The following is a 576,716-nucleotide window of genomic DNA, read 5'->3' as shown; positions in this document are numbered from 1 at the left end:
TTACAGGCACTCATGATGCTTGTAAGTGCTAAAGTAGTAAAACTTGTATACATGAATATATCGCATCCGCGAGTAGAACTGTGACATTTATTGCAATAGAGAGCGAAAACATTTTAAAGAAGGTAATATGGAAGTCCAGACATTTACAGGAATTACGACCTTATAATTATTTATACGCCCAGAGGGCTTTTACATGACAGATACAAAATTAAAATCAAGCGTTTTATGGTGTAACAAGACTAGTCTAGGTGTAGTAAATATGTATCTAGCAAACATAAATTATATTTATTTTTTAAAGTATCAAATAACAATATGCTATATAGTATTATTTAGATAAAATGCGACATAAAAGACGGTAGAGTACAAATGGAAATGTTTTTGAAAATCTGTAGCAGTTTTAGGCAAATAAATAACGTTTACAGAAGTATTATTTAAGTGTCATCATCATTCCCTTTCCGCACCTAATGGTGCATAAGGCACTGGATTAGTACACCAATCGTAGCATATCTCGATCAATTTTGATACATGAAAGTTAGGTGATCAGTTTTACGCTACATGTACCAGTCCAGGGACTATGAAATATTTTAGTGTCAAAACACCCCTTTCAACAAATATTTGGGCCGATTTAGTGTAGATAAGTAAAATATAAACATTCTAAGTGATTTTTACAGCATTCGAATAGTGTGAGTTATTTTGATTTTTCCGCCATAAAAATTTTCAATTTTCAAACTTACAATAGAAAACGAAACATGTCAGTTTCTCCATTCTCGTTTTCGAGCCTGACGATTGGAGAATTAACAAAACAATTATGTCTACCAGACGCCAGAACAAAGTCATTCTATTTGTTTGAACATTCATACTTCCTCAACTCGTCCGTTGACTTTTATGAAGTAAGTGAGTTGAAACCTTAGTTTTCGTGAAGGCTTGATTCACCTGCATCATTTCACCAATTTGGCCACGCATAAAAAAAACGTATTTTTATATTCCTTCTTTTTCTAAATAGTTTAAATCAATTGTTTAACACCGATTTCTTGCTTTAGACATGGGTAGATTCCACCAACTATGAGGAAATTCAAATGTTCGAACATAGGTAGAATGGGAAATGTTACTTTCTCCATTTAAAAAAAATAAAAACAAATATTCAGTTTCTTAGTATTTACCCAAATATTTAAAATTATTTACTAAAAGTCGTAAATTACTTGTGCTGGAAAACTGGATATTGAGTTATGGTAGAGTGGAATTTAAACCTTGGATTTCTGTCCACCACACAACGACAGGTCAAAGGTACTCAAAATATCTAGATTTCTATATTACACTCTGAAATAAATAAACAATAAACTTAGTTTTCATTTAATATTCTGCACTATGGGACGGGAATTAGATAAGAGTTTATGGATTCGTTTGATGTTTGTGAGTTCGGAAAGGGTAAAAAAAATATATGTTTGAATTTAAGTAACTGTTACATTTTTGTAAAAATGGACAAAATGGGTCAAAGAAAAAAGAGTAACTTTACACAACCCATTTATACCAATTTTGTCGAAAACACTACGATTATTAATTTAACTTTAAGCTTTTATCGGATTTTGTTGGTAATGCTTAAGCATTTCTGTATTATTGTTGTCAATTGTTTTTATTTTATCATTTGATTTTTTGGTGCCATCAATTTGAGAGCAGTCTTTGGCTATTGTTTTGTATTTTATGATATATGTCATTAATATAATTGTAAAAATTTATATTCTCTCCTCAAATAAATGAATAAATCGATTATATTACGGTTAAAGGACATTGACGCTGTTATATGACATGACATGCCTATTGATTTTCATATTTTATTGATTAATTTATTATATTAAGTCCATTTAACAATGGTAAATACATCTCTTTATAATATAGACCGGTAAAGTTAAAATAAAATACAACCAAAGAAAAAATATTAAAATTTAAAAATAATTATCCAAGCAAATATTATCTTTGAAACAAGACGATTAATTACACATCTTAGTACGATGATATTCATATTATTTATTTTAACATTCTACAATGTATATAATATTACTTTTTGTTCGGTATAAAATTACTCGTATGTTTTATTATGAATTTATTCAAGTTCACGACTCGTTGGAAACTGACAACATAACCAGCATCACTTATCTGTTATCAATTCACGCAGAGGCTTGCTTTATGAGAACATTGAAAGATATTATTTTTTCAAGGTGGAGACTTAATTTTTTCGTAGCAGAGTAAGATGTCAAGTTAAGGTTCAGTTTGTTTTTAAACTAGGTGATCAAATCATCATCAACATTTTGAGTACGTCTAAATGTTTCTAAACAAGAACTGGATTTTGCTCCTTAAAAAAATATCAAGATTTATAAATATTACAACGGTTATTAACGTTTGAAAAAAGAGCAGAGAAATTTCATTGTACACGATATTGCTAGCCCACCATATGCTGCACACAGCATCTGAGGACTTAAGTCTCCTTGTCGGTGTCCACATTTAAGGAAAAATTGCTGGTTGCATTCTTGTGCTGAAAGAAGATAAACCAGAAGTACATAAAATCGTTGGGTTTCTAAGACTTGGCAACTAACATTTTACTAGTACTAGAAGTCAGAAGTTGGTAACTAACATTTACTAGTACTAGAAGTCAGAAGTTGGTAACTAACATTTTACTAGTATTAGAAGTCAGAAGTTGGTAACTAACATTTTACTAGTACTAGAAGTCAGAAGTTGGTAACTAACATTTTACTAGTACTAGAAGTCAGAAGTTGGTAACTAACATTTTACTAGTACTAGAAGTCAGAAGTTGGTAACTAACATTTTACTAGTAGTCAGATATTGCACTTTTGAAGTTAAAATCTCATCCCATATCAACAATTAAAATAAAACTACTAGTTGAATATAAGTTTTATATTTGTGAAATATTTAAATTTTTTATTGGAAAAAAAAGTATTTGATGCCAGTTGTAGAATCAATTTCATTTTGTTTGCACGAAAATTTGTTGTTACCAACTTGTTCCAGAACGCCGACGACATGTTTTGTTTTATTTTATTTTATTTTTTCAAATTTATCGGCAATAAATAATTAAATCTAGATCGCGCCAAACTAACAATAATTAACGTTTATTTGCGCTTTTCTACTACAAATAAAAATAAAAGGAAATTATTTAAAAGCACATTTTTATAGTTAAAAGTTTTGATTTTCGATGAGGAAGTCCTTTAAGCATTTGTTTCTTTGCTCGAAATTGCCTTGGCAGGAAGCTTGTAAAACAGTCTTGGTAAAATAAATGATGTTTTTCTGCTTCCATGGAAGTTTTGAGGTCTACACTCTAGCAGTTTCATGGCTGAAATTGCCTATACTTTATTGAATTGAGAAAAAGAGAGAAGTAAACTTCACTGACTGGAATGTAATTGATTGGACACTATCAATTCGCCAAAATGATAAAAAAATACATTTTAAAGCGTTGAAATTATTTTCGGAAGACAACAAATCTGTAAGTTTGACAGGATCAATAACAGGGCCATGGATAATAGCGAGAAGCTCCATTCGGTATTCATAGACAAAGAGAGCGACAAGACCACAGGATGTGTTTAGAAGATTGATTATAATATCCGCGGCAGCACGATAGGGAATTAAAAATATTAAAAAATAAATATTTTTTCATTGAATTTGCCGTGTCCTTATAAAAACTATGTACTTCTGTGATCAGGAATAACTCGAGGAAACTTTAAGCGCTGACGAATTGAAGAGGTATACACAGGGATTCTGACCAATCATCGGTTCTTGTAAAATATCATATTGAACACTGCGTAACAGCCAGAATTTTTATTTTATTTTTTATATGGGAGTTGCATTAGTTTTTACATTACTTATAATATACAAGGTTTATATTAACTACAGAGGAATAGTTATGTTAACAATGTTCTGTTAATTTTTTTCAATGCAATTTTTTTATTTAGTTGATATTTTTATTAAATGTTAAAATCGGATGGGATATTTCGGCTGTGGCCTGTTTTAAGAGCTACTCCGCATTTGCTCTAGTGACGAGGAAACCACAAAAAACTCCTCAGGAGAAGGCGGACTGTTCGATCCACTTGAAGAATGTTCGGCATTTGGTGTCCTGCCATCATTGCTACCTTTTATTGCCTTTACTATATCTTTAATGTATAATGTTACATCTCTTGACAAGTCCTTATGATTAATTACTACATGAACGTCGTGTAAATCTTCATTTAGATTACTGCATCGCGCCTCCAGTTGCATTCTAAAGTCAGAAGTTGAAAACTAAAAAAGGGACAATGCATCAATAGTTAGGTTTAAACTATCTCAAAAATAGCACTTCCAAGAGGGACAAGCGAGTGAAATAAGAGTGGCCATTAGATCAGGAGTTTACGTATAAGTAAAACAATTAATTTATATATTATGAGTAAATGTCCATACATATAGTATGTAAAAAATCACTGTAAGAGTGCCATGATCCTGAGAGAAAATTCGAGAACACGTTTGTGTCTCCATTTTTTAAATTATAGCAATATTTATTTTTTCATTGAAAAATGAGTTCTTGAATTTTTTTTCAGATTTTTAAAAAAGCTTATCATGAGGAGCGTTTCTTGAAAGATTCACAATCAACCCTAAAACACTTTGTATAAAAAACGTATCGGCGCCACTGAACTCCACACGTCCACGGACTATTTAATACGTAAAATAATGTTTATTTCTATATTAAACCAAGCAATGCCGCATACCTTTGTGTTTGATTTAAAAATAGTATATAATTAAACAACATTAGTCAATAATCTATCTCTATCAACAGTAATTATTATATTTAATTTATAACAATGGTTTTTTCTGTCTAGTTTATGTTAACGTCACGACACTCGAGTCACTTGTGCAGGTGTGTTTCTTATCTTAACAAGTTATATAAAATCAAATATATAATATACATATATCAACGTCTCTGAGTTCAATCATTGCTACAGAAATAAAATAACAAGTATTTTGAATATTTTGTTTTTTTTTGCACCACAATAGGCTTGGAGGCCCGGCCCAATGATGATGGCGAATTACAATACAGCGCACTCAGGCTTGAGGAAAATTGCAATTGATTTTTTATGTTCTCACCGGGAATCGAACCCGGAACCATCCTTGCGAGATTCAATTGTCACTTCACCACGGAGGCCGCAAATAAATTAATGAAGTTAGCAAATATTTGTAATTATAATGACTCAAACTAAAGATATGAACTCTTTTTTTCTATTATATATTTTGTTGCCCTTAATAATTAGGAATATTTTTATGTTTTTTTTTTCGTTTCCTTTTTTAGTTACTATAAAAAACAAAACATACAATCTTTTACAAAATATTTTATTATCTCTTTCTTATGTTACACAAAAATATTATAACTGTCTATTTATTATAGTAGCAAAAATTTTCTTGTTTGCCTACGAATAGGCCATACATTTGTGGGATTTTTTTGTTTACTATTTTTACTATTAAGTATTTCATTGATATGTATTTATCATTAATTTTTGAATACTCTGTTTTACCTCTTATGTATATTGTAAAAAAAAACAAAAAAAAAAAAAAAAAAAAATAATAAAATAAAATTATGTAGTATTGAAAAATTGCATATTTTCTCCTCAAATCAGTAAATAATTCATATAATTGAATAATTAAATTATTTGAATTATTTAAGTACTTAAGGAAATATATTTTTTTAAATGAGTTTAGTATACCAAAACGAATCGCAAACCGTCACATCTTTAACATATTTAAGAGGAAACGCGGTCTGTCTTATCTTCATATAAACGTATTCCTGTTCATTTTCAGGATTATGGCACATGAGCGATGGTTTTTTTTTAAAACACTTTAGATATATACCATTGTCGTGTCTGTAGTGTTTTGATAACTTATTTCTTATGGGAGCAACGACCATCCGAAAACCCAAAAAAGCGTTCAAATTATCATTTTTCCTTTTTTTATTTCCCTTCAATCCATTGTATGAGATGCGCATGTTTAATTTGTGGGTGAAGAATTTTTTACTTTTTTTTTATAGAAAAAAGATGTATTTGTGTTTTCATGATTTACCCAAATATTCAATTTTGACGGCCATTTTCAACGAGTTGTAAATAACTCACTATTAGAAAATGGGATTCGAAACACGGACCTTTGGTCCTTAAGTCCGAGATACTAGCCACAGGACCACATCCCGGTTTTAAAATTTATTTCTTTATTTATGTATGGCAGGCAGTCCCTTTTACGTAAAAACAAAGTTTTATAAAAAAGCAAGTTTATTTTAACACAGCAGTTTCCAAATCGATAAGTTTCTATGAAGAATACAAAAGATAGAACACGTTTAAAAAGAAAAGAAGAAGCGTGTCTTTCTGATAGACAGATTTGAAAATGGACATCGTCATCCCCCTGCTCAGGAACACGAACATATAACAAGGGCGAGAAATACTAAATACCAGTCCAGGGAATATGAAATATTCTAGCGTAAAAACATTTTTTTAAAATAAATATTTCAAATCAACCAAGTCGGGAATCGAACCCGAGACCTCATGCATGGTAGGCAAATGCGTTGACCACTATACGTACTGTATTACTTAATAAATATTTAAACATTTACCGACTTTCCTTTCTCTTTCGGCTTCGAGACGAACCGTATCTTCGTCAGAACACTAAATTCAGAAATATGAAAATAGCACTATTCACCTTTACCATAGAAATAGCACAAAAATATAAACCCAACGTGCTGATATGACACGTGCCATTAAAAAAATAAAATAAATGTGTACAGACGTGCACAAACCATAGCTTCTAGTTTAAGTTAAATGAAATTTAAATTACGGTGTACCAATTTGAAATTTTCTACAGTGACTTAATTGACAAAAAACAAACTTTTTAATATGGAAACCGATTAAAAAACCCTCAGTCTTAAAAACGGTTTTCAAGTTTGTGGAGGAAGTGTTTTCACTGTGTCAATATAAGCCACAAGCCATATCATATGATAATAAAAAATTCGTATAACTATAATATTATGCTGATTATTGGTGTATCTAAATTTTTTTATGTATTCTCACATTTTTCAAATGAGGTATTTTTCAATATGGCTACAATTTTTTTTATATCTAAATCCGGTTTTACAACTATTTAGATTTAAATGTAAAAAGCATCAGATTTGTACTAACGTTAAGAATAAATTATAAACCTGCCTACACCACATAGATTATGAATTTTTACTATGTTAATATTATGACTTTATTACGAAAAAGAATGTGTATTTAAATATAAAACAATTTATCAAAGTTTTAAACATAATAAAACGATTTCTTGTTTTAACAGTAGCTATGATTATTCATAAATTGTCTCATTTACATATTTTAAATGTAATACATGGAAAACGTTCCATAAAGTATTAAACAAATATATCATCAACCCTCTTTTTTTTCAGCCGTGTGTGATGCTTAGGGCACTCCATTGGCAAACTAAATGTAGCGTAGTTCGATCGTCTGTTACATGAATGTTAGGTGATCAGTCATACGCATCAGGTCCAGGAACAATAACATATTAGAATTCAAAAAACATCTAAGACTTTTATGTATGAACTTTCGTTTTCAAAAAACCTTCATTGTAAAACAACAAGTCATTGTAAAAGGGAAAAAAATACATAAAAAGTATTGTACTGTTTTAAAGTAATTTTCATTAGAAATAAAGGTTTGTTACCATTCGGCAAACAATTATGCGGTTGTAATAAACAGTTTTTTTTAATCAAATTCAAATATTTTTTTTTAGACCCCATTCCCGATTATATTAATTACAGATAAGAGTAAGATATGTTTTTTTTTCTCAGAAGTAATAACCCGCTAAGCCTCTATTTCAACAGATGGGATAGAGGGGATATGGAAGGAGGTAGTGAAAAATACACCACAACACCCAGACCAAATGAAAAAAAATCATTCTTGGATTTTTTCTTGCAACTGGCGGGAATCGAACCCGTGACGCCAGTTTACAGTTGGCCGTCTAACCAACTGGGCGCCGCGCCGTAGCAACGGCACCTGTTGTTTATAAATAATCGTTGAAAATAGAATCTAGATTTCATGTCTTGCTAGCAACGAAACTAACAACACCAAAAGTCTTGCAGCTACAAGGCGTATTGACGAGTGGAATTCTAGCAACTTAAAAATAAAAATATGTTGGGTGAAATTATTCATTGTATTGTTTTTTACAAAAAAAAAAGATAAACTCAAAATAATGTTAAGAATTTTACTCATAAGTTCATTTACTTATGCTCAATGCATATTTTTTTGCGTTTTTTGTTTGATAAAAACACGGTTCTTTTGAAATTTCTGCATGAAGGCCAATGATATGTGTAGATATATGTATTTCATAATATTTATATTTCAAAGGTGTAGCTTTGAATTAAACCGTCAGCGCAACGTCGTGAATAAAATCTTAAGCCTTTAAAAATAAATATGTATTTCATGCACTTGAATGTCATTTAATAACAGCAATTTGTGATTGAAATTATGTCGCTCTTTGTGAATGGTGATATAATTCTTTGAAATGAGAAATGGTTATTATGAAAATTCTTGTCATGGTAATGTTATGACTTTATTACTTTGAATCTACTATGTCTTTATCCAGCGAAAAAAATGTTGTTTCTGACTCATAATGCACTAATAAATATATGAATTATGTGTTGCTGTTACTATATATTTATTATAGTCAGAATGGATACTAATACGAGTTTTCCATCGTAAGCATTCTTACAACTTAAATATTATGTGTTAAGTGTAGAAGAAAATAATCATAGTAATTTAATCTAATTTGTTATGTTAAGTAATATTTAGCGTATTCAAAACCAAGTGAGAGATTTTACAAGGCACTGCAGATTGAATAAACCTTTCTGAAACTTTAAGATGGAGATTTTGTAGTGCAGATGATAATAACGCCTATACATATTATATGTGAATGTGATGTTATGTATCATGAAAGAAGCCGCTTGCTCGGGGAATAAATAATAGGGTATTTTCACAAGTCGGGAATAATATTAAATATTTCATTCATATTTAGAGCTAAATTTGACGATTCTAATGATATAAATTTGCTGGGTAGAAAAAAAATGGACTGTCTCATTCGTTTCAACCAATATTGAATAACCTGCTCCACAAATGTATAGTTTTTGTTATGTTTTCGTTATTTTATTGTGCATTTTAAAATACAAATAATATAGGTGAAATAAAATATAAACATTTATATGTAGTTTTCAAAACTGTCTAATCATTTCGTTTTTTCTCTCTGATAATTAAGTCTTCTTTAAAAATATTTAAAAAAGTATATTGTCAAGTGTCGTCTGCACGGGGTTACCCCTGTGAGGTCATATTATTTTTATTATTAATCATTGTTTATAATGTGATTTTTTTTAAAGATGCTTTAATGCAAAATATAAATAACACTAAATTAAAGATAATTATAACTGAAAATCTTGTTCCTGCAGTTTCGCTTTCTGAATTTCATGGTTCCCGAAACTATCAGTGTTTTCAAAACAAGTTTTCATTCATAATTTTTGGAAATTAAAAATGAGCACATGCAAATTGCTCGCGGTTGCCAATACCTCATTTTGACGTTACGTGTTATGACCGCCGACTGCGCTTCTAATAAATATTGCGTATAAGTTTTGCGCAAAAACGTCATGCTACCGTATGTTCCACAGGGCGCAAAACGCAACTCTTGATTCTATATATATATATTTATCGGTCGTCACACTTTAATTTTAGGTGAAATCATTTAGCAAGTGTGTGTGTCATCGATCATGGACTATGAAATCTGCACTACAACTAGATAACTTCAAAATCAGCATTGTGAGTTAACCACTAAAACACAATTTGGTATCCTTTTCCATGAATGCTACAAATAGACAAATAGTGTATTAAAATCAAAACAATGTTATTTGAATGCACCAGAACCTATCAATTCGAAGCATTCATAGAGGAAAATAAAAATATGTTTTAGTGGTTAATTCAAAAATCATGATTTTGTTGTAACCTAGTTGTGGCAATTACCCCACGATATAATAAATGAAATTATTTTCAAGGAATTTTCTAAAAATAGGAAAAGAAGCTGTGTTATTTGACTTTTTACATGCAACCTATTTTGTTCAATTTGACGAAAACGAAACAATTATTTGACTATAAACAAATTCAACTTGAGTTTTTTTTGGTGGTTCAAAACAAAAAAATCTTTAACCGAGGACTGGTTGCACCAATACAAATTTAATAAAAAAAGTTGGTACTGAATCGTTTCGTTATGATGTTTTTTGGTGCAACTAGCTCTTTACATTTTACACACCTGCAGTTTATCTGTAGCAATTATCCAATGCATTAACATTTTATGAAGAACATATATTTTATATACAGATTCATGTAGGTATAATCGTGATCCATTCATCTTTTATTATAGACATTACTGATTTGTGATGTTGAATTATAATACAAAGGCCTATTTCTGACAATCTTAAAATCCATACGGCACGATAAAATAGAATAAGGTAGATTTATTTTAACTTTATTGTTTATTATTTTTTTAAATTATTTTATGGCAAGCACATGCACCAACCATAAGGCCGACTAATCTCCACTCGATTTTTTTTGCTGAATTTTTGCTAGCTAGCTAGACAAAAAAAAATATCGATCCACTCCTAAGTTTTCCGTCTCGTTTAGATTTTGACGAAACGTATGAAATAGGCTAATAGGCATCGTGTAATCAGCATTTAAAAATTATAATAATCTTTCCACTGTACTAAAAACTATTAAAAATAATATATCAATAAATAAATTTAATGTAAATATAAAGAAATTTTTTAACACGTGTAAAAATTAAATTAAATTTTAATTAGTATTTTTGCATTATTGTTTTATGTTTTTTCTTTATTTATCCTATGTTTTTATTTTCTTTCTCATGCAATCGTATTTGAAATTATATAAACTCTTATTAATAAACAGCTTCAACATTGTGGGTCACTCTCCAAGCACAATAGTTAGTCTCTTTTTTTGGAAAGTTACAGTAATAACATTTACTAGATGTGTAAAAGTAGATATGTATAGAATTTTAAAAAAACATGTACAGTTTATGAAATTTATTAATAAAAAAATAAAAAATCAAAACCCATTATTTGTAAAATTTATAACAAATATTCTTATTCTGATATAATAATTGATCTTGAGCGATGGTGTGTGGGGATATTTTTGTCTGTAGGTAATTCCTAAACGAGACCATAAACCCGGCTCCCGAGGGACCGAATTACCTTTTTAGTTCCTACAGGAGTAATTATTCTCATTTAGCGCGTCCACGTCGCGGGGGCGGACGCCATTCACTTAGTAGGGTGTTTTGATAGCTGAGCCTGGATGAGGACCCAGTATTGCGAGTCCGACGTGTCGACTGAGGACTATTAGGGCTGGCCTCAAGTAAATGAGACATGAGGCCAGGAGAAAGAAGATTCTGATCTTATTTTTAAATACAATTAAAAAAATCTTTCATTTATTTGTCAAACATAAAGTATCATTTTCATAAATTTGAAGTGCTTAAAAAGAAAGAAATTAAGAAGTGTAGAGCGAGGTTTGAACTTCAGATTTAAAAAAATATTAATTTTATTATTATTTTTATATTTTGAACGCATTTCATCATCAACATGTTATTTTTATTCAAATACATGTATATTATTATTTCTCATATTTAAAATCGTGGGCTTTGGATAATTATTAAATGATTTGCTAAACGTGACAAAAAATGGAAAGCGTAATAACTTTGGTCAATGCAATCGAGATGCTTTTTTCCGTCTTAAGTTTGTTAGTATAATTTAAAAGAACACGATATTATAAGTCAGAGGTCGTTAACATTTTGTATAGGGTAAAATAAAAGGTTGTTAAGCTCTATTCATTTTGTTCAATTTATAAACAGATGTTTAATGGTACTATTTTTTAACCTTATTTTTTAATTTAATTAACTAAAATAATAAAAATGACACCTTTTATTTTACTGGTTGGTTCAGGGAAATTTTTATTTACCTAAAAGCCCGTACCAATGTTCAAATATCCGTTCACAAAAAGTAAAAAAAAATAAATTAAATAGCGATCATGATCTAGATACGCTGCAATTAGAATTTAAATGCAGTACACTATGCGCCACTAGGTATGGATAGCGAAACGAGAGCGAAAAGTTAGTTGTAAACTTTTATTAAGTATTTTTTTTTGCGGCAACTAGCTCAAAGTCACGAGACTGCAATTTTTTTTGGGTGCAACTGGCCCAAAGTCACGAGACATGTATTTGAATTGTATGTATTTCAATTTTATGTTTATGTTTTGCCTACATGTTTGAATTTAATGTTTATGATGTCGGTCACGACGAAACCCGGTCATTGGTAAAAATTATAAATAAAAGTGGAATAAAACTTTATACGTGCTTTTGTTATTATAATAAAAATGCAGTTCCACCAAGAAATGTCAGTAGAAAAACTAAATCTATTTATGTATTGTATTATCAGCGCTATGACTGCTTTTGTGATTTTGATATTACTCCGCCAGTGACGTCACAAGTTATCTTCGGTGAGTTGTCCTGATTGATGGGTTAGATATTTTTTTTATTTATTTATTTTTATTTTTATTTTCTTTCATTCAGGAAACATACAGTACAGTTACAAAGTTTAATATTTTACACAATTAGACTTAATTCTAATGTACCAGTGAAGTTTCCATATTTTAAAGCAATAATATGTTAGGTTAATTATGAAAGTATAAAAAAGAGAAGGAAAAAGAAAATCATAAATGAAAGTTGTTTAAAAATTAAAATTTAAGCGAAAAAAAGATATTTTAAAGTTTGTAGTTTGTAGTGGGTATTTACAAATGGAAATGATATTAAAAATGAAGAAAATTTGTAAGAGTAATTAAAAATTAAGAATTGAAACAAAGAATAAAAAACATGCTCAGATGTAAAAATAAAATAAAATAGTAATAAAAAAAAAAAAAAAAAAGAAAAACATAAACATACACATATTTATTTTAAGGGATTCAAAGAAACGATGAGAAGAATCTTTAAGTGAAATATAAGACAATAAATTTAGGTCAATTTATAAAACATCTTCAAAATTAATGACACATTATAGTAAGAGCAGCAATATATTGATTTTATTAACATATATAATATAAGTAATTAAAAGTAGTTATAAAGTATAAAAACATGCCAATGCAGCAGAGAAAAAAAAAAAAGAAAAAAGAAGATATATCACAACACTATCATTGGTTGATTCGGAAGAACTTGTAGAACTAGCGATGTCGTTCAAAGTAGTTCATTTTGAATAAATCATTTAGATTAATTTTTCCATTCATTTTCGAGAAACATCGCGTTACGATTAAATGCTGATTTTTTTACTGTGCGAAAGAAAACATTTGTTTATCCAATTTCCCGTAGCGCTGAACTTCTCCGTTTCATAAATTTGAATTTGTTCGACAACCGCCATTTGCTGATTTCTTCTGTAAACAATGTATGGAGAAGTTTAACTTTGATGAGGAGAATATTCGTGTTTCCGCTTTGTTGCAATTAGTGTAATAACGTATACGTGCTGATGACGCTAAGTAATCAAGGTATCAATCGGCAGTAAGAAACAGGTTTATGCAGATAATTTGGAAGCAGTATTAATTTACTGAAAGTGTAGGTTGAGCTGACATCCTGCCTCAAAAATTGCATAAAAGCTGTCAAGCATAGTGTCGATCGAAATTAATCATATCCAGTAAAGACTGTAACTAAATTTGATTTTGTTCACCTGTTGATGTTAATTTATACACGTACTTATTCTTCAAACTGTTATCTTAACAACTGTACTATCAGGGGATAAAAACAATAACTATTATGAAGTAGGTAGCTTGCCCATTCATAATAAGAAAAGCTGCCCAAGGGATGTTTCTTTAATTGGTAGCCTTTACAAATTAATACTTAAATAACGTAATCCAGAAGTACATAATATGCATTTCATTGAGTTGAGAAAAAAAGAAGTAAATTCTTCATTGACTGGGAGTAAATATATTGGACATGATTGATTCGCCGAAATGATGACAAAACTTTTTAAAAGACTTGAAATTCCTTAGGAAGTATATCCGATAAAATATCCGACTATCAGATCTGTATACCATACAGAACCTACAACAAGGCTACGGATAATAGCGAGAAGCTCCATTCTGTACTCATAGGGAGGAGAAAAGGGACAAGACCACAGGATGTGTTCAGAAGGTTGATTAGAATCAGGTTATGGTCCCGTGGCTAGTGTCTCGGACTCACGGCTCAAAGGTCCTAGGTTCAAATTCTACTCTACCCCAACTTGATTCCCATTTTCTAATAGTGAGTTATTTACAACTCGTTAAAAATGGCCCTCATAATTAAATATTTGGGTAAATTATAAAAACGCAAATGTTTCTTTTTAAAAATAAAAAAAGAATATCCGCAGCAGGACGATAAGGAATCAAAAATGATAAAAACAAATAATTTTTCATTTTTACGAAGAAGTTAACATTGATAATGAAGAACTTCAGCCCTACGGGAAATTGGACACAAAAAATGTTTTCTTGCGCGCAGTAAAAATTAAAGCATTAAATTGTATGAAAAAGTTTCTTGAAAATGTACGAACAAAATAATAAAAAATATTTTCATAAAAACGCACTACTTTAAACGGCGTCACTGGTTCATATAAACTAACCAGTGATATTAAAGCGGCGAAGAATATCCGATTTGCTTGCCATTAACGAACCGATCGGGAGAACTGACAAAGAAGAATCTCTGACGCCACACGTAGAGTTATTTCATAAACACAACATTGTAAAAATTATAGTGCTAATAAAACAATTTATAATTTATTTTTTTAATTCGCTTAGTTTAATAGTCTATTAACATACTTTATTTTTGAAAACACTAAACTTTATCATTGTACAAATAAATATTGACATTAATTCCAATTTTATTTATAATGAAATTTTCAAGAGGAACGGGGCTTCGTCGAGACCGACATCGTCAAACAGGTTGGATACGAAACAAATTCTTATAAATATAATCATAAGCCCTGCAAATGCCTAGACGTCCATATCCATTCTCAGAAATAATTTCCCTTGAAATAAATTCCGATCTTAAAAAAAAAAAGTGAAACGTAAAAGCAAACAAAGTATCCTGTAGAGCAGATTTTTTGGCACCACAACAGGCCAGGAGGCCCAGTTACAATGGTGAATTACATCATAGAATACCCAGGCTTGAGAAAAATTACATTTAATTTTTGTACTCTGACCGGGAATTGAACCCAGAACCTTCCGTGTGTGAGTCAAGCGTCTTGACCAGTACACCATGTAGGCCGCCTTAATAACTCCCCTGGGAGTCAAACCCTGCACCTGTCTAGAAATATTTTGAGATACTCAAAACATAGTTGATTAGACTTGTTTTCGAGGTGCAAAAATTAAAAAAATGTTTTCTTTCATTGGATAGTCTGTGAAATAATTCAGCCAGGCGAATCTCACCCACATCGATAAAGATTCCAGTTCTCATTTTTTTTTTTAAAAACGTTTTCCCTCTCTGTTGCAATATATTGAGAACTTATTCATAAATAAATAATTCTTACATTGTAAACTATGTGAAAAAATACATCTCATTCAATCAATGTTCATCGTGGATCCTTGAATGACCTACATGGTTCTAAATAAAGTTTAAAAATACATATTTTACTCTAGAATGTATCATTCATACATTACCAAATTTATATAAATAATGTCTATTTATCACTATTTTTTTGTAACTAATCTCGGATAGGGATAATTTTTCAATGAATTATATCCCAACAAACTGAATATTAAGCATATCTTATTTTAAATATCAGTTTATTAAACGGAAATTATGTAACACTGTATTATGTGTATCTAGTGGCTTTGTACATTTATGTTCGTAGTCGATAATTTGCCAGATTTATTCAATCGAGTTTCTGTATAGATGAAAAACATAAAGTAAATGTATTTATTGCAAATAAAGATGTTGCATTAGAAACTAAGTTGACAAAGTAGTATCAATCAGATGCCGATCTTGACAAGGGTCAGAATATGAATGTAATATGTAACAAGAGTAATCAACTTGTCAGTCTCGAACTGAAGTCTGTAACTGTCATAAAATAGTTGTAAGTGACTCGACTACATGTAAAGTAAAAATATTGATTAATGAATCAGTTAGTTTAAAGGTAATTAATTAAATCCGTGCCTGGGTCGCGATTATAAACGGCTATCTTCATGGGTATATATTGAGACGGTATAAACTAATATATATATTTATCTACGAAAGTGTGTATATTTGTTTGAAAATTTCAAGTATTTTTGTCGATGAACATGTTAAGAAAAAAAAAGTTAAAATGTTATATTTTTCATACAGAAAACTAAATTTAATTTTGTAGATAAAATTCATGATAAATTTTATCTTCCCATCAGAATACGTACCCAAGGCCCGATTACAATTGGAAGTTAACATTTATCTGGGAAATATTTGGGAATAATTATTGATAAATATTTTAGATGGACAGAACACATTGAATACATAACACAAAAAAATAGAAAACTTTCCCATATCTTCAAGTCGATACGTAACATATTATCCATAATCAAACTCAAACAACTATATTTTATTTTATGTAACTCAATTATAACTTATGGCATAATAGGATGAAGAGGCACTAATAAATCAATATTAAAACCTCTCGAATCCGCTCAAAAATTAATAATTCAAATAATTTTAAAAAAGCCCTTCAGGTACCCCAACATCAAGTTATTTGAGGGATTTGAGATCTTAGATATAAGGCAATTATGTATTTTTAGAATAATAATGTTTGCGAAAGCAAATTATTCTACCAAATCCCAAAAGGAACACTCCCACACTACCAGAAGTCAAACTAGAGGATGGGTCATGGGGTCATCACAAACTCTGGATTCGGGCAAAGAAATTTCAGGTTTCTGGGCCCAAAAATATTCAATATGTTACTTCGAACATTGCAAAACCATGACCCGGATTCAATTAAATAAATTTGGAAAAAAATGATTACTGGGTGTAGGTCGAGAAAAATCGTAAAATTTACTCCAAATACATTCTTTAATAACAAATAAATATTGTATGATTGGATAAATTATTAACTAGTTGGTAGTAATGTTAATGTAAATGTTTATTTTTGAATAAAAATGTCTGCCTTAAAGCAGGTTGTACCTAGTTAGGCAGACTAGACATGATCCAGATAAGTCTATTACTTAAGTGTGTATGTAGTAGATAAAGTAATTGTTATTTTTGTTAACAAACTATGATGATTATTATAATTATCTACAAAGTAAAATTAAGTTTTCTTTTTGATTTTCTGAGCATTTAAACGTTTATTTTTGTAAGGGTCATGGTCTTTTATGTATATATAGTCCCTGGCAGTATACATGATTCATATATTTTCCTTTTCAGACAAATCGGAATCTTAAATCTTAATCTAAACAGTCGTTAGAAAATAAAAATATATTATAGAACTGTGGAATTCGCGTCCATTAAAGCTTGAATTTTACGATATAAAATGCATATTTATTTTAGAGTAATAATGCTTGAACCTATGGAGAAGCCCTATCACTATGTTTCATAGAACGCAAGCGATGTTGGTTTGTTGCTTAGCAACAAATTGGTGGCCAATTTGTTTTATTTGACAACACAAACATAACGGTTCGATCGGGTGCTTTTGTAGCTGTGTTTGGCTTTGTTTGTAAATAACTTGGATATTTACGTTATAATAAATAAAAACCGACTATGGTGAATTGCAGTATGTTTGGTTGCAGCAGTGGGAGCGTCAAAAGGGTTAAAAGAGACAGTTTTCACCGGTAATTGATTTCGAATATTTTCCCATGATTTACATTGATTTTTGGCATTTATTGTCCCGACACGTGTATTATGTTGCTTAAAAACTTTCCTTATACATATTTACTTCAGATACAATTTTTTCTCAATTTGGGAGATAAATTTGTGAATTAAAGTATGTTTACTGTTGATAATGACAGTTGATTACGGGCAATATGTCAGAGCCGAACTAGTTATCCATATAAAGTTTGAGTTTTTATAGAGTAGAATTCGATTAAAATTATACTTGAAAATAGCAATGTTAACCTTAAAATTGCATCTAAAATGACGTGTCAAATTTTCAGCTACGACTCGCCGTTTCGGAGATGTGACGGACAAACTCAACACATGACTTTGGTTCCATAGAGTTGGGATTTGTGTCTCAATAAATGTAACATAAGTTTATTGCGAATAAAACGAATAAATAAATAAACAAACAAATAAACACATGTATTTTTAGTTCTATTAAATAAATATAGGCGAATTATAGAAAAATTAATTGGAATAAACCTGCAATAATAAATACACAGGTACATATTTAAAAGTATTTACAATGCAAATTAATATCCATTTGGCAATTCTCGACCTGAGTACGACGCATTGTTTTGCTGCGAACTGTAGCTAACTCAATACCTAATAGTCATAGAATGGTTTTCCTGCGTTTAGGTTCCTCTATAGCTTGGCGCATTATTACTCTGAGGTATTAACGCAATGAGAGTTGTAAAAAAGTGAATTTTGAATGTCTTTTTACATGTCAATTAATTTCATAATATGTAAATCATTAAAGTTGATATTTACACAGAAGGGAACATGGTCATAAAATAAAAAAATGATAAACATCTAGGGAGCATAAAGTGCTCGTTGTATTCAGTAAAAACGAATGTATATACACACGAATATAATGAAACCGTTACCAAATATATTTATCTGACCATCTAGATATAATTACCATAAATTTCGGGCAACAATATTATTGAATTGAAAAATATTGGAAGGCCGGTAGGCATAACATACACCGTCAAATATTGTTTAGAATAATTTATTTCACTTTGAGGCCTACTTTTTTATTGAAACGGCTCCGAATTACAAGCTTGTTTTTGTACATACTTTAGTAGTACGAGATTTGTAATAAAGGTGTCTTGGCTTGGTACTGACCAAACTGAATTATTAAGTTTGTACTTGTTGTTTGACTAAAGTTAGCATTCGCAAAACTCATACAAACGCATAAAAAATCTACAGTTGATTTTAAAAAGGTTATATTAAATTTGAACCAAATATATATATATTTATTTTCCTTTTTTAATTACTATAAAATAAGAGAGTAACTAATAATCTTTTAGGGAATATTTTCTTTTCTCTTTCTTATATTACACAAAAATATTATACCTGTCTATTTATTATAGGAGCAAAAATTCATAAACATTTCTTGTATACCCACGAACAGGCCATGTCTTTGTGGGATTTTTTTGTTCATTATTTTTACCGTTAATATGTGTTTTATTGCTTTGTAATTATCCTTTTTTTGTGTACACCGTTTTACCATTTATGTTTATTGTAAAAAAAAAATCTGGCCCAGGTGTTATAAATAACGTATATACAGTGTTTTCTTTTTATTTGATTCTGAATCGGAAACAGCAGAAAAAAATATGTGAGAATCATATTTTTTGGTTCTTGTTACATTCAGAAAGCTTAGTTTGTAGATCAGTGTAATTATATAACTTGATACGTAAAAATACGTTCAAAATTTTTATTTTACATTCAACATCATTCCCGATTTATAAATTATAAATGTAAAAACAAAATACCAATGAACAAGCATAAAATGAATATAAATCCGCGTGTCTTCTGTATCCGCCAAAATCACTCAGCCAAACCAAATGAGTTTAAACACACAACACGTAAGGATAAAAAAAATGGTTTATAAATAATTTAAGGTTGTTGACTTTATAATTTCAAGGAAGTTCATTGCTGCTTTAGGAATAATCGGAACAGTGGGCAAATATAAAAAAAGATTATCTTACAACTGTGGTGCTTGTGAAGTTGATTTATAAGGCTAAAGAGTTGAGACAGTAAATTGTGGTATTTAAAAAAAGTATTGTTATATTCAACTTGCCTACCTTACTTGTCCGCTACGACTGAACTGTATGAAAAAACAAGATAGCTATTTAGTATTGTTATATTATTTAGTTCTATGATTAACTTTATTATTATTCATTAATTAATTAATTTTCTTACCTCCTCTTTCACAGTAGTAGCCGCTCGATTGTGGAATAATCAACCCACAAATGTTAGAGACGCCCCTTCTTTATTTACATTTAAGTCAATATTGAAATGTCACTATCTTAATATTTAAATTGTTCCTTTATCCTTCTTCTTTCCTTCCCATCCTCTCTCCCCTCTTCATAGTATAGTGTTATTTTTACATATATTTTTATTTTGTTAATCTTTGTTTTTAATTTTTGTATAAAATTGTAAGATTCAATATGTCCATGTATTTGTAATTTTCTCAAACTGAACGGTTTGGGTAGGTAGGAAGGAATTGCCTTAAGGCAATATGCCCGCCCTTATATGTGTGTATATGTATATGTATATAAAGTGTTAAATAAATAACAAAGATTAATACAATATTTTTATTAGATGCCTAGACTTCCATATTCTCTTCTTTAAAATATTCCTTCTCCCTGTTGCAATTTGTCAATCTTAAAGACCAGCTAGTGGGTGAAATCCAATCTTTTGTATACAAACATTTGGACAAAGTCAAATTATTGTAATTATATTAGAGACAAATTTAAAAGCTGTTTACACGTGACTCTGCTTTATCCTATGACTGAATCATTGTCCACGTGTAAACAGAGATGTGCAGGACAAACAATTGTCTAGAGACATTTCCACCTAGATAGACGTGCAGGCTGAACAATCATTACCTCCACCACCGCGGCCGCATTGTTCTCGCGTGAACACACACCGACAAGAGATTGTGACAGTATCGATGTGCTCGACATGAACGTCTCGCTCCCGTACATTGTTCTGCTGAAAATAGCTGAAGACGAAAAGGAATTTCATTGTTTATTTCATTCTTTAACAATTCCAATACAAAAATATAAAAATAATATTAAAAAAAATCGTATTTTTTGTGAACTTGCTTGTAATAAATGCCGTCGTGTATTCGTTTCCGCAGCGTTTACGCGTGAACTGAGGCTAAATTTTCGTGTTGTCCCAGTGATCTGTCCCGTATGGTAGAGGCTGTTCTCGGAGCTGGAACAAGACAATATTGTCATATCTTTTGTATTTTTTACATTTAAACGACCATTAATGACTATACAAACCTGACGAGACATAACATTATTTGACCTTTAATGATAAATTTTGTATTTATAAATCTAACAAGTTTTTAAAAATACGTAATATAACGTCAATTAACTACTAACTAGATGTATACAACTTTTTAAAACAAGACAAGGACAATCAAGACTAATGAACCAGGGACTGAAATTATACAATAAACTACCAGACAAAACTAAACAAAAGACTCAGACAAACTTTACAAAAGATGTAAAAAATATTATTTTAAACAACAGTATAAATGAAAAATGTATGTATTATTTTATGTAAAATGAATGTTATAATCCGTAAGGGTTTATAAATAAATTTTCAAATAAAAAAAAATTAAAATTTTTTTTTTTTTTTATTAATCATAGTTGTGCTTTTTTGTGTACTGAGGCAATGAAAACATTAATAAGAAAAATATCAATATTTTGAGCTTGTCCAAATGTTTGGATACAAAAGACTGGCCTGGGTTAAGAAATTGGAAAATTGTTTTCAGGCGTTGCCCAGTATGTAAAATAATTCGAACAGATGAATATCTTCACAAAAATTAAGGTTTCAGCTCTTTAACTTCACTAAAATCAACGCAGAAGAACTGAAGAAATATGGATGTTCAGACATATGCAAAATGGTGAACGTTACGCAGTGTGTTGAGTTGCCACTGAAACCAGCCAATGACAGGTCATAAGCCCTGTAAATGCCTAGATTTCCATATTCCCTTCTCTTAAATGTTCTACATCCTTGTTGTAATTTGTCAATTAAAAAAAATATTTCAACTGCATACGATTCTACAACAAGATACCTCATAAACTTCAGTCTAAGCCAACAAAAAAAAAGATTTTGTAAAGCACAGGCTTTTTGGAAAGAGCTACTAGAGTCGAGTATATTTGCGGGGCCAGACAGCTTGGCATTAGATTCGTGTTTATTGATTTTAGTTTGTTGATTCAAATTGTGTCATTGATTTAAATTTATTCGTTTGTTTATTTATAAATTTATTTATTGTTGGTGAAATTCAGTAATTGCTAAATTATATTATATAGTTATAATTTTATTGACGTTTATACGACGTTTAATGAATCCTTTCTAAAGGACTACTATTAATTCATTTGTGCTTTATTAAGTTAGTTCATTACATCTTACGAACTAATAAAAACTTTCAATAACATAACAATTTTTTGACAAAATTTCTAATAACATATTTTTTCAAATTAATTAAAAATATTTAGATTTTTTCTATTTCCTTTATTTCTTTCATTGAACAGCTTCAATCCCTTGTATAAAAAGTTTTGAGATTCTGTTTTTCTCCTCACTGGTAATCTTACCTTTTTTTTACCCCTTGTTTCATATGTATGACATTGTTGGTTAAATTTTATTATTGTTTTTATTTTATTCATCCCCTTAATTATTTTCTATATAAAAATTGCTACATTATATTTAATTTGTTGCTTTACTGTGAGCAAGTCAATTCCTTTGTACATTAATTCTACATTAAAATATATATTTCTTTTGAGCATAATCCTCATCGTCTTATTTTAAAGAATTTGTATATTTTTAATTTCTCCTTTTTTCGTAAAAAAAGAATAGTAATTTATGTGCGGACATATTATTGTTTTATAAACAAGAACACTACTTTTTGTATCTACATATTACATTTCGTAATCTTCCCATAAATGATTTTTTTTTTAAAAAAAATTTGTGACATATTGAGAATGTGTTTTGAAATTGAAATATCCATTTAAGTAGACCCCAAGATACTTTATTTCGTCCACAGAACTTATATTGAAATTATCAATATTAATACTGTAGCCTTGGGGTATTATTTTTTCCATATATTCATAAATTTTGTTTTTGATATATTCAGTTTTAATTTATTTACTTTGAACCATTTTGATAAATTTCCTAAATTTATTTATTGTATTTAATAGCATAATTATACATTTTTACAATTTAAAAAAATTTCACTTGTTATATTTTTACTAAAACTAAAATCCCACCAAGCCACTTTTGTAGCTTGTTGGTGAAGATTATATTTATACTGACTTAATAATATTATTTACATTCATAAAAACAATTAATAACATATAAAAATTAACAGCCGGAAAGATCAGAATAAACGTGTTTATACAAATAATAATATATAAATATTTTTTTTAAATACAAGAAAATATATGAAAAAAAAAATATTTACACCTAAGTTACTATTCATATATAAACTCTTGATCGAGTAGCCACTCTCTTATTTTGCTCTTGTTGTAATGTGAGTTAAATTTAAGTTCTTTTGGTAATAAATTGAAAATTCTAGGTACTAAATATTTGAGAGTTCTATTTCCATATTTATTACATACTTTTGGTACTACTCTGGTGCCATCATTGGACGTGAAGCGTGTATTATGGTTATGTTTGAGAGGAAACTTGAATGTATTACTATTAAATTGTTCCAAAATGATGCAAAGCCACAGTAGTCCTCGAACAGGCAGAGTTTTGATTGTTTTGTACAGGAGATCATTATTACTTCTTTGTTCGTAAATCTCTGCAGGTACAATTCGCTTAACTATAGAATACTGTAGACCCTGGATCATTTTAATTTTAAATCGTAATTGAACTTATTTATCACTGAATCATAATTATCTCCCGATATGTGAACTAGTGCATCATCTGCAAAAAAAACTTCTACTACTAATGGGCCGCATTTTTTTTCATATTCGGTGATATTTCAAAAGTTAAATATAAAATTGAATTACCTCCATAATATTTTATTGCGTCTTGTTAAATAATTCGTCTTTAATCTTTTGAGATCATCTTTATTTCTTCACACCTGCTAACCTTATTTCCAGTACAAAGCTACGGGACTGCTTTTAAATTTTTACCTAATGGATCTCTAATCTTTGGGATTAATCTTAACGTAATATTGATTCGGTTGTTATAAGCCTTATTACACAAGATTCAACAGATCTCCGAAGCGTGATAAAACCTACGCAGTTCAAAATACTCGAGTGGTGCATTTCTATCGATCATTAATCAAAACCATCTTCCAATCTGATCATGATTATATTTCCTCTTGTAAAAGTGCGCCAGCGTTTTAGGTTAATTAAAAATCCATTACGCCACTGTTAATTGCCGGGGCTGCATCATTGAAAGTTAACCCTTTCAGCTCGGGTGTTCATTTAATCTTACGCGAAATTTATTCAGAAATGTTTTGAGATTGTCAATTTTTTTATCGACAAGGACTAAATTAAACCACCTGGAAAAGTACTTAGATAATATTAGTCTTAGGTCTAAAAGGGCCAATGTCGGATTCCATTTTTTCTTGCCAAAAAGAAAAGAAAAGAAAGGAAAAGAAAAGAAGAGAAAAGAAAAGAAAAAAAAAGAAAAGCTCTCTCTCTCTCTCTCTCTTTTGTTAAGGGTTGATGTCAATTAAAATATATACGTATTTATATTTGGATAATTTATAAAGCGCCGTTTTTGTAATTTTTTTTATCGACAAGGACTGAATTCAACCCCCTGGAAAGGTACTTAGATAATATAAGTCTTAGGTCTAAAAGGGCCAATGTCGGATTCCATTTTTTTCTTGCTATCACTTTGTAAAGGGTTGATGTCAATTAAAAAATATACGTATTTATATTTGGATAATTTATATAGCGCCGATTTTGTGAAAATCACCCAATAACTTTATATTTTAACAATGTTTTGCGTTTGTCCAAATGCTTGCAGACTGGCTGGATTTTCTGCCTAGGGAGTTGTTCATATATAAATTTGTTGCAACAGAGAGGGAAAACATTTTTGAGAAGAGAATATGGGAGTCTAGGCATTTACAGGGCTCATGACCTGTCATTGGCTGGTTTAAGTGGCCACTTTACACACTGTGTAACATTTACCATTCTGACATATTTCCTTCTCAAAAATGTTTTCCCTCTCTGTTGCAACAAATTTAAATATGAAAAACTCCCTAGTGAGAAAATCCAGCCAGTCTGCAAGCATTTGGAAATACTTAAAACATTTTTGAATCAATTACCTGGTGAAAGAAGAAGTATACAAAATTGGAAAATTGTTTTTAGGCGATGTCTAGTAGGTGAATTGGTTCAGCCGGATGAATCTCACCCACATGATAAAGGTTTCAGCTCTTTTTTTTCACAAAAGTCAGCTTTATATTTATTTATTAATTAAAAATAACACTATTTTAAATATCAATGAACTTATTAAGGCTTTTTAGGCTGTGCCCGTATCAAACCATAATAATTAACAATAAAAAGTACAAAGTAAAAATAATTAGATTAAATAAGAATGACATGTGATGCAATAAAATAATTATCTAGAAAAACAAGGTATAAAAAATAAATAATAAAATAAAAAAATAATCAAGAATAAATAATAAAATATAAACTATACAAAATTAGATTCATACGTTATTGAATATACTTTATAAAAGTATCATTGAAATAAACTAAATAATACTATCATTGAAATCAATAGAAAAGAAGATAAATACATCAAAACAAAATTGAAATGATAATTGAGATATGGTTTCTAGAAACTCACTTTATACTATAGTAAGAAATAGGAGTAATAAATAATATGCCAAATAAGAGTGAGTACTAAATTAAATAATACAAAAATAAATAATAAAAAGTAATAAAAATAATAATGTATATAAAAAGGAAAAATAAAGTAAAAGTATGGAAGAAAACCAAATTTGACGATTTTTGCCAATTGCTAACATATATACACATACATAAAATGTGGCAGTGTTTTTTTTTATTAAAAATAGTTTCCAACACCTTAAACAGTTTATAACGTCACAAAGTAACTGTAAAATTAATCATCGTTCCCTTTCCACACCAAATGGTGCATAGGGTACTGCATCGATACACCAATCGCAACGTATCTTGATCATTGTTTTTGTTTTAGGAAGGTAAGATGATCAGTCCTACGCTTGAGGTGCCAGTCCGGGGACTATGACATATTCTATAACATATTTTAAAGAAATATTTTCATTAACACATTAAAGCAGAGATAAAGAACATTTTAGAGAAGGGAATGTAGAAGTCTGTCTAAAATTTTCTTCATCTCTGTTGTAATGTGTTGATATTAACAGCTCCCTAGGGGGTTGAATCCAGTCCGTGTCTACAGAAATTCAGACAAACTCAAAACATGGTTGTTAAATATTTTCATGTCAACCATGTCGGGAATCGAATCCGAGACCTCTTGCATAGAAGGCAAACGCACTGACCACTACACCACCGATTATAAAAGCTGCTAAGTACGAGCTGTAAAATTACTCTGCTGCAATTTACGAAATTGGGCCTTTTAGACTCAAGCCACAGATATTACAACAGTGATGAAGAAAATTTTAGTAAATATAAAAGTCTAGGCATTTACAAGGCGTATGACTTGTCATTAGCTGGTTTGAATGGCCACTTTCCGCATTGTGTAGCATTGATAATTCTGCCTTCGTTTGAACATGTGCATTCTCGCAATTCTATCATCTGTTGATCTTTGTGTAATTAAAGAGCTGAAACCTTTAATTATGCGGGTGAAATTCACCTAACTTGCAAACAAGACAATGTTTGAAAATGTTATTAAATTTAATACTTTTTCATTGAGGTTTTTTTTATCTCTGTTGTAATATATAAGTCTTCCAACTCCCTAAGAGTTAAATCCAGCCCTTGTCTACAAAAAAAACCAGAAGCCTGAACAAGCGTTTTCAACTCGACGGCTACTTTAAATTTGTCATATTTTAAGATGTATTTGGTAAAGTAGTAACGTATCTATTTATTATATTATACGATATTGATAAACATTTGATTTTTAAAAAAATGTTATGTACTCGTATGTACAATTCTGGAAGATTTTTTTGTGCACATTTTATATTTTTTAACCCCTTGATATTTCAACAACTTAAAATATTATTTTGAGAATCTGTACGTTTTGAGAGTTTTTTTGTTATAACCGTTTACAGAGCAACCACTTTACATCCTGCTTATACCAGAGAAAGCAGAGTGAAAATCACGTGAGAATTGAAAACAGAAAAAGTCTTATTTCTCGTAAGTCCAGTGGAACTACTCACCAACTGCGCGAAACCATTCATCATCAGAACTGCTGTCAAATTTAGGAGAGAGTTAAATGTCAAAGGATTCCCATATAGGTTTATACCATTCATAAATCACTATTGCAAATAACGTAATTTCAGTTCGATCCAAAATAAATTAACTGCAGAGCAAATGGTCAGTAATAGAATCAATGTTTTAAATGGAAGATTAAGTTAATAAATCACCGGAAGATCTTTATTTTTAAACAAATCGATACAAGATGTCAGTAAGGCTCCGCAGTTATGTTTTTTTTAAAAAGAATAATGGGTTTTATTGGGCATTTGATCACTATAGAACTTTAAGATACATTTTCTATTAATTTAATGATAAAAAATATTAGAAGTGCATCCATAATAAAATATGACTGCATTAAATTAAAAATTTATTTATTAGTGAATATTTTTATTTTATTTTATTTAATCGAAATAAATGACACTTAGTGCCTTTTACATATTAGTTAAAATACAATTAAATAATTATACATGTAATCATAAGTAATATAGAGCATTTAAAACAATATTATTAATTAACAAATTAAGAATATGTAAGAAATATAAACTATATAAAAGAATAAAATATTACCAGTTATAGAATTATCGATAAAAAAAAGATAATTTGGTATTAGAAATACTTTGAACCAGTTAAAAAAAATTATAATAAGAAAACAATACTAAATAACATGAAAAAAAAAATATTTGTATTATAATTTAAAACTAATATTTAGGTAAATAGTATATGTTATTGTTATCAAAAACATTTTTCACTTTGTGGTATGACATTTTACACTTATTTGTTTATATATTTGTATTAACCATTTAATTTTTTTAGTTACACTTCGACCGGTTTCGAGGTTACTACCTCATCGTCAGGAATTTAACTGAGTTAACGTTAAATTCCTGACGATGAGGTAGTAACCTCAAAACCGGTCGAAGTGTAATTAAAAAAGTTAAGTGGTTTATACAAATTTATAAACAAATAAGTGTAAATAGTATATGTTTATGTATAAAAATATATAATGATGTTAAAAAAATGATAAAGAGAAATATTTTTTACTTATAAATTAATTCAAGAAAAGAAACGAAAAAAGAAGAAAAAAAACACTAATAAAGAAGTTTAAATCAAATTTTTAACAAAAGTAACAAATAGTTACCTAGAACTATTATATTACCAATGAAATAAAGAAGAAGAGCCGTTCTATATGTACTAAATTTCATGTAAAATGAGTCACAATATAAAATAGTATGTCGTATAACGCGCTTCGACTTCTTAAAACATTTTTCATAAATCTCAGTTTGACGAGCTGACAAAAATAAGGTAGTTTTAAACAGAACTTTCTTTACACCCTGTTTTTTCTTCGTACAAAAGTATTCTCATATTTTATCTCTTGATTTTGGTACCAGAGCAGTGATTTTTTTGCACATTATAGATATTTATTTTTAGCATATCTAATTCGTTTCGTTTTTATGAATGGTTTTTTATTGGAGTTAAGAGCTGCCGAAAACCCAAAAACGCAACCAGTTTTATCTGCCGTCTTCGGGCGTACGGTATACAAAATCAATAAATAACTTTGATATACGGAAAATTTTCCGATACCGACAATTTCATTATACTCTTTCTAATAAAAAAACAAAATCCTTTTAATTTCGAGGGACAATGAAACGTAGAGTTTTTCGATTTTAGTTCGACGAGAAATGACCTTTTTGGCACAATATCGGGGAAGCATATAAGAAAGCGTGACAGAAAAACTATCTTCAAATATCTATTCATAAAATTTGTCAGACACCGCATGTTCTCTTAATATTAATCTGTAGAAAAGGCAGGGACATATTTTCGTTGGAGTCAATTTAAAATTTATTTTTACCAAGGTGATTTTAATCGTATTTGTTGTCCATGTTAGTAACATGTCTTCGCTCGAAAGGTAAAATTAATGGTGAAATGTGTGATGATTTACGTCCTCGAATATTGGATTTCTTAATGTCATTTTCAGTATCAAGCAAAAAGGTTTTAATGATTTCAACTCGGTATTAAATTAACGTGATGAATAATCTTTTAAAAAGAAAACAATGAACACGCATTCGTCGATAATTTGTATATGTATTTTATTTATGTATTTACATAGCAAAAGAACACATTTCCAGACTTTAAAAAAATATATGCTTTAATATAAAATTTTGAAAAATGTGAAATATGTATATTAATAACTAAAATCAATGATTAAATTACCATACATGAAAAAATCAGAGAAAATATCATCGCCATACTGGCAAAATACGCTAACCCAGAAACATTATTGCGAGAAAACACAATTTGAAAGTTTGGAGGCCAAGAATAAATAATATTTTTCTGTTTTAGAGGTTTTATTTGTACAACACAATTCTTTCATGTCTTTTTGATAAATTCTATTTGTTTTTTTTTTCGTCTGATACATTCTAAAATGTATAAAAGGTTTTTAATAGGTGACTAAAATTTGGTTAAGTGACTTTTGCTTGTTGATAATCTGAACAATACATAATTATTATAATGTTGTGGTAAAAATGGAATTTTTCCTTAAAGAAATATTTTTAATATTTTTTTTTATGCTTAAATCTTTAATCCATACCAATATTATAACCATACCAGTATTATGATCTATTTTTCGCTTAGGGATAGCTGGAGAGTTGAGAAGTAAAATGAAATACTTGTTTTTCATTCCGAATTATAAAAAGTTCAATGATAAAAATATATGATAAAACAACGACGAGTAAAATTATTTGAAAATAAGTAGGCGGTAAGATGGGATGTCAAAAATAATCATGTGAAGATTCATTTTAAATTTCTATAATTGATTTGTTTTATCTATGGTTAGTTTGGTTAAGTAATGGGATTCTGGATTTGTGTACAAATTAACGATTCGCATCATCGTATTTTTATGCCAGTTCAGTGACTATGAAATATTCTATAGTGAAAACACCCTTTTAAATAAATATTTCATATTAACCACGGCGGGAATCGAACCCGAGACCTCTTGCATGGTAGGCATACGCGCTGAACCACCACTATGCGGACTTGAAACCATGTTTACCGTGAATCGTATTATACTCGTATATTCAAAATTAAAATTGATAAAATGTTGTATAACTCTCGTAAAATCAAATGTATGTTGCATATTGACGTGTAAAAAGTTTATTTTAAAATTTGTGTTTCTGTAGTAAATAAATACATTGATCAAACTAAACTAAAATTGTAAAATGTGTTTCTTGGCACGGAATTACCCAGAGAGGAATACGTTGTACATGTAATTACCCATATAATGTATTCTGGTTAAACATTAAATTAATAAAATATTACTAACTATATATTTGTACATAATCACTTTGGTAAAATTAATCGAATGAATTAAGTAATCGAATGATTAGTAATTGTATGAATCAAATAATCGAATAAATTATTCTTTTCCAGTAATCCATAGATAATAGAGATGGGTGTTTCGGTTACTGTGGCCCCAAGTGGTCGGTAAATTTCTTAAAAATTTAACCAGTCTGACGATGTCGCAAGGGCGATGAAACCAGTTATCAGTCCATAAAAATAAGTGGATTAAATCAGTTATTTATAAAAAAAAAACAATTAAAACAATGAACTTTCATAAATAAATTTCATAACAAATTTGAAATATGAATTGAGTTTATTGAGTTAATGTCCGCCAGCAAGACTATTAACACATCGTTTAAGATTCATTTATGATGCCTGACATTTTAATGTACCGAATTTCGTCAGAGGCGTATAAAGGTCTCCATCGGATTAATTTTATTTATGACATTTTAGGGAGCCAAATCGGATTGGTCTTAAATTTAATGCACCCAAGATTAATGCGGGTATCTACTTTTGCATTTGTAATATTAAATGTTAAAGACTTCGTTCTTTAAAAGAGTTAATGGATTCAAGAAAAAACGATTTATTTCAAAAAACATTTGCGTCTTGATTTGAGTTAAGTGTAAAAAAACACAAGACACAACGTAAAAACTCGAAAAACATGACATTTGAACGGTCCGCCCACGCTTTAAACACTAAGTGCTTGGCCATAGTGGCGAGCGTTTTGCGACGCAGCGCAAACAAGTCACGCTGTGCCTTGCCGTGCCTGCGCGGTCCTTATGAACACTACACTTGTAACCATATGTTTGAGTTCATCGCGCCCGTGCTGCGCCGCAAAATGCTCGCTACTCTGGCCAAGCACTAAGAATCTTAAGAGGATACGCAGTCTGACTTTTCTTCGTTCAAACGTATTTTCTCCCTGGATTATGGCATTAGAGCGATGATATTTTTACACACTATAGATATTTACTATTGAGGTGTCCCTATATTTTGTTTTTTGTTGATAAACTGTCTTTTTCCAAAACCCTTAAAAGCGCCTTGTTTTATCTGCTGTCTTCGGGCATACATTTATCTGATACACTTTCTTTTAAAAAAAAAAACTCAAAATTGGTTCAGATTTAGGGTGAGGAAAACGAGGATGCGAGACCTCGATATTGTCGATTTTAACTAGAAAAAATAAGTCTGATTTGCAGTTGACTTTTTCGCACAGTATTATGGGAGGCATTTGCGAGAGAGTGACGGAAAAATTATGTTCAAATACCTATTCATCAAATCGTTCGACGACCAAATATCCTCTTACATATAAAAAATATATGTAAAGAAGATGAATGTGAATGAAATATGTAAGTGATAAAATAATAAGATAAGATGATGAATGGACAAAAATTCGAAATACAATTAATTTAGTTTAAGTAATTTTTAAAAAGTAATAGTAATAATTTTAATAAGATATCGTAATACGGATTCAATAATTACGTAGATAAAAAATATATAATATTTATGTATAACCACTTACCGGCCTTTCTATTTATTAATTCTTTCTTTCATAATTTTTGTCATATTTTTTTACATCAAATATAATGTAGTTTACTAGGGCGTCCCGTGCCGAGAGAAAAACTTAACATCATTTTAAGACGCGCCTTATTAATACAAATCAAACATAATAAAATCATATCAAAAATACAAACAAAGACACATTATAAACAATATTTTTTTAACCCATTTGGCCTGATTTAATCATCGATCATGTCTAACAGCTTTCAGTATTTTTAAAAAATATCCCCCCCCACTACCATTATTTCACAGCCTTTGGAATTTATCGATGTTGTTACCTATTTTCAAAAATAATAAATAGAAAATCTCTATTAAACATTAAAAACCAACGAGAATTTAACAGCTGTATAAATTGTATTAAAAAACTGACCAAATTTTGTCTAGAATGGTAAAAATCTTATATTTAAATGCTTAATTATAAAATACATCCATATTTTAATTATGCTTTAAATCGTCCAATTCTTTACTTAATAATTAATTTGATTTCCAATTCAGAATCTGGGCATACATTTTGTGCGCATGTCAGAATATTTTTTGCGCAACTCAACTGATTTCAAAACATAAAATTGTACCGCGTAACAAAGTCAACATTTACTGATTTAGATAAAATAATAAATTCTTGGAATGTCTTCAAACACTTCAGTGGACGAAGGTGTTGTGACGCAAATTTTTAAAAATGTACTTATTTTTACATAAATGTAGATTTTATGTACAGCCCTTTCATAAAAAGCCAACTACACCATCAAATGTCTGTGGTATTTATTTGAAGTATTTCTTGATAATATGCATGTTAATTTCTTGATATTTTATCAGTAATTGTACTGGTGTTCAAAACATTACTCACAGATATCTCTGCTTTTTGTTTTTGCACCTTAATCCTTCTTCGTCTTCTCTGTCGTTTTTCAGTTTTGAGGGTCGTGATCATTGGTTCTTTATATCTACAGCCATTTTGTTGACAATGCGTTTTCACCATTCACGGCTCTGCACCCCCTCCATATTGGGTCGCCCGTGACGTTGTTTTTACCTGGTCGATCCATCTTGCTGCAGTTCTGCCTCTGCTTCTTTGTCCTAGCACACTGCCTGTGATTATTTTTTTTCTCCAGATTTTCTGGGTCACGTCTAGCTATGTGTCTGCAACAAACTGCAGAATACGTCGGCAGCATAAGGCCGACAAGCGATCTTTTACGTTGAGTTTCTTTCAGTATGGAGACATTTGTTCTTCTGGCTGCCCACGATAGTCCCAGCATTCGACGCCAACACCACATCTTGAAGGCATCTATTCTCTCCTGCTCACGTGTTTTAATTGTCCACGTTTCTGCGCCATAAAAGAATATTGGAAACAGAAGCGTACGCACCATGAACATTTTAGTTTTATCCAATCATGTCTTTAATTTTGTTTAGGTTTTCGACCAATTTTTCATTCAGTTTTTTGATCCATTTAATATGGGCCTAATGAACAGCATTGGCAAAATAGTTTCTTGGGAATTTGAATAACGAACAGTATTGATAAACAGTTTCTCTAAAATTTGAATTACGAACATCACCGATAGAAGGTTGCTCGAGAATTTGAATAAAACACTGCGCGTACTAATAAAAAGTTGCTAAAAAAATGAGATAACATTGAAATATTGCTAGAGGATTCGAAAAATGCACGGTATTGACAAAAAGATAAATGCAATAAATAAGTACATACATTGACTTGTTAGAGAAGATTCAGAAATACCAACAAACACGCCATCGTGGAAACCTCGTAAAACATTTTATTGTTTATCACTGTATTTTTTTAATCTTTTTTACTGTGAAACCACGGGTAAATTATGCATTAAGTGCATTTATGATACTCGTATCATGATTCCTCTTGTTACAAATTACATGCAATTTGTAACGTATCCGCAATGCAACTTATTGCACTCGAGTCACCGTTCAACCTTGTCCTTTGAAGGGCATCGAACTTGGGTCCTTGAAATGATTAAACCTATCTCAACTTGTTTTTACCTTACTCAGAAAGAAGATGCAATTTTTAATTTATCACCAATTTATTCGTGTGAGATTCGATCCGTGGAATTTTTCGAGTGATTAATTTGATTTATTTATTTTATTAGGTTAACAAACAGTATGTGCTACACATATTCACAATTTCTTTGTATATTAGTGTAGGACATCCATGCTCATGCAAAAAAAAGGTTTACGCCAAAGAAAATAATTGAATTTATTTATTTATTTGGGAAAAACCAAAAGTTTTTACATTAAATTCATATAGACGATAAAGGTACATTGGAACTTTAGTTGTTAAAACAGTCAATAATCATATTCCACGGCCATGTAAGTTTTTAATCAAGTGTGCGCATTAAAATAACTCAATAACATAATAAAATTAATTTAAAAGTTAAGAAATGTTATTTTTTTAGAAACTGCAAGTATAATATGTAAAAATAAAAAATAATAAAAAAAAGTTTAAATAACAAAATAAGTAGTAAAAATAATAAATAAAAATAATATATATATGATAAATAAGTACATTTATAAATACTTTTTTTTAAATATGAAAATAAAATAAAAAAACACAACTTATGTAATAATATTAAAGAAGGTACAAAACATAAACATGAATATACAATTTTAATGACATACTCATATAATTATACTGGCGTATTATCAACGCCTATAAGTAATATTTTATATTTAGTATGGGAAATATGAAAAATGCCTCTTTATTATTATTCAATATTATTATTGTATTACGTTAAATATAACAAATGTAAAAAATAAGAAATAAAAAAAATAGCAAAATAATAAAGTCAACAAATGGAAGAATTGAAGAAATATTGATGTTCAAACATTGGCAGAATGGTGAATGTTACACAATGTGTAAAGTGGCCACTTAAATCAGCCAATGACAGGTCATAAGCCCTGTAAATGCCTTGACTTCCATATTCCCTTTTTAAGGTATTCTCCATCCTTGTGGTAATTTGTTAATAATAAAAATTATTAAAGATCTGCTTCTCTTAATATTTCCATGACTTTTGATTAAAATTTATATACATTGTCATGAAAAATATCAGCCTAAGTAAATTTATTGTTATTTTGCTCGCATTTTAAACATATTTTTTATGAGTTACATAATTTTTAGGTTTAATTTTTGTTCCTAAATCTTGGATAAAAATTATTGTGTGCGTTAATTAAACCAAATATGTTTATGTTATAATTTTTGTAAAAGGAATTTTTGCCGTATATGCCAATAAAATAAAAAATATTAGTAAATAAATAATCTAGGTTTTATGGATTATTTTGAATAGTTCGTTTTGTTATTTTACGAAGTAGATAATTTCGACGACTTTTAAAACATGTTTGGAATTGGCATAATTAATGCCGCACCACACAAACACCCTTTGGAGTAGTTAAAAAATATTGAATACCTTACGTAATAGAATTTTTGACTTTTTTTTAAAATAAAATTGCCACATTAATTGTATTATGAATTAGGTAACACCAAAAACACATTAAAAATATTTATGTACGTAAAAAAGAAATTCTTAAGTTCTTATTATTTACTCAAATGTTAAAATTTTCTGACCATTTCCCAAAAGTCGTAAATAACTTATGCTGGAAAAATGGAAAATGAGTTGTGATATAGTAGGATTTGAACCACGGACCTTTGGATCGTGAGTCCTCAATACTACCACGGGACCACACACCGGTTTATGTAATGTATATTTTAAATTAATTGACAGGCGCCGTGGCGCAGTTGGTTAGACGGCTATCTGCGAAACTGGCGTCGTGGGTTCGATTCCCGCCAGTTGCAAGAAAATAGTACAAGAAAGATTTTTTTCTTAATTGGTCTGGGTGTTGTGGTGTATTTTTCATTACCTTCTTCCATATCCCTTCCATCCCACCTGCTGACAAGCCTCAAAATAGAGGCTTAGCGGGTTATTCCTTTAAAAAAAAAAAAAATAGAAAAACGATATAACGCTGTATGGGAAAAGAACTTCACAGTGAGTCGAATAATTCAGGATGAAAATATATTTTCGTATAAAGTATTGAACATGAAACAAGTGTTTTCTTTATCCATTAAATAATAAATAATCACTATTAAAACCTCACGAATCCGCTCAAAAATCTATAATTAAAATAATTTAGTAAAAGCCCTTCAGGTACCCCAGCATTAAGTTATTTGAGATCTTAGATATAAAGCAATTATATATTTTTAGAATAATAATGTTTGTGAAAGCAAATTATTCTACCAAATCCCAAAAGGAACACTCCCACACTACCAGAAGTCAAACTAAAGGATAGGTCATGGGGTCTATGACAAATTCTGAATTCGGGCAAAGAAATTTCAGGTTTCTGGGCCCCAAAATATTCAATATGTTACCCAAACATAGCAAAATCATGACCCAGACTCAATTTGATAAATTTGTAAAAAATTGGTTACTGGGTTTGGGTCGAGAAAAATCATTCATGTCATACAGAACCAAATATATGCATTTTGCAGAAAATATCTAGATCTAATACTGAATGACCTTATTAAAACTTTAAATGTATGAAGTGATTTTCATTATTAAAACATATTTTTTTGTGACAGGTGTTTTTAAATTAATGAATTTATACAATTAAATACATATGTATTTATCCACTTTAATTAACGTAAGATAACTTGATTTCTAGAGACATTAACTTTTCCATCAGTATCTATACCGCAAGATTTTTTTAGTGCTGTGGGTATTTTCTGCAAATAAAGAAATGACGTTTTTGTGATCAACACTATTTTCAGAAGGTGATTATTACAGTTTTTCGTATAAAAGCAGCCTGGCTGTTTTTAGCAGAACATAGAATTGACTTTACTGCATCCGATAACGTAAATATCTCATTTTTTTCCAAATTGTAGACAAGCTGCTTTCTCCATAACTACATTCAACCGTCCTTGTCTTGCTTTATAATGTTGTATATAACATTGTTCTAATATTCTCGTATTGTGTCCATGTTTACAACATTTTTTCAAAAAGTTTTTGTTTTTCGTCTACAATTACATCAGCGGCTAATTGATGAACACATTTTAAGGGTTCTAGTTATTTACTCATTAAATAAATATGGTAATAAAGTTTCTTAAGCTATGAGATTTAAAGAACATTAAATAATCCAAGTTACCTATCTACTAACTGTTTATATTACGTTCGCACAAAATAATTCTAAACACCGAATTTTGTAAAAAAAATACTGAAAAGCTATTAGGGCTAATGGAATGAGGCTACCCAACTCAAATGTCGAAGATTGAATCAAATCCACAGCAATTTGTCTCAATCAAAACTTTATTTGTTTTTTGTTATGTTTAATGATCTGTTAGTCAAAAAGTAGGCCGTAAGATTCCCGATGATTAAAAAAATTAACATATTTTTATATTTTGATGTAGGCGTTTAATATTTTTCTGTTACAAATAATTGTAATCATTAAAATAACGCATTGATCCATTTGGACCTTTACGGGGCATTACATAACGTCGGGCCAATACCGAAGTCGTAATTCTATACTTTCGACAGTTTTGAGTTAATTATACCAGAAAAGTTCCCTTTAAACAGAGCACGCGCTAACAAAACGGAGTTCAAACCACCTTCCATTTCAACAATTTGACTATGAAAACCCATCTATGCAATGCCAAATTTGCTAATATATCTTTTGAGACTTTGGAATTGAATACGTTTTTACTTGTTTGCCTAATTAACTACGCAAAAACGGCAAATGTAGTAAATTTAAGATTCCACTGCCTCTTGACTGAATGCTATCTTTAAAACATTGTTTTTTTCAAAAAATGTTTTATCCATTCCTTTTTTAAAAAAAATAAATAATTGTTATTGATAAAGTAATTCAAAAGTTTAAATGTTAATAAATAAAATAAATATATTCAATAAAAACATTAAAAACCATTGAGTGTAAATACTGTTTAAAACCCCATACGAAAACTTCTCAAAAAATACAAATTATGTGAAAAAAAATAGCGTCAAATATGAAATAATGTTTTTTTTCAATAAGATATCTTATTTAATAATTTTTTTTTATATTTAGCTGTATGAAGTTAGTTTAGAAAAAAAATATGGCACCAGTTGTTTTTAACTTCAAACCTCAAAATCTCAAAATGATGGTTGTGCATATTTATGAGTTTGGCATTGATTCGACGATAATAAATTGATAGTAGTTACACAATAGAGAATATAATTATCAATTAGTTATATAAAGTTATGTAATCTGTTTTTAATGAAAACCTGAAACAATAAATCATTGATAAGTTTTTATATTCTCGTCCTGTAAATGAATTCAACTGAATCATATGAATGGAGAAGAATTTTAAACGTTGATAATTTGTTGGCAAATTTTTTTCTAATTACCATTCAACAAACATTATACATGCGTTCTACACCAAATACGTATAGCATAAAAAAATACAGTTAATTTCAAACTGAAACAAGCTGAAATTTATTCCCTTACGTTAATTTCATGTCCCAGCCTCTATATTGGTAAAACAAGACGTAGAAATTATATCACGAGAACAAATCACCTTCCGTTCATAAAACAAACGTCTTGGATACCATTGAATGCAGATAAGGGCGTGATGATGGGATCGATTTGTTTGTCAAAATTATGTTTTAATTAATTTAAATGTGATGCATAGTTTGATATATCGTTATTTAATCTATGTGAAACTAAAAGTTCTTTCAGTCTATATTTAATGCTCTCCCGCTTTGTCCTATATATGAACCAGGACAAGTACATGTTTATTTATATATTCCGCTTTTTTCAAATTTGTCGACCTGATCTTTACTATTAATTAATGTTTGGTCCAAAGTTTTTTTTATTATAAAATGAAACTTAGATATTATTTTATTGTAACACTGCTTTTGTTTTATTGCTAGTATTTCCGAAATAAAGTACCAAGTATTTTAAAATTAATAACTCATATGTAAATATTAATAACTTATATGTAAATATAAGTTACTACATCATTACAATGGAATTCCATCAAGAATTGTCAAAAAATAATTTAAATAAAATAAAATATTTGTATTGTATTTTAATTACGTAAAAATTACTCCAAAATAATCCGAGGATTTTTTTATAATAAAAAAAGACAGTTAGTTTAAAATTAAGTGGTTGTTATGTACCATGCTTGCGGTCCCAGGATCGATTCCTGGGAAGGTTGAAATTGAATGTTCGTTTAAAAAGGTTTTTTAACATTGCAATGTTTTATTGTCCCTTGACTGGCACCTAAATCGTAAGACTGATCACCTTACCTTTCTATCACAGATTATCGGTATACGCTGCATTTATTTTATCAATGTATTTAATTTATTTGGGATTTTTACAGCTATTTGCATTTAAAAAAAAGTAGAAATATATTAACAATACTAGAGCCAATGAAAAAAATCCACTGTTAATCTAATAAAAAATAATATACAAGAAAAGAGTTTATAAAATTGTATGTCTGCGACGTTTGTATTCATGTATGTGTGTGAATGAATGTGCGAGGATATGTTTGTGACGGTGTGTAAATAAAAAAAAAATATATAAATTCAAATTCAAATTATTTATTCACAAAGAAACATAACAAATAACAAAGGATGTAATACGTTAAATTGGAACTTTATATCAAACCATGAACCCTTGATCAATGGTTCGACGTGTATAGGATGGTTCGACGTGTAGAGGAGAGAACTAGGTAAGAGGTTTGACTATAATGAAAATAATATAAAAATAAATAGTTTATACCTAATTCCGAAACCTCCGAACCCGAATGTAAAGTCATATGTACCATTTTTATTTATTTATTTAACTTTTGTACATAATGTTATTTGTACATTGGCGTTCTTATTGCCAAATGGCAATTTCTTCCAACTAACCAATAAAATAAATGTTTTATTTTTATAATTCAAGTTACAAAACATATTCTATAGAAAAAAAAATTAAAAAGCTAAAAATAGAAATAAACGTATTTGTTTATAAATGACCTTAAATCAAAACTATAACTCAATGGAAAAAAGGAAAAAAGAGGAAAAAGGAAGAGATTAAGGAAGAAAAAGGAGATGTTTCTTCAGACGTGATTTAAACAGAGATAATGTAGCAACATCTTTAATGGTGGATAGGAGATGATTCCACAGTCGAGCCACATGGACACTATATGAGTTAGATAAGAAAGAGGAATTGTGGATGGGTATTAAGAGAGTGCCTTGAGAATTAAACTGATAAGCGTTGAAATTTTTCACGCAGTTATATAGGAGCGTTAGGACTATGAAGTACATCGAACAGAAGTGAGAGGGAGTCATAGTCTCTCCGCTGTCTAATTTTGAGCCATTTCAGTTGCCTACGATAATCAGAAATGTGGTCATATTTCCTAAGACCAAAACTGTACCTCATGCATGTATTCTGAAGTCGTTCAAATTTATCGAGTTGCTCACAGCTTAAATCAATCATGGAAACATCAGCGTAAACTAGAATGGGTAGTAGTAATGCTTGTACAAGGGTGCATTTAGTATTAATGGGTAAAAAAATTTGCAACCTTCTAAGTGAGTGTAGACTGAAAAATATTTTGGGGCTTAATTCATTAGTATGAACTTGCCAGCAGAGATGTTCATCCATTTGTACTCCAAGATTTTTTACGGATTTCCTGTATTGAATATTGGTACCATCAGGTGCAGAAAAGGGTTTGATGCTGATGATTCCACTGGTTGATCGGAAAATGATTGCCATTGCAAATAAGTTGAAAAAAGGAAATGCAACCATCGTGAGTACTTTTGTATAACTCCATTTACGATTCATTATGTTTCTGGGAAAAAGTAATGGCGGTTGACTACTGTAATTTGGAAAAACACGAATATATTCATTTCTCGTAATTTTAACGCCTTCAGATTACACTGGGAATGATCTTCGTAATTGTCGAATCTCCCCACGGTCATTATTATTGCCAAAAATGTATCAATGAAATTATTAATATTCGTTTTTATGTCTGTAAATTGTCGGGCATAGCAACGCAAAGGAACACGTCATTACGTTCCTTTGCGGTAACTACTCCAGTTTATTCTCGTAAAATAATGGCATTCCAACAACAGCAAAGTTGACTCAATTAAGTTTCTCCAAATAATCCATCTTGCAAATTGACGTTGATAGTTTAAAACCACCCACGTGCATATAAATCGGATTTTTTATCATCATCATCATAACCGTATCCGCACCGAACCTTTCTTTCTTCTTGTCACCTTCTAGACTTCTTACCTAATCCCGAATTCCGTGCATTACTTTTGTTATCGTGTAAAATGTTAGATAAAAAAAATTAACTGACCCATTTGGTACCAATTCTCCTATTAGGAATACCTCACTATTTAAAAATCTTTATTTTATATTATTGTTTTTTGCCATCATTTTGTCACAGCTTTTAAGTGTCAAAACAAGGCGTGTGGCTTTGTCAGTTTACATATCTGAAGATATCATATTCATATCATATCAAATTCATATCAGTTCAGTCATATCACTCCACTACTTCGGGAATTGCACTGGCTACGTTTTCCACATAGAGAGGAATACAAACTCTGTTGGCTTATGTATAAGTCAATGCACAACTCTGCTCCAGAATATCTAAGGGAACTCTGCATTCCAGATGAACTAGCTGACAAATGTCTTACGCTTAGATCAGCTACATCTACGTCGAAAGGAAAAGTTATTATACCTCTACGCAAACGGCGCACTAAATTCGGCGAACGTGCATTTGCAGTCGCAGGCCCTACGGCATGGAATGCTCTCCCAGCAGAAGTCCGAAACTGTGAGAGTGAAGTGATGTTTCGGAAGAAACTTAAAACCCACTTTTTCTCTTAATCATTTGAATAAATTCTCGCATGTGGTGACAAAGTACATTATTTTTTCTTAAATTAAAAAGTTAAAATTAAATTTATATCTTTATATAATCACTTTGTAAAGCGCCCTCTAGGTATTTTATTACGAAAATGACGCTTTATAAGTTATCCATAATTATTATTACTATCAGTAGCTCAATCACAAATAACTTTCAAGGTTCTAATAAGCGACGTGATATTACGTGCGTAGAAATGTCATTATAGTGAGGGCGTTTAATCTTGTAAGATACCAAAAAAGGAAAATAAAGTTTGGACTTGATGGATTAATAGGGCAAAAAGGTTAATACTTAAAACCAACATCATATTAAATGTAGAAAAAGTGCACAAACAAAAGAAATTAAGACAACAACTAAAATATTTGTCATGTTTCAATTTTCACTTATAAAGTATTTAAGTGTTTAAAATCAAATTGAAAAAATATTGTAAAATTTAAACAACTAAACATGTTTAAGATTACCAATTAGACTAAAATCACAGTCTTTAAACTCGTTCTGCATTCAAGGGTTTCATTGTACAGCGAGTAAACTAAAGAAATATAACAGTTGTTACATGAGCGAATGCTGAGAAGTTCCTGATTGGCCCACTCTAGAATATCTTTCCCGATCCCAAAGACTTAGCTAAAATTAAAAGTAATTTAACCACAGAAAAATCTTTCTTTTGAAATACAAACCTTGTATATTATAAGCAAGGTAAGAAAATAGTGCAACTCCCATATAAAAATATAAATAAACGTAAAAGCTGTAAAATTATATAAACTTTTTGTCTTATTCATTACATTTTAAATTGAATTGCAACCTTCAATAATTTTGTTGGATTATTTTTTAAACATTGTCGTCATTATTAATTTAATTTTTAACCTTTACTGTAAGAGTCATATTTAAATTTGTTTTTACATTATCCTGAGTTTGTTTACATGTGTGTAGACAAATTACTGGATTTTACCCCCTAGAGAGTATGATTAAGATTCACAAATAGTAATACAGATGGAGAAAGTTTAAAGAAGCAAATATAAAAGTATACACATTAACAGAGTATCTGACCTGTAATTGGCTGGTTTATGACAGATTATGAGCCCTGTAAATGTGTAGACTTCCATGTTCCCCTCTATCTTATAGGGGTTTCGATCTCTGTTAATATTTGTCAACCTAAAGTAATTTGTTTGTAATATTTTTGATGTGAATGCGAAAGAACATCTTATATTTCGTTCCCGGTACTGTCGAGGGCCCCGTGTGCAAAAATATAAAAATTACAGAATATTATCTAAAACAATGACTGAATAGCTCGTTTTGTCGACTACAGAAAATAATTTATCGTGAGTGGAGGAAGGGGGGGTGTTGCGAGGTGACTTCACAGCGCTGCTTGTGCGGTCTAAGTTTGGGCTTGTGTGAGCACGGCGCGCGCTCAGTTCAGTTGTATCTCCGGAACAACTATCGACTAAACATTTGTACGTCAACTCAGTCAGGCGATTATGCCCTACGTTTCATATTTTAGTAACCATTGACCAAATCTTCATAGGTTGGCCATTTGTACTAATAATTTTTAAATATTTTTTTTTTTTTTATTTAAATTTTTATTTATTATAATTTCTTTTTTGCATTTTACTGAAGGTAAACATTAGGTACAAATACAAAAAAAAAACCATTACATTAACACAAAAAAAATCCCACAAAGGCATGGCCTGTGTGTGGGTATAAGTTTTATTTTAAATTGAAATAAAGGCTACTGGAAGAATACAATGGAAATCAATAAGTTTAAAAAAGAGTGCTGATATTAGAACCCGATTTTATTGTCACTAAAAATGAAAAAAATATAGTAAATGTATATTCTATTCATTAAAAAAATAAGGTATTTAAATCCGTTTATTTATCTAAAATTTCAACAAAAATTTAAATTGAAATATTTTCTATCACACTGCCCATATAAAATTTCTTTCATTTCAACTTTCTTTTTGACAAACAAAACAAAATAATCTCCCAATAACGAGAGTAACTAGTAACGAAGTAACGTGTAATTTCGTATTCAAGAAATAAAGATCCGATTGGAGTATCATAAATACTCCCTGTATATATTTTATTTTGTAAACAACTCTTTACTGGAAAAAATACTTTGGGCGTTTAATGCGCGAATTAAACCGATTAAAAATATATTACTAGCAAATATCGGTATTTGATGTCATGTAATTAAAATATTAAATAATTTCTGAAGATGTAATGAAAATCATAATAAAACATAGCGGATTTTGCAGATTCAACGACGAAATTGGCCAAGAATTAAGTACCTTTAGTGAACCAGATCCGTGTGGAATGGGATATAAAAAAATATTATTGCAGTCCCATAAATGAAAGTGGAAACCAGAATTTATTTAATAATGATCTCCATATTGTAACTTTCAATTGGGTCTTGCAAAAATGCTATACCCAGCTCCAAGGTATACCGAAACTGAACTTGTAATCAGGTTTACAATTGGGCATTAAATTTGGCATATTCAGAGCAAAATGTTGCGACAAGGTGAAACTACTCGCGTTATTTACTACCCATTAAAAAAAGAAGTAAAAATGTTTAAAAAAACTATTAAATTGTAAATTACAAAAAATTCAGTTTGTTTTGTTTTTACGTAATCCAGACGAGAATGCAAATCTGAGACTGGATTTGCTAACAGTAATTCTAGTCGAAATTTATTGTTTTTAGTAATAAATTGCCTTTGTTTGTGTTAAACTAAAATAAAACAAGTTTCACTCCGTTTTAATACGTTTTTAAAATGAGTTTTTACGAAAAAAAATTAAACAAACTCTTATAGAAAAAAGATATCATACGATAAAAACTTATAAAGGTCTTTGAAAATTCATCATCATTATTTCCCTATCCGAATATAAAGGTGCATAGGGCACTGCATTGATACTCTTATTGCAGCGTATAGAGAATGTCTAAATTATGTTTTTATGCGCCAACATTTATTTCCTAATTTTTATAATAAATCTAGTCAAAGATTGAATACCTTACTTAAAATCCCCTATTGTAAATTCAGACTCGGGCAAAGAGACTTATTTTTCTTAGTTCCGTAACTGTTCAATACATTTTATAAGGACAATATGATAGAATGTATTCAAAAATGAATTTTTCCACACTTCCTCTTTTCAAAATAGATGGTACAGAAATTCCATTCATGACTTCAGTCAAAAACTTAGGTATTATCATTCATAAGCATTTAGAGTGGCACAATCAGGTTAACGAAGTTAGTTGTAAACTTTATAGCAGTTTGCACTCACTTAAAAGATTACAGAATTTCTTGCCAATTAATGTTAAGCAAACATTAGTCCAGAGCTTACTTCTTCCACTCCTTGACTACGCGGATGTATGTTATCCAGATGCTAACTCTGAATTGCTTGATAAGTTAGAACGATTGCAGAATATTTGTATTCGTTATATCTTTAATCTTCGCAAATTTGACCACATAACCGAGTATCGCACGCAACTACACTGGCTCAGTATCAGGCATAGAAGAAACATTCACATTCTATCACTTCTTCACAATATTTTAAATAATCCCACTTCGCCTGTTTATCTGAGAGAGCTCATCCAACCTCTTTCACAACACGGACTATCTCTTCGTTCTAGAAACGAGAGAACCCTTTTAATACACTGTCATCGCTCTAATTTATTTGCCTCCTCTTTCACAGTAGTAGCCGCTCGATTGTGGAATAATCTACCCACTAATGTTAGAAACGCCCCTTCTTTATTTACATTTAAGTCAAGATTGAAATGTCACTATCTAAATATTTAAATTGTTCCTTTATTCTTCTTCTTTCCTTCCCATCCCCTCTCCTCTCTTCATAGTAAAGTGTTATTTTTTTAATACATATATTTATTTTTGTTAATCTTTGCTTTTAATTTTTGTATAAAATTGTAAGATTCAATATGTCCATGTATTTATAATTTTCTCAAACTGAACGGTTTGGGTAGGTAGGAAGAAATTGCCTTAAGGCAATATGCCCGCCCTTATATGTATATTTATTGTATATGTATATAAAGTGTCAAATAAATAAAATAAATAGAGTTAGATTATTTAAATTTGTTTCGATTTAAATGTTTGTTGAAACTACGGATTTAAATATCTTATTTTTTCAATGAATAGCATACACATTACTTATAATTTTCTCATTTTTACTGTCAAAAATTGTGTTTTAATATTAGCTATTATTTATATATTTTTTTTTATATCTATCGTATTCTTCCAGTATCCTTTTTGAATTTTATAATCAAATGTATACCCACACCCACACAGGCAATGCCTTTGTGGGATTTTTTTTTTGTGTTTATGCAACAGTGTATTTTGTGTTTAAAACTTATGTATAGCTATTGTAAAATGCAAAAAAATAAAACATGATAAATGAAAAAAATTAAAAAAAAACCTTTATGTTTAATATGATTCTTCGGGTGCCAATTTAGGATAGATGAAATATTGCAGTGTAAAACCACGTTTCAAATAAATATTTTATGTTGACCTTCCCAGGAATCGAACCCTGGCTTCAACAAGCGTAGCAGATAAACGCCCCAACTACTACACTTCGAGCCGAAATTTTCCCCACTCAGTTTTGTTATACAAGACTTTTATCTGAGAGCAGCCATCGAGTCAAAAGCACTTGTCTAGGATTCTGGTACTACTCGTATTTCACAAACGTAACTGTATTCTTTACCCGCCTAGGCACAGAACAACGTTATAAATAAGGAAATGTCAGGTTCTTTATTTGAATTTTAAATTAATAAAGGTCTATGGCATACTCTCGAGTAAAAAAAAAATTATTCATAAGTAGCAAAAATATTTTTTAATTAATCATTTTCGTTCATTGCATTGATTATATTGATTATTGATTACGTCACGATTCGGTTAAATTTGTTGTTTTTATGTGACCGTTTAAATTTATATAAAACATCGTCACAAATCTTGACGTCACAATTGCCAACGGGTTGCGTTTTTGTAAAAACATATTTTTTAACAATTTCAATTAAAAATTATGTATGAAAACATTTCTCTACAATATCCGTATTGATTTTGAAAATACAATGAATTTTTCCAAACCCATTTCAATATCTTTATCTGTATTCGTGGTATGTGATATTTTTCTGTTATTATTTTAGTCTTCAATTTAGTTTTAATTATTCCTGGGAATGTAATACATTATCATTAATTAAACAATTAAAAAAAACAATTCAAATAAGAACATGTGGTGGCAATTTTTATGTATCGTCAACTTTTCGGAGTCTCCGTGACCAATTTAACTAAATATAACAGTTGGTAAACTCTTAAACTTGAGGTTCTTACAGCATTTTCACGGTTCAGGCATTACTTATGTTATATAGTTTTGCTTCCTATATTAGACTATTGTCTCTGTGCCAAAGAAGTTCTAGAGAAATCAGATCGCTATTGGTTAGTCTCACACTCATGATAAACAGATGGGTGTGAGTCTCTGATAGTATGAGTGACCACCACTGCTTTCAGTAAATCATACCGAAGGATTATATAGAAAACTTTCTAATTAAAATATACCAACATCCTTGATGTAAATATGAGAGCGTATTACTATTCATTGATTCTGTATTTACAGTATACAACTTTTATTCCGATTCGTATTCATTCTTCGCGCTTATTTGCCTGTCAAGAAAATCGGTTTATTAGTTCTTTGAGAATGGACTAATCATTCATGAACATGAAGGCAGTTGTTATTGAAGTGTATTTTAACACAAAGACGTATAATAAAAATACAAATGTAATGTTGTTATAAACATGGTCATACTCATGGTTTTTATTGTTATTTACAGTAATAAAACACAACCACACCTTTGAATAATCCAATGTATCAAAGTGAACATTGCCGTTTCGAGTAAGAAAGCAGTAACCAACATTTAAAAAGTTTTGACGAAACTGAGGTGTAATGTATTTAGTATTTTTTTACTGAAATGCCTATCTGTACCTTAAAGGATAAACCACGGGATTCACACTGAATAAAATGTTCAGGAAGCAAGATTTTGTAATTATACGATTTCCAAAACATTGTAACTTTTGAACTAAATAAGATAAGCTGCTCGTAGCTGCTCCAAATTTTATTTACTTTGTCCCCATTTAGATATTTTTAATACAAAATTTGGTGACTTCGAAAAAAAACTTTTTGAAACACTATAAAATGAAACATTTGTCAGTGTGTAATAAGTTTATGTTCCTTTTATTATAATTTCAAAATTTTAAAATGGTCAACTAAATTATGAAAATCTCTCTGCTCCACTCCTCCACCCTGTTTCCTCATCCCTTAACCTTCTTACAAGCTCTTTATTTTCTCATATCTTATATAATGTATAATTTTTCTCTTTACTGTGTAACATGTTCTCTCATTATATTTGTGAAAAACTTTAACTGGATGTATGTACTATTTTTTATATTTAGTATTCTTAAAAAACAACTGTTGTTTTTCCTTAATAAATAAAAAATAATTATCAATAAAAAAAAAATTATAAGCACAACAATGATTTAAGTATGTCCAAATGCGTGTAGACTGGCTGGATTTTCTCTCTAGGGAGTTGTTCATATTAAAATTTGTTGCAACAGAGAGGGAAAACATTTTTGTTTGAAAGAAATATGGGAGTCTAGGCACTTACAGGGCTTATGACCTGTTATTGGCTGGTTTAAGCGGCCACTTTACACACTGTGTAACATTCACCGTTCTGCCTGACTGACTGTTGATTTCCCAAATAAAATAAAATAAAATAAAAATAATAAATAAAGGTTTTTTACTGCTTTATTTTTGTGTAACTATTACTCTAATATTCTCATATTTATGTTTTAGTTCTCACTTTACTTCTTCTTCTCCTTTATTCCCCTTTCACACCTAATGGTGCATAGGGCACAGCATTGGTACACCATTTGTAGCGTATCTTGATTATTTTTCTTACATAAATAAATAAATATTGTACTTATTTGTTTATAAATTTGTACAAACCACTTTAATTTTTTTAATTATACTTCGACCGGATTCGAGTGGTTTATACAAATTTATAAACAAATAAGTGTAAAATGTCATACCACCAAGTGAAAAATGTTTTTGATAACAATAATAATTAAATATTTTTTTAGTAAATCATGAGTATAAATAAGCTTGGTATATTTTCTAATCTAAGTGTTCTATAAATTTATGATGCCTTTCAACTTTATATTATAAATTATTGCATATATTTTGCATAACATTTTAAATCCCAACCGAATAAAACACGTTTAAATTTAATTCGTGGGTGCGTAATGGACTATATAAAAATTTATTATACACAATTAATTTATGCACTTCGAAAATCAGCTACATACTTTTTTATGTAATTTTTTTTTAATCAAGTTCTTTCCTGTTGATTGAATGTTTTTTAGTTATTTTCTGGATATTGTGAAATATTTTGTTTAGCTGGAAAAAAGTTATTAAAATTCGGAAAAATGGATAGGAGCCAGTTGGAGCAGCAAATAAGAGTTTGTGTGTGACGTAACATTTTTTTGTCAGTGTATACGAATAATTATAAAAAAAACAAATATTTTATCAAATTTCTTATATTATTCCACTAGATGTTGTTATTTACATCAGTTGACAACTGTAGGATTTTGATTGTTGAGAATTGGTGGATATCCTACCCCAGTTAGAGAAGTCACGAGATTGCTGTTTAATGCGTATTTATTACACAGCGAATAAATAGTGAATTGTGTTGCGCGAGTGTTACGGCAATGATGGGTTGAAGAGGGTTGAAGAGAGAGGTATAATAGGTATAACGGAGAGTATTTTTCTTTATGTTCCTAATGACTACCTTAGACATAGACAGCTTAAGCTGTTTTATCTTCCTGCTTGCAGAACCAACCTGCCGATGGTAATGCCAGTAGGAAGAACAATGTCTTTACTCAACCGTATCTCTTCGGATATTGACATCTTTCATATTAGTGAAAAAAAGTTCAGAGAGGATTGCATTCTTTCTCTATAATTGCGGGGTATTTTTTATTTTTACCATTTTTGTATATTTAAATTTTAGTGTTCATTTTTTCGTTTTATGTATGCATTGAATTTTTTTTTTATGTACATAAACGTTTTTGAAATAAATAAATTGAAAAATTGAAGAGACTGCACTTGAACTCATGCTGGAACTGAGTGACTGCGTCGAGCACAGTCTTCGGACTGGCTGGACTGACTGAACTAAACTGCTGGGCGTTACCACGCCCTGTGGCTTCTTTATAGGCTACGTTCTTTTGTTGTTCATAGCTCTATGGTAGGGTCAATGTTTATTTTTTTATTTAACTTTTTGCACATAATGTTATTTGTACATTGGCGGGCTTATTGCCAAATGGCAGTTTCTTCCAACCAACCAATAAAATAAAACTTTTGTTTTTATAATTCAAGTTACATAACATATTCAATAGAAAAAAAAAGATTAAAAAGCTAAAGATATATAAAAATAGAAATAAATGTATTTGTTTATAAATTACCTTAAATAAAAACTATTACTCGATGGGAAAAAGGAAAAAAGAGAAAAGAGGAAAAAGGAAAGGAAGAGAAAAGAGATGTTAAACAGAGATAATGTAGTAACATCTTTGATGGTGGATGGGAGATGATTCCACAGTCGAGCCGCATGGACACTATATGAGTTAGAGAAGAAAGAGTAATTGTGGATGGGAAGTAATTAAGAGAGTGCCTTGAGATTTAGAACAAAGAGGTAAACCATAAGCGTTGAAATTTTTCACGCAGGTATATAGGAGCGTTAGGACTATGAAGTACATTGAACAGAAGTGAGAGGGAGTGATAGCCTCTCCGCTGTCTGATTTCAATAATTCTAATGTTAATATGTACTGCAGAACGTTGATCTCGTGTTTCGCAAAATGGAATTAATTAAATTAATAGAAAATGCTGACTTGCGTCATGGAGTCATGATTTCATATTTCAGGTAAAGTATTTAGCACGTGTGGGTGTGTCATCGATCATGGACTGTGAACCCCATACACCTTTTTGGAGTTTTTTATATACATATTTTTATCTGTTTTTATTTTTTTAGTTCCTATTTTCATACATTAAAAAAACTCTCTTATCTAAAGATATTACTAAGACTAAAATTAAGATTCTAGATTGATTCTTTATTTTATAAAAAACGAGATATTGCTGCCTACCTCAGAATTTGTACTTACAAATACTTTGTGAGGGGAAAAAAAAAAAAAAAAAACTTTACGCCTTTGTCGTATTGTTAACTCAAGACAAGATCTGGACTTTTTTGGTTTAAGAAATAAATAGTCCAGATCTTGTCTCGATGTCCCTTATGTTTGTCAATGCTTCTTTCTTTTTCAAAAATGTTTTAAACTATTCTTTTATTGTAATATTTAAACCTTATAAATTGTATACATGGACAATGTCCGTTAATAAATAAATACATACAGTGTCTAATATGTTAGCGTACAAATTAAATTGACTCGATCGTATAAGATACCTTTGTCATTGTTTTGCGAACATAACTTTTTACATATGTACTTGCATTATTTACTATGATAAATGTCGATTTCCGACACTGAACTGAACTGAATTAAATTATGCAATTTAGGTTGGTTTTCAACATAAATACAAATATTTCAATTGCTTGGAATATAAAATCATATCATAATTCAATTTTTTTTTAAATAAACCCTGTGAGAAAAGACGTGAAAAATTAAGATAAAGCAAAACAAACAGAAAATATTTACAATCATATTTCCTTCTCAAAAGTGTTTTCTGTTGTCACAAATTTAAATACAAATTATTGTGATCACACCGAAAATCGAACTCGAAATTCTCGCGCGTGACGCAAGCCTCTTATCCACGGGGTATTACGTCTTATTTTACCACGGGGGCGAGGTCAGCCATAATAAATAACAATAATTCATAATAAGTAATAATAAATAACCCGTTCTCCTCCATAGATGCAGATCGTAGCACCTCAATAGGGCCCGAAACAGCAAAATACTGAGTTTAGATAATAATTGTCTATGACAAATTTTGGGTGGGCAGTGGTTTAACTTTGTAAGGAATGAAGTAATAAAAGAACGAACGCAGCTTACTCCGGTGATAACTGTTATCAAGCCGACACCATACGTTCGACTGGGCCATAAACTGCGGATGCCTCCTGGGCCCCGATTGTAATGGGAGGTTAACAGAGTTACCTTCGACTGTCTATTAAACCAATATTTGTGTACGAAAATGAGTATATTTGCATGAATATTAAAAAAGTATCTTCATCGGTAACCTATAATTGAAAATTGTATGCATATTCTGCTTTTCATACAGAAAACTTAATTATACTTTATAGATAAAATTTAAGATAAATGTTAACTCCTATTGTATTCGGGGCCTTGAGAGCCTTAACCGCGCTTGCCTCCTTTACAAGGCATCAGGTTCTCGTCATCCTGGACGTCCTCTGCTTACTGTTTACTAGCAGCTCATGTAAGAACTACGGGACGCAAACCTGACTTGGTGGAACGCACAGAAGCTGGCATCCGATAAAGATGCACGGAGGCTCTTTGTGGACACCGTATGCTCCAACTAAGGAGCGGACATGGAATGATGAATAGTAAATGAGCAAAAATTTCTACAACTATGCGCACATAGGGTTTTTAATGTTTTTAATTTTAATCATGAGAATAAATAAATAAATTAACACTTACGTTTTTTTTGTTTCAGATACTTTACATAGTCACACAGAAAAACAGAGATACGACGGTTGGTTTAATAACCGAGCACATCCAGACTGGGGGGCAGTTGGTAAGTCAACTTTATGACTATTATTTTAAGGATAATTTTTTAATGTATTGTAATTTTTTATTTATTAGTAATAATAAATATTAACAATGCCCTTAAAGTTCACGAAAAATGGTATTGAAATAATCCATAATAATGATATAACTACAACACTTTTTACATAATTCTTATTTAATAATGATGTAATAACTTATAATTACATATAAGTTATTAATTTTTAAAGTACTTGGTACACTTCCACTTATTTATTTTGACCAATTAGCGCTTTCACCCTCTAATGGGCATCTTCAGACTGGTGAATAAGAATTCGGAAATATAAGTTATTACATCATTACAATGGAATTCCATCAAGAATTGTCAATAAATAATTTAAATGAAATCTTTTTTAATAAATTGATTTTTTGAGTCTTAAAATAGCCTAATTTAGCCATTACAAAAGATTAAATTTCATGGGCCAATGAAATATTTTATTTTATTTTTTTTAGTTGTTGGCAATAATGTAACCATCATCATTCCCTTTTCCCGCCTAATGGTGCATAAGCCACTGTATTGGTGCACCAATTGCAGAGTATCTTGATCACTTTTGTCAAATGAAGCTAAGATGATCAGTTTTACGCTTCAGGTGCCAGTCCTGGGACAATGAAATATTCTAGTGTGAAAAGACTCTTTTAAATAAATATTTCATGTCAACCATGTCAAGAATCGAACTCGAAACCTCTTGCATGATTTATGTAATGGAACTCCATAATATTATTATCTTAATGATTTAATCGAACACTAGTTCATCTGGAATGCAGAATTTCCTTAGATATTCTGGAGCCGAGTTGTGCAGTGACTTATACATAAGCCAACAGAGTTTGTATTTCACCCTCTGTGGAAAACGTAGCCCGAAGTAGTGGAGTGATATGACTTAACTTAGAGATTCCAAAAATAAGTCTCGCTGCGGCATTCAATACAGACTGTAGGCGAGTCATTATATTCATTGGTAGACCTGCGTAGATACTATTACAATAATCGACTCTAGACACTACAAACGCATTTATTACTTGACGGGTGGCATCAACTGGCAAATTTTTGCATATGCATTTAATCTGTCTCTGCTGGTAAAAGCATTGTCATTGGTTAAAGAATTGTCATAAATAAGATACAATAAACTTTGTAGATCTTAAAATACGTTAACTGTATTTTAAAGATGAAGTATTTTTAAGGCGTTCGTTTATTTGAAATATTTTTACTTATTTAAAAACAATTTATAAATGAACGAAAATCTATGTTTTGATATTTATGTTTTTTGATGATACTCGTATTTCTTGATAAACCTCTATAGTTAATGATTATAATAAAATTATAAATTAACTTATCAATGAAACTTCTTGGTTTAGTTTTACTTTTTATTATTTTGACCAACGAGCGCTTTCGCCTAAGTATGCATCTTCAAGACTGGTCACCAAGAAGTTTCATTGAAAAGTTTATTTATAATTTTATCATAATCATTAAATTTAATACGGTTTTCAATAATTCATTAAATTGAAAAATATTTTTAAAAAGTAATTTAAAATATTGATTAAGTATAAAAGTACTCGTATATACGAGAGTACTTTAATCTTACACTACATAAATTTTATTTGATTCGCTTAAATTTTGAACTATTAATTGATTTAATTTTTTTTTTTTTATAAATTTCATAAAAGGTACATGTTTTTTAAAAATTCTATACATATCTACTTTTACACGTCTAGTAAATGTTATCACTGTAACTCTCCAAAAAAAGAGACTAACTCTTGTGCTTGGAGAGTGACTTACATTGTTTTAGTTGTTTATTTATAAGAGTTTACATAATTTTAAAAACGAGTACACGAAAAAAGAAATAAAAACATAGGAAATATAAAGAAAAAAAAAAAACAATAATACATTTATACTAATTAAAATTGAATGTTGTTTTTACACGTGTTCAAAATTTTTTTTCAGATTTACATTAAATTTATTTATTTATCTATTATTTTCAATAGTTTTTAGTTTATTGGGAAATATATATATATTAGTTGTATAATGAATAGTTTTTAGTTAAAAATATTCATTATGCAACTTAGGAACACGTCTAATGTCTATTCTATTGTTATTGTAATAGTATTTAAATCTTGATTAATATTACGTTTGTTTAAAATGCAAGTATTCCATGATGTAATTAAGAATAAAACTTTCTTTTAATAATGCCCGTGTAATGTAAATAATTAAGCAAGTTAATGGAAACTTCAATGGAATTCATTCTATTAGATTTTTGGTATGTTTCAGTAATTTTCATGACTGATTTTTATTATTGCTTTCAGCGTTGATAATTGGTATTGGATTACGTAAATTGTAAATAATTATATATGAATTTCTACCGCCAAGGCCGTAAGCATGTGATATTAAAAATTATCTAAGTTTAGCAATCAAGTAAGCAGGAATGAGGAAATGTGAAATCCTTGAACAATCGTCCAAATCATTGTCTAAAGTAGCCTAATAGAGTGTCCTCGGTTTTGTTTTTGTAATGTATAAAACATATTTGTCAATTTGCTGATGGTTTGTTTTTAAGTCCAAAGTTCTGTTTTTAAAGAAAAAGCCTGTCAATTGTTTTTAAGTTTTATTTCTTTACGCTCGCGCCCATGGGATTTTTAAAAGTTACATGTAATTATTATGAATTGGGAGGATCCGATGTCTTGCAAGGGCACCCGCTGGCACAGCGCGGGTTTGAACTGTGTAACTCGGTTATAAACTTAGACTATACCCTGTCTGCGTAATCTATAAGAGTGAAACCACTACAATTAATAATATGAAAAAATAAATAAAGATTAATTGACAAGATACATATTTTTGTTCATTTCACAAAACAAAGTCTGTAGATACAATTGATAGGTAATACACAAAAAAAAACAAATAAAAAATAGTTAATAAGAAATGCTAGTTTTTGCAACAAATATAACTATAACTAATTTGCAAAAAAATTTAGTCATTTTTCAATTGCCTCGAAATCGAGTTAACTAACTTAATATCATTATTCCATAGAGGTTGAAATGCGATCTCTTTGGAATGTGTGGGAAATCAATGTATGACAGGGATGATACGAATGATGAAATCAGGCGAAAGTGTAAATCTGAGTCAGGTATAATTAATAAGGTTAGAAAAAGGTCTCTGAGATGGTTTGATCATGTAGAACAAATGAACGAAGAAATAATGGTAAAACAAGTATAAATGGCGAAAATGAACGGTAACGTGAGATGAAAACGACCAAGGAGGAAACCAAACCAAAATCTTAAGTCTGGTCATGTCAAAAGCAGGAAAAACCGAAGGGCATGTTTGACAAGATGTATGAATGCGGAAAAAGCTAGATATGTATGCCAGGATAGACGTGTATGGCGGTCCATTCTCTTTGCCTACCTCTACGGGAAAATGGCATGATGGTAGTTGTTAGTTGTTATAGGGTGGCCTTGGTGGTCTTGTAGTAAAACTTTTCTTTTTACTTAGTATGGTATATTTACAAGATATACAGAGGAACAATAGTAACAAGTGGACAAGTGTCTACAGAGGAGGCTAGCTGAAGAATAGCCTGTTGGTCTAGGTATGTGGGGGTACCTTGTGGCCAGTAGGTAGGTGTTGTATGGGGAACAATACAACCCTTACCTACACCTCTTACAACTCTCCCTCCCTCATACCTAGGCCATTCCTATCCTAAGTATTCTTCATTTCCGGGCTGCTGACGTTCCGCTGCCCCGCGGGCGGAAAAGGCGGACTGTAAATGAAAAACGAATTTCATTCAGTTTTGTGATAGGGAAATATTTGAAGAAAGGATAGGAACATGGAATGGATACCTACCTTTAATTTGATGTGAATGTTCTTCGGGCACTGGATGAAAAAATGCACTGTTAAATGTAACAATGTTTTCAACGACGCGCGACGAATCCAAGCACTTTTTATGCGAATTTTATGTGAAGCGAAAAATATTGTTTTGTTTTTGTTCTAAATCCGAATCTTCTAATTTTGAATTTCTTCTATCTTGACATAAGGATAGGTCAAGGGAAGGATGGTAAAGAAAGGTAATCGGCCAGGTATCGATGAATGCTGTTATTTACTTAACAGTAGTAGTAGAGGTAGTACCTACTTGGGAAGGAACAAACCTTTGTTCCTTCCCAAAAAAATGAAGTTTTGGGATCAAATAATAAATATTTGCATTTATTTCGAGACCGCTAATATATAATATGACATCTCCCCGTTTTTCTTTTTGTTTTGTTTTGCACCACAATAGGCCAGGAGGCTCAATTATAGTGGTAAATAATAGCACAAAACACCCAGGCTTACCAGGAAAAAAAACACACTTTAAAAAAAAGTGTCCTCTCCGGTAATCGAACCCGGTACCTCCCATGCGTGAGTCAAATGTCTTAGTCACCGTTACACAAAATTCCGTTAATTCTCACAGTAAAAATAAAATAAAATAGACGCAGAAGTAGACGCAATTTAGCTTATATTCAATGTTTATTTAATTTTAAAAAAAATATATTCTGGCTTCAACATTGTTCAATACCCTGGATGATCACATTAAGTTTTGCTCAACAAAAATCATCTTTAAGAGGATTATTATACACTGGAATTTGTCCAGGATAAGAGACAATATTAGGAAATTGCTATGGATTGATTGATTTTTTTATTTAAAAAAAAAGAGAAATCATCATCATCATTCCCTTTCCGCACCTAATGATGCATAGAGCACTGCATCGGTACACCAATCGAAGCGTTTTTTGATCATTTTCGCTACATGAAGGTAATATGATCAGTCTTACGCTTCAGGTATCAGTCCAGGGACGATGAAATATTCTGGTGTGAAAACACCCTTTTAAATAAATATTTTATTTCAACCATGTCAGGAATCAAACCCAAAACCTTTCGCATGGTAGGCAAACGCGCTGACCATTACACTACGAGAAAAAGATAAATACTTACGATCTTATTATTTACTCAATTATTTAAATTTTCAGACGAGTTCCTAAAAGTCGTAAATAAATTGCTGGAAAAATGGAAACAGAGTTGTGGTAGAATAGGATTTGAACCTGGGACTTTTGGCCCGTGAGTTCACAATACTACCACGGGACCACAACCTGGTTTTACATTGCATACATTTGTATGGTGCACACCACAAAATACTTTGTGTATTGTTCAGATGGCGTCATGGAATTTTTATTTATGGTTTAATTTCAATGTTTGTATTTTTAATCAACGGTTGATGGCATTGAAAAATCTTGAATAACTGTTTTGTTTTAGTCAATGAGGGTAAATCTGTATTTAATCCTTTATTCATAAAATCCATTTTGTGACTTTCATGGAAGATGAAGTTCAGTGATTTTTTAATGGTCTATTAAACTAAACCAAAAAAAAAATTTGTCTTTATACATCGTTTCATCAGCGATATATATATTTTTAAATTTTATTTATTTAATTTTACAATTCGCCTAAGGGGTATTTACAAAAATTATGCAGGTAAGTACAAACAAAGTAAGTAATAATTTATATAACACGTAGAAACAATAAAAAGCATACTTCAATGCAAAAAAAAAAGTGAAACTTTGCATAATAAAAATAATAAAAAAATATGGGCATAAAAAAAATGTTAGAATTGATAAGCAAATTGTAAATAACTTTAACAAAATAATGTTAAAAACAAATAATAATAATGAATTTTATTACGACTTAAATAATTAGTTTTAAACAGTGCATTTAGTAACGTTTTAAAATAAATAATTGTTCTATCAAAAATGTCTATATCACAAGTAAATTTGTTGGCTAAGGAATTTAAACGACCATCGCTATGATATTTTAATGTTTTTTATTCCTGAAATTACTCCGCATGTGACGTCCCAAGTCCTCTTCCGCTTCTTCTCGGTCAGTTCTGCCGATCGGTCCGTTGACTTACAGTAAGCCAAAATTCTTTCACTACTTTCATCATATAATTCAGATTTTTTAGCGAGTCGGAGCAAGTTCACAAACATGGGTCGTTCCTGATTGTGTCGCTATAAACTGTGTCTCTGTCCTTAACAAATGTATGTATAATGTAATTAATAAATTAATTTATGTAATTAATTAATTAATTGGTCGATTTATATGAACTAGTGATTTCGTTCAAAGCAGTCTGTTTTTTTAAAATTACATTTTCAAGAACCTTTACATTACAATTTACTACTCTAATATTTACCGCGCTTAAGAAAACATTTTTGAATTCGAATTTCCCGTAGGGATGAACTTCCATACTTTCTTCTGAACAACTGGTCCTAGAGCCTTTAAAATATGTACAACGTAATTGCCGCTGAATAAGTTATTCGTACGTGATAAAATTAATCGATTTATTAAGCCTGTTTTTGAGGGGCTTAGCACAAACATTATTTCGACGGTCAATTTTTTTTTTCAGCCGAAAAAGATCTGCGGCTTAAAGAAGCTAAATGTTTTTAATGTATTATTTTGTAGACTAGTAAAGTTGCTCCCGACTAGCACATGCACGTGCAGGTATGTGGTAGCAGTATTCCGAACTGTAAATGGAAGAAGCGAAAGTAATTCGTTTCTACTGGCTTAGAAGGTCAGTGAAGTACTTATTTACATACTGTTACTTTCAATTGACATTTCCTTGACGATATTACGAGACGTGTTATGCCTTTTAATTTTTAAAAATTTAATAAAATAAGTTTTTCAATTTTTTTTTGAGTATAAATCGTCGCTCATACTGCAATACCGCGTACCTATCAATTGATTTTTTTTGTTTTAAGTAGCGTTCTGTTAATAAATTAATTTCAATTTTAATCAACCAAAAATGTATCAGAAAAACTATCATAATTTAGAGTAAAAATATCAATAATTTAAATCTATCGGCTTATCTTAGTCCCTACACCGAATTTATATCTATTGCATTATTTATTTTATTGGGTAAACAAACAGTATGTACATAAATATTGTCAATTTTTTTGTTTATTAGTGTAAGACACTCGTGCCCACACCACAAAACTTCTTTACACTTAATACAATTATTTAAATGATGTAAATATAACAAATGTAAAATAAAAGAAATGAAAAAATATGTTTACAATAATAAAGTAAAATATCTGCTTCTCTCAAAATTTCTATGATTTTTGACCTAAATTTACATAAATTGTCACAAAAAATATCAGCTTCGGCAAATCTATTGTTATGTAGATTGGTCGCATATTCTAGGTAATGTAGATTGTTTCAAATAGTTTGTTGGCGCGTTTTCTGTGTAAAACAGAAGGTTTTGTCTTGTCGGTCTAGATGGCACACGGAATGAAAGTCTTTCATGTAGGTTAGGAGAATATTTTTAAATTAAAAAAAAAAAAAATTGGTCTAACATTATTTTTGGTTTTTTAAGAGAGTTTATTCCATGGTACTGCATACTTTCAGCATAGTTGGAGAAGTACATGTTTAACTGGAAGTTGATCAGCTTAAAACAAATTGTTGGACCCTTTCTAGTCTATCAATACTTACATTTTAATAAGGTGACTAAAAAAGAGTACTTTATTCTAGCTGGGGACGAACAAATGTTTTGTAAAGTTTTTCATCCATCTCTGTATATTTAAATGGTTTCGATGCTCGCATAATACTTCCAACCATTTTATTTTTCACCAAGGACATTATAATTTTATATTTAACGTTTCTGCATCTCTAATTTACTTCAACTGATAAATAACTATTTTATTTACTGATAAATATTTTAGTCTGTTGTAACTTTATTTGAAATGCCTCACTTTTTGATTTCAGAGTGGTGAATGTTAAACAATGCGTAAAGTTAGGGTCAGCTCTGTAAATGCCTAGACTTCCACATTCCCTTCTCAAAAATGTTTTCCCTCTGTTGCAACAAACTAAGATCTAAATAACTCCCTAGGGAGGAAAAAGAAAGGAGACTGCTAGTCTGCAAACATTTGGTCATGCTCAAAGCATTTTTTCTCATTTATAATGTCAGTAACAATTTACCGTCTACTGAAATAATTGTATTCAAGATAGTAATTAAAGGTTTTTTTACGAGTGGCCTTTGCATACTTTTTCATGCGAAACGGTGAAAATTATAATGTTTTAACTAGATATTTAGTAATTAATTTATACGGTGACTAACATAATATGAATAATCATATTAATTAATCTTTTTATGAGTATAAATATGCAGCTTGGTATGATTTCCATACAGGGATTTATTGCCCGTACGTTTAAGAAAGTTTATTTTTATAATAATTGTCCAGGTACGTATGTACCGAGGTCTTTTGGTAGTGTCACAGATTCACGGATAGGTCCTAGGCTCGAACCATACTCTTCTATGACTTGATTCTCATTTTCAAGTTATTTCAGATCATTTGAAAATTGTCCCGAAATTGAAATTTTCGGGTAAGTATATCACACTAAATGTCGACCTCGTGGTGTAGTGATCAACGCATTTGCTTACCATGCAATTGGTCTCGGGTTTGATTCCCGCCTTGGTTGACATGAAATATTTATTAAAAATATGTGCTTTTGAACTTTCACACAAACAACAAATTTCGAACGCTCATGTTTACTCTAGTTATATGCCTCAGTGTATAAAATAGATTAATATTCTTTTCATTGATTATTTTTACTCTCCGGTACGCATCTAAGTCACAAAAATATTTTTACGCAAGTGATAGGATACTTAAAAATCTAGCCGGAATCATGATTACATCAGATTGGAACTATTAATGATCACCCGATGGGTGTTCTCTAATATTGATTAGCGATTTGTGATTAGTTACAGCGTATAATAGCCATGCTTACTCTGATTCGGCGACTTTAATTACAGGTCTATCGGCCCCTACTTGGAGAGAAATAACCGTTTCACATATTCTGATTTACTGATTAACATATTCGTGGTGTTACTGTTTGACCCAATTAATCCATAGATTAAGAAACTGATTTTATGTTACAGATTCAGTCTTTGACATAATTTATTGATTTGTTTTCATTGCGTTATCGTGAAGTGAAATACCTAAACCAAATAGGCGTATCTTTGAACCATTTCGAACCGATAGTTAATCCGAATTTATGTTCTAAAGCTTGCCGCTTTCTTTCGTCATTGAGCATGTAGGTGCCACTGTAAATGTGTAAACACGAAATTACCCATTTTATTCTGTTACCATGTTATCACGTTTCGTTTACTATCACCGGGCTTGTAATTTATGAGTTTGTAACGTTTAAATAACAACTTAAACCAAATTGTACCTGTCTTTATATCGTTTATGTCTAAGTTTGTAATAAAATTTACATAACAAAATTGAAGATGTACATGTCGAAGGTAGGAATAATCGGCGTGCGCGCATGAGAAGATGTATGAATGTAAAGGAAGCGAGGTCTGTATGCAAAGATAGAGTGATATGGCGTTCTATCCTCTCTGCCTACCCCTACGGGGAATCGGCGTGATGGTTTGTTGTTGTTGTTAGAAATTGGAGCCTTTTGAATTATATGGGAAACAACCTGTCACCAACTTTAAAAAAAATATATGTCTATTGTAAAACAATTATAATAATTCGTAGAGTTACGGCATCCTCTACGGACGAATTTTGTAAATACAGTTTTTTTGTAATTTTTGGAAAACTAGAAGAAGGGTTTTATATTTTTTATATAAACTAATAGCTTTTGAATAGCTAGATAATTTTATTCATACAAAATACATATTTAATTTTACAATACGCCCAAGGGGCATAAAAATATACAGGTAAGTACAAACATGATAAGTAATAATTTAAAAGATAAACAACGCTTTTTTGTATACATGTAGAAACAATAAAAAACATATTATTGCCATTTGTCATCAAACTCTGCGCTTTTCATGTCACTTGAAGAGCTGTACTGTCTTAACGCCTCTTTATGGAGTGACTTCAAAGTTAATTAAAAAAGCTTTTAATAAAAATCACAATTACGTTTTTTCGAGATTTCCTTCCAGTACTACAAAACAGTGTTAATTCAATAGAATTATAAAATACTTGGAGGCGCGTAGAGTCAAGTTTGTATTCCACCTGCACGAATGCGTGAAGTGACCGTGTAATGTTGCCAGACCGCACACAATATATTATCATAACACAAATATAAGTTAATTTTGTGTTATGTTATGTTTTACTACAAAAAAAATATTCAACTGACTGAACTGTAAAAAAAAAACAGGTTTTTTAATTGGGCAAAAAAACATTAAATAATCATTTAGCAATTAAGTAAATTCAAAATAGTTTAATATTATTCTAAATCTTATTAATAGAAAGCCGGGTTAACGATTTGACGACTCTGGCAATACTAACAAAATGACCGCCTTCTTTTATTCAATAATCTGATAGACGGTAAAATAATCGAATTCTTTAATAATATTATTTTTGAATTTGCTACTTACACATGAAATGTGATCCCACCCTATTCTCCCCTTAGATTCCAGAAGTATTTCGACACTTTAAAATGACACAACACGGCGTGATTGAATTTAAATCGGCAGTTGTTTACTAGCTGGCGTTTACAGAGTAAGTAATGGCCAACACGTAAAACTACTCATTTATGAGTGGTTTTGTCGGCTTCAGTTTGATGTGCGTACGCGGTTTCTAGACTATTATATTTCTACGGTTTATTCATTGCAATAATGAGTTACGTATCATTTTTGTTTCCCAGTAAGGGCACTAGTCTAGAGACTTTTTGGTATTTAAATTCTGGATAAGTGGACTTGATGTGATAGTAGAAAATATGTTTATTTAAGTGAAAGCCAACAATATTATTAATTAAACAAGTTTTTCAATTAAAATATTATGACAAACACGAAGAACATTTTAGAGAAGGTAATGTAGAGGTCTAGGCATCTACAGGGCTTATACCTGTCATTGGCTGTTTTTTATGGCCACTTTACACACTGTGTAACATTCACCATTTTGCCTATATTCGAACATCTATTTTTCTTTGATTCTTCCATCTGTTGACGTTTGTAAAGTTAAAGAGCTAAAAATTTTATTGTTGGGGGTGAGATTCATATGATTGAATTATTTCACCCGTATCAACTCAACGTATCAACTCAACGTAGCAACTCCAAAAAATTTTTTTTTCAATTGTTTTTTTTTCTGGACAAACTCAAAATATTAAATAATTTTTCCTACGTTATGAAATACAAGTATTTCCAATGAAAAAATGATATTTTGCTCAAATTAAAAATGTGTTAGAAATTACAATTAGGTACATTTTAATCATAAAAGAACGGAAAACTATGGCATTCCAGTATGATAAAAAAATAATTGTAAACTCTATAAAATTGTTACTGTTTTGATAAATAAATGTCCAAATAAGTTACTAATACCCGCACATAGCCCGACCATTGTAGTCTTCTTATTTTTATGAATAGCGCAATGTTGTGTTCGCCATACAGTGCCTCTTATCCATGATAAAACCGTCTCCTCCACACCGGAGAGTTTTGTAAATAATAGTCTTAGTTTTTTTAGTGAGCGATTTGGATCCCAGATAATAATAACATCTGCTGCCGATATTACACTGGTAACAGAATAATAAATCGTTTTTAATATTAACATATCTACTTTCAACATATATTGATTAAGATGAAGTTATCCCATTGCTTTTATGTCTTTTCCAGAACGATTTGAGCAGTGTCTTAGCGTACATAGAGGCATATTAGTAATTTCGAGGAGATACAAAAGTAGCCAAGGGCTGTTCGCATTAGACTAAATGCCGTTCTTTTAAACATATGCCTATTGGCCGCAGGTTGACGGGTCATATTTCGAACGCTTATGCTTACTCGATAATAGATTGATAATATATTGCTGTTCGGGTCTCATATCAATTCTATTGTTGAAAAAGATAACCAAATGCTGGGCTTCATTTAAAAAATTTCCAAACCTTTTAAAAAAACAAATACATTAAAAACTTTATACAACACTTTGAACGCAGTAATTTAGAGTTTGCATCCGTTGTGTGGAGCCCACAATACATAACAAACATAGATAGGATTGAAAATGTTCAACGAAAATTTTTAAAATAACTAGATTATAAAAACAATAAAACGCTTTGTACTTACAGCCAATCTGCCAAAAAAAATGGATATTTTACCCTTGAAAATAGACGCACTGTATTTGAATTATGCTATTTACATAAATTATTAAATAATAAAGTAGACTCTTTTAACCTACTCTCCAAAATTAATCTTAATATCCCCTTTTGCGTGACAAGAAATAAGTATTTATTCCATCTGCCAGTCTGTAGCACTAACTATGCACAACACTCTTTCCTCTATCGCTTTTGCTCTAACTATTATGTTTTTTTTTCATCTATTGATATATTTTACATGGCCCTTAATTTATTTAAAAATAAATTAAGACTTAGTTTTTCTGGCTGCGATACGATCCCACTTACTATTTAATGATGCACACTCCTGAACACTTACTCTCACACTAATACACATAAACATATCCTTTTGTTGTAACACAATTTAATAATATGTATGATTTTTATTAAGAAACTTTGCTGGTCTGTCTTATAACTGTATTTATTTAATGTTACTATATCATTGTCGACTGTTTGTTCCTTTAAAATAAATAAACAAAATAAATATATACCTCAATGCTTTTACTAACGATCAAACACCAGGGTCTAAATGATGTTAATATACTGAATAAAATTTTGATTCAATAAGACTACACAGATTGTTAGTATCTACCGATTTTATGAAGCTGAGAAAAAAAACTGATTTACAATCCCGTTCAAGTATTTCAAATCACTTATGCTTTGTTGAACAAAAACCTAAATTTCAACACATACGAAAACGGCAACATATTTCCACCATACTTGTCATCGAGTTAACAATTATACATCTCAGCAGGAATGTTTAATATTATAAAACGTTCGACATTCCTCGAGTACTTTCCCGGCATTCGCGACAAATGTTACGCAAAGTGCTAACTCGATTATCTATGCATAATGTTGATCGGTAACTTGTTTTTATGTACAGGGTGATTCGGATTATAAACAAGAGAATCCGTAATTATCAATGACATCTAATTATGTACCCGGAGTGCCGGTGATCAGATTGTTGATAGATTCAGTATCACGAGAGATTGACAGCTAATAAGTATTGCGATTGCGATTTTTATTCTGAAGAAATAAATAATGACGAGAGTATTAAAAATACATAGTTCACATACACCATTGGAAAAAGGCCAAATGTAATATCCAAAAGAACTAATAACGGTTTTTTCTTCTCGACCTTAAAGTTCGCTAACAATTTATTTACATACATATTATTTTATATACATATGTGGGAGGGCATATACGCAATTTCTTCCTACCTACCCGAACTGTTCAGTTTGAGAAAATAAATACTAGGTATATGGACATTCCAAGGAATATTAAAATAAATCATTAATATTTTTTTGTAACATTTTTTACTTTTTTTTTTCTTTTTCTAGGTGTTTTGTTGTGCACTCATTTTTTTACTATAGCTAAAAATATATTTTTTACTATAAATTATGCTTTAACTACGTATTTTACTGGGTTTTTAAATATGTTTTTTACAATGTCTTTTCCTGTGTTTCTTACCATGCATTTTGTTTTTACTTCGAATTTTACTGAGTTTTTAAATATGTTTTTTACCCTACATTTTTACTATGTTTTTCACTATGTCTGGTACCTTTATAATTGTTTCTGTATGTTGATAACTGTTTTTTTACTATCTTAGAACGAGGTAAATAGTCAGATATTCAAAGCAATTTCGTATCAACTATAATTTTATGTATGTAATATAAATAAATCTATATAAACTTTTTTCATAGAATCAAAAATTACTAAAAATCTACACTACACTATACCATGAAGAGAAGGGGGGGGGGAGGGGATGAGAAGTAAAGAAAGAAGAGAATGGAAAAAGTCAAAGATTGAGATTGTGACATTTCAAATGTAAATAAATAAGGGGTGGGGGCGGCTCTGACATTGGAGGGTAGATTATTCCACAATCGAGCAGCTATTACTGTGTAAAACAATAATTATAGTCTCAGTAACAAATGAAAACTTCAGCGCTACGGGAAATCGAATATGAATATGTTTTCCTGCACGCGGTGAAAATTAAGTATTTAATTGCAAGTATCTCGAAAATGTATGAAAAAGTTAACACGATTCAAATAAAACTACTTTGAACCACGTCACAAGTTCTTCATAATCAACCAATGATTGAGTGTTGTGATAAATGTTGGATTCCCGTAAAACTCACCGACTTGAACATGTGACGTCATTGGCGAAGTAATTTCAAAATAACAAAACTTTTAAAAGGTATAGCTCTGATAATACGATGCATAAAAAAGGATTTTTTTTTTTTGCTTATTTTTATAGTCTATAAATCAATAAATAAAAAAACTCTAAATTTCCTTATTGTCTTCATTTGTTATTTTATTGAATGCAACTAAAATAAAACATATTTCCTTTTTTTTATGTATCATTTAAAAATATTTTGAATGTACATATTATTTTAGTATACTTTTTTCAAAAACTAAGAAAAGCCTTTTTGTAAAAAATAATGTTCATATTGCTAATTCCTAATATCCCCAAAAAATATTTTTAAAGTACAATTTCAGGTAGCGCCATGCGTTCTTAATTGATCTCAACATTTAAAAATACAGGTAAATCAAACAAACGAATCATAAAAAAAAAAATGCATGTTTTTACGTAGAACTGGCAGAAATAAGAAAACGTAGTGAGTGTGGTCAAAATGCGAACAAATTAGTGGTGTTCGATGTATGACAGAATTACGATAAGATTAAAAAGATCGCTAAAATGGTTTGGTAATGTAGAACGAATTGGCGAACTTAGAATGGTAAAGCAAATATATATTGCGAAAATAAATAGTAACGTAGGACGAAGACGATAAAGAAGAACGTGTTATGATTTGTTAAAGCAAGTCTGGTCAAGTCAAATGCAGACACAATCGCAGGTATGACAAGATGTACGAATGTGGAAGAATTTCGGAACATATGTTTAAGTGGACGTGTGTAGTAGTGCATTCTCTATCCCTACCCTTATGGAGAAATGCCGTAATTATAGTAATCTTAGTAACTAAATTGGCGGCCTCCGCAGTGTAGTGGTCAAGACGCTTGACTCACGTACAGAAGGTTCCGGGCTCGATTTCCGGTGAAAACAAAAAATATACAATGTGATTTTTCTTAAGCCTGGGTGTTTTGTGATGTAATTCGCCACTGTAATTGGGCCTCCTGGCCTGTTGTGGTGCAAAAAAAACAACAAATTTTAATAAATAAATTAACCAACGCGCCATTTTTCCGTGGAGGTAGGTAGATAGGATTGAACGCCTGAACGTGTAATTGCATTAAGACTTCGCATTGTCTACATTTATGCACTGTGCACGCGCGTCGATTATTCCAACATTAGACAATTCCATATTTAAATATTTTTTGAATTTGGTCATGCCATGTTTTTTTCGTACATCCTCGATGTATGCATCCATCATCATTCGCATCGTAAATCTTTTTAGCCATTCTTCCGCTGTCCATTTGTTCTACGTGTCCAAATCAACGCAAAACTCGTTTCTAAATTTTGTCGTTAACACCGACATCTCTTCGTTTTTATCTAACAGACCAAAATTCAAATCTGCGGAAATAGAGTTTTAAAGTTTTTTTTACTAAAAAGGCATAATATTAATTTAATATTTAATGATGTTCACACTTACACACACCTGAACACTTACTCCCACACTAATACACATAAACACACATCTACACTTACTCTCATACAAATACACATAAACACATCCTTTTGTTGTAACACAATTTAATATTATGTATGATTTTTATTTAGAAACTTCGCTGGTCTGTCTTTAAACGGTATTTTTAAAAAATGTTATTATATTATTGTAGACTGCTTGTTTCTTTAAAATAAATAAATAATAACAAAAAAAAAATAACAAAAAAATAATAATAATAATAATAACAAAAAACTAACAAATAAATACATAAATAATAAATATTGACCACAACATAGGTCTTAATTCGTTTTAATAACCTTTTTTTTAGAAAAGCTTTTTTTTTTAAATTTTATAAATAAAGGCTTAGAACTCCTGTACACTTAAATTTATTTCTTTAAAAATGGTCTGCTAGACAATAGCAAACTTAAGCGACAATCAGGGCACCAAAGGGGAGTTTTATCGCCAGAATATTTAATATGCCACCTATGGTACATAATTTTACCACACATTCATCACCTTCCCGTGAAATTTCATTAATTTATGCACTTTTTGGTTCTGAATCACGCTGTGTTATAATAATTGTATATTATATTTAGTAGAGAGTTATAAATAGTTGCGTAATTTTTGCCGTTAATCTGAAGGTTGTGTGTGTCACCGCCACCGCCATCGCATGAAGTACGCAATAAATAAATATGTTTCGAATTCTAGTCACCTTTGTCATTGATCTAGAAAATTCTTTCGTGTTCCGGTAGCTTTTTGGGGCCAGACAGAGTGGTTTTACACACAATAAGGATATAAAAATCACCATTTAAAATGAATAAGGCAACGATAAGCGCATTTGCCATTTTAAAGGAATTTTTCGGTATGATTTATGGTTGTTTAATGATTTATTTTGAATCGATTAATTTTTATTTACATCAATACGAGTAATGAGTGGGTTTAATCCAGTAATGCGCGAGCGCACGTTGGTCCTTGTTCAGCGTAATAATGATTATTTAAATGTAAATGAATTTCAACAATATTTTGAGTTTGTCCAAATTTTTGTAAACAAGGTAGATGCCTAGACTTCTATATTATCTTCTCTTAAATATTCTCTATCTCTGTTGTAATTTGTTAAGTAAATGAATTTAATAATATTGAAAAATGGTGTAATTTCTGACTGACGCATGGTTGATTCGGGCTTAATACCCAGCAGATCAAATGATTTTTATAAGCCTGTTAACCTATTATTGTAATGCTAAATTTGTCGGCCTCGTGGTGTAATGGTGAGTGCGTTAGCTTGCTATGCAAGAGGTCTCGGGTTCGATTCCCGACATGGTTGATTTGAAATATTTATTTAAAAAATATTCCATAGTCCCTGGACTGGTACCTGAAGCGTAAGGTGGTCTCCGTGGTGTAGTGGTCAAGACGCTTGACTCACGCACGGAAGGTTCCGGGTTCGATTCCCGGTGAGAACACAAAAATTAAAATGTGATTTTTTTTCAAGCCTGGGTGCTCTGTGATGTAATTCACCACTGTAATTAGGCCTCCTGGCCATTTGTGGTGCAAAAAAAAAAAACAAAAAAAAAAAAAAAAAAAGACTGATCATCTTACCTTCATGTAACAAAAATGATCAAGATACGCTGCTATTGGCGTACCAATACAGTGCCCTATGCACTATTAGTTGCGGAAAGGGAATGATGATGATGATAGTGATAAAATAATTTATGTTTATGTAATAATTGTTATTCTTGAATAATACGTATGCTTCCACTTTCGATTATGTTGTTCCCAACTCAAAACCGGGCTGTTGGTCTCTCAGAGTTAGGGTTGCGTTATTTTTTTTTTGAAATATGTACCTTTGTATAAAAAAATAAATAAATAAGTAAATACTTAAATGCGTACATGTCGGCAGAGAAGCTACCGATTTAAATAAAGTTTACAGTCTTTCTGGCAATGTTTTTGAAAGACGATGTTGATGCAGAACTCAATTTCCAGACAAATAAGACACGGTGACTGTGGAGTCCCGTTCCAGACAACACAGTCAAATCTCTCTTACATTGCCAGTTTGTGGAGTCCCGTTCCAGACAACACAGTCAAATCTCTCTTACATTGCCAGTTTGTGGAGTCCCGTTCCAGACAACACAGTCAAATCTCTCTTACATTGCCAGTTTGTGGAGTCCCGTTCCAGACAACACAGTCAAATCTCTCTTACATTGCCAGTTTGTGGTTTCCACGCCAGTTGGTATGCCTATTTTCTATGCCTAAGACTTTCGAGCCATAGGTCATTATATTCCGCCTTGTACTTCTTTATGGCTCTTATCCACACTATTACATCTGTGTCTTCCCAATTGTCAGCGTCAATGCAAAGTTATTTAATTTAAAAGTTAACGAGAATTTTCGAGTAGCTATCGTTTACCGCTGTAAAACATTTTGGAATCACAAAATACACCGCATGTAATGTAATCACAGTTCACGGTAACGGCCATTAAAAATGGCTTTAATATTTTGGTCCTTCGAGCCAGACGTGAAAACAAAATATCCATGATTACATTTGATAATTTATTCTTGGTATTTTCAACATCATTTTTCATACATTTATTTTGAAATTATGAATATTCATTTGATATTATAATTTGTTCTGTTAAAATGGCACTCCTAGCAAAATTTATAGCAGTGTCACAATTTTATCTTGATGAAAGTGAAACCACAATCTATTCCAAATATGCATTATGCTCATTAAAATTCAGTCCGCGTTTCAGAACAAACTACTGTAAATTCGGATTCATGAAAGTTATATATCAGTATTAACAAACGACAAAGGCAATTTGAGGTCTCGTGCGGCGGTATCTTTAAATATAATTTATTTTGAAAATGAGTAGGAATATTGGACTGAAATTTTATTGTCTCATAAAATTACCCTTTTAAAAGACAAATAAAAAGGCCGTAAGGGACATTTTTATTTATTTATTTTTTGTTTATTAAGAAAAACAACAGCAATACTAAAAAATATACACAACATTATAAAAAAAACATAGAATAAAGCCAAATCAGTTTTCCACATAAATACAATTATAAAAATCCAGTTCAGTTAAATATAATTCATAGAAGTGCATGTGTGCGAGTTTTTTTTTGTGTGTGAGGATGCGTGTGTAAAAAAGTGGAGTGTGGTTTTGGTAGGTATGTGAATATGTGTGTGATTGTATATGGGTGTGAGGGTAGGTTTAAGGACAGGGTAAGTGTGTATTTGATATGAGTAAATAGAAACAATTTAAAATTATAATGTAAAAATATATATTTTAAATTGTTCAAAAAATCTTAGAAAAAAAAAAACAAGAAATAGATTTTTTTTTATTTTTATGAATACCAACTTTTGCTGTGCAATACTTGTTCTAATAAATGAATATTATTAAATTTTGTCTCCGATTACTTCAACGTGAAAACGAGCATGAAAAAACAGTTTGAAGAAAGAAAGAAAGAAGAATAAGAAATTTGAACCTTATTAGTAGTGAGATTTTTTTTATTTATTTAACTCTTAGTACTTAATTTTTATTGTACATTGGCGGGTTTATTGCCAAATGGCAATTTTTTCAAACCACCCAATAAAATAAAAGTTTTATTTTTATAATTAAAGTTGAAACATATTCAACAGAAAATAAAGATAAAAAATTCTGAAGATATATAAAAATAGAAATAAACGTATATAAATTACTCTAAATCAAAACTATTGCTCAATGGGAAAAGGGAAAAAAGAAGAAAGAGGAAAAGAGGAGAGATTAAGAAAGAGAAAGGAGATGTTTCTTTTGACGCGATTTAAACAGAGATACTGTAGTAACATCTTTGATGGTGGATGGGAGATGATTCTACAGTCGAGCGACATGGACACTCTATGAGTTAGAGAAGATAGATAAATTTTGGATTAACTGAGATTAACTGTTTGTTTTGAATCAAAGTTCGCGTATTGTCAAACCTTATTTTATTGTTGACATTGTATCGTATTTACTGCATTTTGTGGTTACCTACCGTATTGTATGGGATTCGTCGCACATTATTTAAGCAGTGTGTATCAATTAAATTTTAAAATAAAATGCTCTTTTTTCTGAATACGGTTTTGAAATTAAACATATTTAAAAAAATACAATTTATAACATTTCTTGATTTGAATTTTAACAAAAAGTTTTCAAACTTTTTACCAAGCTCTTTCTTGTACCATTTTCAATATAATTACAAGTTTTAAACCATTATTATTTTTATACTTATTTATTTATTTATTTATTTGACACTTTATATACATATAAAATAAATATACATATAAGGGCGGGCATATTGCCTTAAGGCAATTTCTTCCTACCTACCCAAACCGTTCAGTTTGAGAAAATTATAAATACATGGACATATTGAATCTGACAATTTCATACAAAAATTAAAAGCAAAGATTTACAAAAATAAATATATTTATAAAAAAAAAAATACCCTATACTATGAAAAGAGGAGACGGGATGGGAAGGAAAGAAGACTTACGCACCTACACACACGCACCCTTTCCTCATTTATTCCCAAACGCACATGTACCCTCTCCCTTATTCATTCACGCATACACACATTCACATACACATGAATGCAAACGTCACACACATACAATTACGTAAACTCTTTTCTTATATATTATGTGTCATTAAATTTACAGTGAAGTTATTTTAATTGGCTCTAGTATTGTTAATATTTTTCTATCTACTTATTTTGTTTATGTATTTTATAGCTGTAAAAATCCCATTAAAATAAAATAAATAAAGAAATATACTAAGGCTCAAAGCTATAGGGCAATCAGTCTTATGAGTTCAATCGGTAAACTGTATGGGAAAATTATAACTCAAAGTGTAAGAAAGGTGACGAAAGATAAAGTGTGGGAAGTGCAAGGAGCCTTCATGAGTTGACGTGGATGCGTGGATCCAATTTTTGCGGAACGAATGCTAATGGAGAAGTTTTTGGCAAAAAAAGAAACTGATGTTTGCATTTGTTTATTCGCAAAAAGCGTATGATAAAAGAGACAGAATAAAATAGTGGGACGTGTTGGAAACGTATGGAGTAAACAATTAACTTATACGAGCTGTATCATCTCTCTATAAGAAGAGTTTAGCATCTGTGCGAGTTAATAAGGATTTACATCTTGGTTTGCAATCTCAAAAGGCGTGAAATAGGGATGTGTTGTGTCACCATGGTTGCTTGATCTATACATGAGCAACTATATATAAGAGATATGTTTAGGTATTAGAGTAAAAATGGAAAAAAAATATGTAAGATGCTTGCTGTACCCTGATGATGCAGTTCTTTTAGCAAGCCGCAAGGAGGATTTGCAACAAATAGTCTCTAGAATGTATGATGTCCTGGACGGCATGGCGATGAACGAAAGTAAGTCGAAATTGATGGTATTTGAAAGGGGAAGTGAGGTTGCTGATTGCATAATAAATGTAAACAACGAGTGACTTGAACAAGTAGTAGAATTTGCGTATCTGGGAAGGATGTTTTCAAGAGGTGGAAGAGTAGAAGAAGATTGAATGCGGGCAACAAAATGAACGGCGAGCTAAGCACAGTAATTGCTAATAAAAAATATGTCAATCTGAGCTAAACTGGCAGTGCACAATAGAGATTTAGTCCCAACATTTATGCATGGAAAGGAAACATGGAACTGGCAGAGAAAAGATGAAAGCCAAGTGAACGCGGTTAAAATGGGATCTCTTAGACGAATGTGTGGGAAATCAATGAATGACAGGGTTACGAATAAAGAAATCAGGCAAGAGTGTAAATCTAAGTCAGGTATAGTTAATAAGATTGAGAGACGGTATCTGAGATGGTTTGGTCATGTAGAACGAATGGATGACAGAAGAATGGTGAAACAGGTATATATGGCGAGAATGAACGGTAACGTGGGACGGGAACGACTAAGGAAGACGTGGCATGATCAGATAAACAAAAATCTTAAGTCCGGTCATTTCAAAAGCTGTCAGAACCAAAGGACATATATGGATGTATAACAACATGCATGATAACACGCATTTGGAAAATAAATGAAGTTAATACATACGCATTTTTGTACTGAAAATTCGATTGTAAGATTGTATTTTATAGATAATTGAAAGTATCTCTCTGTTAATGTCCCATTGTGACCGGAGGCTTGGAAATGTCGAAGTCTAGAAAAAAGACTTTTTAATTTATTTATTTAAAAAAGGAATAACCCGCTAAACTTCTATTTGAGGCTTGTCAGCAGGTGGGATTGAGGGGATATGGAAGGAGGTAACTAAAAATTCACCACAACACCCAGACCAATTGAGAAAAAAATCTTTCTTGGATTTTTTTCGTGCAACTGGCAGGAAATGAACACGCGACGCCAGTTTCACAGTTGGCCGCTAACCGACTACGCCACGGCGCCTGCCGTCATATTATCTTATTTTTTTATTCCTTCATATCTGTTCAGATAACTTTCTCTATCATATTGACACACGCATCGAACCGGTGAGAGTAATACATTTTTTAACAATAATTCATCATTTGGCTTGACGTTTAATCTATATTGTTCCCAATTTCGTCAACATGCTGTCAAACATTAACAGACGGAAATCAACGAAATACCCACTTTACATAAACATTGTTGCACAACAAAACTAAACGAAAAAACAGCCACATGTCACTTTGTAAATGTATTACAAAACAAATTTTATTTTTAAACAGCATTTGGAATCGTTCAATCAATTTTATATTTAATATTTACATGTGTAGATCATAATCGAAACCTTTCAGGCGATTCGTAGATATTAAGAAGTGTAGGTGCGTTAAAGCAAACTGAGAAACAGTAAGAAAATCACACGAATCTGCCCATTGACATATCAATACATGGATGCGCCCCGCAGAGTAAAATATTTAAAATTTAGTCGCACGAAAACGTACCCATATTAACTAAGTTTGTTTATTTATACCAGGGCTGCATTCAACAATCATGCATTTGTTACCGAAATTCTAATTTTTTTACTTATAAAAACGTTTGCATTTTAACGTTTTTTTGGATTCCATTCGGATGTTTTCCTTAAATTCCTTATAATTTCGATTTATTTTTTTCTTTTAACTGAATTACAGTAAATGTAAAAATAATTATTTATTGGTTTATACCAATGTTTATTATATTTTTAAAACGCATTTCTATCAGTGCAGCTCCGTAAGTAAGAAAAGCTTCGAAATTTTGCCGCTAGGCATTCGAGTAGATTGACGTTTATCAAAAATAATATTTATATTTGAACATGAATTTAATTAAGTTTTGTTAATCTTTCGTGAACAAATATTCACCAAATAACAGTTACACAACTTTTTAACAATGTTTATCAGAAAGGTTTTTACAAGCTTTCATAGCACAAGCAGGCATTTTCGTTTCGATTCTAAACATCACGTCTGGCTGGCGGTCGAAGAAGGACTAAATACGCGTTGGGCATGACTGAGCGTTTGGGCATTAATTAGGTTAAGTTAATTTTTGAGGGCTCAAAGCATGTCCATGTAAATTAATATGTCAATAAATCTGCAAGTAGAAAATTCATTATATTTTAGTTTTATAAAACCCTTAAATGGAAACGTGGTCTGACTTTTCTTCGCACAAAAGTATTCCAGTATTTTCTCCCTGGATTATGCCACTAGAGCAATATTTTTTTAACGCACTATATATATTTACCATTGGCCCTAGTGTTTTGGTTTTTTGATAATTTTTATTTTTTTTGATGCTGGGACCATCCAAAAACCCTTAAAAGCGCCCAGTTTTATTTGCCGTCTTTAGATGTACGGTATTCAAACGTGATAACGATTTTGAAAAACACAAAAAGTGCTAACACCGAAAATTTTATTTTAATCACTTTCTTAAAAAAAAAACGAAATCGGTTCAGTTTTGGGGTGCGGAAATCGAAAATGCAAGACCTCGGTTTTTTCAATTTCAGTTGGGCATAATCAGTCCTCCGTGCATTTGTTTTTTTCGCATAATATTCTGGGAGTTATTTGTGATAGCGTCAGAAAAACAATAATTAAATATCTATTCGTCAAACCGCTATTCGACCGCATCCACTTCAGCATATTTTTTATCAGAAATACGTTGGAAAAGTATTTTTCATTCATATCAAATTACTATTAATGTTGTTAGCAAGTCGGGACGTTAATATAGGTACATTACAAATATCTTATTAAGTAAATTATGTTTTAATATTTAAATTATAGTCTTAAAATACTCGTCAGAGGGTGAAAGCGCTTATTGGTCGAATAAATAAGTGAAACTGTACCAAGCAATTTAATAAAAACTTATAATTAAAATATAGGTTGTTATCTAATTACAATTTAATTCCATCAAGAATTATCTATAAATAACATAAACTCGAATGTCATGTAGGTATGTTTGTATATTGGTAGGTAGGTACCATGCGCGGTCCGTCCATAGATTTGTTGGAACCAATTCTTCCCTAAAAAAAATATTGCGATAATTTACAAGTCAGCGCATGCGCAAATTGAGATCTTTACTAGCTCTGTGGAAGCAATTCTTACAAACCAATCCATATTTATTTTTTATGTATTGTGATTATTTTTAAATCGATTGACACGAGGGTATTGTAATATTAAACTATGAAATATAACTCTTTTATGCTAAAATTAAGGCGTAAAATACCTTTTTATTTTATGCTGTTGTTGTACTAGGTACAAATTTTACCTATGTACCTAGTATCAAGTGACTGCTTCCCTAATCTAAAACTTCACCGCACGCCCCATGGCGGGTATTCTGAACAGATTTGCACAATAAATCTTAATTTGGTTTGGTCAATGGTCAATCAGGAACTTAAAGGTAATACAAATGATTTTTTGAATTGGGGTAAAATGGCCAAATTTAAAAATAATATCAATAAAACTGGTATGTTTTTAGTTTAAGGTATTAATGAAAATTAAATTGTGAATACGACGTATATTATGTGTGATTTTTCTTTATGTACAAATAACCCTTTGTTGAAATACTGTGAATCTGTAAAATATAATGAATTTGTCATTTCAAGGACATCGCGTAAAATAATCTAATCCACACAAAGCCATTTTATAAATGAGCAAACAAAACAGAATAATGATATAGGAAGATCTCATTAATACATTTAATAATCTCATAATCTCGCCTTTGGGTATTCTATACAAGAGAAACAATATATAAAAAAAATGTGCCTTCGTTGTACCTATAATATATGTATTTCTTTATAATGTTGATGACGGGTCGTGATTTTTTAAAATACCTTCATTGATTTACAATAATAATGATTTGAAATAATAAAAAAAAATTGTGATGATATTAAAATATTTATGATGATATTTATTTATTTACATACATAAGTTTATTGTACATTATTTGAGACATAAATCCCAATTCTATAGGACTAAAAGTCCTGTGTTTAGATGGGATGAGCAATTATATGACACAGACACATGAGTATATCACCACAAATATAGAATTTGAAACATAAAACATATTTAAAAAAAAAACAAAAACTTAGTGGGCACATACCAATAACATTTTAATACATGATACCAGTTTATAAGTTAATAGAAAGCACAGTTTAATAAAATATAAACTTATTCGTATACACATTTTGATACATTTACATACACACATACACAGACATATATATTTATGAAACATAGACTATTTATTTAGCGAAACTTCATGATTGCCATTTGTATATACATATTTTTAAATTATTCTTTATTTTCATATTTAATTTTTAATTTCCAGTAATAGTCTCCAATCTGCGGCATGCATCAACCTTTCTAACTTTCTACGACAAATGTCATGAAAGAGCAAGGTCAACACCTTCCGCAACTTGATAACACTCCCGCTTTGCCACGATTCTGGCAAAAAGTCATGGACCTTCTTGCCAACGTAATAGTGTTGCCTCGATGCCAGAACAGTGTTGACCCCTTACTTAGTATCAGATCTCTATTGGAGTATTTTGCATTATGGGTGTGGTTGACAAAATTTATTTGAATATTTTTGGTAAATGATATTAAATATTGTTATATAACCACATACCAACTTTTCTATGTCTACTGCATTCGAGGAATGCTCGTCTCTTCGTGAGAAAAATCAGTCAAACTAACATGCAAATCCTACTATGCACCTTCACCACAGTTATTGTTTTTTGTTATTTACATAATAATCAATTTATTTTCTGCCTAAGGGTCGTAAACTAAGAACTCAAATTCTTCTCAAAAAACTTCAAGCATTTTTTTATCAAACCTGCTATTAAAAGTGTATGACTCCTCACGTTGTTGAGGTGATTTTTTTCTCGTCTTTATTATCATGTAAATGATTCAAGATTATTCTCAGAATAACTGATTGCAATCAGTATAAGCAAACAAGATTAAGACAAAAGCATAATATTTGCTATGAAATAATCTTGTACCTCTGAGTGTACATCCTAAATGTTTTAAGTAGAAACTCGACTAGTGACAAAACAAAGTATGTTTTGATTTGGACTGTCAATATAAAAATATGAGTTTTTTATATTAACGAATAAAATATGTAATTTTTAAAATAATCCATAGTAACCTGATGATTTCAGTTTTTATCCTTTACTAAACAGGAGTCACCGGGCATATTTGGGACCTGGCACCTTACGCTGGACTCATTCGTCTTTAGAATCGTATGCGACTTCCGTAATTCGACGAGTGACAGCATTCTTGAACCACCCATACGAATGCAGTCTATTGAAAACCAATCGACTTTATCTCGAGCGCCCCAAAGCACTCGACTTTGACAATCGAATGCGACATCGTAACTTCAGCTGTCAAACTTCCTTCTTGTAAAAAGCTCGGTATTTATGTTTTAATTACGAGTGTGTATTTTTGTTGTTCTTAACTTGAAATTTACAACTCTGATTAATTTTATAATGATGACGTATCAACAAATGTGCAACAAATACAACTGTACTTCAACAATGTATAAAATTTATTTCAACAGAGAGGGAAAACAACGTTTTAACAACGTAAAATAAATTAAAAAATGAATAACTCCCTAGGGAGGAAATCCAGCCAGTCTGCAAGCATTTGGACATACTCAAACATTGTTAAATTACTACCTGGTAAAGGAAGAAGTATAAAAATTGGAAAATTGTTTTCGGGCGTTCCCTAGCAGGCTAAATTAGCAGTTCATAATGGAGTTCTGGTACCAACCCTAATGTATGGAAGCGAAGCATGGAGTTGGAAAAAAAGGGACGAAAGTAGACTGAATGCTGTTGAAATGCGATCCCTCAGGCGAATGTGCGGAAAAACAATGTATGATAGGTGCCCTAATGTCGAAATTAGAGCAGAATGCAAGGCTGAGTTGAGCATTATCGACAAAATTGAGAAAGGTCTTTTGCGATGGTTCGGTCATGTGGAGCGAATGAATGATGAAAGAACGGCCAAAAAGATTTATGATGCGAATGTGTCTGGTTGTAGAAGTCGAGGAAGGCCGAGAAAGACATGGCATGATCAAGTACAACAAATTCTTGAAAGTGGTCATGTGAAAAGTCGGAATAATCGACGTGCGTGCATGAGAAGATGTATGAATGTGAAGGAAGCAAAGGAAGTGTGCCAGGACAGAGTGGTGTGGCGTTCTATCCTCTCTGCCTACCCCTCTGGGGAAATGGCGTGATGGTTAGTTAGTTAGTTAGGGCGTTCCCTAGTAGGTGATTTGGTTTAGCCGGATGAATCTCACCCACATGATAAAGGTTTCAGCTCTTTTACTTCACAAAAGTCAACAGATGGAAGAGTTAAGAAATGTGGATGTTGAAACATGGGCAGAATGGTGAATGTTACACAGTGTGTAAAGTGGCCACTCAAACCAGCCAATGACAGGCCATAAGCCCTGTAAATGCCTAGACTTCCATATTCGATTCTCAAAAATGTTTTCCCTCTCTGTTAAAATAAATTTAAATACATCTGTACTTATTTTTAATCCATTGTCAAATGAAATTTTACTAGAAACATGATCTTAAAATTATGTTATCGCTCGTCGTATTTGAGATATACTCGTATATTTTAGAATATGTTTTTAAAATCCATTAAATGCATATAAAATATTTCTAATAACATGTAGATGTGTGTTATGTCAAAGGTAAATAATAATTATAAATGTTGTAGTGTCTCAATAAAACATTTTCTTATATTTTTTCATAATATTCCATACACAAAATATTCAACTGAAGAAGTTTGACAAGAAACAATACAAGTTTACTTGTGGCAGGAGAGCCATAAGCATAAATACATACGGATTTGTTAGTGTTGCCACTTTCTCATTCGTCTTTGTAATTAAATTGTCGGAGGGTTTTCAAGAATAGGATAACGACAAAGCAATCGAGATGCCCAATCGACTATTGTCGAATGGGTGACAAAGTGTCACATCTTTCCAGCATAAGGCTGCTGAGGTCGTGTCACTCGGCATCTTTTGCGGAAGACTTCCCTCATCAATGTGTTAAGACTCATGCACGCATATTTTATTGACATAAATAACATTTTATTTCCATAGCTATTGTTATTATGTTTTTATAGTAAAAGTACAGTGTACAATGCTAAATTTTTTTGGACTGGCTCCTCTAGCGCAGGTGCAATTATGATGGAAAAAAAAAAATATTATTTCAACAGAGAAGGAAAACATTTTTGAGAAGCGAATATTGAAGTCTAGGCATTTACAGGGCTTATGACCTGTCATTGGCTGGTTTTAGTGGCCCACACGTTTAAAATGGAATACGATCTATGTAAAAACATTTTTTTTACACATTTGATGATTGAAAAGGTTTCAGAATCCAAACAAAAATATATTTTTTTATTTTTATAAAATTTTTCTATGAATTGTTATAATGCAGTTAACAATGAAAATATGGTAAATCGGTTACCGAATGCTGTTTTATTCGTGTTTTAGTTCATTAGAAAAATGAGATTACAATATGTGTAGGATTTTAGTTGGTGGGGATTGGTGGAGCTCCTACCCCAGTTAGAGATTGACAGAAGACACGAGGTTGCTGTTTAATGCGTATTTATGACATGGTGAAAAAATAGTGAATTGTGTTGCACGAGTGTTACGGCGATGAGGAGTTGAAGAGACTGCACTTGAACTTCATGCTGGAACTTTGTGACTGCGTTGAACTGGATTAAGTGAACTGAAATACTGCTGAACTTAACTGGGCGTTGACTGCGTCCTGTGGACTCTTTATAGACCGCGTTCCTTTGTTGTTCGTATCTTGATGGTAGGGATGATTTTGATGTACTGCAGAGCTATGTTTTCGTCTTTCTGTGCAATACTGATAGAGTTGCATATTTTTTTGCATTGGAGTATATAGTAAACGATGACATTGCTTCATTGGTCGTCGCACTATTTCAGGTAAAATGTTTTAGCACGTGTTTGTCATCGATTATATACTATAAACCCCACATATTTATCCCGTGTATTCCATTGCCAAGAAAACAGTTAAAGTCATTTTAGTTATTAACAAAAACTTAATACGTAATAAAAATCACGAAGCTGGGGCTTCACACATTTTAACTTACTGAGTTTTTGCGGTAACCCGTAGGTAAACCATATGCAAATTGTTAGCTTATTGCAGTGAACTGGGTCACCCACCTGTTACTGGTATGCAAATTACTAAGTTCTCGTATTCTTTTTTTCCTAAGCCATAATCGCCATCGGAATCGACGGAGTATGCGACTGTAGATACATAATAACATTATACGAAAGCTTCTCATCTGTCCGGTAGATTTATTCAACCATTATGAATACAACGCCGATGCAAATTATTTTTTTGCTACATTTCGTGCCCAAATGTGGATTTAAATGGGTTCGGAGGCTGTGGCAACGCATTGAATCTAATTTAAATTGATTTATATTAAAGTTAAAGCTATAATTATATTTTGGGTGGTTGTGGTTTGAATTTATTTAGATTCCAGGTCATGATTTTAACAAGACTTAACAAAAAGGTCTATGACTAAGTATGAACGAGACAATTTTTGTATTTGTCGCGAAATGGGCTGATGGACAATTGAAAGTCATGCGTATGAACAGAACCAAAATTAAAATCTGTTTGTAAATCATAAAAAGGTCAATCTTTCTTGTTCTCTGTTTATATCGGTTGATTTGTTATCGGCTTGAGGGTGATTCCTGAGACTCTCTGAGAAAATCTTCTCGTTCTGTTCTCGTCCACAGTACTCTGTTTTAAGTGTCGCGATTCCCTCTAACTTCTTAAATCCGGATTCTGCCCCTTAGGTTTTTCCCTGCGATTTCCCTCTGTCATCTCTGACGTTTTGAGCAGATTTTTTTTCTTATCATTTCTGGTGTCTGTTCTTGTCCCTACTCCACATGTCATGATTGTTCTGACACACGTTTTGTATTTCAGAATTTGGCTTTAAATCCACACGTGTTTAATCTTCTTTACGATAATTCTTATCCAGATTTTGCCGAAACATTATTTGTTTGTTTCTTCATTTCGAGGTACAGGTCGCTGTATCTCGACGTTTCAATACCCAAGTATTTGAAACACATAACTTGTTGCATTGTCGTAATAAATCATTATTGTTCAAAAAATATGTAGTACATCATCATTATCATTCATGTATCATTTTATTCTGCAGCCCGATATGGTCCTTGGCCTCCTCCAACATCCGTCGCCATCTTTCTCTATCCTAGCATGTACTAGTCTAGTCCCTGATGCTAATAGCGTCCACATCCCGCTGCACTCCATTCAGCTTTCGTGGTTTGGGTTTACCAACGCTACGTCTACCTTTTGGCTTTGCCTGAAGTATCTTATTGGGCACTCACTCTTCACTCGTTCCGTCTACGTGCACTGCACGAGCAGTCTCCTATTTTTATAAATTGCACTGTGTTGGGCTCATTGTAGATATCGTGGACTTCTTTCTTGAACCTTATTCTTCAAACTCTGTTTTCCCGCAAAGATCTGAATATCTTTATTAGAAAAAAAAAAATCTCAATAACAATAACTACTCAGACTTCGTAAATCATCTGATACACAAAAACTACAGTTTTGATCGAGAAACAGGCGTAGAAATTCAACATAATTAATAAGGATGGTCTTTGTTTAGATAATCTTGAAATATTACATGAAAATGAATCCTCTTCTAAAAAAATTCCCGTTATGATTTATACTGTCTTATTTACCTCTATTTCTTATATACTTCTGTTCATTTCTTACAATAAAATAGATAACTATTAAAACGTGTAATTCTAAAGGGCTTATAAGTCCCGATAATGTTTTAAGTAAAAGTTAAGGGGGTTTATGCAAGTTTAATATCAAATTAGTGTAAAATAAAAAATATACTTTTTTGACATTTGTCGGTTTTAGCTTCATAGTGAGGTGACCTGCTTAAAAACATCGATTAAAGTTAATGAATCGATTCGGACTTTAAACATAATATATGTGAATTGAATTCAGTTACTATGAAAAAGTACTTATAGGTACTGTAATTTTATTTTTAAAACCATAAGTCAAATCCCTGTCCTACTATTACTTTTTATCGTAAATTTAAGGAACAAAATAAGATAAGTACATAATTTAACAAAATTATCAACATTCGATTTTTCTGGGTAACATCCCTAGTGTTTAAAAAGAAAAAGGGTTCACTGATGCAACATTGTAACGACGTTTAGAACAGAAAAAGTTTATAACAAAAACACTATCATATTGAAAAAGCAAAGACAAACACAGGACAGTCAAAAATACTACATAATGGACTTAAACACTACAACGACCTACCTTACTACTTGAAAACTTTTAATGGAGACAAATTTAAAATCAATCTGAAAAAGCACATGATGACTGAACTAACTAGACTAGACGAGACATAAAATGACTAGACAATATTAAATTTCTAATGTAACCCTAACGGGTTTTTTAAAATTGTAAATAAATTTAAAAAAAATATGTTTAGAATGGTTTATTAGTGAAAGTAAATCGTAAGATTATCTTCTTTTGTCGTTTTTACAATAAATATGTAATCGCAATTAAAAAAAGTTAAGCAATTGTGCAGTTCTAAGGTTGAAAAAATAAATAATATTTTATTACAAGGTTATGTTGTTGAATTTTGATGAAGTGTCAAATGTGACCTATTAAATTGGCCCTACTATAGGATTTACATGTTTGTATAATTAGTGTCCTGACGAAGAGACAGGTACGTCTCGAAACCGTTATACACAGAACAGTCGATAAAGGGTTATTTACAAACATTCAAAAACATGTTTACGTTTATTGTTAACCGATTAAACCGTGAAAGCTAATAATTAATTAACTTATATTGTCTTCACCTTCGGGTTATTCTCTGCATTTGAAATTAGAATGTACTTTCCTCACCTTAAGTTTTGTCTCTACATACGGGTATTAGTCTAACATTGTTCAGATACATTTAACATAAATAATTAATTGATAATATTTATTAGTTAATTAACGTTTATTTTTGTGCCCAGTGAAGTGTTCGTATAAAAAAAGGATAAGCATAATTTAAAACAAATAAATACCTAAATGAATAGTACCTACCTTACAACTACCATAATGAATCTATTGAAATAATGCAACTTTCAATTATTGCATCTTCTTTATTGAGATCAAGGATATTCCACAGTAACAGTTTCAAATTGATTTTGAAATAACTAGGTTTTGATAAGTCCTTTGATTGTTGTGAGAAAATGAAATTTTAATGAAACTAGGAACGATATACTCGTATGTACTAGCTACATCATATTTATTTACATTAAATATTAATAAATATCAATTTGACGGTATAACTAAAATGAGTAACCATGTTCTAAGACAGTCAAAAATATGTTATTTTTCTAGCCAAAACAACAATATATAGGTAAGTACACAGATAATATACAAATATATAGAAACCTTTATAAAAAACTTTATATAATAAAAACAACAAAGATGATTAAATTTACAAACAATAAAAATGCTGGAGTTTGGTGATTTTTTTTTTTTTAAATTGGTAACAGAATATCAAACTAAGCCAACATTTATAAAATATACTTTCACATATTTATGTTTCGTATTATCAGCGCTATGATTGCTTAAGTTTTGTAATTTTGAAATTACTCCTTGGGTGACGTCACAATTTCTCTTTGGTGAGTTCTGTTGATTGGTGAATTGGCTTCCCGTAAACCGAAAATCTATCACAAATCTTTGGATGAATCGAAGAACCAGTGATAATGCACTCAAAGTAGTTCGTTTTATTCAAATCATTTTTATGATTTTTTCATATTTTTTTGAGAAAATTCGTTGTAAAGTTCGTATTTTTACCGCGCGAAAGAAAATATTATTTATTTCAAATTTACTGTAGCACTGAACTTCCTCATTCAAACAACAACACTTTTTAGTTAACTATCAGCTATCATAAATCTCTCAGACTCTCCGCGACCAATTTTACTTAGCAAAACAGTTCTAACCACGGTAATCAATATTGAAGCAAAACATAAAAAAAAACTAGAAAGAAAACCAAATAGAAAAAATTAAGAAATACAGGTACTAAATGTTATTAAATATTTGTATATAACCACTTACCGACTTTTCTATGTCTACCGGTTTCGAGACGTACCCGTCTCTTCGTCAGGACACAAATTAAACCAACATGCAAACCAACATGCAAAACCCACTATACACCTTCACCATAGTTGTTGCACAAAATATAAAACCAACACGACATGCATTTTAAAAAGCACATGCACTGATTAGGGCAAACGTGCACTGATTGAATTATTCTGCTGTTTGAAAAATAATGAAAAAAGTAGACGGGATGGAGGGAGGGGGTAAGCTTAATAGGTTTAATAGGGTGACCATTACAGTGGAACATCGTATACAGGACCATATTGGAAGTTTGTTTGATTATTGATCAAAGGAACATTATTTTTAAAGCTTTTCTTATGTGAAATATTTCCATATTATTTACTTTTAACTCTTTATTATTTGTATGTAAGATTTCAACTCCTTAATTTTTATTAAAGTCATGATTTAAATTGATTAGGTGATTTTCAAATTCAGAGAAATTACTATTGTGAAGTCACCTTATATGTTCTTTAACACGAATATCAAAATTTCTTGATGTTCTTCCTACGTAAACTGAAGGACAAGTATTGCATTTTAATTGGTAAACACCTGAATTATTTCATAAACTGTTTTTATCTTTATTATTAAGCAATAATGTACCAATATTGTTATTTGTATAAAAAGCAGATTTGATATTATTTGTTTAAAATTTGGATACATTTGTAGATACAGTATTTACATAAAGAATCCTTCTTCATTTATTATCACTATTTTACTTGTTTTGGTTACATTTATGAGCACAAACTATTTATGCATGTGTTAATTTTTTTTCTTATATTTAAAAAAATACTCAAGTAAATTGCTATTCTTTAATTTTAATTGTATTATTTTACTCTATTTTCTTACTGAAAAAAAATCTTTAAACTATTTTTTATGTTTATTATTTACACGTATACAGTCTGTACTCTTTTTATTTGATTATTAATTAATATTAATGTCCGAGCACCCGATAACAAACTATTATTGAATAGTTTTTCGGGACAAAATATATTTTATTACTTTGTTTTCTTTATAATGCATTAATATTGTAATAATGTGTACATTTTATTGAATAAAGACTTTATGAAAAAAAAAGGTTTCGTTATAAAATACAGATACATGGGAAAAACAGTGATTTTTGTTCAGTAAAATGATTTCATTTTCAATTCAATTCGATTCAAATTCAATTCAAATTAATTATTTGATAAAAAATATGTACACTGTATCTCCCAAGATACAGTGCACATATTTTTTATGAAATAATTTACCCAAGCGTCAACCACAACCATAATACAAGATACTCTAATAGGGATCTGATACTAAATGAAGGGGTCAACACTGTTCTGGCATCGAGACAGCACTATTACGAGGGCAAAAAGGTCCATAACCTTTTGCCAGAATCGTGGAAAGACGGGAGTGTTGTCAAGTTACGGAAGGTGTTGACCTCGCTCTTTCATGACATTGGTCGTAGGGAGTCAGAAAAGTTGATGCATGCCACGGATTGGAGAATCTTACTGGATGTCAAAAATTAAATAAAAAAAATAAGGCATAATTTAAAAAAGATATATTTATAGATTACAACCATGAAGTTTCGCATAAATAAATTGTCTATGTTTTTATGAATGTATGTACGTGTATGCGCATGGGTGTATGTACGTGTGTGTGTATTTACATCTGTATATATGTGTATATATATATATATATAAATATATATATATATATATATATATATATATATATGTGTGTATATATGTGTATGTCTGTATGTATATGAATCAAAATGTGTATCCGTATAAGTTTATATTTTGTTTGTCTGTGCTCTATATAAATTTTTTAACTATTATAATATATTAAAATGTAATAAGCTAGCTTGGAACGGGGTATGTACCCTTGTCAGCTGGGCAAAGTGAACATGGAATTGTATTTTGATAAAGAATGTGAATAAATAAATAAAATAAAAAATAAATTAAAAAATAATAAAAATCTCGGCTAAGCAACTTTGTTGAAGAATAAGGTATAAGGTATGTTTCGGTTATTACCGGAATGCATAACGCGTCAGGCATCTCCAACCGAAACGTCTGCTATTTGCGAAACGTGATTCCGAAACATCCCGAACGGATAACGCGTTGAAAATTTACGAATATGTTCGCGGGTGTGTGTGTAACTGTTCTCCTGTAAATGAGTTATCTTCAGTATTCCCACGGTTATTCCTGGGGTGCAATATGTATTATATTGAAAACACCCCTCAGAATGGATTGCCTGGTTATAAAACTGACGATGATGGCAGTAAATCGACGTCATCGGCGTAATAAGTCTTAAATGGATAAGCAAAGTACATGCTTCACTCTATTACGGAAAGGTTAAAAAGTCTCATTGTTCGGACAAGACCGCCCAATATTTCGTAATGCAAAATGAGTAATGATGTATTGAGTATCTATGGCCTGGTTTCGCAAATAATAATCATTATTGATCGTGTTTATAATACTTTGATTGTACTAATCATGGTTTACGCTGTAATAACTGTGCCTTCTCTGGTCCATACTGAAATTATAATTTAATCAAAAGAGGACCTCCAAAATGTATTTTACTGTTGCGTGTTTTGTTTTCTTATCTTAGTTATAAAGGAGAGGCAGTAGGTTAGCGAGTTGTCATCTCGGTATTTTATAAAATGCACAAAAACACGTTTTTCGTTGGTAGATGAATTAAATATACCTCAAGCTACCCAACGTCCTTCCGACTCAAATGTTTACCTCAGACTTTTTTTAAAATAATAAATTTGCGTTTGTCAAAAAATAGAAATATTCTCTCGGTTCATTACATACGTGGAGTAGCATAAGGGTTGGAAACCGCTGCTTTTAGGTGCATATATACACATATATATATATACTTCTCTTATTGTTTGAAAGAACGATGTCGTATTTTCCATATCAGGCCAAAATTATAAAAATATTTTTATGAATTGTCGATGGAAGGTGGTCAATTAGAACAAATACAGTACATACAGTAGACACTCTTTATAAAATAAATTCTATAATACAAATATATAAAAAAGAAAAAATAAAAGAATTTGAAATGAATAAGTCATTCAGATACCAACATAATATTAAAATTCATAAATTCCATACAAGTCATGGTCAAAATAGCTTTGTATTCAAAGGTGTAAAAAATAATAATAATCTTCCTAATGAACTAAAAACTATTAAAAATAATATATCAATAAATAAATTTAAAGTTAATTTAAAGAAATTTTTTAAACTCGTGTAAAAACAATATTGAATTAAAATTAGTATGAATGTATTATTGTTTTAGGTTTTTTCTTTATGTATGCTATCTTTTTATTTTTCTTTTCATGTACTCGTATTTAAAATTATATAAACTCTTATTAATAAACAACTAAAACAGTGTAAGTCACTCTCCAAGCACAAGAGTTAGTCTCTTTTTTGGAGAGTTACAGTGATAACATTTACTAGATGTGTAAAAGTAGATATGTTTAGAATTTTACAAAAACATGTATTTTTAATGAAATGTATCAAATATCAAATTGATGTCTGTAAATATATTTCGTATTTTGTGTACCATAATATATATTTTTAAAAGCTTACCAGGGACTACACATGCATCAAAACAAATTGCATTAAAACGAGGATTTTTATTTTAACTTAAAAAAACAATTTTATGATGAAAATAGACTTCAGTGTTTTATTCACGTATATAATAGCTCATTGCGATAATTTCTCCATTTTTAAATTCAAAACGGCAAAAAGTAGACTCCGGTGTTTATCCCCTAAGGTACAGATATATTATCATCTACGAGTATATCTAACATTCTAACAATGTTTGTTTAAGAGCAGATTAATTAACTAACGTGTATCTAACAAAAGATTAAAAACATGTAATGTAATTCTAAATCTAGCAACACTGCGTGATTATACTGATTATGTTTGCATGTAACGTTAAATAGATTTGGTAAATATATTAGGTACTCTATTACCAAAGTATTGACCCCTTACTCCCCATTAATGAGTGATGCGTTCTTTTTAAGTCTAGTCATGTAAAAATAGTCTAAGTATCTACTTATCAGTTCAGTTATAATTTTAGCATGCGTACACCGTCATATACATATGCGATGTTATTTCTTCTTCTTATAGTGCTACTCCACGAAAGGCGTTTGGATATTTTCATTTTGTCCGGAGACGCTTTGAATAATGATTTGATGCTACAGTGGAAGTATTCATTTTAAGCCAGGAAATAACGCATCTTCCTACACTGCGGACTATTCCGCACAAAATTTTACAAGTAATCTAGATTTGTTTTCTTAATATTGTATCAAGTATTTTTCTTTCGTTTTCTTGCGCCATAATACTTCTTCGTTGCAAACTCTGTCTACCCAGTACAAGTACTACCTCCACATATAGATATACATAAAGACAATCAGTGGTAATGCATCGAAGGTGTTAGGATTCGTTCTGCGTACTGCCAGGGTTTTCGAAAATACCCGCGTACTGAGAACTCTTTACAACTCTTCGGTGCGAAGTAGACTTGAGAGTGGCTCGATGATTTGGGGGCCACATGAACCGAAGTACTCTCTTATACTGGACCAACCTCCTTTTGGTTATGCCTGTGCCTGAACAACATCGCTCTGGATATTGATCTGTTCCATGTATTTATTTATTTTATTTTATTTTATTACCATAAACGGCAAATCCGCCTTTTACAAACATTTATAATACTACATATTTGGCTTAATATTTTTTTTTTAAATGAATTTCCTTATACCCAAGATTTATATAAAAAAAAAATAAACCTAAAAATTCAACAAGATTTATATTTTTAAAAATAACCAAAAAATTATACAGCATATTTAGTAGAAAGTTTAAATAATAAAACATTCTACAATAATACAACAAAAAAATCATAAGTACTTTTTCATACAGCAAAAAACTGTGTATAATATGTAATGCATGAATAAATAAATATAATTACCATTCACCATCTTTGAAAAAGTTCAAAAGGTTTGTTCTCTAGGAACAATACCCTACACTAAATATATCAGAAACGTGGGAATAACTATTGCCGAGTTCATGAAATCTATTTAAAACGGCATTACAAGTATACACTGTCCGTGAATTGTTACTACAGAACGGTGACACCTGTCTAGTCATTCTTCCAGGCACCCTGAAGTTGATGAGAAATAATAGTTCAGGGCAATCATCACATATTGAATTTACAATTTTAAATAAATTTAAAAGGTCTATAATTTTTTTTTTTCGAAGGGGTTTTCCGGAGCAGGATTCTCCTACTACTTTGACATGAGTCTCTTTCATTAATTTTTTTTATTTTTATAATATGTACGTATAGAATATATGTTTGTAATATATGTGTTATATTAAAAACAAATTAATTGAATTGAAAAAAATAATTGAATTGAATATCCGAAAAATCGTTTTCAGTGAAAGGGTTAACGTGCTCAGAGTGGACGGGATGCTTTCTCTAATAACTTTGCTATCAATCACAGACAAAGGTGCTGCAAGTCATTTGATTCCAATTTAATCATTTTCATACCTTGTATGGGTACTATTGACAACTATTTCGGTACTGCCTTCAAATTTATAAAAAAAAACGGTTCATCCATAGAATTACGAATAGTCCAGAAACCGCATACGCACATCAAACAGAAGGCGACTAAACTACTCATAAATAAGTAGGTTTACGTTTCGACCCATTAGTTTCTTTGTAGACGTCGCTCAGTACGCAACTCCCGATTTGAATTCAAATATGCCGTTTTGTGTCGTTTTAAAGTGTAGAAATACTGCTAGGATCTTGAAAAAACAGGATGCAATCACATTTCATGTCTAATTAGCAAATGAATGTGTATGTTGCAAATGCATTACTTAAAAATTGAATTATTTTTCCATCTGTCATATTGTCGAAAAAACAAAATGAACATTTCTTTAGTGTTGTCAGGGTTGTAAATTTTTTTACCCTACTTTGCTCATCATCTTCATAAAGAGAGAACAAATGAAAATTGGATCTCGGATTAAACAACTCTATCGTGGACATTATTCCGACATTATCTTTAAAACATCAAATATTATTTAACATGATATAAAAATATCAATTTTATGTCAAATAAAATTTGTTTTATATTTTAAGTTTTAAGTTCATTAATTCAATTACTCTTTTTAAATGACACTTTACTTATCTACTCACTTGTGTTCATCAATATTTCCGCGTGCACAATTAAATTTTAGAGAAATTAACTGATTGCTTTTTTTTACCTTACATTTGTGTTATAATTATATTTTTTCCCATCGTGCAAAATTACGCGATGACATCACAAATGCGCACGGAAAAAGTGAGGCATAGTGGGGGAATTATTGGACACAGTCCGATGTATTCAAATGTGATTCTACGTTCCTTCTAGACTATTCTTAATTCTATGGGTTAATCTTTATATATATTTCCTATGTACGTGTGATGTCACTGAACTCCTCCTAAACGGCTTAACCGATTTACGTGCGGTTTTCAGAGAAATATAGATCTTTGCGCTGTGCGTGTTTGTAGATATTAAAATCTTCAATCTAATATGTAAAAAAAAGTAAGGAGCAATGCACTGGTATCCCAATTGCAGGATTTCTTGTTCATTTTTGTTACATGAATGGTAATGTAAATTGCTCCACGCATGGCCCACATTTATTATGTGTCCAAGCAAATGAAGATTACAGTTCTACATGTGAAATAGAATTTAAATCCTGGAAGAGTTTTTTCGACTCAATGGCTACTCTTAGATACAAATCCTGAAAAAGAAAATCAAGTAGAGGTTATGTCTGCTTCGTAGTGTAATGATTGGCACGTTCGCCTGCCGTGCTTGGGTCCTGACTTCGAGTTCTGGAAGGCTCGACCAGAAATGCTGTTTCTAAAATTTAATGTTACTGAAATAGCTCCTGAAGCGTAAAACTGATCACATTACAACCTTTTGATTGAAGCATCATTTTAGTGCATATGCACCACTGGGTGTGGGAGAGCGAATGATGGTGAAGTAACCTTGTTATTTTTGTGAACAGTATTGACTCTTTATTTAAATAAATAAATTCTAAAAATGTCACACAACTATTGAATATTGTTAAGCAAATATCAAACTCTTACATGCTATTCTTATGTGACAGCATTTTAAAATACTATGAAATTGTAGTTTTTTTTTTATAAGAAAAATTAAGACAAAAGCTAAAAAGCCTGTTTTGTAATAATGTGCATTCTTAAATACGCAGATAACGTTCTGATGCGGATTGTTCCGTGCTGCTGTTGTTTTTATTATGTTTATTGGGACTTTTATTCAAATCAAGAATCGTTTCATGGTGACCGTAAACTATTATTCCATTAAATAGATCCGGGTTGACTTCCGTCACTTTCAACAAACCCATTTTTTTATTTACTGACGGAACTTGAAAAATTACACCCACTGACAATATACTGTACTCATGACGCTGATACATAATAAATATAAGTTTTTTTTAATGAAATACATATTTTTAATGTGAACGCCCAAGAGGTTTTTAAAAAAAAAAACGAATTATGACAGAACAAAAGATAGAGGAAATATTGACAAAATGAATATGAATAAAATTAAATATAATAAACAATATTTGATATTTTATTTTTTAAAATAAATATTTGTACTGAATACATCCAATATTATAACTTTTATCATCACGCATCAAAATATAAATAAAGCGATTGTAAATGAGATGGGTTGTGGTTCCGTGGGTAGTGTCGCGTAGTCTGGAGAAGGAGATCTGAGGATCGAATCTCACCCTACCATAACTTGTTTTCCATTTTTTAACACGGTTATTCACGACGAAAAAAAATTTGCCCCAAAATTAAATTATTCTTGTAAATAATAAGAACGGATATTTTTCTTCAATAAAAATTTGACTCGAAAATACCGTTTTTAAAAAAGTAGACATGCTCACAAATTTCACTATTTATGTGTAAAATCCAATTAAAAAATATATATCAAACTACTTATTACAATACATCTATGAAAATCAACGATTTTTTTTTAATTTTGTAGGAGTTACCTGAAAATCAATTATAGTTGTCAGCTTTCCTTCTATCATATTAAAGACAATGCAGAAACGAAATCACACATTTCCTGTTTGTAAACCATTAACTACCAATAAACCTAAATTACTGATGAATTATTGCTGACATGCGCGGATATCAGCCATATCGATAAAATCGCTGAGAGCCCAGGAAGTAGTTCATGAAATTAAGTTCCCACTAGGAAGTAATGTGAACATTGGACAATATATTATCAGTAGTTGCACTTTTAGTTACAGGGTGAGACAACCTAATATATTATACCTACGTGTGCCTATATCGAAGAAAAAGTATTATATTTTTAATTCCAAAATTCTCTTGAAAGAGTTCAAAAAAAATTCTTACGGTATATAAATTTTAAACTTAGAATCAGTTATGAATTTTAAAATTACGATTTTTTACTAAAAACATTAAATTGTTGAAACTTAACGATAGAAGAAAAATTATAGACCTTTTAAAATTATTTAAAATTGCAAATTCAATATGGGATTGCCCTGAACTATTATTTCTCATGAACTTCAGGGTGCCTGGAAAAATGACAGGTGCCACCGTTTTGTAGCAACAATTCACGGATAGTGTATACTTGTAATGCCGTATTAAACAGACTTCATGAACTCGGCAATAGTTATTCCCACGTATCCGATATATTTAGTGTAGGGTATTGTTCCTATAGAAGAAACCATTTGAACTTTTTCAAAGTTGGTGAATGGTAATTATATTTATTTATTCATGCATTTCATTATATACACGGTTTATTGTTCACTTTGCCCAGCTGTATGAAACAGTACTTATGATTTTCTTGTTGTATTACTGTAGAATGTTTTATTATTTAAACTTTCTTCTGAATATGCTGTATTATGTTTAGGTTAATTTTATAAATATAAAAATTTTGTATAATTTTTAGGTTTAATTTTTTTTCAGATAAATTTTGGGTATAAGGAAATTTATGTTTTTAAAAATAAAACAAAAAATGTTAAGCCAAATATGTAGTATTGTAAATGTTTGTAAAAGGCAGATTTGCCGTTTATGTTAATAAAATAAAATCAAATATGTACAGATGAAATACTGTTTTCCATTATTTAGAATTATATAATTTAAAAACTGTTCAATATTTTATTTTTTTTTGTTAAAAAGAAATATTTGCGTTCTTATAATTTACGCAAATATTTAATTTTGAGGGCCATTTTCAACGAGTTGTAAATAACTCACTATTAGAAAATGGAAATCAAGTTGGGGTAGAGTGGGATTCGAACCACGGACCTTTGATCCGTGAGTCCGAGACACTAGCCACGGGACCACAACCCGATTCAAAATTAATCATTTTATTTTAAAAATAATTATTTGGCCAAATATCAATTTCGATTTTGTAGGCCATTTTGTCTAGTCTTAAGTAATTCATTATTATAATATGGGGTTAAAATTGTTATCGATTAAAATTGAATTGTAGTTCGAACCCCGGACCTCTGATTCGTGAGTCTACGGCACTAGCCACGGGACAGCGTTACAAATTAAATTTAATTGAAATTTCCCCCTTATTACATAAAAATATATAAAGATGGAATAAAATAAATCTGAGTAGTTTTATATACCCACTCTTTATGAATATATTAAAGTACTGACTTTTTTATTAAGACATTATATTTCATACAGTGATTTGTATTTTTATTTGTTTGACTCCTCAAATCGATTTAATAACAATAATGTTTCATATGAACATGCGATCAGATATTGGGATCAAATATTTCAAAAAAGCAATCTCATGGCTTTGGTCCAATATTAATTATTTTTAATCCAGTCTCTGATAAAAAATACATTGGCCTCTTAATAAACATGTACTTGTTATTAATATATCTCGGATATTACGATCCAGAATGCAATTATAGCGGGAATTAAAACACAAAAAGAAATAAATTGCCTAATAAATTGATTATCTCTGAAGTCAATTGACTTTTCGACTTCAGGAGTTTAGCAGAGAAGCCGAATGTTAGTTTGTTGAAAGGTAGAACATCATTATCTGATAAATAAAATTCAACGTAGATAATATTTCTGAATCAAAATTATAGAGCGCTTTACAAATAAAGTTTTATTTTTTTTATGATATTTTAAGACTTCAATGTTTTAGACTTAATTAAAAAAAATATTAAAAAAAAAAAAATAATTAGGTTAATAGTTAATTTTTTTATAAATTTTATGTATAATAATATTGAGGGTTTTTACTCTCAAGGGTAAGTTGCGATTTGAGTTGAGATCAAACTTTAAAATTTCGAAAGTGAGTAAAAAAAATGCTCTCCGAATTTCCTATTTTACAAACTATCTCTAAACTTTTATTTGAAGATATCTCACTATTCCTATATATATAAACATTTTTTATTTATTTATTATATCGCCGCCAGTTTAAATATTGTCCGTACCCCGTTTTAAGACTGACCGGTATTTTTTTTATTGTAAAGTCCGTTAAAACAATAAAAGTTTATTTTGCGTGAAATTAGGACCACAATTACAATGCAAAGTTTAGGATATCATACCTTCAACATGACGGTATAGTCAAAGATAAATTCTCCCGAGCGATTACGAAGACACATTACCGACCGCGCACCTTCAAGTTTTGGGTAGGTTCATCGAACGCATAACAAGGGGAGGCGAACGACTAAATGCAGTGCAGTGGCTAGACTGGCTAGATGCTGCCCTATTAACGTACAAGAGCATTTAACCGTTAAAACGTTGCCACCATGGAATTTTTTTAGTTTTTTTTTATCTTATCAGTAAGTATATATCGAGATGTCAAAAGAGCTAGTTTTTTTAATACCTCGGTAGATAAATACGAATGGAAGTTAAGCATACCGTCTTAGTTATCATCAAATGTCATAGAAAAATCATGTTCAAGCGAGTAGTTTTTGCTTGAATTGGTATTTACTGGAGTTTATAATCGCTTTGAAGCGGTGACTGTTAATCACAATAAGCCCTTCCAAAATATGAACAAGAACTATTTAAAATTTTAATTAAGTCGGACTGCTGATTACATTTTCGGCGTCATTAATTGGTTGGATTCAATCATATGGCGTCGAGATGACAAGTCGGTAGAACATACCGAGGTAGATAAATATAGTACCGAAGTTAAATATACCGCCTCGGTATGTACCGATGAAATTCGGCCCAGTGCCTCGATTATGAACGCTATCTTCTGTATATATCGAGACGGTATACTTAACTTCAGTACTATCTGTATTTCACCTTGGTATGTTCTACCTACTTGTTGTATCGACATCATATAATCAAAACAAGCCAGTGGAATGACCGCAAACAATTAGTCCGCGTTCCTTACGTCATTAACATTTAAAATAAATAAATATTATAAAATATTCTCATTTATATTTTAAATAGGCTTCTGTTATAAAAAGTGCTCATTTCAAAGCGATTTTAAACTGTAATCAATCCCAATTTAAGCAAAAAATGCTCGCTTGAACATGAATTTTTCACGACTTTTGGAAATCACCTAGACGGTACGCTTAACGATCGTCTGTATGTATCTACCGATCGACTACAAAGCCAACTCCTATAACGTTTTGATACATACACTCGGAAAGAAAGTAAAACAGATAGAAAAAATATAATAATATTATTTTTTTTAGAGTGGTAACTATCTAACGCCTAGATACTCTTATTTGTTAATAGGACAGAACCTAGCAACATTATTTTCACATCTAGGCGTTCGTTTTATTAAAGTGACAGTTATGTCGGAATTTAATTCGACTTCAAAACTTACTTATTTTTAACCTCTCATATTTTTAATAGGCTTTTAAGAAAAAAAGTGCCAACCTCAAAACGATTAAAAATTTTGATAAATCATAATTAAAGGAAAAATTGTATGGTGGAACAAAATTTTGACACTTTTAATGCGTAGATAAACGTATCGAGGGGTTCTAGACCCGTCGGTATAAAATGATGTCCTTACATCAAAACTTGATAGTGGGGGTATTGGTACTATACCTTTGTAGTCGGTCAGGAGACTTTTATCTTCAACGATGATGTCATACTGAAGCTATGTCACTTTAGAGCGTAGATATGTGTACCGTGACGTACGCTTCCCCTTGATTTATATCGATGTACCTACCCAAAACTTGAAGGTGGGGGGTCGGAAGTTTATCTTTATAATCGCCTGAGGGAATTTATCTTCAACTATACCATCAAGGTGAAAGTATGACGTCATTATCTTCCCATCATAATCAAGGCCCAGCTGAAGCTTTTTGAACCTGCATTAAAATAAAAATTTCCAAAGAGGTAACTAGTAACTTAATTCTGTCAGTGCAGACTCTCGAATCGGGCGCTGCTGACGGGTAGTACGTTATTTAACTACCGTCAGCTCGAGGGACAGTCGTGATGGTTTTGGATACTGATTGATGAATAGCCTCCACGCACTTGCCGGTTGTACCAACTGCCTGCCAAGAACAGAGGGGAATCAGTATCCTATAAAAAATATTTTAACAGATTTTTTTTTTCAATAATTAAGATACGCTGCGGTTGATGAACTGATGTAGTGTCCTATATACCATTAGGGATGAAAAGCAAACTATGTTGATGCTGAATGCATCACGAATTGTATTATGTAAGTTATTGTAATATGAAGTACATGCATAGCAGATGCGAATTGTCCAAATAAGCGAGTCTGCACAGCTTACCATTATATTTGACTTTCTAAAATTATTTTAAATAGGAACTTTGTTTTTGGGAAAATAAATAAAAAATAAGTAAAACAAGTAGAAATTTTGCCGTATAATAAAATGCCCTAATTTTGAACGCGTGTAAGAAAACATTTTTTTAAATCCAATTTCCCGAAGCACTGAACTTTCTCATTCTGCATCTGTCCTTTTAAAAATGGTATCCTTCAATCTTGTCAGTGGCAATATTTACTCGAGGCTACGTATTCGAGTTTCCGAGAAGTGTAGAGATATTCATAATAAGCCCACGCTGGTGGTTTCGAAAAATTGGACCGTCTTAACCAATAAAATTTAACTACCCAATACGCTATCTGACCGGGAGAGAAATATTTTCCAAATGTAGATAAGAAATCAATATAAATTCTTAAAAATATTATCGGTAACCGCTACCACAAAGGTTTTAAACATGAATAATATTTTTCCGATTAAGTTTTTTTTTAAATTATTTCATACTAATTATCACAATATAAATACTACAATTTACGAATCATTTTCCGTATTTACCGACGTTAAAATTAATAAAATATTAAATGTTATTTTTATTTACTTTACATGTACTAGTTGATAAATCAGTAGTAGTAAGTGTTCCGACCGAAACAATGATTGTTTTTTATTTTATAATATTTTATAAAAGGGCAACGTGCAGTTTCCGAAACTAGTCGGTTGTGACAATAAAGAAAGTGGTATCTAAAACAAAGTAATTTTATTTATACCTTTAAAATATAACAATGAACCACACAATTAATGCTACAAACATACAAAATATTAAAAGTTTCATATGAATAAGTATCAGTTTGGTATTTAATAAATAATGTGATTTTTTTTTTTTTTTCAATTGTATTTTATATTTTTATAGTTCAATTAACTTAATTAAATATGTGTATAATTTTCTGTGTTAAAGCATTTGATCTTAAATAAAAAAATAAAAAGTTTTTTATTTATCCAAATAATGGAACTAGGTACATATTTTGGTAGTACTAAAACCAGATACGATATATCTTAACAAGCCGTTGTCGTGTTTTACAATGCATTATTTATTTATCAGACAAAACCCGTGAATGGTGCATAGGACACTGCATTAGTACACCAATTTCAGCGTATGTTGATATTTTTTATAACATGAAAGTAATATGATCAGTATTACGCTTCAGGTACCAGTCCAGGGACTATGAAATATTCTAGTGTAAAAACGCCCTTTCAAATAAATGTTTCAAATCAACCATGTCGGGAATCGAACCCGAGACCTCTCACATGGTAAGTAAATCCTCTGACCATTACACCACAAGGCCGATGTAGTAAAGTGGTTTTTTTATAATGTAATATATAGGCAGCTTAAAAACATCATAAATCAGATTTTGAGTGAGAAGAATTTTTAAATCTTAACTTTATCCAAATCGGCGGCACAATATACAAATACACTTATTACGGATTATCTGTAGAAATTTACTTAAAATACTTAAATTATAAAGGTGCATGAAATACTGTCCAAAAAAAAATAATAATTATTGCTTATTATCAGTGGCATAAAAAATATTTTTAAAGTTGTAATTTTGAATTCCCGTAAAAACGGTAATTCCATTGGCCATGCCCCTAATACGTCACGATTCATGTTTATTTTTTCCTAGCCATTGCAATTTGTTTAGAACATTACCACGAATCTTGACGCCACAACAACCTAGGCCAAACACGTCGCGTTTTTCTAGAAACGTATTTTTATTAAATTTATTTTTTACATTTATGTATGAAAACATTTCTGCACAATATCCATATCGATTTTGAAATTACAATTAATCATTTTAAATCCGTTTAATATATTTTTATCGGTATTCGTAGTATGTGATATTTTCCTATTATATTGTTCTGATTATAGAAATCTACCATCTTACCGAAAAATTTTTAAGTTAACTGAAGGTATTAATGAAAATATAATCTGCAACCAGTACGCGCGTCACAGTTTAATGTATTTGACACTTGCATATCATTACATTTTATAAACCGGATTAATTAATTATCATAACGTTAAGTTTATCGTAACTTAAACGGCGCAATTGCAAAACTTTCAATTAGCTCCCCTTAGTGCTTTGTTAATTACGTCACGTCACTGAAGTGGTAATTGTACTACCAAATCCTGTGTTAAGATAGGACGAGCAATTAGTTGACACAGACACATGAGTATATCACCACAAATATAGGATCAGAAACACAAAAAATTATTAAAAAAAACATTTATTTGACACACCATATGTATATATATATATATATATATATATATATTTGTGTGTGTGTGTGCGTATGTATATGTAAATGTATCAATATGTGTATACTGGTAAGTTTATATTTTATTTTTCTGTTCTTTCTTTTAACTTGTAAATTATTTTAATGTATTAAAATATAATTGCCTAGCTTAGAACGGGGTATGTATCCTTATTAGCTCGGCAAAGTGTACAAAGAAATGAATTTAATACAATAAAATATATAAATAAAAAAATACATCACGAACACTCAGGATTGGGAAAACTAGTTTTGTTTCATTCTCATCCGAAGGAAATCGAAACTAGAACTCTTCAAGCATTAGGCAAGCGTTTAAGTTATTACACCACAGGGCTTTGTTTGAAATAACACCTGTATTATGTCAGGAGTCCGGACTTACAGATTAGTTAAAATATAAAATAATTTATATAAGATGAAACAATGAGTTTAAATTCTGCGAATCATTGTTATGCTATCTTTTATCCAAATAATATTGCCTGTTGTACAAGCAACATATAATTATTATAAATAATAAAAAAAAATAGCTGTAGATAGGTATTCGGCATCGTTTGATTAGTAACAATATATTTATGTATTTAAATATCGCGATAGAGTCAAATTACCATAACATGATTATCTTTTAATCCCCTATCGTTTAAAAGACGCCGATAACGATGCAATCTGATCACCTGTCAAAGAATTAGTTTAATTGGCAAAGAAAAAAAAATCAAATGTAATTCGAGTTGAATTGAGACTCGCACTTTCTAGTTACATCGATTTATATGAAAATCTGGGTAGATCTGGTTATAACTGCTCTACATTTACATTTATATAGCCTGCTTTGGATTTAAATTAAATTTTCTTACAACATAAATTGACTAAGGACTTCATCAAAAATTAACGGTAGTAAAACATATCTTTATTACTTCGACACTATGGCGAGATATTAAATGAAGTCATAATGATTTATGAAAGTAATTTTGAACAAAATAAGACTTGTACGTAGGTACTATATTAGGGGACAACATTATTGCAATGAGTAGTTGTTACAGTTATACCAAAGCCTTAAATACAGAAAAGTTAAAATTTGATAAAATTTTATTTACAATGATTTTTTTCATTTTTTTTTACAATGTACACAAGAGATAAAACAGAGTATTAAAAAAAGGATAATTACAAAGCAATGAAATACAAGTGAATAGTAAATAAAAAAATCCTACAAAAGCATGGCCTGTGTGTGAGTAGACAAGAAAATGTTTATGAATTTTTGCTCCTATAATAAATAGACAGTTATAATATTTTTGTGTAACATAATCAAGAGGAAATTCAAATTTTCTATAATTCATTAATAAATAAATAAAAAAAATAAATTTAAAAAAAATATAAAAATAAAAAAAAATATCCAGTAAAAGATTATACGGTATTTTTTTATAGTAATTAAAAAAGGAAATAAAAAATAAAAAAATAAAAAAAATATTCCTTAAAGGGCAACAAAATATATCATAGAAAAAAAGAGTTCATATCTTTAGTTTGAATCTAGGATAGAGCGTGTTTTTTAAACGAAGGAAAATTTGAAAGTTTGGAATCAATAAAATGTTATTAGTAAAAAAAATCTAAAAAAATTTTTGGGCCTATAAAATATGCAAATCTCTGTGCGAGCTTCGTTTTACAATGTGGTATTTCTAACATACGATTCCTTCTTTGACTTGATCGAATAATTTACCTTTAAATTTACCCCCCCTCCTAACCGTATATTGTATTGTTTTTTTACAATCGTTTCTATTTCTAAAAAAAAAAAACATTATTTTGTTATTAAATCAAATTTAAATGAAAACTATTCTGTATATTTTATTACTTAGAATAAATTTTTCATTTACAAACTGCAATTTACATTACTTTGTTGCATAACGTGGTGCGAGTTTAAGCCCCCTCACAATCCTTGAGATGGATGATAAGGTCCTTTGCTTTATTTGCATAATGAAATGAAAATGATTTTATCGATTTAATATCCTTCACTCAAGTTTATGAAATGCATCAATCAATAAGTGCGCAATGGATTTACTTTCGGTTTTTCAGCAAGAAACCAGATACCTTTATCAAAACGCATACATTATCTTAAATAATTTCATTAGCTCCAAGCGTATCGAGTATACTTTTTATCGAAACCTGCTACTTAAAAATTAAAATTAAACGTTCAGGTTACATTTAAATAAAGCGCTTAAAAATAACGAAATATTTCAATTTAATTTAATTTGCAATTCAGAGTCATTTTTTTAGGCAACAATTTAAGGCCTGCTTATTTCAAAATATCCAGATTAACTGATAGTGTTTAATTTTCTATAATAGTTCTACGTGATGCATGCAGCTAACTATTTAACTAATAATTATCTATCGCGTGCAAAACGCGTAGTAGAGTAAAAAAGACACAGTTTATGCCGGTTTACTGTGAATTTAAAGCTGTATGTATATATGCGCCTTTTTACGCTGCTTCGCGTTTACTGACAACAAGTTTGGTTAGGTTAGGTTCAAGAATCAAAATAACCATAGATAAATCAAGTCAACTTTTCGAATTCAAACCATTGATTTAAAATTTATTCTTTTTGACATCCCACCGTACCGCCTACTCATTTATTTTTATTTTTATTTGTTTGCCCATTCACTCTCTTTTCAACACCTTTTTTACTTTTCCAACTCCTGAAAACATCTTTTGAATAAATATTTCATTTCCATCTGATCAGGAATCGTACCTAAAACCAACCGCATTGTAGGCAAACGCGCTAAGCATTTTACAACGAGGCGGACATCTGTTGTACAATGATTTGCATAAACAAAGAACTAAGAATAGTCCAGAAGGAGCGAAGAATCATATTTGAATACATCGGACTGTGTCCAGTAATCCCCCCACCATGCCCCACTTTCGTTGCGCGCATTTGTGATGTTGAACGATGGGAAAAAATATAATTATATCACGAATGTAAGGTAAAAAAAGCAATCTGTTAATTTCTCTAAAATGTTATTGGGCACGTGGAAATATTGATTGACACAACATAGTACATAAGTAAAGGGTCATTTAATAAGAGTAATAGAATTAATGAACTTTAAGCTTAAAATATAAAACAAATTTCATTTTACATAAAACGGATATTTTTATATCATATTAAATAATATTTGATGTTTTAAAGATAATGTCGGTCAAATGTCCACCACAGAATATTTAATCAGAGGTTCAATTTTTATTAGTTAGATGTCTTCAATCTATTCAAGTTAGAGTCCTCTCCGGTCTAACTTCGAAAATAATGATATCAAATTACCACCCGTGTAAGGATAAAACGACTTGATTTATTGGGTCCACGTGTAGTATTTAGTGAACATAAACAAAAATAAAAAAGGAATCGATTCATTAGTTACGTAAACCTTGACGAAGAAGCTTGTTTGCTTTGAAACCGGTCGGTGGAAAATAAAAATTAGTGGTTAAAAACAAAGTTGTTTTATTTATTTTATTATAATTAATAACCACAAAGTAAGTGCTTCAAATATAAACATTATAAAAACATCATGTTTGATTTCACGTGTTTAAATTTTTTAACATTTAATCATCGATGTGGCCATTTATGAAGCAAAAATTAGTCGCATGAAAAAAATTTGAATCTCCAAATTAACCACCGTCTAGGGAAAAGAGATTCATAATTGCACCCCTAGAGTGGCTAGCATTAAAATGTTAAATTAATCATAAAACAGATAATTTCATATATTGATTTGATTTTAATCATTGAGATTCGCTGCAATTGGTATATAGATTCGGTGTTTTATGCACAATTAAGTTCCGATAATTAATTATGGTGATAATATTAATTTAAATGATTCAAGTACATTATATGTGCAAAATTTATTATTGTTTAAGTTAGTAATAAAATCAATTCCTTGCAAATTTACGTCACTTTTTCTATTTTCATCACGATGCCGAGACAATAAAGAATTTATTGCAAACAACTTCTCATTTGATAGACTTAAATTTAGATAAATACATATCTTATATAGAAAAATACATAAATTAATCTCACCGTGTAATTTATTCCATATTATCGCGTGCTTACAACGGTTTATGGGGTATATACAATGTTTGGGCGCGTCAAATATTTTGCAAGTTTAAATGCAAAAGTTATAAATAATGTAGGATTGTGTAACATGTTGTGGAGAATTTTCACTATTACAAATTGATATTTTCTCACACTTTTGCTGCTTCATAAAATTGAAATAACTTAGCCATATTATTATTCATATTTTATGTAAATTAATATTTCGAAAGATTATATTTTGTTTGATAGATTTTTTTTTTGGGACAGTCAGCATATGCTAATGGAAAACGAAGACAAAATATACAAAACATGCATCGGACCAATAGTGACTTACGGAATCGAAGCTAGAGCAGATACTGTTAAAACGAAACATATTTTCAGAATATCAGAAATGAAAAAAATTGTGAAAAAAAAGCGTATATGGGACTATTGATGCATTAAAACAAAGTGGACTTCAGATTTTTATTTCAACTTAAAAAACAATTTTATCACGAAATTCGGATTCGATGTTTTAATCGCGTATAAAATAGCTTATTGCGATTATTTCTGCATTTTTAACTTCAAAACGGCAAACAGTGGACTCCCGTGTTTTATTTTCCATGGTACAGATATTATATATTGTGCAAAGCCTAAAGTATAAAGTTCTATTGGAGCAGCACTTGAGTACAGAACTGAGTAAATATTGTCCTAATGGTGGGGTTGTATTTCAACAGGCTCCTTGTCACGTATCAAAGTTTATGCTTAAGTATTTCTATGATAAATAGATAACTCTTTTAGACTGGCCTGGATATTTACCTGACCTTAAGCCCATAGAAAATTTGTGGGTGATTTATAAATCTAGGATACAAAAATTGGACTGCACCACCAAGATAAAGATGATAGAAGCTGTTATTCAGATGTGGTTTCGAGATGACAGAATAAAAGAAAATTGGCGACGTTTACTTGATTCCATGCCAAAACGTGTTCAGGCTGCTATAAAAGCAAAAGAAGAACATACATTTTGTTAAAAAAAATGATTGTACGTCACCTGTAACTCAAAATAGTAATCCAAAACGTATTTTATGATTAAAAGGAATTTTATTTTATTGATTCGTACAATACTGTATATATATATAATATATATATTTAACTTATTTAAAAAAATAGTGTTATCGTATTTTCTATAACAGGCCAAAATTAAATTTTTATTTTTATGAATCGTAAATAATAGATTATTTAACAGCATATATATATATGTATTTAATTGATGTTTTTAAATATTTTTCGTATTTTCGGTTCAGGTAGGTTACTGTATTTCAAAACATTTCGTATTTTGTAATGCGACACAGCGTTACTGGCATCGCCTCAAGAGGGTCTTTTAAGAGTTAAAAAAATAAATTTATAAATCAATCAACACTGTTTATAATAAAATTTATAATTGATTCGTTTTTATGTTTTTGCATGAACAAAAACAACTATACAAGATGAATCAATCTTTTTACGGTAGATTATTGATTATATTTTCCGAATTATTTTATTAAACCAAGATAAATATCTACCTTGAAAATATTCAGCATAAAAACCCAGCGGGGTTAAATACACATGCTACAAAATTCACAATATATCATCACCGATAAATAATATACCGAAATTCTTCAAGACAGTTTAATTGGTGTTATTAATTTAATAAGCCGCGTCAATTTTTTTTATTTCGCACCCTCCAATTATTTTTCACTTAGAATACTTAAGTGATTAACTTTAATTCAATTTATTCGTAATAATTATAATTATTTTGTGTTATGAAACACTTGTTTTACGAACGCTTAAGTCCATTATGTGTGGGAAAGTCTGAATAATAAATAATTTAACAAGTTTAGAAAATACAAATAATTATGAACAAACGTGTTAAATTTCAGACCCATATTAACAAACCACTAATTTTGTTATTGACTTATTTTAATTTTCATGAAACTTTTATTTCTTTTCGGTATGAACACCTCACTGGGCGCAACCCGTGTGAGGTGTTCATTGCCATGGTTTATAATATTATGTTTTTAGCCATTAGAGTTGGTATTTAAATAATATTTTCATATACATACATACACTTTGATGTATACATACACATACACATAAAAACAGTAATATATATATATGTATATATATATAAGAGTAAACATATAAATACTGAACAGATATTGAGCCAAGACACAAGCCACTTTTGCCGGCTTTAAGCCACTTCTACACCAGCAAATTCCTGATATTAAAGATAATATATTGATCAATCTTTATAAATATAATTTCTTTGTACGTGTAACGTACAAAGGAAAAGTGTTCATCACAAGGCAGTTCTGAGAACCCAAAACAAAAAGCCGCTTTTGCTGTTTATTTTCATTTAATTTTAAATCAAATCTGTTAATAATATAATTATTAATTTTTTTTTTTTTTTTTTTTCTTCTCATCCTCCTTATGTTTCTCTCGTTAAAGCAGACGTGGTCACAGCAGTAGGAGGAAGCACGTCCCTAAATTCTTCCTCTGTCTGTCTCCAGAACTTCTTGGGCTAGAAGCTTCCTGGAGAAAAACGCCAGCTTTTGTGGTCACCAATTTGGTCCAACTTGTTTGACTCCTTCCTAGGGATCGTGATCCTTCTACCAGTTTCTGTACCATTAACATCTAAATCGTTTCTCTTTTCTCTGTGACGTGATCAAAGTACACAAGGGCATGTAGATGACAGTGAAAGAAAAACTGTTTTAATTTATTTTTTTAATAACAATGTTCATCATGTAGTTCGTCCATAAAATCCGCAACGTTCTGCGCCAGCACCACATTTCGAACACGTCTTATCTTCCTCCACAGTCTTTTCTTTTTAATAGATAGTAAATTATTTGTTTTTTGATTTGATATCCTACATTCGACATCTTCGGCCGACATCCAATCCCATATCATTATATATTAGAAAACCAACCTGTTCAGAGAGTTGATACCGTACGCGATCTGGGTGTTATTCTTGATAGCAAACTTACATTTGAGAATCACTTTGATGACATACTGACCCGTGCACATAGAAACCTTGGTTTTATACTTCGTACATGTCAGGTATTTAAATATATCGCGTGTATTAAAATGGTCTACTTTGCTCATGTTCGCAGTTTGCTCGAGTATGCCTCTTCTGTTTGGTCTCCACAATATGTCACACATAAAGAAAAGTTTGAGAAAATTCAATGGACATTTCTTAGACATCTTAACTAGAGATGCAGGTATACCGATCTCAATTATATGTCTTCCTGCCAAAACCACCACTTGCTTACTTTAGAAGATCACCGTCTACTGTTGGACATGGGGGTGCTTCATGACATACTCAGTGGACGCCTTGATAGTCCGGCTCTTTTGTCGGAGTTATCATTAAATATCCCCGGCTACCACACCCGTCACACGTCGAGCTCTCTATTTCATGTGCCAGCAGTTCGTACGAACTATGCCCAGAACTCTCCACTTATACGTTTTGCTAATAAATATAATTTGAACTTTCCCCTTATTGATCCATTCGATTGTAAAAAAATAACATTTAAATGCGCGTCTTATAACAATCCTTTTTTGCCTTATACTTAGTTTAAATAATAAAGTCTTATTTTATCTTATTTTATTTTATTTTATAAAATTTTATCTCTAATTCCTAATATTTTATATATATTTATATTTTCAACACTTGACACCCTCATTCCAACATAACACCCACTCACCCACCCTCTCACTCACTTACACTCACACACACACACTAGTATGTATTGTACGTGTATTTAATGTATTTCTGTGGATATCTGTCATTGGTTTTATTCTCCGTATATTTTATTTGTTATATTTTTGTTACATGTATTACTGTTGATATCCCCAATAAAAAAAATCATTCATTAAAAATGTTTAGTTAAAAACACGAATATATTTCTTTATTGTGATTTGCAAAATAAACGTTGTTTGTAACGAAAGTATGGTTATTATTTTGCTGTAAATATCACACATGATTTTTATAATCAAAATTTCTATTTATAAAAAACAAGATTTTCATTTACAGATGAAAATTCAGTTTAAAGTCAAATATTTGCCAAATAGTGTTAGTAAATATAAGTATATAACCGCTTACCGATTTCTTACGTCTACTTCAAGACGTACCCGTCTCTTCGTAAGGACGTTTAATACTCCAACATGCAAATACTAAAATTCACGTTCACCTTTACCATCACTGTAGTATACATAGTATTTACGAAAAAATAAATAAATTCCATGCAGTTTTAAAGGGGATACAAACACCACCTTGGCCTAACATACACTAAAAATAAGGTTAGTAATATTCAGTGGTATGTTAGCAAATGGTGAGGGTGGAGGTTTAGGAAGAAGAAGTGCTAGGATGTTAAAAATTATACGATTGATTGTTTTTTTTAATAAAAAAGTGGGCTATATACAAGGGAATATTATTTTTAATTGCTTTTATAATGTAAAACACCCCATTTCATTTAATTTCAGTCTTTTTTTAGCACTTGAATGTAAAATATTAATTAAGATTTTTTTACGGACAAAGAGACAAGTATGTCTCGAAACCAGTAGATATAAACAGTCAGTATGTGGTTTTGTACTAATATTGACTAGCATCAGTTAAAATGTTTGACCACAAAGTTAAAGCTTTAACATAAATAAATTCTTGTTTTAAGAGTTATGTTTGTTAAAGTTATGTGTTGAGTGTGTAATATTATACCTCCAAAGTATTAAACCAAAGTGATTTAGGTGAGTTAAAATCAGGTTAGAAAATATGTTCGAGGGTGTTAGAAATAAAAAAAACTGGTCTATGCAAACAAGTGATGGGAAAAGATAAAGATCTTAGACGCAAAATGTTCTCGGGTTTCAATCATGAACGAGATGAAGAAATGTTGAAATTCCTAAGACACAACATTAAATGTTCTGACAACATACAAAGCGAGTTTATTTATTATTACGCAAATGGCAATAATTTTTTAAACATATAAATTAAACAAAAAATATACGTCTATTTGTAAATTCACCACGAAAATGATAAAATTGCATTACTGTAACTAAAGTAAAAAGTAAATACACATAAGTAACATATAAAAAAATAAATACATTAATATGAAAAAGCAAGGAACATTTTCAAACATAGAAACAGTTTAAAAATTATGTGGCAAGAAAAAAAATCAGACTCGTTTTATAACTATCAAGTCCAGATCTTAATATATCAGCCTTATCCTCATACTGATTACCATATCTGTGGAGCTTAAGAATAGGCGAGTCCATGTGATAATTAAATGGACACTAAGTCATTGGAACAATATGCACCATCCCTCGGTTACAGCAGTTCCAGGAATAAGCGAGCAGCCTGTTGGCCACATGTCCGGCTATAATACCTACAGTCTACAAAAGCTACCCTTAGGATATCTTTCTTTATTTCGCTAACCATAATGTTGGAACAGTGCTTTATTTATTTGTTATTTACTTTTTTGCATGAATACTTGACAAATTATCTACTCTTCTTAATGGTTATTTTTTGTTAATTTATTTATATAATTTTTAGTTGCTAGAACTTCCACTCGTTCATGCGCTTTGTAGCTGTAGGACGATTGGTAATCTTTTTTCAATATTTTTTTATTTATTAACATACACGGCACGCAGTGCCTTTTACCTTAAAATAATATAAACATTTCAATATAATATGAAAAATTTAAAAATTAATAATAAAAGTATTATTTGACATAAATACTAAATATTTAACACAGCAGTTTAGTATAAAAAAACGTATTTAGATAAAAAAATAATTAACAATGTGTGCAAATAAAATTTTAAAAGGAATATAATTTATGTACATTTTTCTTAAATGGATCAAAATATAAGTATATTAAATACAGTAAAATAATTTCGTATAAAAAAAAATATTAAAAAAAAAAAATAATAATGACAATTAAAGTAATTAAAAAAAAGTAAACACTTAAATATGGTACACAATAGTATCCATACAAAAGTAAACATAGAAAGCACTTTAATCTAAAAAATGTAAACTACCGCTCATAATCTTTGAAATGATTAAATAACGTTAATTTATATAAGCTATACTTTAAATGAAAAATATCAGCAACGTCGGAATAGTTATTGCCGAGAACATGGAGTCGATTCAGAATAGCATTATACGAGTATACGGTACGTGAATTGTTGCAACTAAACGGAGGTACTTGACGAGTCATTCGTCCAGGTACCTTGAAGTTAATGAGCGCTAATAGATTTGGGCAGTCCCATGTAAAGTTGACAATCTTAAAAAAATTCAATAAATCCATAATTTTCTTCTCTCAGTTAGTTTCAACAAGTTCAGAGTATTTAATAGGAAATCATAGTTAATAAATTCACATATTATTCCGAGTTTAAAATTAACGTATCTTAAACATTTATTTTGAACTCTTTCAAGAGTATATTGGTGTGAACTATAATACGGAGCCCATATAGTTGAGTTGTATTCCAATTGGCTCTTAACTAAAGCTGTATACATCAATTTCAAAGTATTAATATTTTTAAAGTCCTTTGTCACCCGCAAAATAAATCCTAACATTTTAAAGGATTTATTAGCTATGAAGTTTATGTGACTGATGAAATACAACTTTTGATAAAAATGACACCTAGATCTCGCACTTCAGAAACAGAAATTAGTTTGTTGTTCCCTATCGAATAATCAAATATGATAGGATTATTTATTCTGAAAAATGACCTGACATTTTTTAATGTTTAGTTGCAGCTTATTAGTCGAACACCAAATAAATAATTTGTCTAAATTTTTCTGAAGAGTTAAACAATCATTGACATTGTCAATTACTTTAAAAATCTTCATATCGTCAGCAAACAACAATACTTCAACATCATCAAATATATCTATTATATAATTTACAAAAATAATAAATAGTATTGGACCCATGTGCGATCCCTGCGGAACACCACTTGTTGCTAAAAAGGAATTCAAATGAATATCACCAATTTTTACAGTTAGTATTATACCAGTTAAATAACAAGTGAACCAATTTAGCATAGGTCCACTTATACCCAAACTAGATAATTTATTCACAAGAATTTTTAGACATACCTTATCAAAGGCTTTGCTAAAATCAGTATAGATCGAGTCAACCTGTATCTTAAATAATTTTTTTGTATAAAATAAGGTAAGTTAGAGTTGATCTAGATGACATAAATCTATGTTGAGAAGTGGTTACTATCTGGCTAACACAAGAAAATATTTTACTCAAGATGATAATCTTTTCAAAAAGTTTTGGAATAGCGGATTGTATACATATTGGTCTATAATTTGTAATGTCACTTCTATCTCCACTCTTAAATATCGGGGTTACAAAACTTGGTTTCCACAGTTCAGGAAAATATCCCTCAGAGAAAGATTTATTAAAAAATATATGAAGTGGATGTAGAAGAAAATCGATACATTTTTTAATAAATATGGATGGTGTTTTGTCGGGTCCATAACTACATTTGGATTTTAATTGTTGAATGTAAATGTTATCAACCATTAATTTTGTAAATGGGGTCTAGTATTTCAACAGTTTATGCGCTCAATAGCTGCAAATCTTGTTATAATCTAACTACTATTTTTAAAAATGGGTTTTTTTAATATCATTCAAACGCTTTACTTCATTGTCAAATTTAAACAAAATGTAAACGCCCTCTGTAGCTGCAAGACGTGCAGGGATACTTATTTACTGTACAGCGCCCTTGATGTGATTTTCACAAAAATGGCACAATTTGATAATGAAAAATTTAGATATTGGCTTTGTCAGTTCGTACTAAATTTTTTGTTTCTTCTAAGTAAATTGTCCCAGACAGAAAATCCTATGAAAATGTCCCGGGTGTAATATTTCTCCTTTCCTTTAAATTTTTTTCCATTTAACTGCATTAAAATAAGCATTTTACAAGCATGGTAGAAGACTGATTGTACTATTTATTTCATTACAAAAGTTATTACTTCCACACCTAGGAATATCCATTATCTGCAATCTTATGGAAGGTCGATGAGGTGGTCCACAGTCGATGACTCACTCGAGGGTCTATGCACTCAGACATGGGTCTTTTTACTCAATTAAGATATTATAAGATATATACACGGGTATTTGCAAAGAATAACAAATTACAACAGGGATGGAGAACACGTTAAAGAAGGGAATATGGAAGTATAGGCATTTACAGTGCTTATGACCTGTCATTAGCTGGTTTAAGTGGCCACTTCACACACTGTGTAACATTCACAGTTTGCCCATGATTGAACATCCACATTTTCTCAATTCTTCTATTTGTCAATTTTAGTGAAGTTGAACTCATGCCCAAACGCTTAGCCATGCTCATTACGTACGTAGTCGTTCTCTAACCGCCAGCCAAGTTTTTAAATGAGTTTGACATATAGTTCGACACCAAAATGCGTGAAAAACCGTTCGAATAAACGTAAAAAAGATGATGTAACTTTTCGTTTGTAAGTAGGAACCAAGGTACTTGTTTATGATTTAGTTCCATAACTTAATAATAAATATTCAAATTTAGAATTATTTTTGCAAATGTCAAACTTTGCTCTTTTCCCCAACGAATATGATTTTCAAAAGTGTATTGAATTTCGGTCAATATTATTTTAGTATTACTAAAAATCCAGTAAAAATTAATAAATGGGTGAAAACCATAAGAAATTTAAGGAAATGTTTTTATTTTCATTCGAAACGAATGTTTTTCGTAAACCTTCAAAATCAAACTTTAAAAAAAATAAAAAAATAACATCCTTATTTTTTTTTAGTATAATATGCATTCTCGTCATATGCAGCCCTAGTGAACCATGAATAAAAAAGTACGCTCTTAACTTTTTTCTACTTAGCAAATTGAAGATTTTAAGAGCTATAAACATGCCCCGGCCATTGCTCGTCATTTTCCAAAAAAACAGCACTTAAATCGGTCCAGTAGTTATTCTGTCTATCGAGAACATTTAACATTGTCTTATAAATATATATATATATATATGTGTAATATATAGATTAACCTTTAATTCTCTGCATTTAATCCTAGAAATTGTTTACGGCGGGAAAGCGTTAAGATCTAACGCGATTCATGAGTTTCACTGAGGGGATTTTAATATTATTTTGCATATTGGATTGCAGTAACAGTGCCGTTTAGTTGAAGCTAGTTACGCAATAGGTACACAGGGATATTTCACAATCGTACTGCTTGTGTTGGTACATAATCTCTACCTGTGTTCTCTGCACTATGTACCGACTACCAAATAGAGATGGTAATCAAAGATTTGTCTAAGTCTTGACTGTGACTATGTATTATACCTCTTAATACTACTCATATGCATGGTTTGTTTACAATACATGAAGCCGATTCGCAATTCTGCCTTAACGCGCTTAGTTAGAATTGAGAAATTATGTATTTATCATCATCAACAAATCCTTATCCGCATCTGATGGTACACACGGCACTGCATTGGTGCAATCAATGCGGCATATCGCGATCATCTATTACAAGAAGTTATAGTAATCAATCTTAAGCTTCAGATGTCAGTCAAGAATAATGAAAAAAAAATGCTATATAAGCTCTCGACGTCACTGCGACCCGTGCAGATCTATTGTAACGGGTCCCCGTAAATTAGTTCTCGCTCTCCAAGCCCAGATCTTTAAAGAGCCTGGCTATTGTGTGGAGGGCAAGTGTTCTCATATTGCTAAACTTCCTTCTCCAAATATTTTTAATTGAATCGGCATTCACTTCGTAACACTTCATTATAAATTATTATGAAAATAAAACTTTGTTATCAGTGTTACACAATTTTATTCTTTTACAAGAACACAACTATAGTTTCGGGAGAGCACGATATGAAACTTATATAATAAACACAGAATATTGTTCACAATGTCATCGAATCTAAACTAAGATTCTAAACTAGATTCGATGACATTATGAACAACATTCTGTGTTTATTATATTAGTTTTATTTCACCCGTCGATTGGAGGAGTGCTCTCCCGAAACTATAGTTGTGTTCTTGTAAAACAATAAAATTGTGTAACACTGATAACAAAGTTTTATTTTCATAATAATTCCTTCTCCTAGCCCAGATCCATAAAATATTGGGTTATTAGGTGTTGGGTGAGCAATCTAACTTCTTCAGGTTTTAAAAATATTTTTTATAAAGGAGTTGCATATGTTTTGCCTTGCTTATTATGTACAAAGCTTATATTTACTGCAAAAGGTATGTTCCTTCTATTTTTTTTTTACTATAGTGTGATGCTCTGGTGGGGAAAACTTATACAGGAGAAGCCGGACTATTGACAGGCATAAGCAGATCATCCGTTCCACTTTGAGAGCGTTCGGCATTTTGTGTCCTATTTTTATTTATTTCAAAAATCTGCTTTACTATTTTTACCATGTATGATATTACCTCATGCGATAAGTCCTTATGGCTTATTACTGCTTCAGGTTTAACCAGTGGTCCCCCGAGGATGCGACCTATTTTCATGATATAAAGCATTACATTCACACATAACGTGTAAAGGTGTTTTATCATTGCACTGCAAAACCGACATTTAGATATTTCAGAAAGGTTAACTCTAGCAAACTATTTATTCAATCTGCAGTACCCTTTAAGGGCTTTAGTGATAACCATCACCTGGTTTTGGCTAAGTTTTATCAGGTCAAAGCAAACTTTTACTAGTAACGCTTTAGTATTTTTTTAGCATGATGCTTACCAGGGCCGCGATTAGAAACGCTGTCTTCATTGGGGTATATAAGTATGAAAATTTGATGTATCTTAAATTTTGTTGTTGAAAATTTAAAAAAAAAGTATGTTTTCTATTTTTCGTACAGAAAACAGTTACTTTGTAAACGAAATTGAAGATAAATATTGTCTTCCCATTATATATGTTCATAGACACTTTTTGCCAGAGCGTTTCGCTCTTCTGGCTAGATTTCGGGTTCAAATATCTTTAAAAAACGTTTTTTCTTTCGTCTCTGGTAATAAATTGGGCTTATCTTTAGATAAAATTTCAGTATAAGTCTACAAACATTTAGACATACGTAAATACTCAAAATATTGTCAACATATTTAACTTTAACGCAACGTAATGCTTTAAAAGTATAAAATACATAAATCATATCGAAACGGCTTATATTTTAAAATATGTATATGGTGTTATTAAGCACAAATGCATTATTGAATAATATATCAATGTCTTTATTTAACAAGAAGCAAGGCAATCCTTTTATTTGATTTTCTTCCTGTTTTACATATTTGCATATAAAACGTATGATTTTTAAATTTGAAATAACTTTTTGCATAAATCATTCGTTAAGAAATTTAGATTGAAATAAATAAAATACCTGGCTAGTCAATTGCAATTATTTACATGACCTCCATTACAAAGAGGTTATGTACTGGTTTTCTATTTGGAGGCCTTTGGTTCGCTTCCCGTCACACGCAAAAAAAACGTTTTCTTGTTCGACCAAGGAAGTGCATTCTATTGTTTTTTCGATTGTCTTTTGTCTATGAATTAAGCGCAAATAAAATTAATGATGGCAGATAACCGTCATAAATAAGCTTGATTATGACTAGTTAAATGTGAATTTATTAAATTCATAATTTTTCATTTTAACTCATTCGATTCCGATTTTTGTGATAATCTAATTTTATTAAACGTAGTGCGATTTTCAATTGCCAACTTATTTTTACTATGCGAAAAAAAACAATAAAGGAAAATGTTTTTTCTTACGTAATTACCCCTTTTCATCCTCATCATCATTCCCTTTCCGCACCTAATGGTGCATAGGGCACTGGATTGGTACACCAATCGCAGCATATCTCGATCAATTTGTTACATAAATGTAAGGTGATCAGTCTTACGCTTCAGGTACCAGTCCAGGGACAATGAAATATCCTAGTGTAAAAACACATTTTTGAATAAATATTTCATGTCAACCATGTCGGGAATCGAACCCGAGACCTCTTGCATGGTAGACAAACGCGCTGACCATTACACCGTGAGGCCGACCCCTGTTCATTAAGTTGTTAAAAATGTACATTAAGAAAGAAGGTATTATAAAAGAATATTGAAGTCTAGACATTTACAGGACTTGTGACTTATCATTTGCTGGTTTATTTAAACATTTGATAATTTGATCACTTTAAAATCCGGTTAACAATTCTGCTTGTTTTGAACCTCCACATCTTTTTTTGAATTTCTTTTTACTTTTTTATGTCTATATATTCAAAACATTACATGGGCAAAACACCGAAACAGTGATACGCCATCCGCATCACAAAAATTCTAATACGATTAAGGGACGTGTTATTAACACTGGCGAAATAATAATTTATCAACCAGTCAACTCTATGGTTAAGGCAATATTTAAGCAAGATTAGTTTTATACATTGATCCGTATGTCGGATATATTGAGACGTACAAAGATTAGAAAACGAGTTGTCATTAATAACACATGTGTGTGTTGAGTTCATTCAACATTCCTTCATACATCACTCACCTGTTAAATATTAAGGTTAAGTAAGACTGTAATACGATCTGAAATCAAATAATATACCAACACATTAAAAATGTATATGCATAGATTTATATATATTATTCGTGTAATTTGAAATCAGAATTCATGTTCAAACTTTAATTGTTATTAGTGTATTTTGTAATTTATAATAATGATTTTTTTTATTTTTTTTTTGTTATTGAAAAAATTTTTTAAATTATATCGGTTTACAATACATGTGAATAATAATAGAACCAAATAATGAGAAAAAAAAATCCACATAAGTATAGCCTGTGCTTGATAGAACTTTTTTTTTGTACAAAATTACACATATATGCACATACAACATAATTGTGTACATACACACATCCTTGCATACACATACGAGGTGTGTTCAGAAAATAACGGGAAATTTTTAATTTCGCAGGTTTGGAGAGACCGATTGTCAAGATTATGTTAGTACACATACTCCTGAAGAATGTAAAAATTTTTAGCTTTATTTTGCGTTTAATTTGTCTGTGGCAGCATAAATGTTCGATTTTGCTGGGTTAGAGCTCATGTTGGGGAAATCGAAAATAAGTGAGCTAGCCAAGGCTGCCACCGTCAAAAAAGTGAGGCCGAACTTTGATGAAGTCCCAATAAGCCATGTAAGGAAAATATATAAAAAAGAAGCTTCCAATAAGTGGATCAAGCAACTTTCGAGAAGCACAAATGAGGCCAAAACATTTTGGAAGCATGAAACACCTACATTTGAACTAACTCAGGTTCTCTCGGGGCATGGATGCATGAGGGAATATCTGCATCGCTTTGGACTGCGAGACGATAGTTGCTGCCCATGTGATGGCATCACTGAGCAGACTGTAGAACATCTTTTAATATACTGTCCAATGTTCGATAGGCCGAGATGGGAGCTGGAATGCAAAATCAACACTAGGATTGCTGCGACAAATAACCTAGCTGAGCTTCTGAGCTGAAATGACACACGAGGAGAGACTGCAGGCCGAGAAATTAAGGATTTACTCCATTTTGAGATGGTGAAATTATTACTATTTATTTTTTAAAATTAGTTTTTGGATAAAAAAATTGAGATTTTTTATCAAGCTTACCATGAGGAATGTTCCGCTGAAGTTTCGCGGTCTGGCCCTGAAAAACCGTGTGTAGTATAAAGGATTTGATCTTTCGTTGCCTCAGCTTTTGTTTCGTAAAAAATCATTGGATGCGAGTTTTAATTGACTTTATTTCAATAAATACCTTATTATGTTTTATTGGTATGGTCGACTACCTAAATAGTTGCAAGCACAATTAAAGCTACTGTCGGCTTGCTTTCCCAAAAATTCTCAGTAAACAGATAAATAATTTTCTGCATGTTAAATCCGCGTAAAAAATTAACCAACAAGTCTTAGTGGCCATTAATTAGTCCGACTTTAACCTACATGATTTCATTTAAGGTACAAGCTGTGTGCGGTTGTATATTTACTTACTACATAGTTGAAGTACTATACAGGCTGATATTTATTTCACTTAATAAATAATGATAGTGGAAAATTAACATATTTATTTCTTTATTTTATTAGGTAAACAAACAGTACGTACACAAATATTGCCAATTTCTTTGTATATTAGTGTAAGACACTCATGCTCACACCAAAAAAAATGTTTATTTTTTTAAATTTTTTATTTAACTTTTTGTACATAATGTTATTTGTACATTGGCGGGCTTATTGCCAAATGGCAATTTCTTCCAACCAACCAATAAAATAAAAGTTTTATTTTTATAATTCAAGTTACAGAACATATTCAATAGAAAAAAAAAAAAAAAAGATTAAAAAGTGAAAAATATATAAAAATAGAAATAAACGTATTTGTTTATAAATTACCTTAAATCAAAACTATTACTCAATGGAAAAAAGGAAAAAAGCGGAAAGAGGAAAAAGGAAAGGAGGAGAGATTAAGGAAGAGAAAGGAGATGTTTCTTCAGACGTGATTTAAACAGAGATAATGTAGTAACATCTTTGATGGTGGATGGGAGATGATTCCACAGTCGAGCCGCATGGACACTATATGAGTTAGAGAAGAAAGAGGAATTGTGTATGGGTATTAAGAGAGTGCCTTGAGAATGAGAACGAAGAGGTAAACCATGAACTGATAAGCGTTGAAAATTTTCACACAGGTATATAGGAGCGTTAGGACTATGAAGTACATTGAACAGAAGTGAGAGGGAGTGATAGTCTCTCCGCTGTCTAATTTTGAGCCATTTCAGTTGCCTACGATAATCAGAAATGTGGTCATATTTCCTAAGACCAAAAATGTACCTTATGCATGTATTCTGAAGTCGTTCAAGTTTATCGAGTTGCTCACAGCTTAAATCAGTCATGGAAACATCAGCGTAATCTAGAATGGGTAGTAGTAATGCTTGTACAAGAGTGCATTTAGTACTAATGGGTAAGAATTTAGTACTAATGGGTTTACACAGAAAACAATAAATTTAATTATGTTCAGTGTAATAAATGTAAAATAAACAAAATGAAAAAATACGTACATAATAATAAAGTTAAATATCTGCTTCTCTCAAAATTTCTATAATTTTTGACGTAAATTTACATACATTGTCACAAAAAAGATCAGCCTCGGTAAATATATTGTTGTATTGGTCGCATATTCTAGGTATTGTTGATTGTTTAGAATAGTTTGTTGACTCGTTTTCTGTGTAAAACAGAAAATTTTGTCTTATCAGTCTAGATGGCAAACGGAATGAAAGTCTTTCAAGTAGGTTTGGAGAATCCATTTTATTATTTATTAATATGAATAAAAATAACTGGTCTAACATTATTCTTCGATTTTTAAGAGAGTTTATTCCATGGGACTGCATACTTTCAGCATAGTTAGAGAAGTCAATGTTTAACCGGTAGTTGACCTGCTTAAACAAATTTTTTGGACCCTTTCTAGTCTTCCTATTGCTTATTTAATTAAATGTCTTTAAATATTTTTATTTGCCACGCTGACCACAACGCCATCTATCTTTGCAACCTGTCCGTGTAAAAATTGCATATCGTTATACATCCGACAGATTAAGATACAAAAGTTATTGCGTATTTGTTTAATTAGATTATCGATCTCGCAGTATAATGGTCACTGCGTTTTCCTCCTATGCAAGAGGTCTCGGGTTTGATTCCCGGAATAGTTGATATGAATAATTTATTTAAAAGGGTGTAAAACACTAGAATATTTTATAGTCCCTGACTGGTACCTGAAGCGTAAGACTGATCATCTTACCTTCAATTGACATCAACCCTCTACTATTTCTTACTATAGTATAGAGTGAGTTTCTAGAAACCATATATCAGTTGCTGTTTCAATTGCGTTTTTTATAAAATCATATATATATTTTTTTTCTATTGATTTTAATGATGTTATTGTATTTTTTTTTCAATGATACTATATTTTACTATTATTCTATTTTTTTGTTGATTTCAATGATACTATTATTTGGTATATTTGATAATGTATGAATATAAATTTGTATAACTTATATTTCAATATTTATATTAGATTATTCTTTTTTTTTAATTTTACCTTTTATTATTTATACCTTGTTTTTCTGGGTTGTTATTTTATTGCATCACATGCCATTGTAATTTAATCAAATTATTTTTACTATGTATTTTATATTGTTTATTATTCTGGCTTAATATGGGTACAGCCTAAAAAGCCTTAATAAGTTCATTCATATTTAAAAGAGTGTAATTTTGAATGAATAAATAAATAAATATCAAGTTTACTTTTGAGAAGTAAAAGACCTGAAACATTTTTGAGAAGGGAATATGACAGAACGGGGAATGTTACACAGTGTGTAAAGTAACCACTTAAACCAGCCAATGACAGGTCATAAGCCCTGTAAATGCCTAGACTCCCATATTCCCTTCTTAAAAATGTTTTTTCTCTCTGTTTCTACAAATTTAAATATGAACAACTCCCTAGGGAGAAAATCCAGCCAGTCTGCAAGCATTTGGACATACTCAAAACATTGTTATAATATAAAGTTATTGACATCAACCTTTTACAAAATGGTGGCAAGAAAAAAAAGGAATCTGACATTGGCCCTTTTAGACTAATATTGGTTTTAGAACCTTCCCACGGAGTTGAATACAGTCCTTGTCCACAAAAAAATTGACAATCACACAACATTGTTGAATAAATTTGGAGTAAGTTTAAATGGAAACCCAAGCTGAAAGAGTTTCCCATGCGAAGCGTAGGACTGATCATCTTACCTTCATGTTACAACAATGATCAAGATGCGCTACAAATGGTGAACCAATGCAAAGTGCCCCATGCACCGTTAGGTGCGGAAAGGTAATGGTGATGAGATCATATATAATCATTATCGTAATTTTTATGATTATATTTTTTGTAACTGGTAGGCAAAGTAGGCATAATCGATTACGATAATCGAAAAATAAGTAATCATAACCCGCCCCCAACACACAGTAGAAGTTTATTCAAGAAAAATAAACAAACGAATATAAAAATACGAATGACTTATCATTAATAATTAATTAATTAATTAATTATTATTAATATCTTATTACATGTTTTGAAATTCATTTATGTTTAATATGTGTATCTTAACTACCGATTGCTTATTAATTAAATGTCTTTAAACATTTTTATTTTCCCCGCTGACCTTTCTTTGGAATCTATGGAATTCTATGGATTCTTTGCAACAAGTAATATAAATATTTTGATAGTATGTATACAGGGTGTTCTTTAAACCTTGTCATATCCGAAACCACTATGATCAGTATGGGCAAAAAGACATATTTGCATTTAATTTATTTTATTTAGAGCAAATAAAATTAAAAAATTAAATACATAAAAAACAAATAGTTGCTTACTTCTGCAACTAGTAATATTAATATTTTGATAGTTTGTATACAGGGTGTTCTTTAAACTTGTCACATCCGAAACCACGATGGTCAGTATGGGCAAAAAGACATATTAGCATTTAATTTTTTTTATTTAGAACAAATATTTTTTTTTTTAAATACATAAAAAACAAATAGTTGCTTACTTCTGCAGGGGAGGGGAGCGCGGCAGTGCGGTTGTCGGTGTATCAGACTCCCCCCTCCCTCTCCTCGTTTCTCCCCTGCAGAAGTAAGCAACTATTTGCTTTTTTTAAATATTTTTTTTTTAAATTTTATTTGTTCTAAAAAAATATTTTAATGCGCCAATATGTCTTCTTGCTCATACTGATCATCGTGGTTTCGGATGTGACGGGGTTTAATGTACACCCTGTATAGGCGTGTGCTTGTATATGTTCTAATTAAGTTAAAGCTAGATGTGTCTTTTTTAAGTTTTGTTTTAAATGGTTTAGGTATCACAAAGTGCTAATACCTAAATAAATTTTTTAAAGTGCTATAAATCTGCAAGTCTGTGAGAAATTTGTCAAAAAATATGTTTGTCGTGATTATGCCAAAATAGTGTTTCGGGTGTAAAAAATGCCTTGAGAATGAGAATAATTGTTCTTGTCACAAAATCTTTATTCTTTTTTTATTTATCAATTTGTACAAACCACCTAAACTCCATGTTGAACAATATTACTTTAGACATTGACATTTTTCACGTCTCTGAGGGAATTTTTCGTTACAAGATTCTTTTACTTTTTTAACATTTTATTCAGTTTATTTATTTATTTAATTTTATAATACGCCCGAGGGGCATTTACAAAAATTAAACAGGTAAATACAAACATAGTTAGTAGTAATTTCAAAAATAAAAAACACACAAATAAACACATAGAAACAAAAAAGCATGCTGCAATGCAAAATAAAAGGTGAATCTTTGCACAGTAAAAAGGAAAAAAAAATATGGATATAAGAAAAATGTTAGAATTGAAAAGCAAATTGTAAATAACTTGTTAAAATTTAAACAAATTAATGCTAAAACAAATAATAAAAATTAGTTTAAAGCAAGTATATATAAGATAATAATATAATATGCGGTACACAAAAATATTTGATAAATTAATTTCAGAAAGAGATAATATAATAATAATACACATCAAAAACAGATAAAAAAATTGCATGAAAAAGAAAGTTTTATTACGAATTTAATAATTAGTTTTTAACAATGCATTCAAGAACGTTTTAAAATGAATTTATTTTGTGTTAAATATTATGTATACTTATGTGTTATTTTTATATTTACCTAATTTTACCTTATTATTTTAATTATTCCTGTATAAATTAACATTTTCCATTTTGTAAAGTACATAAATATGAATAAATAAAATTGAAATTGAAAAATCATCCGTCGACCGGTTTCGAGATTACTTGCTCATCATCAGGTCTTGAATTGACTTAGATTTACTCGCGTTTCTATCTATATTTAAAAATACTGCATGAAAGAAATAGAAGAGAGAAATAGGGGAGTATGAATCAGAACGGGAAAATTATAAAAAAATAATGGAAAAAAAATAAAAAAATATAAACTTTTTAGTTCAGTGTAATGCAAATAAAATAATAATTTCAAAAAAAGAAATAACAATAATTTTCTTGCTATCTCGTTTAAAGAGATGTCTTACTAGTAAATTAGACGATCGACGCGACGTCAGTCTTTTATCTTTTCTTTGGTATTTATATGTTATATTTTTAGTCGACAGAGCCAGTGTTATAAAAAATCACTCCATACATTACTCTTCTCATAGGTATATCAATGTACCTTTGCAAATAAAGCTTACCTTTACTGGTATAAAACGTGGGACGGCAACAAATCACAAAGAAACGTCTACTCGTACATGAACAGTTTCATACAGAGCGTCAAATTAATTATTTTTAATAGTCTTAAGAACCACGCCATTCCACCTGTTTTGGCCGATTACAATCGCCGAATGAACCGGACGCTCCAAACCCTTTAATTGCCTGTATCTACATACATTGAAAAGTCAAGTGGTATGAAGGTGCTCTTTTTGGAAAAGTCGCTATAGCCAAACGGTTCATAAATTCGGTTATTTTTCGTTTAATAAATTATACAAAAAATCCCTTACGGATTATAAAAATATTAAAAAAAAAAAATAAAACAACTTTGTTTTTAACCACTAATTTTTATTTTTCACCGACCGGTTTCAAAGCAAACAAGCTTCTTTGTCAAGGTTTACGTAACTAATGAATCGATTCCTTTTTATTTTATTTCTATCATGTTCACTAAATACTACACGTGGACCCAATAAATCGAAATAGAAATCTCAGAAATTAAAAAAGCGATTCATAATAAGAAAACAATAATTAATAACCAAATAAACAATATTTCTTTTAGTCCTCTCCTGTCTTACTTCGAAAATAATGATATCAGATTACCACCCGTATAAGGAAAAAGGAAACAAAACACTTGATTTATTGGGTTCACGTGTAGTATTAAGTGAACATGATAGAAATAAAATAAAAAGGAATCGATTCATTAGTTACGTAAACCTTGACAAAGAAGCTTGGTTGCTTTGAAACCGGTCGGTGAAAATTAAAAATTAGTGGTTAAAAACCAAGTTGTTTTATTTATTTTATTATAATGAATAACCACATAGTAAGTGCTTCAAATATAATCTTTTTATAAAAATATTGTTTAAGTTGTTGATTACATGTACTTAATGTATATTCTCACACACTCATTTTTTTCTCTATTAAATGGTATTTTGCTCCAAGGGCAAAAGCTGACTTTTTCTTGTTTTTTATTCTGGTAAAGTGTTGTATTGTTAAAGCCCCCGATTTATAAATCTTGTCTGCCCTTGCTTTGTTTCTGAACATTGAATAACATATAGCACATTTCAGTCCACCTTGTTTTATGTAAATGTCTGTCGCTGTTTTTTGTCATATTTAATTCCCTTTGCAAGTTCATTCAACGCTGTAGTCTGAATTTGTTGACTGTTTTCGATCTTCCGCTTCGGTGAGTCGAATGAAATGTCTCGGTGCTTACTCAGAGTCGAGTGGAGCCACAGCGGCGCGGTGACTTCAGAGGAAGAGATGTTGGGACATACCCAGTATACCCACGTACCAAGGACGACAGCTACCGTCTTGCTCGGTACAATAACTGGTCTGGAATGCTTTTTTCTTCCTTATTATTAAACCCTTTATCCTCGGCTGCAGTTGCGCAATTTTTTGTTTACTTATTACAGAACTGGCAGTAAAAATTTAATACCAAAACTTAATTCATATTTCCTAATATTGAGATATTAATATAAATTATGATGAAAACAAAACTTTGTTATTAGTGTTCCACAATTTTTATTCTTTTATAAGAACACTACTACAGTTTCGGGAGAGCGCTCCTCCCATCGACGGGTGATATAAAACTTATACGAGTTTTATATCACTTAAACCAGCCAATGACAGGTCATTAGCCCTGTAGATGCCTAGAATTCTATATTGCCTTTTCTTTATTGTTCTTTATCTCTGTTGTAATATGTTAATGTTAATAGTTCCCTAGGGAATTGAAAAATTTGGACAAACTCAAATTATTGTTGATTAATAACAAAGTTTTATTTTCATAATAATTTATGATGAAGTGTTACGAAGTGAATGCCGATTCAATTAACAAAGATATTAACATCATCATCGTCATTCTCTTTTCCGCACCCAGTGGTACATAAGGCACCGATCCTGATCCTGACACTCGAAGAAAAAGACAGGCGCCGTGGCGCAGTTGGTTAGACGGCTAACTATGAAACTGGTGTCGCGGGTTCGATTCCCGCTAGTTGCAAGAAAAAAATCCGAGAAAGGTTTTTTCTCAATTGGTCTGGGTGTTGTAGTGTATTTTTTATTACCTCCTTCCATATGCCCTTCATCCCACCTGCGGGTTAATATTAAAAAAAAAAACTTTTTTGAATTAATACGCGGGGTTAATGATAAATGCAACATCCATATAAAAAAAAGAAAAAAATAACCTTACGCTTCGCAGTCCGGTTACAATAAAATATTGCAGTTTAAAAAACCTTTATATTTATATAATATATAAAAAATCAAAAATATGTTGTCAATATACTTATATTTTATATAACTTTCATGTATGTAAAAGCCTTGTGGGCGTAAAAAATAAAATAAAAATATATAAAAAAATCCATTCTGGTAGGAATCAGACCCAGGACCTCAAGAATGGTAGACGAACGCGTTATTACGCAGCAGGGTGAGCTTATCTCCACTCGATTTATTTACAACTCGTTGAAAATGCCCCAAATATACAAATATTTGGGTAAATTAAACGTAGTTATGCAGAAAGAAACCTGTCCACAATAAAAAAATGAGATATTAGTGTTATCGGGTGCAGTAGGGTCAATTCTATGTTTTGCTGGAAAAAACCAAACCGTTTTCGTACAAAAAACTGTAATAATCATCTTCTGAAAATAGTGTCGATCACAAAAAAAGCATTTCACAATTTGTAGAATACACCCACAACACTAAAAAAATCTCACGGTACTTTAAAAATCATTTGAACTGGTCAAAAACATAATTACATTCATGTTTGTTGTATTAAAAAAAAAAAAAAAACATTGTTTATCATTTGTCAAAGTCAAAAACATTGCAACTGTTGTGTAGATTCAATTATTCACTCTTTTCATAAAAGTGCTGTTATCTCAGTTTCACTTTTCTACGGCTGGCTGCTTTCTGCATAACTGCGTTCAATTATAATAATGTCAATATTTATATAAGACAACATTGAAAATAAAATAAAAAATACAGAATGTAAAATTTTAATAAGGTATTTACAGGGCTTGAAACCTGCCTTTAGCTAGTTTAAGTAATAATTTTAGACGCGGAATAATATTCATAATTAAATGGACTCGTTTGTTAAAAAAACAATTTTATGTGATATATTTTTCAATTATTTCATCTACAAAACTTTGTGAAGTGAAAGATTTGAAACCTTCATTGATATACTCGTAGGTGAAATTTACCTGGTTAAATTATATTAACAAATATAAAAATATTGCAGTGAACCACCTTTGAAAACTAATAATATACGTTGACAATGCCAAGAATCAAACCCGGAGCCTCTAACATGGTTAGCAAATGCGCCAACCTCTTTGATTTTAGAGTAACTATTGGCTCTAAAACGCTCTCCCAGGGTCCTGGTTCGATTTCACACCCATAACTGTATTTTACTCACTCGGACTCAGATCAAATATTTCGCTGTCACTGGACTGAGACACGATGCGTAGGACTAATCGCTTTGCCTTTATGTAACCTTCATAAATACTTTGCGCTCGGTATATTAATGCAGTGTCTTATGCACCACTGGGTACGAAAAAAATGATGGTAAGCTATGAAATGGGTTGCGGTCCCGTGTGTCGTGTCGCGGACCCACGGATCAGAGGTCTAAAGTTTGCACCCCGCTCTAGCACAACTTGTTTCCCATTTTCTAACAGTGAGTAATTTACAACTCGTTAAAAATGTCCCCCAAAATTGGAGTATTTGAGTAAATTATAAGAGCGTAAATATGTATTTTTCGTATAAAAAATAAAATGGTTTAAATATTTTTTTGTTGTTTTTCTTGGGGAAAAAAGCCATTCATAAGCGCTATTTAATGTGCAATTATTTTTTTATACACTTTTTTGACGATAATTAAAAAAATAAAATATAAACTGATAATGATCGTTTTTACAGGGTTAAGCACGCTGTTGGCACCAATCATAGTAATCACCTCTCCCCTCAGGTGAAATAATTGGAAAAATATTAAAAATGAGTGATAAACTTTATACTGAAAGCGTGGTCTGTCACGGCTTTATACAATTTACATATTTTGATTGCTACACGTTTTAAAACAATACTATAACATTTTTATTAGTCAGGAATATGTACGTATTTACTAAATATATCGTAATGGGAAAATTCACCTCTCCCTTCAGGTGAAATAATTGGAAAAATATTTAAAATTAGTGGTAAACTTTATACTGAAAGCGTGGTCTGTCACGGCTTTACACAATATACATATTTTGATTGCTACACGTTTTAAAACTATATGATATTATTTTTGTTAGTAAGGAATACGTATGTATTTACTATATATATATATATTTATCTTAATGGGAATATTTCTGACCTTGTGGTTTACCAAAATATTTTGCCATTTTGGTGGATTTAATCTAAAATTTCAAATCATCTCTATTGACTTTTGTATGGTTACAAGTAAGTCTTTTATCAAAATACATCCCCAGGGGTGGTATTTCAAACGCTCTCGTGGCCGTAGAAAAAACTTTTATCTGGCATATTTACCCACAAAATATGGCCACTTAAACCAGCCAATGACAGGTCATAAGCTCTGTAAATGCCTAGACTTTCATATTCCCTTCTCAAAAATGTTTTCTCTCTCTGTTGAAATAGTTTTAAATATGAATAACTCCCTAGGGAGGAAATCCAGCCTGTCTGCAAGCGTTTGGACATACTCAAACATTTCCTTTTATACAGAATTGTATTTTTTTCGTAAGAATATTTTGGTTATAAACATTTAATTTATACAGGATGTTTTTAGAAAATAAAAAAATATATTAATATCGGCCATTCGACAGCATTAACGTTGTGAATTATATAAATATTCTTCTTCTTCAGCCTTCTGTCCACCACTGCTGGATATAGGCCTCTTCCATATTCTTCCACTTTTGTCGGTCGGTTGCTACTTTTTTTAAAACAATTTTTACCCTCTACAGCAGCTCTGTCGTCGGACCATCTTTTTTTAGATTTTTCGATGCCTCTCTTATTCTTCCAAAGTCTCCATCTTAAAATTGTAGGGGTCCGTTTTGTGGGGTCTTGTCTCGCAACATATCCTGCCCATTGCCACTCCAGTCCTGATACGCGATCCATGATCAACTATAAATATAAACATCATAAACATAAATATCCAAAATTACTTCCCTGTAACTTTCAGTTTTACAGCTTTTATATCCAAATCCACATAATTTATTCATCTCAATCGAAATATTGTACTATGGAAAATCGACTCTTTTCTGTTCACCTGATACAATATTATAACTCAAGAATGTTCATTGAAATTATATTGCTAGCTGGTCACGATTTAATTTTAATTAATTCAAATCAATTATAACTACGGTCTCCACATCCTTGAACTTGATATACAAACCACCCACTTGAAACCCAAAATTCATCAGAAGTGATTACAATTATTCAATTTCGTATAGCATTATCTTGTTTTAATAGCTGCCGACTTAACTTTGCATAATTGATGAATTTTCTTAGATCAATAAATCAAGACCTATATTGCATGTATCGATTTATTCGTAAATAAATTAAATGTAATAAAATCAAACGTTTTGATTTATTGCATTACCGCACTCTGTACCTTGAAAACCATTAATTATAAGGATTTGACGTTTAAAACCTTTTAACTACAAACAGCTTTAAGTAAAATGTATTTAATATAAATTTTTGCTAACCCGATTAATTTTTGTTGAATGTTTTATAATTAATGTATTTATTTAGTTCTATTATAATTAAATAATCCAATACAACACAATATTAACATTTCAATGATTATTTTTTTTTTTAATTTCACTGTTTTTGTATAATTTTTTATTATTTTAGACTATTTCATCATGTTTTTAGTTGAAGTTTTATTTATGTCCGTGCTCTTTTAATATATTTTTTATTAACATTAATGTCTGAGCACCCGACGACAAATGATCAGTTCATTGTTTAAGGGGACAGTTATTGTTTAATATGGAATATTTATACTGCATTATTATAATATAATATGTAATTTTTTTAATAAATACTGAAGAATTTTTTTTTAACATATTTGACGCTGTTGTCAACTTATGGTCTTAATGTATTGTATAATATTTACACTATATTTTTCGGGTACACTTATATTAATTTACGTATTTCACAAATTATTTTATATTTAACCTAGTATTTTTTATTATTTTCATTTAAATTGAAATATCATCATCATACTCCTATCCACACCTAATAGTGCATAAGGCACCACATTGGAACATCAAATGTAGCGTACCTTGATCTTTTTTTCCATAAAGGTAAAGTGATCAATTTTAAGCCACAGGTGCCAGTTTATGAACAGTTAAATATTTCAGTGTTAACCACCTTTTAAATCAATATTTGATTCCCACATTCCCTAGGATCGAACATGGGACCTTAAACATGATAAACGAATGAACCAACCACTACCCTAGGTGGTGGATAAATTTCTTCAAACAAATTTACTCCTTTGTACATACGGCAGTTTTGGGACAAAGCTTTTGATTTATTTTCCAGGATTATATTTTTATAACCTTTTGAGACATACTTATAAAATAACTCAATTTTTTTTTGTTTATTTGAGAAATATCTCCACACTTTAATTTAATATTTTTTAAAAAATTATTAGTAACATTAATTTTGACTATCCGATCAATTGTCAAAAATATTAAGTTGGGTGATATTTTAATTGAGTACGCTTTAATATTATTCTCATCGCTTTGTTTTGTATTATTTTGAGTCATTTTGATCTTCATCATTACTTGAATATAATAAACGGGAGCAATTTTAAATATAATAAAACGGGTTTAGGTCCCGTTGTAGTATTAAAGACTCACAGGCCAAATGTCCGAGGTTCAAATTCCACTCTACCACAACATCTGTTATTGGTGGCGTCCGTCTACTCCCAACTGAACGAATGTCTCAATCAAATATTAAAAAAATGACTTTAAATGCTCTTCTTAATGCTTGGCAATCGCGATGGGAATCTTCCTCTTCAGGGAGGGTTACCTTTCTTTTTTTTCCTTCGATCCGCCAGCGCCTAGAATTTTCTTGGGTTATCCCCGATCACTGGACTACGCAGTGTTTATCAGGTCATGGTAAATTTAATCAAAAATTATTTGTTTTTAATATTGTTGACTCTCCTTCGTGCTGCTGCGGATATCCTAACCAATCTTCTGAACACATCCTGTGGTCTTGTCCTTTTCCCCTTCTCTATGATTACCGAATGGAGCTTCTCGCTACTATCCGTGGCCCTGTTATAGGTCCTGTCGGATATACAGATCTGGTGGCTTCTAAAAAGAATTTCAAGGCTTTTAAAAAGTTTTGTAATCATTTCGGCGAATTGATCATGTCCAATCAATTTAATCCCAGTCAGTGAAGAATTCACTTCCCTTTCTTCTCAATCCAATGAAGTACATATTATGTACTTCTGGATTACTTTCTTTCAGCACAAAGATGCTAAGGCTACCAGATTTCAGAGAGCTCCTTCGGGCAGCTTTTCTCGTTTGACAACGAGAAAATTTTCCGTGTATGTGGGCACCGCCAAGGAGACTTATGTCCTCAGATGCGGTGTGCGGTATGTGGTGGGTAAGCTCTACCACAACACGATTTCCATTTTTCCAGCACAAGTTATTTACAACTATTAGGAAATGGTCTGAAAATTAAAATTATTGATTAACAAATAAAAACTCAAGTATTTCTCGATAAAAAAATTTAAAAAAATTGATGCCCGGAACTATCTTTTTCTTTTACCGTTTCGACCGGATGTTGGCGACCATCATTCTGGTTTCAACACGATCCTGGGTCAGTTTAATCAACGCTGCTCCATCCGGCCCACCGAAGCACTGTCCAAGATTTCTTAGCAATGATGCTCTTTTCTGTTTGTTGAATAAGTTGGAGAAGCGCGTACTTCTCATTGCGGAATATGTGACCAAAGTATGAAGCTTTTCTTCTTTTGAAAGTGGTCAGTAACTTCCTCTCTTTGTTCATAATGCTTAAAACCACTTCATTGGAGACGCATCATCAGTCCATGAGATTCGAAGCATTCTTTTGTACAACCAAAACAGAGGGAACTATAATGATCTTTGGGTCTGTTTCTTATCCTTCGTAATATTGATTTAAAATTGATAAATGTTTCAACCAAGTCCGGGCATTCAAATGGTTTATGACCTAACCTTGTCATTGCGCTGGCTCAAGTAAACGTTTTACTCAGTATGCAACGTTTACTATTATGGTTATGAACATCGAATTTCCTTTATTTTTTGTTTAGCACTAGGACTGTGAGTGTGTTTTTATTTAATTATTGCATATATCAGGCATTCCTTGAAAATAATTTTTCATTCGTAAATTAAGACCAGTTGATTTAATAAAAATATTTTGTGTTATCATTATTTAATAATGTAGATGCTTAAAATTTTATGATGGTTTGGTGGGGTTCAGGGTTAAGTTCAGGGCTTTTTTTAAATGTATTTTATATTTGTTTAATGAGTATCAAAATACACCATATTAAAAAAATATATATTTTTACATATCGTTTTATCAGTGGTATGATTTTTTAAAGTTTTGTAACTTTTTAAATTACTCCTCCCGTGACGTCACTATTTCTCATCGGTGAGTTTTGCTAATTGATGACTTGGCTTTCTGGAAACCGAAAATATCTCACAATGCTTTATCATTGGTTGATTCTGAAAAATTTGCGAATTTTTATTATTTTGCCATATATTTTCGAGAAATTTCGCTGTACAATTAAACGTTTTAATTTTTATTTTTATATCCACTTTCCTGAAGCACTGATTTTCTTCGTTGGTACGTAATCTTTAGGGTAGATACATATGTATGTAATTACGTTTTTTTCCAAGGGGAAAAAAGCATGTATTCAAGTTCACGTGTAAATGATAAAAAAAAACTTGATTTAATGATTGTCTCGGAACGCTGGGTGTAAATTACAAAGAACAGGTGTTTCTAAGGTATAACAAAAAATTATACTCTAGTAGAATTGTTATATGCATCATTATTGGTATTAAAATATGGTCCGATGATGTAATGCTAAATATGTTTCTAATTTATGTCTGCCAGAGGCGTACAGACAAACCGTTTTTTTTTAATACTTCCACTTTATAATAATTATTTGTGGATTTTGTCTGCACCGTAATTTGGATTAAAAAAATCATGTGCTAAGTTGTAGTTATTAAATGTCAGTTTTTTTGTATTACTAAATACATGAATATCTTCAGATGCGTTGATATTTAATACCTTTTATGTTAAAAGTTTTTTTAAGCCAAGCTGCACCAAAAAATACAAGTTCGAAGTTAAATAATTGTTGCGTTTTTGTCAAAATGGGTTACCTATGTGGCATGGAAAAGGTTAAATAAAATCACCCATTTCTCTCCATTTAGACAATAATGTAACATTGATTAGAGCTTTAAAGTATTTTGGCCATTTTCTCAAGGTAATGAAAATATCATTATAATTATTTTTTTTTCAATAGACCACAACAGAGATGAAGAACTTTTCAGAGAAGGCAATATAGAAGTCCAGGCATCTACAAGGCTTATGACCTGTCGTTGGCTGATTTGAGTAGCCACTTTAAACACTCTGTATAACATTCACCATCCTGCCCATATTTGAACATCTTTATTTCTTCGATTCTTTCATCTGTTGATGTTTGCGGCTGCGGTCTCAATCTGGAACTAACAATGTATTCCTACACTGTCATACTGGGAATTTAAAAAAAGGTGATTGTGCTGACCATGTGTATTTGATTGATCACAAACTGACAATACTGCAGTGAGGGGTACAATGAAAGTTTTTAAAGTTTATTTGTTTTGTTATTTTCGCGGTTTGATTGTAACGAAATTTTAAATTTTGGCTTAATTAGTTTAAAAAAAAAATTGATATTGATATGCGAAACTGAAGAAAGACTTAAGTCTTTATGAACAGTTTCGGGAAAGGGGTGGATGCTTTCATTGTTGATGTTTGTGAAGTTAAAGAGCTGAAACCTTTATTTATATGGGTGAGATTCGTGTGATTGAATTAATTTACCATCATTCTAGGCAACGCCTGAAATTTTTTTAATTTTTTTTTTTTGATAGGTCATAAGCCCCGTAGATGCCTGGACTTCTTTATTGCCTTCTCTAAAAAGTTCTTCATCTCTGTTGCGGTCTGTTAATATAAACAGCTCCCCAGGGAGTTGAATCCAGTCCTTGTCTACAGAAATTTGGACAAACTCAAAATATTGTTTATTTTTTATTTTTTTTATTCACAGTATATTCATTTAACATTTATTGAAACACACATCTCAGCTCCATATAACCAAAGTTCTGTGATGAGTTAGGACGAAAATATTAATAAAACTTTAATAGTCAATATCACCATATTTACTAGATACAACAAAAACATCATTTAAAAATAAATGGCATATCAAATACAAAAAAAGAAATAAAAAAAACATTGAAATGTATTGTATTGTAATTAATGTAATAATTGACATAAATGTAATATAAATTTATCGAAAAAAAACGAAACATCTATTTTCTATACTTTTCATCTTATCATCATCACCATGAATTCGACAGCCTTGGGTGGGCCTTGGCTGAATCCAGGAGTCTCTTCCACTCTTGCCGGTCCGCTGCTCTTACTCTCCAGTTCTTAACTTCCAACGTCGTCATATCTGCACTGATGCATTCCATCCTTCACATTTTGGACTTTCCTGGTATTCGTCGTCCTTGTGACACATAGAGTTAGGCGTTTTATGGGGTTTTCGTCGTCCGTTCTAATTATATGGACAGCCCACATCAACCGACCCACCATGATGGAGTTGATTACATCTGGCGCTTGGTAGATTTCGTATGGCTCCCTATTGTAGCGACGACGCCAATGGTGGTTTTCTCTCACAGGGCCATAGACAACTCTGAAGATTCTTCCTTAGAAAGCTGCAATGGTTCCCTCATTATTATTTGTCCATAACCCAGGTTTTGAAAGGGATATGTCAGGATTGGTTTAATCAAAATTTCGCATAGTATTATTTAAGCCGTTTTTCATACTTTTTCATCTACACATGTACAAATTTTGTATTTTCAAATAAATCGGGTTTTGATCCCGTGGCTGGTGTCACGGGCTTAAGGATCAGAGGTCCCCAGTTCGAACCCCACTGCACCTACGAGTTACTTACTACTTGTTGAAAATGACCCTAAAAACAAATATTTATGAAGATTTAAAAAAAAAAAAAGAAATATAATTACATGCATTATATATATACTCGTATATATTGTCCCCAAATATGTTATAATTAATATTAACTGTATTTTGAAAATATAAATGTATGTTTAATATGTGCCTGTGTTTTTATTTAATATTTTTTAGTGTTATATTTTCTCAATTTTGAAAATTGTTTAATTTTTTATTTATTTTATTATTTTGTTTTGCATTTTTTGTTCCTTTTTTATGTTATTTTGTAAACTTGCCAAACACAAGAGCCAGACTCTCATTTTTTTACTGAATGTATTGTTTATTTATGCTAATAAAGGTTTTTATTTCAAAAGAAAAATGTTTTTTGACGTAAACTCTTATTATTGCTAAATTAAAGATAAAATTTTGAGGAATATTTTTTTCACATATTTTTTTTTTTTGCACAAAAACAGGGCAGCAGATGGCAATCACAGTGACAAATAAGAGCCCAGAATCCCCATGCGTGAAATAAATCCGATTAAATATTGTAATCTCACTAAGAGTTGAACCCGAAACCCTCCGTATATGAGGCAAATATCTTAGCCATTAGACCAAGAGGGTTTCCTTGACTAGTTTAGCATTTTTTTTAAATTTTGCATTGACGTGGTATACACGAGTTGAAATTAAAACAATATTAATAAAATAATTTATGGTATCTGTCAAAACATACAGTAAAAAATAAAACCACGAGACGCGGATGATTTTCAAACAGAATAATGGATTATTACAGAAGGCCATTTAAATGAAAGATGGATGGAGGATGCATATCCGGAATAATTGTCTACCGATTAGATGAGTCTCTTAAATTACACTTTTATTTTAATGGCTTAACTTAAATATATGTGTTTAAGCCAGGATGTCTCTTCATGTAAGGGTAGAATTAAATTGTTATGTCGTGATGTATTGTGTGTTGGGTAGGTATTTATTTGTTTTATTTTTTATTTATAAGCCTTTCAGGCTTTTCAGAAAAAGAAAAATATCGAAAATGTCATCTTTACATATTAGTACAAAAGTGAAAAGAACAGAAGTGCATTTTCAAATATGAAAACAAAAATGCATTTTACACAAAAAAGGAGCAAAAAATAAAAATGAATTAAGAAGAGAAAGAAAAATAAAATAATATTAAAAAAATAAAAATCATTACATATTAGTAGAAAATAAATGCGGATACATAATTATACATACATAATATTACAGTTAAGAACAGGAGTACATTTTTTCGTATAGGTTATATTAAAATATCTGGCACTTATCGCTTCTATGGATAATGTATGGACACAATAGATTGCTCTAGTGTGGTGTCTCGCGGGTCATGGTGCCCAATAAGCAAGAAGCGATATGCGTCAGATAGCTCCTCAACGCACCAAAATACAACACGTTACAACAATATAATCCTAGTTTCAGGATTAAGCAATAAAAATGATGTTTTTGTAGGAACTTTAGGATTAAAAATTGGAATAAAATACACACAAGATAAGGAAATGAGCCAAATATTTTATTTTCTGGAAGATAATTCTTTTCCATTATTGATGAAATTATTTTTAATTTATATATATATATTTTTAATTTTTAATTTTTAATTATTTCAGGCATATGGCCACCACGGGATTTTTTTACAAACAGAATCCAAGAGCTTAATTTTTTTAATACTTTTTACAACCTGAAAATCCATACGTCAGATATAGTGTGCTCGTTTAAATAAATACTTCATGTGAACCATTTCAGGTATCTAACCCGAGACTTCTTGCATATTAGGCAAACGCGCTAGCCATTAGATGAAGACGCGTACTATACAATTTAATTATATTTAAAAAAAAAAATATTTTTTAATTATTTTTTTTTATTTGTTTATTTTTACATACATATATATGAAAACATCGAAATATAATTACAAAAGTACATCTTAAAATTGAGCTTTAACATAAATTGGAAAAAATGCCCACAAAGACTTCAGCGTCTGAGCGTGGGCCATTCCCTTATTAATTATTAAAAAGTTTATAGCATATAAATATATCACATGACCATGAAAAATAAAGAAAAGAAAAATAAAATGAAAATCAAATCAACATATGCTGATATTACGAAAACATGATTACTTTGCAGAATGCATTTATTTTTAATTTTAATATGTAAAATATGTATACATATATAAATATATTAGTATTTAAATCGTTTAAAAATAATATGATATCAAATATCCGATAAAATAGAATGATAACCACTAGTACATACAAACAAACATTGAAAGAATTGAAAAGGTTCAACGAAAATTTTAAAAATGTCTAGATTATAAAAACAATAAAACGCTTTGCACTTACAGCCACTGTACTAAACAAAATGATTTTTTTGCCCTTATAAATAGACGCACTTTATCTGAATTATACTATTTATATAAATAATTAAATAATAAAGTAGACTCTTTAAACCTACGCTCCAAAATTAACTTTAATGTCGCCTTTCGCGCGACAAGAAATACATATTTATTCCATTTGCCAGTCTGTAGCACTAACTATGCCTAACACTCTTTCCTTTTTCGTTCTTGCTCAAACTATAATTATTTTTCAATCAATTGATATATTTAGCATGCTCCTTAACTTGTTGAAAAATAAATTAACGCTCATTTTATCTGGCTGCGATACGCTCCTACTTGCTTTTTAATGATGCTCATGCTTACATACGCCTGAATACTTACTCTCACAAAAATTCTCATAAACACACCTCTTCACTTACTCTCATACAAATACACACCAACACACCGTTTTATATATATATATATATATATACATATATACACGTAACAAACATTAAAAAATGTACCATAATTTAATATGTATTATTCTTATTTAGAAACTCTGCTGACTTGTCTTTAAAGCTTATCTTTATTATGTTATTAATTTACTGTTGACTATATGTATCTATCTGTAAAATAAATAACTAAAAAATACCATTTTGAATTAAGTTTACAGGATAAAGTATTTTTAAAATCTCATATGCTTAAAAATATACATAATTATAGTTAGTTACAACACGTATTTCAACGCAACTATTCTCAAACAGGGTCATATTTTAATTATTTCCTGTATGACAATAAGATTTTCTTTGAAAATGAAATATCATTTTTAAGACAAATCAAAACATTGCATGACATATCATAGGCATTGCTTAAAATTGTTGCAACAAAAACTCAATGAACAAAACATGATTTTAAAACATATTATTTTGGCTTTTTGAGCTCTCCTGAAATTTCTGTATTTTTTTATAATTTCGATAATTTCAAAATGTACCAAACAATGATATATAGATTTTTTTATAAAAATAAACATTAGCGTTCTTTGTTAGTCTAGCGTTCAATTTTGGTGCTCATTTTCAACGAGTTTTAAATAACTCAAAATTAGAAAAAGGAAATCGATTAAAACAACTTTTTAAAGGCTGTGCTAAAAAAATCCTTAACAAGCGGTGATGTAATATTGTGTTACCACAAACAAAATACAAAATATTCTACAGTTCAGATATTTAAAAAAAAAAACATGGAAATATTCTGTTAAATAGTTCGTTTTCCGTAATTTATAAAAAAATATAACATAATTCAGGCTAGGTATAGCAGAATAAATTAAATATCATGAATACGCTGGTCATTTAACTAGCATGCACTCGTGCTCACTACTAAAAACAGACTAATTGAACGAATTTCTTCTTTTGTTTCACACAAACACCGGTCACGGAACAGCGTCTCTGTCTTCCTTGTTATAAGTTCTATGCTCGTGCTCTTTTATATACAGTCAAACCGATTTATTATCTTATTGGCATTACTTTCATTCATGAAATTATTCCTCGCATAGTAAGGGTATTTGTTTTTGTATTGAAATTCAGCAAATTAAAACAAAATTTATTTCCAAATCCGATGTAAAAATGTCCATTTGAAGATTACAAAAATTCAGCTGCATAATTTAAATAAATAAAAGAGGTTTATCAAATCTTGTATCCTATGTAGACCCATTTTGCACCACAGCCACAGAAGAGTTAATAACAATTCGGATGGGAATCAAACTCAAGACTATTTAAATGACCACAGTATTTAAATTTTAAGGTAACGAACGGGCACAGCACCAAAATCGTAATGATTTATTACGACAGATTCGTAATAAACTTATCATTTTAAATCAAATTGGTTAAATTTGAGGTAATTAATTTGATACAAGGACGTTTTAATACTTCGTTTTTTATTAGACACTGCTCATTCGTATCTTCAGACGTCGTAAGGTCCGGTCAGAATATGGCACAAAAGCGTAGCTAATGATCATACAGAAATGTTTTTGTTAATAATTGTTCTCGGTGTTGTGCGAATGGCTTAAGTACGAATCACACGTCATCTGTGCAAACTATTTGTGACTGAGTTATGAACATGCGTGGCTACACTGAAGACCTACTCGGTGAAAATATGAATGAATTGATAAATAATATTTTTTTTTAGATTTGCATATCCAAAAAGATGAGCTATTGGGTTTTTGGAGATTCTAAAGTATACTTAAATGCATCACATTAAACCCTAGAAAGATAACCATACATGTTATAGTACATTAAATATAAATATTCATCGATTAGACTTACATGTGTATGAGTGCACATATTTCGGATTTTGTATATAATATGTTCGTGTGAGTAAATCTACATAAATTATTTATAGATCATACAGTAGACACTATTTGCAAAATAAATTCCACTATACAACATTACAAAGAAGAAAAAATCAACGAATTTGAGATGAATAAGGCAATCGTATACTAAAATAATATCGAAATTTCTAAATTCCACAAAAGCCATGGTCAAAATTGTTTTGTTTTTAAAGGAATGAAAAAATATAATTATCTCGCCAGTAAACTAAAGACTATTAAAACTATTATATCGCTAAATAAAAATTCAAATAAAATTAGAAGAATATTTTTTAACCCTAGTAAAAGCCGCATTCTATTTCAGTTAGTTTTACTGTATTATTATTTTCTGTTTTCTTTATTTTGTTAATTTTTTCATTTTTATTCTCATGTATACATATACAACACTTCAAATTACTAAATAACTTTAACAGTCTAAGCCACTCTCTTAGCCCAAGAGCTAGTCTCTTGTTTGGAAAGTTGCCGTTTTAAGATAAACTAAATATATAGGTAAAAGTAGATTATAATAAAAAAAAAACATGTATCAGCTTACGTAACTATATCGATTGTTAAAATAAATATACAAAAAAAATAAATGGTAATGTATCTCTATAAATGTCATTGTGTTATGGATCAATGAAAAACGTTCCGATGAATTTGTGTTTTTTTAGGAAAAATCTTAAAATAACACAAAAAGATATATTTTTCATGAAAAAACTAAAAAAAAATATAAGTTCTCTACTTCACGCATTATTTTTTTTTTTACATTTTTTCTACTGGTAATTCTAAATTGACTTAGGGATAGCTTTTTCGTTTATAGGCAGTAAAAAATGTATTTTTGAAAGTTATTTTTGTCATAAATATCATTTACTGAAATAAAACATTTTTATCAAAATATCAAATTCAATAACTCAATTAAGAGCGCTATGCCAAGTTTATGCAAAATATGACGAGTTAATTTTAAAAAAATCTTCAAAAAGCTCTCCTGTAAAATTGACTTTTTTCAGTTACACAGCTGTACGTAGGATGTGTCAAAATACTCTTATGATTAACTATTTTGATGGTCTAGAATATTTTCCCATTTTCAGTTTAAAGTTCAGAAGGGTTTTGTCTGGAAATATTCTTGCACAAAATAATATCTAACTCTATAGATGCCGATGGTATCCTTGCTCAGATCAACCTTAATTTACCTCACCGTAACTTGCGTATCACTGCTGTCTTTGCTGTGGAAAATTTAAGAACCATCGTCGTATTCTTTTTCCCTCTTCCAAGAAACCTCAGAACAGTTTAAAAAATCTCACTAATTTGTTTAGGTCAAGTAAATTCAACATAAGGGTTTTAAGAAACCTGTTGATTGGCTTAAAATAATACAAAAATATGTATATATTTATTAATATAGTGTTGTTTGCAAAAACAAGTAATATGTGGTATAAAAAGATTCAAATAAATAAATCAACATAATGTTTTCTTTTAATGTTCCTCATGAAATATTTTTTCTTTTCAGCGAACCACCTGACGAGAAAAACGCCCTCCGCGTATGCTGACGGTGTGTACATGATGGCTGGGCAAAACAGACCAAGTCCTCGAAAGCTGTCGCAGATCTTCATGAGGGGACAGGATGGGATGGGATCCATGATGAATAGAACGGCGCTGCTGGCTTTTTTTGGTGAGTATTTTCCATTTTTAATTAGTCATAACCCAAAATAATTTATTTTATTTTATTTATTCGGGATTTTTACAGCTATTTCATAAAAAATAAGTAGAAATATACTAACAATACTAAAGCCAATTAAAAAATCCACTGTTTATCTAATAAATTATAAAACATTAAAAAAGAGTTTACAAAATTGTATATGTGTGACGTTTGTATTCATTTGTGTGAGAATGAATGTGTGAAGGTGAGTTTTTTAGTGTGTCTGTGGGCACGTAAGTAGAAAAATGAAAATTTGTTGCAACAGAGAAAGAAAACATTTTTGAAAAGGGAATATGAAAGTTTAGGCATTAACAGGGCTTATGACCTGTCATAATAATGAATAAAAAATAAGGAAATTAGGAACAAAACCATAAAGGGGATATCATGGATCGCGTAGCAAAACTGAAGTGGCAACAAGCAGGACATGTTGCGAGACAAGACCTTACAAGATGGACCCCTAAAATTTTAAGATGGAGACCTTAGGAGAATAAGCAAGGCGTCGGAAGACCTAAAAAAAATGGTCCTACGACATAGCTTAGGGGTAAACATTTAAAAAAATCATCTCTGTTCTAATATGTTCATATTCACAGCTCCCAGGGAGTTTAATCCAGTCCTTGTCTACAAAAAATTGGCCAAACTCAAAATATTGTTGATACATTCACCTATTCCATATCAAGAAGTATAGAAATTTAAAAAAAATATGCGTTGCCTAGTATCAAGGGGAAATAATTTAATGAGATGATTCTCACCAGCATAAATAAATGTTTCAGCTTTTTAACTTCACAAACATCAACAGATGAAATAATTGAAGGAATGTAAATGTTTAAATATGGGCGGAATGGTGAATGTTACGCAGTGTGTTAAGTGGCCACTTAAACCAGCCAACGACAGGTCATAAGCTCTGTAGATGCCTGGACTTCTATATTACCTTCTCTAAAATATTCCTAATCTATGTTTTTATAACTAATGATTTACACAAATATTTAATTTTGATGGCCACATTCAACGAGTTGTAAATAACTCACTATTAGAAAATGGTTTGGAAACATGACATCACGACACGGTGCTAAATTATTCTGGAAGATTAGTTTGCCAATTGCTTTAATTCATTTCTTTCCCGGTCAAAAACATTTTTCCAATATTGTTTTAGATATTTGAAAAATCCATGTAAAAACGTATAACTTCGCAAAAGCAATCGGTAAAATGACGGAGATTGACATACGCTTAATGCAGAATGTCAACATTTACAATTATATTGACGTTTTTTTCAAAATTGTATCGCAGCATCGTCGCTTCTTCAAATAATAAAGTATTATTTTTTTGCACCGCAACAGGCCTTGAGACCCAATTACGGTGGTGAACACAGTACACCCAGGTTTGAGAAAACACACATTTAATTTTTGTGTTCTCATCGGGAATCGAAACCAGAACCTTTCGTGTGTGAGTCAAGTGTCTTAACCACTACACCACGGAGGCCGTCTTTATGTGCGTAAAATGTTAAATCTACATATTATTTTCTCGATACTGTACATCTGCTATAAAAGACAAAAACTAATAACGGCAGATGCTTCAATTTTTATAATCACTAATATTTTAGCTGGATAAGGCAATAAGTCCGCCTTGTTGGTTAGTGGTTGGCTCGTTCGCCTACCATTCCTGAGGTCCTGGGTTCAATTCCTGGAAGAGAGAACATGAAGCGGCCTCCGTGGTGTAGCGGTCAAGACGCTTGACTCACGTACGGAAGGTTCCGGGTTCGATTCCCGGTGAGAACACAAAAATTAAAAAATGTGATTTTTCTCAAGCCTGGTTGTTCTGTAATGTAATTCACCACTGCAATTGGGCCTCCTGGCCTGTTGTGGTGCAAAAAAAAATGAAATGAAATGAAATGAAGTATTGTTTTTTAAGAGTTTTTTTATACTATTATTTACAAATATATATTTATTTAATTTATTTTTTTACATACATAAGTCTATTGTACATTATTTGAGACATAAATCTCAACTCCATGGGACTAAAATGAATGTGTTGAGATGGGATGAGCAATTATATGACAGACACATGAGAATATAATCACAAATATAGGATCAGAAACATAAAAAAAAAAATTTAAAAAAAACAAATATATGGCACATTAATATGGTAAATAGTCAACTCAAGCATTCGGAAAATTATCAAAGAGTTTTCTGCTCAAATCCCTACCACTAAGGAAAACCCAGTCCTTAACTCCTTTCTTGAAAAAAGTTTTTGTCCTTGAGAGTTTAATACGTTCTCCTAAAATATTGAAGACTTTCGGTGCGATAAATGAGAGATATCTCTGAGAAAGTCATACGGGTTTTGGGTATGACATAATTCATACTCTGAGAAAACCTCGTACTGACATTTTGTTGAGATCTCTCCTTATTGTTCGACCAGAAGTGTGTAAGTGCTTCTTTTAGGTACAGTTGTCTCATATCCAGCACCTTCATGTATGGGAACAACTGTTCTGACTATAGAATTAAGAATAGTCCAGGAACCGCATACGCGCATTAACATATGGCGACTAAACTAATCTTAAAATAGTAGTTTTACGTTTTGACCCATAAGTTTCTTTGTGGACGTCGAAATACTGCTGGGATCTTAAAGAAACAGGATAAGATCACATTTCATGTGTAATTAGCGAATGTATGTGTAATTAGCAAATGCATTACTTCAAAATTATATTATTTTTCAAGCTGTCAGATTGTCGAAGAAAACAACGTGCACATTTCATTTGTGTTGCCAGGGTAGTAAATTTTTTTACCCTACTTTGCCTCTTCTAATGGGATAACTTATGAAAATTGGATCTCGGATTAAACAACGCCGTGGTAGACATTTGACCGACATTATCTTTGAAACATCAAATATTATTTAACATCATATAAAAATATCCGTTTAAAGTAAAATGAAATTTGTTTTAAATTTTAAGTTTAAAGTTCATTAACTCAATTACTCTTATTAAATGAACCTTTTCTGTTGTGTCAATCAATGTTTCCGCATCCACAGTAAAATTTTAGAGAAATCAACAGATTGATTTTTTTTTACTTTACATTTATGTTAGGATTATATTTTTTCCCATCGTGTAACATTACGCGGCGACTTCACGAATGCGCACGGTAATAGTATGGCATAGTGGGGGGATTTTCGAACACAGTCCGATGTATTCAATTGTGATTCTACGCTCCTTCTGGACTATTCTTAATTTTATGGTTCTGACATATATATGTCTGTGTTTCTAGTCTGGCACCGGAAGCGTAAGATTGAACATCTTACCTTACATGTAACAATTATGATTTAGATATACTGCAGCTGGAGTCCCGATGCAGTACTCTATGCGCTACTGAGTGCGGATAGAAATAATGATGATGATTTGATTTAATTTTGATTTATACGAGTTTGTGGTGATATTGAAAAATCACGAAGGAATTATCGTGATTTATTGATTCCAAGTCATTTAAATGTAAATTCATCATCACGCCGGGGTATAAAAGAAGTGTTTCAAAAGAATCCATTTTTTTGTCGAAAAATAATGGATAATTTAACATTTTCAAGTGAGTAAAATTGATATGTATTAAATGTTAAATGTTCTTCATCTCGGTTGTAATTTTATAATCTTAATCACTCCCTGTGGGTGAAATCCAGTATTTTGTGTACCACATTTTAAAATACTATAATATGAATAAACAATCAACTCAAAATAATGCCCCCAAAGATATACAAAGTAAAGCTTTACTGGTACACATTTTCTTATCTTTTTTCTTTGATTTGTAATATCATAAAAGAACGCTTTAAAATAAATATTATGTAGCGTGAGTTATGTATGCTATAATTATCCTTAATAACATCATTTAAAGTGTTGAGATTCATACATTTACATCATTAATGTTCGACCATTGAATGGTAAATAAATCAGCCGTAATTTGAGAGCGGTAAAATCGAAAAAAACTTTATCTTGTTAACAATTTACGACCGTTTTTGCAAATTATTTGATCCGTATTCGAAATTCATTTGATAAGTTTGTGGTTTAGTATCTGACCGTAAAAATTGGAAGGATTTTCACGACCTCGGATTTTATCGCAGCGTTTTGAGTCATAAAATTAATTGCCAGTATGATTGAGAGGTTCTTTATTAGAAAAAAATCTAGTATCTTCAAAAATCAGGGCCTGAAGCATGAGTGAATTCGTCAAATCGCGAATGTGGGCAATCTTTTCGTTATCGTCATTTATTTATTATTCTTTTAGATACTAACTATGCACGACCTTCTCCAAATCTGCGTTTACACTCTTTTGCCAACAAATTTACTTGTGATTAAGACATTTTTTATACAACAGTTATTCATTTGTAAACTTATTTAAATACATTATTAAACGCTAATTATAAAAGTCGAAATAAAACTTTCTTTTTCATAATTTTTTTTCTTTGTTTTTGATGTGTATTATTATTTTTGGTCGGCCTCGTGGTGTAATGGTCAGTGCGTTTGCCTAACATTCAAGACGTCTCGGGTTCGATTCCCAAAACGGTTGATATGAAATATTTATTTGAAGTATTTTTTCACTCTAGAATATTTCATAGCTCCTGGACTGGTACCTGAAGCGTAAGACAGATCATCTTTCCTTCATGTAATAAAAAATGATCAAGATACGCCGCGATTGATGTACCAATCCAGTGCCCTCTACACCATAAGGTGTGGAAAGGGAATGATGATGATTATTATAACTATCTTATTTCCGAAATAATTTTTATATGTTCTGTGTTCCATATAAATATTTACCTTTTACGATTTCCGTAATTGATTTTTAATTATTTATTTTAAATATTCATTTCTTAATACATTTTTTTTAATATATTTTCCAAATATTTATAATTTGTTTTTTATTTATAAGATTTTTCTTATTTACTTTATAAACCAAATGGTTTTAATATCCATATTTTTTAAGCTGCATTATGTTTATATATTTCTCTTATTTATAATGTCAAGTTTTACCTTTGATTTTGCATTCCAGCATGCATTTTTGGTTTCTACATGTCTTTTAAAAAACAAATTATGTTGATTTTTATTTATTTTTATTTTTAAAATCATTGCTGTGTTATTTTTGTAAATCCTTCCTAGGCTAATTGTAAAATTAAATAAATAAAAATGAATAAATAATAAATTTTACTCAAGGATATTGTGACTTCATAAATATGCATACGTGCACCACGAACACTTGTTCCGAAAAAACCTGCTGAACATATTATATAAGATCGTATCCCCTCTTCTATTAAAAAATTATGGATTTATATTTTTTTAATTTATAAAAAAAAATATTTGCGTTCTTACAATTTACCCATATACTCGTATTTTAATTTTGGGACTAATTTTAACGAGTTGTAAATAACTCACTATTATAAAATGGGAAATCAAGTCGGAGTAGAGTGGGATTTGAACCTTTGTCCCCTGACCCTTGAGTTTGCAAGACTAGCCAAGGGGCTATAACCCGATTTTATTAAACAATTAAAAATAACAAATAAAAATTGTTGTAATCTAGAAATATCAAGCATATTTAAATCAAAGAAATACGGTATACGGATCAGAAAAAAATTAAATTATTATTTGAAATAGCTGTATCAAAAATATCAAAATAACTGTATCAAGTAGATTACAAAAATTAAAATAGTTTCACGGAAAATTCAATTTCCTCTCCCGCCTCATGAAAATGAAGCAAAATTAGCAAGAAAATTTGAAAAAAAGTTATAACGGTTTTATGAGCAGTGTGACAAAACCGTGGCCAACCCGTCTCTATGAAAATAAAAAACAAGTCAGGATGCGTGAAACTGAATATGAAATTTCCTCTTCATTTAATGAAATCTAAGCTTTACTTGTATAAATAATATTTTGAATAAAACCGTTTTTTTTGTAACGTTTATAACGAAAACATATGTCGCTCGGTCAATTAAAGGAATTTAAACATGCTTATGACCAAACTCACGCAAGTACAGATATACGTTTAAATTTTGTATGAATTTAAATAATATAATTATCGAATAGTGCGTAATTTTTCACGTTACGGTTTATTGTTTATCTTTTTGTTACTATTTTTCTCAGCCAGTAAACTTGAAGTTTTATGATTTTGTGGGAAAATGTTGAAATGGTGGTATATTGCATTACAACGGAAAAATACAATTTACTTTTAATTAACTAATCGTATGGAAGTTTTATTTACAACTTACTGTTTTTTTTTTTTTGAAATATCCGAGACGTTTCAGTACCAATACTAACCTTGCGTTGATAGTAATTTATTTAAAATGGCCTCTTAATTTAAAGAATTACTACTTAACACATATTTAGATTAGCGGTAGTGTTGAGATCTGATTAAAAGTGTAGTGCTGTAATGAGAAAGTTCAGTGTTTTAAAAAAAATACATTTTTGTTAATAGACTATTAAACCACGCCAATTTTTATTTTCATATACCGTATTATCAGCGATATGATTTTTTAAAGTTTTGTATTTCTGAAATAACTCCGCATGTGACGTCAAAGGTTCTTCTTTGTCAGATGTCTCTCGATTGGTTCGTTTATGGTAAGCAAAACGAATATCCTTCACATCTCTCAAATCATTGGTTGGTTCATATGAACCAGTGACGTCGTTCAAAGTAGTGCGTTTTTATTATTTTTTTCGTACATTTTCAAGTAACTTTGCACTACAATTTACTGCTCTAATTTTCGCCGTGCGCAAGAAAACATTTTTTGTATCCAATTTCCCGTAAGGCTGAAGTTTCTGATTTTTCATAGAGAAATATCCCTTTTATTTTACGATTTTTAATTAATAAGGGTATATGAAATACTGTCTAGTAAAAAAAAAAAGTATTTATTCGTAGCATACAGAAATTATGATTTTTAATTCCTGCAAAAACAGTTTCTTGCATTCGCCACGCCACTAATACGTCACGATTCGGTTAAATTTTAAATTTCGTTTGTGACCGTTTAAATTTAAATAAATCATCTTCATGAATCTTGACGTCACAATTGTCAAGGCCAAACATGTCACGTATATTTTAAGACATATTTTTTAACAATTTTATATTTTTAATTATTTATGAAAACATTTCTCCACAATATCCATGTTGATTTCAAAAATACAATTAAGTTTTTAAATCCATTTTACATGTTTTTATGGGTCTTTGTAGCATGTGATATTTTCCTATTGCGGTGTCCTGTAGAAATTAATTGAAAATAATAACTGAGTTTCAATTTAACGCCAAAACCATACATCTGAAAAATAAACGGATTAAGAAAACCTTATAGAATTCTAAGTGCGTAAAAGAAATATTTTCAATTGTAATATTCAAAATATTTGTGGTCAAACATTTTAATAAATGTTGGTAAATATTTGTATAATATTATTGTACTAACCGACTTTCATTTCCGTATCCGTCTCATCGCGAGGACTCTTATTTTATAAACATGCAAGTCTCGAAACCAGTAGACATAGACAAGACAGTTACTGGTTATGAACAAATACTAACATTTCATTGAAATATTTTTTCTACGGAATAAAACTTAACGTTAGAGCAAGCGCGAAACCTGCCATGCAGCGTTTTTTTTTCTTTCGCTCTTATAAAAATAATGTACCTACCTATTTTTTTTTTGCGGCGAACCGCTTTTATTCTTTACGGTTTTTTATTTTTTGTCGTTAATATTTGAATTAAATTTTATTATAAATTTATTTCGTTTTTCGGGATATATCAATGCCCAACGAAAAGGCTAACAAAGGACTGTATTTTTTTTGACCGAACCAATTTGGCCAAATTATCCTTTAACGTTTCCACGGCAAATACACTATAGCTACACTCAATATTTGATATTTATTTCATGTTTCTATTTATCACGATCATCAATACATCCCGATGATCTCATCTGTTTTGGGAAATATTTTTTCTTACATAAGTTACGATATTAAAATATTTGGTTAAATTATGTAAGCTTTTCTGAGAATTGAAAAATCGCATTCTACATAATTGTTAATCCACGAATTTAGTAAAGTATCACTTAAGCTTTAAAATATTGATCCGCAGTTAAAAAATAACAACGTTTGTATTTAATTTATGTTTAGATGAACTTTTTGTTTTAAATTTACATCGATCGTGAATCTATTGTTTTGAAATACAAGTTTTTATGATCATAATCTTGTATTTATTGCAAAATTAAGACAAATCATTTTTGATTTGAGAAAAAATCTACACGTTAAGGCATTAAGAAAGTTTATTAACTTTCATTGGCTGGTTAAAGTGACCTCTTTGTACACCGTGAAACATCATATAAATAAATCAGCCAACGAATGTTTTTTTTATTTATTGTTTTTAATGGAAGATTTGGCCAGTGCTGTAAGAATATGAACCCATAAGTAAATCATTATCATTTATCCTAATATTCACCTGATGGTACATATGGCACTGTATTGATAAAGTACATGTGGTGTATTTCAGGAAGGAAAGGTGATCAGTCTTTTCATGTGCCAGTTCAGAAATACTGCATTTAGACACCAACATTAAACACATTTTTTTAATGTCAACCTACCCAAGAATCGAACCCTGGACCGCAAAAATGGCAGCCAACTACGTCCACCATTACACTACGTTGCAGATTTTTTTCCACTCATAATTAAGAGTAGTCGTTGAGTCAAAAACACTCTTCCAGGATTCTAGTTTTAATTTCACGCACAAAATTGTAGTTTTAATTATAAGCAAATACTAGCTAATGATTCAACATAAACCTAGCAAATATAATTTTATTTTATTTGCATTTCTCCTTAGGCTGCAGTCCGATAATAAGTAAGGAAATTAAACGGTTTTGCCAATGCAAAAGGCTTTTTCTTCAAAATTACACAATAAAAAGATTGAATTAATAAATATACTATAAAAATAATTATTTTATTAGATATTTCTGATTAACATATTACAACAGAGATGAAGAACATTTAAGAAAAGGTAATATAGAAGTCTAGGCATCTACAAGGCTTATGACCTGTCAATGGCTGGTTTAAGTGGCCACTTTACAAACTGTGTAACATTCACCATTCTGCCTATATTTGAACATCTATATTCCTTAAATTCTTTCATCTCTTGATGTTTGGGAAGTTAAAGAGCGGAAACCTTTATTTATGAAACCTTTATTTATTTTTATATACTTCACAAATATCATCTTTACCTTTTCTGTGTAGATTAATTCATCTAAATTGAGAACTTTCTTCACTTAATATAAACCCGTAGTTCTAGTATATTTATTAAAATTAAATCTTTCCCATAAATAGAATAAATCGAATAAAATGATAATCCGTGTGAGCCGCGGTACGCTGACTACTCGTATAACCCATGTTAGGAATCGAACCCCAAGCATCTCGCATGGTAGGGAAACGCACTGACTATTATTAGACCGCAAGGCGGATATTTTGTCATGACAATTATAGTTATGATTTCTTTTTTGATTCCTCATATTATAATTATTGGGAGTATACGATATGAAATAATCCTCTCTTAACTTTTTAATCATAGTAATCTTACAAACGTGACTTTGTAGAATCAAATTTCATAGTTTCTATTCGTATTTGAGCACAATTTGATTTAACATTTATTCGACCTACTTTTCAAATAAGAAATTACACATATCCTTGGTTTTATAATCTCTTAATAAGAACAAAAAAATATGTATGTATGCTTAATATCATGAGCGATACTTCTGGATACTAAGTGATTTGTTGACCCGAACTATTGATCTTCAGACCTTTAAGTTTGTTTCTGCGATCAAACACGTCAATCGTGCTGGTAATTTTAAGTTAGCTAAGTAATTTCAACGCTGCCAAGAGAAACATAACCAAAATGCTGCTTAGATGTGAAGTTCGTGCCGTTAGTGTTGGTAAAAAACACTAAGGTGTTTAAACAATTTGATTAAATTATCGAGTTTTTGGCAATTTACTAACAGTATCTAGGTGTTAGGAATAAAATACAAAAAAAAAATAATATGAAAAAATAACACATTTTACAGTTTTTTTAGTGTACATACGTTGTTTGTTACAGATCCTGAGTAGCTAGGAATTTCCTGTGATTAATCAGGACCCCTTTGTTACATAGAACCTACATGTAAATAAAGATGATCAATTATTGTTTTAATGAAAATCAAAACAGAAATAGAAATTACAAAATATTGTTGATCAGTTATAATGTCAATGGAAAAATAATTCACAATTTTTAAAACAGTCAAAATATTATTTCTATAGAAACATACAGTCAACAATGATTAAATAACATAATAAAGGCAATAATGAAAGACCAGTGAAGATTCTAAAAATTCAAATTAAATATTAAATAATGGTAAATTCTTAAATGTGTGTGTGTGTGATATGTGTGTAAGAGGGTGTGTTTGTGAGTATTTGTATGAGAGGAAGTGCTTCAGTATTTGTTAGCGTGTGCATCATAAAAAAGCAAGTAGGAGTGTATCGCAACCATATCGAACGAGTCGTAGTTTATTTTTTAGTAAATTTAGGGGCATGTTAAATTTATCATAATCGAAAATAAAAATTGTTAATTGAACAAGAACGGAAGACGAAATCGTGTTGTGCATAGTTAGTGCTACAGAGTGGCAGATGGAATATATTTATTTTATGTGGCGCAAAAGGGGACATTAAAATTAATTTTAGAGAGTAGTAGAGTAGTTTAAAGAGTCTACTTTATTATTTCATAATTCATATGAATAGCATAATTTAAATAGAGTGCGTCTATTTTCAAGGCTAAAAATTTCATTGCGACATTAAAATTAAAATTGCAATTCACCTGTTTACCATCTTCTTATTTAAGTACATGAATTTAAGTTTAAGTAAGTGAAATTCGTTGATGCCCGTTTTCTACGTACATTCTTTTGTCCTGACCTTTAAGTTATTCTCTGCATATGAGATAAGAATGTAATTTTCTCACCTCATCAAAATCAGTAATTGATATTTCTTAATTGTATGAGCTTGTTTTGTAATTCGCGTCTTTCTATTTTTTTATGATTCAAAATAGTTCATAAATAATATTTTTCAATTTTGTGAAATTGTAAGTAAAATTGATATACGTGGCAAGTCAATGATATAATTGAAACAAGTGATGGATATGTTTTCAAGAGATGGAAAAGTAGAAAAATACGTTGAAAGGGGAGTGAATGCGGGCAACAAAATAAACGGCGCACTAAGCACAGTAATTGCTAATAAAACTATGTCAATCGAAGCAGTGCACAACGGATTTTTCGTCCCAACCCCAACACTTATGTCTGGAAGTGAAACATCAAACAGGCAAAGAACGGATACAAGCCGAGTGAACGCGGTTGAAATGCGATCTCTTCGACGAATGTGTGGGAAATCAATGTATGACAGGGTTACAAATGATGAAATCAGACGAGAGTATAAATCTGAGTCAAGTATAATTGATAAGATTAAGAAAAGGTCTCTGAGATGGTTTGGTCATGTATAGCGAATGGACTACGAAAAAATATTAAAACAAGTATGTATGGCAAAAATGAACGGTAACGTGAGACGAGGACGACCAAGGAAGACGTGGCATGATCAGATAAACCAAAATCTTAAGTCTGATCATGTCAAAAGCTGACAGAACCGAAGGGCATGTATGATAAGATGTATGAATGTGGAAGAAGCTACGAATATATGCCAGGATAGACGTGTGTGGCAGTCCATTTTCTCTGCATACCCCTACGGGGGAATGGCGTGATTGCAATAGTAGTAGTGGTAGTGATGAACCAATTTATTTACAAGTAATTCAAATAGATCAAGTCAAAGAAGGAATCGTGTGTTAGAAATACCACATTGTAAAACGAGGCTAGCACAGAGGCATGCATATTTTTTAGGCTCAAATAAAAAAAAAGTGGACTGTATTTTAATTTCAATGAAATAAGTTAATATCCTCAATATGCGGTATGCAGTGTCAATCAGTCACAACCCCAACAAATGAGATTAATTAGGAATGGATGCCACTAACCTGGTTCATTCTTGATGGAATTGCGGTGGCCTGACTGGTCAATTGCGAGCGGCACCAACACTAGGACAGGCCGCTGATCTGGAGCTGAACACTGGTGGTCGGTGGAAACAAAGTCTATGATGCGGCACACGTTCAACAAAATAAACGCGCGATTCACGACACGAGGCCTTATTGTGGCGGATGATCAAAGAATACAAACAGTGGTTGTGGGTACAAAGGATGTTGAAGTTGTGACAATATTTTAACAATGCATACCCACATAATTCGCAACCACCTACTCTAGCCTCCTTCAGTGCCTACATCCCAATTTATTGGTTGCCATAATACAATTTTCAATAATGCGCCATAACAATATACTTTTGGGTAGAATAACAGAAGTATTTAATTTTATATTCTGAATAAATCTCAATCCATACATAGCTGTAAAACAATCAATATTATATCTGAATTTCCAGCCAGACACGCGGTTTATTTGTTTTGTTTTAATCTTATTTGTTTTTTTTTTGTCTTTAAAGGTCAGGTCGTGACCGGCGAAATAGTGATGGCCTCCGAGTCTGGGTGTCCTATTGAGATGCACAGAATAGAGGTAGAGAAGTGCGACGAGATGTATGATAAGGACTGCAGTGGGGAGCGTCACATTCCTTTTCATAGGGCGGCCTACGACAGGAGCACAGGGCAGAGTCCTAACAGCCCCAGAGAACAGGTGAGAGAACCTAAAAATCCTGTTAGTTTTCGGAGATTTATTTTTGCAGTGGTATAAGCTTGAGATTGACGCGAGCAAACTCATTATTGAAAAAATATTTAATAATAAAAAGCATAATATAATATCTTCTTCAGAAGAAAATACAATTTATTTGTTAAATAAGAAATAATGTTTGTTCTTAATTGTGTTGTACTTTATTCAAATAATTTACATTTTGTTCGTTACAACATTTAAAAATTAGACTTCGACTTTCAAAATTTGACACAAATTAATTTATTAAAACTCAAGATCTTTAGTTTAACTTCTTTGGATTGCAAAAATATCAAGCATTTCTCAATTTGCAGAAAACACTCCCAGCTCTAGAAAAATCTTACGGTACTTTAAAACTGGTAAAATACGAAATTATATACTGTTTTGAAACATAAATAAAACTTATGTTTTAATTGTATCATTTGTCGAAGTCAAAAACATTTCAACTGTTGTGTAGATTTGAGTATTCTCTCTTTTCACAAAAGTGCTATTATCTCAGTTTCACTTTTCTATGGCCGGCTGCTTTTAGCATAACTACGTTTAATTGACGCGCATGCAAGAAAATATCTATGAATGCAGAGGAAGCGAGGTGCAATGCAACGACCGAGTGATATAAAGTTACATCCTCTCCGCCTAAACGGCGTGTCGTTTTTTGTTTGGTTTAGATATTCACAAGGATAACCGAATTATAATAAAGTTAATTGGTGTAAAAGATATATGAAGATAAAATACAAAAAAAAGTTTTATTTTAAAGATAAACTTCAAGTCAAAACATTTACAGGGCCTATGCTATATTGTCGCTTTAGTTCGTTTTTGTCTAACAGACCAAAACACAAATCTGCAGAAATAGAGCTTTAAAGGTGCTGTTCCTCGATCAACACAGCACAAACTATGGCTTGCACGCACCAATGTCCCGATTGTGTCGTATTGTAAACTCGAGACAAGATCTGGACTTTTTTGGTGTAAGTCTTTATAGATTTAAAAATTCACTAAGATAGACCAGATCTTGTCTTGAGGAAGTAGTTTTAATTTTTTTTGTCCTAGCTTTAGTTTTATTTGATGGTATTTTATTTTATTATTGCCTGTATTTATTATAAGAAATTGTATTTACCATTGTTGGAATGGACTGCATAAGTCCGTCAAATAAATAAATAAAGGCTTTTTTTACGAAAAAGGCACAAATAATGACCACAACTCGTTAAAAGACAAAATTCATAAAAAAACCCCTTAAAAAATTTTGTAAATATATTTTTCATTTGAATTTTATAAATTAAAGATTTTTTAAAAACTCCTGTAAAATTAACTCAATTTCGTCAAAAATGGTCTGTTGGACAAAAAATAACTAAAGTGACGATGTCATTTGCTGATTTGTGGTATTTAAGCGCCCTTGAGGGATATTATTATGAAAATGGCACTATATAACTTATCCATATTAATTATATTAATTTTAATGATTAATTTAGACACTTTTATGAAAAATACGATATGAAAAACCCGCGGTCTTCCGACACTTGTATTTTGCCTATTCGGCCTATTCTTCATTTGTAACATATTTAAACGATTATATTGTAAAATAATAATTATGTTATTTAATTATTATTAACAAAACCAATGTTCTGAGCTGTACCTATAAATCCCGAACAAATCATAAGTTGTGCAGATACAACATATAACATTAAAATAATTTCAAAAGTGGTATTTATAAAACATTCCTAATATGTGAGAATGTGAAAGTTTTGATGCGCAGAATGTATCAGATTACTTTGCTATATTAGATTGTAAACTCCCATACACGAATGTAATTTAAAATACATTACGATTGAATTATTACGAAAATAAAACTTTGTTAAAGAGTTATACAATTTTTATTATTTTGCAAGAACACTACGACAATTTCGGGAGAGCACTCCTCCCATCGACGGGTGATATAAAACTAATATAGTACAAACAGAATATTGTTCACGGTGTCATTATAGTGTCGGTTTTGTGGTGAAATAGTCAGCGCATTTGCCTACCATGCAAGAAGTCTCGGGTGCGATTACCGACATGGTTGGCATGAAATATTTATTTAAGGGTGTTTTTAAACTAGAATATTTCACAGTCCCTGGACTGGTACCTGAAGCGTAAGATTGATCATTCCATCTTCGTGTAACAAAAATGATCAAGATACGTTGCGATTGGTGTACCAAATTAGATGTGGAAAGATAATGATGATGATGTCACTATAGAATATATACAAAAAAACAAACGAATTAATCAGCGATGGAACCAAAAGCATGGTGGTTATTCCACTTATCTAAGGTGTAGGGTCCATAGTCCATAGTCGATGACACACACGTGTTAAATTAGTTCACCTGAAGTAGACTAATGACCGACGATGCAATGTCATCATTTTATATGGAATCCAATACAACTTATATTGCAACTCTAGCAATATTGCACATAAAGACGGAATCGTCGTCCTGCAGACATTCACATCGTCCCTACCATGAAGAAATGAACTACAAAGAAATATTGAGTATTATTATTATAATGTTGAGTATTATTCAATTAAAATCAATAACCTACTTCCACTATCTATCAAAGCAATTAGTAATGAGAAAATGTTTAAAAAGGCTATAAAAAAAATGGATAGTAGAGTTAGGTAGAAGTAAAATGGATTGTCTCATTCGCCCATACCAATGCTGAATCAACTGCTCCACAACTGTATAGCTTATGTTAGGTTTTTGTTATTTTCATTGTGTGTTTTGTAATATAAATAATATAGATGTACAAAAATACCTTGTTTTTAAAACTGTTTGAATATTTGTTAATTATGTTTGTTTTTTAAGTTAGTCTTCTTTGTTTATTCTCAAATGTAATTTAAAAAAAAACTAAATTGTGTAGTGTCCTCGGCACGGGAAACCCCAGTGAGGTCACATTATTTTTATTATTATTCATAGTTTGTAAGCGAAAAATATGAATAAATAAATCAATAGTATATAAAGAGACTACAGGACGCAGCCAACATCACTCAGCTCGTTCAGTTAATCAGCCCATTAAGATCAGTGCAGTTCACTCAGCTCCAGCATGTAGTTCAAGTCCAGTCTCTTCAACCCATCATCGCCGCTACGCTCGCGCTACACAACCAAGCGCTGTATCTTATTCGCCATGTAATAAATACGCATCAAACAGCAACCTCGTATCTTCTTTGTCAATCTGTAACTGGGGTAGGAACTCCAACCAAACCCTTAACAACAAATTCCTACACATGTTTAAGTATCTGGGCCCCAATTACAATGGAAAGCTAACTGAGTTATCTTCTACTGTCTTTAAAGATAAACCGATATTTGTGTACGAACATGGTATATTTGCATGAAAATCGTCGGTAAAAAGTATCTTCGTCGGTAACCTATAATTGAACATGTTTAAAATAAAAAAAATGAATGCATTTTCTGCTTTTCATACAGAAAACATACTTTTAATGTGTTAATAAAATGGAAAATAAATGTTAACTTCCCATTGTAATCGGGGCTAAGGGCACTTTAGACAACTATCCATACCCCTTAGATGAGTGGAATAACCACCCTGCTTTAGGTTCCATCACTGATTAATTCGTTTGTTTTTTGTTTAAATTCTGTAATGACACCGTGAACAATATTCCGTATTTACTATATCAGTTTTATATCACTCGTCGATGTGAGGAGTGCTTTTCCGAAACTGTAGTAGTGCTCTTGTAAAACAATAAAAATTGTTTAACACTAATAACAAAGTTTTAATTTCATAATAATTTATAATTAAGTTTTACGAAGTAAATAATATTAATAATATTACTTTATGATTTAAATTTGTTGCAACAAGATAGGAAAAACATTTTTTAGAAGGGAATATGGAAATCTAAGCATCTACAGAGTGTATGACCTGTCATTGGCTGCTTAAGTGGCCACTTTACACACTGTGTAACACTTACCATTATGCCCATATTTAAACATTTACAGTTCCTCAATTCTTCCATCTGTCGACTTTTGTGAAGTAAAGGAGCTGAAACCTTTATCATGTGGGTAAGATTCATCCGGTTGAACCAAATCACCTTCTAGGCAACGCTTGAAAACAATTTTTAAATTTTTATACCACTTCTTTTAACAGTTAGTAGATTCTAAAATGTTTTGAGTATGTCCAATTTTTTGCAGACAGGCTAGATTTTCTCCGTGGACCTCATCCTTTACTTCACAAAAGTCAACAGATAGAACAGTTGAGGAATTGTGGATGTTTAAACATGGGCAGAATAGTGAATGTTGCACAGTGTAAAGTGGCCACTTAAACCAGCCAATGACAGGTCAAAAGACTTCCATATTCCCTTCTCAAAAATGTTTTCCCTCTCTTTTGCAACAAATTTAGATCGCAACAACTCTCTAGGGAGGAAATCTAGCCTATCTGCAAACATTTGGACGTACTCGAATCATTGTTGAATTACATTACGATTTTTTTATTTTATTTGAATTCAATAAACATAAATGGAAAAGTATCTCTCATCGTTTATTTCCTCTTGAAATAATACTACCAAATTTTAAATTTTGTTCGAGCCTTGAAGGTTTTAACGGAGTAGGTACTGATCAAATTAAGTCCCTAAGGTGAAAAACTTCGATGTGATTGACGGTTCGGTACTAAGTTATGCATCGAAAAACGAGATTTACACGAATGTCAGGGATGAGAGAATCAAAAGATAGGTTATTTATTTTAAAGTTTCAGCATAAAAATACATGTACTTTAGCGGACTTATTGTTAAAAGCAATATCTTACTGCCAACCAAAAACAGACTTGTAAAATTGGTAATTTTAAAAATTTTTAAAAATTTTATTCTATAAATATATTGCTTATAAATATAATGTTTGTAATCACAAAACATGGATATATTACCCTTTGCTGATTATTTGTGACATAATATTTAGGTTTTTCTAATAAACTTGTATAATAAAATAATATTTAAATAAATAAAACAACACGGATAATCAATATAAGATCATTAGTCTTTTTCATCTAGTATTTAAAAGTATTGTTTATACTCTAAAATAAAATGATGTCTTTTTATTTAAATTTAATAGGTCTTTTTTTTTCAACTTTTTTCATTGTGCAAACATATTTACTTTATACGATGCATTGATTCTTAATCTTCCATCACCTGAATGGTTTCATTAATTTTGTTCATAATTACTGTCGAATTAAATCGAAGTTAAATTCAACCCGTCATTCGATGAACCGATAAAATATAATCTGAATTCTCGATCTAAATGATTTAAATAAATGCCACGGACGAAAGTGCTGGTAATTAATTTAAGACTGAATTTGCAGGTCCTCGATGTTTGTTTTTGGATTCGGAGGAATTGATTTGAAATTTAATAAATTATTGGTTAATCGATAATTTTTTTTTTTGTCAGCAAGTTATTTATTTATTGACGGACACCGTCCAACTCATGGATGCAGTATCGAAATACAAAAATGTGTACATTAAGTTGACCTAGAACAAAAAACAAAAAGCAAATACATGGATACAAGAGAATTAATGCAAACAACTAATGTCTCGAGCAAGTAGAAGAATTTGTGTATCTGGGAAGCATGTTTTCAAGAGATGGAAGAGTAGAAAAAGATGTTGAAAGAAGAGTGAATGCGGGCAACAAAATGAACGGAGCACTTAGCACAGTAATTTCTAATAAAAATATGTCAATCGAAGCTAAAATGGCAGTGCACAACGGAGTTTTAGTCCCAACACTTATGTTTGGAAGTGAAACATGGAACTGGCAGAGGAAGGATAATAGCCGAGTGAATGCGGTTGAAATGCGATCTCTTAGACTAATGTGTGGGAAATCAATGTATGACAGGGTTACGAATGATGAAATCAGGCGAGAGTGTAAATCTGAGTCAAGTATAATTGATAAGATTAAGAAAGGGTCTCCGAGATGGTTTAGTCACGTAGAACGAATGGACGACGAAAGAATGGTAAAACAAGTATATATGGCGAAAATGAACGGCAACGTGAGACGAAGACGACCAAGGAAGACGTGGCATGATCAGATACACCATAGTCTTAAGTCTGGTCATGTCAAAAGCAGACAGAACCGAAGGGCATATATGACAAGATGTATGAATGTAGAAGAAGCTAGGAATTTATGCCAGAATAGACGTGTGTGGCGGTCTATTTTCTCTGCCTACCCCTACGGGGAAATGGCGTGATGGTAGTAGTAGTAATAGAAATAAAATTACAGCACCTATAAGTACTTTTTCATAGTAACTGAATTCAATTCACATATATTATGTTTGAAGTCCGAATCGATTCATTAACTTTAATCGATGTTTTTAAGCAGGTCACCACTATAAAGCTAAAACCTACAAATGTCAAATGTGACCTATTAAATTGCCCCTACTATAACTTGTTTATTTTGGAGGACATTTCTGTCGTACGTCTTTGACGAGTTTCAAATACATTTCAGAAAAATTAAACTAATTAAAAAAATACCATATAGTGATAAGAGTAATTACACATATTTTATGAACTTTGTAGGTTTATTCATCGATTTGAAAGAGTCATCAGTGAATGTTTAAATGGGAAAGATAAAAATACACTTTTAAAATAATTCCATCAGTACCTACATACCTGGAGGATATGAAATATTTTTTGTATTTATATAAATCAATTCAGCTTTAAAAGAGTTGGTAAAAATAAACCCTTTAAGAATAATAATAAATTTATAAATAAAGTCTTTTTAACTTATTATTATTTCAAAATATTGCAGTAAAATAAAAAAGAGCGTTACTTCTAGTCATTCGAAATCAAACTTGTTTATCGTCAAGTTCTTTTTTAAAATGACAATGTGTATTTTCGAATAGATAACTTGCTCCCATTTTTTAGAAAAACATATTTTATCATACAACTCCCTCCATAAACATATTTTTAAATTAGTTTGATAATGTTATAAATATATACCCTAAATATATCGCTTTATTCCAACTTTCATTCATACACTACATAACACTGTTTATGAAGAAATTGGTTGTAATTACGGTTTCGTGACTGAAATTGGCCCGATAAACGATACATTGTTGCATTTCGTGTTGCGAATATTATTGATACATTTACTATTTGTGAACGTATAAATTACTTAAAATTATTAAATTGAACATCAAAGGATTGAATCGATTTCAGCCTATTTCACACCATCGTGATAATCCACCCAGCTCGATAAAATAACATAGAATGGATTGATGTTAATTGTTTTATAAATATTTTTTACTTAATTTATTTATTTATATATTAGGGAAATCAAACAGTCTTTATATAAATACAAGGTACAAAACAACAATAAAAAAGTAAAACCAATTACAGATTTCACATTAATTATTATGAATGCATGAGGAGAGGGGAGAAAATAATTACATTCTAAAAAAAAAAGCAAATAAAAAGGAGAAGACATTGTAAAGCTCCAACTTTACTTTCCTCCCCTCTCTCTCTGCTTCCATGAACATTTATATTTCTAAGTAAAAGTTCACAATCAACAATAAATTATTAGATGCAGGTAGTAGATGTACATATAAATAAGTATAAATTAAGAGTTGAAATTAAAAGTAAAAGTAAAAGTTAAAATTGAAAGTTTAAATTTAAATGGAAAGTTTAAATTTAAAGTTAAAATTAAAAGTTAAAATTAAGAATTAAAATTAAAAAGTTAAAATTGAAAGTCAAAATTAAAAGTTAAGCAGGAGATAAACTTGAAATGTCTTTAACAGATCTGATAAAAATATGGTATTTACAATGTAATATGTCGATGTCACTAAAACAGTCACTACAGGTAATCTGTATTCTTCGAAGAGTGCTATTTTTCATATAATTAGTAATTGAGTTAGGAAGGTCGAAGAGTACAGATTGACGAGTTCTACGGTCAGGGACTCGATATGAAATGCTTCTAAATTTTTTTTAATGACAGGCAAACGCACTAACCAGTAAACTATGATACCATATTATCTCCACTCGATTTTTGTTCGCAGGATTTTTACCCGAGAGTAGCCGCTGAATCAATTTCAAACAATTATAAATGAATATAATAAATTAATCCATCCCAATTTTACCGTGCCGTGTGAAATTGTACGGTACGTGTGTAGTGAGTTTAAGGCTCATTACCAATGGGGAGAAAAATAGAGTCTCTAAACTTATTGTACAATGGTTTAAAAGTGTACAATATAGAAGTATAGGCATCTACAGATCTATTGAGCCATTGGCAGGTTTAAGTGGTTAAACTCAAAATATTGTTACATTTATATTTTTATTTGGCTAATTTATACAGCGCCATTTTTAAGAAAATCACCTCAAGGGCGCTGTACAGTAAATAAATATCCCAGCACGTCTTGCAGCTACAGAGCGCAGGGACGGTTGGGATTCTAGCTCCTCGTCTCAAATTATGATATATAGGAGCTAGATTACAGCATGTATTGTAGCGACAGAGCGCATGGACAGTAAGAAATCTAGCCCCTATTTTATTTTTTTATTTTATGTTATTTGACAATGAAGTTAAGAGTTATGCAAGTGATATTTTGAAAAACGAAATAAGAAACAAATGTTTAAAAATAGAAATTAGATTACAACAAGTCTTGCAGCTACTAAGCAATAATTTATTTGTATAATACTTTAATATGTTAATGTCTTAAATAAGTCACGGAGATTTTGAACTTCTGTGTCTGGGCAGATACAGAATACAGCTTTTTTATTTCTTCATTTTTTTATTTGAAAATTTATTTTTTAACCCTAATGGATTATTACATTCATTTAAAAAAATAATATAAACAATTTTTTATTCATATTCTGTTGTTGAAAATAATATTTTTTACATCTTTTGAAAAGTTTGTCTGAGTCTTTTGTTTAGTTTTGTCTAGTCGTTTATTGCATAATTTCAATCCCTAGTTTATTAGTATTGATTGTCCCTGTTTTGTTTTAAAAAAATGTATTTGATATTTTTCTGATATTCTCGTATTATATCCGTGTTGACTTTTTTTGACAATTTTTTACAAGTTTTAGTTCTTCGCCTACAATTACATTAGTGGCTAAATTATGAATAAATTTGAATGATTCTAGTTGAAAGAGTTCAGTTATATTTAATTGCTTAGTTTGTTCAAAAAGTTTTCTAGTTGCAGTTAGATTGGAAAGGTCATATAATAACTTTTAAATTTTATTTTGTTGTCTTTGTAGTCTGTTTATGGAATAAAACAAGAACCCTAGATAAATGTTTTCGACTTTTCGACATTTTTATTCCCTTCTCTAAAATTTTCTTCATCTCTGTCGTGATATTTTAGTATTGAGAGCTAAGGGTTGAATCCATTTCTTGTCTACAAAAATTTGAGCAAACTTGAAATATTGTTGATAAATCCACCTGGTCCTACAAAAACTGAAAAATATTTTCAGGCGTAGCCTAGTATTGAGGGGGAAATAATTCAATGAATCTCACCTACATAAATAAATGTTTTAGTTCTTTAACTCCACAAAGATAATAATGGCGAACATAAGCCTCCCCCTTTACTCCCCATATCTCCTTATCCTGAGCCAACCGTATCCAACCACTTCCTACAACTCGTCTTATGTCATAAGACCAACTTTTCTGAGGCCTGCCGACACTTCTACCCGTTCCGGGACTTTTTTGGTCCATCTAGTCCGTGGTTCTGGCTATATATATGACCAGTTCTATTTATTTTTTAAAATTTTTTTTTTTGAAAAAATAAATATTTGCGTTCTTATGATTTACCCAAATATTTAATTTTGAGGGCCATTTTCACTATTAGAAAATGGGAATCAAGTTGGGGTAGAGTGGGATTCGAACCACAGACCTTTGGTCCGTGAGTCCGAGACACTAGTCACAGGACCACAACCCGATTCAGTTGGCGGTCCTGTGGACTACATCATTGACCTTTGTTCTCGCTCTAATCCATGTATTGGTTTTTCTGTCTCAACGAAATACCCAGCATTCTCCTTTCCATGGCTCTCTGTGTCACTGATAGTTTGAGTATTTTTTTTTCGTGAGCACAAAAATTCGCCATATGTCAGTACAGGGAGAACACAAGCATCAAAACGTTTCTTTAAGTAATAAAGTGAATATTTCTGATATATCAGGATATATGAGTGCTCACCAAAGGCAGCCCATGCTTGACCTCGCCATCTTTCTATTTCAATCTCTTGATTATCTTTCCCGAGGTTTATTTCGTTTCATAGGTATATATAGCTATCAACCTTTGATTGATTCATCAACTGATTGGCCCACCTTAGAATATCCTTCTTTATTCCAACAGTTTAGCTAAAATAATATAATATAATAGCAGAAAAATCCTCTTTTTGAAACATAAACTTTGCATATTATAAGCAAGGTAAAAAATAATGCAACTCCCATATAAAAAATATATAAAAAACTATCAACCTTTTATGAATAGATCCCGAAAATTCAAGTTTTGTTTTCTTAAAAACAGCTATTGAATGTTTACATTAATTTCAATTTAGAATGGGAAAAATAACGCTGCCTAGTAATCGGATTTTGGATTCATATAATTGATTTGACCTTTGGGTAAGTTGGTCGACTATAATGAATATTATGGTTTTATAATACACATTGTTTAAATACGACGTCTAAATTACCAGCTTGGTGCAAGAACTGACAATAATGTGCACTAACCCGTTTGATGAAGGAAGACTATTTAGGAAGGTACCTAAGGTCATGCGCCTAAATACTGTCAAATACTGCAATAAAATTATCGTTTAAAATTAATGTGCGCAAAATGCTCATACCGAGACTGCTGACGAGTTAAGTTGTCTAGTAATTTGTTAAATGCTGATTTCAAGACTGAGCTGCCTGCTGACAAGCCAACTATTTCCTCACTCGTTTCTATCACGTAATTTTTAATCTTAAACGTAAGTTACCAGTCTGAGGAATGCGACTTGCAGATTATTATGTACGAAGAACATCTCCAGTCCATAATTCAACTGCGTGGCCTAAATACTTCTAGCCGAGAATGTTTATATCAAAAGCAATTAAATATAAAGTACGCTCTTCGAGCTCATCTTCAATAAGTTACAAGGACTTGTGTAAGATCGATAATCTCAGACGTATTATTTATTATTTGAGACGTAATCGAATGGATTCAGAGCCAGCAATCCTCGATCTGTGGAATAAATGAGTAAAAACTTCTCATCTTGTGATAAATGAAAACGCACATTATATTCGATAAAAAAAAAAAAAAAAAAAAAAAAAATGAAAATGAAAAAAATGATAACGAATTAACGCCCACTTAGGTATTAACTTACGCTAGAGAGAAAACCGGAAAATTATAATGATATTTTATCTTCCAACGAGGAAGTTCAACGGTACAGGAAATTGGTTGTAAAATATGTTTTCTTACGTGCGATAAAATTAAGAACATAAATTTTACGGCAAAGTTTCTTAAAAATGTAAGAAAAAAAAACAATAATAAATATGTAAATCTCCCCCCCCCCCCCCTCCTTATCCTATCTTCAAGCATTTTTGTCCTTATCCCGCCCAATTTACAGTAACTTAATGTTCTTAAAATTAATATTTAAAAAATCTTTGATTATTGAGTACTTGAAAATAACATTTTTATATGTATAAATTGTATGTATTTATTTGATATGTAATATATATATTCTTTACTCACTTTGTATACTATGTGGAAATCTGTTATTGGTTCTGAGTTTATACACTATATCTGTTTGTTTACTAAAAATATGTATGTAGAACTGTTGATTTCCCTAATAAAATAAAATAAAATAAAATAAAATAACTATTTTGAACGACGTCACTAGTTTACATGAATCAATCAATTAAAATAGAGTTTTGAAGAATTTCCACTTTGTGGTTAGTCCACGGACCAATCGACAGAACTGACCGAGAAGAAGCGGAAAAGATTTTGATATATGGAGGAATTTCAGAAATGCAATACATGAAAAAATCATGGCGCTGATAGTAAGATACATACAAAAGGCATAGTTAAATAATTTATTAACAAATTAATAAAAAAAACAAAAAACCACTGGTCTTCTTCGTTTTTCTGTGGCTTGTACTACGAAACAAGTCAAATAAGTGCGTCAAAATAATTAACCTTTTTCAATAATTTTTTTACATGTCACTTTTCTTTTTTTATTTTCTATCGAAACGAAGAACGGGAAAACAATTTTAAAAGAGTGAGTTTTTAGTTTTGCACACCGGGACTTCGAGAAGAGTTAAACATCTTAATATCGTTAACTTAAAACTGGACAAGTGAGAATTCTCGTTTGTTGGCAAATCATGAGTAAAGTTTAGACATAAACACAAACTCATGGTTTTATTAATAAGTGGACTTTTATCAAAATAACACACAGTGGTTACACACATAAATAGAGACCCAAGCGTTAACCACAATCATAATACAAAATACTCTGATAGGGATCTGATACTAAGTGAAGGGGTGAACACTGTTCTGGCATCGAGACAACACTATTACGAGGGCAAAAAGGTCCATAACCTTTTGCCAGAATCGTGGAAAGACGGAAGTGTTGTCAAGTTGCGGAAGGTGTTGACCTCGCTCTTTCGTGACATTGGTCGTAGGGAGTCAGAAAAGGTGATGCATGCCACGGATTGGAGATTTTTACTGGATGTCGAAAATAAAATATTAAAATAAGGAATAATTTTAAAAAATATGTTTATAGATGGCAACCGGGAAGCTTCGCATAAATAAATTGTCTATGTTTTTATAAATGTATGTATGTGTATGTGCATGGGTGTATGTATGTGTGTGTGTATAGATGTGTGTATTTATATATATCTATATATGTGTATGTGTGTATGTATATGTATCAAAATGTGTATACGAATAAGTTTATATTTTATTTGTTTGTGCTGTCTATTAATTTGTTGACTATTATAATATATTAAAATGAAATTGCCTAGCTTGGAACGGAGTATGTACCCTTGTTAGCTAGGCAAAGTGAACGTAAAATTGTATTTTGATGAAGAGTGTGAATAAATAAATAAATCAAATAAAACACCGAAAACACTGTCAAAATTTGCTTGTTCTAGAAATATGCCCATTATACGAAGGGTTTGGCGAGCAAGAAATATTAATATGCCTAGAGTTGCAATCGGTTCCTCTATGGGCAAATGCCTGTTCTAAGGAACCGACTTGTTGCGGCAAAATACCCTTTAAGTGTGTTATATATGTTTCGCAAAAAAGTCAAAAGAAAAAAATATTTTTAATTGCATGTTTACTATCTTTATCTTAGTTCGTATTTTGGTCCTTCGATCCGGATTCTTTACTATTTTATCGATATCTATTTAACATTTTTAATGCATATACTATGCGTTTTTCATTATTATATTATAGCGGTAAAAATTCAGAAAAATGATATCGTTTTGAAAAACTTCAAAAAACGAATTTGACGACCATGCTTAAGATTTAAGGTTTTATGCCTGGTTAGGTTGATTATTGGCCACTAATTAAATTTAAGAAAGTAGTTAGAATTTTATACGTTTTGCAAATATTTAAATAATGAGAAATTTTGAAAAGAAATGGAATTTACTGTCGATAACTAAAATCCCGCACATTTTGCCACAAAGACTAATAACTAAAGCAATATAAATTAACAAATTACAACAAGGTTGGAGAATACCTAAAATAAGGGAATATAGAAGTCTAGGCATTTACAGGGCTTGTGACCTGTCATTTGCTGGTTTGTGGCCACTTTTCACACTGTGTAACATTCACCATTTTGCCTTTGTTTGAACATCCATATTTCTTCAATTCTTCCATTTGTCGATTTTACTGAAGTTAAAAACCTGAAACCTTTATTGTTGTGAAGAGATTCATCTGACTGAATTATTTCACATACTAGGAAACGCATGAAAACAATTTTCCAATTTTCAAACTTCTTCTTGGACCAGTCGGTTTTATTACAATATTTGAGTTTGTTTAAATGTTTGTAGACAAAATACTGGATTTCACCCCCTCGGGAGTCACTAAGATTAACAAATTACAACAAGGGTGGAGAGTACCTAAAATAAGGGAATATAGAAGTCTAGGCATTTACAGGGCGTATGCCCTGTCATTGGCTGGTTTAAGTGGCCACTTTACACTCTGTAACATTCACCATTTTGCCTATGTTTGAACATCCATATTTCTTCAGTTCTTCCATTTGTTGATTTTAGTGAAGTTAAAGAGCTGAAACCTTTATTGTTAAACCAGCCAATGACAGGTCATAAGCCCTGTAAATGCCTAGACTTCCATTTTCCCTTTTTTTATGTTTTCTCCATTCTTGTTGTAATTTGTTAATTTTAATGACTCCTGAGGGCATCCAGAAATAAAAGAAATCCAGTCTTTTGTCTACAAACATTTGGTCAAACTCAAATATTGTAAAGCAATATAAGTTTATTATTAATAAGTTATATAAATGTGAAAGTTACTATTACGTAAAAAAAAAGCGTTTCTAAAAAGAAAATTACGTTACATAGTTTATTGAGATGTAATGTCGGCCTCGTGGTGTAGTAGTCAGCGCATTTGCCCATCATACTAGAGGACTTGGGTTTCATTCCCAGCATGATTGAGATGATTTATTTATTTAACAGGGTGTTTTTACACTAAAATATTTCACAGTCCCTGGACTGGCACCTGAACCGTACGACTGATTATCTTACCTTCATGTTACAAAAAATGATCAAGATTGTTGCAATTGGTGTACCAATGCAGTGCCCTATGCACCATTAGGTGCGGAAAGGGAAAGGGAATGATGATGATGTAACTGGAAAATTAGAGGAATTTAGAAGGATTTTTTTATATGTTTGTAGGGAGTGTTTGGACCGTTAAGGGAGAAAAATGAATCTATCATTTACAAGGCTGAAAAGGAAAATGTTATTGAATTTTTTTTTAACCAGAAGATTTTCTTCTGTCACATCGAGGATAACCATGAGCATGTAACACGTCTTTTTAATGATGTCCACATAAAATTAAAATAACAAGCGGTATGGTTTAGTACAATTTACAAATGAAGAAGTCAGATTTTTAATGATTAATAAAAATTTACCTTGACTAACTCACTGGAATTTACAGAAACTTTGTTTTGTTATAAAATAAACGAGATTGCTTTAATTTATTGCAGTTATAATTTATTAAGTATAAACATTCATCCCACACTATCCCAGTTAGATATTGACTGGAGACACGAGATTGCTGTTTAATGCGTATTTATTACATGGCGAATAAGATACAGCACTTGGTTGTGTAGTGCGAGTGTAGCAGCGATGATGGGTTGAAGAGGCTGCACTTGAACTACTTGCTGGAAATTAGCGACGGCAACTGAACTGAACTGGGCGTTGACTGCACCCTGTTCTCTTTATAGGTCACGTTCTTTTGTTGTTTATTTCTCCATGGTAGGAACGATGTTATTGAAATCGGGTTGTGGTCCTATGGCTGGTGCATCGGACTCACGGACCAAAGGTCCGTGGTTCGAATCCCACTCTACCTCAACTTGATTCCATTTTCTAATAGTGAGTTATTTACAACTCGTTGAAAATGGCCCTCAAAATTAAATATTTGGGTAAATCATAAGAACGCAAATATTTCTTATAAAAAAAATGTACTGTAGGACGATGATCTCGCCTTTCTGTGCAATACTGTTGGAGTTGCATAAATTGTTGTATTGGATTCTATAGAAAACGATGATTTGCTTCATCGGTTGTCACTCTATTTCAGTTGAAATAGGTTGACACGTGTGTGTGTCATCGATCATGTATTATGAGCCCCACAAAGCTAATCGCCTTACCTTCATTTAACAGATGATCGATTTACGATACATTTGGCGTCCAATTTTAGTGCCCTATACAACACTGGTTGCGGATAAGAAAATGATGATCATGATATTTCGTAATGTTTTTTTACTGTGAATGAATAAAACCTCTTTTCTGAGTGGTCAAGTTTTAAACATTTGATTGCGTAAATAATTTCATCATTTAATTCAATCTATAAACATTTCATCGCCAGACTTTTTTAGAGGCGCAAAAAAAAGAACAATAGGCTTACTCATTAATCAAACCGAGTACAAACCATTAGAATATTTTTATTTGCGAATAATCTGTTAATTGTTTTGATTGAATCAAGTTTTTTTATTGGACATGGTCGTTAAATTAGCGGTTTAGTAGTTCAGAATCTTACTGAGAAAAAATATTTGCGGAACTGTCCTTGAAAAGCCTTTGAGCTAAGTAAATTTCATTGAAGTTGTAAAAATAGATTATTTCACCAACAAAGAAGTGATTATTTTATTAAGACAAGATCAGAGATTAATTGTTCGGGAAAATTGAATAAAAAGGATATGTCTAAAATAATTATGTGCGAATCTGAGCATGTACTCAGATTACGTATAAATTTGATCACTTTTAACTGCGTAGAAATATGTATATATTTTAATTGTGAAATATTAAAAAAAATATATAATGAAGTCATTTTTTTCAAACAATATTGTTTTATATTATTTATAATTAAAGCATTGACTTCGTGGTCAAACATTTTAACTAATGTTATTAAATATATATTTCTTCTTCTTTTTTTCCACATCCGCTCCTAAGTGGAGCATGTGGACATCACCAGTTGCCTCCAGGAGACCCTATCACCAGCCAGCACTCTCGTTTCTTCCCATGTCAATCCAGCACCCCTTAATTCCGCCGAATAAAGTCTAAAGATCGTCATTGACGGCCTTCCAGGACGGCGTGATCCCGAAGGTTTAAAAAAAAAAGCAACTAGGGTTTAGGTTCTCCTGAGGCATGCGCAGCACGTGTCCAAGCCAGGTCCACCGTCGCATCCTCAAGACGCTCGTTATAAGAGGCTGCTGCGTCTGTTCTCGGACTTCAATGTTAGTTATAAAATCGAACCACCTTATACCTTATATTCTTCTCATCACTTACTCTCAAAACGCGGAAGTTTGGTGTTTTGAGCTTTGGTAAGGTGCCAAGATTCACACCCATATAGGAGAACTGGCATTTAGCAAGAGTTGAATAATCGGCATTATATACTTACATAGGTTAATATTGATTTAATTTTATATTCTAATATTTACTCACATTAGTTAGTATTGTTTTAATTTAATATACGAGTAAATTGCATATTGCGTTTTTGACTAGTAAAATAATATATTTTTGAATGTCTTAGAGCAGGCTTACTGACTCTAGTTGGGCAAAGTAACTTAATGTTCACGTTTTAATTTTATTTAATAACTTTATTTTGAGAAAGCAACAACATTATAGAAAACATTATATAATAATTTTCTAAGCCATTTAGAGTTTTCTACTTTTAGATATTATTTATGCATTAATAATCCCCAAAAAACAATGAAAACGATATAACAAGAAAAATAAAGATAATTATCTTAACAAATTACAAATGGGATGGAGAATATATAAGTTATGTGTTTGGACATTCATATTTCTTCAATTCTTCCACTTGTTGATTTTAGTGAAGTAAAATAGCTGAAACCTTTATCGTTGCAAAGTGATTAACCTGATTGAATGATTTCACATACTAGGCAACGCCTGAAAACAATTTTTCAATGTTAATCTTCTTCTTCAACCAGTTGGATTTATTGGATGGATTACATAGTGTGTAAAGTGGCCACTTAAACTAGCTAATGACAGATCATAAGCCCTGTAAATGCCTAGACTTCCATATTGCCTCCTTTGAGGTATTCTCCATCCCTGTTGTAATTTGTTGATCTGAATGACTCTTGAGGTGGTGAAATCCAGTATTTTGTCTACACACATTTAGACAAACTCAAATATTGCAATATTTATCTTAATTTTCTTATTATATTAGGTATATTTTTTAAATTTAAGATGTATATAATTTGCCAAACGTTATTAAATATTTGTATTTAACCACATACCGAATTTTCTATGTCTTCCAGTTTCATTGTCAGGACACCAATGAAACCAACAAGCAAAACCCACTATACACCTTCACCATAGATGTTGCACAAAAATATAAAACCAACACGACATGCATTTTAATAATCAACCCTTACATGCACTGAAAAGGTTATGAAAATATATGTTGTGGGAGAAATAGTTGAAAAAAGAGGGAGGCGATAAAGGGAGGGGCGTGAGTTTAATAGGTATAAGGAAGACGATTACATTGGAACATCGTGGGCTTTATTAAAAGGTTGTTTAAGTATCGATCAAATGAACATTATTTTTTAAAGGTATCCTAATGTGAAATATTTCCATATTATTTACTTTTAACCCTTTATTATTTGCATGTAAGATTTTAACACCTGTATATTTATTAAAATCATGATTAAAATTGATAAGGTGATTTGCGCGTTCGGAGAAATGGTTATCGTCAAGACACCTTCTAAGTTTTTTAACACGAATATCGAAATTTCTTAATGTTATTCCAATGTAAACTGAAAGACAAGAATTGCATTCTAATTGGTAAACACCTGAATTATTTAATAAACTATTTTTATTTAAAAAAAAATAGTTTATTAAATATTTCTTGTATATTTTAGATGAGTAAATTATTTGTTTGAGAATACGTTGTTTGATTAAAATATTTCAAAATAAATACAAGAATTTGCAAAATGGACTAGCATTTCATCCACTTAAATTTCAATGAGACGTAAATTAAATTATTGTGTCTGACATTATATACTACTCATTTAAATTATATTATATTATAATTTTCACAAGTATTTAAGTAAATTTTTGTCATTTTATATGAATATATATGTGTGCCATAGGGTGCTAGACCCATCGGTACATATCAATGTACTTAGCCAAAACTTGAAGGTGGGGTGTCGGTAGTCTATCTTCGTAATCGCTCAAGAAAATTTATCTTTAACTTTACCGCTAAAGTGAATGTATGACGTCCTTGACTTCCCATTGTAATTGCGCCCTTGCACCTAAAATCGTATATTTTTTTATAATTGTTGTCTTTCGAAGTGGGATTCGAACTTTTTTCATGTTTCTGGTATTATGACAAAAGTTTGTGTTGACATACTCGAAGATATATTTATATATTTTTTTAATTCAAATTTTATTCAAAGTATCAATTCAGTGTGGAAAACTGGCGTTTATTATAGTAAATAATACAATATGTTTTGTTTGCAAAACAGTAAAAAATGTACAATTGATATAATATAATTAATATTAGGTAACATATTTTATAGTCAATCATCAATAGAAACAGTAAATGCAACTCCCCAGTTTATTTAAGTCTTGTTAATGCTGATTGCTTCTTTGTCCACAGATCAACTCCATGACGTCCTGGATTGACGGAAGTTTTATCTACAGCACAAGCGAGGCGTGGGTGAATGCAATGAGGTCATTCCAGGTGCCTAAATATATATGCATAGCATAGTCATTTTTGTAATTTATTTTATTTTGATAATGATTTTTTTTACTATTACAGATGGAATGATTTATTGGGTCATTTAGCCATTTTGTATTTGAGTCCCAATGTTTTTTTGGTTGAAATAATATTAGATATTCAATAAATTTTCAATATACTCAAATAGTATATAATTAACTCAATTCTCGTTTGACTATAAAAAAATCAACAAATTAGATTATCGTAGAACTAGGTGAAAAGGGTCATAATAGTAATGATCAGAACCAGACTTAAAAAATCTACATCTTAAAATAGTAATTGACGTAAAAATAACACGATTTGACTTGGTAAAAAAGCTACATTTCTACTTGACAAGTTAACCGCTAAGTTTTGTAATAATTGCCCGCCTAACTAGGAGCTTGTGTGTCAAGGCAGAAAGTTTACTATTTTCACCAGTAGTATTAAATATCATTCCTTTTGCTTATTTAGGACATCATTGTTTCAATGCCAAATATGTATTTAAAGAATAATAAATAGTGAATATTACATGAAAATTGAGGAACGTTTTAACAAAGCGAAATATCTACAAAATGAATTTTTCAGGAGAAGGTTTTTTCATGTTAAAAATAAAATTATTACGATTTTAAACAAAATAAAAATAACATTTTATAGATATGTAAAATCCTTATACATGTACAAAAATCAACAATGTAGAATGAGTAAAATTATTTATAAAAATGTTCTATATTCACGAATTTTCACCAAAAAAAAATATCTACATATTTTTGTGATAGAAATGTATAAAATGTAAATGTATAAGTTAACTTTTGCATGAAATCATTTTAAAATGTTTTTTTGTAAAATTATATGTCCACTGACATATCTAAGTACCTATGTAAATATACACATTTAGGTATTTACCTCCTATATATTTTTTGCATACATAATAGCACAAACAAAGTGATAACAAAATATATTTCAAATAATATTATTTTATTTTTATTATACTTCTTTTTTCTTGGCCGAAATAATGTTTTGTTTGTGACCTTTTTTTCGATTTTAAAAAACTTAACACCCCAAAAAAATATGTAGACATTTCGCTTTGTGAAAACTCTATGTAGTGTAGTTATTTCGTTTTGTAAAAAATCACTTTCACAGGTGTAGCGGTTCAAATGAACCGCTACACCTTCGCATTTATATCGTTTCGTTGAAGTTTTATTTCACCATCGACAAAACTCACATGGAAGAACTCATTTCAATAAAAAAACGTTTGTTTTTTTTGTAGAAATTTAACTTTGTGAAAAGGGTCCTCAGTTATGCTCTGTAACGGCATAAAATATTAAAAAAAACTTTAAGTACAAATATATATTTTTATTTTTTTTTTATTTAGAACGGATCGTTCCTGAGCGACCCCACTGGAAAGCTTCCCATACGTAACACTATGAGAGTTCCATTATTCAACAATCCTGTTCCACAGTACATGCGCATGCTGAGCCCGGAAAGGTTATTTTGTAAGTTATTTTATTTACTATGATTTATTTACTATCATATTCATTTCTATTTATTTAAATTAATATTCCGTTATATTAGCGGTTTATTATTATTATTATCCTCTTCTTCCTTTCATAGTTTAACTTCCCTAACTAAACGTAGAAGCATTTCTGATCTGTCTTTCCTCTTCAAAATTTTAAACAATTTTATCGATAGTCCATATCTCTTGGAGCGTATTTCAATCAATTGTAAAGTCAACACGACAAGTTCATTTTTTTATAATTTATTGCCCAAAAAAAATTATGTTCAAAACTCGTTTATTTATCGTAGCTGCTCCAAATTTCATTTACTTTGTCCCCATTTAGATATTTTTAATACAAAATTTTGTGACTTCAAAAAAAAACCTATTGAAACACTGTAAAATAAAACATGTGTCAGTGTGTAATAAGTTTATGTTCCTTTAATGATGTTTATTTTATTATTAATATCAAAATTTTGAATTGGTCAACTATATTATGAAAATCCCTCTCTTCCACTCCTCCACTCTATTTCCTCATCTTTTTCAGAGCTCTTTTTTTCTCATGTCTTATATAATATTATTATTTTTCTCTTTACTGTGTAACATGTTCTTTTATTATATTCGTGAAAAACTTTAACTGGATTTATGTATTATTTTTTATATTTTGTATTCTTATATAACAACTGTTGTTTTTCCTTAATAAATAAAAAATAAAATAAAATGAAATACAAATATGAGATTCTTATGAATCCAGCACCCAAATACTAAAAATAAAAATGTACATAATATACACGGTTTTTCAGAGCCAGACCACAAAACTTCAGAAGAACATTCATCATGGTATGCTTTAAAAAAAATCCTAATATTTTTTTTACAAAAAGTTATTAAAAACATATATATGTTTAATCTCAAAATGGAGTAAATCTTCAATTTCTCAAACTAGCATCCCTTCCGCAAACCCCTACCCTTCCCTGGCAAAAAAATACCATTAAAACGTATTTGACCAACGAAGCGATACGCACCAGACGCGGAGAAGGGAAGCGGCTAGGTAGGAGAGGGGTACGGGTTTGTGGAGGGACTGCTTGTCCGAGAGATTAAGGATTCCCTACATTTTTAAGATTACCATTTTTTTATGAATTTTTGAAAAAATTTGAAAATTTTTTTTTAAAGCTTACCATGAGGAATGTTCCTCTGAAGTTTCACGGTCTGGCTCTGAAAAATCGTGTATAAGACGTATAAAAAAAAACAGAACTCCGAAATTGTTAAATGTGTAAAGAAACGAAATTTTTTATTTGTCTGAAATCATGATGAATTGATTTAAGTAGAAATGTCATTATTCAGTAGGTAATCTTCAAAAATTGTTCAAAAAATGAGTTTTTATTTTTTATAATATTTTTGTTCATTCATTTCAAGCATCGCTTCTTATTGAAATAAATCAATATCACTTCTGTTTCCACATAAATTCCATGTTTATAATTTTTAAATTTCAAATTTAGTCAAGTCCTTCACTGTTCTGCTTCAATATAGAAACTTCAGAACCTAAAAGTCACATTTACTCAAATTTAACAAAAGTCGACTTTACGATTTTCAAAGATTACCCCCTGATTTACGACGATTATAGTAATTTAAATGTTTAATTTAAATCAATCGTTTAAATATTTATTTTTATATCAGCACGTAATATAAACCAATTTAAGAAAGAAATAAATAAAAAAACACGACAGAAATAATCTCACCAAATTCACCAGATCTAAAGACAACTCAGAGAAATGCAAACTTATAAAATATGTTCTCTCAGGACCAAAGGAAAAAGATCGAAATAAAATATCATGGGTTGAAAAAATATTTTTATAAAACTGCCGTAAACAAATTCAATCAATAAAGACGATAAATACTTGATGCGCAATGAGTTTTTCCGAGTTATTATGCCGTGTGTCGTTTACACTATTTTCCAACGTTCCGGATGAGAACTCGTAAACAGAGATGCTAGGTGGATGATGATCCTCGTAACTAGTTATAAACAAATCATATGAAAGCTTGGAATGTTAGTAATTTTCTTGGCTAAAAATATTATGTTCGGCTAATAGGGCGTTGGTTAATTTTCTTAGATAACATTCTCAAAGTACACCTGCTTACAAAATAGTAACGCTCTAAACATTTTTCCCTTTTCAATTCTAACCTGTCATATTTTTTCTGACACACGTCCACGTTTTGAAGTTAAGGCATTTCCGTTCTGGTACTGTCAATTTCTCTTTCTTGTCTCAGGCGTTAATTTATATGAAAGCAGCACTCACTCAATATAAGCCAATGTTAACAGGTGGTTTTTGTTAAAACAAGCGTTCTCTTGTAAATATACCTGTTCTATTTGTCCCAACTCAAAATATGACAAAAGGTATTTATTTGATCGCGTATAAACTGATTTCGTAACGTTTCCAAACATTGCAGAAAATATTTATAATAAATTGCGTGTGTAGGGTAGACTGGGTACGGTTGACGGTCGTCGTATTTGCGAAACTGTAAGGAATAGCGGGAAGGGGTGAAAGGGAGTGAGGAACGGCGTGCCCTTCTGAACGTTTTTCGAAATATTGCGTCTAGCGTTGCCATTACTATCGATTTTTCGGTAGATCTACCGATTTTAGGAGCAATCTACCGATTTACCGAATTTTACAGAAATTTTACCGATTTCTATACATTTCCTCGTTTTTTTTTTCATAGAACAAAATTTCAATGCAAATGAAACAAACGCATGTCATAATAATTTATTGTCCGTTTGCTCACTAAGGTTGCCATTTGTTGATTGTTAAAAAACTCCTTCTAATGGATATTTTCTCACCCGATTTGGAAAGTTAAATTTGTATAACTATGCTAAATGTTATTTCAAAAAATATTTATCCTTGCTACGTGAAGAATGAATGTCTGCTAATTCAGCAACACATCTATACAGATACCTTATACAAGAGAGAGCATGAAGGTAAAAGTCATAACAATGAAGACAGAGACGTTATTCTGCGGCGGGTGTTGTCTAAAACAGATTCATTCTTCAGTTGGTTGGTGACAGTGATAGGGAATGCACGCGCGTAACACGAGCGGCGTATTTGTGATTTGTAATTTATTTTGCTATTATAAGGTTAAACTATATGTTTATTGCATAAATTATGGAGTAATTAAACTGTTTATCACCATGTTTTTTTTTAAATGTCTGAACTTTAGAATATTCAGTATTTTACTAGTGGATTATTTACCACAGTCTTTATTTTTTTATGCAAAATGATAAATAAAAGCATTAATTTTTAAAAATTACGCAATTTTTATATTTAAATCCTTTTTTTAATAATACCAATGCTAAGTTTATAGATTAAAGATCAGATAAAGTCCAGTTATAGGTTATAATATTATATTGTAGTACTCAAACTCCTATTCGGTATAATTATAAAATTCCAATATGTCTGTTTGCGTGGCATTTAGGCGCTTTGGACGTATTCTAAACATTTTGTTTACATTTGAATTGAGCCGTCATTACATGAGTCATCATCCAAACATGTTTTATTGAGGGTAATCGAACTATCAATTTTTTTATATTTAATCGAACGTCCTTCACTTTTTTAAATCAAGATCCAAAGCTGTTTAATTTGATAATATCTTTATATATATAATTCCTCTGTACGTGTGATGTCACTGAGCTCCTCTTTTTGAAACGGTTTAACCTATTTACGTGTGGTTTTCAGAGAAATATAGATCTTTGCGCTGTGCGTGTTCGTAGATATTGAAATCTTCAATCTAAAATGTAAATAAGAAGTAAGGAGCATAAATGTTTTATTCGTCGATTTATCAGGGTTGCATTCGAGGAGAATGCATTTGCAAAAAAATGGAAAGATGTTGTTTTTTTGTCCATTAAAAAAAATGATTTTGAATGTTTACGAATAGCATTTATTTTTTGTGGATCTCAATCAGATTCTATCTTTAAATTTCTTATAATTTCTACGCATTTATTTATTTTTACTGGATTTTTGGTAATACTAAAATAATATTAAATTCAATGCATTTTTTTAAATCGTATTCATAAATAAGTACACCCTTCTGTTGGTGAGAAGACCGGAGTTTGACGTTTGCAAAAAGAATGCCATATTTGAAAAAATATTTATTTTATGTTTTGGAATTCGACTATAAACAAGTACCTAGGTACCTACTTAAATTCAAAATAATATAAAAAATTTTAGTTTTGGAATTTAATCACAAACAAGTACCTATGGTCATTCATAGTCTTAACGCTCCTATATACCTGCGTGAAAAATTTCAACGCTTATCAGTTCATGGTTTACTTCTTCGTTCTAATTATCAAGGCACTCTTCCACAATTCCTCTTTCTTCTCTAATTCATATAGTGTCCATGCGGCTTGACTGTGGAATCATTTCCCATCCACCATCAAAGATGTTACTACATTATCTCTGTTTAAATCACATCTGAAGAAACATCTCCTTTCTCTTCCTTAACCTCTCCTCCTTTCTTTTTTGCTCTTTTTTCCTTTTTCCCATCGAGTAATAGTTTTGATTTGAGGTAATTTATAAACAAATACGTTAATTTCTATTTTATATATCTTTAGCTTTTTAATCTTTTTTTTTCTATTGAATATGTTCTGTAACTTGAATTATAAAAATAAAACTTTTATTTTATTGGTTGATTGGAAAAAAATGCCGTTTGCCAATAAGCTTACCAATGTACAAATAACATTATGTACAATGACAAATGTGATTTTCTTATACTTTGAGTTGTTTAAATTTTTTTGGTACTTTATGTCACAACTTGACAAGTACAAAATAATATCTTTTGATACTTGGATTAGAATAAATATATTTTTTTGAACCTGCAATATAAAACCTTTTCAAGATCAAATATAAAAGGATGTCAATGTCGCATTTTTCGCACATCTGTCGTTGTTCTACGATCACGACGATATATTATATGCATAAAAAAACATACAAAAATAACTTAAACATAGCATTTGGTGACACTGCGGATTGGGGAATTATGATATGACGTTATTTCTTTAACCTTATTTAAAAATAAGAAAAAAAAAACAACTAAACTGCAAAAATTAAAGCAACTCTGTTAACGATTGTTTTGGTAAGACTTTAGAGAAATTCGCCCAAAAGTTATTTTTATACCAAACATTTATCATAAATTAATCAACAGTTCGTTGAGTTATATTCGTCCACGTAATTTACGATATGAGGCTTTATCAAGTGTTTCGCGGCACCGGAGTCGGGTCTGTAGGTAATAACAATGGCTAAACGTGAAACACGACCCGAGATTTATAGATTATGCTGTTATTATAAATATATTACACCTGATGAAAAAACGGCATCTCTGTCACGACTGTTTTGTCGCGCCCTACCACTCCGGAGATTGCGAATGTTCGTACGAAAATCGTTTGTCAAGACGAACGTGTTGCAACGACATAAAGTATCGTGTATTAAAAAACATCGTTCGTTTCCCTCAAACGTTAATTGTTATTTGGGTGTCGTTTCTTAAAATTACAGTTATTTTCTTTTGATCGAGTTTCTCACCCTCACTTTGTGATCAGTTTTAAGCATTTAATGACGGTAAAGTCAGAAGGTAATCTTCAAAAATGGTATGTCTACTTTTGTTAAAATTTAAGAAATGTGACTGTTAGTTTCAATGTTGAAGCTGAACAGTAAGGGACTTGACCAAATTTGAAATTTAACAATTTAAAAACATTTATTTTTTGTGCAAATAAAAGTGATTTTGAAACATTTGAAGCAAAGACAATGCCTTAAAATAAACGTAGAAAAATATTCTAATAAAAAAGAGACTCATTTTCGGACTTGACCATTTTTGAAGATAACCTCTTGAAATACCTATACAATTCACCGCAACTACCCATCTTTTCAGCACTCTTTAATTTTAATGCTAAAAATAAGATTGTTTGACATCTCATGGTTTCGTGAAGTTATAGATACAGTTTTTGTGATAAATATAATTTATGTAGTATACCGCCAGAGTGCAGCGTAGTCAATTATGGAGATTTTTATTGCTTACTGCAGCGTCAATTTAGAATCCGATGGTGATGGTTGCGTTTTTCGTAAGGTACGAGTCAAAGTTTTCTATTTAAATCTTCTCAATCGGAATTTAAAATCTTGTTGATGGTATCTATTCCAATAAATATGTGATGTCAATTGTAGAAAATAAATTTATTTATCCATTTTTGTTTAAATTAAGCAATCGGGCGTGGTGTCGAATATCTGTAAACAAAATAATGTAACAAGTTAAGTATAGACATTGAGTACGATATTTTTTTCATGTTTCCTTTAGAAATTGTTATCGGAGCATTAAACATTTACTAACGCAAATTGTTTAAACTGTTTTGGATATAAAAATGTTATTTTTATTAAAACATTATAAAGTTATCTTATTTAGTGCTTATCTAAGCAATATAACATCTCCGTGCCGACAACTGTATACTTTACCCTATTTCATATTAATTTGTATTCGTTTACAAACATAATCACTGTAGATAATTTTTGTAGCGCTTTTTAAAATAAAAATCACCTCAAGAGCGCTGTACAATAAATTAATAACCCCACGCGTCTAACAGCTACAGAAGGCATCGACTGTTGGGATTCTAGTTTCTCGTTTCCTATAGTGCGGAAGTTCAGTGGATTTTTTATGTTTTTTATTTTTTAATATACTATTAAACAAAGCCATGTTTTTTTCTTTATATTCAATCGTATTATCAGCGCTATGATTTTTTTAAATTTTGTATTTCTTTAATAACTCCACGTGTGACGTAGAGGTGGTTTTTTCTTCTTTTTCTCTGTCAGTTCTGCCGATTGGTCCGTTTGCGGTAAGTAAACCGGATACCTTTCTCAGCTTTCTTATCATTGGTTTATTCATATCAACCAGTGACGTTGTTCAAAGTAGTTTGTTTTTATTAAAATATTTTTTTCATCTGTTTTCAGGAAACTTTGTCGTACAATTAAATACTCCTATTTTTACTACAAGAAAACATTTATTGTATATATTTTTCCGTAGGGCTGAAGTTCCTCATTACGAGCGCATGGACGGTTAGAATTCTAGACCCAAGACATGCAATGTGAGCATGAAATAAATGTTGATGACACTTACGTATAAAAGCTAGATTAATTAAGCTAGGTTTACAATACAAATGAACTGTTTGTTCGGTGGCATGAAAACGAAACGCCTTAAATGTTTGTTAGCATCAAATACGAACATTCGTATAAACGCTCGGTTAAATTGAATTATGGTAGGCCTCCTAAAGACTGCGTGTATTTACTCAATACCGGATGTAGGAGGATGTAGGTATTATATATAAATACTAGATACCCATTATATAAGTTAGCATTATACGTATATAACTAACTATTAACTTACAACATAATACGTACATCAATCAACCTGTTTATTTTCCATGGTTTATAATACTTAGTGCTTTGGCACTAATATTTTACTTTCTACTATCAAATGATGCCTAGAAAAAACGAAACACACTCTTTTGTACACTACCAGAAATCTCCAACTTTCTGTTATGCTGAATGGGAGATTTATTAAAATAATTTATTTTGGTTTTTACAAAAGATTGTACAACTGCGTATATTTCTGGCCATTTGTTTGATATAACTAACGAGTTATATACGTATTTTAGTTAAGTATGCAAAAATGTTCCTGGATATACTTTGCATCCCCTTAAAAAAGGCAAAATTATTTATTGCTTCATACTAGCAACGTCGATTTTATACTATAATTTTTGACTTAAAATCAAAATAAAATAAAAACTAGATGGCACCAGTAAATGAACTTGCGCTTTTGTTTTTGAGAACAAATAATATGTAATGTTTTTAGTACGTTCATTTTAATTTTTTTTTGGTTTACAAACAATGAAAAATATTATTCAATATGCAGATAAGATAGCTCTTAAGAGGTAATTGTATATGAGTTGGCTTAAAGAAGTTTTTTTTTAAAGTTTATTTATATTGTTTAGAAATATATGTACGCTTAGTGAATTATTTAATAATTAGTAAACATTTTAATTATAATGAGATATACGTTAGTATTAGGACATTTAAATACTATGTTTGTACTATTTTCTAAAAATAAATAGTCAAACAAAAACAAGACACTATTTATTTTTCATTAATTACATGTAAACACGAATGAACAAAATTAACAATACAAATAATTGAAATTAAATTATTTTTTAAAAATTCGTTCATTTATCTAAAACTAATTATTAAAAAAATGCATCGAAATAAAACAAGCAATATAAATTGAACGCAGTTATGCAGAAAGCAGCCAGTCCACAATTTTGAAAAAATGATAAATTGATGTTATCGGGTGCAATAATGTCAATTCTATATCCTGCTATAAACAGCAAGAACGTTTTCATACAAAAATAGTTTAATTCACCTTTTGAATATGGTTTCCATCACAAAAACGGCATTTCTCAATTTGCAGAAAACACCCACAGCACTAGAAAAATTTTAACGAATTTTAAAAATTATTAAAATTAGTCAAACATATAATTGTATTCTTGTTTGTACTATTGAAAAAACTAATACATTCATCGTTTATAAGGATAACAAATGTGTTAAAGTCAAAAACATTCCAACTGTTGTGTAAATTTGTTTATTCACCCTTTTCACTAAGGTGCTATAATCTCAGTTTCGCTTTTCTATGACTGGCTGCTTTCTGCATAACTACGTTCAATTATGATATTGAATTATTGTTAAAATGAATATATTAATATAAAAACGCATCTTGTATATATTTCTTAAACCTCAATAATCCAGTGTCAAAAATGTGTGTAGACTGGCTAGATCCCCTCTCTAGAGAGCAGTTTAGATCTAAATTTGCTGCAACATAATAAAAATTTTCATAAAGGAAAATATGGAATTTGAATGACTCACACTCAAATGATGAATGTTTCAGCTCTTTTACTTAACAAAAGTCAACATTAAAAGGAGGTCCTTAAGCCTACCACCCTCCCGCAGCTGTTATAGAGTCCTGAGGGATTTTCTGTCAGCTGCGCACAGAAGAAAGTTATTATAAATATTCCTAAGGAATACAAACTCTATGCAGATTAAAAAGGGGGGAGGAGGATGTATAAACAGAGCCCAACACATGGTCCCCACTCTTCAGGATCCCCTCAATGCCTCTGTTTTTTTATTATTAAAAAATATATATTTACACAAACAATTTACACTAATAAACGTATACAAATATATAGAAAACATGGTCTTAACACAGCATAACATAACATAAGCATAACATAACATAAGCATAACATAACATAAGCATAACATAATTAAAAACACGAATATTTACAATGGGAAAACGGCCTTGAATAACGAAACTCTGATCACCCACATAGTGGGTGATCAGAAGCAGAGGATCCGAATTTTATCCCCATAAGGGGAGGACAAAACAAAAAAACTCTGTAACAAAAGTGAACAGATGGAAGACTTGAGGTGTGGATGTTAAAACATATGCATAATGGTGCATGTTACATAGTGTGTAGAGTGGCCGCTTAAACCAGCCAATGAAGGGTCATAAGTCCTGTAAATGCCTTCACTTCCATATTCTCTTCTCGAAAACGTTTTACCTCTCTGATGCAGCAAATATAAATAATATGTGTTAGTTTACGATTTAGTTTTGTGTGTAACTGCTCGAATTTAAAATGAGTTTTTAGAGTTGTGTCACTTTTATTACCGGGGTACAAAACAATGAGATATTTATTTGTGGATTTTTTTTAAAAATGCGATTGTATAAGAGATTGTGTGGAAAAAATATGTTCGATAGATGCACAAATGTCGAGATCCGTGCATTATGTAAAGCTGAGACAAGCATTATCGACTAAATTATAGGCAAAATTCATATTTATGGCGAACTTTTAATAATTTTAATGTAATTAATAAATCATTTAACATAGATTTATTTGAAAATAATCTTAATAACGTGCGGCGTTTGCTTTCGAAATAACTCGTAGTATTTTTTTCTTTTCTTTTAAATTTACATTTAATTACTATTCATTTTATGTTCGAGAATCTTTTTTAACTTACTGTGATGCTACTTGTGAAAACCTGTAATTGGCTTATTTGTTATTTGTTTTGTTATATAAATATGTGATAATTATAGCTGTTGGTTATCCAAATAAATAAAATAAAATAAATAAAATAAAATAAATCAAGAAAGGAGCGTTGCGTTGCTTTGGACACGTAGAGCGAATGGACGGCGAAAGGATGGATGCAGAAAACAAGGAAGACCTGAAGGAATGACCCGACCAAATTCGACAAATACTTCAGGATAAACAACTCAAATTCTGAATAACTGTCGTGCGTACATGAGAAAATCTAAGAATGTGTATGCGAGGTATTTATGCAAAGACATATTAAAGTGGCGTTCCATTCTCTCTGCCTACTCCTAGAGGTATATAAAAAACATTTTAAATATTAATTCCTCTCATTTTAGCAACCGATTACATTATTTTTAATAATTATCGCCACCACACAAATAATATTGTTTCACATGATGTAAATTGGTTAGCATTAGTTATTAACAAAATTACATCCATTATCTTCGGTTGAGAGCAACGTCCTCTGATTTATGGTAATTTAATAGTGACAAAAATTATCGCTGTATTTTTTTTTCATTTCAATAGCATGCTAACTAAAATAGCAAAACAAAAAATGCTTTTCTAATTACATACAGAAATTTTGAAAATAAGTTTCACTGGATTTATAAAATGTTGTCCAAAAGAACACTGACGTATGTTGTACATTATTGTTGAATATGTACTTTGGAATATGACTTATTTTCTAAATATATATAAATGAAACGGTATAATATTATATTTATATGTCTGTTCTGCTTTTAAAAGTTGCAGTTGTTTTTAATGCATTTTCTTATCAAACACGACGTCATATTTCTGCTCAGTCATGTCTAATCACCTTGAAAGTCCTTTATAGAATTAAGATTAGTTTTTTTTTTTTTTAAAAGATTGGTTCTTACTTTTTCATAATTTGAGATTGTTGGTCTATCATTATTATTTATTTATTTTCTTCTTTTTATATGGATCACCATCCGCTACAATTTTATCATCAGAATGTTGAAAGCATCAAATATCTAGGAGTTTGGATTGACTCTAAATTATCTTTTTCAAAAAATGCAGACTATACGAGTATGAAAGTCGCAAAGAAAGTATCCCTGTTAGGAAGGATAAGGAATAAATTAGACATTAAAACCTCTCTGCTGATATTTAAAAGTATTATCGTTCCCCACATTGATTATTGCTCCAATATTTTATATTTAAGTAATGAAGGAGATCTAAAGAGACTCCAAATAATACAAAACAGTGTCCGGTGTACCCCAGGGATCCCACTTGGGTCCATTATTGTTTATTCTTTATATTAATGATATGGGTAACGTCTTTAAATTTTCCGAATACAAAATATTTGCCGATGACACAAAAATATACAAGAAAGTTACTTCCCTACAAGATTGTCTTGATATGCAAGAAGATCTTGAAAACTTCTCTACTTACTGTGTAAATAATCAGCTCATATTAAATCCGCTTAAATGCAAAACAATTACCTTTACGAGAATAAAAAATCCGATAGATTATTCGTATTCTCTATCGGGTACAGTCTTGCACCGTGTCCAAGAAATACGAGATCTAGGTGTAGTTCTGGACTCAAAAATGACATTTCAATCACATATTGATAAAATTATTGAAAAAGCATATAAAATGTTAGGTTTTATTATACGAGTATCTAAGCCTTTTAAAAATGATCTAACAATAAAAAATCTTTATTATAGTTATGTAAGAACCCATCTTGAATTTGCGTCTATCGTTTGGAATCCACAATACATTACTTATATTGACAGGCTGGAGAAAGTACAAAACAAATTTTTAAAACATTTGAATTTCCGATGCTCTCTTATATTTCCAAATCATGACTTATCTGGACGTTTTCACAAACTGATTAACCTCGAAAAAAGGAGAACATTAATGGACCTCACATTCCTCTATAAAATTATTAACAGTCTAGCTGATTCGTCCCAGCTCCTAAATAAAATTCAAATTAACTGTCCATCACGTGCCCTACGAAATCACCCAACCTTTAGAATACCTAGTGTCAATACGAACTATTGCCAGAATTCGTTTTTACACAGATCGTGTTCCACTTTTAACAGCTTTTTTAACCATATAGATATATATCATACAGGATTACAATTATTTAAAAATAGTGTATTGAAAACTTTTGAATAAAACTCCGGTTGGTCCCTTTTTCTCTTATATCACTCAAATTACATACATTCATATTATTATTATAAATTAAATTTCTCTTTTGAAATTTTGTATTACTTCTAAAATCGCTTTAATGAAATTTTATCGACTTCTCTTGGTTTAAAATCTTCTCCTTATATTGCTTTTTCAAATTTTAAATGATTACTTGCCATACTTGTTATTCCTTCTTTATTTTTTCTTTTTTCTCTGCTGCCATTGGCATGTTTTTATACTTGTTATACTTTTAAACTACTTTTAATTACTTATATTATATATGTTAATAAAATCAATATATTGCTGCTCTTACTATAATGTGTCATTAATTTTGAAGATGTTTTTTAAATTGACCTAAATTTAAATTTATTGTCTTATATTTCACTTAAAGATTCTTCTCATCGTTTCTTTGAATCCCTTAAAATAAATATGTGTTTATGTTTTTCCTTTTTTAAAAAAATGTTATTACTATTTTATTTTATTTTTACATCTGAGTATGTTTTTCATTCTTTATTTCCATTCTTAATTCTTAATTACTCTTACAAGTTTTCTCCATTTTTAATATTATTTCCATTTGTAAATACTCACTACAAACTACAAACCTTAAAATATATTTTTTTTTTCACTTAAATTTAAATTTTTAAACAACTTTCATTTATGTTTTCTTTTTCCTTCTCTTTTTTATACTTTCATAATTAACATTAGATTTAATTGCTTTTTAATATGGAAACTTCACTGGTCCATTAGAATTAAGTCCAATTGTGTAAAATATTAAACTTTGTAACTGTACTGTATGTTTCCTGAATAAAAGAAAATAAAAATAAAAATAAATAAAACAAAGCGATGAGGATAATATTAAGATGTGGGAGACGAACAAAAGTTAAGAAAATGATTCAACTTCTAGATATCACGACAATTGATCAAAGAATTAAATTCAATGTTGCTAATGAAATAAACAAAATTATTAAAGGAATTGTTCCGAGATATTTTCAAAATAAACTAAAAAATAATGAGTTCTTTCATAGGAACTATGCAACTAGAGGATCTAAAAATATAAGACTGGAAAAGAAATCAATAGCAATGTCCCAGAACTGCTTTATGTACCAGGGAATACAATTATTTGAGGAAATGTAAAAAGTATTAGGTAATATATAGTGTAAATAGTGAATATAATCAATAAAAATGTATATATGAAACAGTGAACAACAACAACAACAACAAACCATCACGCCGTTTCCCCGTAAGGGTAGGCAGAGAGGATAGAACGCCATAACACTCTATCTTGGCATACAGACCTCGCTTCCTCTACATTCATACATCTTCTTATGCACGCACGCCGATTATTCCTACTTTTGACATGTCCATCTTCAAGTATTTGATGGACTTGATCGTGCCATGTCTTTCTCGGTCTTCCTCGTTTTCTGCATCCATCAACATTTGCATCGTAGATCCTTTTAGTCGTTCTTTCGCTGTCCATTCGCTCTACATGTCCAAACCAACGCAGCACCCCTTTCTTAATTCTGTCAATAATGCATGTCTCAGCCTTACACACTTCACGGATCTCGACATTTGTGCACCTATCATACATCGTTTACCACACATTCGCCTGAGGGATCGCATTTCGACAGCATTCAACCTACTTTCATCATTATTTTTCCAATTACATACTTCGCTCCCATACATTAGAGTTGGAACTAGAACTCCGTTGTGAACTGCTAGTTTAGCCTCCTGCGATAAACATTTGTTTGCCAAAGTAGATTTTAGTGCACCGTTCACCCTGTTCCCGGCACTCACCCTCCTTTCAATATCTTTATCGGTCTTTCCGTCCCTAGTAAACATACTTCCCAGGTACACAAATTCTTCTACCTGATTCAGAATATCTCCGTTTGTTGTTGTGTGTCCGCTGATCTCACATTTAGTTATATTTTCATCCCTTTCAAAAACCATCACTTTCGATTTATCAACATTCATAAGCAAATCGCTTTTCTTGCATACCTCGTAGACTTTTGTTACTAAGAATTGAAGGTCTTCTTTGCTGCTAGCAAGAAGCACGGCATCATCCGCATACAGAAGACAGTTAACAGTTATACCATTCATTTTTGCTCCCATTCTTAAATCTTTCAGTTCTTTCATACAGTTATCGATGTATATGTTGAACAGTGAATATTATAAATTAGGATATTAGGTGTATATATAGTGATAAATAATGTTAGAACAAGTATAGATGTAAATATTGTGTTGTAAATATATATTAGACTATTTTAATCATCGAACTAAATAAAATAAATAATAATATACATATAAAAAACGAATACGCCATTTACATGTTTTCATAAGTAGCACCCCGGTAAGATAATAATTATATTCTCATACATTATTATAAAAAGCAGTAAACTGAATCCAAGGAACTATTGAATTATTTTTTTTACCCATAATATTAATATCAGAAGCAAAGTTAGAAATCTCTACCTAAAACGGAAAATTAGTTATTGATGCCAAAATAAACTATACATAAAAATCTACCAACCTAAATAATAGCGTAATTCAAAACCGTCTCTAAATCTTGCAAAAACACATTATAATTTAACGTAGTTATGCAGAGAGCAGTCAGTCCACAATTTTGAGGTATTGGTGTTATCGGATGCGGTAAGGCCAATTCTATGTTTTACTAAAAACAGGCAGGCCGTTTTTATTTAAAAAAAACTGTAATACTCGCCTTCTGAAAAAAGTGTTGATCACAAAAACGGCATTTTTCAATTAGCAGAAAACACCCACAGCACTAGAAAAATCTTACGGTATGGATACTGATGGAAAGATTAATGCCTTCAGAAATCTAGTTATCTTAAGTAAATTAAAGTGGATAAATTATATAATGTATTTTAATTTTTTGAGTTCACAATTTATTTATTTATTTAACTTTTTGTACATAATGTTATTTGTACATTGGCGGGCTTATTGCCAAATGGCAATTTCTTCCAACCAACCAATATAATAAAAGTTTTATTTTTATAATTCAAGTTACAGAACATATTCAATAGAAAAAAAAAAAAAAAAAGTAAAAAATATATAAAAATAGAAATAAACGTATTTGTTTATAAATTACCTTAAATCAAAACTATTACTCAATGGGAAAAAGGCAAAAAAGCGGAAAGAGGAAAAAGGAAAGGAGGAGGAGGAACAATTTAAAAATACGTTTAAATACAGAATGTCACCTAATCACATATAAAGTTTGAATGAGGTGAACTTCAATATTAAATTGAATTTTACCTCATTCAAATATTGAATGTGGTCAGCCGGACTTTAAAATATTACCAAAATTCCTTTACACGTAATAAAATTATTTTACAAGTAATTATAACAAATTAATCATCTGAGTCTTTACAATTAAGAGCCCTAATATTAATATATAATAATATGATAAATGCATAACAACTCAACTTACATAAAAGTTTTACTAGACCTGTCTGTTTTCTGTAAAATGCACATCTTAAGTTGTGTTGTCAGCCAGACTTAAAAAATCATTAAAACGGGACAAATACGTAATTAAATTCTTTTTGCACTATTAAAAAAAACTAATGTACCCGAATTAAGGCAAAGAACTTTCAGGTTTCTGGGCCCCTAAATATTCAATATGTTACCCGAACATTACAAAATCATGACCGAATTCAATTAAATAAATTTGTAATAAAATGGTTACTGGATTTAGGTAGAGAAAAATCAGCAAACTTACTAAAAAACATTTAAAAATAATAAATAATAAATATTTTTTTAAACTTAATAATAAATCAACTAGTAGGTAGTCATGTTATTGTTTATTTTCGCATAAAAATGTCTGCCTTAAAACAGGTTGTACCCAGTTAGGCAGACTAGACATAATCCAGAGAAATCTATTACATAAGTATGTATGTAGTAGATGAAGAATTTGTAATTTTTGTTAACAAACCATTATTATTATTTTTATTTTTTTTATCACTGGTCAAAGTAAAAAAACATTCTCACTATAACCAAGTATAGATTTAATTATTCACTATTTTTGCAAAAAAGCTATTATCTCAGTTTCAATTTTCTATGCCTGGCTGCTTTATGCATAACTACGTTAAATTATACTAGTTGACACCGCAAACTGAGCGTTCTTCATTGAGTTAGTGAAGCATAATTAAAAATCTCACAATTCTTTTTTCAAACAATATTTTGTAGACAAGGACTGGATTCAACTCCTTGGGGAGTTGTTTATATTAATATATTACAACAGAGATGAAGAACATTTAAGAGAAGGTAATATGGAAGTCTAGGAATCTACAGGGCTTAAATAAAGGTTTCAGCTCTTTAACTTCACAAACATCAACAGATGAAAGAATTGAAGGAATATGGATGTACATAGATTAACAAATAACAACAGGGATGGAGAATACCTTAAATAAGAGAATATGGAAGTTTAGGCATTTACATGGCTTAGGACCTGTCATTGGCTGGTTTAAGTGGCCACTTCACACACTGTGTAATATTCACCATTTCGCCTATGTTTGAACATCCAGTCACTAAAATCAACAAATCTAAAATCAACAAATGGAAGAATTAAAGAAATATGGATGTTCAAATATAGGCAGAATGGTGAACGTTACACAGTGTGTAAAGTGGCCACTTAAACCAGCCATTGACAGGTCATAAGCCCTGTAGATGCCTGGACTTCCATATTACCTTCTCTTAAATGTTCTTTTTTCAAAGTCTTTTTCATACTTGTTTATCTCAGTAACTCGCTCAGTGGAGATTTCTAAGCTTCCTTTGAATACCCTCACATGTGGTATCTTTTTTTAGTATTTTAAGAGTTTTTTCAGGCATGAAAAATCTTTTCTGCAGTATTTTCGGCATACAAAACTAAAAACAGTAAATTGACGACTAATATTATTAAATGCTGTTAACGCTGTTAGATTTGAAAACGACCAATTCGTTTGGCTATTTAATGTTAACATATTCTTACACAATAATTCTATAGCTCGGATCTAAAAAGGCCAATGCCGTAAATCGCAATACAGGAGAGTAATCGAAGACCTCGTTCTAAAAACATCAAATGTCCAAAATTATTCACAATGATATTATTCTCTGTTGATTATGCCATAATTGTACCTTTGTAAATTAAAAATAGTTTGGATTAAGCGTTACTTTATAATAAATACTCAATAATGCCAATCTGTTAGGGCTTTCATAAGCCATAAGCCAAATATTAATAAAAAATCTTATATACCTAAAATTAACGGTAAAAATACGGTGTTTTTGTGAAAACAACAAATTGTCAAGATCGATTTGTATGAAAACAGCAAACAATGTCCCTTCATTGGCATTTCTACCATTATGTAGCGCCGCTATCACTCAATGTTTGACAGTTGAAAGGTGGTTTGGTTAGTGTTTACTTAATATTTTCACAAATCTAAATGGTGTAACGGTCAGCGCGTTTGCCTACCACGCAAAAGGTTTTGAATTCGACTCCCGACATGGTTAATTTGAAATATTTATTTGAAAGGGTGTTTTCATACGAGAATATTTCATAGTCCCCGGACTGGTATCTGAAGCGTAAGACTCATCATCTTACGTTCACATAACAATTTTTTTATCAAGATACGCTGCGATTGGTTTACCAATACAGTGCCCTATGCACCATTAGGTGTGGAAAGGGAATGATGATGATGAAATACGAAGAGTTCAACTACTATGCAATTTTTTGTTCAACTTTTATTTTAACTATTCATACCAATTTATTAATATTTTGCACTTAAGTGCACAAAGTTCCTAATTCTGTATTATGTCACAATGGCGTTTTATTCAATATTTAAAAATAAATACAATTTTTATTTTGCGTTTGAAATATGCATATAATTTTATTACATAAACATATATAAAAAGCATAACGAAATCGTGGTATTAAATTTAAACACTGTTCTTAAAAAAATGTAGATTTGTGACATATGAGGTTTGTAAAACAAGTTCTTCAATTCTTTAGCCGTTTTGTGGCGTTATAATGAACTGTTTGACGTGTTTGAAATGAATATGAACAAAAAACATTACCACATAATATGTATGTGTAAATAAAATAATAAAATATATTATTTTAATTGACATCGACCATCTACAAAATGTTGCAAAGATAAAAATGAAATCTGACATTGGCCCTGTTAGATCCAAGCCACAGAATTAAGCCTTTACATCGCTTAATGCAACTATTAATTTCATTTAGAACTTGCTAATGCTATTTTAAATTCATCGTTATTACAATATGCTTATGCTAATTATACACTTTATTATATAATAATATATGGTTAGATGTGGGTTATGGGACAAGATTGCTGGCTGCTTCAGACGCTTAGCACGCGACAATTTCCTCAGTGATTTGCATTTTGTTAACATCGTTATCTATTTTTCTTTGACTGCCATCGTTTTGCTTAAAGACTGGTGTGTTTATTTTTTGCAAACTGACTGCTTAAGAATTTCAGTAATATATTACAATTTAAAAAAAATCTTAACCTTAGTAAAAAATGGGATTTTTGCTAATAAAACTAACAACTCTCGCCTCTGCTTCATGCACATAAAACCCATGCAATAAAATATTGACTTGTGTTGAAGGATACTTTAAATAGGAACATACTATATACATATGTATATATCTACAAATATGAAATAATTATTAAAATACACGAAATTTCAAGCTTATGATCTGACTAGTTTTTTGCTGGTTTAAGTGGTCATTATTATGATATCTGTACCTTAAAAAAATAAACCACGGGGGTCACATTGAACAAAATTTTTAGAATACAAAATTTTGTGATTGTGTGATTTCCAAAATATGATAACTTTTGAATTAAATGAGAGAATTTCAATCAATAAAGAACTTTCAACGTGAAGTAATTATTATTTTGATAATAAAATTACACATTAAAATAGCGCTTCTGGGTACTGCTGTTTTTTTGCATTAAAACAAGGAGGACTTTAAATTTTCATTTCAACTCAAAAAAACAATTTTTAGACAAAAGTGAACTTCGGTGTTTTATTTACGTATTAAAAAACTTATTGTGATAATTTCTGCATTTTTATTTTCAAAACGGTATAAAGTAGACTCCCGTGTTTTATTCTATAAGGTACAGATATTTTTTTGGTTTTTTACGCCGTCACTAAATGACATGATATTTCAATGCTGTGAAATAATTCCCTTGGCATTGAACATACTAGTAAGGATAAATTATTCTTAATAAATCAAATAAACGTAAAATAAAATAAAAAAACGAAAATTCGTCCTACGGTAGGTAAACTCGCGAGAGCACGAAATTGTGCCTATGGAATAATAAATATAGGTACAGGTATTAATTTAAAATAAGAACCTTGTACAAAACAAATTACCGCTTATTTCACGTTGATGTTGGAACACATTTTCACAGCTATTTAAAGAGGATATGCGGTTTAAAAGAAATTTTATGTAACAGTTTTTCTATCACTCTCTTACAGATGATGCCTCCACGATGTTGTGCGAATATAAATGAAGAGTAGATCATATTTGTTTACCGTAATATACGAATTAATATAATTAAAATAATATAAAAATTCATTATATTTGTATACCGGGGAACGAGGTGGCTCCGGACACTTTTTCGTATATTTTTTAAGTTTGTGAAGATTCGGGTCGACAAGATAATTTTTTAAATATATTTTAAACCTTATCGAAGCAAACTACATACCGTTAGAAAGCTCATACTTTAGAGATATTTAAAAAAATTAAAAGTCTTCCATCACTTTTCGTTTTTTTTATAATGCAACGCAAGGCTGAGCTTTAATATTTTTTTAAAACTATTTTTTATGTTTGGGGGTCCATAACTTTGTTTCTAGCAATAACATGGAACAAATATCAATTTTTAAAGAACCTACCAAACATTAAAATTATAATAAAATAAAAAAATCATATCTGCCTTTAAAAAAAAATGTTATACTAGCTAAATGTATGAAAGTTACGAAATTCCAAAATTTCAAAAAAATCATATAAAAAATGTTGGGGCCTAGGTCAAATCTTTGTGGCTGAGTAGGTAGCAAACGACTCCAACTTCTCTCTATTTTCGAATCCGAACACCCTGTATATGTTATTTTTTTATTTGCTGGTTTTCGAAAAGTGTCCGGAGTCGCCACTACAAGTGTGGTGACTTCGGACGACTATGAAATTTTCTCTGAAAAAAGAATTCAATTGAAGTTGTAAGGACAGCATACACTAAATGATCAAAATATTCGTTTTTTGTTTAAATGATCTTGTGCGTAACACATGTGGGGTTAAAAAAAGTGAGGATAAAACATTTTAATGATAAAAAAAGTCACGGTTTATTTGATTAAAAGAAAAATGAAAACCGTTTGAATTATATAAATCTTAGTACTTTTGGCACTGAAAACTTGACAAATATTTTTTTGTCCCGTACTTCCAAAATACCTTTATCCATATTTTGTGAATCATATTGCTGATATGGTCGTCCTCCAACCTTCCGTTTGTATATTTGCGGCATGTTCTCTTCACCTTGCAAAATATGACATTTTTATTTTTATTTTATATTTATTTAACGAATAAAAGTCTATAAATCAAACCAATCAATTAAAAAAAATAAAAATATATTGTACTGATCTGAACACGAGTTTGTTAAACACTTGACGAAAATTAAAGATTGGCTGAGACTCGGCAGTCCCGCTATTATTATAATGAATAACAATACCAGCAACAAAAAACAAAACATACCCGCTTAGCGACAGGCCGTTGCGAGCATACTGATGCAAGAGGACTGTGATTCGCGTTACAGATTACCTTAAAACAAAACGATGTGCCACTGTCCGACTTCCCCTGCCATGTCCGAAGCCACCCCGTTCCCCGGTTTTTGGATGCTCCTAGTGATAACGATTTATATCAGTTTTAATAACGAAAAGGCGGACTGTAAATGAAAAACTAATTTCATTCAGTTTTGTGATGGGGAAATATTTGAAGAAAGGATAGGAACATGGAATGGATACCTACTTTTAATATGATGTGAATGTTCTTTAATTTCGGGCACTGGATGACAAAATGAACTATAAAATGTAACAATGTTTTCCACGACGCGCGACGATTCCAACCACTGTTTATCCGATTTTATGTGAAGTCAAAAATGTTGTTTTGTTTTTGTACTAAATCCGAATCTTCTAATTTTGAATTTCTTCTATCTTGATGTTAGGTAGGTACCATAAGGATATGTCAAGGGAAGGATGGGAAAGAAAGGTAATCGGCTAGGAAAGGTATCAATAAATGCTGTTATTTACTTAACACCTAGCTCCCATAAGAAAAAATTTATCAACAAGACAAAAACAATAGAGACACGTTAAATGTAAATATCTATATTGTGTAAAAAAAAAACACAACAAAAAAAAACTATATTCTGCCTTATTCCAGGCAGAAAATATGGGAATACGTTTGTATGAAGAAAATTAAGACCGCGTTTTCTCTTAAGGGGAAAAATCTTTGCATTGTTTCTCTAAAAAGTGATCAGTAGTACGCTTTAGGTGCAGTTCAAAGACAGTGAAATATTGCAATGCAGAACCAATATCAAAAATATTTTTTTTGACGCTCACACCCCCAGGAATCAAACCCGAGACCCCAAGCATGGTAGGCGAGTGCGCCAATCACGATTTTCCGAGAGAGACCCATCTCCACTCTATTTCTCTTCTCTGGATTTTCATCTTAAGTCGAAAACACTCGTACGGGATTCTTGTTCTACATAATCCACGGAACTGATTCCTTACCCGCCAGGACACATAACTATAATTTCCTTTTACTATTTCAGTACTGGGCGACCCAAGGACGAACCAAAACCCTGCCATCCTCTCGTTTGGTATCCTTTTCTTCCGGTGGCACAATGTGGTAGCGGAACGCGTCATCAGACAGCACCCAGACTGGAGTGATGAAGATGTCTTCCAGAGAGCCAGAAGAATTGTGATAGCAACGCTTCAGGTGAAAATTGATATATTTCAACCCCTAAGATATAAATTAAATGTAACCTTAGTGTCAAATAAAAAATAAAGAAGATTGTCCCACATTCAGAAATCATCCTTCATAGGATGAGTTGCCAATAAAAAAAGAAAAAAAAATTGTTTCACCGCACCGTATTGCGCGAATTAATTTGTGCAAGTTTTTGGAACCACCCATACTTACCACTTCTCCAAGGTTAAGACGGTTGACCTTCATTTTTTTATTAGATTCCAGTACCTACAGTAGCCGGCATTAAATATAGCACATCTGACTTAAGAAAGAGACTGCCGGCCTAATCGGCTTTGTAGAGTGTCGCCCTTGTCATACATACATTCATACAGACACCAGATACATGCGACAGAGACGACCCTATACAAATTGGGCAGCCTGTTTCTTAAACCCGATGTACTTTATTTACTGCCGGGTACTGTGCCTGCTATACCCCAATGGCCCATTTTAGACGGAACAAATCCACACGGCACGTTAAAATTACCTAAGGTGCAATGATTTTTTATTGTATTACTTTATTATAATTATTTATTCATTGACCTACGAGGACGACAAATCAACACTTTAAGGCAGCCCCATGGTGTAATCTCGAATTTTATCTAAGAGTTAAGTTGTAATAAAATAAATATAAATAAATCCATTCTAATTTTAGGCGTCGTAAAAGTTATTTAAAAAAAAGTTAAATAATAATAATTGCGTTTTTGTGAAAATGAGATAAATGCGCGAGATAATGCGGCCATGAGAGCGTTTGGAATACCAGTCCTAGTGTGCTTACTAACGCAAACAAATTTTGTCTTTACTCATCGACAGACACAACCACATTAACATAAGGTGATTAAACATTTGAACGCTCTGTCCCACCTATGAGATAAATAAGGTGAAACCACCCATTTTACCAACTTTTACAAAAGCGCAAAAATTACTTAACTTTAAAGTTTAACCGATGGCAAACTATTATTGAATATTTTATTGGGACAAAATATATCTTAATACTTTGTTTTCTTTATAATGTATTAATATTGTAATAATTTGTATATTTTATTGAATAAAGACTCTATGAATAAATAAAAAAATTAATGTTAAAAGTTTAAAAAAAAAACTAATTTATCATTTAAGGGCCTATCTAGCCCTTAGAAACTACACAATCAATTGAAAATCGAATTTTCCAATGATTAACTATTATAATAAAATAAACAAAACAACTTTGTTTTTAACCACTAATTTTTATTTTTCACCGACCGGTTTCATAGCAAACAAGCTTCTTTGTCAAGGTTTACGTAACTAATGAATTGATTCCTTTTTATTTTATTTCTATCATGTTCACTAAATACTACACGTAGACCCAATAAATCAAGTGGTTTTTTCTTACACGGGTGGTAATTTGATATCCTTATTTTCGAAGTAAGCCAGGAGAGGGGAATCAATTCATTAGTTACGTAAACCTTGACAAAGAAGCTTGTTTGCTTTGAAACCGGTCGGTGAAAAATAAAAAATAGTGGTTAAAAACTAAGTTTTTTTATTTATTTTATTATAATGAATAACCACAAAGTTAGTGCTTCAAAAATAAACTTTAGATTAACTATTAATTTGACAATCGTAATAGTTCGCAATGCAACAGTATTATTATTTAATGTTTAAACCATAATGGGTGTCAATCATCATGAGCCCAATTCAATAAAGCTGCATGTACGCGTGTGTACTGATAAAATAGAGACGAAACATTTTTTTTCTATTATATTTTCACAAATTAATTTCCTTTCTAGAACATCATAATGTACGAGTACCTACCAGCGTTCCTGGGCATAGAGGCACCTCCATACGACGGCTATGCTGGAGATATTCATCCAGGAGTGTCGCACGTGTTTGCTGCTGCAGCGTTCCGCTTCGGACACACCCTTATTCCTCCGGGTATCTACAGGCGTGATGGCCAATGCCATTTTAGGGAAACTCCGATGGGACATAAGGCCATTCGACTCTGTTCTACCTGGTGGGACAGTAACGTAAGTAGTTATAAAAATATAGTAAGAAGATTTGAGGGTAGAATATCGAGTAGGACTTTTATTGTGTAGATTTGTCTCAAGTCACTTAATGTATTAATTTATTATATTATAAATAGAAATAGTCTTAAAATATTCATAAAATGAAATGAAAACGACTATTTTGCTTTTTTAGGACATTCTATCAGAGACTTCGATAGAAGAGTTCCTCATGGGAATGGCTTCTCAAATATCTGAGAAGGAAGACACCGTCCTGTGTTCCGATGTCAGAGATAAATTATTCGGTCCCATGGAGTTTTCTAGAAGAGATCTCGGGGCTCTGAACATAATGAGAGGAAGGGACAATGGCTTACCGGACTACAACACAGCAAGGTTTGAAATTTTTGTAAAATTTAATAAATTAATTTGCTATGGTTTCATTCAGGTTAGTTTTTATTTAACAATGTCAGATTACCAGTAACTTTTACTTCTTCTTCTCTGGCTTTTTTCGCTCCATTGTTGAATATAAGCCTCCTTTTCCTCGTCTATGTCTGGATCCTTCTGAATTCAGGCACCACTGGCCATCTGGACAATGTCGTCGGTCCATCTCTTTGGTGGTCTTCTAAGACTTCTTTATTTGTCCAGGGCCTCAACTTCAATATTCATGGCACCCATCTGATATTCTCCTGTCTAGCCATACGTCCTGCCCACTGCCTGTTTAATTTTGCCGTACGGTTAATGACATCAGCAACTTTGGTTCACCATCTAATCTCTTTGTTTCTTATTATATCTCGAAGACTCACACAGAGCATCTGACGTTCCATGGGTGCAATCAAATTTTTGGCAACTCTTACTGTTACGATTGTCTTCTCTAGTCCAAAAATTATTATCGGTAGTATGCAGTGTATTCACATGCAGGTTGAATTATTTGGTCCTCAAAATATTTTTAATATATAAATATCCTTGATTGACTACAAAAAAATGAAAATAATTTTCCGGTATAAGAGTTGACTGACCATCCCAAATGATCTTACTCCTAAGGTAGGTAAACTCCTTTGCATTCTGTAGTGAAACTCCTGACATCATTTGATTCGATGGTTCGATTCTCGCCAATTGCAAGAAAGAAATTCAAGAAAGATTTTTTCCTTATTGGTCTGGGTGTTGTGGTGTATTTTTCATAATTTTCTTCCATGTCCTCTCTTTACCATCTGCTGACAAGCCTCTAAAATAGAAATCTAGCAAGTTATTCCTCTTTTGAAACAATACTCTTTTTTGCTGCTCGTTTTGGCCCACGGCTATTAACTTCGTTTTGTCACTCTCCGGGATATTTTTCTTGTGTTTCCTTAAGTTTCTTTTCACTTTCGGTAATCAAAGCGATGTCATCAGCAATCCTAATCATGTCTACCCTTTGTCCATGAATCTTCTATATACAGTGCTTTCGAATGTTTAATAACCCTATGTTAATGTGTTAGTGCCTGTCAGTGAACTAAGTAAACATACAAATTTCATTTGTGTTACATAACATCATAATTTTAAATGAAAACGTTTGATCACTCACACATAAGCAAAGGTTAATTGATATTTTGAATGGACTGAACTGACATTTACTTTATAATTTGCATATTGTAACAATTGTTTATACATTTAATCTATTTTTTTAATATGTGCGTTCTTAAGATTTACCCAAATATTTCAATTTGTTGGGAAATTTTCAATGAGTAGTAAATTAATAAAACAAACAAAACAACTTTGTTTTCAACCACTATTTTTTTTTTCGACCCATCAGTTTCAAAGCAAACAAGCTTCTTCGTCAAGGTTTACGTAACTCATGAATTAATTCTTATTTTATGTTTATCATGTTAACTAAATACTACACGTGGGCGCAATAAATTAAGTCTTTTTTTCCTTACAAGGGTGGTAATTTAATATCAATATTTTCGAAGCTAGACAGGAGAAGACAAAAAGAAATATTGTTTATTTGATTATTTTTTTTTTCTTATTGTGAATCGCTTTTTTAATTTCTAAGATTTCTGAATTGTCTATATTTCTTTTAGTTCTCTCCTGTCTAGCTTCGAAAGTATTGATATCAAACTACCACCTTTAGGAGGAAAAAAAGACTTGATTTATTGGATCCACGTGTAGTATTTAGTTAAAATAATAAAAATTAAATATTAATTTATTCATTAGTTACGTAAACCTTGACGAAGAAGCTTGTTTGCTTTGAAACCGGTCGGTGGAAAAAAAAATTGTGGTTAAAGTTGTTTTATTTATTTTATTATATTGAATAACTACAAAGTTAGTGCTTAAATATAAACTTTATGTAGAGTAGTAAATTAATCACTGTTAGAAAATGAGAATCAAATTGGAGTAGAGTGGGGTTCGAACCTCAAACTTCTGATCTGTGAGTCCGCAACACTAGCCACGGGACTATAAACCGATAGTAAGGTCTGATACCTTGTGCCTGCGTGCATAGCGCAAGTGTAAACTGTGCACCTTGGGTTAAGCTTAGATTATGATGCGCTCTGCTTAATTTATTTGCATATAAAAAGTTAGTTTTAAATATCTAAAAATAAATTTAATTTTAGCATCAGTCTGGATTTGTATACAATCACACTAAAAAGTCATTAATTATTCGTTGGATGTCAAAGCGATGAACCATGACACCGTCATGGTGGATTTAATTAGTCACTTAAATTCTCTAAGCTGTTTCGCGTTCCTTTACAAAATAATGGTAACAATCACATTATTAGCATACAAAGGTGCTGCTCACAAAATATAATACTATATAATATATCTTAATAATATATTCGTGTTTTATTCATGTCTGTATCAAGTTCATTGTCAGACGTGTCATTTGAGAGAATGTATCTGACTTGCCATAGCATGAAGCATCTTGTACCTATTCTATGCATTATGTATCACAGAACATTATATCAATTAACACTGAATAATAAATAATAAATAATGTTTGTAATTTATTCCTTACAGAGCGTACTTCAAGTTACCAAGGCACAAGCAGTGGACAGATATAAATCCTAAACTATTTGAAAAACAACCAGATTTGCTGAAGCTTCTTATCTCAGCTTATAATGATAACATTAATGATGTAGATGTTTACATTGGTAAATAAATGAATTTTTGATAACAATTATAATTTTATTAAACAATAATTTAATTACTCAGCTGGAAAACGAAACAAATTTTTGAGTAAAAGAAGACATGATGGACCCTACTTATTTATTGATTTATTTATTTATTTATTAACGGACATTGTCCATGTTTACAATATAAAGGGTTTAGATATTACAATAAAATAATAATTAAAAACATTTAAAAAAAAGAAAAGAAGCATTGACAAACATGACATCAAGACAAGATCTGGACTATTTATTTTGTGCTCGTTTAAATTGTTGTAAACTTAAACCAAAAAAGTAAAGATCTTGTCGAGTTAACAATACGAGGTCATTGGAGAAATAAGGCCATAGTTTGTTCTATGCTGATCGATGTAAAGTGGTAAAATGAAGATGGGAATACGTTCATTATTGTACCAATAAAAAAGGCTGGTATTCCAATCCTTATTGTGCCACTATGCCTAGGCCTAATTTTATGCCAAATGCATAAGTAAGGCCCAATAAAATACATATATTGATCATCTGTCTTTATTTTAAAAATCACACTAAAATACAATATTAGGTAGGTACTGGAGGTGGTAAAATAAAATGAAACAATTATTTATTTATTTATAAGAAAAACTAGTCAGGATATAAAATTAATGTTTCTTTTAAAAAAAAAGTTATAACAGTTCTTAGATCAGTGTGGTAAAACTTTGGTCATCACCCCCCCCCCAATTAAAATAATAAACTAGTCATGATGCATTAAACTCTGTCTTAAATAATGGTTTGTAGCTGCGTACCTTGTAACAAGTAACAGTTTAATTTACTTTTGTGAAACTGTTCCAGCAGTTGCTTGTACTAGATTTTTGGCTTTTTGGCTCTAGTGATGTATTGCCATGCACAGTCGATTAAAATCATTAATATGTAGGTTTTGTTTAATTGTGTTTACACAAGTTATCATAAAGTTTTCAAAACAATGCATTCAAATGTGCAAACTGACACAAATAAAAATAGTGTCTTTGCCATAGAATAAAGAATTGTCCAGAAAATGCATACGCACATCAAACAGAAGGCAACTTAACTACTCATAAATGAGTAGGTTTACGATTTGACCCATTAGTTTCTTTGTAGACGTCGCTCAGTACGCAATTCCTGATTTGAATTCAACTATGCCGTGTTGTGTCCTTTTAAAGTGTAGAAATATTGCTAGGATCTTAAAGAAACAGGATGGTATCACATTTCATGTGTAATTAGCAAACGAATATTTACGTAGCAAATGCATTACTTAAAAATTGAATTATTTTTCCATCTGTCAGATTGTCGAAGAAACAAAATGGAAATTTCGTTGGTGTTGCCATGGTAGTAAATTTTTTTACCCTACTTTGCTCGTCTAATGCAAGAATTAATGAAAATTAGACCTCGGATTTAACAGCGCCATGGGGGACATTTGAACGACATTATCTTTAAAACATCAAATATTATATAACATTATATAAAAATATAAATTTTATGTAAATTTTTTTTTTTGTTGATATTTTAATTTCAAAGTTCATCAATTCAATTACTCTTATTAAATGACCCTTTACTTATCTACTCTGTTGTGTCAATCAACGTTTCCGCGTGCACAATAAAATTTTAGAGAAATTAACAGATTGCTTTTTTTTTTACCTCACATTTGTGTTATGATTATTTTTTTCCCATCAAGCAACATTACGCGGCGACATCACGAATGCGCGCGGCGAAAGTAGGCCCTAGTAGGGGGATTATTGGACACAGTCCGATGTATTCAAATATGATTCTACGCTCCTTCTGGACTATTCTTAATTCTATGGTCTTTGCTTAGTTCACTGACAGGCACAACAAAGCTCTGAAATTGATTATTGTTGTATTTAACGAAATAATTGATTTATTTTATATTTACAGGGGGCATGTTGGAGTCAGATGGAAGTCCAGGGGAACTTTTTTCGGCCGTTATTGTTGACCAGTTTAAAAGGATTAGGGATGCTGATCGATTTTGGTTTGAAAATGTTGATAATGGGTAAGTATTTTTATATGAATAAAATGAGAATTCAAGTGAATTTTTGAATTTTTATATTGTCAGTTGCTTATAATACTTACTGCCTAGGAGTAATACATCTTGACAATTTTTTTTTCATAACAGATTTTGAAATTATTGAAAAAAAAGTATTTTCTCATATTGTCAGACTTATATGATTTTTTTAATAACACCTACATTATTAATTATATCGCGCCAGTGTTGTATATTTCATAATTCTAAAAAATATATTAAAATATTTCTGTTTCATTTATTTATTATTATAACAAGGTAGGTGCCAGAATAATTTATAACGATAATAATATTTGATTAATCTTAAACTTTCCAAATTTTCCTTCTTTTAAAAAACACGCACTATCCTGGATTCAAACTAGAGATATTAACTCTTTTTTTCTATGATATATTTTGTTGTCCGGAGTATTCTTGAGATTTAAAAAAATATATATATTTACTACCTTTTTTAATTACTATAAAATTATAAAGTACCTTATATTCTTTTACCGAATATTTTCTTTTCTCTTTCTTATATTACACGAAAATATTATACTTGTCTATTTATTATAGGAGCAAAAATTCATAAACATTTCTTGTATACCCACAAACAGGCCATGCCTTTGTGGCATTTTTTGTTTACTATTTTTACTGTTAATATGTGATTAATTGCTTTGTAATTATCCTTTACTTTTTGTATACTCTGATTTACCTCTTATGTATGTTGTAAAAAAACAAAAAAAAATTAAAAACAAAAATTTAAAAAAGAAACTAAACTTTGATAACATTAAGTTTCCAATATAAAATTTAAGATTTTATTTGAATTTGTAATTTTTATAAATTTAGATACATGTTATTAAACATGAAAAAGGTCATGGTCCTGCGGGTATTGTCGTGGGCTCCGGGTTAGAGGTCTCTTTGGTTCGAACCCCATTCTACCACAGTTTCTTTTCCATTTTCTCGCACGGTTTTTAGGACTAAAAGAAAAGGGCTCCAAAATTGATGTATTTGGGTAAATCATAAGAATGCAAATGTTTCTTTAAAATAAAATCTGCTAAAATAAAAATGTTGTTTAATAAATTTCAGCGTATTTACAGTAGAAGAAATAGTAGAATTAAGGCAAATATCACTGTGGGATATTATCGTTAACTCTACCAATATCGAACCAGACGAGATACAGAAAAGTGTATTCTTCTGGAAACAGGGTGATGTTTGCCCGCAACCATTTCAACTGAACACTACTCTACTTGCTCCTTGTAAATACCTGAAGGGGTATGACTACTTTGAGGTAATTCTAACATTAATTGAATTCTTAATTTATTATACGAAACATAAAATTATTACAGTATTGTGATATTACACTGGTGAGTTATTGGTTATAAGCAATTATCTTACAACCATGTTAGTATTGCAGAATCTATTATTTATTTGTGTTGTGGTAAATAAAACCTTTTTTACTAATTGAACTAAGGGTGAGAAATAAAAAAATAATAGATGTGCTATTACTGATATTTAAAGTGGTAACTTTGTCTTCAAACATTTCATTAAATGTTAGTTAGTAATAATTGTATGTAACTGTAGGATAAGGTTGTTGGGTGTTGGTTGGAGTTCCTACCCCAGTTAGAGATTGACAGAGAAGACACGAAGTTGCTGTTTGATATTTATTTATTACTTTATGGTTAAGAGTTAAAGTAACTGCACTTGAGCTACATGCTGAAACTGAGTGACTTCGTCGAGCGGGACTGAAGTGAACTGAACTTGTTGGGCTGACTGATTGAACTGAGCTTGTTGGGCCGACTGACTGGCATTGCGTCATGTGGTCTCTTTATAGACCACATTCCTTTGTAGTACATTTCTTCATGGTAAGGACGATGTGAATGTACTGCAGAACGATGCCCCCCGATTTCACGTGCAATACTGTTAAAGTTGCTGTATTGGATTATATAGAAAATGATGTCATTGCTTTCTTCGGTCATCACACTATTTTAGGAGAAACGTTTTAGCACGTGTGTGTCATCAATTATGGACAACAATAACTTATCGCCTTTTTTGTGTCTTCCAGTTTCGGGACGTACCCGTCTCTTCGCCAGGACACTAATTACACTTACATGCAAATCTTACTATATACCTCCACTGACGAACTACTTGGACGAAACAATAAAATGTGCACCAATTGAATATTTTATTTGATCTTATGTTAATAAATACAACAATAATAAAGGGAGGTGATAATTAAAAGAGATGGGTACATCTTGATCCCAATAGACATAATGTACAATTATTTACTCACATTTTTCATCATAATATATGCATAATATATAAGTACCAATGTGTTGATGTTGAACAGAATATCCAAAACACACTGAATTTTTTGGTACCTCAATGATTTCCAAAATATTACCTCACTTATCTAGGTTGTTGACATACTCAAAACAATACCTTTATTACATAACAATTGTTTAATAAATACAAATATTTTCACTTAAAGGGCAGTGAACTTGCGTACATCTACACCTGCGTGTTTCTTGGGTTCATCCCCATTCTGTGTGCCGGGGCGGGGTATGGAGTTGTGAAGCTCCAAAACTCCAAGCGAAGAAAGCTCAAAATACAACAAGAGGAGCTGAAGAGTGCGCAGAACTGCAAAGGTGAGAAAAGTAATGTATAAACTGTTTTACCTACTTATTTATTAATCATTTTCTCTTGTGTGGCTACGATGTCTCACGAGTCTCCATAGAATATAAGACTCTATATATCTCTCTTATTTTTTTAAATATTGAAGTCGTATGTTGCTATAACAGGCCTCAATTACATAATCATCATTAAAAATGTATTTTAAAACAGTATGATATGTTAACAAGATACAACAAAGATGAAGACCATTTTGGAGAAGGAAATATAGAAGTCTAGGCATCCACAGGGCTTATAACCTGTCATTGGCTGGTTTAAGTGGCCACTTTACATACTGTGTAACATTCACCATTCTGTCTATATTGCCTTTGATTCTTCCATCTGTTGACGTTTGAGAAGTTTAAGATATGAAATCTTTATTGTTGCAGGTGAGATTCATATGATTGAATTATTTCACCTACATACCAGGCAATGCTTGAAAATATTTTTCAACTTATATACTTCTTCTTGGACTAGGTGGATTTATCAACAATGTTTTGAGTTTGTCTAAATTTTTGTAGACAAGGACTGGATTGATGAAGGAGGAAGGATGAACAATGTTTTGAGTATGAATCCAGTACTTCTCTACAAACATTTGGACAAACTGAAAACATTGTTGAGTATAATATTATTTATGTCCTTATGTTACAGCACTGTTTAGGGAGGAATTTTCTAGCACATTTTTACTGTGATAAAGAATCACTCCAAATTTCTTAATGTTTTAATAAGGAAAATGGTAAATTAACAATGGATCATTTTTATTATTTATTTCTTATTGTTTTGTTAAAAAAACATTATTAATTAATCTTTATTCAAAATCGAATTAATATTATTGTGTGTACATATTATTAAAATGTAGATTATTAATATTTTCAGGGTCCGTAGACAAGATGGTGGTTAGAGAATGGCTTCACGCACATCACAAGAGGCTAGTGAAGGTTAGGTTTGGTCCGGAACAGGCTCTGCATATGGTGGATCGTAAAGGAGACAAATTGAGAACCATATCCTTTCAGAACATCGACAGTGTCAATGTGGAGGAGAGTGTTGTAAGTATTGTAATTATTTATATTTTTAACTTATAATTAGAAATCAAACACTGATTTGAGTCTATTGAACACTTTATTTTATTTTTACAAATATAAACATATAAAAATAAAAACTTCGTGACAATTGTTTCGCCTTATTAGGGCATTTTCAAACGAATGTGAAGATTATTTGGATTGAATGTCCTTATATAGTTATATAATTCAAGGTACTTAAGTAGAAAATAAAAATAATCTTATGAACTATAGCATGTACAATAATCATAATTGAGGGAAAAACCAATGGTTAAGGGTGAGGCTAAGTGTTTAATAGGTAATGGGGAATTTAGGTATTTATATTTGAATTTCGGGGAAAATATAACAAAGTAAGTATTTATTGACATACAAGTATGTATTGTAATTATTGCCTATTTATGTAAAACATACTTGTTTTTAAATGATATGTTGACACAGCATGTCAAAACAAGAGACAAGAAATTGTCATAAATTGAGTTTTATTTTTTGTTTTAATGCAGTTCTTAACTATGTGTGAAATTGCCAAATTAGATCATTCAAAACATTCTTGAGTCCATATTTAACTCATTTAGCTATTAACATATTACAACAGAGTTGGAAAACATTTAAGAGAATGGATTATGGAAGTTTAGGCACTTACATGGCTTATGACATGTGGCTTGTTCAAATAGGCCCATGTTTGAGTAGTAATTTTTCTTCAATTCTTCCATCTGTTGATTCTTGAGAAGTCAAAGAGTTTAATATTTGGTGATAAGTTAAGTTGAAATTAAAAAATATGTCTGCCTTAAAACAGGTTATATCCAGTTAGGCAGACTGGACATGATCCAGAGAAATCTATTACCCAAGTGTGTATGTAGTAGATAAAGAAATTGTTATTTTTGACAATAAACCATAATTATTATTATTATTATTATTGCCTTGTATGCTGTGAAAATTAGATGAATCATTTAGATGAATCTCACCCACATCAATAAATGTTTTTAGATTGAAAAATTAAAGAAATATGGATGTTCAAATGTGGCCAGAATAGTGAATGTTTCCCAGTGTGCAAAGTGGCCGCTTAAACCAGCCTCATTTCAATCACTAGCCGCACTGTTGACATCTATCAAAGAGATTTGGAATAAAAATAAGTCATCTCTGTGTAAAATTTTAGTTCATACAAATTTCTAGATAATTTATTAAAACATTTTGATTTTAGGAAAATGGCAACAAACGTCGACCTCTCGCTCTTTTGAGAGTAGCTCGAGAGCATGATCTTCTTCTTGAATTAGACTCTCTAGCATCACGTCGCAAGTTCCTTAATAAACTGGAGTCATTCCTGACAGCGCAGAAGAAAAATCTCAATTGCATTCAGGTTAGTAGTTGAAGCATTTCGTTTGATAAACTATACTGATCTAGGGACAAAAATGCAATTTCAAAAAGCATCCTTCTTATTGCTTTTCCATATGAAAGTTCATATTCGCTATTATTGTTCATGACTTCTCAAGTTTATGACTTCTATAGTGATAAGTGACAGTAGTGAATTTTAGTGTTAAGGTACTTTGTGAATGTTTATACTGTAAGTCTTAGGAATAATCTATTTAAGTCATTTATATCAATTCATTATAGGTCTTGTGTAAAATTAAGTATTTAAGTATTAGTAGAGATGAGGGGTAGCGTAATTAATATTAAGTAGGCAGGCAGAACGGGAGGATGCCTATGACAAACTTCGATGAGGCTCGCAACCCGTCAGGTCGCTCCTTCCGTGGGGGCGCACAGAGGAGGAAAACGCAAGAATGCAGAATTGCGACATGGAATATAAGGGGACGCATGGGTGAAAAAATGAACGAATTGTGTGATGTGATGAGGAATAAATGTTCAGATATATTATGTATAACGGAAAGTTGGAAAAAAGGAAGCGGTTCGATGGAACACGGTGACGCCCTGGTTCTTTGGTCAGGTGTCCCAGATACAGACAGAGCCTGCCAGGGTGTTGCCGCGTTTCTATCGCCCAGAATGATAGAGTGTATGAAAGAGTATGTCCTTATAAGTTCTAGACTTATGTTTGTCAGATTCAAGATTGGATTGACGAGTATTATTTTATTAATAGGATATGCTCCTGTTAATTCCGACTGCGAATCTGAGAAGGATAAGTTTTGGACAAGTGTGATGAATGTAATGAATGGAAAAAAAGATAGTGAGAGAGTAATACTTGCGGGAGATTTGAATGGGTGGGTGGGAACTCGAAGAGACGGGATGGAGTCAGCCCTAGGCATGTTCGGGGATGGAAAACAGAATGATAATGGAAGAAGACTGCTAGAAGTATGCCTGGAATGGAATCTTTTTGTGTCAAATACGTTCTTTGATCATAAGGAAATCCACCAGTATACGTGGGAGAGAGGCAATGAAAGATCTATTATCGACTATGTAGTCATTGACTCTAGATTGAGGCCTGTAACAGTGGATACGCGGGTGTACAGAGGAGCCGAAATGGAAACAGATCACTTCTTGGTGGTATCAAGGGTAATCTTGTTTCAAGGATGGCGGTCCAAGACCCGCAAAATGCAGGCGCCTTCTAGAGTCAAAATTGAAAAACTCCAAAATGATTGCATAAAAGATAAATTTGAAAGGGCTGTAAATCTTAAACTGATCAATGAATGTGTGGAAAATATGAGTATTGATGCAATGTGGGAATGTTTGAAAAATGGTATGTGTGAATCTGCTATGGAAATATGCGGTATAACGAAACAAGGAAGAAAGAAAGGTGATGCTTGGTGGGACGATGGAATAAAAAAACTAGTGCAAGAAAAGAAGGAAGCATGGTTAAATCTGCTGACAGTGAATAAAGCGATTGGTAATAGGTATGCAGAATTAAAAAGCATATATAATGAATGTAAGAAGAGAGTGAAACAAGGTGTGTGTGAACGAAAAAACTTGTTGAAAAAAAAAGAGGGAATCAAAATGACCGAGAACTTCCAAGAAAATATAAAGATATTCTGGAAAGCGGTGAAAAATTCCCGAAACAGTAATGAAAGTGGATGTATGACAGCTATAAAAGGAAAAGATGGGAAAATGGTGACAAATGATAGTGGAATAAAAACAAGATGGAAGGAATACTTTGAGGAGGTGTATGAAACACATACAGGAAATATAAGCACTGCAGCACCTCCTCAGGTAAGTTTAAATGCATATGATGGTACGACAGAGATAAGAATGGAAGAAATAAGAATTGCTGCCAAATATATGAAGAATGGAAAAGCGCAAGGTTTTGATAATGTTGCTACAGAATTTATAAAGGCGGGCGGTGAAATAATTTTTGTATGGCTGCACAAACTTTTCAACCGATGTTTAGAGGAGGAATACACTCCTCCAGACTGGAGAAGGGCTGTTGTTATGCCTCTATACAAGGGAAAAGGTTCAAGAGTAGAATGCGGAAATTAAAGAGCAATCAGCCTTTTGAACGCTGTTGGCAAAATGTATGGAAGAACACTGATTGATAGAGTAAGAAAAGTTACAAAGGATAGAGTGTGGGATATTCAGAGCGGTTTTATGAATGGAAGAGGATGTATGGATCAAATATTTGCTTTACGAAACATGACAGAAAAATTTCTTGCTAAAAACCAAAAGCTTTTCTGCGCATTTGTCGATCTGCAAAAAGCGTTTGATAGAGTTGACAGAGAAAAATTATGGAAGGTGTTATCGGAGTACGGAGTAAGCGTAAATCTAACACGTGCTATTGCTTCTCTGTATAAAGACAGCACAGCATGTGTTAGGGTAAATGGATCATACACATCGTGGTTTGACATTCATAAAGGAGTGAAGCAGGGATGTGTTATGTCACCATGGCTGTTCAACGTGTATATCGATAACTGCATGAAAGAACTGAAAGGCTTAAGAATGGGAGCAAAAATGGGTGATTTAAAAGTCAATTGTCTTTTGTATGCTGACGATGCTGTACTCCTTGCTAATAACAAAGAGGAACTGCAATTCTTGGTAACAAAGGTCTACGATGTATGCAAGAGAAGCGATTTGCTGATGAATGTCGATAAATCGAATGTGATGGTTTTTGAAAGAAATGAAAGTATGACTAAATGTGAAATCACTGTGAATGGAGTTATACTAAAACAAGTAGAGGAATTTGTGTATCTGGGAAGTATGTTCACTAGGGATGGAATGACTGAGAAAGATATTGAAAGGAGGGTGAGTGCCGGGAACAGAGTGAACGGTGCACTTAAATCGACCTTGGCAAATAAATGGTTGTCACAAGAGGCAAAATTGGCAGTTCACAACGGAGTCCTGGTCCCATCTCTGATGTATGGGAGCGAAGTATGGACTTGGAAAAACAGGGATGAAAGTAAGCTGAATGCTGTCGAAATGCGATCTCTCAGGCGAATGTGTGGTAAAACTATGTACGATAGATGCACAAATGTTGAGATCCGTACATTATGTAAGGCTGAGACAAGCATTATCGACAAAATCAAGAAAGGAGCTCTGCGCTGGTTTGGACATGTAGAACGAATGGACAGCGAGAGAACGGCTAAGAATATTTACAATGCGAATGTTGATGGATGCAGAAATAGAGGAAGACCGAGAAAGACATGGCATGACCAAATCCAACAAATACTTAAAGATGGACATGTCAAAAGTCGAAATAATCGGCGCGCGTGCATGAGAAGATGTATGAATGTAGAGGAAGCGAGATCTGTATGCAAAGATAGAGTGTTGTGGCGTTCTATCCTCTCTGCCTACCCTTACGGGGAAACGGCGTGATGGTTTGTTTGTTTGTTTGTTTGAAATAATGAAAATATCACTTTTCTTATATATTTCACCATGTTTTTATTTCTAATTAATTCAGACAAATCGTGATCACATTCTTGCCAAAGCCGAGACAAGGGAACGTAGACAGAAAAGGTTGGAGCATTTCTTCAGGGAAGCATATGCTATCACCTTTGGTCTCGCGCCAGGCGAAAGAAGAAGAAGATCTGACTCTTCAGATGGAGAGGTATAGTATAAAGCTTAATCAGCTTATTATTATATAGACTAAATAATAAAAATATAATCAGCACTTTGTTAGTATTTTTAAATGACTAAAACAGGCCACTCATCTTACTTCTGAAACCAAAATATTGAAGGTTTAAAATAACTTTTATTCATTAGGTTTCAATTGTGATGAGGACGTCCCTTTCAAAGAGCGAATTTGCAAGTGCTCTGGGAATGAAATCAGATGCTGTGTTTGTCAAAAAAATGTTCAATATAGTAGATAAAGATCAAGATGGCAGAATATCTTTCCAGGTAAGATACACATGTATTTTGCAGTTGAAATATCGAGTTATTTGTGACAATTTTAATTTTTGTTGTATTTCTCAGGAATTCTTAGATACCGTTGTTCTTTTCTCGAGAGGAAAAACTGAAGACAAACTAAGGATCATCTTTGACATGTGTGATAATGATAGAAATGGAGTTATAGATAAAGGAGAACTGAGTGAAATGCTCAGGTCTTTAGTTGAAATAGCCAGAACGACAAGTCTTAGTGACGATCACGTCACAGAACTTATTGATGGAATGTTCCAGGTGATTTTAAAATGCATTAATATCATATTTCGTGTTTTTGTTGATGGTTCTTTGTGTTTTATTGACAATCAAAATTTTAATATTCACAGGATGCTGGCTTACAACACAAAGATCATTTAACATATTCAGATTTTAAATTGATGATGAAAGAATACAAGGGTGAATTTGTGGCAATCGGTTTGGATTGCAAAGGAGCTAAACAAAATTTCTTAGATACCTCAACCAACGTTGCTAGAATGACAAGCTTCCACATTGAACCAGCACAAGACCAAAGCAGGTAAATCTAATTTTGTTGTATCAAGTTTGTTTTTAATATAAAAAAATACTGCATTGTAAAATGTACTTAAACACTAACAAGATTCATTGAAAAGTAGGTCCTTTCTTATTGTTTGATTTTGATTTCACCTTTCCAAATTCAAATGTGGGAAACATAGTTTGGAATAAAATATTTTCAACTATCATTTGTTTTAAATTGAAAGTACAATCTATAATTTGATATTTAATACCCTAGATAAAAAATATATCAGATATATCATTGGGTTTTTGGCGTAAGTTGGTAACTCCAAATTTTCGAAAACTGAGATGTCTTCGTAAATGGCATCGAATAATCCTTACCTAAAAAGTAAATAAAAATATTTCAGATTTTATAAACACAAAAAATAATATTTTATAATATTCAGCTTGCAGTTTTATTTGATATGTTGATTTAGGATGAGCTTTCAATGTTAAAAGTGCAATTTCTCACAACTAGTAACATATAATTACCAACTTGTGGCAGACACCCTTTGATATATATATTATGGATACAGTAGATGCACCACTAACCACCGGTCTTGTATTCCATTCAACTTAAGTTCCGGAATTAAACTTGTAGTCAGTAAATGTGAAGCAGCGTGAAAAGACGCAACATACAGCTTTGAATTCACAGTATGTACTTAACGTGTCCGGTTAGATCATATCTTGCTTAGATAGATATCGCCTTATCATTTGCCTCAATTAGGTCCCCAGGAGTGCAGCCTTCTCCCATGAGCAGGCATGTCGATAGGTGGCTGTCATCCTGGGTCACACAATAAATCATCTCCAGAGAGTTACCCCCACCTTTGGAGATTTTTTTACATCGTGTAATACCCACCCGTAGTCTATTGAGGACAATCCATAGGGAGCATGGTAGGTGTTCACCTCCCTAGATACCCTCATGTGAATCTATCTACAGTCTCGCTCCAAGATTCTGTTGCCATAGTTCTTCTCTCCGTTGTTTTGAGGATTCAATAGTGGAGGTGGCTTTGATAAAACTGTTTCTAGATCTCAGACGCAAGGCCATTGGTTGGTGGTGGAGTAGGGGATGTCTAGGATCGTGGGTTTGTTTGTACCTCTCTGCTTCTGTGGCTGTCCTTCTTCGAATGCATGGTGGAGCCATTCCGATGATTTGGTATATTTTATCAGTCGGCGTTGTTTTGAGGCATCCTGCTACTATTCGTGCCGATTCACAGTATCTTTTTTACTTTGAGATACATTTTGCGCGGCAATGTTGATGCAACGTGATGTGACATTGCATAATTTGAATCTATCGTTATAAGAAGCATCACCTCTATTTAATTATACCTGAGTGAATTATTAGTATTAGTATAACGAGTATGACAGGTTGATTGGGGAGATAATTATAATACAATCGATTGATTAAACATATTTTTTTTATTTCAGGCACTGGATAGTAACAAAATGGGACAGTCTGACCACATTTTTGGAAGAAAACAGACAGAATATTTTCTACTTGTTTGTATTCTATGTGATAACTATCGGCTTATTCGTAGAGCGTTTTATTCACTACTCATTCATGGCAGAACACCTTGATCTGCGTCACATTATGGGAGTCGGAATAGCTATCACTCGAGGAGCTGCCGCTTCATTGTCTTTCTGCTACAGCTTACTGCTACTCACGATGTCAAGAAATTTGATCACCAAATTAAAGGTATGCATTTTATACTATTTTTTTCATACTAATGGACTAGAGCTATACTTAAACTAAATACAGGTTTTGCAATATAATAAAATAGTTATTACACCTGTATACATCATTCTGTGTCCGGGCGGATTCATTTGCTCTACATGTCCAAACCAAGGTAAAACTACTTTTTGGATTTGGTCAATAATGCTAATCTTAGCATTACATAATGCACGGATCTTAACATTTGTCTATCTTAACACATAATCTTAACACATAATAATAACAATCATTATTAACCATAATATTATACAAGGCGATAAATTCAAAATAATTGAACAAGGGCATACATCATTGAATGGAAGACTTATTTCCACTAGAAATTTCTTACAGTCTGACCAAAAACAATCAAAAACAATAATAATTAAATTTTTAAAACAAATAAGACTTAAAGTTATGGTCTCCAGTGTTTTAAATTTACTCCGTCAGACTTTTAAATACTATAGTTTTATTATACATTCGCCTGAATGATAGCATTTTGATAGCATTAACTCTAGATTCATCCTGGTTTTCCTGATTCGATACTTCACTTCCATACATATGGGTTGGCACCAGGACTTCATTGCGAACTGCTAATTTCCAATGACATCTAAGTAAATGGTTATTAATAATTTAAAACAAATAAGTATGTACATTTTATTTTCCTTTATTTTCCAGGAGTTCTCCATCCAGCAATACATCCCCCTGGATTCGCACATCCAGTTTCATAAAATCGCTGCCTGCACCGCTCTGTTCTTCTCCCTTCTGCACACCATCGGCCACATGGTGAACTTCTACCACGTGTCTACGCAGCCGGTGGAGCACCTTCGCTGCCTCACGAGGGAAGTTCACTTTACCTCTGACTACAAGCCCGGTATCACCTACTGGGTTTTCCAAACTATCACAGGTAATATAGATATCGACATGAATTGTAATATTTTTGAGAAGGAAGTATGCCACTAAAACTTCAATTCATCTTATTATAATCTCCCAAGGAAGAAGTGAATACACAAACACGCAAGAAATCTCCCCGGACCGTCTCCACTCCACCCCACACCCATGCAGTCTCGTCCCATGCCCATGTTCATCCGTATCTTGTAAACAGAATTTTAAACACCATGAAATTTTAAACTGTTGTAAAAGAACATAAAAAACTTAAGGTTTTTCCACAACGGAGTACCAAATTCATTTATTTATTTAATGCACAAAATACACAATTATATTTTTTTATGTCCCGACTTGTTAGAAAATTCCGTGTTAAGTCAGGACTCTTCTATATATAAATCAAAAACACTTACTAACATATTAAACAATATACAAAATAATCAAAACAATATACAAAATAAAAATAGAAAAATATAAATAGTAAATTTTATACATATCAAAAAATGGAATCCAGAAAAGTTATATAATAATACATGGCAATATGTTAATAATAATTTATAGTAATTTTATAATTCAATTCGGTAATGGATTGATAGTAAAAATAAATTCAAAATAATTCAATAAAGTAATAATAGTGACACATCTACATATATGATAGAATGTGTAATTTAATAAACATAATAATAATAAAGTTAAAAAATATATTTACAAACAATTATGCATCACTATTAAGTTTATTCAAAGATGATATACATATATACGTATATGGATAATAATGAAGACAGCATCGATATTATATATTTATTCCTGAAGCAATCTTATATGGCGGTCTCTACCTCTCGATAAAATCCAATTATGTTGTTTATCTAAACTGATATTTAAAAAAAAAAAATCGAAACAGCTTAATTTGTGAAACAGTAACTGTTGCTGTAATCTTAAAAAAACGGAAATACCCATCCTTAATATGTATACGTAAATAAAGTATTAAATATCTCAAATTAATATAAAATATCTCTGTAAATATTTGTGTGCTTTATTTGATTGAATTTATGTTTTCACAAAATTACCTTCATTGACGAATATTATTATTTCATTTCAGGAATAACTGGTGTTCTTCTGTTCATTATTATGGTGATAATATTCGTGTTCGCGCATCCCATTATAAGGAAAAGAGCCTACGCTTACTTCTGGAGAGCTCACAGTCTGTATGTGTTACTCTACGCTTTGAGTTTAGTTCATGGGCTGGCCCGACTTACGGGAGCACCGAGGTTTTGGATATTCTTCGTGGGACCGGCCATTATTTATGTTCTTGATAAGGTAAGGCATCTGATTTTAAGATAGATACGTCGTCGCCTCAATTTGAATACAATGTAAGTAATTTTTATCTGTATTTGAGATTACGTTTGAAAATTTTTCACCATACAGAATAGCAGCCATCTCTCATCATTTCAACGAAGAAATTGTTGACAAAAAAGAGATAAAATAATTCGTATCTCAAAAAAGATGTGTATTCCTTAGAATACAGCTTAAGCCATTAGGTAATCGGTAGTACAGTAGTTTACATTTTTTTAGGTCTTGTATTTCACGAGTGGGAGAGGCTAAATACTTAGTAGTTCCAGAAAATAATATATTTTTTTATTGTTTGGTATTATTCAAAATTGATTGAATTTCTTTATCAACATACCATTTTTTCTCGATTTTATTTATAGGTTCAAAATAGTTCTATTTGTCAATTTTTTAAACAATATTTTTATAACCCCTTATACATATTTTTTATACTGTTTACCTTTTCAAACTTCTTAATTTGTAAATAACTGTTAGTATTTGTTTCTTTTTAAATCGTATCTTTTACTTATAATGTTTTAACTTAATTTTACTTGCCTGGAAGTACATAAATGTATTTTTTAACTAATGTGTAAAGGCACTGTGTGCCATTTATTTGAATAAAAAAATATAAAAACACACTTTAAAATTATGTATACCTGAAAAACAAAACATTATGTAGAAAAAAAACCAACACTTATGTTTCATACAAAACTACTCATTTATGAAGTTTTTATTGTCTCTTGTAAAGTTATCCTTAAGTGACTTACGTTGTATTGAAATTAAGGCGACGATGTTATTTTTTTTTTAAAAATAAAGCGCTTACAAAATCGCTTCATTTTAGTCTTAAAAAATATGATCATGGATCACCCCTCAGTCAAATTATATTCCAAAAACCTAGTTGGATTATTACATTTTATTTGTTTAAAATAAACAATAGCAATCTAAACTATAATAAACTTTTAAAAATACCAAAACATAATATTTCATACTATGTATTTATTTTTTCAGGTTGTGTCTTTGAGAACCAAATACATGGCTCTAGATGTCATAGAAGCTGACCTTCTGCCCTCTGATGTGATTAAAATAAAATTTTACCGTCCACCAAATCTAAAATACCTTTCTGGTAAATATTTTCACAGCATTTTCATATTCTTCTAAATGAGGTATGATTTAAGCCACATAAATGATTATATTGTATATATTTTAGGTCAGTGGGTAAGACTATCGTGTACCGCCTTCAAGCAAGAAGAGTTCCACTCATTTACACTAACATCAGCTCCTCATGAGAACTTCCTGAGCTGCCATATCAAGGCACAAGGTCCATGGACATGGAAACTGAGGAATTACTTTGATCCTTGCAACTTCAACCCTGAAGACAGGCCACAAATAAGGTAAAATACTTTTAAATGTTTAGATATGTGTGAAAAATAAGCATTTTCTTTAAATAACTGTTCCATGTTTGAGTTTAAACTTCATGTTACCGTATTTTTAAGTCGATAAGACGCATCGGACCGTAAGATGCACCCTAAAATTTATTTATCAATTTCTAGAATAAAAATATGTTTAGGATGATAAAGACGCATCAGACCACATAGGGCGCTCCCCAATATTTGGTTGAATTTTCAAAGTAAAAAAGTGCATCTTATGGTCTGAAAAATATGGTCATATTATTCGGTCTTTAAATTATTTAATTTCGTTAGATTTTTTTTCTTTTTTCGCTTTTGAAAAAATCAATACAAATACATTCCAAACTTTTATTGATGAATGTTTAATAAATTCAATAATTTTGTAGTATGCTGTATGAATGAACATTTATGCATCATTTTAAAATGATAATATTGATTGTGCTCAGGACAAGGTATTTAAACCACAATTAATTCTGGAAAAAACAGTTTCATTAGTTCATATTTTTGCTAGAATACGTATAAGACCTACGTTATTGGTTAAAAAGACACAAAATGATGAAACCGCCTTTTCCAGAGTGGTTAAAAGCCCTTTTCTAGAACAAATTTATTAAGTAATGCTGATCAAAAATTATCTTAATAAAAATGAAATTTTTATTCAAATTAATAAGTAATGTTTACCGTTTTTAGGATCCAAGGACCGTTCGGTGGGGGTAACCAAGATTGGTACAAGTTCGAGGTAGCAGTAATGGTTGGAGGAGGAATCGGCGTTACTCCGTACGCCTCAATACTGAATGATCTGGTATTTGGTACAAGCACAAACCGATATTCAGGAGTCGCATGCAAAAAGGTAACCATTCATTTGGCTAACATGAATATGTCAATAAAGAATACAGTAAGCTGGTGTTATGCATTTATTTATTTATACTGCATACTAACAGAATATTCCAATTATAATTATGCAGTTTATTTTTTGTACAAGGGTACACAAAATTACAAAGGTTTGTATTCACAAAAGGGTTCAAGAAAGTAACAAATACATAGATATATAATTGAATACTGATATTATTTAGTAAATAATACATGGTATTATTTACTAAAAGTAATATTTAGTCATATTTTATTTTTATAAATTAACACACTTACATGCTTCAACTTGGCTCTGTCTTTTTTATATTTGTTTGTTTGCTTATGATACTACTTTAAAAACAGCAGCAAATACCAAAATATAATACCATAAACAGATTATGACTTATTTCGAAATGCGCCATTTGTAATTATATAATTTGGCGATGCTTGCATAAAAATTAGGTTTTAATTCTAATGAAGTTTTTGTTTCCTATTTGACTAATAAATGTTTTTTACAAATAAGTGTACTTTTTATTTATTTGGTATTTTATCTTACAGGTATACTTCTTGTGGATATGCCCATCTCATAAACACTTTGAGTGGTTTATTGATGTTCTAAGGGATGTGGAGCGTAAAGACGTCACAAATGTACTCGAGATTCATATTTTCATAACTCAATTCTTCCACAAGTTCGACCTTCGAACAACTATGCTGGTAAGTTAAATAATGAATTTTTAGTTACTATTTAATGGTTTTAAGTGCATCCTTTTTTACAATTTCTATTTAAACGTCTATTATTGATTTGTAAGAAAAATGATAAAGATATGTTGCGGTTGGTATACCAAAGCAAAGCTCTACAGGAAAGGAATAATGGTGATGATTAATTTTTTAGTAAAAATAATGGAAGCAAATAATATGGTTTTGACAAATAAAATAATCCAAAATTTGTTTCCCATAATGTAACACACACATAATAATATTCTTACTAGCCCAAGCGTTATTGGGAAAAACATCTGTAGTGTAATTGACAGCAAATATATAAAAAAATATTGTTATTTTACGAATAATTATTTATCTATTCATGCATATTACAAATTTCAATCAATAATAGTAAATAAAAAGCTTTTGATCTTATGGGTATGGGCTATGGGCTATCTTAAATAAATACTATTTTATTTTCAGTACATTTGTGAGAATCACTTCCAGAGGCTATCGAAGATGTCAATGTTCACTGGACTTAAAGCCGTCAATCACTTTGGCAGACCAGACATGTCATCTTTCCTCAAATTTGTACAAAAGAAACATAGTTATGTAAGTATAATTTGCAGTTCTGTGAATCTGTGAAAACGTAGCCAGTGTATTTCTTCTGATATCAATACGATGTCGTCTGCAAATCGTTATTGATATCGTCGACCTTTAGTTTTTTTACACAACATGCAAAGTATATGAAACCTTTGGAGATCACAGAACTCGAAGGCTTGATTCACTTTACTCACCATACGTTAAAAGCGATCTCACGGGAAATCAATGTTTAATCATCATGTGAAATCAATGATTAATCATTTTCTTTCAGGTGTCTAAGATCGGAGTGTTCTCTTGCGGTCCCCGCCCCCTGACGAAGAGTGTCATGTCGGCGTGTGAAGAGGTCAATAAGGGAAGGAAGCTTCCGTACTTCATACATCACTTCGAGAACTTCGGTTGATCCAAAGTCTACTTATAATTATTACATAACCAATACTGAGTCTGATAGGATGTTACTTTGTGCCGTAAACTTCAGGTCTTATGGACAATTCTCTAGCAACTTATTAATAAGATTACCAATAGTTATCATTTAAAACAGAAGATTTATTCCATTCAGAAGCCGTTACAACAACGCATGTTTACTTCGTATTGTTTTACCAAATGTGATCTGTGTTTTATCATTCTTGTTAGTTAAATTAAGATTTAAAACTTTGATGTTCAGACTAGAATAATTTGTTTGAAGTCATACCCATATTATTTTATCTATCAATAATTTTTTACCAAAAGTTCACAAAATATTTAGTCAATTTAATTTGTTCTAGTGGAGGTCTTTTCATGTGATTTCTGCTATTATAATTTTTTTTTAAATGCATTTATAATAATTAATTTGAGGCTCATTTTTTAATGGGATTATTATTCTGAACGAATTTATGGTAGTCTTACTTTAATCCTTTAGACACATTCTTTTAGATCAATAATTGAATTGATAAAGCCTTAAAGTCAAACCGTACTAGAGTGGCATCACGCGGCAACACAAAATATTATTTTTACTCTTTTGGATGAAACAAACCCTATCACAGCTGCGTTATTCTATTTGGCACTCCATACAATATTGTGTTGCGCAGGGCCGCTGAAGAGCAGCAACGCCGTAGTGCGGTTCGACCTTTGTGAAAAGCTTTGCAAGATTTTCTGTAAATGTTTTAACAACAAGTAGGCAAGCATGAATTCAATGTTAAGATTGAATGCACATATGAAAATAATGTTTCAATTTACTACTTCAAATCTTCAATACAAATGTGTATTTTAATTCAATAAAAAATGTCTTCATAGTGCTTGCATATTACATATCGTCAGTTTAACTGCAATATCACATAACCTGATTTTTTTACTAAAATGTTTTACTGCAATAAATTCATCAAAGGGAAAAAGAGCCGTTAGTTAATAATTAATGTTATTTTTACAATAAATAATGATAGTTTTTCAGTTAGTTAAAATTGTAACATAATGCTTTTTAGGATCCCCGCCAAAAAAAAATAATTGATAATTATGCGGTATTGCAGTAACACCGACAATATATTGTACAAAAAATTTAAAAAAAAATAAACATATAATTTTTTTTTCCTAAATAAAAAGGAGCCTTCATCTAAAAGAAATGTATCACCCATTGGTGCAATTTAATTTGCCTCTGCTTACCAAAATTTAAATAATAAATTGTCCAATTTCAATTTTAAATAGTTTACAAATTATGTAATTTTATACATCTAACATTTTATTCATCAAGTTAACATTTGAATTATTTTTGTGATCCATCTACAAATCAATAAACATAATCAAAGTAATATTTATCAATTACTTCTTTCTGCATTTCATAGGACATACTCGTATAATTATTTATCTCCATTTTTGTACTTAGTAAATATTATATTTTAATTGAAAACATTTTTAGAAAATTATATTTATATTATTGTAGGACTAATTTTTAAAGAATGCAATAATTTTATTGTCATGCGAAAAATTTCTTAAGAAGGAATTGTGATATGATTTAACTATACGAATAATTTTAAGAAAAATTAGGAGATCAAATTAAACATTGCTCTATAAGATATATTATTATACCTTCATAAAGTGTATTCAAGAATTATTAAATGAGCTACATTTAGTTTGCTTGGTACTATTAACTCATCCGGGCCGAGGGGGGGTTTAAGAGTCCCCTGGAGCATATTCTTTTTAAAAACTTGTTTGTTAATCGTCATCTTTGCTCTACAGTTTATCAACCTTATTGGTTAGTTTGCATAATATGTGCTTCATGCTATTTGGTCACCTATTTCTAGTGAAAACTACAGTCTAGCGAATATGAACAGTGCGTTTGAATGTTGGATAAGTCTGGATTAATGTGTTTGTGCCGGTCGGTAAACAAAGTAAACATACAATTTTGCATGTGTAAGTGCCCACATTTGAATGATTTATATGAAAACTATGTATTACGCAAATCTAAGCAAAGTGTACGAAAGATTTGGATGGACTATACATACATAATATTTCCTTTAACTTATTTTTGTTTATAAGAGTAAAACTGTTTTTCTCTTGTAAGATTTTAATCCTTAACATTCACGATTATTATTTTATTGCAATGAACCCCCTTGGTGAAAAGAAGATGCCCAGGCTTCATATTATATTATAATTTAATGTTTTTTTTATTTGAACACGCTTTATGTAAGTGTTTTTTTTAAGACATTCAAACTACCCAATGTGCCAGCAAATTGAGGCTTAGAGCAATAAAAAAATGTCTGTATTATCAATATGTGCCTTTAAAAATTATTATTTATGTTAAAGAGTTATACAATTCGAGAAATCCAAACCAAATTTTAAATACATGCAAATTTAAATCTTTAATTTTTGTGCAATTTTTCAATGAATAGTCCTAATAGCACATATCAAATCCCCACTAAAAACATAGTAAATCCATTACATTATGCATTTTATTCTGTGCATTTTTATTACATTAATTTAATTGTATTTTTAATAATTAAAACAACTAAGGGCCTTTATAAGAATGGTTCCTAAACTAACTTCTTACTTTATTTTAATCAACAAATTATGTATTTATGTTGAAAACCTTTCATAGTGGAATTATACTGTAGTAATGTTAGAGTATTTAATAATTTATATCTGTACATAAAATTACATTATTTTTACATTTATGAATATTTCTTGTGTTCTATGATTTTTATTGTGCTCATGTATATTAGAAAAAAAGTCATCGTTTAATAAAATATTTTTTTTCTACTTTGAACATTCTGTTTTATTTATATTTTTACGTCATAAAATGTGTTACTTCGATTTATACCAATTTGTTTTTTTGCATACCTATTCTTAAAATGCGTTTAACCGCTTAAAATGCTCTTCTTTTTCTTCTTCCTCTTTATCTAGATCGATCTGTTGATCTGTTCTGGCAAAAAGCTGCTATTATGGGACGTTCAGATTCATCTGACCCTCCGTCTTTCAGACGGTCTTCCAGGAAGACGATGGCCAGGTGAAATTTCATGACATCCAAAGTAAGAGATTCTGGATACGTTCATTATGTTTACATAATCTCTCCAGAATATTCTTCTTGCGCTGTTCTATCGCCCGTCTGAAACATAAAAATTGAGACACAAATGTTATGTAAGAACCCCAGAGTAATAACACATTACTGCTATAGTGCCGCCCATACGAACAAAAATCATTCTAGGATCATCAATCACGAAGTTAGTTATAGTTTTAAAAAAATAATGGGCTGTAGGTACTCAGGTCGAGAATCGCAAGCACAGCGATAAAATCGTCCGTTACACATTTGTAGTTAAACCAAATTACCAAATCAAAAATTTGCAACGGATTTGGTCTATACAATAAGAAAGAAACAGCGTCTCTACAGCTGTAGGGCATTATTACTCTGAGGTAAACATCCTCATGGATTTTGTTTATAATTGCATAAACTTTCGATTACTTGGTTGATTTATTAATCGGTTTGTACAAAACTGATCTGCATTACCCACTTTTCAATTAGCCATTGGTGATCGACCAAAGTTTCGACCAATAAAGCTAGTTTCAGCCGCGGTTTCGGCCAAAAAATGGCAGAATCTTCGGGTCAGCCGAAACCTGTTGTCAGGATGTCTCCGATTACGTTCGGCTGTACTCGGGTGGAAAATTTTAAACAAATATCAAAGATATTGGATTGTTGTCCACTCAAATAATTAGTCATTGTATTGCCACTCTTTTACATAAAAAATAAAAACTGGGCTGATTTTGTGATTCGTTGACAATAATAGTTAGCAGTTCTAAGTTCATTTATATTTACATTTACATTTTTATAATGCCTTTATAGTTAATAAGTTAAAGTTCCTGAAGCGTGCATTGAAAAACTGTTACATTTAAGTTATGTGAACGAGTAAAACATATTATATAAAAACGAACCGAAAAGCGCTCAAAAAACAAATTTACTCATGAAATTAATGCCTTTTATTACATTGTGCATTGTTTCAAAATTAGTTTAATAAAATCGTAAAGTTTAACGATAAAAACGCTTAATTTTGGGCGTTTTGAAGTGACTTATAAGTTTCGGTTACGGTTTTGGTTTCGGCTGGAAATTTAATTTCGGTCAGTCACTAAATGACATGTCCTGAAATTAATTAGTTTAGCATGTGAAATGCTATTTAGCTATGCGAAGTTTCTAAAATAGCAATGCTACATGCTATTGAATACCACTTTTACAAATGCTTACAATTATTATGAAACGTGCTAATACTTCGATGCAATTATGAATAATGTGTATTTATGCTATGCTACAGTTGACAATAAATAATAATGATACCAAATTAGAAATTTCGTCCTTGACATATTTTTCATAAATTTTTCTCAATTGAGTTGGTTGGTTTTATCAATAATTCCATAGAATTAAGAATATTCCAGAAGGAGCGTAGAATTATATTTGAATACATCGGACTGTATCCGAAAAACCCCCCACTTCGCCCCACTTTAGACGCGCGTATTCGATCGATCGTGGAAAAAATATAATCATAACACAAATTTAAGGTAAAAAAAATAAATCTGTGAAATATTGATTGACACAACATAGTAGATAAGTAAAGGGTCATTTAATAAGAGTAATTGAATTAATGAGCATTGAACTTAAAATATAAAACAAGTTTTATTTGAAATAAAAACGGATATTTTTATATCATGTTAAATAATATTTGATGTTTTAAAGATAATATCGGTTAAATGTCCTCCACGGCGGTGTTTAATCCGAGGACCAATTTTCAACAGTTCTCTCTCGAGCAAAGTAGAGTAAAAAAAATTACTCCCCTGGCAATACTAACGAATTTTCCATTTTGTTTTCTACGACAATCTAACAGATATAATAATTCAATTTTAAGTAATGCATTTGATACTCACACATACATTTGAAAATAACGCATGAAATGTGATACCATCCTGTTTCTTTAAGATCCCAGCAGTATTTTTACACTTTAAAACGACACAACACGGCATAGTTGAATTCAAATCGGGAGTTGCGTTATTACTGAGCGACGTCTACAAAGAAACTAATGGGTCAAAACAGTCGCCTTCTGTTTGATGTGCGTATGCGGTTTCTGGACTATTCTTAATCAATTGAATGCAATGTCATTGAGTTACAATGACAGTATTTAGAATAGTAACTTGTAAAATCATTTTAATCTTTGAGGTTACTGGATCGATCTGTGCAGTGTTTTAAGTGGTATAAAAAGTATAATATCCGGTAAAGTGCCGCAAACAGCATGAAATGTCATTATGAAATTTAATGTTTAGTTTCATTTAGTTATTTCACTATCAGCAGAGGTGATTACTCAAAATCTGACAACAGGGCTGACAAAGTAATTTTAATGCATAATTCAAGCAGTATTTCAATAAAAAAAAACTACTTTTTAAAAAATTTAAAATGTATTATCATTATTTTAAACAATCAAAATGCTTACTAAGCTTTCTCCTATACACTCTCCCCTATAAATATAATTATTTTTTTACGCACCGCACACCACCACCCACGATTACATAATATTATGAACTTTCTTTTTCTATATGTGATCTCCACTGAAGTAACTAAGATATTTGCGAAAAATTTTGAAAACAGAATTTTGAGATTTCTAATTTTGCTTCACCAACTCAATGGAGAATGCTAAGTTTTCGGAAGTAGTATAATTGATATCTGTTTTTGCAAGATTCAGAGACGGTTTTGAATTACGCTATTATTTAGGTAGGTATTTTTTATGCATAGTTTATTTTGGCATCAATAACTAATTTTCTGTTTTGGTGGAGTTTTTTTAAGTTTTCTTATAAAACCCTCATATCATGTATCATTCAATTAACAGTAGATTTTTTTAATTGTCATATTAGCAAAATAATATAAATATAACAATCATCATCATCGTATCTCTTTCCGCACCTGATGGTGCACAGGGCACTGCATAAGTCCTCGAACTGGATTGTCTTCCCAGCAAAGCACATGTTCAGTCCTTGTCTCGCACGTGGCACCCGCGTCTTCACTGCGGCCATTTGTTCATCGTAGTATGGTACCAATATTTACTAAATAAATCAAAAATAAAATAATACCGTACTCAAAATATAAAGCAAAAAAAAAAATGTTTTAACCAAATAAACAAATCATAAACCTCCAACAAGTAATTATTTTACCTCATTGGCATCTTTCTAATGGTGCAAATGGCCCCCAGGTTTTTACCAATCATTGTTATTCCATTTACACACCTATTTGCCCATCGCATCTGGATTATTTTGTTGCCTGAAGGTAAGATGATCAGTCTTAGGCTTCAGTTGCCAGTCCAGCAAGATGGGACGAATAATAAACTGCAAAAATATTAAAACAACAAAAAAAAAATTACACATAACATACAGAATTAACAAAACAATGAAAAAACATTTTGTGAACATAAAACGATTAACTGTTGAGGAGTAAATAAAGTGTGAAGAAATATTTAGTCTCGTAGGAGGAAAAATTTAACTGTATTGTTGGGGAAGAAAAGTTGCGCAACTCCATTAACCTGCTGATGATGAGGCGGGACGAGAAGCTGGCGGTCTCGCGACGCTGGCACAGCTTGTATGGATATGGCGGTCTGAGTAGACGCTGGCACTGCTAGTTGTTAATACTTTGTAGCGAGCACTTTTCTCGTTAGATGTTCGTTTAGTACTGGTGATATAACGTTTTTTCGGGCTTCAATTATTGTTACGCGGAGTGCACTAGGATATGGAAAGAACAAGTAGGTAGACATAGATTTGGTTGATAGTCGGTCATCATGGAGTTTCCAACTAAAATCCCTCACACCAAGGAAAATCCAGTTTGAACCCCCTTGAAATTTAATTTTGTATTGAGAGCTCGATTCGCTCTTCAACAATATCAAAACACTATCAGTGCAAAAAAGGAGAGATGCATTTGATTAAAAAATATATATTTTCTTCTACGTAATGGGAAACGTTAGTGTAAATATATGTATTGAATTAATATAAAAATTGTATTTAGAAGTAATATTGTATTCTTATATTCATGCGGGGTTTGGGATGAAGAATGATCAGGAAAAACTTTGTACGAATATTTTTCTAAGACCTTTCCTTGTCGTTAGACCAAAAGCACTGCATTGGTACGCTAAATGCAGTGTATATGGATCATCTGTCACACGAAGGCAAGGTTATCAGCGTTACGCATATAGTGCCAGCCTAGAAACATAACAATTCCACTGTATAGAACCACACGTTTAATTAATATTTCATGTCAACCTTTCCAAGAATCTAAACCAGGACCTGAGCATGGTAGACGATGCGCCAACCACTACCCCGTGAAGCGGACTTGTCACTACTATATTCGTAATTAAAGCTTTTTACCTGACAGTATCCGTCGAGTCAAAAGCACTCGTCTAGTTTTCTTTTTCTATTTCACAAACATAATCCACTACAACCAATCTGCTTGCTTATACTACTGCTATTATTTGTGCTCTCGAAGACAAACTTCAGGCTGATGTGCTTTATACAGACTTTTCTAAAGCTTTCGATAAAGTCAATCACACAATTCTTCTGAATAAATTACAAGCCATTGGTAAAGATCCTTTATTATCATTTTTCAGGTCTTACCTAAGTGAAAGAAAACAGTTGATTCAAATGAATAATTCCTTGTCTTCCCAATCACTGTTACTTCTGGAGTACCTCAAGGAGCCCACCTTACTCCATTATTATTTAATATTTTTATAAATGATATTATCAATGTTTTTCGAAATACAAAATTCTGGCTTTTTGCTGATGACAACAAGGTACTGAAACTGATTGAATCTCTCAATGATTGTTTTCTTTTTCAACATGATATTAATAGTTTTAATGAATGGTGCGACATCAATTGTCTTCAACTTAACATTGACAAATGTAAAATAATATCTTTCTCGCGACGAAAAAAACCTATACAATTCAACTACAAACTAAAAAATACTTCCCTTTCAATGGTTTCGTCAATAAAGGAGCTTGGCATTACTTTAGATAGTAAACTCTCCTATCGTGAACACATTGATAATATTGTAAGCAAATCTCTCAAACTTCTCGGTTTTATCAATAGAGTGACGGCGGACTTCAAAAATATTAATACCATCAAAACTCTTTATTGCTCAACTAGTTCGACCCCATCTAGAATACGCTTCTCCTATTAGGTCTCCATTCTACAGGACTCATATTGACTATATCGATTCTGTCCAACACCGTTTTCTAAGAAAAGTGGCATGGTTGCTTGGATTACAAAAGGGTAATTATTCTTATTTTGAAATAGAGCAATCTCTTAATCTGTCTTCATTGGAGAGACGTAGAACTGAGATGGACCTTATATGCATTTTCAAAATACTTAATGCTTTAAGTGATGTCCCATCTCTGTTGCAATCAATTTCTTTTCATGTTCCCAACCGTGTCACCAGAAGTCAAAATCTGCTATTTATAAAATCTTCTAAGAGCAACTTTGGTTTTTATGCCCCAATGCCCAGAATGTGTAGATTAGTCAATTCATCACACGACTTGGATTTTTTTGGGATAGATCTTCCGGCTTTTCGTAGATCTCTTCGCGACTAAACAGTGTGGGATGAAGTTGGATTGGCATGGTTTAGCTCAAAGTTTTTGGTCTTTCGTTTTTTTGAATATATTGTCTACAATTATTGTTTTGCCCTTGTTTTTCTTTGCTAAATAGTTTTATGTTCTTTTTGTTCAGTTTCTTGCATTTATGTTTCTTTATTTAACTGTTGTAATTGGCTTATTCCGTATATATATATATATATATATATATATATATATATATATATATATATAATAAATAACACAGAGGATTGGCCTGGTACTCGGTTAAAGTGTACAATCTACTTCCATTATCCATAAGGACAATTAGTAAGTTCTCACAATATAAAATTGCTATTAAGAAATGGATAGTGGAGGTGGGTTGCGCACGGATCGATGAGTGGATCAAGCCAAACAGGTAAAATGTGTGCACTGTATATGAAATTGTTTCTATTGGTCCAAATTAATTTGTTTATGTTTTTTATGAATATTTTAGTTTTTTATTGTTTATTATGTTAATTATAATTAGTTTATTTGGATTAATTACGTTTTTTTTAATTGTTATTATTATGTTAACTTTCCTAAATAGCTAATCTTAGGCATGTTTCACATTTTGTAAAAAGTTTGAGGGAACATTATTATGTATAAAAAAGAATACAAACAATGTAAAAGTATAAATAAACAGATAAATAAAATAAAAAAATAACTGATTACAGTTAATTTATTTATTTATTTTATATTACATTATTAATAACCATCAACATATAATAGAAACCTAAATTTTTAAGGTAAAAATTACAAGTGGCGCGTAGCCCATTTCACTATTAACCCTTTATAAGACCACCCATAACAAACAAGGTACATAAATTTATTTTCTAATATTTCGTACGAATAATAAGTTTTATGCCACAAGAGTATCGTCAAAACGCACACTGATAGGGCGGGGCAGTCTTCCACTCAGTATTTTCAAATGGAACTGGTTTATTATCTCAAAAAAAATATTTTTTATTAGGTTTGTAAGACGTAAAAAAACCCAAAACATGTGTCTTATAAAGGGTTTAAAAGAACAGGTATTATTTTCATTTGAAATAACTGTTATAAACATTAAAAATAACGTTTCCATAAAACAAAAATACAGAAAAACTAAAAATTGACGTGGCGAAAAAAACAAATAAAACACGAAATTAAGTATACTCTTTTTAGATGCAAGTCACAGAATTATCGCGGCAACCCTGAATATAACCATAACAAAAGATCGTGCCGCTAGATGGCAGAGTTGCGCCATCTTCCCCCGAGACATTTGTTTTATTTTACCTTCACGAGTAAATTAAATGAAAATAAACATGACTCGTATTGGAATTAGCTGGTAACAAGAAAATCGTGTAATTACCTGAAATAATAATACTAATTAAACTATTTCCAACAGCAATATTCACGTATAATACTTCAATTCACAAAGGTACCTAATTTTACTTTTAAATATGTTTTATGTATGACTTTATGAAGTCGCTAACATATTATACCATAGATTTACCAACATATTAATTTATACTTTATAGATCATATCTTAATTAGGTATCATTACATTTGCCTTGTTTTGTTTTCAATTCATTTTATTGTAACGTTTGTATTAAGTTTGCACATTGGATTAGGTTTGTAACTATGAATACATTTTTTTAGTATGTCCAAATGCTTGCAGACTGGCTAGATTTCTTTTCTCATTAATATATAACCCTCTTAAAACAGTACAAAGATTAATTATTAAAGTAATTTTAAATAAATCCTCAACATTCAATACGGAAAGTCTATATAAAATATTTAAGGTTCATACAGTAGACACTCTTTATAAAATAAATTCTATTATACAAATACATAAAAAAGAAAAAAATTAAAGAATTTGAAATGAATAAGTCACTCAGATACCAACATAATATTAAAATTCCTAAATTTCATACAAGTCATGGTCAAAATAGTTTTGTCTGTAAAGGTGTAAAAAATTATAATAATCTTCCTAATGAACTAAAAACTATTAAAAATAATATATCAATAAATAAATTATAATAAAGTTAATCTCAAGAAATTTTTTGAACTCGTGTAAAAACATCATTAAATTTTTATTAGTTTGAATGTATTATTGTTTTATGTTTTTTCTTTATATATCCTATCTTTTTATTTTTCATTTTCATGTACTCGTATTTAAAATTATGTAAACTCTTATACATATACAACTAAAACAGTGTAAGTCATTCTCCAAGCACAAGAGTTAGTCTCTTTTTTGGAGAGTTACAGTGATAACATTTACTAGATGTTTAAAAGTAGATATGTTTGGAATTTTACAAAAACATGTATTTTTTATGAAATTTATGAATAAAAAAATAAAAAATATGTAGGTATTTCGACCTAATAAAGCTCAGCCGATATCAAGTGAGTTTTATCACTAGAGCCCGCCCAGGGCACTGCAGATTGAACAAACACTTGCTAGAAGGAACCTTTCCCAAACTTTTAGATGTAGGTTCTGCAGTGCAGATGAGGAAACACCTATACACATTCTATGTGAATGTGATGCTTTACATCATAAAAAGAGCTTCATCCTCGGGGCACCACTGAGATGTTAAAGATCTCGCCCCCTACCTAATAGCCCGATACTCTACGGATTTGGGCTTGGATGGGGAGATTTAGCAAAATGTAAACTCTCGTCTTCCACAAGGTAGCCAGGCTCTTTATAAACCTGGGCTTGGAGGGCGAGAATTATACACGGGGACCCGTCGCAATAGATCTTTACAGGTCGCTGTGACGTCAGGAGCTTGTATAGCACTGACCCCTACCACTAAAAATAAGAATAAGAATAAGGTATTTTAATATCGGTAATGGCACAGCGCGGGATAGATGCCCGCGCACGGGCGCCGCGCGCGATTTGCGGAGAAGTCAAACCATTTTGAAAGATTTTTTTTCGAAGAAAAGTCATAAAAATAGGGAAATATCACATACTACGAGTACCGATAAAGATATATGAAATGGATTTAAAATAATTAATTGTATTTTAAAAATCAATCTGAATATTGTGGAAAAATGTTTTCATACATATATTTTTTTTTTTAATACGTCGCTAGAAAAACGCAACATGTTTGACCTTGACAGTTGTAACGTCAAGATTCGTAACAAAGTTGTAAACAAATTTGAATGGCAGGAACAAATAAATATGAATCGTGACGTATTAGGGGCGTGGCTAATGAAATGACCGTTTTTGCGGGAATTCAAAATTCAAAATATAAAAATATTATTAATGCTACCCTGCCGCGCTTACGATAAACGCATCAACTAAGGTTTTTGTCAAAATTGAGTTATTACATTATCTGGTCTGAGAGAAACGAGATCTACAAATTTCTCAAAGTGACATTTCATGATTTCTTCATGTTATCGGTTTTTCAGTTTTCATAAACGCATCTTATCTAGTTCCTGAGATACAAGCAAGATAAAAATAAAAACTTTAAACGCGTTTTTCGCGAAAAGTGTAAAACCCTAGTTAATGCGTGTATCTTAAGTGCGGCAGTACTAATAATCAGCAAAAAATACTGGACATTATTTCATAGACTTTTATTTCTCTAAGAATGTAAAAGAAATATTTCCTCAGAGTGATAATGCGTAACCTAGAGTGAAGCCCTATCACTATGTTTCATAGAATGCAAGCGATGTTGGTTTGTTGGTTAGCAACCAATTGGTGGCCATTTTGTTTTATTTGACAACATAAACATAACGGTTTGATCGGATGCTTTTGTAGCTGTGCTTGGCTTTGTTTGTAAATAACTTGGATATTTACGTTATAATAAATAAAAATCGACTATGGCGAATTGCAGTATGTTGGGTTACAGCAGTAGGAGCGTCAAATGTGTTTAAAGGAGACAGTTATCACAGGTAATTGATTTCGAATATTTCCCATGATTGACATTAATTTTTGGCATTTATTGTCCCAGAACGTGTATTATGTTGCTTAAAAACTTTCCCCATGTCAACATATTTACTTCAGATACTATTTTTTATCAATTTAGGAGATAAATTTGTGAATTAAAGTATATTTACTGTTAATAATGACAGTTAATTATGGGCAATATGTCAAGGCCGCACTAGGCATCCATAAAAAGTTTGAGTTTTTTTGGAGTAGAAGTCGATTCAACTCGAAAATAGCAATAACCTTGAAATTGCATCTAAAATGACGTGTCCGAATTTCACGCCGCTACGACTCGTCGTTTCGGAGATGTGACGGACAAACAAACAAACTCAACACTGGACTTTGGTTCCATGGAGGTAGGATTTATGTCTCGATAAATGTAACATAAATATATTGCGAATAAAATGAATAAACAAATAAAAAAATAAACACACACATGAATTTTTAGTTTTACAAAATAAATATAGGTGAATTATAGAAACATAAATTGGATAACCCTGCAATATTAAATACAAAAGTACATATTTACAAATATTAACCATGCAAATTAATATTTATTTGGTAATTCTCTGGAACTCTTGGAACTGTAGCTAACTTAATACCCAATAGTCATAGAATAGTTTCCCTACGTTTGGGCGCCTCAACAGCTTGGCGCATTATTACTCTGAGGATATTTCCCTATTTTGTGGGTATGTAAAATTTTAATTAATTTGATGTGAGTAAATAAAATAAAATAATTTTAAAAGCTGCCAGATTTATTAAGAGTGACCGATGATTTCCCTGAGGCTTGAAGGTAATCAACGAATACGTGTGCAAAACCTTGCAAAAACTCTTTCAATAAAATACATTGAATCGTATCAAAGCTATCTAGGAAAATCAAAACAAAAAGTTCAAAGGTACGTGAGAATATTCGATCAGTTCCCAATAAATTTCATAAAATTTTTTTCACCACGCGTCCTCGTTTTCGAGTTGTCAGTCATTCAAGGACTTTAGTAAATAAAATCGGTTAGCATTTATACATAAACACGAATAATTGTTAGACATGTAGAGCGGAAAGACCGCGATTCGACAATTTCACAAGTCGACTTAACAATACATACTATTTTCTTCACTTATGCAAATGATTATTTGCGTAACACAATTGAATGGGTGGCGATCCGGTGTTGATTTTCTCGTATTAATTGTGTTCACCGTGAAACAGTTTACCTGGCCTGAGACCTAATTAGCGAAACAATTAAAGAAATAATTAATTTAGATTAATGAGAATATTCTACAAAACTGTAATCGGTAAACAGTAAATAAAAAGCCAGCAAAATAAAATTCAAAAAGAAACATTATTTTATAGGTTTCAGGTCTTTAACTTCACTAAAATCAACAGATGGAAGAATTGAAGAAATATGGCTGTTCAAACATAGGCAAAATGGTGAATGTTACACAGTGTGTAAAATGGCCACTTAAACCAGCCAATGACAGGTCATAAGCCTTGTAAATGTCTTGACTTCCATATTTCCTTATTTAAGGTATTCTCCATCCCTGTTGTAATTTGTCAATTATTTTATAGTTTTTTTTTTTTATAAAAAATAAATATTTATTTTTTTCGTTTTTTTTATTTAAAAAGGTAAACATGAACAGAAAATATAAAAGTAAAAATAATATAACCCACTAAACCGCGAAACCGGCTGTCAGCAGGTTTCTTATTTTTCTTTTACAAAGAAAAAAGTTAAAGAAATTATATAAATTTAAAAAGTAATGTAAATATTATTCAAAACTAAAAGCATACGTATTTTTCACACAAAATATATTAACAAAAATTTAAATAGTTGACAGTTAACATAAAATCATAATCAATATAAAGCCTTAGTACATACTCGTATAAACCATTGAATATTTTTTTTGTTAACATTTTCTTTTCAGATCTGCTTAGGAATCTTATTGAAAAAATTTTAGGAATCGTATAATGAAGTGTTCTTTGGATATAGGTACTTATTTAAAATCCTCGGCATTGACAAGCCTTGTTTTATGTATATACCTTTTTCTGGTTGGTACTATCAAACTGATATCTAGAAACACACTTGAGTTATAGAATAACGTTTACGGACAGGCACCCACCCTTGCTTTTTAAAAAGTTCAGGCACCCTTTCCTTGTCAATTCTAGCTGATCTGTTGAATAATTTTAGAGACCAGCTTTGTAAAAAATATTTTTCATGTTGGTTTTACAAGAAAGGCCCCAACTGGTAATACCATACCTAATAATTGATTCTGCTAATGATTGATAAATAAGTCCTAATGTTTTTATTGAAACAAAATATTATATTCTAAACATGCTGCCTATTAATACCCCTAATCTTTTACATATTTTAATAATATTTTTATTCTATTAAAATAAGTAGATAACTATTGATTTTAATGGGATTAGCGTAAGCATTGACCCAAATACACATATTAATTAAATACATTTTTTTTACAGTTACACAATATGAAAATACCATTATGAAGACAGTTGAAACTATTAACCTTTTCCTCACTAAGCATCCAAAAATTACACATGATCAGAACGGGGGACCAAACGACCCCAGCGCCAACTTGTATATAGCGTTACGAGAATAAGAAGTCGGAAGCGTTACACATATTTGACTCATTCGTGTATTTTATTCATTTTTGTTAGTTTGCCGAATGCTAATGTACATAAATTGAAATCGACCCTTGTTTTATATACGTCTTTTTTTTGTTTGAATATTGAACGATTTAAAAATTATAAACAAAAACAGAAAATTGTTTCTTTCTGTTATTTTCACAATTACAAAAATTAAGGGTAAATAGCTTTAAAAATACTCGAGTTATCCAATTAAAATCGGTCTATGGGGGATTCGAATCCCCCCTTCGGTCCGGCTAGGTTTATTTGATTTAGTGCTGGTACATGAGGGGATCTGACATGCATAATAATAATAAAAATATATTTGCAGTATTTCAATTTTGGAGGCCATTTTCAACGAGTTAAAAAAACTTGCTGTTGGAATATGGGCCGCATTCAGCAAATTATCAAAAATTCTAAAATGCAGAACTATCTTTATACACCTGAAGAAAAAAGTGTTCGAAGTATGCGTATTCTCTGTACTCTCCTATGGGTTCGAAACTTAATAAAAGAATCATACACAAGCTTAAGGTGATACAATGAGCGATGGAAAGAAGAATGTTAAACATTTCATTCAGGGATCGCAAGACGAATCAGAGGATCAGGGAACGTACCAAAATTACGGATGTGGGAAAAAAAATTGCAAAACCAAAGTGGGATTGGGCAGGTCATAGATTTTGTCCAAGAGAAGAGACCATTGTAGGAGACTGCCGCGAGATATTGCATAGATTTTTATACCATTAAGTGTGTTGTCCAGATGTTTATTGAAATATATGTTAATGTAATAATTCAATTTAAAAAAAAAATAATATTTCAACAGAGAGGGAAAACGTTTTTGAGAAGGTAATATGGAAGTCTAGGCACTTACAGGGCTTATGACCTGTCATTGGCTGGTTTAGGTGGCCACTTTACACACTGTGTAACATTCGCCATTCTGCCGATGTTTGAACATCCACATTTCCTCAACTCTTCCATCTGTTGACTTTTGTGAAGTAAAAGAGCTGAAACCTTTATCACGCCGGTGAAATTCATCCGGCTGAACCAAATCACCTACTAGGCAACGCCTGAAAACAATTTTCCAATTTTTGTACTTCTTCTTTTACCAGGTAGTAATTCAACAATGTTTGAGTATGTCAAAATGCGTTTCCATCTTAAAAACGTTTTCCCTCTCAGTTGAAATAAATTTAAATATGAACAACTCCCTAGGGAGAAAATCCAGCCAGTCTGCAAGCATTTGGACATACTCAAACATTGTTAAATTTTTATATTTGCTATTGTTTAATAATGAGCATGCTTCCACTTTCCATTGTGTTGCATTTCAACTCAACACAGGGCTCTTGACCTCATAGAATACGTTATATTTGTTGTAATATACATATGTGTATTTGTATGAATAAATAATTAAATAAATACTACTGCTTCACAAAATTATGTCAGGAATAGTTGACTATACAGAACTACTTAGTTTAATAACAATACATGTGCCAGCCAGGATTTGTAGACGGTACCACCTGTTTCATATACCAATAAGTAAAACGTCGTATGTTAAAAATGTTTTTTTTTCGTTGGACTTTTTCAGTGTACAATTCAAAATTTAAAAATATAGATTACACAAACATCACTCTGTCAGATTTAAAATTTACACTCAAAATGCATTATGTAACTTAGCAGATATTATAATAATAAATATGTACATCTCCCTTCTCTTCCTTATCCTCTCTTCAAGCATCCTTGTCCTAATCCCGCCCAATTTACAATAACTTACTGTTTTTAAAAAAATATTTTAAAAATTCTTTGATTATTGAAAAATATTTACGAGTACATGAAAATATCATTTTTATATGTATAAACTTTTATGTATTTATTTAATTTGTGGAAATCTGTTATTGGTTCTGAGTTTATACACTATTTCTGTTTGTTTACTATAAATATGTATGTAGAACTGTTGATTTCCCAAATAAAATAAAATGAAATATTATAAATCTAATAAAAATGAGAATAAGGTATTTTATCAACCAAATTTTTATTGCACTGAAACTGAAATTGCTGCGTTTTTTAAACATTTGATACCTGAAGGCAAAATGATTAGTCTTCAGATACAGTGTAGGAACTAAATATACATATTTCTATTGTCAATTTTAAATATTTTAATTGTTTTGTCTTTTTCGAATTGACGACGAACGTAATGTTACGTATACCTGCAATATTCATTAAATACGAGTACAAATAGTTTAAAAAAGAAAACAGTAAAAAACGATTTATCATTCAAGATTAATAACCTAAACGAACATAACATTGTTTAATTAGACAAGATTAGATAATGGAAACAAATTATTCAAATAATTGTTCCTAGAAGTAATTTTTCACACATGTCTTAAGAGATTGATGAATTAATAAATATTTCTTTGTAGTTGTACTAATAACTAACTAATTTAGAATTTTTCGTGTGATTTTTAATTCATTGTTGTAGATTAGGATAGTATGTTGGCAATATACTAGTGAATGATGTATGTAATACTGTTACACTTTTTCCCTTGCTCTTTAGTGATTTGACCTTATTTAGTTTGTAAACTAATAAAATTAAATGGATATCAATTTCTACATAATACACATACTCAAAGCTAGCTCAAAGAAACTTTATCTTCCTGGCTCCTAAATTATTCGAGTATCTCCCGGCATTTATAAAGAACGCTACAAGTGCAAACTTATTTAAGAAAAATGTTTTCAATTGCCAAAAGCACATCGATAGCCAAGAGGTTGCAAAAATTTTCAAAGTTTAAGACTAGTAAAATTTTTTGTTTTATGTCCAAATGCTTACAGACTGGCTGGATTTTTTCCCTAGGAAGTTTTTTATATTTAAATTTATTGCAACAGTGAGGGTAAACATCATTGAAAGGGCTTATGACATGGTTTAAGTGGCCACTTTACACACTGTGTAACATTCACCATTCTGCGCATGTTTAAACATCCACATTTCCTTAATTCTTCCGTCTGTTGACTTTTGTGAAGTAAAAGAGCTGAAACCTTTATCATGCGGGTGAGATTCATCCGGCTGAACCAAATCACCTACTAGGCAACGCCTGAAAACAATTTTCCAATTTTGTATACTTCTTCTTTTACCAGGTAGTTGATTCAACAACGTTTGAGTATGTCCAAATGCTTGTAGACTGGCTGGATTTCCTCCCTAGGGAGTTTTTCATATTAAAATTTTTATATATATAATAATTTATTGTTTTTATTGATTTTCATCCAAATCTTTTTTTCCTCTTTATATCTTTTGACGGTTTTGTTAATTTAATTACGCTTTTGTATTATTTTTATTGATTTTAATGTCTATTATTTTGTACGAGTATATTGAATTATGTGTGTAACTAAATATTTATGAATAATTTATGTTTTATTACCTATATTAGATTATTTTTAAAAGTATCTGATGAAATTTCTTTTTTGGATTAATATTATTGTACTTTTAAATTATACGTACTTATTATTTATTTAAGTAATTGCTTTTTTTTTCTTCTTGTTAATTATTGTGGCTTAACACGGTCACAGCCTTAAAAATATTTAGTTGGTAAATAGTTGTAAATTTTTGTGAACAAAAGTAGTTAAATATATTTCATATACCTTGAAATGTTTAAAAAAAACATCACGCAGTTAGAGTTGAAAAAACTTGAAATTTGCGTTTAAATGCAATCATAATAATAATATGCATAATAGAGCATAAAAATATTTCTCTACTTACGTATGTAAAGTTTGATAGAATGATAAACGGAATTCGAGTGTATTTCAAAAAACCTTTATTTTTTCCCCGATATCAATAATTAAAAAAATATATATGTATATGTAATACATTTATGCCAGCGTTTTTTTCATATCTGTGGTTTATTCCAATCATCAAAACGTTTATTTTTTTGGTTTATAAACAAAGAAAAATAATATTTAATATAAAAAAATATTCAAATAAATAAAAAACACTACTTATTTCTCGTGAATTACATATTAACACTAATAGAATATGTAAATATTTTAAGACAATTACGAATATAAATTATAATAATAAATGTAATAACAGTTTTTTTAGATTTAAACAATCGCTAAAATATAAGTTTCAGATGTTGTCTCGAGGTAGTAATTATTTTTTAATTTTTTGTCCTAGCTTTAATTTTCATGTGTGTTTGCCATTTTTTTAATAGACTTTAGTCCGTTAATGAATCAATAAATAGATAAATTATTGAAATTAAAATTATAGTTGCAAAAATTTATTAATTAATATAAAATAGATCTTATACATTTAAAAAAAAATATTATTATAAATTTTATTTAGTTCTATGATTAACATAGTCTAATATATATTTACAACACAATATTTACATCTATACTTATTCTTACATTATTTATCACATTATCATTATCATTATTTATTTTTTTTAAACGCACTTTTGAGAATGTAACAATAATTATCAGTGTTCCTTAAGGTTCCTAAATTATATCACTAGATAGCCCAATAAGAATACTTATTTATAACAAAAATGATTAAAAATTACACGATTGAAAAGTTATGTTGTGTTCGATAATGTGAGCACCATCTGAATCTACTTTTTATTTATTTAAACGAATTGCATCAGTGCAAAAATAGTTCGCACATCGTTATCACCTCCAGTAAAAGCACCCCCTCATATACCGGAAAACCGTTTTAAAGACCGAGGGTCTTAGTAACTTTCATATTCAAAAACATTTTTGTTATTTGAAAAATTAGTTCTTATTTCCGTATATTTTTTTTATTAAATTTCATAAAAAGTACATATTTTTGTAAAATTCTAAAAATATCTACTTTTACACATCTAGTAAATGTTATCACTGTAACTCTCCAAAAAAAGAGACTGATTCTTGTGCTTGGAGAGAGACTTACACTGTTTTAGTTGTTTATTTATAGGAGTTTATAGAATTTTAAACACGATTTCTAAAAAAAAAAAACATAGGATATATAAAGAAAAAAAATAAAACACAAAACATAAAACATAAAACATTAATACATTCATACTAATTAAAATTTAATGTTGTTTTTACAAGTGTTCAAAAATTTTCTTTAGATTAACTTTAAATTTATTTATTGATATGTTTTTTTAAAAAGTTTTTAGTTCATTGAGAAGATTATTATAATTTTTCAGGCCTTTGAAGAAAAAACTATTTTGACCATGACTTGTATGAAATATAGGAATTTTAATATTATGTTGGTATCTGAGTGACTTATTCATCTCAAATTCTTTTTTTTTTCTTCTTTATAAATTCGTATAATATAATTTATTTTATAAATAGTGTCTACTGTATGAATCTTTTGGGAAATTTAATTCTACTGCTTTAATTGCCTCATTCACTGTGAGTTTAACAATTTGCATAGAAGGCTACATCGAATATTGTCATCCTTTTATCATCATAACTTTGCAATGACGAGAACAGTACTAAAAAACAGTGTAAATTTATTTATGAATTACCTTATATAATACGGCTACAAAAATAATTTGAACTGTTCAATTCGTTCAACAATCATTATCATCATTCCCCTTTCCGAACCCAGTGGTGCATAGGACTCTGAGTTAGTAAACCAAACACTGCGTATTTTGATAATCTGTCATGATTTACAAAAATGGTGCAATGACAATGACCTTTACTTAGATAAAAATAAATGCTTATCCATTCAATTACAAAATAAAAAGTAATTAGCCATACAAAGTCGACAATAATATATTAGAAAGTGTTTCAAATATAAAAGATATTGGTATCACACTAGATTCCAGACTTAAATACGATCATTATATCGACAATATAACAAACAAAAAAAGTTTTTAGCAATTAGATTTAACATGTTGTCACTTTTGACTTCAAATCAAAATAATTAAAGTAATTTTCCATGAATATTACATTTTTCCGATTTGAATCTCTCATTTTTTTGCATGTGTAATAACTACACAGCACCGTGACGCGCGGACGTTTTTGGGACAGTAAAGGAAAGGTTAATATTCTTCACATTGTTATCACCTATCTACGTTTACTACTGGTTTGTATCTAATTAGGCGCCTGTGTTACCTTAGTGTTGTGCTGAGGTGAAAAGGTCTGCCAGGGGACGCCATATTATATTTGCTGTAATGGAAGCTATTACCGGCTATTACGCGTTACGTCACTTGGCTACCGCGGGCGATCTCTCGATCGGAATGTTTTAATCATGCCAGCCCCGGTGCTTCTCAAACTGTGACTGTCAAACGGACGTATGAAGTTTAGCTGTCAAACTGACAGTTGTCACAATGTAGTCTTTTACAATATGATATGTTGTATAGTGGTTTGACTCTTAAGGAATTTAGAAATATGACCAAGGACTTTGAAATACCCAGTGACAACTGTCAAGAAGGTGCAGTGCAATTGCCTGAGTGACATACTTTCTTGGGAATTTTTTCCCGTCTAGGTGTTTGTTGCATATACCGATTTTAAAAAGGCTTTTGATAAGGTAGATTTAGCAAATTTTGGCTTCACTACCAACCTTTTGGCATTAATGTCAAGTCATTTTCATAATCGTCAACAGTACTTCATGTATGGTCACTGTCGAATTTTAATATGAAATATTTAAAAAAATTGATTCTTGCTACTCGGAATGTTATTCTGCCCTTTTTTACAGTTTGCGTAATTAATTAATCAACACGTAGTTATACAGACTACAATTGTAAAATAAAAAAATAAATAATACTTTAGATGCCTCCTAAGAGTTTTCGCCATGCTTGCTTACTTAAAAAAATAACTAAGCAATACACGTTAGGACGTTAGGTACTCAAGATAAAAAAGATAATAAGAAATGAAATCCTATTCTAATGGATCAGTAAAGTGATGACCCATCTCTGTTGCAATTTTTTTTTTTCATGTTTCCAACCATGTCACCAAAAGTCAAAATCTGCTCTAAATCAAATCTTATAAAAGCAACTTTTGTTTGTATGCCCTTATGTCCAGAATATGTCACACAACTTGGAATTATTTTGGATAGATCATTTGGCTTTTTTAGATCTCTTTGCTGTCAGGATAGTCTGGGGTGAAGATGGATTGGCATGGGATAGATCGAAGTCATACGTTGACCGTGTTTATGCATACATTGTATACCATTATGAACTAAAAGTTTGTCATCGGGTGCTCAGATATAAGTGTTAAAAAACATTTTAATAAAAGAGTACAGATACAAATAAAAACTCAACCAAAACAAGATAAAACAGTTTAAAATAAGCCAAAAGTATAAAAAACTACAGAATAAAAATACAGTAAAGTTTAAGAATAAACGGTTTTAATGCTTTTGGATAGGAAAACAGTTCGAAGTCAAAAATGCAACAAAACCACAAATTTAAATCTAAAAAATATATCATTATCATCATCATCATCTATCCCTTTCCACACCTAATAGTGTATAGAGCACTGCACTGGTACACTAATCGCAGCGTATCTTGATAATTTTTTTTAACATAAAAGCTTACGGTTACGCTTCCGGCACCAGTCCAGGGACTATGAAATATTCTGGTGGGAAAACACCCTTCGTAATAAATTTTTCATATCAACCATGTCGGGAATCGAACCCGAGACCTCTTGCATGGTAGGCAAACGCGCTGACCATTACACCAAGAGGCGGACACAAAAATACATATTTATCTATTACAATTAAAAGTGCCTATTAAGATTGATTTCTAAAACTATAGAAATGTAAAAGAGAGGTATAAAAGAAACAAAAAACTTATTAAATTTTACAAACGAAGGATGTTATTTGTAAAAAAAATAACTGAAAGTAGATAATTTAGTAAAGCAATACTTATAATAATTGATTATTACTTTACAAGGCCTACAATTTTTCTGGACCTTTGCAGCTGACAGTTCACCGGAAGGTCACAATGAGGAACTTCAGCCCTACGGGAAATTAGATACAAAAAATGTTTTCTTACGCGGGGTAAAAATTAGAGCATTAAATTGTACTGCAAAGTTTCTTGAAAATGTACAGAAAAAATAATAATAAATATTTTGATAAAAACGCACTACTTTAAATGACGTCACTGGTTCATGTGAATCAACCTATGATCTGAGAGCTATGGAAGATTTCCGGTCTGCTTGTCGCTTCTGGACCAATAGCAAGAACTGAATGAGAATAAGCGGAAATGAACCTCTGACGTCACACGCGGAGTTATTTCAGAAATACAAAACTTTAAAAAATCGTAGCGCCGATAATACGATATGTAAAAATTAAAAAAAATAATTTTTGACTTTGTTTAACAGTCTTTTAACAAATAAAAAAATTGAAAAAAACCACTGAACTTCTCCATTGAATTTGGCCGTCAACAGTGAGATCTGGAGAGATTTGTGGACACCAGATGCTCCACGTAGGAGCCACCACACACTGAGTAAACATATATAACAAACGTATTGAGTCAATGAAGTTTTATGGACGAGGCATACATTTTTATTTTAAAAAAATAAAAAAAAGAAATATTTGCGTTTTTATGATTTACCCAAATATTTCATTTTGAGGGCCATTTTCAACGAGTTGTAAATAACTCACTATAGAAAATGGGAATCAAGTTGGGGTAGAGTGGGATTCGAACCACAGGCCTTTGGTCCGTGAGTCCGAGACACTAGTCACAGGACCACAACCCGATCTATTCATTAAAAAAACATATTATTCTGAGCCTATAAATGCCCGAAAACACTTTTACCAGCCAATGACATGTCATAAGTCCTGTAAATGCCTAGACATCAATATTCCGTTCTCACATATGTTTTTCTCTCTGTTGTAATACATTTTTGGACATACTCAAAATATTGTTGATAAATCAAAATGATTAAGTCAAATTGGCAAATTAATCTTACGCCATCGTTGAAAAATGATTAATGGATTAATTGATATAAAATGAAAAATGATTTTAGCGAAGTATTTGTGACATAATAGCGTGATTAATTCATGATTTAATTTGAGGTTTGAGAAACGTCAGCTGATCGTACTCGATGGAAAGTATTAAGTTTTGCTCTTACGTCATTACTGGACTAATCCGAGATGAATGATTTGGTGTGAAAGTGTATGATAATTATCAACATGTTTGGTGTATGTACTGGCGACTACCAACGCAACAAATTAAAATGACCCTGATTAAAAAAAACAATTAACCTAAAGCTTCGAACACAGCATTCTTTGTTTGACAAAAAATATTTAAAAAAAATTAACAAGATAAAAATTGTAAACATAATTTATTTATTTATACTTTTACATTGTTTGGTTTTTTTTATACAGAATAATGTTCCCTCACTGGGGTGTCCCGTGCCGAGGGAAACATTTTACAAAAAGGGAAACATGCCTTAAATTAGTTATTTAACAAAGTTAACATAAAAATAATATTAACATATTACAACAGAGATGAAGAAAATTTAAGAGGAGGTAATATACAGGGTGCTCTTTAAACCCTGTCACATCCGAAACCACGATGATCAGTATTAGCAAGAAGACATATTGGCAGATAAAAATATTTTTTTAGAACGACTAAAATCTTAAAAAATAAAATATAGAAAAAAAACAAATGGTTGCTTACTTCTGCAGGGGAGAAACGAGGAGGGGGAGGGAGGAGTCTGAACAGCACGGCCGCACCCAACTCGTTTCTCCCCTGCAGAAGTAAGCAACTATTTGTTTTTTTTCTATATTTTATTTTTTAAGATTTTAGTCGTTCTAAAAAAATATTTTAATGTGCCAATATGTCTTCTTGCTCATTCTGATCATCGTGGTTTCGGATGTGACTGGGTTTAAGGAACACCCTGTAAAAGTCTAGGCATCTACAGGGCTTATGATCTGTCATTGGCTGGTTTAAGTTGCCACTTTACACACTGAGTAACATCCACCATTCTGCCCATATTTCAAGATCTATATTTCTTCAATTCTTTCATCTGTTGATGTTTGTGAAGTTAAAGAGCTGTCTTCATCTCTGTTGTAATATATTAATGTTAACAGCTCCCCAGGGAGTTGAATCCAATCCTTGTCTACAAAAATTTAGGCAAACTCATAATATTGTTGATAATAATGAAAAATAAAAAAAGGAATTTATCTAATTAACCTAATTATCATTAACATAATAAGCAATATGAACTTAAATAATCATTTAAAAATTACCAATTTCATAAACAGTACACAAATTTTACCTATTTGGCTTGATCTACTCATCGATCCGTGCGTAACCAACCTCCACTATCCATTTCTTAATAACAATTGTATATTGTGAGTACTTACTAGTTTTCTTTATGGATAATGGAAGTGGATTGTACACTTTAACCGAGTAGTAGGCCAATCCTCTTTGACCGAAGGTTGTATTATTTTTTTTTTTTTTTTCAGCATCAGGGTGGAGTATCTAGTAACTCTTGTATTTGTGAAAGAAGTTATGGAAGGTAGAGAATAATGTTTGTGTGCGTATAGTAACAGAGCTTTTACATTAAGTTGTTTTAATTGCAACGGAAAATAAATATACTACGCCACAAACATTTCCAGTGAAAATTTACTTAGGTAAAGCAAAATAACAAAATTACTATGGCAACTCGAAGTAATTATAATAATACTGCGTTTTCCCCTCTAAATATCATCATTCCCTTTCCGGACCTAATGGTGCATAGGGCACTGCATTGGTCACCAATCGCGGCGTATCTTGATATTTTTTTTGTTACTTGAAGATAAGATTATTAGTCTAGCGATTCAGGTACCAGTCCTAGGACTATGAAATATTAAATACCCTTTCAAATAAATATTTCATATTATTATTTTTTTTCACATTATAAACAACGATTAACAATAAAAATACTGTGACCTCACTGGGGTTATTCGTGCCGAGGACACTTAACAATACACTTTTTAAAACATTTTTACATGTGAGAATATACAAAGAAGACTTAATATACAGAGAAAAATAACATAATGAAATAATCAACCATGTCGGGAATCGAACCCGTTTCCTTTTGCATACAAAATAGTAGGCAAACGCGCAGACCATTACGCCATAAGTGGGTAATATTATAGAGAGGGTGATCGGGTTCAATACAGGATTCCATCATCATCATCATCATAAGCTCGACAGCCCTGGATAGGCCTTGTCTGTATCCAGGAGTCTTCTCCAATCTTGTCGGTCTGCGGCTCTTCCTCTCCAGTTCCTCACTTCCAACGTTATCGGATTTGCGCTGATGCAGTCCGTCCATCGCATTTTTAGTCTTCTGGTTTGTCGTCCTCGTGGCACGGAGAGAGTTAGGCGTATTTGGTTGTCGTGGTCCATTCTTATTATATGGCCAGCCCACCTCAAGCGCCCTACCTTGATGGAGTTGATAACATCGGGCGCTTTGTAGACGTCATATAGGAGAGCCCTTCTCTCGAATCCTGCAATGGTTCTATTAATGTTCATTGTAATATTCCAGGTTTCGGAGGCATATATCAGGATTGGTCTGTTTAGTAAATAACAGCATTTATCGATATTATTCCTGGCCGATTACCTTTCTTTCCCATCATTCCCTTGACCCATCCTTATGGTACTTACCTTACATCAAGATAGAAGATATTCAAAATGAGAAGATAAGGATTTAGGTTTGGAATAAAACAAACAACATTTTTGACACAACATTAGATTGCATAAACATTTTTGGATTTGTCGCGCGTCGTTATAAAAGTTTTCATAAATCGTTGCATAATTCATAGTAAATGTTATCATCCAGTGCCCAAAATTGAAGAACATCTTCATCTTATCAAAAGTAGGTCCATATCATTGTTCCTTTCCTTTTTTCAAATATTTCCAACCTTTTAAAAAACTGAATGAAATTCATTTTTTTCCCTACAGCCCGCTTTTCGTTAACAGGTCTTATCAGTGTTTTATACAGTATTATCTTAGTGTTTCTTCGTATTAGTTTGGACCGTAGTTGCTGGAGTAACATTTAACACGACCCATGCTGTCTAGAACTCTAACCTATTAAAAGTCAAAACAAAATTCCGACTATTTTACCATTGTATAATTTCAGTAATCTTATTTGGATGCGAAACCTGGAACTTTATCAAAACTCGAAAACGGTAAACTTCTAAGTTTATAGAGCAAATGCTCAAAAAGTATATGGAGTTTTGCTTTATAATCCAATATTGAAGTCCGAGAACAGACGCAGCAGCCTATTATAACGACCTGACTTGGACATGTGCTGCAGATGCCTTAGAAGAGCCTTAACCCAAGTTGTCTCTTCTTCACACCTGCGGACTACTACCATCCTGAGAGGCCAACAAAGAAGGGGGATTGACGTAGAAGAAGCGAGAGTGCCAGGTAGCGAGAGGGTTTTCTTGAGGCGTCCGATGATGTTTTTAGCTCATGATGTAAAAAAAAGAAGAATAAAGTAATTTATGGTGACTTAGTAAGTAAGTAAATAGTAAGGAACGTGTCATTTTAATTATTGTCTACCGGTAGCGAGTACTTTTTCCCATCTTAATGGCAACATACGAATGCTATCTCGAAAGAACGAGTCATCTTTTGCGGTTATGGACAAGTTAAGCCATTTTTTGGCACCTTCATAAGAATAGAAGTGGTGTTCAGCCAGGCCTGGCCATCGATCTGAACAAGTGGTAATCGGAAGGAGCAATGTCCAGTGAATACGGCGGGTGGGGTAAGACTTCCCATTGGAGCGTTTTTAAGTATGTTTTGACAGGCCTTAGAATGTGGCGGAGCGTTGTCATGCTGCCAAATGACTTTGTCGTGTCTCTCTTCGTATTACGGCCATTTTTTTCAAATCTCCCGTGATGGTTTCGTTGGGTTTGAGGAGCTCATAATACACTAAATCCAGCTGATCATGGTGAAGAGCAGTGTGATAATAATGATAATAATATTCTGTAATATCCCAAAAGAGCACGGCCAGGCTAAGTTTCCACAAGTTTAAAAAAAAAGTTATGCAGTATAGTTTCGTGCAAATACTCTTTTATTGGCACGAAATTCGACATGTTTAACGCTACGGAAAAATATTTTGTTTACTCTTCGGCGAAATAAGATATATTGTCATTTCAAGACTAATGGTAGAGCTTTACAATGAAGTTGGCTATAGTACTTCCCGATGTAAAAGGGCTAAGATAACATCATATGTCGAGAAAAAGCGAGAACTTATTAAAATCCTTACTAAATTTTTAATGTTTCCATTTTATGTAAATAAATCGAAATGACTAGATCAAAAAATCAATGTCATGAACATGTCATACATATTTCGAAAACGTTACTACATGTCATAAAATAAATACAATTTATACATATATATAAATACATATTTAGAATCTTGTAAATACTTAAAAAACAGTTATTTTTTTAATATCTAATTAATGATGAATGACTTTTTGCACTTTTTACTATTATTGCAATATATTTTTTATGTCTAAATTACCATAAAAGTTTATAGTTGTAAGTTTGTCCTAAAATGAGTTTTTGTATAAAACTTATCAGAATATTAAAGGCATATATAATGTACATATATGCAGTTGAATGTATTTTCCAATAAATAAAAATATATACGAGTATGTCAATATATATATTTCTATACGTATTTTTCTTGCCTTAAGAAGTAAGTGTTGGCTATAGAATTTGGAATAAATTACCCAGTATCATAATTAAAATATAAAGTTGATAAATTTAAATCTTCGTATTTTTATTGCTCATTAACACTGTTATGTTGTTGAACAAAAATAATGGCTTGTTACGTATACTTAGTCTACATTCTTACACTGAATAAATTACCAATTAATTATATAGCCTCTGGATTGATTTTATGTAGTTTATCAGAAAATATGTTGGAGGCTCGCTTGATTAACATAAATTCTGCAAATATCAACAGTTGATTTTCTCAGGATTTATTATTTGTGAACGGACTTATTAAGTCCATTTAACAATGGTAAATACCTGTATTTTTAATTATAATTATAAATACAGGTACAATTGAAATAAAATACAACTTAAGCTAGGACAAAAAATAAACAGTAAAATTACTACCTCAAGACAAGATCTAGTTTATCTTACTGATTGTTTGAATCTAGAAAAAATGCATTAAAAAAATCCGGATCTTGTTTAGAGTTTGCAATGCAACACCGGGACATTATTGCATGCAAGCCGTAGTTTGTGCTGTGATGATCAAGGAACAAAAGGTTTTTATTTCGCAACCGGCGGATCGGAACATGAATGTCACTTGTTCCAGCAATGATGGTACATTAATTAAGCCATTTAGTAAATATAACATAAATATGGAGTCAATGTTATTCCTACGTTTTTGTGGACTTGAAATTTTTAACGGGCATTCCACTTCTCCGGAGAAAAATACTTGAATTACGTACATGAGTAAAAAAAGTAAGTTCTAAAGGCAAACATTGAACAACGTGCTTAATATTTTTAATGTACCTATATACACCACGAAAAGACACAACATTTTTAACTAACATCTAGACGTACAAAAAATATGTGAAATAAGTTTTTCTGGGTTTTATGCCGTGTATCGTTAGTGCTACGAGGCATATCCAGAAAGTAACCTACTCAATTTTTGTATTTTTTCGAAAAAAAATATTTAAGAAAATAGTACATTGTTTGTATATATATACGAGTATATAACTTATTGTTCCACGTAGTCGCCTTCTCATTCAATGCAGGTTGTAAGTCGTGACACAAGATTTTTGATGCCTTCCTCATAGAACTCTCTTGCCATCTCCTTTGTCCACTTCAAGACCTCTTGTTTAACCTCCTCATCGGTTAGTATTTTTCTCCACCCATGTGAGTCTTCAGGAAGGTGTAAAGATGAAAATATAAAGGCGCTTGGTCAGGGGAGTATGCAGGGTGGTTCAAAATACCCCAACCAAACGAGTTCGAACCGTGCAAAAAATTAAGTCGAAGTTTTTCCTTCCACGAGAAGGAACCTTATGACAGCGCACACCTCGGCAAGTTTTGGTACTAACGAAGGACGCCGGTGCTCGTTCGTTCGTTGTGCTCAGAAAACCCCCACCACTAATCAGTGTTGCCAACTTTTGGGAAAAAATTCACAAATCTTTAAATATCTATATCTATATCTATATCTATATCTTTATCTATATCTATATCTATATCTATATCTATATCTATATCTATATCTATATCTATATCTATATCTATATCTATATCTATATCTATATCTATATCTATATCTATATCTATATCTATATCTATATCTATATCTATATCTATATCTATATCTATATCTATATCTATATCTATATCTATATCTATATCTATATCTATATCTATATCTATATCTATATCTATATCTATATCTATATCTATATCTATATCTATATCTATATCTATATATATATCTATATCTATATCCGTACATGCACACATACAAATCCATACACACATATATACACATATATATACACATATATCCATATATCCATGTCAATATTACATATTTATATTAGAAGAAATCAAAATCAAGCCTTCGAAATGCTTCGTTTCACAGCGCAAAGATCGTTATAAATAAATACCTACTCGCAAAATCTAGTTTGAATAAACTGTCTTGAAACATTGTCTGGTTAAAAAATGACGCATGACGTGTAATGTCGTCATGTATCTACGTTCCTTTCTCTACTTTCTACTACTTTCATCTCTGTGAATCTTTCACAGAAGACATTTTGTATCATTCAATGTCACCCGCCCGCGCCAAAATTTCTCTCTCGATGCCATGTGACTGAAAAGGGACGGTAAGAGATCTATCGATATTCATCGATAAAGTCATTTTCAATTTTCGCATACAAAAATACAAGTACCGCTATACTCTTAGATTAATAACACGCCCCTCGCAAACAGAGCCGCCTGTATAATATTATTAATTCTTTAAAAAAACACAGAATTTCGTAAAAAAAATATCAAAGACATGAACATGATCACAATACCCGAGAAAGGGTAAAAATCGGACTCCCATTCAGAAAAAAAAGCGAAGTCAAAAAATTAAATGTTATATCACAAAGCATAATAGAAAAAACATTAACGAAGAAAAAAAATTATCAAAATTCAAACAGACGGTAAAGGAATATGTGTGAAATAACTAATAAATTAAATATATGTACATTGTTATTATTAAAGCACACAAAAGAATATGTTTTTATATTTTAAGATTTTAAAAAAATAATAAAAAATAAAAAAAATTGAAGAAAAAACATTCCATAATTATTAACTACAAAGTGAAAAACAGATTACAGCATTACATCGGGCCGTATTAATATATTATTAAACTAAGCCAATTATTTTTTTTTAAATATACCTATCGTACTTTCAGCGATACGATTGATTAAAATTTTTGTTGTTTTGAAACTGCTCTGCGTGTGACACCAGAGTTCTGCTGATTGGTCAGTTGACTTACCGTAAACCGGTAATCTAAAAAAACTCTCTTATCATTGGTTAATCCGGAAGAACTAATGACGTCGTTCGAAGTAGTTCCATTTTATTAAAATCATTTTTATTATTTTTTTCATGCGTTTGCAAGGAACCTCGCCGCAAAATTTAATGCTCTATTTTTTACGGCGCGTAAGGGTACATATTTTATGTCTAATTTCCCGTTGGACTGAACCTCCTCATTGTCACGTTTTTATCAAAATAAGTAAAACAGGTTCTTATTTTATATTTTCTTGACATAATAGTTTGTTCTTTTTAAAGAATACAATTGAAGACATGAGTGAATAAAGGCGTTACGTCACAAATTTTCAAAAATGTACTTTTTTTAATGTTTTTTTTTTAATGAGTAAAGATTTTGTAAACACCCCTTTCACATAAAGCCAACTACACTATAAAAAAGTAGCACGACACCGATTTTTAGAGCTAATGAAAGTGTTATTTTATAAATAATTGTACTAGTGGTCTAAAACTTTAACCCCATATAAATCTCCTTTTTGTTATTGTCAACTCATGTCTTCAATGATTTTATCCTGGCACACATTTGTGGCTTTTTTTACATTCATACATCTTGTCATACATTTCCTTCGGTTCTGCCTGCTTTTGACATGACCAGACTTAAGATTTCGGTTTATCTGATCATGCCACGTCTTCCTTGGTCGTTCTCGTCTCACGTTACCGTTCATTCTCGTCATGCATACCTGTTTTAACATTCTTTCGTCATCCAATCGTTCTACATGACTAAACCATCTCAGAGACCCTTTCTTAATCTTATCAATTATACCCGACTCAGATTTACACACTCGTCTGATGTCATCATTCGCAACCCTGTCATACAATGATTTCCCACACATTCGTCTAATAGATCTCATTTCAACTCTGTTATCTCGGCTATCATCCTTCCTCTGCCAGTTCCATAAAAAAATCATGCCGATGATAAAACAATATGAAAAAAATGGGTTAGTTCTCAGTTTCCGTGCTGCAGACGTTTATTTAATAATTTAAAATACATGTAACAATTTGTTACCCACTAAATCTAAAAACTTTTCGGTGGGACACATTTGATAGTCTATTAACAAAAATCATTTATTTTTTAAACCACTCAACTTTCTAATAGGGAAATATGGACATTTTTTTTACATTTTTCAAATAATAAAGGCCTCTCAAATATTGTCCAGTACAAAAATATTTTTTTGTTACTCATAAGTAGTATGAAAAATATTTTAAAATTTGTAATTTTAATTCCCGCAAAAACGCTCATTCCATTGACCACGCCCCTAATACGTCACGATTCGTGTCAATTTGTTCCTGACCATTCAAATTTGTTTAGAACACTGTCACAAATATGGGCGTCACAACTGTCAAGGCCATGGGTAATAAAGAACTCACACGAGAGGTAGTATCACACACGATAAATATAGTGCAGGCAATTGGTAAAATAAACCAAAGTAGGGAACAACATGCCGAACACTCTTCTAGTGGAACGGAAGGCCGGTTGACAACTGTCAATAGGCCGGCTTCTCTTGAAGAGTTTTAAGTGGTTTCCCTTTCACATGAGCAAATGCTGAGAAATTCCTAATTGGCCCACATTAATATATCCCTCCTGATCCCAGCAGTTTAGATAAATTTAAAGAAATTTAATTGCAGAAAAATCCACTTTTGAAATATAAACCTTGTATATTATAAGCAAGGTAAATAATAAAGCAACTCCTGAATAAAAAAATAAATAAAAAAACTATAAAGGCCAAACATTTCGCGTTTTTCCAGCGACTTATTTAAAAAAAAAAACTTTTAAAAATTTATATATGAAAACATTTCTCCACAATATCCATATTGATTTTGAAATACAACAAATTATTCTAAAGCCATTTATATATTTATATCGTGATATTTTCCTTTTACACAATCCAACCGAAATTTACCGTCTCGCGTGGATTTGGACGATATGTATGAAACGGGCCTCAGACAAAAATCAAAGGTTCTATTATTCAGTGTGCAATCAAGTCATGACTTAATAATGCCTCTTGCTTCCTGTCTTTCTGCCATTATTATATGGCGCTACAGTTATATATGTATAATGGCTATTTTCGCCTGTTTCTTAATGCGATTACCTCGCTATTTCAGCGCTCCGTTGCGAAACGACGCGACGAGTAAAAATTAAAATTATAATTGCAAGGCGTAACAAGTAACAAGTGTACAATAATAACGCAACGACAATAACATTAGGTACACGTGGTGACCTGAATATCAGGAATTTGGGCAAACTTCTCACCGTGAAAGGTCCGTAATGGCTTCTTGATTACGAGAAGCCAGCAGGGAGTTACTCGGTGCAAAAAAAGTAATATGGCGTGTGCCAAGATAATTTGAATTCACTTAGAAATGAAATAATCCGGCGTTATTACTGCGGAAGTTATAAGCGAAAGGAAACAAGAATCGTCTGGCAGAGTTTAACCGTTTGAGAACAGGGAAGATAATATTTTTATTATTTTTAATTAAAACCAATTTACTCGGCGGTAAGATATTAAGGCTTTACTGCCGTTGCAAGCAAGAAGGCAGTAACCAAAATTAAAAAACATTGACGTTTTAATTATTTGGTATTTTTTCCCCATATATTTAATTGAGGTACCTAGAGTAAACATGAGCGTTCGAAATACATATGTTCCCTTAACCTGCGGCCATGTTTGATAAAACGGACTTGAGTCTGCTGCGAGTGTTCACGGCTACTTTTCTCCTCGCAATTACTAAAATGCCTGTATGTACGCTAAGCTACTGCACAAATCGATCTGGAAAAGCGATGGTAAAACCTTTCACCGGAAAATAATGATTTTATCTTATTTATTACCTGTTTAAAACAGCTATTTTAATGTTAAAAAACGTTTTTCTACTATGTTACCAGCTATATCTTGTCTCTGTCCTGCTCAGTTACTCGGGCGTATAGTGAAACGATAAATAAAGGTGACGCGTATGCGGAAGGGAGCGACATACTGAATAGAACTTACAGTAGACCGATGTAAACAGTCCGTGCTTTTTACTGTACTACTTGTTTTGCTTGTCAAAGTCGACGTGATATGACGTAACGATTAGGGAGCAAGCTCCCTCCGCTGGTCATTCCTTTCCTTTGGGGACGTCTTTTTAGCTCATATTTCGAACGCTTGTGTTTACTCTAGTTATATACTAGAGTAAAAAAAATGAAAAACCTAAATGAAAAAAACACTCCGCGGAACTGATTCCATCAGGCGCCTGGCTAATATTGACGAAAACAATAGCTCATTAAAACAATGCTACCAATTTATTACAAAACAAAGTGCAACTCACGTCCTTAGATACTATTTAATAAAGTTTTATGCACTTTATAAAATTTAATTGGACTGATTGTTTTACTTAAATACGAAATGACAGCCGGCTTAGCGCAAAAAATATACTTTTTCGAAAACTTCAAGCTCTGGTTGAGGGCCAAAATAAGAATCGAATATTTGAAAAAATATTTTTTGCATTCCGAGTAATCCAAAAGGCAACTTTTTAGAGTCCTTTCATTTTAAAATTCGGAAAAAAAATTGTCGGCTCACCCTATTATAATACCCCAACTGTATTTGTGAATTAATAAATAAATTAAATATCTGCGTAAGAATAATTTTCTTATTTTAACTCAAGTTACATTTTTAATATTTATTCAAGAACTTAATATGGTTTTTTAGGCTGTGCTCGCGTCAAATTATAACAATTTCATCTTCGTTCCCTTTCCGCACCTAATGGTGCATATGGCACGGCAAATAAATAAATTGAAATTGAAATTGAAATAAAAGTGACTAGTCTTACGTTTCAGGTCCAGGGACTATGAAATATTCTAGTGTAAAAACACCCTTTCAAATAAATATTTCATATCAACCATGTCAGGAATCGAACCCGAGACCCCTTGCATGGTAGGAAAACGCGCTGACCATAACACCACGCGCCCAACATAATTCAATAATTTACATGGAAAAAACAGTAAATTAAATAAAATAATATCAATAGTATCCAGTAGCTCAATCACAAATAACTATCGACGTGCTTAAAAATATGCTAAGCATTTGAGCGATCAAAATGAACAATAATGAACATGCTTAAGTTATCGCAGTCATACGTACGCCCCCATCTTGAATATTACACTGCTATCTGGTCTCCTGTTTATAAATGAAATATTAATAGAATCGAGTGTTCCAAAAAAAAACTCCTGAAAAAACTAGAATACAAATTTAATTTGCATTTTCCAAATTATTTAGCTTCATTAAAATTTTATAACCTTGTTTCATTAGCACACAGAAGAGATATGTTTGATCAGATCCTGCTTTAAAAAATTGTCAATAATAAATTCGATTCCCCGGAACTCATTAATTTACTTGCTTACCGTGTCCCCTCCAGGCCAACTAGACTCTGATATTTTCTATATTCGTAAATTTAAAACTAATCATCGGAAACATTTTACGATCCCTCGTATATGTGAAACATTTAACAAAAAAACTAATAGTCTTGATATATTTAACACTCCATACAATATTTACAGAAGATAATTAATAGGCTTGATTCATGCTATTCATTCATAATTCATTTGATCAATTAATCAAATGCAATTTTCCACTCTCACTTTCCTTCAATCATCCTTTACCACTCCTTATCAATTTCCTTCTTTTCCTTACCACTATCTCCTTGTTTTGTCCATATTTATCTTATTTTAATATATAGTATATTTATTATTTATATAGTTTAAACTTCAAGCCGTCGTCGCTTTATTACAGTATTATTTAGTGAATACATATAATTGGATGGCAGGCCCTACTATGTATACATTTTATATAGTTTTTTTTAAAAATATTTATTTAACCTGTATATCTGTTTGTATTCGAAATAAATAAAATAAAATAAAAAAAGTCAACGCGTCTGTAATCTCCAAGTCAACGCTCGTGTCAGTTTGTTTTTTGTTTTCCTTGTAAATAAACACAGTTCACAGGCAAAAAATCAGCGTTTGCTATAAAAATTATACAATATAATGCATTTGCAAAATAGTAAGGAGTATCTAATACAAAAAAGTAAATATTAAATTACACCGGTGAAATTCAAATATGTGATTGCGCAGCAGGAATAATCCTCGCGAAACGTAAATATTTTAACATTTAATATTATGTGTTCACGGATGTTTAATGGTGATCGCGAATACGATAAAAAAACCATGGTGAAAAATTGTTATCACGTCGATAGTTATTTGTGATTGAACGCAGGTATGGATGAATGTTCATCAAACATGGTTTTTGCTTTGTTTATTTTATGTATGTAGATTTAAGGATTTTTAATATTAAATATTTAAACCTACCTTTTAAGTGTCCTGATGTTTATTATTCTTTCGTGTACAAAGTTAAAAACAAGTTTTTTATACCCTAAAGACAAAATAACCAATACCACTGCACTGAACTTCAGTAAACATAATATATAATTAATAAATTCATCCAAGAAAACATGTCACAATGAGTATACAATTTACATTTCTAACTGGCGTCATCAACTAAAATATTATTGTCACACAAAATAGCAAACCCGTTGCTATTGTTTTGACAGCTAAAATCAAACTAAGAAACTACTATTGGTTGCCAATTTACTATAGACAATAAACTAGTCATAGACTTAAAACTAAAATACTCGTTTACTGAAATGGAATAGGAGATATAATAATATATTCTTCTTCTTCTTCGATGGTGCTTCAGCTCAAATCGAGCATTGACCTTTTCAACTGTTGCCTCCAACTCCGCCTGTCCTCAGCAGCCATTTTCCAATTTGCAACTTGTAGAAGCAGAAATGTCATAATATACAATCAAAATATTCGTGGTCATAGGGCAAATTTAACATTTCAAGGTGTAACATTTCCACGACATGCACATACGAACTTATGTTCTTAACTGAAACCTGGTTGTCTGACAATATTACACTAGCTGAAATTGGATTGACTGAATACAATATTTTTTGCCTCGACCGGACTACAGCTTCAAACAAAACCAGAAGTGGAGGTGTTATGTTATAATATGTATCAAAAAGTTAAATTTTTGCCATGTTGTCGAATCCTCTAACAAAGTAGCCGAACAGATATTTTGGTGTGTCTCTATTTTTTCAAAGAAACATAATTGTCTGTGTATATATTACTCTTTTGTCACCAATTGATGTCTATAAGATCCATACTGAACTAGTGGAGTGATTTTCTCGCAATGCAAGTTTCGTATTTGTAAAGTCTAGACTTTTTTGATGCAAGTCTTTCTAGATTTTAACAATCACCAAGATAGGCAAAATTTTGTTTTGAGGTGGTAATTATTATTTAATTTTTGTCTTTGCTTTAATTTTCTTTTGTTGTAATTTATTTTAATTGTACCTGTATACGAGTGTGTTATAGAGAAATGTGTTTACCGTTGTTAAATGGACTTAATACGTTCCGTAAATAAATGAAAAATTAAGTTTTTGTCTATACACGTATTTAAATGAACTGTTATTAAGTAAATAGAGCTGCTTTTGATAAAATAAAATTCCTCTTCTGTAATGCTAATCTAAACTTGAAAATAAGGCAAAAGTTGGTAAAATGTTATGTGTGGTCTGTTCTGTTGTATGGCTGTGAGACTAGGAATCTGAAGGTGAACAGTATGAACAGGCTGGAGGCTTTTGAGATGTAGTTGCATCGCAGAATGCTTAAAATATCTTGGACAGATTTGATAATGAATTCAAAAGTCTTAAGTCGAGCTAGAATAACAGAGAACTCTTAACCACCACAAAATTTCGTAAAATTTCGTATCTGGAGCATAAAATGCGTGGAGAAAAGTACCATTTGCTTTATTTTTAAAGGCGAGATTGAAGGTCACAGAGGGGCTGGAAGAAGACATATATCCTGGCTGCAACATATACGAGACTGGACTGGCTTCAGGACTGTGGAGCAGGTTTTCCGGGCAGCACAAGACAGAGATACTTTTGCCAGAGTGATTGCCAACATTTGGGATACCTGACAGAGCACTAAGAGAAGAATAATTAAATAGTGGGTATCTACTTGAAAAACAAAACTTTACTGAAAAAGAACAACGCCAATATCATATAAACGTAATATTAAAAACAATTGCAAATTCTCAAACAATAAAAATTTATCCATCGTCATTAATTTATTCTTATTTTAAAATAATGTTTTTTCCCGCACGAAACAGGTTAACAAAATAGTGAGAGCAGTGTAGAGAGACGTATAGCTCTTTCTGTTTCCAACCGGTTCGGAAGCACTCATACTATTCACATTACAATACCAACTTGTTCAGATGAAATTGAGTCGAGAAAGCAGTCAGCTGAGACGATAAATATAATAACACTTTAGCCATTATTCCTCTCCGAAACGCTCTATTATAATAACTTCAAGGTCCGTCCGGAGTGAAAACTCTTACTATTAATGAAATTCGATTTAATAGGTTGGTATTATGACAGTTATGGAGAACATTTTTGAGACTAGTGAATCTTTAGTAATCTGCTTTCACACCGAATATTGTTGATAAATCTAGATGAGAAAAGATTTAAAGCAATATGATCAAACCCACGCTCAGACGACAGTCGCTGTAAAATATTTTAGTACTAAAACAGATAAAAATATTACACCGTATTCTGCAGACGATTAGATAAATTGTACTTTAAGACTCAACTCCAGGATTTATTTATCAATATTTAGGAAAAAAATGGTTTTGGACGATAAGATGCATCGGACCATGTGACACAACTCAATTTTTGGTCGAGTTTTTAGAGTAAAAACGTGCGTCTTATGGTCTAAAAAGTATACAACTTGTCGAGAATTGATCCCGGAACCACATGCACAATAGTTCAATGCACTAACCGCTCTAATATTGTATTTCAATGTCTCAAATATTGTATTTAAATAGTTCCGTAAAATAAACTGTAACAATCTTAACCTAACTTTGAGATAACTCATATCGACGGTTATTTGGCAATATCATCATTCCCTCATTCCCTCTTTTGCTCCTAGTGGGAGTGGGGCAGAGGGCACTGTATTTGTAAACCAAATGCAGCGTATCTCGATCATCTGTTACATGAAGGTAAGGCGATCAGTCCTACGCTTCTTTCGGAAGCAATGCAATATTGAAGTTTAAACGACTACGAAAATTTTTATTTTAAGTCAAACCTACCAGGAATTGAACCCAGGACCTCAATAACCATTATACACTCAAATCGATTTTATGATTCACAAGTTTTACCTGAGAGCAGACATTGAGTTGAAAACACTTAACCATTGTTCTGGTTCTATTTCACACAGCGAACTATGTTCTTCATCCGCCTGGAAACAAAAAAAAAACGATTCTTTCAGAAAATAAGTATTTTATGCCAGCAAATTTGAAATAATTTAATGTTTAAATTTAAACATTGCAATTGAGGACCGTTTTTTTAAAACTCGACATTTGCTTGGAACGCATTTTTTCAGGAGAGGATTCTTGTGATTCGGGTCAAATTGCGTGAACAATCTTTGTTTTAAAAAAATACACTTCACAACTAAGCCAGACGGCAATCTCATTTATAATTTATACATAGTTTATAATTTTCTTCAATATTTTATTTGCACCTAATATAAATTATTGAAATTAGGGATTAACATACACGATAAAAAACCTGTTTTGTAAAAACGAGAAGGCTTTGATATTTTTTAAGACGGTTTTTACCGTGTTTTGGTAAGTTTTTTTAGGCAAACGATGCGTCTTGAAACTAGCCATAAATAATAAAAAAAGCCAAATCGCCATGCGAGGCGAATATCGCGTTTTGAAAAAACGATATTTAATTAAAATATTGACTCTAGGGGGCAATTTATAAATAAAAATATTGTCAGATCATCAACAGTATTTTTTAAATTCATTTTACTGTAATTTTTCTAAGGATAGTTTCAAAAAATAAACATAAATAGGCTAGATTTAGTATCAGTTTGTTGACGCTTTTGAAGAACTAATATTTAAGAATAAGAAAACGTTCACGAAACGACTGACGGCGTTTTACAATATTTAAAATTCAAGAGAGAGTTGCCGCAAGTGACAAGGTAGGGACTTATATTTACGCTCTTCGTTTTAGTATCTGACGAATAACTAGTCGGCACGGATGTGTAGCCGCTCGTTAATTTTTTTTTTTGTATTATTCCCGCGGGAAACAGTGATTTGAAAACAGAGCGTAAACAAGAAAAATGTGGGTTGCCAGATAGTGAACATTGCACGTAATAGTCGCCATGTCGGTTACCTACTTGTGTCATTTTTTAATGTTATTTTTTGTCTATGGATTTAGTTTTTGGAATTTATTATGCTGGGGGGTATTTATTGACTAGACATTGCAATATTTATATTCTGTGTGTGGTTTTTGACGTTTTTATTCGTGGTATCGCATCGCCCGAAGGTTAATATTCTATATTGAAATTCGTGATGTCAGAAAAAGTTGTTTTTGTATATTTTAAGAAGAAAGTGTGTTGAATTGTGATTGTGTTGTGTAGTGAATTCTTTTATGGATTTAAGAAGGTAATTTTTATCATTTATTCCTATCATATGCGGAGAATTATATGTTTTTAGTGTTTGTTATTGATTATCATTAATATATCTACACCAAATGGTGCATAGGGAGCTGCACTAGTAAACCAAGTACAGTGTTATTTAGTCGTTTTAAGCAATAAATTCAAATTCGGTGATTATCGTAATTTTTTCCAAATTTTAGACCATTGCGCTGTAAATAATGCAATGCCGGATTTTTATTTATATTTTTTCAATGAATAGTATACCAATACGCATCATTCAAGCCCTTTTTGAATTCGATAATCAACTAATCGCCCCCCTCTAATGATCATCGGTTATATCGGGGTAAGGTTGTCAGTTTTACGGATCAAGTAAGAAATATTTTAATGTAAAACCATTTGATAAATAAATATTTCATACCTTCTTGGGAGTCAAACCCGCAACCTTAAGCACGGTAGGTGAACGAGCCGATTACTACACGACTAGGCGGACTTATCTTCACTCGATTTTCTTTGAGTATCCATTGAGCAAAATCACTCGTTCAGGATCCTGGTTTAATTTCACCCACAGAATTGTAGGTATTCTTCATTAACGCAAACAAGTCAAAATACTTACTTTTTACGTTTATTTTTATTTCAAGAGTAAAACCTTTTTTGAAAGAAAAACTTTATAATACTTCGATAAGGAAAATTGTTATTGATATTTACATAATTAATTGCGTAATTTATTTTGAGTAGAAAATTACTAAATACCTTAATTGAGAAAATTAATCTTCAATCGACAAATTTCTGCCAGATAAATAAATAATTATTAGGGCATGAAAAAGTCAACGCAATAACAAGTCTTATGGACGGTTTAAGTGTTTATTGGTCGGTTAAAGTGATCGTTTTATTCAATGAGTTTCAAATACCTGGGAGTATATGTTAAAAAAGTGGCAGCTATTAAATAGAACTGAGAGTGTGGCTAGGAGTATCAGACGCCGCATTTAACAGTATAAAGGCTGTCTGAAGATCAGATATTTACTAAGTGAAAATCAAATGTCACCTGTACTGCCTTGCTAAGGCTAAAAGTCGTATCCGCTAAATTGTAAATTTTACAGGATATTACTGATTTATGCTTTGCCAATCTGATTTATTTATTTTTTTACAAGAGAATATCTCAGATTTGAGAAATAAAAATGACTTGTTGGCTTAGTAAATATGTTATGCTATCGAATATCTATTAGTCAGTTACGACTTAAAGGCTTTGCAGGGTAGTATATAACGCCTCCATAACACCTGTTCTCCTTTACGGATACGAATCGTAGCACCTCGCTAGGGCAGAAAGCAGCAATATTCTGAGTTTTGTGAGTAGATGTCTCAGAAGAATTTTGAGTGTGCGGTGGTTCGACTTTGTTGGGAAGGTACGCAGCCAACCCCGGTGACAACTGTCATCAAGCGGAGGCGATACGGTTGGCTGGGTCATACACTGCGGATGCCTCCTGAGAGCCTTAACCACGCTGGCCTACTTTACAATCAGATTCTCGACGCCCTAGACGTACGCTGCCGACTGTTCGTCGGTAGGTCATGTCAAAACTACGGGACGCGAACCTGACTTCGGAGGATGCACAGGGGCTGGCAGCCGACAGAGATGCCTGGAAGATCTTCGTGGACATTATGTGCTCCCACTAAGGAGCGGACATGGATCGATAATGATTTATACGCTGTGTAACATCTTCTATTTGAAAGTAAAATAACTTAATCCTTGATGGTTAATTTAGATAAAATCTCTCATCGGTTTAATTAATTTTTTTAAGGTATTTTGAAATATTTAAAATAACATTGGATTTCTAACTCAAAAAAATGCAACAACTGGCATCAAACAAAAGTACTTTATTGAAATGGTAATTAAGCATAAAAAAAAACGAAACTCAAATAGATTTTGTCATTATTTCTCTATCATTACCCATTGGTGTAAAAGGCACTACATTAGTAATATAGTTACAGCGTATTGCAGCGTATCTGGATAATTTTATTACTCTCAATCACAGTGTGTCCCGATCGTCTGTTACATTAACGTAAGAAGTTTATATAGGCAAAACTGGATTATATGCAACATAAAATGGCTGACATATACACAAATATATGCATAAAAAATGCTTAATATATCCGAGGAAACTGTTAAAATATGCATCATAAAATAAATAAAAAAACACGATTATTTTTTTTTATTAGAAAAAATTTAAATAATCTTTGTTTTTATTAAAGTTATTAATAGCATGCCACAACATATTGCACACCGCATCTCAGGAGATAAGTTTTTTTGGCGTTGCCCATATACAAGCAATAATTGCTGTTGCAGATCGAGAAAAGCTGCCCGAAGGAGCTATCTGTAATCCAGAAGTGTATAATATGTATGTCACTGAATTGAGGAAAAAAGGGAAGTGAATTCTTCACTGACGGGAATTAAATTGATTGGGCATGATCGATTCGCCGAAATAATTACAAAACTTTATAAAAGCCTTCAAACTATTTTTGAAAACCACCAAGTCTGTATATTTGAAGAACCTATAAAAGGGCGTACGGGTATAAGCGAGAGAAAAGGAACAATATGTAAAATTACATTATCTTATACATTTTCTTGTGAGCGGTTTTAACTTTTCAAAGTTTTCAAGTTTCAACTAACAAAGAAGTTATACTTTAAGAACTTTAACCAACATAATAATTTATAGTTTTCCTTTGGCAAGTAAAAATAGGCATTGATAACGTTATTAATTTTGAAAAGTTAATAATAAAGTATTTTCCTAAATTTTCTGATGTAGGGTTGTCTTTATACAGGCAAAGTATATTTATATGAACGTTCCTCGTCCACTGACGTTATTGAGCCGTAATTGAACTTAAAAGCTGTATTAGGCCATATTTTCAAAGGGAAAATTTCACCGGCACCTTAGAGAAATAACCTAATAGAGTCACCCATGTGGACAAAAACCATTCTACGAATATTGACCACGAAGTTAGCTACATATTACAGCAATATTTACACGTTTGTTAAACTAAAAACCAAACTAAAACAAAACAAAAAAATTGTAGCGCTTTTATTCCATGCAATAGAGCTTCTCTAGATAATTATCACTCTGAGACCGGTGACATTAATAAAACTATTAATTAGACATAGAGATTCGAAGCCAGGGTTGTTTTGAAAAATATTCTCAAACTTTTCTCTACGTTTATGGGTGAATAACTCTAGCCGTTCGGAGTTGAGTAGAGCCAATTGAAGGGGTTTTACCCATCAACTGAATAGATTAATAGAAAAAAGCCCCATGGCTGCTACGATTGTTAGGGGCTCATGCAAGCCGTGCGTTTAATTGTTTAGTTTAGCTACAACTTTGAAGATCTGTAAAAATAGCGCAAACGTGCCCCATCAGTAGATTTTTAGTAAAATATTCGAAAACCTGTAGAAATTAACAAAATATGCCAATGCGTGTTACAAATATGCAATGGCATAAAGTGATAAGTCATACATACGCTTCAGACAACAGTCAAGATACAATGTATTTCTGTGTAAAACCACGTCAACTTTGCCAGGAATCGAACTATAGACGTCATGGGGTGGACTTATTATCTGCATTAGATTTTTCATTAAAAGATTTTTAGCCAACAATATTGATTAGAAATATGTCCAAGTTTTTGTAGACAAGACTGGATTTATTCCCAAGAGAGTTATCGAGATTAAATTTTATTGAACTGGGTGGTGAAACATTTTACATAAGGGAATATGGTTGTCTTGTCATTTATAGGGATTACGACTTGTCATTGATCACAGTCTGCCCATATTTAAACATCCAAATTCGCACATCTTTTCATCTGTTGTCACCGAGCTGAAAACACTTATTCAAGATACTTGTTCACATACAAAATTGTATTCTTTGTTACGCACGGATGCAGCTTGCCCACCACATACCGCACACCGCATCTGAGGACAAAAGTCTCCTTGGCGGTGCCCACATACACGGAAAATTTGCTTGTTGTCAAACGAGAAAAGCTGCCCGAAGGAGCTCTCTGAAATCTGGTAGCGTAAGCATCTTTGTGCTGAAATAAAGTAATCCAGAAGTACATAATATGTACTTAATTGGATTGAAAAGAGAGGGAAGTGAATTCTTCACTGACTGGGATTAAATTGATTGGACATGATTAATTCGCCAAAATGATTGCAAAACTTTTTAGAAGCCTTAAAATTATTTTTAGAAGCCACCAGATCTGTATATCCGACAAAATCTATAACAGGGCCACGGATAGTAGCGAGAAGCTCCATTCGGTAATAATAGAGAAGGGGAAAGGGACAAGACCACAGGATGTGTTCAGAAGATTGGTTAGGATATCCGCAGCAGCACGAAGGGGAGTCAACAATATTAAAAAAAAAAAAAAAAATATTAAATTTACCATGACCTGATAAAAACTGCGTAGTCCAGTGATCGGAGATAACCCAAGAAGATTCTAAGCGCTGACGGATTGAAGGAAAAAAAAAGAAAGGTGACCCTCCCTGAAAGGGAAGTTTCCCATCGCGATTGCCTAGCATTAAGAAGAGCATTTAAAATCATTTTATTTATTAACATATTACAACAGAGATGAAGAACATTTAAGAGAATGTAATATGAAAATCTAGGCATCTACAGGGCTTATGACCTGTCAATGGCTGGTTTAAGTGGCCACTTTACACACGGTGTAACATTCACCATTCTGCCTATGTTTGAACATCTATTTTCCTTCAAATCTTTCATCTGTTGATGTTTGTGAAGTTAAAGAGCTGAAACCTTTATTTATGCGGGTGAGATTCATCTAATTGAATTATTTCACCTACATACTAGGCAACGCCTGAAAATATTATTTTTTTAATTTCTATACTTCTTCATGGACCAGGTAATTTATTAACAATATTTTGAGTTTGTCCAAATATTGTTCATTTTATTTATATTCGATTGAGACATTCCTTCAGTTGGGAGTAGACTTACGCCACCAATAACAGAGGAACGCCTTTCTTTTAAGGTGGAAATTTGCAGATCGTCGCTGAACCTCCAGATCTAAAGAAAACAAGCCCGTTAGAACCGGGAGTGTATTCGTTGAGCATGTCCTATATGCTCTAGAAAGAGCCAGAAGAGGTTGCCTTTGTCCGCTTACGCACGGATGCAGAAAAAATAAATAATTTGCAATCATAAATATTATCAATAACCCTGATTAATGTTGATTCTTTCGTGGTATAAATAAATAAATAATCCAGTACATATTTTGTCTGCAAATATTATTTAAACTCTGAGAGATTTATCCGCCGTGGTTTTCCATAAATTTGGTATGACGATGACAAATACAATAGATGTTATCTATGGAATTAGTTATCGGAATCGTCGCCTGACCCTCTTAAAATTGACCTTCTGTGAAATGTCATTTTGACGTATTTAACCTTGACATCTTCTCCAAACACCTATATTTAGACGTAAACATGCGTGACATAACTTATAATAATATTGTTTTAAAAATACAATCTGCTACCGGAAAAATGTAGGGTATTATTTTTAATATTTTTTTTAGTTTTTACTTATTTACTTTAGTACTTATTTATTCAGATAATCTTTATATATATATATAATTCCTCTGTACGTGTGATGTCACTGAACTTTTCCTAAACGGCTTAACCGATTTACGTGCGGTTTTCAGAGAAATATAGATCTCTGCGCTGTGCGTGTTCGATGATATTAAAATCTCCAATCTAATGCGTAAAAAATAAGTATAGAGCATATATGTTTTATTCATCAATCTACCAGGGTTGCATTCGAGGAGAATGCATTTGCGAAAAAATGGAAAGATGTTGTTTTTTTTTTGTATAAAAAAGTTTGTTTTTGAATGTTTACAAACAGCATTTGTTTTTTGTGGATCTCAATCAGACTCTTTCCTTAAATTCCTAATAATTTCTACCCATTTATTTATTTTTATAAGATTTTTGTTGACACTAAAATAATATTTAATTCGATACATTTTTAAAAATCGTATTTCTACATAAGTACACCACTTTGTTGGTGAGACGACCGGAGTTTGACGTTTGCAAAAAGAATGCTATATTTGAAAAAAAAATTATTTTATGTTTTGGAATTCAACCATAAACAAGTACCTACTTAAATTCAATATTTTTTGAAAATCAACAATTTTTAGTTTTTGAGTTTAATCACAAACAAGTACCTAGATGATTATTCATTTAGAAAATATTTTTCCAAAATGATAGCAGGCAAGCCAACGTTTGGGCAGGACAACGTCGGTTGGGTCCGCTAGTAATATATATGATTTAATAGCGAAACACATTTTTTTTAAATATGTATTTGTTTGAACGTTTTCCATGACGTAAAGGCCATGAAAAAGGGGAGCGACGTCTTACAATGTGTTTTTAAAATTTTATTAGTAAATATTTTCAATCTTAATTATGAATTTACAAAAAATATACAGTGTTATCAATAAAAAAGAAAAAAATAATTATTATAAATTTTCTTATACCCAAGATTTAAAAAAAAAAAAATCTAAAAATTATGCAAGATTTATATTAAAAAAAATATGCAGCATATTCAGTAAAATGTTTAAATAATAAAACATTTTACATATAAATCAAAAAAATCTATAAACATATTAGACCACATACAAAATAATCAAAACAATATACAAAATGGTAATTTAAAAAAATACAAATAATTAAAATTTATAATGGTCAAGAAATGGAATGCAGAAAAGTTATTTAATAGTACATGGCAATATATTATTAATAATTTATAGTTATTTTACAATTCAATTCGGTAATTAATGAAAAAGGAAAATTCCAAAATAATACAATAAATTTATAATAGTAGTACATCTATATGGCAGAAAATTTAATTTAATCAATATAAAAATAAATATTTTTTTGCTTCGATTAGTAAAAGTTAAAATATATGTTTAATGATAATTAAGCACCACTATTAATTTATGTATGTAAATATCCAACTTGACATTTTTAAAGTGCTAATTTGAAACGCCAAGAGTGATCTTCAAAATATGGCCGATCGAGAGTCCATTGTGTCAGACTGTCTCACTGATTGCGTGCTGATAATTTTTTACTCCTACGAAGATCGTATCAGTCATTATTACGATCCAAGTTTTCATAGCCGGCATATAAAACACCAGCAGAAGATCCCACGGCACGGTTCTCATGCCACTAAGAACTAAGCAAGATTAAAACCCGAACTCTGATTTAACTAAATCAAAAGTCAACAATATTTTAAGCTTAACATTTGTAGCTGAACGAGTGTTTGGTTTAACCCACAAGTGATTTTACGTTATATGTATACAGCGAAGGGTGGTAGTAGAATAAGAATGGGAGTACTTGGATCGTAATAAGCACTCGTAATAAGGCAGAACGCGGATGGGAATACCATCCTTATTCTACAACTATAATAAAGATGTTAGTCCTATCCTTATTCTACCACTATGGCAAGGCGTAACTATGAATTACTTGATAAGTTATAACGATTGCAGAATATTTGTATTCGGTATATTTTTGAACTTCGCAAATTTGACCACATAACCGAGTATCGCACGTAACTACACTGGCTTAATATCAGGCATAGAAGAAATATTCACATTCTATCACGTCTTCACAATATTTTAAATAATTCCACCTGTTTATCTGAGAGAGTTCATCTAACCTCTTTAACAACACGGACTATCTCTTCGTTCTAGTAACGAGAGAACCCTTTCAATACCCTGTCATAGCTCTAATTTTCTTGCCTTCTCTTTCACAGTAGTAGCCGCTCAATTGTGGAATAATCTACCCACTAATGTTAGAGACGCCCCTTCTTTATTTACATTTGAGTCAAGATTGAAATGTCACTATCTAAATATTTAAATTGTTCCTCTATCCTTCTTCTTTCCTTCCCATTCCCTCTCCTCTCTTCATAGTATAGTGTAATTTTTATTTATTTTGTTAAACTTTGTTTTGAAAAATTTGTATAAAATTGTAAGATTCGATATGTCCATGTATTTATAATTGTCTTAAACTGAACGGTTTGGGTAGGTAGGAAGAAATTGCCTTAAGGCAATATGCCCGCCCTTATACGTATATATTGTATATGTATATAAAGTGTCAAATAAATAACTTTACACCTGGTTAATAAGTAAGGCCCTTTGCCGTGTTGGAATCTCTGATTCCTCGGAGTCGTTTATTTTAAGTAGTCATATTTTTGTTGTTATCATCAGAGTAATGAGCATCTTTGAAAAGGAAATAAAGACGTCTGCTTTTAAAGGGTTTATGACCTGTTAAGGGTTGGTTTCAGAGATACAACTGCGTAACTTTTAAGTATTCTACCTGTGTTTGAACCTTAAAGTAATAATTATCGCTTACGCTTACGGAAAAGCCCTTTTACTCTATCGCATAGAACAAAAGTTCGTAAGTTTCTTTTTAAAATTTCAATTTCAATAAGCGTGATTTTGATTGTAATAATCAATTTAGTAGCTCAACCACAAATAACTTTTGACGTGCTCAAAAACATGCTAAGCATTTGAGCAATCACAATGAACAATAATGAACATGTTTAAGTTATCGCAGTCATAAGTCAACGCGTGTGTAATCTCTAAGTCAACGCTCATGTTGATTTGTTTTTTGTTTTCCTCGTAAATAAATGCAGTTAATTGACAAAAAATCGGCGTTTACTATAAAAAAGACTACAATATATTGTATTGGCAAAATATTAAAGAGTATCTAATACAAAAAAAGTAAAAATTAATTGATTGCTTTTCTTGACATATGGCTTGCCACCCGCCGGCAAAATGCAATAAATAGCATGATAAATAATAAATAAAAAAATAAAAATAGCAGTTTTGTAATATTTTCTATATTAACACAGGTGAAATTAAAATATGTGCTTGCGCAGGAGGATTATACGTCGCGAAACGTAAATATTTTGACATTTGATATTAGGTGTTCACGGATGTTTCATTGTGATCGCGAATACGATAAACAACCATGCTGAGAAATTGTTATCACGTCCCTTATTAGCACGTCGATAGTTATTTGTGATTGAGCTACTGCTCTCATTGTATCACTATTAGTTTATTGTTTAGTTTGAAGGGTTTGTCGGAAATTGTTCTAACTAACAACTACGAGTATATTACGATTGCACAAGCGGCAATATAAAAATATTCAATAAACTGTATTCGTGTAATTGCAATATTGAAATGAGAAAGAATGACAATATTCGACATAAGCCTTTTATACAACTTGCCAAACTCACAGCAAATGCGGCAATGAAAGCAGTGGAGGTAAATTGAATTAAAATCGCGGTTTATAAAGGTGAAATTTTCAAAAACAACTCGTCGATAGACAATTTTTTTAAATTATAATATAACTTAGAAGAGGGCAACGTGAGTTGCCTAAACTAGTCGGTAATAATAAATAATAAAAATAGAGGGGTTCATTTAACAAAGTAATTTTATTTATTCCTTCAAAAAAATAATTTTTTTTTAGTATGCGCGGAATCGATAGAAAGTACCTCGATCTTTTGAATGGTTTTCGGGTGAGTGGAGGGGGTACTTATCTGTAATATACGTTCGAAAATTTGAATGGATTTGATCTGCATTATTTTAATTGTCAATAATTAATAGTTTAAAAAATGAATAAATTTTGATGTTGAAAATTTATCAGTGAGGTGATACAGAGCCAACGCCCAAGTTGGTCACTTAAACCAGAAAACGACAGAGCAAAAGCTTTGTAAATGCCTATATATATTTGGATAATTTATATGGCGCCATTTTGGTGAAAACCACTCCAAGGGCGCTGAACAATAAATAAATAAACCCAGAACGTCTTGCAGCTACAGAGCGCATGGACGGTTGGGATGCTAGTTCCTCGTCTCCAATTATGATATATTACAATTATATGTTTTTTCGTTTATAATTAATATCATTAATTGTAGTGCTTTCACACTACTACACTGCTCCAATTAAATATAGGAGCTAGATTACAGCACGTCTTGCAGCTACAGAGCGCATGGACAGTCAGAAATCTAGCCCCTATATCCTTTTTTTATTATTTGACAATGAGGCTTAGAGTTTTAGTGATTTAAAAAAAAAAATTATAAAAATAAATGTTAGGAAACAACAAGTCTTGCAGCTACTCAGCGCATAGACGGTTGGAATTCTAGACCCCATTTACTAAATTTAGATATTTGATAGTCTTTTATATTCTCTTCGTTGAGATTCTCCGTATTTTGAAATATCTGTATTATCAGAATACAGGTGGGATCACCTGTCAAGTTTTTCTCAGACTTTTCTTATCTTAATTAGTAAGATTTGTTGTTTTTATTTAAACGGCCAAGGAGTATTTTAATTTGATATTAAATTGTTAACAATGGGTATTTAAAAGGAAACAATAAAACTTAACTACTGTTATTTTATTATTGCGGCCTGTACCATTGTTGTTTAACATCGAATTTTGCGGTAGAAAAATACTGAATTATTTCACTGTTTATAAATTAATTTAACAATATCAATCTCACCTGTATCAATAAAAGTTTTATCTGTTTTCCCAAAATGATTACAAAACGTCACTCAAACAATCGAAAATTTGAAAAAATGTCGTTGGTAAATTTTGTATTAATTTTTTTTATTTATTTATTGTACTAATTTAGTTAGTCTTCACAACTTCAACAAATTTTAAGATCCAATTATTTTATTAAACTAAAAATATCAATTGAGTACCTTATATTCCAAGATGTTATTTTTTATTTTAAAAATATATTTTTGTATTTGTAAATTGTTTATAACTTCTAAAAGACGTTTGAGCGTTAATTAATATATGAATAGGACACCGGTTTCGCAATACGAACTTTTTTGAAAAATATCTAAAATGTAAAAGCTAAAAAAAAAAAGCTTATTTGTATGGCTTGTGAGCCAGTTCAAATATTAAATTAAATTTAGTGATTTTACACAAAAATATTAAGTTATAAAATTATTTATCGTGTAAAATCGTAATGTTGGAGCTTCAAAATTTTTTAATTTAATCCAATTCATTACACAGTAAAGAATTATGTTTCTATTTTAGTAGCCAATTCAAAATTTCAATCATCACTTGACATTTCTTTTATTTATTTCATTTCATTGGTTTTGCGTTCCACTAATGGTGTCAGCAAGACATCAGTCAGATTGGGTAATTGATTGAAATCGTGTCTTGTGAGTTTAGCGTTTGGGTAAAAAAAATCTGCGTCACAATAGGCACCACGCTTACGGAGGGAGAGATAAAATCAGTTTCCCAAGAAAATTTACTGATAATGGAATTTATGAAGTTAATCCAGTAAAAGGTTGATTGTGTTTTAGGATTATAAAAGCGAATTTCGGAACGATTGAGAACCAGCTACAAACTTGAAACCAAAATTGAAAAAAATTGGTTGAAGTTCATTTTAATTTAAGAGATTAAATTCGAGTAATTATGTTTGACTTTTAATGTATACCGGTTTTGAGACGTACCAGTCTCTTTATCTGGACACTCACTACACCAACATGCAAATACTAAAATACACTTTCACCTTTACCATCACCCTAGTATACAAAGTACGGTGATGGTAAAGGTGAAAATGTGTTTTAGTATTTGCATGTTGGTGTGGTGAGTGTCCTGACGAAGAGACGGGTACAACTCGAAACCGGTAGTCGTAAAAAGTCGGTAAGCGGTTAAATACAAATATTTACTAACATTAATTACAATGTTTGACCACAAATTTAAACATAAATTACATGAAATTCAAGTACTTTGCAACCTTTTTTTATACAAGGAATACGTTCCACACTGTACCGTGTAAAAAAAAAACAATGTTGGATAGCAGTTTTTGGACTTTTGTCAGGGGTGGTTCTTTCGCTCACGCTGCAAGCATGACGTAATGGTATTTTTAATATTTTTAGTAATTAAATTTAAAATATTATTTTTTTTTACTTTATACATAATTGAAGCTATTGCCGGTGAAAATTCTATTTCCAGATTTAAAAACTCTAGTTTTTTGCAAGTGTAATGACTACACAACACCGTAACGCGTGGATGTTTTTGGGACATGTTTTTGAGTTACATACTTAGGAAAATAAAAATAAAGATTTCGCAGTAAATTAGGAACGCAAAAATCATCAATTATTAATTTGTATCGTAAGTATTGTTGCAATGTCTTGAAATTGAATGCTCTAGATAAAACATAAACTCTCTTGTTCTTATACCCTTATGCAGAGACAAAACTTAAGGTGAGGAAAGTACATTCCAATTTCAAATGCAGAGAAAAACCCGAAGGTGAAGACAATAGAATGTACTCTCCTCACCTTAAGGTTTGTCTCTGCATACGGGTATAAGACCTCAGGGGTACGATAAAAAAATATTTATTAAAAAAAATAAAGTTGCAAAAATCAAGTCATATGTACATATAAACACCTATATTTGAGATGTATTTATTTATACATTTATTTTTTCTTTCTTCAGTTAAATTAAATATTAAAACAGCAGTTAGATTCCTTAACTATTTCTATAATAGCAAACTTAAACCTAATTTGGCTATTTAACTGATATAGTCCCCTAGGTTATGCAATTTTGGAATAGTTAATTACTAGCATAATTTGTTACAGCAATCTATTTATTACGATTTACTGTACATTATTTTTTTCTTAATCACATCAAAATACTTGAAAAAATTATAACAAAGAATATTCATAATCACTATCATTGTGCTGTACTCCAAGTAAAAGATCGGTAAGGCATTTCATAACGAATATAATATTAGCATTACGCATTGTTAAATTAAATGCGTTATTAAATTTCAAAAAATAAAATAAATTTAATAAAAATTCCCCGAAACAATCTGACAACCAATTAAAAAGTTTATTGGACATGTAGTTTTATTTAATCTCATGATGGCGTTAGTCCTCATTTTCGAAAGCTACCTTTTAAAGAAATCTATTTCTTAGAATTTGTAACACTTAATTATATATTTTACTTTAACGTTAAGTTCGTGCAACTCGAGAAAAGCGTATGGAAAATATTATATCAAATTATAAATAATTATAACTAATATGTGGCTAACTTAAGTGCAGTATTTGCTTTGAACACGGTGTAGCTAGAAATAAGTAATTAATCAAATAATTTCCACGAATAAACACGTTTCTCTGCCAAAAATGGTAAATAAAAATGGTCAATAATTCCTCTATCTCTATCCTTTAGAAAGTGGTTAAATTGGGGATATTTATTTTTTTCCATGCGACTAATTTTGGCTTAATTTATGGCCACACTGATGATTAAACGTCAAAAAATAGAACACGCGAAGAAGAAAACATGAAGATTTTCATTTAGATCATTAATGCGACCTTAAGCATTTTACAAAAAACTTTATTAGGTTGAGTTGACCAAACCGTATTAGTTTTGTTTCCGCTTTTAAAGAAGTTTGATACACCATTTGACGTTTAATTCATCAGTCATCAGTGTGGCCATTATATGAAACAAAGTTTCATCGCATTAAAAAAAATAATCAATTTAATCACTCTCTAGGGGGAAAAGAAGGTCCAAAATACCACCACTGGTCGTGTAAGGCTTTTGCACATAATATATATATATATATATTATAATCCGGATTATTGTCTCCTGGAAGTGTCACAGACTTACGGGTCATAGATTCGAGGTTCGAATCATGTTTTTCCGCAACTACACAAAAACAAACACGGTATCCATTTTTTAGCATGATTATTAAGAGAATGCACGGTCTCAATTTTTTTATACAAACGTTTTCCGGTATTTTCTCCCTAAATTATGGCATCAGAGCGATATTTTTTACACACTTTAAATATTCACCATTGGCGTGATACTTTATTTACTAAAGTGATTTTTTTAAGGATCCTTTAAAAGCTAGGACCATCCAAAACCCCTTAAAATCACCTAGAACTCCCGTCTTCGATCGTACAGTATATATATATATAATTATTTTTTTAAATAACATAAAATGCTCACACAGAAAATTTCTTTCTAATCATCATCATCATTCCCTTTCCACATCTTATGAAGGTAAGATGATCAGTTATACGCTTCAGGTACCAGTCCAAGTACTATGAAATTTTCTTGTGTAAAAAATCGACACTGATACTTGTTTTAAAAAAAAATCTCTCCAGTTTTGGGGTGCGTAAACGGAAATATAAGTATTTGCATTGGCATATTCTAATATAATATAATATATTGATATTAAACCCTCTTAAAATAGTACCAATATAAACTATTAAAGTTATTTTAAAGAAACCCTCAATATTCAATACAGAAAGTCTATATAACATATTTAAGGTTCATACAGTAGACACTCTTTATATTTTATAAAGAAGAAAAAATTAAATAATTTTTAATTAATTATCACTCAGATACCAAAATATTAAAATTCGTAAATTTCACACAAATCATGGTCAAAATAGCCTTTCTTCAAAGGTGTAAAAAATTAAAATAATCTCCCCGGTGAACTAAAAACAATTAAAATAATATACCAATAAATAAAAATAAAGTAAATCTAAAGAAATTTTTTGAACACGTATAAGAACTGCATTAAATGTCAATTAGTATGAATGTATGCATATTTTATGTTTTTTTGTTTGTGAATTGTGTTTTTATTTTTTTTTTCTCATATACTCGTATATTCAAAATTATATAAACTCTTATAAATAAACAACTACAACAGTGTAAGTCATTCTCCAAGCACAAGAGCTAGTCTCTTTTGGAGTGTTACAGTGATAACATTTACTAGACTTATAATATTAGAAATCAAACACTGATTTGAGTCTACTGAACACTTGATTTTATTTTTACAAGTATAAAAAATATAAAAACAAAAATTTTGTGACAATTGTTTGTGAAAATTAGATGGATTGAATGTCCTTATATAGTTATATAATTCAAGGTACTTAAGTAGAATTGTTTTTATATTTGTAAAAATAAAATAAAGTGTTCAGTAGACTCAAATCAGTGTTTGTTTTTTTTTTTATAAATGAATATAAATATAAATGAATAGAAGTTAAAATAGAAGTTTAAATATAAATGAATAGAAGTTTAAATATGGAGTTCTACAAAATAAACTCCAAATCAATTAATACATTTACTAGATGTATAAAAGTAGATATGTATAAAATTTTAAATAAACATGTACCTTTTATGAAATTTATTATTATTATTTATTATTGTCTTTTTCACCCAATTATTTATTTAATAAGGGAATATTACTTTTTTTACATTTAAAAAAAACGAAGGTCCATGAAATAGTATTTTTTTTACTAATTATTTTTAGCATAAAAAATATATTTTTAAATTTGTAATTTTTAAATTCCTGCAAAAACAGTCATTGGATTGGCCACGCCTTTTATATGTCACGATTCATGTTTATTTGTTCCTGGCCATTGAAATTTGTTAAGAGCAATATCACTAATCTTGACATAACAACAACCAAGGCCAAACACGTTGCGTTTGTCTGGCAACGTATTTTTATTAAATTTATTGTTTACATTTACGTATGAAAACATCTCCACAATATCCATCAATATGGATATTCAAAATCAATATTTTGAAAAAAAAACATTATTCTAAATCCATTTTCTATATTTTTTATCGGTATTCGTAGTATGTGATATTTCCCGATTATCTACCGGTTTCGGAGTTACTACGTACTCCCTTTCCAAATTAGGTATAATAATTGAGATATTAATATAACCATGATTTATAATTTTGTTGAAATTATACCTTGATAAAGGAGTTCGTAGTTGCTCCGAAACTAGTCGGTAATTAAATAAATTATAAATAGTTCACAACATAGTGTTTTCACTATAGTTTTAATTATATAATGAATAACCGCAAGGTTACTGCTTTAAATATAAACGTTATTTTTTTATTTACTAAAAATACTGTTATTATCATTGCGTTTTCTTTTCTCTTCCTATTTTCCAGCTTTTTTTCCTTTTACTCCTGAACTAGTTATTTGTTGTTATATTATATATATTGTTAAATTTTGTATGACCATATCAATATATAAAAAAAATAACTGCACATATAAATAGTGTAGCGAGAGATTTTTTTGAAAAATATATGTAAATAAAAAAACCTAGTACTTTATATAATTAGTACACATATTATTTATATTTTTATGTATTTCATTGCTTTATATTTGTTTTTTATGAAATGTTATACCATATTATTTATGTTTAAGTAACATGTATTCTTGACACATATATATACTTTATATTTGTATAATACCGATTTTTATTTCTCACATTTGATTAGCTAGGCATTTATAATTAAGTAGTTTTGTTTTATATTTTTTATGTTATTGTTTTATTAATATAGGACTACTTATGCTCTAAAGATAGAAAATCTCCATCGCAGAACAGGCTGTGCAATATTAAGTGGAGACTATCATAAACAGATAACACTTCGTTTTAATTTTACATTTATTGGTTTTATATAGTTTCCCTGTTATTAATTATGCATAAATTTTTTAAATAAATGTATATAATAAAATAAATTAAAAATATTCAGTAATTAAAAATATTCGATAATCTGAAGATTTGCATTCCCACGCAATATATTTATGGCGGCCTCCGTGGTGTAGTGGTCAAGACTTTTGACTCACGCACGGAAGGTTCCGGGTTCGATTCCCGGTGAGAACACAAAAATTAAAAATGCGATTTTTCTCAAGCCTGGGTGTTCTGTGATATAATTCACCGCTGTAATTGGGCCTCCTAGCCTGTTGTTGTGCAAAAAAAAATATTTACCAAATAAGCTAAATTTTAAAATTATATTTTGTTTATCAAAAGTAAATGATTCTGTATGTACGGCAGTTTTGTCATTAACAACTTTTTATGAATGTTGCTATGTAAGATATAGAAGTCAACTTTTACTCAGAGTTTCACTAAGAACAGGTGTAGAATGACATATACGTATAAAGAAATACGGCAATATTGTTCTTATAATTAATGTGTTGATTTTACTGGTTTCAAAATAATACATGGATACCTATTAGTAACTCTGTCATAGTGTCAATTCGTTCTCGTGTTATAATCCATAACATCGTCATAGTAACGCACATAGCCGCTTCAAATTTATGACCATGTCTTAGGAGAACCCTTCATAGCGCAAATTATTTTTTAACTCTGTGTGCCAGTGGTGTGACAAAAGCCTACATAGGATACAATACTTGATATATCTCTTTTATTTATTTAAATGATGAAGTTGTATTATTCTTAATCTTTAAATAGACATTTTTTCATCGGATTTGGAATGTAAAGTTTGTATAAATATGCAGGAGTTTAATACAAAAAATATTTATCATTGCTATGCAAAGAATAATTGAACGTTGTTATGAAGAAAGCAGCCAGCCATAAAAAAATGAAACTGAGATAATAGCACTTTTGTGAAAAGTGTAAATAATCGAATCTACACAACAGTTGGAATGATTTTTTACTTTGAAAAATGATAAGTAATGCAAGCATTCAATACATGATGTTTTTTATAATACATAAAATTGAATTAAGTTCCGATTTCCGTGCTGACAAATCGATGGATCAGTTACTTACAGACTCAACTAAAAAATACTAGTGAACCACAAAAGCTTCGGTTTCGGCAAGTTTCGGCCAATAAAACGAGTTTCAACGGTGGTTTCGGTTTCAGCCAAAAATTGGCGGAGAATTCGGCTTAGTCGAAACCTGCGGTCGGGATGTGTCGGATAACGTTCGGCTGCATTCGGGTGCATCTTATGGCTTGTGACCTGTGACCTTAGTAGTTGTCATTTGCGGTCGTCGCTTTCTCAGTCAGTCAGTCAGTTCTCGTGTATCAAACAACGGTAAAGTTATTAGTTATTGTATTGCCATTGTCTAACAAAAAGAAAACTATAATGTTTTCGTGATTTGTTGACTATAGTTTTAACATAATACAACACAACTGAAAAACATTTTAGAGAAGGTAATATAAAAACCTAGGCATCTACAGGGCTTATGATCTGTCATTGGCCACTTTACCCACTGTGTTATTCACTATTCTGCCTATATTTGAACATCTGTATTCCTTCAATTCTTTCATCTGCTGATTTTTGTGAAATTAAAGAGCTGAAACCTTTATTATAGCGGGTGAGATTCATCTAATTGAATAATTTCACCTACATGCTAGGCAACGCCTGGAAATTGTATTTTTTTCAATTTATGTACTTTTTCATGGACCAGGGGAATTTATCAATAATATTTTGAGTTGTGGTTATTTTTTCATTTACTTTGTTTATTTCAATTCGTTGGAGTTCATTTTCATCATCTAATTGTTCAATGTACTCTATTCTGTAAATTTGTTCAACGTACTCTGTTCTGTAAATTTGTTCAATGTACTCTGTTCTGTAAATTTGTTCAATGTACTCTAAAGAGAGTTCCGATTTCTAGTTAGTACTTCTAATTTAGGAATTTGGTGTACTTTTCTCTTTACCATATTTTTCCTTAGCATTCTTGTATTTATTCTAAACAATGCCATTATTCAACACCGATATGTCTTTAAAAAAATACAACTCAAAACATATTTTTTTATTTATTTATCGTTCTATGGAACTGTGCCATTGAAATGTGATGTTTTTATAGCCTATATCTTTAAATTTTGTATTTTCCAAAGAACGATAACTTCGAAAATAAGCACTTTTGACAAGTTTTAATGTTTTGCTTATTAGTATTTTGCTATATGAACTAGGTGGTATTATATTATACTTTCTTAACATCCTAGCTAGAACATGTAGGTATATATGTCAATAATTTTGTGTTGCAGCAATTGTTGCTGTATGGTATTGTTGTTATACTTAATACATAATTTTATTATTTCGAATGAAGGGAATACCTAGTGATTAATAAATGATTACACACCATTTTTAAAGAATTACTTATTAATATTAAATAAAACTTTTAACTGTATCTAATCCATATCATTACAATATTTGAGTTTGTCCAAATGTTCGTCGACAAAAGACTGGATTTCACCCCCTCGGGAGTCGTTAAGATTAACAAATAACAACAGGGATGGAGAATACCTTAAATAAGAGAATATGTAAGTTTAGGCATTTACAGGACTTAGGATCTGGTTGGTTTAAGTGGCCACTTTACACACTGTGTAACATTCACCATTTCGCCTATGTTTGAACAGCAAGTTACTAAAATCAATAAATCTAAAACGAACAAATGGAAGAATTTAAGAAATATGGAGACATTATCATACACCTTTAGCCTGCATGTGTCGGGAATATAACATACTTCCGAAATAGTAAATTGGAAATGAAATTGTCTTATAGAGGGTTAACATATTAAGCCAATATAAATTAATGACTTTGTCAAATTATAAATAAGTTTTCTGGCCATGACCATTAGGGCCACAAATTTAACAAACATCGGTCTATTAATTTTGTTTGTTCTTCCATACATCACTCGGGGCCCTTTAGTATCACAAGAATGTAAAAACGTGATCCAAATATTCAATTTCGTAAATATAATAGTATAAATTAGATCGTATCGCCATCAGTCTAGAATTTATGGTGCCCTTTTGAAATAATAAGCCCATTTTGAAGGCTTTTTATATGACCCGACCATTATAGATTGCAGAAATAAGGTTATAACTCTGATTTGACAATCGATCTTAGACATACCTACCACTTTATATATTTGTAATTTCATATTTTACTATTTTCACAATGCAAATTGCGAAAAAAATATTCGGAACAAAACAATATTTATTAACATTTGGACCAAGATTGTTTCTTTGAAAATGTATAAGTATACAACTAAATAATTAATTGTAAAATTTTATTTTTAAACCAGTAAATTTTAGTTTTTTTTTTTCATTTTCATTTTTTTGTCAATTATTTTGGGTTATACTTAATTTATGTCGATTGTCAAATTAATTTATTATTTTACTTATTCTTCATATTTTACCCAATAATTTGCGCTAGTTATTTATTTATTCACAAATACACAAACAATAAACAATCCATTTGACATTGGTATAATTATTACAAATTGTTGTTTTAGATATTGTTCATCAATTATGTGTGAACACAGCAAGCACAAATAAAGAAACATAAGTTTATAATATATTTTTTTAATTAGCTAGCTTAATTGAATTTCTATGATTGTTATAAAAGTTGTATTTATTATTTTTTTTACCACTTTATATACATATACAATTTATATACATATAAGGGCAGGCATATTGCCTTAAGGCAATTTCTTCCTACCGACCATAAGTTATTTTAATTGATTATTACTAGATTATTAGAAATATTTTACCTAACTAACATAAATGACTATTTGATTTTATAAATTATGTTACCGTTTTCCTATATTTTTTTAATGTTTTATTATGTATTCTATTATTTTACTTAATGATTATTTTATGTGTCAAGAATTTTATAAAAATTTTACTTTTTGTAAGTCGGGGTATGAATATAACAAAATTGTCTATGCATTGTCAATAACTGCAATTTAAAAATAACACATAAATATTCCTTATGATCAAACGACAATTAAAATAAAAATAAATATTAAAATTATATGCACATTCATAAAATAGATTTTTGGTCAACTCATTCGCCCCCTGAAAAATCTTATTTTGCATTTTCATAAAAAAAAAATTAAATTCTCGGAAAAAACTATTGACCAAAAACTTTAAAAAAAAAATAATAAAATTAATTTGGCTTCATGTCCACTTCTAACATATTCGGTAATTATTAGTTTAAAAAAAAAGAATATTTATATTATAGTGACGTGAATAATTCAAAATGAGTATAAGTCCTTACGATTAGGTATTGGCCTAAAAATCGGTTCAGGTATAACTGAAAAATTAGGTAGTTACGTATGTTCAAATTTATTATTTGCAAATTACATTCAGTTTTAAGAGCTGGCGCCTTATTACTCTGTGGACAGGATGATACATGTTTGAACAGTAATTGAAGTTATCAATGAAAGCAGCTAACGATAGATCGCAAACTCTAAAAATTCACAAAGCTTATTTCCTGTAAAAAATATTTTTCGTGATGGTTAATATAAGTATTTAAAATATTTTTTATGGCTCAATATTTAATTGCATTAAAAAGTCATCCAATTTCACGGTCTGCGGAGCGAGTCAAAAACTGCTACGCAAATCATCTTCTTTGATTCCGCGATTCGGGTGATTTCTATAATTTTGTTTATTCTTTCATAACATGACAAATTGTTTTATGGCGAAGAATGTGTTTGGCAACGAAATTGGGCAACGCGGTGTAATGTTTCATTGTCTTGAATGTGTTCCTGATATGGGTGACGTAAAGCGTATTCAGGAAAAGACTTTGTATGAAAGTTTGTTTTTGGAACGATGTTAAGTTTGTTGCAACGCAATTCAAAATGGCCACCAGGTCACAGCTGATATTGACAGAAAGGAAAGCGAATTTAATGAAGTGGCACCTAACATTTAATAATCAATTACTGTGATGTTTTCAGCAATACTTGAACAAATTTGGCGAAAATATTGCTCTAACCGGTTTGAAAGCGTCAATTTGAGAGTACCTAAAATTATATAAAATAATAGGTTTTAAAAAAACTTAAAACATGATTATATGTAATACTTAATTCTAACTTGTTGTAATTGCATGTTGTTGTTGGGTGGTTGGTTTATTTATTTATATTTTATTCGTTGTTTCCCTTTTTCATTTTAAGATGAGTTTAACGCTTTCCTGCCTAAGGCATCAAAAATCATTGTTTTAATTTTTTGTTGTTTTATAATTTGGCTAGGAATTAAATAAGATGAAATGTATTTTGACTATTTTTTATTCTAGTTTTATGACAATGGGACTTTCGGGTCCCTTCAGGCATTATGTTTATTGAAAAATAAATCATCATCATCATCATTCTTTTTCAGCACCTAACGGTGCCTAGGGCATTGCATTGATACATCAATTACAGCGTATCTTGATCATGTTTGTTACATAAAGGTAAGATGATCAGTCTTACGCTTAAGGTACCAGTCCAGGGACAGTAAAATATTCTAGTGTAAAAACACCCATTTAAATTAATCTTTCAAATCAACCATGTCGGGAATCGAACCAGAGACCTCTTTCATGGTAAGCAAACGCGCTGACCATTACACCACGAGGCCGACTCGACTCGAGAAATATTAAGCAATATTATGATATTAGCTTTTACCCGCGGCTTCGCTTGTATTGTATTAGAAAAAAAGTTAATTAATTAGTTTTGTCGTTTTATAATAATAATTTTGTGATAATCAAGTGAAATGACACACTTTTTAGAGATAAAAGTAGCCTGTATCAATTGATAGTCCTCCAACTGTCGCTTTCCAAAAAAAATAAGATTCAAAGAGACAAGACAAGATAAGACACAAAGCGTCATAATTTAATTTAAATCGGCAGTTGCTTACCAAGCAACGTCTACAGAGTACCTAATGACCAAAACGTAAAACTACTCATTAATGTAATGTACTCATTAACGTAATTCTGTGTTAACAGGGTGTTCTTTAAACCCTGTCACACCCGAAACCACGATGATCAGTATGACCAAGAAGACATATTGGCACATTTAAATACATTTTTAGAACGAATAAAATTTACAAATTAAAATATTTAAAACAACAAATGGTTGCTTACTTCTGCAAGGGAGAAGCGAGGAGAGGGGAGGGGGGAGTCTGATACACCGTCAACCACATGATCACGCCCCCTCGCTTCCCCATGTAGAAGTAAGCAACCATTTTTTTTTTAAATTCTTCGTTCAAAATATTGTTTTAAATATGCTAATATGTCTTCTTGCCCATACTGATCATCGTGGTTTCGGATGTGACAGGGTTTAAAGAACACCCTGTATACACAAACGTTAAAAGTTTTTATTTATCTATTCCTTTTATGTCTACGGTTATATATCATTTTTCGTTGAATTTATAATTGATGTGAATGCACACGTTTAAAAAATCAAAACTGCACTTCGCACTCTGAAACACGTCTTTGAGCTAATGAAGTGGCTACACCCACAAAATGGCAACCTCCGTTTTGTAGTGGTGACAGGGTTTAAAGAACACCCTGTATACATTTTTTAAATTATTTTTTTAAAATCGTCAAAAATAAGTACCTATCTGATTTTACTTCTCACCTCTCCGGCTATCCGTATGCAAAAAATATGTCGATCAGTTGCTCCGTTTAGACGTGAAGGAAACACAAACAAACAAACAATCACATTTTCGCATTTGTAATATTAGTTTGAATTCACTCCCACAATAGGGAAATATCACTTTTTTTTACATTATTTAAGTAATAAAGGTCTATCAAATACTGTCTAGTAAAAAAAAAAAATGTTGAGCTAATTATTAGTAGCATAAAAATTATTTTCAATGAGTAATTTAGAATTCCCGCAAAAACGGTCATTCCATTGACCACGCCCCTTATACGTCACGATTCATGTTTATTTGTTCTTGGCCAATGAAATTTGTGTAGAACAATATCAAGAATCTTAAATTCATTTCAACAGAGAGGGAAAAATTTTTGAGAAGGGAATATGGAAGTCTAGGAATTTACAGGGCTTATGACCGGTCATTGGCTGGTTTAAGTGGCCACTTTACACACTGTGTAACATTCACCATTCTGCCCATGTTTGAACATCCACATTTTCTCAACTCTTCTCTTCCATCAAGAATCTTGAGGTCACAACAACAAGGCCAAACATGTCGCATTTTTCTAGCGACGTATTTTTATTAAATTTATGTATGAAAACATTTCTCCGCAATATTCAGATTGATTTTGAAAATATGTACAATGAATTATTCCAAATCCGTTTCATATATTTTTATTGGTATTTATAGTTTGTGGTATTTCCCTATTATCATTATTATTGCAGCACAAATAAACTTCAACATGTGAGCACGATGTGTAAAGCTAGGGTTTCCTAGGACAGCGGTGCCCGTATTTTAACGGCCGTAGTGAACGGTGATGCGGTGGATAGCCGTCGTAACGTCGACTAGAGAGTGGTTTCCTAGAAACGGTGTTAAATGGTGTTGATAACACCGTTTTCCTAGGAAACCACTCCCTAGTCGACGTTACGACGGCTATCCACCGCATCACCGTTCACTACGGCCGTTAAAATATGGGCACCGCTGTCCTAGGAAACCCTAGCTTAAGGCTTTGGTTATATTTTCTTCAAACACACATTTCACATCGACCTCTTTTCTTCCCAAATACAGGCTAGTGTACTCTCTTTTTCCCAGGCGAACATTAGGAACATGCATATTATTAGTCTTTCTTTTCTTAATATGATCACAGGAGCCTTATGCTGGAAAGATATGACATTTTGTCACCCAATCGACAATAGTCGATTGGGCATCTCGATTGCTTTGTCATAATGCTATTCTTGAAAACCCTCTGACAATTTACTTACAAAGACAAATGAAAAAGTGGCAACACTAACAAATCCGTGTTTATCTATGGCTTATGGCTCTCCTGCCACACGTAAACTTGTTTTCTTTCTTGTCAAACTTCTTCCGTTGAATATTTTGTGTATGGAATATTATGAAAAAATAAAAGAAAATGTTTTACTGAGACACTGCAATATTTATAATTATTATTTGCCTGTAACATAACACTTATCTACATGTTATTAGAAATATTTCATATGCATTTAATGAATTTTAAAAACATCGTATAATATACGAGTATATCTCAAATACGACGAGCGATAAAATAATTTTAAAATTATGTTTTAAATGAAACTTCATTTGATAATGGGTTAAAAATAAGTACAGTTGTATTTTTTGCACATTTGTGGATACGTCATCATTATAATATTTATCAGTGTTGTTAATTTTAAGTTAAATACAACAAAAATGCACACTCGTCATTCAAACATAAATGTCGAGCTTTTTACAATAAGAAAGTTTGACAGCTGAAGTTACGATGTCGCATTCGATTGTCAATGTCGAGTGCTTTGGGGCACTCGACATAAAGTCGATTGGTTTTCAATCGACTGCATTCGTATGGGTGGTTCAAGAATGCTGTCACTCGTCGAATTACGGAAGTCGCGTACGTCCAGTCTAGTCGAGTCCAGCATAAGGTCCCTGTTCTGATTTGATGTCGTGTGTAACGACTTGCGCTTTTGAGCCTGATTTTATAGTACGCCAATCTTTTGGCTATGGCTCGAAGCGTTTTCGACAACTATAAAAACAAATTTACATAACATATACATAACAATAACATTTACTGATAAATAGTACAGTAATTGTATCATAAACACAGAAAAGTATTAAGTATTTAATTTTTGAAAAAACCTATTATTAATGAGCACAAAAAAACTAAACATTTCGATATGTCACCTGAAATTTTGAAAAAAATTTCGCCAAAATTGCCAATATTTCGAAAATATTATTTTTAAATAGTTATTATTTTTTCCGATTTGTGAGTAATTGAATCTAGAAGTCAATGAGGAAGAAATGAGGTTTAAACCGAGTTGTAGTCTCGTGGCTAGTGTCCCAGAATCACTGGTCAAAAATTCGAGGTTCGAACCCCGCACTATCACAATTTTCTAATATCTAACACCACTCAATATCATCCATTTTCAATACTGAATTTTAAGGCAACTCGTTAAAAATGGTCCCATAATTAATAAATCATAGGAACGCAAATTTTTCTTTAAAAAAAAAACATATTTTTATATTTTACCCATGAGAGGCAAGCATTTTAGGTCGTATCCTAACAATAGAAAGCCACCAATAATTATAAATTAACAATTGATAATAGTTTATAATTATTTCATTTAAATTATTTATTGACGATTCTTGATGGAATTTCACTGTAATGATGTAATAGTTATATTTACATATATACATATATTTACATATAAGTTATTAGTTAAAAAATACTTGGTACACTTCCACTTATTTATTTGACCAATTAGCGCTTTCACCTTTTAATGGACATATTTAAACTAGTGAATATTATACAGTGTAAGGATAATTTATAAAATACAAAATATTATCTTAAGTGCAGGTAGATTTAAAAATAAGTCGCTCTTTCTCTATCTTTTTCAACTTATTTTAAAATGTACCTACACTTAAGACAATATTTAGTTTTATATAAACTATCCTTATGCTGTATAATATTCACCAATCTGAAGTTGCCCATTAGAGAGTGAAAGCGCTAATTGGTCAAATAAATAAGTGAAAGTGTACCAAGTATTTTAAAATCAATAACTTATATTTAAATATAAGTTATTACATCAGTTTATAATAAACAAATTACAACAGGGATGGAAAATACCTTAAATAAGAGAATATGGAAGTCTAGGTATTTACAGGGCTTATGTCCTGTCATTGGCTGGTTTAAGTGGCCACTTAAGACACTGTGTAACATTCACTATTTTGCCTATGTTTAAACATCCATATTTCTTCAATTCTTCCATTTGTTGATTTTAGTGAAGTTAAACAGCTGAAACCTTTATTGTTGTGAAGAGATTCATCTGACTGAAAACACTTTTTCAATTTTCAAACTTCTTCTTGGACCAGTTGGTTTCATTACAATATTTGAGTTTGTCCAAATATTCGTAGACAGAAGACTAGATTTCACCCCTTCGGGAGTCATTAAGATTGCGTGCTAACTACGTGGTTGCAACGCTTTCTCTGACCCATAGAGAGCGTTCAGAATCGCACTGATGGACTCGAAAGAGATTTAGCTTTACATATGGAAGCACTTGTCTTTTACTGAGTAGCCAGGATCTTCCAAAACCTAGGATTGGAGGTTGATAATTAATTTACGGGGCCCAATCACAATAGATTTACACAGATCGCAGTGACGTCAGGAGTTTAGCACTGACCCCCATCTAAACGAATAAAAATAATTAATGAAATCAGTGACCAAATCGATTATTAAATTCAGTGTTTGCAACAATCGATTGACCCGCGTATCAATACGAAATAACTATGAGTTTGAAAACATTAGACTTGTTCCTTTTTAATAATGATTATTGTTCATTAGGCGGCCTCCGTGGTGTAGTGGTCAAGACGCTTGACTCACAGACGGAAGGTTCCGGGTTCGATTCCCGGTGAGAACACAAAAATTAAATGTGATTTTTCTCAAGCCTGGGTGTTCTGTGATGTAATTCACCGCTGTAATTGGGCCTCCTGGCCTGTTGTGGTGCAAAAATAAAAATAAAATAAATAAATAAATAAATTATGAAAAAGCAAAACGACGGTACTTGGTCTCGCTTAGCTATTATTACTTGTGTTTCGCAACCAGTACCTTTGAATTAGAAAAAACCCTAATGACGTCATATTCCCTTACACTTTCAGACAAAGAAGATGGCCGTATCATTAATCATACAATGTGTAGGTGTGAGAGACATTACCTGTCATATAAAAAGTTTTTTCGTAATTATTAGCGTAGTGATGCACAGAACCTACCGATAAAACTAATCGCTTATTTTATAACCGGTTAGTTATTATTATTTATTTTGCTTCAAAATACACCGAGAAAAAAAAATAGTTATGGAAATATTTTTTTATTACTTAAAAAATATTTCGAAATGTCTCAGATCCCTCAGAATCGATTTTAGATGGCTCTCGGCAGAAAATCATTATGTACGATCATAATAACTTTTTTTTTCCTATTTTCTTATTTGATATTTTTTATAAATGTACTTTTAAATTATTTAAGTAGTTGGTTTATATTTCGTTATATTTGTGTGGGGGGATCCTTTTGAATGATTGAATGTTGACGTCACTTCAATTAAACATTCATGAATTTAATTTAATACAGAAAGAACAGGGAAAATTTGCCTTTAAAACAGTTTGATCTGGAAATGGCATTTCAAATGTTTTTTTCTGTCTAAATTTACGTCAAAAACAAAATTTCAAACAGTTTTGGAGGAGTTTTTGTAACGGACAAACAAACGTAAACAAGTATTTTCTGTTTTTTTAATTGATTCTGTACTTTATTTATTTGTGATATATAAAATATAAATAGTACAAATAAAAACACATAAAATAAAATCAAAAATAGATATCTACAAATACATAGTACATTTAAAACAGTATGAATGAGAGGGTGAGTGTGTGTTTGTGTACGTTAATAATTATCAATTATATTTGTTAACATTATAAAATTGTAAGAACAACATTGCAAGAATTATTGTTAATTAGAGAAGGGTACCTAAACAAACATAAACAAGGTAAAATTTAGCCAAAAACTGTAGTATTCATTTTAGAGTTTTCATTTTGAAAGTCTTTTTAAAATTGAATCAATTCTATTGACTTAGAATGAATATTTGAGTTATATTCTTGAGCAAAGCGTACGCCGTGAAGAGTTCTGGGCATAGTTTGTACGAACAGATAAAAATACATACAATAAATAGTTTGATGTGTGACGAGTACCGTTGTCAAGAGTGTTAAGGGCTTATTTTGTGACTAGGGATGACGGTCTACTTATAAATATAATTATATGAAATACTTTACAAGCGAACATATTTACTATCCGAACTCTTGTGCAATTTTATTTATTTACGCTTCTAGGAACCTTTTACATTGTTACAATAAAACCAGTAAAAAAAATACAACAAAAAATAGCTCAATATTAAAAAAGAACAAAAATATTTTAAAAAGTAATAATTATTAGTCAACAGAATTTATAAAAAAGAGAAATATTGCACCAAACAAATATAAATATCTACTAAGATAAAAGAAAGGTAAACAAAAGATAATAGCGTTTTTTAAAAAAAGGGGAGATGTGAATATGGCAACTACTCCCCCTAATATATTAGAAATTGATAGCAAAATTGCAAATGCAAATTAAAAACACAAGAGTAAAGAGTTAAAACAAAAGTAAAGAGCTGATCATTCTTTGAATTTTCTATTATTATTTTTTTTTTTAAACACACGACTTGATCACCAGCGGCGTGGTATAAATTACCGGTAAACAATTTTTGTTTGTAAGTAAGATGGAAAAAAACTTCAGCCATTCCGAATATAATAAACTACCTGATGAGCTAAGACACGACAAACTGAATAAAAAATCCAGAAGTGTCGCAATTAAAAAAATATTTCTTCAATCTTTTTGATAGTGATGATTATTAATGTAGTTTAAATAAGATGGTGTTTTATGTTTCTTATACAAGAATGTTTTCTTTTTATTTCAGATGTATTAATTTGTATGATATTATGTATTGCCAAAAAAATGTTTTTTCTTAGGTACGGTCCCAAATGAGTTTCTAATAACTCCTGGGAGTATAATATGTAATTTTTGTATTATATGTTTTATTAATAATAAATAAAAAAACAAGAAATTGTAATTTACACTACGGCCTGTTGAACCAAAAAAAAAATTTCATTCAGCAATGCGTTTAGCTCATTCTAAAACAAAACGAAACAATTTATTTAAATTGTTTTATTGTATAACTGGTTCTTGATCGTAATATTCGGTTATGAGCATCGCTAGCAGTAAGGTTCGGATATCTTTGAGACGGAGCAAGATATGAAGAAAATATTACACGTTATAATATTGCTATCCGCACTTCACACCTACTGATATTTATAATATTACTTTAAAACACCCATGTCTCGGGATGATTGACATGTTCCGTGTCGTTGATTGAAGGAAGTCTATAGAATAAACTGATGAAAACTGATGATAAGCCTTTTTTTATTTCTAAATAATATACAGGCTGGACAAATGCTCGCGGTAAAAAATAACTTTGAAAGAATCAGTGAAATAATGGTTAATTAATCATTTTCTGTAAAATATTTATCATAAATAAAATTAATAAAAAGAACTTTGCTTTCAAACCCTGTTTTTTTTTCTTCTACCGACCGGTTTTAAAGCTACACAAGATTAAATATTTGTAAATAACCACTTACCGACTTTTCTATGCCTACCGGTTTCGAGACGTACCCGTCTCTTCAATTAAATTAAACCAACATGCAAAACCCACTGTACATTTTTTTGCACCATAACAGGCCAGAAAGCTTAAATACAGTGGTTAATTACATCACAGAGCTCCCAGGCTTAAGGAAAATCACATTTTAATTTTTGTGTTCTCACCGGGAATCGAACCCGGAACCTTCCGCGCGTGAGTCAAGCGACCACTACACCAAGGAGGCCGCCTACACCTTCACCATAGTTGTTGCACAAAAATATAAAACCAACACGAGAATAAAATCTCAAACAAAATAATATTTTCATAATTTAATCAGTGCATGTTTGTCCTGATCAGTGCATGTGCTTATTAAAATTCATGTCGTGTTGGTTTTATATTTTTGTGCAACAACTATGGTGAAGGTGTATAGTGGGTTTTGCATGTTGGTTCTGCATGTTGGTTTAATTGGTGTCCTGACGAAGAGACGGGTACGTCTCGAAACCGGTAGACATAGAAAAGTTGATAAGTGGTTATATACAAATATTTAATAACATTTATTTAAATGTTTGACCACAAAGTTAATGCTTTAAATATTAATAATACTATACAAGATTATTTATCTAAGTATACTTTACTTAGTCAGTAGAAAAAAAAATCCCCAACAACCATGGTTGTTTTTATTTATTTCCTTATAACGAATAACGACAAAGTTAGTGCTTCAAATATATAATTATAAATATTGAACGTTTCCGAGTTATTGATTTTTTACTGTTTTTCCTTAAGTTATCTAAAATTACATTTATGAGTTAAAATAACTTAATGCTATAAGTGATGTCCCATCTCTGTTGCAATCAATTTCTTTTCGTGTTCTCAACCATGTCACCAGAAGTCAAAATCTGCCATTTATCAAATCTTCTAAAAGCAACCTTTGTTTTTATGCCCCAATGTCCAGAATTAGTCAATTTGTCACACGACTTGGAATTCTTTGGGATTCATTTTATTTATTAACGGACATTGTCCATGTATACAATTTATAAGGTTTAAATATTACAATAAAAGAATAGTTTAAAACATTAAAAAAAAAAGAAGCATTAACACACATAAGGGAAATCTGGACTACTTATTTAGTACTCGTTTAAATCGTTGTAAACTTGAACAAAAAAGTCCAGATCTTGTCTTGAGTGAACAATGGGTCATTGGAGAATTGAGGCCATAGTTTGTTCTATGCTGATTGATGAACAGTACTTCATTGTTTTCTTATGTTTTAAAATTGACTTAAGTTTATTGTCTTATATCTCACTTAAATATTCTTCTCTTCGTTTCTTTGAATCCCTTAAAATATGTGTATATTTATTTTTTTCCTTTTTAAAAAATGTCATTCCTATTTTATTTTATTTTTACATCTAAGCATGTTTTTTATTCTTTATTTTAATTCTTAACTTTTAATTACTTTTACAAATTTTCTTAATTTTTAATATTATTTCCATTTGTAAATACAAACCACAAACTTTAAAATAACTTTTCTTACTTAAATTTTAATTTTTAAAAAACTTCCATTTATGTTTTTTTTTCCTTCTCTTTTTTGTACTTTCATTATTAACCTCACATATAATTACTTTATAATATAGAAACTTCACTGGTCCATTAGAGTTAAGTCTAACTGTGTAAATTTTAAAGCTTGTAACTGTACTGCATGTTTCCTAAACAAAAGAAAATGAAAAAAATAAAAATAAACAATAAATAAATAGGAGTCCTGACTTAACGCGGAACTTTCTAGCTAATCTGAATATAAAAAAATAATAATTGTGTAATAATGGATTTCTGTATTAATAAATACAAAAATTAAATTGTTAATGTACTTCGGCGTCGCGTCGTGGGTCGGTCAGTCGCGACTGTCTGTCGCCCGAATGTATTACTCAATAATTATTCTAGCCTTCGTAAATTTAGTTCTGTTGGTATATTTCAATTTCGCGGTGTCCATAAAAAATGAGTATCGTTAATTCCTTCTGCACAACTGGAATGTTCTTTGTATACCTACTCACTCAAAGGAACACCTTAAAACAGCAATTTACTTCATGTTACCCAAGATTACTCCGTCGGCTTTATAATTTACAACGCTTTCGGCATTTGTTGTAATTATTATAAACATAATGTTAATAATTTAAAAAATGATAAATTTACAAAGCTAGCATTTTGCAAATGTATTTGCCCCCAAGTATATTTGCCTGTTACCAACTGTGTTTGTTTATTATAACTATTTGTTTGTAAATCATATAATAAATATTAAGTTTCACGGGCATCTAGATACAATGGGAAGTTAACACTAAATATTAACATCTTAAACAAAGTTAAACAAACAAAAAATAGAAAGGAGCTAGTTGCAGCAGCATTTAAGAGTTTATGTGTGACACAATTTTTTTTATCAGTGTATCGTTTTTTTTTTAAATCAGTTTATACCTTTTTGGAATTTTTTTTCCATTATCCTGTTGAGTTCCAAACGCTTTGCAAGTTATGGTTTTTATTTTTAGTTCCATTATTCTTGCAAAATTTCACATTTAATGTATTATATTTTTTAAAATAAAATTTCCATATTCAAATCATCTCGAGACATTTCTTATACTAAATATGCTAAATTATATTAAAAATGAATAAATGCTGCCTACCTCGGAACAGGTGTTTACTATACCCAGTTAGGATAGACGTTTAATTACATATTTGTTTACATCATCTTACAGTTAACTTTAATTTTCTTTTTAAATTCATTAAATTGTTTTTCATTCTTCATATATTAAGGAATGCCTTTATGATTTTCCCTCCTCTAAAATGTTTTCCATCTTTGTTGTAATTTGTTAATAAGACGCAGTATTATGCACTACATTCACATGGTAAATCCTTTTAGGCGTTCTTTTGCCGTCCATTTCCTCTACATGTCCAAAGCGACGCAGAACTCCTTTCATGATTTTGTCGATAATGCTTCTCTCAGCTTTACGTAATACACGGATTTCAAACGTAAACGGTTTTTTTTTTAAAGGAAAAACCCGCTTAGCATCTATTTTGAGGCTTGTCAGCAGGAGGGATAGAGGAAATATGGAAGAAGTTAATGATAAATACACCACAACACCCAGATCAATTGGAAAAAAATCTTTGCTGGATTTTATTCTTGCAACTGGCGGGAATCGAACCGGCGACGCCAGTTTCACGGTTGGCCGTCTAACTGCTGCGCCTGTCGTATTAAACCACACATTTGCTTGAGATATCGCAGCGACATTTCAATAGCCTACTTTCATCATTTTGTCATTTAGAAACGAAAATTCTGATCGTCACCATTCCCTTTTTCTGCAAAGAGTTTTCATTCCCAGCTGTGTTTCCGCAAAGAGTTTTCATTCCCAGTGGTGTTTCCGCAAAGAGTTTTCATTCCCAGTGGTGTTTCCGCAAAGAGTTTTCTTTCCCAGTGGTGCACAGGGTATTACATTGCTAAACCAAATGCAAGATAGTTTCATCATTTGTTTGAAGGTAAGTTGATCGGTCTTACGTTTCAAGTGCCAGTCCTGGAACAATAAAAAAATCAGTTTAAACAACATTAAAAATCATTATTTCATTTCTACGATGCCAGGAATCGAGCTCATGAACCACTACATAATAGACGGACTTATCGCCTCTGAATTTCCTTTTTCAGGGTTTATACTTGAGAGCAGTCATCGAGTCGTAAACACTCCTATGGGTTCTGGTTCTATTTCGCACTCAGAACTGTGTTCTTTATCCGCCTGCGCACAAATTAAAATACAAAAAGTTAAAACAAAAACAATAAACAAACGACATTTTATTATTACATTTAAAAAATTGTACTGAAGATACATTATGCAATACTTACTCTTATGTACATGTAGGCGTTTTGACCCCGGGGTCATTAGCCATATACACAGGTTTATAAATATGTGCATACGAGATTCAACAAAGTATATATTCAATGAAAATCCAGCATTTTTATACACTGAAGACAAGACTTAATGGCGCACCGAATGACCGAAGTAAGAGAGATAGGTCAGACGAGTTTTGCCATCTGCATACTTAACATGAACTGTAAATTAATCACTTCGACATGCTTCAGTATGCAGCGAGTAAAATAAGCTTTCATGATGCTATCGCAGTGAAAATGCAGTTGGTATTTACTCGGACACATTTAATATATAATTTATGTTTTTATTATAATTTAAATTATAATAAAAATATTTCATAAGCTTTGCATTTTTTGTTTATATGCTTACTGTTTTTTCTTGGATACCTTTGTTATTATTGGTTTTTTTTTACTTTGTAAAACTTTTTATTATTTCCTTTCTAACTAATTTCACATATGTTTTCTTATATTCTGTTTATTATTTAGTATGTTTGCATGTATTTTTTTTTTGTGAATGACTTTTGGGCGTTAATGAACAAAAAAAAAAATAATAATATGTACCAGAGTTTTTAAATAATAATTTGTTTTGCTTGCCGACATTATATTTAATAAATTAGCAAGTCTAAATTGTCTGGTATTTTTTGTTGAAGAGCATACAGTAAGTACCCTACAAATAATTTATTTACCTTTCAATCTTCATAGTGTAGTGTTTAATTTATTTTTATTTCCAGCAAATTATTAATAATAATACATCTGTAGATAATGTTCTTTTGTGTGCCCATTGCATTAAAATTATATAAGTTTGAAATACATTCATAATAATACGTTAAATATATACAATGGTCCTAAGGCAACAAATGTTTTTACCACTGATCATTCCAACTTTACAACGATAAAATTGGGTGTACGTATCCAACTATCGAAATATTTTATAAACAGCCTTTAAAAGCATTATTTTAGTTTGCTTTTTCCAATAAGACTTAACGCGGCGCAATATGCACTCAATAAATCTTACTTAATGGCAAGTTTATAACATAATTAGATAAAATTATAAAAATTTCATGCATTCTGTTTTCACACGTAATTCAACCTGCTTTATGGACCGTCACTTAAACAGTTTAACGACAATATTAAAACTAACACACTGGACCGTAAGTAATGCGGGTAATGCATTTAGATCTATAAAGTAATAACACTGGTTGGCAATAAAAAATAATGGACACTTTGGAATAAATTAAGTATTTATAGCTATCTGCATCATGAAATTCTAAAGCGTTTAAAACATTTATAGTAGTAAAGAGCCAACATTTTATTTAAAAGGGACAGCCTAACATTTTAAATACCATTGAATACTTAAGAAATTCTAACTTAAAAAATCATCTAATAATATGATTTTTAATTCTAATTAAAGTATTTGTTTTTTTTTGTTTTTTCCGTATGTAGGTATTCCTGTAACTTAATTTATTTTATTTGGGAAATCAACAGTTCTACATGCATATTTAAAGTAAACAAACAGATAAAGTGTGTAAACTCAGAACTAATAACAGATTTCCACAAAGTAGATAAAGTTAGTACAAAAAATATTTCACATATTAAATAAATACATATAAGTTTATACAAATAAAAATGTTTTTTTCATGTACTCGTAAATATTTTTCAACTATCAAATATTTTTTAAATATTTTTTTAAGAACAGTAAGTTATTGTAAATTGGGCGGGATTAGGACCAGGATGCTTGAAGTGAGGATAAGGAGAGGAAATGAGATGTACATATTAATTATTCTATTGTCTGCTAAGTTACATAATGCATTTTTAGTGTAAATTTTAAATCTGACAGAGTGATGTTTGTATAATCTATATCTTCAAATTTGGTACAGTACACTGAAAAATCCTAAGAAAAAAATCATTTTCAACATACGATGTTTTACTTATTGGTACATGAAACAGGTGGTACCGTCTACAAATCCTAGCTGGCACATGTATTGTTATTAAACTAAGTAGTTCTGTACAGTCAACTATTCCTGTCATAATTTTGTGAAGCAGTAGTTGGTCCGCACACACTCTGCGGTATTCTAGAGAAGTGATTCCAGTAGTGGTAGGTGAAGGCAGTGAGAGTTGATACATAAGAAATACCGGTTTTGTATTTTAGGTACTTTATACTTTTTTTTGTTGAATATTTTCTATTCTTCTTATATATATGGCATACTGAGAATTCCATATCTGAGATGCGTATTCCAAATGGCTTCTGACAAACGTATTTTATCATGAAATTAGGACCTTTGAATTATCAAAGTGTTTACTCATTCGAATTATGAAACCTAACAAGTTCAATGATTTGGAGGTAATTTTATTGATATGCGATTCAAAAACTAGTTTTGAGTCTAAAAACTCCAAGATTTTTTATTTCGTGCTTTCTAATTAGTACATTATTGTTTAGTTTGTAATAAAAATTAAGTTTTTTTTTAAAATTAAATGGGCTTTATTTTTTTATCTTCGGAACATGTTATCTATATGCAAATTTAGGTTCCGTATGTTTGTGGTCGCAAATCCCTAAAAATGTGATGAATTGACTCAATTTTTTTTACAGAACATTGCATTTTAACAGAAGAGTGTTTCTAAATACCTTTAATTTGGAAGTTTCAATGGAAACGGAACATTCTTTGCGTTTTAAATTGACTCATAATTTGTCATAGCTAACAAGTATTGAATGACAGTTCTACAAAGTGCTGCCAAAGTAACAAAACTTTATTTTCTCTACAATATATAAACATATATACATAATTAAGTTCTGTATGTTTGTTGCCGCACATCTTAGAAACTAATTCGTTTGATTCAAAATGTTTATAGAAAATTGCACTTTCTTATATTCTACAGTAGAGTCAGAGAACATTTTGATATTTAATTAAGCGATGTGTTTTCTTGGTAAATGCATAGTTGCTAGACTATTTTCATTTACTCCCCTAATAATTAATATCCGACAAAGCCACAGCGAAGCGTGGTCGGGTTCTCAGCAAGTCATAATATATAATTTTTTCATTATATTCCCAATGAATTTTGTAAAAAAACTCTTTTAGGAACTAGCATATAAACACAGAAATTAATAAAATAAAATAAATTTTTTTTTTACTCAGTAAAATATTTTACATACAAAAGTAATTTTAGAGTCCTAATCACTTTAAAAACCCGTTTCGAGGAGGACTGTACAGTGATATTTTTATTTGTTTTTTTTTATACATATTTTGCACATGTCGTTCAATTTTTTTTCTTTATTTATTTTATTCAAATTCTCTTCAGTCAGATTTTTATTTCTCTTTTTAATATTGTTTGTTATCAGTCAACTGAAATTTATGTTTATTAGTTTTGAAGTTTAACAATAATAATTTTCCCGCAGGAATGACATTTTTTTGGAGATAAAAAGTAGCCCGGATCAATAATTGCTGGTCCTATGCAAACCAATCTGTTAGTTTAAGGCGACGCATCGTTATTTTATTTTAAAGTTAATTAATTTTTCAACTAAGAATATTCGTGAGGAAGAAATCTTTTTTCCTACGTTTGTTTACATCGGAGGACATAAGTCTATGTATCCTTGAACAGCCGTCCGAAGAAGCTCTCTGTAATCATCTTTGTGCTGAAAGACGGTAATCCAGAAGTACATAATATGCACTTCATTTGATTTAAAAAAAGAAGAAAGTAAATAAATAAGCATTACACCAATACATACAAATCATATTTCAAGTAAAGCTTTTAATACCTGCGTAAATTTTGATGATGAAGTGAACAATGTTTAAGTATGTCCAAATGTTTGTAAACATGCTGGATTTTTTTCCTAGGTAGTTATTTAGATCTAAAATTGTTGCAACAGAGAGGGATTTTTTTTTTTTAGAAGGTAATACGAAAGTCTAGGCATTTATAGTTTTAATTACTTGTCATTAGCTAGCTTAAGTGGCCACTTTACACATTGTCACATTTTTTTACAGTAAAATTTAGCAAAACATATAATTTTGAGGGCCATTTTCGACGAGTTGTAAAAAACTCACTATTTTGAAATGGAATCAAGTTAAGTTATAGTGGGATTCGAACCACGGACCTTTGATCCGTAAGTCCCAGACACTAGCCATAATAGACATGACCTATTTTTCCTTAATTAAACATCCACATTTTCTCAACTCTTCCATCTGTTGACTTTTTTAAAGTAAATGAGCTAAAACTGTTATCATGTCGGTGAGATTCATCCAACTGAACCAATTCGCCTACTAGGCAACCAACATTTTTTCATATTTTTCAAAAAGGTTTGATCTCTTTTACTTCACAAAAATCAACAGATGGAAGAGTTATGGAAATGTGGATGTTTAAACATAGGCTGAATGGTGAATGTTACATATTGTGTAAAGTGGTCACTTAAACCATGCAATTTCAGGTTGTAAGCCACGTTTTCTTCTCAAACAATGTTTTCCCTCTGCTGCCACAAATTTGGATTTAAACAGATAAACTTAGAAATTAGAAAAGTTTTTATCTTTTTATATTTTAACATTTTATGTGGCCGAGAAGTTTATTTCATTTTAATTAAAGTGTTTTATACCTTATTCTACTTTGATTATTAAAAAATAAATTATTTAAAATGTTGCTAGTCTAGAATAAACTGAAATAAAATATCGTCACCTGTGCGTTGGTCAGCAATCAGTAATCAGTAGTTGATGTTGACTCAAGATGTGGGTAGGCAATAATAGTCAAAAAGACTGACTCTAGAGTGAAAAGTCAGGTTTAAAAAAAAAGAAAATATCGGAGTTGCTTATTTTTGCCTTGCTTATTATGTACAAGGCTTTGGCAAGTCAGTTGTTACACCACTCTGCTAATTATTAATTCACCTTTGGTGTTGCTGGCGTCCTTGGAAAATGTCCTTTTATCTGTGACAACGCCGTACGAAAATTTACCATAACGATCAATTCGTGTAATTGCGTAATAGATTTATGTATATTGTATATCTAGATAGATATAAATATTACCGTGTGCGACCCACTTCACACGTATCATCCAAATCCACACGGCACAGTATAATTAGGGTGGATTGACATTTATCATATCAGTATTTGTATTCATAAAAAAATGTTTAGCAGCTACTCTCAGGTCTCAGGTAAAAATTCTGCCAAAAGAAATCGGTCGGACATTAGTCAGCCTCACAATACACAGATTAGTGCGTGTGCTTGCCATTAAATAAAAATAAAAATTTAAAAAGTATTTCAAATACAATAAACATAAATCCACTGTTTGTTGTTTTGTCATGCCGTGTGGATTTTAACCATCGCATCGCTTGAGATATATTTATGTTATTTTTGTATTGTTTATAATTTGATATATTTTATTTTTTAACTCGAATACCTTAGGTATACATACTCGTATATCAGAGGCAAACCGTGTATAGAAGCGATTATTCGCAGCTAACCATTTCATTTGACTGTCTATAATAATGTTTTACTGTAAGTGTATTAACAGAAAAACAAACAAATAAATACTGTTTCTTATAAATCTTGTATTTTTTTCCAAATTGAGATAAAAATATTAATGTAGCACGCCTAGCGCCAGCAATGAGCCAAAAAACTAGCCGATTACTCCAGCTTATTTATTCATACAAATAAGGGTACTTAATTAGAACATTTTAAACCCAGTGGCGGTATTTTTCTTCTAGACTAAACTTTCAGATTACACAAATCCTTTAAAGATTCTCGATTTGGAAAATAGTATTTCAAACATTATTCCTTAAGAACTATTTTTCTTTGAGATTATACCTTTGACATATGACTCGCAACACATGTGGTGCTCGACGCGGCCGTTTTTTGAATTATTTAATTCTAGAACAAATCGGCCAGTTAAAAATGTTGACATTTCAATCATTATGAGAATACCTAGTACTTAATGAATTCATTGTGCTATTTTTTATAATCTTTTATGTAAGTTTTGTGTTAAGTTAAAGGATTATAATATATAGCTACACATTATAATATAATATCACAAAGTTACGCCGTTGAGTTGATTTCTTTGATGAGAGTTGTATCACACAAAACCACTTCAAAAATAGCAATTTATAGTATATATGCATTATATTGAATTGATTCATTTTAGAGTACCTGCTATCAACACTAGGAGTACTTTATTGTTTCATTGCTCTAGTACTTCTTCCAACTAACAAAACAGTTAATTGATACCGAGACTGCATAGATGAGGTAAAATTTATAAAACGGCTGCAGACATTCTGTCCAATTCTTTACTATCCCTTTAAATAAATCACAACACTATTTTTGATTTATCCGAGTGAGCTTACGACGTAGTTCAACGTGTTTTTTATAATTTTTTTCATCCATTGTCGACAAATTTAATGTACAATTAAATGCTTTAACTTTTACCGCGTCTAAGAAAACATTTTTTTACGATATCCAATTTCCCGTAGTACTAAGCTTTCTCGTTGAACATGCAAACGAACAAAAATGTTTATCGTATATGTTTGGTGTCAGAACGAATGTCAACAATGTAAGGAATGTTCTTAAAATAACCATCCGATGAAATTATATTTATATTTTATTTATTTTTACTTATTCATATTTTTTACATTATAAACTATGATTAATAATAAAAATAATAACTCACTGGGGTTAACCGTACCGAGGACACTTAACAATATACTTGTTTTTTAATATTTTTACATTTGAGAATATTCAAAGAAGAATTAATAAACAGAGAAAATTAACAAAATGTTCAGACAGTTTTAAACACCACGGGTGTATGTTTCTAATTAATATTTGTAGATCTATATTATTTATATTACAAAACGCACAATAAAAGAAGAAAAACATAACATAAGGTATACATTTGTGGAGCGGTTTGTTCAATTTTGGTTTGGGCGGATGAGACAAATCATTTTACTTCTACCTAGCTCCACTATCCATTTTATAGCCTTTTTGAACATTTTCTCGTTACTAATTGTACACGTATTGTACTAATATACAAACATAATACCGTGTATGTATGTATAATGATATAAATTATTTGTTGAGGTTTTTTAATGTGTACGATTTTTTTAATATGTTTTTATACCAGCACGTTATTGCCAATTTTACATCGACTTATAATGTCGTTGATTGGTCTCCACAAAAACATAATGTTCGATATTTATTAATTAATAAATCCAATTAGATTCGCTACACATTGTCACATACATAATATTACTCATACACACTTACGTATCCTCACACATACGTACGTACTCACCCTCACTAACATGCTCGGCAATTACACTAATACGATAATTATATGTAATTAGCACATTATTATGTTACATTACACGTTATTCACATACAATGTAATTAAAACACATTTGTTTATTTATTATCCATATATTGTAACCATTGTGTAAATTATTAAATGTATTTTGTTTTTTATGGAAAAAAATATCTGAACGCATCAAACACTAAACGGTTAATTGATTATTTAGATATAAAATAAGAATTTAAATTACCCAATTAAATAATTTATTTTCTCTCACGCATTAATTTATCAAATAAAATATTTTATTGTATTCCTTTTTGCTTTCCTTGCTTCTTTATTTTTATCCATAAATACGTTAAATACATTTCAGTATTCGTTCTTTTCTTTAATATCGTTTAAATCATTGTTTTTATTTATTTTTATTACTTTAATTATAAATTATGTACCATATTACAAAAAAAAATACCACCTATATTCAATATATCGTCCACCAAATACAAATGAAATGGGTGTTATAAATGAAATTGAAAACGTTTTTAAAAAAAATGCGGAAAAGGACTCCATTATATTTCTCGGAGACATCAATTTAAATCTTCTAGATTGTAATGATGGGACAACTTTCTCAAATATTTAAATAATTATGTTTTTGTACTGTATTTCACTAATTTTAATGCTATTTTTATTTTGTTTACTGGTTTATGTTTGTTACTTCAAAGCTATGATTTATGTTCTATGATTTTATTATTTTTTATGTTGTTTCTTTTATTCGGATTTTTATTTAAAATTAAATCGTTCTTTTCAATATCGTACAGTATGTAATTATTATTATATAAGTACCTGTTTAATGTTTTTTCTTATATTTTGATTGTTTCTTTTTAAAAAATTATAATCAATCACGTGTAATTATTCATTATTTTATTTATGGCTTAACATGGGCACAGCCTAAAAAGCCATGATATAAATAAATCGAATTGCACTTAAAGAGAATTTTGTGTTTATGGTTCAAATAAAACAAGTAAACGAAGACAAAATGTATTGTTTTACTTTAATTATAAATTTAAAGTGTATTCATAAAATAACCGCGTAAAGCGCCCCATGAAAATAGCACTTTATTAGTTATTTGTAAAAATAATAAAAAGTATGAAAATAAAATAAATAAATTACAATTATTTTAGCTCTTTAGTGAAAAACTCGTGTTGAGCGTAAATGTTAAATGAGAAATATAATAAACTTCTTTTGTTTTTTTTTGCTTGAATTGTTTTTATGAACCCTTACAGATTATTACATTAATTTTAAAAAAAAAAAACATTTTTAATTCATACTCAGTTGTTGATAATATTTTTTTTACGCCTTTTGAAAAGTTTATATAAGTCTTTTGTTTTGTTTTGTCTGGTAGTTTATTGTATAATTTCAGTCCCTTATTTATGAGTCTCGATTGCCCGTGTCTCGTTTTGAAATCGGTGAAATCGTTTGGAATCGGGTTGTGGTCCCGTGGTTAGTGTCTCGGACTCACGGATCAAAGATCAGTGGTTCGAATCCCGCTCTACCCCAACTTGGTTCCCATTTTCTAATAGTGAGTTATTTACAACTCGTTGAAAATGGCCCTCTAAATTAAATATTAGCGTTAATTATTAGAACGCAAATATTTCTTTTTAAAAAAAAAAAAAAAATGTACGTGATATTGTTCTGATATTCTTGTATTATGTCCATGTTTATCACAATTTTTATTCTTTGTCTACAATGATATCAGTTGCCAACAAATTAATTCATTTTAAAGAATCTTGTTGGAAAAGTTCGTTAACATTTAATCGTTTAGTTCTTTATTTAAATTTGTTGCAACAGAGAGGAAAAACATTTTTGAAAAGGGAATATGGGAGTCTAGACATTTACAGGGCTTATGAGATGTCATTGGCTGGTCATCCAACCAGTCTACAAGCATTTAAACATACTCAAAACATTGTTGAGTTCTTTATTTGGTGTTAGATAGAGGAGGTCATATACTAGCTTCAATATTTTAATTTGCTGTCGTTGTAGTCTGTTTATGTCATTTTGATTTCCTGTTCCTTAAAGTTATTGCATATAACATATTTTAGATTCGACATAGGCTTCATACATAATATTTTATTTCCATTTTTGGCAGAAGATTTTTTTATTTGAAAAAGACTTGATAATGTTTTATTATCAATAATAATTTAAAACGAAATAACGTAAACGAAAATTAGTAAAAAGTAAATAAGTCACAAAAAAAAACAAATATTTTTAGAATAATAATGTTTGTGAAACAAAATTATTCTACCAAATCCTAAAAGTAACACTCCCACACTACCAGAAGTCAAACTAGAAGATGGGTCTCGGGGTCCACCACAAGCTCTGAATTCGAGCAATTAAATTTCAGGTTTCTGGGCACCAAAATATTCAGTATATAAATTTGTAAAAAATTGGTTACTGGGTTTAGGTAGAGAAAAATCTGAAAAATTACTGAAAAACATTGGTTTGGTATAAATTAATATTGTTTAACTGTATAGTAAATTAACTAGTAGGTAGTCATGTTATTGTTATTTTGCATTAGAATGTCTGCCTTAAAACAGGTTGTACCTAGTTAAGCAAAATAGACATGATCCAGAGAAATCTATTACCTAAGTGTGTATGTAGTAGATAAAAAAATTGTTATTTTTTGTTAATAAACCATGATTATTATAATTATTTTATTTTTTTATTATTAAATTTTTAATTTTTTTATTTAATAGCATAACTATACATTTTTACAATTTAAAAAAATTTCACTTGTTGTATTTTTACTAAAACTAAAATCCCACCAAGCCACTTTTTGTAGCTTGTTGGTGAAGATTATATTTATACTGACTTAATAATATTATTTACATTTATAAAAACAATGAAAAACATATAAAAATTAACAGCCGGAAAGATCAGAATAAACATGTTTATACAAATAATAATACATAAATTTATTTTTTAAATACAAGAAAATATATGAAAAAATAAAATATTTACACCTAAGCTACTATTCATATATAAACTCTTGATCGAGTAGCCACTCTCTTATTTTGCTCTTGTTACAATGTGAGTTAAATTTAAGTTCTTTTGGTAATAAATTAAAAATTCTAGGTACTAAATATTTGAGAGTTCTATTTCCATATTTATTACATACTTTTGGTACTACGAAGCCATCATTAGACGTGAAGCGTGTATTATGGTTATGTTTGAGAGGAAACTTGAAGGTATTACTATGAAATTGTTCCAAAATGATGCAAAGCCACAGTAGTCCTCGAACAGGCAGAGTTTTGATTGTTTTGTACAGGAGATCATTATTTAAATTTCTGTTATCTTACTTTAAATAAAGTAAGATAACAGAAAATATCTGAATTAAAGAAATTACGAATGTTTTTTAAAAAAATATTTGTGGTGTGTATAATTATGGATCCGTAAACCACCTTCATTATCTACATTGTATAAAATATAAATGCCCAGGTATGTAATTGTCTTTCAATTATTAATAATAAGTATGTCCTGAATTTCGGAATTTCAACACGTGAGAAGGCACCATACCAAGATGGCATCATTTTACAATTTTTAAAAGCCGTTACTAATTGTATACATTTTAAATATCCATTTACGAAAAAGTTAATTTTACCGTAAACCTGAAAAATAACTGCCAACCTTAAAAACATAATTAAATTCATGTGCGCATTAATTATAATACCGCAATATCCAAATCGTCCTCATCATCATACCCTTGTCCGCACCTGATGGTGCATAGAGCACCATATTGCTACTCCAAATGCAGCGTATTTCAATAACTACATCGAGGTAAAATGATCAGCTTTTTGTTTCATATGCTAGTCAGAAACATGTAATATTTCATTGTATAACCACTTCTTAAATCAATATATCATGTTATGTTGACCTCTTTAGGAATCTAACCCGGGACCTTATACACGGTAGGTAAATGCGCGTACCTCTACACATCATCATCGTTCCTTTTCCACACCTAATAGTAAATAGTAGGCATAGAATTCCAAGCGTCCATGCGCTCAGTAGCTGCAAGACTTGTTGTAATTTAACTTCTATTTTTATAAATTTGTTTTTCTTTCGTTTTTTTAAATATCACTTAAACTCTAAACTTCATTATTAAATAAAAAAAAATGTAAAAAGGGGCTAGATTTCTTACTGTCCGTGCGCTCTGTAACTGCAAGACGTGCTGTAATATAGCTCCTATATATCAGAATTGTCATATATCATAATTTGAGACTAGAATCCCAGCCGTCCTTGCGCTTTATAGCTGCAAGACGTGCTGGGATATTTATTTATTGCACAGCGCCCTTGAGGTGATTTTCACAAAAATGGCGCTATGTAAATTATTTATTTATTTATACGGCATTTCTGCCATTTACATATATGTGATATAAAGAGTGGTTAAAAATAAAAATATAAGAAAATCGAGTATGATATATTAATATACTCGTACTATACATTAAAAATAACTTGAAATATATACATATTTCAAAGAAATCATACAATAACAAAATACATCCAAACATATATAAGGCACTGCATTGGTACACCAATAGCAGCGTATCTTGATCATTTTTGTTACTTGAAGGTAAGATGATCAGTCTCACGCTTCAGGTGCCAGTCCAGGGACTATCAAAGATTATGGTGTAAAAACACATTTCTGAATAAATATTTCATGTCAACCATGTCGGGAATCTAACCCGAGATTCCAGATCTCTTGAATGGAAGGCAAACGCGTTGACCACTACACCGCGAGGCTGACTTAAACCACGACACAACGAGGCGGAATTATCTCCACTCGATTTTTTTTCAGGAATTTTACTTAAAGTGGTGAATTTTTTTTAACTGTTCTTAAACTGGTACCTGAAGCGTAAGACTAATCATCTTAACTTCATGGTGGGTGCGGAAAAGGGGTGACGATGATAACGGACAATAATGGGTAAATGCGTAAACATACTGTTTTATGTAATGGCGCTTATGATTTTTTTCAAAGTATGGGTGTTTATATTTAAATAATAATTTGTAGAGAGTGAATATTGTTCATGTCTGCTGGCAAAACTTCGCATATTCGAAATCGCGTGCTCAACATGACTATAACGACTTTCTTTGACGTTAATAACACTCATCAATAATCACAACATGGCGACTGCCCGCCAAATTTTACCGCCTTTTTCACGTCACGTAGGTACCTACCTAATTTTGTTGATTGACTGAAGCGAATAGACTTAAATGTAGCAATCTCACAAACACATCACAATCAAAAAAAAATTATAGCTTTCCAAGTTTTATATTTTACAGCTTTACCGACGTACAATAACGTCCCACCTGCTGAAAATTCTTTAATTTTTTTCAGATCTGAATTAATTCCTGTAAATATAAAAAAATATATATATTGTAACATTTTTTTATCCTTTGTGCTTTATTTATTTTTTTATTATACAGACATCAACAGTAAACAATGATTAAATAACATAATTAAGATAAGGTTTAATGACAGACCAGCAAAGTGTCTAAATAAAAGTCATACGTATAAAATTGTGGTACAACAAAAGTTTGTATGTATTTGTATGAAAGTAAGTGTAGAGTGGCCAGACGTACGAATGCATCTATTCTCCAGGAACTGGACAATGGAGAAATACTGATATCCATGTTCGAGAAAAGAATCCTGCAGTTCTTTAGGCATATTTCCAGGGGAGACTCTGATAGTTTAGAGAAAACTATTCTCCTGGGAAGTGTCGAAGGGACAAGGTCGCGTGGACGTCAACCGACAAGATGGAGCGGCGCAGTCACTGAGTTATCAGCATCATCACTGACAAATGCCTATCAAAGAGTACAAAACCGTTCCAGATGGAGGGAGACTGTCCACAGACATGCCTGGAGTCAGGCGTAATCACCATCCTCAGACATGAGGCACGGATTGAAGAGAAAATGTAGAGTTGTGAGGGTGTTTTTTTGTGTGGGAGTAAGTGTTTAGGTATGTGTAAGCGTGAGCATCATTAAATAGCAAGTGGGAGCGTATTGTGGTCGGAAAAAATGAGTATTAATTTATTTTTAAATAAATTAAGGGGCATGTTAAATATATCAATAGATGAAAAAAATAATTATATTTTGAGCAAGAACGATAGAAGAAAGAGTGTTGTGCATAGTTAGTGCTACAGACTGACAGATAGAATAAATACTTATTTTTTGTCACGCGAAACTTTAATTTATTTATTTTTTTACTAACACTGGGTTTTAAACTGATAATGAATCCAAAAATTTCACCAAACATCTGTTATTATCTTACAATTTGGGTTTATTAGATGAAATAAGATATACTTTTATAAATTATATTGAACTCTTGGCTTAAATATAGTTTGAAAAAACACAAATCGTAAAAATTGTTCCATAACAGCCAGAAGTTAGCTGTCAATTTAACAAATAAACTTTTCGGTGTAATGCCGACTACTCACGTAAGCAGAAAAAAAAGTATTTTTTTATTTTATTGAAAAGAGAAATACTTGAGTTCTTATAATTTCTTTAAATGGTTTAGATATTTTTAATAAAAATTCACGAATTCGCTCTCTTTTGGAAATGTTATCAAAGCGACGGTTGAATTTAAGTTTGTTATAAAAGTCATATTATGAAATCAATTTGTTGGGTGGTGCCGCAATTTATCTTCTTTCCCGACTTTTAAATTTAAATTTCGTAATTGAGTAACTTCATGTACTCATTGAAAAAAAAAAACGGTATTTTAGACGAAAATGTGCAGGATTCGTCCAAATATTTGTGGACAACGACATTATTATAGGTGAAATAATTCAGTTAGATAAATCTCACCCTAATCAATAAAAATTCACGCCCTTTAACTTCACAAAAATCAACAGATAGTAGAATTGAAGAAATACCAACGATTCACACATAGGCTAGATAGTGAATGTTTTATTGTGTAAAGTAGCCACTTAAATCAGCAAACGATAGGTCCTGTAAGCTTTTTTTTGTTGTTTTTATATGGTTATTGCATTTATAATTTACCTTGCTTATAATTTTTAATTTTTATTTAATTATAATTTGCCGGTTGATGCCGCCCGTCAATTAATAAATGCGTTTGTAGTGTCTAGAGTCGATTATTGTAATGGTATCTATGCAGGTCTACCAATGAACAAAATGACTCGCCTACAATCTGTATTGAATGCCGCAGCGATACTTATTTTCGGAATCTCTAATTTCAGTCATATCACTCCACTACTTCGGGAACTACACTGGCTACGTTTTCCACAGAGGGTCGAATACAAACTCTGTTGGCTTATGTATAAGTCACTGCACAACTCGGCTCCGGAATATCTAAGGGAACTATGCATTCCAGATGAACTAGCTGACAGGCGTCTCACGCTTAGATCAGCTACGTCTACGGCGAGAGGAAAAGTTATTATACCTCTACGCAAACAGCGCACTAAATTTGGTGAACGCGCATTGGCGGTCGCAGGCCCTATGGCATGGAATGCTCTCCCAGCAGAGGTGCGAGGCTGTGAAAGTGAAGTGATGTTTCGGAAAAAACTTAAAACCCACTTGTTCTCTAAATCATTTGAATAAATCCGTAGCACGTAACAACAAAATAAATTATTTTAATTAAATTACAAATTTAAAAGCTTCAATTAAATTAAATTAACAATAGATTCACCATGTAAAGCGCCCTTGAGGTATTTTATTACGAAAATGGCGCTATATAAGTTATCCATAATTAATTAATTGATTAATGTACAAGGTTTAAAAATCATAAAATTTGATTTTTCAGCTTTTAATATGCTCCTATGTTATCTTTAAGTGTTCGTATCAGGAGAAATATTATATAATGTATCAATTAGAAACTTCTCCAGCATTGGCCTTAGTGAAGAGGACACCTCTTAAAACCCTTCAGATAATGCCGGCCTCTTGACAGATATTGACAAGGCTTTTGTTCATTAGAAGAGTGTTATGTATTAGAAGGGCATTTTGTGTCCTACTTTGGTTTATTTTACCAATGTCCTGCAATAACTTGACCATGTAAAATACTACCTCTTGTGTGAGTTACATATGAAGTCTCACCGATCCGATGTCGCATAGGTCCTCGTCCAAACTTTTGCATCGCGTCTCTAGCTGTTATCTCTAAAAGCTTAAAAAGAGGCAATGCATCAACAGGTGAGGGACATTTTGAGATGTTTCATCATCACACGTGAAGCTGTCAATCATGGAGATCTAAAAGCGATGCAGGTAGCTCATGAGCCCACCGTGACCCGTAAGGATTTGTGTTAGCTAAAAACCGGGTTTTTGTATTTTCCTAAAATCAATGGTTTGGTAAATGGTAGTTAAAAACATTGTAGTAATTTGTCCGGTACATTTATTCAAATAGCGGTCATTCCAGAGTTGAAAGGTCCAACTTCTTTATTTCTTTTTGGCATAGCGGGTAAGACCTGTAATTGTCAAGACCTCCATATTTTCTAATCTTAAATTATTCTCCATTTATGTTGTAACATGTTAATCTGTATGTTTAGTTTTAAGGAAAAAATATTTCAATTTCAAACTATTTCTCTTTTTTTTTCATTTATGCGATTGCTACATTTGAATGTAAGGATGTCGAGAAAATTTACGTCTTGTGATAATTGTTGGTCAAAGGTTACACTTGAACCGAAAAAACCTTTTTAACAAAGTGTGAAATTCATTCACCCACATCACACCTTTCGTGTGTTTACATTAATCAAAATAAAAAATGTTAATTTCCAAATACCTACTGAGCAGGTACGTACTAACTATGATCGTCATCATCATCATCACTCCCATTTCCGCACCTAGTGGCGGATGGGCAAAATGTATTAGTCAACCAATTGCAGTGTATTAAGATCGTGTATTTAATGAAGATAAGGTAATCAGGCCTACGCCAAAGCAGAAAAATTCACATTGATGAGTTATAAACCTTGTACATAATAAGCAAAGTAAATAAAAAATACAATTCCCATATACCTACTCGTATATATTTTAAAAAAACAGTCCAACGTTTCAAGTGACTGTCCAGGAATTATGAAATACACGGGAACGTTTTACACGGTTTCGAAAATAACACGGTTCAAAAATGAAATCGTTATATATATATATAGATTTCTTCCGTATGTGTGATGTCACCGAACTACTTCTAACAGGCTTAACCGATTTACCTGCGGTTTTCAGCGAAATGTAGATCTTTGCGCTGCGTGTGTTCGTAGATATTAAAATTTTCAATCGAAAATGTAAAAAAAAAGTTATCGACCATCGACCTACGAAGGTTGCATTTGACGAGAATACATTTACAAAAAATTGGAAGGATGTTGTTTTTTGTGTTTAAAAAAAGTTTGCTTTTTGAATGTTTACTAACAAAATTAGCTTTTTATGGATCCCAATCAGATTCTTTCCTTACAATCCTTATAATTTCTTCCCATTTGTGTCTTTTTACTGGATTTTCAGTAATATTTTTTTTTTTTTTGCACCACAACAGGCCAGGAGGCCCAATTACAGCGGTGAATTACATCACAGAACACCCAGGCTTGAGAAAAATCACATTTAATTTTGTGTTCTCACCGGGAATCGAACCCGGAACCTTCCGTCTGTGAGTCAAGCGTCTTGACCACTACACCACGGAGGCCGCCAAATACTAAAATAATATTAACTGACATTAAATGCATTTTTAAAAATATTTTTGAATTCAACTACAAACGAGTACCTAGGTAACTACTTAAATTCAATATTTAAAAATCAATATTTTTTAGTTTTGTAATTCAATCATTAACAGGTACCTTAGTACCTACTTATCAATAAAAAGTCTTTTTCCAAGGGTATTCAAAAAAATAATCCTTACAAAGCGATAAAATACACATTAACAGTAAGAAGAGTAAAAAAAAATCCTACAAAGGCATGGCCTGTTCCATAGAGCAGTTTAAGTGGCCCCTTTACATATTGTGTAACATCTGCCATTTAGCCTATGTTTAAATATCTACATTTTCTTAACTCTAAAAATACTGTAAAAATGTCCTGGCGTTAATTTTAATTTCTAAAGAGTCGTTAAAATTTTAGCCCGGGATATTGAATAGCTATCTTAACCCAATAAACTTTTTATATCGATTTACAATTTAATATGCATTGATTCACTTTTAAGTTATTACGAGAGAAACTAATCGCTTATTAGATACGGTGAAATGGAAAAATCAATTTAGATATCTGGCCCTCGATTACAAAAGGACGACAGGAATTGATATTTGTCGATAAAGTGAACTTGAGTTTTCATGTACAAGTTTATTCTGGTTTATTATGTCGTGTGATATTCAAACTCTTTTTTAATGGTTTGAATCGCATTACACCGTCCAGAATTAGAGTCGATGTTGGCAACATCATAATAAAAATATATTGCATCTAAAAGGCATCAGGCGATGGCATTTCATTACTTGATAGCTACTAGATTTCCTTTTTTAAGATTATTACATCTTACAATTAGTCTTGGAGTAACCATCGAGATGAAAGCAGTTTGTTAACGAAAAGGCCGACTGTAAATGAAAAACGAATTTCATTCAGTTTTGTGATAGGGAAATATTTGAAGAAAGGATAGGAACATGGAATGGATACCAACTTTTAACATGATTTGAATGTTCTTCAATATCGGGCACTGGATAACATAATGAACTTTAAAATGTCACAATGTTTTCAACGACGCGCGACGATTCCAACCTTTTTTTATGCGAATTTATGTGAAGTCAAATGTTGTTTTGTTTTTGTTCTAAATCCGAATCTTCTAATTTTGAATTTCTTCTATCTTGATGTTAGGTAGGTACCACAAGGATGGGTCGAGGGAAGGATAGGAAAGATATGTAATCGTCCAGGAATGGTATCGATAAATGCTGTAATTTACTTAACACAGTCATCATCATTTTACACACATAACAGTATTTTTCATCCACACTGTCGTAGTAAAACACTCATATACATAAGTAAAAAAAAGTTTCAGCTTCATTATGTCACATAAATCAGCAACTGGAATATTTGAAGAAATATGAATACCTTTAGGCAGAATTATTATTATAACACAGTGTGTAAAATAAACTCCCAATGCCAGGCCATAAATCGAGACATATTTGTTCTACGCCAAGACTCTTTTGTTCTACACCCAACCATTTTTATTCTACATCTAGAGTTTTTTGTACCACACCTAGCATTTTCATTCCACACCTAGACTTTTTTGTTCCACGCTTAAATTTTTTTGTTGCATGTCTAGACTTTTTTTTCCACACAGACTTTTTTGTTCTACATCTAGACTTTTTTGTTCGCCACCTAACGTTTTTATTCCGCACCAAGACTTTTTTGTTCCACACACTTTTTTATTCTACATCTAGACTTTTTCGTTTCACACCTACCGTTTTCGTTCCACACCTAGACTTTTTTGTTCCACTCCTAAACATTTTTCTTCCTTTCTCTTCAAGGTACTTCGTCTCTGTTGATATGTCTGTAAATCATAATTACTCGAAGAATACTTAAATATTCACAAATTACAACAGGAATGGAAAATATTTTAGAGAAGGAAATATGGGAGTCTAGGCATTTAAAGAGCTTATGACCTGTCATTGGCTAGTTTAAGTGGCCACTTTACACACTATGTAACATTTACAAGTTTGCCTATGTTCGAACATCCGTATTTCTTAAATAATGATATCTGTTGATTTCAGTGAAGTTAAAGAGCTGAAACTTTTATTGTTATGAAGAGATTTATCTGACTAAATTATTTTACATACTAGGCGCCGCCTTCTTGGACCAGTGGTTTTATTACAATATTTTTAAACCAGTCAATGACAGGTTATAAGCCCTGTAAATGCCTAGACTTCTATATTTCTTTCTATAATGATTTTTTCTTTAAATCTGAAATAGTGTGATGACCGAAGAAAGCAATGTCATCATTTTCTATAGAATCCAATACAGCACTATGATGTAGTATTGCACATAAAATCAGGAGCGTCGTTCTGCAGTACATTCACATGGACCCTACCATGGAGAAATGAACTACAAAGAAATGTGGTCCATAAAAAAACCACAGGACGCAGTCTAAATCAGTCAGTCCAACAAGTTCAGTTCAGTCAGTGCAGTTCAGTTCAGTCAGTCACACAGTTACAAATTGTAGTTCTTCTAGCAGTCTCTTCAACTACTAACCGCCGTAACACTCGTGCGACGTAATTCATTATTTATTCGCAATGTAATAAATTAACATCAAACAGCTACTTCGAGTCTTTTCTGTAAATTTCTTACTGGGGTAGGAGTTCCAACATTAAACTACCTAAATCCTACAAATGTTTTCCATCCCTAAAGTAACTTTAAATCTTAATGACTCCCTCGGGGTGAAATCCAGTCTTTTGTCTACAAAAATTTGTACAAACTCAAAACATTGTACTTAAATATTAGGTTGTTTATTATATCGACAAACATCGTTTATTTTTATCGACTTATTGTGACACGGCTGCTGAATGAAATATTTCACCGTGCGTTTATTGGCTGATTTGATAAATGTCGAGTGGATACAATATACCAGTTAAGTACCCAAGCGTTCATTCGTCAATGTCCAAAACGATTCGAATTATTTCGTAGAATGTCCGGGCATCAATCATTATTGTCCTATGTACGAAATAACTATTTGAATGTACTATACCCATATCGCCTAGGTAAATGAAAACAGAGTCGAAATAAGGTTTTTTTTTAAACGGAGGCACAAGGTTACGTCATTTCATCACTATCGGCATACGTCATTTAGATCCCACAAAAGAAAAAAAGTATTTCAATACATATTTTTGTCACGGACCGCGCCCCAGTAAAGTAGCAGATTAGTTAATATTAACATATTACGACCAAGATGAAGAACATTTTAATGACACGAATATTAAAATAAAATTTTGTTATTAGTTTTGCAAATTTTTTATTATTTTTCTGATATAAAACTCCCGTCGATGGGAGGAGTGCTCTTCCGAAACTGTAGTACTGTTCTTGAAAAATAATAAAAAATATTCAACACTAATAACAATGTCGGCCTCGTCGTGTAATGGTCAGCGCGTTTACCTACCATGAAAGAGGTCTCGGGTTCGATTCCCGACATGGTTGATTTGAAATATTTATTTAAAAGGGTGTTTTCACACTCGAATATTTCATAGTCCCTTGACTGGTACCTGAGGCGTAAGACTGATTATCTTACCTTCATGCAACAAAAAATTATCAAGGCTTAGCAGGTTGTTCCTTTAAAAATATTTGAAGAACATTTTAGAGAATTCGTATGCATTAATTAAGGTTGCAAAATAGGCATACAAGGTGAACTATGGGCGTATCTATTGGCATATAGTACCGTATTCAAATATGTGTTGTTAGAAAAAGAAATATGCTTTAAGATTTAAAAAAAAAACGTAATTTCTATACGTAAAACATGAACACAGAAAATCATATCTTAACATGGACGAAAACGCTAAAAGAGAACTGTGATAAATGTTAATGAACGTTGGTTTATAACCACTTGCCGACTTCTCTATGTCTCCCGGTTTCAAGACATACCTGTCTCTTCGTCAGGACACTATTACACTTACATGAAAATCTCACTATACACCTTCACCGCATTAGTTGCAAAAAATATATAACACGCGTACTTAAAGGGCACAATATTTCATGCTATTATACTTCAAATGGGCCTTTTTAAAAATATGAAAATTTACGACGTTGGCAGATTACACAACCACGTTTTTGTTAATGTATTTTTTTATGAATTATTTTGATAATTAACAGCTACATTTACTATTTAAAAATCAAAACAAATAAACCAATTGCAGGTTTTCACAAGTTTATGAAAATAAAACTTAACGACATTAAGAATCGGGTTGGGGCCTCCTGGCTAGCGTTGCGGACTCACAGAAAAGAAGTCCGAGGTTCAAACCCCTCTCTAACCCAACATGATTCCAATTTTCTAATAGTGAGTTATTAACAACTCGTTAAAAACGGCCTCAAAAATTAAGTGTTTAGGTATATCATAAGGACGAAAATATTTGGGGTATTAGAAGCAAACTAAGAAATCTCCATTGAAGGAATTACTGAGATATTTGCGAAAAACTTTGAACAAAGAATTGTGAGATTTCTAATTATGCTTCCCTAACTGAATGGATAATGCTTAGTTTGCGGTGTCAATGAGTATAATTGAAGTCTGTTTTTGCAAGATTTAGAGGCGGTTTTGAATTACGCGGTTATTTAAGTGGGTGTTTATGTAAAGGTTATTTTGGTATAAATAACTCGTTTCATGTTTTTGGTGGAGATTTTTAAGTTTGCTTCTAATACCCTTATTTGTTTTATTGAAAAAAAGATACACTAGAAAATGCATAAAATAATAATTCAAAATTTAAGATGGGCAAACGATGGATGATAGGTGCACAAATGTCGAGATCCGTGAACTGTGTAAGGCTGAGACATGCATTATAAACAAAATCAAGAAAGGGGTGCTGAGTTGGTTTGGACATGAAGAGCGAATAGACATCGAAAGAACGGCTAAAAGGATCTAACGATGCGAATGTTGATGGATGCAGAAAACGAAGAATGCCGAGAAAGACATGGCACGTGTATGTTGTGTGCCAACCTTTTTGCCTTTTGTTATATTCAAAACTAGCGCAAGCCCTTGTTAGATAATTGCCATCTCCCATACCTAAGTAACTTATATGGTATCGCAACTATTTTATTTTTGATCTTTGGCTTGATATTTTATTTTTGCCAAGGGTTTTTTATTAGTCGTGGTCTATACCCATTTGACAATTTATATCTAGAGTCTTTACGTGTTTGATAATTAACCTATCTTAATAATCTCACTCGCAAGGGGCAAGTGTCCCAAGGGACAATATTGTTTATTTAAAGATTGACTATTTAGATGCACCTTGCGATGCTCCAAACTGAACCTTTCATAAATTAACCTACCATAACCCCCTCCATTTACTGAAAATGTACGCTTTATAATGGCATACATTGATTCCAGGAGGACACATTGAAATTAAATTCCTAACTTACGTACGTACGTAGTACGTCGTGACTACGACAATTTATTACTAAATGCAAACTTGAATATTATTCATAATAAGTACAGTAAACCCAACGAGTGTAGTTGAAGACATATTATCTTCAAAAGTGAACCAAATAAAACAATACCATCTTCGAAGCTGCCTTTTATTGATGACTGGAGGGCGATTCAATTACTCATTACAAAGTGCCCCTTAACACCTCACACGGCACATAACAGTTAAGTCCATCAAATACTTGAAGATGGACATGTCAAAAGTAGGAATAATCAGCGTGCGTGCATGAGAAGATGTATGAATGTAGAGGAAGCGAGGTCTGTGTGCCAAGATAGAGTGGTATGGCGTTCTATCCTCTCTGCCCACCCCTACGGGGAAACGGCATGATGGTTTGTTTGTAAGATGGGTATGTTCTGCTTTTGTATTTGATATGCTCGTGGAGACGAAATATATTTTTCAATTAATTAACGGTATAAATGCTAATGATGCAATTAGTTTATACATTATACAAACTTCATTTTCTTATGAATTATTATAAAATTAAAAAGGTAATTGATTGATTTGGTGTTTATTTTGTAGAACTCCATATTAAAACTTATTGTATTAGAAATCAAACACTGATTTGAGTCAACTGAACACTTTATTTTATTTTTTTGTTTTTATATTTTTTATATTTGTAAAAATAAAATAAAGTGATCAGTAGACTCAAATCAGTGTTTGATTTCTAATACTATATTAAATAAATTAATTTGAACAAATACTAAGTGCACTTCTGGTATATAATTCAATATTATAATCTCTTTTGGGTCGGCAATAATCCCATGAGCGTGGTTTATGAAATTCCGTCCGGAGGTTTTAGATTCTTAATCGGCGCCGGCATAATCTCTCGTCTCTTTTACCGATTGGGAAACTATCGGAGAACAATCAGCCATTGATTAGACAAAAGTTACAAAAAATGTTCGCTCTTGTGTTCCGCACTAACAATGACACCATTGTTGGACCCGAGTTGGCAAATACTTCTTCTTGTACCTCATCTTCGCTTCCATCACTTATTGGATCCATCCGAAGAATTTATTGCGAAATCTATCACGAACTCTTTGAAGACTTTTACAACATAAATAATATGAGATTGCCAAAACTGTGCTTATTTGTGCTAAAGAGCTAGTTGGAATGCATTTTTTATAATCTTTATTGTAATTAGATAGAACTAATTAATTACAAACGTGCTGTTATGTTATCTCTCCCTACTGTTATGTGTCGATGTAGTGTAGCACACAGAGATTCAATATTCGAAGTCCAACAGATCAATTGAGATGACACGAAGATGTTGTATATTAATTTATTTACTTGAAAGACATTACATGAACCATTTTACTGTGGCAGTTGAAAGATACCGTGTATATTAAAACCAAGTATTACGTCAGAGGGACGTAGTAACCTCGAGAGATCACATTTCTAATTCTTCTCAAAGGACTGTGTAGGAACTTATATAATTCAATTTTGAGTCCTTGTGGAAGGGATAAGTAAGGATAAAAATAGTTATTTTTATCTTCATAGTTATTTATGTCTACATGCATGTGGTACTTTACTATTGGATTCAGTTAGTTACCTTTTAAAATAGCAGCCGTAGATAACAGAATTTAAACTACACGATTTTTGGGATTACAAATAACGATAAGATAAGATAAGTGCCATCCCATAGGGGAGACCCATTATTTTAGCAGATGGCTAAAATACTATATGCATCTGAGAGCTAGGTACCAACTTAACATCTTGGGTGGTACGTTATTATCTACCCCCAGCTGATAAAATGCAACATGTGCCCTATGTAAGTGGTAGAACCATAACAGTTATATTACATTATTTAATAAAATCTTAAGAGTTCAAAAAAAAATTTATAATATTAAACTTAAAAGTAGATACTAACCTCCTTAATCAAATAAAAATAAATGCGAGATTGATATCATTGATATGCACTCAGATATCGGGACATATTTAAACTGCCATTGTTTTTAAGTAATGCTTCATACCACACACCTATGGCCCACACGTGTCGGGAATATAATATACTGCCGAAATAGCAAAACGGTATTTTTTTATGATACTCTTCCAAGTTTTGCAAATAATATCTTAAAAATAAATCTTGTTTAATAAGTACACACGTACAACTTATTTTTATTGTTTTGTATGTATGTATATATTGAAAAATAAATATTTGCGTTCTTATGATTACGTTCTTATGATGTACTAATGAGAAAGCACGAAATAAAAGATCTTAGGATTGTTTTAGACTCAAAACTACTTTTTGAATCGCATATCAATAAAATTACCCCCAAAGCATTGAGCATGTTAAGTTTCATAATTCGAATGAGTAAACACTTTGATAATCCAAAGGCCCTAATTTCATTATATTATACGTTTGTCAGAAGCCATTTGGAATACGCATCTCAGATATGGAATCCTTAGTATGCCATATATATAACAAGAATAGAAAATATTCAAAACAAATTTATATAGTACCTAAAATACAAAACCGGTATTTCTTATGGATCAACTCTCACTGCCTCCACCTACTATGGAATCACTTCTCTACAATACCGCAAACTGTGTGCGGACCAACTCTGCTTCATAAAATTATGACAGGAATAGTTGACTGTACAGAACTACTATGTTTAATAACAATACATGTGTCAGCCAGGATTTGTAGACGGTACCACCTGTTTCATGTACCAATAAGTAAAACATCGTATATTAAAAATGCTTTTTTTCATAATGTAACTTAATAGACATTATAATAATAAATATGTACATCTCCCTTCCCCTCCTTATCCTCTCTTCAAGCATTCTTGTCCTAATCCCGCCCAACAATAAATTACTGTTCTTAAGAAAATATAAAAATTTCTTTGATTATTGCAAAATATTTACGAGCACATGAAAATAACATTTTTATATGTTTAAACTTATACGTATTTATTTAATATGTTATATATTTTTTGTACTAACTTTGTATACTTCATGAAAATCTGTTGTTCGTTCTGAGTTTATACACTATATCTGTTTGTTTACTATAAATATGTATTGTTCACGCTAGCTGGTGCAGGGTTCTCGCTTCGACGGTCTCGCCAATCTCGGGTGACATGCGAACGAGGAAAAAGACACAGTTTCTTCAAAATATTATTTATTTTCTAAATTCCGCAATGTCACATAAATCACAATTGAAAACAGTCCAAAAAATTTGAGCGGGCACACGATATACGACACTTAAATAAATAAACATCTTGCAAAGCAAAACAACAACATCCGAAATTGCTAGTCGGTATACAAAATTAACCAATAAAGCGTTCTTTGTAAATTATTATTATAATTCGCCAAATCTTCGGAACGAAGTTGTTAGTAATTTAAATGCGTTATTTACAAAATGTATTACTGTTGATTTTTCAAATAAAATAAAATTAATAAAAATAAGTAAATAAATATGGTGGTCATATAACTAGCGTGCAATTCTTGCTCTGTTTGCTTTGTTTGCTCTGTTTTAACCTAAAAAACATACATACAACTGTGCCCTGTACAACAGTAATCTAAACGAAAGATTCCCTGTTAAATTTCTTTAACGCGTAAAAACAATGCAATACCCTAAAGTAGACCGGATATCCTGTTACGATAACTCCACTATAGTAACATTATCTCCAAGTAATTCGATATCATCTCATCCCGAGTGGTTCCGAGACACAATGGTCTGGTAAGTGATATCAATTACACTTGAGAAACATGCAGAGAAACTGACCTTGCATTCAACTGGTACGTTTTACTTGATGGAAAAACGGTGTCATTATTCAACCGTAATTGGTCTAATTTTGCGCCTGTTAGAAACTTAATTAATAAAAACTGTTCAACATCTTTTTACAAGCTGGTAAAGTTGCCTTTTGTTTTAAAAACGTAAAAAAACAGTGAAAAATGTGTAATTAATTGAGTTGAACGTCATAATATGTAAATATTTTAATGAAGATGGACGGATTGAGTAACATAGTTTTTGCACAATAAACAGAGGTCATTTTTTTTGGCCCATTGGGCTTTCGCGTATTACTGAGGTACGTTTTCTGTGTTCAGACGGGTGAAAAATGCAACTCTATTTGTGAAATAGAACCTGGACCCTAGACGAGTGTTTTTAATTCGATGAATAAGATAATCGAATGGAGATAAGTCATCATCGTATAGAAGTTGATGCGTTCGCCTGTCATTCTTGGGATTCTGGGTTAGATTCCTGTCAGGGTGGGTGTGAAATTAGGATTTTTGAGATATTAAAAAAAAAACTTTGTTTCTGGGCTGGGACCTGAAGCGATATGAAGCGATATGCCCTGTGCACCACTGTTTGTGAGAAAAGGAGTGACGATGATTAAAGTAAACACTTCTCAATATAAAAAAACGAGAAAACATACTACTAAATTAGGTGAATGGTACATATCTGAGACAAACTGAAACTTATCAGTTTACATTTATTATGTAAATTGATAAGTTTCAGTAGAAAAAAAATATTTAGTATCACTCAAAATCTAATTTTTAACTTAATGGTTATCATTTTTCTATTCTCAACTTGAGCAATTTTTTGGTGTTTGCATGAATGACTAAAACTAGCGATACGAAAATTGGTTCTGTTGTATTTATTTATTTATTTATTATTTTAACTAACGGCCGTAGCCAATTTGTACAAAACTAAAGTTAAATATAAAGTTATACAATAGAAAGAAAACATTATTAATTTTTGTGGTTAAACTTAGTAAAAGTAATTTTTAGTAAATAAAAAACAAAAATATTATAATAAAACAGTGAAGTATAGAAGAAAAGTAGTAAAAAAGATATGCATTTTAGGTTTGTAAATCCTTACATTGGCACACATTTTATCGCACACAAATTTAGCAAAAATAAAAATAAATAGACCTTTTTATGAGTATATTATACAAACTTACTTACTTCCTATGTACAACCGAATGAGCATGAACCCATCTAGTTAGCAAGTATGACTGCTTGTATATATAATGTTTCAGGGGTCTCAAACGAGTTATTTTATTTATTCTATCTTAAAATTAAAGAAAACACATATTAAAAATCCAATAAAAATGTTGCGAATATAAAAACTAAAAACAAATAGAAATATCATTTATATACATACACACATACATACATACATACACACACACACATATACACTTAAATATATATGTATATATTTATATACATATATATATACACTACATACAAACATACATTTACGCACATATAAGGCTTACAGAAATCTGGGCTTTATTATACGCACCACTCAACCATTCAAAACAACCGCATCCCTCAAAATCTTATATAATGCATACGTTCGCAGCCATCTTGAGTTTGCATCTGTTGTTTGGAATCCTAGATATACAATTTATATATCACAACTAGATAAAATACAAAATAGATTCCTTAAACTTCTGGATCGTAAATCTCGTACATATTTTGACTCGTATAAAGATTCTTCTTCCTTTCATAGTTTAACTTCCCTGACTAAATGTAGAAGCATTTCTGATAGGTCTTTCCTCTTCAAAATTTTATCGAAAGTCCATATTTCTTGGAGCGTATTTCAATCAATTGTCCCGTAAAGTCAACACAAGTTTATTTGTTTTATAATTCATTGCCCAAAAAAAAAATATGTTCAAAACTCGTTTATTTATCGCAGCTGCTCCAAACTTAATTTTCTTTGTCGCCATTTAGATATTTTTAATATTAAATTTTGTGACTTCAAAAAAAAACTTTTTGAAACACTGTAAAATGAAACATTTGTCAGTGTGTAATAAGTTTGTGTTCCTTTAATTATGTTTATTTTATTATAATATAAAAATTTTGAATTGGTCAACTATATTATGAAAATCCGTCTCCTCCACTCCTCCACTCTATTTCCTCATTCCTTAACCTTATTACGAGCTCTTTTTTTTTGTGTTTTTAGAAAAATAATACAAAATATTATTTTTCTCTTTACTGTGTAACATGTTCTCTCATTATATTTGTGAAAAACTTTACCAGGATGTATCTACTATTTTTTATATTTTGTATTCTTATATTACGACTGTTGTATTTCCTCAAAAATAAAAATAAAAAATAAAAAATAAAAAAAAATATGCATTCACATACATACATATACATACACGCACATTCACCTAACATATGAAAGTAAGGGTGTACAAGATATTAAACATTATCCAGAAATATTGCAACCATCGGCTTCTTATACTTGGGAAGTGAAGTGACATGTTCCGGATATCGAGAAGTTCTGGAAATTCGTTACTTAAATTTTGCATTCGATTTAGGGGAGTGTTGAATCCTTCATTTATTTATAAATATGACGTACAGTATTAAATTGAATAGAAAAAAGACAAGTTTTACGAGCAAAATAATACAAACAAAACCCTGCACATTTTACATATTTCAGAGAATTTTCACTATGGAATAGAAAGTACCAATTATTCAGTCATTTATCTGAAATTATAGTAGCATATAACTTTAATACAGTTATCAAAGGAGCGCGTTCTGTCATTTTATTTTGATTTACGTTACTGCGTTAATCTCCATTTCAAATTGATATAAATTTGTATCAATTATATCGATACATCAATTATGTATATTTCCTGTATTGTGTAACGTTAATTGTAACTACTCAGTACAACATTATATTTTGCAGAACAAATTTACATTTTCCAGGGCTTTTATCAAATTTAAATGATAATTTAATTGTGTATCAAATCGAAATTATTTTTTGTGTAAACACGTGGAAGTCAATAAATTTTACTTTTTTATGTTTATTTTATTTTATTTTGACAGAGATCTTCAGCCACTGATCTAATTAATTAAAAAAATACTTTAAAACTAATTATTAACATTAACAAATTACAACAGGGATAGAAAATACCTTAAAGAAGGGAGTATGGAAGTCTGGGCATTTACAGGGCTTATGACCTGTCATTGGCTGGTTTGTGTGGCCACTTTACATACTGTGTAACATTCACCATACCCCCCCCCCTTCTTTAAGAAATTCTCCATCCCTGCTGTAATTTGGTAATCTTAATGACTCCCGTGGGGGTGAAATCTAGTATTTTGAGTACAAACATTTCGATAAACTCAAATAATGTGATTATTGACAGATTTTTGGTTAATTTAATTAGATTAGATTAGATAGATTAATCTCTCATTATTTTAAAATTAACTTTAGGAGGTCAATGGAGGTCCTGTTGTACACAAATAGTGATATGTATTGAAAACATGTTTTTTTTTTTTTTAGCTTTCATTTGCTTACGGCGCAGCTAATTATTGCTTTCAGGTTTGACTAAAAAAAGACTGACGAAAGTTATATAAAACCATGGAATCGTAAAATCGTTTAAAAGTAGTAAAGGTTTTCGATCGAGATATTTTGACCTTTTTTACTGAATAGTCATTTTATTATTTTATGTATCTACCAGGCGCGTGGTGTGACTATAATAAGTCGGTGACAGCCGACTTATTTACATGGCTAGTTTCATATAAACTAGCATTTTATTAATGTTACACGTTTATAAAAATGATTAATGAATGATTTTTTACAATAATGTAATTTTAATTTTCATTATTTACATTGTTAATTTTATTTGTCGGCCTAGTGGTGAAATGGTTATCGCGTTTGCTTACCAGAGGTCTCGGGTTTGCTCCCTGACATGGTTGATATAAAATATTTATTTATTTGAAAGAGAGTTTTTACACTAGAATATTTCATGAACCCTAGACTGGTACCTGAAGCGTAAGACTGATCGTCTTACTTTCATGCAACAAAAATGATCAAGATACGCTGCGATTGGTGTACCAATGCAGTTCTCTATGCACCATTAGGTCTATGTAGTTTATTAGTGTTTACATGTGATTGATGAAAAATAAGTGGTGCCTTTTTTCATTTTAATATTTCCGTATTTTAATATTCTTTTTCATTGTTTGTAGACCAAAAAATAAATCAAAGGTTTTCCTCACTGTGAAACCAAACTATAAATTTATTGATTATGCATTTTTTTTCCTTTTAAAAAAAAAAAATGATTGTAGATACTTTAATAAAAAATAGCGTGTTTTGTATTTATTCTTCTTACGGTGGATTGCCTGAAAGTATAATTATGTATTTGCCTGTTTTAAAAGTTAATTCGAAAAACATATTTTTTTATTTATGTACGTGTAGTTAATTACGTGTTTTCCTTGTTTCAGATATCAAAAGAAGAAAATTGTCTAAAAGTGATATGATAATTAAATTAACTTTAATGTTGATTTTTAACATTTTGTGTCTAGCTTAAAATTGCAATTTGTTTGGTGTTTGATCTCTTATTTTAATAATGCGAATTCATATAATGTGTGACACGATGATTATCAGAGTGTTTTGAAATAATAAAGTGAAATAAATTCATAAGTTAGTTTACAAGAAATGAAAAGGAAGAGATATAAAACATTGCGGCATTATTCAACATCGGTAAGTTAATATTTAATCGTTTGTTTGGCGAATTTTCATGCACATAAGAAATATTAAATATAATTTTTCATTTATTTTACAACATCCGGTTCTCAGACTTTTTCTTTCGAAATTCAGTTTATTCATTTGCACCCAATTGATTTTTACACATCGCTAATAAAAGAACCTTTATAAAAATATCTCTAGGGTTTAAAATAAAGTTGGTTTAGCATAAATAAAAGGCCATTTGTAAATGTATTTTACCGGTAACGTAATGCATCGGAGACGAAACAAATTATATTGAGATGGAAGAAAATTAAGTTAATTGTTATTTTATTTAGTACAAGTGCAAAAATACTTATTTTAGAAGTATTAAGTTGTAAACTTACAAATACTGATTTTATTTTGTATTTCCACATAATTACACAGGGGCCCAGTGTTTTCCGAGCCTTTTGAATACGCGACCGCCCTATGAATAGCAAAATAACTGGCAACCCTTCTCCCTAGGACCAACATTTGTCTGTTTATTTCGGGGATTGCAGACACAAATAATGCAAAACTTAAAACTATTTATGTATGGATATATCAATGTTTATATGCAATGTGAAAAACAATGTTTTCAAAACTCTAGTCCATAAATGAATTACAAAAAGGACTACACAGAAAGCTGAGGAATATGCTTCGTATATCAGAATATAATTTTAATTTCTTTAATGTCCTTTCTCATTTTATTTATGGAGGTATGTTTCAAAATGTTTTTTTTAAATTTTTACACCCGTAATATTTTGATGCAACTTTACAATTAATGTGAAAGAATGTATTATTAAATATAAAATTAATAATATACTGACACTCCGGAACGTACCTGTGGGCCAGCGGAGTGGCTATAAGGTCCCAACCTTTTTTTGCGCTAAACAAGAGGGTATTTATTTATTTATTTATTTGACACTATATACATAAACAATATATAAACATATAAGGGAGGGCATATTGCCTTAAGGCAATTTCTTCCTACCTACCCAAACCATTCAGTTTGAGAAAATTATAAATACATGGACATATTGAATCTTACAATTTTATACAAAAATTAAAAGCAAAGATTCACAAAAATAAATAAATAAAAAAAAAAAAAATTAACACTATAATATGAAAAGAGGAGAGGGGATGTGAAAGAAGAAGGATAAAGTAACAGTTTAAATATTAAGATAGTAACATTTTAATCTTGACTTAAATGTAAATAATGAAGGGGCGTCTCAAACATTAGTGGATAGATTATTCCAAAATCGAGCGGCTACTACTGTGAAAGAGGAGGCAAGAAAATTAGAGCGATATCGCGAGATAGAAAATATAGCGAGCCGTATATTTTACAAAATATTGGTTTCCGTTGTCCTCTTCGCTATACTAGATTAAATTCCCTTTTTTATGTACCAACTTGTAAAAACAATTATACCTCGAATTCATTCATTAGACGTACCTGTAGAAATTATAACGGACTCAGTATTGATGTAGACATTTTTAACTGCACGTTGCATTTGTACAGAAAATTTCTTCATGGGGTCGATTATTTGGGATAGTTGCTGAGTGTGCATCTTGAGTGGTTTATGCTATGTATATGTGCCGCATGTAATGTATATGTTTGTGTATGTTTTATATGTGCGTTCATGTGTGTGCGTGGATGGCTCGGAGTGTACATTCAGTATTTTTATTTATTACCTCTATGGAAAACGCAAATGTCAACAGTTATTCTTTTCTCACATAAACTTCTAATTTATTTTTTTCATTTTTTTGTCACATTTAATGTTTACATCTTTTTAATTTATGAAAAATTAATTGGTCTTTTTATGTTAAAAAAATGTTGTTTTTAATACTCATTTTGTATGACTGTATATTTTCTGAATAAAATAAAATAAATAAATAAAAATGACAGGGTATTAAAAGGGTTCTCTCGTTTCTAGAACGAAGAGATAGTCCGTGTTGTGAGGATACGCCTCATTGCAACTCTTACAACCTAAAAATACAATTCAAGCAACGTGATATCAATAGTTTTCTAAACACTTTTTTTACAGAAGTAAATAATTTATTTAAAATTCAAATATGATTGTCGTTCAACCAAATAAACAGTAAAACCAGAACTGTCACTAATCGGGAATTAAATTAATATTTTGATATTGTAAAAAATCGGTGATCGATTCCACAAATAGTGATGTGTCCCAAATTGAAACATACATAGGTACTAAATCAATTTATGAAATTACAACATATTCGTTATTTTTTCATTCAACGCATTGATTTGACGTGGGACAACAACGATTATTCGATTATAACTTTTATTGTTCTAGCAAAGTTTACCAGTGTCACGTAAAAATAAAAAATAATAAGTTAGTATTTTTCTTAAACAATGCTTTATTACTTATACAATGCAATACAAAAGGTTATGCGTCGGCGCCCATTAAAAAAACATACAATCAAATAATTACAATGAGAAATAATTAATATCTTAAAAACACATAATCAACATTATAAAATTTAACAGCTTTTACGTGAGCCCATGTTTATTTCTTTGTGTGAAATAGTAATGTACCTAACCAGTTCTGATAATCGAATTACTCAATTATATACAATCGAACCATTTAATGATAAGTACGTATCTAATTGTATCTAATATATTTATTCATTGAGAAATAAACGTAAAAATGTATTTAAGTAATGTGTCAGAATAATCAATTTTTAAAATAAAGTAAGTTACAAGAAATATTTGGTTACCGAAATAGGAACTTGAGATACAAATTTAATTTACGTCGTTAATTATTTTGCTGATTTTTGAATAAAAAAACATTCACGTTTCTGAAAAAATACCTTTGGAATTTGAGCAACTCTGAAAAATGACTATTAGGGTCAAAGCACCAATAAATGACCGTTTAGGATTTAGCTTGTAGTGAAACCCACATTAAAGGTATACATTCTATTATTTAAGCGTACAAAATAAATGAAAACAATAAAAAAACATATTAATTTTTCGAAGTACTTTTACTTTTTTATTGAAATACGAGTATAACAATTATAATTATTATTACTCTAAAAAAATAGCAGAATCACCAGTGAATGACCACTACTACCCCAGTAAAAATAGTACTCAGATTTAGTTACATCATGACATTATAAAACACCTTTACACATTAGAATATGTCACTATCAAAATATTTTAATTGTTCCTTTATTCTTCTTCCTTCCTTCACATCCCCTCTCCTCTCTTTATAGTATAGTGTTAATTTTTTTATACATATATTTTTATTTTTGTTAATCTTTGTATAAAAAAGTAAGATTCAACATGTCCATGTATTTGTAATTCTCTCAAACTAAACGGTTTGGGTATGTAGGGAAAAATTGCCTTAAGGTAATATGTCCGTCCTTATATGTACATATATATTGTATATGTATATAAAGTGTTAAATAAATAAATGTGAATATTTTCAAAGAATTGCATAAGAAATAGCATCAAATAAAACACTTACCACACCTTTCCTTATAAAAACACTATCAATCTCAGAACAATAACGGGAAGACGCACTATTACCTTTTGAGAACTCACAGTTCAAAACTGATAAATTTGTTTCTTACCAAAAGAAATATTCGTCTACTGATTTTGTCATAGTTTCTAGTGTTAAAAGTTTTTTGACTGGACACATGTAGCAATTCTTACAATATTATGTTTTATTAACCAATGGTCATTTACTGGATGGTGGTCATTTACTGGTGCTTTGACCCTAATTGAGGATAGGAATTCTCAAAAGAATCTCACGTGCTTTGGTAAATATATAAAAAATCGGAAAAAACTATAAAACCCGTTCTGAAATAATTCTAAATTATTGTATCAGATAACAACAGATAACCACTCTAAACCACTGTTTTAACTCACAGTATTTTTTTTAATCCAAATGCGATTTTTTTGTTTCAGTACCAAAATGCGGTTTTTATTTTCAAAATAGGTGCTTATACTATAAAGTAGATAACTAACATTTATTATAGTAATAAAAGACGAGTTATACTTTAATCCACAAATTTGTGAAAATTTAAAAAATTAAAAATCATTTTCTGAAGCTTCTAATATATTATTTTTTTAACTTTTTGTACAAAATGTTATTTGAACATTGGCGGTCTTATTGCCAAATGGCATTTTTTTCCAACCAACCAATAAAATAAAAGTTTTATTTTTATAATTCAAGTTACAGAACATATTCAATAAAAAAAATTAAAGAGCTAAAGAAATATAAAAATAGACCTAAACGTATTTATTGTTATCAAAAACATTTTTCACTTTGTGGTATGACATTTTACACTTATTTGTGTATAAATTTGTATAAACCACTTTAATTTTTTTAAATTTTTTTATTACACTTCGACCGGTTTCGAGGTTACTACCTCATCGTCAGGAATTTAACTAACTTTTAATTACGCCATTATTATTAATTACTTCTATGGGTGCCCCAACAAGTCCATTAATTGCTGATACTTTTGTTAATTATTTAGAAAATTTAATTTTTGATCGTAAATTTCCTTTATTAAATAATGTTTTATTATGGAGAAGATATGTTGATGACGTGTTCTGTATATAGATTGGATCAGATCGTCAATTAGATTCATTTTCAAATTTATTAAATTCCTTCCATCAGAAAATACAATTTACTTAGAAATTGAATCAAATTCACAACTTAACTTTTTAGATTTAACTTCAATTAATACCAAAAATATAATTGAATTAAAAATATTTAGAAAACCGATATATACAGATACGTTCATCCATAAATCTTCTAATCATCCTTTGTCACATAAACACTCTGTTTTCCATTCTATGATACATCGGCTTACTTCAATACCACTTAATAAAAATAATGTTGACTTAGAATTACATACTATAAGGAGTATTGCTTTCAATAATGGCTATGAACTTAATTTAATTGACAATGTTTTAAATAAAAAAGTTAAATTAAACTATAGAAAAAAAATACTCATACAGTTCCCAAAATATTTCCATTAAAAATGAGAACTGGCGTAGAATTTTGTACATTCATTCATTTTCTAATAATATAGCACAAATTTTACCTAACAATATTAGGCCAGCTTTTTATACTAATAATAACAAAGGTAAAATATTGACAAATTGTAAAGATAAGGATGATAAATTAAATCATTCGGGAATTTATAAATTAAATTATTTAAATTGCCCAAATTTCTATATTGGAAAGACTTCACGTAAATTGAAAGTTAGAATCAAAGAACATATAAGATGTCTGAGTAATAATAATTTTACAGAATTCGCAAATCATCTTATATCCGAAAACCATGAATTTAATCAAGAAACGTGTGTAGAAATTTTGCATGTCAATAAAAATGGTTTTCGTTTAGATAATTTAGAACGATTAGAAATTAGTAAAGCCATTAATCAAAAACTTCAAATAATAAATAATCAATTAAATTTAACTTCGAGTCCTCTTTTAAAACTATTCCCGTTATGATTTATTTTATCTTTTTTCATTCTCTTTCTGTTAATTTTCTGTCTTTTTCATACAATATTTTATTATATAAATAGCAACGCGTGCAATTATAAGTTAGTTAAATTCCTGATGATGAGGTAGTAACGTCGAAACCAGTCGAAGTGTAATTAAAAAAATTAAAGTGGTTTATACAAATTTATAAACAAATAAGTATAAACGTATTCGTTTATAAATTATCTTAAATCAAAACTATTACTCAACAGAAAATAGGAAAAGAAAAGAAAAAGGAAAGGAGGAAAGATTAAGGAAGAGTAAGGAGATGTTTCTTCAGGCGTGATTTAAACAGAGATAATGTAGTAACATCTTTGATGGTGGATAAGAGATGATTCCACAGTCGAGCCGCATGGACACTTTATGAGTTAGAGAAGAAAGAGGAATTGTGGATGGGTATTAAGAGAGTGCCTTGAGAATTAGAACGAAGAGGTAAACCATGAACTGATAAGCGTTGAAATTTTTCACGCAGGTATATAGGAGGTATATAGGAGTATTATATACTCGTATTATGAATAATAATATTTAATAATTTTAAAAACTTAATATTTTTAACCATTACAAATATATTTTCATTACCAATCATTTTGACCCTTATAGGTAATCGATATTCTAATGAGTAACTTTCATAATCGGCATTGAATTGTTCGATTATTAAGACCAATCAATTATTCTCATTTCTATTTCAAGTGTTTAATATATGTGAAACGGATGTATCATTAACGCAATTTCCTACATTAAAGTTATCATTATCTTCTTTGATTAAGCCATCCACGGTGAGTTACTTTCTCCATCAGTAAGCATTAAAACTTAAGGTTATCCTAATTAAATTGATTTACTTAATTAAGCAATTCCTTCACTCAGACAAGAGGATACGCAGTTAAAATTTTTATCATCAAGACAAAAGATAATTTTAAATACCCTGCTTTACTTAAACATAAAGTTAATAATAAATAATAAAGATACCACTACATACATACAACTTAAACATATTCAAACTAAAACCACTTTCGGACAAAGGGATTTTGAGTATTATTCAATTAAAATCTATAACCTACTTCCACTATCCATTAAAACAATTAGTAACGAGAAAATGTTTAAAAAGGCTATAAAAATGGATAGTGGAGCTAGGTAGAAGAAAAATGGATTGTCTCATTCGCCCATACCAATATTGAATCAACTGCTCTACAAGTGTACAGCTTATGATAGATTTTTGTTATTTTCATTGTGTGTTTTGTAATATAAATAATATAGATGTACATAAATACCTCGTTTGTAAAACTGTCTAAATATTTGTTAATTATCTTCGTTTTTTTAAGTTAGTCTTCTTTAATACATTACAACAGAGATGAAAATTGTAGCCCTCAAAAATTTGGACAAACTCAAAATATTGTTGATAAATTACCTGGTCCATGAAGAAGTATAGAAATTTAAAAAAAAACATTTTCATGCGTTGCTTAGTATGTACATAGGTGAAATAATTCAATTAGATGAATCTCACCCGCATAAATAAAGGTTTCCGCTCTTTAACTTCACAAACACCAACAGATGAAAGAATTGAAGGAATATAGATGTTCAAATATGGGCAGAATAGTGAATGTTACACAATGTGTTAAGTGGTCACTTAAACCAGCCATTGACAGATCATAAGCCCTGTAGATGTCTAGACTTCTATATTACCTTATCTTAAATGTTCTTCATCTCTGTTGTAATATGTTAATATAAACAGCTCCCCGGGGAGTTGAATCCAGTCCTTGTCTACAAAAATTTGGACAAACTCAAAATATTCTAGTCTTCTTTGTTTATTCTCAAATGTAATTTTAAAAAGTATATTGTTAAGTGTCCTCGGCACGGAAAACCCCAGTGAGGTCACATTATTTTTATTATTAATTATAATTTGTAAGCAAAAAATATGAATAAATAAATAAATAGAATACGTATTTTTAAATTTGGTAATGTAACATGTTTATTCGATTTGAATCTACTTTATTTTTTAAATAACAAGAGGTAATATTGTGTTGATTTATCTTGTTAGGGCATTTTCAAACTCGAGAATCTTCTCCTTGTTCCGCTCCGCCTTACTATATTTTAAGTATCGCATGTCCGTCTATTTTTTTGATTTCGGATAAAATATACAACTCTTTCGATGTCTTTAACATGAACCCTGTAATACGGTGAGAGGTTTCTCAGAATCCTACTTTAATCAGTTTTAAATTTAATATAATTCAGTGGATCGGCATTTTATTCACAGCCGTAATGATTTATTGTTGACTTCAAGCATCTAAGTATCTAAAATAACTTCAACACTGAAACGTTTGAATGAGAACATTATTCACTTGGAGTTGCTTGTTCTTCAATTAATTTGCTCGCCTATTTAAATGTCAATTAGCAACATGTGAATTAGAACCATGTCCGTCTTGTAAAATATCCACAAGCCTTAGGGACTCTGTCTTTCTGACATAAGTCATTATTTTTACTGTTTGTTACGTCTAGTACTACTCATGTCCGAGCTTGTAAACAAATTAAACCTTTGATACCGGGTGTTTATTATACAAAAACAAATATATTAATATTAAGTTAAAAATATACCCCAATAATACAGCATTAATATTAATAATCTAGACAAAAACTCTGTGGATAATATAAAATATCTCAGATTGTACTTAGACAAAAATTCAAATTTTATAACACATTTGCAATATGTAACAAAAAAGCATTTATTTGAGGATTAAGAAATGTAATTGGTGACGCGAAAGAAGCGCAAAAGTTATTTCCTCGATAGCTTAGAGAGCGCATGAACTGATCCAAGATGGTCCAACCAGGTCAGCCAACACACGTTTTTAAGGACGTTTACTGCCACCTAATGTACGATGGAAATCGACTCACCTGTGTTGAAGTGTTCCCCCTCGCTCCACCAGATATTATTTGCGGGAATGATGCGGATGTTAGGTTCTTTCTTTATTCGGCTTTGTGTATCAGGATTTTTGTATATTAGATGCAGTGATGATAATAATTCTATTGACACTTTAGCGGTAACTTTATGTTAATAGCAGCAGGAATATTATTTTTCGTTTTTAGTTTATCTTGCGGATCATAGAAGACCTTTCATTTGTTTTAAGAAAAAATACAGATGTCAGTTTTATTTGAATACGGAATTTGTAAATTGTTGCAATGCGGTAGGTACTGCCAGGCTGCTCAGGTTCCTACTTCTCAAGGAAAAGCAGACAACCAAAACATATAAATGGCAGTAAACATTCACGCGTAACCAGTAATAGATTTTTTTTAAAATGGGTTCTTATCTATAAAATAATCAAATGGTTCAAATAAATTACTTTTCTTCTTTGACTTTTAATTTGTATGTAATAAGGGTTTATTTAAAATATACAAATTCTTCAAAAGAAGGCCACGAGTATTGAATTCAAAATCAATATATATTTTAATGCAGAAAGAATGCACAATAATGCAGGCTTGCTCGCAGTAAAGCAAGAAAAATAATAACATTTTGATATTTTTATGCATAAAATTACTAAGGGGATAAATTAAATAAAACATACAAATAAATTTAACCGACAATGTCATATTTACGAAACTTGGGATAAAAAAAAAGATAAGATTACCAGTGAGCAGAAAAACAGAGCCACAAAACTCATTGTACAAGAAATTAAAACTGTACGATGAGTTTCTTGAAGAAATAAATTAAATGCAACGCCTTGAAATATATAAAACCATGTAAAAAATATATCTGAACATATTTAGGATAATTGAGCATACTTTATTGAGGATTTTCATTTATTTTTGCATTTCATTTATGTTTGCACCACTACAGGCCAGTAGGCCCAATTACAGTGGTGAATTACATCACAGAACACCCAGGCTTGAGAAAAATTCATTTTGATTTTTGTGTTCTCACCGGGAATCGAACCCGGAACCTTCCGAGCGTGAGCCAAGCGTCTTGACCACTACACCACGGAGGCCGCCGGAGGATGAAACATAGGAGTCCACCTTTTGCCGTTTTTAAGTTAAAAATTCAGAAATTTTTGCAGTCTACTTTCGTCATAAAAACGCTTTTTTAAGTTGAAATATAAATTTGTAGTCCACTTTCCTTTAATGAAAAAAAAACATGAGTAGTCCCAAATGCGCTACTTTTGAGAAGGGAAACGTTTTTAGATAGGGAATATGGAATTCTTGGCATTTACAGGGATTATGACAAGTAATTGGCTGTTTTTTTATTGATAAATTTTAGCGTTCTTATAATTTATCCAAATATTTCAATTTTGTGACCATTTTCAACGAGTTGTAAATAACCCACTATTAGAAAATGGAAATCATTTTAAGGTAGAGTGGGGTTCGAGCCTCGGACCTCCTATCTGTAAGTCCGCAACACTAGCCGCGGGACCACTACCCATTTTTAAGTGTCCACTTTACACAGTGTAACCTTCACTATTCTACCGTTGTTTAACATCCACATTTTCTTAACTTTTCCATCTGTTAAGTAAAAGAGCTAAAACCTTTATTAGTGTGGGTGAGATTCATCTAGCTGAATTATTTCACCTATATACATTTTTAGACAAGCTAGTTAAATCAACAGTACTGACGTTTGACGTAATAAATAAGAAATATTGATTGAAAACATTACAACACATGTATGTGTGTAAAAAAAAGTTAAATACATCATTTTTTAATTGACAAAATACGTTCGTATGATGAAAAGTCAGACCGCGCATCCTCTTAATCTTCACTACGGAAAAGTGAAAACACGAATCGTACTAGTTAGTCCCATTGAAAAACAGCATTATTAATGACCGCGAGATGTCGTCTCGTTTTAGAACAAAGTTTTTCTCTTTTTAAAACACGCCATTTGTCCGCTTTGTATAGCTGTCAAAATATATATTATTATACAAACAGATACATTTTTTACAGATGAACTTACTTCATTTTAGGCCCGCCCACATCCTTGTATAGTCGATTCATTCGCAACAAATTTATTTACGCCAAATAATATTTTCAACAACAATTAAAATGATATTTCAATTTGTTGCAGCAAAGAGGGAAAACATTTTTGAGAAGGAAATATGGTAGTCCAGCTATTTACAGGGCTTATGACCTGTCATTGACTAGTTTAAGTGGCCACTTACTCACTGTGTAACATTCCCCATTCTGCCTATTTTAGAACACCACATTTATTCAACTCCTCCATCTGTTAAATTTTGTGAAATAAAAGAGCTGAAACCTCTGTAAAGTTGGTGAGATTCATCCGGCTGAACAAATTCACAAAACAATTTTCCAATTTTAATACTTCTTTTTTTACCAGGTTAATTCAACAATGTTTTGAGTATCTCTAAATGCTTGCAGACAGGCTGAATTTCCTTCCTAGGGAGTTATTTATATTTAAGTTTGTTACAACAGAGGGAAAAACATTTCTGAGAAGAGAATATGAAACTCTCTGTTGCAACAAATTTTAATATTAATAACTCCTTAGGGAGGAAATCCAGCCAGTCTGCAAGCCTCTGGACATACTTAAATATTGTTAAACAATTAAAATGACAACTTACCAATTTTTGTAAACGTATTACAATAATATTGATGTTTTTTGTTGATATTTCTTGATACAACTCCATAGTTAATGATTATGATAAAATTATACATAAACTTATCAATGAAACTTCTAAACCAAGAAGTGTACTACAATAAATTTTAGATAAAAAAAAACAGTGTTCTCAAACATTTCAATTAAAATCGAAGATGTTTTTTGTTATCTCTGAACGCTTTTGTTAAAAACACAATTCGCCGATTTCTTAGGCACAACGCATGATATGAATCGGGTTGTGGTCCTGTGGCTAGTGTCTTGGACTCACGGACCAAAGGTTTGTGGTTCGAATCCTACTCTACCCCAACTTGATTCCCATTTTCTAATAGTGAGTTATTTACAACTCGTTGAAAATGGCCCTCAGAATGAAATATTTGGGTAAATCATAAGAACGCAAATATTTCTTTTTAAAAAAAAAAAAAAAAAAATATGCAATTAATTTATTTTTAATTTCTAACCTTGTTTTCTATTCCGCAATCGCGTAAATAAGGGTTCTAAGAAATTAATTTTCTACCCTTTAAACAAAAGACAAAAGAATGCTACAAAAGTACCTAAAAACTTATGTGTGTGTATTATTTTTAATATAATATAGTGATAGTTTTTCGAGAAATCAATACTCACTTCCCCATATACTCATATACGTATGGGTAAATTTATATATAACTTGAAATAAAGCTTTTCCGACAAACGTTAAATCCATTCAAATATTTAATAACGTCTGCTTTATGAGTGCATAACGAAGTTTTCACATACATTATTCTAGTGTGCCTACAAATACAAACGAATTTTTGTTTTTTTTTTATTTATTAATAAATTTCACAAAAAGTACATGTTTTTTAAAAATTCTATAAATATCTTCTTTAATGCATCTAGTAAATGTTATCACTGTAACTCTCCAAAAAAAGAGACTAACTCTTGTGCTTGGAGAGAGACTTACACTGTTGTAGTTGTTTATTTATAAGAGTTTATATAATTTTAAAAAAAGGTATATGAGAAAAAAAAAACATTGGAAATATAAAAAATATATATTATAATAATACATTCATACTAATTAAAATTTAATGCCGTTTTAACTCGTGTTCAAAAAAATTTTTTTAGTTCATTAGGGAGATTATTATAATTTTTTACACCTTTAAAGACAAAGCTATTTTGACCATGATTTGTGTGGAATTTAGGAATTTTAATATTATTTTGGTATCTGAGTGACGTATTCATCTTAAATTCTTTTATTATTTCTTTTTTATAAATTTTTATAATGGAATTTATTTTACAAAGAGTGTCTAAATGTTTATATTTACTTAGTTCACCGACGAGAACTAACCCATCAACATAGGGGTATTAAACTTTCCAACCCACTATAAAAAGAATTTTCTAAATAATGTAGATACTGATGAAAATTGCTATTTAAAAAAAAAACATTAGCTTTTTTAAAAAAATGTTGTAATTTTTTTTCTTCGAGTCTTTATTCAATAAAATACACATGTTGTAACAATATCAATACACTATAAAAATAAAAACATGAACTTTTAAAACATATTTGTGCCGATAAACTATTAAGTAATATTTTAAAGGGATAATTTGTTTTATGAACCCCTTATTTATTATCACAACCGACTAGTTTTGGCAACTCACGTTGCCTTCTTCAGGGTTTATAATGACTAAATATACATACTTAAAAGAAACAGTGAACAGTGGGTGTCGAAAAGGATCGAGGAGGGGGTAATTGAGTTTATGGTGTTTGTGGTATTCCTTGTGACGAGACGAGAACTTGTGACGTCACCAGCAAAATAATTTCAAAATTCCAAAAATTAAAAAAAATATTCCGCTTGTAATACTAAACACTATTTTTTTAGCTTAGTTGGACAGTCTATTAAGAAATATTAATGTAAGTAAATATAAGTATTTAACTACTTACCGAATTTTCATGTCTACCGGTTTCGAGACGTACTCATCTCTTCGTCAGGACACTCACTATGCCAACATGCAAATACTAAAATACCCTGTCACCTTTATCATCACATAGAATTTTTGAAAAAGTACAAAGTATTTATGATAAAACGCATAAATTACATGCAGAGTTTAAAAGGATGCAAACACCACCATGCCTAAACATGCACTAAAATAAGATTAATAATATTTAGTAATATGTTGCAGAATGTGTGGGGCGAGGGGAATCAGAAAGGGAATGGTGAAAGTATATTTATGTATTTGCATGTTGGTGTAGTGAGTGTCTTGACGAAGAGACGGGTACGTCTCGAAACTAGTAGACATAAAAAATATGCAAATAGCTATATACTAAAATTAATTAACATCAATTAAAGTGTTTGACTCTTGTTTGACTACAAAGTTAATGCATTGAACATAAATAATATTAAGTAATAAATAAAAAATACCGAACTTAAATAGAGTTATTTAGGTAAGTACAACTCATTGGTAATGAATGCCCCTTAAAATGAAAATATTTGGGGAAATCTAAAAACCCTCATACTTATTTGTATTACATAATGTGTTTTGGTATTATAGGTAAAATAAACTATATTTGCGATCGGTTGCAGCTTAACGTGAATTAAGTTTAATAAAGTTTGCCAATAGAAAGATACCTATTCAATCTCTCTGCAACGAAATGCTCTTGGCGTTTCGGAAAATTATTAAAGGAATGAGTGGGAGGGTACCTGATTATTATTTATGAGTTTTAAAGAGAATAAATGAAATCTGATTGTAAGAACTGCGATGACAGCTTTCATACTTTCTTCTTCCTAGACACTCCCTCTGGCGTCTTAATCATTATTATTGTTCTCACGATATTAAATTAAAATTTCAGACTTACTTCATTAAAATTAGCATAAGACCTTTATGTCGTGTATTTACATAGTACATATTGTATTTATGTGTTTAGCTGGTGGTAGACATTGCGTACTCCACAGGATGTAATATACCTAGGTCTCAGATGCATTTGGCGCTTAGCCATCTGGTAAAATCCCCAAGGACCATTACTAATCTTTTACGCAATACGAAAATCGTGTATTTTCATTTGAAAGGGTCGCTTATAGTATTCACCTGAAAACCACATACTTCAAGTACGTGACATATATAAATTCGCATGAATTTCAGGGTGTTGCGTGGGAAGAATAAAAGTAACGTTTTTTTTTTATTCAACCTATTCCTCCATACGACCAAAACTTGTATTATATACATCAATACGCAGTCCTTTGTATCGTGTCTTGTCAATTGATCTAGTGGACGTCGGTTAATCCTTCCTTTCCTGTATACCATCGGCATATAACATTTGTTTGAAAAAAATATTTTCACAATAATTTACGTTCTCGTTATAATAAACATACCGTATATAGAGTCAGGAAAATCAACAAAATTTGTACAAAATATCTTTCTTTTTTTCCACTCCGCTCTCAAGTGGAGCATGTGGACATCACCAGTTGCCTCCAGGAGACCCTATCGCCATCCAGCATTTTTGCCTCTTCCCACGTCAATCCAGCGCTCCTTAATTCCGCCGAATAAAGTCTAAAGATCGTCATCGACAGTTTAAAGAAGAGGCAACTTGGGTTTGGGTTATCTTAAGACGTGCGCAGCACGTGTCCAAGCCAGGTCTACCGCCGCATCCTCGCCGCAAGACGCTTGTTATAGGAGGTTAATACATTATCTTCAGTATATTGCATATATACATTTAAAAAATTTGCCGTTTAATCTCAAAAACCCATTTTATCCAGATTCTCTCGGCGAAAACGCTCTCTGCTAATTGATGCCTTAAATAATGAAGAACTTCAGCTCTACGGGAAATTGGATACAAAAATTGTTTTCTTGCGCGCGGTAAAAATTGGAGCATTAAATTGTACGTCAAAGTTTCCCGAAAATGGTCGAAAAGAATATTAAAAAACATTTTCATAAAAACGGACTACTTTAAATGACATCACTGGTTCACATGAATCAGCCAATGATTTGAGAGCTATGAAAGATTTCCGGTTTGCTTGCCATGGAATGAGTATGGGAAGCAATGGGAAGAACTAATAGAAAATAACCGTAAAAGAGCTTCTGACGTCACACGCGGAGTTATTTCAGAAAAACAAAACTTTAAAAAATCGCAGCGCTGATAAAATTGATCATCATATTGATTTATTTTTTTACATAATCTTACAACATAATGTTAAAAATATATCAAACATATTAAAATGTTTTTCGGTGAATTGTTTTAAAAATAATTTGTACAAACAGCAAGCTTAATAATTCATTTACTCCACAGTTAAGTAATCTTCGATACTTCGGTTAGTTTGCACGTGTTCCTCTCCACTTCCAATACTTACTACAAAACATTAAATCTCCCATACAGTTTAAAATAGGTTTCAGGGCTTGGATTAGCATGGAAGGAACATAAAATAGACTCATTAAAAAAATATATATATACATTGCAAATAAATGCTGTTTTTGCATTAGCAGCATATGTTAATCTTGTTTTTCTTTTCATGGTTATGTCATACCATATTTTTTTAATATAAACTTATCTATTATTAACAAAGAAATGGCCCACGCTCAGACGCTAAAGTCTTTGTGGGCATTTTTTCCAAATTACGGTATAGCTTAATTGTAAGATGCATTTTTAAGTGTATTTTTGTTTGAAAATTCTATGAAAATACATGTATTAAAAAATAAACAAATAAAAATAATAAGAACTGATGGCGTGAGAAATAGCTGGGAGAGGAGCGCGCTACCATATAGAAAACTCTCGCAACAGTATTTTATTTTAAAATGTATGAATTTTGCCGAAAACATAACATATTATTAACCAGTTTTATAAACACTACCATGGCAATCGTAAATACATATTTTTAACGTATTATTTATAGCATTTTAACTGGGGTATTCGTGGTACCGCACTCGCGTTTTTTTCCCCTTTAGGCTCGGAAAGCCGGCATTACACAGATTTTTAAAGTGTGTTTCCAAACAAAATCCTGTCGTTATTCTAATAATTAAATTACCACCCGTGTAAGGAAAAAACGACTTGATATACTGGGTCTACGTGTAGTATTTAGTGAACATGATAAAAATAAAAAAGGAATCAATTTATTAGTTACGTAAACCTTGACGAAGAAGCTTGTTTGCTTTGAAACCGGTCCGTGGCAAATAAAAATTAGTGGTTAAAACAAAGTTGTTTTATTTATTTTATTATATAGAATAACCGCAAAGTTAGTGCTTCAAATATAAATTTTATTTATTGTAATGTTTCAGGAATATGTTTCAAAAATATCGATAAAATTAATAATTATGAGTTTGAGACCTCAAAAGTAATGGTATTTAAGAGGGGAAGTCAGGGGTACTGATTGCATAAAAATTGTGAAAATTGAACGTTTTAAGCAAGTAGAAGAATTCGTGTATCTGGAATGCATGTTTTCAAAAGATTGAAGAGTAGAAATAGACGTTGAAAAGAGAGTGAATGCGAGAGAGAGAGAGTAATAACTGATGAAAACATGTCAATCGAAGCTTAACTGTCAGTGCACAACATAGTTTTCGTCCCAACACTTATGTATGAAAGTAAAACATGGAATTGACAGAGGAAGAATGAAAACAGAGTGAACCCAGTCAAAATGCGATCGAAATGTGAGAGAAATCAATATATGACAGGGTTACGGATGATAAAATCAGGTGAGAGTGTAAGTCTGAGTCAAGATATAAGATTAAAAATGGTCTCTGAGATGTTTTGGTCATATATAACGAATGGATGACGAAAAATGGTAAAACAGGGATATATGGAGATAATGAACAGTAACGTGAGACGAGGACGACCAAGGAAGACGTGGCATGATCAGATAAACCAATATATTCAGTCTTTGTTTTTAGCAGAACATACAATTGATCTTACGGCACCCGATAACACCAATATCTATTTATTTTTCAAAATTGTGGACTGGCATCTTTTTGCATAACTACGTTCAAGTTGTAGATTTAAAACCATTCGATATTTTTTTGCATGCTTGTGTAGGTAAACCAATCAGCGTCTATAATCGGCCACGAATTTTGACAGAAAAGGGTATCCTAATTTATTGTTTGAAGTACAATTATTTTTAATAATAAATGCCGGGGCACTGGTACATACCTGTTTTTCTTATGAAAAGATACCTGAAATTCTTCAAACTAATTTCTTCAGATAGCTATTCATTAGTTCTTAGAAACATTAACATGTAGGAATGTAATAAAATTACATCACTAGAGGCTTACTGATTTGAAAACGGCGTTGGATTTACAGCCATTGAAATAAACAGCACACTTTATCCGCCAGTTGCTACGCCATTTTTTATGTAGGTATGACTTTTCATAATAATACATAATTTTTCAACGCCAAACCTGTCAACCAGTGATAAAATAATTAGCAATCATTGTGAACCCATTGTTAATTTACAATAGCGTTTGCAACTGCTAAATGTACATGCTAATTTTAACAAATGCGAAACTATCAGTAACCGAAATATCTTTGCGCGAGGCAAATTGAGTTACAAATATAAATGTTAACTCCTGGATGTAAACAAAACAAAATATTTCTTTTTAAGTAAAAAAATACTCGTATGTAATAATCTCGTTAATTACATTAACTTCGTGGTGTATTTTGTTGATGATGTTAAATGTATTTTGTTTTCCAAAAGATAAAAACGTAACAGAAATATATTCTGATTCAAATGGTGGCCTCCATGGTGTAGTGGTCAAGACGTTTGACTCACGCACGGAAGGTTCCGGGTTCGATTTCCGGTGGGAACACAAAAATTAAAATGTGATTTTTCTCAAGCCTGTGTGTTCTGTTATGTAATTCATCACTGTAATTGGGCCTCCTGGCCTGTTGTGGTGCAAAAAAAGAGAAAAGATAAATATAATTCTATTTAGTATTTTACCTTCATATGAATTAACTAACACTTTTTTACAAATATTGCAACATAAATTAAACTAAAATTTAACGCTTACATTACACATTACACACGATCCCATAACTGTCTACATTTACCCCCTGTACTCTCCTCTAAATTCGGATTGAGGTCACTCCTCTACATTGCCTCTACTCAATATAACCACCTGCCTATTCACCTTAAATCAATTTCCTACCAGTCTACGAATGGAAATCAAATTACGCTAAAAAATCATTTCGTTAAATTATTTCTTGATAACCCTTGACCTATGTAAGTTAATAATGACTAAAGTATTATAATTTGTTTTTAAAAAGGATTCAGAGATTTGTCAATTTTTGTTTTAATTACGTTCAACTAAATGTATTTTTATCTGATAATCTTTAATTGTATCTATTTCATAATGAATTTGCTTACTCATGGGAATACAATTATGTTGTGTACATTTTTATATTTTGAAATAAAAAATAAAAAAAACTTTAAATACTTTTTATCACTCTTATTTTTTTATCACCGCATAAAGTTTATTTTCCATAGCCATCATCATACCTCTTTCCACACCTGATGGTACATAGGGCACATAATTGGTACACTAACTAAAACTTATATCGATCATTCGTAACATAAATCGAACCCGGGGCCACAAGCTTGGTAGACGAAATCGCTAAACACTACATTACGAGGCGAAATCATCTTCACTCGCCTTCTACCCGAGAGTAAAGCACTCGTCAAGAATTATGATTCTATTTCAAACCCAAAACTGTAGTCTAAATCCGCTCGGATACAGAAATGTAAATTTTACATCTGTTTTTACGTTTTAACATTTCATTAAAATCAAATAATCTTTTTTACATAAAATGTACATAAATTCGTTTAATCAAAACTCGTTTATTTCAATAATTATACTACATCATGATGGACTACCCAGGTTTTTACTTATATATTATAAAATACAACTTTTTTAAGTCTCCCACTGCTCTAAAAATGCCGGTCACTTTGAAACCGGTTCACCATTGATAATTGTAAATAAAAGTGAACAATAACATGTCGCGTTTTTGTGTGGAAATATTTTTAAATTATTTATTTATTGTTTATAAACATTTCTGTACAATATATAGCGTCGTCGTGGCGCAGTTGGTTAGACGGCCGACTGTGAAACTGGCTTCGCGGGTTCGATTCCCGCCAGTTGTAAGAAAAAAATCCATGAAAGATTTTCTTCTCAATTGGTCTGGGTGTTGTTGTGAATTTTTCACTACTTCCTTCCATATCCCCTTTTTCCCACCTGCTGACAAGCCTCTAAAATAGAGGCTTAGCGGATTATTCCCTTAAAAAAAGAAAAAAATATCTATATTGATTTAAATGAGGAATAAAACGGACGCAACTTATTTCAACACCCAATACATGTTATTATTACTCATTAGTTTTTCGATCATTTTAGAAACACCCGGCTTTTAAACACAATTTATGTTTTTAAATTTATTGCAACAGAGAGAGAAAACATATTTGAGAAGGGAATATGGGAGTCTAGGCATTTACGGGGCTTACGACCTGTCATTGGCTGGTTTAAGTGGCCACTTTACACACTGTGTAATATTCACCGAAAGGTCATAAGCCCTGTAAATGCCTAGACTCCCATATTCGCTTCTCAAATATGTTTTCTCTCTCTGTTGCAATAAATTGAAAAATTAACAACTCCCCAGGAAGAAAATCCAGCTAGTCTGCAAGCATTCGAAAATACTCAAAACATTATTGACTATGCATATTTTTGAGAGATAGACAATATAACTTTATTTTATGAACCACTTTATTTATTGACACAACCCCTTTCCCACCATAAACACAATTACTCCATCCTTTATCCTTGACAGTACTAATCTATTCAGTGTTTCTTTTTTATGTTATGTATATTTAGTTAATAAATAACCCTGAAGAGGGCAACGTGTTGTTGCCGAAACTAGTCGGTTGTGTCAATAAATAAACTGGTTCATAAAACAAAGTAACGTTATTTATCTCTCAAAAATACAACAATGATCACAAAGTTAGTGACACATATTCAAAATACAATATATGTTATACGTGCATAATTGTGACATTAGCATTAGCACTAGCATTTCACTTGCTAGGCAATAATGCTACGCGTGAATGATGAAATAAAAATCGCATTAATTTCCATCACTACTGTCAACCGTGTTTTGTTGGGAATGCGCAGAGAGTGAAAGCGGACTCGGCGCGCCGCGGGCATTCTCTGACCGGTAGACGGAGACCGAATACGCGCGTCGGCGGGCGCCGCAGCGCGTGCGAGAGGGACGGAACCGCGCAGATAGAAAACTTTCTTCTGCGCAGAAGAAGTATGAAGTCGCATGAGTGGCGCATGCGCAGACACTCACAGTTCCTCAATCCTTTGCGTTTATTCTTTCTTATCTCGTAAAGTCACATTTCTTTTTTTACTGCGGATTACGAAATGTCATAATCATAATTGTTTTTATTTTTATTACAGCTCGATTGAGCGGGTAGTACAATACTCAACCAGCCATATAATCAGTACAAAGTATAATATAAGTATAACAGAGACACAATATTTCAATATCGTTGATGTATAAATCTGTAAATAAATTATCTGTTAGGGCTCTACTTTGGTACAAATTAATTTGTCAGCATACGTCGCACTCCGAGTATAAACACAAGTTGGTACATGATTACAACACCAGGTTTACTAGTATGGAAGGGCTAGCTGTTCCTAGATATTGCAATAAATATGGCAAAAGGACACTGCAATACAGTATACCTAAAATATTTAACATGTTACCAAACAATATTAAAAAGGCTGAGTTAAATACAGGAGTGATACGTTTGCTCAAATTATGGTTAATAGAAAAAAGCTTTTTGTATTAGTGATAGCTTTTAATTTTTGATAATGTAATATATAATGTTTTTCAAATATAATTATTGTTAATGTAGGTTAAGTATAAATAATCGATGAAATTTATAAAAACCTGCTGACGAGTTGTATGTATGCAACTCAGCAGGACTTTAATTTAAGACAATTTTGTAAATATTTTTTGAAAATGATTTTTTTTATTTCAGACTGAAATAAAGAACATTATTCGAACAAAAATTAAACAGGTATTAAAATAAAATAAAAAAAGCAAAACCAAAATTTTAAGAAAACTATGTCACTCAAGAGCATTTGCGATGCCAGACATTTTTCATGAAAATGTATTTGAACATTGTTTTCCTGACACTTTCTCGCTAATGCCTCCCCGATACTATGCAAAAAAGACAACTGCGCTTCGGACTGATTTTGCCTAACTAAAATCAACGTTTGACTGTCCCATTTTCTGCACCCCAAAACTGAAACGATTTGGTTATTTTTTCAAGAAACGAAATATGTCAGAAGAAATTATATAGGTCAGATTTTTTCCGTTTTTCAAAATTTTATTTGTCATATTTGTGTACCGTACGTCCGAAAGCGGCAGATACAGCTTGACGTTTTTTGGGTATTTGGATGGTCTTAGCTCCCATAAGAGAAATGCAATGTTTAAAAAAGCAAAACAATAGATATACGCCAATAGTAAATATCTCCAATGTCTACAAAATCATTGCTTTTGTGCTATAATTCAGGAAGAAAATATGTGAATACGTTTTTTTTTTATTTAATTTAATTTATTTACTTAAAAGAGTTTTTTTTAATTTTCAAATTTTTTATTTATTTATTTATTCTTAAAATAGTACAAAAATAATTTATATGAATGTCCTTATATTAACTTATATCTTATTATTATTAAAATATTAACTAATTATTAACATTTCTAAATAATATATGTACGCTTAATTTTTTTTTCTTTAAAGCCAACTTCAATAAAATTACTTTTTAAGAGCTAACTTATCTATTCAGTGGGTAAAGATTATGCTGAAACCATCAACCAATTATATGACCACTTAAACAGCATATAAAAATGGCTTAAAATCAACAAAATAAAACTGAATGTTGAAAAACCGATATATGTACATGGAAATAGAAAGAAAAAAACCAAGCATAATGATGAATGTATACAAAGATAATATTGATGTTTTTGCTGATATTTCTTGATAAAACTCAATAAATAATGATTTATATAAAATTATAAATAAAGTTATCAATGAAACTTCTTGGTTTAGTTTAGCTTTTTAATTATTTTGACCAACTAGCGCTTTTGCCGAAGTAGGCATCTTCTGAAGATTTTTACGTTTATTACGATCCAGTTCATGAAAAATTCAATTTATTTTATACCAAGAAGTTCATTTTTCAGCAATTCCATTTCTGTTGAAAGTGCTTGACTTTGGAATAAGCTTCCTATATTTTTTTTGATTAAAATTTAGAATATATAAGGCGACATTTATTTTCATGACTATGATTATTACAGTTTTTTGTATAAAAGCGGCCTGGCTGTTTTAAACAGAGCATAGAATTGACCTTCCTTAACTTAATAACACCTAAATCTCAGGACTGGTTGCTTTCTGCAAAACTACGTTCTATTGATCTCTGGAGATAGACTACCCGTCTATCTCGGTGACAATTGCTGTTTTCACGTAGACAATAGACGGTCCTGGGACAAAACACGAGTAAACGGCATTTTACTTGTAATTATTTTTTTCCTTTTGTTTCTTCAGTTTCTACTCGTGGGTGAAAAATTTGCCGAAGGAAATCATCGAGTGCAGATAAGTCGTTCACATAGTGTACTGGTTTTAAAAAATATTATTTTTATGGGACCTGCATTATTATTTACCTTGGTTATAATATACAAGGTTTGTATTTTTAAAAATGGATTTTTCTGCAATCATATTACTTTAGGTTTATCTAAAATTGTTGGTAACAGAAAGGATATGCTAAAATGGGCCAATACGGAACTTCTTAGCATTTGCTCATGTGGACAGGAAATCAAAACTCTTCAGAAGAAGACGGCCTGTTGACAGTAGTGAACCGGCCTTCCGTTCTACTAGAAGAGTGTTCGGCATTTCGTTCCCTACTATGCTGTATTTACTCAATTGCCTGCACTATTTTAACCATGTATAAAAGATACTATCTCTCCTGTGGGTTCTTTATTTACCCATCACCGATAGGGTGTCGTTTAGATTTTCCCCTAGGTTTTTGCATCGCACCTTCAGCTGTTGTCTCTGAAAGCTGAAAATAGGGCAATGCATCAACAGAAAAGGGACATCTTGAGGAGTTTCATCGTCGCATTGGCATCTGTTGATTTTGGAGAGCTTGAAGCGATGCAGGTATCTGGATTAGCTGGTAGCCAGCCTTCTGCATTCTCCTGAAATCATTAGCATAACAGTGTACTGGTTAATGCGTTTACCTGCCGATATTTTTTTTTAAAAAGGATTTATATCAATTCACCCTACGTTTTTTTAGCGGGCCGGGTAGGTTTTTATTGTGGTGTAAAAACAACCAAACGCGCTTACACCACAAAGCGAGCAACAGCATGAAAATTGTATGCGTTTATTTAATTTAACGAATAAAGACAGATGGAAAAAAATGACTATCATTATTACACCAGCGCAATCTTGTTAGAAAGCGATTATTACACATTTTAATATTACATGGCAGATTCTGAATATTAATATTACGTGTTGAAATTGAATACGCTAATTATATAACTTTTAATCAATTAAAAATATATCATACTTCGGATAATATACCATAGAGTATTAATATAGTAGCAGTTTGCATCCAATAATTTCAAATTAGGTAACCCATTTTTGGATGAAAATGGGTCTCTCGTTTGAGTTTAGAATTCAAAATCAACCAGCCTATTGATTATTTAACCTCAAGTCTCTGTGGTAAACTGAGGTAACCTTAGGTTAACCTTAGGTAACCTGAGGTTAAGAAATAATCACCTGATGATCATTGCCTCTTTTCATCTTATAAAAATTATATGTGTGCCTTGCTTAGTGACCTAATGAAGAAGTTCTGCGGTTTTTTATTATTTTTTTATTTGTTAATGGTAAATTAAACTATTTTTATGTATCAACTGTTAGCGCCATGATTTTTTAAAGTTTTGTATTTCTGAAATTACTCCGCGTATGACGTCTCAAGTTCTCTTCTGCTTCTTCTCTGCCAGTTCCACTAAATTATCAGTTAGTGGTAAATAAACCGGAAATCTTCCACAACTCTCTTCTCATCGGTGCCATTGAAAATATGACACAAATGCACATACTTATTAGATTAAAACCAAGGTTGTTTATTTATGTTTTGAGTAGTCATAGAAGTGTACTGTTAATACTATTGATGCAGGCATGGACATGTACTAGAAACATGTTCGCATATAAATCACAAAATTAACAAAAATGCAATTATACTCTTATGTCTGCGCATCAAAGATATTATAGTTAAGTAATCAAATTTCAACGCTTATTAGTTCATGGTTTACCTCTTCGTTTTAATTTTCAGGGGACTTTCTTAATACCCATCCACAAATCGTCGTTCTTCTCTAACTCATATAGTGTCTATGTGGCTCGATTGTGGAATCATCTCCCATCCACCATCAAAGATGTTACTACATTATCTCTGTTTAAATCACGTTTGAAGAAATATCTCCACTCTCTTCCTTAATCTCTCCTCCTTTACTTTTTACCCTTTTTTCCCCTTTCCCATTGAGTAATAGTTTTGATTCAAAGTAATTTTTAAACAAATACGTTTATTTCTATTTTTAAATATCTTTAGCTTTTAAATCTTTATTTTCTATTGAAAATGTTCTGTTACTTGTTTTATAAATACAAGACGGGTGATACTTTAATTCACAAATTTGGAATATCCAGTGACCGGTTTAATCGCGTTTGCGACATCTTCGAAACTGGTATCTTTATTAAGGAGTTCAATGTATTTATACAAAACAGAGGTAATGATAGATAATTCAAAATTGTATGAAAATATCCAAATTTGTGGATTAAAGTTTCACTCGTCTTTCATTTATATAATAAATTACAATGAACTTCCATCAAGAATTTTCACCTACAAACTTAAATGTTCTGTAACTTGAATTATAAAAATAAAACTTTTATTTTATTGGTTGGTTGGAAAAAATTGCCATTTAGCCCGCCAATATTCAAATAACATAATGTAAAAAAAGTTTAATAAATTAACATAGTTTTGGCGAAAAATTACAATTCAAAGACTTTTTTTCCAAAGTTTATACCCTTTGCGACAGAAATGATGCCATACAGGATTTTTCTAAGTATTTTTCCGTTGATATTAATCGGGTTGTGGTCCCGTGGCTAGTGTCTCGGACTCACGGATCAAAGGTCCGTGGTTCTAATCCCACTCTACCACAACTTGATTCCCGTTTTCTAATAGTGAGTTATTTACAACTCGTTGAAAATGGCCCTCAAAATTAAATATAAAAAAAAAAACAATAAAAACGCAAGTTTTAAGCCCTGTTTGAACGCAATAATCTCAAAAAATCGCAGTTTTCATTCCGTCCTAATATATGATTCATACACTACTACTTATATTCAGGTATTGATTTTCAAAAGATAAGAGAGTTTGTGTGAAGTTTAATTATTGTTACTCCGTCGTACAAAAGCCTTATTATAACATTAAAACGAAAAAGGTTTTCTTCATACATAATTGTCACCTCTTATGCCTTTGATAGAAAAGACCTATGGATTGTAGGTATTATGAAATCAACAAGAACGATCAACCACATAGCTCTTAAGAAATATGTACAAGAAAGATGGTCTCAAGAATGGGTAAAATGTTCTAGACCAGGCGTGGGTAACTTTTTTCTAGTCTGTGTCAGATTACCAATTTTCTTTTGAGTTACAGTGGCGAGTTGAGATTTATTTTATAGGTAATCTACAAAAAATATTCATTTATTTGTACCTACGTATAAGTACAAAATATGTAAGTAATATAATTATAAATTACATTTTTTTCTGTGGTTCTCTGAAAATCAACTCAAATAACAATTATTATTAACTACGTTTATTAAAAAATATCACAATAACATTCAGCAGATATTTTCATTATGATTTGAATATCAACACTGCGCACTTTATAGATATTTTTTTTTCTAGGGAGTTATAAATGGTGGTAGTGATTCATAATAAATAACAATTATTTTATTTATTTTCCGATAAGCATGGCTACCATAAAAAAATATTATCGAAAGTCAAATATAATGGTAAGCTGTGAATAATTGCTCATTTAGACGATTACCCCCTGCTGGGTTGCGGGTAGATTCTTGTAATCAGGGCACACCATAATAAAATAAATCACAGTAATTAAATTAAAATTAAAAAGACGTACGTTGCACTCTGGATTGCAATGATTTTCTCGATAAAAAACTACAGTCCTAGTTCAGTATTCCTATTAAACATTACACATGCATATACTACTGATGCGTCCTGAATAGAAATTTCTTCATGTTCTGACCGTATCAATTTATTTCCCTTAAAATTGAGTTCGACACTTTAAATGCTTACGTTTTCTAGATTTCATTTAACCATTCTTGTTTTCCTATGAATGTTATTACTTTTTTCTAGTAGAATTAGTTTTTGTTTTTTTCTAAGATTATACCTAAGTCTCTCGGAAAAAAACGCTCGTGCGAAATGGCCCTTGGTTTTTTTATATTTTTATATATATTTGGATCCCTGTATATTGTAGCCTTGCATTTCATGTACAAGACTAAGGTACCCGGAAAAAAAAAACGTTTTTTTTGTCTTGGAAATGGAATGTTTGATCACTGATTTTGATTTATTACCTTTATGAGTCCAATCATCATTGTTGCAAAAAAAATAAAAAAATGGCCCTTGGTTAAAAGTGGTATTCTGTAACTATTGAATAATACAAGTTATTTTTTTATGAAAATATTAAAGGTTGATTTATTATTCATTTATATACACGCCCAGAGGGCATTTTTAAGAACAATATACGTAGAATATATAGTTAAAATAAAAAAATACAAAATAGTATAGGTGGAAATTGAATCCGGAAAGAGTTGGTTAACTAAAAGAACAAACTTAAAGAAAATGTTTGTTGTAGGATTGTTTATTTTAGACAGAAAAAAATCACCTTGCAAAAAGCATTTTTGGTCAATTGAACTTTCGATGTTGGACCATGCTTAAGCGGAAACGCCGTCAGATTTTTCTTTGTTTAAACGTATTCCCGTACTTTCTCCCTGGATACTTGCACTGAAGCAGTGATTTATTGAAACAATATAGATAGCTATCAATAGCGTGTCTATCGTTTTGATTTTTTGGTGAATTGTTTCTTATGGGAGCTAGAACCATTGAAAAAATTAAAAAAGCACCCAGTTTTATCTGCCGCTTTGCAGACGTCCGGTACACAAATATGGCATAGAAATTTTCATTCTGAAACTCTTTCTGAAAAATAGACAAAATCGGTTAAGTTTTGTGGTGCGAAAAACTGGATTAGAGTAACTCGATTTTGTCAATTTTAGTTAGGCTCAGTCCGCCACGACGTGCAGTTGTATTTTTCTCACAATATCGGACAGGCATTTGTAGAAGAGTGACGACAAAAAAACTATGTTCAAACACCTATTTATCAAATTCGCTGACATTGCATAACCTCTTAATTTGCGTATTTTTTAATATTTTTTAATTGTGTGCTGTGCTGCACTAGAGGCAATATTCAATTTTATATATTTAAGTTTTTACAATATGTGGGTTTATTTTTTAATTTTCTAAAATAAGATTAATAACTTTGATTTAATTGTTTTTATTTCTTTGTTCTAAATAAAATATGATTTGTACCTTAAGCAAAATGGTATCCACAAATTCCATTTGATTTATGCTTCTTTAATATGAGCTGAAAGATAATATTTTCAAAACATGGCAAACCGATACTTTACTGAAATAAAAATAATGAATTATAACGTGTTTAAGAAATCGAAGTACCTTATACTACGTTCGATTGCTAAAATGTGACTTTAGTCCTTAAAATATAGCATGATTAAAATGAGAGTTGTCAGAAAAACTGACGACATAACTTTGTAGTAACGTCTAAGGAGTGATTAATATTGACATACGAAAAATCATTTGTATTTGGTATGTTAATTAATTTTATTTATACAATGCTTGACATATAAATCAACAAAAATATATTAAAAATCAACCTTAAAACTAAAATAAACCTAATTATTAACGACGTTCTTACAAGGTTACATCATTTTGCAAAAACGTGAGATGGGACAAATTGATCAATGTAATTTGATCGAATAAAAAAATAGTTCGTTTGATAATGTTCACGAAAAAAGTAAATATGTCTTATTTTTTGGTGAATAATTGTATTCAAAAAACTATAATAGGCTTGTTTTTGTGTTTTTATATCAATTTTCGGAAACAGAGTTTCATGTTTGCATAAAAAAACTGATAAAATCCATTTGGTCGGTACGTGATCAATGATCAGTTATTTCCCTTCGCTATTGACATGAGTTTGACAGCTGTCATTTTAATCAAGCAAATTTTTAAGGACTATAGAATTAATCCATTTAAATTTTAGTCATTTTAGACAAAATCACCTGAAGGTCGCTGATAACAGGTATTAACTAGGTAACAAAAAACCTTAGTAAACTACAGGCACATTCGATGTATTCAGTTCATGAATCAATTTTGGTATGATCCAAACTCGATTCTTCCGCGGGCCTGATCAAAACATCCCACGGATCAAATCCGGCCCGCGAGCAGAAGGTTGCTCACATGTGTTCAAAGCTATTAATGAGTCAGAACATTTATATTTAAATACCTATATGGGAATGCAGGAAAATGGAATATTATGAACAAGTATTTTTAAAGTGGGTAATCAGGAGTTACTATTACCTACCGACGTTTACAAAGACGCGTCATTATACTCGTACCTCTGTCTGCATAGGGCATTGTATTTGTATTCCAATTCCAGTGTATCTAGATTTATAAATTTATTGTATTTTTTGTATGTGCATATATATATATATACATATATATATATATATATATATATTTTATTCAGAAAACATACAGTCATACATAAGTATTAAAAACAACATTTTTTAAATAGAAAATGACCAGTTAAGTTTTCATAAATTACGCAAAACATTAAATGTGACAAAAAAATTAAATAATTAAGAATTTCAAGTGAGAAAAGTATAACTGTTAACATTTGCGTTCACATATAAAACATACACAAATATATACATTACATTACATGCGGCACATATACATACATGGCATAAACCACTCAATATGCACATTCAGCAACTATCCCAAATAATCGACCCCATAAAGAAATTTTCTGTATAAATGCAACTAGCAGTTAAAAATATTTATATATAAATAAAAATACATTTATAAATATTTATTATATGTACATATATATATATACATATATAATAATATATATATTTAGATTTATGCACAAATGCACGATAGATGCACAAATATTGAGATCCGTACATTATGTAAGGCTGAGACAAGCATTATCGACAAAATTAAGAAAGGAGCTCTGCGCTTATTTGGACATGTAGAACGAACGGACAGCGGAAGAACGGCTAAGAATATTTACAATGCGAATTTTGACGGATGCAGAATTAGAGGAAGACCGAGAAAGACATGGCATGACCAAATTTAACAAATACTTGAAGATGGACATGTCAAAAGTCGGAATAATTAGCGCGCGTGCATGAGAAGATGTATGAATGTAGAGGAAGCGAGACCTGTATGCAAATATAGAGTGTTGTGGCGTTCTATCCTCTCTGCCTACCACCCTTACGGGAAAACGGCGTGATGCTTTGTTGTTGTAGTTGTATTTATAATTAATTTTATTTTTATATTAACGTAAGCTGTGCTTTTTTTTTCTCCTCTTTTAAGCTATTGCTGTTTTTCTATTTCTTGAATATTATTTTTATTTGTAGGAAACATATCCGACAACTATATTTGCCGCAACGAATCGGTTTCTTAGAACAGGCATTTGCCCATACTGGAACCGATTGCAACATTAGGCTTACTAATATTTCTGGCTTGCCGACCCTTCATATACTGAGCCTACTCCTAGTACAAGCAGAATTTGCGTGCCATATGTTAAGCTTCTATTTTATAAGCTTTTCAGCAGGTGGGAGATAGAGTATATGGAAGGAAATTATGATTACACCACAACGCCGCGCCCACACGAATTGAGAATAAAATATTTTTAGATTTTTTTCTTGCAACTGAAGGGAATCGAACGCGCGCCGCCAGTTTCACAGTAGGCCGTTTAATCAACTGCGCCACAACACCAGTCTTTTATGTTTTAAGGCGAAACGTCAAAATCAGCTGATCGCTGAATTCCATTGTTTATATTTACTCAACGTTTGATATGGTTAGTGGCATCTGACGGTAAAATATGTAAGCTGCGTTTCCCGCCAACTAGCAAGCAGCGCCAAACACAATGACGGCACCTGCTAAAACTCAAACATACCATAATGATATATCAAATAATGATGCTTATATCTACGTAGTTGATGAAACATTTTTCTTTTTAAATAATATAAAATACATTTACACCATCGCACTGAAAACATGAATACAATTATAATAAAACATTTAAGAAATTCAACATTGTATTTTTTTATAAAATACTAGCGGACCCGTCAGACGTTGTCCTGCCCAAACATTGGCGCCCTTGCTATTAGTTTGGAAAAATACTTTTTATTGATAAGTAGGTATCTAACTAGTTGTTTGTGATTAAATTCCAAAACTTAAAATTGATAATATTCAAATATTTCATTTAAGAAGTACCTAGGTACTTGTTTATGGTTGAATTCCAAAACATATTTTTTTTAAATATGACATTCTTTTTGCAAACGTCAAACTCCGGTCGTCTCACCAACAAAGGGATGTACTTATGTAGGAAAACGATTTTTTCAAATGTATTGAATTTAATATTATTTTAGTATTACAAAAAATCCAATAAAAATAAACAAGTGGGTAGAAATTATAATAAATTTAAGAAAAGAATCTGATTGAGATCCACAAAAAACAAATGCTGTTTGTAAATATTCAAAAACAAGCTTTTTTTTACACAAAAAACAACATCTTTCCATTTTTTTGCAAATGCATTCTCCTCGAATGCAACCCTGGTAGATCGATGAATTGAACATTTATGCTCCCAACTTTTTTTTTACATATTCGATTAACGACTACGAACACGCAGAGCGCAAAGATCTATGTTTCTCTGAAAACCGCACGTCAATCGGTTAAGCCGTTTAGGAGGAGTGCGGTGACATCACACGTACAGAGGAATTATATATATAAAGATAAAACATGAATGATAATTACAAATTTGGAATAAAAATTTTATATCTACCCCGCAGGTAGGTGTAACGATTTTAAAATGAAGACTTGCCTGTTCGGGGCGCCTAAAATTCCAGATTTTTCAGAAAAAATGCATATCTTAGATAAAGAGAAGTAAAAAAAAAACAGAGCATATATTTCAAGTAAAATTTTATTTAAGAAATGAATACAGTACCTACGCATAAAAAGAATAATATGATTTTTCCATCAATTTAGACATATTTTTCGGATGACGAGATTTTTTCGTCAGATTTTTATTTTCTTAAATGCAGAAGTAAAAATCTTCGCCATTTTTATTTATAGGAACGATAGGAATACGCATGAAATTCACAAATGTCTGTCTCAAGAGCAATGCCAATCGCACGCAAGTCTAAACCTTAAAATGCCTCCCAAATGCGGAAAACGCCTATCATAATATGGTAGCAAGACCCGCAAAAATACCCGCAACAATTTGTTGAAAGGTCCTTCAGACAAGAATAATTAAATTAAATTACTGTTACAGTTATATATATGTTTTAAAATATTTATTATTAGACCATCAAACTGTGCCGAAAATTAAATTTTTATGTATCGTATTACGATTAGCGCTATGGTTTCTAAAGTTTTGTAATTTTGAAATTACACCGCCTGTGATGTCACAAGTTTTAGTCTGAGATCACGATCATTGGTTGATTCTTAACGTGTGACGTAGTTTAAACTAGTTCACTTTTATAAAAATCTTTTTTATTTATTTTTTCATACGTTTTCGAGAAACTTCGTCGTACTATTGAATGCTCTAATTTTTACAGCGTTTAAGAAAAAAATATTTATCCGATTTCCCGTTTCACTAAACTTTTTTGTTAACGTTGTGAAATACGTGAATTAAACATTGAGATATAGTATACAAGGTGTTTTTTAAACCCTGTCACATCCGAAACCACGATGATCAGTGTGAGCAAGAAGACATATTGGCACATTAAAATAAACTTTTAGAATGAATAAAATTTACAAAAATAATATATTAAAAAAAAAACAAATGGTTGCTTACTTCTGCAGGGGTGAAACGATGAGGGGGGGAGGGGGAGTCTAATATACCGTCAGCCAGGCGGCGGCGCCCCCTTGCTTCTAATAGCTGGTAACATATTAATAAAACGTTTTTTTTGCATTAAAATATATATTTTAAACATTTATTGATTAAGATAAAAACATTACTTACCGGTGAAAGGTTACATTATCGCTTTTCCAGATCGATTTGTGCCGTATCTTAGCGTACATATAGGCATTTTAGTAATTGGGAAATATGTCATACTACAAATACCGATTAAAATATATGAAACGGATTTCGAATAATTAATTGTATTTTCAAAATCAATATGGATATTATGGAGACATGTTTTCATACATAAACGTATTTTTTTTTATTTAATAAAATACTTTCTTAGGAAAATTTTGGCCTTTCTTGTTGTGACGTAAAGATTCATGATAGAGATCTTTGCAAAATTCAATGGCCAAGAACAAATAAACGTATATCGTGACGTATTAGCGGCGTGGCTGAAGGAATTATCGTTTTTGCGGGAATTAGAAATTACAAATGTAAAAATATCTTTTATGCTACTAATAATTGATAAAAAAATATTTTTCCTACTGGACAGTATTTTATAGACCTTTATTACTTTAAAAGCGTAAAAAAAAACCCTTTTATTTCCCTATTGCGAGGAAACAAGTAGCTGGTGAACGTTCACAACAGACTAAAGTCTTGAGGGAACATAAATATTTCGAACGCTCATTTTTACTCTAGTTATATACTTGTACCTCAATGGAACTAAATCAAAATGAAATTGATTTTTTTATTGACGTTCCCATGATACTAAATAAAAAGATAATTTTTATTGTTTTGTTTTTATTGATGAACTTGCGAACAAAAGCTTGTGGAGTTATTGAACGTGCAGATAATTGAATAGGTAATCAGTAATAATTTGATTTTGGTATTAAGTATATAAGTGTAACAATGCACGATACAGATCTCACGCAGTTAATCCCATTAATATGATGTACTCAAATAATAACTTACGTTTTTGTAATAGCGTTGCTTTAATATGCCCTTTTATATGTCAGGGACACTATAATTTTGATCCATTTAAAAACCTTTTCTTGAAGATATTAATCCGTCAGATTTCGTTTACGATCCAAGGTACAATTTTGTTTCCATAAAAAACATACATAAGCGATAGTAAATGCTAGTTTTTGTTTAATTAATTTTCTTGGGTTACTTGGGCGAGATGAGGCGTGGCCTTCGATTTTTTTTTTAAACAAAAGGCTTTTTCTTTGTTATTTCGAATCAAGAATATAATTATATGTGTGTTATGTGGTCACACAGAAAATGACAATCGTCGTCCATTTGATCAATTGAGAAGGCACAAAGAGGTTTTGTATTGAAATTTATTGAAAAATTATTGAAAAATTATTAATTTATTATTGAAAATAAGGAAACATAACATTTTTTTAATTTTTAAAGTAATAAAGGTCTATGAATTACCTGTCCATAATAACATTTTTTTTCGCTAATTATTATGAGCATTAAAAATATTTTTTCATTTATAATTTTGAATTCCCGCAAAACGGTCATTCCATTGGCCACGCCCCTTATGCGTCATGAGATATGTTTATTTGTTCCAAGCCATTGAAATTTGTTTAGAACATTATCACAAATCTTGTCGTCACAACAACCAAGGCCAAACACGTCGCGTTTTTCTAGCAACGTATTTTTATTAAACTTCTTTTTTTACATTTATGCGTGAAAACATTTCTCCACAATATCCATATTGATTTTGAAAATACAATTAATTATTCTGAATTCATTTCATACATTTTTATCGGTATTCGTCGTATGTGATATTTCCGTATTATTACAAACAATTCTACAATACTTTAACCTACCCTGCCGTATTTAACTAGTATAACGTCGTCCTCTGATGTAGTAACGACGTGTAATAGGGAAACATAATGTTTTTTTTTAATTAATTGAAAAATTTGTGATTGGAAAAAAAACTATCAAAACGGAAAAGCGTTGACCACGCCCCTAATAGCACGATTCATCACGATTCGGTTTAATTTTTAACTTTGTTTGTAATTGTTTAAAATTAAATAGAACGTCGCCGTCGTCACAAACCTTGACGTCACAATTGTCATGGTTAATATGTCGCGTTTTTCTGGAGACATTTTTAAAGAATTTTATTTAAAAATCATGAATAAAAACATTAGGTACTCCACAATATTTATATCGATTTCTAAAATACAATTATTTTTTCTTAATCCATTTCACATGTTTTTATTGTAAGTGGTAGCATGTGATATGTGATGTGATATTTCCTTATTATATTTCTGATTGCCTCCAAAGTCCCGCTGATGGAATTAAATAGTACTGTTTTTAGGGTCCGTGAAAGGGGGTAAGTCTAATAGTCGATTTTGTCAAAATGCTTCTCTTACAATGCATGTGGTATTGTTCAATTAGATGCCATTAGTGGCTTCTTCGAAAAGCCGCTGCTGAGAATAAAATTTTTAAAATACTCTATTTTTTTTTTTTTTTTGTTTTTTTTACAATAAACATAAATAATAAAACAGACTATTAAAAAAATAAAGCATTTTACAAAACAATGAAATACATATTAATAGTAAAAAAAGTAAACAAAACAATCCCACAAAGGCATGGCCTGTTCGTGGGTATACAAGAAAATGTTAATGAATTTTTGCTCCTATAGTAAATAATGGACAGTTATAATATTTTTGTGTAACATAAGAAAGAAAAAATTAGATATTTCGCGACACTACCATGTGGCCACAACCCTATTATCTAATCTACTATATATAATGTCACATTGGCAAAACACCATGATTTATAATATGTACCAGTAAAAATTATAATAAACTCAGTATTTATGTAGATGTTTTTAAGTACATTTATATAAAATTTCTTCATAGAGTTAATTATTTGGGATAGTTGCTGAATGTATGTTGTTGCTTATGTATGGGGAAGTGAAACATGAAACTGGTAGAGGAAGGATGAAAGCCGAGTGAACGCGGTTGAAATGCGATCTCTTCGACGAATGTGTAGGAAATCAATGTATGACAGGGCTACGAATGATGAAATCAGGCGAGAGTGTAAATCTGAGTCAAGTATGACTGATAAGATTAAGAAAGGTTGTCTGAGATGGGTTGGTCATGTAGAACGAATGGACGACGAAAGAATGGTAAAACAAGTATATATGGCAAAAATGAACGGTAACGGGAGATGAAGACGACCACGGAAGACGTGGCATGATCAGATAAACCAAAATCTTAAGTCTCGTCATGTCAAAGGCATACAGAACTGAAGGGCATTTATGACAAGATGTTTGAATGTGGAAGAAGCTAGGAATATATGCCAGGATAGACGTGTGTGGCCGTCTATTCTCTCTGCCTACCCCTATGGGGAAATGGCGTGATGGTAGTAGTAGTAGTACATCTTAAGTGATTTTTAATATGTAAATGTACCGCATGTAATGTATGTGTTTATGTATGTTTTATATATGCATGTAGATGTGCGTATCCATATGTGTATATGTATACGTTCATATATATGTGTGCATGGATGACTCGAGTGTGCGCATTCGGTGTTTTTATTTATTACTAATAATAACCCCCAGGAAAAACTTAATAAAATTACAAGATTATTCTTTTCTTATTCAAGTTTTTTGTTTATTTATTTTTTGTCATATGTAATGTTTTCTTTTACTTAATTTATGAAAAATGATTGGTCTTTTTATATTAGAAAATATTTGTTTTTAATACTGATTATGCATGGCTATGTTTTCTGAATAAAATTTAAAAAAAAATTTTTTTAAAACACCTCTCTCCTCCTCATACATTTTTAATGTTTTATTTATGTTGCCAAAAAAACATTTCTTAAATAAAGTATTTCTATAACTCCGTATCCGAGCGGATGAAGAATACATTTATATCTGTAAAATAGAACCAAAATCCTTTACTAGCGTTATTGCCTCGTTGGCTAGTCTCAGGTAAAAATCAAAGTGTAATGGTTGCCGCATTCGTCTACCATACTTGAAGTCCCGAGTTTTATTCCTGGGAAGATGGATATGCAACACATATTTAAAATGTTCTAACACTGGCTCCCGAAGCGCAAGACTGATCACTTAAGATAGTTTAGTAAAATATATAAATGCGTTGTCAAATATAATTCAAATAACGTTATCTTTAAGAGAGTAACGATTAAATATTATATTGTAATTTTGTTTTGACCTCAAAAGACAAGTTGAAAAGCGCTACTTTAGGTCAAAGATCAAGTCTTAGTTATTTGCATTGAAATTCTAGCAATGCAGTATTGAAACTTAATACATTTTAATTGCGACTAATTGACAGGTTTGCTACTTGAGAATTTTACTTTATTTTGCATTAAGTACGCTGCGTATTTTCACGTTTAATTTACTGTCAGTTACAGGCTGTTTAAATAAATTACTGGAAATGTCAGTGATTAAGTAATAAATTTATAAATAAATATTACACGTAGGCACATGTTTAGAGAGTAAAAAATAAAACCCATTATGATAAAATAAGAAAGTAATTAGTGGTACAAATTAATGATAGATTAATATTTCATTAATAAATACATGCCTGCAAATAATATACAATTTGATGTGAAAAAACACACAATCCGAAATATTTTTTTAAAGTTTTTTTGTATTTAAATTACTAATTATATTTTTACAAATCTATTGAAGTTTATGAAAACAATAATAAATGTTTTTTTAAAGAGGTGTAATTCAGTTAGATTATGCCCCGAAAGCCATTGAATTGTAAGGCTTTTGTAGTTTGGAACAAAAATGATGTCTATTTACCTGTACATTTAATAAATAATATGTGTAATCTTAGAACAGGCTGAACCTTAGGTTTCCAACTTGGAATGGATGGTTTCAATTTGCGCTTGAGATTCTCGTTCTTAGTACCTACAGCCAGTTGTATTGCTGTAAACTATAGCTAACTTCGTGGTTGAAAATCATAGATTGGTTTTTGTCCGTATGGAGGACTCTATTAGCCAGTAGCTATTATCACTCTAAGATTAATGTGGTTATCGAGCTTTTGATGGTACACCATGCTAAATTTCTTTATCTTGTATTTTCAAATAATACTATTTTTTAATTTTTTTTGCACCACAAAAGGCCAGGTAGCCCAATTTCAGTGGTGAACTACGGCATTAAACATCCAGGCTTGAGAAAAATCACATGAAATTTTGGTGTTCTCACCGGGAGTCGAACCCAGAACCTTCCGTTTGTGAGCCAAGCGTCATGTTCACTCCACCATGGATGCCGCCATTTATGTTCAAGTAACTGTATTCTTAGCATTTATAAATAAACATTATTTTTATATAATATTGATTAAAAATTGTTTCATTAGATTAGCGTAATTTCAGTTTTTTTTTGTCATTTTTATATTCGTAAAAAAAAGCTTCTACTTTTAAAACGTAAACATCTTCATCTTAGAACAGGCTGAGCCATGGTTAGATGGAGACCATCCTAACCAGAGAACGCTCCGTGTTCATTTTCTAATACACTAGTTTTATATATTGTAGATTCCTTGGTATTAAATATGTGTAATTATTTTTGCAAAAACTTCATTAAATAAATTCATAAACAAAATATAAAGGCTCTTGTAGATATTCAAGCACTTTGGTGTTCCTGGCAAACCAGGGGACATTTAAACATAACTTGTTTGTTTAATTTGACGAAAACTCAAAAATTATTTCACTTAAAAGGACTTTTAACATAACTTTATGTAGTTTAACTAACTGGCTCCTAGAGACGCCACCTAAAAAAAAAATATCTGCTATAACAAAGCTGATCATTGTTTACTGCAAATTACAAAATTATACGTATGTACAAAATGATTTTTATCATATGGAAAATCAATAAATAGGAAGTACTAATAATTAAACCCTACAATGCTCAATGTAGGCGACATATCGATAATCGGTGTATAAAAGTGATTTCAAACATGTTTATCACTCGGAAACTAGTTTATTATATTAAATGCATACTAGCCATGATAATTTTTTTTTAAAAGTCGACACTCGGGTAAAATTTTTGCGATAAAATTCAAAACAAAAAACCAGTTGCACGTATTCTGCAAAAGTGTAATTTTGCTCAAGTTTTTAGGGTGAATTTTTTGTTTTTTTTTTTAGATTTGAAGTTATAATTGTTTCCGCAACTTTACAGGGAAAAATGTTCATAAGAATCGTAATTTATTATTTATCTTACGTTCTTGTATTTTTTTTATCCTTTAATGCCCGATGGAGCATATTGTCCAAATAAACTAAAATATGAAATTAAAACTGAAAAAAAATATCTATTTTAATTATTTTTCCCAGTATTTGCATCAAAAAACATACATAAAAATATGTTTTTAGTTAGAATTAGAAAAATTGGCCATTGAAGGGTTAAAACTGAAAAAACAAAACAAAATGTTACCTTTAGAATCATTACTAAGTTAACATTTTGCCCTCTTATTGTGTAGAATTATAATTTAAATTGATTTGATCTTACTATGGATAATAAAATCTCTATATTTCACGATAATTTCAAACGAGGAAATAAAGTTCAAGTTTTGTAAAATATAACACAATTATAGTAATGTTTTGTATTGTATAATGCAGTGCATATGACTGGCTTATCCGCCTTGCAATTTAATAATTATATTTGACCTTAACTTTATCCCATTAAACCTTAAGTTAGCGTTTAGTATTCTAATGGAGCTAACAAAAATTGTATTATCAATCACAAGTCCAATTTCGTCTCGACAGCGAATTAGTCAAACCTTCGACAACTTATTTTTCGTAAACAATGGTACGCTGATTCTCAATCTGGGGGAAATGAAACTTACAAAATCCACAATGATAAAGAAAAAAGAAAAACAAAGCGGATGAGATGATTTAGGTAGATCCCACACATAAATAAGTTTGCTGTTTACCATATTGATGTGCCATATATTTATTTTTTCAAATTATTATTATATATCTGACCCAATATAATATTTGTGATGATATATTCAAATATGTGTGTTATCTAATGACTTGTCCCAACTCATACTTGTGTATACACATTTATATGTATATGAATTGTTTGTTTTCTTAGTTTTTTTCTTAACTGGTGCTAAGTATTTCTTATTATGTTTTTATATATACATTCTTTTTCTGTTGGTTTCAATTACACTATTATTTTGTTAAATCAAAATCATTTATTTGTGTAACTCTTTCCAGATTGATATTATTGATGTTATAATCGAATAATATAGGTTTTTTTACTTCTTTTAAATGATATTACACAACACTTGTCAACATTAAAAAAAGGTTCATTTTTCTGGCACCAATCGTAAAGCCTTAAGCTAGGGTTTCCTAGGACAGTGGTGCCCGTATCTTAACGGCCGTAGTGAACGGTGATGCGGTGGACAGCCGTCGTAACGGTAACTAGAGAGTGGTTTCCTAGGAAAACGGTGTTGATAACATCACTGTTCACTTCGGCCGTTAAGATACGGGCGCCGCTGTCCTAGGAAACCCTAGCTTTACCAAATTAGAGTGTAGACTAAACCAAAAATATATATATATTTTTTTATATATATATTATTTCTTTATTATATTTTTTCATGTTGTATTTTTATTATCAGCGGTATGATTTTTAAGTTTTGTATTTTCAAAATTATTTCGCGTGTGACGTCTCAAGTCCTCTTCCCCATCTTCTCGATGAATTCTGCTGACTCGTCAGTTGACTTACCGTAAATCGGAAATCCATCACAACTCTCTTATTATTGTTTGATTTGGAAGAACTAGTGACGTCATGCAAAGTAGTTCGTTTTTATTAAAAAAAAAAATTTTCACACATTTTCAAGAAACTTCGTCGTACAATTCAATGCTCTAATTTTTATCGCTCGTAAGAATACATTTTTGTTCCGATTTCCCGTAGGGCTGAACTTTCCTATTCTAACGACATTATCCGGATCGAATCGTGTCTCTTTGTTTCAAACGATGAAATATTTTTTTAATTTACAGCGCAGCGAGGCATTTTGAGAATTGCTGTAACTGTGAAAAGTTTTCCAATCCTACTGACGTGTTATAAGAAATGATTATTAAATCGATTATTGTTTTCTGATTATCGGTTTTTAAGTACTAGTCACGTTTAAAGAAGGTCAGTTCTGGGTATCATAACGGGCTGATCGAATTGTTTGTCTCCTATCATAATGAACCTCATTTCAAGGCTCGCTTCTTGTTAGCTGAAATATTAATACCGCATGGCCGCGAAATGATGCGAGTAATTTCGGCATCGAATTATCTAAAACAGATCGAATGTAAAGTATCAGTCAATATTTTGATGCAATATGTAATTCTTCATTCTGTTCGTGAATCATGGTGTCCTTTTGAAATACTAGAATTACCCGCCAAATCATAATAATTCTACGACTTGCTTCTTCATATCGACACATGTATATAAAATCTTGACGACCTCCAAAGTGCAGTCGATAGCACGGTATTTTAGCACGCGTGGGGTCTCGAGTTCAAATCCCTGCTGGGTCAGACTTATTTAAATATAATTTAAACCCTTTTAAGACCTCGGATTTTAATTGAAGGTCGCAGTGCAAACATAGGTAAATGGTAGATACATATCGTTTCAGAGGGTTATTATCTAAGGTATGATTCATCGTGGAATTGATTTATTTACATGCATTATAGGCTAACTATTTGAGGTGATTTTAACATGAATACATACATGGATATTATATTATATAATTATATTATATTATAAAAAATGTGTTAGGAAAATGTTGAAAATGCAGACCAATTTTAATAAGACTAAATTCGGGTATTTATATCACGGACCTTTGACTTATTGTAAAATCAAGGCCAGAAAATTTTTGCAAACAGGAAAATCGCATTCACAATCCTAGAAATAACAGTAAATTGAAAATTCCGATCGTAATAAAATCGCTAATTCAAAGAGAGCCCGTATGCATGGCCGTAAATTATAATTTTTTAAATAAGGAAATCAATTGTTTCAATAAATTTGGAAGTGTTAAAAGTAATCTTAATAGATTAATGTTACCATGGTATAAATGAATATTTGGAAGATGAAACACAGTTAATTGAAATACATTTAATGTAAATAATGTGAGCAGTAAGTACCATACCTAATATTATATTATTATCATTTTTTTTTCTTAATTTTATTATTTAATTGAATTTGTTGGACAAAAGTAACAGGAAAGTAGGGAGACCACAAAGGAGATGGACTGACGACGTAGTCGAACTCGTAGGCCATGGATGGAAACAGAGTGCCCAGGACAGAAAAATATGGAAAAATGTAGAAGATGCCTATATCCAGCAGTGGAGAGAAACGGGCTGATAAGAAGAAGAAGAAGAAATTGAATTTTTATTATCATTATTGCATTTTTAAATCATGTATAACTTTATTTTATTGTTTTGCATTTTTAATAACTGTATATGAGGGTACTATTTGTAAGCCCATAAAAATACATCTTTTTTTTTATTTTGATCAAATCACAAAAAACTGATACAATACTTAATTTCAACTTTTTTTTTAAACTTATTTTTTTTATTATAATCAGTAAATATTTTATACGTAAGCAGTGGTGACATAAGCATGATTATGTCAAGAAACAGTAGTGAAATAATAAAATTAATTTTACACATTCCAACTTTACAATACTCAAGTAGAGGTGTTTCAAGTCAATGTTTGCAACTAACCCGATAATTTATATGTCTAGTTCTTACAAATAAAGCCGTATTTTTAACTGACAATGTTATGATTATTGTAAAGAAATGTATTTTGAATAAGTGTCAATTAATATCTCACTTTTTTAGATTTTGGGTTTTGCCGGGTTTGCAAACAGTACCTACCCTCATATTATGGTTAATGAAGATTTTTATTTTTTATTTTTATTTAACTTTGTTATGTATCGCTTCTGTATTGGGGATTGAGTCTATTTATTTGCTTATTTGCCGTTCATATATTTATTTATTTACGGTTTATTAAGTTAGTTCGTAAGGTTATAAGAACCAGTATTACTTTTAATAACACAAATTTTATGCAAAAATTTATCAAGACCATTTTTTAAAAAATAATTTGAAATATTTAAAGACGTTTTATATCTTTAGTTCAGTTTTGATCCCTTGTACTACGACCTACTGCTACAAATCTTTAAACCAAAACTTATTTAGATAAGTTAAGTCACTGTAAAACGCCCAAAATTAGGCGTTTTTTTTAAACCTTACGAATCTATTAAAATAAGTGTTAAATAAAATATTCAAAGAAACAAAAGTCTTAAATTTAATCTGTAAATATATTCAATAGCGTTTTGAGTATGTCCAAATATTTTTTTGACAGGCTAGATTTCCTCCCTAGGGAGTTATTTACAGATAATACCTAATTTGTCGCAACAGAGAGGGAAAACATATTCAGCCCAAAGTTCACAAAATTCAATAGATGGAAGAGGTAAGGAAATATAAATGTTTAAAGATAGGCAGAATAGTGAATGTAACAGTGTGTAAAGTGGCCACGTAAACCGGCCAAAGTTCCGGTAACTGACTAGACTTCCATATGGCTTTCCTAAAAATGTTTTCTCTCTGTGTTGCGGCAAATTTAGTAAATTTGTTTATTTTTATCGCTTTTTATAATGTATTTATTTAGATAAGCGCAACTTAAACAACTAGTTTTAAAGTTTGATACGTTGTTATATAATACATTTAACTTATTTATAAATGTTCTTCAATGAGCGCTAGATGAACTTTATCTTATCAACTAAAAAGGAATTACAAAAATATGAATGATCTTAGAAATTCTAACTATAGTCAACTCATCATCAGCCGAAATAGACTAAAGGTCGCAGATCACGCGGCCGAGTCACGAACCATAAAATGCACCCGAGTACAGCCAAACATAATGCGATACATCCCAACTGCAGGTTTCAGTTGAGCCGAAGTTTTGGCCTATTTTTTGCCGAAACTCGTTTTACTACCGAAACTAGCTGAAACCTAAACTAAAACCGAAACTTCTTTCGGTCACTAGTGATCTTGTATCTTATTATCCCAAGGCTGGTATTCCAAATGCTCTCGTGGCCGTATTATCTCGTGTATTAACATACAAAATACATGAGAAAAACTGTTTTTTCGTGCCACAAAAGTAGTCTAGAATAGCACCCCTGGTTTTATATGCATGGAATTGTTGGTTAAATATAATTATTTTTTTTATTTTATTCAAGTTGAATTGCAATCTGAAGTATTTTCGCAAATTATAATTACTGCTTTTTTATCCAATTAACATTTAACAAATTTAATATGTCAATTAATTTGAAGAGTTGTTCTTTTCAGCAGTACGTCTTATGGGAAAAAGGTCAAAGTTCTTGATTATTAAAAAAAGTGTTTCAGGACTCAAGGATCATTTATTAGCTGTTGATCAAATATGATAAATATTCGATCCAATGATGACTAATATGATACATAAATACTTTGTCATCATCATCCACTTTTCTGTTTCCAATGGTGCATAGGAAACTACATTGATAAACCAAGTGTAGCATGTATCGATCGTTTATAGCACGTAGGGAAAATGATAAATTTTTCATCCGGATTTTTTTTATAATTCAGTTATTTATTCAGCCAGTACAGGGATAAGGAATTATTTTGGTGGAAAAACAACCTTGCCTAACATTGAAATCAGGAGCTTAAAGCATGTTAGGCAAACACGATAACCACTAGACATCTGGGCAATCAAAAAGTATTTATCAGCATGCATTTTATCAGCACCTGATGAGGCAAAAGGCTCTAATTGCAGTAATATGGATATTTTTTTTTACAAAAATTACCGTTTTCTGTTCAAAAGGAGATTTCACCTCGTAGTGTAATGGTAGGCGGTTTCGCTCACCACACTTAAAGTTCGGAATAAAATAATTATTTTAAAAGTGGTTTAAAATGCAATATTTCATGGTCTTTAGCCAGGCATTTGAAGCACAAGATTAATTATTTTGCCTTCTTGATCATATGCTTTTCAGTTTATTGAACATTTGATTCAATTTTAAATTTCAGTATTTTTCAGTCGTTTCCTAGTAGGTTAATTAATATAGATAAATCTCACACACATTAATAAAGGTCAAATTTCAACTTTAACAACAATCGATAGATGGAAAAATTTGAGAAATATGGATTTTCAATTATAGACAATACTTTGAGTTTTACGCAGTGTGTGAAGTGGCTACTAAAACAAATCAATGGCAGTGGAAGACAGGTTATGGTAGAGTGGGTATTGTAGCGGACAAGAGATCCTAAACTACCGCAACTTGTTTCCTATTTTCCAATACAGTCATATATTACGACAAATAAATAGTCTCAATATGGAATATTTTGGTGAATCATGAGAATGCAAATATTTATTTTTTTATTAATGAAAAATAAAAAAATTCTGGTCTTGCTAATGTATAAATTTCGCATTTTCTTCACAAAAAAGTTTTCCAAGCCGGTTTTAATTTTTAAATTTATTCAGTGTCGTTTCAAAGGGACAGGACAGTAGAGCAATTACGCATGGTGCGTCTGGCCCAAACTGACACGTTTGTACATACGTGACACATGCGTGTGAAATGCAACAAGTAATGTTTTCGACATTGGTACAGTGCAGTGACTTAACCAGTGGTGTCAAACCAGAAATCCTTCAGCTGGCCAACCTTGGTCAGCGTTCAGTACTGCGCTTGTGAACCGCCCATTCCAAGCTGGTGGCTTACTTCACATGCATCGTATTAATCCGCACGACACAATGAACACGTGTAAAGTAAAATGCAACTGGGCAAACGATCCTTTTTTTCTTTAACAAAACACTATTATGCCCTGTACTCCTGATATTTTAGAGGGAAATGCAGAATGGGATTCAACAGAGATGTCTTTAATATTTATAATCTATATATATATATAATTCCCATAGAATTAAGAAGAGTCCAGAAGGAGCGTAGAATCATATTTGAATACACCGGACTGTGTCCAATAATTCCCCCACAATGCGTTACTTTCACAGCGCGCATTCGTGATGTCGTCGCGTAATGTTGCACGATGGGAAAAAATATAATTATATCACAAATTTAAGGTAAAAAAAACAATATGTTCATTTCTCTAAAATTTCATTGTGCACGCGGAAATATTGATTGACACAACAGAGTAGATAAGTAAAGGGTCATTTAATAAGAGTGATTGAATTAATGAACTTTAAACTTAAAATATAAAACAAATTTTATTATACATAAAACGGATATTTTTGTATCATGTTAAATAATATTTGATGTTTTTAAGAGAATGTCGGTCAAATATTCACCACGGCGTTGTTCAATTCGAGATCTAATTTTCATTAGTTCTCTCATTAGATGAGTAAAGTAGGGTAAAAAAATTTACTACCCTGGCAACAATAACGAAATGTTTATTTTGTTTCTTCGACAATCTCACAGATGGAAAAATAATTCAATGTTTAAGTAATGCATTTGTGACATACACATATATTTGCTAATAACACATGAAATGTGATTGCATCCTGTTTCTTTAAGATCCTAGCAGTATTTCTACACTTTAAAAATATACAACACGGCATGGTTGAATTCAAATTAGGAGTTGCGTACTGAGCGACGTCTACAAAGAAACTAATGGGTCAAAACGTACGGTAATAAATAACCAACAGAGGGGTGTATTTAAAACGTAAGGAAATAAGTACACCCCTCTGTTGGTGAGAAGACCGGAGTTCGACGTTTGCAAAAAGAATGCCATATTTGAAAAAATATTTATTTTATGTTTTGGAATTCAACCATGAACAAGTACCTACTTGAATATAAAATTTGAATATTAAGAATTTTTAGTTTTGGAATTTAATCACAAACATGTACTTGGGTACCTACTTATCAATAAAAAAGCCCCTTTCCAAGGCTAGCCAACGTTCAAGCAGGACAACGTCTGTCGGGTCAGCTTGTACTATAATATAAAATAAGGAGGCTGCAATGGGCAGGGCTCTACAAAAGAACGAATGAAGAGAGCGTGCTCGATAAAATACTTCACACAAAGCCGCAAGGTAAACGTAGTGTTGGTAGATCCTAACCCCGATGACTGGATGAAGTACAAACAGTACAAAGTACTGGAGGAGGAGATGGCCACGAATGTTGGAGCGTTGTTGGAGAAGGCCAAGGCCTAGAGTGAGCTGTAGAGCCAATGATGATGATAAGTAATCCTTTATAACTCTCCATATCATTCAAAGGCTAATGTTTCCTGTATGTATTTGGGTTTTGTGTCGTTTGTTTTGTTTGTATTATTACGTTTTTCTTCCTTTTTGAAGCGGGATCTGGTGCGTATGGCCGCGGTGCGGTTTTAATTTGGAACTTACACTATCTTTTACTGTCACGCTGAAAAATTAGAAAAAGATGATTGTACTGACTTTGTGTATTTGATTGATCACAAATTGATAATACTGGAGTGAGGGGTATAATAAAAGCATTTAAAGTTTCCATGGTTTGTTATTTTCGCGGTTTGATTGTAAAGAAATATTACATTTTGGCTTAATTAGGTTTAAAAAATTCATGGCAAATATGTGAAAGTGAAGAAAGACTCAAGTCTGAACAGTTTCGGGAAAGGGGTGGGTGCTTTCATTGTCCACGGCGTGCAAGCGGGCAGAACATCCGAAGATGTGTTATGGCATTGTCTCTTTCTGAATGAGATGCGAGGAGATATTTTAGACGGTCTGATGGATGTTACCCGACTAGTCTTGAATATTGACTTATTATTTACTCAGTTTTAAAGCTCTGGGTTTGAGAAATAGGAGGTTCTAAGGGGTGCCCCATAATATAGTGACCGATACTTGCAAAATTTTCCTCTTTGAGAAAGTGTGCAGAATGGTTGGTAGATTAAATATTTCATATTGTCCAGGGAGCCCAATGTCTCTGGGTATGAACTGAACCATTATTTTGTGCCATCCTTTCCCATCAAAAGGAAGAAGTGTTTCTAACCTTTGGTGTTGAAATTGTCAAACGTAGTACCTACCTACTAACAATCGTGTCACTGTAACTTGAATTAATTGATATTGTAAATAACCTTTAAATAAGCGGCACTACATCGCTACATAAATATTTATGCGATTTATCTTTTGGTAACTTATATGAAGGGTGTTGGAGTGAAAAAACGTCACGGTCTTTAAAATTGTTTCGGTTATGTGGAAGAATGAACCTTTACTGTTAATTGCACTGTCCACAGCAAGCAACTAATAAAAATCAAAGGAAAAACATGAAGCTAGAATTTAAATATAAAGAGTTAATGGCAGCCAAACGCACTTACCAGTATACCATGAAGCCGACGAATCTTTACTAGATTTTCTTTTGCAGGATTTTAACCTGAGAGAAGCCGTTATTTTACCGTATCGTGTGGAGTTGGACGATACGTATGAAATACGCCAATCACTCGTCGTACTTACTCTTACTAACTGGGGTGAATATAGTTTATAAACTTTTACTACCTTTGTCCGCTCCGTAGTCTGATGTATGCTTTCGCTATTGCACAAGGTCTCGGGTTCGACCCCCGACAAGGAAGACATTAAATATATCTTTAAACTGGTGTTTGTTTACGATAGTATATCAGTTTTTGAATTAGCACCTGAGCCGTTAGACTGATCACCTTGCCGTCATGTGATAAAAATAATTCATTTACAAACGTAAGAGAATATGCGGTGGAAAAGAAATTTGATGAATAGTGATTTGAACATAGTTTTCTTCTCGCAGATGCCACCACGATATAGTGCGAAAAAGACAACTGCAAGTCACACCGATTTTATAGACGTTACTTAGACATTTTGTTGTCTCGTTTTTCGCACCCCAAACTTTAAAGTTTTGCTTTTGGAATTGTAATTTTTTTTTAATTTTCTGGGCAGGTATTTTTTCTGTTTTTCAAAATTATTTGTAATTTTTTAATACTGTTCGTCCGAAGATGGCTAAAACTGGGCGCTTTTTGGATTTTTGGTGGTCTTAGCTCCCATAAGAAACAATTTATCAAGAAAGCAAAACAGTCATGCAAATGTTAAATATCTATAGTGTGTGAAGAAATCACTGCTCTAGTTCCATAATCCAGATATAAAATACGAGAATACGCTTTTAACTATTAAGAAAGGACAGACCATGTTTCCTCTTGAGGTACCCACTTGCAGATATAATCAACATTCAATCGATCGACAAGCCGCGACGAATGTTGAAAATTACGAGAAATGCCTTATTTTAAAAAACCAAATATCGCCGATAAACCTTGAAATGTCAGGAGTTACTGACAAATATTCTCGATTTTCGAAGATCGTCATGTGTCGTCAATACGTAGCCGCCAGATACGCGGTCTCCCTCGTTTTTGCATCTATGAATATTCGCACCGTAAATCCTTTTTGCCGTTCTTTCACTCTCCATTCGTTCTACAGGTCCAAACCAATGCAGCACCCTTTTTTATTTTGTCAATAAAGCCAGTCTCAGCATTAAATACTTGCCACATTTCAGATTTGCCTGAATTTTCTGTAAAAAAAAAAAATACATCCTTTTTGATCATATTTTTCTATTGCTTTCTTAACTTTGTTCAATTCCAATTTTCCAAATATGAATTAAAAAATAAAATAAATAACATTATTATTACATTAAAACAAAAACCAATTTTTTAGACTGATGTACTACGTCCTTTGAAAGTAACAATACCTCCCACCACTAGGTGTATGTACTTTTTCATATATCAATTAACTATTTATGAACAATATTTTGAATTTGTCTAAATTTTTGTAGACAAGGACTGGATTCAACTCCTTAGGGAGCTGTTAACATAAACATATTACAACAGAGATGAAAAACTAATTTAACTTTACAAACATCAACAGATGAAAGAATTGAAGAAATATAGATGTTCAAATATATGCAGAATGGTGAATGTTATAAAGTGTGTAAAGTGACCTTTTAAACCAGCCAATGACAGGTCATAAGCCCTGTAGATTCCTAGACTTGTATATTACCTTCTCTAAAATGTTTTTATCTCTGTTGTAATATGTTAACTATTTATCAGTTAAATACATTATTAAAGTATTTTTTCACAAAGCTGACGCCAAAATATTAAGCGGTATTTTATGAAAGGCTTTTTATACATATTGTGTATATTATTAATATTTTTAATTCAATTAAAATCAATTATTTATTTAATAATAACATATACATTACAAACATACGAGTATATTAAATACGTATATATTATAAAAAAGAAAAAAATATATGAAAGAGACTCATGTCAAAGTAGTAGGAGAATCCTGCTCTAGAAAACCCCTTCGGATACGTGGAACAGATCAATATCCAGAACGATGTTGTTCAGCATAGCGGTAGCCCTTCCAACAGGCATAATCATCGGCAGGTTGGTCCTGTATATTGGAATATGAAACAGTCTATTCTGACGCTGTCTTAAGTAATTTTTAGGAACATTCAAACCAATTCTCATCATAATATCAGGATTATCGACCATACCACGCAACAATCGATAAAAATGTGTAGTAAGGGTACCCAAAATAAAATATTATTATTGGATTAAAATCTAATTTATTTTATAAATTTTCTATTTAAGTTTAATATGGAATTTTACATATAGCCTGCATATTGAATAAATAAATCATTTTAATTGTTTTCTTTTTTTTTAATGGAAAAAAATATGCGTTCTTATAATTTACCCAAATATTTTAATTTTGGTGGCCATTTTCAACAAGTTGTAAATAACTTACTATTAGAAAATAGAAATCAAGTAAGGGTAAAGTGGGGTTCGAACCTCAGACCACTGATCCATTAGTCCGCAACACTAGCCACTAGACCAAAACCCGATTGTTTTTTTGGATTCGTAATTTAAACGAAAATAAAATATGAATGTGTGATTTTTTTATACAAAGTATGGTGGAATCGACTATGCACCATTTTATCAACAAAATTTTTTTTTATTATTATTATCGTTATTTATTACTCCAACCTTATTTTTATTCGTCTGCCGCGCCGCGCTGTCCGACATTGATCCGACCAATTCGTTCCGCCGATCTGTCGGTCGGCATACAGATAGTAATTAATTCCTTATTACTTATTACACATAGTAATATGTGCCGGTCGTAATGTGACACCGCAGGTAGCGAACCAAGCACTCGGCCTTCACAAGTGGCCATTGAACCGAATTGCCATCGATGGGACAAGGGCAACTGTCGCAACACTTGCGACATTTTTTACCGCGCGCGCTATTCAAATTTTCAAAATCGGGTCACGTTCGGAGTTCTAAAATTAAAAGAGACGTTTCCGGGTGTGTCGATGTCAAAAATTCCTTTCTAATCGATTCTGAATGGATTGTAAATTAATTGGTTTTAATTTCTAAAACTTCGGGGTTTGATTGAGCTGCAAAAGAAAATCAGCCCTGGGGTATCAAGGTTTTGTTTTCTTCTTATATTTTTTTCGCTTAGAAAAACAGTCTTAATAAATTTCTTTTTCTTTTCCCTGTACTGAATCAAACCTTTTTTATTATTAAAAAAATGAATTCTACAAATGTCATGTCATGTCATGTCATGTCATGTCATGTCATGTCATGTCATGTCATGTCATGTCATGTCATGTCATGTCATGTCATGTCATGTCATGTCATGTCATGTCATGTCATGTCATGTCATGTCATGTCATGTCATGTCATGTCATGTCATGTCATGTCATGTCATGTCATGTCATGTCATGTTATATCATGTTATTTTTTTTGGTAATATTTATGTGTGTTTTGTAAAAGTTAATTTCAACAAGTTCTCAAGCAATCAATATTAGTTGTAGCTGAAACATAATATTTTGCGTAATTTCGTTATACCTAAAATTCTAAGCTCTGAACAATTATGTCACAATTTCGATTCGTAAGTTCTTTCATTTCTCATATATCCCTCTCACTCTGACGCAAACAATATCGTATTTTGCTTTCGTTCCCGCTACATACGATACGAATGAATTTATGAAACGAAGTAGTTACAGAACGATTCTGAACTTTAGCAGATGCCTTTAAAAATATTATTGAGATTTTTTTATTTTACTTTTTATTTATAAATCATATAACACAAAGTATTTTACAGGTATAATACGTTAAATAACATTCCCAGGAGTTACAACATTTCAATTCAGGACACAAATAATATTAACATTTAGAAAATAACACATATTGAGAATAACAAAGAAACAAAGCAAGTTTGGCACTTTTATAACTGAATATAGCAAAACAATATATACACCTAAAACCCTTTCTTACACAAGCAGAATAAATATTTATTATAATACGCTTTTAAAAATAAAAAAAGGTAGTGAATCTACTAAAGGAGATAAGGTCATTAACATCACATGCCATGCAGATGATGCTGCCATAGTGATGATGCGAACATATCCATCTCAGTAAGTAAACATCTGGATGGCAAAGAAATGTCGTATAGTACAATGAACACATGATTATTGGAAACATAATTCAGATATACAAAACGTGTATCAGACCAAATCATGGTGTATACAACAGAGGCGAGGATAGATAGATAGAAAATAAAAAATACGAAAAACCTAGTAGAAAAACTAAATAGAAAACTAAATAGAAAAACCAAATAACTGCTCAGAACGTCAGAAATGAAATTACTAAAGGCAATCGCAGGGAAACCCAAGAGAGGCAGAATCTAGAGTCAAGAAGTTAGACGGATTTGCAATACCCATTGCATAGTAAATGGATTATGGAGAGATTACGTCAATAATTCCATTAATGGACAGCTCCAAAATCCCTTATACCATTGCCCGCGAAATCCCGGCCGTTTGCCGTCTGCCCGGAAGAACACCAAGGAGAGGAAAGAACAGCTTAAACTCAAAGTCTCAGGAGTTAGCTTTCAGCTGATACCAAATTAATCGATCTTAGGAAGTTAATTCGTCCATTGTTTCTTATTGATAAGGTGACGAAGTTTAATGCGTGTGCCGATCAAGTGAAACGTTTTATTATAGGAAACACATTTTTTCTAAGTTCGCTTTGTGTATTGTACTAGTGTCTTTAAATTAAATAATATTGTGTCGTTAATTTTTTAGCAAGGAGTGCATAAATTAGTGAAATGGCGGGACCACCTGTGGTGTTGCGCAAAAGTAAACTGTTCTTTAAAACTAAACTTAATACAGACGACTGATATAATTGTTTCTGGAAGTTTACAGTGTGTAAATGAAATCACTATGGAGAAGGTCGGTTAATAAACTGTTGCAAACATTATACGGTATTGAAAAATTAACGTGCCGCCTCAATGTTATGAAAGCATATTTGCATAATTTTATCCAAATTATAACGAAGGATTTTTCAAATTTAGCTGGAAAAATAATTGGGTATCACCGTTTTTTATGGCATTCAATTTTTGGCGAAATATTTTTTATATTTAGATTTTATTAACACCTTATAATATAAGTACATATGCATAAGGGCGGGCATATTGCCTTAAGATAATTTTTTCCAACCTACCCAAACCGTTAAGTTTTAGAAAATCAGTGGTAAATGAACATATTGTAGGTTTATTGTTATATTTTAATTAAAAAATAAAACATTGATGTACAAACATATTTTTTAGGAAATAAAAATTGACTAAATATCTACACTTAACTATGAAGAAAGGAGGGGGTAAAGCTGGAAGAAAAGAAGGAGAAAAATGAAAAAAAAAATATTTAGGAAGTGACATTTCATACGTGATTTGAATGTGAATAAAGAAGGGACGTCTCTTCATTAGTGGGTAGATTATTTCACAATCAGGCACCTACTACGGTGAAAGAGGAAGCAACAAAATTAGAGCGGCGATGGGTATTGAAAGGGTTCTCTCGTTACCGGAACGAAGATATTGCCCATGCTGTGATAGAGGTTGAAAGAGCTCTTTCAGATTAACAGGTATATTGGAATTATTTAAAATATGAATATTAGAAGTGATAGAATGTGAATGTTTCTTCTATGCCTGATACTGAGCCAGTGTAGTTGCGACTTTGCGTGCGATATTCGGTTAAGTGGTCGAATTTGCAAATATTGAAGTACACAAATATTTCCCAAATATCGTTAAAACTATCAAGAAATTCAGAATGATCAACTTGACAACATACATCTGCAAAAAAAGGAGTGGAAGAAGTAAGCTCTGGACTAATGTTTGCTTGGCAAGAAATTCTGCAATCTTTAAAGTAAGTGCAAACTGCTATACAGCTTACGACCACTAACTTCGTTAACCTGATCTTGCCACCCTAAATGCTTATATACAATTATACCTAAGTTTATGACTAAAGTCATGAATTAAATTTCTCTGACATTTATTTTGAAAAGTGGAAGTGAGGGAAAATCCCCTTTGAATACATTTGTGAACATCAAATCTAAATACCAGAGAACCTGTTTAAGAAAAAAATTGGAAGTCAAAAGCAATTATAGAACTTGTGACCTGTCATTGGCTGGTTTAGGTAATGAAAAATATGCATGTACTGTGCAATTAAGTTAATTAATTGAAACACACACCTTTCTAACTCTTCCTTTGTTTCGCCATCTCGGCTTAAAACATTTTTAAAATCTAAAATATTTGATTGTGGTTTAACTAAATGTTATTTTTTAAGATAGGTCTACATAAAATTATCTTTTTCAGAGACAAAAAGGTTGGGAAAACATTTTTAAGAGGCCATTTTATATAATACATGATAGGTATGATTTTTATATTGTAAAAAAAAAACAAGTATAAAAATATTTTTTCGTATAATCCTATGTACGATACGAGTAGATACATAGATACACGAAGCCATTTTAAAATTAAATCAGTATTTATAAATGCAAATAGTATTTTTTATTAATAAAAAGTTTAATTAAAAGCGCTCGATTTATGACGAGTAATTTATTCTTGTTTGGGCTTAATTTATTTACGCGGAAGAATTGCTGAAATAATATTATTTTACTTATAAAAAACGTTATTGTATGAATAACATATTGCAAATACAATTATTTACCATAATGTTTATTAGTTTGTATAGTGTAATGATTATTAAAGGCTATGCTGTGATAAATAATTCCTTTTTGTGTACGTTTTTTGTATTTTGGGTACGTCGACTCTACATATATATTTAAATTATACGAAATTTATTTGTGGTTATATTTTTTGAAATAATCTACAAGTAGATTGTCTTACTTCCGTATTGTTTTAAGCAAAATGTAGTATACGTATTATTAATCTTTTTTATATTCAGTGTATTTTATCAAATACGTAATTATTTCATCCTGCCCGCCCTGTAGGTGTAAAATAATTGTAGTATATTTGTACAATGTCTTAATAAGCTTCAACGTCCAAGACGACGCGACTGACCGTCAAGTGGAGATGTCCAGGGGTGGCATTTTAAATCTTCTTTACCCCCTAGAGCAGTTAATTAGGAGATTTTTTTTGATGCTACGACAATTTACTTCATAAAATGGCAACACTAATGATTAGACGTCAAATGATGTATAAAGCTGATTGACAAAATGGAAAAAAAATACGGTTTGGTCAATTCAACCTTATTAAGTATGTTGGATAAAACTTAAGGTCTCAATAATGGTCTTAATGAGAATTGTCGTATTTAGTTTGACGGGTTCGTATTTGTTTAACGTTTATCAGTGTAGCCATAAATGAACCAAAGTTTAGGTGCATGCAAAAAATATAAATCCACAAATTTATCACTCTCATGGGACGAAGAAGATTCAGAATACCACCTCAGACCACAAGAAATAGCAAAGAGGCTTGTCAGCAGGTGGGAAAGAGAGGATTTAGAAGGAAGGTATTAAAAATTCACCACAACACCCAGACCAATTAAAAAAACATTTCTAGGTTTTTTCTTACAATCGGCAGGAATCGAATCCGTGACGCCAGTTTCACAGTTAAACGTAGTTACGTAGAAAGCAGCCAGCCATACAAAGGTGAAACTGAGATAAAAGCACTTTTGTGGAAGGAGTGAATAATCAAATCTACACAACAGTTGGAATGTTTTTGACTTTAACAAATGATAAACACTGAATACATTAATTTATTTTTATATTAGAAACAAGAATCTCATTATGTATTTGATCAGTTTTAATGATTTTTAAAGCAGCGTAAAGATTTTTCGATTTAGATTCGAAATAGGAAATGAATCGGGTCGTGGTCCCGTGGTTAGTGTTGTGGACTCGCGGGCTAGAGGCCTGAGGTTCAAACCCCACTTTACCCTAATTTGATTTCCATTTTCTACCCTTTCCTAATATTTTCAATTAAACTTGACTCAGATTTACACTCTCGCCTGATTTCATCATTCGTAACCCTGTCATACATTGATTTCCCACACATTCGTCTAAGAGATCGCATTTCAACCGCGTTCACTCGGCTTTCATCCTTCATCTGCCAGCTCCATGTTTCACTTCCATACATAAGTGTTGGGACTAATTATTCTATCATTTCATATAGAATAAAGAGGATTGACCGACAACACGGTTAAAATGTACAATCTACTTCCAGTATCCATAAGGACAATTAGTAAGTTCGCACAATATAAAATTGCTATTCAGAAATGGGTAGTGGAGGTGGGTTGCGCACGGATCGATGAGTGGATCAAGCCAAATAGGTAAAATGTATGCACTGTTTTTAAATTAGTCTGTATAAATTGGTTACGTTTTTTATGAATATTTTTGTTTTTTATTGTTTATTATGTTAATTATAATTAGGTTAATTGGATTAATTACGTTTTTTTTTGTTATTATTATGTTAAATTTGTTAAATAGCTAATCTTAGGCATGTTTCACATTTTGTAAAATGTTTTCCCTCGGCCACAGGACACCCCAGTGAGGAACATTATTCTGTATAAAAAAAGAATTCAAACAATGTTAAAGTATAAATAAATAAAAATAAAATGAATAAATATTATGTACTTCATAATTCGGTAGTCAGATGGCAAAAGGGATCATCTGTATTTTTTTCGGTTTTCAAAAGTTTTAATCAATATTTCAGTAAATACATGTAGAAAAATAAAAAAAAACACCATCATTTAGAATGGTAATTCATTATTGAAAAGCAACACTAAAATATTTTAGTTTAGGGATTGAAGTCTTGAAATTGAGTCGTATTTCAGCTCTCCTGAACGTTTTTGAAAATTACAGATGGTCCCGTCTGCCATCTGACTACCAAATTATTGTGCACTGCTGTGATTATTTCTGTAAATCGTTTTTTTGTAAAAGGTTCTTTGAACCGTTGATGAATAAATAAATACATAAATTGCGAAATTACAATGTAGGTATACGCTTTGTTTAATTTGAGTAAATCTTAATTTGAAGTAAGCGTTGTAAAGCAAATATTTTGTGCAATTTTGTTTCCAGGTTCCTGGTTTAACTGGGCTTATAAACTAGTATGAACTGTGGGTTTAATTATCGTCCTACGCGCATTTTGTATGGAAACCACTTTTATAATTAGAATTAATAATTTTCATACTCACAACCAGCTACCAGGTAATTTGTTTGCTGTCTGTCAGTACCTAGTACCTATCGTTAAACTACAAATAACTATCGGACCCGACAGACGTTGTCCTGCCCGAACGTTGGCTTACATGCTATTAGTTTGGATAAAGACTTTTCATTGATAAGTAGGTACCTAAGTACTTGTTTGTGATGAAATTCCAAAACTCAAAATTAATAATATTCAAATATAACATTTAAGTAGGTACTTGTTTATGGTTGAATTCCAAAACATAAAATAAATATTTTTTCAAATATGGCATCCGTTTTGCAAACGTCGAACTCCGGCTTTCTTACCAACAGAAAGGTGTACTTATGTAAGAATACGATTTTAAAAATGTATTGAATTTAATATTATTTTAGTATCACCAAAATTCGAATAAAAAGAAATAAATGGGTAGAAATAATAAAGAATTTAAGAAAAGAATCTGATTGAGATCCACAAAAAACAAATGCTGTTGGTAAACATTCAAAAACAAACTTTTTTTTATAAACAAAAAAAACACATCGTTCTATTTTTTTGCAAATGCACTCTGCTCGCATGGTAGATCAACGAATAAAACATTTATGCTCCTTACCTTTTCTTTTACATATTAGATTGAAGATTTTAATATCTACGAACACGTACAGCGCAAAGATCTATATTTCTCTGAAAACCGCACGTAAATCGGTCAAACCGTTTAGAAGAAGTTCAGTGACATCACACGTACAGAGGAATTATATATGTATATATAAAGATACAAAATGTTGAATGTACCCTCACCTGTAAAGCTATCTTGTTAAATTATCCTTGCTCGCCTTGGAAATACCAATTAAAATTATTATTAGTGAAATATTTTGTTACCGTTCACTGTCCTTTACCAAATCTACTGGTAATACTGGCAAATCTACGTTACAATGTACATTCGATGATAATATACTCAATACTTTTATATAACGATTAAAATGAACCGTATTTATTTATTTCATGTTCATTTGGACAACGTACGTTGGATTACATTGTTCCAAAAATATTTAATATGTTACCACTTGACTTGAAAACATGTCACAATAAAAATAAAATTATGTTTTTATTACGAAAATGGTTAGTAGACAGAACGTTTCCGTACTGATTTTTTATTTTTGTAAACATTCCTTAACTCAGTATTTTTATCTCTCATTAATAACATTTTTCTTTTTTCTTTTTAACCTTTTCTTTTATTTCTTTCTTATTTTATTTACATTTTTAAAATCTTAATTTTAATAGGTACTTTTTTTTCTATAGAAATGAATTAAAATTTCCGAATGACTTTGTTTTATTTTTTATGTTGTTTTGGTTACATTTATGAGCAAACACTAGTCAATATATTCAAGTAAATGGCTATTTTTTTTTATTTGAATTGTATTATTTTTCTGTATTTTCCTACTATTATAGACAATATTTTAAACCATTTAATCTGGTTTTGTTGAGTTTTTTTTTTCTATATCCTTCGTAATGTTTTCAATTTTTTAATAAAAAAAACAATATATGTTAATTATTTTATATGTATACAAAACGTCTTTATGTCTGTACTCTTTCGTTTGATTCTTCACTAAAAATAATGTCTAAGCATCCGATGACAAACTATTATTTAATAGTTTATTAGGACAGAATATGCTCAAATACTTCGTTTTCTTTTTATAATGAATTAATATTGTAATAATGTGTATATTTAATTGCATAAAGACTCTATAAAAGAAAAATTAAACTTTTTGTACATAGACGTGGGCGAGAAAAAAAAGGTACAAAAATAAAACTATTGAATCCAGCCCTTGTCTAGAAAAATTTGGACAAACTCAAAACATTGTAAATGAATACACCTAGTCCAAGAAGAAGAATAAATATTGAAAAAAAAATTCTGGCGTTGCCTAGTATGTAAGTGAAGTAATTTAATCAGATGAATCTCACCCGCAACAATAAAGGTTTCAGCTCTTTAACTTTACAAACGTCAACAGACGGAAGTGCCGAAGTAATATAGATGTTCAAATATAGGCAAAATTGTAAATGTTACACAGTGTGTAAATTGGCAGTTTAAACCAGCCAATGGCAGGTCATAAGCTCTGTGGACTCCTGAACTTCTATATTCCCTTTTGAAAAATGTTCTTAATGTCTTTTGTAATATGTTGATATTAACAGCTTTCTAGGGGGTTGAATCTAGCAATATGTGTTTATAAATTTATGAATATAGATACTAGTCTTTAATAGTAAGAGGGAATTAAGAGAAAGAAAAAGATGAGATATTAAAGAAGAAACGATGTTCTTTCGGGTGTTATTTTAACAGAGCTACTCCTTGAAACTTTCTTGATAGTGGACAGGCCAAAAAGATGAATGACTATAATTAAATTGTTATATAATAATAATATGTCAATGATAGAATCAATTACAATTGCCATAAACTTCTAAGTATTCACATTTGTCGTACCATTTTTTTACGTGTTAAATAACGTTGTATACATTTTTTTTTTCAAATCGTAACTTCTTGTTGTTCTAAAAAATCTTTGGATTTTTTCTACTACAGTCAAACAGAGGTTTATGACTGGGAAATACGCGTATTTAAAAAAAAAATTAATGTATTTTCTGTTATGGATGAATCCACGAGAATGGACGAAGCACTAGATTGAGGAATACCCAATATATCCATCCTCCTTTTCCAAAATCTCTGGGACCTAGAGTATGCCGATGATGCGGTTATAATTTATGATTCAGTCGGGGGTCTTCAGGTCACTGTAAATAAGCTAGATAGGTACTCCGCATGCATGGGTTTATTTATTCATATAAAGATACAAGAGCTAAAAAAAAAACAGTATTACAAAAACCCATATACCGAGTAATACTTTGTGCCTTGATGCTCAAAATCCCCAGACATCAAAAGGGTCGAGAGTTTCAAATTTCATGGAGAGCATATGTTCCAGAGAATAGCAGCTTTCAAAAAGAACTGGGAGTGCGGTTAAGAGTTGCAGGCGCCATATTTAACAGTAAGAAGGCTGTCTGGAGATCGGATATTTACTTAGCGAAAACGGAATGTCGCCTATATAACGCCTGCATAGCACCTATTCTCCTCTATGAATGCGAATTGTGGCACCTCACTGGGGCCCAAAACAGAAAAATACTGAGTTCTGAGAATAGGTGTCTCAGAAGAATCTTGGGTGTGCGGTGGTTTGATTCTGTGAGGGATGAAGTAATAGGAGAACGGACGCAGCAAACTCCGGAGACAACTGTCATCAAGCAGAAGAGTCTTGGTGCTAACTCTCATGTATAGGAATAATTGGAAAAACAAGGATAAAAGTAGGCTGAATGCTGTCGAAATACGATCTCTCAGGCGAATGTGAAGTAAAACTATGAAAAACAACTAAACAAAACTACGATGCGTATATTGGAGGATGCAGAAAACGAGGAAGACCGAGAAAGACATGGCGTGACCAAGTTCAACAAATCCTTGAAGACGGTCATGTCAAAAGTCGGAATAATCGTATTGCGTGCTTAAGAAGATGTATGCCTGTTCAGGAAGCGAGGTCTGTTTGGAAGGATAGTGAGATGTATCGTTCTATCGTCTCTGCCGACCCCTACGGAAAACGACGTGTTGGTTTGTTTTTGTTTTTAATTTTTAAAATATGTTAAAAGATTCAAAGTAGCATTTTTAAAAATGCACGCTATTGTATAATTGCATAAATACGTCTTGAGGTAAATGACGTTCCATTATGTCTCATTGTCTATAAAACAAGTCGAACCGGTATTTTCGATCACAAATTGAATAAAGCTATTTACATATGTATGTAAATGTTATAAAATCTTCACAAACATGACAGATTTGTTACTAATTATAAAGCAAACTGGACTTCATCATTATCATGTCAAATTCTAGAATGTGTATGTTAGTCCAATGACCTTTGCGAATTATGGAAAAATGTGTGCTGGTGTAGTCAATTCAATAAAATATCTTTATACAAGTGGACTGTATAAAATATTCAGTGCGCTCCGTGACGCCCGAAGACTTCGAGAAAAAACGAAACGAGAGAAATTATAGTTCTTGTGCTACCTTTACATACTATGCTACAGTGGCGAGCGGTGAGTTTTTAAATTGGTAAGCTATGAAAATTATGATAAAATGTCCATAGCGGTAGTATGGCATATAAAAAACAAGTCTATTTTATATTTAATAAATAATTCCTAACAAATGGCTCCAGCGGCTAATAGTTTCAGTAAAAATATTTTGTAATGTAGCACAAACATTTGATTTAAAAAATACAATTTAAAAAAACATGATTGCAAGAAAAAAAATTGGAACCTCTATGGACTCCAACCCCCGCCTTCGTCATTAGAAATCTAGAAGAAAGAAATATAAAATGTATTCGTTATCTCTTTCTCACACATAACGAGTGCGTATATTGTCACCTCCCTTAGACTGTCGTAAGTCAAATTGATGTATTTTAAAGAATACTAGCCCTTATGTAAAAGTATTGAAATACTAAATTACATTAATGAAAGCTGCAAGATTTTACTGTAATCGCAAGTGTAATTTTTCGAACGAGATTCTAACGTTTTAGGTTAAAGACGTATTTGAATTAGTGATTTTAAAGTGAGCAGAGTAATCTCGTGTAATCCAGTAGTAATAATTTTGGCCGATAGAGGCGCAACTGGTCGCTGTATGGAATAAAGGAATATTATATAAATTTACTTACCCAAGAAAAGTAATATATTTTTTTGGTTATGTGTTTTTTCCTAATAATACAACAGTATTATAAAACATTACTTACGATGTCAAAAAAATATGGTAAGCTGCATGTAATCGATTATTAGGAGCATTCGCCCCTGCTATGCTATTAGTACCCACCAAAGCAACAATACTCTAGTGTGGCACTCACAAAAATCAATATGAATGTAAATTAAGAACTATTAAAGAAAAACTTAACGAATTATACTTTATAAAAAATTCGTAAAAGTGTTGTAATTATACTTCGACAATTAAACCAATTACTAGCTTCGAACTGTTGAGGATTTCGTATTCATTAAAATATTTTTTCTTTTTTTTACGTTACGTGTACTTGGTACGTTTTCAAGAAACTTTGCCGTACAATTTAATGCTCTAATTTTTACAAAATATTTTTTGTAGCCAATTTCCCGTAGGGCTAAAGTTCCTTATATGTAAGAATTCATTTCATTTTCCTTTGTCAATTTTTAAAGTAAAAATTCTTATGGCGATATAATGAAAATAATTATCATTATTTTAATGCTATAAAAATCACTCTGACTTCTTCTGTTTTGCCTATGTCATCAGAATCATCATCATTCCGCGTTTGCTGCCTTATTAAAGCATATTAAAGAAAAGCTTCTTGGCATAATTAACATTAACTGTATTTTGAAATTAAAGATGTATGTTTAATATGTGCCTGTGTTTATAAATTTATAAATTTTGTGTTTTTAATAAAAAAAATTTAGTGTTATTTTTTCTCGTTATTTAAATTTTTTTAATTTTAAATTTTTTTATTTATTTTGTTTTGCATTTTTGTTTATTTTTTATGTTATTTTGTAAACTTGCCAAATACAAGAGGCAGACTCTTTTTTGGCAAGTTCAACCTTAAGTGTTCCATTTTTTTACTGAATGTATTGTTTATTTATGCTAATAAAGGTTTTTATTAAAAAATAATAATAATAAAATATGATGTCTACAAACATCCTCCATGCATTTCTATCAGCTGCCAGCTCCTGTGCGTCCTCCCAAGTCAGATTTGCGTCCCGGAGTTCTGACGTAAACTGCCGATGAACATTTAGCAGTTAACGTCCAGAATGTCGAGAACCTTGTAAAGAAGGCAAGCGTGGTTAAGGCTCTCAGGCGGCGTCCGCAGTATATAGCCCAGCCAACCAAATCGCCTCTGCTTGATGACAGTTGTCACCGGAGTTTGCTGCGTCTGTTCTCTTATTACTTCATTACTCACAAAGTCAAACCACCGTAAACCTTATATTCTTCTGAGACACCTATTCTCAAAACAGTATTTTGCTGTTTTAGGCACAAGTGAGGTAAATAATACCTACTGTACTTTTTTCCCTAAAACTGTTTTAATTTCAACACGTTTAATTATGTACCTACCTACTTTTATGCAGTACTGTATCTTTATATCTATAAAGTTTGATGTCATTTGATTCTTTGGTGTTATTCCTATTGTTTTTTAAAAAACATTGTTCAAGATTTTTTAATAAAAGAAATAATGGCATTTTTATAATTTACCCATTTCCAACGAGTTGTAAGTAACTCACTATAAGAAAATGGAAATCAAGTTGGGGTAGAGTGAGGTTTGAACCTAGGACATTTGATCCGTGAGTCCCCAACTCTAGACACGGGACCACAACCCGATTCCTTGGTTTGTACATTTAAATAAATCATATTTTTTAAAATCACAACAGGCCAGGAGGCCCAATCACAGTGATGAATTACATCACAGAACACTTAGGCTTGAGAAAAATCACATTTATAGTTCTCACCGGGAATCAAACCCAGAACCTTCCGAGTGTGAGTCAAACATCTTAACCACTACACCACGGAGGCCGCCAATTAATTGATTGTATTAACTTGTTATCCCATAAAACTATTAAATTTTATACCTATCATGTAAAAACCCTCTGTGCGTATATATTTTATTTTATTTTATCAGGGAAATCAACAGTTCTACATACATATTTTTAGTAAACAAACAGATATAGTGTATAAACTCAGAACTAATAACAGATTTCCACATAGTATACAAAGTTAGTAAAGAAAATAAATTACATATCAAATAAATAAATAATAAATTAATAAACTTAATTGTAGCGGGATTTCTTAAGTTCGGTAAAATACGCATCTACGTACATTATTTCTTTCAATCCTAGCAAGCTGTGTTTAGTTTTTTTTTTATCCTTTATGAAACTCTTAATTGGTATTTTTATTATGCATGTTTTGCTTATTAACATAACTGTGTTGGTTTCATGAAATTAAAATTTAATGAATATTTTGAGCACACTTAATTGATTTCATTAATTTAAAACTTCAAGTACAAAGAACAAGTACTTTGGCAGACTTATTGCTAAAAAAAATATCTTCCAGCCAACCAAATAACAGACAGGTCAAAAGATACGCTGGTCAAAAATTCGTACTAAAAAACTAAAATATGTATCAAAAGATACATTCGTAAAAAAAATAACAACTGTTTTTTTAATGGGAAGATAAGGCTTACACATATTAACTTTTTAAAAAGTACATTGTTTTATACGTATTAAAGTATGAGGAATGTGGAATCTGATAATGAGTTTGGAAGAAAAGAAAAATAGGAAATAAATAAATAAAATAAAAATACGGTCAGTCCTGCGAGGGCGCCCACTGAAGTTTGTCTCCTCAGACGTCCCCTATTTTATCTCATTTAGAAAACTTTCGTGGCACACTATGTGTTCAATCCTTCTACCACGTCTTTTATATATGGTTTCACTGGTATAAAATATAAAAATTATTACTGATGGTAGTGAAAAAACCTGTTTATTATTCTTTTAAATACGTTTTGATTATACATTTTCAGATGAAAATTTTTTAACAGACCACTTTAATTTTAATATTCAACATTTTTTTAAATATATTTTTTTATATATTTGGATCCCTGTATTCAACATTATAACATGTACCATTGTTAAGTTTAACACAAATGTATTTAAAAAGTATATATGAACTACCTTGTATTTGCATAAGCCACAGAACATAAATATTATATTTGTTTTAATTTATAAAACATGTTTTTTTCATATCAGCATCCTTCAAAGATTTACATGAGAGATTGCGCATAATATACAAATATCTCTCGTTACGCATTTGCCTTAGAAATATTTATTCAAGAGCATTAATTTATTTTGTGTCTACTTGAAATCTATTTGACTGCTATAAAAGGTTCTACTTGGTGTTATTTTTTTTCTATGATTGTGAGCAAAAACTGTTTTAAAAATGTTAAACATCTTATCGACTTCGAGGTGAAATTAAGATGGAAATATTATCAGATCATGTTCAATGTTTAATATTTGAATAACATTGCATGATCGAAGTTCGATAGTTATTATTTTAATAATTATTGTTATTACATAGAAAAACTAATTAATTTCAGTCCGATGTTTTATAGTTCTAGGCCGTTACAATAGTTGTAATCATAGGTCCAAGATTTTAGTTTTTGTGAATGTTTTTTTTTTGTTTTATTCTGTTTTGTACGGCAAGTAAAAAATAGACTTAAACTTTAAAAAATCAACTTTGTTAGCAACATAATTTTTGGTGGAAATTTATTAAAATTTATTAGAGAAATAAAATATTTGTAATATCTCATCATTTTTCCTTTCCGCACCTAATGGTGCATAGAGAACAAAATTGATACACTAATCGCAGTGTATCTTGATAATTTTTCTAACATTAATCTCCATCTTAAAACTTGCTGAGCCATGATAGATGGATACTATCCTAAACAGAGAACACTCCGTTTTTGTTTTCTATTCACTAGTTTTATCTTGATTACCTGTTACTAAATATGTATACTTATTTTATGCAATAAATTTATTTGAAAAATATATATAAAGGGTTAGACGATCAGTGTAACCACGTCGGGAATTGAACCCGAAGACCTCTTGCACGGTAGGCAAATGCGCTGACCACCGCGAGGCTGACTTACTCAAATTTACATTTTTTAAATACTTCACTTTTCAGACGTTCTAATAAGAGATCTCAGTGGGTTTTTTAAATTTGTTAATATATTATCAAACTAAGCCGGAAAATATTTTCATGTAAAATAATATCAGCACTATTATTTTTTAAAGTTTTGTGATTTTGAATTTACTCCGCCTGTGACGTCTCAAGTTCTATAAGGCGAGTTGTCCTGATTGGTGGGTTGGTTTACCGGTAACCGGAAATGTATCACAGCACTCTGTCATTAGTTGATTTCAGAGAACTAGTGACGTCACCGTCGTTCAAAGTAGTTCGTTTTTGTTAAAATATTTTTTCTTAATTTTTTCATTCGTTTTCCGCAAATACCGTTTTAGAGAACCAGTGGGTTTTAATTTTTTTCAGAAACAGAATCTAGGAATAATGATTTGTCATATCGCCGCGCGCCGTGTATACAGCTGATCCATGTAAATGTTAGACCACTGTCAGCTTGTTCATATGGAATGCACAGTTCTTTCTTCTTCTTCTTGCGGTGCCTTGTCAGGTCCCCTGACGTTGGCGATCTCTAAAGCAAAAGCATCTTGTTCCTGGGCTACTTTTATATTCCGCAGCCAGGACAACTGCTTATTGGTTTTTTTTTGTATTTTACAAAAGGTATACATAAGTTACATATTAAAAAAATCTGTTACATTAACACAAAAAAATCCACGCAGGCCTGGCCTGTATGTGGGCATACGTTTTATTTTAAATTGAAATAAAGTTTACGATTGATATTAAAAAATTTGAAAATGAGTGCTAATATAAAAACACAATTTTTTCGTCAGTAAAATTGAGAAAATTGTAATAAAAGTATATTCAATGCATTTTAGAAAAGGCTATTTAAATCTGCTTTTTTTCTCCACAATTTCAACAAAAATTCTGATCTGAACAAATTCAAAAAATTAATCGCTATCGTATTGTCCTAATGAAATGTACTCGCCATAGTGATTCCTGGGAAAAGGTGACCAAAGTGGTCTCCGGTTTATTGTGGATTTTTCTGTCGGGGTTGTCTTACCTTAGCCAATTTCAATTTTCAATTTCAATTTTATTTATTCATATATATGTACATTACAAAATACAATATCTTTATTCATACATATAGAAATAAGTAAAGTAATTAGGTAAAATTAGGTATACATAAAAAAAAACACGTAAGTTTACATAAACCTTATTTTATGTTGTCATTATTTCGTATTTACTGCATTTTGTGGTTACCTACTGTATTGTATAGGACTTGTCGCACATTATTCATCGATGTGGATCAGTTAAATTTGAAAAAATAAAATGCTTTTTTTTTTCTTTTTTTTTCAGAATACGGTTTTGAAATTTAACATACTTAAAAAAAAAAAACAATTTATATCATTTCGTCATTTGAATTTTAACAAAAAGGTTTCTAACTTTTTACTAAGCTCTTTATTGTACCATTTTCAATACAATTTACAAGTTTTAAGCAAATATATTATTTTCATACTTCGGCACCCATACACACGCACCTCTCCTCATTCATTCCCACACGCACATGTATCCTCTCCCTCATTCATTCACGCATACACACATTCACATACACATGAATACAAACGTCACACAAATACAATTACTAACTTTTTTTTCTTATATATTATGTGTCATTATATTTACGGTGGATTGTTTTAATTGGCTTTAGTATGTTAAGATTTTTCTAATTTTTTGTTTATGTAATAGCTGTGAAAATCCCAAACAAAATAAAATAAATAAATAAATAATATCTAGAGAATAATATGTTAAAAAGTAAAAGAATCTTGTAACGAAAAACTCCCCCAGAGACGTAAAAAAATGTCAATGTCTAAAGTGATATTGTTCAAGATAGAGATAGCCCTTCCAACAGGCATAACCATTGGCAGGTTAGTCCTGTATATTGGAATGTGAAACAGTCTATGCTGACGCTGTCTTAAGATAATTATCCGGAACATAAAAGCTAATGCTCCGCATAATTTCAGGGTTGTCAATAATACCGCCTAACAATCGAAATAATGTTTTGGAACTCGCCTTTTACCCTCTCGTTATCTGTTGTGATCACACCATTACGAGTATTACCCAGGGTTCGCGACGTGGACGCTAACGAGTCGGACTGGTCAGTAGAGTTGCCGGTGGAATACAACTGGGCGTTCGCAGCATTTTACAGAATCACACCCTCCAGCAATATGTGACTCACCGCGACCCTACTGACATTTCGAACCCCAATTCTTCACTTAATAGTATTATTTGTTCCCGTCGGACACAAACAAAGATGAAGATCAGCAATGATTTGTCTCAAGACCATTGTAGAAGTTTTGTATTGGAAGCGGAAAACATTAATCAAATCGATATTATTATGCCCTTTCACTCCAAATAGCCTATTGAAATTTGTATTTTTTTTTTCCTAATTTACTACTCAATGTCGATTAGCCTATTAATTTAGAAGATTTTTTATGCCCGGTGCAATGAACCGAAGGCCTCCGAGACAGTATTTATTATGTTGAAACATTTCTAAGCAGAACGCGACAAGTACTTATAATACTATGAGCGATTAATGTATTCACGGAACCTTCAGTAAAACGAGAAGGCTTTGTTGGAGCCGTAAATTTAGTTTCTACATTCAATGTCACCCAATTTGGTACACATTTTTTGTATGGGGGCTGGCATATCAGCTTTGGATCAGCAAGTATTTTTTTGAGTATTTTAGGCTTCAATAAATATGAGTAAATAGTTGTATTTAACCATTTACCGATTTTTTAATATCTACTGGTTTCAAAAGTTCCCGTCTCTTCTTCAGGACATAATTCAATAGAGACATCCACCAGTATAGATAGTACTCGATATGTACAAAGTGTCATGGCGTCAGCTGTGATGTGATTTATTTATTCATTCAAAATTACTCTAGTTTAAATATTAATGAACTTATTAAGGCTTTTTAGGCTATGTTCGTGTCTAGCTATAATAATTAACAATAAACATACATAGTAAAATTAATTACATTAAATTATAATGACATGTGATGCAATAGAATAACAATATAGGAAAAAAAAGCAAAAGTAATTAATAATAAAATTCCGAAGAATACAATGCAAAAATGATAATCAGAAATAATTTTACAAATTAAGATTCACACATAATCAAATATACAAAATAATGGTATCATTAAAATTAACGAAATAATAGTAAAATATCATAGTATTTAAAAAACAAAATAATAGTATCACTGAAATCAACAAAAAAAGAATGTAAATATAAAAACATAATTGAAATGATAATTGAGATATGTTTTCTAGAAACTCACTCAATACTATAGTTAGAAATATAAAAAATAGAAGTAATAAATAATATGCCAAATAAAAGTACATACAAAATAAAGTAATATAAAAATACAATAAGAAAAAACATAAAAAATATCAAGATATATAAAAAGCAAATAAAAGTAAAAGTATGGAAGAAAAGCAGATTTATAATATTAAATCCATTCGCTGTGCCCAGTCCAACCGCTTTGCCTGTCTCCCCTATTTGTACTTACGTGAAGATATTTTTAATTTAAGATAAATGCGTACTCTTACTAATGTTTTTTTGTATTGCAATAACGAATATGTCTTGAACAAATTTAGTATTATATCAAACAGTTCTTTTTTATGTAAAACATTTTCACTCAAAACGAGATTTTACCTGAGCTAAAATGCACTGTCCCCAAAAAAAGTGTTTTTTTTTATTAATAAAAATAAATGAACAAAATAATTACATGCATAGGGTACTCTATCAATCCACTGAGGCAACGTATTACATAATTTGTTAAATGAAAGTAAGATCTCTCTTTACACATCCTCTCTGCATTTTTCTACCGAGGTTTTCAAGTCAGTTGTGACTTTGAAGAAACTCCTTCTCAATCCCAGTCTCGGAGGAGCCATTCGATGGTCGTAAAGAGGGTGTCTATGGTCATGGATCAGTTTGTGCCTCTCGGTGTCCACTGATTCATTTCTCCTGATGTTGGGTGGAGCGATTTACCCTTTTATACATAGTAACAGCCAACAACATATATTTCTCCCTCTCTTACACACGCACACTCCCTGTTTTGATGGTCTTGACGTACCCAGTAAACAAATTTAAGCTTGGAATTGAATACAACTAAAATGACATGTTTATTCCTAATAATTATTTTCCCTTCTTGTTGTTTTGAAGTGTATGTTGTGTTATATTTTAGGCAGGGTGTTAAATTGACAATAAAAGATACTATAGATATTTAAAAGTACATGCAAATGCTTATAATTCACTGTACTATACGTGAAAAATCTATCTTACGTATACCATCTAGAGCAGTGTTCCCAGCCTTCTTTATGCCATGCCCCCCGTAGTCATTTCAAAAGTCAAATGCCCCACTGGCATATTTTTAATTAACAGCAGGTAAATTTTCAAAATCATATTGTAATATGTTTGTCAATATTTGAACCCCTAATGAAATTAAATAAAACCTATTTTAATACATGTATTGTAACTGAAATTATTACAAAACAGAAATTGAAAATGTAATTGAGTAGAATAAAATAAATATGTGAATGGTGCCCTTTATAGACACACCTTCCGCGCATTGACATACCTATAACAATGTACTATCAAAATACCGCAATACAATTATACAGCTTGGGCCCGTTACTAATACAACATCTACAGCTACATACTGCACAGTTTCTGTGTTTTTATATAATTATTGAAACTGTAACGGGTTTTATTCTATTTTAAGTACAGTTTGGCGTACATTTCAATTTTGTACATCTCAAGCATTTTTTCGTATGACCGATGAGTATTCCCCTTTATATGTAGAATGCCGACGTGTCTCATCTCTGAAGCGTGGTGCCCCACCTCTTAGGCGTTATGCCAAATATTGACCTCGAGCAGCGATTCCCAAAGTGGTCTATATCGATCCCCCCAGGGGTCTATGACAACCTGCAAGGGGTCTACGTTAACGAAAAAAAAAATGGGGGTCCATGAATGAAAAATGGGGGTCCACGAAAGTGTATCTCAACATACACTGATAGTACATTCTGTACTTCTGGCTGCAAAAAAACGTACCCGTTACTTATCCTGTATTATGGAATATAGCAGAGCAAATTTTTAATTTCTTTTCCATCGTCATACCTAGTGGAAAAAAGGTTCAGCGCTGTTACCAATCTCCTAACGAAAAAAAGAGTCATCATCAAAATCATCTTGGCTGAGGAGATTAAAGATTAAACCTGACAAAATTGACGCCAAATGTCGATAATTATTATTAAAGCATCAGGTTCATCCTTCCCACTAAAAACATTTACTTATTGCCTAGTTTATTTTTGTTTATTTTATGTTACGTTTATTTTATATGACAGATCCAAAATTTTATTTTGAGTAGTTTTCATTTAAATTCAATTAATAAATGTAAAACACTTACCATTTATTTAAACTTTAAGTTTTTAACATTAAACGTTACCGCAGTTAGAAATTTATGAAAAATCAATATCAGGTAAGTAAGGGGTCTACCAAAAACCAAAAAAACATGACAAGGGGTATACGACACAAAAAAGCTTGGGAATCTCTGATCTAGAGGGTTAATCTTGAAGAACAAAATAGTAAAATAAGCCGATGTCTTTCTCTACGTTTATAGTGAAATTCTGATTTAGAAAAAAATCTAAAACATTTTTTTGGCCAAGCAAATATTTCATGCAAATTTAACGTTATGCAATAAAAATGTGAAGGACGCTCGAAATCTCAATCTTATGAATCACATTCCAAGCTGAATCCTATTTTTGTACCAGGAAATGGCCAACTGATTACTACGTAATGTTAGGCATTGTCATTATACTCATGTTATGGGGATTACATCACGATAAATCATTAATCTACGTCATCGATGACGATGAAAATTAATTTATTTATGAGAACATTCACCAGAAAAGGCACACAGATAGTTTAATAGGTACTTTCGGATACATTATGGAAAAATAATCATGCACAGCTAAAAATTTACGAGCATTATGACCTTTTGTTTGCTAGCTAAAGTGATTTTTTCACGCGAATTGAATTTTTCTGGGTTATTCACAGCATGGACGATTCACAATCATGCTGACGTTTCGAATCACATTAGATCGTCTATCATCGGTATTGATGCCATCAAAGAGTAGGAACGACAAAAAGCACAATCAATTACACAGTAAAAGTTTTTTTTCTGTAATATTTAAAAAAAACTATAGAGCTACTCACAGCCAAAACGGAATTCGAGTGAAAATGGGTTGGCCTCGAAGTGTAGTTGCTCGTGAATTCACTTATTATGCTTCAAGTCCCGGGTTCGAGTCCTGGCATGATCGACGTGAAATATTTGTTTTGATGGTGGTTAACCAGTTAAGTGCCATAAGCGTGTTTACGCGCTCTCTATTTCCGAGCTCGGAGGGCCAGCATTCCGAACTATGTTAAATTTTATACAATCGCAGACATCTGTTCGGAGCCTGACGAAATACAAGGAGACTGAGAATCATTAAAATTATCGACACGACAGCAGTTCAAATAAGAGTTTTTAGAAATGACTTAAAATATTGCGGCCTGCAGGGAACTGCTATAGCAATATCTAGCGGCACAGAAAAGGTTAAACATTGTCAAATTTTGTCGGGATCGTAGAAAAACGACGAATGTGCAAAAAATGTGGCATTGAATCTCTTTGAAAGTTCACATAAATAATGTTGAAAGAGTCCAACGAAAATTTTTCAGATTTATTAATTTCAAACTGCGTATTCCCATAGAAAAAATTAACTTAATATTTTAGTTAATTTTTTAAAAATTAACCTACTCTGGAGGATTGCAGGACAATAATTTAATTAATATTTTTATGTAAAATCATTAATTCTAAATTCGATTGTTGCGAACTCCCGGCATTAATAAACATTAGCATACCAACACGTAGAACTAGACAATATTACTACTACTACTACTACCATCACGCCATTTCCCCGTAGGGGTAGGCAGAGAGAATGGACCGCCACACACGTCTATCCTGGCGTACAATCCTAGCCTCTTCCACATTCATACATCTTGTCATACATGCCCTTCGGTTCTGTCTGCTTTTGACATGACCAGACTTAAGATTTTTGTTTATCTGATCATGCCACGTCTTCCTTAGTCGTCCTCGTCTAACGTTGCCGTTCATTTTCGCCGTATACACTTGTTTTACCATTCTTTCGTCGTCCATTCGTTCTACGTGACCAAACCATCTCAGAGACACTTTCTTAATCTTATCAATTATACTTGTCTCAGATTTACACTCTCACTTGATTTCATCATTCGTAACCCTGTCATACATTGATTTCCCACACATTCGTCTAAGAGATCGCATTTCAACCGCGTTCACTCGGCTTTTATCCTTCCTCTGCCAGTTCCATGTTTCACTTCCATACATAAGTGTTGGGGCTAAAACTCCGTTGTGCACTGCCAGTTTAGCTTGACAATATACTTTTTATTATTGCCACCTTTCTCAAAGCAACTATTTTTGTCACTCGCTTATACCGCGTATACACAGATTAGGAAAAGAATGTACCTCTCATATCGACATTTTTAATTGGAGTCTCTGTGAATTCAAATCATTTCTCTACAAGTATTTTATGATGTTCTAGAGTAACGATTAACGAATTATTTGCAAAACCTACTTTTGCTAATAATCTGGTGTGAACTCATTTATATTCAAAATATGCCGACTTTTTTATATCTTTTGTATGCTGACATACGTTACATTTACATTCGTGACATTTTAGATATATATTTTTCTTGTTTTTTTATTTATTTTTATACTCATGTTTAAATTTCGTTTTTTAATTTTTGTTTTTCTAACTATATCATTACGTTGTTATATTTTATATTGTAAAAGGAACTTCTGCCGTTTAATAAATAAATACATATTTGATATTGAAAAATTTATATAAAGGCTTTTTTTTCAGGTTTGAAAAAATAAATATAAATATATATTGTGTACATACAGTTCATGTGCTTATTAAAATGCAAACCGTGTGGGTTTTATATTTTTGTGCAACAACTATGGTGAAGGTGTATAGTGGGTTTTGCATGTTGGTTAGCATGTTGATTTAATTGGTGTCCTGACGAATAGACGGGTACGTCTAGAAACCGGTAGACATAGAAAAGTCGGTAAGTGGTTTTGTACAAATATTTAATAAAATTTATTATATTTAACTAACTCGAATGTCAAATGTTATACTTTTGTACTAATCAAATTGTGACATAAAGTTTCAAAAAAAATTGAACCGCTCTCACTTGTTGAAGAAAATCACGTTCGTCGTTGTTCTACGATCCCAACGATTTCACTCTCTTAGTCCTGATACCTGAAGCATATACACTGATTAAAACGCAATGCACTAGACTACCAATGGAGTGCCCTATGCATCTCTGAGTGCAGAAACAGTTGATTATTATTAAAATTATTATAATTAAAATATTTTTATTTCTAGCCGACGGCCTCATTGATTTAAAACTGTTTAAACTGTTTCCTATATACAGGCAACTTACTGGCAATGTTCCACATGGGTATATTAATTTATAGTGATATGGCGAACCATAATCGGCAGAACAACGTGAGCGAAATTTTTGACGAATTACGTTTTTTTTAGGAAAAGTGTTCTTTATTTGCCCTCTGCACAAGTGTTAAAAACATCATTGCTCTAAAAAATTCACCTGCCACATTTAAGAATATTTATTTATATTTACTAAAAGAAAATAACGGCCATTGTAACAAAAAAAACAAATTATATACCAATTTTAGTTTTCTATGTATTACTCCGCATCACTATACTCTTATATTGACATATATTTTGACATATTATTTTTAAGCTAAGCAAAACAACGTAACCGACGGCATGTGGCAGTAACCAACTCATAAAATTAAGAATAGTCCAAAAACCGCATACGCGCATCAAACGGAAGGCGACTAAACCACTCTTAGAAGAGTAGTTTTACGTTTTGACCCATTAGTTTCTTTGTAGACGTCGCTCAGTACGCAACTCCCGATTTGAATTCAACTATGCCGTGTTGTGTCGTTTTAGAGTGTAGAAATACTGCTGGGATCTTAAAGAAACTGGATGGGATCACATTTCATGTGTAATAAGCAAACTATTGTGTAAGTGGCAAAATAATTATTTAAAAAATAATTATTTTACCATCTGTCAGATTGTCGAAGAAAACAAAATGGACATTTCGTTAGTGTTGCCAGGGTAGTAATTTTGTTTACCCTACTTTGCTCATCTAATGAGAGAACTAAGGAAAATTGGACCTCGGATTGAACAACGTCATAGTGGACGTATGACCGACATTATCTTCAAAACATCTAATGTTATTTACCATGATATAAAAAAATCCGTTTTACGTAAAATAAAATTTATTTTATATTTTGAGTTCAATGTTCATTAATTCAATTACTCTTATTAAATGACGCTTTACTTATCTGCTCTGTTGTGTCAATCAATGTTTCCGCGTGCACAATAAAATTTGAGAGAAATTAACATATTGTTTTTTTTTTACCTTACATTTGTGTGATGATTATATATTTTTCCCTTCTGGCAACATTACACGGTGACTTGAGAATTCATGCGGCAAAAGTAAAGCAAAGTGGGGGGATTTTTGGACACAGTCCGATGTATTCAAATATGATTCTACGCTCCTTCTGGACTATTCTTAATTCTATGAGCCAACCATTATAAATCACATTTACTGAAGAATTGAAAAAAAATATACGGAACAAAAATTAAAAAAAAAAACTTTTCCTGCACAATTCACTTTTTGTCGCTTACGTTGTTCTGCCGATTATGGCTCGATATTATGGCCTACTGACCAACATCATGCACACGCACACCATACTTGAGTACAAGTGAAATTATCAATAACACCACTCACTTTCGATGGTTTTGGCGTTTCTTGTTGTCACACCAATTTATTCTTCAATGAAATCATAAATGACCTGTGAATTTAACACGCCCTTTTTAATAGGCTTCTTCATTAAACGATGTACATACTGTTATGATCACCATCATAATCAAATCCTTATAAACACCTGACATTGCCCTGATTGCTAAATGTGAAGAAAAACTAACTGAAGCTCTGACATCCATGGAAAATGTATTAAATAATAAATATGATATGAAAATAAACAGGAGCGAAACCAAAGTAATGACTGTGATAATAATAATAATGTTTGGATAATTTATATAGCGCCATTTTTGTGAAAATAACCTCAAGTAATGAGCACCCGTAATGAGCATCGAATGAATTTAGTAATGTCAGGAGCAACTCTAAAAACGCGAAACAGTTTGTGTACCTTGGAAGCAGGATCACCTGAGATGGGAGAGCAAAAAGAGAAGTCGACTTCTGCATACACCAAGCAAGGCTTGCGTTTAACAAAAAATCAAAGATTTTTGAGTCGAATAATATAAACCTACAACTCCGCAAGCAACTTGCCAAGACATATGTATGGAGCATATTGATGTACGGTTGTGAGGCATGGTGCCTTACCGAAAGAGATAAAAATAGACTAGAGGCCTTCGAGATGTGGTGCTACAGAAAAATATAAGGAATTTCCTGGAAAGGCCACATAATTAATGACGAGGTTCTCAGCAGAACCATAGAAGGGAGGCACCTAAACAAAACCATCTCAGAGAGGTGAGCCCAATGGATCTGCCACATTATACGCCATTAGGGTCTCCTGCATGACATCGTAGAGGGAATGGCTGAGGGGACAAATTACAGACGGCGCCCCCGACGGGAATATTTGGAGCAAGTGTGCGAAGATTTAAACTGCGCCTCATATGCCGAGTTGAAGAGGGCTGCAGAGAATAGAGACTAATGGAGGACGAGATGCAGGACTTTGCTGCAAACCAATCCCCAGTATTGAGACTGCGAAGAAAGATATACAAGTCATGGTGCATAGGGCACTGCACTGCTAAAATAAAAGCTGTGTACCTCGAAATATAATGAATACATATTTTAAAATTGAGAATTCCATGCCTATTTTCTTACGTTATACCTTAAAAACTTAACCCTTACAAAGTCATGCCTATGAATAAAAAAAACCCTCAAAAAGGTAATAGGGTTTCTTTGTTTTTATTATTTTTTTAATATACAAAAATGCGATGGGAAAGGTACTATATTTTTTTCTCTGTGCCGTCAGATTAATTTTCTACTATTTGCAATTGTTGAAAATACCCAAACGTATCATGTTGAATTATCGAAAAACAAGACGTTTCGCGTACTGTGAGTCAAACGATATATATTACGTTAGCGTGCCATACTCGTAAGTAATATATGTTAGAATTTAGATGAACTAAATACAACAGAGATGGAGTATATTTTAGAGAAGGGAACATGGAAGTATATGCATTTACATGACTTATGACCTGTATAATTTGACTTTTAATTTTAAATTTTAATTTTCACCTTTAATTTCAACTCTTAATTTTTACATATGCATATGTACATCTACTACCTGCATCTAATTAATTATTGTTGGTTGTCAATTTTTACTAAAAAATATGAATGTTCATGAAAGCAGTGAGAGGGGGGAGGAAAGTATAGTTGGAGCTTAAAATTTATATTTATATACATATTTTTTTTTTAGGATTTAATTACTTTTCCCCCTTCCTCATGCATTCATTATAAATTAATGTGAAATCTGTAATTGGTATTAATTTTATTTATTGTTCTTTTGTACCTTGTATTTACATAAAGACTGTTTTTTTTTTTATAAATGAATAAATAAATAATTAGTTGGCCATTTTACACACTGTTACATTTACGATTCTGCCTTTGTTTGAAAATACGTATTTATTTACATGATAGTTATGCTTTGTAGCACTAGATTTGGAGATCGTGCTTTTGCCGCCGCCGGCCCCTCTGCCTGGAACCAATTGCCTTCAAACTTACGAATCATCGACAGTCTCAGTCAGTTCAGATCCCAACTAAAAACCCACATCTTTAGACTACTATACCCTCAATTTTAAATCTGGAAATATAATATATTTCTTAAGTTTATATTGAGTTTTTCTACTGACATTTCTTGGTGGAACTGCATTTTAATGATAATAATAAAAATGCTTTATAGTCTTATTCCACTTTTATTTATATTATTTTATAATTTTTTTACCAGTGACCGGGTTTCGTTGTGACCGACATCGTCAGACTGGTGGGAGACTAAACAAATTTCTATGTTATGTACAAGTGCAAGCAGGGGTTGTAAATCATGATTTTATATAATTATGTAAATTAAAGAATTTAAATTAAAATCATTTAAGTATAAGGTAATAACAATTATAAGAATTACGATAATATAAATTTTGTTTGAATGTATATTACCTTATACTTAAATGATTTTATTATAAATTCTTTAATTTACATAATTATATGAAATCGTGATTTACAACCCCTGCTTACGCTTGTATATAACATAGAAATTTGTTAAGTCTCCCACCAGTCTGATGATTTCGGTCACGACGAAACCCGGTCACTGGTAAAAAAAATATAAATAAAAGTGGAATAAAACTATTTATTTAATTTTATTTTATTTTTATAAACATAAACGGCAAATTCCTTGTTACTTTGGTGTCCGTATGACCGGCCTTGTCACACCACTGTCACTCACGGTCACTTACTTTCATTGCTTGTCACTATCAATGCTAATGGTAGTCACCTCTTCTGAGAATAACTATCTTAGGCAATAAACAAAATAGTCTAAGTGTGCCGATGTGAAGACTACGTCACTTCATCCATACGTTACGTTAAAGCCATGTTTATGATCATATTACAAAATATCATCTGACTTGAGATAGAAATTCGTAGAAAATTTGCAATGAACAAATTGATCTAATAGACAGAAAGTTATTTTGTTAGCCTACATAGTGCGAATTTCAAAACGTTGTTTGTATTATGTTTAATTAATGTTTATTACACGTTCACTCTGTAAAATTGTACTCATCAACGTTTCGGGCAGGATAACGTCTGTTGGGTCCACTAGTATATCATAATACTATTACAGTACTACAACAATACTTGTATAAATACGTCACAGCTTTAAGAACAACAACAGATAATACTTTTTGGGTATCTTAAAGGAATTAAAATATGTACATGTTATTTTTCCAACAGGGAAATGTTAAAAAGAACACGAATCATACTTGAAATAGATTGAAATAAAAATAATTGTACAATGATTGATTTGAATTAAAAAACGCAATTTGACCTGGCATTAAACTTCAAAGAACAAGCGTGAGAACACATGTTAACATATAATGCAAATAAAAGCAGTTATAAAAAACATAAAGAACTTCGATTTACTGCTAAAATGGCAGTCTTATGAGCGCAAAATAATAACATGTTAGATTAGAATAGATATATATAATATTATTACCATTATTTACACTTCTTGTTTATTCATAATAACTTTTAACCAACCTTGAATTGAGTCAGATTGATGGATTTATCTGTATCCAAATCATTTCTAACTCATATTTGTATATTCGTTAACACTTGTTTCAAGATGAAAACGTGCCTTGTTTGTTTCGATTCATTCTTTCAAACGTGTTAATTATCAAATAATATTTATATTTGTGTATACGTAAGCACAATGTAGAATTGTTTTGTATATACGCGATAATATTATCTCGTACCTGCAAGTCAAGATATTAAATGTTATAATCCTAAATGTCTGTAAATTAGAAAATTTAAATTATGTTTTTTATTGAAAAATCATAATTACTTTAATTTTTTTATTTTTTTTATTTTTTTTTTGGGAATTCAACAGTTCTACATACATGTTTATAGTAAACAAACAGATATAGTGTATAAACTTAGAACTAATAACAGATTTTCACATAGTATACAAAGTTAGTAAAGAAAATATATTACATATCATACAATTTATATATATTTAAAAATGTTATTTTCATGTTCTCAATAATCAAAGATTTTTAAAATATTTATTTTAAAAACATTAAGTTACTGTAAATTGGGCGGGATTAGGACAAGAATGCTTGAAGAGAGGATAAGGGGTTGAAGGGAGATGTACATATTTATTATTATAATGTCTACTAAGTTACATAATGCATTTTTAGTCTAAATATTAAATCTGACAGAGTGATGTTTGTGTAATCTATATTTTTAAATTTTGTATTGTACACTAAAAAAGTCCTACGATAATATTTGATTTGAGATAGCTAGTTTGCTAGTAAGGTATTAGTGACCCAATCGAATAAAAGATCGAATGCAATTAATTAATTTGATGGCTACGCAGAATTATGCGTCAAAATATTTACTAATGATCTATATTTTTTACAGGTATAAAACTGTTTTAAATATGAAAGTTAAGGTATTAACAAAGGTGATCACTTACGTAAAATAGTTCATGTATTTTATGCGAGTGTATCTAATATTGTTTTAACTAAAAAAATGCTTCATATTTTTTAAGCAGTATTGAAATTATGCAAATAATCTTGTAAAAGTATTAGGTGTTTATAATTTTCAATAAATTATACGAATTTATTGTAAAATAATGAAGGTTAATACATAATCAACTAATTAATTGTTTTTTTGTGATTCTTGTTTTCTCTACTTGGAAAAAAAAAATAAAACTTAAGTTAAAACCAACAAATAAGTCAATAATGCATTCTCCTTCATTATTTTACAACAAATTAGTCAATAATTGATAAAAAAATTATCATCTTCTGCGCAAATATCGCGAGTAGCTTTGGCGGCTTTATTCCTTTGATTGAACACAAACAATGGGAGGTATCAAAAATGCTCACTCTCGTCTACTTGACATTCAGATTTAAAGGCGTGTAACGTCAAAGCAGAAAATTTTCTTTCGAACGTTATATAACCTTTACTATTTTTGAAATATTGATGCTCTTTTTTGAATATGGAAAAAAATACAATTTTTGGGTATTTATATTATTTTATTACCATAAACGGCAAATCTGCCTCTTACAAAAATTTATAATACCAACATATTTGGCTTAATATATTTGTATATTTATTTTTTTAAATATAAATTTCCTTATGCCCAAGTTTATAAAAAAAAAATAAACCTTTAAATTATACAAGATTTATATTTAAAAAAATAACCAAAAAAAAGCATATTCAGTTCAAAGTTTAAGCAATTCAGGAATAAATGTAAAAAACAAAATTAAATAATAAAATATTTTGTAGTAATATAACAAGAAAATCATAAGTGCTCTTTCATACAGCTGGGCAAAGTGAACAAAAAACTGTAAATATTATGAAATGTATGAACAAATAAATATAATTACCATTCACTATCTTTGAAAAAGTTCAAAAGGTTTGTCCATAGGAAAAATACCGAATTCAGAATACAATTAAAAAGCGTATAAAAATATAAAGACGTGATAGATAGCGTTTTGCTCTCGAAACGCTGTATATATTATAAACATATTACAACATTTTGGATTTGCATCCGTCTGCCTCTGAGGTACAGAATTTATGTATTTTTTCGTAAATACTATGTATACTACGGTGACACTGAAGGTGATAGTGTATTTGAGTATTAGCATGTTGGCGAAGTGATTGTCCTGATGAAGAGACAAGTACGTCTCGAAACCGGTAGACATAAAAAGTCGGTAAGTGGTTACATACTAATATTTACTAATATTAATTAAAATGTTTGACAAGTTAATGCTTTGAGCATAAAAAAATAAATAATAATAACTAGATCATTTTAGAAGTTTATTAGTTCTTTTAAAATAGCCAAACATAATAAGTAAATAATGTGAATAGAATGTTTGAAGTTAAAATAAATATAACAATTTTATAATAATAATGAATTTTTTCGTTTCTTGATTAAATGATTTATTTACTTTTTTAAAATTTAAATTATCTATTGACAATTCTTGATGGAATTCCATTGTAATGATGTAATAACTTATATTTACATATAAGTTATTAATTAAAAAATACTTGGTACACTTCCACTTATTTATTTGTCCAATTAGCGCTTTCACCCTCTAATGGGCATCTTTAGACTGGTGAATATAATACAGTGTATGGATAATTTATATAAAACTAAATATTATCTTAAGTGTAGGTACATTTAAAAATAAGTTGAAAAATATACAATACGCAATATTCATAGGATAAAAAATAAAAACGATAGAATTTTAATAAATCAGCAGATATAATTCAAAATGTTACCCTAATTAGGCCCCTTAGTTGGACCCTGAACATTGTAATAAAAAAACAAATGTTTTTCATGTAAAAGAATAATAAAATATAGATTTTTCAATAATTTGTCTCACTCTGTTCCTATTAACATATTACAACAGAGATGAAGAACACTTAAAAGAAAATTTACCTTGTTCAATTGGAATACTACGTTTTCTATATTTTTAAACTTATTTTTAAATGTACAAACACTTAAGATAAAATTTAATATAATATAAATTATCCTCAAACTGTATAATATTCACCAGTCTGAAGATGCCCATTAGAGGGTGAAAGCGCTAATTGGTCAAATAAATAAGTGAAAGTGTACCACGCACTTTAAAATTAATAACTTTTTTTTTTAATAACTTTTTTTTTTTTTGTAAATAAAAGTTATTACTTCATTGATTAAAAGTGATTACTTCATTAATCGGGCGAAATTGACCGCAGAATGGTAGCAAAGTGTGTTCACAATGCGCTCGATATGATTGTGTTCGGAATCAAAACATCTGAAAGGACCTTGAGACAAAGCAGTCTTCCTTCCTTCTTGGTTCGGGCTCGTAGACATATCACAGCTCGCGACATAAGCGCTCAGTACTAAACGAATAGCAGTCGGCGCTACACAAGCGATTGTTACGAGTTACGACTTAGGACGCGACGCGCGCAAAACGACGCCTAAGATTACGAAATTAATTGATAAAATCATCGACGTAACACTAAACAAAACAAAACGATAAAATAACAGAATAATCTCACATACAAAATTGGGTTTACGATTTTTAAACGTTCCGGCAATTCACCGTGATTCCTGAAACTTTTCAGCGATCCTGAAATCACTAGCTTCAAGTTCAAACCACTTATTTTTGTTTCAAATTACAACGATTTGTCGCGTTTTGTGGTCTAGCATTGACAGTGAATGTGATTATGTAACTATCTGACACATTGCACATACCGAATTTTTATTATTGTTGTATGAATGTTCGAAGCGCAGTGCAGTGTTGATTTTAATTTTGACGTTTCGCAATCAAACCGACAAGTGAAATCATTCAAAGTGATTATTTAGCGGGGATCATCGTGGTTTTTGTACGTTTTCCGATCGTATGGAATGCAATTTGTGAAGTGGTAGTTTGTGAAATGTAAAAACAAACATTTTGACAGCGTGAAAGAAAGTTATTTCTCTACAATTACGCGGTGCATTCAAACTTTGCACTTTTGATTAAGTGTTTTGATGGTATATGCTTGTTGTATTAATAACTCTATGTTTTTAGTTAATATAAGTGCAGTGCGGAATAATAATACACTTGTTCATAGTCTCTTGTTAATATTACGAAACGACGAAGGTCTCAGAGGACAGTGCATAACTAATACACGCCATCAGCTGATATACGGGCTACCCGAGTTAAAGGTGAGTTGACATGCAAATAGGCACATAGTTATGAGTGTTAGTTTGCGATTTAGTTGAAACATGATAAATTTGCAAGACATTGCAAATAATTACGCTACTTCATTATTATTCTCGCTTCATGACAAATAAAATACGGGGAATGTAATACACAATGATTTTCTTCTAAGATAATACATATTGTATCCTGTTTTTAGATAATATTATTAACTTAGACAATGGCTCTCAAATATACGTTTATTTACCCTTACGTCAAAAAAATCGTTTTAATCAAGCAATAAACCTTTGATACATACACACTTTTTAGTTGATACAAGTATAGTATGAATCATTCTTTTTTATTTTTTTTTATTTGTTTATTTTTCCATACACATATTATTTACAAAGAAATATAATTACAAAAATACACTTTAGAAAAATTAAGCTATAACATGAATTGGAAAAAATGCCCACATATACTTCAGCGTCTGAGCGTGGGCCAATCCTTTTTTAACTATTAAAAACTTAATAGCATATTTATATGGTATGACATGAACATGAAAAAAAGAAAAGAAATAGAAAAGAAATAGAAAAGAAAAACTGAATTAACATATGCTGATATTACGAAAACATGCTTTATTTGCAGAATGCATTTATTTTTAATTTTAATTAATTTTTTTAAAGAATGTGTATATCTGTTCCTTCCATGCTGATCCAAGACCTCAAACCTACTTTTAAATGTACTAGTGATTTGATGTTTTGTAGTTCCTTGGTTAGAAAATTTAAGGATCTTGGACCAACATGTGAGGAGTGTCTCTGTGCTCTTAGTTCTGCATCCTGGAACTGACAGTACACAATCGGATCTATGATATAAATTATTACTAAACAATTCCCTATTCAAGTAAACATATTTTATGCACTGAAATATATATAATTTTTCAAAACTAAGGAGTCCACTCTCTACGTATAATTGATTACTAGGAAATGGTTTGTTTTTTTGTAAATTATTTTAATTATGTTTTTCTGTGCAATTTCTATTGAGCGACTATGCGCGTCCAAGACTCCTCCCCACCCTATTTTACCATATGTTATCGAAGACTGAATTAAAGCGTAATATACAATTTTTAATTACTGATCTAGATGTTTTTTTTGCTGTCGGCCTCGTGATGTAGTGGTCAGCGCGTTTGCCTACCACGAAAGAGGTCTCGGGTTCACTTCTCGACATGGTTGACACAAAATATTTATTTGAAAAGGCGTTTTTACACTTAAATATTTTATAGTCCCTGGACTGACACCTGAAGCATAAGACTGATCATCTTACTTTGAATGAATGAATGATTATGAAACCCTTTAAAAAACGAAACATCTATATTCCGTTTTTATAACACCTGAGATGTCAGTCTTTCTAAGTAAAACCAAATCAATTAACAATGTTTGAGTATGTCCAAATGCTTGCAGACTGGCTGAATTTCCTCTCTAGGGAGTTATTCATGTTTAAATTTATTTCAACAGAAAAGGAAAACATTTTTGAGAAGATGATATGGAAGTCTAGGCATTTACAGCCCTGTAAATACCTAAACTTCCATATTCCCTTCTCAAAAATGTTTTCCTTATCTCTTGAAATAAATTTAAGTCAATTTACGTTTAATAATAAATGAACGCCTTAACAATCACATTTTAAATTGATCGCTTTCAACATTTACGTTTTAAATACATTTAAAAAAATCTGTGAACGGTATTTTGCAATTAAAATTCAGAAATACATTTCTCTTTGCGTCTTTTTTTATTTACTCTTACACTTATATAAGACTTTTATCGAATATATTTATTTACACACACATATTACTAGTTCTACTGTAGTATATGTTTTATATATTTTTTATCGCATGCGTTTTAACATTAAAAAAAAATACACCATTCATTTTGTTGCGTAGTTGGAGGATAGCCTTCTAGAAATAAGCCCACAAATGTATAAATAAATTTTTCCCCAAAAATGTATATATACATTTGTACAAAAAGACAACCAAATTAATGTTTTTTTAATCCGTCCAAAATTATTTTAAAAGTACTCATTAATGTTTCTGGTGGAGTATTGCGTTTAATAAATTAAGTACCCATCTGATAATATTATTTTAGATACTATAAAACGCTTAAGAAAATTGATTGTATTAAAATAAAAGACCGTAATTAACTTTTGAACTTGGTATTAACATAAAACCTCATATCCTGGTCCTGTTGATTAGTAGCTGGCCTATATCTCCCGGATGTGGCTGAATACAGCCTCCCACCACTACATATTTACACTGTATACTCAGCTATAAAGCCTTATTTAATACGTCTACCTTATACAGCCACCCAATCGAGATTCAGAAGTCTTTGAGTAGGCTAATTCAACTAACAAAACTGGTTGTAATTAAACTTAAATAAATATGTTGTAATTAAACTTAAATAAATATGTTTATTTGTATTTTAGATTTTGAACTATTCTTGATCTTCATAAAATAAAGCTAGAACACTTATTCTTAACTCCACGCCCAATTATGAGTAGGGCACTGCGTTGGTAAACCAAGTGCAGTGAATTTCCATAACCCGAAGGTAAAGTTATCAAACTTGCGTTTCAGGAACCAATCCAAAAACAACGAAATTGTTCTTGAGAATTTTTCATAGCAAAATGTAATGTTCTTTAAAGTTTATATTAGTTCTTATAATATAAAAAATCAAACACTCTTTTAAAGCTACAGAACACTTTATTTTGTTTTAAAAATATAAAAACAAAAATTCCATGACAATTATTTCGCCTTGTTAGGGCATTTACAAACGAATGTGACGATTAAATGGATTGAATTATCTTATTTATTTATATAAATTAAAGGAAAACATATTTATATTTATATATATGTTAGTTCTTAAAATGTTTTGAACTAACATTATAAAGCATAAATAAAGATGCTTCTACAGAAGCTCTGTTTCAATCACAACTGAAGAAGAGTCTCTTTCTCTTCCATATTTCCTCCTTTCTTCTCTTTTAATATGCTTTGTCCCATAGAATTAAGAATAGTTCAGAAGGAGCATATAATCATATTTAAATACATCGGACTGTGTCCGAAAAACCCCCACTTTGCCCCACTTTAAACGCGCGCATACGTAAAATCACTGTGCACTGTTGCCAGATCATGAAAAATATTATCATAACACAACGGTAATTATATTTTTCGTAAAAAGCAATTTGTTAATTTCTCTAAAATTTTATTGTACACGCCGAAACAACAGAGTAGACAAGTAAAGGGTCATTTAATTAACGAACTTTGAACTTAAAAAATAAAACAAATCTTATTTTACATAAAACGGATATTTTTATGTCATATTAAATAATATTCGACGTTTTAAAGATAATGTCAGTCAAATGTCCCACACGGCGTTGTTTAATCCGAGAGGTCCAATTTTCATTAGATCTCTCATTAGATGAGCAAAGTATCGTAAACATTTGACTACTCTGGCAATACTTACAAAATGTCCATTTCGTTTTCTTTGACAATCTGACAGATTGAAAAATAATAAATATTTTAAGTAATGCATTTGCTACTTACACATGAAATGTGATTCCATCCTGTTTTTTTTAAGATCCCAGCGGTGTTTCTACACTTCAAAACGACACAACACGGCATAGTTGAATTCAAATCGAGGATTGCGTACTGGACGACGTCTACAAAGAAACTAATGGGTCAAAACGTAAAACTACTTCTTTAAGAGTAGTTTAGTCGCCTTCTGTTTGATACGCGTATGCTGTTTCTGGGCTATTCTTAACTTTATGCTTTGCCCGTTATATATTTAATAGTTCTACGAGTATTTTCAATATTTTTTTTGGTATTTTTAAAACTTATAAGAATATGTTGGCATTTTGTTTCACTTGGTCAGCACCAGCATCCTCCTTGCTTCCCTCTCCTCGTATCTCGTATATCCGTTACAGTTTTTTCTTTATTAGCCCATTGTTCGTGAAATCACATGAACTTGTGAAGGTTTTCCATACACTGCAGTACCACTGAAGCATAAAGCGGGGGTCGGAAACCTGGGCAAACACAATAAAAAATAGTAATTATTTTTTTGGTTAAGAAAAAAAAAACAAACGAAATTGTTAAAAAAAATAAACAGTTGGTTTTAAAATATAAAAAATATGAATATATTAAAAATAAAAATACAGTTTATTTTTCTTAACAAATAAGGTCATATAAAAGCATCATATTTTATAGTTTTATTGTTGTAATGTAAGGTTGGGTAGGGTGAAGTTTGATAAATCGTATTTCTTAACAAATAAAGTGGTCATATAATAGCATCATATTTTTTAGTTTTATTGTTGTAATGTACGGTTGGGTTGGATGAAGTTAGATAAGGCGTCTTCCTATGTCTCGGGTTCGATCAAAATATATATTAAAAAAGTGTTTTTTTTTAAGTACAAAAAGACTTTCATAAAAAAACAAGTTTAAATCTTTCTTAAAAAATATTATTTACAAAAAAAACTTAAAATATCAAACAATATTCGTCAAGATAATCTACTATATAAACTTTAGAGAAATGATTCGCCACTAATAGAGACGCCTATATGGACAAAAACCATTCTAGGATTATTTACCACAAAGTTAGCTATATATTACAGCAAAACGATTAGCCGTAGGTCCTAAAATCGAGAATTGTAAGCACAAACCGAAAGCGCCCGTTACACGTTTGTTATTAAAACGAAAACTAAACGCTTTTGCTTTATGGAATATAGCAAAAGGCTTTATTTAAGCGATAGCAAATGATTACTCTTGAGATATAAACTATTAATTTGTCATCGGGTGCTCAGAAAAAGTGTTAATTAATATAAAAAATAAAAGTATAGACATAAAATTTTTGGTTTACATATAAAAAAAATATAAACATAATACAAATTATGGTTTTGATATTTCGCGCCCTTGATTCTGTAATTCTGGTCACATGCTCATTCCAGAACATTTTTCTTTGCCGTCCCATCTTACAATATCCTTGACCTAGCATATTCTTCGGATCTCTGTATTTCCTATTCTGCCACGAAAGGTTTTGCCAGCAGTTTCTGGTTATTTTCGTTTCGTGGCTCGAAGGAAGCTTTTGGTTCTGAAAGTGTTGCTCTGGATTCTATCCATATACTCTCAGTCATTATAGGACGAACATAGGTCTTAAATGCATACCTTGGTTTGTTCTTTTGATTTACTCAAATATTTTAATTCCAAAACTAGCCTGTAGTGTGTGACTGTGTATTGCAAATATTTAGATATATGTACGTTTTTGTATTATGGTACACGTATATCTAGATAAAATAGTTGATACATCACTGAAATTACTTGGCATCACTAACAGAATATCCTCTGATTTCACTAATGTCCGCACTATCAAAACTCTATATTGCTTAACTGTTTGCCCTCTTCTAGAATATGCCACTGTGGTCATGTCTCCATTCTATATGCATCGTATAAATTTAATTGATACAATCAATCGCTTGCTTCAAAAAGTAGCATGGATGCTTGGACTAGAGAGAGGTAACTATTCATATGCTGATATAGAGTCAATGATAAATATTTCTAGTCTACAAAAACGTTGAAGTAATATTTACTCAACATATATGTTCGGCATACTAAATGGTATAATCGATGTGCCATCATTAGTAGGATAGGTAAAATTCCATATTCCAAATCGTGGGAAATAATGAAGTACTGTAAATTGATCAGCATAAAACAAACTATGGTCTTAATTCTCTTTGTCGTATTGTTACCTCAGTATAAGATTTGACCTTTTTTGGTTTAAGTTTACAACGATGTGAACGAGCACTAAATAAATAGTCCAAATATTGTCTTGATATCCCTTTTGTTTGTCAATGCTTCTTTCTTATTTTTGAATGTTTTTAACTATTGTTATACTGTAATATAACCTAATGTAATGTAACCCTGCGAATTGTTTAAATTAACAATGTCCGTAAATAAATAATTAGTAAATATATATAATACGTAAGTAACTATATTTTTCATAGACAAATTAAAAAAAAAAAATCTATCATCGAAAATGGAACTCGCGTTTTCAAGAAAGCCCATATCTAGTTTATGACATTTTAAAAACACACTTAAAAACATTTTTCTTCTGATACAACATTTTATATATGTCTTTGAAACGGGTTCCCGACCCCTGAAAAATACTAAGATCCGCCTGTAAGCAATGATCACCTACCATCCCGCTGCGAATTTTTTGTAATTTTTATTTTAAAAGTTCATCTTTGTCAGTGGCGGATTTCCCGTGAGAATTTATTACCAGTTTAATGGTTTACGTAAAACGAAATTTATTATTAATGTTAATTACACAATTTTTAGTTGTCAATCAAATCAACATATTAAAAAGTATATTTTTAAAATTCAATCGTTCTGTTATTTCGTCTCCAATTATACTAGATCAAATTATAATGCATGAGAATATTAAAAACGTAATATTTTCAATGTAGTTATAAGATCACACATAGGTAGTTTTACTTTTATGATCGTGGTTATTTTTTGACTACTGACTTCACGAAGTGAATTTGAACACTTAAAATGTAAAATAGCACCCTTAACTGGCGTTCAGCATATACTAAGGGTCTTGTTTCCTCATTCCGTTTTGTCCGCCGTGATCTACGCTGTGATACATTCCTTTCCTATATGTCTTTCTTGGGGTTTCGCTAACAAAAACCAGATCTCGGAATAAAAATTTTGAGAAACATTCCTGGTCTGAAATGGGATTCCCGTGTCATAGATATTTACATATGACAGACGAAAATACTTCCTCGCATGACATCACCACCATGATTTTGAATATTATAAATATTTCAACTCAAGCAAATTGAACATAAAATAGTAATATCCTCAACCACAATACACGAAACTCAAAAAGCCTTCATGTGTCTTAATTTCGCTTTTGCTGTTTAAAACTTGGAACGTTCCTAACTGATGAACTTAAAAACGAAAAGTTAAATAAATCTCACAGCGTAGAACTTTAATTTTTTTTTCATATTTTTGATAGTTATAATTTCTAATATAGTTTCTATAAATTAAAAATGTATGATGTTAGTATGTTTTGTCAACAAAATGTTTTTTTTAAATATATATACCGCCCCCAATATTTTTTTAAATTTAAATTCTGGATGATTGTGTTCTTTTATATGTTTTAAATACGTTTTATTTATAAACAAAAAATGTTCTTTTTATTGAATTAACTGAAATGGGGATATCGTATGATTTGAAACGTATTTTGTAAACAGATATATATTTTTAACATATCAGTACTTAAATATTTTTCTATCTGATTTAATTACTATTCATCATTATTATTCCCTTTCTGCACGTAATTGTAGCGGATCTTGTTTATTTTTGTTACATGAAGGTAAGATGATCAGTCTTACGCTCCAGGTACCAATCCTGGGTCTATTAAATATTCTAGTGTAAAAACACCCGCTTAAATAAATATTTCATATCAACCATGTTGGGAATCAAACCCAAGACCCCTTGCATGGTTAAAAAAATGCACTGATCATTACACTACGTGGCTGACATACTCAATGACTTTTAAAAAATTGAAAAAAAAAACAGTTTTGCATCCCATTTCAACTTTTTATTTACACATTTATTACTTTAATAGAATGTTTATCTGGTTATATTTTTATTATGTATGCAAAATAATAAACAGACCCATGGCTGTGGCAAATTCAAATCCATAAAACTGGTCAATATTGACATTACGTATTAACCTCATAAATTGGAAAAAAGTTTAATTAAAAAGTATTTTAGTTTTTTAAATTTAAAGAAATTCCAACAAGTTAATGTTATTAGGCAAAGATGCAAAAACAGCAGGATAAAATTTTTGTTTAGTAAATAATTTAGTCACTTCAAAAGCTCAAAAATTACCTTAGGTTTATCTCTGTCTCCAATTAAACAATGAAAAAAAAGCAAAAATAACGTTTGAAATCAATTCGTCTAGCACCGCAAGTAAAACCATTATTTTTATAATCGTTGGACAATTACGTTTTTTGTAACCATTAAACAAACCAACAAAATAAACATCAATTTAAAAGATAAAATATCATTCAAAATCACAATGAGTTAGTAAAATTATAATCATTTTTGACAACGCATTTTGGTTAGTTTCGTTTCATACAGTACACATATTATTATTATTATGGATAACTTATAGAGCGCCATTTTCGTAACAAAATACCTCAAATGCGTTTTACAAAGTGATTCTTTTAAATTTGTAATTTAATTAACATAATTTATTTTGTTGTCACATGCTACGGATTTATTCAAATGATTTAGAGAACAAGTGGGTTTTAAGTTTTTTCCGAAACATCACTTCACTTTCACAGCCTCGCACCTCTGCTGGGAGAGCATTCCATGCCATAGGGCCTGCGACCGCAAATGCGCGTTCACTAAATTTAGTGCGCTGTTTGCGTAGAGGTATAATAACTTTTCCTTTCGCCGTAGACGTAGCTGATCCAAGCGTTAGACGCCTGTCAGCTAGTTCATCTGGAATGCATAGTTCCCTTAGATATTCCGGAGCAGAGTTGTGCAGTGACTTATTCATAAGCCAACAGAGTTTGTATTCGACCCTCTGTGGAAAACGTAGCCAGTGTAGTTCCTGAAGTAGTAGAGTGATATGACTGAGCTTAGAGACTCCGAAAATAAGTCATATATTATGTAAGTTAAGACCAATATAGGTAGAATTGATTAGTCGCGTAGATCAGTGAACCATCTAACTCTTGATCAGAGGAAATCAAGTTTAAGTCCTAAAATTGGCAGTTATTTTTGTAAATTCATCATGTAAACGTTTAACACACTCGTAACAAAACTCTGTGATTCTTTGAGAACGGACTTTCGAATGAAAGTCATTTATCCATAAAAAGAAAAAAAAAACGAATTAAATGAAGTCCGTAAAGCGTATTTCTTGGTACGGGATTTCCCAGTGATCGATACAAAAAAACGATATACGAGTCTTAAGAAATATGATCACACATCAGATTATCGTAGGCAACTAAAATGCCTTAAAATCAGAAAGATAGATCACACTCTCTTACTTCGATACCTCATAGTCCTAACGCTCCACTATACCTTTGTGAAAATATTTAACGCTTATCAGACAATGGCTTACCTCTTCTTTCACAATCTTAAAGTATCCATTTAATTCTCATCCATTCCCCCTTCTTTCCAGCTCATTACTCTTCGTCTGGTTTTTTTGTAAATTCATCTCCCATCCACTTTCGAAGATGTTTCTACAACAACTTTGTTTAAATCGCGTCTGAAGAAACATTTTCCATGTTAAATAAAATTATTAATTAATTCATAAAATTACTTCCATTAACACTAACTAATAAAATAGGATATAATTCATTAGTTAAGAATACCTTGAAAAATAATCTTGTGTAGCTGTGAAACCCACCAATAAAAAATAAGTGGTTATAAACATAGTTGTTTTATTTAATTTATTATAATAAATAACCACAAAATTAGTGCTTCAAATTTAAAATTTGTTTTCTATGTTTTCTTCCTTAAACCTTTCCTTATTCCTCACATTTATTCTCCTTTTCGTATTGAAGATAATTCTTGATATTAATTTATTTATATACAAATATGACAGGTTCTGTAAGTAGCTATTTTAGTTGACTTTTTTTTACATACCGCCAGCCCAAAGAAACAGGGAGATAAACCCGAAATTTTAGATTTTAGATACACATGCAAATATGCTAATAAATTACGTAAACAAATATTTTCAAATAATAAAATATTTAAGTTAGATAGTTATCTTATGTAAAAATATAAATATAATTCAAATAATTCAATTCATCACACACCTCAAAGTCCGAGTATCTCAGAATATATTTGAAGGGTTGCAGTCCCGTGGCTAGTGTTGCGGACTCACGGATCAAAGGACCTAGGTTCGAACCCTACCCTACCTCAACCTGATTCCCATTTACAACTCGTTGAAAATGGGCCCAAAAATCTAAATTTTTGGGCCCAAAAAAGAATAAGACGCAAACATTTCCTTTTTTAAAAAAAAATGTTCTTACGAGATATCTCACTAGCTTCAACTAGCCCAAAGCTAGCCTCACAAGTCCAAAACTAGTCTTCACTAGCTGGGGGCTAGCGATACGTATTGAAACTGAAAAAAGTAAGTATGTTTTATTTTAATAATTGGTTAAAAGAAATTCCTATTTGGAAATATTGTGCTAATAATATTGTAGGCACGAAAAAGTTTAGTTTTGAAAATAAATACATAATGATTTTTTTTTTTACGGATTAAATATTTTCGTATTTAGATTATGCCTTCATCGAACCTTAAACGTTATTTAATGTTTTTTTTTTAATAATATACAATACAATATTTCGTAATACTGAGATACAAACATTTAAATAACGAAGATGTTTTGAACGTGTAATTTATAATTCGCAATACAGCTTTTTCGCCCCAATTAAGAATTCAAATTCGTAAACACACTTCCTTGAGAATATGCACATGTGCAATTTACAAATATGTGAAGGTTATCTCATCTGAGAATAATTTAAAGAACGGTCTATAGAAATGAAAAACTAAACTCCATTTTTGCACACAAAACTTGCGTGAAACTCGTTATCACGTAGATGTGTAGATTTAAGTCAATCATCTGTAACTTGTATGTCAAACAATAATTATTATGTGTTTGCTTTTTTTTAATCACGATTTACGTAAAAATATTGTTTAGTGCTGATTACATAGTAAAAAATTGAAATAATCTAATTGTTTCATAGCAAAAGAACCGATCCTCGTCATGTTTTCTGAGATGCTGTGCCGTGTTTGTATTCATATTTTTTATTACGTTTCGGACAGCGTTACGGTGTCTATTATCACTCAGCTATTTTAAAGAGTATTAATTTTTTATATTCCTGATGTTTATCTCCAAGAGCGTCAGCACAGGCTGTTTTACCTCCCGGTTTCCAGAACCAACCTGCTTCTGATTATGCCAATTGAAAAAATAGCCGGGCAGCTAAATATTATCACTTTAGAGATCGTCATTTTTCACACAAGTGAAACTATGTTTAAGAGCTAAATACTCTCGCTTTTGGAGAGTTTATATCCTAATAATTTTGAACCATTGCATTACTCAGTTATTTAACACATTACATTGGGTTAAAAAACGTTCGAACGCACAGTATATAGCTTTTAAAGACAGCTATCATAACGAATTAACTAACATTTTAAGCAGCATTCATAAAAATAATAAATATTTAGATATTATTCATAATAGTACATTATTATATAATTAAGTCTTTTTAACTATTAAAACAGAGATGAAGAACATTATAATGAGAAGAATGTGGAAGTTCGATCTGTCATTGACAGGTTAAATTAATCCCATAACATCCAAAACTACCATAATTTATTTTTTTGATGTTGTCCATTTCTGTTATAATATATAAGGGTACTATTTGCAAATCCGGCAAAATCCATCTTTCTTTATTTTGAGCAAATCGCAATAAACTGATACAATACTAAACTTCAAATTTTTAATATAATCTAATAAATATTTTACACGTAAGCAGTGATGACATAAGCATGATTATGTCAAAAAACAGTGGTGAAATAATAAATTTGAATTATACATTCCAACTTTATGGTACTCAAGTAGAGGTTGCCATGTTTGCAACAAACCCGACGATTTAAATGTCAAGTTCTTACAAATGAAGCTTTGTTTTTACCTGACAATGTTATAACTATTATAAAAAAATTGAATTCTGAATAATTTTCAATTTATATCTCAGTTTTTTTAGATTTTGCTAGGTTTGCAGGTAGTACCCTCATATATCGAATTGACCAATTCTCCACGAGGTAAAACGCGGTTATCGACAAACGTGTGGAATGTTTTAAAATGCAGACTGCTGCTTTTGAATACGTGCATACTGCTAAAAAAGGATTACGAAAATAAATAAATAAAATCACTTGTATTTCCTGGTCTCTCCCATGGCCTTGATAATTCTTATATAAATTTAACATTTATAATAAATTATAAACAAAGGCGTATGTTTGCATTAAAATATATTATACGAAGTCAATGGAACAAGGGGTATCATTCCTCGGTAACTAAACATGTGCATTTGCCATCTACCAGGAATTAGCAGCCAGCTTTGCAGTTCAGGCTGTTAGCCAAACGCCTGCAGTAACTTGGCAGAAGATACCGGACGAGGAACTACTCTCAATCTAAAATAGCGGACATCGGTCATTGGTTGCCTTATTTTGTTAACCATGACGTTAAAACAGTGCTTTATTTGTTTAGTTTTTTTATTGTTTACTTCTAATGAACACTTGACAAACTTACTTCTCTGCGCAATGTTTTTTTTTTGTAAAATAATTGAAATCATTCTTAAATTGCTAGAATTCCACTCGCCTTGGTGTTTGGTAATCTAGCTTCCATATGTAAATGTCATTAACTTCAAAATTATCTCATTCTTAAATGTTGTAAATGGGGTCTATGATTTCAACCGTCCATGGGCTCTGTAGTTGCATGACGTATAGCTCTTATTTGTAAACGATTTTCTTTTTATTTAAGCACTTCAGAGTCAATAAAAAAAAAATGGAAGTGGGGGCTAGATTTCTTATCGTCCATGCGCTATGTAGCTGCCAGACATGCTGTAATCCTTCTTCGATATTATTTTTTAAATCGATTATATTAGAAAACGAGGAACTCGAATCTAAATCGATCGTCCGTTTTTTAGCTGCAATACGCGTTGTAATATCTATTGTTCAGCGCTCTTGAGGTGATTTTGATTTTGATTTTTCAACAATTAAGTGATATTAACGTGTTTTTATGTCCAATCTCGTAAAATAAAGCATGTATTGTACGTACAAAGCAATTACAAATAATTACAATGGCATCTTTTATGGTCAAATCAACATCAACTTCTGATTCCAACTTACATAACAAAAAATAGCAATTCCCCAAGAATCCATCGACTTCGTGCCGTGTTATGTGGAATTTCGTGCAAAAAGCCTAGTTAACTAACTACTTGCATTCGCTAAATGCGAATCTAATCGACACTTAAAAATGGCGGACATAATCGGTACCTGCCAGCGTAATCATTAGATGATTGTGGAAAATTTTATTCAGGTATCAATAAGTTCGTTTGATTTAATTGCTTTTGGATGGAGAAAAAAAAAATCCTAGTTCATCGGCGTAGTAAAAAAGTGTTTGTCTTGTCATGGTAAATAATCAATAAATGTTTAATTATTGTAGTCAAATACTACACATTTTAAATTTATAGATCTTGTTTCAAGAAATGTACAGTTTAATTATAACGACCAGACAATATATATGATTTTTTATATGTTTTTAATAATACGAGTATGATGTTTTTTTCTCGTTGTTAGATTTTTTTGAATGCTCGAAAAGGAGATACATTTATTTATTACTAAATTCATTATGGCACAACATCAAATGATGATGGGTGAACTTAACTAAATCCTAAGGAGTTTTTATCCATAATGGAAAAAAAAACACTATTTTATGATGAATAAAAAAGGTGTTATTTTTTATAATATTTATATTATAATAAATAACACTTTTATGTAATATAGTTATTGATTATAGTAATGTTTTTTGTAAGGATAGTTTAGTTACTATAGTTAAATGTTTTTTTAATAATATATTATTATTTTTTTTGTATTTATTTTTTTTTTAAAAATCACTACTCGAACATTAATCTCTTGCAATTGATGACATATTTACTTTAAGTCCTCTGATGTTACACTGAATTTTGAAGTTTAAAATCAAATAAAAGTTTGAGAGTCTCAGAGTTCTAGAAGATGTTTTAATTCAAAAAAGACTATGCAAATTACGTAACATAATATGTTGGTAGTTAGTAGAAGCAGTAGAAATCGTAAATGTCAAACGTCTCTATGAATTACGATCGCTTGTTGCGATGAAAATCCGTTTGTCTTTTATCGTTCGCCTATTTTCACTGCACGTTTTGACGGTTAAACATTTTTTTTCTGTCCTTTACCATAAATCTTCAATACTCGCTGTAATTTACGACAACTTTGTTCTTGTTTCTTTTAACGGTATTATTATTATCGGAATGAGAAATTGTGGGGTATGATATTTTGTTTGTAATAAATACTATACGTTCCTGTGTTCAGGCGGATGATGATAAAGTTCTGTGTGTAAAATATAACCAGAACCCGTGGCGAATACTTTTGTCTCCATGGCTACTTCGATGCTTACTGCAAGCGTAGAACCACCTTTGAAATAAGCACTAAGCATGGTAGGCGAATGCGCCAACCACTACAATATGAGGCGGACTTATCTTTACTTAGGATTTTTACCTGAGAATGTGGCTACGCTCCATTCCCTTTTTGGTCGTATTTGAGAAGGATAATGTCAATTATTTCCTGGAATTCATTTCTGATTCCTATTACAGTCGTACATAACGTTTTCATTATTGTTCTAGCGTCATGTCAGCAAGTCACATTGTGAAAAGTGTTTCTTTGATAAATCTTTATCATATCTTGCATTTGCATACTTCAGATGAAGTGCAATTAGTGTTACATAAACAGCCCTAAATAAACATCTCATCATTATCAACACGATACCGGTATACGTGCAAATAGCAAAAATGAAATAATTTATAAAAGAAACAATCGTAAGAATTTAAAAGTGAGTAAACAGTTTCAATACAGTCCAGAAAATTATAATTCTCGCTGTTATCAGTGTACAATGCCTGAAAGGTGTTGAGCTGACCATACATTCAAAACTCAACTCGTCTAGGTCTTAATATGAATACAAAAAAAGACTCAGATTATGTGCAACAAATCTTGTCCTGACGACTGGACTGGGATGATCAGAGGATTGAGAAAGTTGACAGCTTTAAAAACTTGGGAGTACACATAACTGAGGATGGAAGCATGCACAAAGAACTCGCAATCTGTCCAGGAATTGCTGGAGCAACTTTTAACATGATGCGTGTTGTCTGGAACTCTAGTCTTCATTTGGTCAAAACGGATTTTGGATAATTCAACTCTTGTATAATGCCAGTACTCCTATATGGGTGCGAATATTGGCACTTTACCAAAACTCAAGACACCAAACTTCTGAGTTTTGAGAGTAAGTGCTTGAGAAGAATATTAGGTGGTTTGATTTGATAACTAAGTCCAAGAAAGGACGCAGCAACCTCTTATACGGAGCATCTTGAAGATGCGGTGGTGGACCTGGCTTGGACACTTGCTGCGCATACCTCAGGAGAACCTAAACCCAAGTTGCCTCTTCTTTAAACCTCCCGGCTCACGCCACCCTAGAATGACGATTTTTCGAATTTATTCGGCGGACCTAAGGGGTGCTGGATTGACGTGGGAGGGGGCGAGAGTGCTGGGTGGCAATAGGGTATCCTGGAGGCAACTGATGATGTCCACATGCTCCACTTAAGAGCGGATGTGGAATAGAAGAATATGAAGAAACATTAATTTTTGCCATCAGTTCAGTTCAATTTAGTGCTGAAAATTGGGGTTTATCATAGTAAATAATGCTAGTATACAAACAGTGACAAAAGTATCTAACACATTTTTTTTAGATAATATTTATGCAAACATATTGAACTCTGTCTATCCTCACAAGGTATTTGGAAGTATCTGTTCTGAGAAAGGCAGTATTTACCTTTTTTAAAAAGAAAATACAGCATTAATCTAGAATTTTGTTTTAGTCTTAGTAATATTTAAAGATTAAAGAGATTTTTAAATAAAAAAATGGAAATCTGGTAAAAAATGAAATAATTGTTGAAAATGTGAAAATCTCAAAAATTATGGAAGTAAAAAATCGAAATTGGCAAAGTGTACAAAACAAATAAAAATATACAAAAAAACATATGAAAAAAGTTTTAACTAATAAAAAATAATAAAATTTTGCAAAAGAATGTACGAATTTTGTTAAAATTGAATAAATATCAAATTAGATAAAATAAATATTGCGTTGAAACTAATTTGGTTTTAAAAATCTTTAAACGCCTTGATGGCTCAAAATAAGGAATTCAAGAAGAGATAAGCCCGCCTCGTGGTTCACTGTTTGGTGCATTTCCCCACTACGCCTAAAGTTCCGGGTTCGATTCCCGGCAGGATCGATGTGTAATATTTATTTTGTGATTTTTGTTGCAATTGTTTATAGTCTTTGGAATGGCGCTTACAGCGTAAAACCGCTCATCTTGGTTTCTAATATTTGACGAATGTTTGCTTTAGGCTGACGTGCATTCTAAGATTCCAAAATGTATTATTATAATATGAATTTGGTGGTGATCTCGTGTTAATGTTATGAATCAAAGGTCCAAAATTCAAACCCTGGTATACCCTGATCTATTTTTTTAAATAATGAGCTATTAAACAAATTTAAAAATGCGAGTAAATATAAAATTGTAAATATTTATTTTTCTTATATCAAAATACGTACATATAAAAATTACCCAGAATTAATTAAAATATAAAATCTATATCTAAGAACGAGCTAAGCTACGTTAAATGGAGACTAACCGTACTAGCGCAGCGGTGCTATTCTGAACCGCTCTCGCGGCCGCAAAAAACACTTTATCTCATATATTTACAAACAAAATACGTGAAATAAAAGTGTTTATTACGGCCGCCAGAGCGTTTGGAATATCACCCCAAAGGACCCTCTATTTTCATGTTAAAATGATCTAATGTTATATGGATCTCTGGAAATAAATATGAAATGTGTGTATGCAATAAATCAATATAAAATATGTTTATAAAAATTGAAATATTCAAATGAATTCTAAGTGGGTTTTTGCCATCTTCTCACGAGTCATCCGTGTGTTTATTATTTATATCACTTGAATTCCTTAGCATTTCAAACAACTAAATGCTTCTTCATCACAATGAATGATTTGTTTTTCATTTTGATCATATTCTTTAAGAAAACTTGTTGAATATTTAAAATTGAGTGTTCACATAATGATTCTTGTATATTATTTAATCCTTTTTAATTTCTTTTATTTATAATAATAAGCCACTGAGCTGAGACGGTATGTTTAGTTTAAAAAAAAACAACCGAAATAGAAAAATAAATACATTTTTAAACTTTGCGATGAAACCGCAAAATAATAGCAGAAAGAAGTGGATTGCTAGCCTTGACCAATTAACAGAAGATAATGTAATCTCTCAAGTGTTACGATGAATCCTTACGAGTGATACTGGTTTTAAAAAATGAAAAAAAAATCTAGCTTTAATTAGGGTTAACCTAATGAAGACGTTGACTTCAATCCAAAAAAAATGTCAAGAAATACTAGTAACCAAGTAAATAAACAATAAATAAATCTCCGTGTCCAGGCGCTCAAAATGCTTGTGGTCCCTGGTTGAATTTCTGGTTTCAAAGGTAATTTTCCATAGGAATATTTTATTATCACTATGCTGGTAACTTAACTGTAAGACTGATCACCTTACCTTCATGTAACCGATGATCAAGTTGCACTGAATTTCGTGTAACAATTTGATTCGGTGGTCCTCTCGTTAGCTTTACTTAGATGCTTCGTGGTTATTCTATTTTATTTTTATTTATTAAGGAAAAACAACAGTTGTTATATAAATAAAACAAAAATTCAAGTTTTTCAGAAATATAATGAGAGAACATGTTACATAGTAAAGAGAAAAATAATATATTATACAAGACATGAGAAAAAAAGAGCTCGTAAGAAGGTTAAGGGATGAGGAAATAGAGTGGAGGAGAGGGATTTTTATAATAAAGTTGACCAATTCATTTTTTTTTTATTATAATAAAATAAACATAATTAAAGGAACATGAACTTATTACACACTGACAAATGTTTCATTTTAGTGTTTCAAAAAGTTTTTTTTTGAAGTCACAAAATGTTGTATTAAAAATATCTAAATGGGGACAAAGTGAATTAAATTTGGAGCAGCTACGATAAATAAACGAGCTTTGAACATATTTTTTTTGGGCAATGAATTATTAAAAAAATGAACTTGTCGTGTTGACTTTACGGGGCAATTGATAATTATAGTGAAGTATATTTTAGATCTTACTTTGTTGCAACAGAGAGGGAATACATTTTTGATATGGGAATATGCTAGTCTTAGCATGTACAGGACCAATGACCTGTCGTTGGCAGTTTAAGAATAAATCTACAATATTTTCATATACGACTAATTTTCTCAAATTGAACGGTTTGGGTAGGTAGGAAAATATCACCTTAAGGCAATATGCCCACCCTTGTGAGATGTATGTAAACAGTATATTATTTTTTTGCGGTGCCGTATCAGGTCCCCCCGATGTTGGCGATCGCTACAGCGAAAGCATCTGGGTCCTACGCTACTCCGAGGCCAGGACAACAGAGAAATGATGACCAGGGTAGTTTTCCGTAGCTTTCTCGGGTGAATTGTTCTAAAGGGGTTACCTTCCCTTACCTAATTTTCTTCTGGTTTGGAGGGGCCAGAAACTGGCCTTTCATCATCTCGTTATCTGCTGTGATCACACCGCTATGACTGTGATCCCTCTGCCCAGGGCTCGCGACGTGGACGCTAACGAGTTTGACTAGTCAGAAGTGTTGCCGGTGGAATGCAACCGGGCATTCGCAGCATTTAATAGAATCACACCCTCCAGCAAGATGTGACTCACGGCGACCCTACTAACGGTTTGAACCTTAAACTGTATATAAAGTGTTTAAATAAAATAAAAAATATGCGGTTGGATATATATATTTTTTAAATATTCGATTAAATGTTTGACCACAAAATTAATACAGATAGTGTTTTTCTGGGTTATTATGCCGTGTTTGTGGGCTTTGTATTGCCGACGTTTCGGAGCACATTGCAGTGTCCATCTTCAGGGCTGAATGTATGAGTGTAGTTTTTAGTGTGTTTAATTGTGAGGAATTTGTACCGTGTCGCAGTCGGGCAATGTATGTGGTTAAGTGTGTGGAGTTTGTACCGTGGGCTTTGGAAGCACCGGGTGGGTACCATGAGGTTCGTAGTCGTAACCCATCATCCCTGTTTATGTTATTAGGATGCTTGTATATTTCTATGGCTTCCTTTATTAAACGGGCTTGATGATTTTTGGGCTTTCCAAGGACATTTGGCTCAAATGAGAAATTATGCCCTGTTTCTATGTAGTGCTCTGCAAGAGCTGATTTATCCGGGTAGCCCAACTTGCATGCACTCTTGTGCTCTTTTATTCTTGTCATTATGTTTCTGGCAGTCTGCCCTATGTAGACTGTTTCACAGCTTTTGCAATTTTATTTATATACTCCATCTGTTTCAAGTGGGTCCCGATCTTTTACTGATTTTAGTAAGTTTCTTACTTTTGAGGTCGTACCGAACACTGTCCTTATGTCCCGTTTCTTAAGCATTTTTGCAATTCTATCCGTGACATTTTTGACATAGGGAAGGAACGCTATTCTTTTATCCGTATTAGCATCATCCATCTTGGAAATATTCTTTGGATTTGTTACCGACATTATTCTTCTTTTTATATCCTTTTTTTCATAGCCATTACTTTCTAATACTTTTGTCAGTATATTCAATTCCTCTTCTAGGTTACTACACTCATACATTCAGCCCTGAAGATGGACACTGCAATGTGCTCCGAAACGTCGGCAATACAAAGCCCACAAACACGGCATAATAACCCAGAAAAACACTATCTGTATTCTGAAGGCCGTGAAAACCTACGAACCTTCACAAAATTAATGCTCTAAATAATAACAATAGAGAAAATATTCCAACTGTAACTATTATTGTTGATTAATAATTAATTAAATTTATTATTTTATGACCTTTATTATCATCAAAACCAAAAATATTAAAAAAACTACAACCGTTTGCTCAAAATCCTTGATTTACATAAGCAATGATATTATGTCTGTTGTATTTTCTTTTGATTTTTCATGTTGTACGTTTTGAATTGTTTATTTAATGTCAAGTGTAAATTTGTCAAGTTTCTTTTGTTTCACTTTTGTCAACAGGTCGTTGAATCGTAAGAGTCCTTCGTGAAGCGAGGTACGAGACTGTTATTGTCTTTTAAAAGTGTATGTCACGCTTTTTGTGAAATCGAAATGTGTGATAATTTTTGCCGTTAGCGCTTGAAAACTAGAATCGTGTATGTATTTTCCTGTTATTATTCAAAGAGTGTTGTTAATCCGTGATATCGTTTTGAATACCGGATTTAAGATTCGTGATAATACTTGAAATTGTCATAACTTGTTTTATTTTTACTCATTTTATCCCTTATGGTTAAAATGCTACAAAAGGATTTTTTCAAACATTTTTAAAGTAATAAAGACTTATGAAATACTATCCAGTAATAAAAAGCATTCGTTTGCTAATATTAGTAGCATAAAAAATACTTTTGAATTTGTAATTTTTAATTCCCGTAAAAACGGTCATTCCATTGGCCACGCCCCTAACACGTCATGTTAATAATAATAATACCTAATACGTATGATTATTTGTTCCTGCCATTGAAATTTGAGAAGATTAATTTCATGAATCTTGACGTCACAACAACCAAGGCCAAACACGTCGCGTTTTTCTACTAACATATTTTTATTGAATTTCTTTTTTACATTTATGTATGAAAACATTTCTCTACCATATCCACATTGATTTCGAAAATACAATCAATTATTCTAAATACATTTCATATATTTGTATCGGTAATCGTAGTATGTGATATTTCCCTATTAACTTATAACTTATTTACGTAACTTTTTTCCGTGCAACTGGTTTATAAATGGTAATTATTTAATCAGTATAAAATATTTTTTTTAATATAAGTTTTTATTAAGGATACTTGGCACACTCTTCATTTATTTATATGACCAATAGCGAGGATCTTCAGTCTTATCAATATAATTCTCGGTTAAGATAGTTTATACAAAACAAAATATTATCTTAAAATGTATGGGTTCGTTAAGTCGATACAATAATATTTCAGTGCAACAGAGAGGGACAAAGGCACAAACAGAGAATACACGTGTACAGGAAGGGGGAATTTTATTATTAAAAAAAAAATTGGTTCATTTTTATGTACAGGTCAAACGAAAGGTGCTCACAAGGGAAAATTTAAAAGTTTGTGGATTTATTTAAATTATATTGGTTATATTTTTAATTCAATTTATTTCTAAATTTATTTAATAATTTTGAGTCTACGTTTTACGTCCCATTTTAATTATATCTTTTGATTTGTAACTATTTTCATTTTTAAACGTTTAAATGGGATGCGTAATTAAAAATATATTTTTTTAATTTATGTGAAGCTAAATTTTTATTTGGATTTTGCTGTCTCCGGCTATCCTTTTGCAAAAAAATCACGGCAATCAGTCGCTCCTTTGCGACGTAAAGAAAACACAAACGAACAGACTAGCACACTACCGTATGTATAATATTAGTCTGAATATACAAAAATATCATAAACTTTATAATTATAAAGAGATTTCATCATTGGTTGGGTTGATTTTAATAATATAAAAAATGATTTTTTTTTACTTAAGTTAATCCTAATTTAACTTAATAATTAACCCTTAACTTAATAAGTTGAGAATGTTTTTTGTTATACTTTATTCAGGTTCGACCATATTCAAAGGGCTAGCTTTCAACTAGCCAACACGAGATGGACGTTGAACATGGCACCGTGGCGCAGTTGGTTAGACGGCTATCTGTGAAACTGGCGTCGCGGGTTCGATTCCCGCCAGTTGCAAGAAAGAAATCCAAGAAAGATTTTTTTCTCAATTGGTCTGGGTGTTGTGGTGTATTTTTCATTACCTTCTTCCATATCCCCTCTATCCCACCTGCTGACAAGCCTCAAAATAGAGGCTTAGCGGGTTATTCCTTTAAAAAAAAAAAATTAAAAAATGAACGTTTTGTTTAAAATTCAATTTAAAACATTTTATACATAATATTATATAATATTTCCAAAGAGTTTTTGTAAAAAAAAACATTTAGGCACATGCAGATAACAATATTTTTTTACAGATATTTTTATATTTTAAACCATAATAAATTATTTACAAAAGCAGAATAAAAATTATGATACACAATAAATTAAAAGGGTGTGGAAGAGTTTAGAAAAATTACAAAATAAACATAATACAAGGTATGGAAATTAATTCAAAATGAAATAAACATAATATAATCTATAAAAGGAAAAATTTTAATTAAAAAATTTAAAAAGTTTGAATTTTTTATGTATGAATATATACAAGCTGAACGAGTATGAGATTGCAAATGTAAAAAAATTACAAGAATAAAAAAGTTTTTAAAATTAACAAAATATATGTACCCAATACAGGTTAAAAAAATATCGAAAGCATATTAAAATTACATTTACATAATACAAGCAAAAAATGTATAAAAAAGCATAAAAATCGTTTCAAATTATTAAATATTACATATACATGCAAAAACGGTAAAATATTAAAAATTATAAGTTCAAGATGCGCATTCTCTGGATCAACTAACATTATTTATTTGAAGTTCTTCGGGAAAAACTAATTCTTCGTTGAGTTAACTTAATTCATTCAACGAACGGCCTATCCATTCAGGTGAATGTCGGCATTTTATGAACAGCCTCGCCGCTTAGTTCAGTGGCTGATTTAACTATTTGATGGTGACATATTATATACGCAATCCCACAACATATTATTTGATTAAAAATTTATAAATCGAATTCTCTCACAACATACGTTATTTGGTTTCTAAATAAAATTAAACTATTTTAATTAGCACTTCAGGTATAATAAAATATGCCTGTGAAATTTTCAGTTAATGAAAATCCTTTTGTAGGTGCCTACTATAATGAAGATTTAATAGCAGGGACAAAAGCAGCATATAATTTAATCATAAATCATGCTAATCATCTTAGAATTATTTTCATCGTGCAATCATGTGATGACCTTCGAGATAAAATTATTATTCCACAAGCGATTCACGCAACTGCACTTGTGTTCTGAAACCGGTAAACTGAGCTGCAGTAGGTGGCTGTCAATTAAGACTAATTTGAGTTGTGATTTAAATCTGACATCAACGAAATAGTGACTACTTAAGCAATGGTCAATTAGTTTTCACCGTGGTCTAGTGGTCAGCGCGTTTATTTATCATGCAGTTATTGAATTCGGTTCCAAACCTGATTGATATGAAATATTAGAATCATCCGATCTTTTAGTTCTATTCAAAATACTAAATGCATTATTTGATGCGCCTGAACTACTGAGCTCTATAAAATTAATACCCGCAATGACTCGGTCATTTGACTCTGAGACTCTGTCTCTGTCGCACGAGCTAAGTATCTGTACGGATTATGAAAGTATGAATGACAAAGCCGACGCTCTACAAAGTCGGCAGTCTCTTTTTTAAACCCGATGCACTTTATTAAATTTCGGGAACTGTTTATTGTATTCTCGCTCTCTTCTAAAAGCCATCTTCTTCTTTTTCACATCCGCTCCTAAGTGGAGCATGTGGACATAACCATTTGCCTCCAGGAGAACCTATCGCCAGCCAGCACTCTCGCTTCTTCTCATGTCAATCCAGCGCCCCTTAATTTCGCCGAATAAAGTCTAAAGATCGTCATTGACGGCCTTCCAGGACAGCGTGATCCCGCAGGTTTAAAGAAGAGGCAACTAGGGTTTAGGTTCTCATGAGGCATGCGCAAAACGTGTACAAGCCAGGTCCACCACCGCATCCTCAAGACGCTCGTTATAGGAGGCTGCTGCGTCCGTTTTCGGACTTCAATGTTAGTTATAAAATCGGACCACATTATACCTAATATTCTTCTCAAGCACTTGCTCTCAAAACTCAGAAGTTTTGTGTTTTAAGCTTTGGTAAGGTGCCAATATTCGCACCCATATAGGAGAACTGGCATTATACAAGAGTTGAACAATCGGCATTTCATTTTGACCGAGTATAGACTAGAGTTCTAGACAACACGCATCATGTTAAAAGTTGCTCCAGCAATTCATAGGCGGGTTGCGAGCTCTTTATGCGCGCTTTTATCCTCAGTTATGTGAACTCCCAAGTATTTAAATCTGTCAACTTTCTCAATCCTCTGTCCATTATTATAGAGGCTGATCAAGGTCTGAGTCATTTTGTATTAATATTAAGATCCAGACGAGTTGAGTTTAAAAAAAAAAGCAATATTTATCTTAATTGTAGCCAGCATTACTTTACGAGATGCTATACCCATTACGTAATGTAGACTGTAAATACAAGTTAGAAGCTAATTAATAGAAAGCACATGGCTGCAAAACTGCCGATTTGTACAGAAAAATAGATCCATATTATCCGCAGAAGCCGTATTCAGCAAGCGAATTGCCCTAATAATGGGTGAATTTTGACTTGCGTTTGAACGGCTTTTGAATGTGTAAAACAGTGCATGAGATCTCACTCTAGTTTAATTATTGGGAACATTCAAACTGATCACTTTCAGTATATTTCGATTATGTGTACTTCCAGAAATCAGCTTATAGAAATGATTCCCAAGAAAAATTTGACGATGAGATTCGAGGGTGTTGTAATCTAGCATCTCCACTAGAAATAATAATGGATACAAGAATGGATAGTCAATCGCTTAAGAATCTTCTCTATTTCAAGGATGTGGTTTGATTCAGAAGGTTCCCAAATTATGGGACAGTATTCTAGTATTCTGCGGACTAGTGTATCATACAATGTGAAAATTGCGGTAGTATTATTGAAAATCTAGAGTTTCGAAGTACAAATTCAAGCATTTTACTAGATTTATCTTTAACACCAATAATATGGGTCTTTAACGTGAAATTCGCTTCAAAAATAATACCAAGATCTTTAATTTGGTAATTGCGTGGTAAAACCACATTAATTATCTTCTAAGGAAATAGATATGTTTTTTCGGAGCGATTAAACGAGATAACGCAGCATTTTGGTATGCTAAAAGGTAATTTGTTAGATTCAGACCAATGCCATAAATTCTTCAAATCATTTTGGAGGCAAAATGAGTCAGTAAAAATCTTGACATCAAAGGCAAAGAGAAGGTTGAAGTTTTTAATTGTCACAAATATAATTTATAAATGGAAGTAAAAGAAGAGGGCCTAGGTTGGATCCTTGGGGAATTCCATAATTGATGTTATATTCATAAAATAATGATTGCCATAGGTGACCTACTGTCAACGGTAATATAAATAACTTGACATGCATCTTAAAAGGTTGGAAGTTAAACCAAATTTGTTTAATTTTTCAAATAATATATCGTGATCTACCTTATCAAAAGCCTTTTCAAAGTCAATATATACAACATCAAGACGTGAAAAATTTTCAATTTAAGAGATTTGCTGCAGAAGATCTAGTTGGTCCAAATCCGTGTTGGTAATCCGATATGGCATTGTTGACTTGATTAGATATATTCGTTCTTTTCTTACTTCTTCAGCCTTCTGTCCTCCACTGCTGAATATAGGCTTTTTCCATATTTTTCCGTTTTTCTCGATCGGTTGCTACTTGCAGCCAATTTTTACCTCCTACAGCAACTATGTCGTCGGACCATCTTTTTTAAAGTTTTTTGACGCCTCGCTTATTCTCCCAAGGTCTCCATCTTAAAATTTTAGGGGTCCATCTTGTGGGGCCTTGTCTCGTAACATGTCCTGCTAATTGCCACTTCTGTCCGCTTCGATCCATTATATTTGTTATTCTGGCTCTCCCAATCTCCTTATTTTTAATTTCTTATTTTATCTCTTAGGCTTATACCAAGCATGGATCTTTCCATGGATCGCTGTGTGCATTTGAGCTTTTCTAAATTTATTTGTGTGAGGGCCATGGTCTCAAATGCATATGAAGTCACTGGCTGTATACATGATAAGATTGATATAGGAGTGTTTAATCATCTCAAAAACTTTTGCTGGAGCTCATAATACAGCTACTGGTGGGTAATTTTCAATTGCTGATTTGCTACCCCTTTTTCTGAATTAAAGTGAATTTTTGTCAGCCTCCATTTTTCTGAAAATTTGCAAGTCTGGAGTGAAAGGTTTTTTATAAAATCAAGAATCTTTTTTTAGCAAGTAGGGTGGGAATGAAACCTGGACCGGTAGAAAATTCTGGCTTAAGTTTTCGAAAAGCCCAAAGCAAATCATTTTTCCTTATTTAAAAATAGTTACGAGTAGAAAATTGCTTGGTTCCGAAGAGTTTATCCATATTAAAGTTCTATCGTTTTCACGAGGTGTATTCTTTTGTATTTTGTGTTTTATTTGCTTCATAAAAACTGGTGGAAAAACTTTAACCTATTAATAGTGTAATACCCTAGAACAGGTTATTATGAAGTACCTATCTACCTTTTATGGTAAACGATAAACTTAAATTACAAACAGTTTTTGCTTACTTGGATGTATAAATACAAACGATAAACAATAGATCCTAAACCCGCAGTTATAATATATCGTTGAGTACTTAGTAAGTTATTCTAGATAATTCAAGGTTTATATAAGTAATTGGCCTGAATACGCGCCCATTCTAGTGCTGGCGCTATAAAAATGCTTCTATCAATTCTTATTTCCTAATTTTACCTACCTTAGACAAAAACTTAAAAAACTTTTTTTTTAGTAGAACGGATATATTTTTTCTTTGCTTATTATGTAAAGTGTATTTTCTAAGTGAGACTCAATTTTAAATTTAAATAGAAAAAATAAATATTTTTTTAAATAAGTGTGTTTTTATTGTGTTCGAAAGTATATTTACATATATTTTTTTAATGTCTAAGGCAACAAACAATGAGGAAGTTAATTTTTTTATGTTTGTATATAAACTATTAAACTTAATACAAAAAAAGCTATTTTAATGTATCGTATTATCAGCGCTTTAATTTTTTAAAGTTTTGTATTTCTAAAATAACTCCGCGTGTGACGTCAGAGGATCTCTTCTGCCTATTTTCGATCAGATCTACCCAATGGTTCGTTTACAATAAGCAAATCTGAAATTTTCCATAACCCCTTTTTTATTATTTTTTTATGCCAACCAACAGGCTTAAGTAAGCCCTATAGATTGACATTAATGAGTAATACTTAATCTTAACATTCTTTAAATTCTAATTAAATTTACGAAGTATATAATTAACAAAAGGTATGTATGTATATAGCATAATCTAGGCGGAAATGGCAAGTGTGACATCGCGAGTCAGGAGAGACAACACCGCTTGCTTCTTAAATGCCTGCCCTTGCTGTAGGAACGTTGTAGGAATGTTTATTTTTATGCAGTTTATTGATTAAACTGCATAAAAATAAACAATATTATATTGAGGGAAAAAAATATGAAATAGTCAAACAGCGATAAAACTACTATATTTTAATTGTAACTAATCTATGGCATTAAACAACCAGTAAGTGGTTGTAAATATTCATTACCCACATGAGATGTTTAGTTATCTGCCGTTTATGGAATTATTTGACACTCAACATCCGAACCAAGTGCTATGTGTCCATTAAGCAGATTTATCAGCCTCACAACCGACTTATTCAACGTTACTTCTCTAGAGGGTTATCCAGTAAGTGCTTGTCTACAGTGATATGTATTGACTGAAAATTCTCTTACAAAACATTAATTTATTTATTTATTCATTCAAAATTACACTCGTTTACATATTCATTTTTTTCTGTTTTTAAATTTTATTTATTAAAAGAAAACAACAGCCATTATAACAAAAAATAATATTTGTAAATAGACCAAAATTATAGGCCAATTATAGTTTTCTATACATTACTAAATACAATGTCAAAAAAATAATAAAAAATAGCGTACCTTTAAAAAGCCACTCTGCAGCATTCCACGCGTAAAAAATAAATAAAATATTACAATAAAAATGAAATAATAAAAAAATAAAAGAAAAAGTTTTTTGTTTACTCGGACTAACAACTCCTTTCGCCGGCAAATCCATACGGAGTAACCCCAGATCAGCCCTCACTCCTTTCTTATTTTAAACACATTAATTAATTGCAATTATAAAGAGTACAAAAACATAAAATATAAGATAGGTACAGTAAGATTAAATTATAATTATTATTTTCCATTAGCGTTCTAGCATTTTCTTGAAATTTGTTTAAAGTGAGGAAATATATATCGCTTTCAGTAAAAAACGTGTTATAATTATTTAGAATTCTGGAAAAAGATGCATTCTTATTATTATTCGTTATTGAAATACCAACATGAAACATTTGTTGCAGCCGAGTTGTACGTTGAGGGATACGAATTTTAATTCTTTCAAGCAATTGAGGGCAATTTAAGCTGTTATTGCATATTTTGTAAAGAAATACGGTATCATTGATGATTCTTCTAGATTGTAAGGTATCGATTTTGTAACGTACTGCAGCTTCTTCATAGTTATTGAAATGTAAATGTTGACGATAGTTGAGGTGATTAAAAAACTGAACTTTTTTAAGGCTTTTTGGGCTGTGCCCGTGTTAAGCCAGTCGAATTAACAATAACAAATCAATAGTTAAATTATAATAACATGTGATGTTATATAATAACAATCCAGGAAAACAAAGTACAATTTAAAAAATTCTAAAGAAATTAACATTTGAAATAATTCATCTATAAATTTAACACACACGTAAATCAAATATACAAACCAATCGTATCATTAAAATCAATAGAAAATAATACAAAATCATAATTGAAATAATAATTGTGATAGATATCTATAAACCTATAATAACTTATTTGGTATATTAGTAATAACAAATATGCCAAATAACGGTGAGTAGGTACTCAATTAAATAAAACAAAAATAAATAATGAAAAACATTGAAATATCAAGATACATAATGAGCTAATAAAAGTGTGGAAGGAATCAGATTAGTTCATTTTTTTCCAAGTTATTTTTATCATGTTCACTAAATACTACACGTGGACCCAATAATAATGTTAGGATTCGTCTTGCGTACTGCTAGGGTTTTTGGTAGTACACGAGTACTGAGAATTCTTTATAACTCGTTGGTGCGAAGTAGACTCGAGAGTGGCTCGATGATTTGGGGACCGTGTGAGTTGAAGTACTCTCTTATGGTGGAGAGGGTTCAAAAGAAATTTCTTCGGTTTCTCTACATGAGGGAGTGCGGATATTATCCATGGCTTTATCCCACTGAGTTCCTCCAGGGTATGCTTGGTTACAGCTGTTTGAAGACTAGAAGGAATGTGTATTTAACAACGCACTTCTTTCGATTGTTGCGCGGTATTATTGACAACCCTGAAATTATGCGGAGCATTAGCTTTTATGTTCCTGATAATTACCTTAGACAGCGTCAACATAGACAGTTTCACATTCCAATATACAGGACCAACCTGCCAATGGTTATGCCTGTTGGAAGGGCTATCTCTATGTTGAACAATATCACTTTGGACATTGACATTTTTTACGTCTCTGAAGGAGTTTTTCGTTACGAGATTCTCTTACTTTTTTAACATATTATTCTTTGGATATTATGTATACTAATGTGTTTTTTTTTATATATACCTAATTATTTCTATATGTATGAATTAAGATATTTTATTTTGTAATGTACATATATATGAATAAATAAATGATAAATGATAAAATAAATTAAGTATTTTTTTCCTTACAAGGATAGTTATTTGATATCAATATTTTCGAAGCTAGACAGGCAAAGACTATAAGAAATACTGTTTATTTGGTTATTTATTATTTTTTTATTATTATGAATCGCTTTTTTAATTTCAAAAAGTACTTTTAATAAAGTACTTTTAATCCAGTGTCTTTATTGAAGTTATGATTATTTTCTTTCAGATGATTTGCGAATTCAGAAAAAAATATTATTATTTAAGCATCTTAAGTGTTCTTTTACTCTAATATTAAAGTTTCTTTTAATTTTTACAATGTAGATTGAATCGCAATCATTACAATTTAATTTGTATATCGCAGATTTATAATATTTATGGACCTTGTCTTTGTGATATTTTAACAATGGATTATAATATTATTAGTTGTGTAGGAAAGCAGGTTTAATGTTAGATGGTAGGATATTAAGTAATTGTTTTGAAAAAATTACATTTATAGAAAGAATCCGCCTCCATTGTTTAGGTGGGTTTGCTTTATTTACCGTGGAAAAAAAATAGAAAAATAATAATACTATAAAAAAAGTTGTTCTATTTATTTTATTATAATGAATAACCACAAAGTAAGTGCTTCAAATATAAACTTTATGTTTAAATTACATTATTTGATGCCCCTATTCACTAAAAACATCATTGGTTTATACGGATTAAACCGAAGATATGTTATCTTAATTAAATGCACCCAGGTATAATCTGTGTTGTGGTTTCATTGTTGTGTTTGTGTGTAATATGTAGCAACAATAATGGTTGTCCTACTTTGGTATTATCCAATTCGTTATTTCCTTCCATATTTATTACATTCTGCCCGCATATTATGTCTCTTCAGATAAACAGAAATCCTTGAGATTCGCAATTTATTATTACTTGAACAAAAATTATTCACAATAAATCAGGTAATTGCACATTATAGGAAAGCAAAGCAAATGGGTGATAATAAATATGGATAAAACAGGTATAGCAACTTGCTTTCGGTAAAAACGTTGCGTTATTTACTTTGAAAATAAAAACATGTGTTCGACTCCTCGAAAGCTCTACGGTAGTAAGTAATATTTAATATAAATTGATATTTTTCTGTGGTTCTGTGTGATACAACAACGCTCATCCGTGAAATCAAGTCAAACGATGTAACTTTGTGATATATTATATTTTATAGATATATTATCCATTACTTTAATAAATAATTCATTAAAAAATAAATAAATAAAGTACAATGAATTCAGTCGATATTAGGTATTCAACTGAAATTTTAACCGGCCGCATTGTTCTAGTAATTAAAAAGGCTAAAAACGGCCGCGTGGAGCGCTATATGTCCTGCAATATGACGTATGAAAGTAATTATGGTCCGATGTCAAAAATACCATCTCAAAGAAAAATAGTCCTTAAGAAACAATGGTTGAAATACTGTTTTCCAAATCAAGAATCTTCAAATATTTTGTGTAATCTGCAAGTTCAATCCAGGAGAAAAAACCCGCACTGGGGTTAATACATTCAGAATATAGAATATTTTTTTGTACTAAAAAATAAGCTGGAATAATCGGCTAGTTTATTGGCTCACCGCAGGCGCTGGGCGCGCTTTATTAAAATTTATATTTATATTAGGATAAAAATACGAACGATGGAAATTATTTCAAATAAATGTTATTTATTCATTTGTTTTTCTGTAAATAAAGTTACAATAAAACATTATTATGGTTAGTCAAATATAATGGTAAGCTGCGCATAATCGCTTCTATCCACGGTTCGTCCCTGGTATATTGCACCCTGGGAATAACAGCGGCACAACTCAAAATACATTTTTTAAATGAAAGGATTTACGCACACCCGCGCTATTAGTAAACTTATCTAACACATTATTTATTTGCAAAAACAAAGGCACCTAAAAGGCGCAATTTAAAGTTCACTCACGTTTTACCATCTAGCGTTAAATGTTTTCAACAGTAACAATAGAACAATGATCATTGTGCCACTATTATTTCTTGAATAAGTACAAATATGTAACATAAGATTGACATTTTTACTTTTAAAGCAACTAAAGCATTTTGAAGAACTAAGCCGTTAATTATGCGGAGAGTTAATTTAATAATAGTTAATGGACCTTGTGACTGATGCGCTATCATAGCTCAAAAATAGTGAAATTGATATACAGAGTGTTCTTTAAACCCTGTCACATCCAAAACCACGATGATCAGTTTGGGCAAGAAGACATATTAGCATATTTTAAAAAATATTTAGAACAAAGAAAAATTAAAAAAATTAAATATTTAAAAAAACAAATGGTTGTTTACTTCTGCATGGGAGAAGTGAGGAGAGCGCGGCGCAGTGTCAGACTTCCTCCTTCCTCTCCTCGTTTTACCCCTGTAGAAGTAAGCAACTATTTTGGTTTTTTTTATATTTTATTTTTTAAAATTTTATTAGTTCTAAAAAAATATTTTAATGTGCCAATATGTATTCTTGCTCTTACTGATCATCGTGATTTCAGATGTGACAGGGCTTAAAAAACAACCTGTATATAAACATAAATAAATGCTGCCTACCTCAGAACAGGTATTTACTATACCTAGTGAGGATAAACAGGATCTAATATCTAAATTTGTTGCAACAAAAAGGGGAAATACATTTTTAAGAAGGGAATATGGAAGTCTAGACGTTTACAGAGCTTATAGTCTGTCATAGGCTGGTTTAAGTGGCCACTTTACACACTGTGTAAAATTTACAATTTTGTCCATGTTTAAGCATCCACATTTCCTCAGAGAGTCTTTCCGTTGTCTTTTGTGAAGTTAAGAAGTTTAGTCAAATTGAGTTTTTTGACACAGAGACAATACTTTTATACAGGACAAAAAATATATAATATTATGCCAGAACCATGGAAATGTAATAAAAATCTCAAACAAGGGGTTTCTGGCGGCTTTTCTTATTGAAATCGCGGAGATTTTGAGAGGTTGATGATCTGATGGATAAAGAACACGTTTGAATTGTTATTTTTTGTTAAAAAAAAAAGTTAAAGTTCTTCATTATTTTTCTTGTTTATTTTTTATGTCAGCCTCGCGATTTAGTGATTAGCGCATTTGCCTACCATGCAAGAGGTTTGATTCCCGACATGGTTGACATGAAATATTTATTTTATAAGGTGTTTTTACTCTAGAATATTTCATTGTCCCTGGACTGGTACCAGGGGTGATATTTCAAACGCTCTCGCGGCCGTAGAAAATACTTTTATCTCGCCATTTTGTAGATAAATATATGATATAAAAACTACAGCCGCGAGAGCAGTTCAGAATAGCACCACTGAAGCGTAAGACTGATCATCTTACCTTCTTTAGTAACATTTTTATAACTATACTAAACGTTAATACAAAAAATATTTATCTTTGCTACGCAAAGAATAAATGTCCGCTAATTCAGCAACACATCTATACATATATCTTATACAAGAGAGAACACAAAAATATAAGTCATAACAAGGAAGACAGAGACGCTGTTCTGCTGCGGGTGTTGTCTAAAACAGATTCAATCTTCAGTCGTTTAATGACAGTGATGAGGGACGCACGCACGTAACATGAAGGGCGTATTTGTGATTTGTAATTTATTTTGCTATAACAGCGCTAAACTATATGTTCATTTGTATAACTTATGGAAATGGAATTATTAAACAAAATTTCTCCATGTTATTTTATTTAAATGTCTGAACTTTAGAATATTCCGTCTTTGACTAGTGGTAATACGATGTTACATCACCGCGCACAAAGGGAGTATTTATGACAGTCTTTTCTACTTCTTCACGTGTCATGTCGGGTCCCCCCGACGTTGACGATCACTTGGGAGAAAGCTTCCCTATCCTGAGCAGTGCGAAACAGCTCCTCCACAGTTCTAATCCTGGTCCATGCTCGGATGTTTCGAAGCCAGGAAAGCTGTTTTCTTCCGACCCCTCTACGTCCCTCGATCTTCCCCTTCATGACAAGCTGAAGTATGGCATATTTATCACCTCTTAACACATGGTTTTAAGAGTTAAAAAACCCACGTTTATATATTACCTAACAAATTTATGTGCTATTGTAAAAAAAAAAAAAGTAATTTCCCAATAAGAGAGGTGTGAAAACGTGATATTGTAACCATGGTGGCATTTACTTTGTTATTTGCACCTGTAAAACAATACCTGCTATAAAACGTTTTATCACCGGACGTAAGACTTTGGTATGCACAACTTTCACTTGTTTTTTATTGAAAATATTTTCCACCTGAATATTTACACTTCACTATTAGCGGAAATCTCTGGCTGTTACCGTGCCTTCAAGAAATTACATAAACCCCGGCTTTATTAACATTACATCCAAACATTGAGGTATTAAACTAGAATAAACATGAACGTTTGAATATATTCCCTCAACCTGCGGCCAATTGGTATATGTTTGATATAACGGACTTTAGTCTGTTGCGAGCGTTCGCCAGCTACTTTTCTCCTCGAAATTACTAATCGATCTGGAAAAGCGATGATATATTTATTTAAAAAATTACAACAAGGATAGAGAATACCGTGGAAAAAAATATGGATGTCCAGGCATTTACAGGGCTTATGACCTATCATTGGCTGGTTTAAGTGGCTACTTTACACACTGTGTAACATTCACCATTTTGCCTATGTTTGAACATCCATATTTCTTCATTGGTTCCATTTGTTGATTTGAGTGAAGTTAAGGGGCTGAAACCTTTATTGTTGTGAAGAGATTCATCTGACTGAATAATTTCACATACTAGGCAACGCCTGAAAACAATTTTCCACTTTTTAAACTTCTTCTTGAACCAGTTCAGTCTACGAACATTTGGACAAACTCAAATATTGTATATTTATTTATTTAACTTTTTGTACATTGGCGGGTTCATTGCTGAATGGCAATTTCTTCTAACCAACCATTAAAACAATAGTTTTATTTTTATAATTCAATTTACAGAACATATTCAATAGAAAATAAAGAATAAAAAGCTAAAGATATATATAAATAAATCAACGTATTTGTTTATAAATTACCTTTCATCAAAATTATTAATCAATGGGAAAGGGGAAAAAGAGGAAAGAGGAAAGGAGGAGAGATTAAGGAAGAGAAAGGAGATGTTACTTCAGACGTGATTTAAACATATATAATGTAGTAACATCTTTGATGGTGGATGGGAGATGATGCCACAGTCGAACCGCATGGACACTATATGATTTAAAGAAGAAAGAGGAATTGTGGATGGGTATTAAGAGAGTGCCTTGAGAATAAGAACGAAGAGGTAAACCATGAACTGATAAGCGTTGGAATTTTTCACGCAGGTATATAGGAGCGTTAGGATTATGAAGTACATTGAACAGAAGTAATAACCTTTCGCCGGCAGATGATGTTCGTATCTTAATCAATACTTGTTTAAAACAGCTATTTTAATGTCAAAAAAAGTCTTTTTAATATGTTACAATTGAGTTATCTCATGTCTCCGTCCTGCTAAGTTAGTCGGGCGTAAAGCGAAACGACAAACAAAGGTGACGCGTATGCGAAAGGGAGCGACATACTTAATAGAACTTACAGTGGACCGATGTAAACGGTTTGTGCTTTTTACAGTACTACTTGTTTTGCTTGTCAAAGTCGACGTGACAATACTCGCTATCTCTGCTGGTCAATCCCTGTTCTTTGGTGACGACTTTTTAGCTCGGATTTGTATGGAGTGTTATATCCATATATTATATCTTAATGCATCTATATGACATAATAATAATGTTAATTAGCTTCATAACAAATGCTAATAAATATACGCTGAAAAAGTGCCGAGTACGAGTTTACAAAACCTGCATCTATCATGACACACGGCATTGAAACAAGGGCCGACACCACTAGAAAAAAAGCCTCTTAAGAACCAGTGAAACTCAGAAATGAGAAAGATCTGCGACGTAAAAGATGTTGTGTGATGGGGAAGATCAAGAAGACTTTTCTGGAGAGAGCACGCGGAGAGAGCAGATTCGGAAAGAGTGGTGAATATAGCGGCAGGTGCAAACCAGTTGGCAGCTGACCCCTGGAAGAGCATCAAAAAGATGGCGGGACGGTTGGACGTCCGCATCCTAGGAACAGGCTCCGAGCAACAACAGGACACAGTCATATAGAAGGCAGAAAAAGAAGAAGAAGAAACAAACCTCAAGATAAAAAAAACAAAACAATAATTTATTGTTATCATAAATAAAAAGAAACATTAGTTTTAATTAATGTTTAAGCTAATTGATTTTAGTGCAAAATAAGGATGCATTCAATATAAAAAACTTACTTTAATCATACAAGTACCGACAACTCTGATTACTAGGAATGGTAAAGATTATTTTTCTTATTTATTTCAATATTTAAATAACCTTTACGCGTTGAGCATAAAAGTAGTTAGGTTGCTCCGAGCAATTAGTTATTAAACATGAATCTAAACACGTATTTTTTGGCCAGCAAGAACTAATTTCATAGACACATAATTATTTAATTATTATGGTGCCTACCTACATATAATATCTATAAAAATGAGTTAATAGCTCGGGGCTATGACGTATAAATAAATGAAATACGTCATTTTTCTATGTGCCATTATAAGATATCAAACCAATATAAAATCCTACACAATGATGCTAAATGAAGAAATAATAGATCACTTTTCAATAAATTCCTCGATTTGTTCATCTCGCTATACTACGCATTGCAATGCGGGCTCATAAAACAGATTTAATTTTAAAGCTGCTGCATACGGGGTACCCATAGAAGAATAGTCTAGAAGGAGCGTAAAATCATATTTGAATACATCGGACTGTGTCCAAAAATCCCCCCACTTTCACCGCGCGCATGCTTGAAGTCGCCGCGTAATGTTACCAGCTCGCGAAAAATATAACCATAACACAAATGTAAAATAATAATAATGTTAATTTCTCTAAAATATTATTGTACACGCGGAAACATTGATTGACACAACAGAGTAGATAAGCAAAGGGTCATTTAATAAGAGTAATTGAATTAATGAACTTTGAATTTCAAAAATGTAACAAATTTTATTTTACCTAAAGTGGATATTTTAATGTCATGTTAAATAATATTTGATGAGCAAATTAGCGTAACAAAATTGACTACCTTGGCAACACTAACAAAATGTCCATTCTGTTTTCGTTAGCAATCTGACAGATGGAAAAAGAATTAAATTTTTAAGTAATACATTTGCTACTTACACATGTATTTGCCACTTCCACGTGAAATGTGATCCCATCCTGTTTCTTTTTGATCCCAGCAGTAAATCTATACTTTAAAACGACTCAACACAGCATAGTTGAATTCAAATCGGGAGTTGTGTACTGAGCGACGTCTACAAAGAAACTAATGGGTCCAAAAAAAATTAAATAAATAATGCTTTACAAAAATCGCACTTTTCCCTCTTTCTAATTGTTCCAAGAAGCTAAACTTTTTGATATACGACAAATATATTGTTTTCAATGTTTAAAATATTTAGTTAAGAACCAAAATTTATTTTCAAGTTATTCAAATAGATAAAGTCAAAGTCGGAATCGTGTGTTAGGAATACCACATTGTAAAACTCGGCTAGCTCAGTGACATGCATATTTTATAAGCCCCAAAAAATTTTATTTCCTTTTTTAATTACCATAAAAAAAACATTAGAATCTTTTGCAGAATGTTTTCTTTTCTCTTCGTGTTACGCAAACTGTCATTTTATTATTGGAGCAAAAATTCATAAACATTTCTTGTATACCCACGATCAGGTCATACCTTTGTGGGATTTTTTTAAAACTATTTTTACTGTTAATATTTATTTCATTTCTATGTAATTATCCTTTATTTTTTAGTACTCTGTTTTACCTCTTATGTGTATACTGTAAAAAAAAAATATTAAAACTTTTTCTTAAAGAGTAGTTTAGTCGCCTTCTGTTTGATGCGCGAAGGTCTTATTGGTTATTTTTTTCTAAATAGTTGTATGTATATTGAATTTCAATTTCGATTTTTATTTATATATATGTACTTACAAAATGGAATATCTCAATTCATACATATATAAATAATGAAAATTATAAGGTAAAATTAGGTATATATAAAAGTAACACATTAGTATACATAATATTCAAAAAATAACATGTTGAAAAAGTCAGAGAATCTTGTAACGAAAAACTCCCTCAGAGACGGGAAAAATATCATTGTCCAAAGTAATATTCTTCAACATAGAGATAGCCCTTCCAACAGGCATAACTATTGGCAGGTTGATCCTGTATCTGGGACATAAAAGCTAATGCTCCGCATAATTTCAGAGTTGTCTATAATACCGCGCAACAACCGAAAGAAATGCGTAGTGAAATACACACCCCTCTTAGTCTTCAAACTGCTGTAACCAAGCATACGTTGGAGGAACCCTACTTATATAACCACTTACCGACTTTTCTATGCCTACCAGTTTCGAGAGGTACCCGTATCTTCGTCAGGACACGTAAACTAACGTGCAATCCCTATTATACACCTTCGCCATAGCTGTTGCACAAAGTATTTAATTTTTTAAATTTTCGTTTATTTATTTATTCATAATATATTCATTTAAACATTTATTGAGACACGAGTCCTAACTCCATGGAACCAAAGCCTGGTGTGGAGTTAGGACGAATATATGTATAAAACAGCCAACGACAGATCATAAGCCCTGTAAGTGCCTAGACTTGCATATTCCCTTCTCTAAAATGTTCTGCATCTCTGTTGTGATTTATTAATATGTATAAAACTTTTACCGTCCATATCACCACATTTACTATATAAAACAAAAACGTCATAAAAAAATAGATGATAAATCAAATGTAAAAAAGAACATTCAATAAAAAAAACATTTAAAATGTATTCAAAAATAAAAAACAAAATTGAAACAAAATCAACTCAAATATTTGAAAAACCAGCGAGGAGTTTTTCACTCAAATCGCTCCCCCTAAGGAAGGTATTTGAGAGCTTTACACGCTCTTCCAAAATATTAAACACTCTCGGTGCGATAAAAGAGAGGTGTCTTTGAGCAAAAGTCATTCAGTATAAAACCAACGTATTTATTAGAAACCACGTGCTTTTAGTAGGTAACATTAACATGCACTGATTTTATTTTCTTACAATACTTTCATAAATTTCAATCAGCGCATGTTAGTGTTATTCACTTAAAACATGTGCTGTTAAACTAGCAAGTTAGCAATGGTTTCATATTTTGATGCACCAACTACATATGGTGATAGTAAAAATTAGTTTAGAATATAATTTTAGTTTTTTGAAAGTCCTTTCTCGTTTTATTGATGTAGGTATGTTTTAAAATCTTTTTTCATATTTCTTTTGAATGTTTACACAACAATTGATGTGAAAGTATGTACGATTATGTATAAAATAAATAATACACTGACACTCCGGAACGTGCCTGTGGGCCAATGGAGTGGCTACATTCATAAAAAAAATAAATTATATTGAATGTACCTATTGTATAAACATTTTATTTTGTAAACTATGGATTTGTATTTTATATTGGATTAAATAAATAAATATCCATTTACTGAGAAAACACACTGCTTAATTTAATATCTTAATTTGATGAGACTACACTGTAGAATATAAGGAAATGCAATTTTCTATAAAAAATGTCTGTCAGTCCATCGATTACTTTCTGAAATTTGCGGCCACAAACACGCGGAACATAAATTTATAGATTTTATAAATTTATATAAATTGTAGGGAAAATATCGTTTTGTAACTTTGCTAGCTAAGCTAAAATTGATCAAATAGAACTGTAAAACTGTCATTCAGTAATTGTTAACTATGACAAAATATTAGTCAATTTGAAATGCATAGAATATTTCGTTTCCGTTAGAACTTCCAATTAAAAAGTATATTGTAACACTATTTTGCTAAAATGCAATGTTCTGCAAAAAAAATGAGTCAATCCAATTTCTAAATTTGCAGCAACAAACATACGGAACGTAAATTTTTATATATATAGATGGAAAATGGGTTATTTATTTCTTTTTTTAAAATTGTAAACAATAATAAAAATAATGTGACCTCACTGAGATTACCCGTGGCGAGGACTTTTAAGGATATGGACACTATTTTTAGGGGTTTAGAAAAAAATAAACAATTCGATGTGATTTTTACCGATTTTTCTAAAGCTTTTGACAAGGTCGATCACCAAATACTGTAGACCAAACTGTCTTCGTTTGGAATTCGTAATCCATTGTTATCTTTCTTTGAGTCATATCTTAGTGAAAGGAAACAGTTTGTTAGGGTAAATAATTCCATCGCAAACAGCACCAATGTATCTTCGGGTGTACCACAGGGTGCTCACCTTGCTCCTTTGCTATTCAATCTGTTAATCTATGATATAAAAAATGCTTTTCTCCCTTCATGAAATTTGGCTGTTTGCTGATGACACTAAAATTCTCAAACAGATTGACAGCCCTTCCGATTGTTCACTATTACAATCTGACTTATTGTCTTTTAGCACCTGGTGCTCATCCAATATTCTACATCTCAACTTATAAGTGCAAGGTTATAAGATTTTTTCGTCTGGAAAATCTAATCATATACGACTACTCACTGCACGATGAAATATTATCATCTGTGTCTAGTATACAAGATTTAGGTATTATACTTGACACTCAACTTTCTTTTACAATTTATAATAAACATGTTATCAATAAATCCATAAAGCTTCTTGGATTTATTAACAGAAGCACAGCTGACTTCAAAAATGCTAAAACCCTTAAAACTCTCTTCTGCTAGTTTGTTCGTACCTAGAGTATTCTTCTGTTATCTGGTCTCCATATTATGATGTTCACATCAAAAATATTGAATCAGTTCAACATCAATTTTTGAGAAAGACAGGCTGGAGGTTGGGCTTATCCAGAGACCTATATACGTATAATGAGTTAGAAACTACCTTGAATATATCTTCTCTTCAAGACTGTCGAAATAAATCCGACCTTAAAGTCCTATTTAAAATTCTTAACTCACTCTTTGATGCGCCTGAACTACTGAGCTCAATAAAATTCAATATCCCAACAACAGACAAAACTTACTCTTTTATACCGATAACCATAGAACTAACTATGATTTTCATTCCCCTATGCCCAGAATTCTTAGGTCTGCCAACAAACATACCAGTCTTGATTTCTTTGATAACAAGTTGTCTTCTTTCCAACGATCACTGAATCAAATTCAATTATAAACACCTCTCTTTCGCTTCCACTCCCACAAAGTCTACTATAAACCATTGAGTCTTTCTACTTTTTTAATAATAATTTTCTATGTCCATTTTATATGTCCATAAAAATGCCCATTGGGCGTATATATAAATAAATAAATATGCTTTTTTTTTCAAACAGCTTGTCTGAATGTTTTTTTTTTCAAATGTCTTAACTTCAGAATATTCCATGTATTGCTTGTGGTAACGCGATGTTACATCACCGCGTGCAAAGGATTTTTTTTAACACAGTTTTTTGAGAGTTAACTGTGTTACTAAATTATTTTGATTATACATTATTCAAGTCTACCATAAGTATCCTTTCGTTATTCGACCCGGAGGTTTACCAAAACTGCGGAAATACATAGTTTCACGCATAAATATATGCTAGCCATACCTCCCGCATAATATATCGAGAAATTGTACGAGAACCTAGACCTTAAATAATTATGCTGAGAAGGTCAAAATCGAATATCGCTCCGGGCTATAGCGCTGTAGTCAATCGTTCTAGGCGTGTCTCACCACACACTTGTGCAAGCGTGTTGTAAGCATACGTGCATATTAAGTATGTATTGGTTTAATATTATAATTTAGTATGTGTGACCTCAGTAGGTTGACCATAAGTCAATGAAAATTCTAGTAATTACACTTGGCGAGATTTTTTGAAATCATTCGTAGCACCTATAAACTTCAATCTCATTATTTTATCTTCTTCTTCTTCAGCCTTATTCTCTCCACTGCTGGATAAAAGCCTCTTCCTAACGTCTCCATTCCTTCCTATCACCCGCTTTCATCATCCATGTTTTACCGTCAATAGAGGTGATGTCGTCGACCCATATTTTCTGTGGCCTTTTAACACTTCTTTTGTTTGCCCATGGTCTCCACTTTATTATTCTGGGTGTCCACCTGCCATCATTTTGCTTTGCCAAGTGTCCTGCCCACTACCATTTCAATTTAGCTTCACAATTCATAATATCCACGACTCGAGTTTAGCGCCTTATTTCTTCATTTCATCCTCTGTCTCTTAGACATACACCGAGCATCTGTCTTTCCGTGAATCGTTGCGTGCATTTCAATGTCTGGCTACTTTTTTGTGTTATAAACATGGTTTCTAGTCCGTATGTTATCTAGTTTGCCAAAAGCAGCCCAACTTAGCCCTTTTTTTCTTGGTAACTCCGCTGTCTGGTTATCTTTACCAAGTTCGAATTTGTATCCTAGATATATGTATTCATCAACCATTTCAATTTTATTATTGATAAGAAAATGTCTCCCCCTGTTGGACTTATAATCTTTGTTTTATAAATATTCATTTCCAAACCAAATTTCATAATTTGAATATAATTACTTGAATCATATTGTATTAATGTTGTGGTAAAATGAAGAATCAATACGGAATAGTGAAATATCACATACTACGAATACCGATAAAAATATATGAAATAAATTTAAAATAATCAATTGTATTTGCGAAATAAATATGGATATTGTTGAGAAATGTTTTCATGAATAAATTAAAAAAACAAATTTAATAAAAATACGTTACTAGAAAAACGCGACATGTTTGGCCTTGATAGTTATGACGTCAAGATTTGTGGCAATGTTTTCAACAAATTTAAAGGGTCGGGAACAAATAAACATGAATCGTAATGTATAAGGGGCGTGGCCAATGAAATGACCGTTTTTGTGGGAATTCAAAATTACAAATTTTAAAATATTATTTGTGCTACTAATAATTACCAAAAAAAATATTTTTAGTACAGTATTTCATAAACCTTAATTACTTTAAAAGTGTTTAAAAAAAAGTTATATTTCCTTATTGTAAAAAAGACATGAGCATTTTTTACGTAAGGTGAATAATTAGTTATTAGTACATATATATAAAATACTAGTTCAAAACCAAAGTAGCGTTCTATACAAACTGGAAAAAATGTTGAAAACTTCTAATTAAATGGATCTTTTAGATATAAGTGGTGTGAGTGAAATTGCTTATGGGGATTGTAATGGTAAAAGGCTGTTTACATGTGGACAATACAATATTGTTTTGTCCCAGGACTCCACGTGTAAACAGCAATTTGTAGCACGAAACATTGTTCCGAGACATTGTCTCCGAGACAGACAGACAGGCTATCTTTGCGAAACAATAATCACCCCCATCTCCGCGAACGGCCGCATTGCCTTCGTGTAAACGCGCACGGATAGGACCTCATCACAAGCGATTTGCTCGACGCGTACGAGTCACGCCCGCATATTAAAAATAAAAAAAAAGGAAAAAAAAAATATTTAATTATCTATTTACATCTTGGAATAACATGAATCGTATTTTTTGTGAACTTGCTTGTAATAAGCGCCGGCGTGTATTCATTTTAGCAGCGCTCACGTGTGAACTGCGGCCGAGTTTTCGTTCTGTCCTGCGCGGTCTTATTGTACAGCGTCCTTGAGGTGATTTAAAAAAAAATGGCGATATAAAAATTATCTAGAGTAAATATGTTAATCCAGATCACTCCCAAAGGAATGAAACACAGTCTTTGTCTACAAACATTTGGAAAAACTCAAAATATATTATTGTCCAAATAAACGCAATGAAAAAAAAACTATAAATAAACTATAAAATAAATGTGCCCGTATTTTAAAATACCATAATCATAATTTCCCTATCCACAGCCACTGGTGCATAGGGCACTACATTGGACACCAATCCTAGCATATTTAAATACTTTTTGTTACATGGGAGATGAGGTGACCCAGTCTTACGCTTCAGGTACAATGAAATATTTCAGTGTTAATGAAATCCATCTTTAAAACAAATATTTTAAGTCGACCCTCCTAGTAATTGAACCTAGAACCATGGTAGGCATATGCTACCAACCACTACGCCAGGAGATGGATATTTCAAATATAACGAACGAATATTTATATAGCAACAATTTAAGTTTATTTACCGTCAGTGTACTAATAAAACCATCCTAATATGAGAAAATAAGTGAAAAATACTGTATTATTTTATATTAAAATATGACCAGGAATTTGTAAAAAAATCTTCTCTCGAAGGCCGATTTCGAAATGGCTTTTAGTTCCCTCTACGAATTTTCTTTTATTACCTCAATCGAGTCAAAATGCTTTCCGGAAAGTAGTAATTTGAGTTAAGGGAACATGAAAAGACACACGGAGCCAAATCAGGTGAATACGGTGCACAAGGATCGACTTTAACGTTGTTTTTGGCCAAAAAATCCCCTTCAAGGAAGACATGTGTGACGGCGTATTATCTTGATGCAAAAACTAAGAGTTACCTTCCCAAAAATCTAGCCTTTTTGACGATTATTCTCCCTCAAACGCTTCAACATGCCTAAATTGTTCTCCTTATTGACCGTCTGGCATGTCGGAAGGAACTCTAAGTGCACAACACCATGATAATCGAAGGAATCAGTCAAGATCCTTGATTTTTTAGGTACTTTAATGTGGTTTTTTGGGTTTTATCTCAGGTGGGAAGCGCCACTACGAAGATTGTCGACTTGTTTCTACGTCATATTTATTCACCTACGTCTAATCATCCGTTATGATGGGCTGAAAGGTGGTATCGTCCATAGAAAGCAGCCATTCAGCAACAGATTTGCATTGATATTTTTGAAGAAATTTATCCAAATACGCAGAACACAACAAATATTAATTTGTTTACGGTTGCCACAAACAAACTGCATGCAGATCGCGCTAAAGATTATCACGCATGATTATGACAGCACCACTAACCATATATCCACTACTTATATCTTTTTTTTTTTTTAAATACAAATTCCAGGTCATACGAGATTTGAATATTATAACAGTACCTTATTTTAAGTGTTATATCAACTGATTAAATTCTTCTCAATTCTCCGAGGTTTAGTTTCACTGTTAGCATATTTAAAAATTATTTTTTTAAAAATGTTTTCTGGTGAAAACAATAACAATTTTTATTGATTTTTTTCACATTATAAACAATAACTAATTATAAAAATAATGTGATCTCACTGACTCAATTTACCGGATATTTCTTTCGAAATCTCTTCTATTTAATCCATAAAAAGTAAAATGCTTTAATGGGTATGTATAATGTTTTAAATATAAATACGGAAGTACAAACAAATATTCAAATTGATCGCATCATTATACCGACATTATAAAGGTGCTAAACTTATTAATATGAAGATATTAAAATGATAACAGTGTGTCGTACTTAATTATCTGGATTATTTAGTTAGCAAAACAAAACACTATCGAAACTTATATAAAGTAAATAAATAAATATTTTTTGTTTATGTTTGTATTACAAATCGTAATATTATGATTACTGATCAACGACCAAGGCTTTACCTGTGCGCACTTTGCCCTAATATAGAATACTTATTGAGAAATATTTGGTCCCTACCTGTCGTGAAATATAACGCAGACATCGAGGATAACGTTGATCGTACTGAGATTAGTTTCGAAATCGTTCGATAGTTAGTATTATTTAAATTCACAACTTATTTTTAGCGTGACGTCAACACGAAATCGGACTTAAATTTTTATTTATTTTGTTAATTTATTTGATCAAAGTACATATTTACTAATACGCACCTTATCCAAGTTTTTTTGGTAAACATAGTTTATTTTTTTAAAAACTTTAAGCATTTAAAAAATATTTATTTATTCATTTTTGCATTGTAAACAAAAAAAATATATTTTCTGCTAAAATCACAGATATGAACCATATTAACTTGCTCTATAAAAATTGCACAATAGAAAAATATGAGTAATTATCAAATATTAAAGAGGATTTTAGCCATTATTTTGGCAGATAAAAAATTTAGAATGGGCGAAAACAAAATGTTTTTCAAGACTTAAACTAATTTTTTAAAATTCAAGCTTTAAAAACTCGGTATTATTTTTAATGGTTAATGCACTCCGCGCGTCCATCTGTTAAAATGTTTTTGTGCAACAGTACTCAAGCGGAAAAAAATAATTTGTGGTTTAAGTGGCATTGACGTTTCAATTAATTAATTAAAATTGTATGAATAGAACGAGCAATGAGCAAAAATAATAACTAATTATTTACTTAGCAGGTAACGTTTATAAAATATTATTAGGTCAAAATCGTTACAGCTATCGACTTGAAGACACGCGATTTCAAATAATAATTATTCTTACACCTGAGGACAGAAGTATCAAGGTGATCAATCATTTTCGCATGTTAATTATTAATTCGTGCAATGATCAAAATATTTTGATTATTAGTAATATGTGTATTGGGTTTTTATTGAATATCATTCATTGCAAGTCCTTGTAGCTTGTTTCATTGGCTAGACTCTCGTAACAACAATTATTTATTAAGAAGATCATAATTAACTACAGATGTGGACACAATAATCGCTTCTTATTGTTAGTATTGTGTACGGTAATATTGATTTGGGTAGAGGTTATTGATACGATATTTATTTTTTTTGGCATTGTGTTGTACTAATGAATTAATTAAACAAACGTGAAACAACATTAAATTAAAATTAAAAAACAGAAAATTTGTTGGAATAAGTTAATTTTTACTGTGTTAGAAATAATAAATATATTTTTTTTTTCAATGTCTTCGGCAAATAGCAGTTACGTAGCGCATTATGTCAGTCCAATTTTAGGCCACTTTTTGCAACAAATCTACCATTACATTCAAAATCGTCGCTTCAGTTCGTTTTGGTCCAACAGATCAAAATACAAATGTGCAGAAAAAGAGCTTTAAAGTTTTTTTTTTTACGAAACAGGCATAAATAATGACAACAATATTTTAATTTTGTACAATTTTTTGTAAACAAGGACTGGATTCAACTCCCTGGGGTAAATAAAGTTTTCAGCTCTTTAACTTCCCAAACATCAACATATGAAAGAATTGAAGGGATAAAGATGTTTAAATATGGGCAGAATGGTGAATGTTACACAGTGTGTAAAAGTGGCCACTTAAAGCAGCCAACGACAAGTCATAAGCCCTGTAGATGCCTTGACTTTTATATTACCTTCTCTAAAATTTTCTTCATCTCTGTTGTAATATGTTGATAAATAATGACCAAAACTTATCACAAATTCGTTAAAAACCCTGGTTACGCCACTTTTACTTTGTTGTATTTATTTGTTGCCTACTCGGCCCTGATTGGAATGTTGCGTTACTTACTGTGGGTAGGTACTACATTTTTGTCTCCAGCCCAACATGTTCAATATCCAAAATTACACAAATGCATTTAACAAAAGAAAAATTGTTAATATAATCGAACTGTCGGGATTCATGTGCTTAGATAACTTTTCCTCTTCTCACCGCGATCGCGAACCAGTTACTTTATCCACTGTGTCGTGAAATAATTATAACCAAGAAACCATCTCAAGTGCCCCTCCTTCATGACCAAACATGACCTTCAAACAATAAGGTACCAGAACCCCAGTGCAAGGTAGGAATTGCATTTATTGTATTTAGGGTTCAGTTGCAAAGTAAATAAACGATAGCGCATTCCGCGAACCAGCAACTTTGAGCGTGCATTTGCTAACGGGCAAGTGGCGCAATCAAATCCCTTAAAAAAAAATTAAAAATATTTTTGTCATTTGAATTTTATAAATGAAGCCTTTCTCAGAACTCCTGTGCACTTAACTCAATTTCGTAAAACATGGTATATTGGATAAAACGAACTAAAGCAATGAAATGTGCGTGTTACATTGTCTTGCTAGAGTTGTAGGTTTGTTTTCATCTAACATGGACTTAAAGCTTTGCCCTCTGACGGTACAAATTTGTATTTGTGTAAATAGCATAAATATATGTATTTTGTTGTGTAGTGGTTGACGCGTTTGCATACCATTTTTGAGGTCCTGTGTTTGATTCCTTGTAAGAGAAATGTAAAATATTGATTTTAGAGGTAGTTTAAACTGCGAAATTCATTGTTCTTGGACCAATACCTGAAGAGTAAGACTGTTCACTTTACCTTCATGTAACAGATTATTATTTGGTGTACGGACGCTGCATTTGATGTACAAATACAGAGCCCTCTGCACCGCTGGGTGCGGAAAGCGGAATGATGATGTTGATGATTATTCACTTCATATTTGCTAATAAATTTTGAGGGCGTGTATTTTAGGAGTTAGTACTGAAAATATGTAATTTACAAAATCAAGTTACGAAATGCCACAGTAAAATTCAAAGGCTTGGCTTAGTATAACAAATCGGTGCATTGTTAGGCATTGGCCAGCATACTGGTACCATTTGCTGGACGAAATTTTATTACCTGTCCAATGCCAAATTTCCATAGCCAGCCAGACAAGGTTGGGCGAGCTGTTCGACCGACCAGCAAACTCCCATCTGTCCACGAGAACCCAAAACAAACTCGTGACATTTTCATTTTGACATCTTTGAGAAGCGAATTGGGTGTCGCCTCTCGTGAGCCGAGGTCGTGAGAATAATTTTACTGCGTACGATAATAGATGCTCTATCAATAAATATAATTTATTTTGCTTTGAAGACGACGTAATGATAACCGTTTACTGTTATTTTAAATTACTGTCAATAATTACGACATCAAGTTAAAAAGAGTATTATATGAATCACAATTATAATCTACTGTTTAAGTATGCAAATAAATGCACTTTCAACGAATTTGAGTTCTAGTGCCAACTCTAATGTATGGAATTGGAAAAATGATTATGAAAGTAGGTTGAATGCTGTCGAAACGCGATCTCTCAGGGGAATCTGTGGTGAAACGATGTATGATAGTTGCACAAAGGTCGAGATCCGTGAAGTGTGTAAAGCTGAGACATGCTGTATTGACAGAATCAAGAAAGGGGTGCTGCGTTAGTTTGGACATGTAGAGCGAATGGACAGCGAAAGAACGGCTAAAAGGATCTACGATGCGAACGTTGATGGATGCAGAAAACTAGGACGACCGAGAAAGACATGGCACGATCAAGTTCATCAAATACTTAAAGATGGACATGTCAAAAGTAGGAATAATAGGCGTGCGTGCATGAGAAGATGTATGAATGTAGAGGAAGCGAGGTATGTATGCCAAGATAGAGTGATATGGCGTTCAATCCTCTCTGCGTACCCTTACAGAGAAACGGCGTGATGGTTTGTTCGATAAGTATTTGTGATTGAGCTACAGGTATCTCCATCCGACACGTCTGTCTTTACGAAGCCACTTCGGGTGGATTCCGAACCATCCCGAACTTTACGGATATGCGTATGGATACGGACGAATATAAAGAAGAATGTTATTTACGTATCGGTTCATTTTTTTGTACGAGTAAACAAATATTCGCTTTTATGTAACTACTTAACTATTTACTTTATCTAATGTGCTTGTGTAGGAAGTGTAATATTATGTATCTTTGGTGGATAGACATATTAAGAAGTTGGCTTACAGCCTTGAGAGATCTCCGCAAGACGTACATGTACTTGTATAATTTTCAGTTCCGGGTATTATATATATTGTTAACACTAGAACGCGGAGAAGATTATTGCATAACTTTTAATCTCCGACTTTTGTGTTTTCCTGACAAATTTACGGCACAATAACTATAAAGCACTTCAAATATTGTGGCTCTATTCACATGTCACGTGTTTGGTTATTTGATTTGTATTATGGAGTGTTTTTACGTATTTATCTTGTTTGTTGTTATTCTGTAAATAAACAACTAAGAAAGTCAAAGAGATCTTAACAACCGTGTCGTTAATGTCAAATTATCCAATCAAACAGACCGTAAACAGAATTTCCTATGGCGTCCTAATAATTAATGTTATGTACCTACTTAACATATTCAAAGATTGCTTAGTAAGCTAGACATACCTTCACTTAATCCTTTTATTGTCAATGGTACCAATATTCAGTACAGGGAATCCGTAAAAAATCTAGGAGTACTAATGGATGAACATCTCTGCTGGCGAGCTCATACTAATGAATTAAGCCGCAAAATATTTTTCAGTCTACACTCACTTAGAAGGTTGCAAAAATTCTTACCCATTAGTACTAAATGCACTCTTGTACAAGCATTATTACTACCCATTCTAGATTACGCTAATGTTTCCATGACTGATTTAAGCTGTGAGCAACTCGATAAACTTGAACGACTTCAGAATACATGCATAAGGTACATTTTTGGTCTTAGGAAATATGACCACATTTCTGATTATCGTAGGCAACTGAAATGGCTCAAAATTAGACAGCGGAGAGACTATCACTCCCTCTCACTTCTGTTCAATGTACTTCATAGTCCTAACGCTCCTACATACCTGTGTGAAAAATTTCAACGCTTATCATTTCATGGTTTACCTTTTCGTTCTCATTCTCAAGGCACTCTCTTAATACCCATACACAATTCCTCTTTCTTCTCTAACTCATATAGTGTCCATGCGGCTCGACTGTGGAATCATCTCCCATCCACCATCAAAGATATTACTACATTATCTCTGTTTAAATCACGTCTGAAGAAACATCTCCTTTCTCTTCCTTAATCTTTCCTCCTTTCCTTTTTCCTCTTTCCGCTATTTTCCTTTTTCCCATTGAGTAATAGTTTTGATTTAAGGTAATTTATAAACAAATAAGTTTATTTCTATTTTTATATAATTTTAACTTTTTAATCTTTTTTTTCTATTGAATATGTTCTGTAACTTGAATTATAAAAATAAAACTTTTATTATATTGGTTGGTTGGAAGAAATTGCCATTTGGCAATAAGCCCGCCAATGTACAAATAACATTATGTACAAAAACTTAAATAAATAAGTAGATAAATAACATATTACAACATGTATGGAGATCATTTTAGTGAAGGGAGTATGGAAGTCTAGGCATTTCCAGTTTAAGTGGACACATTATAATCATTATTTATATGGATAACTTATATAGCACCATTTTTTAAAATAAATATTTGCGTTCTTACGATTTACCCAAATATTTAATTTTGAGAGCCATTTTCAACGAGTTGTAAATAACTCACTATTAGATAATGGAATCAAGTTGGGGTAGAGTGGGATTCAAACCACGGACCTTTGGTCCGTGAGTCCGAGACACTACCCACGGGACCACAACCCGATCATTCGATTTTCGCAATATAATACCTCAAGGGCGCTTTACAAAGTGATTATATAAAGATATAAATTTAATTTTTAATTTAAGAAAAATAATGTACTTTATCACTACATGCTAAGAATTTATTCAAATGATTTAGAGAACAAGTGGGTTTTAAGTTTCTTCCGAAACATCACTTCACTCTCACAGTTTCGGACCTCTGCTGAGAGAGCATTCCATGCCGTAGGGCCTATGACCGCAAATACGCTTTCGCCAAATTTAGTGCGCTGTTTGCGTAGAGGTATAATATTTTTTTCTTTAGACGTAGATGTAACTGATCTTAGCGTAAGTAGTGGAGTGATACGACTAAACTTGGTGGCCTCCGTGGTGTAGTGGTCAAGATGCTTGACTCACACACGAAAGGTTCCGGGTTCGATTCCCGGTGAGAACACAAAAATTAAAAATGTGATTTTTCTTAAGCCTGGGTGTTCTGTGATGTAATTTACTACTGTAATTGGGCCTTCTAGCCTGTTGTGGTGCAAAAAAATGAATAATAAATAAATAAATAAATAAACAAATAAATAAATAAATAAAATAAATAAATAAATAAATAAATAAATAAATAAATAAATAAATAAATAAATAAATAAATAAATAAATAAATAAAAAAATAAATAAATAAATAAATAAATAAATAAATAAATAAATAAATAAATAAATACATAAATAAATAAATAAATAAATAAATAAATAAATAAATAAATAAATAAATAAATAAATAAATAAATAAATAAATAAATAAATAAATAAATAAATAAATAAATAAATAAATAAATAAATAAATAAATAAATAAATAAATAAATAAATAAATAAATAATTAAATAAATAATAATAAAAAAATAATTTTAAAAAATACTTAGTGATTCCAAAAATAAGTCTCGCTGCGGCATTCAATACATACTGTAGGCGGGGTACAAAAAAAGCTTTTGAAGCGTCTATGTTTTGTTATTTTCGCGGTACTATTGTAATATTATATTTAATTTTCCTTAAATCAGATTTTTTTTATTGGTCACGATCTTGCAAAACTAAAGAAAGACACTAACTAGGCTTGAACTTTCATATGCACTTTTAAAGATCTCAGATAGGGTTGCCATAATTTGCAAAGATCCCGACGGGGCGTTCTGGGATGGGGAGATGTAGCAACGAAAAATGATATTTTCAAACGAATTTTAATTTTTTTGAAATCCTTTGAAATCGTTTAATAACCTAATACAGCAATATTGATTCTACAGCCCTTGGCAGCAGACGACTTTTTTATCAGTGAAATTACTTTTTCAACTATTACGTTATGAGGCAATACGAGAGATTTAAAATGAGAGACTAAACGCACTGAACTCTGTCGAGATCAATTCTCAATTAACTTTGGAATTTAATTCAATTCAATTTATTTATTTCAACTATAACATATATATTACAAACATATATTCAATACGTACATATTATAAAATGGAAAAAAAATACATGAAAGAGACTCATGTCAAAGTAGTAGGAGAATCCTGCTCCGGAAAACCCCTTCGGATACATGAAACAGATCAATATCCAGAGCGATGTTGTTCAGCATAGCGGTAGCCCTTCCAACAGGCATAACCATAGGTTGGTCATGTATATTGGAATATGAAACAATCTATGCTGAAGCTGTTTTAGGTCATTATCAGCGCTGGTATTCCAAACGAAATTATAGCGCGGTATAGCGCGTTTTTACGTACTAAATACGCATTATAGCGCGCTGTAAACGCGTTCGGAATACCAGCCCAGGAACGTACAAACCAATGCTCATCATAATCTCAGAATTATCTATCATACCGCGCAATAATCAAATTGTTAATAACGTAATTGATAGCCCAGAAATTGTTAATTGTTTCATATCGAGTCCCTGTCCGTAGAACTCGTCAATCTGTACTCTTCGACATTCCTAACTCAATGACTAATTATTTAAAAAATAGCACTCTACGAAGAATACAGATTACCTATAATTACAGTTTTAGTGACATTGACATACTACATTGTAAATACCATATTTTTATCAGATCAGTTAAAGACATTTTAAATGTATCTCCTGCTTGACTTTTAACTTTTAATTTGATTTTTAATTTTGTCTTTCAATTTTAACTTTTTAATTTTAATTCTTAATTTTAACTTTTAATTTAAACATTTAACTTAATTTTAATTTAAACTTTTCATTTAAATTTTAACCTTTTACTTTTAATTTTAATCATTTGATTTTAACTCTTAATTTATACTTACCTACTATCTACTACCTGCATCGAATAATTTATTGTTAGTTGTGATTTTTTTACAATTAAATTGAAATGTTCATGGAAGCAGAGAGAGAGGGAGGAAAGTAGAGTAGCTTTACAATGTCTTCTCCTTTTTATGAACTTTTTATGTAATATTTTTATTTTTACTTTTTTAGAATTAAATTATTTTTCCCCTCTCCTCCTGCATTCATTAGTGTGAAATCTGTAATTGGTCTTACTTTTTAAAATTGTTCTTTTGTACCTTGTTTTATATAAAGACTGTATGATTTTATTGATAAATAAACTATCGATAAAAATGTGTAGTCAAATACGCATTCCTTCTAGTCTCTAAATTGTTGTAGCCAAGCATACCCTGGAGAAACTCGGTCGGATAGAGCTAAGGATAATACCCGCACTCTCTCATGTAGAATGCCTACGGCGATTAATATTGTCATTTAGTGTAACATTGTGACTTTAATTCGAGTACCTCAGCACTCAAACATCGACGGTAACGAGGTAGCAGATGAATTGCCAAAGCTGGGAGCTCAGACCCAATAGGCCCTGAGCCGTACTGTGGGTTGCCAAAATGCGCTTCTTGTTACGAGATTAGGTCATGGGCCAGGAAGCAGAGCATAATGCTCTGGCAAAAGGTACCTGGCCCAATAAAGCTCAGCCGAAATCAAGTGAGGGTTATCACTAGAGCCGTTACAGGGCACTGCAGATTTTAGAGACACCCTGCTATAATAAACCTTTACGAAACTTCTAGATGTTACACAGTGAGTAAAGTGGCCACTTAAACCAGCCAATGATAGGTCATAAGCCCTGTAAATGCCTAGACTTCCATATTCCCTTATTTAAGGTTTTCTCCATCCCTGTTGTAATTTGTTAATCTTAATGACTCCCGAGGGGTTGAAATCCAGTCTTTTGTCTACGAACATTTGGACAAACTCAAATATTGTAATGAAACCAACTGGTGCAAGAAGAAGTTTAAAAATTGAAAAATTGTTTTTTGACGTTGCCTAGTATGTGAAATAATTCAGTCAGATGAATCTCTTCACGGCAATAAGGGTTTCAGCTCTTTAACTTCACTAAAATCAACAAATGGAAGACTTGAAGAAATATGGATGTTCAAACATAGGCAAAATTGTGAATGTTACAGTGTGTAAAGTGGCCACTTAAACCAGCCAATGATATGCCCTGTAAATGCCTAGACTTCAATATTCCCTTATTTAAGGTATTCTCCATCGCTTTTGTAAATTGTTAATTCTAGATGTAGGTTCTGCAGTGCAGATAAGGAAACACTCACACACATCATATGAGAATGTGATGCTTTACATCATAAAAGAAGCCTTGTCTTCATGGACTGCTGGTTAAATCTGAGAATGTTAAGAAGCTCGCCCCTTACCTAATAGCCCGATACTTTAGGGATTTGGGTTTGAAAGGGGATATTTAGCAAAATAAGAACTCTCGCCTTTCACACAGTCGCCAGGCTCTTAATAGACCAGGGCTTGAAGGGCGAGAATAATTCACGGTGATCCGTCACAATAGATCTTTACATGTTGCAGTGACGTCAAGGGCTTGCATAGCACTGACCTTCACCTCTAATAATAAGAATTTAGTTAAGAGCAGGAGCCGAAAATAAATTGTTAATCGTATAATTACAACAGTTGAAAAAAAAAGTACATTTTCTTACTCAGAACCAATCGATTTCCACTCTATCGGAATAAGTTCAGCCTCTTTGAAGTTCTTTGGGTACTTAAATTGCTAAAAACATTTGAGACTTAATGCACCATTTTGTATTCAGTACGGCCGTAGTTAATAGCGTTGCTGCAGTGTGTAAGTTTAATTGGGACGTTATATGTTTCGCCGGGACGTCGGCGTCGGGACAGATGGTTTGATAACGGCGATAGTCCCGATATAAACAAAGGCGATGAAATTATTTAAACATATACTGTATGTTCCACGGAAAAAAATAAAAAATATATGCAACCCCTTTTCCAATATCTTGTAATATGTAAAAAAATATATAAAGCTATGTTATTATTTAATCTCCATATTTTTTGTAATTTTTTTATATTAATTACATAAATATTATATATCCGCCGATGGAGACCGATTATCAAACAACATTATAATTGGGTATTTTACAAATTAATAGATAAAACAGTAGTAGTTTATGATATTATGTAAGTACCTTGAAAATGTATAAATATTAATTACCTGAAATTATGTACTATTAATTAAAATTTGGCAAACGAGTTGCATAAATTTGCCGATAATTTATGTTTCATTAACGTTGAATTCTATTATTTTATTATTATATTACATCCTTGAAATGTAATGGGTTGGGATGCTCAGTTATTACAGAATATAAAAGGAAAACGTTCAGGGAGTGAGTTATTATTAATTACAATCAAACGGATATTGGAAAGAAACGAAGAAGGAGCAACAGAGGTCGGGACACTTAAATAGCTGTCTTACTTTTATATTGATTATCTGTCACTGGTTGATTGCAATCACTGCTCAACACAGAACGCACTGAGTACCACTTATTCTTCTCCACTCTTTTGAATCTTTCCAAATGTTTGTAGTCAAAAGACTTTATTTTTTGACCAAAGTTGATAATATAACCACTCTAACACAACTTGATTTCCATTTTTTATGAGTTCGCACCCCGGGAATAACAGTGGCACAACTAAAAAAACTGCAATATATTTATGGAAAAACAGTTATACACTTATTTGTGCTATCAGTCTTCTTCTTCCAAGTCGGTCCCTCAATGCTGAGGATCGTTATCACCATGAACACTTCTAATTAGTCTGTTCCACTCCAGTCTGTCCTCAGCCCGACGTACTGACTCATCAAATTTTAGCCCCGTAGCCACCTTTATTTGGTCAGTCCATCTATATGGGATTCTACCCCGGCTTCTCCTACCTTCAACTCGGCTAGACATTATTGCCTTTTCTAGATTGTCTGGCTCACATCCAGCAATATGTCCAAAGAAATACAGTATTCTTCTCAAACACACCACTGATAGACGAGTTGTAATATGGAGCTCTTCCAGTATCGATGCAGTCGTCCTTTTGGCGGTCCAAAGCACTCGCATCAGCCTTCTCCAACACCACATCTCGAATGAATCGATCCTTTTCCTGTCGTAGGCACTTATTGTCCACGTTTCAGCCCCATATAGGAAAACGGAGAATACCAGGACTTCCATCAACCGTTTTTTTGTCTTTATTGATATACCTCGATATCGCCAATCGAAACATCAATGACATAATAATCATTGTACCACGATTATTTCTTTAATTTGAGTAAAAAGTTCTAATAAAATATTAAAATTTTTGCTTTTAGGGCAACATAAATATTTTTAAGAATAATGCCATAAATTGTGTGGATGTAAAATATATTCAGAAACATCTCTGCAAACTTAACTGAAAAGCGACAATTTTCGACTTGTGCTATTATTATCGCCCAAGTGCTGGTTATTGACAACTCGTTGAAAATGGCCTCCGAATTAAAAATATTTGAGTAAATCAAAGAACGCAAAGTTTATTTAACTGTTAAAAATGTTTTCAATTAATACAAAAAACAGAACTTTATTATATGTTTACGTTTTTCTTTTTTATCTTCGTCTCTGTTAACACGCACATACGAATATATCATTTAATTTTTATCGAGGTTTTCCTGTAATTTGAATTATTTAATACCAAAAAAAACGTATGACTCGCTAAGAGGAATTTCTCTTTTGTGGCTCCAAGAGTGTTCAATGTTCTGGATGAACATATTAATTTCTCCAAAACGAAAGCTATTTACATAAAGAGTGTACAAGTCTAGATTTTGTATACGGAAAGAGACCATTGCAGGAGTTATATACTATTAAGCGTGTTGTCCAGATGCCCTCTCAAATATATGTATGTTTACGTAATAATTTTTAATTTGTATTTTTGATATTATTTAATTATGAACGTGCTTCCACTTTCCATTATAGTAAAGCCCAACTTAACACAGGGCCCTTGGCCTCATAGAGTTTGGGATGCGTTATTATTATATTTTTTTGGTATATGTATATATTTGTATGAATAAACAAATAAAAACATTTTACAAATATTTGGGTGAAATCCAGCACATATCTCTAAAGATTTATTTACTCAAAATATTATTAAATGAATCATTGTTATATTGCTATATCTGATATAACCAATATCTTTTAATTCATTCCGATCGTTATTTAGCTCTAGTTAAAATAATAGTAAAGGCGGTATTGCGCCGAACTTTCGGAATGTCAAAACAGGATACGAATTAATAAATACACAATACAACTCTTGCTTTTCAGAGAACGTGTTTCTGTGAATGCAGTAAATGCCACAATATTTTAAATCGTTAAAATAATATTAACTTAAACACACTTCCTCGTTCGAATACTGTTAGCACTGGTGCCGCGTTTAAAGATCCAAACCGCCATACTCAGTATTAAGTGTTTGCTAGAATAATATTATGTTCAGTTGCAACAATGCTAGTTTAATAATAAATAATAATTGGCATTCATTTAAGAAGGAAATAATATTTGAATAAGTTGCATGTCTGATGTGTTTTATATTGTTTATAAAGAGGAAAACAGCTTCCTTATTTATTGTTCAAAGAAAGATATAAAAGATAATCATATATGTTATTTTTATGCGATTTTTTAGTACGTTTTTTTTTCACGAGAAAATAATATTTAAGTGTAAGGTCAGTTAAATTAACGCTGAATAGCATTTGAAAAATAATATTTCATTTTTTCTAGACACTTTACTTTAGAAATATAAGCATACAAAATTGCTACTTAATACAATCCATATATTTACATTAAAGTTTCCCATTACGATTAACAAATTACAACAGGGATGGAGAATACCTTAAATAAGGGAATATGGAATTCTAGGCATTTACAGGTCATAAGCACTGTAAATGCCTAGACTTCCATATTCCTTTATTTAAGGTATTCTCCATCCCTGTTGTAATTTGTTAATCTTAACGACTCCCGAGGGGGTGAAATCCAGTTTTTTGTCTACGCACATTTGGACAAACTCAAATATTGTTTCCCATTACGTAAAAGAAAAAAACATTTCTTTTGTACATAATGCGGAGTGACGTCTTACAAAACTTTGAATATATTATTAAAAATTATTTATATTTTTAGGATAACATATAAATTTAAAAAAAAAATTGTGTTATAAATATAACTTTTAACTTCTTTCTTAAATATGTTGTATTTCTGACTGCACTTTTTATTTTCTTTGCTCATTTCATTAAAGAAAAGGAGATTAATGATGTCGTACTGTCGTTGTTTTTAATTTTGGAATTAAGATGTTACCACTCATTCTAGGTCGCGTACTTACGTTTTGTGACGTAGAAACACTACTATTTATTTTGTCTTTATGGATTTGAAGCGAACAATCATTTTCATTTAACGATTTAATATCATAAACTTTATGTTATTTTAATAATTGAACAGTGGGAAAAGTAAACGGTTTTCAAAAAAAAATTCATAATTATTTTGTATTTTTCAACCGGTATAATATGTGTTTTAAAAGCACCATCCAATTCAATTATTCCCTACTGTAATATAAATTGGGCCTATGCAAAGTAAATTGATTTTTCTTTGATAACAATTGAATTGAATACCATGTTTCGATTAAACTTAAGTCCAAAACCTTAATCTTAAATGGAAAAGAAGGATTGGAAATAGAGGCCTAACATATGAGAAAACCAAGTAATCAGATATTCGGCGTTATACTTTTATTGTTTTCAAGCTAATTTATTACGTATTTTCTAAATTCAATTAAGTAACAAATGGCGTACCTAATAATAAAATGTAATTGTGTATTTTTTTTCAGGGGGCGTAAGAGAAGACAGAATGAGGGGATGGTTCGACGCTTTCCGCAGCGATGGCGGACCCACCCTGTACAGCTTCAACAACCGCACCCCCGTCACGGGAGATGTGTCCCTCATCACGCTGTATGTTGTGTTCGCCACCTTGTATTTCGCCTTTCTCGTCATCTTCCCCGGGATGAGAAAAGAGGTAATTATCACACCTAAATATACAATCAAAATATTACATCAGATAGATAGTATTTAACGGAAGCAAATATGGAAGTCATTGCCTTATTTAAGTGGCCACTTTCCACATTGTAAAATTCATCATTCTGCCTGTATGAACTTGTCCTAAATGCTCTTTTTGATGCTTGGCAATCACGATAGGAATCTTCCCCTTCAGGGAGGGTTACCATTCTTTTTTTCCTTCAATCCGCTATTGCTTAAAATCTTTTTGGTTTATCCCCAGTTACAGGGCTACGCAGTTTTTATCGGGTCATGGTAAATTTAATGAAAAATTATTTGTTTTTAATATTGATGATTCCCCTTCGTGCTGCTGCGGATATCTTAATCAATCTTCTGAACACATTATGTTGTCTTGTCTCTTTCCTTCTCTTTACGATTGCTGAATGGAGCTTCTCGCTACTATTCATGGCCCTGTTATAGGTCCTGTCGAATTCACAGATCTCGTGGCTTCCAAAAAGAATTTCAAAGCTTTCAAAAAACTTATAAACATTTCGGCGAATTGATCATGTCCAATCAATTAAATCACAGTTAGTCGAGAATTCACCTTACTCATTTTTCAATCCAATGAAGTGCATTTTATATACTTCTGGATTATCTTCTTTCAGCACAAAGAGCTTAAGGCTACCAGATTACATAGAGCTCCTTTGGGCAGCTTTTTTCTTTCGGCAACGAGATTTTTTTTTGTGTATGTGGGCACCGCCAAGGAGACCTATGTCTTCAAATGCGGTGTGCCGTATGTGTTGAGCAAGCTGTAAACACATGTTAAATACATCTAGATATCCACTCGATTTACAACATTTCAAATTGGTTTTGCAGTTAACTATATTCTTATGAAATATTACATTTTAACGTATTATAACAACAGATTTAGATAACATTTTTGAACTTGGAATACAAAATCTTAAATATTTATAGGGACTTAAAATATATTTAATGTTTCAAAGAAATTTTTAACATATAAGTGTACAAAAAAAAGTACCATACATTTATTTGGTTTATATATAAAAATACACGTTTTAAAAAAATATCATGAAATAACTACAAATTAAGTTACTACCTTGATTGCTATACTACAAATCTGGTTATTTTGAAAAAAAAAACAAAGTACGTAAAAGTTATGTTATACCAGAATTATACATTATTAAATTTGATTACGGTTTTGTATACAAACCCCTTTTAATATCTATTGTAAAAATAGCGCCCCAGAAATACACTAGTATGTCTAAATGGTCCATTTTGCAGGAGAGCAAAAACCAACTTTCTTAAATTAATTAATGCTCTTATCTTAATGGATATTGACATTATAATGCTTGGTACTTTTTTGTGGTATTTGATTATTAGAATTTAAATATAAAAATACCACTCTAGCATAATAATTGCCGCAGTGTTATTCTTGATTTCTAAGAATACTGAATTTTGTGGCATATTTCAGTGAAAAAAAAATGTAAAGATAGGTGAGTGTTCTCCTATGAGAATTACAATTTGGTTCAACTGCATTAATAGCTCAAAACAGACAAATTTAGACTAGCGGCAGTGTACTTCTGGTAATGCGAAATGTCTCAAATAATTGATGAAAAATATTTTGTTCCAGAGATTCACAACATTTACAACAGTAAGCTTGAGTCTCTTCGTAGGAACTGTAATCCTTGGTAAGTTGCTTTTCTTTAGGTTGTTTTGATTAATTCAATCTAACACTGTTTTAAACTCTGTAATAGAGCTGAGTTTATTATAAAAATAATTCATGTTTATTTGTAATTATTTTATAACATAGTTCATAATATGAAAACATATTAGATAAAGACTGGATTTTCCCCAATGGGGGGAATTTGAGTAGGAAACCCCTTGATGATTTTCTGAATGTTTGAGTTTACTGTTGACCATATTGATGTGCCATATATATCTATATATATGCATTAAAAAAAAATATATGTGTCTGATTCTATATTTGTGGTGATGTGTCATGGTGATGGTTATGTGTCTGTGTCGACTAAATGCTATTCCCATCTCAGCACAAGATTTGTAGTCCCATAGAGTTGGAACTTATGACTCAAATAATGCACAATAAACTTATGTATGTAAATAAATAAATACACGAGTTATTTTAAAAACATGCCAAAAATTACAATATTTTGAGTTTGTGGACAAAATACTGGATTTCTCCCCTAGGGAGTCGGTAAGATTATCAAATTACAAAAGGGATGGAAAACATTTTTAAAAAAATATAGAATTCCAGGCATTTACACGGCTTATGATTTTCATTGGCTGGTTTAAATTGCCACTTTACACACTGTAAAAATTCCCAATTTTTCCTATTTTTCAACATCCATATTTCTTCAATTCTTCCATCTGTTGATGTTAGTAAAGTTGAAGAGCTGAAACTTTTGTTGTTGTGATGAGATTTATCTGATTGAATTATTTCACATCCTAGGCTATGCCTGAAAATAATGTTCCAATTTTCGAACTTCTTTAAAAATTATCTTTACTTCAAACTTCTTTACAAATTGGAAAATTGTTTTCTAGCGTTGCCTAATAAAACAGTAATATATTTGAACTCGGCATTATTATTGCATGTCTGTTATTTATATTGTATATTTATATCCATACAGCATTATTTATGAAAATATGTTTATTTATTATGTACTAGAAGATAATATTGAAATAATGTAAATGAATGCCTCAACACGGGTTATGCTCAGTGAGGTGTTTATATCGAAAAGAAAAATATAAAGTTATTTGTGAAATAAATAAATCAGATGAATCTCTTTACAACAATCAATGTTTCGGCTCTTGACTTCACTAAAATAAACAGATGGCAGAATTGAAGCAATAAAGATGCATGTGGTCACTTAAACCAGCCTGTGACAGGTCGTAAGCCTGAACTTCAATATTCCTTTTTTTATGTTCTCCATTCCTGTTGTAATTTTTTAATGTCAAAAATTATCAGGAACACCTACTGTATTTGTATTTTGAAATCTTATGCCTTAACTCCGTTCCGATCTGAGGTCCTTCAATATTGTACCAAGCGAACTGCAAAATGTAAAATGCATCTTCCTTGGTCACTTTTAACAAAACGCCTGAAGCAGTTTAATATATCCTTAGAACTCCAACCTCCTTTTATTTTTTCATTCAATTATCTATTTATTTCTTCTCTTTCCCGGATTTTTTTTTGTTCTCTTTCCAAAGTCATTACCCCATCTTACATTCCTCGTAATTGAACGTGTAAAACATAAACATTTTTATTTTTGAAGTGTATTTGTTCAAGCTTTATCTGCCTTTGACCAGTCGGTTTTTTGGCTGGCTGAAAGATGTTGTTTTTACCAATAAGTCCGCCAAATAACATATATTACTTTACTCGTGGATTTTAAATATGTTAATAATGTGCTGATGAATGTCGATAACTCAAATGTGACGGTTTTTTAAAATTTATTTTTTTATTTATCAAAAACATTCAAAAATTTAAATATAAATTATCAAGTCCTACTGAACTGCATAAAATGCAGTTTGTCAGCAGGTGCCTATTGTTAAGTTCTAATATATATACATAATCTTATCTTTGAAATTCTATAACATGTAAAAAGTCTTATTCCAATGTACATCGAAAATGAGAAAAAGAGAAAAATAAAAAAATGTCCAAATAAGAAAGAAAAACACAAGAGCAGATGTGATCACTGAGGGTTCTTGTGTATAGGGTTAAACTAAAACAGGTAGAGGAATTTGTGTATCAGGGAAGTATGTTTACTAGGTATGGAATGACTTAGAAAGATATGAAAAAGGGGGGTTAGTGCCGGGAACTAAGTGAACGGTGCACTTAAATCAACGTTGACAAATAAATGTTTGTCGCAGGAGGCAAAACTAGCAGTTCACAACGGAGTCCTGGTGCCAACCCTGATGTATTGGTGTAAAATATGGAATTGGGAAAATAAAGATGAAAGTATACTGAATGCTTTATAAATTTTTATTCTTTTTATTTTTCTATTATTATTTTGTATATTGTTTTGATTATTTTGCATATTTTTTTGATTAACTGTATATTGTTTTAATATGTAAATAAATATTTTTGATTTTTGATTTATATATCGAAGAGTCCCGACTTAACACCGAATTTTCTAACAAGTCGGGGCATAAAAAAAATATAATTGTGGCTATGTAAAATTGTGTATTTTGTGCATTAAATAAAAAAAAAAAAAAAAAAAAATGCTTTCGATGTGCGATCTTTCAGGCGAATGTGTGGTAAACTATGTACGATAGGTGCACGAATGTCAAGATCCGTACATTTCGGAAGTCTGAGATAAGCAATATCGGCATCATCGAGAAATGAGAATAATACGAATGTTAATGAATGCTGAAAACAAGGAAGACCGCAAAATACAGGATACTAACAAATGCAACAAATACTTGAAGATGGACCTGTCAAAAGTAGGAATAATCCGCGTGAGCGCATGAAAAGATGTATGAGTGTATAGGAAGCTGGGTATGTATGCAAAGCCATAGTGATATGGCGTTCTATCCATTCTGCCTACCCTTAACGTTGGAAAAAGCATGGTGGTTTGTATTTTTTTTTTAAATCACGGGCAATAGGAAAATATTACGTATTACGAATACCGATAAAAATATATGAAATAGATTTAGAATAATTAATTGTATTTTTGAAATCAATGTGGATATTATGGACAAATGTTTTCATTCACAAATGTAAAAAATAAATTTATAAAAATACGTTGGTAGAAAAACGCGACATGTTTAACCTTGTTGACGTCAAGATTCGTGATAATTTTCTAATGCAAATTTTAATGGCCAGGAATAAATAAAAATGAATCGTGACGTCCTAGAGGCGCGGCCAATGCAATGTATGTTTTTGCGGGAATTCAAAATTATCAATTAATTTATTTTTATATGCTACTAATAATTGGCTAAAAAAAATGTTTTTACAGGACAGTATTTCATAGACCTTTATTACTTTAAAAATGCAAAAAAAAAGTTAGCTTTTTTCAAAGCAGTAGGTAATCCGATTTTCAACTGTAAATCAACGTTAGTTAAATATCCACGAATAAAATGGAGAGCGTATTTGTCTCCTTTTACTTCTTCCTTTATTTAAGCCTTCTACCTAAAAGTTTATTCTATGAAAAATATGAAAATATATTGTTTTAATGTACATGTGTTCTTTTTATGAATTATGTTGCAATACTTCCCGCCTCGAGGCTCGAGACACCGTGATCTTGACTTAATGTGCGATCTACTTCGTTCCTATAGGAAGTGAACGTGTGAACACTCATTATACGGGCCGGGCGTTACGTCACGTGTGACGTCACACGTAGCCGCTACAGCGCGTCACGGCGCCCACCTAGCACTCGCGATAGACAGATTTATACATTTTATTGTTCTGAATAATTTGACTGATCTAAATCTTTGTTTCGGCTTTCAAATAAGGTTCGCATGCACCTACATAAATTTTAAATAACAGTTCCGTGTGTGAAATAGATCCTGACGTCTAAACAATTGCTTTCGACTAGATGTCGATCACGTTTGCCTACCTTGTCCTGTATTTATTTGATACCTCTTGCATGGTAGGCGAACTCGCTGATTACGAGGCAGATAAGGAAAAAAGACAAATAAATAAACAATAATACCTAACAATAAACATTTAATTTTACAGTCATCTTAGATGTGGATCATTTTATTAAGATAAAGGTAAAATGATCAGTCTTACGCTTTAGGTACAAGTCCAGGAGCTGAAATTGTTAATTGAATATTGTTGTGTAAAATCACACATTTAAATAAATATTTCATGCCAACTATTTTGGGAATCGGATTTATGACCTTTTTGCATGATAGTCAAACGCGCTGACCATTAAAACCACGAGACGGAAATAATAGTGAATTTTATTTAGATTAAAAGAAAAATTGGTCGGCGGAACAAAATTTTTGACACTTTTAATGCGTAGATAAACGTATCGAGGGGTTTTAGACTCGTCGGTATAAAATGATGTACTTACATCAAAACTTGGTGGTGGGGGTATCGGTACTATACCTTTGTAGTCGGTCGGGAGACTTTTATCTTCAACTATGACGTCATACTGAAGCTATGTCATTTTAGAGGGTAGATATGTGTACCGTGACGTACACTTCCCCTTGGTTCATATCGATACACCTACCCAAAACTTGAAGGTGGGGGGTTGGTGGTATATCTTTATAATCACTAGAGGGAATTTATCTTAAACTATACCGTCAAGGTGAAGGTATGACGTCTTTATCTTCCCATCATAATCGAGGCTCTGGATATTATAGAATTAAAAATATTTACAAAACTTTTGCCTGCTTTTCAGCGTCACGAAATTCGACTCAGACCAAACTGAAAGGTGAGAGACCTAATTGAAAAATTTGAAATTCACTTTCAAATATTGAATACCTGTCATTTAAATAACATATTTGACGTTATTGTTGTCTGGTCCAACAAAACAAATTAACAAAACCAAGTTGCAAAAACCTTAAATACGGAAGTCTGTAACAATAATAAGATTTGTTATTTTTTTTATAAATAAAATTATGTGGGAAGATTGTTACATCATCAGACAAAAACTTGCTAACAAAAGAATGTTATATCACGATTAAAATTATTCGACCTCAAACGTTAATAATAAACAGGAATAATTAAGTTTTGATATTGTAAATTTGCTGCCTCGTGATAAAGTTGTTAGCGCGTTTGACTACCATGCTTGAAAAAATGTATTCAAGCAAATCAATAGATTAATACATACCTAAAAATGAACGTAGTTATGCAGAAAGCAGCCAGCTATAGAAAAGCAAAACTGAGATAATAGCACTTTTATAAAAAGATTGAATAATCAAAACGCTGGCTAATGCAGTAAACTTCCGTCATCATCATCAAAGTACTTTCGAAACTACCTAAATTAGAGAGATGATCATTCAAATATGGTGGATAAGAGGACATGCTGGTATCGCAGGAAATGAGAGAGCGGATGAACGAGCAAGAGCCGCAACTTGTAAAAGAACGGCACCTTTTTTCTCAGAATTTCCCCTTAGCTTTGCTAAACGCTGTATAAAACAAAATACGCAGCAGCGTTGGTCATCGAAACACCCCAAATTTTTACCGGACACGGAGCTATGACAAGTTATCTATATAGATTTAAATTAAGGAATGATAACTATTGTCTATGTGATGATATTTCTTCACATAGTATCAAACATCTGTTATTTCAGTGCCCATTTTTCAGTTTACAACGCCATAATCTTGAAGCAGAATGCAGGAAAGATGGAATATCCTTAACAGATATCCACACTGTAGTTAAAAGTAATTATCCCGTGCCATTGTTCTTGAACTTTGCAACAATGGTAATTGGACTCATAAAGGTAATAAACCAAAATCAGTGATCGAATATCCCATTTCCAAGACTACTAAATACAGGGGTCCAAATATATGTATAAAAAAAATAAAAAAAGAATAATCAAATCTACACAATACATGGAATGTTTTTGAATTTGACAAATGATAAATTATGAATAAATCTTTTTTTTTAATCAAGAATATAATAATGTATTTGATCAGTTTTAATGATTTTTAAAGTACCTCAATTTTTTTGTGCTGTGGGTGTTTTGTGCAAATTAAGAAGTGCCGTTTTTGTGATCCTCACTATTTTCAGAAAGTGATTATTACAGTTGTTTTGTATGAAAGCATTTGAATGAGTAGGTGTTCTAGACGTCAGGCAATTGTACGCCAAGGCACTTCTCGTTCACACACATAAAAATGGTAGGAGGTTATATAATACAATCTATGAAATAAGATAAAAAAAGAGATAACTATTTGTACTACTTAAAATGACAACATCATTTGGTCAGAGGAGTCACGTGTACCTTGCTTCTAAAATTTACAACACTCTACCTATTGATTTAAAATTTAATACAAATAAACGGAAATTCAAATTCTTTGTTAAAAAATGGCTTCTGGATTTGGGTCTCGAAAACTGCCTTGAGATGGTCGCCCCACCAAAACAGTAGTCTATTTGAACTCGGAATTATTGTTGCATGTCTGCTATTTATGTTTTGTGTTTATATCAATAAAGTGTTATCTATTAAATTTTATTTATTTATTAAGTACTAGAACATAAAATAAAAATAATGTAAATGAATGCTTTGACACGGGTTATGCACAGGTGTTCACATAAAAATAAAAATAAATGTTTTATATGAAATAAAAAAAAATACTAATGTATTTAAAATGACTCTTTGCTTGACCGAAAGCATGTTTAGCACCGTCAACATGTGTTGAATCTTTGTATTCGAGTATCTCTCACATTTATATATTGTCCTTGTGCCTCTATTATGAGCCATTTGCATGATATTTATTTATTTTATTTATTTATTTATTTAATTTTAGAAAACGCCCAAGGGGCTTTTACAAAAAATATACAGGTAAGTACAAACATAGTAAGTAATAATTTTAAAAATAAACAACGCTTTTTGTTTACATGTAGAAACAATAAAAAGCATACTGCCATGCAAAATAAAAAGTGAAACTTTACATAGTAAAAAATGAAAATATATGGATAGAAGAAAAGTGATTGAATTAAAAAGCAAATTTTAAATAACTTGTAAAAAATTTGAACAAAAAAATAAAATATACATATACTTTAAGTATAAAAAAATGGTATTAACAAATAAATGTTAAAAACAAATAATAAAAATTAGTTTACATAAAGTATATATAAGATAATAATACAATATATGGTACACAAAAATATTTGATACATTAATTTCAGAAATCGATTGGATAATAATAATACACATCAAAAACAGATATAAAGCTGCATGAAAAAGAAAGTTTTATTACGACATTAATAATTAGTTTTAATCAGTGCATTTAAGAACGTTTTAAAATAAGTATGTCGTATTAAAAATGTCTATATCACAAGTAAATTTGTTGGCTAATGAATGTAAACGCGGAAAAATATTAATATAAGATTAAAATATTATCTTGATTTTCACTGCTGAGACTCAAATAACTGCCGAGATACGTAGGTATGTTTTTCGAAAACAATTGGTTTGATTTGAAATGCTTTTTCATCTTTCTGTGCCCTTATTAGTGCCCCCGAGGCTGACGATCACTTATTTATAACGATATGCTGAGAAATAATAATCTGAGCGCTTTTCTGTTGCCTTCTCTGATGGGTTTTCTGTAGAGGTCGGGTCGCCTTCCCTTAGCTGGGTGGGTCCCAGGAAGCGCCGGAAATTCGCCATTTCCCCTTCTATTATTTGCTATGGTCACTAGTCACATTTCCCGGGGTTTGGGGGGCCTAAAGAACTCTCTTAGACCCGAGTGAGTAAGACTTTTTGGTATCGCTGCTAACATAACGCAGTTTCGTGACACTTTATAGAAGTACCTTCCAGCGAGACGTACTTCATCACGACCATACCAACTATTATTATGTATTTTTATTTTAAAACCTTGGACCTGTGTGCTGAATCTAAATTTACTTAGGAGTTTTTTTTTGTTTTATTTGATTAAAATACTTACTTATTGGGTCCACTTGCCTTTCCAGTGTGCAGCGACAGATATCGCCTTGTAATAATATTCATTTAAACCATCACAATTTTACGAAATTAAAATACGCAAAACAATTACAGGATTCAAATAAGAATAATATGGACCAAATCATATAAATAGTTCACAAGGAGGCAAAGAAAATTAAAAAAAGGTATTAGGAAATACGAAAGGAAGATGGAATAGAAAAAGAAATAAAAGCAATTGGATAAAAAATATTTCACAGTAATAAAAAGTACAAATAAATCATTTACAAATTTTGCTTGCAAAATGTCTCTTATCGCAATTCACGGTTTTTGTAAGAATATGTAGGTGTTTCGTTTAAATATAAACGTCATCACATTTAAATTATTATTGTATAAGAAGCATACTCAATTGATATTATAATTCTTATTCGGATTTGATCGTTTTGCTCTCTGTTGCAACAAATTAAATTTGGTATATTTCAATTATAACTGATAGGAGCTTCATAACAGCACGTCTTTTAGAGCGCATGGACGGTTATTAATCTAGCCTTCATTTGCATTATGTTTTAATTTGACAATGGAGTTTAGTGTTTCAATGATATTGATATATTTTTTTAAAAATTCATTTTTAAAAACAAAAGTTAAATGATAACAAGTCTTGCAGCTACTGAGCGCATGGACTGTTGAAATTGTAGACTCCATTTACAAAATAAAGGTATTTTATGGTTAGTAACATTTACATATTAAAACAAGATTAGGATAATATCGTTGATGAAATCAATTGGGTTTGAGTAAAATGACATGATATATTCGAATTTTAAGACGTTAAATGACCTACAAATTATCGATAAAAAAGGATACTTGTTATTAAAATAATTTTTTTTATCGATTTAAAAACTTAATAAATAATCTAACGTGATTCTTTCACCTTTTTATTGTAACGGGGCCCCTTTCTTAACATAATAGGTAATAATTAAGAAGTAGATATCAAAAAAGGTATTGTCGTCGCCAGATAAGAAAGCTTACACTCACATAGTGACCGCCGTGTAATATATATATATATATATATATATATTTAAGCGTAGGCATTTTTATCCGGCGACGAATCTATTTTATTTCACCCTTGTCAATAGAAATGTTTAAACTCTTTTACTTGCACAAATAAAGTCAACGGATGACCAAATTAATAGAATTTTTTTAAACAATATTTTGAGTTTGTCTAAATTTTTGTAGACAAGGACTGGATTCAACTCCCTGGGGAGCTGTTTATATTAACTAATTACAACAGAGATGAAGAACATTTAAGAGAAGGTAATATAGAAGTCCAAGAATGGTGAATGTTACACAGTGTGTAAAGTGGCCACTTAAACCAGCTATTGACAGGTCATAAGCCCTGTAGATGCCTGGACTTCTATATTACCTTCGCTTAAATGTTCTTCATCTCTGTTGTAATATGGGAATATTTATATATAAACATTGGTAAAATAAACTATTTTAAAAGGATCAAGTTATAATTTGAACTATTGAAATGTAAGACCTTTTTAAAAATTTTAAATCTATCGATGTATGCGTTTTTTTTTTTTTTATACGCCTCCACTCGTTTGCGAGTGATTTTGGCTCTTAGAAACAAGAATAAGAAATTTAAAGAATATACGCTTCAGTGAACGACAAAAAAAAAACCCATACCCACGAAAAAATATAATATAATGTGAGGTAGTTTAAATCCGTATGAAAGAGTTATGTGACAATAAATGTATGCGTTTATCTTATACCGAGATGTTTTCCTTTTGGTAAAGTTCGTTATTAATTTTTCGTTCTTGGCGAAGACAAAAATATTTACACGATCGGACGAACAGAAAACCTGAAATAAAAATTTTTTCGTTATTATTCAAGCCGATTTAAATGAATATAAATACCTATCTGCCTAAATATTTAATGTAAATTTATTATGTTCCATAATATTTTTTAACGTACAATGTTTAAAAACATTGATAGTCGTGCTTCTAAAATATGTGAAAATTTAAAAGATTGATAAAATATAATTCTAATACTATAATCAATTCAGTGCCGTATCCACCTCTGTAGCTCAATCACACATAACTATCAACGTGCTTGAAAACATGATAAGCATTTGAGCGATCACAATGAACATGCTTAAGTTATCGCAGTCATAAGTCAACGCGTGTGTAATCTTTTTTTTATTTTATTTTTTTTCAAATTTTATTGATAAACCCTTACGGGTTACACACATTTAACAAAATGTTTTCACTTTTAAAATTCACATTCTACTGTTAATAATAATATTTTTAACATCTTTTGTAGAGGTGGTCTGAGTCTTTTGTTTAGTTTTGTCTGGTAGTTTATTGTATAATTTCAGTCCATGGTTTATAAGTCTCGATTGTCCTTTTCTCGTTTTAAAAGATTGTATATGATATTTTTCTGATATTCTCGTATTGTGTTCGTGTTTACTTCAATTTTTTTCAAAATTTAATTCTTCGTCTACAACTACATCAGTGGCTAATTTATGAATAAATTTTAAAGATTCTAGTTTAAAGAGTTCAGTTACGTTTAATTGTTTAGTTTGTTCAAAAAGTTCTTTAGTTGCTGTTAGATAGGGAAGGTCATATACTAACTTTAATATTTTATTTTGCTGTCTTTGTAGTCTGTTTATGTCATTTTGATATCCTGTTCCCCATATTAGTTGCATATAACATATTTTAGTTTTTACATATGCTTCATACATTTTTTTTTTTCCTTTATTGGAACAAAGTTTTTGATTTTAAAAAATAGACTCGATAAAGTTTCCACATTGCTAATTAAATTGTTGATATGAATTGTCCATGTCAATTGTCTGTCTATTGTTAGTCCTAAGTATTTAACATGTTGAATTTCAGTTTAGTTCAGTTCTTTAAGTCAACGCTCGTGTCGGTTTGTTTTTTGTTTTCTTCGTAAACAAACACAGTTCACTGGCAAAAATCGGCGTTTACTATAAAAAATAAAACAATATATTGCATTTGCAAAATAGTAAGGAATATCTAATACACAAAAGTGAACATTCAATTACAATTACTATGGCGACTGATTTTCTTGACATTTGGCTTGCCAACCGCCGCGCCGGCTAAATGCAATGAATGTCATGATAAATAATAAATAAATAAATAAATAACTGTTTTGGAATAATTTTCCTTATTTACACCGGTGAATATGAAATATGTGATTGCGCAGCAGGATTATACGTCGCGAAAGGTAAATATTTTAACATTTCTTATTAGGTGTTCACGGATGTTGCATTGTGATCGCGAATACGATAAATAACCATGGTAAGAAATTGTTATTGCGTCACTTATTAGTACGTCTATAATTATTTGTGTTTGAACTACTGGGTGTGGATCATGATATGATAACACTTTTAAAAAAAAAAGTATTTTTAAACATTGAATTGCTATGATATTTTTTTAACTTTCAGTCGGTATACAAATTTTATCTGTACTAATTCCTATTTGTAAAAAAAAGTTTATTTATTTTATGTATTTTTTTTTTAGTTACATTGAGAACATTACAGAGGGTCCAATTCATTATCAATACATTTAAAAATAAACACATCAGATTAATTAAATAGAAAAGAGAAAAAAAGTCATGTAAAATGTAGATACATTTTACAATTTGGAAATTGCCTTCCTAAGGGAAATCCCACTGTCATGAAATATATCGACATCCGAGGTGATACGATTGAATAACACGATTCCTCTACCTACCGGCATAGCCACTAGCAGGTTGGTTCTGCATCGTGGTTGGTAGAACAACCTGTGGTGTCTTTGTCGAAGATAATTATCAGGGACAAATAGAGCGAATTCATTCAGAATATCGGAATTATGTATGCAACCACCAATGAGTTGAAGTGAACACCCAAATGAATATTCCTTCTCCCGAACAATGACAATGATGCCCAGCATTCCTAGTAGGAAGTCAGCCGGGAAAAGCCACGGGTAATATCCATGTCACAAAGTCCCCCGGCATGGGTTATCCCAGTGACGAAACATTATTTTTATGTTTAATATCGAAAGAAGTCAGCTAGGTGAGTTTCTAAGAAGAATTTAATGCTGCCTTCAATTTTTAATATTCGGTGTCTATTTTTCATTCATTTCATTTAAACTTAATTTTTATATCAGTAATTTTCTTCACTTATTTTTTAAGTTTTTTTTATTTATTTGAACAGTAAGTTCCTAATTTCCTCAAAAAGATTTATTCAATTACTTTTGTGTCACAAATTATATTTTATTTACTTTTTTTTCATTTCATTGTTTTAATTTTTTTTACTTGTACCTTAAAATTTTTAGTATTTTATTTTTGCTATTCCTTTATTTTTATTACCGTGTATAACTATAATTGTTATTATTGAACAGACTTCATGAACTCGGCAATAGTTATTACTACGTATCGGATATATTTAGTGAAGGGTATTGTTCCTATGGAACAAACCTTTTGAACTTTTTCAAAGATATACATTTTTTGTTGACTTTGCCCAGCTGTATGAAACAGTACTTACGATTTTCTTGTTAAATTACTTCAAAAAAATATTTTTATTTAATTTGTTTTTTACATTTTTCCTTAAATTGTTTAAACTTTCTATTGAATATGTTGTATAATTTTTAGGTTTAAATTTTTTTATAAAACTTGGGTATAAGGAAATTTATGTTTTTTTTTTAAATACTTAGCCAAATATGTTAGTATTATATTTTTTTATAAAAGGCAGATTTGGCGTTTATGTCAATGAAATATTATAGTGTATATATATTATTAACTAGCTGACCCGACGGACGTTGTCCTGCCCGAACGTTGGCTTACCTTGGAAAAAGACTTTTCATTTATAAGTAGGTACCTAGGTACTTGTTTGTGATTAAATTCCAAAACTAAAATTTGTTAATATTCAAATAGAAAATTTAAGTAGGTAATTCTTTATGGTTAAATTCCAAAGCTTAAAATAAATATTTTTTTTAAATATGGCATTCTTTTTGCAAACGTCAAATTCCGGTTCACCAACGGAGGGGTGGACTAAGAGTGTACTTATATGTAGGAATACGATTTTTTTAAATGTATTGAATTTAATATTATTTTAGTATCACCAAAAATCCAGTATAAAGAAACAAATGGGTAGAAATTATAAAGAATTTAAGAAAAGAATCTGATTGAGATCCACAAAAAACAAATGCTGTAGGTCAACATTCAAAATTAACTTTTTGTATTAACAAAAAAACAACATCTTTCCGTTTTTTTGTAAATGCATTTTCCTCAAACGCAACCCTCGTAGATCGATGAATAAAACATTCATGCTCCTTACTTCTTTTTTACATATTAGATTGAAGATTTTAATTTCTACAAACACGTACAGCGCAAAGATCTATATTTCTCTGAAAACCTCACGTAAATCGGTTAAGCCGTTTAGAAGGAGTACGGTGACATCACACGTACAGAGGAAATATATACATATATAAAGATGTAGCTTTAGAACGAGTATTTTTGTATCTAGTAAAGATGCCAAGACTATTTTCTTGCAATTCAATTCAATGTCAAATACATATTTTGTTTTATTTTGTATTGCATATTTTATGAAAAGTGAAAATGTATAATTCAAAAATAAATATCATTAAATGTTTCAAATGATACGCTGTGAATGGCTACTAGAACCCTGTGCACTATTGGGTGCGTTAAGGAAGAATGATGACGATAAAAGAACACATGACCTAGAGAGTGTATGGCCATCGACAACGCCTAATAACCAACAACAAAGGTGACAGTTGCCGGCTAAGGATCGGATTGATCCTAATGCTCGTCACGCTTCCAATTATCATTGGGTGCTTAATCACGACTGTTGGAGACGCAGGCGCATCGAACGGTTATGGGATCTTGATTTCAAGAATCAGTTCGTATTCTGTATACATTAACTCACTGCATAAATATTAGTACCTTCGTTTAAGAATAATAAGTTAAATATAGAATAATAAGAAATTTCTGCTTCGATAGAAACTTACTTAGCAATGCACGTAGTTACAAAACAATAAATGTACTAAATGAAACTATTATAAGTAAAGTGAACCAAATTAAAAAATGGTCAAACTTTCGTATTCAAAGTTTTAACTCTAAGAGCTTTATGCCCATTCCAAAAAAAAATTGTTTTAATACTTTTAATAAAACATGAATTAAATATGTGTTTAACTTAAATTAACGTATTACAACAGAGGTAAAGAACATTTAAGAGAAGATAATATAGAAGTCCAGGTATCTACAGGGCTTATGACCTATCAATGGCTGGTTTAAGTCGCTACTTTACACACTGTGTTGTTGTGAATGTTTTCACCATTCTGTTGATGATCTGATGTGTTGATGTTTATGAAGAAAAAGAGCTGAAACCTATATTTATGCGGGTGAGATTCATCTAATTGAATTATTTCACCTACATACATTATTAAACCAGCCATTTACAGGTCATAAGCCTTGTAAATGCCTGGACTTATATATTACCTTTTCTGTAATGTTCTTCATCTCTGTTGTAATATGTTAATATAAACAGCTCCCCAGGGAGTTGAATCCAGTCCGTGTTTAATTGTTATAAACATTGAGTTAAGTCGCTAAGGTGTGGACATGCTATAAACAAAGATTAACAAATTACAACAGTGATGGAGAATACCTTAAATAAAGGAATATGGAAGTCAAGGCATTTACAGGGCTTATGACCTGTCATTGGCTGGTTTAAGTGGCCACTTTACACACTGTGTAACATTCATCATTTTGCCTATGTTTGAACATCCATATTTCTTCAATTCTTCCATTTGTTGATTTTAGTAAAGTTAAAGAGCTGAAACCTTTATTGTTGTGAAGAGATTAATCTGACTGAATTATTTCACCTACTAGGCAACGCCTGAAAACATTTTTTCAATTTTTTAAACTTCTTCTTGGACCAGTTGGTTTCATTACAATATTTGAGTTAGTCCAAATGTTCGCATACAAAAGACTGGATTTCACCCCCTCGGGGATCATTAAGATTAACAAATTACAACAGGGATGGAGAATACCTTAAATAAGGGAATATGGAAGTCAAGGCATTTACAGGGCTTATGACCTGTCATTGGCTGGTTTAAGCCTTGAAGCCCTGTAAAAGGTCATAAGCCTTTAAATGACTTGACTTCCATATTCCCTTATTTAAGGTATTCTCCATCCCTGTTGTAATTTGTTAATCTTAATGACCCCCGAGGGGGTGAAATCCAGTCATTTGTCTACGAACATTTGGACAAACTCAAATATTGCTATAAACAAAGAGTGAGAAGAAAGATAATTCATTTTAAGCATTGTTTTATACACGCGGCCTCCGTGGTGTAGTGGTCAAGACGCTTGACTCACGCACGGAAGGTTCCGGGTTCGATTCCCGGTGAGAACACAAAAATGAAAATGTGATTTTTCTCAAGTCTGGGTGCTCTGTGATGTAATTCACCACTGTAATTAGGCCTCCTGGCCTGTTGTGGTGCAAAATAAAAAATTTGTAAAAAAAATACACGTTATTTCATTCAATGCTTTGTTCTTACCAAAATATATTTAAACGCCACAAACTCTCAAGATTTTATAACTGTGCTTCTGTTAAAACTGTTCAAAAGTTCGTTTATTTGTGAAGATCAAGTGCCAAAATTTAACTATTTATAATAAAACATTTTTTTGTATGAGACAGTGATCTACGTTCATTTAAAAATACAAATGAAACTTTTTTTCCTGTATTACTTAAAATTACTTAAATATCAAAAGTAATACACAAGTTTATCTGACATCTTAACCAAAGTGAAATAATAACAATCAGAAATTTTGAGCGGAAAACATGCGTCTAATAATACCAAACAAAATTGACCAGAAGCGGATAGATCCCTCGGTACCTACACCACGCACACAGATGCGCATTTACTATCATCTCCCATGGAACAGCCAAATGTGAACCAAATGTTTTTACAGTTATGTACCAGGAAAAGGACAAAAGACCTTGTAAATTTTATACCTAAAACAGGAACCCTTCGAGTTCGGTATCGTCCATCATCTTGTTAACCTTAATAATAAGTTGAGGAATGCTATCTTTGTTTAGTTTTGCTATCGGTTACTTTTTGTGCTGTTACATGTTCACTAAATTGCCATACTTACCAGTTAAAGAACTCAGCATAGGCTCGATGTATTATTATTGTGTTATTTTTTATTGTAAGCTTTTAAAATCAATCTTATGTTGCTGAAATACCACTCGTCGGTGCGCTTTGTAGCTGCAAGACTTTTTATGATGATAGCTATCATATGTAAATCATATTCTGTAAATGTTATACAACAACAACAACAAGAACAAACTATCACGCCGTTTCCCCTTAAGGGTAGGCAGAGAGGATAGAACGCCACATCACTGTATCTTTGCCTACATATCTCGCTTCTTCTACATTCATTCATCTTCTCATGCACGCGCGCCGATTATTCCGACTTTTGACATGTCCATTTTGAATTATTTGTTGGATTTGGTCATGCCATGTCTTTTTCGGTCTTCCTCTATTTCTGCATCCGTCAAAATTCGCATTGTAAATATTCTTAGCCGTTCTTTCGCTGTCCGTTCGCTCTACATGTCCAAACTAGCGCAGAGCTCCTTTCTTAATTTTGTCGATAATGCTTGTCTTAGCCTTACATAAGATACGGATCTCAACATTTGTGCATCTATCGTACATAGTTTTACCACACATTTGCCTGAGAGATCGCATTTCGACAGCATTCAGCCTACTTTCATCCCTGTTTTTCTTGTGAATCTGGCTTGGACACGTGCTGCGCATACCTCAGGAAAGCCTTAACCTAAGTTGCCTCTTCTTTAAACCTGCGGGCTCGCGCCATGCTGGAAGGCCGTCGATGACGATCTTTCGGCTTTATTCGGCGGAACTAAGGATCGCTGGATTGACGTAGGAGTAGGCAAGAGTGCTAACTGGCGATAGGGTGTCCTGAAGGCAACTCGTGATGTTCACATGCTCCACTTAGGAGCGGATGTGGAAAAGAAGAAGAAGAAGAAGATAGACCAGATCTCTCAGAAGAAATTATAATTTATTTTGTTGACTCGGCTTTAAATTTTTTTTTTATAAATATCAATAAAACATATAGTACATAATTTACTACCAGGAGTTATTTAAAAAATACTAATTTGAGATCGTACATATAAAGAAAACATTTTTGTGAAAATACATAATATCATACATATGTAGTTAAGACATCCGAAATAGTAAGAAAAACATAAAACACAGTATTTTACACCATTTATATAAATTACATTAATAACTATCACTATCAAAAAGATTTAAGTCATATTTTTTACTAAGTGTCATTAAATATTTGGATGTAACCACTTACGACTTTTTTAGCAGAAACCGGTAGACGAAGAAAAGTCGGTAAGTGGTTATATACAAATATTTAATAACATTTAGTTAAATGTTTGACCACAAAGTTAATGCTTTAAATATTAATAATATTTTTCCGTTTCGACACTTTTGGATTTACTATTCGACATTTCGTGTTTTAGCTCATCGGGCATTTTATGAAATTCGAAATGGCCAATATTTTCGAGATACCATTTAGTGGTATTTTATTTCAATTGTAGCTGGATATTATAAAAAAAAATATTAATAAATATAAGTCCGTAAACAAATAAATATATATTACTGTTTTACAAACATAAGAAGTTTTTTAAAACCAGGTTTTCTGCAAAAAAATAAAATATTCACAAATTATATTATAATTGGTTTGAATTTTTTGTTGCTTCTGATAAAACCATTTTCTGTAATCAAATTGAAAAAAAAAACTACTATAAAACAATAACTCAGAAGGTTTCTTTATATTACTATGCAATGTCATCGTAACATGCGGCTTATTGCACAATTCATGCAGTTTAATGCATTAAAGTTCTAAAGATTTTTCTCTGCAGTCGCTCCTCGTTTGTTCTGCCGCTATCTTCCGATGAATCTGCATATCTGGTACCTGCTACAATCGGTGACATAGTATTCGAATGAAGAATCACACTGATTATAGATTATGCCCACTGTCCTTGGCTGGAAGGTCGCAGCTGTACCTGCATATTATACATCTATCTAATTTGATCAGTCTCGTGCTAAGGTGCCATTGTTATGCAACAGGTTATAAAACACGATAGTAAATTGGAAGCGTATTGCTATTTTATTGTTCGTTTTTTGCTGAAGAAAATTTAATGGATTATTTATGTAACTCGTAAGTGGAAAATTGCAATCAAAATGGCGTCACTTCACTTATACGTTTAATTTAAGTCAGAAATTGACACATTTTTCAATTTATTTAAGTAATTACTTCTGTCAAATTTTATATTATTATTTATCCTTTTCCATTTTTTTATGTGATTTATTTCTTAGTTAAAATATTCCAGCACAAAGAACAAATATTTCAGCAGATTTATTGCTAAAATCATATCTATAGCTATATCTTCCATTCAACCAAAAAACAGACTAGTTAAAATTTGTCAAGAATTTGTACTAAAACACAAAATATATATCAGAAGATACCTATGAAAAAGCTTTGTTAATTATAGTATAGTTTTTTTTACACTTTTATTTATAATCTATTTTTACCAGCGAACGGGTTTCGTTGTGACCGAGATTGACGGATAATGTCGGTTACGACGAAACAAAGTCACCGGAAAAAACTTTAATTAAAAGTGAAGTAAAATTATAGATGTATTTTTATTAACATATTACAACAGAGATAAAGACCATTTAAGAAAATGTAATATAGAAGTCTAGGCATCTACAGGGCTTATGACCTCTGATCGCTGGCTTATGATCTCTGCTGTAATATTTATTTATTTATTTTGTTCATTAACGCCCAAAAGGCATTTACAAAAATTAAAATGAAATACATGCTAACATACTAAATAATAAACAGCATATACAGAAAAAAAATGTGAAATTAGTTAAAAAGGATATGATAAAAAGTTTTAAAAAGTAAAAAAAAAAACAATAATAACAATGGTATGCAAGAAAAAACAGTAAGCATAAAAACAAAAAATGCAAAGATATAAGCTTATGAAATAAATTCTGTAAGGCAAACAATAAATAAAGTGTTACGGTAAGCATGAAAGACATTTTTAAGTTAAATTAATAAACAAGCAAGCATATAATATCACGAAAAAATAAGAAATAAAAATATGTATCTATGAAATGCGTATTTGCCAATACTACAGTGCAATTTGATACAATAGTAAAAAATAAAAAACAAGTATAAGGTAATAAAAATAAACAAGTAAGTATTTTTATGTTAATATAAACAGCTCCCCAGGGAGTTGAATCCAGTCCTTGTCTACAAAAATTTGGACAAACTCAAAATATTGTTGATAAATTACCTGGTCCATGAAGAAGTATAGAAATTGAAAAAATAACATATTCAGGCGTTGCCTAGTATGGAGGTAAGTTAATTCAATTAGATGTATCTCACCCGCATAAATAAAGGTTTCAGCTCTTTAACTTCACAAACATCAACAGATGAAAGAATTGAAGGAGTATAGATGTTAAAATATAGGCAGAATGGTGAATGTTACACAGTGTGTAAAGTGGCCTTTTAAACCAGCCATTGACAGGTCATAAGCCCTGTAGATGCCTAGACTTCTATATTACCTTTTCTTAAATGTTCTTCATCTCTGTTGTAATATGTTAATATAAACAGCTTCCCAGGGAGTTGAATCCAGTCCTTGCCTACAAAAATTTGGACAAACTCAAAATATTGTTGTATTTTTATTATTATATTAAGATGCCGGGTCACCAAGAAATGTCACTAGAAAAACTCTACTCACTTCGTGCTTTTTTTTTCATACGAGGTATTGTATATTTTTTTAATGTACAAACAAAACAAACAAACAAACAAACAAACCATCACGCCGTTTCCCCGTAGGGGTAGGAAGAGAGGATAGAACGCTATACCACTCTATCTTGGCATACAAACCTCGCTTCCTCTACATTCATACATCTTCTCATGCACGCACGCTGATTATTCCTACTTTTGACTTGTCTATCTTCAAGTATTTGATGGACTTGATCGTGCCATTTATTTCTCGGTCTTCCTCGTTTTCTGCATCCATCAACATTTGCATCGTAGATCCTTGTAGCCGTTCTTTCCCTGTCCATTCGCTCTACATGTCCACACCAACGCCGCACCCCTTTCTTTATTCTGTCGATAATGCATGTCTCAGCCTTACACACTTCACGGATCTCGACATTTGTGCACCTATCATACATCGTACATACATTTTAAATGTATGTAGTAGTAAAACCTTTCCACGGATTTGTTTAACAGACGTATTTTTTTTATCATATATTTTTTTATTATAATCTACCCTCTAATGTTAGAGACGCCCCTTCTTTATTTACATTTAAGTCAACATTGAAATGTCACTTTCTAAATATTTAAATTGTTCCTTATCCTTCTTCTTTCCTTCCCATCCCCTCTCCTCTCTTCATAGTATAGTGTTTTTTTAAAAATATATTTTTATTTTGTTAATCTTTGTTTTTAATTTTAGAATAAAATTGTAAGATTCAATATGTCCATGTATTTATAATTTTCTCAAACTGAACCGTTTGGGTAGGTAGGAAGAAATTTCCTTAAGGCAATATGCCCGCCCTTATATGTATATAAAGTGTCAAATAATATATCTAGGGAACTTGTTCTGACTAATGAAAATAATAATAACGTAATAATTTTTATCATAGCATTTACTGATTTAAAATAAACTAAAAAAAAAACAAAACGATTTCAGAAGAAACAACTAAAAATATTTGTCGATTTTCTAGGCTTTTGTTATTCTTTAATATTGTGATTTATTTTTATTTTTATTGAATACATTTTTAATGACTTTGGTTGGATTCCTGGCAAACTTAATATGTAATATAGGTTTTAAATATGGTTTTCACTGCAGTATAAAATTGTCCTGGACTGCCATCTGCAGGTAAGATTGATCATTTTAACATCAGGTAACATATGATTAAGTTACTTTGAATTTGGGTAACCGATTCAGTGCTCTATGCACTATTGAGTAAGGAAAAGGAGATAATAATGATTCTTAAAATACCTTTTAATGAGGCAAGCGAATAACTTAATAATGTGGGCCAATCAGATACTTCTCAGCATTTGCTCATGTGGAGAGGAAACCACTTAAAACTCTTTCGGAGAAGCCGGCCTGTTGACAGTTGTCAACCGGCCTTCCGTTCCACTAGAAGAGTGTTCAGCATTTTGTTCCCTACTTTGGTTTATTTTAACACTTGCCTGCACTATATTGATCATGTATGATACTACCTCTCGTGTGAGTTCTTTATTACCTATCACCGATGGGATGTCGCAAAGATCTTCACCCTGGCTTCTGCATCGCGCCTCCAGCTGTTGTATTTGAAAGCTGAATAAAGGGCAATGCATCAACAGGTGAGGGACATCTTAAGGAGTTTCATCGTCGCATGGGCACATTAGAATATCTTATCTGATTCCAACGGTTTAGCTAAAATAATGTGATATAATAGCAGAAAAATCCTTTTTTTGAAATATAAACCTTGTATATTATAAGCAAGGTAAAAAATAATGCAATTCCCATATTTTTTTTTAAATAACTGAATAATTTGTTAATGTAAATGTTTATCTTATTTAATCGAAATATATGTTTTTTAAATAACGACAAATCAAAACAAAACTTCAAAATAATGTTTACTTGTATTTGGTTGAAATATGTATTTTTTCATTTTTCATTCTTCATTCATCATTTTTTTTTATTTACATTTACATTTCTCATTTTTTTAAATTATTAGTTTTTGTATTACATTCAATTTTAAATAGTAAAAATAATAATATGTCCTAACAGGGGTAATCCTTGACGAGAACACTAAACAATATTTTTTTTTTATTATTGTGTATTTGGGATTATGCATTGACAACATGCAGTAATAAATCAACAAAACTTTAAAACATAACAAATATTATTATTTTCTCTTTGTACACCTTCGGTAAAAAATAAAAAATTAACTATACATTCCTAGAATAGTTCAAAATTGGTATGCCCGAATGACACGATCCATTTTACTTCTGTCTACATTAACTATCCATTTTTTTATATTCTTTTTAAACATGTTCTTTTTACTAATTGTCCTAATGGAAAGTGGAATTTTTGTCTCAAAAGTTTTAATTGCAACAATTTTCTGCCACTAAATGTCTCATTTGTGACATGTTTCGTCTATGGTCAAGCTATGTGAGGTCACGAGTAACTTTTTACCGTAGCGAGACTCTACAAGACGCGTACGCAATATTTATAAATCAGATCAATTATCCTTGTACATTGATAAGGATTGAATTTAGTGCCTGTTCGAATCAAGGGCAGGATCTAATAGATTGGAATTAATAAGCAAGATAGGAAGGTTAAGGTGGACTGACTTTTAAGCCGCATCGATAAATTATATCGCTACTTTTAAAAGTTATTCTAATAGATAATTATGTGACAAGCTAATAATATGCATTCATTCTAGATTAAAATAATTTATTTCTTTTCTGTCACAGCGAAAACTTAATTCAAGGTTGATTTTACACTAATTTTTTTTAACGGTGAACTTTAAAACTACGCATAATTAATCTAACATTAAACATTATATTCAATGATGAATGACTTATTGGAATTAAAAAAATGTATATGATTTGCAAATGAGATCGAAGATGTCGTTAGGTGGGAGACGCAATGGAGAAGACATTGATATGCAAATGTAAGGAGAATGGAGCTATCCAGACTTCCTCAGATTTCATTGCTCAACCAGCTCCAAGGTAGATGACTCCCGGGCAGACCACTAAAAAGATGGATCAACAGCTGGAAACCTACCTCGCAGGAGGCTAATCCCTCTTGAAAAACAGGCTACAACGCCTACACTAAGAAAAAAAAGATTTGGATCATACAAGTTATATCCTATCTATAGTAATATCTGTGGTTATTTTTTTAACTACTGATATCAAAATGTTTTACATGTCATTTACTGTCTCAAAATACAAATATAAATAAATTTTAAAAACGTGTTTGTAGTGGTTTTCTTTTAATTATGAACTCACGTATGCATCAATGTAAGAGCGTAAAAATTACAAGCAATAGTAGTACATATTCATATAATGCAAAACGAATTGGTTAGCTATTGCCAACACATATTGATTGATTCTCCATAGGTATTATTAATTATTGATTTATGTAACTGTATTTTAAAAAGCAAGCACAATTGAATGCCACTGAGGGCCAAGAGCTATAAATATGGTGATAAATTATATGACATTAAGGGGATCAGAAATCCTATCATCCACCGCAGCTGATTTGGTCTCGGGAGCCATAGAAGATAGTTAACTGAATTATTTCTAAATAAAGCTGCAAAAAAAGATCCTTTGTACATTGCAATGACATCGCAATACAAACCAAAATATTTATGTACAGATAAATGAAAGAGGAAAAAATGTATATTCCCACCCCTCAGATCCCCTCAATACTTTATTTTTATTTTTTTAAATGTGGATACACAATTTGAAATTTACTGAATACTAAAATTTACTTGCCAATTACAATGTGCACCCAAGTATATATTTTTTTATGTTTAAAGAAAACAAGTTCAACAGTAAATTTAAAGATAATTCATAAAAACCATAAAAAGGAAAACCTTAACGAACTTCAGCCTTATGAGAAGTTGGATACAAATAATGTTTTCTTACGCCCGGTAAAAATTATAGCATTTAATTATTTTCAAAAAGTTTCTGTAAATGCACAAAAAAATATTTAAATAAATACGAAGTACGTCGTTCGCGACGTCACTTGTTCATATGAATCAACCAATGATAAGAGATTTACGGAAGATTTCCGGTTTGGTTACCGTCAACGGACCAATCGCCGGAACTAACCGAGAAGAAGCGGAAGAAAAGTTGAATAGTCATACGCGGAAAATTTCAGTAATACAAAATTTTAAAAAATCACCATCATTCCCTTTCCGCACCGAAAAGTGCATAGGGTACTGCATTCGTACACCAATCGCAGCCGTTTTAATCATTTTTGTTACATAAAGGTAAGATGATCAGTCTTACGGTTCAGGTACCAGTCCAGGGAGTATGAAATGTTCTAGTATAAAAACACCTTTTCAAATTAATTTTTCATCTTAACCATGTCGGGAATCGGACTCGTGGAATTGTCGGCCTCATGGCGTAATGGTCAGCGTATTTGCCTACCATTCAAGAGGTCTTGGGTTAGATTCCCGACATGGTTGATATCAAATATTGACTGAATGGGGTGTTTACACACTAGAATATTTTTTATAGTTCCTGGATTGGTACCTGAAGCGTAAGACTGAGCTTCTTACCTTCATGTAGCAAAATTGATCAAGATATGCTAATGATGATGACGTCGTCGAGAATCGAACCCAAGACCTTTTGTTTTGTAGGCAAACGCGCTAACCACTACACTACGGGGCCGAAAAATGATCATTGCGCTGAAAATACGATACATAAAATGAAAAAAAAGTGTAATAGTTATTAACAAATATATTTTTTTTATAAAACCATCCTAATTGCTAATACATATCACGATACATAGTTAAGAGAGACAAATTCTTAAACTGGCAACCTGAACATCCTACAGTGAAAAAGATCCACCTCTCTTGGTAGACTGTTTACAGACCAATCACCCCCACCCCACATGCATTATCAATGGCAAATTGGCAATAATACAATGTTAAAAAATATACGCGACTAATAACCCATGTATGAGGAAAATAAGCGTAATATATAACATTGTGAGGGTTGCATCTGTGTAGGTTTCGTTTTTGGTACCTCACCTGTATAAATTAAATTGTTTAAATATTTTTTATAGTTCCTGGATTGGTACCTGAAGCGTAAGACTGAGCTTCTTACCTTCATGTAGCAAAATTGATCAAGATATGCTAATGATGATGACGTCGTCGAGAATCGAACCCAAGACCTTTTGTTTTGTAGGCAAACGCGCTAACCACTACACTACGGGGCCGAAAAATGATCATTGCGCTGAAAATACGATACATAAAATGAAAAAAAAGTGTAATAGTTATTAACAAATATATTTTTTTTATAAAACCATCCTAATTGCTAATACATATCACGATACATAGTTAAGAGAGACAAATTCTTAAACTGGCAACCTGAACATCCTACAGTGAAAAAGATCCACCTCTCTTGGTAGACTGTTTACAGACCAATCACCCCCACCCCACATGCATTATCAATGGCAAATTGGCAATAATACAATGTTAAAAAATATACGCGACTAATAACCCATGTATGAGGAAAATAAGCGTAATATATAACATTGTGAGGGTTGCATCTGTGTAGGTTTCGTTTTTGGTACCTCACCTGTATAAATTAAATTGTTTAAATAAAAATAAAAAGTTCAATTTCTATTGTTCAGAATTAAGATCTCAAACTCCTTTGTGGTGTGAAGACGGACTGATGTTTGCTTTACTAACAAAACCCACTGGCAAATTTGAAATTAATTTCTTTACACATATGATATGCTCGTAGTGACCTTCGGATTTTAGATGTTAGTAATCTATAATTTAACAAGTAGGATCACGATTTCTGGTTTGAACGATAATGAAACAGCGATATTTGATTCCTTAAACAATATTAATGATTCGCCGACGATTTATTTGAGGATATTTGACGTAAATGATATTATCGATCATACATTGATTTAATATTTCGTTCAGTGTTCGGCATTTTAGCGACTTTTAAGTGAGTTTTTAGTTTGATTAATGGTTTTATGAATAAGAAGTTATTTATTACCTAACCTATACGATTCGACAGTGACCTTTTTTAATATTTCAATCGAATGGCTTTACTATGTTTTTTTATTTCCAAGTGAATAAAAGTTAGACCATAAATGTTGTTTATTAGACAATAAATTTAAAATATTACTAATTGTGTATTTTTTCTTACTATGTTTAGATATTGACGGCAAAAAGGCTTATGTGCGATAAGGTGAATTTTACGGAAGAGTGAATTAAAAATTATTAAAATGAAGAAGAAGCACAACTGGATAAATATTATTTATGTTTATTTTATTAAATATTGGTATAAAACCACCTACTAACTATTTATATCTACCGGTTTCGAAACAAACCCGTCTCTTTGTCAGGACAGTCACTACACCTACACCGTAGTTGTATAGTATTTATGAAAAAATACATTGATCACATACTTGAGTTATAAGCGGATGCAATCACCACCGCGTCATAACATGAATTGAAAAAAAGTTAATAATATTTAGTTGTATGATGGAAAATGTGTGGGGTGCGAGGTTTGGTAGGGGAGAGGCTTAGGAGGTTTAAAGTTACCAAATTGGTTAGTTTTAAATCAAAAAGTAGGCTATATAAAAAAGATATTTTGTTTTTTCTCATGGGAATATTATTTTTTAAACATTTTTTTATTCAACATTATGTCCCTTTTTTGTATTGGAATCTTAAATTTTAGCTCCTATAAAATGTCTGTAAGTGGTTCAATACTAGTATTTACTAACAAATTGTTTAGTGTGAAATAAATTTAAAAAATAATGGATGTATGACAAGTGCTATGTAAAACTATTATGGCTTCTTCTTCTATAGATATCTTGCCCATGTTCAGGAGTTAACTCCATCATGTACCATAAATTGCACCAATGCAATTGCGGCCTACATGTATCGGTCACGATCTTTTGCTAGCTGGGACAACTCTTACACACGTAGGGTACCAATTTTAAAATGAAGGTTTGTGTGTTCGAGGTGCTCAAAATGACTAATTTTTCGTAAAAATGCCTGTCTTATGTAAAATGTACGAAAAATATATATTTAAGAAGTGAATAACAGTACGTATGAATAAAATATTGAGATTTATTCATTAATTTGGGCATATTTTTCAGATGACGAGACTTTTTTCGACAGACGTTTTTTTTTCTAGAATGTAAAATTAAAAATCTTCACTATTCTCATTAATTATAGGTACACAAAGAACGTGCGTGAAATTCAAAAATGCCTATCTCAAAGCAGTTCCAGTCGATTGCCTGCCATAACCTTAAAATGCCTGCCAAATGTGGCGAATGCTTGTCATATGGTAACCGTACCCTCACAAAACCCGATCCGGTTGCGTATGCTACTTAGCCAAGAATGCTTTTTCCTACTCAGCAATCGTTTTATTTCTACTTTTCCCTCTATTATAGGTTGTAGAAATATGTACAGCTATGTGTGATTAATACTAATAATATATTTGAATATACGGCAATTAGAAAAAATAACTTGATCTTGAAAATCTGTTGATTTTACGCCGTACAAGAGGATTTTTTGATGTAAACGCCAAAATTTACTGATATCCATGGGCGTAGGTTCATATGGCGCAGCTTAAAATTCTGAAAAATGTGGTATATAAAATTGGATTTCGGCTTTAGTGGTGATTTACCGTGATTAGAGTTACTAAATATCAGGCGTTTACCGCATTTGACAGGCATTTTAAGGTCTAGACAGGCGTGCGGCTGGCGTTGTTCTGAAACATGCAGTTTTGATTCATATAAGATTTCCAAGTACCGGTAAGTTTTTGACATAATAGCAACTTCCTTCATTTTAAAATGGTAACCCTAACATCAGTGCCTGTTACAATCGATATGTACATATGGTCAATAACGAGTGACCGTGCACCTTGTAAAAATATTAATTAGTTTTATTAAAAGGTAAAATCCCTTAAAGTGATAATCTAATAGAGTCGCCCATATGGAGAAAAATCGTTTAACTGTGAAGTTAGCTACAAATTACAGTAATACAACGGGCAGTAGGTACTAGGGTTAAAAATTTCAAAGGTAAACTAAAACCGTTCATTACACGTTTGTTGTCAAACTTAAAACCAAACTAAAACGTAACAAAATATTTGGAACGCTTTTGTTCAATGTAAGATAGCGTAAGATGGCTTTTCTAGAGAAAATAAATTACATGAATAAATTAATGTGTAGTGTTAACCATTTTATTGTTTTAATAATTTAGAAATTTAGCGTACCTTGAATTCAAACATAGGAAACATTTTATATTTAATACGTGAATGAATTAAATACATTTGATTTTATTAATTATAATGTCAACCTAATGATATTAATATTGCACACTACATAGATATAATTTAATAAGATATAAAGTTAGGTAAATTGAGGGAAAGAATGGATGTCTAGGCATTTTAAGAGCTTACGTGCAGTCATTGGCTGGTATAATGTCCTTTGATTATAAAATCCAGAGGTTAATATGTGGACATACTAAAATATTGTGAATAAATTTTATGTTTATTGGCTACAATCTGTTAATTTCTTAACTATTTTTTTTATTATCGCAAATTTATACCAAAAACATAATGTTATAGTCGTTTCTGAAATGTAAGTATATTAGTTTATAGTTTTTAGAAAACACATTTAAGCAACAAGACATTGAAAATATTTCCAGTAAACCTCTTGAATGTGATTTTATTTATGACTTTCTGCTATTCGACATTGGATTTTATACAAATAACTCGGATTAAAAACCGTTTGGCTGTCTTCTAAATTCAAATATTTGGCATTGGAATCAAATTAGCACTAGACCATAAAAACAAGCAAATTACTTGGAAAATTTAAAACGCGTAAAAAATAAATAGAATTTTATATGGCGCTCTTAATAATAAAAACAAAAAATAAGTGAAATGTCTGGCGATATTTATTATAAAGATATAAGGGTATAAACCTACATTTATATTATTTTTATATAATACGACATATTATACTCATCAATTTTTTGTTCACAATTTATTTGTCGAATCGATTGCGAAATTTATTTATTTATTTATTTATTAAGGGACATTGTCCATGTATACAATTTATAAGGTTTAAATATTACAATAAAAGAGTAGTTTAAAACATTTAAAGAAAAAAGAAAGAAGCATTGACAAACATAAGGGACATCGAGACAAGATCTGGACTATTTATTTAGTGCTCGTTTAAATCGTTGTAAACTTAAACCAAAAAAGTCCAGATCCTGTCTTGAGTTAACAATACGACAAAGGCGGGTCATTGGAGAATTTAGGCCATAGTTTGTTCTATGCTGATCGATGAACAGTACTTCATTGTTTCTCAATCTACGAGTCGGAATATTGAATTTTACTTGTCCCAGTAATGATGGAACATTGATTATACCATTTAGTAAGCCGAACATATATATGGAGTCAATATTATTTCTACGTTTTTGTAGACTAGAAATATTTAACATTGACTCTATTTCAGCATAAGAATAATTATCTCTCTCTAGTCCAAGCATCCACGCTATTTTTCGAAGCAAGCGATGTTGGACTGATTCAATGTGATTTATGCGATTGGCATAGAATGGAGACCAGACCACTGAGGCATATTCAAGAAGAAATAAAATTCAACTCAAAATTCTCAACCAGAAAGGGCCATCAGTATTTTTTTTACAAACATGAGATGAACGATGTAGACTTGTTCAAAGGCTTAGCTCTCTGCTTTAAATAAAAGGAGAGTCTTATTGAGATTGATAATAAACAGCTTTTTATATTGTTGAGAAAACGCGGTCTTACTTTTCTTCATACAGACGTATTCCCATATTTCCTCCCTGAACTATGACACTAGAGCAGTGTTTTTTTTTTACAAACTATAGATATTTACTATTGGCGTGTCTCTATTATTTTTTTCTTTCGATAAATCATTTATTTTATGAGCTAGGTTTGTTGGTGTATAATAAGCGTGTTTATGTCAGGTTAGGTTTTTAAATATTGATTACCTGCAGTTATACTGAAAGGAAAAACCAAGGAAAAGCTTGAGTTATTCTCTCGAACCACGTGTGGAAGTGGAGAGTTTTGGGCGTAGTTCGCACACTGATTTTCTGTTGTTTTGTTTCAGTGGCACGACACGGGTCCGGGTGGCACGTAGCAACAGCGACTATAGAGTCTTCCTACAGAGCTTTTTCTACAGAGAAGATAGTGGCCAGGTTGGGAGCAAACATCGGCTTGGATCATGTTAACATTACACTTTTTGGTAAGTTTGATATAAATTTTAAAAGGTTTGTATTATCTCAATAGCAAAGAGTAAATTTTCAAAAGGGGAAATTAAAGTCTAAGGCTTTTATAAGGCTTCTCACAGTAGATACAATTTTTCTACGAATAGTCACCTGACAGCTCTACCACCTTGTATAATTAATATGCAAAATCTCATCTACAGCGTATTACAAAGTTGAAATAATTTTTCTACCACTTTCAAAAATAAATAAAACACATTTTTTATTAAAAAAACAGGTATTTGCGTTCCTGTGTTTTGTTTCGCAGTGCTGCAGAACCGCATTTTAATTCTCCAGACATTTTGGTGGTACATGAATTTTTTAACAGATTTTTTTAAGGCTAAATCTCACTCCTAAGTCTCAATTGAGAGGTTTGTCAGCTGGTGGTAATAAGCGTTTCACAGTTGGGCGTCTAACCAACCAACCGTGCCATGGCAATATTGTAAAATAATAATGACTGACCAAACAAGGTTTTCAACCAAAACCGAAGTCGAATTCCGGCTTCTGTTCTAGTTTCGGCAAAAAACGAAACCGAGACTTATGTTATATTATTACTTCTAAGGTTCAAAGTCACTTTAAAACGCCCAAAATTAGGCGGTTTTTATTGTTAAACCTTTCGCCATGAAATAAAGGGCATAAATTAAAAAGGATATTTGTATATTTTCAGCGTTTTTTGGTTCATTGTTATGTGTTATACATAAAACTATTTTTGACACTTGTGCAATGATATTTACACACATATCCACCCTCATTCCATTACAACACCCACTTACCCACCCTCTCACACATTTACACTTACACACACACAAACACACTAACATGTATTGTGCGAGTATTTCATGTTTTTTTTGTGGATATCTGTCATTGGTTTTATTCTCTGTATATTTTATTTGCTATATTTTTTTTACATGTATTACTGTTTATATCCCCAATCAATAAAATAAAATTTTAAAAAAGCAAGCAAGTAAAAAGTGATGGTATTTGAAAGGGGAGGTGAGGTTACTGATTGCATAATAAATGTAAACAACGAATGTCTCAAACAAGTAGAAGAATTTGTGCATGTGGGAGGCATGTTTTCAAGAGATGGAAGAGTAGAAAAAGATGTTCCAAGGATGCGGGCAACAAAATGAACGGCGCGCTAAGCACAGTAATTGCTAATAAAAATATGTCAATCGAAGCTAAACTGGCAGAGCACAACAGAGTTTTAGTTTTAATGTGGAAGTGAAACATGAAACTGGCAGAGGAAGGATGAAAGCCGAGTGAACGCGGTTGAAATGCGATCTCTTAGATGAATGTGTGGGAAATCAATGTATGACAGGGTTACGAATGATGAAAACGCGAGAGTGTAAATCTAAGTCAAATATACTTGTTAAGATTTTCTGAGATTGTTTTGTCATGTAGAACGAATGGACGACGAAAGAATGGTGAAACGAGTATATATGGTTAAAATAAACGGTAACTTGAGACGAGAACGACCAAGGAAGACGTGGCATGATCAGATAAAACCAAATTCTCAAGTCTTGTCATGTCAAAAGCAGTCAGAACCGAAGGACATGTATGACAAGATGTAGGAATGTAGAAGAAGCTAGGAATGTGTGACAGAATACGTGTGTGGCGGTCTATTCTCTCTGCCTACCCCTACGGGGAAAGGGCGTGATTGAAGTAGTAGTAGTAGTTACTATAAAGGAATTACAACAATATAAATATGAAAGATCTTATAACTAGCAACAAATCACAAAATCAGTCTAATTTTTATTTTTTATGTTAGACAATGTTACTGCAACAACTAATTAATTGAATGGACAACAATCCAATGTCTCTAATTGTGCTAATATTTTTTATTTTTATAGTTTTTTACGTTTATTAGGGAGGCTTCGTTTAAATAAAAAAAAACTTACAAAGGTCTGCTTGTTAAAAAAAAAAAAAATCCAAAACATCCCGTCCGCATGTTTCTTGCCAATTTTCGAAGTATTTGCCAATTTTTGTCCTAAACTGAAACCGCGGCTGAAACTCGTTTTATTGGCCGAAACTGGCCGAAACTGAAACTGAAACTTCGGCCGGTCTCTTGAAATACTGCCGAAATATCACAATACTACAAAATAAACAAACCATCACGCCGTTTTTCCGTAAGGCACTCACCCTTCTCTCAATATCTTTCTCAGTCATTGCACCCCTAGTAAACATACTTCCCAGATACACATATACCTCTACCTGTTTTAGTATAACGCCATTCACAGTTATTTCACATTTAGTCATACTTTTATTTGTCTTTCAAAAACCATCACATTCGATTTATCAACATTCATCGGCAAATCGTTTCCCTCGCATACATCAATACTATAGATTACCTATATCCACATTTACCGTAAAGGATTCGCTTCCAAGACGTGACTATTGGGGACAACTTGCAACATGAACCACGCTCCTTGCGGCAGCTTGCAAAACACATCGTGATGCATCTCCCTAGTGGAGATCCGCAAAAGTAACCATTACTGACAGAGGCACCGCTTAGAAATTGAGACACGTAATCTGTGGTCTAAATATAAACTGTTTTGAACATGTATAGCGGAATCTGCATGCGTGATGTCATCTTGACAAAACGTGGGGTGACTAAAATTATAATGTTATTAACAGGGGAAACGTGATTTGTGACCCACTTCCTCGGAAAAACCAAGCATTTAAATGGACATTTAAAACCTTCTCTTTTATCATATCAAAATGACAGTTTCAATTTTTGAATTTCAATTTATTTATTAGTACGTTTATGAACACCACAAAACATGTATTCAAGGTATACATAACACGAAAAAAAGTTATGTAATTGGAATGTGAAAAAACGGTAAAATAAAAATACCGAGTAATTAAAGTAAAATGAAGCTATCTTCTCTCACCTTTTTATCAGTAACATGAAAGATGTCGATATGTATGGATATACATTTTTTAAATTTATGGATCTTGTATCAAAAAATGTACGATTGGGGGTTTAATTATTACGAGCAGGCAACATATTTAATTTTTTATGTGCTTTTAATAATATGATGTTTTTTCCACAGTTATTAGATATTTTTTAATGCTTAAAATGGAGATACATTTATTTACCACTAAATTCATTTATCGTTCAACATCAAATGATGATGGGTGAACAGAAAAAAATCCTATGGATTTTTTATTCACTATTTTATGATTAATAAAAAAGTGTTATTTATTTAAATATTTATAAATTATAAAATGTTTTTGTAAGGATAGTACGAGTAAAGTTACTGTAGAGATTAAGTCGGTTATTGACAATGATAGGGAACGCACGCATGGAAAATGACCGGTATATTTATGATTTTAAATTTATTTTGCCATAAAATGGCCAAATTAAATTTAATAAATTATTGAAAAAGAATCATTCAACAGTACAGTACTTTACAATATCCCGTCTTTTGCTTGTGGTAAAACGATGTAACATCACCGCGCGCAATGGAATTATTTACCACAATCTTTTCAGAGTTTGAGAAAATTTAAGTGTTAAAAATGTTTTCTTTATTTATTTATTAATACACACGACACGCTGGGCCTTTTACCACACACAAACAAATATTTAATAGAATATAAACACTTCAATTTAATGTGAAAAAAAAACAATATTATACAACTCACAGCAGTTTCATATAAACAACGTGCTTAGATTATAAAAAATAGAATTTAAACAATGTGTGCATATAAATAAAATTAAAATAATAAGTAAAAAAAATTTTTTTTTTTCATAAGTATATAAAAAAAATATGTCTTTAAAAAAAGTAAACATGATAATAATTTAAAATTATGTTTACACACAATGAATAGTACCCATACAAAAGTAAATATAGAAAACACTATAATGTAACAAATGTAAACTACCGCTCACCATCTTTAAAATGAATTTATTTAAAACGAAACACTTTGTAATTTTTACCACATAAGAGTTTAATATATTATAACACAACTAGTTTCAGGTATTCTGAATTACCCATCATCAGGTGTAAATATAAACCAAACTAAAAGTTTTGTTTGGTTTAGTTAATATTTACTGAAAGTTTATAAATGCCAAAATAATAAATATTTTACATTTATTATTATTACAGCAATTTACAAGTTATTATTTATACAACAAATGTAATGAAGTAATAAAAGTAAATGTACATATTTTTTTATTTTTGCTGGTGGTTCATCTAAACTGCCTAACTAGGAATAGCTTTCCCATCCTAAGGCAGTAAATTATGTATTTTATAATAATATTAAAAAGTAATTACAGTTTTATCATTATGTGTGCTTTTTCAGTCATAAAAGTAAACAATGAAAATCCAGATAAAACATAAATAATACCAAAATCTCCATATCCTAAGTCCTAAGTCATTACTAGTAAAACAAGAAATCAGCTTACGTCCTTCTACATCGGACAACAATTTCTTTGACTCCCTCCGACCAATGCAGATTAAAAATGCAGTCAACACCTTCCTCAGCCTGGCAGTCCCACCACATTTACATGAATCTGGGATAAAGTTATATACCCTTTGGGCCTATATAATATAATAATATCTTTAAAATGATTTAAAAGAGTTGATTTGTGAAAACTATACTTTATGTTAAAAATATCAGCAACGTCGGAAAAGTTATTGCTAAGTACATGAATAGCATCATATGAGAATACTGTTCGCGAATGAGGAAGTTCAGTGGTTTTTTTCAATTTTATTATTTGTTAATAGACTGTTAAACTAAGTCAAAAAAATTTTTTTTCAATTTTTATATATCGTATTATCAGCGCTACGATTTTTTAAAGTTTTGTATTTCTGAAATAACTCCGCGTGTAACGTCAGAGGTTCATTTCCGCTTTTTCTCATTCAGTTCTTCCCATTGGTCCAGAAGCGACAAGCAGACCGGAAATCTTCCATAGCTCTAAATCATAGGTTGATTCACATGAACCAGTGACGTCATTCAAAGCAGTGCGTTTTTATTAAAATGTTTATTATTATTTTTTCCGTACATTTTCAGGAAACTTTGAGGTACAATTTACAGCTCTAATTTTTACTCCGCGCAAGAAAACATTTTTTGTATCCAATTTCCCGTAGGGCTGAAGTTCCTCATTGTTGCAACTAAACAAAGGTACTTCGTCCAGTTACTTTGAAATTAATGAGTGCTAATAGTTTTGGGCAGTGCCATGTAAAGTTAACAATCTTAAATAAATTCAGTAAATCTATCATCGTTCTTCTCTCAGTCAGTTTTAACAAGTTTGAAGTATTTATTAGAAAGTTATGGTTAGCTCATTAATGTTTGATATAATTTGTAAATAAATAAATAAAATCTGATAATTTAATGGGCGATTCCTTTATCCGAGTGCGATGCCGGATGTAGCGATATTTCCTCTAGAGAGATTATCATCAGGAACACGCTGGTTCCAAAGTCATCAACTTGAGAAACTGGATCGTTCTAGACAATGTACTTACATTAGTTACAGTATATTACCTGTAGTCGGGTATTTGTCAGGTATGCACTGTCAGCGTCCATTCTTTGGCCATGACGTGTCAAGCAATGTACGTACAGGAGTATTTCTTACTAAAACTCATAGAAAAGTAATACCTACAGTAAGGATGTAAATATGTACGAGTTTACAGTAACGATAAAATCGTAGTATATTTATTAAGACAGGAGTTTGTTGCGCCTTTTGGCCCGAAGATTTATTTATTTATTTTATTAGGTAAACAAACAGTATGTTCACATATATTGCCAATTTCTTTGTATATTAGTGTAAGAAACTCATGCACACACCAAAAAAATTGTTTACACTTAATACAATAATTTAAATTATGTTCAATATAATAAATGTAAAAGAAACGAAATGAAAAAATATTTATTTAATAATAATGTTAAATGTCTGCTTCTCTCAAAATTTCTATAATTTTTTACCTAAATTTACATACATTGTCACAAAAAATATCAGCCTCGTTAAATATATTGTTATATTGGTCGCATATTCTAGGTATTGTAGATTGTTTAAAATAGTTTGTTGACGCGTTTTCAGTGTAAAACAAAAGATTTTGTCTTGTCGGTCTAGATGGCACACGGAATGGAAGTCTTTCAAGAAGGTTTGGAGAATCAATTTTATTATTTATTAATTTGAATAAAAATAACTGGTCCAATATTATTCTTCGATTTTTAAGAGAGTTTATTCCATGGTACTGCATACTTTCAGCATGATTAGAAAAGTTAATGTTTAACCGGTAGTCGACCTGCTTAAAAAAAATTTGTTGGACCCTTTCTAGTCTATTAATAAAAATGTAACACTAAAGATGTAACACTAACAATATTTTGAGTATATCTTGACAATCCTTTGAACTGTGTATCCCGGAGCCGTGTAAACACGTGATTATACACGGGACCGGGACACACTGCGTGGTTATTATAATCACGTGTTTACACGGCTCCGGGATACAAAACACAAAAAAGGAGTGAGACCCTGTATATGTGCGAATATTGCAATGTGGCTCTCCATAAAGGCCAATGTTGGCAAACTATCATACAAAAAATACTTTTTAAATTGTTTCAAATAAATATGAGAAGTTTTAATTGATTAAACCTAGTATTTTCATAATTATGACACTTAAAGAAACCCTTCACAAAGCATGAAATTTCACAAAAATGGGCCGGGCACAGGGTAAATTCTATGTGTATTCGGCCGGTGCTCAAAGCGTTAATGGAGACATTGTCTTACATACACGGTAAAATTGTTCGTTGCCTGACGAGAAAAGCTGCCCGAAGGAGCTTTCTGTATTTTTTTAATATTTATTTACATACGGCATTTCTGCCATTTACATGTATGTAGTTTAGAGAGTGCTTGAAAATAAAAATATTTAAAAAATCGAGTATGAAATGTCAATATACTCGTACTATACACATTATAAATTAATTGAAATAAATCTGTAATTAATTATAAAATAACAAAATACTTTTATCAATCTAATTATAATTATTCTAACCCGATCTCCTGAAGTTGATTTGATCTTTTTGATAATAATATGTTGGTCACTTTATTTTTTAAGGTTAGTCAGAGATAAACTAAATAAAACAAAATATGATGCATATTCGTTCCCGGTATTCTGTTATCTAAAAATAGATGAGTTATATTGAGCTACCGTTCGAAAATTTTGACAATAAAATATTGTAGATGTTCTGCCTTAACCTGGGAGGTACATAAAATGAAATCAACTTCAGTAGATCGGGGGTATCAAACATTGGTTTTATTATTTTATATAAAGTCGTAAGATTTGTTGATGTTCTTCGTTCTTGCAATTAAGTTAATTTTAGAGAGTCTAGAATTTTGTTATAATTTATTTGTTTTCTAGGAAAACCCATCTTAAAAGTAATATATCTAAGAAACTTATTCTGAATTCTCTCAAAAGACTCTGAGAAAGTGATTTGATAAGTTGACCATATTGGAGAATTTTATCCTATCGGCTCCTAGCCTTAGCATCTTTGTGCTGAAAGAAGGTAACCCACTTAGTGGACGCCTTGATAGTCCGGCTCTTTTGTCGGAGTTATCATTAAATGTCCCCGGCTACCGCACCCGTCACACGTCGAGCTCTCTATTTCACGTGCCAGCAGTTCGTACGAACTATGCCCAGAACTCTCCACTTATACGTTTTGTTAGTGAATATAATTTGAACTTTCCCCTTATTGATCCATTTGATTGTTAAAAAATAACATTTTAAATGCGCGTCTTAAAACATACTTTTTTGTCTTATACTTAGTTTCAATAATAAAGTCTTATTTTATCTTATCTTATTTTATTTTATTTTATTATATTTTATCTCTAATTCTTAATATTTTTAATATATTTGTATTTTCGACACTTGACACTTGTGCAATATTTACACACATGTCCACTCTCATTCCAATATAACACCCACTCACCCACCCTCTCACTCACTTACACTCACACAAACACACTAGTATGTATTGTACGTGTATTTAATGTATTTCTGTGGATATCTGTCATTGGTTTTATTCTCTGTATATTTTATTTGTTGTATTTTTGTTACATATATTACTGTTGATATCCCCAATAAATAAAAAAATAAATAAAAAAAGTACATAATATGCACTTCATTGAATTGAGAAAAGAGGGCAGTGAATTCTTCACTGACTGGGATTAAATTGATTGTACATGATCAATTCGCTGAAACGATTGCAAAACATTGGAGACAAGGAAAAGATAAAAAGTTTCCCGAAAAAGGACAGAACCTTTAACGGCCTACGTCTAAATTGCCTTTTTTAAACAAAGTAACTTAACCCGGTGTCAAAAAACCCGGGTGCGAGACACCCCGGCACGTTTTAAAACGCTCACTACTTATAGAATTGTCAATTTTGCAACCCCTTCCATTCAAAAGCTGGAGTGAAAAAATTGACGTATCGGTATCATGCATTGTTTTAGTAGTACCTTGCGCGTGGGCTAAGATAGGTGGATTCAAAGTAAGTTCGGGTGGCGCACCCAGGTTTATGGTTTGTGTAACATTGTCTGGCACATTCAATACATAAATCTAGATCTATCCGCTTCTTGTCAATTTTGTTTGTTATTATTAGACGCTTGTTTCCCGCTCAAATTTCTGATTATTGTTATTTTACTTTGATTAAGATTTCAGATAAACTTGAGTATTACTTTTGATATTTAAGTAATTTTATGTGATACTGAAAAAAAAAGTCATTTATATATTCTTTTATTTTTTTACTATTTATTAATAACAAATTAAAATACAATATTACAACTAAATACAATTTTTTACAAAAATCAAATACATATATTTACATTAAAGTTTCTCATTACGTAAAAGAAATAAACAATTCTTGTGTACACACAATGAGGAGTGACGTCTTACAATAGACTTTTTTATTTTAATCAATAATATTTTTAAAATAACATATTTAAATTACAAAAAAGATATTAACGATGTTTTCAATCAGTGTTACATAAAGAAGAATTATAGATGTATTTTTTTACTTCTTTCATAAATATATTGTATTCCTGACTGTACTTTTTACTATCGTTGTTCATTTCATTAAAGAAAATATTCCTCTGTAAGTATAATGATGTTGTGCAGTAATTGTTTTTGATTTAGGAATTAAGATATTACCACCTGTTCTAGGTCGCGTACTTATGTTTTGAGACCTAGAAATACTACTATTTATTTTACGTTTATGTATTTGAAGCAAACAATTATTTTTATATAACAATTTTATATCTAAAACCTCAAATTTTTTAAATAATAAGTTTTTTTATTTTTTCAACTGGTAAAATATTTGTTTTAAAAGCACCACCCCATCCGATTATTCCGTACTGTAATATGGATTGGGCGAATGCAAAGTAAATTGATTTTAATATTTCGATGGTTAATATATTCCTTAATCTAATAAATACATAAAGAAGTTTTCTCATTTAGAAATTAACGTAGATAGCTAGCACTGTATCATACAGAAATTGTTTTATAATAAATAGTTAAATTTCGGCACTTTCGGTATTTTTGAACAATTTTAACAAAACCACAGTAATAAAATCTCGAGAGTTTGTGGCGTTTAAATATATTTTGGTTAGAACAAAGCGTTGAATATAATAATAACGTGTATTATATATATTGTTTAATAATATATTGGCCGAACCAATGTTTATTTTAAATAAATCATCATTGGAATATGGTTTTTGTGCATAGTTCCAAAAAAATAAATGAATAAGTTCGAAGTATTTTATAAAGCGTGGTAAGTTATAAATAATACGCAGTTGTTAGTATTGTACTTTTCTGTTATGCAAATTATGGTTATGTCGTTGAAAATGGCCCTAGCCCCGAAAATATACAAATTACAATCAATCTAAGAGCAGATGTATTTATTTAGAGGTAAAACATTTTGTTTAAATGAATTAATATGTAGAATGGGCACACTAACATGAAAAATTAGAAGCGTTTTTGTATTTCCTTAAATAAAACGTATTCGCTTAATTTCCATTAAGTCGGCTGAAAGATCTCGGCAATAATTTAATTACATTAGGAAGTTTCGTTAGGTGAATTAATTATTATCGCTCTGTGCAGTAAAACTGAAACACTTTCCTTAACACTCCGAATAATTAATAGTAATTTATTATGAATTGGATTGGAAAATGGCGAAATTAAAAGCGATTTCATAATGCAGTTAGAACCGACAACTTGCCGATAGTACTTACCATGTACATTATAAAGACAGGGTTTTATTAATCTGTGAAGCACGTTCTTGCCGTTTGAAATACATTAGAATAATAATTATTATTAAATTATTGCATTGGAGTTAATATGAATACGATAATATATTTTTTAAGGCAGCTTATCCTTCTTTGCTTTTCAATATAAAAAAATAGTCAAATAATAAAAATAAGCATAATATGATGTTCCGTTGTAATGGTCACCCTAAAAATATCAAACTCACGCCCCTCCCTTCATCCCCTCCCTCTTTTTTAAACTATTTCTCCCACAACATAAAATATGTTCATAACCTATTCAGTGCATGTAACGGTTGCTTTTTAAAATGCATTGTCGTGTTGGTTTCATATTTTTGTGCAACAACTATGCTGAAGGTGTATAGTAGGTTTTGCATGTTGTTTTAATTGGTGTCCTGGCGAAGAGACGTGGTGGTAGTGGTGGTGGTGGGGGTGGTAGTGTTGGTGGTGGTAGTAGTGGTAGTGGTAGTGATAGTGGTAGTAGTGGTAGTGGTAGTGATAGTGGTGGTAGCGGTAGCGGTAGTGGTAGCGGTAGCGGTAGCGGTAGCGGTAGCTGTAGCGGTAGCGGTAGCGGTAGCGGTAGCTGTAGCGGTAGCGGTAGCGGTAGCGGTAGCGGTAGCGGTAGCGGTAGCGGTAGCGGTAGCGGTAGCGGTAGCGGTAGCGGTAGCGGTAGCGGTAGCGGTAGCGGTAGCGGTAGTGGTAGTGATAGTGGTGGTAGTAGTAGTAGTAGGAATTTTTGAAAGATGTGTATTTTTTTTAAATTTCGCTCCTTATAGTTAAGTTAGCAGTAATTATTATCATACAAATAGTGTAATCATATATTTTATGTAAAGGATATTCACTGACTAGTCATATAAATTGGCCAAGTGAGTCTTGTTATAAAAAAATATTAAAAAAGAACTTATAATATAGAATATGTAACTAATGCTGTTATTGTATATTATATTGTATTGTTGTGTAGAGGTTGGTGCATTTGCCTACCATGCTTGAGTTCTCAGGTTCTATTCCTGGTGCGCTGGTTTTGAAATATTGGTTTTCCCGTTAGTTCTAAATTGCAATATTTCACTGTTCCTGGACTAGCATCTGAAACGTAAGACTGATCACCTTACCATTTATGTAATAAAATTAATCCAGATACGCTGTGGTTGCAGTACTAATTCATGATAAGTGTGTCAACATCAATCTTGATGATGGACGCTGTAATGCGATACGAAACATCGGAAAAAGAGTGCCAACGACAAACAGCATAATAACCCGGAAAAATTATGTGTGCATCATGATCAGACAGCCGAGAAAATGAAAAAAAAAATAACGAGTTATCTCTTGATGTGAAAAATGCACCCTCTAGGTTCACTTTAAAGAAACGCATAAAAAATATTATACTCGTATATCCTTTGGACCCTAATCTCCCATGATTTTATTCTTCACTTCATCTGAATCCTTTTGCTGTCTCCTTCCAAACTCCTCGCCAAATTCTACATTCTGCGCATTCTTTCCCGGATACTCTTTCCTGCCCGCTAAAATAAATTCATTTTTTACTTAACATTTATATAAAATTAATTTCAATAAATTAACGTATCTTTTTCAGCCGTTCCCCGCTACAACTATACCCCGCCATCAGACATTGATTTCAACGAGCGTTTCACGTGGCTGGAGCCTGGCGCCATGGCGTCCTCCTACGCTGATGCACTTCGGCGTGGTCTTCCGTTTCCAATCCTCACTGTAGCGGAGTACTTCTCCCTGGGTCTGGAGGGGTTCGCCTGGGGAGGCCAGTACCGGGCTGCGGGCTACTATGCCGGGATCCTCTTGTGGTAAGTGCAGAGAAATCGACACAATCTGAAAACTTTTAGTAGGGTTACAATCGGGTACTAGTCCCGTGGCTAGTGTTGCGGACTCACGGATCAGAGGTCTGAAGTTCAAACCGCGCTCTACCACAACTTGATTCCCATTTTCTAATAGTTTGTCATTTGCAACTCGTTGAAATGGCCCCAAAATTAACATATTTGGGTTAATCATAAGAACAAAAATATTTCATTTTATATATAAAAAAAAAAAGAAAATAAAAGGTGCCCATGGTCAACCCATGTAAGATCCCACTACCTAACAGTTAGCTTAATCAACAATATTTTAAGTAAGTCCAAAAGTTTGTAGACAAATACCTACTTGCATCATTTTACTATGTGGGTGTTTATTTTCGAATGATGTTATAACAGAGACCGAATCTATTCTGGAGAATGGAAAATGAAAGTCAATTAATAACCTAGTATCGGCTGGTTTAATAACTTTACACCCTTTAATAACCTAGCATCGGCTGGTTTAATAACTTTACACCCTTTAATAACCTAGCATCGGCTGGTTTAATAACTTTACACCCTTTAATAACCTAGCATCGGCTGGTTTAATAACTTTACACCCTTTAATAACCTAGCATCGGCTGGTTTAATAACTTTACACCCTTTAATAACCTAGCATCGGCTGGTTTACACCCTTTAATACTTGCCATTTTTCTTATGTTTAAACATTCATTTTTTTATTTAATTTTTCCATCTGTTGATTTTCGGGATCGGGTGAATCTTACCCACATATGTAAAGGTTGCAATTTTAAGACTTGGATCTTTATTTATCTAAAAGAGGTGCCTAATATTTTTCGATCAAAAATAAAGAATTGAAGACGTAAGTGGGTGAAGTTGTTATGTCGCAAATATTTGAAAATACAATTTTTTACATGTATGAAAATTGTGTGTACAGTCCTTTTACATCAACCCTTCTAAACCATAAAAAATTATCAGAAAATCAGTTTTGAGAGCGAACGAACGTGTTATATTATCAATAATTGTACTAGCTATCAATGCTTTTTGTTTTTGTCACATAACACTTTGGTCCACTGAGTCCACTCATGTCTTCAGTTGTCATTATTTTAAATAATAATTGGTTAACAAATGACATTTTAACTGTCGCTACAATGGACCATTAGACCTAAGTTGGCGGCCTCCGTGGTGTAGCGGTCAAGACGCTTGACTCACACACAGAAGGTTCCGGGTTCGATTCCCGGTGAGAACATAAAAATTAAATGTTATTTTTCTCAAGCCTGGGTGTTTTGTGATGTAATTCACCACTCTAATTGGGCCTCCTGACCTGAAAAAATAAAATAAGTCAAATAATCCGCAGGACTCGTAGAATTTTGATCATGAACCTGGAATGCTAGAGCAAAAATCTCATGTCCTTTAAGGGTCTCGATTTATTAAGGATGTGAAGGAAATTATTTTATCTCATTTTTATGTAGATACTTACACTAATTATCTTTATATATATATAATTCCTCTGTACGTGTGATGTCACTGAACTTCTCCTCAACGGCTTAACCGATTTACGTGCGGTTTTCAGAGAAATACAGATCTTTGCGCTGTGCGTGTTCGTAGATATTAAAATCTTCAATATTATATGCAAAAAAAAGTAAGGAGCATAAATGTTTTATTCATCGATCTACCAGGGTTGTATTTGAGGAGAATGCATTTACAAAAAAATGGAAAGGTGTTGTTTTTTGTGCATGAAAAAAAATTGTTTTTGAATGTTTACAAACAGCATTTGTGTCGGTTAACATCAAAAATAGATATATCCAGGCTAAGCATTTTTTCACAAAGAACACTTTTCTAAAACTGATTATTGCTATTCGACTAAATTGTTATTTAGACTATATGTAGGTCTGACGTAGGTAATGAAAGTATTCTACGTTATTTGATTTGATCGATTAGACTTAGTTTCCGTGTAAAACTTATATATAATTAGGATGTTACTCATTTTGATGTATCGGAATGGATTTAACTAGTTTTGATCAATTTAATTCGTGGATTTAACCAGTTTTGATCTAATCTGTCATTGAATGTCGGTGTCAGGGTTGTCACTTTTACGAAGTAAAAATAAATAAAACTAATCGTTTTGAGTGACATTGTGTTATTTGAGTGTTATTGAGTGTTATTGAGTGGATGTTGCCTTTTGATATAAAATCAAACTTCTGACAACAATTATCATGGTATAATATTGGATTTTCCCATTTTTGAAATAAGTATTCTATGTAAAACTAAACTTTTAATTGTGTTTTCACAAAAAATCTTTTTTTACCAATTTTGAATTTAACCAATTTTGATATCCACCGACACATTTGTTTTATGTGGATCTTAATCAGGATTTTTTCTCAAACTCCTCATAACTTCTACCCATTTATTTATTTTTACTGGATTTTCGGTAATACTAAAACAATATTAAATTCAATACATTTTAAAAATCGTATTACTACATAAGTACACTCCTCTGTATGAGAGAAGACCCGAGTTTGACATTTGCAAAAAGAATGCCATATTTGAAAAAATATTCATTTAATGTTTTGGAATTCAACCATAAACAAGTACCTAGGTACCTACTTATCAATAAAAAGTCCTTTGCCAACGTTCGGGCAAGACAGCGTCTGTCGGTCTGCTGGTGGTTTATAAATTACCTTGCGGAAAAATAATTATGATAATAGTAAAATGTTGTTTGCCATGCAAGATGTGCAGAAAATTTCATTTTAGAAGCTTTTTAATGATGCTCACGCTTACACACCCTTGAACACTTACTCTCACACAAATACACACACCCTCACTTCTACACTTACTTTCATACAAATACACATAAACACCCCCTTTTACATTTATATATATATATATATACGCACGCACACATTTAAAAATGTAACATATTTTTTTCTGTATGATTTTTATTTAGAAACTTCGATCTTTATTATGTAATTCGATCATTGTTGACTGTTTGTTTTTGTAAAATAAATAAATATTTTGTACGTTTTCACAGCTATTAAGAATAGTTTTTTTTCTTTCTTGGTTTTTTAAAGCTATAATGTGAATTTAAACTTGCTTGACCTACATAAATACCTCGCCCTCCATCAAATTATCCTTCTAAACCTATAATTACTTACCGAATAAAAAATAAATGCGATGATTTGTGTTTCCATTATGCTAATTCCCTTCCTTGGTAGAACGTTAATCAAAATTGACAGATAAGTCTGTAGGCCGCGTATAGAAATACAGGATGGAACGTAATGTAGAACAGACCATTTGATTTGCATTCATTTTCAATAACTCGTGTTCTCACACATAAATAAAGCTTATTAAAATACTTGATTTATATCTTCAATGAGTGTGCAATACAGGTCTTAGTAGCCTTTCAGAGATAAGATAAATCAAACGTCCAAAGACAGGGAACAATAATATTGTTGAATTTTTTTAAGAAGAAATTTAGCGGTAAATCCACAACAATCGCCCGGTCAAGGAAACATTTACACTTAGTATGTTTCGCAATTTGTGTTACACGTCTTTTTCATATATAAAAAATAAGAAACAAGCATTCAAAATTAAATAAAAAGAAAAATCCGCTAAATCACAAGACCTACTTGTCAGGAATGTTGTTAACTGAACAAAAATTACCTTATATATTCATATAAAAATTGCACATAAAAAAAATCTAATGAAAAGCTAGAAAGTTCTATCAATATTTACAAGCGATGACAGGGGCCGTGGCGCAGTTGGTTAGACGGGTAACTGTGAAACTCGCGTCGCGGGTTTGATTCCCGCCAGTTTCAGGAAACAAAATCCAAGAAAGATTAATTTTATCAATATCAGGCATTCGTTGTGTTTTTTAAGGGATGTGTTGAGGTAATTTTTTACTTTTTTTGCATGATATAATCTATCGTTCACAAGCCTTCATTTACAACAATGTTTTCAGTTTGTCCAAATTTTTGTAGACAAGGACTGGATTCAACTCCCCGGGGAGCTGTTTATATTAACATTTTTCAACAGAGATGAAGAACATTTAAGAGAAGGCAATACAGGGCTTATGACCTGTCCAATGGCTGGTTTAAGTGGCCACTTTACACACTGTGTAACATTCACCATTCTGCCCATATTTGGACATCTATATTCCTTCAATTCTTTCATTTGTTGATGTTTGTGAAGTTAAAGAGCTGAAACCTTTATTTATGCGGGTGAGATTCGTCTAATTGAATTATTTCATCTACATACTAGGCAACGCCTGAAAATGATATTTTTTTCAATTTCTATACTTCTTCGTGGACCAGGTGGATTTATCAACAGTATTTTGAGTTTGCCCATATTTTTGTAGACAAGAACTGGATTCAACTTTCTGGGGAGCTGTTTATATTAACATATTACAACAGAGATGAAAAACATTTAAGAGAAGATAATACAGAAGTCCAGGCATCGGACTTCTATATTACCTTCTCTTAAATGTTCTTCATCTCTGTTGTAATATCTTCATTTACAACTTTCGTGTCGGAAACTTTTTATAAATTGGATTTAAATTTATTTTTCTCTTACTAGGAAAACATGTACCGAAGAGAACTGTACCTACAGTGGTTACTTCTGTTAACGTGTCATTCAAAATTATTTTTAAAATTTTCAATCTAAAAATTAATTTACAACCTATCAACTGAATTCTTTGGTAAATTCTATCAATCAATTATTGCATCTTAGATTAAATTTTGTCTCAGGGGGAGTTGGGAGGTGTAGATTGTTTATTTATTTAGTTCTCTTGTTATAAAACCATTGTATTTATAAGTTAAAAATATCAAAAATATTGCTCGATCATTGCATGCTTTTTTTTAAATCCCTTGATTTTGAAAAGGGCAGCAGAAAACATCAAATTCATATTAAAAGTAATATTGATTTTTTTTGTTGATATTTATTGATAAAACTTCAAAGTTAATGATTATGATAAAATTATAAATAAACTTATCAATGAAACTTCTTGGTTTAGTTTAACTTTTTATTATTTTGACCAACGAGCGTTTTCGCCTAAGTAGGCATCTTCAAGACTGGTGAATTGTTTACAACATTAACAGTGTTCATACTATTCTTAGCATATTTTGGAGATGAGATCAAATAAGTATTTTAACAGGGGACAGAAACATAAATATATACACCGAAATTGGGACTAAGCTTTTATTATTTGAAAGGTGGGAAAAGAACACATGGTAAAATACAACCGAGTAGGAAATACACATTTTAACAGATAAAGTTAGCACAATAGTTGATTTTTGACAGGGAAGTTTACATACCTATAGATGAATGACGAAATATTTTAAGATACATACTTAGATAATACATTGTTTATGGAATGAAGTTATTCATTTTGATAGTTAATTTTATGTTAATTATATTATTTTAGTAGTAAATAATTAAATCAAATGGAGCGTAGTTATATATTAAATAAATGGTTTAAGTAAAAGAAAGTTCAATAATTCAAATTGCTGGTTAATTATTACTGCATTAAGTTTGATTCTATTAATTTTTAATGATTCTAATTTATCTAATGTTTTCCTTTTGTTTTCAAAATGTTGTAATTTAATATTGTTTTCGCTGTCAAAAGTATGGTTAAGCGAGTTTAAGGGTGTTGCAAAATTATATTAGTCATTTTTTAATCTATAGGAGGCAATATGTTCCAAGAAGTTTCATTGATAATTTTATTTATAATTTTATCATAATCATATTAAAAGCTCCATAAGTCAAAACAAGCGAGACAATATTTGAATAAACTTCCTAAAAAGACTTTAAAAATCTGAACAAATCTAAAAAGATTAAAACAACGATACAAATTCGAAATCCCTACAAAGCCCATAAGCTCGATACAGGAGAAAATTTAAAAAATATGAATCATTATGAAGAGTTATGGTAACTATACCAAAAACTGGCAATAAGTATTGTAATTTTATCAATAAAGCACAGCAATAAAATTTAAATTTAGATAGCAATAATTGCTATAACCGATCACATTCGCATTACATAGATATAATAAAAAAACTAATTTTTATGATAATCTCAAGTTTTTACGATCTAGTTGTCGATTAGGAGTTCTTCCGGTGAGAATCGATTTCAGCGTAAAAAAAAATTATCAAAAATCGTAACAACTAATGATGGAAAACGAACACGTGTTTATCCATTTTTTATAGTGGTCTGCCACACAACTATCAATAACCGTTCGGTAAATTTAAATGATTAACTCTGCGGAATTAGTCATTCAAGCAAGAAATAAAAATAAACTTCCGGGATCATACAAATAGGCAATAAAACTTTAATACCGCTTATAATCAAGATCGCCATAAATAAATGTTACCTTTATTTTTTACGTAATTTATAAACGTTTATGGCATCGCATAAAACTTATTTTATTATTAGAGAAACGCATCAGTATAAATGTTAATTTATGGTGTTGTAGTCACGATTACCAATGCATGTGAAAATTATGTACCTGTTGAATGTTTTTCACTTAAAGAAATCATTTTGGCCAGGATGAATAAATTATCCGATCAATTTTCTCGTTTGATAATAGTTCGGTCGCAACTTCGATGCTTGGCGAATAACTCATGATTAAAAGAGCGATTAATTTAAGAATTTTTATTTTTGTGTGCGTTTACTGATGATTAAACATTAAAAAAATATAAACACGTGAAACAAAACATGATGATATTAATAATTAATTAAATACAAAACATAAATATTAATTACACGGACCAATTTCATAGTCAAAACATGCCCACGGACTCTAACTACATTAATGCATAATAGAAAATTCACAAATTCAAATTTGATGTCTTGAATGGTAAATAATGACGTAAAAAATAAAATGTAAATATAACGTTTTGTTGAAGAAGTATTTATTGATTTTTTTTTATTTTTAAATAATGACTTGGATGAACCTGAGGGGATGTTATGAGTGTCCGGCTCTATGTTTGTGAGTAGCAACCGCAAATCCCCACGAGCACTAATTTCTAGTCGGTTTATTTTTTTGTGGCTCATCGAAAAATATTTTTAATTCGGTAAATAACGTTTCACCTTTAGTATCGGTTTCAAAACATTTAGCAAATAATATTTCTTGAGAACTTTTTTTCTGCTTTTCTAAATCTCACATAAGCTAAAAGTAAAGCTTCGTTTTCTGGTGATGTTGAATCGTCAAGCTGTATAGAGAATTCAAATGTTTTTAAGTAGTCACATAAAGAGTTTTCTACTCACTGAGCATATTATTTTTCTTTTATAACAAACCTTGCGCGGACCCCCTGAATTGTTCAGGGACCCCCAAATCAAATTTTATTTTCCACGGACCCCCTGAATGATCCCGGGGACCCCTGGGGGTCCGTAAAGACCACTTTGGGACGACTTATTAAGAACATTATTGCGACCTTAAGCATTACCCAAAATACTTAATTTGGAGGAATTGACCAAACCGTATTCGTTTTTTCCTTTTTTTCGTTTTATACGTCATTTGACGTTTTCGAATTGTAAATTAACCACTCCCTAGGGGGTAGAAGAGATTCAGATTACCACCACAGGGCTAGTATTCTGAACGGAATTGCGAGCGAAGAGATCGCTCTGTTAGCGTGTATTTAATACGTAAATAGGCGTTAAAAATACGTTTTCTATGTGCGCTTTGGCGTTCAAAATACCACCCCAGGCTACGTTGGGAATTCCACAATGTTATTTTTAAGTAAAAATCGAAATTTTGTAGGAAAATTTATTAATTTTTATGATTTTTCTATTTAAAACATGGTTAATTGTTACCGACAAAGATACTTCGAATTTCTATTTTTTTTATTTATTTAAATCTTAAAGTAGGGCACACATATCATACATATTGTTATGTGTGTTCTAATAATAACATTGAAAATATATTTAATTTATAAATTGTTTATCACATATGTCTTGACCATTATTTTAAATTTTGATATGTTTTTTTCTTCATAAATATTTTTTTCCATTTCGTAATACTTTTTAATTGCTTTAAATAAAATTGAATTTAATTTTTAAAACATATTTTTGCTAAAAAAAACGATTTTGCGTTAAAGGCAATAAAATATTACTCTGTCAACTTCCTAATCGGGGTAAGTATTTAACGCATGTGGGTAGGCATAGCGCATGGCGTCCTATAGTCAAATAAATAAAAAATCATGTAATTAAAATGCGAATATTAAATGATGCGTTATTAAAACAATATTGCTTGTAATCTTTGATAAGAACAATTGATAACTTACACATTTTTTTATATGTAGGTACTATTTTGAAACAGTTTTCTTTTTGTGAATTAAAAACTTGTTTTTGCGTAGTTAATTTGTCTATTTTTGTTATTAAACTAAATTTATTAATTCTGAGTAATTTTAACAAAACGCAATCAATGTAATACTTTTCCTGATAATACAATTGTCTTATTAAATATCGCCAAAACTACGTCATTGTTCGCTATGCAATTAGATAAATTTTATTCGAGAACTTAATATTTTTACTGTTTTTTGCAATAGAACCTTATTTAAAATAAAAACACGTTTCATACATTTTTTTCCCTCTCCACACCGTATGGTCTATAATTGCTGAGTATATTGATAATTTATTACACGTAAACGATATGATCAATCTTATGTTTCAACTCCATTCTAGACACGGTGGCATTACAGTTACAGAAAAATATTTCAAATCCTTAACGAGAATTATAACAATTACAATGGTCTGCAAAAAAAAATTTCTTTTCTAGCCCTGACACCATTTCTACTAATTCTTATGTAAAATGACTTCCTGAATCCGGAAGTAACCCCCGTTTTCGGGGGAGCCCCCGTATTTATTAATCACTTTTCAATTGTAATTTTCTGGCCTTGAATTTGATTTGGAAGGGTGAAAAGGATTATTTCAGCTGTAAATTCAAAATTCATATTTCAGAACTTTTCATCTCTCTACCCCTCAGAAGAAATGTAAAGACTAAAACAATTCTTTTCATCCCTCCGAATTATCGAAAAGTGATTAAATTAGGTGGGTGAAATGGGGAAAACGGGCGCCATATTCGGATTCAGGAGATCATTTTACATAAGAATCAGCAGGAATTATTTCAGAACCGATTTTCACGTAGACCAGTGTAATTGAAACTGGGATCACATATTATGTTACGGTAGTAAAATACTAACTACTTCACCACAAGGCGGACAAAAAACTTTAAATAATTGCTGATTGTAAATCCTAAACCCTAAAGCTAGGGAAAAAAAGTGTTTATAAAAAACCGATCCGGGTAGGTATCTAGTATTTACCATACGGATGGAATGTTAATGCTTATTTTTATGGTATGATTTGAAACTATGGAACTTCAACAATATCTTGGTAGGTTGTTAGATATCGGACAGTGAACAGTCCGCAATTTAGTCTGTTGTAGGGGGCATTATAATTTATCCATTTGCACGAGTTAGTCTGAATTGTACCGCTCTATAATGGTCCTGGCCATAAATACTTATCGGCTTTATTACACGATTGCATAAATCATTTTGGTACCAATTACAGTACTGAATTATAAATTATAACAACATCTACATTTAGCTTATACCAGTAAAGTTTACCTAACTGCGTGAATAAGGTTACGTTTACTACTGTATTAATTAATCTTTGGGGTTTAGTGTTTAGGCTAAAGGTGGGTAATAGTTTATTGTGTTAAGACGTCTAGTAAAACGCTCGAAAAGTAACAAAATCAATCGGTTTTGAAATTTTAAAAACACTAAAAAATGCGTCATTTAAAAATTGAGATGACCTCAAAATAGAAATTTTTAAGGTAACTAAATACGTATTTTTATAACAATAATTTACGGTATTATACTTGATGACCTTAGTGGTGGGGTTCAGTGCTATGCAAGCTGTTGACGTCACTGTGACCTGTGAAGATCTATTGTGACTGGTTCCCGTGAATAGTTTTCGCCCTTCAATCAAGCCCAGGTCTATAAAGAGCCTGGCTACAGTGTGGAAGGCGAGAGTTAACATTTTGCTAAATCTCCCCCTCTAAGCCCAGATTCGTAAAGTATCGGGCTGTTAGGTAGGGGGCGAGCTTTTTAACATCCTCAGGTTTAACCAGTGGTCCCCTGAGGATGAGGTTTCTTTTATGATGTAAATCATCACATTCACACAGAATGTGTATAGGTGTTTCCTCATCTGCTTTGCAGAACTTACATCTAGAAGTTTCGGAAAGGATCATTCTAGCGGGGTGTTTGTTCAATCGGCAGTGCCCTGGGTGAGCTCAAGTGATAACCCTCACTTTGTTTTGGATGAGCTTTATTAGGTTAAAAACAAAACTTTGCGAGTACCTTTTTATCAGTATCTTCGCATGGTGCTGACCGGGTACTAATTTAAGGTATTACTTCAAAGTTTAAAATTATATTTACCTATGCAACTAAGATTATTTTTGACCGGCAGATTATGCCTGTTGAAATGTTGGTACATCGGTAAAGGTAGGTTTGTACTTACTCATGTAAAGGCAAAGTATTTAAGGAAAATTTGTTTTGATAATTCAAAGATAACCGATTGAACAAGAAAAATCAAAAAAGTTATCGTAAATAACAACGATTATAATATATTATAATAAAAAAATATATGAGGCGCCCTCGTGGGTATTTCATGTTTTTTTAATTTTTTTTAAATAAGCAAAAAATTACGATGATAATGGTCTTAATATTTTTTTCGTGCAACGTCGGATAGAAAAGTCGTTCTAGAAAGGTTTGAAATATGCATATTTTGAATTACCCAAAAACGAGACGTTTCGCGCCTTGTGGGACAAACGGTACGCAACGTTTATTAGAAGTGCAGTCGGCAGTCATAACGCGTGACGTCAAAATGACGTTTTGCCAACCGCGGGCCGTTTTGTATGCGCCAATTTTTAAGCCTGATAATTATAAATGAAAACTTGTTTTTAATACATCGATAGTTATATCATTAGAATCGTAAAAATCCGCTCTAAATATATAGTCTATTTTGAACGTTATTCTTTACTTGTGAAAATACCCTATTAAATTCAAATATGATTCCTCTTACGTTTGAATTTTCTGTTGGCCAGGAGGCCTGTTGTGGTGCAAATAAATACATAAATAATTGAAGGGCTGGACCAAATAACATGTACCACAAAAAACGTCATACTTCAAGGAATAAAAAATGAGACCTTTGCCTATATTACATTAGAAAGTTTACATTTATTTTCAATTTGGTCTACAAAGTAAAAATAAGTATTCTCCATGAAAAATATAACATGTTTATAATGTTTTTACCCTAACATGCTGTCTACAAACATTTGGACAAACTCAAATATTGTAATAAAACCAACCGGTCCAAGAAGTTTCAAAAATATTAGAAAATTGTTTTCAGGCGTTGCCTAGTATGGCGGCCTCCGTGGTGTAGTGGTCAAGACGCTTGACTCACGCACGGAAGGTTCCGGGTTCGATTCCTGGAGAGAACACAAAAAAATATAATGTGATTTTTCTCAAGCCTGGGTGCTCTGTGATGTAATTCACCACTGTAATTAGGCCTCCTGGCCTGTTGTGGTGCTAAAAAAAAAAGTAAAAATAACTCTGTCAAATGAATCTCTTCACAACAATAAAGATTTCAGCTCTTTAACTTCACTAAAATCAACAAATTGAAGAATTGAAGAAATATGAATGCTCAAGCATAGGCAAAATGGTGAATGTTACACAGTATGTAAAGTGGCCACTTAAACCAGCCATTGACAGGTCATAAGCCCTGTAAATGCCTAGACTTCCATGTTTCCTTATTTAAGGTATTCTCATTCCCTGTTGTAATTTGTTAATCCTAACATGTTCAATTACAAGTTACCGACCAAGATACTTTGAATTTTCACACAAATATACACCTTTTCATACATAAATATCGATTTTACTTTATCCAGTCTTGATACATATCAATGAAGATACCGTTTTTAATTGCGGCGCAGGACCCCGATTACAGTGGCAAATACAAGAGTTATCATCGACCGCATATAAAGTAATATCGAAATTAATGAACGAAAATGTGTAAAATTAAGGTTTAAAGTATCTTCGTCGTTAAATTGTTATTGAATATGTTTGGCAAAAAAATTTAAAACTCATGAAAAATTTTCACCGAGACACATTAGCAGATTTGATCTTGATACAACTAAATCTACATCTGAGATCGGTAGAAATATTTTTTTGAGTTCGTTCAGATTTTCGAATACAAATTTCCTAGTTTCTGAATGATTTATTCTTTTTTTTCCACATTCCCAATGTTATTTACAAATTCAATTAAGTTTTTTGTATGAAAACCAGAATATGCATATTTTTTTTCTTCTAATCCTTTTCAATTTTAGTTTACCGACGAATGTACTTTAAATGTTTATGCAACTATACTCATTTTCGCACACAGATATCGGTTTTTCTTTATAGACAGTCGAAAATAACTCTGTTAACTTCCCATTGTAATCGGGGCCCAGGAGGTCCTATTGCCAGTCAGCACTTTCGCTTCCTCCTGCGTCAATCTCGCGTCCCTTGGTTCCCCCGAATAAATGTATCGAAAAAATTATAAAAAATATTTTAACTAAAACGAACCATTTTGAACGACGCCACTCGTTCATACGAATCAACCAATAATAAGAGAGCTGGGAAGGATATCCGGTTTACTTACCGTCAACGGACCAATCGGCAGATCTGACCGAGAATGAACGGAACAGAAGCTCTCATGTCACATGCGGAGTAATTTCAAAAATTCAAAACTTTAAAAAATCATAACACTGATAATACGATATGTGTTTTTTTATTATTATTTAATTGACTTAGTTTAATAGTCTATTAACAAATAAAAAAATACCAGTAAACTTCCTCAAGCAACAATATTTTGAGTTTGTCCAAATTTTTGTAGACAAGGACTGGATTCAACTCCCTGGGGAGGTATTAACATTAACATATTACAACAGAGATAAAGAACATTTTAAAGAAGGCAATATAGAGGTCTAGGCATCTACAGGTCTTATGACCTGTCATTGGCTGGTTTGAGTGGCCACTTTAAACACTGTGTAACATTTACCATTCTGCCCATATTTGAACATCTATATTACTTCAATTTTTTCATCTGTTGATGTTTGTGAAGTTAAAGAGTTGAAACCTTTATTTATGCGAGTGAGATTCATCTAATTGTATTATTTCACCTACATACTAGGCAACGCATGAATTTTTTATTTTTTCAATTTCTATACTTCTTCATGGACCAGGTGGATTTATCAACAATGTGAATGTTACACAGTGTGTAAAGTTGCCACTCAAACCAGCCAATGACAGGTCATAAGCCCTGTAGATGCCTAGACTTCTATATTGCCTTCTTTAAAATGTTTTTCATCTCTGTTGTAATATGTTAATTCCTCAAGCAAAGCAAATTTTTAGAAACTGTTTCGCTAAGATGTACAATTTCGATTGCATCTCTTTTGTAATCATAATTTTACGGGTAATGCATTACAGACGCTGTATCATAATAAATTGTCCTGCACAATATTATCAAATTACGTTTGTAAAGGCTATATTGAACAACAGCGAACAACGTAACTGGGTCTTCTGTCGTTAAATGCAATCACGATGTCCATAGTTAAATTAGTATCAATATATAGGGAATGGATATAATTCGTCCATTACATTATTAAAAACGTCGACACGACAAGGTTTCGTAATAAGATCTTTACGCTCGATTGATAAATAACAATCTTCATTGTGTTAAAAAATCACGACAAAGATTCATGTCAAATAAGGTAGGCGGTATAATATCAGCTATTTGAAAATTCATAAACTTCACCTGTGCTGAAAAACTTAGCAGGTGATCATCTGTACGGTAAGCTATACCTACCTCTCTGATAGACGATTCTTATTCTTGTCGTTCATTTTCCAGGAACTCTCTTTACCCCCTAGAAAGAGGTTAATTTGGCGATTTCAATTTTTGAATGCGACGAAACTTTGCTTCATATATGGCCACACTGATGATTAAATGTCAAATCATATGTAAAACTGTTAAAAAAACCGGAAAACAACTAATACTTGATGATTGAGGTGGATCTTTTCCATCCTGGATTACCAATTTTAGACTTATCCTCTCTAACTATGTAGCAACATGAGTACTAATCACAGACTACATAAACGTATTAGTGACTTAATCCAGAGATAATGTAGAACTATTACTAGTTACTTAATCGTCATTGTTTACTATTGTCCCTATGGACTACATGTCGTACCTTAATAATCTATTGTGCACTTTTAAAAAAAACATTTTTTGGTAAATACCTAATCATATAATATGTGCATTGTAATTGGGAGTTGTGCTGTTTTGTACATTTATATAAAATATAGTCATAAAACAAAAATCTGATTTCAAGTTGCAGATACAAGATACAGAACGAATTACTTAAAAAATCTCTCGTATGCTAAAAAATAAACAAAATTCTAGCTTTAAAAGTTAACAAATTGTGGCGTTTTAACATACTTTTATTAGAACGCCGTTTTTCCAAAACTGTATCGTATTTTGAATATTTTTTAAATGACAATCTAAATTTTTTTTCAAGTACGAAATATCGGCATTGCTTTAAGCAAAAAAAAATTTTAAACCAATTGAAAAACACCGGGTTTTAGAACAAGATATTATTTTAGTTTTTAGGCTCTCTTTGAAATTTTGTTATTTTTATATGACTCAGTTTTCGGATGTGCGATATATTTATTGATTAATGATAGAGCTTTTAAGAAGGTCATCGTATGAAATTAAACGCCGGTACTGGAAAATATTTTTAAAAAGCACAGATTGATCAATAAATTTGAATATTTTTCTTGTCTTTCAGGGTGTCCTTCGCATCTTGGCTGCTGATGAACTTGTTGCTTGTCGTGGTTCCTCGCTACGGGGGCTACCTCATGGTCACTACGGGGGCGTGGCTGCTTGCCGCGGGGCTCGGCTACTGGGCCCTGCTCCCAGCGAGGGCCCTGTCCGTGCCGCTGGAAGGGGGACGCCTCTTTTTCTCCCTGGGCTGGTGTTTCTGGCTGGTTTTACTAGCGGGTAAGGCTAAAATATTTGCTCTAACCTGCCCGGGTGATCATTCAAATATACATAAAGATCAAGATTAATTTACTCAGGTTTTTACCAAAATATTTCACAACTTACCCTCACAACACAACATAAGCATCCACTAGAGATGATGACATCGTTTATGAAAATAGATTCTCCCTAAAAAACGCTCTTTTTCGACAAATGGGAAAATACCAAAATAAATATGCTAAAAAATTGGAATGAAAGATTGCCATTTATGTTTTTTTAGCGCGTATTTTATAAGTAAATAATTTCTAACCTGTCATCGCCTCGTTTAAGTGATGACATTTCACACTGTGTGACATTCGCCATTCTGCGTATTTTCGATTATCCATATTATTTCAAGTTTCCATTTGTGGATTTTTGTGAAGTTAAAAAGCTAGTGATTTATCTGGCTGAATCATTTCACCTACTAGGCAACAATTGAATATATCATATAGGTATATTGCAAAAAATGAATAAATAAATTAATACATGACTCTAGGGAGAGGAATGCAGCCTTGTCCACGAAGATTTGGACAAACTCAAAATACTGTTCTCAAAATACCTTTTACAGGGCTTCAGGGCTTAAACCAGCCAATGACAGGTCATAAGCCCTGTAAATGCCTTGACTTCCATATTCCCTTATTTAAGGTATTCTCCATCCCTGTTGTAATTTGTTAATCTTAATGACCCCCGAGGGGATGAAATCCAGTCTTTTGTCTACGAACATTTGGACAAAATCAAATATTGTAATGAAAGCAACTGGTCCAAGAAGAAGTTTAAAAATTTAAAAATTGTTTTCAGGCATTGCCTAGTATGTGAAATAATTCAGTCAGATGAATCTCTCCACAACAATAAAGGTTTCAGCTCTTTGACTTCACTAAAATCAACAAATCGAAGAATTGAAGAAATATGGATGTTCAAACATAGGCAAAATGGTGAATGTTACACAGTGAGTAAAGTGGCCACTTAAACCAGCCAATGACAGGTCATAAGCCCTGTAAATGCCATGACTTCCATATTCCCTTATTTAAGGTATTCTCCATCCCTGTTGTAATTTGTTAATTTCAAAAGATGAGTCTTTCTTTCGAGTTGGAATTCGTATGCTGCCAGAGAGATAGGAGAAAGTAGTCGCTAGCGATGGAAAATACTTAATAAACCATTAGTTTTTAATGAAAAAACAGCGAGAACTTGTTCATGTGCCCAATTTTATTATTATTTTTATAAATTTGTGATTACGCTATAGCGGTTTTTAGTTTTAAGGTATTGCTCTAGATATTTTCAAATTAATTAAACGAGTGGTTGATTCATTTCTTTTGTATTTTTTAACAGGTTGCTTGTGTCTACTAGTAGGAAGTGTCATCTCTATAGTGGACTGGATGTATCCCCACCGATTCTCTACAGTTATAGAAGTGGACTACGATACTCCGTATGACCGACATGTTATCATAGAAGAAAGCCACGACACTAGATTCAAGAAACGTGGAAGTAAAGATGAACAAAGCTTGGGCTCGAGAATATTAAGGTAATGTATTTTCTTTCATTTGAAATAATTTTTACCAAGAGTCAACTTATATATTTATAACAAAAGAAACCCCATCTTCGGTGGACCATTGGTAAACCTGAGGATATGGAGCACCTGCCTATTCCTTCCTAATAGCCAATAGTCGGACTTAGGCTTGGAGGAGGAGATTTAGCAAAATATATGAAAACCCTTGCCCTTCATTCAGTAGTCTGGTTCTTCAAAGACCCAAGCATGAAAAGCGAGAATTAATACATGACCCGTCACAGGTAGCTGTGACATCAGAAGCTTATGGAGCACCGACCCTCATCTTTAAGAATAGGAATAAAAGTCATCTAAAAAATATATAGTTATCTTGAACTACGAGTAATTGAAAAAAAAATGATTTCCTAAAATGATACATGTTTATTTGACTTTTATTTAGTTAAAGCTATAAATTCCCAAAAAAGAGACCTGCTCTTGTGCTTGGGAAGTGCATTTGAAGTCACATAATTTAAAAATATAAAAAAATAGTATAACAAATGTTATTGTTTTATATTTTTTTTATTTATTTCAAATAAAACTTTATATTTTTTCTTTTCTATATTAACACCTCACTGGGCATAACCCATGTCGAGGCATCCATTTACATTATTTGTTCTAGTACATAATAAATAAATGTAAAATAACAAATAACACTGTATGGATATAAACATAAAATATAAATAGCAGACATGCAAAAATAATTCCGAGTTCAAATAGACTACTGTTTTGGTGGGGTGACCATCTTGAGGCAGTCCTCGTGACCCAAATCCAGAAGCCATTTTTTAACAAATAATTTGAATTTCTGTTTATTTGTATTAAATTTGAAAACAAGAGGTAGAGTATTGTAAATTTTGGGGGCAAGGTACATGTGACCCCTCTGACCAAATTATGTTGTTATTTTAGGTGGCACGAATAGTTGTCTCTTTTTTATCTTGTTTCATAGATTGTATTATATTTACTCCCACCATTTTTTGTGTGTGAACGAGAAGTGCCCTAGCATACAGTTGCCTGACGTCCAGAACACCTACTCGTTCAAACACCTCCGTTGTGGGTGTTCTGATAGGGACCCCGAGCAGAGCCATGAGTACATACTTTTGTGCTATTTCCAAGGTATGCATAGTACTTTTGCTGGCTCCACCTCATGAAATTATTCCGTAATCTATAATGGTTTGACACATTGAGTAGAGTATACTTGATTTAAAGTTTTTTTTGTCAAGAATGTTTCTTACGGTATTAAATACATAAACAAGTTTTATAACTTTTGCTAAAACATTATCTATGCGAATTGTCCCGTCCAAATACATTAGCATATCAAAATAAATATGGAAAAAAAAAATTTTACCATTGAGCATTTTCACATATTATGTCGATCTGAACTATGTTTAAAAGGGAAATATTCTTGCTATTGGAGACCATTATTCCATAATAATGTCAAACCATTGGCTCAAGGGTTCCTGGTCTAACATGTTGTCCTAATTATTAAATATTATTTTTTTTGTAACATTATTTTGGTAAAATGAATTAATTAGATTTTGATATAAAAATTTAATTTGAACGGCAAAAACTTTGTTGCTTCTCTTTCTTCTTTGGATTTCTGATGCTCTGGTTTTCTTTACAATTTTTTTTCTATTATAGGTTCCTACTCTAATTGATTTACATATGTTATTTTCATATTTATATCTGTATACAATTTAAGTTTGAACTAATATACACAAAACTGTTCATTTTAAGGACCCCCTAGAATGAACAGTTTAGCCTATTTGAGACCTAACTAAACACTACTTTTATGGAAAATGTGTTAAAACATGAACCATTTTTATGAAAGCTATAATAGGAAACATTTCATCGTCAAATGACGGAAAATAGCAAATACTATCCACATCCAGTGGTGCAAAGGGCAATGCATTTGTACTCCATTTGCAGCGTACCGTAAGGTAAGTCTTAAGCTTCAGGTGCCAGTCCAGGATCAATGAAATATTGCAGTGAAAAACCATATTTAGAAACCAACTTCTCATTCGCCATGTCAGAAAATGAAACCCAGGACTTCGGCATGGTGCGCTAATGCCTCAACCACATCACTATGAAATGGAGAAAAAACATTTATGTTGTTATAATAATATTATTACTATGAAAAGACTTATTTTTATTCCCTCCATTGCAAGTAAAGTGAAGTGATATTTTTAAGATGAAGTAAACTCATCACTTATATTACAATCCTGTAATCAGTACAACTCAACAACCCTTTTTCCCTGGCTTTTTGTGTATGAACAAAGCATTCATGTTAATAAAAATGATCAAAATAGTTCAGTAAAAATTTTGGCAAAAAGCTCACAGAGTTGAAAGTTGGACCATTTTGTCATTTTGTTTACTTCAACTGCAATGGGCTCATATTAACCCCTTTTCCAGATGTTCAGAAGGGTTGGTGTAAAATTAAAATGAGTTTATGTTCATATGTAGCCAAAACAAGTGTGACAGGCACCGTGGCGCAGTTGGTTGGACAGTCAACTGTAAAACCAGCGTTGCAGGTTCGATTCGAGCCAGTTGCAAAAATAAATCCAAGATCGATTCTTTCCCAAATGGTCTGGGTGTTGTGGTGTATTATTCATAACTGCCTTCCGTATCCTTTCTTCCCTACCTGCTGACAAGCATCTAAAATAGAGGCTTTGTGGGTTATTTCTTTAAAAAAATAATATATACAAATATATATAAAATTCGGAATGATAGTCGTATGGGATACAAAAGAACAAGAACAGTAAAGAAGAAGAAGAAGAGAAACGAAAACATGACACTCTTTTTGGCATGTGATTTTAAGCTTATTGTAGAAAAAAAACATCACAGTTTTCCAATAATTTTTGTTTGTTTGATTTCCAGGCGCCTGTCTTCAAAAACAAGAGATATGACAACGTCGACCACGATAAATGAGACAAACAAGCCTGGTCGAGTGGGCATAGATAATAGAGGGTACGAAATGGATGCTCCCAAATCTCCGTGGAGATTTGCCTTCAGGAAACAGCCCTTCATTCCTCCCCCTTACGAGAGAAATGATTCAGCCAGTAGCATAGCTTCAAGTATAGCCACGTCACCACCCAAGATATCACCTCTGGCAATAGAGATGAAAGGAGTGAAGAAAGAAGTACTTCCGGTGCATAAGGAACTGACGAGAACATATCAGTGAGTGAAAATAATAAAGAAATTATAAAATAAAAACAAAAAACTCAGGTTAGAAATATCACATCCATTTTAATTCTGAAAAATTTGATTCCTCGTTTCTTTTGTAATCGTTATTGTCAAAACACTCTGCTTTACTTATTCATCATTGGTAATTTCTCAGTGATAATGTATATACAGCATGTACAATCTTGAGATTTATATTGTCACAAGATGATTTCAATTTCCAAACACGATTGAAGAGTGATTTTTTAAACAAGATCGTTTAGAGAAAAGCCGTTATTTGTGTTTTGACCGTTTTTACCAGATCGAGTGATTTTTTTTAATGACAAGCCAAACAGATTTTAGACTCGATTCATACAATCAGGTCACTTAAATACACTTTGGTAATTTGCCACCATTAACATTTTTATTAAAATAAGGATTTTTGAGGGCATTTTGAGGAAATATGTAAAATTTTAAAGCCTTATAGTATCGGATTTAGTGACAGTGCACAATTTTTTTTGCAGCTTTGAATTGTGATTACAATGGCATTTTTAAATTCAAGTTCATAAATTTTGACTTAAGATTTTTTTGAATAATCAGTTTGCAAAGACTTGCAACTTTTGGAATTATTTTAGACAAAATAATTCCAAAAATTAAAATATTGGAAAATGCAAAACCATTTAAATTACAATGATTTTGAGAAGTGCTTTTGGAGGAGACAGAATGATAGTTACAATAGAAAGGTGAAAGCAACATCAAACAGTTATTACTAATGACAGTTACAAAAATTAGGTTTCTGAACTGATCAAAATCTTGTAAGAACAAAAAAAATATGCTTACATTATAAATAAGAGATTATTGGTGGTAAATTGGTTATTCGACCCCAACAGAACTTATATTAAATGATAAAAGTGAAACCTTAACATGCACTGCTTACAAATTCCGAAAAGACTGTCGAAATAAATCTGACCTTCTAGTCCTATTTAAAATTCTTAACTCTTTGATGCGCCTGAACTACTGAGCTCAATAAAATAAAATATCCCAACTAGAAATCTCAGACAAAACTTACTCTTTCATACCGATAACCATAGAAATAACTATGGTTTTAATTCCCCTATTCCCAGAATTATTACGTCTGCCAACAAACATACCAGTCTTGATTTCTTTGATAGTAAGTTGTCTTCTTTCATACGATCACTGAATCAAATTCACTTATAAACATCTCTCTCCCGCTTCCACTCCCACCAAGTCTAATATATACCAGTGTGTCTTTCTACTTTCCTTTATAATAATTTTCTATGTATAAATATGTCCTTAAAATGCCCATTGGGCGTATATATAAATAAAAAAATAAAAAATTGTCATCCTAAAGTAAGACGTAATTTTGTTTTTTTCCAGAGTGCATCCACAGCAGCATGCCGAGAAAGTACACAAACCCACTGTTTGGTAGCTAACAGTTAGGATATAAAATAGAGAACAATTTTTACGTTCCGAGTAAGGTTGAAATCAGATGCAGGTCCATCTGATGGGAAATCTCAAACTTAGAATTCAACGGCCATCTTATGACTAAGCAAAAATATGTGGGTAAACAAATCGAACAATGAACAAGTGTAAGACGGGGGAATTGGGTCAGGAATGATCACTTAGAAAAGATTTGAGTAGGTAAAATTTATGTTAAAATACAAGAGAATTTGCTAACAGTGTCTAAATGTATGAAAAACAAGATGTTCATTGGAGAAAAAGAGGTTATTTATTATTCTTTTGTTCATAATTAGTGTGTTAAAAAATGTATATTTCATCTTTTACAATTTCAAATGAAGTGATGATTCCAGATGTATCAAATGTTATTCATTTGTCATAGATATTTTGTTTAAATATTCTAGTGTCTATGGAGAAAGGCTTTAATCTACCCACAAACAAGAATTATCGCAATATATTATTAAAATACATTTTTACATTCTGACTTAGTAAGTAGGAATAGTATATTAGAATTACAAGAAGAGACACTAACCACAGTATTTAAATGAAGAGGTTGTGATTGGATGGCTATTAGTTCAAATTAATTTGAAAATTGATTTATTGACATAGGAAGATTGATGAATACTTTTTGACAAATCGACATCCAATGGGGTATTTATATGTAAAGACAACACCATTTATCTATTGTTCTGTTTTCAATACCATATGATTTAATGGATTAGGGGTTTTCAAGTACCCCCTTTTAAAAAGTAATACAAATAAATTAGGAAATTAATAATCTGAGTAGGTGGATGTTTCTATTATTATTATTGTGATAATTTGTTCGCCTTCTGCACATCGCACTACATGCACATTTTAACCTTAGATTAGTTCTAAAGACCTTCGTCGCATCGACGAATACGCAATAGCAAATATGCCGTATCTTTTTGCTGTGATCGTGTTGTCGCTTGTCAACTCAGTGCTTGCTACGATCTCTCAAGAGACAGGCATGTCCAGCGATGTCTGTTTCATAATATGCGTATAATAAACATACAAAAATATACATTTTCAAATAAATAAAGAATTTTCATAAATAAATACTCGTAAAAAGAGAACTTGATTAATTATGTCAATCTACCCCATTGTTTAAAATTTTCAAAAGATTTTTAGAATGCTTTGACATATATATCTTGAGGAAAAAAATGACTTTTTGTGGTTATTTAATTTAGAATATAATCAATCTATGATAAAATTAAATTGTGATATAGTTTTTTGTAATAAATAATCAAGTAAAATGATTAAGTATCTCAATTCAAATAGAAATTAATAAAATATTTAAGAGTATAATATAACCTTGAAGTAGGAAATAATTATATTTGTATTAATTCGACATACGCTTAAAACCAGTGAAGTAGGATCAAGATTCTTGATAAACTACGAACAAATACACAATCCGTGTTCTATATAAAAAATAAATTATATAACGATTTTGCAAAAAAAAATATTTAAAACTAATATGTAAAAGAGTTACAATAATTAAAATGTGTTCATAGGTAATTCAAATTTGTATTATATATCATTTTAGAGAAGGGAATATGGAAGTCTAGGCATTTACGGGGCTTATGGAGCTGTCGTCATTGGCTGGTTGAAGTGGCCACTTTACACACTATGTAACATTTACCATTTTGCCTATGTTTGAACATCCTGTAAATACCTAGACTTCCATATTCCTTTCTCTAAAATGTTCTCCACCTCTATGGTAATTTGTTAATCTTAAATTTCCAAGTCCAATCCAAATTTTCCAATAAAATTTTCTAAGAAATCCAGTCTTTTACAAACATTTGGCCAAACTCAAAATATTGTTATCTATCATCATGATTGTAGAACAACAGTGCATGTGTTTTTTTACTGTACGTGAGAGCAGTTAATTTATTTTTTGACACTGTCATAACTCGATAGGTAGAAAAGTGTATCCTTTGATACTTGGGTTAGGTTAAAGATCTATTTTTTCTTTTCAAACATGGAATATAAAGCCTTTATAAAACCTTTTCAATATCAAATATGAAGGAAAGTGAATGTCGCATTTTTCGCACATCTGTCGATGTTCTACGATCACGACGAATAACACTAAATATTTTTTGATATTTTCTGGACACATTTGTGTGCATGTAGTTTTTTATCCTAATTAAAATTTAAATATTTATTTGTCAAAAATTGTACCAGTTAAAAACAGGTGTTCAAATCTTATTTGATGGAGTTCTAGTCTCCTTATTTGATGTTCCCGAAATGATCAAGTAATGTTTAAATATATTAATATACATAATTAGAATAAGTTTATTTTCTATGTGTAAATAAGCTGACGAAATAAGTGATAGTTATATGTTGTAAAAATATGTCGCATCATCTTGAAGCCTTTGCCATAAATTAAGTAATACAGAAAGTAAATCTAGTTTTAAATAATTTAATGTGACTGTAATATTGTGTATGTAAATTAATTTTAATAAATTTGAACTGATGTTTTTAAATACGATGGTTTTATTTGTTACAAAAAAAAATACAAAATATAGCAAAATAACTAACAAAATAATTTTAATTTAAAATCTTGGTGCCATATATATAGTAATAAAAACATATGAGATCTAAAAGTTTAAGTAATAAAGGTAAGAACTTCAATACTACTGTATACAAAATTGTATGCGTTGAAACTGTTTTATTTCTAGGGATTTTCTTTTAAAATATGTTCAAGATTTAATGTCTTTAAAAAATGATCCCAATTTAGGCAGAAATCCTTCCCTAATTCGGCCTCAAAAACAGGTTTCTGCAAAAAATAAGAAGATTTTATAAATATGGACATCAGACATTATTTAAAATACTCGTAATTTAAAACTTGGAATTATGTTTGGATAATGTTTAGTTAACATATTGCATAACAATATTATCAAGACACATTTTTTAGCCAGGGCACAATGAGAAAAGAAAGTACCTAGCATCTAGCCATAATACATGCTAACAAAGTCTAAGTCTGAGTTAAATTAATTTCATAATAAGAACACCTTTCATTTTACTCAACAGTTCTTTTGTTTATTTTTTTAAATTTCTGCCCCTTTTTTTAATTTGTAATCTACACATGTAGTACGTAAGTACTTGTATTAATTTGTGTGGTGTAAAATTCATACTTTATTATACAGTTTGTGGTTGACATGAAATGACTAAATAGTATGAATACTAATATTATAAATGAAGGGTACAGGATACAAAGGATGAATATCAAAAAGGGAAGTTTTGAGATGTAACGTTTTTAAGGTTTAAGCTACTTAATGGCCTACGCCATTAGACAATGATGCGGACAATATAACTCGAAAAAAAATCTATCGACCAATTTATTTAGCTGAATTTTTTTTTCGAGAAATCAAAATATAAAGATTGACAATATCAACTTTGTTGCCTCTCTTGACTGACAAATCACATATTGTCGCTGACACACATTGAAATTTCTGACAGCAATATTAGGTATTATTAAAATATTAATTATGTATATCTCCGTACCTTTTGCTGGATGTGTTTTGCTGATTTTGCTGGGTGATATGTAAAATGAGGTGGAGGCTTCAATTTAAAGTTTAAAAAGTCAAGTAAATCAGAATAGCAGTAGTCTCCATTTTCATTTTTCTTTATGCTGAAATGGAATTATTACAATATCGTAATATTCATCTACATTTGAACCTTCTTATAAAAATCTTATAAAAATTGTCAAAAAGCCTCATTTTATCGACATTGATTTTATTAAATTACAATTCAAAGTCCAGAAATTACAAATCTGATCACAAAACGTACATGTTAGATAGGACAATTAAATTCTAGATAACGAAAGAGCACGATGAAAAGGCTCAGGAAGCTACACTTAAAAGGACAGCTCTCGATTTTGTCTAATTTTAAAGTAAATCATCCAAGATAAAAAACAAATGACTGAAATTTTCACAGTTGTCAGATGCAAATTGAGTTTTCTGGATTACTATGCCATGTGTCATTCGCACTATTTGCCAACATTTCAGATAGCATTGGTGTATCCATCATCAGGGTTGATCCAGGGCTTGGTATTTCAAACGCTCTCATGGCCGTATTATATGTGTTTTGTATGTGGTTCGGAATAGCACCCCAGAGAGTGCAAAAAACATGGCATAAGGCAAAAAAACTTTATTTCTTAAGATATATCTTTTGAACTAACTCCAATTATTATTATGAACCTGTTTATATATGTAATAAATAGGTTCACAATTATTGAAACCATCTTACCAGGAAAGCATTTCATGGAGGAGATCAGTCTTGAGAGGAAGACGAACAGCGTACAAAGCTTGCAGCATATCTTTTGGTGATAACTCTCCAGTTTCATATTCATCCAAATACACAAGATGCTCATTCAGTCTATCCAGATTTTGCCACAAGTTACGTACGATTTCTTCGTAAACCAAAGCCCTGGAAAATAAGGCAAACAATCACATACATTAGTATACTAAAATCGTAGTTTAAAGAAGGGTTGATAAAAAAAAAATCGTTTAGAGTTAACAACATTCATTCACAAAAACAAAGGCACAACTTGAAGTTCACTCACTTGAGTTTTCTAGTTTTTTTTTTTCAGAAATAATGGCATGATTATTTTGCCACTATAATTTCATGACTTCGAATAAAACATCATAGTATAACATTTTTGCTTGGCTAAAAAATATTTTTTTAAATCATGCTGTTAATCAGCACTGAGGTTGGAGGATGGGAATATACGCATTTATGAATGAATACAAGCATATTATTCTCCCTTCCATTGTAAGCAAGTGTCTGGTTCCAAGTATGTGCTAACTGAACCCATGGTACATTCGGATCTGGCATTAATTGCGCGGATATTCAGGAACAATTCTGAACACTTAACTCAAAAACAACAATTTTGGACTGGTGCTATTGTTATCCCTCAGGTGCGGTGTATTAAACTATTAAAAAGAGTCTAATTCCTCAACTCTGAAAGCCAGATATGATGATTATAAAAATAAGGCGATGAGGATTATACTCAAAAGAAATATCCATTCTAATGTAGAAAGAATGCACAAAGAAATTGGCTTGCTCACCGTAAAGCAGCAAATTAAATATAATGTAGCAATTTTTATACAAAAAATAATTGCGGGGATGAATAAAATAAAAACAATAACAAAATTTAGCCAACAATGTCATACATATGAAACAAGGGATAAAAGGAAAGATAAGATTACCAATGAGGAGAAAAACAGAATCTCAAAACTCATTGAACAAGGGATTGAAGCTGTACAATGAATTACCTGAAGGAATAAAGAAGATAGAAAAGATCGAAATACTTCAAATTAATTAGAAAAAATATGTTATTGTGAAATATTGATAAAAAAATTGTCATGTTATTAAAAGTTTATATTAGTTCTTAAGATGTTATGAACTAACTTAATAAAGCATAAATAAATTATGTACGTAATTATATATTTGGAATAAAATATTGAGTAGGTATCACTTATTATTATGACAATGTTTTCCATGTAACAATAATTATTTACAATTAATTCAATTTTAAAATTAAAAAATTGTACCTTATCATAGAGCGCTTTGGTTTGGGAATTTCCTCAGGTACTGTGAAATACCGTACAACTGTCACAAATTCATGTTCACATAATACGTGACACAATATTTCCTTAAGAGCTTTTCTGTAAAATAACCCATGCATGGAAAAAAATTATGTACATAAGGGAAAAAATATATATTTAGAAAAATAAATCATGGCGATTATGTAATTTTAAGTAATTAATTAAAATATTTTTTGACTGCATGTGGAGAATAAAGTGCAGTATTCCAATGTACGCTAAAGTAATATGTATATAGCTACCATTGAAATAAATCTGTTTGTGTACTTACTCAAAGCAACTTTTCGACATTAAATGTGGATTTTCAGAATTGGTAAATGGCAAATTATTTGCAACAAAGTCTTTGTAGAGATTTTCTTTGGAGAGAAGAAAGTTCTTAATCTTTTCCATTATTAATTTAATGTTTGCGTTTGGAAACTGCAATTAAAATGGCATAAACAATATACAATAAAGTTGTGAAGGTCCTTCTTTTATACATAATCATTTCTTGGACTTACTTCATCTGGTCGCAACTCCATATATTGCAGAGTGTAATCATCGGCATCAATGAGCAAGAAACAGTGGTGGTTAATTATTATCGTGTTGCCCAACCACAAATCTGAAGCAACATAGTTTTTGGGAGGTTCTGAAACATATAAATCCTGCCCAGGCAGCAAAACTTTGCTTCGCTTGAAAAACATTCCTCCCTAAAAAACAGTTTCAGACTAACAGTACGGTAATAACCACATAAAGACATTTTCCAGTCAACATGTAAAAATGATGGTTAGGTTTTTATATGTAAAATAAGTAAGTATTTTATATAAACAGTAAGGTTTTACCGGGTATGATGCTTGTCTATCTCCTTTTTCATAAACGGACATAGAGTCGTCCACGAGAAAGCAACTTATAATGAATTTTTTAATATCATTCTCTGGAATTTTAGATATGAGACGAGCACAGAACCTCATTATATATGAATCAAAGCCAATTCTGAAAAAAAAATCAATACTCATCACCGTGTTTCCTTCAGAATCTAATGTACAATGCATTTTTTAAATTTATTTTTATTGAGACACAAGCCATGGAACCAAAGTCTTGTGTTGAGTTGGAACGAATAATATATTTGAACAATATAGTACAAAAATAATCGCAATGTTCATATGTGTGTCCTCGATAGACTACTGGACCGATTTAAGTACGTTTTATTCGAAATGATGAGCTTTAAGTTTAGAGCTTTATATTCATCGACCTACCAGGGTTGCATTCGGCGAGAATACATATATTAAAAAATTGGGAGGATGTAATTTTTTCTTGAATAAAAAAGTTTGTAACTCTCTCTTGAAAATAGATTTTGTCCCTGAGAGGTTAATGCACTCATCTAAAATATCCAACACACTCAGAGCGATAAAGGAGGAAGAGGTGCCTCTGATCAAAAGTCATGCAAGTTTTGATAATAACATAATTAACCTCGAATAAAAAGAAAATCTCATACAAACATTTTGCAGAGACCTCCTGCTGCTCGAACAGAAAAATGTCAATGCTTCTTTTAGGTAAAATTGGCACTGGAACAACTGTTCTGATAGATATGTTATGCGTAGATATATTTTTAAAACTTTGAAATGAACGTACTTGTCTTTTTCAAAGAATTTCATAAAACTTCGCCTCGGCATCTTTGGTGTAATAGATTTACAATTTCCGGCAGAATCTTCATACGTTCCGTGTCCATTCCACGGAGGCAATTTTACGGGAGTTTTGGGAGGTATCGGAGCTTTCAATGGTTGAGGAGGTAACACCGGTTCAAAGTTGTCTAAAGATAAAAAACATTGTATTATAATTTATTATAGAAATAAAAAATGAGTGATATTTTAATCCACAAATTTGGAATATCTAGTGACCGGTTTCATCGCTTCCGCGACATCTTTGAGACTGGTATCTTTATTAAGGAGTTCCATGTATTTATACAAAACAAAGGTAAGGGGATAGAGAATTCAAAATTATATGAAAATAAATCAAATTATTTTTATCTTAAGGATTATTAACAAAATTTTCAGAAATCATAATTGACAAAAATCACACTCACGAAGGATGGGACACTAAAAATAATATATATACAATACTTAAACTCATTAAAATAGCATTATATCAACTCATTAGTTAACCCGAAAAAAATTTAAACTGAACTTAACAAGACATTTATTTTATAAATATAATAATTACCTCTCTTTTAAATTTAACAATGTTCCAGCCATGTGGGACCTCTGTCCAGTATTAAGTTGGGAAAATAAATGCACAAAAACGCAATACTTTATATCTTTATAACATATCATTTATAAAAATATCTATTAGGGTTTTATTACTATTTAAATGGTTTCAAAAAAAAAGTATACTTACCTAATCCATACTTCACGCGGTAATATTCTTTAGTGAAGTCATCACAGTCAGTTATGATAACCATTCTTCCAAAAACGTTGAGTGGAGCACCGATGATGAGATCTGATGGACTAAAACAATCCGTGGGTTCGGGGTGGATGGCATCTGGAGACATTAGAGCGTGTCTCATCTCCTGCAAATTTTTATAATAATTTATACAAGGACATTTTAAATACAATCAACATGCAGAAAATGACAATCATTTGTGACAACATGTCTTTAAACGGAAAGTATACAAACAATGAAGAATTTTAAAGTTAAAAATATGATTAGGCACCAAATTACATGTGAATTCCTAATTTTTATAAAATACGAGCTGAACCAGGCAATGCTTTGTTATTGCTAATTTTGAAATGAACTCAACCGAAAGTTTGATATTAATGCTTGTATTTAGTTAAATTTAGATATGTATGTATGTAACAAATGCCTGATTGTGCGTGAAAGCATGTAAAAACTGTTCGGATAAAAGGAAAAAATATGGTGTAACTTTTCGTTGATACGTAGGTATCCAAGTACTTGTTTATGTTTGAATTCCAAAATATAAAATAATTCATTTTCAAATACTTATAGAACTCTTTTTGCAAATGTCAAACTCTGCTCTTCTCGTCAACTCTATTCAGGACTCTATGCACTCTATTCAGGAATGCAATTTTCTAAAATATATTGAATGTCAGTTAATATTATTTAAGTGTTATCAAAAATCCAATAAAAAGATATTAATGGGTGGAAATTATAAGGAATGTAAGGAAATAATCTGATTGGGATCCATAAAAAACGAATGTTGTTTCTAAACATTCAAAAACAAACTTTTTTCATGCACAAAAAAATAACGTCCTTTCAATTTTTTTGTATATGCATTCAAGGCAAATGCAGCCCCGGTGAAGGATAAGAAACCCATTTAGGCTTCTTTTAAGATAAATTAAAGATTTTGAGCTTTAAATATGGTTTTGACAAAGATCTACATTTCGCTGAAAACCGCACGTAAATCGGTCCAGTAGTTATGCAGTATATAGAGGACACACATACGAACATTTCCTTTTATATATATATAGATTAAATCAGAAATGTAGTACAGGTCGTAGGTCATTTTGGAAGATCCAAAAAATACTACGTTTTAATTCAACGATAGTTTGTAGATTTAAGTGTTAGAAAAATATAAAATACTAATGCCCCGGAATATTCACAATTTTTCATAACAAAATACTTGATGAAAAGTGGTATAATAGGATAAGAAATTAACATTCATCACCTTTGGAAGCGAGCATCGGCGAAGAAATATGGCCTTGACATCTGTACTATCTTCTTTTCCCAAGTGTTGCTTTATTTCAATAGTGTCATCAGCCAAATAGTAAAAAATTTCCAGATGGTATAATTTTCCATACTGGGAATCTCTATCATCCCAATATCCTTGAAATCTGAGAAAAATATTCTTTAATTTATATATTTAATCGATAAAATAATGCGCATTTAAGTTTAAATTGTCACCATCTGTTTACACTTACTTCAAGACTTTTTTATCAAATTCCAGAAACTGTTTTTCAGATTTAACATGCACTACTTGCTTAGGAACGCCTTTGAACTGCTTCAGCTGTGGTTTTTTTCAGAAAAATATAAAACACAATATCTGTTATAATATGAATGTTTGTCAGAAATATTTTGAATACGAGCATATTGGAAAACAATAGAAATATATAACATACACATTTTAATTGAGGAACATCAATAGGATCAGGCACGCAGATTCCAAGGCGGTTGAGATAGGTTCTTGTGAATTTATCGCAGTCCACAATCTGTCAAATAAGTCATTCAAATTTATAAAAAGTTAATGTTTAATAATGACAATGTTGGAGTTCGATAGGCAATGAAATTTAAAAAAACAAATTGGTAAAATTTATTTATAGCTTCCACATTTTAAAAGCTAGCACATAATATTATGTTAGATATTGTACATAAAAATAAATATGTTTTTGCAAAATACATACAGCATGAATTAAAAGCACAAAAAAATACAACTTATATCTGTGACTCGAGTCTAAAAGGGCCATGTCGTAAATCACAACATTACGGCAGAGTAATTTTACAGTTATTTTGTGACGTTGTAATAAACTGTTTGAGGTATTTGAAACTATTTATAATTAAAACACACAACCACATATTATGTATGAGTACATGATTTTTTTTAATATGTTTATTTTTTAATTGACGGCTACCCTCCACAAAATTTTGGGAAGAAAAATATAAAATCCGGCATTGGCTATTTTAGACCCAAGACAGATATATTGTCGTTGATACTGTAATACCAGGTAACCTGTTTTTTTACGAAAATGTTTTCCTGCAACAAATTTGCTATAGGAACTAAGAGAAGTTAGTTTTAAATTATTGCTATTATTACTAAAAACAATGATAGTTTTTTCTGATACACCAATGGTATTTTTGGTCAATGAAAATCGTTACTAATTTATTAATATAATGATTTTTAGGTTCCCCTGCCAAAAACTCATTTGACAGTTATGCAGTATTGCAATATCACCGACAACATGAATCATTCTAGTTTAATTCAATAGGTCAAAATGTCCAATGGGTCCAGGCGGATGAAGAATACAGTTCTGTGTGTGAAATCGTACCAGAACCCTGGATGAGTGTTTTCGACTAGATGGCTGCTCTCGGGAGAAAATCCTGATTAGGAAAATCGAGTGGAGATAAGTCAGTTGACGCATTTGCATACTGTTTTTAAGATTCTCGGTTCGATTCCTGGCAGGGTGGATGTGAAATATTGGTTTTAAAGGTGGTACTGCACTGCAATATTTCATTGTCTCTGGACCTGACGCGTAAGACTGATCATCTTACCTTCCATGTAACCAAAATAATCAATACACACGGCAATTTTAATACCAATGCACCGCACCACTGTGTGTAGAAAGGAGAATGATAATGATGAATTCTTTTCCGTTGACTATTAGGTATTGTCAAGAAATCGAGAGAAGTCAACATTTTGCAGGGAAAAAGAAGGAAAAATATTAGACAGGAGTTGATTAAACGACCTACTGTGAAACTGGAATCGCAGGTTTGATTCCAACCAGTTACAAAAAACCCAAGAATTTTTTTTTCTAAATAAGCCAAGCCTGTGTGTGTGGTGTATTATAACTTCCTACCATACCCCCTCTTTCCTAACTGCTGACTGGCCTCTAAAATAGAGGCTTAGCTGGTTATTGCTTTTAAAAAATAAGATAAACCGCACCCAAGTTTGATATAGCAGTCAAAAGCCTAATTTAAACTGAATTGAAATAATCAAAAATATGAGTTATATCATCACACCATAATAAAATAATTAAGTAAAGGCAGTATAATTTTACTGTTACATTATAAATCACAATAAATAAAAATAATTGAAATGTACTCACCAAATAAACTCTACCAAAAATATTAACCTCATTTCCAACATTCAAATGGATGACATCAAAATAACGATTTTGTAGCTTTGGAAGGGGAACTTTTTGACGGCTTACAATAGTTCCTGTTATAATAAAAAAGGCTATAAATTCACCCACACTTACCTGATTTTGTTATGTTGGTACAAAAGTATAATTTAAATATAATACTTTTGTAATTGAATTGAAATAAATGTACAAAAATTAATTCTTAAAGTGATGCTTCTGTTTCAATTTATAAAGGTACTGGATATTAAACAAGAGTCTTTGACACATTTTTGGTCATGTGGTTATAAGAGAATATCCCAGCAGAATGCTCGTACGAGGTTTTCCTGTAATTTGAATGATTTAATACCAAAAACACGTACGACTTTCGCTCAGAGAAATTCATCTTTTGTGGCCGAAGAGTAATGAACATATTCAGTTCTCTAAAACAAAAACCATTTTCAGGAGAAGTGTACAAGTTTGGATTTTGTCCATCAAGGGAAGAGACCATTGCAGGAGACTGCTGCGAGACATTGCATAGATTTATATATAGTACGATTAAGCGTGTTGTCCAGATGTTTCTTGAAATTAATGTTAATGCAATAATTTTTATTTGTAGTATTCTTTAATAATATGCATGCTTACACTTGCTATTTTGTTGTATCCCAACTCAACACGGGGCTCTTGGCCTCACTTATAATACACATCTATATCTGTTTGCTGACAAAGTAAATTAAGAGAGTAGTATGCGTAGTAAAGTTGATAGGTATGTATATTAAAAATTTAAAACCTGTAAGTTGGTATTTAATTTTTAAAAAAGCTTACCTTGTAAAAGACTACTGTTTAAGGTTTTTGGTTCAATAACTTTCATGGTGGCGTCTTCGAGATAGAAAAATATTTTGACACATCTTATCAAAGCTGGTCCATAGCGCATTTCTTCTAAGGTTTGCTGATAGTACGCATCAAAAACCAGTGCCTGATAAGTTGTGAAACAAAAGAGATAAATAATGCGTATTGTTACAGCAAAATTTTTAATAAAGATAACAAGAACAATATATGAAGAACATAAAATCTATTCATTTCAAAATAAGATTTAACATAAGATTTTCTCATGGTTATTGTTATCTTTTATTTAGAGATGTTACGTTTCTTTTTTTATTATATATTCACTAAATTTTTTAATTTTAATTATTCTATTATTTCATACTATGTACTACATGATTATTGTGCACTGCTGTGATTATTTCTGTAAATTATTTTTGTTTCGTAAAAGGTTCTTTGAACCGTTGATGTATAAATAAATAAAAAAATAATACTGCCTGAAGAAAGCAAGGTATAACTCTTTGAAACTATTCTTAGGTTTGTTGATGCAATAATTACCACCATTTATTTTGAGCCACTGGGTTCTACGTCTTTCTTTATATGACGGCAGAATTGCGTAACTACTAAATAGATCAAATTTCTCCCGACAGTTATTTCAGTTCACTGCTATCATACAGTAAATATGTTCGCAGACACTTTTTCTCCTAGAATGCACTCATATGGACACGTATAATAACTTTCTTATTTTTTGGAATATTCTTCTTCCGGTTGGGCCGTAGTTGATGGATCAAAATTAATCTTATTTGATTAACATACTTGGACACTTTTGTTGATGACTGTTCTTTGAATGCAATATCTTCTCCTACTATATAATTACTTCAGGTCCGCATAGATGACCTTTGGACTGACGAGTCCCTGGACTGTAAGACTGATCACCTTACCTTCATTTACAAAAAAAATATCAAGATACGCTGCGATTGTTGTATCAATACAGTGCCCTATGCACCATTGGGATGCAGAAAGGGAATTATGATGGTGATGAAAACATGTGTATTAAAGGATGAAAAGCAATTAATAACCTCTTTATCAAAAAGCAACCACGCTGGTTGGTTTGGTGTCAGAGTTTTGACATAAAGCGAAGGTGAACAAGGAACCGGTTTATCAACCAACATTGGATTCCTTCCCGGCGTGATGCAAAAGTGTTGACTTCTACCAAAATAGTCTTTTCCAACCTAGAATCAGCATAAAATGATTATTTCAACCCAGACTTTAAAACATAACTTGACAGTATTGTAAAGGTTTTTGAATAGTTACATTAGAATTAAAAGAAAGCCCAGCTATAAGTGGATATTTAGTAGACATAATTTAACAATTATTTCTTAAACAGTCATACAAAATGTAAATTTGTACACCAGACGATCACCACAGAATAAAATATTTTATTGGAAGCATTCATACCAACAGTAACCATAGAAACGAAAAATAATCAGGTACTCTTTAAGGGAATAATTAATGTATCTACCCAATGACGTTTATAAGGGGGTGTATAAGGGGGTTCAAACCACCCCCATCGAAAAGTAATTTAACTAAATAAAATGGATTTTGGAAAACTTGAATTTTTGACATTTCCCACATACCTAGGTACGGATCCCCAGCGAGGACACATTATTTTCATTATTGTTTATGATGTGAAAAACATGAACAAACAAAATAAACTAAAGAAAATACTGGAGAGATCATACCAAAAATTAACCATTTGCATTACTTGTGTAAAACACCAGATGGTCCTCTGATTGAAGGAATGATATTAATGATGATACCTAAAAAACAATCATTATTCTACATTCGCTCAATAGTTGGAGCATATGGTGTACACAAAGAGCCTCCAGGTATCACTGTCGGCAGTAAGATCTTGTATATTCTTCCAAATCAGGTTCTCGTCCCGTCGTTCTGACATGAACTGCCGACGAACACGCAGCAGAGGACGTCGAGAACCTAAGGATCTCAGGAGGTATCCGCAGTATATGGCTTAGCCAACCATTTCACCCTCTCTTGATGACAGTTGTCACTGGAGTTTGCTGTGTCCGTTCTCTTATTTATTTATTTAGAGTCAAACACAGCTAGGCCAAAATACATCGATCGAAACACTAGCTTCCTATTTCTCTAGAACTTCTTGTTTAACAGTGAGTAGTTATTGAAAGTAGAAACAAACATTACTCTGTTCCGTAGAATAAAGTAAACATCACAAATGAGATAGTAGAAAAAAAAATATAAAAACACATTGTTTTCTTATAATATATGATGAGAAATAGAATCATACAAAAACACATTATTTTCTTATAATATATGAGAAATAAAATCATACAAAAACACATTGTTTTCTTACAACATATGAGAAATAAAATCATACAAAAACACGTTGTTTTCTTATAACATATGAGAAATAAAATCATACAAAAACACATTGTTTTCTTACAACATATGAGAAATAAAATCATACAAAAACACGTTGTTTTCTTATAACATATGAGAAATAAAATCATACAAAAACACATTGTTTTCTTACAACATATGAGAAATAAAATCATACAAAAACACGTTGTTTTCTTATAACATATGAGAAATAAAATCATACAAAAACACATTGTTTTCTTATAATATATGAGAAATAAAATCATACAAAAACACATTGTTTTCTTACAACATATGAGAAATAAAATCATACAAAAACACGTTGTTTTCTTATAACATATGAGAAATAAAATCATACAAAAACACATTGTTTTCTTATAATATATGAGAAATAAAATCATACAAAAACACATTGTTTTCTTACAACATATGAGAAATAAAATCATACAAAAACACGTTGTTTTCTTATAACATATGAGAAATAAAATCATACAAAAACACATTGTTTTCTTACAACATATGAGAAATAAAATCATACAAAAACACGTTGTTTTCTTATAACATATGAGAAATAAAATCATACAAAAACACATTGTTTTCTTACAACATATGAGAAATAAAATCATACAAAAACACGTTGTTTTCTTATAACATATGAGAAATAAAATCATACAAAAACACATTGTTTTCTTATAATATATGAGAAATAAAATCATACAAAAACACATTGTTTTCTTACAACATATGAGAAATAAAATCATACAAAAACACGTTGTTTTCTTATAACATATGAGAAATAAAATCATACAAAAACACATTGTTTTCTTATAATATATGAGAAATAAAATCATACAAAAACACATTGTTTTCTTACAACATATGAGAAATAAAATCATACAAAAACACGTTGTTTTCTTATAACATATGAGAAATAAAATCATACAAAAACACATTGTTTTCTTATAATATATGAGAAATAAAATCATACAAAAACACATTGTTTTCTTACAACATATGAGAAATAAAATCATACAAAAACACGTTGTTTTCTTATAACATATGAGAAATAAAATCATACAAAAACACATTGTTTTCTTACAACATATGAGAAATAAAATCATACAAAAACACGTTGTTTTCTTATAACATATGAGAAATAAAATCATACAAAAACACATTGTTTTCTTATAATATATGAGAAATAAAATCATACAAAAACACATTGTTTTCTTACAACATATGAGAAATAAAATCATACAAAAACACGTTGTTTTCTTATAACATATGAGAAATAAAATCATACAAAAACACATTGCTTTCTTATAATACATGAGAAATAAAATCATAGAAAAACACGTTGTTTTCTTATATTATGCCAAAATTGCATTTTGTATGAAGGTTTAAAAATGTATGAAGAGACGCCTGAATGTATGAAGAATGAACAGTTTGAATGAATTAAAAAAGAAATGTTATGTTTAATGTTAGATGACGAAAATAGATACGTAATTAAAGTGTAAATATGAATTTATACTAAATGTAATATCAGTTAACTTTCAAAGGAAAGAAAAAATCAACAAAAACATATTGTTTTCTTATAATATGAAAGAAAAAATCAGACAAAAACACATTGCATTCTTATATGAGAGAAAATGAGGATAGGAGAGGATAGGAGAGGATAGGAGAGGAGGATAGGAGAGGATAGGATAGTAAGAATAAAATACGTTAGTAATTTTTCACATGGATTTATTAATACTTTTATCACAGATACATTTGGTTCATTAAAAAATTTATGAAAATCACACAATAGGGAAATATGACTTTTTTTTTACAATTTTAAATGGATAAGGATTATGGAAATACTGTAGAGCAAAAAATTTATTTTTTGTACTTATTAGTGGCATAAAAAATATTTCTTAATTCCCGCGAAAATGCCCCTAATACGTTAAAATTCGGTTAAATTTTGAAATTTGTGACCGTTTAAATGTAAATAGAACATCGTCACGAATCTTGATGTCACAATTGTCAAGGCCAAACATATGTCGAGTTTTTGTTAAGACATTAATTAACAATATCATTTAAAAAATTATGTATGAAAACATATTTCATGTTACAGGTAGGTATATAGTACCATATACTACATTTTTTAGTATAGAAAAACAACTTGTTTGAAAAAAAAAAATGTTTAATTATTTGTCAATATTTTGAGTGTGTCCAAATCTTTGTAGACATTACCCATCTCAAGATTATTTAGAGCGTGACGTAAAGAACGGTAACTTTAACTACATACTGAAAGTATCCAGTGCCATATAATGAACTCTATTCAAAATGGAAGAAAAATGTTGGACCAATTATTTTTGTACAAAATAATAAACAATAAAAATTGACTCCCCTGATCTACTTAAAAGGCTTCCATTCCGTATGCCATCTAGATCAACAAAATCGTCTGTTTTACACAGACGTATCAACTATTTAAAATAATCTACAATGCCTAAAATACGCGAGCAATTGAACTATAGATTTACAGAGGTTGATATTTTTCAAGACAATTAACGTAAATTTAAGTCAAGTCGTAGAAATATTGAGAGAGCATATATTTAAATAATTATTTATTGATTCTGACTCATTTTAATATAATCGTTTTATTTACTTTTAAAAGTCATTAAATCACTTGAAACACGTCACAAAACACTAAACACTGATATATTAGTAACGCTGACTTTGTACATTACTTTTATTAAATTTCATAATACACTTGTCAATTCACTCAGATTTCAGTCAAGTGCATCATAGCACATTAAGAACTATCTTCAAAAAAATAGCTTCACAAAAAGGTATGTTATTAAGAGTTAGAATCAGATATATTAAATTTAATAACTTAAAACAGACATATTTTATATTTCCGAAAATATTTCATTGTTTCAGAGGGTGGCAAAAAATATAATAATATAAATCTGTGCATTTTATATTTTATTTGCAAAGATCTGAGGCCCTTCAATGTTGTTGAAGGGGAAGGTTTTTTGAAATTGATGAAGGAATTGGCTCCTTATTATAAAGTGCCTTCTTCAACTCATTTTAAAAAGTAGCTTTGTGACAAATACGACACCATGAAGATAGAGTTTGCTAAAAAAATATCTAATGCAGCTGAGTAATGTGTGACGCTTGACATATGCACAGAAACTATGAACAAAAAAAGTTTTTTAGGAGTAACGGTACATTTTCTAGAGAAAATAGCCTTTACAAGCGCCAATATTGCCACCAAAGAACTGAAACGCAATCATACAGCGGAGTATGTTTCGAATGTATTTGTTGATATTTTAGAAGATTAGAAAATTCCACGGCCTAAAGTTACTTGCGCTGTTACAGACAATGGCGCTGATATGGTTTTCGCAGTGAAAAGAACACTTGGTGATGCAAAGCATTTGCCGTGTTTTGCGCACACTATAAATTTGGTAGTAGATTCCTCACTAAATAATACTTCGACTCCAATTGCTGATATTAAAAAAGAAGTCAGAGAAATTGTTAAATGGGTTAAAAACAGTGTTACACAATTAGATAAACTCCAGATCGATACTTTCAATAAACGAGATCAAGAAAGACCAGCCAAAAACATTATTCCAATCATGGAAAAGAAGCACGAGCAACCAAAGAAGCCGCAGCCGCCAAAGAAATCGACCCGCCAGATGCAAGCCAAGGCCAAGGAAGCAGTACCGAAGTCAGCCGGGACAAAGGAGCCGACTCCCTCCTGTTCTGGGACAACATTCCAAACAGCAGCACCAAAGACAAAGGTACCAGCCCCTTCAACTTTGGAAATTTGAAACTGAAAACTTTGAAAAATTTGCTTCTCAGAGGACCCTCTCGCCGATTTTGAGCCAGGAAGTAGTAAGAAGGGAAGAAGGTAAGTCAGAAGATATGCCCCTCGATTCCATGTCTTTGAAGATGATTTCTCTTTCAACCAAAGGCCTGCGCATGGTGGACCCTTTAAAAGGGAACATCACAAAGGAGACTCGCGAAGGCCTGATGAGTCTGTTCACGGACATCATCGATTTGGTCTCCGAGATGTCGAGGAAAACCCAGCAGCAATAGATGAGTTTCTTGAAGGAAAAAATTGCTCTGTTACAGAAAACTGCCATCATCAGTACTCAACCTTCAGCCGGTCCGATAAGCTACGCTTCGAAATCAGAACAGTCACACAACAATCACACAGAAATCAAAACGGCCATCTATTACAACAAAAAGGCCAACTGGGAAAATTCTCGAAAGAAGTTTAATGTAAATTAAAGGAACGTAAAGTATCAGAGAATTCCTTCTCCGAAATAAGCAACTTGCTGGATTTGGAGAAGAAAATCGTTTTGTTGATGGAAATTTTAGACGAATCGTGCAAAGCAAGTGTACCAATCAGGAAATATAAAATAAAAAAATTTAAAAAACCATTCCCACCAACCAATCACATTCAAGAAAATGGACCCTCCAATCTGGGGTTATTCACATAATCGTAACACAAAACTCAGAAATCATAATTGACAGATATCACACTCACGAAGGATGGAACACTAAGAGTAATATATATACAATACTTAAACTCATTAAAATAGCATTATATCAACTCATTAGTTAACCCGAAAAATTTTGATAATGATCCTCAAGACAAAAATATTTTTTTTATTTTTACTTTCATATAATTTTGAATTCTCTACCGGCTATACACCCTTCTTCCTCATGCGCGGTTTCGAAGCCGCCCCGCACGGTTCGTTCCACCCACCGCATGACACTAGCACAGAAAACAATCGCGATCCCACTTCCACCTCCGGTTATGCCAACGGCTCAACCATCATGGAAGGAGTCTATGATGAGGTCTCTGCCACGCTTTTAAAGGCATTCCAAGTTAGAACGCTAGACATTATAATCCGAGGTGAAAGTCCGCCATCCTTCAGGTAGGCTAGACGGTCTGGCGACGAGCATTCATACAGTCAGATGCCAACAAATACATATCTGCCAAACTGTGCCCGAGGTTTGTCAAGTGTAGGGTCTCCAGGAAAATCTCTGATACCATCTACAAACTCGTCAATATGAATGGAAAGGAAATAGGAAGATTTCACATCAAGAACATCATTAAGAGTGACCAATTACTTTGTAAGCCGTGTCCCGGCAGCGGAGGAATACATTCTTGTTTTCAGGAGGAAAACAGGATTCAAGACAAGCCTTAAAACCCCTTCGGCCTGAGAGTACAAATCTCTCTTAAACAGAAAACAGTGGGATTCTATGAAATCAATTTTTTTAGTCTTTTGGATTTAGGGTCATTGGACGAATGACTGTTGTATATGAACTTATGCGATGCCCGTACATTATGTTTGTTATTTCCTTTCTGTTTCCTTTGTGATTTGAGTTTTGTGTAGCCGCCATAGCAGGTGGCTTATAATTACCGTTGGTGGTTAGCGGCCAACTAAGAATAAACGCTGGGTGACCTGTGGAGACATCCAAGGTACCAATCGGTGTCGGAGTACACAATGGCGCGAGAGGATCGCTTATGAAAATGCACGGTGTCAGAGTACACAAGGGCAGGAGAGGATCGCTCTTAAAAATACAGGCGACTGTGTGAACCATGTCGCCATAGGACTCCACCTTAAAATGGAAGCCTGTAACTAAGGGTTACAGATGAATTTTACAAGGGACAGAAAGTGAGGGTATGATTGTCTTACCTTGTTTGTTCCGCTAGTCTCATGCGTTTATGCTGACAACGTTTTCTTGTTTCGTGAACGCTTGTTGTTAAAGATGGAAACTCATCGTTTCTGAGTTGATCTTAAAAACTCAGTGGGGTTAACCTGTATCTAGAAGATTGAAATCTGTTCCGTGCCACCTTACGCTATTTTCCAATAGGCCTTAAAATTGCATTTCTTATTTTGTTCACATTCTGTCATTCGCGTCGGTTGGTGTCAACTGCGACCTCAACGCACTAATGGGAAAAAGCAATCTAGCCCCTCTCTTCGACATCCTGTGTGAGGTAATAAAAAGGGCCACACGCCAGCCCTGCACTAATTTTTGGACCGAAAATCCACCCTCTCGGTGAGACGTCACACCGACCGACGCCGTCGCGTTCGCTCTTCAACATGTAAATATAGAAAACGCAAGTTTATATCGTAAAATCTGTTAATTCGCAACATTTAAATTTCCGTTGGCCCAAAAGCCTGCGACGCGCCGTGTTTAATTAACTCCCGGTGTAGTACATGTTACAACAGAGATGGAGAATATTTTAGAGAAGGAAAATGGAAGTCTAGGCATTTACAGGGCAACCCAGCCTGTCGGGACCAATTCTCAACCAAATCTATACCTACCTACCCGTCCTTCTTGTTTCCTAGCGCACAGCATGTAACAATAATTCTACGTGCGAGTACCAGAAAAAACATTATATTATCAGTACTAATCTAATATCAAACAAGTGAAGTGCTTGACTAATCTTTCCTCAAGCGAGCTATGCCTGCGTCCTTTTAGACCGCCAGATCCATACCTACAAGCTGTGCCGGCGTCTCACGACAGCCAGCTTCGCCAGGGTTCCAGCACAAGCCACGCCTCATCATCAGCAGGTTAGTGGAGTTGCGTGACCTTCCTTCCCCATCAATATGGTCCACTTACTAAATTTTCCTCCTCCTAAGAATACCTCGTCCACTCCTCAACACAACCAGTGACAGGTCATTATGAATAAATATTATCAATCTCTGTTGCAACATCTTAATCTAAATAACATCCTAGGGGGGTGAAATCCAGTTTTTGTCTACAAACATTTGGACGAACTCAAAATATTGTTGTTTACATCAAACATATTTTCACTACAAGGTTTTTGACACAAAGAATAGGCAGAAGTGCATTTTCATGTAACACGTTTGGGGTTTACTTAATGGCAATGTCATTTCCAATTATTCTTTATATATTGGACTATTTGATGGACTCCATCTCTTCCTGCTGAACCACTCACATAACCTATTTCAAATACAATATATCCATCATTAATACGCACACAAACTGCTGCTGTTAAATAATCTGGGTTTTGTGATTGTGAACAGCTTGCTTCAGTTTCCCGAATACAATTTTGGGTGGAAATAATTTCAAGAGTAGCATTGTCACACTTGTCAGAAATCACATTATCAATGCCTGTGTAATTCACGTTGGGTATTAAACATTCACTTTTGGTTCCCAAATTATCTTTTCTACTGTCACAAAAGCTTAAATCGTCTTTGTTAGTTTTTCTTTTACTGTCAACTTCTAAATTATCCATACAACTATCAATTTTTCGCTTTAAATTTAGATGACCTGTTTTAATTTCTAGATTATTTGTACAATTTTGAACTAAAATATTTGAGTTTTCAGTACAACCGAGTTTTAATCTTTCATCGGAACCGTTGTGTTCCGCTTCATTTTGTTTTTTCAATTTCAGTTCTCTTCTGAGTTTGCGTTGATTGGACCAAGTATTTTTAAAGGCCTTTAATTCTAGGGTAGAAATAACATCTTTTTGCTGCAGAAGTTTACATCGTAATTGTAGTTCCTTAAATATATGCAGCAATTTAAGAGTAATATCCTTCACTTTGTAGTCCACACCAGAAATAGGTGGGACAACAAAACTCATACATTTATTTTTAGTACTGGCTTTTGCTGGAGGACCTGCAAGTAAAGGATTCATAAGAAATATATACGTCTTAAGCAGTAAAAATCAAAACACGTCTTTTAATATGTTCTATTATGAAAAAAGCTTTTAAAAATTCTCGCAGAAGCAACATACATATAATTATATCAAATTAAGATTAGCAAGCTCACAATGAATTAATGATTTTGACAATTTGCGAGATAATATCTAATATTGTTAATTGAATCGGCATTCACTTTGTAACACTTCATTATAAATTATTATGAAAATAAAACTTGGTTATTATTGTTACACAATTTAACTAAATTATCTAGAATTAATCTAAAAACTAGGCTAAACGAACACTGCCATTGCCTGACCAATAATTTCTCGGAATTCGCGAATCATATATGTAATAGATAGTAACCACTCATTTCATAATCACACCCTAAAACTCCTGCAACAAGTAAATAACAAAGGCAGTAATATAAATAATCTAGAAATAATAGAAATTCACAAAAATTTAAATTCTGAGAACAACCTAATTAATAATCACATATTTTTCCACCCCTCGCCTTTATTGACTATGTTCCCTTTGCAACATCCCTCACTCCACTTACCTACTAAGACCCGCGTCTTTTAACACTCTCTTAGCCAAACAATGTCTTCCCACATATTAAATCTTAGACTTAATTATTGTAACTTCCACTTATGTGCTAAATTTTAAGAAATAAATTCTACTTAACGTCCTTTCCCTCATTAATCATGTTTTCACATCAGTACTTTAGATAACTATCCAGTTATATGCTAACACCTTAGATAAGTGGAAAAAAAAACCCCAGCTCTAAGTTTCACTGATTAATTAGTTTATTTTTTGTTTAAATTCTATGACATTGTAAACAATATTCTGTGTTTACTATATTAGTTTTATATCACCCGTCGATGGGAGGAGTGCTCTCTCGAAACTGCAATAGTGTTCTTGTAAAATAATAAAAACTGTGTAACATAATACGAGTATCTAATTTATTTCATCCGAAATACATTTTTCATGTCATGAAAAATGAAACACATAGTAACAGATTGCCTTTGCATATTAAAAATAATAATCTGGAATACATAAAAAAATGTATCTTTAGCAGTTTTGAAAAACTCCTTACTTATATGGACTAGTTTTACTAATTGGCAATGAATTTGAATAAGAATATAAAGTAAATAAATTAATTTTAATTATTGTAGAATACTCACTACATTTGGTTAAATTTGAGGCCTGAAGAAATGACCAAGCCAGACCCCATCGAGTAGTTCTTCCTTGAGTGAAAGTAGTGTGAGATACCTGATTTATTGAAAATTCCTTCAGTATTCTTAACAAAGGTTTGAGAGATGACTTATGACCTAGCATTGTTGTATAGATCCTGTAAAAATATAGACAAAAATGTCAGGACATACAATATGAAAACTGGCAAGTAACTTAATAGTTTGATTTTACAAATTTTTTGTATGAGAGGGTTTTTGATGCAAACAGCAAAATTTACATCTGTGGGTGTCGCCTCATACAATGCAGCATATTTGTTGTTGTTAAAAGTAATATAATATCACAAGGTAATTACTATAACTAGGTAACTTCAAAACCAGCATTTTTGTTGTTGTTGAATGTACTATAAAATCACAAGGTAATTACTACAACTAGGTAACTTCAAAACCAGCATTTTTGTTGTTGTTGAATGTACTATAAAATCACAAGGTAATTACTACAACTAGGTAACTTCAAAACCAGCATTTTTGTTGTTGTTGAATGTACTATAAAATCACAAGGTAATTACTACAACTAGGTAACTTCAAAACCAGCATTTTTGTTGTTGTTGAATGTACTATAAAATCACAAGGTAATTACTACAACTAGGTAACTTCAAAACCAGCATTTTTGTTGTCGTTGAATGTACTATAAAATCACAAGGTAATTACTACAACTAGGTAACTTCAAAACCAGCATTTTTGTTGTCGTTGAATGTACTATAAAATCACAAGGTAATTACTACAACTAGGTAACTTCAAAACCAGCATTTTTGTTGTCCTTGAATGTACTATAAAATCACAAGGTAATTACTACAACTAGGTAACTTCAAAACCAGCATTTTTGTTGTAGTTGAATGTACTATAAAATCACAAGGTAATTACTACAACTAGGTAACTTCAAAACCAGCATTTTTGAGTTACCCACTAAAGTATTATGATGATCTGAATGCACGACTGTCTATTTGTAGCATTCATGGAAGGGGATAAAAAAATGTGTTTTTAATGGGTAACTCACATATTATGCTGATTTTGACGTTACCTAGTTGTAGTAATTATGCCGCAATATATAACTCAATATCAGCTATAGAGGAGCATCAGTCATATAACCTTTGTACTGTCTATAATTATTGTAAAATTCTTTGCTTGGAATGAGATTACAGTACCCTTTTTCGTTTGTCAAAATGGATTTATATTTTATATTTTTATATTTATTTTTTCACCACAACAGGCCAGGAGGCCCAATTACAGTGGTGAATTACATCACGAACACCCAGAAAATTCACATTAAAATTTTTGTGTTCTCACCGGGAATCGAACCCGGAACCTTCCGTGCGTGAGTCAAGCGTCTTGACCACTACACCACGGAAGCCAATTTTTTTTATAAGCTAAACCTAACCTTATAATATTAGATATCAAACACTGATTTGAGTCTACTGAACATTTTATTTTATTTTTACAAATATAAAAATGTAAAAACAAAAATTTAGTGACAATTGTTTCGCCTTGTTAGGGCATTTTCAAACGAATGTGAAGATTAGATGGATTGAAATGCCCTAACAAGGCGAAACAATTGTCACGAAATTTTTGTTTTTATATTTGTAAAAATAAAATAAAGTGTTCGGTAGACTCAAATTAGTGTTTGATTTCTAATATTCTAAGTTTAAATATGGAGTTCTACAAAATAAACACCAAATCAATCAATAAACCTGACGTAATGAACGAGATATATAGAGAAAAACAGATGTGTGCATAGTAATTTAAGATCAATGGTGTTCAGATACTAGAAAGAGGTTACTTAGAAATTAGGGCAATGTGAAATATATGGTAATATTTTTTATTGTGAAAAATATATTCTTACCTTATTTTGTCTTTCAATATTAAGCTTTCTCTTATGAGTTTAGTGACAAAGGTCACCTCTCCTCCTTCGGTAACTATTTCTTGAAGAGATCCAGTTCTAGCGCTACGAGGTGGTGGTCTAAAAAATATGTTAAAATTATTGAGTATCGATGCTAAAAGAGTCACTAAAATACCCAACGATTTGCCATAATCATAATAATAGATACACCAATAAGGCTCTGATTCTACAGAGGGGTTAATACTTTTTTGGCTAAAAGGCAGCGATACTACATTGGTCCAAAGATATATAATATTATCCCAGATTTATGGCAGTGTAGCGGGATTGCCGGACTAAGGAAAGTATTGGCCAAATTTTAACTCGGTATTGGTCGGAGGGAGTCAGAGAAATTGTTGTCCGATATAGAAGAATGTAAGTTGATTTCTAGTTTTAATAGTAATGGCTTAGGATTTAGGTATTAGTGGTATATTTATTTTTTATTTTTAAATCTAGAAGCAGAGCACACATAAACATATTCTTATGAGTGCTCTGATAATAATATTGTATATACCTTTTGATAAAAAATAAATGGGAATTTCGGGATCGGTATTTAGTATGTAGCCACATTGACACCACTGTTTTTGACAATCTGTCAAAGTTTGATGGCGATCAGATGCTCAGTATTCTGTCAGCGTCTATTCGAGCGAGTTAAAAAATTGATGTTTCGGTTTTTACAATGGATAAAAAATTGTCACGAGAGATTAAATTAGGTTTCGTGTGCCGAATCATTGAAAATGTCGTATAAGGCCTTTGCAGAATACATACAAATGGTATAAAAGATTTAAAGAAATTCGTGAATGCTTAGATGATGATAAACATACTGGACGTCCAGCAACGTCAAGTACCGAAGAAAACATCAAATTGGCAAAGCAAATTGTGTTGAAAAATCAATGTCTACCAATCCGAGAGCTTGCTGTGTTATTGAGCATCTCATCACTGAGATGTTTTGGGTATGAAACACGTCACTGCCCCCCTCGTCCCAAAAGCACTAAAGGAATGTGGAAGGACTATTCGTGGATTTTACAACACGATAAAACGCCGTATCATACAGCGGTGATGTTTTAGAGTTTTTTTGCCAAAAACTCAACTAATCTCAGAATTAGCCAGGCACAGTATTCTTCAGACTAGGCCCCTTCTGACTTTTTTCTTTTCACAAGACTAAAATTGCTATTAAGAAGAACACACTTTGAGACGATTGTTTAAAAGAAAGGCCATACCTTTTTAGGCCTATGAAAAGTACATGACAATTGGGTTAAGCGTTGGAATCAATGTATCGTCGCAAATGAATGAATCGGGGGATAGTTACCTTTCTGCGCTTCGTGCGAAGTCCATGTCATCGATAGAGGAATAAAATGGTGGATTACACATGCAGAAGTCAGCTATGTCTAGTGAGCCTCTGTACATTTTGAAGCAGTGCATCAGAAGTTGGGAATTGTTTTCAACTTTCTTCACTGAAACAAATAATATTCTAAATCAAGAGAGCAAATTCCAAAAGTACAACACATTTAATATGTTTATAAATCATCATGATAAATGTAAATACAAAACTTAGAATGGGTACTTTTAGCTAGGAAAATTATCTCGCAAAACTAGCAACTGATATGAACGTGTTTTGTAATTTAACAACATTAAGGCTGTAGAGTCTGACAAAAAAGTAAGGAGATCATATAAAATGACGTTCTTTCAAAACCGTGCAGTTAAAGAAACAAAGTAAATGAACAAAGAATACGTCTTGATTCATGTTTATTTGTTCCGACCATACAAATTTATTTAGCACAACTGTCAAGGCCAAACATGTTGGGTTTTTCTAGTGACATTTTTTTTTTAAAGCTCTTTTTTAAATTTATGTATGAAAACATTTCTCCACAATATCCATATTGATTTTGAAAATACAATTAATTATTGTAAATCTATTTCAATTATTTATTGGTATTCGTAGTCTGTAATATTTCCCTATTATTTGTGTAAATAATGAGAACGGAAAAAAATAACTAACAATTTTACTTATAAACATATTACAACAGAGACGAAGAACATTTAAGAGAAGGTAATATAGAAGTCTAGGCATCTACAGGGCTTATGACCTGTCAATGGCTGGTTTAAGTGGCCACTTTACACACTGTGTAACATTCACCATTCTGCCCATATTTGAACATCTATATACTCGTACCTTCAATTCTTTCATCTGTTGATGTTTGTGAAGTTAAAGAGCTGAAACCTTAATTTGTGCGGGTGAGATTCGTCTAATTGAATTATTTCACCTACATACTAGGCAACTCCTGAAAATGCTATTTCTTCAATTTCTATACTTCTTCATGGACCAGGTGGATTTATCGACAATATTTTGAGTTTGTCTAAATTTTTGTAGACATGGACTGGATTCAACTCCCTGGGGAGCTGCTTATATAAACATATTAATCAACAGAGACGAAGAACATTTAAGAGAACTTCTATATTACCTTCTCTTAAATGTTCTTCGTCTCTGTTGTAATATGTTTATATAAACCGCTCCCCAGGGAGTTGAATCCAGTCCTTGTCTAAAAAAATTTGGACAAACTCAAAATATTGTTAATTTTACTTATTCCTAGTTAATTGCAAAAATACACGAACAACTTTGCCTCAATTTTAAAAACCGTTTAAAGCTGCATATTTAGTATAATATACTTACCAGAAATACTATTTTCCAGTTTATTTTGTTTAATATTTTTCAAAGCCATATTTACGCTGTTCTCATCTATCTCGGTTGCCAGCATTTTCCACTTCATCTTAGTTGCCGCCAACAGTGGATATATGCAACAAGCCCCAGTTCCTAAAAAACAAATGACTGATATACTTAAAGCACCAACATTACAAAATTAATAAGTACAGTACCCGGAAATATTTATCGTACGTCAGCATTTAGAAAGAGGCCTTTGGCTATATTTGGCTTTGTAGAGCTTCGTCCTTGTCATACACGTGTCACGTGCAATGTCCGCCAGTAGTTCTTAAGGACGGTAGAACAATTTTAAATTAACTATAAATAAAATAAACTATTATAAATTTCGATAATGAAATTTCTGTAAGTATTTTTATAACTGATGACTTATGAGATGTCATACGTTAGAGAAGAAGTGATCATTTATTTTTGTTTGATTTACAAATTAATACGGTATTTTTAGATTTACAAATTGTTAGGAACTTGTTAAGAAATTGTAAGGTTTTTTGTTCCTAACAATTTGTAAATCTAAAAATACCGTATTAATTTGTAAATTGAACAAAAATAAACAATCACTTCTTCTCTAACGTTTGCCACCTCATAAGTCATCAGTCATCATTTATAAAAATACTTATTGTTTATAATGTTATTTATTATTTATAATGCTTACAATTATAAGCATGAAAACTTTAACAGCCCTGCTCTGATTCAAATTTGAATCCTACAACAGAGACGACGTTCTACAATGTCAAGTTTGATGAAATGGCTGACAGACTCTTTCTAAGTGCCGATATACGATATATAATGCCGGCAACTGTAAGTAAGTAGACCATTATATATTATTATAGTGAAATAATTTGCCAAAATCATAAAGCAAGAAAGTCATGAGAAATAATTATAATGTACATAGGTATATGCTCAGAATATAATGAGGAAGTTCAGTGGTTTTTTAAAAAAAAAGTATTTAATAGGCAATCAAACTATTTTCAAAAAATCTTTATTTTTATGTAATCATCATCACTATGATTTTTCAATATATTTTATTGTTTTGAAATTATACCGCCCGTAACGTAACGAATTCAAGCCGGTGAGTTTTTCTGACATTTAAAAAGAGAACCCCGTACCCTTGGCTACCAGAAACCGGTGATTGGCTATTCTAAGCACAAGTTCACCTCAATCTGTGGGGTTTCAAAGTAATTCATTTATATTCAAACTTATTTTTATAAATTTTTTCATGCATTTTGAGAAACTTTGCAGTATTTTTTTATTTTATATTATTCATTTGTTTATTTTTCCATACATATATTATTTACATAGAAATATAATTACAAAAATACAATTTAGAAAAATACATCTTAAAATTAAGCTATAACATAAATTGTAAAAAATGCCCACAAAGACTTACATTATGTACAATTTAATGCTCTAAATTTTACAATTTCTCAACTCATTGTTATATTGATTAAATTAAAAAAGATTTTTTTTTCATGGCATAATTAAATACACACGTTACAAGCGCCTGATAGCAGGCATTCAATGCAATATTTTTTGCTATGGCCTAGTCATAGCAAGAATAGGAAAAGGGTATCTATTTATTATACGTAAGTGATGTAAGGCAAAACAGCTGTTACTAAAAGTTATAGATACATAAAAAAATTAGTAGAAAAGTGAGCAGAGATTTCAGCAATCGACAAACTACACAAACTACCACTGATTAAGGTTGCCATCCGTCCCAACGTATCGGGACTGTCGCCGTTATTGAGCCGTCTGACCCGACGTCCCAATGAAACCTGTAATGTCCCGATTTAAACATACACAGTGCAACGCTCAATCAACAAAAATACACGGCCGTACTGACAATGAATGTGAAAATAAAGTGGCAAATGGTTTCAGCAATTGATGAATTTAAAGAACTTCATGGAAGCTGAACTTGTCTCGAAAGAGTGGAAGTCGATAGGTTCTGTGAAAGAAAAATGTTTTTTTTTTGTCAATTTTTGAAATTGAGCGAGTAAAAAAAAAGTATTTAATTTCCATTCCTGCTCATAAAAGTATAGTGGAAAAAGTAGTATCATCGATGTTGGCCCAGTGAAAAAGACCGATAAAAAACGTCATCTGCTGCCAGGGACTGTAGAATCAATATTGCAGTAATATGTTAATTTTAAATTATAGAAAAAATATGGCCAGCGGTACTTCTTCCGCAAGAAACACCACATAAAATTTAAGAAAAACATTTCAATTATATTTCTGAAAATCTGTTACAAAATTGCTTTTTTTGTTACAACATATCCCCATTCCGGAATGTCTGACGAGACCCTAGCGAAATATGGAAACTCTACCACTGATAGATGTACTAATGCAGTGTCCGAAGCACTATAATGAGCAGAAAGGGAATGATGATGGTAAATATTTTATTACCAATATCTATTCCGCTGATGTCATCTTTTCTTCCCGCTTCTTCTAATATGTCTTGGAGCCAAAGTAAATAGTTAAGGCGTAAAGGTATTGTGGGAACCAGCCGGTCAGGTGGTATATCAACTTCTAGGCCAAAATCCGCATGTAGCAAACATCTCGTAAGAACGAGCAGGGTTTGTGGATCCTTAAAATTAATTCTTACGGTGCCGTTAAGATCCTGAAAGGAAAATAGGTAATTATTGTGAAATATCCATGAATATTACGGCGTAATTCAAGAGGAATATTATTTTATTGAGTTAAACAAACGGCAGCCTGACAACGGTCCGTACTTACTATTGACGATATTTTCAGAAATTCTGGATACCGAATTGCTAGTTTCGAAAAGTCTGGAGGAACCTTGTAGATATTCCGAGGATGCATGATAAAAATACTTTTAAAGATATAGAGTGCGTTAGATTACTATTAATTTGTACATTTACGTACAAAATAAATTAAACGAACCTTTAAATAATAATAAATATAAATTCCAAACACCGACTTCAAACGTCAAATAAACGTTTTGCGACGTTCGCGCCTACCGCATAACCTAGAAAAAAGGCGAAATTTGAATTGCAAGCATAAAAAAATCCGATTCATAACCGATCTAACATGCCCCACTCAACTAAAAAACGAACCAAACATGGCAATATTGCACTGTCAATCTTTGACATTAGATTTTCAGTTTCAGAAAAATCCTGGTAAAGAGTCGTGCATTCGGCATTTTAAATCTCCGGTTCCATTTTTCCGGAAAACTATGCGTTATATTGAGCTAACATAAAAATGAAGATTAATGCAATCATAGGTGTTTTAATATTCGCTTTATCGGTTGTGCAGTTTGTCGATTCGAAATGCGAAAATGTTCGAGCAACAGTAACACAAAAACTGACGAACGAAGGGTTCCACAGGTAGGTACTTATATTGTTCACTTTTTATAATTTCATATTCTTAATAACAGTTTTGTCATTGACTCATAGTGGGTTTGGATAACTGAGACTTACCGTAACATGAATAACTTGATATTCATAAATATATCATTGTCTTGCTGGTGAAAAGGACTACACCACAATATCATAGTTTCGAGAAACATGACTTTTCAGTTGACTTGTTAATAAAAACTACAGCTCTATTCCATAGTTATGATATTTATTTAGCTAAATATCATCAACATCAGAAAACAGAAAAAGGTTCGAACCCCAGTCAACTACAACTTGATTCCCATTTTCTAATATTGAATTATTTATAACTTGTTGAAAATGGCCCCAAAATTGAAATGTTTGGGTTGTAGAAAATGTATATGGATATTTGTTAGATCAAAGAATATTTTAAGAATCGATAATTTTAAAATAGCTTTTCCTCAATTGTACAATTTTTATTACAATATTGTATTGTTCGATGGGGTGGTGCATATGCCAATATATTAAACCCTCTTAAAATAGTATGAAGATTAATCATCAAAGTAATTTTAAAGAAATCCTCAAAGTTCAATACTGAACATCTATTTAAATTAATTGTAGTTCATACAGTAGAAACTATTTACAAAATAAATTATACTAAACAATTTACAAAGCAGAAATAATAAACAAATTTGAGATGAATAAAGCAACCAGATACCTAAATAATATCGAAATTCCTAAATTCCAAACAAATCACGGTCAAAATAGTTTTATTTTCAAAGGAATAAATGTTTTTAATAATCTCTGCAATTAACTAAAAACTAAATATAACTTTATAAATTCAAAGCAAATTTAAAGAAATTTTTTGAACCCAAGTAAAAACAGCATTCCTATTTTAATTAGTATTACTGTATTATTATTTTCTGTTTTTCTCTTTATTTTGTATATTTTTTTTTTATTCACATGTATATTCGAAATTATGTAACTTCAAATTAGAAAATAACTATAACAGTGTAAGCCACTCTCTAACCACAAGAGCTAATCTTTTTTTGGAAAGTTACGGTTTTAAGATTAACTAAATATGTAAAAGTAGATTGTAATAGAATAAAAAAACATGTATCATTTTATGTAACTGTATTAATTAATAAATAAAAACTCATAAGAATGCTAATATTTATTTCAAAAAAGGCCTTTTTAAAATAGAGAAAATAATTCATGAATACATTAAATAAATATAAAATGTGTTTTTGTTTTCAGAAATATTCAGTATGTGATTAACTTCAACGAGTATAATGGGGTGGACCTGTGGTCCCACGGAGCTTGTTCACTCAGTGTGGAACAAGTCCTTCCTACCGGTGCATTTGTCAATACTGATGAGCTTCATGACATGAGAAGACTTAATAAGGTAACCCTTTTATAAAACCACATGAATAATTAAAAATTTTCCTGTTTTTATTTTTTTCAAAATTAACCAGGTAGCTACTTACATAAACCTACCTTCTTTATATTTATTTGAAATCCGGCACTCCCCAAACACTAGATTTGGAGATCGTGCTTTTGCCGCCACCGGCCCCTCTGCCTGGAACCAATTGCCTTCAAACTTACGAATCATCGACAGTCCCAGTCAGTTCAGATCCCAACTAAAATCCCACTTCTTTAAACTATCATACCCTCAATTTCAAATCTGGAAATATAATGTATCACTTAAGTTTAGTTATAATGTAAGTTTAGATATACAATTGTAAAGCGCCCTTGAGGTGATTTTTTACAAAAATGGCGCTATGTAAATCAGCCAAATATTATTATTTCTATAACTGTTCGTTAGGCCGTTTAATAATGTGTTACAGCGTAAATAAATTCCTATACCTGTATCCTTTTCTCTCGCCAACTTCAATCCTGTTAGCCCTTGTATGATGTTCCAAAAACTATTTTATTTATTTCGATTTCAATCCTGTTCGCCCTTGTATGATGTTCCAAAAACTATTTTATTTATTTTTTTGTCACCTGGGGTCAGTGTCCGCTTGAAACTCAACTAAAATACACGTTAATCGCAAAATCGATTTTGGTATAAACGCATCGCTTAAAAATAAAATATAATTATTAATAAACTCAAACTAAATTTCTGTGATAAGAAAGATACCATCAGTGTGAAGTTTTGCCGCTGTTTTCCAGAGGAACAAAAATCTTCAAAAAGTTGGTTCATTTTAATCCTTTCCCATTCATTCCAATTTTGCGCTGTGACAAAACAAATTTTATATACCTACTGTCGGGATCCAGCTTACGCATCGGCGCATCGCCAACTGTAGTGTCACGGATTCACGGATTAAAGGTTCGAGGTTCAAACTCTGCTCTGCTACAAATTTATTCGTACTGTTTACTGTCAATAATTACTAATGAATTGTTTACATTAAATTAAGGCAATGTTTGAAAGACAATACAAAATTGACTCTAAGATCACTTTTTAATTACTTTTAAAATAACAATTTGTTTCTTTTTGGGTGATAACGTGTCTGTTGGATTTATTCCGACGTTTCAGCTACCATTGCAGGAGCCATCTTCAGGGTAAACTGAGTGTTTTGTAGAAAAAAAGTATCTGTTTAAGTACTAGTAATTTGTACCGTGTCGCAGTTGGCAACATAAAAAACATAATGCAAAGCATAAACACCTCTCTCCCGCTTCCACTCTCACAAAGTCTACTATATACCATTGTGTCTTTCTGCTTTTCTGTATAATAATTTTCTATGCATAAATATGTCTTTAAAAATGCCCATTGGGCGTATATATAAATAAATAAATAAATAATTAAAAATACATTTACTAATATTGAGTTACTTACAAATCGTTCCAAATATCCCATAAAATTTAATTATCTGGGTAAGTTAAAATCATAGGAACCTGAATAAATATCAATTTTATTCCTATTAAATAAATCAACTTCGTGAGCCTCATGGTGTAGTGACTAATATGATCGTTGCACGCGCAGGGGTTATGATTTCAATTCCCGTAAGATTGATTAAACTGATCATTTTCTCAAATATGAGTTTTCACTCTACAAATTCAGGTTTCTTGGCCTGTTGAGGTGCAGAATAATACAAATTCTTATTTTTGATTCATTCATCATTTAAAACTCCTCTTTTATTTTAGGTAAATGCCTGTCCTGTGGGAGATGTGGATATAGAAAAACCAGCACAAGCATCTCAACCCATAGTCGTCCACATGTATTCTCCCATAAATTCTTCGAGGATCACCATCACTCTACCCATACATCTAAGATATCATAGCCCGAAAATTGATGGAGGGTAAATACTTTTTATTTTTTTCTATTTCCTTGACAAAAATAACTTTCTCCAATAGCTCCGAATTTCAGGTACTTAATACAAAATTAGCTGACTTATGTACAAAATAAAATATTACTTTAAATAAATCACAACAGATCATAGTAACATCATAAGTTCAAAGTACCAAATAGATGTACAAGATTGCAGTCTATTTTTGTTTGGTAGACAGAATTATTTTGTAAATTCTCCAATCGCCAGACTACACTGGCTCGGGAACAAGTATGAAAAAATGGTAATGTTGTGTTTTCCTTTCAGTTTTTAGATTAATAATTCTTACGGCAGTAAAATCAAAATAACTTAATTATTCGAGTGCTGTAAAAATCACTTTGACTGTTTGTATTTTACTTACCTACCTACACTTAAATAATACCTACTGTAAACTCCAATTTTTTCTATAGAATTCAAATATTCCCTGATAGTAAATAATTACATGAAAAAGATCCAACGTATTATTTTTTTCTGAATTATGTATTTTTTCTATTACAGATTTGAGAAGTTCAATATCGGATATCCATGGATATTTTTGAGATGCCCCAACAATGTTTTCAAGATGTGTAAACCTGCTGATACTGTTCTTGCTCCTTGTGGCGCGTGCTCTGCACATCGATGTTCTTGGCATAATATCACTGTCACTCCTGTAAGTAATACTTCTAAAAACTATGCAGATCTTAGTCCCAAACATTTACATGCTTTTACCTTTATATCTAAGTAGGGTCTTTTCACAGATCTGAAATATCGTTAAAGATGTATAAAACATTTTCAACGGATTCTTATAATTTTCATGATATAACTTTCTACAAATAAGAACATGTTTTTATTCATAATTTTCGTTTTTTAAAACGAGTACTCGTACGAGTTTCATAAAACAGCTCGCAGTTTGTCATTATCGTCTCCGCTGAGTGTGCTTTTAACGACCATTTCATTCAACTCAAGTTTAGTATGGCATGGGTAACGTTGTACGCGCCATTTATCCCATAGGTCGCGAAACACTCGTTTTCAGATAGTAAAAAATATCCATATTTCAAACCTTGATAGATAATTTATCAAATATTGCCTGGAAAAAAATTATTATGTATCCATCTTAAATTTTTGCTTGTTTGGAAAAACTTCTTAAAAAAACTTGGAGATATTTAATACATAAATATTACATCAGAAATGAAGAACATTTTTGAGAAAGGAACATGGGAAATCTATACATTTGCCCCAGTTTGAACATCCATATTTGTTTTATTTATTTATTCTGGACCAGGATGTTAGCGTCTCGAATCTCGCTCTACGACAACTTGTTTCCCATTTTCTAACAGTCATAATGAGAATATCATTATGTAACTTTTTTTACAAACCTACCAATAGGTATAGTTTGAAAAAAGAGTTTGTGTTTTTTTTTAAATTTTGTATTTTTTGTTATATTTTAGCTCACAAGCAAACTTGAATTGGCGGTTCCCGTGGGAGACTTAAATGACACCACAATTGTGTCGATCGCATCATTGTTTGTTTCTTTCGGTGGCTGTTTTTATATTATGTTCAATTTGTTTGCCACAATTACCCTGAACTCGAAAACCAACGCATGTCCTTCACACAAGAAACACAAGTAAACCAACTATATTGTACAAACTTCGTTTGCCAAAACATGATGTCAAATTAGTATTTGAATTTTAAGCTTTTTTTACCTCAGAATCGTTGCACAAATAAAAAAGTAACATTAATTTGATCTTGAATCATCTTTTGGTTAAGTTGTAAAATGCTACATTCCACTTTCATTATTATGCACTATGAAATTATGTTTACATGCATTTTTTAAGCTAGCTTATCATTCCTTAAAGTCAAATTTTGACTCGGAACTGATTGAAAGCTGTCATATTAATTAACTGTAATTTTTCTTTTGTGTCATTTCACTCTTTTTTTAATGTTAGAATATAGGCATTTGTTTATAAATGAACACGCATTTTTAGTATTTTCATAAATATTTATGGATTCTAAAATGTAATTTGTATAGTTTTTCATCTTAATTATTGTTCTATCAGTATTATCTGTGATTTTATAAATAAATAGTATTTAAATTTGTTTGTTTTTTTTTAAAAAGAAGGTTTTTTATAAAAAGGAAAAATAATCATGTAAAAGGTATAAAATTGCATACCTGAAATTCAAACCAGTTAAAAAAATTCATCCTGCAGCTCGTTCGCTCCTCCTAATCTTGAATTTTGTTTAATTTGTTATTACTTTGATTAGTAGCTTTTTAAAGTGTTTGTGTCCATTTTAAATGACAACTACAAAATCTATTATAATTATTAACACCAACTAGATGTAACGTTGTGGCTAAAGTGATAAAGAAAAACGATAGTATAGCTTTCTTTTTCACTCTCACACAAAACGTAGTGATGTTGAATCGCTTGTGACTGTCCGTTTGAATATTGACAAGTTAGAACTTGACGTCGGCTCGGGTAATTTGGTAATTAAAACAATAGGGAAAGGTGAAACAGTTGCAATCTGCATTCTTTCCTGATAAAAGTGAGTCTGTTTCACATGTTTGTAGTTTATTTCATCTGTTTATAAGTTTTTTTCTTGAAATTAAAATGAAAAATATAGTATGTCTGTCATTAATAAACAAATTGATCTTTTTATTTGTGCCAAAAATACATACACAATTATAGGAAATTATAAAATTTAAACAAAAAAAAAGGTATGCAGCAATGTCCGTTTAATAGGAAATGAAAAAATATGTGAAAAAAAACCCTCTTTTGACATCCACTGTAAGATCAGAAAAAGGGAGAAAAATTTACCATTATTTCGTTGCTTGCTATAATAAGGGTTAAGTATTTATTTATTTATGCTTTATTAAGTTAGTTCATAACATCTTAAGAACTAATATAAACTTTTAATAATATTACAATTTTTTTATCAAAATTTCTCAGTAACATATTTTTTCAAATTAATTTTAAATATTTCAATTTTTTCTATTTCCTTTATTTCTTCGGGTAACTCGTTGTACAGCTTTAATCCCTTGTACAATGAGTTTTGAGATTCTGTTTTTCTCCTCATTGGTAATCTTATATTTTTTTTACCCCTTGTTTCGTATGTGTGACTTTGTTGGTTAAATTTTATTATTGTTTTTATTTTGTAGTTACATAAAATAAAAATATTCTATAAAATTTACAATAAATAAATAAAACAACTAAAGATTATGAATTCTCTTTATTACATCGAAAATTGATGTTTATTTATGTATATATTTTTTAATTATAAAAATGATATAATTATTCGTGTAACTGAATTGTAAATGAGCGAATTTTCTCAAGATTTTTTTGATGAATAGATATTTGAACATAGTTTTTCTGTCACTGTCTCGCAGATGCTTCCCCAATATTGTGCAAAAAAGACAACTAATTGATTATGCCTAACGTAAATCCTGGTTTTTAATCCTTTAATCCTTATACCCAAAACTGAACCGATTTTGTTTTTTTTTTTTCAGAAACATCATCAGAATGTCATTTTCTGTGTCAATATCTTTTCTTTTTTTTATTTATTATTATTTATCATATTTGTATACTGTACATCTGCAAATGGCAGATAAAACTGGGACCTTTTTTTAGGATTTTTGAATATCCTAGCTCCCATAAAAAACAATTTATTAAAAAATCAAAACTATAGAGACACACTAATGGTTAATATCTGTATTGCATAAAAAACAAAAACAATTTTCTAGTGCCATAATCCAGGGAAAAAATACGAGAATATGTTTGTATGAAGAAAAATCAGACCGCATTTCCTATTACATAATGAGGATTTTTCTGACTATATCACTGATCAACATCCTTAAGAAAATATATATTTTCTTATAATGCATGGATAATTTATGCCAAATCTAAAATCAAATTTTAGATGTGTAATCTCTCCGAGATAGCGAATATTTTAATCCCTTTATTTTTAATTATTTCTCATCAAATTAATAAATTAGCAATCGAAATTATTTTAGTTTATGTATCCATACACCAATAAACAAATAAAAAATGTAATAATTGTATTTCGTTGATTAATTTAGTTAGTTATTAACAAACAAAACCCATTTCTTTTAAAATACTAGTCAGATTACTACAAACTTAATTTCTATTTGGTCCAATTGTTGACCTGTTAAATGGGTCCAACAGTGAGATTTTAATTTTTAAAAAAAGATTACCGTCGACATACTGGGTATTTTGTTTAAACTCTAGATAGTGTGACAACGTGAAGGCAGCACTAAATATTCATATTAAAACTAGAATATGCTAATGTTTGTATTCAACAGAAAAAATGTATTGAAAAAATTTCAAATAAACAGACAGGTAGTGCTTTCAATTGGAAGGCTTATACAGTTTAATAATTAAAATGCATTTTAGAAAACTTGCTCCACTAACTGAAATTCCACAAAAATACTTACTTAAGAATATTTTTAAAAGAATATCAGATGTTAATTCCGTGGTGGTCGAATCAAAACTGAAGTATCGAATCTTTGAATGTGATTGATTCGACACTTTAATAGTCTTCATACTTATTTCTTATTCTGTATGTAGATACCGCACTTCTGTTAAAATAGTCATAACTAACAAGTCAGTATTTATGCAGAAAGCAGCCTGTCCACGATTTTGAAAAAATGAAATATTGGTGTTATCGGGTGCAGTAAGGTCAATTCTTTGTTCTGCTAAAAACAGCCAGGCTGCTTTCATACAAAAATCTGCAATAATCACCTTCTGAAAATAGTGTTGATCACACAAATGGCATTTCTCAATTTGCAGAAAACACCCACAGCACCATTAAAGTCTTACGATATAAATGCTGAAGCAAAAATTAATTTCTCCAGAAATATAGTTTTCTTACATAAATTAAAGTGGATAAATACTTTAAAAATATTATTTTATGTACTTTTTTATCGGATGTGCGATATTATTATTATTCGTTGTAGGCAGGCAGCCTTTGCTAATATGTATTTGAAAAATGATTTAAGCTTTTATCGTCTGTCATTATTTCAGAACTTCTACATTTCTATACACATTATTGAACTAAGGAAATTCTTCAAATTAATAATGAAATTCAGCCCTACGGAAAATTGGATACAATTTTTTTTTCTTGCGTGTAGTAAAAATTAGAGCATTAAATTGTACTGCAAAGTTTCTTGAAAATGTCTGAAAAAAAAAAAATATTTTGATAAAAACGAACTACTATGAACGACGTCACTAGTTCATATGAATCAACCAATAAAAAGGCAGCTATGAAATATATCCGGTTTACTTACCATCAAAGGGCCGATTCGCAGAACTGACCGTGAATAAGCGGAAGAGAACCTCTGAAGTCACATACGGAGTAATTTCAGAAAAACAGAATTTTGAAAAACTATTGCGTTGTTAATACGATAATTAAAAAAAATGGCTTAGTTTGACAGTCTTTAAACTAGTAAAAAAATAAATGAAAAACCACTGAACTTCCTCATTACACAGTTTTACTTTTTGAAATTAATTTATTGTATTTCTTTTAGTATCATATTATTCATTGTTTTCTTGCCTTTTGGTGGCTTTTTATTATATTTAAATATACCTTATAACTTATTTTATATTAAAATCTATTCTGTCTCTCACTAGCACTTTATAAAAGTACACAAAACTAAATGAGATA

The 576,716-nt window shown here is 31.2% G+C and overlaps 6 protein-coding genes across 10 annotated transcripts in view; 4 read left to right on the top strand and 2 right to left on the bottom strand.

Annotated features, from left to right (window-relative positions):
• The window catches only part of Duox (dual oxidase), a 280,019-nt gene extending 56,096 nt beyond the window's left edge, over positions 1–223,923 (top strand). For 2 of the 3 annotated variants that reach the window (XM_088225101.1, XM_088225102.1), the window contains exons 3-29: positions 52,837–52,917; positions 142,073–142,234; positions 154,794–154,981; positions 174,293–174,376; positions 175,764–175,884; positions 198,030–198,196; positions 199,987–200,223; positions 200,396–200,592; positions 203,188–203,321; positions 205,236–205,350; positions 206,446–206,647; positions 207,848–208,013; positions 208,903–209,072; positions 210,283–210,438; positions 213,919–214,065; positions 214,221–214,355; positions 214,431–214,634; positions 214,724–214,911; positions 216,336–216,603; positions 217,294–217,522; positions 218,600–218,817; positions 219,835–219,949; positions 220,034–220,217; positions 220,920–221,079; positions 221,637–221,792; positions 222,261–222,389; positions 222,652–223,923. In XM_088225101.1, the coding sequence (XP_088081227.1) occupies positions 52,837–52,917; positions 142,073–142,234; positions 154,794–154,981; positions 174,293–174,376; positions 175,764–175,884; positions 198,030–198,196; positions 199,987–200,223; positions 200,396–200,592; positions 203,188–203,321; positions 205,236–205,350; positions 206,446–206,647; positions 207,848–208,013; positions 208,903–209,072; positions 210,283–210,438; positions 213,919–214,065; positions 214,221–214,355; positions 214,431–214,634; positions 214,724–214,911; positions 216,336–216,603; positions 217,294–217,522; positions 218,600–218,817; positions 219,835–219,949; positions 220,034–220,217; positions 220,920–221,079; positions 221,637–221,792; positions 222,261–222,389; positions 222,652–222,780 (4,442 nt within the window). In that variant the 3' untranslated portion in view covers positions 222,781–223,923. The remainder of the gene's footprint in view (positions 1–52,836; positions 52,918–142,072; positions 142,235–154,793; positions 154,982–174,292; positions 174,377–175,763; positions 175,885–198,029; positions 198,197–199,986; positions 200,224–200,395; positions 200,593–203,187; positions 203,322–205,235; positions 205,351–206,445; positions 206,648–207,847; positions 208,014–208,902; positions 209,073–210,282; positions 210,439–213,918; positions 214,066–214,220; positions 214,356–214,430; positions 214,635–214,723; positions 214,912–216,335; positions 216,604–217,293; positions 217,523–218,599; positions 218,818–219,834; positions 219,950–220,033; positions 220,218–220,919; positions 221,080–221,636; positions 221,793–222,260; positions 222,390–222,651) is intronic. The other variant, XM_088225103.1, reaches the window with a different exon arrangement.
• LOC148282413 (uncharacterized) lies at positions 21,725–212,587 on the top strand. The gene is made up of 4 exons (XM_088225128.1): positions 21,725–21,939; positions 199,842–199,871; positions 210,768–212,450; positions 212,564–212,587. The coding sequence occupies exons 3-4, from the start codon at positions 210,777–210,779 to the stop codon at positions 212,585–212,587; spliced, it is 1,698 nt and encodes a 565-aa protein (XP_088081254.1). The 5' UTR covers positions 21,725–21,939; positions 199,842–199,871; positions 210,768–210,776.
• Positions 223,924–263,557: 39,634 nt separating the features above from the next.
• On the top strand, positions 263,558–537,252 carry mol (dual oxidase maturation factor 1 mol). 2 transcript variants are annotated; one of them, XM_088225100.1, is made up of 10 exons: positions 263,558–264,005; positions 328,391–328,649; positions 470,979–471,163; positions 472,793–472,850; positions 502,709–502,843; positions 514,709–514,931; positions 529,813–530,024; positions 531,369–531,561; positions 534,454–534,753; positions 536,134–537,252. In XM_088225100.1, the coding sequence occupies exons 3-10, from the start codon at positions 470,999–471,001 to the stop codon at positions 536,183–536,185; spliced, it is 1,338 nt and encodes a 445-aa protein (XP_088081226.1). In that variant the 5' UTR covers positions 263,558–264,005; positions 328,391–328,649; positions 470,979–470,998; the 3' UTR covers positions 536,186–537,252. The 2 variants fall into 2 exon arrangements, with proteins under 2 accessions (XP_088081226.1, XP_088081225.1); XM_088225099.1 differs by lacking the exons at positions 263,558–264,005; positions 328,391–328,649 and adding an exon at positions 411,082–411,893.
• A 1,458-nt stretch (positions 537,253–538,710) lies between these two features.
• Positions 538,711–549,926, bottom strand: LOC148282410 (EF-hand domain-containing family member C2-like). 2 transcript variants are annotated; one of them, XM_088225097.1, is made up of 16 exons: positions 549,800–549,926; positions 549,565–549,717; positions 548,489–548,639; positions 547,652–547,764; positions 545,951–546,040; positions 545,753–545,838; positions 545,500–545,665; positions 544,212–544,383; positions 543,450–543,627; positions 542,660–542,810; positions 542,339–542,527; positions 542,113–542,258; positions 541,791–541,904; positions 540,484–540,663; positions 539,740–539,866; positions 538,711–539,011 (listed from the first exon to the last, which is right to left on the bottom strand). In XM_088225097.1, exons 1-16 carry the CDS (start codon positions 549,845–549,847, stop codon positions 538,910–538,912), a joined length of 2,166 nt encoding a protein of 721 aa, XP_088081223.1. In that variant the 5' UTR covers positions 549,848–549,926; the 3' UTR covers positions 538,711–538,909. The 2 variants fall into 2 exon arrangements, with proteins under 2 accessions (XP_088081223.1, XP_088081224.1); XM_088225098.1 differs by having other exon boundaries at positions 542,339–542,482.
• A 6,341-nt stretch (positions 549,927–556,267) lies between these two features.
• Positions 556,268–567,400, bottom strand: LOC148282409 (U6 small nuclear RNA (adenine-(43)-N(6))-methyltransferase). The gene is made up of 7 exons (XM_088225096.1): positions 567,137–567,400; positions 566,807–567,020; positions 564,365–564,505; positions 563,003–563,147; positions 561,661–561,777; positions 559,755–559,921; positions 556,268–558,547 (listed from the first exon to the last, which is right to left on the bottom strand). Exons 1-7 carry the CDS (start codon positions 567,221–567,223, stop codon positions 557,796–557,798), a joined length of 1,623 nt encoding a protein of 540 aa, XP_088081222.1. The 5' UTR covers positions 567,224–567,400; the 3' UTR covers positions 556,268–557,795.
• Positions 567,401–567,458: 58 nt separating this feature from the next.
• On the top strand, positions 567,459–573,682 carry PIG-X (Phosphatidylinositol glycan anchor biosynthesis class X). Its single transcript, XM_088225094.1, has 5 exons — positions 567,459–567,747; positions 568,993–569,140; positions 570,880–571,034; positions 571,560–571,710; positions 572,489–573,682. Exons 1-5 carry the CDS (start codon positions 567,623–567,625, stop codon positions 572,666–572,668), a joined length of 759 nt encoding a protein of 252 aa, XP_088081220.1. The 5' UTR covers positions 567,459–567,622; the 3' UTR covers positions 572,669–573,682.
• Positions 573,683–576,716: the final 3,034 nt, after the last annotated feature.

This window comes from Micrasema longulum, unplaced genomic scaffold (genome assembly GCF_059751315.1).
Source record: "Micrasema longulum isolate JH-2025_06_02 unplaced genomic scaffold, ASM5975131v1 h1tg000331l, whole genome shotgun sequence".
Lineage (NCBI taxonomy): Eukaryota > Metazoa > Arthropoda > Insecta > Trichoptera > Brachycentridae > Micrasema > Micrasema longulum.
The sequence above is the reverse complement of the archived record's forward strand: the minus strand, read 5'-3'. Positions and strand labels throughout refer to the sequence as shown.

Excerpts from the sequence above, each read along its gene's own strand:
- LOC148282413 (XM_088225128.1), top strand. The coding sequence starts at position 210,777 with ATGCCTATGACAAACTTCGATGAGGCTCGCAACCCGTCAGGTCGCTCC. Across the intron at positions 212,451-212,563 it reads CTCCAGACTGGAGAAGGGCT|AGTAAGAAAAGTTACAAAGG; the intron begins GTTGTTATGCCT and ends ACTGATTGATAG.
- mol (XM_088225100.1), top strand. The coding sequence starts at position 470,999 with ATGAGGGGATGGTTCGACGCTTTCCGCAGCGATGGCGGACCCACCCTG. Across the intron at positions 530,025-531,368 it reads CTGGCTGGTTTTACTAGCGG|GTTGCTTGTGTCTACTAGTA; the intron begins GTAAGGCTAAAA and ends ATTTTTTAACAG. Across the intron at positions 531,562-534,453 it reads TTGGGCTCGAGAATATTAAG|GCGCCTGTCTTCAAAAACAA; the intron begins GTAATGTATTTT and ends TTTGATTTCCAG.
- LOC148282410 (XM_088225097.1), bottom strand. The coding sequence starts at position 549,847 with ATGTCTACTAAATATCCACTTATAGCTGGGCTTTCTTTTAATTCTAAT. Across the intron at positions 548,640-549,564 it reads GGTTGCTTTTTGATAAAGAG|GCACTGGTTTTTGATGCGTA; the intron begins GTTATTAATTGC and ends ACAACTTATCAG. Across the intron at positions 547,765-548,488 it reads AAACAGTAGTCTTTTACAAG|GAACTATTGTAAGCCGTCAA; the intron begins GTAAGCTTTTTT and ends TTATTATAACAG.
- LOC148282409 (XM_088225096.1), bottom strand. The coding sequence starts at position 567,223 with ATGCATCCTCGGAATATCTACAAGGTTCCTCCAGACTTTTCGAAACTA. Across the intron at positions 559,922-561,660 it reads ATATTGAAAGACAAAATAAG|GATCTATACAACAATGCTAG; the intron begins GTAAGAATATAT and ends ATATTTTTACAG. Across the intron at positions 558,548-559,754 it reads CTCAAATTTAACCAAATGTA|GTCCTCCAGCAAAAGCCAGT; the intron begins GTGAGTATTCTA and ends CTTTACTTGCAG.
- PIG-X (XM_088225094.1), top strand. The coding sequence starts at position 567,623 with ATGAAGATTAATGCAATCATAGGTGTTTTAATATTCGCTTTATCGGTT. Across the intron at positions 569,141-570,879 it reads ACATGAGAAGACTTAATAAG|GTAAATGCCTGTCCTGTGGG; the intron begins GTAACCCTTTTA and ends CTTTTATTTTAG. Across the intron at positions 571,035-571,559 it reads AGCCCGAAAATTGATGGAGG|ATTTGAGAAGTTCAATATCG; the intron begins GTAAATACTTTT and ends TTTCTATTACAG.